The sequence below is a fragment of the Pan troglodytes genome, chromosome 6, assembly GCF_028858775.2.
Source record: "Pan troglodytes isolate AG18354 chromosome 6, NHGRI_mPanTro3-v2.0_pri, whole genome shotgun sequence".
NCBI lineage: Eukaryota > Metazoa > Chordata > Mammalia > Primates > Hominidae > Pan > Pan troglodytes.
In genome coordinates this window covers 85109299-85676546 of record NC_072404.2, presented here as the reverse complement: position 1 = coordinate 85676546, position 567248 = coordinate 85109299, and the positions used below count along the sequence as shown (strand labels likewise).

Genomic DNA, 567248 nt, shown 5'->3' with positions numbered 1-567248 from the left:
GATATTGTCTTGTGCCCCTGAATAGTGCCTTGTTATATATTTGGTGCTCAGTAGATATTGAATCTAAATCCTTCTCCTGGTGGCTCACGCCTGTAATCCCAGCACTTTGGAAGGCTGAGATGGGCAGATCACTTCAGGTCAGAAGTTCGAGACCAGCCTGGTCAACATGGTGAAACCCTGTCTCTCCTAAAAATACAAAAATTAGCCGGGCATGGTGGTGCGTACCTGTAATCCCAGCTACTCGGGAGGCTGAGGCATGAGAATTGCTTGAACCTGGGAGGCGGAAGTTGCAGTGAGCCAAGATCGTACCACTGCACTCCAGCTTGGGTGATAGAGACTCCGTCTCAGGAAAGAAAAAAAAAAATCCTCCTCCTGGCTGGGTGTGGTGGTTCATGGCCGTAATCCTAGCACCACTTTGGGAGGCTGAGATGGGAGGATCACTTGAGCCCAGGAGGTTGAGGCTGCAATGCAATGAGCTATGATCATGCCACTGCACTCCAGCTTGGGTGACAGAGCAAGGCCCTATCTCCTAAAAAGAAAAATGAAATTAAAAAAATAAATATATCCTCCTCCTAGTTTTATGGGCAAGGAAGTTGAGGACCAGAGAGGGGAGGTGACTTCTCCAGGGATGCACAGAGCTGGGGCTGGCTGACCTTGCTTCTCAGGGACCCTGGAGTTGCACCTGCCCCCGCCCCTCTCCTGCCACGTGCCCATGAAGGATACCTACATCACTCCTGCCTTGAGGCACGTGCTCCTGCTGGACAGCTGGTAGCTGACCACTCGGTTCTCAGGAATTCTCTTGGAAACAAAGAACATGCAGCAGGGAGAGGGGATGACCACAGAGCCTAGAAGAGGAGAGAGAGAAGAGCCACGTCTTTTCCCAGCCTCCCCTTGGCTCTGGGCCTCAGAGCTGGAGCTTGAACCCTGCACCAAACACCGCCAGTCCATTCACTGGGCTGCCCTTTCCCCAGCGCTTCCCTCCAGCCCCAGGCTGGTCAGTCCTGCACCCCCCACTGTGCCATCCCAGCCATGCCCTTGGAACTGCATCCTGTCGGAGGTCTTACCCGTAGGGATGACGTGGTGGGCACAGACACCAAGGAACAGAAGGCTGGTTACGATGGTCATCAGGCCTGCCATGTCTCAGAGAGCAGAAGCACCAGCTCGGGGCTCAAAGCCGACGTGCAGGAGGAAAGGACCTAGGGATAAAGAGCTCGGGTCCTTGCAGAGTACCCCAAACTCCCTCCCTCTGCCCTTTATGGGGCAACTAGAAGGAAACACGCCCCCGAGCCCCCTCCACGCTTCCTTGAAAATCCTGAGGCCTGTGGTCTGGAAAGAGGAAGTTGTTGTCCCGTAGTTGCCCAGCTGAGTCAAGGGTTATTTTGGGCTCCGAACAAAAGAACTGGGGGAGGGGACATCACCCCACCTAGGCCAAGTTCAAAGGTGTTGGATGCATTGTCAGAAGGCCCATGGGATCCTGGCTGTGTTGGCCACTCCCTGTGGGATCCTGGATAAGTCACTCACCTCCCTGAGCCTCAGTTACTTCAGCTGAAAATGGGCAGAGTCATCCCTATCTTCTCCCTTCCATTCATTCATTCATTCATTCACCCAATTATTTATTAGGCATGTGGTCTGTGCCAGGCACTGGGAGGACTCTAATGGGGAGACAGATTTGTGATCAAGTGTGTGTAACAGACAATAAGAGGTCAGCTGGGCACGGTGGCTCATGCTTGTAATCCCTGTGCTTTGGAAGGTTCAAGTGGGAGGATCATTTGAGGCCAGGACTTTGAGACCAGCCTAGGCAACAAAGCAAGACCCTATCTCTATAAAAAATAAAAAAATTAGCCAGGCGTGGTGGTGCAGGCTTGTAGTCTCAGCCCTTGGGGAGGCTGAGGTGGAAGGATGACTTGAACCCAGGAGTTCAAGGCTGCAGTGAGCTGTGATCACACCACTGCCTCTCCAGGCTGGGCAACAGAGCAACACCCTGTCTTAAAATCAATCAATCAACCAATCAATCAATCAGTCCATGACAAGTCTTGACAGAGCAAAGCAGATGCTGTCAGGACCACTTTCCATCAGCTCTCGGTGGCCTTGAAGTCCCAACAGCCATCGCCTGTACCCTCAAGTTGCCGGAGCCACTTAGTCACCAAGGTTCTAGGGAAGTGGGAAATGCCTGGAAATTCACATCCTCTGAGGTGGCCAATGTCTGCCAGAGGGATGCCGACTCCAGGTCCAGCATGACCTACCCTGTTTCCTGAGTTTCCAACTCGGTCAAATCTGTGACTCTCTGTGCAGCCGGACTTCGCTTGGCCCCTTCCCCCGCCGACCAGATTCCCAGTCCCCCGATGGTCTCTCGTGGAAGCATCTCTTAATAAACCACAAGCCCATGAATCCCTGCCTCAGGGTCTGCTTTGGGGACCCTGACCCAGGACAAGGTATGGGGGTGGTGGGTGGGAGGAAGGGAAACATAGGAGAAACCAGGGGCCGGGAGCGGTGGCTCATGCCTGTAATCCCAACGCTTTAGGAGGCTGAGGTGGGAGGATTGATTGAGGCCAGGAGTTTGAGACCAGCAGGGGCAACATAGCAAGACCCTGTCTCCAAAAGAAATAGAAAAATTAGCCAGGCACGGTGGTATGCGCCTGTAGTCCTAGCTACTCGGGAGGCTGAGGCGGCAGGATCACTTGAGCCTAGGAGTTTGAGGCTACAGTGAGCTAGGTGAGCACCACTGAACTCCAGCCTGGGTGACAGAGCATAATCCTGTCTCTTAAAAAAAAAAAAAAAAGAAAGGCTGGGTGAGGTGGCTCATGCCTGTCATCCCAGCACTTTGGGAGGCTAAGGTGGGAGGATTATTTGAGCCCAGGAGTTCAAGACCAGCCTGCTCAACATAGCAAAACCCTGTCTTTAAAAAGAAAAAGAAAAAGAAAACAAAAAAAACCACGGGAAAACTGGCCAATTGTGCCAGGAGGAAAGTTCAGGAGGGACTCATAGCTGACAGCTGCACTGAGGTTGGAGGACGGAAGGCACTGGCAACTACGCGGAAGCCTGTAAGTCATAACGTCCAGTTCAGTTGTAAGGGACTGAGGCAACTTTATGAGGCAGAGTGGGACATGGCTCCCACCTCACTCCACCCCCGATTCCAGGATCCCAGGTCAGGACCTCATGATCAGAGACTCCCTTCACCCGCCACTCCCATGTGGCTGACTGCCACGGAGGCTCTACAGCCCTTTGTAATTATTGGGTAACAAGAACAAGGAGGAGGGGGTAACAATTGGTCAGCTGCTTAATTGATCACAGGTTCATATTGTTACTGACAGGCTTCAATTATGCCTAACCATAAGAAAGATTTGTGCGGTCTCCAACACTCCCATACCCAACCCCTCCCTACGGTTCTCTCCATTTGCCTTCTCCAACCTCCCTGCATTGGGATTCCAGGGCACACACCGATGTAGGACCCACACAGTGGCATAGTGGGAGCACAGTGGTACTCGTCACTTGGTGGCCAGCTGGGTGTCTGCGTCTCAGTCTCATGCTTGACCTGAACGCCTTGAGATAAATTTATATACCCGCCAAGTGCCGAGCAAATCACCTGTGCCATGGCCAGCGTTTGCAGAATGAATAGATGACAGATCAACTCTGAAACAACTTCCTCTGGACCAGGGACTCCTGTGTGGGTTTTGCCCACAGAGCACAACTGGAGCCAGCGTGTACACAAGGTAAGTCAGCAAGGCGGGTCCCCTGATGGAGGCAAGACTGAAGTCGGGGAGGCTGGTAGCACCTGATCTCGCTGCCTATGCTTACAGAGTGAAAAATGCTGAGAGCCCAACTCAGGGCTTCATTAGCCTGGCACCTGCCCCTGTCTGCCTTCACCTCCCCATCAGCCAACAATAATTATCCTCTGCTGGCAGAGCAATTAGGGAGGATTAAGTGAGAAAAGTCATGGGAAGGCCCTTTATACATGCAGAGGTTTTTTTCTTTAAAATTTTATTTATTTATTTATTTATTTATTTATTTTTGATACGGAGTCTCTCTCTGTCGCCCAGGCTGGAGTGCAGTGGCGTGATCTTGGCTCACTGCAACCTCCACCTCCGAGGTTCAAGCGATTCTCCCGCCTCAGCCTCCCCAGTAGCTGAGATTACAGGCACCCACCATCGTGTCTTGCTAATTGTTGTATTTTTAGTAGAGACGGGATTTCACTAGGTTGGTCAGGCTGGTCTTGAACTCCTGACCTCAGGTAATCCACCCACCTCGGCCCCCCAAAGTGCTGGGATTACAGGTGTGAGCCACTGCACCTGGCCAAAAAAAAAAAAAAAAAAAATTTGAGACAAGGTCTCACTCTGTTGCCCAGGCTGGAGTGCAGTGGTGTGATCATAGCTCATTGTAGCTTCCAACTCCTGGACTCAGGTGATCCTCCTGCCTCAGCCTCCTGAGTAGCTGGGACTACAGGTGCACGCCACCATGCCCAGCTAATTTTTTAAATTTTTAGTAGAGACGGGGTACCCCTATGTTGCCCAGGCTAGTTTCCAACTCCTGGCTTCAAGCAATCCTCCCACCTCGACCTCCCAAAGCGCTGGGATTACAGGCATGAGCCACTGTGCCCAGCTCATCATGATGTCTTATGACAGCTCTTCTAATTTTTGCTCCCCAGTGATTCAGAGGGGATGCCGGTTGACTGCCTGCATTTTCTCACTCAGTGGGTGCCGGGAGTGTGGTGTGTGGGGAGGAGGAAGTTGGGGGTAGAAAGGATGGTCAGACAGAGGCAGCACTCAGGAGAAGAGTGAGGCTGGGGTAAATAGGGCGGGGATGCCTGCCATCCCCATGTTGCAACAGGAGTGAGCGAGCAGAAGGTCATTGGGTGGGAGTGTGTGGGGTGGGGTGCTTCACCCCAGATTAGTAATACCCATTAAGGGCTTTTCCAAGGCCTTAAAAAACACAAAATATCCAATCTTTTTTTTTTTTTTTTTTGAGAAGAGTTTCACTTTGTCACCCAGGCTGCAGTGGAATGGCCTGATCTCAGCTCACTGCAGCCTCAACCTCCCAGGTTCAAGCAATTCTCATGCCTCAGCCTCCTGAGTAGCTGGGATTATAGGCACCCATCACCACACCCAGCTAGTTTTTGTATTTTTAGTAAAGATGGGATTTCACCATGTCAGCCAGGCTGGTCACCAACTCCTGACCCCAAGTGTTTTACCCACCTCGGCCTCCCAAAGTGCTGGGATTACAGGCATGAGCCACCGCACTGGGCCAAAACACCCAATGTTTTGTTGTTGTTGTTGTTGTTGTTTGTTTTGTTTTCAGACACAGTCTCTCTTTGTCACCCAGGCTGGAGTGCAGTGGCATGATCTTGGCTCACTACAACCTCCGTCCCCCAGGTTCAAGCAATTCTCCTGCCTCAGCCTCCCGAGTAGCTGGGATTACAGATGCACACCACCATGCCTGGCTAATTTTTATGTTTTTAGTGGAGGCGGGGTTTCACCATGTTGGCTGGGCTAGTCTCAAACTCCTAATCTCAAGTGATTCACCCACCTCGGCCTCCCAAAGTGCTGGGATGACCAGCATGAGCCACCTCACCCAACCAAAACACCTAATCTTTATGCTCTATACAGGGAAATTGTTAAGGCAGGGATTACCAACCCTGTTTTATGAGGGAAGAGCTGATGCCTCGCAAGGATAAGTGAGCAGACACCATCACAGGGCCACTTAGCTCCCGAAATGGGAGCCCATCTCTACTACAAATACAAAAATTAGCTGGGCGTGGTGGCACGCGCCTGTAGTCCCAGCTACTCGGGAGGCTAAAGCAGGAGAATCGCTTGAACCTGGGAGGCAGAGGTTGCAGTGAGCCGAGATCGCGCCACTGCACTCCAGCCTGGGTGACAGAGTGAGACTCCGTCTCAAAAAAAAAAAAAAAAAAGAAAGGGAGTGGTTAGGTAAAAAGAGAAAGAGCCAGGTGCAATGGCTCACACATGTAATCCCAGCACTTTGGGAGGCCGAGGTGGGAGGATTGCTTGAGCCCGGGAGTTCAAGTCCAGCCTGGGCAACATGGCAAGACCCGGACTCTTTAAAAAAAAAAAAAATTAGAAAGAGGAAGAGGGAAGCAGTAGAAGTGGGAACCTGGCAGGGGCAGAAACAGCATGTGTGGAGGAGGGTGGAGGGTGGGTGGGAGGTGACCCACAGCAGTGTGAGGCTCTTAGAACCCCTGATGGCTCCAGCACAGACCCTGTCCCTCTCTTGGCCTCGGTTTCTCCATCTGAGAAGTAGCGTGTTGGCCAGAGCGGCCTCTCCCCAAGTGTAGGACCACCAGCCGTGATACAAGAAGGAACATTTCTCATTTTATTTAAATGTTTTGTTATGGTCACCCTCTTTAATAAGGGACTGTAAGGAACTTTATATATATATATATATATATTATAGTAATACAAGATTTCCCTAAGGTAAGAAATATGAGGGCCAGGGCTCACGCTTGTAATCCCAGCACTTTGGGAGGCCAAGGTGGGCAGATCACCTGAGGTCGGGAGTTTGGGACCAGCCTGACCAACATAGAGAAACCCCATCTCTACTAAAAATACAAAACCAGCTGGGCATGGTGGCACATGCCTGTAATCCCAGCTGCTCGGGAGGCTGAGGCACAAGAATCTCTTGAACCTGGGAGGCAGAGGTTGTGGTAAGTGGAGATCACACCATTGCACGCCAGACTGGGCAACAAGAGTGAAACTCCGTCTCAAAAAAAAAAAAAAAAATATATATATATATATATATATATATATATATATATATATATATATATATTCGTAGGCTGGGCGATGTGGCTCACATCTGTAATCCCAGTACTTTGGGAGGCTGAGGCAGGAGGATTGCTTGAGCTCAGGTGTTCTAGACCAGCCTAGGCAACATAGTGAAACCTCAACTCTACAAAATATAAACGAAAAATTAGCCAGACACTGGGGTGCATGCCTGTAGTCCCAGCTATTTGGGAGACTGAAGCAGGAGGATCGCTTGAACCCAGGAGTTCAAGACTAGCCTGGGTAACATAACATATCCCCATTTCTCAATAAATAAATAAAAGAAGGGGGCTGTCATCTCTGAAGATAAATGACTTTAAATACCTGAGGAAGGGTCCCAGAAAGGGGGCACTGGATCTGATGGCCCTAATTAGGGTAAAAGTAGACCACACACACACACACACACACACACAAAGAAAGAAAGAAAAAAAATCCTGTGTCTTCTTACTAAGGTCTGAACTGAATTTTAGGTCAAACCATAGGCCCATAGATGGGCAGCTATGGTGTAGTGACATATTTTAGTCCCTGACCTGCTAAAAACTGGCTGTATGAGCCTGGGCAACTTGCTCACTCCTCCCAAGCTTTGATTTCCTCATCTATGAAATGGTGGGGGCGGGGAGGATGAGGCCACTTTTTACCCATGATCTCATGTGATTCTAGAATCCTAGAAAGTTATGGATGTAAGGGCTTTTAGTAAACTTCTTCTTCTTCTTCTTCTTCTTCTTCTTCTTCTTCTTCTTCTTCTTCTTCTTCTTCTCCTTCTCCTTCTCCTTCTCCTTCTCCTTCTCTTTTTTTGAGATGGAATCTTGCTTTGTCGTCCAGGCAACAGCACAATCTCGGCTCACTGCAACCTCCAACTCCCTGGTTCAGGCAATTCTCCTGCCTCTGCCTCCTGAGTAGCTGGGATTGCAGGCGCACGCCACCACACCCAGCTAATTTTTTTGTACTTTTAGTGGAGGCGGGGTTCCACCATGTTGGCCAGATTGGTCTCGAACTCCTGGCCTCAGGTGATCTGCCAGCCTTGGCCTCCCAAAGTGCTGGGATTACAGGCATGAGCCACCTCGCCTGGCAGTGCACATGCAAGTCTTTACCATCTAGCAGGAACCAGACCCTTAAGCTAGAGGAACTCAGCCCCAAGGGAGGTGTTTCAGGTATCCATCCATCCACCTACCCATTAATTCATCTACTCACTCATCCATCCATCCATCCATCCACCCACCCACCCATCTACCCACTCATCCACCCATCTATCCATCATCCATCCATCCATCCACTTATTCATCCATCCACCCTTCATCCATCTACCCATCCACCCATCCACCTACCCACCCATGCATCCACCCCTCCACCCATCCATCCATTCACCCACCCATCTACTCATCTATCCATCCATCCATTCACTAATCCATCCATCCATCCATCCATCCCTCCACCCATCTATCCATCCACCCATCCATCCACTCATCTATCCATCCATCCATTCATTAATCCATCCATCCATCCATCAATTCATCCATCCATCCATCCATCCATCCCTCATCGAACCCTGCTATATACCAGGTGCCCCATCCCAGGCATACCAAGAAAAACTATATACAGGTGTTGCCTTGGGGAACTCTCACATTAGCCTTGAGAGACAGAGGCAATTATGACACAGGTGATAAGTGTCCAGATGGAGGAGGTCTACCGAGGCCACAGTGGAGAGCAGAAGTCATAGAAAACTTCCTGAAGGAGGTGCCCCTTGTGCTGAGTTAGGCTGACCAAGGGGAGTGGGGCTTGACAGGGAGGAAACTGGGCAGAGAAGGGTATTTCAAGCCCTGGAAGCCACAGAGATGAAGTCAAGGCAGAGGGGTGACTTGGCCAGGTTGGAGCCTTAAAGAAATCACTCTGGCTGCAGTAAGTCATGTGGCAGAACTGTTGGGAAGCCTGTGGTAGGGAATCTAGGATGGAGAGGTGGAGGAAGTTAGGATGGAAAAAAGGGGATGGATTTGAGGATTACTCAGGATTCCATTTGCTGAGCTCTGATGCCATACGGTTGAGGAAAAGGAAGGATTGTCTAGGATAACACTTGGGTTTCAAACTTGAGTGCATGTGTTGGGGGGACCATTCATGGATAAAAACAGTCTGCAGGGGCTGTGGGGCTTCCAGGGGTTCTGGTAGATGCCCGAGGCAGGCAGGGCAGGTAGGGAGAGGTCTGGATGTCCAATAAATTATCAGAACAAGGGAGGGGCTCAAGGCTGTAATCCCAACACTTTGGGAGGCCAAGGCAGGTGGATCACCTGAGGTCAGGAGTTTGAGACCAGCCTGATCAACATGGAGAAACCCTGTCTCTACTAAAAATACAAAATTAGCCAGGTGTGGTGGCACAAGCCTGTAATCCCAGCTACTCCGGAGGCTGAGGCAGGAGAATCGCTTAAACCCGGGAGGCAGAGGTTGCGGTGAGCCAAGATCGCACCATTGCACTCTAGCCTGGGTGACAGAGCCAGACTCCATCTCAAAAAAAAAAGAAAAAAAAATCAGAACAAGAAGAACCTTTGGAGTCTCACCTGTCCCGACACTTTGTGGCTGGGAACTGGAAGCCCAGGGAGATTAGACAGCCTCAACTGCCCCACCCAGCTCAAGACCCAGTCTAGTACCATGGGGAGGGCATGGCCCTAGAGGTAGACACTCCTGGGTTTGAGCCTCGTCCCAACCATATGCTCACTTGGTGGCCCAGGCAAGGTGTTTAGTCTCTATGAAGCTTAATTCATTTACTAAAAGATGGGTGTGTGACTGTGCACCTCCCAGGATGGTGGAGGGAGTAGGCCTCAAGCTTCAGTGAGGGACTCCATGAAACGCCAACAGACCAGCATCCCTTCAGCTGTTCCCCTAAAGCCCTACATGGCTCCTCTGAACTCATCTTATCCTCTTATTGTCCCCATGTCACCAGTAAGGAAACTGAGGTTCAGGCTGGGCATGGTGACTCGCGCCTGCGATCCCAGCACTTTGGGTGGCCTAGGCGGTGGATCACCAGGGGTCAGGAGTTCGAGACCAGCCTGGCCAACATGGTGAAACCCATCTCTACTAAAAATACAAAATTTAGCCAGGCGTGGTGGCAGGTGCCTGTAATCCCAGCTACTCAGGAGGTTGAGGCATGAGAATTGCTTGAATCCAGGAGGCGGAGGTTGCAGTGAGCCGAGATTGTGCCACTGCACTTCAGCCTGGGTGATAGAGCAAGACTCAATCTCCAAAAAGAAAAAAAAGAAAAGAAAACTGAGGTTTAGAGAGTTAAATGACTTGCTCAAGACTCCTAAGCCACGATGGGGCAGAACTCGTCCTACATCTTCCTGGGAAGGAACCTATGCCCTTGTCATGGTGCCAGGCAGCATGCTCCGCTGAGTGGCACCAATGCCACCACACTGAGTTCACTTTCCGAGCTGCTCTCCGATCCACCCCTTACTTTAGACTCTCACGGCCACCAGCTTTGCACAGCCTCCATCAATTCTTTCTTGCATTCTTGTCCCAGCCTCCTAAAGGAAGCGGGTAGACATCTGGGGTGTGATGCAGGGGGGAGAGGGCAGTGGGGTGCCAGGATGAATGGGCACTGTGGTGGGGAGTGCAAGGAGCTAGACTCAGGCGTGCAGACTGGGGGTGTCACTGCTTCCTGGGATATCCTGCTTCCTCACTACCAAACACACACACACAAAGTCCCAGAATACTGGGCACAGGGGAGCCACTTACCCGGAGGTAACAGGGTGACAGCCTTGGTGCCAAGTGCAGAGCAGAAATGATTTCCTCTGACTCACCAGATCTGGGATGGCAGGAAGAATGGGACGAGAGGAGGGGCACCTGGGGAGGGAGGGGCGCCTCCCCTGCATCTGGCCTGGCTTGGCTGGGAAATTCAGGAGTCCAAGGTTTACAAGGACTTCTGAGAGGTTGGCTTTGTGGCAACAGGCAGGCCCTGATGGGGGCCCATGTGCAGGGTGGGTGGTGGTCCCTGTCAGAAGAGCACAGTGAGCCCACTGTCAGACAGACTTCTGTCCACACGGACAGACTTCTGCCCTGGAAAGGGTGTGGTCCCAGACGGGGCTGGGGAGGAAAACAGGTGGCAGCTATGGAGTGCCTTATCCTTTCATCTCCAGATGGGAGGGCTTTCAACAGCTCAACAGGGACGGGAACAGGAGGCACATATAGCAGCTGAAGCCCAGGGCACTGCCAACCAGCCAGCCTAGCATGGATGGTAAACGGGGATGCTGCAGATCAAAGAGGCCAAGAGGATCTTTTTTTTTCTTTTTTTCTGGTGGGGGGTGGGTGCGGAGGGAAGGGAGACAGAGTCTTGCTCTGTTGCCCAGGCTGGAGTGCAGTGGTGCAATCTCGGCTCACTGCAACCTCTGCCTCCCGGGTTCAAGCGATTCTCCTGCCTCAGCCTCCTGAGTAACTGGGATTACAGGCACCCACCATCATGCCCAGCTAATTTTTTGCATATTTACTAGAGATGGGGTTTCACCATGTTGGCCAGGGTGATCTCAAAACTCCCGACCTCAGGTGATCCACCTGCCTTGGCCTCCCAAAGTGCTGGGATTACACGTGTGAGCCACCATGCCCAGCTGAGAGGATCTTTTTGTACATCTCAGTGTCACAGCTGCCTCTTAGATGTTAAAGGCCTAAGGAGAAGGAAGCAGGTAAAGCTGTCCAGAGAAAGATCTGATCACCTTGGATGACAGTGAGAGCCCCACCAAGGGAGGTAAGCAAGCACCCTGTGGCAGATCTCCAGGTAGGAAATTGAAGTCTCAGATGAGGGAGCTCCATTCGGCCAAGGCATTCTGGGATCCAGTGAAGGACGTGTTTCAGACTTCATGTTATAAGATCTCAGAGTCCACTGGAAAAACCAACACAGAAATAATTAGAGCCCAAGTATAGTGGTTCATGCCTGTAATCTCAGAACTTTGGGAGGGTCACTTGAGCCCAGAAGTTCAAGGCCAGCCTGAGCAACATGGTAAGACCACGTCTCTACAAAAAATGTTTAAAATTAGCCAGGTGCACTCCTGACCCCAAGCGATCCGCCCGCCTTGGCCTCCCAAAGTGCTGAGATTACAAGTGTGAACCGGAGTATGAGACCAGCCTGGCCAACACGGTGAAACCCCATCTCTAATGAAAATACAAAAATTAGCCGGGTGTGGTGGTGGGCACCTGTAATCTCAGCTACTCAGGAGGCTGAGGCAGGATAATTGCTTGAACGCGGGAGGCAGAGGTTGCAGTGAGCTGGGATCGCACCACTGCACTCCAACCTGGGTGACAGAAAGAGACTCCATCTAAAAAATAAAAATAAAAAAATAAAAAATAACCAGGTGCAGTCACACGTGTCTGTAGTCCCAGCTACTCAGGAGGCTGAGGTGGGAGGATCACTCAAGCCCAGGAGGTTGAGGCTGCAGTGAGCTATGATCACGCCACTGTACTCCAGCCTGGGAGACAGAGTGAGACTCTGTCTCAAAGGAATAACAATAATAATTACAATACAGCATAAGATTTAGGAATCAGACTCGTTGAGGACATACGCTTTGGAGACGATTAGTCCTGGATTCCGATCCTGGCTCTACCTCAGCCTTGGCTTTGTCACTGGGAAATTGAGACAAGTCCTTGTCCCTCCTCTGGGTATCACAAACAGTGACTGAATGACTGTCCCTCATGGTGCAGGCACAGCTCCCAGCCTACAGTAAATATGGATAAGGACCAGTTAGTAAGGGGTAATCATTGCTATTGCCAGGTAACTACCAGGTTGAAAGGGCTCTGCGTGGGGGATCTGAGAAGCTTCAGAACAGGACAGGTAGGAGTTCCCAGGTGGAAAAGGAAGCAGGGGGTTCCAGGCCAAGGGAAGACCAGGGGCAGGAGAGCCAGGTGAACAGTGGGATGTGGCTGAGTTTCTGGAAGGCAAAAGGAAGAGGTGGGCCGGGCATGGTGACTGGGATTTCAGGCGTGAGCCACCATGCCCGGCCTTAACTTCTTCCTTTCTGATTTGGATGCCTTTTATTTCTTTGTCCTGCCTAATTGCTCTGACAAGAGGAAGGGAAGGCGGCCAATAAGAGTCCATGACCAGGCCAGACATGATGGCTCACACCTGTAATCCCAGCACTTTGGGAGGCCGAAGTGGGCAGATCACCTGAGGTCAGGAGTTCAAGACCAGCCTGGCCAACATGGTGAAACCCCGTCTCTACTAAAAATAAAAAAATTAGCCAGGTGTGGTGGTGTGCACCTGTAATCCCAGCTACTGGGGAGGCTGAGGCAGGAGAATCACTTGAACCCAGGAGCTGGAGGTTGCAGTGAGCCAAGATAGTGCCACTGCACTCCAGCCTGGGTGACAAAGCAAGACTCTGTCTCAAAAAATGAAAATAAAAAATAAAAAAAGGAAGAGGTAAGGTTGGGAGACTGGGGACAGGAGGCAGGAATATCTATCATGTGGTATCTCACATTCCTGCTCCAAATGCAACTAGTTGTATCATTCCTTAAAAACCTTCCAGGGAAGGTACCATCGCTTCCCTCCCAACTCCCTGCCATCCCCACCCCCAACACACACACACACACACACACACACACACACACACACACCCCTAATCAGGCCTCTCATTTTGTTGATTTTACCTATTTAACACCTGTTCCTTTTTGGCCCGTTCCACTGCCTCCCCACTCACCTTTCTCCAATCTGTTCTGTGCACAGCTGCAAAACAAACGCCCCTCCTAAAATGCACACCAGCCTGGTCACCCCCTGCCTAAAACTTTTCACCAGTGCTCCATCGCCAACACCCAAACTTCATCCACTCGCTCATAACCTTCATATATACGTATATATATATATGGATATATAATACTATGGAAAGTATTTAAAAATAAAAAATATATATATATATTTTTTTTACAATTTCTTCCCACCACCCAATTTATTGTACACTTAACGGTTTTGTCAAAATGGACTTCATCCAAAAATAGCCACAAAATCACAGATTTAGGGCCAGGCACGGTGGTTCACACCTGTAATCCCAGCACTTGGGGAGGCCAAGATGGGTGGATCACCTGAGGTGAGAAGTTCGAGATCAGCCTGGCCAACATGGTGAAACCCTCCTCTCTACTAAAAATACAAAAATTAGCTGGGCATGGTGGCAGGCGCATGTAGTCCCAGCTACTTGGGGGCCGAGGCAGGGGAATCGCTTGAAACAAGGAGGCAGAAGTTGCAGTGAGCCGAGACTGTGCTATGCACTCCAGCCTGGGTGACAGAGGGAGATGTCATCTCAAAAAAATAAATAAATAAAAAATCACAGATTTAGTGCACTAGCTGTGTTTTCCCCCATAACCATTAAAATAAACCCACAAGTATTAAAGGAAACCAGGCCAGGTCTGGTGGCTCACAGCTATAATCCCAGCACTTTGGGAGGCTGAGGTGGGAGAATCGCTTGAGCCCAGGAGTTTGAGATCAGCTTGGGCAACATAGTGAGATCCTATCTCTACCAAAAATTAAAAATTTGGTTGGGGCCAGGCACGGTGGCTCACGCCTGTAATCCCAGCACTTTGGGAGGCCAAGGCGGGCGGATCACCTGAGTTCAGGAGTTCAAGACCAGCCTGGCCAACATGGTGAAACCCCGTCTCTACTAAAAATGTGAAAAAAATTAGCCGGGCATGGTGGCACATGCCTGTAATCCCAGCTTCTTGGGATACTGAGGCAGGGGAATCGCTTGAACCTGGGAGGCAGAGATTGCAGTGAGTTGAGATTGCACCATTGCACTCCAGCCTGGGCAACAGAGCGAGACTTCATCTCAAAGAAAAAACAAATTGGCTGGGCATGGTGGCACATGCCTGTGGTCCCAGCTACTTGGGAGGCTGAGGCGGGAGGATTGTTTGAACCCAGGATGTTGAGGCTGCAGTGAGCCATGTTTGCACCACTGTGCTCCAGCCTGGGCAATAGAGCAAGATCTTGTCTCAATTTTTTAAAACTAATTAAAACATAAAGTAAACCAGGTGTGTGTGTGTGTGCACGCACATGTGATGTCTGTCACAGAAGCTATCCATGCTCCATGCAAATCCTCTTGTCCTTCCCAATTCAGGGATGCTGGTCTGACCTCAATTGCCACCTTCTGGCTGGCTCAGTCCCCCAGAGCCAGGGTGACCTGCTGGGGAGGTGGACACGGGAATGCCACATGGGAGAGACTGATACCAACACAAAGGATTATTAGCCAACACCTGGGCAGGTCTGATTGACCAAGGTAAGGTGAAGCCAGGGTTATGTTGGCAAATATTTAACAAACTGGCTCTGTGGGGACAAGTGTGATTGGCAGCATTTGTCAATTGCCATGGTGTAAATCCTCCCACCACGGCTGAATTCAAGCTACCAACCAGATGTCCCTGAAAGTGGAGTTGGGAAGAGATGCTGACAGTCAGCTCTCCCAGGTCGGTGTGGGCTGGCTATGATGTACCACTGGTGGGGCCCAGGACATCGTCTTAGGGAGCTCCTGCTCTGTAAGTCCTGAAAGACATGTGGAGAGAAGAGAATGACATTGAGGCCAGGCGCAGTGGCTCATGCCTGTAATCCCAGCACTTTGGGAGGCCAAGGCGGGTGGCTCACCTGAGGTCAGGAGTTTGAAACCAGCCTGGCAAACATGGTGAAACCCAGTCTCTACTAAAAATACAAAAATTACCTGGGCAGGCTGGCAGGTGCCTGTAATCCCAGCTACTCGGGGGCTGAGGCAGGAGAATCGCTGGAACCCAGGAGGCGGAGGTTGCGGTAAGCCGAGATCACACCACTGCACTACAGCCTGGGCAACAGAGCGAGACTCCCTCTCAAAAAAAAAAAAAAAAGAATGGCGTTGAGAAGGAGGTTGGAAGATACTGACTAACCAGAGGCTCACTGAAAACAGTTGTGTGCAGGAGAAAGGAAGAGCTACAAGCCTATGCACAAGATTCTTTCTGAGGGTCCACAGCTGGGGAGGCCCAGAAGGCAGGGAATTCCAGGACAGAAGGGGGCCGGAAGCCCTAACCGCCCAGTTTTCCTGTCACTCCCTGAGACTAGGTGTCATGCTTCTGCTTGTAGGTAGAAATAGCTCCTGATTGGAGGCCAAGAAAGGACCAGATTCTGCTAATCCACAAAATTTGGTGGTCAAGAACTTCACTAAAAGAAGAAGTGAAAGGATTTCCTTCCTGAAGGACCTGCACAGCTGGATTGCTTCCCTAAGACCAAAAAACCCTGGAGCCCTGCTTGCAGAGACCCAGCCCCCTCACTGCACTGCCACAGGACACTGATGGCCTGAGGCTGGAGATGGACACACTCTGCCCACTTATTTGACCCCAACACTCACGGGGTCGGTTGGAATAGCCAGGAAACGTGTACATTCGGGGTCCCAAGAGACAGCGTGTGGGCTGGGCATGGTGGCTCTCGCCTGTAATCCCAGCACTTTAGGAGGCTGAGGTGGGTGGATCACTTGAGGTCAGGAGTTCAAGACCAGCCTGGCCAACATGATGAAACCCTATCTCTGCTAAAAATACAAAAATTAGTCGGGCGTGGTGGGGCACCTGTAGTCCTGCTACTCAGGAGGCTGAGGCAGGAGAATCACTTGAACCTGGGAGGTGAAGGTTTCAGTGAGCCAAGATCGTGGCACTGCACTCTAGCCTGGGCAACAGAGTGAGACTCTGTCTCAAAAAAAAAAAAAAAAAAAAAAGAAATAGCATGTGGCAGGAAAGCCCTATGTGGTGGAGAGCTGCCGGCCACTGGAGCCAGGAACCTGACTCTACCCTTTAGGAGGATATGAATTTGGACAGCACTTTCTTCCTCCATGCACTGGCACTAATGGTGCTTGCTTGCAACACCTTATTTTACTGTTGGGAGGCTCGAATGAGACAGAGTCACAGGAGCACTTTGTTTTTTGAGACAGGATTTCACTCTGTCGTGTAATAACAGCTCACTGGCAGCCTCAATCTCTCCGGGCTCAATTGATCCTTCCACCTCAACCTCCTGAGTAGCTGGGACTATAGGTACATGCCACCACGCCCAGCTCATTTTTGCTTTTTTTTTTTTTTTTTTGTAGAGATGAGGTTTTACCATGTTGCCCAGGTGGATCTTGAATCCCTGGGCTCAAGCCATCTGCCTGCCTTGGCCTCCCAAGATGCTGGGATTATAGGCGTGAACCACCACACCCGGCCAACACAGGAGCACTTTGCAAACCACAAAGCATTGCAGAACAATGAACAGTGAAATGACGGCGATGCCCCAGCCACCCAACCCCTCTGGGAATCAGCTTCTGTTCATCAGCTCAGGCCACAAAGGAAGTCTTTGGACAAGCTGGATAGTTAGTCACCCAGGGAGTCTGGAATCTTAGGGAAGGTAGAATCCCCAGGGAGCCCCAGGGGGAGGCAGGACACACCAAGGCAAACAAAGGCACTGAGAGGGGAGATAGGAAGATTCTCAACACCAACCCTGCCGCTGCATCCGGGAAGCATCTCTGCCCCCACAAGGCTTTTAACCTCGCCAGGAAGGCAAGGGGCACAGGACAGCCCACTTTGCTCATCCTCTCCTCCAGAATGTCTGAGAAATGCTTAGTGATTCCTGCCTCCCCTGCCCTCATCTCTCTCCCTGCCTTCTGCCACTATGGACCACAGCCCTAAAGAATGACTCCTCTCAAGGAATGGTCTCCTTAGGAACACAGTCCCCCGGAATATGCCAACTCCAATCGGAGGACATCCATGCGACATGAGAAGTTCTGACTATTTTGCAATTCTTTCTTTTCTTTTCTTTCTTTTTTTTTTTTGGAGACAGGGTCTTGCTGTGTCGCCCAGGCTGGAGTGCAATGGCATGATCTCGGCTCACTGTAACCTCCCCATCCCAGCCTCCCAGGTCCAAACGATTCTCATGCCTCAGCCTCCCGAGTAGCTGGGACTACAGGCACACACCACCATACCTGGCTAATTTTTGTATTTTTAGTAGAGATGGGGTTTCGCCTTGTTGGCCAGTCTGGTCTCGAACTCCTGACCTCAAGTGATCCACTCGCCTCAGCCTCCCAAAGTGCTGGGATTACAGGCGTGAGCCACTGCACACAGCCATATTTTGTAGTTCTTGAGATACATGGGGAGATGCTGGACTGAGAGTTGATAGATGTAGATTCCTAGATTCTTTTTTCTTTCTTTCTTTTTTTTTTTTTTTTTTTGATACAAGGTCTTCCTCCATCGCCCAGGCTCGAGTGTAGTGGTGCTGTCTTGGCTCACTGCAGCCTCAATCTCCTGGGCTCAAGCTATCCTCCCACCTCAACCTCCTGAGTACATGGGAATACAGACACACACCACCATACCTGGCTAATTATTTGTATTTTTAGTAGATATCAGGTTTCACCATGTTGCCTAGGTTTGTCTTGAACTCCTGAGCTCAAGCAAACTGCCCACCTCGGCCTCACAAAGTGCTGCGATTACGGGATGGAGCCACCGCACCCAGCTGATAGACCTAGATTTTGATTCCAGTTCTGCTGCTTACTAGCTGAGAGGGGAAGTGGCTAATTCTCTCTAGGCCTTGGTTTGTCCATCTGTAAGATGGGCATAGTGATCCCCACCCTGTGTTCTGGCTGGACAGCATTGTCATGTCAAGAACTTCGCTGAGGACTGGGCGTGGTGGCTCATGCCTATAATCCCAACACTTTGGGAGGCTGAGGAAGGAGGATCACTTGAGCCTAGAAGTTTGAAGCCAGTCTGGGCAACATAGTCAGACTCCATCTCTACAAAAAATTTAAAAAATTAGCTGGGTGTGGTGGTGTGTGCCTGTAATCCCAGCTACTTGGGAGGCTGAGGTGGGAGGATGGCTTGAGCTGCGGAGGTCAAGGCTGCAGTAAGCTATGATTGTGTCACCCTACTCCAGCCTGGGTGACAGAGTGAGACCCTGTCTCAAAAAAAAGAAGACCCAGATCTTCAGGAAAGAAGAAAGGACATGATAAACAATAAATGTGAGTAAATATGAAAGACAATCTTTTTGCGCTTAATTTGTTTAAAATATATATGACAATTTAAGTCAAAAGTAAAAACGTTTGCCAGGTGCGGTGGCTCACGCCTGTAATCCCAGCACTGTGGGAGGCTGAGGCGAGGAGATCACGTGAGGTCAGGAGTTTGAGACCAACTTGGACCACATGGTGAAACCCCATCTCTACTAAAAATACAAAAATTAGTCGAGCGTGGTGGTGCATGCCTATAATCCCAGCCTGTGTGATCCTTTATGGGAGAGAGAGAGCATAAGGAAGTCTGCACTTGGATTCCTCCAGATTCCTATGACTATTTTTTTTTTCTTGAGACATAGTTTTGTTCTTGTCGCCCAGGCTGGTGTGCAATGGCATGATCTTGGCTCACTGCAACCTCTGCCTGGCAGGTTCAACTGATTCTCCTGTTTCAGCCTCCCGAGTAGCTGGGATTACAGGCACGTACCACCATGCCTGGCTAATTTTTGTATTTTTAGTAAAGATGGGATTTCACCACGTTGTCCAAGGTGGTCTCAAACTCCTGACATCAGGCGATCTGCCCCCCTCGGCCTCCCACAGTGCTGGGATTACAGGTGTGAGCCACCGTGCCCAGCCACTATGACTTTTTCCTTTATGATCCAGCTGAGGTAGGATGTGGGACTCAACTCCAGAGGCAGGGAATCAAACTCTGGACCAGATTGAGGACTAGCTAAAACAGAAAAGAGGCAAAAGCACCTCTGCATGAGGCAGAGGTAAAGAGAACTTCTTGAGCTCAGGAGTTTGAGACCAGCCTAGGCAACATGGTGAAACCCTGTCTCTACCAAAAATGCAAAAATTAGCCAGGCATGGTGGAGTACCCCTGTGGTCCCAGAAAAAGAAAAAGAAAAAAGAATTAACCACCAATTCTTCACCAACTCTTCCAAAACGTAGAAGAGGAGAGAATATTTTCCAACTCATTCTATGAGGTCAGTATTACTCTGATACCAAAAACAAAGACATCACAAGAAAAGAAAAATACATAGCAATATCTCTTATAAAATAACTAGGAATAAATTTAACCAAGGAGGTGAAAGAACTATATACTGAAAACTGGCCAGGTGCCGTGGCTCACGCCTGTAATCCCAGCACTTTGGGAGGCCAAGACGGGCGGATCACGAGGTCAGGAGATCGAGACCATCCTGGATAACACGGTGAAACCCCGTCTCTACTAAAATACAAAAAAATTAGTCAGGTGTGGTGGCAGGCACCTGTAGTCCCAGCTACTCAGGAGGCTGAGGCAGGAGAACAGCGTGAACCCGGGAGGCGGAGCTTGCAATGAGCTGAGATCGCGCCACTGCACTCCAGCCTGGACGACAGAGCAAGACTCCGTCTCAAAAAAACAAACAAACACAACAACAACAAAAAAACTACAAAATGTTGTTGAAAGAAGTTAAGGAAGACCTAAATAAAGTTTTTAAAATCTCACATTCAGATGTTTCAGCTGTGGACCTCTCAAGAACTGCAAAATATGGCTGTGTGCAGTGGCTCACGCCTGTAATCCCAGCACTTTGGGAGGCCAAGGTGAGCAGATCACTTGAGGTCAGGAGTTCGAGACCAGACTGGCCAACATGGCAAAAAAACGTCTCTACTAAAAATACAAAAATTAGTCGGGTGTGGTGGTGTGTCCCTGTAGTCCCAGCTACTCGGGAGGCTGAGGCATGAGAATCGCTTGGACCTAGGAGGCTGGGAGGGGGAGGTTGCAGTGAGCTGAGATCATGCCACTGCACTCCAGCCTGGGCAACGGAGCAAGACCCTGTCTCCAACAACAACAACAAAACGAATTGCAAAATAGTCAGAACTTCTCATGTTGCATAGATGTCCTCCGATTGGAGTTGGCATATTCCGGGGGACTGTGTTCCTAAGGAGATGATGAGAGGAGTTATTCTTTCGGGCTGTGGTCCACAGTGGCAGAAAGCAGGGAGAGAGATGAGGGCAGGGGAGGCAGGAATCACTAGGCATTTCTCAGACATTCTGGAGAAGAGGATGAGCAAAGTGGGCTGTCCTGTGCACCTTGCCTTCCTGGTGAGGTTAAAAGCCTTGTGAGGGCAGAGATGCTTCCTGGATGCAGCGGCAGGGTTGGTGTTGAGAATCTTCCTATTTCCCCTCTCAGTGCCTTTGTCTGCCTTGGTGTGTCCTGCCTCCCCCTGGGGCTCCCTGGGGATTCTACCTTCCCTAAGATTCCAGACTCCCTGGGTGACTAACTATCCAGCTTGTCCAAAGACTTCCTTTGTGGCCTGAGCTGATGAACAGAAGCTGATTCTCAGGGGGGTTGGGTGGCTGGGGCATCGCCGTCATTTCACTGTTCATTGTTCTGCAGTGCTTTGAGGTTTGCAAAGTGCTCCTGTGTCGGCCGGGTGTGGTGGTTCACGCCTATAATCCCAGCATCTTGGGAGGCCAAGGCAGGCAGATGGCTTGAGCCCAGGGGTTCAAGATCCACCTGGGCAACATGGTAAAACCTCATCTCTACAAAAAAAAAAAAAGCAAAAATGAGCTGGGCGTGGTGGCATGTGCCTATAGTCCCAGCTACTCAGGAGGTTGAGGTGGAAGGATCAATTGAGCCCGGAGAGATTGAGGCTGCCAGTGAGCTGTTATTACACAACAGAGTGAAATCCTGTCTCAAAAAACAAAGTGCTCCTGTGACTCTGTCTCATTCGAGCCTCCCAACAGTAAAATAAGGTGTTGCAAGCAAGCACCATTAGTGCCAGTGCATGGAGGAAGAAAGTGCTGTCCAAATTCATATCCTCCTAAAGGGTAGAGTCAGGGCCCTGGCTCCAGCGGTCGGCAGCTCTCTACCACACAGGGCTTTCCTGCCACGCACTCTCGCTGTCTCTCTCTCTTTTTTTTTTTTTTTTTTTTTTGAGACAAAGTCTCACTCTGTTGCCCAGGCTAGAGTGCAGTGGCACGATCTCAGCTCACTGAAACCTCCACCTCCTCGGTTCAAGTGATTCTCCTGCCTCAGCCTCCTGAGTAGCGGGACTACAGGTGCGCCACCATGCCTGGCTAATTTTTGTATTTTTAGTAGAGATGGGGTTTCATCATGATGGCCAGGCTGGTCTTGAACTCCCAACCTCAAGTGATCCACCCACCTCGGCCTCCCAAAGTGCTGGGATTACAGGCGAGAGCCACCGTGCCCAGCCCACACGCTGTCTCTTGGGACCCCGAATGTACACGTTTCCTGGCTATTCCAACCGACCCTGTGAGTGTTGGGGTCAAATAAGTGGGCAGAGTGTGTCCATCTCCAGCCTCAGGCCGTCAGTGTCCTGTGGCAGTGCAGTGAGGGGGCTGGGTCTCTGCAAGCAGGGCTCCAGGGTTTTTTGGTCTTAGGGAAGCAATCCAGCTGTGCAGGTCCTTCAGGAAGGAAATCCTTTCACTTCTTCTTTTAGTGAAGTTCTTGACCACCAGATTTTGTGGATTAGCAGAATCTGGTCCTTTCTTGGCCGCCAATCAGGGGTTATTTTTTTTTGTTTTTTGTTTTTTGCTTTTTTTTTTCAGACAGAGTTTTGCTCTTTGTTGCCCAGGCTGGAGCACAATGGCACGGTCTCGGCTCACCACAACCTCTGCCTTGGGTTCAAGCAATTCTCCTGCCTCCACCTCCCATGTAGCTGGGATTACAGGCACCTGCCACCACGCCCCGTTAATTTTTGTATTTTTAGTAGAGACAGGGTTTCCCCATGTTGGCCAGGCTGTTCTCGAACTCCTGACCTCAGGCGATCCACCCGCCTCGGCCTCTCAAAGTGCTGGGATTACAGGCCTGAGCCACCATGCCCGGCTAATTTTGTATTTTTAGTAGAGACGGGGTTTCCCCATGTTGGTCAGGCTGGTCTCAAACTCTCGACCTCAGGTGATCTGCCTGCCTCGGCCTCCTAAAGTGCTGGGATTACAGGCCTGACCCACCGCGCCCTGCTCAGGAGTTATTTCTACAAGCAGAAGGATGACACCTAGTCTCAGGGCATGACAGGAAAAGCGGGTGGTTAGGGCTTCCTGCCCCCTTCTGTCCTGGAACTCCCTGTCTTCTGGGCCTCCCCAGCTGTGGACCAGCAGTGGTGCCGGCGTGGAGACGGGTGGGAAACTGCTGGTGTCCAATCAAGGTTTTGAAGTGTCAGACACCGATATTTGGGAACTCTGCAGAATTTGGAACGCTGAAGAAGGCGGCTGTGCACTACGATGGCTCTGGCCGCAGCTTAGGATCAGCAGACATGCGCTTTGAGCGGAAGGCACACGCCCTGAAGGCCATGAAGCAGTACTACGGCACCCCTCTGGCTGGCCGCCCTGTGAACATTCAGCTTGTCACATCACAGATTGATACATAACAGACACCTGCACAGAGCGTAAACAGAGGTGGCATGACTAGAAACCGTGGCCCTGGAGGTTTTGGTGGTAACGGAGGCACCCGGGGAGGCACCCGTGGAGGCGACCGGGGAAGAGGCAGAGGCGCCGGCAGGAATTCAAAGCAGCAGCTTTTCGGCAGAGGAGATGGACGCCTATAATGCCAGAATGGACACCAGTTAAGCAGACCAGCAAATCCGCGTGCGCAACAGGACCCAGGCGGCTCCTCTCGCTCCATGGTGGGGAGGCCGTGGCTGGGGCTGTGCGGCCAATGATGGATTTGTTTCTTTTGTGTTTTAAAGTAGGATTTAAAAACTCGTGTAAAGATGTTTTTTCTTTCTTTCTTTGTTTTTAAATTCTGAAACAGCAAAAAAAAAAAAAATCCCACGCTCACGTGTTGAAAGTTTGAAATACCGGCCGGGCGCAGTGGCTCACGCCTGTAATCCCAGCACTTTGGGAGGCCGAGGCGGGCGGATCACAAGGTCAGGAGATCGAGATCATCCTGGCTAACACTGTGAAACCCCGTCTCTACTAAAAGTACAAAAAATTAGCCGGGCACGGTGGCGTGCACCTGTAGTCCCAGCTACTCTCGGGAGGCTGGGGCAGGACAATGGCGTGAACCCGGGAGGCAGATCTTGCAGTGAGCCAAGATCGCGCCACTGCACTCCAGCCTGGGCGACAGAGCGAGACTCCATCCCAAAAAAAAAGACTGAAATACTGTTAAGATGACAATAGTCCCCAGATGACCTACAGATTTAACACAACCCCTAGCAAAATTTCATGTGGTTTCTTTGCAGAAACCAGTTCTTTGACAAGCTGACTCTAAAATTCATATGGAAATTCAAAGGACCCAGATTTCAAAACTTAATACAAAACTACAATAATCAAGACGGCTTGATCCTGGCATACGGATGGACATATAGATCAATGGAATAGAATTGACAGTCTAGAAATAAACCCTCACATTTACAGTCAATTGATTTTTGACAAGAGTGCCAAGGCCATTCAATGGAGAAAGAAGTATATTCAACAGATGGTGCTAGAACAATTGAATATCCACCCGCAAAAGAAAGAAGTGCAACTGCTACCACATACCATATACAAAAATTAACTTGGCTGGGCGCGCTGGCTCATGTCTGTAATCCTAGCACTTTGGAAGGCCGAGGTGGGAGGATTGCTTGAGGCTAAGAGTTCAAGACCAACCTGGCAAACATGGCGAGACTTCATCTATTTAAAAAAAAAAATTAACTCAGCCGGGCGCGGTGGCTCACGCCTGTAATCCCAGCACTTTGGGAGGCCGAGGCGGACAGATCACGAGGTCAGGAGATCGAGACCATCCTGGCTCACACGGTGAAACCCTGTCTCTACTAAAAATACAAAAAATTAGCCAGGCGTGGTGGCGGGTGCCTGTAGTCCCAGCTACTGGGGAGGCTGAGGCAGGCGAATGATGTGAACCCAGGAGGCGGAGCTTGCAGCGAGCCGAGATTACGCCACTGCAGTCCAGCCAGGGCAACAGAGCAAGACTCCATCTCAAAAAAAAAAAAACTCAGCATGGATCAAATACCTAAATGTAAGAGCCAAAACTATAAAATATAGGGAAGAAATATAGGGGTAAATTTGTTTCTCTGTTACCCAGGCTGGAGTGCCATGGCGTGACTGTAGTTCACTACAGCCCCCAACACCTGGGCTCAAGTGATCCTTCCACCTCAACCTCAGAAGTAGCTGAGACTACAGGTGTGCACCACCATGCCTGGCTAATTTTGTTTATTTTTTTATAGGAATGAGGTCTCACTATGTTGCCCAGACTTGTCTCAAACTCCTGGCCTCAAGTGATCCTTCTGCCTTGTGACACTTGAAATTTATTTCAAAATAATAAGGAGGCAATATGAAACATTAAAAAAAAAAATTGGGGCCAGGCAGGGTGGCTGCATGTGTAGTCTCAGCTACTGGGGAGGCTGAGATGGGAGAATCACTTGAGCCCAAGAGGTCGAGGCTGCAGTGACCCATGATCTCGCCACTTCACTCTAGCCTGGGCAACAGAGCAAGACCCTGTCTCAAAAAAAAAAAAAAGGAATCATAAGACTTTTGCTTAAGAATTGCTGGGCAGGCACAGTGGCTCACGCCTGTAATCCCAGCACTTTGGGAGGCCGAGGTGGGCAGATCACCTGAGGTCAGGAGTTCGAGGCTAGCCTGGCCAACATGGTGAAACCCCGTCTCTACTAAAAAAAAAACAAAAATTTGCTGGGCATGGTGGCATGTGCCTGTAATCCCAGCTACTGGGGAGGCTGAGGCATGAGAATCGCTTGAACTGGGGAGGCGGAGGTTGCAGTGAGTTGAGATCGTGCCATTGCACTCCAGCCTGGGCAACAAGAGCGAAACTCAGTCTCAAAAAAAAAACAAAGAATTGCTTAAGATATTTTTCAGATCCTGAATTCCAGCAAAACAGCTGATGCCAACCAGTTTGAAGACCCCCTCAGGGGAAGAGAATGAGCATGAGAACCCAGCTTCTTCATCTCCCTGTCCCGTGACTTCACCCTGCACACTTCCGCCCATCAACCACCTCCATGCTTCAGCCCACTCCAAAACTCTGAAAAACCCTAACTCCAAATTCCTGGGGGAGATGAATTTGAGGTTTCCTCCATCTCCTCGTTTGGTGGCCTTATGAAGAAACCTCCTTCTCTACTGCAACCTGGTGTATCTGTGTATTGACTTGCCGTGAATATCAGACAAAGGACCTATCTGCAGGTACTCTACATTGTTGGTGGCGATGTAAAATGGTCCAGTACCGTGGAAAAGCAGTTCCTCCAAACGTAAACATAGAATCACTAGGCTGGGCACGGTGGCTCATGCCTGTAATCCTAGCACTTTGAGAGGCTGAGGTGGGTGGATCACTTGAGGTCAGGCGTTCAAGACCAGCCTGGCCAATATGGTGAAACCCCGTGTCTACCAAAAATACAAAAAAAAAAAAAAAAAAGTAGCTGAGCATGGTGGTGCATGCCTGTAATCCCAGTTACTGGGGAGGTTGAGGCAGGAGAACCGCTTGAACCTGGGAGGCAGAGGTTGCAGTGAGCTGAAATCGTGCCACTGCACTCCAGCCTGGGTGACAGAGCGAGAGTCTGTCTCAAAAAACAAACAAACCCAGAATCACTAGATGACCCAGTATATTAAGCATGTATCTTTATTTTCTGTATTTTGATTCTTTTTTGTTTTGTTTTGTTTTCGAGACAGAGTCTTGCTGTGTTGCCCAGGCTGGAGTGCAGTGGTGCGATCTTGGCTCCCTGCAACCTCTGCCTCCTGGGTTCAGGCTATCCTCATGCCTCAGCCTCTCTTGTAGCTGGGACTACAGGCACGCAACATCATGCTCAGCTAATTTTTGTATTTTTAGTAGAGATGGGGTTTCACCATGTTGGCCAGGTTCCTTGACCTCCTTGAACTTGAACTCCTGACCTCAGGTGATCTGCCTGCCTCAGCCTCCCAAAGTGCTGGGATTATAGGCATGAGCCACCATGCCTGGCTCATGGAAGGCCTGTATTTTGATTCTATTTTTTGACATGTGGGGCCTTGCTGGTGCTAGAGGAGGAAACTGACCCTCCCAGGGTTAGCTAATACCGAGAGATACCAAACAACTCATAGTTAGGAGTTTTTTAGGGTTTTGGAGTAGGCTGAAGTGTGGAGGTGGTTGATGGCTGGGGGTATACCTTTTTGTTTTGTTCTGATTTTTTATATTTTAGACACAGAGTAGCCAGGCTCAGTGGCTCACGCCTGTAATCCCAGCACTTTGGGAGGCTGAGGTGGGTGGATCACGAGGTCAGGAGATCGAGACCATCCTGGCTAACATGGTGAAACCCCGTCTCTACTAAAAATACAAAAAAATTAGCAGGGCGTGGTGGCGGGTGCCTGTAGTCCCAGCTACTGAGGAGGCTGAGGCAGGAGAATGGCATGAACCCGGGAAGTGGAGCTTGCAGTGAGCCGAGATCGGGCCACTGCACTCCAGCCTGGGCAACAGAACAAGACTCCATCTCAAAAAAAAAAAAAATAGACAGAGTCTCACTCTGTTGTCCAGGCTGCAGTGTGATGGTGCGATCAGAGCTCACTACAGCTTTGAACTCCCAGGCTCAAGTGATCCTTCTGCTTCAGTCTCCCAAGTAGCTGGGACTACAGGCCTGTAACACCATACCTGGCTATTTCAAACAGTTTTTATAGAGGCAGGGTCTTGCTATGTTGCCCAGGCTGGTCTCAAACTCCTGGCCTCAAGAGATCTTCCTGCCTCAGCTTCCTGAATACCTGGGACTACAGGTGCATGCACCACCTCACTCACCTGTGATTGATTTTTAATAGAGATGGGGTCTTGCTATGTTGCCCAGACTGGTTTGAAACTCCTGAGCTCAAGCAATCCTCCCGCCTTGGCCTCCCAGAGTGTTGGGATTAAAGGTGTGAGCCACTGCCTCTGGCTTGTCTATTTGTTTTTAACAATCCTTTAAAAATACAAAAACAATCTTAACACTGTGGGCTGTACACTGTAGCCTACGAGTGGATTTGGTCTACAGGCTAGAGTTTTCCAATCCCTTATCCAGATGCTTCCAGCTGAGTCTTGGAAGGGGCTGCAGTCAGAGGCCATAGGCACCAACCTGCCCACAGGATCTCTTCCAATATGATTCCTCCCCAACTCCCAGCCTCAGTCATTGCAATAGGAGTCAATTTCTAGTGAAACTGTATTAGTCAAGGCTCTCAAACAGAGTGAATAGGATATACATACAGAGAGAGAAAAATAATCCTTTCATTATTTTAAAGGACTGGCTTAGGCTGGGCGCGGTGGCTCATGCTTGTAATCCCAGCACTTTGGGAGCCGAGGCAGGCAGATCACCTGAGGTCAGGAGTTCAAGACCAGCCTGGTCAACATGGAGAAACCCCGTCTCTACTAAAAATACAAAAAATTAGCTGGGTATAGTGGTGCATGCCTGTAATCCCAGCTACTCGGGAGGCTGAGGCAGGAGAATCACTTGAACCCGGGAGGTGGAGGTTGCAGTGAGCCGAGATCATGCCATTGCACTCCAGCCTGGGCAACAAGAGCGAAATTCCGTCTCAAAAAATAAATAAATAAGAATTGGTTTAGGCCAGGCGTGGTGGCTCATGCCAGCACTTTGGGAGGCCAAGGCAGGCGGATCGCCTGAGGTCAGGAGTTCAAGACCAGGCTGCCCAACATGGTGAAACCCCATCTCTACTAAAAATACAAAAATTAGCCAGGCATGGTGGTGGGCGCCTGTAATCCCAGCTACTCGGGAGACTGAGGCAGGAGAATCACTTGAATCTGAGAGGCGGAGGTTTCAGTGAGCTGAGATCATGCCATTGCACTCCAGCCTGGGCGACAAAAGTGAGATTCTGTCTCAAGAGAAAAAGAAAAAGAACTGGCTTCTGTAATTGCAGAGGCTGGCAAGTTCAAAATGTGTAGGGCAGGCTGGCAGGCTGGAGATCCAGCGAAGAGGTGGTGTTGCAGCCTCGTGTCTAAATTCTTCAGGCAGGCCAAGCAGGCTGGAAACCCAGCCAGGGTTTCTATGTTGCAGTGGAATCGAGGCCCAATTCCTTCTTCTTCAGGAAACCTCACTCTTTGACCTTAAAGCCTTCAAGTGATTGGATGAGACCTACCTGCTTTGTGGAGGGTCATCGTCTTTATTCAAAGTCTGCTGATTTAAATGTTCATCACAGCCAGGCACGGTGGCTCACGTTTGTAATCCCAGCACTTTGGGAGGCTGAGGCAGGAGGATCGCTTTGAGTTCAGGAGTTTGAGACCAGCCTGGGCAATATAGCGAGACCCTGTCTCTACAAAAAAAAATAAAATAAAGCCAGGCATGGTGGTGTGAGCCTGTAGTCCCAGCTACTTGGGAGGCTTAAGTGGGAGGATCACTTGAGTCTGGAAGGTTGAGGCTGCAGTGAGCTATGATCGCACCACTGCACTCCAGCCTGGGCGACAGAGCAAGACTCTGTCTCTAAAATAAAAATTAAAAAAGTTAATCATGTCTGAAAATTACCTTCATAGTAGCACCTAGACTGGTGTTAGCATCTAAACTGATGTCTAGACAGGCACCTTAGCATAGCCAAATTGTCAGAAAATTAGCTACAACATAGATCTTTTGTCTGTGCCTCAAAATCCAGGTTTAGCAGCCCTGGGGAGAGAAAAAGCTTTTGTTTTGTCTTTGAGACCCACCTCCCCGAGCTTCTTTTTTTTTTTTTTTTTTTGAGACTGAGTCTCAGTCTGTCGTCTGTCGCCTAGGCTGGAGTGCTATAGTACGATCTTGGCTCACTGCAACCTCTGCCTCCCGGGTTCAAGTGATTCTCGTGCCTCAGCCTCCCAAGTAGCTGGGACCACAGGTGTATGCCACCACACCCGGCTAATTTTTTTTGTAATTTTAGTAGAGAAAGGGTTTTGCCATGTTGGCCAGGCTGGCCTTGGACTCCTGACCTCAAGTGATCAGCAGACCTTGGTGTCCCAAAGTTCTGGGATTATAGGTATTAGCCACCGCGCCCAGCCTTTTCATTTTTTTTTTTTTTTCTGTCTCCGAAGACTGGCCTCTTTCCAGGATGACTTTCAGTGAAATTTCCACTCCTTTCAGGGGAAACACAACTCCCACCCACACTGATAGCAGACATTTCCTTCTTGCTGCATCAGGATGATGAGAATTGAAGTCTGGTTTAACCCGTCCTTAACCTTCCCTGAGGCCCTGGATGGGTAGTTCTGTAGCTCCCGGCCTCTTGCTGACCACTGGACCAAAATACACAGAAGAATCCTATACAAGGTAAGCATTTGACGGATACCTCTTAGGTGGCCTCAGCTTTAGGAAGCTTTATTGGATCCAAAAATAGCTTTATTTCCCCAGGCCAGCCCTCCCCACATACCTTGCCTCCAGCTTAGTGTCACAGTGCCTGTATCTCTGTGCAAAGAGTGATATTGGGGTGTTTGCAGGCTGGACTCAGAGCTGAAAGTCTCCCTGCCAAGTAGTGAGCATTTCACTATTCACGGAGGTGCCCCAGGGGCCAGCAGAGAGATTTCCAGAACAGGAAACACCCCCTCAGAAGTGGAGATCAACAGTAACAACAATGTATATTTCTAAACAGAACAGTGACTCATATTAAACATCTGTTTCACAATAGGGCCTTATATGCAAAACAACCCTAAGTATAGAAGGAGCCAAGAAACCAAAGAATGAGGCAGACAAATCCAGTTTGTCATCACGGGGTGTTTCACTGGGGGAGCTATGGACAGAAGCATCGTCTTGGATGGCCACAAGGCAGGTAGATCTCCATGCTGTTACATCCCAGACTCAGGAACTATATACCATAAGGAAAGAATGCACATGCTCCAGAAGGAATGTGTAGGAATTTAAGGGCAGGATTTACAGTAAGTAGGAGTTCATCAAGGTTGATTTGATCCAAGTGTTACCAGAAAGGGGTCCCGATCCAGACCCCAACAGAGGGTTCTTGGATCTTGCGCCAGAAAGAATTCAGGGCAAGTTCATAAAGTAAAAGCAAGTTTATTAGGAAAGTAACGTGGTGAAGGACACAGCTACTCCACAGACAGGTTAGGAAGAGGAGGAATGTGTCCACCCTGGAGACAATACTTGTTTATATATAGCATAAGAAAAGATTATGGGGAGATGTGTTCTGCTACAAGGGTTTGTGATAAAGGATTAATTTTCTTACTTACTGTATTTCGCAAGAATCGAAATTATCATAGGAACGCTTCTGTTGTCCAGATATCGGGATATCAGGACACTCCTAAGTCTGGGTCTGTTTAGTAAACATTGTCAATCTGTTCCCTTAACTGTAAACATCTGGAGGCTAGGAATACCTCACTTTCTGGGAATGCGGCCCAGCAAGCCCCAGCCTCATTTTTCTTAGCCCTCACTCAAGATGGAGTCACTCTGGTTCTAACGCCTCTGGCATAAGGGCAGGATTAATGGTAAGTATGCGCTTTTATATAAGGAATGATAGATAAACTGGAAATCTTAGAGGCATTCTTGGAACCAGGGTTAATCAGAAGCCTAGCTTCCAAGATGGAGTTATTTCAGCCTCCACAACATCTCTCCAGATAGACGGGACTTCACAGATTTCCCCAAGAATCACGGATAGAATTGGTTTGACAAGTGTGTGATTACATAGACCACTTTATGGCTCCCATAGAGGCTGGCATGGTGGTTTACGCCTACAATCCCAGCACTTTGGGAGGCTGAGGCAGGAGGATTGCTTGAACCCAGGAGTTCGAGACCAGCCTGGACAACATAGGAGACCCTGTCTTTATTTTGTTTGTTTGTTTGTTTTGTGTTTTTTGAGACAATCTCACTCTCACTGCCAGACTGGAGTGCAGTGGCACAATCAGCTCATTGCAGCCTCGACCTCCTGGTCTCAAGCAATCGTCCTACCTCAGCCTCCTGAGTGGTGGGGACTACAGGTGCTTATCACCACACATGGCTAATTTAAAAAAAGAAAATTTGGAGCTGGGTTTGGTGGCTCACGCCCGTAATCCCAATACTTTGGGAGGCAGGCTAAGGCAGGTGGATCACCTGAGGTCGGAAGTTCAAGACCAGCCTGGCCAACATAGTGAAACCCCATCTCTACTGAAAATACAAAAATTAGCTGGGCATGGCACTGTGCACCTGTAATCCCAGCTTCTCAGAAAGCTGAGGCGGGAGAATCACTTGAACCCGGAAGGTGGAGGTTGCAGTGAGCCGAGATCATGCCATTGCACTCCAGCCTCAGTGACAGAGTGAGACTCTGTATCAAAAAAAAAAAAAAAAACTGTAGACAGGGTTTTATTATGTTGCCCAAGCTGCTCTCAAAGTCTTGAGCTCAAGCAATCCACCCATCTCAGCTTCCCAAAGTGCTGGGATTACAAGTATGTGCCACTGTGCCTGACCTAAACAAAAGTTTATGTATATGTATATATACACACACACATATATATGTGTGTGTGTATATATATGTATGTGTGTGTCTATATATATATATATGTATGTATCTCAAAGAAATATATTTGTGGGTAAAATACTTTGATTTCTTTCAGGGCCTGCTATCTGTCATGCTGGTATCTCATTGCTAAAGAGTCTGTTTTGTCCGTCTTAAGGTTTCTCTTTTCATGTTCATGCTTGTTGGCTATACCTGAATTTCAAAGGGAGGTGGGTATAATGAGGCATGTCCAAACACCCCTTCCCATGATGGCCTGTACTAGTGTTTCAGGTTAACTTTGGAATGCCCTTGGCTGAAAGAGGAGTCCATTCTGTTGATGGGGGTGCTTAGAATTTTATTTTTGGTTTGCACAGCAACTATTCACACTTGACAACTCTTCAGATATTTTCAAACATGTTAGTCCCTGACTTTGGTTTTTTTTGTTCGTTTGGATTTTTTGTTTGTTTTTTTGAGACAGAGTTTTGCTCTTGTTGCCCAGGCTAGAGTGTAGTGGCGTGATCTTGGCTCACTACAACCTCCGCCTCCCAGGCTCAAGCGATTCTACTGCCTCAGCCTCCTGAGTAGCTGGAACTACAGGCACCCACCACCACGCCAGGCTAATTTTGTTTGTATTTTTAGTAGAGATGGGGTTGGCCAGGCTGGTCTTGAACTCCTGATCTCAGGTGATCCACCCACCTCGGCCTCCCAAAGTGCTGGGATTAGAGGCATGAGCCACCATGCCCAGCCAGTCCCTGACTTTTATATTCTGCAGGCGTCCAGCCATTCCTCATGTCACCTCTTTTCAAGTCCCCATCTCACCCATCTTAGCTCCTCCATGAACTTGATCTACCTATTCGGTGGTTTTCAACCCCGGTAGCACAATGGAATCACTCAGGGAGCTTTGACAAATGTAGATGCCTGAGAAAGCTTTAGGAGACTTCATGATTTTATTAAATACAAAGTGAAAAATGGTAATATAACAGTGGAAAATCTCAGAAGACACCACTTGAACCAAATGGTCAAGGTGAACATCTCCAGCAATGAGATATAATGCCATCATGAACCCTCTAATGTGATACACTAAAAAGGACACAGCTTGGAGGCTGAATACAGTAGCTCACACCTGTAATCCCAGCACTTTAGGAGGCTGAGGCAGGAGGATCACTTGAGCTCAGGAGTTTGAGATCAGCCTGGGCAACATAATGAGACCCTGTGTTTACAAAAATATAAAAATTAGCTGGGCACGGTGATGCATGCCTGTAATTCCAGCTACTCGGGAGGCTGAGGTGGGAAGATCACTTAAGCCCAGGAGGTCGAGGTTGCAGTGAGCTATGATTGCACCACTGTACTCCAGGCTGGGTGACAGAGTGAGACCCTGTCTCAAAAAATAAATAAAAAAGACACAACTGTACTATTACAGTCTCGTTGAGAAAAATGCACAGCCTCAATCTAACCACAAGAGAATATCAGACAAACCCAAATTGATGGGCATTCTACAAACTAACTGTCCAGTAGTCTTCAAAAGTGTCAAGACTGTGAAAGGGCAGGAATGTCTCAGTGCAGGCAGGAATGCCTCGGTGCCTCCAGCTGAGTAACGCTGACAGATGGCTGTAGACCTGGACAACATCTTGGCTACAACCTTAAGAGAAACCTTAAATCCAAACCATGTACCTAAGTGTACCTAAGTCATTTCTGAATCCCTGACCAAAAAAAGTATGTAAAATAATCAATGTTTATTATTGGTGTTTTTTTTTTCCTTTTAGAAACAGGGTCTCACTCTGTCACCCAGACTGGAGTGCAGTGGTGCAATCTTGGCTCACAGCAGCCTCAACATCCCAGGCTCAAGTGATCCTCCTACCTCAGCCTCCCTAGTAGCTGGGACTACAGGTATGCACCACCACACTTGGCTAATTTTAAAAAATTTTTTGTAGAAATGGATCTCACTATGTTGCCGAGGCTGGTTTGGTTTTTTTTTTTCCACTCTGTCATCCAGGCTGGAATGCAGTGGGCCAATCTCAGCTCATTGCAACCTCCAGCCTCCCAGGCTCAAGCGATTCTCCTGCCTCAGCCTCCTGAGTAGCTGGGATTACAGGCACCCACCACCGCACCCGGCTAATTTTTGTATTTTTAGTAGAGAGGGGGTTTCACCATGTTGGCCAGGCTGGTCTTGGATTCCTGACCTCAGTTGATCCGCCCACTTCTGCCTCCCGAAGTGCTGGGATTACAGGCGTGAGCCACCGCACCCAGTTCACAGCTTCTTTTCTAAACCCCCCGAGTCTTTTCCTGCAGTGCCTTGCCTCTCCTTTCTGGGATTTGGTCATGGCTTTGTGACCAGAGGCTTAGCTATTTCATCTCCTAAGAGTTGGACCTTTTCTCTAGCCTGTTAGGATCCTGAATGTCTCCTCTCCCACCCCCAGATTTGGGCACACATTCTTGAAAATCAGGCCTTTTTTTTAGAGACAGGGTCTTGCTCCATCACCCAGGCTGGAGTGCAGTGGTGCGATCATGGCTCACTGCAGCCTCAACCTCCTGGGCTCCAGTGATCCTCCTGCCTCAGCCTCCTGAGTAGCTGGGACCACAGGCACACACCACCACCCCCAGCTATTTTTCATGTGTGGTAGAGACAGGGCCTTGCTAAGTTTCCCAGGCTGGTCTCCAATTCCCAGCCTCAAGCAATTCTCCTGCCGCAGTCTCCCAAAGCTCTGGGATGACAGGAGTGAGCCACAGTGTCTGGTGAAAATGAGAGCTTCTCCATCTTCATTTGAGATCCCAGTGGCAGCATTGAACGGGAGGATGGAGCCCTGCTGTCCATCCTTAGGTATCCCGGTTTGCATCTGTCTGGTTGTTTCTGTTAGAGGGCTGGGCTTGTGGTCCCAAGGAGCCACACTGGCGGGCAGGGAGGTTACTCGAATTGTCTCAGACTAGAGAGAGCCAGAGGGGAAGTAGAAGTGACAGCCTTAGAGAGCACCACAGGTCAAACTGGTGAGCTGCATGTTGTCACCAAGAGCTGGCAATGGAAAAAGGACACGAATCCAGAAGGCAGCAGAGGCTGAAATAAAGAGAAGAGCCTGAGCCATGGTGGGAATGGAGGGAGGGCTAAACTGGCTGCTTTTACTTCCCCAAAGGGGCCGCCTCCAAGCCTGTGTTGTGCCATTCTCTCTGCTTAGATTGTCGTTTCTCCTTAAGATGCAGCTTTGAGGCCGGGCGCGGTGGCTCACACCTGTAATCCCAGCACTTTGGGAGGCTGAGGCAGGAGGATCCCTTGAGCCCACGACTTTGAAACCAGCCTGGGAAACATAGAGAGACCCTATCTCTATTTAAAAAAAAAAAAAGAAATCTTTGAGTACTAAGCTTTCTTTTTTTTTGAGAGAGAGAGAGAGATCTTGCTCTATGATCCAGGCTGAAGAGGGCAGTGGCACATTCTCTTCTTTTCTTTCTTTCTTTCTTTATATTTTTTTGAGACAGAGTCTCGCTCTGTCACCCAGACTGGAGTGCAGTGGCATGATCTTGGCTCATTGCAATCTCTGCCTCCTGGGTTCAAGTGATTCTTGCGCCTCAGCCTCCCAAGTAACTGGGACTACAGGCACGTGCCACTGTGACTGGCTGATTTTTTGTATTTTTAGTAGAGATGGGGTTTCACCATGTTGTCCGGGCTGGTCTCGAACTCCTGACCTCAGGTGATCCACCTGCCTCGGCCTCCCAAAGTACTGGGATTACAGGTGTGAGCCACCACACCCGGCCTTCTTTTATTTTTTTATTTTATTTTATTTTGAGACAGGTTCTCACTCTGTCACCCAGTCTGGGGTGCAGTGGTGCAATCATATAGCTCACTGCATCCTCCAACTCCTAGCCTCAAGAGATCCTCCCACCTCTGCCTCCTGAGTAGCTAGGACTACAGGTGTGCACCATCATGCCCAGCTAAGTTTTTACAATTTTTTGTAGAGACAGGATATCATGATGTTGCCCAGGCTGGTCACAAACTACTGGGCTCAAGTGATCCTCCCGTCTCAGCCTCCCAAAGTGTCAGGATTACAGGCATGAGCATCTGGCCTGGATGGACTTTTGAATGATCCACTGGCCAGCCTCAAAATAAGCCCACTCTGCCAGGTGAGTAGTTTTGTAGGACAGTGGGATCCAAATGGATCTTGGCAGTGAAAACAGTGGTGTGAAACTGTTAAGATGAATTTTAACAGAGGCCAGGCACAGTGGCTCACGCCTGTAATCCCAGCACTTTGGGAGGCCGAGGCGGGTGAATCACCTGAGGTCAGGAGTTTGAGACCAGCCTGGCCAACATGGCAAAATCCCGTCTCAACCAAAAATATAAAAATTGGCCGGGCGTAGTGGTGCACTCCTATAATCCCAGCCACTCAGGAGGCTGAGGCAGAAGAATCACTTGAACCCAGGAGGGAGAGTTTGCAGTGAGCCGAGATCGCACCACTGCACTCCAGCCTGGTTGACAGAGTGAGACCCTGTCTCAAAAAAGAGAAAAAAAAGAATTTTAACAGGGAGGTTTGTAAACACCTAAACCTAAGCCCATAAGCCCAGTAGACTACTTGGTAATTATAGCTTAACTGTAACCCACATAAGACAATTCAGGACTTTGGTTGATTATAAAAGGGACTTCTAAATTCTCGGTGCTTTAGGAGGCTGAGGCAGGAAGATTGTTTGAGCCCAGGAGTTTGAGACCAGACTGGGCAACATAGCAAGACCCCATCTCTAAAAGAAAAACACTGTGTATAACTGGCCCATATAGTTCAAACTTGTGTTGTTTAAAGACCAATTGTAATTTCATACAGTTTCAAAGAAAAGACTCCACCCACTGTTGGCTAAGTGTGTTGGGTTGGGATATTTTCTTCCAGCAACTCCTTGTAGTAGGCAAGCTTTGCACACCTTGTATTTCCACTTGTGACTCAGACTCTGCGTCCCAGACTCTGGGACTCTCTGTGAAAAGGTATTTGCCAGTATTTAACAAGGAAGAGATAAATTGAGGCCAGGTGGAATGGCTTACACCTGTAATCCCAGCACTTTGGGAGGCTGAGGCAGGAGGATCACTTAAAGCCAGGAGTTGGAGACCAGCCTGGGCAATGTAGCAAGACCCCATCTCTAAAAAAAAAAAAAATTTTTTTTTTTTAAAGACAGAGATAAATCAAAAGTTGGGTTGTCAGTAGACTTGTGATTTACCAGAGAGCTGATCTTGGGACTATCTAGCAAGAAAGGAACATTTTGTACAAAAATTAGCCAGGCTTGGAGGCATGTGCCTGTAATCCCAGCCACTTAGGAGGCTGAGACAGGAGAGTCGCTTGAACCTGGGAGGTTGCAGTGAGCCGAGATCGTGCCACTGCACTCTAGCCTGGGCGACAGAGTAAGACTCCATCTCGAAAAGAAAAGAAAAGAAAAGAAAAGAAAAGAAAAGAAAAGAAAAGAAAAGAAAAGAAAAGAAAAGAAAACATTTTGGTCTGGGGAGTTTTCAAGGGATTGAGGTAGGAGTGTGTGTGCATGTATATGTGTGTGTGTTTAGCAATTCAGCTGCAGCTGGAAAGAGGCAGAGGAAGTTATGTCAAAATGTATAGAAGAAGTTGTGGTTGCAGGACTATGGCTGAGGGTCTGTTTCTCTGGAAGGCATGGGGTACATTGACCTTGGTTGGCAGCAATATCTCAGAGTGGAACTCTCCTAAGTCAGCGTGTGCTCACTGTGATTGAAGGCTTGCAATCGCTGAGAAATAGCCATGTCTTGTCAGCACCAGGCCATGGGAATGGAAGAATATTTGCCCTAAAGTTGCTAATGTTCACCCAATGAAGATGATTTTTAATTTAGTTATCATTTATTGTATTTATTTTGAAATTTTAAAAAATAAGTTAAATGACTTTTTTCTTTTTTTTGTCTGAGACAGAGTCTCATTCTGTCACCCAGGCTTTAGCATAGTGGCGCGATCTCAGCTCACTGCAACCTCCGCCTCCCGGGTTCAAACGATTCTCCTGCCTCAGCCCCCCAAGTAGCTGGGATTACAGATGCATACCACCACACCCAGCTAGTTTTTGTATTTTTAGTAGAGACAGTGTTTCTCCATGTTGGCCAGGCTGGTCTCAAACTCCTGACCTCAGGCGATCCACCTGCCTCAGCGTCCTAAAGTGCTGGGATGACAGGCGTGAGCCACCATACCTGGCCTTAAGTTACTTTTTTTTTGTTAATTTAACTTAAATTTTTTTCATTATTTTACTTTAAGTTCTAGGGTACATGTGCACAACGTGCAGGTTTGTTACATATGTATACATGTGCCATGTTGGTGTGCTGCACCCGTTAACTCATCAGTTACATTAGGTATATCTCCTAATGCTGTCCCTACCCCCTCCCCCCACCCCCCCTTAAATTACTTTTTATTTCAACTTTCATTTTAGATTCAGAGGTGCATGGGCAGGTTTGTTACATGGGTATACTTCCGGATGCTAAGGTTTGGGTTATGAATGATCCCATCACCCAGGTAGTGAACGACCAATAGGTGGTTCTTCAGTCCTTGCCTCCCTCCCTCCCCACTCCAGTAGTCCCCAATGTCTATCGCTCCCATCTTTTTTTTTTTTTTTTTTGAGACAGAGTCTTTCTTTGTTGCTCAGGCTGGAGTGCAGCATCGTGATCTTGGTTCACTGACGGCTCTGCCTTCTGGGCTCAAGCAATTTATCCTGCCTCAGCCTCTGGAGTAGCTGGGATTACAGGTGCCCACCACTACGTCTGGCTAATTATTGTATTTTTAGTAGAGATGGGGTTTCACCATGTTGGCCAGGCTGGTTTTGAACTCCTGACCTCAAGTGATCCACTCACTTCGACCTCCCAAAGTGCTGGGATTACAGGCGTGAGTCACTGTGCCCGGCCTATCGTTCCCATCTTTGTGTCCATGTATACCCAGTGCTTAGCTCCCTTTTCTAAGAAAGAACATGCGGTATTTAATTTTTTGTTTCTGCATCAGTTTGCTTAGGCTAATGGCCTCCAGATGCATCCTTATGACTGCAAATGACATTGTTTCATTCTTTTTTATGGCTGCATAGTATTCCATGGTATATATGGACCACATTTTCTTTTTTTTGTTGTTTTATTTATTTATTCGTTGAGACGGAGTTTTACTCTTGTTGCCCAGGTGGAGTGCAATGCCACGATCTGGCTCACCGCCACCTCCACCTCCTGGATTGAAGTGATTCTCCTGCCTCAGCCTCTGAGTAGCTGGGATTACAGGCGCACACCACCATGCCCAGCTAATTTTGTATTTTTAGTAGACACAGGGTTTCTCCATGTTGGTCAGGCTGGTCTCGAACTCCCAACCCCAGGTGATCCCCCCGCCTCGGCCTCCCAAAGTGCTGGGATTACAGGCGTGAGCCACCACGCCTGGCTGGACCACATTTTCTTTGTCCAGTCCACCGTTGATGGGCACCTAGGTTGATTCTGATTATCATTTATTTTAATAACTACTGTGCATAGATAATGTCCCAGGCTCTCTGGGAAGTACAAAGATGATTCAGATTTAGGATCTACCCCAATAACCTTGACATCTGTTCATATTTTTGGGGGTGATAGGGGAGGTTTGAGATAGGATCTCCCTCGGTCACCAAGGCTGGAATGCAGTGGTGCAATCACAGCTCACTGAAGCCTTGAGCTTCTGGGCTCAAGCAGTCCTCCCGCCTCAGCCTCCTGAGTAGCTGGGACTACAGGCGTGCAACCACCATACCGGGCTAATATTTTTTTTTTTTTTTTTTTTTTTTTTTTTATAGGGACAGGGTTTCAGCATGTTGCCCAGGCTGGTCTTGAACTCCTAGGCTCAAGCAATTCTCCCGTCTCGGCCTCTCAAAGTGCTGGGATTACAGGCGTGAGCCACCATGCCAGGCAGATAATTCTTCATGTGATTCTCCCACATAAAGGGTTACCATAGTAGTATACCAAGGGGCAGGGCTGATGCTCCTTTTATAGGGAAGAGCAGCAAATATTTGGAATGATGAGGCAACAGACCACAGTCCACCCTTTTGGTGAGTGCTTTGCTTCCCGCCCTACACGTGAAAATACAGTCATTCCCCTCTTCAGGGAAAATACCCCAAATCCTACCCAGTCATAGCATGAGGCTCAAAGTCTAGGATCTCATGATAGTCTCCATTTCAGATCAGTTTTGGCTATCCTTGATCCATGGAGCAGTGAACTAAACAGGCAAGTTATCTGATCTCCTCTCCAGTATTTACCAACATACAATAGTGAAGCAGAAAGGGTTAGCCCTGCTGGTCACTCCCACTTGTATACAGGAAGGGTGGAATGCAGGAGCCAACTGGCCCATAGCAGTTCTAAAAGGCATATGCTGGCCCGGCACAGTGGCTCATGCCTGCAATCCCAGCACTTTGGGAAGCCAAGGTAGGAGGATCACTTGAGCCCAGGAGTTTGAGACCAGCCTGGGCAACATAGCAAGATCCCATCTCTTAAAAAAAAAAAAAGGGCATATGCCCTGGGCATCCCTTGCCAAAGCTCCCTACCTGGGAATGGGGAAAATTTATTGACTAGGTCTTGATCTGTCCCTGGAAGTGGCTCCCTGATCCCTTGTTCTTTCTTTTTTTCTTTTTTTTTTTCTGAGATGGAGTCTCGCTCTGTCACCCAGGCTGGAGTGCAGTAGGACGATCTCGGCTCACTGAAACTTCCGCCTCCCGGGTTCAAGCGATTCTCCTGCCTCAGCCTCCCGAGTAGCTGGGACTACAGGTGCCTGCCACCACGCCCAGCTAGTTTTTGTATTTTTAGTAGAGATGGGGTTTCGCCATGTTGGTCAGGCTGGTCTCGAACTCCTGGGTTCAAGTGATCCTCCTACCTTGGCTTGACCTGAAGCGATCTGCCCACCCTCAGCCTCCCAAAGTGCTGGGATTACAGGCATGAGCCACCGTGCCCGGCCAGGTCCCTTGTTCTTGATGGCTCTCTCCAGTCCACCCACTGGGAGGCTCATTAAACTCAATGGCCGTATCTGAGGTCACCATTGCCTGTATGTTCTCCAGGGAGCTGAGTGGCTTTCTCACCTTGCTTCCTGCTGTGGAATGTTGGCAAGTCAAAGAGTCATTTTAAGTATTGAAATGGTCACTGTTTCTTGGAGTTCAGATGAATGTTTCTTTGGGTGATACACATTTCCCAAAAATTTAGATGGCTTTGGGATAGGTATGGTGGTTCACATCTGTAATTCCAACACGTTGGGAGGCCAAGGAGGGAGGATGACTTGAGCCCAGGAGGGCAAGACCAGCTTGGGCAAGATAGCAAGACCCCATATCTCTAAAAGAAAAAGAAAGTTTTTTTAAATTAGCTGGGCGTGGTGATGCATACCTATAGTCCCAGCTACTTGGGAGGCTGAGGTGGGAGTATCACTTGAGCCTGGGAGGCTCATGCTGCAGTGAGCCATGATTGCGCCACTGTACTCTAGCCTGGGCAACAGAACAAGAAGACCGTGTCTCAAAAAAAATTTTTGTTGGTTTCACAAATATGTGGTTCTGGCCAGCTCTAAGTTGTAGTAACGCTTTCTGAGACATGCCTCTCTAGACTTCATTGCAGATCCTTGAACTTCCAGTCTTCCTGGGAGGGCCATTCTCTGTCTCTCTCTGTTTTGTTTCGTTTTGTTTTGTTTTGTTTTGAGATGGAGTCTCACTCTGTCGCCCAGGCTGGAGTGCAGTGGCACCATCTGGGCTCACTGCAAACTCTACCTCCCGGGTTCAAGCGATTCTCCCGCCTCAGCCTCCTGAGTAGCTAGGATTACAGGCGCACGCCACCATGTCCAGCTGATTTTTTGTATTTTTAGTAGAGATGGGGTTTTGCCATGTTGGCCAGCATGGTCTTGATCTCCTGACCTCGTGATCCACCCACCTCAGTCTCCCAAAGTGCTGGGATTACAGGCGTGAGTCACCACACCCGGCCTGTTTTTTTTTTTTTTTTTTTTTTTTTTTTTGAGACAGGGTCTCACACTGCCACCCAGGCTACAGGGCAGTGGTGCAATCATGGCTCACTACGGCCTCGACCTCCTGAGCTCAAGTGATCCTCCCACCTCAGCCTCCTGGGTGGCTGGGACTACAAGCATGGGCCACCATGCTCAGCTAATTTTTTGTACTTTGTAGAAAGACAGTTTTGCCATGTTGTCCAGGCTGTTCTCAAACTCCTGGGCTCAAGTGACTCACCCACCTTGGCCTTCCAAAGTGCTGAGATTGCAGATGTGAGTCACAGTGTCTGGGTGTGCTCTTGGCCTCATAATCCTTGGCCATGTTGTCCAGTTGAAAGTATTTATGGCTGGGCACTGTGGCTCACACCTGTAATCCCGGCACTTTGGGAGACTGAGGCGGGTGGATCATGAGGTCAGGAGTTCAAGACCAGCCTGGCCAAGATGGTGAAACCCTGTCTATACTAAAAATAAAAAATTAGCCGGGTGCGGTGGCAGACACCTGTAATCCCAGCTACTCGGGAGGCTGAGGCAGGAGAATCACTTGAACCCGGGAGGCGGAGGTTGCAGTGAACCGAGATCACGCCACTGCACTCCAGCCTAGGCGATAGAGTGAGACTCCGTCACACACACACAAAAAAAGTATTTACTTGGTACCCTATTAATGGATTCAGAAGTTTTAACAGAGTTCAACCTGTTTATCCTTGATTTGGTCATAACCACAAGGCCGAGTATTATAAATAAGGCTTTCTCTCACAAAGACTTCTCAGTTTTATCATTCACCTTTTGGGAATTAGAATCATCTTTCAACTTTATAAGCCCTGGAATTTCTGGACTTTCTATATTGCCTTTAAATTCCGCTTACAGCCAGGTGCGGTGGCTCACCCCTGTAATCCCAGCACTTTGGGAGGCCAAGGTGGGCAGATCATTTAAGGTCAGGAGTTCAAGACCAGCCTGGCCAACATGGTGAAACCCCGTCTCTACTAAAAATACAAAAATTAGCTGGGTGTGGTAGCGGGCACCTGTAATCCCAGCTACGTGGGAGGCTGAGACATGAGAATCGCTTGAACCCAGGAGGCGGAGGTTGCAGTGAGCTGAGATCGCACCATTGCACGCCAGCCTGGGCAACAAGAGCAAAACTCCATCTCAAAAAAAAAAAAAAAAAAAAAAAAAACCTGCTTGCAAACTGGCCCATTCTTTCTTATTGCAGTTTGTCAAATGTAACCAGTAGAAACCAACTCATGTTACCAAAATTCCTTTTCCCATTTCTTTACCCAAAGCCAAAACATTCATTTGCTAAGTTATCTTCTTTCCGTATTATTTCAAGTGAGGATTTTGACAAAGGTTGTACCACCACATGACGTGGGCTGCCATTTTTCCAACCTCCAATGACAGTCACCACCTGGCCCCAAAGCTAATGCTGCCTCTAGATTTTTGTACTCAGGTATCAATTTTTGTATAGATCAGTGTTCACTATTATGCTACAATAACAACTTCAAACCTCAGCAAGCTTATAACAGCAAAGGTTTGCCAGGCGTGGTGGCTTACGCCTGTAATCCTAGCACTTTGGGAGGCTGAGGAGAGAGGATCACTTGAGTCCAGGAGTTCATTCAAGACTAGCCTGGGCAACATGGCGAAACCTCATCTCTATAAAAAATTAGCTGGGCATGGTGGTGTGAGCCTGTAGTCCCAGCTACTCAGGAGACTGAGGTGGGAGGATCGCTTGAGCCCAGGAGGCGGAGGTTGAAGTGAGCCAAAATTGCACCACTACACTTCTGGGCAACAGAGCAAGACTCCACCTCAAGAAAAAGAAGAAGAAGAAAGAAGAAGAAGAAGTTGTGGGTAGAGGAAAGACTGTCTAGTCCGATTGAGGTTTCTCTCAAAAGCGTAGGATACACTGACCTACGTCAGCCACTGGCAACATTTCAGAAAATGATTCGATAAGTTATTATGTTCTATTGTCATTAAACGGTTGTCAAAATTGCTAAGAAATAGGAACCTCTTCCTAGCCCCATGGGCTCTGGGAATGAAAAAAGTAATTGCCCTAAAGCTGCTAATGCTTACCCATAGAAAATAATGTCCATTTAATTATCATTTACTTTAATAAGAAACTACTAAACATCAGGCAGTGTACTAGGTTCCCTGAGAGGAATGAAATTGATCCAGGTTTAGGGTCTACTCTCAAGAAACTGGAAATATCTTCATATTTAAATTTTACTTGAATATCCACATACAGGGAAATTTATTCCTTTTGGTGTACAATTCTATCTGAGTTTTCGTTTTCTTCTTCTTTTTTTTTTTAATGAGATAGGATCTGGCTGTGTTGTCCAGGCTGATCTTGAACTCCTGGGGTCAAGCGATCCTTTTACCTCAGCCTCCCAAAATGCTGGGATTATAACAGATGTAAGACAGACTGCCCAGCACTTTGACCAATTTTTAATTGAGTTGTCTTGTTATTGTTGAGTTGTAGGCATCATTCTTTATATTGTGGATACTAAGCCTTTATCAGATAGGTGATTTACACACACTTCTCCCATTTGGTGAGTTGTCTTTTAATTTTCTTGATAGGGTTCTTTTTTTTTTTGAAACAGAGTCTTGCTCTGTTGTCTAGGCTAGAGTGTGGTGGTATAATCTCGGCTCGCTGCAACCTCCGCCTCCCAAGTTCAAGCGATTCTCGTGCCTCAGCCTCCTGAGTACCTGGGATTACAGGTGCACGCCAACACTTCTGGGTAATTTTTGTACTTTTAGTAGAGATGGGTTTTTGCCACGTTGGCCAGTCTGGTCTTGAACTCCTGAACTCAAGTGATCCACCCGCCTCGGCCTCCCCAAGTGCTGGGATTACAGGCATGAGCCACTGCGCCCAGCCTCGATAGTGTCCTTTGACACACAAAAATTCTTAATTTTCATGAAGTCCAACTTATCAATATTTTCTTTAGTTGCTTGTGCTTTGGGGGTCAAAAGAAAGAAACCACTGCCTGATCAAAGGGCACAGAGAATTTTCTTCTAAGAGTTTATAGTTTTAGGCCAGGCGTGGTGGCTTACGCCTGTTATCCCAGCACTTTGGGAGGCCAAAGTGGGAAGATCACTTGAGGTCAGGAGTTCAAGACCAGCCTGGCCAACATGGTGAAACTAAAAATACAAAAATTAGCTGAGCGTGGTGGTGCATGCCCTGTAATCCCAGCTACTCAGGAGACTGAGGCGGGAGAATTGCTTGAACCTGGGAGGCGGAGATTGCAGTGAGCCAAGATCGTGCCACTGCACTCCAGCCTGGGCAACAGAGCGAGACTCCATCTCAAAAAAAAAAAGAGTTTATAGTTTTAGCACTTATATCTAGCTCTTCCTTCTATTTTGAATGGATTTTGCACATGAGATGAGTTCAACTTTATTATTTTGCATGTAGATATCCAGTTGTCCCAACACCATCTGTTGAAAAGACTCTTTCCCCTAGAATGGTCTTAGCACTGTTGTCAAAATCAGTTCACCAATAAAACCATCTGGTCCTGGACCTTTATTTGTTGGAGGTTTTTTGATAACTCTGCTGGTTATGTGTCTGTTCTATTTCTTCTTGAGTTAGTTTTGGTAGTTCCTTTCTTTCTTTCATTTTTCTTTCTTTTTTCTTTCTTTCTTTCTCTTTCTTTCACTTTTCTTTCTCTTTCTTTTTCTCTTTTTTCTCTTTCCTTTTCTCTTTCTTTTTCTTTCATTTTTCTTTCTCTTTCTTTTTCTTTTTCTTTCTTTCTCTTTTTCTTTTTCTCTTTTTCTTTCTCTTTCTTTTTCTCTTTCTTTCTTTCTCTTCTTCTTTTTCTCTTTTTCTTTCTCTTTTTCTCTTTCTTTCTCTCTTTCTCTTTCTTTCTTTTCTTTTCCAGGATCTTACTCTGTTGCCCAGGCTGGGGTGCAGTGGCATGATCACAGCTCACTGCAGGCTCAACCTCCCAGGCCCAAGCAATCCTTCCATCTCAGCCTCCCAAGCAGCTGGGACCACAGGTGTGCACCACCATGCCTGGCTAATTTTTTTATTTTTGTAGAGGCAGGGCCTCCCTATGTTGCCCAGGCTGGTCTTGAACTTCTGGCCTGAAGTGATCCTCCCACCTCAGCCTCCCAAAGTGCTGGGATTACAGGCATGAGCTACTGTGCCTGACCCCCTTCCAATACTTTTTATTTCTGTAAGGTACGTAGTAATATCTCCTCTTTCATTCCTGATTTTCTTATTTGAATCCTCTCTCTCTCTCTCTTCGGTCTGGCTAAAGGTTTGTCAATTATGTTTATCTTTTCAGAGAATCAATGTTATGGGTTAAATTGTGTCCTCCAAAAAGATGTGTTTGAATTCTAGCCCCCAGAATATGCAAATGTGATCTTATTTGGAAGTAGGGTCTTTGTAGATACAACCAAGTGAAGATGAGGTCATAGTGGAGTGGAGTGGGCCTTAATCCAGTGACTGATGTCCTTATAAGAAGAAAGAGGCCGTGCACAGTGGCTCACACCTGTAATCCCAGCACTTTGGGAGGCCAAGGTGGGCGGATCACAACGTTAGGAGATCAAGACCATCCTGGCTAACATGGTGAAACCCCATCTCTACTAAAAATACAAAAAATTAGCTGGGCACGGTGGCGGGCGCCTGTAGTCCCAGCTACTCGGGAGTCTCAGGCAGGAGAATGGCGTGAACCCGGGAGGTAGAGCTTGCAGTGAGCCGAGATCCCGCCACTGTACTCCAGCCTGGGTGACAGAGCAAGACTCCATCTCAACAACAACAAAAAAAGAAATGTGGACACAGACACACAGTGGAGAATGCTGTGTGAAGATGGAAACAGAGAACGGAGTGATGCGTCTACAAGCCGTGGAATGCCAAGAATTGTTAGCAAACGCCAAATCTAGGAGAGGGGCATGGAACAATTTCTCCCTCTGAACCTCTCCAAGGAACCAACCTAGCTGACACCTAGATTACAGATATCTATATAACTGTGAGAAACCTAAATTTCTGTTGTTTTAAGCCGCCTGGTTGGTAGTAAATTTTTTTTTTACAGCAGCGCCCTAGAAAACTAATATGCCAATATTGGTTTCATTCATCTTGTGTCTTGATTTCCTATTCTCTACTTCATTTATTTCCACTCTAATCTTTTTTTTTTTTTTTTCAGATGGAGTCTCACTCTGTGGCCCAGGCTGGAGTGCAGCAGCGTGAACTCAGCTCACTGCAACCTCTACCTCCCAGGTTCAAGCGATTCTCGTGCCTCAGCCTCCTGAGTAGCTGGGATTATAGGGGCATGCCAGAACCCCCAGCTAATTTTTGTATTTTTAGTAGAGATGGAGTTTCACCATGTTGTCCAGTCTGGTCTTGAACTCCTGACCTCGAGTGATCCACCCACCTCAGCCTCCCAAAGTGCTGGGATTACAGGCATGAGCCACTGCACCCAGCCTCTGAGCACTGTTTTTAATACATTTTACAAATTTTAGTATATTTTTATTTTTAAGCATCTGGAAGTATTTTATAATTGCTTTTTTTATGTGTGTGTGGAGACAATGTCTCACTATGTTGCCCAGGCTGGTCTCAAACTCCTGGGCTCAAACAATCCTCCCACCTTGGCCTCCGAAAGTGCTGGTAAAAGGTGTGAGCCACCGCGCCCAGCTCTATTTTCTAATTGCCTTGGTGATTTCTCCCTGGATCCATTGGATATTGAGAAGTGTGTTGTTTAATTTCCACATTTTTTTTCTGTTATTGAATTCTAATTTCATTTCACTGTAATAGGGAGAACATACTTGGCATGATTTTCTTTCTCTCTTTTTTTTTTTTTGAGATGGAGTCTCGCTCTGTCACCCAGGCTGGAGTGCAGTGGCGCCATCTCGGCTCACTGCAACCTCTGCCTCCCGGGTTCATGCCATTCTCCTGCCCCAGCCTCCCAAGTAGCTGGGACTACAGGTGCCCGCCACCAAGCCCGGCTAATTTTTTGTATTTTTAGTAGAGACAGGGTTTCACCATGTTAGCCAGGATGGTCTTGATCTCCTGATCTTGTGATCCACCCGCCTCAGCCTCCCAAAGTGCTGGGATTACAGGGATGAACCTCCGCACCCGGCCAATTTTCTTTTTCTTTTTGAGGCAAGGTCTCACTTTGTCGTCCAGGCTGGAGTGCAGTGGTGGGGATCTCGGCTCACTGCAACCTCTGCCTCCCAGGCTCAAGAGATTCTCCCACCTCAGCCTCCCTAGTAGCTGGGACTACAGCCATGTGCCACCACAGCTGGCTAACTGTTTGCTTTTTTTTTTCTTTTTTTTTTGAGACGCAGTCTCGCTCTGTTGCCCAGGCTGGAGTGCAGTGGTGTGATCTCGGCTCACTGCAACCTCCGCCTCCCTGGTTCAATCAATTCTTCTGCCTCAGCCTGCCGAGTAGCTGGGACTACAGGCACGTACCACCACACCCGGCTAATTTTTGTGTTTTTAGTAGAGACGGGGTTTCACTATGTTGGCCAGGCTGGTCTCCAACTCCTGACCTCATGATCCGCCTGCCTCGGGCTTCCAAAGTGCTGGGATTATAGGAATGAGCCACCGCGTCCGGCCAACTGTTTGTATTTTTAGCAGAGACAGGGTTTTGCCATGTTGCCCAGGCTGCTCTCAAACTCCTGGGCCCAAGCAATCTTCCCATCTTGGCCTCCCAAAGTGCTGGGATTATAGGCACGAGCCACATCATTTCAATCCTCTTACATTTATTGAGATTCACTTTATGGCCTAATGTGTGTTCTGTTTATCCTGGAGAATGTTCCACGTATACTGGAGAAGACTATATAGTCTGCTGTTGTTGAATGTTCTATCTGTGCCTGTCAGGTTTAGTTGGTTGATAGCATTGTTCCAGTCTTCCATAACCATGCTGATTTTCTGTCTAGCTGTCCTATCCATTATTGCAAGTGGAAGTACACACACTAGTGGAATTACCCACAGTAGTGGAATTACTAGGTCATATGGTAATTCTATGTCTTAGCTTTTTGAGGAACTGCCAAACTGTCTTCTGTAGCAGCTGCATCATTTTACGTTTCCATCAGCAGTGCAAAAGGATTCCAGTCTTGCCACATCCTTGCCAGCGCTTGTTATTTTCTGTTTTTTTAAAAATATGTCATAGCTATCCTAATAAGGTGTGAAGTGGTATCTCATTGTCTTTTCAGTTTGAATCTCCTTAATGATTAGTGATGTTGAGCATCTTTTTATGTGCTTATTGGCACTTGTCTATTTTCTTTGGAGAAATATCTATTCAAGTTCTTTGCCCAATTTTCTTTATTTCTTTCTTTCTTTTTTTTGAGACGGAGTTTCGCTCCTGTTGCCCAGGCTGGAGTGCAGTGGCATGATCTCAGCTCACTGCAACCTCTGCCTCTAGGGTTCAAGTGATTCTCCTATCTTAGCTTCCCAAGTAGCTGGGATTACAGGCTTGTGCCACCACGCCCGGCTATTTTTGTATTTTTAGTAGAGACGGGGTCGGCTATTTTTGTATTTTAGTAGAGACAGGGTTTCACCACGTTGGCCAGGCTGGTCTCAAACTCGTGACCTCAAGCGATCCATCCGCCTTGGCCTCCCTAAGTGCTGGGATTACAGGCGTGAGCCACCGTACCCAGCACCAGTTTTCAGTTGGTTTGTTTGTGGTTGAGTTGTAGGAATTCTTTATATATTTTGGATTTGATTTGTAAATATTCCCTCCCTTTCTGTGGGTTGTCTTTTTACTCTCTTGATAGTTTCTTTTGATGCACAAAGGTTGAAAATTTGGTGGTCGGGCACAGTGTCTTACACCTGTAATCCCAGCACTTTGGGAGGCCAAGGCAGGAGGACCGCTTGAGCCCAGGAGTTTGAGACCAGCCTGGGCAAAATAGTGAGACCTTGTCTCTATTTTAAAAAAAAAAATTTTTTTTAAGTTTTAAATTTTGATGAAGTTCAACTTATCTATTTTTTCTTTTATTGCCTTTTTATGGCTTTTGGTGACACATCCAAGAAATCATTGCCAAAGCCAATGTGTTTTCTTCTAAGAGTCTTATAAGTTTTACCTCTTATATTTAGGTCTTTGACTCATTTGGAGTTAATTTCTGTATATGGTGTGAGGGAAGGGTCAAATGGCATTTTTTTTTTTTTTTTTTTTTTTTTTTGCATATGGATATCCCACTTTTCTCAGCACCGTTTGTTGAAAATGTTGCCTTTTCCCCATTGAATGGTCTTGGTCCTCATGTCAAAAAGCAATTGACTGTAAATATGAGGGTTTATTTCTGTGTTCTTTCTTCTATTCCATTGGTCCACATTTCTGTCCTTGCACCAGTTCTGCACCATTTTGTCACCTTGAATCACTTTGAATAGACTCATTGCTCTTTTTTTTTTTTTTTTTTTAGACAGAGTCTCGCCCTGTCACCCAGGCTGGAGTGCATTGGCACTATCTCAGCTCACTGTAACCTCTGACTCCCAGGTTCAAGCTATTCTGCTGCCTCAGCCTCCCAAGTAGCTGGGATCCAGGTGCATACCACCTCACCCAGCTAATTTTTGTATTTTTAATGGTAACGGGGTTTCACCATGTTGGCCAGGCTGGTCTCGAACTCCTGGCCTCTGGTGATCTGCCTGCCTCGGCCTCCCAAAGTGCTGGGATTACAGGTGTGAGCCGCCACACTTGGCCTAAATAGATTAATTCTCAATTATCCTGCTTCTCTGCCCCCATGCCTTCCCTGCCCTCCCAGCTTCCCTCAATCTGTCCTCTCCAAAATGCAATGGTACCTTTCCTACCCCTACCCCAATGCCAATCTTCTTCTCCCTCTAGCTTCCCCCAAACTCAAGGGCACGACTATTCATGTAGGAGTGCTCCTTGATTTCTTTCTTTCTTTTTTTTTTTTTGAGACAGTGTCTTACTCTGTCACCCAGGCTGGAGTGCAGTGGCACAATCAGGGCTCACTGCAGCCTCGACCTCCCGAGCTCAAGCAATCCTCCCACCTCACTCTCCCAAGTAGCTGGGACTACAGGTTCATGCCACAATGCCCTGCTAATTTTTGTACTTTTTGTAGAGATGAGGTCTTCTATGTTTCCCAGGCTGGTCTCAAACTCCTGAGCTCAAGTGATCCACCCACTTCGGCCTTCCAAAGTGCTGGGATTACAGGCATGAGCCATCGCGCTCGGCCTGATTTCTCTCTTTCTCTTACCCCCATACCCATTCCATCAGCCACCTCATAGGCTCCACTTCCAGATATATTTGAAATCCACCTGCTTCTCCCCTCCTCAGCTGCTACTCCCCTCATTCAACCATGGTCATCTCTTTCCAGGATTCCTGCACCACCTACAGAAAATGGTGAGATGAGCCAGAGAGGTAGCTCATGCCTGTAATCCCAGCACTTTAGGAGGCTGAGGTGGGTGGATCACTGGAGGTCAGGAGTTCGAGACCAGCCTGGCCAACATGGTGAAACCCCGTCTCTATTAAAAATACAAAAAACTCGCCGGGCATGCTGGTGGGCACCTGTAGTCCCAGCTACTGGGAGGCTGAGGCAGGAGAATTGTTTGAACCTGGGAGGCAGAGGATGCAGTGAGCCAAGATCACACGACTGCACTCCAGCCAGGGTGACAGAGCAAGACTCTAGTTTCAAAAAAAAAAAAAAGAGAAGAAAAAAAATGGTGAAATGAACCATTTTCACTCTTGCCTCCTTCCACACAACAGCCAGAGTAATCTTTTTTGTTTCTTTTTAAATTAATTAATTTTTTTTTTTGAGTCAAGGTCCTACTGTGTCTCACTCAGGCTAGAGGGCAGTGGCATGATCATAGCTCACTGTAGCCTTGACCTCCTTGGCTCAAGCGATCCTCCTGCCTCAGCCCCCTAAGTAGTTGGGACTACAGGCACACATCACCATGCATGGCTAACATAAAAAATATTTTTGTAAAGACAGTATCTCACTATGTTGCCAAGGCTGGTCTTGTACTCCTGGACTCAAGAGATCCTCCTGCATCAGCCTCCCAAAGCAATGTGATTACAGGCATGAACCACTGTGCCTGGCCTGTTTCAAAATATATATATATTTGAGACAGGGTCTCTCTCTGTCACCCAGGCTGGAGTGTAGTGTTGCGAACATAGCTCACTGTAGCCTCAAACTCCCAGGCTCAAGTGATCCTCCCACCTCAGCCTCCCAAAGTGCTGGGATTACAGACATGAGCCACTGTGCCTAGCCTCTCCTATACCTTTTAAAGCCTTTTGTTATTTGTGTAACATACTATAATCACTGTTAGGAATCTTGCCTCTCCTATACCTTTTAAAGCCTTTTGTTATTTGTGTAACATACTATAATCACTGTTAGGAACCTTGCCTCTCTCAATAAAATATTTTAGGTAGCATTCTGTATGGATACTAGCTTCCTTAGTTTGGGTTTTTTTTTTTTTTTTGGTTTTATGACTGCAGAGGATTACTTCAAAAGGACACACCATAATTTATTGGCCAGGCATGGTGGCTCATGCCTGTAATCCCAGCACTTTGGGAGGCTGAGGTGGGTGGATTACCTGAGGTCAGGAGTTTGAGACCAGCCTGGCCAACGTGGTGAAACCCCGTCTCTACTAAATACAAAAAATTAGCAGGTCATGGTGGCACACACCTGTAATCCCAGCTATTTGGGAGGCTGAGGCAGGAGAATCGCTTGAATCTGGGAGGTGAAGGTTGCAGTGAGCTGAGATCCCACCACAGCAATATGTCTCAAAAAAAAAAAAAAAAAGGACGCGCCATAATTTATTAATCATTCCCACATTGATCAACATCTGGGTCATCTCTAATCATTTATTCTTGCAGTCAATGCTGCAATGAATAACTTCTTAAACCACTTTACACTTAAGCAAGGATATCTACAAGTTAGAATCCTAGAAGTGAAACTGATCAAATATATGTACATTTGTCATTTTGATAGATATTGTCAGATTCCCTTCTATAGAAATTGCACCCAGCCGGGTGCGGTGGCTTATGACTGTAATCCCAGCCTTTTGGGAGGCCAAGGCAGGTGGATCACCTGAGGTCAGGAGTTCGAGACTAACCTGACCAATATGGTAAAAGCTCGTCTCCACTAAAAATACAAATATTACCCAGGTGTGGTTGTGGGTGCCTGTGGTCCCAGCTACTTGGGCGGCTGAGACAGGAGAATTGCTTGAACCCAGGAGGCAGAGGTTGCAGTGAGCCGAGATCGCGCCACTGCACTCCAGCCTGGGTGACAGAGGGAGACTCCATCTCAAAAAACAAACAAACAAAAATTAGCCAGCCGTGCTGGCGTGCACCTGTAATCCTAGCTACTCAGGAGGCTGAGGCAGGAGAATCACTTGAACCTGGGAGATGGAAGCTGCAGTGAGCCGAGATTGCACCACTGCACTCCAGCCTGGGTGACAGAGCGAGAGTCGGTCTCAAAAAAAAAAAAAATTGCACCCATTTTCGATCTCATCAGCAATGTTTTTGAGTGCTTGTTTCCCATTCCTTCGAAAACATGAATGGGTCATTAGTCATTACCCTCTCAGCTTAACCTCTCTAAGCAACTTCCCACTATCCTTGGAAACAGCATCTAATTTCCTCGCCACGGCCTCCAAGGGCTTGCCTACACTATTTGACTCCCGCCTGTCTCGCTTCCCGTGCCCTGCTGAAGGCAAGTGTTAGAGACATCTAAGGGATGCCAGCCAGCAGGGTTGGGAGGGAGCTGGCATTTCTTCCCAAGGGGATGTGTGCTTGGGCAGTGGACCTGCAGACTGTGCCCATCCTATGAATGTGGGGAAAGAGAGCATGGCACATGAATGCTAGGGAAGGCAGGCTGCAGTTTCATAACTTTGGGGGATTGCCCGAAGGTACGATGGACCTGGGGAAATTGGGGCATTGGGGTGCCTGTTTAAAGCCATCGTCTGTAAGTGAGCCATGTCACAGGCCAGCCAGCAGAGGACAGTATTCTGCTTTGGGATAAGGCCATTTCTCCATCAGACCAGAGGAAGCCAAACCCAGCTGTCCATCTACCACAGGGCAGTGAGGACCCGGCGTGGGGGCTGCAGAGCAGTTAAATGAGCCGGAGTCCGCAGCTGGCAACCAACCCCTGCGTTCTACCGATGACAGCCTCCTGTTGAACAAGGAGCCGCACTGCTCCCTGGGGCACGGGCCTGAGAAGCTGGGACCACCTGGGGTGGGGGGCTGGAGGGACCTGATGTCCTGCTCCCCTGGGATGCCCAGGTGGTGGATGAGGTCCAGGTCCCACCCAACCCTCAACCATTCCATCCCTGCAGTCATTCCGTGCCTTCCCAAGGTGTCTGCAGATGTGCAGTGGAGGTTGGGGGTCAATCCAGGAACCACCCGAGAACTGGCTAAGTGGGGTGCCTGGCATTGGTCCCGAGCTGTCTCAGCTGTGCAAAGTGAGATATCACCTTCTAAACCCTACGATGCACCTGTAAAGGGAAAATGTGAAATCTCAAGACCCCCGAAACTTATGCCAAAGGGAAAGCTAAGCTTAAAGGCTGAGTCACGCAACACACTGTCTCTCTGTGTCTGTCTGTCTGTCTGTCTGTCTGTCTGTCTGTCTCTCTCTCTCTGTGTGTGTGTATGTTAGACAGGGTCTTGCTCTGTCACCCAGGCTGGAGTGCAGTGACGCGATCATGGCTCACTGTTGCAGCCTGGACCTCCTGGGCTCAAACAATCCTCCCTCCTCAACCTCCCAAAGTGCTGGGATTACAGGCATGAGCCACTGCACCCAGCCGGGAAGAAGTATTGATACAAGCAACAACATGATGAATGTCAGATCATCTGGCTGAGTGAACGAAACTAGGCCAAAACCACAAGTGCATATTATACGATTCCATTCATATAACATTTTAGAAAATCTAAACGAATCTACAGTGACACAAAGCAGCCATTGGTTGCCTGGGGATAAAGAAGGCAGGGATTATAGAGTAGAAGGGATTATAGAGGGGTGAGATATAATTTTTGGGGGTGGTGGGTATGTCATTATCTAAATTGTGATAGTTTCATGGGTGTGTGTATATATATGTATATGTATATATATGTGTATATATGTATGTATATGTATATATGTGTGTATATATGTGTGTGTATATATATATATGTCAAAATGTATCAAAATCTATACTGTAATTATATGTAGTTTATTGTAAGTAAATCAAACCTTTTTCGTTTTTTCGAGACGGAGTTTCATTCTGTTGCCCAGGCCGGAGTGCAGTGGCACAATCTTGGCTCACTGCAACCTCCACCTTCTGGGTTCAAGTGATTCTCTTGCCTCAGCTTCCCGAGTAGCTGGGACCACAGGTGCCTGCCACCACGCCTGGCTAATTTTTGTATTTTTAGTAGAGACAAGGTTTTGGCATGTTGACCAGGCTGGTCTTGAATTCCTGACCTCAAGCAATCCTCCTGCCTTGGCCTCCCAAAGTGCTGGGATTACAGGAGTGAGCCACCACACCCGGCCTCAGTAAATAAAATTTTAATAAAACTTTTTTTTTTAATGCCAATATAGTCATGTCTGTAATCCCAGTGCTTTGGAAGGCCAAGGCAGGAGGATTGCTTGAGGCCAGGAGTTCGAGACCAGCCTGGGCAATATAGCTAGAACTTCTGTTTACCAAAAAAATGCTGATGTGTCAAAAATAAATATTTTTCATCACTGGCTCAAATTTTAATATCTTCCTTTGCCATGTATACTGCATGAGGTGGGGAATGGGAGAATGGAATAATTAGGGAAAGTAAAGATGATCAAGGCTCAGTGTCAATTCTACAATATATTGCTTTCATTGCCTTAACCATGCATGCTTATTACAGCAATGTCAGAACAAGGTTGAGACGGGGTCTCGCCGTGTCGCCCAGGCTGGAGTGCAATGCCGTGATCTCGGCTCACTGCAACCTCTGCCTCCCAGGTTCAAGCAATTCTCCTACCTCAGCCTCCTGAGTAGCTGGGATTACAGGCGCGTGCCACCACGTCCGCCTAACTTTTTGTATCTTTAGTAGAGACGGGGTTTCACCATATTGGCCAGGCTGGTCTCGAAGTCCTGACCTCGTGATCCACCTGCCTCGGCCTCCCAAAATGCTGGGATGACAGGCGTGAGCCACAATGCCCAGCCTATAACATTTTTATAAATGTTTTTGAGTGAATGGAGAAATTAATTACTCTGTTCTGTGATGCTTGGTGTTTGTCAGCTTTAAATCCCCCGTAGCACTCAGATCTTAGAGACAGAACTTTGGTCTTTATGGGTGAATTACAACCAATTCCATTTACATTACTTTCATTTCTCTATACGCTAAAGTTACCTTTTTTTTTTTTTTCTTCAGTCTATTGCCCAAGCTGGAGTGAGGTGGTGCGATATCAGCCCATTGCAGCCTCCAACTTTTGGGCTCAAGCAATCCTCCCACCAGCCTCCCGAGTAGCCAGGACTACAGGCATGCGCTATCATGCCAGGCTTATTTTTAAAATTTTTTGTAGAGATGGAGTCTCACTATGTTGCCCAGATTGGTCTCAAACGCTTGGCCTCAAGCGATCCTGCCTCAGCCTCCTAAAGCACTGGGATTACAGACGTGAGCTACTTATTAATAAATTTCTGGATTATAGAGGGTCATATAGGTTTAAATTGATAAATTGAAACCAGCAGATTTCTGGCATTTAGAATGCTTCCTCAACACCTTTCCAAGAAGGCTGGCTGTGGCCAGGCATGGTGACTCACACCTATAATCCCAACACTTTGGGAGGCCAAGGCAGGTGGATCACCTGAGGTCAGGAGTTTGAGATCAGCCCGACCAACATGGTGAAACCCTGTCTCCAGCCTGGGCGACAGAGTGAGACTCTGTCTCAAAAAAATAAAAAGAAATAGAACAACTTTAGAGATCTAATGACCCAAGTTCAAATCCTAGCTCTTCCACTAACTCACAGTGTGACCTCCTCACATCCTATTCGTCCCTCGGTCAATCTTATCTGTTTTCTTCATCAAAACCCTGCAAGATAAGACTTAGTTCCCATCTTATAGATGAGGAAACTGAGGCTCCCTTACCCAAGATCACTCAGGCAGCGAGTGAAAGAGCCAGGGTGAGGTCCTGCTTCCTCCTGACTTCCAGCCTGAGCTCCACCAGCTCCACACTGGCTGCTTCTCAAATGCTAATGTAGGAGCCATTAATGTCTCCTTTAAGGGAACATTAAAGGAAATGGCCAGTATAACATGGTATTTATCTCCTGGTTTTTGGCTTGGCTCATGCCTGGAATCCCAACACTTTGGGAGGCCCAGGCACGAGGATCACTTGAGCCCAAGAGTTTGAGACCAGCCTGGGCAACATAGTGAGACCTCTGTCTGTACAAACAACAACAACAAAAAGGCCCAGTGGGCTGGGCGTGGTGGCTCAAGCCTGTAATCCCAGCATTTTGGGAGGCTGAGGTGGGCGGATCACCTGAGATCGGGAGTTCGAGACCAGCCTGACCAACATGGTGAAACCCCGTTTCTACTAAAAATGCAAAATTAACCGGGCATGCTAGCGCATGCCTGTAATCCTAGCTACTCGGGACGCTGAGTCAGGAGAATCGCTTGAACCGGGGAGGCGGAGGTTGCGGTGAGCCAAGATCACACCATTGCACTCCAACCTGGGGAACAAAAGCGAAACTCCGTCTCAAAAAAAAAAAAAGTGCAGTGTCTCACACCTGCAATCCTAGGTTTCCCTTAAGGGAAACGTGAATATCTCCTGCACCTGCCCTCTCCGAGCCTAAACCCTCTGCACAGCAAATGCAGGAAACTCTTTCTACAGAGAGCTAGGTGGGCTGACTGGCCATGCCATCCTAGACTGGTGTACCTCAGGTCTCCTCTTCAAAAAATATCTTGAAATTCTTGCCAGAAATTCAGTGTGAAATGCATTCGGGATGGTGGCTGTTGTTATAACAGTCCCCAGGGGTCTCAATTACGTGAGAACCCTCGGCTTCTGGACAAGAGACAAGGAAGGGAAGTAGGTCACATCCCAAAGGCATCAGGGCTAATAACTTTGCATTGAACATTTTCTGTGGCCCCACTGTGTGCTAGGTGCCAGGGCTGTGGATACAGACACAGGTATAAATCAGACATGGCTTCTGCCCTTGGTAAGCTCACAATTACGGGCACAAATATGCAATGATAGTATAATATGGGAAGTGCTACCACAGCTACAATGTCACAGAACACATGATGGAAACTCAGGGAAGATCGGGAGTGGGAAGAAGTCTGAAAAGATTCCTGCAAGAGCCCGGGCATGGTGGCTCACGCCTGTAATCTCAGCACTTTGGGAGGCCAAGGCAGGTGGATCATGAGGTCAGGAGTTCAAGACCAGCCTGGCCAAGATGGTGAAACACGGTCTCTACAAAAATACAAAAATCAGCTGGGCGTGGTGGCACGCTTGTAATCCCAGCTACTCGGGAGGCTGAGGCAGCGAACTGCTTGAACCAGGGAGGAGGAGGTTACAGTGAACAGACATTACACCACTGCACTCCAGCCTGGGTGACAGAGCAAGACTTCATCTCAAACAACAACAAAAAAAACTCCTGGAAGACTTGTTGCCTAATTTTAAGTTACTTAACTTCTCTGTATCTCCATTGCTTCATCTGTAAAACGGGCATAATTACAGAACCAGCCTCACAAGGGTTGTGAAAATGTAATGAGTAACTACATAAAAAGCACACAACAGGCTAGGCATGGTGGCTCACACCTGTCATCCCAGCACTTTGGGAGGCCAAGGCGGGACGATTGCCCAAGCCCAGGAGTTCAAGACCAGCCTGGGCAACAGAGCAAGATCCCATCTCTACAAAAAAGAAGCAACTAGCTAGGTGCGGTAGCACGCACCTGTGGTTCCAGCTACTTGGGAGGCTGAGGCAGGAGGATACCATGAGCCCGGGAGGTCAAGGCTGCAGTGAGCTATGATTGTGCTACTGAAGCAGGACACACAAGCCCCAAAATTTAGCCTCCTTCCTTCAGAGCCAGCAGGAGCTTCTAAGCTATGGGGGGCAGCAGTTACAGCTGAGTCAAACCAAAGCCTGCAGCCAAGGGCAAGGAGCTGATAACACTAGGGTGGGTGTGTGGGGAAGGAGCCAAATACTTCTACCATGTGAGGGGAGGGAGTACTGGGCAGGGTCACTGGAGAAAGCGAAAAAGGTAGTACCCTTGAAGGTACTGCTGGGCACAGTGGCTCATGTCTGTAATTCCAGCACTTTGAGAGGTCAAGGCAGTCTTATCACCTGAGGTCAGGAGTTCGAGACCAGCCTGGCCAACGTGGTGAAATCCCATATCTACTAAAAATGCAAAAATTAGCTGGGCGTGGTGATGCACACCTGTAGTCCCAGCTACTCGGGACTCGGGAGGCTGAGGCACAAGAATCACTTGAATCTGGGTGGCAGAGGTGGCAGTGAGCAGAGATCACGCCACTGCACTCCAGCCTGGGTGACAGAGTGAGACTCTTGTCAAAAAAAAAGGAAGGTCTACCTTAAACTGCTGTTCTCCAGCAAAAGCACTTTTCAAAATGTAAAGTGCTGAAATAGATCTCGGTTATGAGTGTTCTATTACATCCCTAACTTTTGAGTCCCTTCCATTGAATCCCTCTCCCGTTTCCTGTCCCTTTTCCTTTTTTTTTTTTTTTCCGAGATACAGTCTTGCTCTGTCACCCAGGCTGGAGCGCAGTGGTGCGATCTCGGCTTGCTGCAACCTCCGCCTCCTGGGTTCAAGCGATTCTCCTGCCTCAGCTTCCGGAGTAGCTGGGATTACAGGCACGCGCCACCATGCCGGGCTAATTTTTGTAGTTTTATTAGAGACGGGGTTTCACTATGTTGGCCAGGCTGGTCTCTAATTCTTGACCGCGTGATCCGCCCGCCTCGGCCTCCCAAAGTGCTGGGATTGCAGGCGTGAGCCACCGTGCCCAGCCTCCTGCCCCTTTTCTTCAATCTGAAGATAAAGCTGCCCCTGGCTGTACTGGAGGCCAATTCCGGGCCATAGCAGGAGGAACTGAGTTCTAATTCTGTCTTTGCCATGTAACTGAATTACCCAGGGCCCTCCCTAGTCCTGTTTCCTCTTTGGTGTAATAGGGATGAATACAGATGGGAAAATCGTGATATGAAAGAGTTCTGTGAGCTGTAAGGCATAATAATCATGAGGTATTATTACAGGACCAACAGGTGCCTAGGCCTGCTGTGCAATAACAGACCAGTTACACTGAGGAAGCAGGGTTATCAGCAGAAAAAGGATTTAACGATGGCAGGGTGCCTAGGAGGAGACGCGGGGAGACCATCAAATCCATCTTCCCCAAGGAGTTCCGGGCTGGGATTTTAAAGGGCATTGTGAAGGGTGAGAGGCTGGAAAATTGGGGTCATCGACTGGTCAGGGTAAGGGGGTTGAAATCCTCAGGATATGGAAACTGCAGTCCCCATTGAGTCTTGCTTCTGTGGGCTCCTTCAGAACAACTGGTGTCAGTAATTATGCTGGTATGTGGGACCTGAAAGAATATCTCCAAGGGAAAACGTTTCATAATGTTCAAGTTGTTACCTATGGAGTTAAGGGGAATTGTAATCTTGTGACAGGGTCTACGTGATTCTAGGACAGACGATGGGCACCTATCATAGCTGATACACAGAGCTATGAGCAAGCAGGTCGGAGAGCAAGGTGACCTAGTGATGAACGCAGAGTGTGCTGCAAGCTTCGTTTATTTTCGTTTTTCCCCCTCCTTTCTTCCCTGATTAATTTCCTAAAGTTTATAGGAGCAGTTTCAGTACCAGCCCGAGTAGGATGGAATCAAACACGGTGCTGGAACATTCCTACCCGGAAGTGGCCCCGACCCCCCGCCCCCTCGTCCCGGCCTCCCACGCACGGGGGCGGGCTGATCGGCGCGACCGGATTGGGCAACTTTGCATGGGGCGGGGCCTCTGGGAGGCGTGGCCTCCGGCCGGCTCCTCTGCTGTTGCCAAGGGAAACTGCCGCGAGGAGGCGGAAGGAGCAGAGGACCGGCAGCCGGCGTCGAGGCGGAGCGCGGGAACGACGGCGGCCATGGCGGCCTCGGGGCCCGGGTGTCGCAGCTGGTGCTTGTGTCCCGAGGTGCCATCCGCCACCTTCTTCACTGCGCTGCTCTCGCTGCTGGTTTCCGGGCCTCGCCTGTTCCTGCTGCAGCAGCCGCTGGCGCCCTCGGGCCTCACGCTGAAGTCCGAGGCCCTTCGCAACTGGCAAGGTGAGCAGGGGCGGGCCGGGATCGCGGGGCGAGTCCTTGTCCTCCGACTTTGCCGGTTCCTGGGCTCTAGCCTCCGGGACTCGCCCCTTCAGGCCTCACCGCCAGTCTCCCCCTGTCTCGGTCCTCATCACCATGCCCGCCCCCCGGAGGACCGACCTCCAGCACCGTCTCTTGCTCTCCATGTTCCACACCTTTGTCTGCAGACCCCATCTTCGTCATCACTGTAATCCCTTCCCTACCCGAATTTGTTCCCTTCCCTGTCGCCACCAGACTGGTCAAGGCCCCAAATCCATTCGCTAGCAAATCCATGCTCGCTCTCCAAGGGTAAAGATTTTTCGTCTCCCCCTCCCATTTCACATACACACCTACGTCTGCTTTAGGCCTAAGCCCCACTGAAAAACGTTTTTCTCTCACCTACATCACGACAATTGGACTTTATCCACAAACCCCTATAAGCTCTATAAACGTCCTGCCCTCTTGAGATTTGGAATTTCTTCTGCTTTTTCATCTGTATCTTAATCTTGACTGCCATTCCCAGCTCATGGGGGTACCAGGGTGTCTTCTGCCTTTGGAGAGAAGTGTTTGTTTTTCTCTAGGGGAGAGAAATTTTGCAGACCAATTAAGTATAAACATCCATTCCTAAAAGACATTCCTAGTCTCCGTGTCTTCCTCATTTTCTCGAGAGGAACACAGGAAATTTGCATATCTCCTGCTGTTTTGCAAAGCACACACACTGATATGTATTAATTTCGTTTAACCCTCACAAGGATCCCATAATGTAGGACCTGTTAATGGCCCGTTATCTAGATAAGATTGAGGTTTCATGCAGAGAATCGCAGAGCTGTTGCGTCATGCAATTGAGATAGGAATCTAGATTTTTTTTTTATTCTGTGATGTTTTGGAACTAGAGCCTTCGGGTAGATAATCTCCAAATCATGTAGAGTTGCTTCTAGAATCTTTTCATGTTTATACTTGGAATTTCAGTTTTGGAAATACTCAACAAATAATGAAGTACTCTTCAGATAATGAAGCCTCTGGTGATGGCCAGACTGAGGTATATGGTTCCATAGCCTGTTTCCCCACTCCAATCTAAAACTGTTCCCCCCACCCTAGGTATACATAGCACCACCTCACAGACAGAAGCAAAATGCCAACCTAACCTTAACCTCCCACTTTCTGGGGTTCACTGCTTCCCTGGGTGTGGGTTTCGTGGATATGTGAGCGTTAGAGACGTAAGGGACCTTTGAAGTCCTCAATCTAACTCTTGTTACTTTACAGTGAGGAAACTGACGCCTAGAGGACCTGTGACATGATTAAACTCAGCCAGCCTGGATGTAATAGAGCCGAGATTCCACTCCAAGTCTTTAGACTCCCAAGTCCAATATTACCATCAGTTCTTTGGTCTCTCTCCTTGAGTTTAGTCGTGTTTGGGCCTTCAGGGACATAAAAATACTTAAGAGATAACCACTTCTAAAATTTTTTTAGAGATAGGGTCTTCGTCTTACCCAGGCTGGAGTGCAGAGATGCAATCATAGCTCACTGCAGCGTTCAACTCCTGGACTCAAGCGAGCCTCCTGCCTCAGCCTCCCAAGTAGCTGGGACTACAAGTACACATCATCACACCTGACTAATTTTTAATTTTTTTTTAAAGACGGGGGTCTCACTATGTTACCTAGGCTGGTCTTGAACTCCTGGGCTCAAGTGATCCTTCCACCTAAGCCTCCCAAAATGCTGGGATTACAGGTGTGAGCCACCATGCCTGGCGATAACTGCTTTTAGAAAAATAAAAGGCCAGGAATGATGGTTCATATGTGTAGTTTCAGCACTTTGGGAATTCAAGGCAGGAGGATCACTGGAGGCCAGGAGTTCAAGGCTAGCCTGGGCAACATAGCAAGACTTCATCTCTACAAATAAAAATTTAAAAAAAGGAAAAGGAGGATTCTTTGATGTCTTATTACATATAAAGCATCAGTCTACCTGTAAGATCGGATAAGCACTTTCTGAGGAGACTTATAATTTCTATAATCTTTATTGTTAATGATAGTGTTATAATTCTTACAGCTGCAAAATAATTCATGGTCCCTTTTTTCTTCCTCTGAACAGCCACTATGGAAGGAGGGGTCAGGATTACAGCAGAGGAGACTGGCACACAGAGTGTTAAGTGACACCCACTCAATCCACCCCGAAGCTGTTACACTTAATTAACCCTCAAACTGCCCAGTGAGGTAGGTCAGTATGAAAACCTGAAAAAGGATTATAAAGCACTTTACAAATTCAGAGACTGCCCTCTACCGAAAAGTATTATTTTTTTCCCTCTGGAAGTCAGTTACCGCTAAGAGTTGCACCAGGCCTGGGGAAGTGTAGGTATTAGATATTCATGCCTCTCCTTTGAGGCTCTGGGTCCTTCATTGTTGAACGCACTGCTTGTATTGCCTCCTCCTGCGACTCGCTGGCTCTCACTTCTCTGTCACGGAGGGGGGCTCTCTGCCTTTCCTAGGCGGCTTATAACCTGGCTTCCCTCCTGGGAGCAACCCGCCGCCAGGCCTCTAACCCGGCTCCCTCTGCAGTTTACAGGCTGGTAACCTACATCTTTGTCTACGAGAATCCCATCTCCCTGCTCTGCGGCGCTATCATCATCTGGCGCTTTGCTGGCAATTTCGAGAGAACCGTGGGCACCGTCCGCCACTGCTTCTTCACCGTGATCTTCGCCATCTTCTCCGCTATCATCTTCCTGTCATTCGAGGCTGTGTCATCACTGTCAAAGCTGGGGGAAGTGGAGGATGCCAGAGGTTTCACCCCAGTGGCCTTTGCCATGCTGGGAGTCACCACCGTCCGTTCTCGGATGAGGCGGGCCCTGGTGTTTGGCATGGTTGTGCCCTCAGTCCTGGTTCCGTGGCTCCTGCTGGGTGCCTCGTGGCTCATTCCCCAGACCTCTTTCCTCAGTAATGTCTGCGGGCTGTCCATCGGGCTGGCCTGTATCCTTCCTAGCAGAGAGCTATAGAACAACGCATGTCAAAGGGTGAACCAGGCTGGAGGGTCTGGGGTGTCAAGTAGATAAAATCGGGCTTATTTTGTATTTTTTCGAAACAGAGTCTCTGTCACCCAGGCTGGAGTGCAGTGGCATGATCTCAACTCACTGCAACCTCTGCCTCCTGGGCTCAAGCAATCCTGCCTCAACCCCCTGAGTAGCTGGGACTACGGGTGTGCACCACTACACCCGGCTAATTTTTATATTTTCTTTTTAGTAGAGACAGGGTTTCACCATGTTGCCCAGGCTGGTCTTGAACTCCTGGTCTCAGGTGATCTACCCACCTTGGCCTCCCAAAGTGCTGGGATTACAGGTGTGAGCCACCGTGGCCGAGTCATATCTGATCATAATTTTTTTTTACTTTTTTTTCATATCTGGTAATTTTTTATTTTATGCTAGACACTGAATGCTGTATTAGGGGCTCTAGATTTTGTTGTTTTCCTTTAAAAAATGTTGACTTTTGTTCTGATAGGCGGTTAACTTACTTGAAGATTGGCTTGAAACTTGAGGTTTGTTTCTAAGCTCTTTTCGGGAGAGTCTAGCATAGCCTTTATTCAAAGGCTGAATCTTTGTGGCTGCCTCATCAGTGGTGGGTGACTTAGGTCAGACGACCAGGATACCACCAAGTTGCTGGGGATGGTGACAGGGTATGGAGGAAGCACAGCCAGAGAGGCCCACATGAAGCTCACATGGTCGCACTGAAGCAGGTGCCCTCTATTTGGGATAAAAGGACAAGAGGTGTTAGTCCCTCGGGATGATACTGGTACAGCTTCCTGCCTCATCCTGCTACACCAGCAGAGGCATGTCCTGGCTTCTGACTGACTGCAGTGGCTAGAAGGGTGCAAGTGATGACACACATGGGTGTAGGAGAAGGGACAGCATTAATACCCCCTGCTGCTGGGCGCATTCATTCCCGGTGAGGCACAGTGAGTAGAAACCTTTGGCTCTGGGGTCAGGCGCAGTGGCTCATGCCTGTAATGCTAGCACTTTGGGAGGCCGAGGCAGGCAGATCACGAGGTCAGGAGTTTGAGACCAGCCTAGCCAATATGGTGAAATACCGTCTCTACTGAAAATACAAAAATTAGCTGGGTGTGGTGATGGGCACCTGTAGTCCCAGCTACTCTGGAGGCTGAGGCAGGAGAATGGTGTGATCTGGGAGGCAGAGCTTGCAGTGAGCCAAGATCACACCACTGCACTCCAGCCTGGGCTACTAGAGTGAGACTCCATCTCAAAAAAAAAAAAAAACCTTTGGCTCTGGGTTTCCCCTGAGCTGCAAACTCCAGCCAGAGTGTGCAGTGTGCTAAGCATGAAGGCTTCTGTAGAGTGAGTGGGAACCTGTGTTTTCCCCGGGGAGTGTTCGGCCCTCCTCCCTTTGCTGCCTCCAGTTTCACTTAACACGCCAACCTCAGATGGCCTCACCTACTGCTATTCCATCGACCTCTCAGAGCGAGTGGCGCTGAAGCTCGATCAGACCTTCCCCTTCAGCCTGATGAGGAGGATATCCGTGTTCAAGTACGTCTCAGGGTCTTCAGCCGAGAGGAGGGCAGCCCAGAGCCGGAAGTAAGTGACAGAACTCTTAAGTGCTGTTAAATCTTTTTTTAAAAAAAATTATTATTTTTTTTTTTGAGACGGAGTCTCACTTTGTCACCCAGGCTGTAGTGCAGTGGCGCAATCTCGGCTTACTGCAACCTCTGCTTCAGGTTCAAGTGATTCTTCTGCCTCAGTCTCCTCAGTGTCTGGGATTACAGGTGCCCACCACTACATCCAGCTAATTTTTTTGTATTTTTAGTAGAGATGGGGTTTCACCATGTTGGCCAGGCTGGTCTCGAACTCCTGACCTTGTGATTGACCTGCCTCGGCCTCCCAAAGTGCTGGGATTACAGGCGTGAGCCACTGCCCCCGGCCAAATGCTGTCAAATCTTATTCTGTTTTTTTATTCTTTTTTTTATTTGAGGACAGGGTCTTGCCCTGTTGCCCAGGCTGGATTGCAGTGGTATGATCATAGCCCGCTACAGCCTCACACTCGTGGACTCAAGTGATCCTCCCACCTCAGCCTCCCAAGTAACTGAGACTACAGGCACATACCATCATACCTAGCTAACTTAAATTTTTTGTAGGGACAGGGTCTCACTGTGTTACCAAGGCTGGTCTCAAACTCCTGGTCTCAATCAATCCTTCCTTGATTTCTCAAAGTACTGGGATTACAGGTGTGAGCCACTGAGCCTGGCCTAACCTTATTATTAAAGCAACTCCAGGGCATGTAGAGGGTGTGGCTGGTTTATTGCCATAAGTGATAAAGAAATGAGGTGCGGCAGATTGGAAAATCGTGCACAGATGTCTTCTGAGCATTCTGGATTCTGCACAACTGCTTCTGAAGTAGCAACAGCAGGAAAGGGAAGGCATTTGAGGACACTTAACATGTGATCCTGAGTGACTTGTAGATAGGCTGGGCAGGAAGGCCCCCATCTAATTGACATTAGACACATACCCGCTGCAGGTCAGCCTGGGCTGTGACACACAGTAGCCTTGATAAGTGCAGATGGGGCTGGGTGCGATGGCTCACGCCTGTAATCCCAACACTTTGGGAGGCCAAGGTGGGCAGATCATATGAGGTCAGGAATTTGAGACGAGCCTGGCCAACGTGATGAAACCCCATCTCTGCTAAAAATACAAAAATTATCCAAGCGTGGTGGTGGTTGCCTGTAATCCCAGCTACTCAGGAGGCTGAGGCAGGAGAAGCACTCGAACCTGGGAGGTGGAGGTTGCAGTGCACCGAGATCACACCACAGCACTCCAGCCTGGTCGACAGAGCGAGACACTGTCTCCCAAGAAAAAAAAAAAAAAAAAAAAAAAAAAGGTGCAGACAGTCCACACAGCCAACTAGGCTGCTTAGGAGGTGGCCCAGCCCAGGTTTTCTGGTGAGGTTTACTGTTTTCCAGTTGGCTGATTAACTCACAGATGGAAAGTGCTGGTAAGCCGCCAGAGCTTGTGTGGCCTGGCTGCTTCATTTTATAAAGGAGGCCCAAAGAAGACAAGGGTCTTTCTCACCCACTCTGTTTCCAGGTAACAGAGTCAGGAGAGGGGCCATCTGGAAGCACGTCCCCTGCTTAGGAGGCCACCTCCCTCCCTCTCCCCTGTTCCCAGTGCCTCCTGCCTCTGAGTTCTCCGCTGGTTTCTGTCCATGCTGAGACCTCACAGTGTAGGATTTTTTCTTTCCTTCAGTGGTCCTCCCCCAAAAAAAGGAGCTCGCTGGGAAAGGCGTGTTCATCCATTTTGTATTGCTATAAAGAAATACCTGAGCCTGGGTCATTTATAAGAAAAGAGGTTTATTTGGCTCATGGCTTCGTAGGCTACACTAGAATCATGGCACCGGCCTCAGGCAGCTTCCAATCATAGGGCAAGGGGAGGCGGCACCACACATTGAGAGAGGGAGGGAGGTGCTGGGCTCTTAAACACCCAGCTCTTACCTAAACTCAGAGGGAGAACTCATTACTATGGGGAAGAAGCCAAACCACTCACGCAAGGTCTGCCCCCGTGACCCAGACGCCTCCCACTGAGCTCCACCTCTAGTGCTGGAACACTGGGAATCACGTTTCTTTTTTTTTGAAACGGAGTCTCACTCTGTGGCCCAGGCTGGAGTGCAGTGGCGTGATCTCAGCTCACTGCAACCTCCACCTCCTGGGTTCAAGCGATTCTCCTGTCTCAGCCTCCCAAGTACTTGGAATTATAGGCGCGTGCCACTACACCCGGCTAAAGATCCATTTCAGCACATGATTTGGAGCAGAGGAAACGTCCACAGTGTATCGGAAGGCAAGGTGCTTGGTCCTTGGCCCTTTTTGGCCCGCCACCAGCTGTGGAGTAAATTTTCCCCTGCACGCTGGCCTGGATGTGGGGTTTTTGTTGAATAGGAAGCTGCCCCTTAGAGCTTCTTCCAAGAGGTGCTCCCAGCTGTCAACAGCTCAGAGCCCTTGGACTATTTTTCTAAAAGGCCAGGAGGGCTGCTGGGAAAACAGAAATGCGGACTCACCGCATTATTGCTTCAGGCAAGTAATTCCTGGGGTCTCAATGTGGGGGAGACTGTACATTTAGGACTAGGTGTTTTGTGGGTTTTAGTTGGTCTCATTGAATCTGGAGAACTGTCTGTCACCAAGGAATCCCCTCTGTAATAGCTGATGGTGGTCTCCAGCTGTATCTCACATACCAGAGCTCACTCTCCAAGACTGGCCCTGATGAGAAAGTTCTTCCATGCTGAAGGGCCGGGCGCGGTGGCTCACACCTGTAATCCCAGCACTTTGGGAGGCTGAGGCGGGTGGATCACGAGATCAGGAGATCGAGACCATCCTGGCTAACACGGTGAAACCCCATCTCTACTAAAAATACAAAAAATTGGCCATGTGCGGTGGTGGGCACCTGTAGTCCCAGCTACTCGGGAGGCTGAGCCAGGAGAATGGTGTGAACCTGGGAGGCGGAGCTTGCAGTGAGCCGAGATCACGCCACTGCACTCCAGCCTGGGCAAAAGAGCGAGACTCCCGTCTCCAAAAAAAAAAAAAAAAAGTTCTTCCATGCTGAATTGCAATCAGCCTCACAGACACTGCCACACCCAGTGCCAGGTCTGATCCTGCCTCACTGTGACAGGCAGATCTTAGGGTTTAAGAGGAAGATGGTGTTCCTTCTGTGTTCCCCACGTGACATGGAGTCCAGTCCCTCAGGTCTGGTGCCTGCTGCAGACACTCAGAATATTGTGTTTCAGGCAGCCTGACAGTGGTTCCAGGGCCATGTCACGACACGCATGTTTATTTTGTCAGCAAGATGGCCGTTTGGACAGCTTGTCTCCTCAGAGGCTCTTCTTGATAGATAAATTTTTTGTTTTTTTTTTTTACACAGGGTCTTGCTCTGTTGCCTAGGCTGGAGTGCAGTGGCACAGTCATAACTCACTGCAGCCTCAAACTTCTGGGCTTAAGCAGTCCTCCTACCTCAGCCTCTTAAGTACCTGGGACTAGAAGCATATGCCACCAGACCTGGCTAATTAAAAAAAAAAAAAACAATTTTTTTTTTTTGAGACGGAGTCTTGCTCTGTCACCCAGGCTGGAGTGCAGTGGCACAATCTTGGCTCACTGCAACCTCTGCCTCCCAGGTTCAAGCGATTCTCCTGCCTCAGCCTTCTGAGTAGCTGGGACTACAGGCGCCTGCCACCACACCTGGCTAATTTTTTTTTTTTAATTTTTAGTAGAGACCGGGTTTCATCATGTTGGCCAGGCTAGTCTCGAACTCCTGACCTCAGATGATCCACCCGCCTTGGCCTCCCAAAGTGCTGGGATTGCAGGTGTGAGCCACCATGCCCAGCCTGAATCCGTTCTCTTTGGGCAGAATTGTCGAGCCAGCCACACAGGCACTGGCAGCTGTGACCTGGTCCCGACGCTCCATCTGGTTTAGAAGCTGCTGTGAGCAGGTCACCCCTCCGGTGGTCTCAGTGGCAGGTCCAGTGTCCTTTCATACAACTCCCTTGCTGCAGGACTGCAACTGGCCCCACCCACCCTGGGCATCTGTGGTCTGATTGGTTGAGGTTAACCTTTCTCCCACTTGGTACTTAGAGCAAGTCACAGAAAACATCCAAGGCATGTTGTACTAGAAAGCGGGGGCAACCTCAAGCACAACAAGATGCCATGACCTTGCCAAGACTCGTTGAAGGACCATTTTCTCTCTTGTTCCATTCCAGACTGAACCCGGTGCCTGGCTCCTACCCCACACAGAGCTGCCACCCTCACCTGTCCCCAAGCCACCCTGTGTCCCAGACACAGCATGCCAGTGGTCAGAAGCTGGCCTCCTGGCCCTCCTGCACCCCCGGGCACATGCCCACCTTGCCTCCGTACCAGCCTGCCTCCGGCCTGTGCTATGTGCAGAACCACTTTGGTCCAAACCCCACCTCCTCCAGTGTCTACCCAGCTTCTGCGGGCACCTCCCTGGGCATCCAGCCCCCCACGCCTGTGAACAGCCCTGGCACGGTGTATTCTGGGGCCTTGGGCACACCAGGGGCTGCAGGCTCCAAGGAGTCCTCCAGGGTCCCCATGCCCTGAGAGAATTTCTAGGGAAGTCATCTCACTTGGCCTTCTGAAGGTCCTCCCTAAGATTGTCCTGACAAAAGTTACTTATTGAACACCTCTATGTGCCAGGCTCTGTGTTGGGTACTTTGATCAATGTCCCTGTTTCAGTCTCATCTGTACTCACGGCAGCCCTGTGGAGTACGGTGTACTGGCCCAGCTTACAGATGCAGAAAGCGAGACATTCTGCCATCAGATAAAGTCACGTGGCTCTTTAGTAACACAGACAAGGCTCCTCGCCAAGGAACTCGTGGCAGAAGAGGGCAGCAGTTGGCAGTAGCTGCCGATGTCTGTCCCCAGCTCCACCATTCCTCCCTGTGGCTGTGCCGTGCTCGTGGTTACAGTGTCCGTGTGTCCATGCGTCTGCCCTTCAGGAGCTCGCAGCTGGTGTGCTTGGCGGTCCTAGGCCTGTGTGGTGTCTCTCCCCTGCTGCAGGCGCCCCCACCCTGATTCCTTTCCCCAGAAGCGGTGGGATGGGCCCCCATGAACTGCAGCAGCATGCTGAGGTGTCCATGTTGTCTGCCTTTGTATAAAGAAACAGCCTCTGACCTGCCATGCTGGCGTGTGCTTCCTTTGTGGTCTGGCTGGGGAAGAGGGAGTGCGCTGAGATCTGGGCAGTGGCAATGTGTGGTGTGGCGGCAGAGAGGAGAGATGCACCAGGGCCAGGTCGGGCAGGTGACCAGGGCCCAGTGGGTCAGGAATGGGGGTCTCGTGGGGAGCAGGCAACTGAGATGGGTACCAGCAGGAGCCACTGCTGCCCTGAGAGAGAGGGGTGTTGCCAGAGCCCAGAAGCTGGGACTACAGTTAGGAGGGCTGCTGGCAGGGCTGTGCCAAGAAGGACATGGGCACTGCTGGCGATGTCCCTGAAGCAAGACGGGAGAAGACGCTGGCTTTACCACCAGTGTCTCCTGTTGGCCATGTTGACCAGGAACCAGGAGTGAGGGGCGGGGGGCCTCTATGAGACAGTGCAGGGCACTGATGAGTGTGGCTGAGCTGTCACTCACCTGGCCAGCCCTTGAGGACAGCTGGGGCTCCTCACAGCAGGCTGTGTTGAGAAGGCATGCCAGCTGCCTGGTGTTTGTGGACCTAGTAACACATGGCCTTCATTTATCCCAGGAGCTGGATGGCCCATTCTAGACTGGCTTTCTGATAGGTTTTAGGTCTTTGGACATGTATAAGACAGAACCCCAAGCCCATCCAGCCTGGTGAGGGTGGGGCCGTGACGGGCCCACGCCTGGGGGGCCTCAGACATGAGCAAGAAGGGGCCTGCGCTGGGGTGAGAGGGTGTGCCACTGTGTGTGGCCCTGGTTTTTAAATCTCTTTGTTCCTTGGGACTTTTCCTTAGTCTGGCCACAAGGCACAACACAGCCTGGAGTCAGCTCACAGTGGGACCCTTTCTCACCCTCACGTGCATTTTGGAAGCTCTGGAGGCCATCCCAACCCCTTCTCCCATTTGCCTGTCAAATCATCCACTAATATGCCCATGTCCGGAAACCATTCACTGATTCTGTGCCAAGCCGGAGGCTCGATGATGATGAGCCCCATGTGCGCAGGAGCCCCTAGCATGGGGCCTGGCACTCAATAAATATGAGTGGAATGAACAGATGAATAGGTGATGCCCGCCCTTGGGGAGCTCATTGGAGCAGAAGAAATGGAAAATAAATAATTATCATTCAGGCCGGGCTCAGTGACTCAGCCTGTCATCCCAGCACTTTGGGAGGTCCGGGTGGGCGGATCTCTTGAGGTCAGGAGTTCAAGACCAGCCTGGCCAACATGGTGAAATCCCATCTCTACCAAAAATGCAAAAATTGGCCGGGCGCAGTGGCTCACATCTGTAATCCTAGCACTTTGGGAGGCCAAGGCTGGTGGATTACGAGGTCAGGAATTCAAGACCAGCCTGGCTAAGATGGTGAAACCCTGTCTCTATTTACAAAAATTAGCCGGGCATGGTGGTGGGCGCCTGTAATCACAGCTACCCGGGAGGCTGAGGCAGGGAGGCGGAGGTTGCAGTGAGCCGAGATCACGCCACTGCACTCCAGCCTGAGTGACAGAGTGAGACTCCATCTCAAAAAAAAAAAAAATTAGCTGAGCATGGTGGCACACGCCTGTAGTCCCAGCTACTCGGGAGGCCAAGGCAAGAGAATTGCTTGAACCCAGGAGGCAGAGGTTGCAGCAAACTGAGGTCACACCACTGCACTCCAGCCTGGGTGACAGAGCAAGACTCCCTCTCAAAAAAAAAACATTTGTCATTCAGTGCCCTGCAAAGCTGTGATGGGGCGAAGCAGCACTTCAGGGGCGCAGAGGAGGCCCCCAGCCCAGCATGGCCTGACAAGCTGGGGATCAGCAGGATCCTGAGGACCGACCCTTCCATGGAAAGAGAGGGGGGCTGTGGAGGGAGGGTGGGAGGGTACTAACCATGTCCTCTGGCTGTTAGGAGGATGGAGAGCACAGCTCATTAAGCATAAGTGAAAGCATTACCCCCAACATGCTGGAAACCCCTCCCCTCCCATCCCCAGACAGGGCAGGACCCACAGCGGCCAGAGAAGCTTCCAGACATTATCAGTTTCCCTGCTCGGTTGGCGGAGGGCAGCAGAGAAGCAGATTCATGCCCTGCTCGCTCTGCAAACCTCAGGTAGGCTCTGCTCCTCAGCGCGGACATCAGAAGAAAGGCTTGCCCTTATACTCTAAGGCAGTGGTCCCCAACTTTTTTGGCACCAGGGACCGGTTTCATGGAAGATAATTTTTCCACAGACAGGGATGGGGATGGTTTCAGGATGATTCAAGTGCATTCCATTTATTGTGCACTTTATTATTACATTGTTAATATACAATGAAATAATTATACAACTCACCATAATGCAGAATCAGTGGGAGCCCTGAGCTTGTTTTCCTGCAACTAGAGGGTCCCATCTGGGGGTGATGGGAGACAGTGAGAGATGGGTAGACTGGTGCCAGTTGGTGGTCCCTGAGGTTGCGAACCCCTGCTCTAAGGAACTGAGTACCGTGTAGGAAGTCGATTTGCAGGTAATTACAAGGCAAGATAAGGCTGTGGGAGCCGTGGGTTGAGCTATGTCATTCCTTCACATGCCCATCTGTTTACTGAATCATTCTTTCATTTAAAGAACATGCCGGGCACAGTGGCTCACGCCTGTAATCCCACACTTTGGGAGGCTGAGGCGGGCAGATCACTTGAGGTCAGGAGTTCAAGACCAGTCTGGTCAACATGGTGAAAAACCATCTCTACTAAAAAAAAAAAAAAATTAGCCGGGCGTGGTGGCGGGCGCCTCTAGTCCCAGCTACCTGCGAGGCTGAGGTGGGAGAATCACTCGAATCCAGGAGGTGGAGGTTGCAGTGAGCTGAGATCGCACCACTGCACTCCAGCCTGGGCAACAGAGTGAGACTCCGTCACAAAAAAAAAAAGAGCAGCAACTGTAAATCCAGTGGTCAAGGATGGCCTCCCTGGGAAGGTGACATTTCTGCTGAGACCTGAAGGAATCCAAGAAGAAAAGCAGGTGAAGAGCTTCCAGGTGGACAGGGAGAACAGAGAGCCAGGAGGGAATGGGCCAAGCACGCCCACCCAACATGACAAAGTGGCTGCAGGAGCATGGCACGGGTGATGCAAACAGCAGGTGCTCAATAAATGCTTGTTGCCCTGGACATCTGCACAAGGACAGCGTGGGCTTGGGAGGCCCCACCCATGCTTATTGCTTGGTGCTCTGCGTCCTGATGACCTGTCTGCCTGGCCTAATGGGGAACTCAACGGCCAAAGGCCACAGATCCCAGGAGCCTGAGTCCTGGTCACCCCCTCCCTCACCCTTTCACGCATTCATTCATTCGCTCACTCATTCATTCTCTCATCAAATAATTACTGAGCATGTACTACATTCTGGCCTTATCCCAGGGGCTGGGGACACAGAGGTGACTAAGACCTGGTCCCAGCACAGTCTCTAAGGGAGACAGAAACCCATGGTAATGCCAGGAGGCACCAGTTCTGGGAGAAGTAGCCAGTCCTGTAGGACCCAGGCAAGGTCTCTGCTGGCCTCAAGGGCTGGCCAGACCTATGGAACGTAGAAAAAGATGTTCCAGGCTGGGCGTGGTGGCTCACGACTGTAACCCCAGCACTTTGGGAGGCCGGGGCTGCTGGATCACGAGTTCAGGCGTTCGAGACCAGCCTGGCCAACATGGCGAAACCCCATCTCTGCTCAAAATACAAAAATTAGCTGGGTGTGCTGGTGCACACCTGTAATCCCAGCTACTCAGGAGGCTGAGGCAGGATAATTGCTTGAACACGAGAGGTTACAGTGAGCCGAGATTGTGCAACTGCAGTCCAGCCTGGGTGACAAATACTGTCTCAGAAAAAAAAGAAAGAAAAAGAAAAGAAAAAGACGTTCCAGGGGAAGAGGGCGGTGTGCACCAAAAACAGCTGTGTCCCGCCTGTTAGGACAAGAAAGTGGAGTGTGGGAGATTACACAGGGCTGGCTCAGAGGACGTGGAGAGGCCACCCAGGCCGGGGTGGGAAGGGCTTGGAAGGCCAGCCTGAGGGTTTCAACTTGACGCTGTGGGTGGTAGTGACCACGATAAGGTTTCTCTGATCATTTTACTGTGCACAGAACTGGGGCCAGGGAGTCTGAGCCCAGTGCCTGAGCCCCAGGCCTCACCCCGGGGGACTGGCTCTTTCACATGGCTGGCATCTCGGCAGAAAGGTGAGCTGCGCTTTCTCAGTGCCATGTGACAGGCCCACTCCTCCTCTCTACGCCTGGCCAGGGCGCATTCCTGCGGTTGGCAGGAAAGGCAATTTAAAACCCTTGAGGCTCCTGTGAGTCCTTTGTTGCTCCCAGGTGTGGTCCATATTTTGTTCACTCACAGGGCTCCAGGTGCACAGAAAGTTTACCTACCGGTAGAGGTGGGGGAGGACAGAGCCAGACTCCCCACTGAAAGGAGGGAGCCCAGATGTCCCACGACCTGAGTGCCCCACACTCTTCCCCTCTCTGCCCTCCCGAGGAAGCCAGCAAAGAGAAGGAGGTTTGCTTTCTCACTGCAACCTCCGCCTCCCAGGTTCAAGCAATCCTCGTGCCTCAGCCACCCGAGTAGCTGGGATTACAGTCATGCGCCACCATGCCTGGCTAATTTAGGCCAGGTGTGGTGGCTCACGCCTGTTATCCCAGCACTTTGGGAGGCCCAGTTCGGTGGGTCACTTGAGATCAGGAGTTGGAGACCTGCACCTGGCCAAGATAGCGAAACCCCATCTTTGCCAAACAATACAAAAGAAATTAGCCAGGTGTAGTGGCAGGCGCCTACAGTCCCAGCTACTCGGGAGGCTGAGGTGGGAGAATCACTTGAACCTGGGAAGCAGAGGTTGCAGTGAGCCAAGATCGTGACACTGTACTCCAGCCTGGGTGACAGAGCGAGACTCTCTCAAACACAAAAGGTAGGGGAGAAGGTCCTGGGGAAAGGCCCAGAGGTCCAGGACAGGACAGGGAGAGCTGGAAAGATGAGCTAGGAAGATGGGTGGGTGAAGCTCCCTCTGCAGACAAACCTTGACATGGGAAGTGTATGTGAGTGTGTGTACGTGTGTGCATACGCATGCATGCCTTTGCACACTACGGTCTTTGGGCCTGAGCAAAGGGGCCCCTGCCTGGTTCCTGTGCTTCTCAGGGCCATGCTAGCCTGAAACCCATGCTCCTGGCTTCTGGAGCACGCCCTGGGATCCTGGAATTCTCTGCTCTTAGGGCCCCCTGCCTGGCTCTAGGGGTGTTGTGGACCTCAACCCGAGTCCATCCTCCTGAGGACAAATCCCCCAGCAGTGTGCCCATCCCAGGCCCAGGGGCCGCTGTTGGCAGAGGGTGTGTCCCAAGTGTGAGTGTGTGGGCCGGGACATCTAAGGGGGGAGGGTGCAGGAGGCCCCAAATGGTGCAGACTGAGCAGCGGTGGGAAGAGAAAGGCAGCCAGTGGCCCATGGGGCCGGGGAGTGGGGACAAGTGACACCACATCCCCAAGCGTGGAACTCTGAGGACTAGGAATGTGAAGTCAGCCTTATGGTTTCTCATGAAATTATTATTATTATTATTATTATTATTATTTCGAGACAGAGTCTCGCTCTGTTGCCCAGCTAGAGTGCAGTGGTACGATCTTGGCTCACTGCAACCTCCACCTCCTGGGTTCAAGCGACTCTCCTGCCTTAGCATCCTGAGCAGCTGGGACTACAGGCACCTGCCACCATGGCCGGCTAAATTTTGGTTTTTTGTTGTTTGTTTGTTTTTGTTTTTTGTTTTTTTGTGACGGAGGCTCGCTCTGTCGCCCAGGCTGGAGTGCAGTGGCATGATCTCGGCTCACTGCAACCTCTGCCTCCTGAGTTCAAGCCTCCAAAGTAGCAGGGATTACAGGTGTGCGCCACCACGCCCGGCTAATTTTTGTATTTTTAGTAGAGGCAGAGTTTCACCATATTGACCAGGCTGGTCTTGAACTCCTGATCTCGTGATCTGCCCGCCTCAGCTTCCCAAAGTGCTGGGATTACAAGCGTGAGCCACTGCGCCTGGCCTAATTTTTGTATTTTTAATATAGATGGGGTTTCACCATGTTGGCCAGGTTGGTCTTGAACTCCTGACCTCAAGCAATCTGCCCACCTCAGCCTCCCAAAGTGCTGGGATTACAGAAGTGAGCCACCATGCCCCGCCTTGTCATGAAATTATAGTTGTCTGTTTAACAATTTGTTACAGGCTGGGCACGGTGGCCGATGCCTGTAATCCCAGCAGTTTGTGAGGTGGAGTTGGGAAAATCTCTTGAGACCAGGAGTTTGAGAACAGCCTGCACGACATTGTGAGACCCCCAACTCTACAAAAAAAAAAAAAAAATTATGTGAGATGGAGGTCTCCCTTTGTCACCCAGGCTGGAGTGACAGTGGCACAAACATGGCTCCCCACAGCCCAGAATTCCCAGGCTCAAGCAATCCTCTCACCTCACCTGAGCCCCCCAAGTTGCTGAAACTTCAGGTGCACACCACCACACCTGGCTAATTTTTGTAGAGGTTGGATCTTTCTATATGACCCAGGCTGGTCTTGAACTCCTGGGCTCAAGCAATCCTCCCGCCTAGGCCTCCCAAAGTGTTGGCGTTACAGGCATGAGCCACCACGCCCAGCCAAAAAAAAAAATTTTTTTTTTTTTTTTGAGTAGTCTTGCTCTGTTGCCCAGGCTGGAGTGCAGTGACATGATATCAACTTACTCAACCTCCACCTCTGGGTTCAAGTGATTCTCCTGCCTCAGCCTCCTAACTAGCTGGAATTACAGGTGCACACCACCGCGCCCGGCTAATTTTTTTTTTTTTTTTTTGCGTTTTTAGTAGAGATGGGGTTTCACAATGTTTGCCATGCTGATCTCAAACTCCTGACCTCAGGTGATCCACCCACCTTGGCCTCCCAAAGTTCTGGGATTACAGGTGTGAGCCACTGTGCCTGGCCAAAATTTTTTTTTATTTTTTTATTATTATTTTTTTGAGACAGAGTCTTACTCTGTCACCCAGGCTGGGGTGCAGTGGCGCAATCTCAGTTCACTACAACCTCCGCCTCCCAGGTTCAAGCGATTCTCCTGCCTCAGCCTCCTGAGTAGCTGGGAGTACAGGCGTGCGCCACCACACTCAGGTACTTTTTTTGTTTTTTTAGTAGAGACGGGGTTTCACCATGTTGGCCAGGCTGGTCTTGAACTCCTGACCTCGTGATCCCACTCATCTCGGCCTTCCAAAGTGCTGAGATTACAAGCGTAAGCCACTTCACCCAGCCCCCAAAATTTTTTAATTAGCCAGGTGTGGCGGCATACCTGTAGTTCCAGCTACTAGGGAGGCTGAGGCAGGAGGATCACTTGAGCCCAGGAGGTTGAGGCTGCAGTGAGCTATGATCGCACCACTGTGCTCCAGCCTGGGCAAGAAGATGAGACTCTGGCTCATTAAAAAAAGTCAAGATGGAGGTGCTATTCCCAGGGCCAATGCTTGGGATGACTTGGGGGGCCTTGCAGGTTTTCTGGCTGCAGAATGAGAAAGAGTGAGATTGGTGAGAAGCCGCGCTGTGCACTGGGAACGGAAGCCAGTGCCAGGAGGACCGTCGGGATGTACGGAGGCTTTGAGGACAGTAGATCAGACGTTGCACAGGGCAGTGCTAAGACCAGGCCCTTTATGTCCCATGGCAGGGACAAGCATGGAGACCTCCCCCAACCAGCTGTGGCATGGATGAAATGACAGGTTAGTGTCTGCTCCACTCTGTCCCCGCTAACCCAGGGCATCTCCAATACCCCACAGAGCACCTGTCCTGCTCAGTAAGCTGGCGGGTATCTGTGTGCCTTCCTTGCTGTCCTCCAAGTTCTTTGGGGCTCTTTCTTTGCAGCCCGCAGCCCCGTGCTCTGTGAATGAACATGAGTTTGAAGCCAGGAAGCAGGGAATGGTCAATTTCCTCCAGCACCAGCTAAGGAGGCTGCCTGCATGGCTCCCTCCCCTCACCCCTGCATTTCATACATTTTCAAAGGATGGGACCAGGCCCTGGATTTCTGCCCTCAAGGACTCCTAGGCCTTGACATGAGTCCCAGGGAAGGAGAGAAAGCTGAGTCCTGTGTTTTTGTTCACTAAATCTAGAATGTAGGACACGCGGGTGCTATCTGACCCAGGCTGGTCAAAATCACTGCAAATGCCAGGGCCACCTTTCATCCTGAACCTGCCTGGCAGTGAAGGTCATCCTCAGAAGGTCACAGCCTACAGCTGCCTCCCCTCCACCCCCCCAGGAGAGGTCCACATAGGGGCTTCCGCTGGCAGCTGTCTTGGAGGCCAGAGCGGCTCCGTCAGCAGGGCCTCTGTCAGCAGTTCCAACCTTTGCTCCCCAGACATCCAGTTGTGTTGAAGGCCCACTGTGTGGGGTCCACCCACAGCCTGGTTGCAATGTTGTGATTCAGGCCCCATCAGGGACAAAATGCATAGTCTTAAGCAAGTCACTCTGCCTCTCTGAGCCTCAGTTTCCCCATCTGTAGTTGGTTGTAACAGTGAAAAGCTTGCTTATGTGAAAATGCCCAATTAGTGTGCCTGTGGTCCCAGCTACTCAGGGGGGTGAGATGGGAGGATTGCCTGAGCCCAGGAGGTAGAGACTGAAGTGAACCCAGATTGTGCCCCTGCACTCCAGCCTGGGCGACAGAGCAAGACCCTGTCTCAAAAAAAATAATAGGCCAGGAGCAGTGGCTCATGCCTGTAATCCCAGCACTTTGGGAGGCCGAGGGGAGTGGATCACTTGAGGTCAGGAGTTCGAGACCAGCCTGGCCAACATGGCAAAACCTCATCTCTACTAAAAATAGAAACATTAGCCAGGCATCGTGGTGCATGCCTGTAATCCCAGCTACTTGGGAGGCTGAGCCACAAGAGTGGCTTGAACGTGGGAGGCAGAGGTTGCAGTGAGCCAAGATTGTGCTCCTGAACTCCAGCCTGGGTGACAGAGTGAGACTCTGCTAAAAAATAATAATAATAATAATAATAAATAACAAAAATAGTAGGCCAGGCATGGTGGCTCATGCCTATAATCCCAGCAGTTTGGGAGGCCGAGGCCTGAGGTCAGGATTTCAAGACCAGCCTGACCAATATGGTGAAACCTTGTCTCTACTAAAAATACAAAAATTAGCCGGGTGTGGTGGTGTGTGCCTATAGTCCCAGCTGCTGGGGAGGCTGAGACAGGAGAATTGCTTGAACCTGGGAGGCAGGGGTTGCAGTGAGCCAAGATCTTGCCACTGTACTCCAGCCTGGGTGACAGAGTGAGACTCTGTCTCAAAAATGAATGGATAAATAAATAAATATAAAATAAAATGGCCTGCAAGCGGTAAAGAGTGGTGGGCTGAATGGCTGGTGAGCTTACTCCCAGTGCTGCTATAAATAAACCTCCCTTATCCTAGAAAGGACAGTGAGGAGAATAAGATCTTGATGGTTCAAGTAACTGTATTACTTATCTATTGCTGCATAATAAATTATTCCTAGACCCAGCAGTTAAAATGACTATGTATATATATAATGTAGTTATAAATTTATAGTTATATATAATTATATATAGTGATAGCTAGCTAGCTAGATAGATAGATAGATGGATAGATAGATTCTTTTTTGAGACAGGGTCTCACTCTGTAGCCCAGGCCAAAGTGCAGAGGTGTCGTCATAGCTCACTGTAGCCTCTGACTCCCATGCTCAAGCAATCCTCCCACCTCTATCTCCCAAGTAGCTGGGATCACAGGTGTGCACCACCATGCCCAGCTAATTTTTTATTTTTTGAAGAGATAGGGCCTCACTATGTTGCCCAGGCCGGTCTCGAACTCCTGGGCTCAAGCGATCTTCCCGCCTCGACCTCCCAAAGTGCCGGGGTTACAGGTCTGAGCCACCACACCAGGCCTATTCTTATTATTTGTATTTTAGGGATGAAAAAACCGAGGCTCCAAGGAGCCCCACTTGTTTGAGGCTTCAGGGTAAGTGGCAATTGTCAGGTCTGGCTGGCTGCAGAGGTCCCTGTTCCTCATGTAGGGGCCCAAGTCTTACAGAGAGGACTAAAGGGAGCTGGAGAGGCCATTGGTACCTAATGAGCCTCACTCCTGGGGCCCTGCCCAGCCCCATGGCTTCTCTTTGTTTTCGTGAGGAGGGAAGGGCCTTGGACAGGGCAGAGGCTGTTCCGGAGCCAGACGTGGCCTCAGCTGCTGCTTTCCGTGCCTAGCAGGGGCACTGAGGGTGGAGCATTTCTCAGGTGCAGATATCATGACCTACACCCCTAATCCCTCACACCACGCCTCTCTTGCTCATAAAGAGGCTCAAGCCCGGGGAAGCCAAGACCGCCCTCAGCACAGGACCTGCCCTGGCTGGTCAGCCCTGCCTGGGGCACCCACAGCCCCAGCTGTCCAGGTGGGTGCCTCCTTAGCATGGGGACAGAGCAGGATGGGGGTATGGGGGCCAAAGTGGAGCCCTAGGAAGTGGCGGTCCTGCTGCCCCACCCTCCTTGTCCCTCCAAATGGCTCCAGGGAAGGAGGGCAGAGAGCAGCCTGGCTGTATACCTACAGGTCAGCTGGAGCCCAGCCCTGAGGTGCAGCTGGGGGAAGATGGCACCAGCTCCGAGCCTTGGTGATAGGGCCCGGCATGGACCAGGCATGGCCATGCCCTCCTTCCTGTCCCAGCCTGGAAGTGGGGAAGGGGCTGGAGCTGGTGCAGGTCCTGCCTCCACAGCTGTGCTGAGGCCTGGATGGTGTCACAGGGACAGGCCCTGAATAGGGATCTGAACCAAGGGCCCCAGTCCCAGCATTGCTGTTGTTTTCCTGTTGACTTTGAGCAAGTGCTTCAACCTCTCTGGACTGAGTGTTCACATCTGTAAAATGAGGATGCTGGTGTGATGATCTGGAAGGTTCCTCCATGCTGACCACCTCTGCTTTAAGTCTGTGGGGGAATGGACATTGGCGCCCCTTTCTCATCCACCTTGCATCCTACCTGCTCCCACCCTCATCCCACCCTGCAGCCATTTCTGATTTCTAGCCCTGAGCCCCTGGGCCAAGGGCTGGTGACTTTGGGGATTTTCCAGGGCCTTGTGGAGCACAGAGAGGCAGCCAGGTGGCTATTATCAGCTGAAGGAAGTGCAATGGAGGGGACAAGGCCACAGAGCTGGAGGAGCACACAGCTGGCCCATTGAGGCCTGTCCTTCCTACATGATTCCAGTGAGGGGTCTCGGAATATTCACCTAGCTGCAGGGACTGGCACTGAGTCCCTGGGGAACCACCTGTAATTATTTCTCCAGTTCCATGCTTCCAGGACGGCCTGCAGGGTGGAAATGCTTGTAAAAAATTTTGGGTGGCTCACACCTGTAATCCCAGCACTTTGGGAGGCTGAGGCAGGAGGATCGCTTGAGCCCAGGAGGTTGAGGCTGCAGTGAGCTATCTATGATCGCGCCACTGCACTCCAGCCTGGATGATGGAGACCCTGTCTCTAAAAAAATTAAAAATAGGCTGGGCGCGGTGGCTCACACCTGTAATCCTAACACTTTGGGAGGCTGAGGTGAGAGGATCACCTGAGGTCAGGAGTTCGAGACCAGCCTGGCCGACATGGTGAAACGCTGTCTCTACTAAAAATACAAAACTTAGCCGGGCATGGTGGCACGCGGCCTGTAACCCCAGGTACTACAGAGGCTGAGGCAGGAGAATGGCTTGAATCCAGGAGGCGGAGGTTGCAGTGAGCTGAGACTGCACCACTGCACTCCGGCCTGGGTGACAGAGCGAGACTCTGTCCCAAATAAAATAAAACAGAAAATATAAATAAAAATAAAAACAAAAAATTTAAATAAAAAGGGAGAAGGGAGAAGACAATCACCAAAAAATGGAGACATCCTCTTCAAACCGAGGGTTCGGACAGCCACATGCCCTCTGGAAGCCCAAGGCAAAGATGGGTAGTTTCTGGGGCTCCTTCCTTCTCATGCAAAACACTAATCCCTCTGAAAAAACATGTTCTGGGGAATGAGGCCAGGATGGTTGTTTTTTTCTTTTCTGAGCTACGGCATCATCTTTTTCTCTTGCCACACTTGACAGAACCAACATTGCCAAAACAATTAAAATAATCCTGTCATTGTCCCCAAGGATCTACATAAGGGCCCTGATCAGATCAGGTTTCTTTTGTGGGACACTAGCTACACACCCCCAACAGCAGAAGCAAAGTGATTCTCTTAGGCCCCAAGAGCTTGAGAGCTGCCTCTGGGATAAAAAGTCTCTTCTGGCTGGGTGCCATCTCGGGATGACATCTCGGGAGGCTGAGGCAGGTGGATCACCTGAGGTCAGGAGTTCAAGGCCAGCCTGGCAAACATGGTGAAACCCTGTCTCTACTGAAAAAAAAAAAGAAAAGAAAAGAAAAAAAACCCAAAAAATTAGCCAGGCGTGGTGGTGGGCACCTGTAATCCCAGCTACTTGGGAGGCTGAGGCAGGAGAAACGCTTGAACTGTGGGGGCAGAGGTTGCAGTGAGCTGAGATCCTGCCACTGCACTTCAGCCTGGGTGAAAGAGCAAGACTCTATTTCAGAAAAAAAAAAACAAATAGTCTCTCTGAATCCATATTATGTTGTGCTGAACCTATATTAGCTCCAGTGGGGATGGCACCAGGTTCAAGAGGCTGAAGAACAGCCCCAGAGCCAGCAGATGAGACATGGGGTTTTACTGGGGGCTTCCATGTGGCAACAGAGTCCAATGGCAGTGGGCTGGACAGGGGACTGCAACCCTGCAACTGCTTGCAAAAAGCATGCACTGTAGATAGCATTTTTAAATTAATTATTAATTTTTTATTTTTTGAGACAGAGTCTTGCTCTGTCGCCCAGGCTGGAGTGCAGTGGTGCGATCTTGGCTCATTATAACCTCCGCCTCATGGTTCAAGCGATTCTCCTGCCTCAGCCTCCTTAGTAGTTGGGATTACAGGCACCCACCACCACGCCCGGCTAATCTTTTGTATTTTTGGTAGAGACGAGGTTTCACCATATTGGCCAGGCTGGTCTCGAACTCCTGACCTCAGGTCATCTGCCCACCTTGGCCTCCCAAAGTTCTGGGATTACAGGCGTGAACCACCACATCTAGCTCACTGCATTATCTTTTGATAGAGAGCACATCCTCTGGCCAGCTGGGCTCACTGATTCTCCCAGCAGGCTTTTTTGGAGATCGTCCACATGCAGTGTTAAGCTGGAATGCCCATCTCTCTCCCCTTGTCTTAGTTACTGTCCATCAACCTACCCTTTCCTCCTATACCCAGACTCCAAAAATTCATCTTTTTTATTTTTTTAAGAAATAGGGCCTTGCTCTGTCACCCAGGCTGGAGTGCAGTGGTGTTATCATAGCCCACTGAAGCTTCAACCTCCTGGTCTCAAGCAATCCTCCCACCTCAGCCTCCTGAATAGCTGGGACTACAGGCATGTGCCACCAAGCCCAGCTAATTAAAAAAAAAAAAAAGTTTTGTACACACGGGGTCTCGCTATGTTGCCCAGGCTGGTCTTGAACTCCTGACCTCAAGTGATCCTCCCACCTCTGCCTCCCAAAGTGTTGGGATTGCAGGCACGAGCCACTGTGCCTGGCCTTTAAATTTTTTTTTTTTTAATTATCTGTAGAGATGGGAATCTGCCTTGTTGCCCAAGCTGGTCTCGAACTGCTGGCCTCAAGCGATCCTCCCTCGTCATCCTCCCAAAGTGCTAGGATTACAGGCACAGCCATTGCACCTGGCCTACCTGCTTTGTCTACCTGCAGAGGAGAGGTGGTAGATTCAGGGGAAATGAATAGCATAGATATTCCTCCTTCCTCTCATACTTTAAAAATCCATAGATATCCCTCCTTTCTCTCTTACTTTAAAAATCCTGTGGCCAGGCGCTGTGGCTCACTCCTGTAATCCCAGCACTTTGGGAGGCCAAGGTGGGCAGATCACCTGAGGTCAGGAGTTCGAGACCGGTTTGGCCAACATGCAGAAACCCCATCTCTCCTAAAAATATAAAAATTAGCCAGCTATGATGGCACACGCCTGTAACGTAGCTACTCAGGAGGCTGAGGCAGGAGAATCGCTTGAACCTGGGAGGCAGAGGTTGCAGCAAGCTGAGATCTCGCCACTACACTCTAGCCTGGGCAACAGAGTGAGACTCCATCTCAAAAATAAATAAAATAATCCTGTAATCTCTGTTACAGGGGATTAGACACGTGTTATAAAATGTGGATTTACCTGAGGATATATTTCAGCTCACTCAAAGGGAAACCTAAACCAGTTGGAGATTTCATAAGCTGATGCGCTGCCTGAATAGGTCCGCAGCTCCTAGTCACGGGGCGTGTGCAAAAACAGTCTGGAAGTTATTAGTTGCTGAAGAGGAGATTCCAAACTGTGGAAAGGGGCTGGGCACGGTGGCTCACACCTGTAATCCCAGCACTTTGGGAAGCTGAGGTGGGCGGATCACCTGAGGTCAGGATTTCAAGACCAACCTGGCTAACATGGCAAAACTCCGTCTCTACTAAAAATATAAAAATTAGCCAGGCACAGTGGCATGCGCCTATAATCCCAGCTACTCAGAAGACTGAGGCAGGAGAATTACTTGATCCTGGGAGGCAGAGGTTGCCGTGATCTGAGATTGCGCCACTGCACTCCAGCCTGGGCAACAGAGCAAAACTCTGTCTCAAAAAAAAAAAAAAATTGTGGGAAGGAGTGGGGAGTTCAGGCATATGTTGTATGAGATGGGACCCTGAGGGCCGGGTGCGGTGGCTCAAGCCTGTAATCCCAGCACTTTGGGAGGCCGAGGCAGGTGGATCACGAGGTCAGGAGATAGAGACCATCCTGGCCAACACGGTGAAACCCCGTCCCTACTAAAAAATACAAAAAATTAGCCAGGCGTGGTGGCGGGCGCCTGTAGTCCCAGCAACTCGGGAGGCTGAGGCAGGAGAATGGCGTGAACCCAGGAGGTGGAGCTTGCAGTGAGCCGAGACAGCGCCACTGCACTCCAGCCTGGGCAACAGAGCAAGACTCCTCAAAAAAAAAAAAAAGAGAGATGGGACCCTGAGAGTCTGTGGGGGAGGAAGTATGGAAAGAGATTAACCTGGCGTGTCAGTGAGATCTCAAGACTAGGATTTAGGCCAGGCATGGTGGCTTATGCCTGTAATCACAGCACTTTGGGAGGACGAGACAGGAGGATCACTTAAGCCCCGGACTTCGGACTTCGATACCAGCCTCAGCAACAGAGCAAGACCTAGTCTCTACAGAAAATAAAAAACTTAGCCAGGTGTGGTAGTGTGCACCTGTAGTCCCAGCCACTCATAAGGCTGAGGCAGGAGGATCACTTGAGCCCAGGAGTTCAAGATCAGCCTGGGCAACATAGTGAGATGCTGTTTTTACAAAAAAATTAGCTGACCAAGGTGATGTGAGCCTGTAGTCCCAGCTACTCAGGAGGCTGAAGTGGGAGGATTTGCTTAAGCCCAGGAGATCGAGGCTGCAGTGAGCTATGATTGCACCACTGCACTTCAGCCTGGGTGACAGTGCAAGAGCCTGTCTTGAGGAGGGAAAAAAAAGAAGGAAAAGAGGCTGGGTGCGGTGGCTTGCGCCTGTAATCCCAGCACTTTGGGAAGCCAAGGCGGGAGGATCACGAAGTCAGGAGATCGGGCCCATCCTGGCTAACACGGTGAAACCCCGTCTCTACTAAAAATAAATTAGCTGAGCGTGGTGGCAGGCGCCTGTAGTCCCAGCTACTCAGGAGGCTGAGGCAGGAGAATGGCATGAACCCAGGAGGCAGAGCTTGCAGTGAGCGGAGATCACGCCACTGCACTGCAGCCTGGGCGACAGAGCGAGACTCCGTCTCAAAAAAAAAAAAAAAGAAGGAAAAGAAAAGAACAGATTTGTGGTTCTCAATCTTCAGCCTGTATCAGCATCACCTGGAGGGCTTGTTCAGCCACAGATGGCAGGGCCCCACCCCCAGAGTTTCTGATTCAATCAATTTGGGAAGTGGCCTGAAATTTGGCATTCCTTTTTCTCTCTCCTTCCCGCCCTCTCTCCTTTCCTTTTTTTTTTTTCTTTCTCTGTCGCCCAGGCTGAAGTACAGTGGCGTGATCTCCGCTCGCTACAACCTCCGCTTCCCAGGTTCAAGCGATTCTCCTGCCTCTGCCTCCCAAGTAGCTGGGATTACAGGTGCCTGCCACCACGCCCAATTAATTCTTTTGTATTTTTAGTAGAGATGAGGTTTCACCGTGTTAGCCAGGATGGTCTCAATCTACTGACCTCGTGATCCACCCGCCTTGGCCTCCTAAAGTGCTGGGACTATAGGCATGAGCCACAACCCCTGTTTTTGTTTATTTCTTTCTTTTTTTGAGACAGGGTCTTGCTCTGTCACCCAGGCTGGAGTACAGTGACACAGTCATAGTTCACTGCAGCTTCAACCTTCCAGGCTCAAGCAATCCTTTCATCTCAAGCTCCTGAGTAGCTGGGACCACAGGCGCGTGCCATCTTGCCTGGCCAATTTTTTATAGAGATGGGGTCTCGCTGTGTTCTCCAGGCTGGTCTCAAACTCCTGCCTCACAAAGTGCTGGGATTACAGGCTTGAGCCACTGCACCAGGCCTTAATTTGACATTTCTTTTCTTTTTCTTTTTTTTTTGAGACAGAGTCTCGCTCTGTTGCCCAGGCTGGAGTGCAGTGGCATGATCTCAGCTCACTGCAACCTCTGCCTCCTGGGTTCAAGCGATTCTCCTGCCTGAGCCTCCCGAGTTAACTGGGACTACAGGCATGCTCCACGATGCCAGACAATTTTTGTATTTTTAGTAGAGATGTGGGGGGGGGGGGTTTCACCATATTGGCCAGGCTGGTCTCGAACTCCTGACCTCAAGTGATCCACCTGCCTCGGCTTCCCAAAGTGCTGGGATTACCGGCTTGAGCCACCATGCCTGGCCTAATTTGACATTTCTAACTAGTTCCCAGGTGAGGCTGCTGCTCCTGGTTTGAGAATCACTGAACTAGACCAGTACCGGCTGGGATGTGAGTCAGCCTGGAGACTCCCAGCCCCTGGAGGCCAGGGATCAGCTCTCATCAACTTCCATTTCTGCTAAGTGACTGCTCAGAGGCACAGGCAGGTGTCCTCCACAGCACTGTTTGAACAGTTCGTGGAAGCCAGGCAGGCTTGTCTTCATCGGCCCTTGCACAATGGTGCTGGTTGCTTTGGCAACAGCCAGCAGCAGCCAAGCAATTTTGAGCACAGAATCCTGGGGCTTGTGTCATACTGGGGAGACAGGGCAAAGGTTCTGGCCCATTGGCATGTGAACGCGAATGGGGAGGAAGAGGGGGAGAAAGGGCGTGGCTTCCGAGGCCCCCTCTCACCCGAACACCCTCTCATTTCCCCAGAAGCTTGCTCTGGCTCCCGCATGCAAACCCAGAAGAGCTGAAACTTTGATTGCGTAACAGAGGGGAACAAAGGATGGAGTGAAACTGGGGGGGGGTATGCGGGAAGTAGGAAGGAGAAAGAAGCTATCCTGGGCTCTGAGAACCGCTGCGTGCACCAGGCCACGTCACACACACAGCAACTCACTTAATCCTCACGCAACTGCCTGGGTCCGTGTGCCCAGGACCCATCCATGGCCACACAGCTAGCCGGAAACCTGATCTGCTGTAGCTAAAGGCCATGTTTGCTTTCTGAGTTCAGGGCCGCCTCTTTGAAATGCCTCTTTGGCCGTGTTAGGAAGACCCAGGGGTGTGGGGCAGCAAGGAGGCAGGAAGAAGGTCTGGGGGAGTTATTTGGACAATGAAGAGAGCCAGGCGGGTCAACCATCCTCTTGGCTTTGCACTTTACAGCAACCGCCTCCCTCCTGTTTCTCATTTTCTTTTATTATTAAATGCTCTAATTTTCTTTTATTATTATTGTTTTTTAAACATAGAGATGGGGTTGGCCGAGCACAGTGGCTCACGCCTGTAATCCTAACACTTTGGGAGGCCGAGGTGGGTGGATCACCTGAGGTCAGGAGTTCGAGACCAGCCTGGTCAACATGGCGAAACACTAGCTCTACTCAAAATTCAAAAATTAGCCAGGTGGAGTGGCGTGCACCTGTAATCCCAGCTACTTGGGAAGATGAGACAGGAGAATCAATTGAACCCAGGAGATGGAGGTTGCAGTGAGCCGAGATCACACCACTAAAAAATAAATAAATAAAAAGGAGAGAGAGAGATGCGGTCTCACTAAAAAAAAAAAAAAAAAAAAAAAGAGAGAGAGAGATGGGGGGGTTCTCACTGTGTTCTCCAGGCTGGTCTTGAACTCTCAGGCTCAAGTGATCCTCCTGCCTCGGCTTCCCCGATGCTGGGATTACAGGCATGAGCCACCATGCCTGGCTACCACTGACTTCTTATCCAGGAAAAATAATAAAGATACTTGGCTGGGCTGGGCATGGTGGCTCACGCCTGTAATCTCAGCACTTTGGGAGGCCGAGGTGGGTGGATCACAAGGTCAGGAGTTCAAGACCAGCCTGGCCAACATGGTGAAACCCCGTCTCTACTAAAAATACAAAAAAATTAGCCGGGCATGGTGGCACGCACCTGTAATCCTAGCTACTTTGGAGGCTGAGGCAGGCAGGAGAATCGCTTGAACCCAGGAGGCAGAGGTTGCAGTGAGCCAAGGTCGCACCACTGTACTCCAGCCTGGGCAACAGAGCAAGACTCGGTCTCAAAGAAAAAAAAAAAAGATACTTGGCCAAGGCCATGCACTTGGTTCCGTCTAATTGGAATTTGTCCCCTGTTCTCCAGAGAGAGATTCTGCGCTTCTACACTTTGGTGATGTTCTCATCCCTGACCCTGTAGGGTTATCTCAACCCAGGAAATCTGCAAACTCACTTGCCTTGCACCCTCATGGACGCCTCTCAAGGGGAATAAACCGTCCTGTCCAAAGGTCATGGTGTGATACTGGAGACACATGAGACACGGTGTCAGAGGCCGCTGTGACATTTGGAGTTCTGGGGAAGTGGGAGCACCTCCTCTAAGGATCAACCACACCCCTCTAGCATCTATGGGGGAAGCCAATCCAGCTTCTCTCAGTGCCAAGCTAATCTGGGATCCACTTTTTCTTTTTTTCTTTTCTTTTTTTTTTTTTTTTTTTCAGAGACAGAGTTTGGCTCTGTTGTGTAACACGGTTAAACTTTGGCCATGTTAGGAGGACCTAGGGGTGTGGGGCAGCAAGGAGACCGGAAGAAGGTCTGGGGAAGTTATTTGGACAATGAAGAGAGCCAGGTGGGTCAACAATTCTCTGTGCTTTGCACTTGACAGCAACCGCCACCCCCCCTCCTGTTTCTCTGCTCTCATTTTATCTTTTATTTTTATTTTTTTAAAACATAAAGATGGGGTTGGCCAAGAGCTCTGTTGCCCAGGCTGGAGTGCAGTGGCACAATCACAGTTCACTGTAGCCTCAGCCTCCAGGCTCAAGCGATCCTCCCACCTCAGCCTCCTGAGTAGCTGGGACTACAGGCACGCGCCACCACACCTGGCTAATTTTTTATTTTTTGTAGAGGCGGGGCCTTGCTATGATGCCCAGTTTGGTTTCAATATTCTGGCTTCAAACAATCCCCGCCTCAGTCTCCCAAAGTGCTAGGATTACACATGTGAGCCACCATGCCCGGCTCCACTGCTTTTATTTTATTTTATTTATTTTATGTTTGAGATGGAGTCTCACTCTGTAGCCCAGGCTGGAGTGCAGTGGCAATCTTGGCTCACTGCAAGCTCTGCCTCCTGGGTTCATGCCATTCTCTTGCCTCAGCCTCCCGAGTAGCTGGGACTACAAGTGCCTGACACCAAGCCCGGCTAATTTTTTTGTATTTTTAGTAGAGACAGGGTTTCACTGTGTTAGCCAGGATGGTCTCAATCTCCTGACCTCAAGTGATCCTCCCGCCTCGGCCTCCCAAAGTGCTGGGATTACAGGCATGAACCACCGTGCCTGGCCCAGCCTGGCTAATTTTTAAAAAATTTTTTTGTAGAGATAGGGTCTTGCTGTGTTGCCCAGACTGGTCTTGAACTCCTGGCCTCAAGCCATCCTCCCACCTCGGTCTCCCAAAGTGTTGGGAGCCACCTTACCTGGCCAGAAAACATATTTAGAATATAGATGTTATCAAGCTCAATAATGAAAATGTAGAGGTTCAGACGGCTAAAGTTTTAGAGGGACAGAGCAAAGGGAAAGGGAAGCTTCATCGTACAATATTAAGAGATACTGTTCATGGATCAAAAAACAAAGGCCCCAGGCTACTACTTAAATTATAAAAGTGATTAACAGAGGAATTAAATTAGGTATATAAATAATATTGGAAGGGTGTGGGCAGCAGAGGTGAGCTGTGGTTTAAATGGCCTAACTCACATCAGTGGGACTCCAGAGGTAACATCTAAAATATCAGGTAGAGGGCTGGACATGGTGGCTCATGCCTGTAATCCCAGTGCTATGGGAGGCTGAGGCAGGAGGACTGCTTGAGCCCAGGAGTTTGAGACCAGCCTGGGCATCATAGTGAGAACCTGTCTCTTTATTTATTTATTTGAGATGGATTCTCTATATATATCCCAGGCTGGAGTGCAGTGGCGTGATCTCGGCTCACTGCAACCTCCGCCTCCTGGGTTCAAGGGATTCTCCTGCCTCAGCCTCCCAAGTAGCTGGGATTACAGGCACCCACCACCACACCCAGCTAATTTTTATATTTTTAGTAGAGACCGAGTTTCACCATGTTGGCCAGGCTGGTCTTGAACTGCTGACCTCAAGTGATCCGCCCGCCTTGGCCTCCCAAAGTGTTGGGATTACAGGCGTCAGCCACCGCACCTGGCCTGTCTCTATATTTAAAAAAGAAAAGGAAAGAAGAACAAGGAGGAGGAGGAGAAAGAAGAAAGAGAAGAAGAGGAAGAGGAAGGAAGAAGAGGAGGAGGAAGAGGAAGAAGAGGAAGAGGGAGAGGAGGGAGAGGTGGGAGAGGAAAGAGAGGAAGGAGAGGAAGGAAAAGAGGAAGGAGAGGAGAAGAGGAAGGAGGAGAAGAAGGAGAAAAGAAAAGAAGAAGAAAAGAAGAAGGAAGAGGAGGAAGAGGAAGAGAAGAAGAAGGAGGAGGAAGAAGAAGAAGAGAGAAGAAGAAAGAAGAAGAAGAAAAGAAAGTCACAGGTCAAAATCAGCCAGAAAAACATGTATGTACCAGCATGGCTGTAATGACCAGAAGAAAATGCTAAAAAAGAGAAGAATTTATCCTTTCAGCCGGATGCATTGGCTCACGCCTATAATCCCAGCGCTTTGGGAGGTCGAGGCAGGTGGATCACTTGAGGTCAGGAGTTCGAGACCAGCCTGGCCAAAGTGGTGAAACCCCATCTCTACTAAAAATATAAAAAATTAGCTGGGCGTGGTGGAGCACACCTGCAGTCCCAGCTACTCTGGAGGCTGAGGCAGGAGAATCGCTTGAACCCAGAAGGAGGAGGTTGCAGCGAGTCAAGATCACACCACTGCACTCAAGCCTAGGCGACAGAACAATACTCCACCTTAAAAAAAAAGAAAATCAAGTCTATAGTCGCTATTCTTTAGATTTGGGGAGCAAGTAAAAGTTTGTTCGTTGGCCAGCAGCAAGATTATCTGGGTATTTAAAAAGTATTTATGAGCTGGGTGTAGAGGCTGACACCTGGAATCCCAGCGCTTTGAGAGGCCAAGGTGGGAGGATCACTTGAGCCCAGGAGTTCAAGACCAGCCACATAGCGAGACCCTCTCTCAACAACAAATAAAAAATAAAAAATAAATTAGCCAGGTGTGGTGGTGCTCACCTGTAGTTCCAGCTACTCGGAGGCTGAGGTGGGAGGATTGCCTGAGCCCAGGAGGCAGAGGTTGTAGTGAGCCATGATCATGCCACTGTACTCCATCCTGGGCGACAGAGCAAAACCCAGTCTCTAATTTAAAACAAAAAAAAGTATTTATGTATTTGACTTAGAATAAGTAATACATTCATAAGGTACAAAATTTGAATGATACAGAGTAGTATATAGTGAAATATATTCCTTTGCCCCTGGACTCCCTTCTCCCAGTTCTCCAGAGACAACCAACCTTACCCCCCTCCCTTTTTGTTTTTGTTTTTGTTTTTGTTTCAGGAGGTATTTCATGCACATACAGGCAAATATGTATACCTAGTATCTATGTTCTTCCCTCATTTCCCACCACAATTGTTTGAGAACATACAAACGGTAACATTCTATACCTACTGTTCTGTACCTTACATATTTATCAATTTGTCTCAGAGATTTTTCTGTTTAAGCAATGAGCTTCCTTCCTTGTTTGTTTGTTTGTTTGAGACAAGAGTCTCACTCTGTCACCCAGGCTGGAGTGCAGTGGTGCACCCTTGGCTCACTGCAAACTCCGCCTCCCAGGTTCAAGCGATTCTCCTGCCTCAGCCTCCCGACTAGCTGGGATTACAGGCACCCACCACGCCCAGCTAACGTTTTGTATTTTTAAGAGACGAGGTTTCACCATGTTGGCCAGGCTGGTCTCAAACTCCTGACCTCAAGTAATCTGCCTGCCTCAGCCTCCCAAAGTGTTGGGATTACAGGTGTGAGCCACCGTGCCCTGCCGGCCCCTTGTTTGTTTGTTTTTGTTTTTTTGAGACAGAGTCTCAGTCTGTTACCCAGGCTGGAGTGCAGTGGCGCAATCTCAGCTCACTGCAACCTCTGCCTCCTGGGTTCAAGCCATTCTCCTGTCTCAGCCACCCCTGGGACTACAGGCATGTGCCACCATGCTCAGCTAATTTTTGTATTTTTAGTAGAGACGGGGTTTCGTCATGTTGGCCAGGCTGGTCTCGAACTCCTGGGCTCTAGCGATCCTCCCACCTCAGCCTCCCAAAGTGCTGGGATGACAGGCGTGAGCCACTGTACCCAGCCCAGATTATTTCTCAATGTTTTCATTTATGGCTTCTGGAGTTTATGTCATAATTTCATAATTTAGAAATGCCTCTTGGGGATTATTAACACCAATTCTCCCATGGACTTTTGGGGGCTTTTTTTTTCCTTCTCCCTTAAAAAATCATTTAAATATTTTATCTATCTGGAATTTATATTAGTGTAATATGTGAGATGTGGATGCAACCTACTTTTTTCCCCCCAGCTGGCCAGCGAGAGTGTTTTTTTGGGGTGGGGGTGGGGAGGGAAGGAGAGGAAGGTAGGACAATGAGGAGGACAGTAACTGAAGAAGAGAAGCTTTCAGCTCGGTGTGGTGGCTCACGCCTGTAATCCCAGCACTTTGGGAGTCTGAGGCGGACGAATCACCTGAGGTCAGGAGTTTGAGATCAGCTTGGCCAACATGGCAAAACCCCGTCTCTACTAAAAATACAAAAATTAGCCAAATGTGGTGGTCCATGCCTGTAATCCCAGCTACTCAGGAGGCTGAGGCAGGAGAATCACTTGAACCCAGGAGGTGGAGGTTGCAGTGAGCCTAGATCTCACCACTACACTTCAGCCTGGGTGACAGAGTGAGACCCTGTCTCAAAAAAAAAAAAAAAAGAGGCTTCCTTGCCAGTGGGTGTAGCAGAAACCAGAAGTGACATAAACAGTCAGGAAGCTGGCTAGGTGCGGTGGCTCACACCTGTAATCCCAGCACTTTGGGAGGCCAAGGCAGATGGATCACCTGAAGTCAGGAGTTCGAGAGCAGCCTGGCCAATATGGTGAAACCCCATCTCTACTAGAAATACAAAAATTAGCCGGGTGTGGTGGCACAAGTCTGTAATCCCAGCTACTCAGGCAGCTGAGGCAGGAGAATCGCTTGAACTCAGGAGGCAGAGGTTGCAGTGAGCTGAGATGGTGCCCCTGCACTGCAGCCTGGGTGACACAGTGAGACTCCATCCCCCCCCCCAAAAAGTCAGGAAGCTGCTGAGATCATCCAGGTGAACGGTGAACCCACGTGGCCCCAACTGGAACAGGGACACCAGAAAAGATGACAAGAGGAGGTTCTGGAGATAGAATCCATAGGACCCAGTTATTGGTTCAATGGGAAAAGGCCAAAGAGGTAAAATGCCTGTTTCCTGATGTTTCCTTAGTGATGCTATATTATTAGCAGACAGAGAAGACTCAGTGTTTTAGGAGTTCTGGTTTCAAAAAAAGCAGGGGGCATGGAGTCAAAGTCCAAATTTGAAGCCTCACTGGGACATCCTGGGGAGATGTCCAACAGGGTGTTGAAAAGATGGCACAGAGTATCAGATATCTGGTTGAATTTCTCCACAGCTCTCTCTCCGGGTGAGTGTGGAGTTCAGTCCCTTCATTGGACAGGGATTATGCCCCACCCTGAGGGCTACTGCATTCATCCAACTTGTTGGAGGGACTGGTTCCTGGACATAGGAAACCTGGCACCTGTGCCATGGTAATAATCTCTTTATATAGGATTTTGCTATTTTCACAATATTTTAAAGATGAAGAGTGGATGGGAATGGTGGCTCACATCTGTAATTCCTGCACTTTGGGAGGCCGAGGCAAGGGATCCCTTGAGGCCAGGAGTTCAAGACCAGCTTGGGCAACATAGCGAGACTCTGTCTCTACAAAAAATTTAAAAATTAGGCTAGGTGCAGTGCTCACACCTGTAATCTCAGCACTTTGGGAGGCCAAGGTGGGAGGACTGCTTGAGGTCTGGAGTTTGAGACCAGCCTGGGAAACATGGCAAAACACCATCTCTACAAAAAAATTTCAATCAACTTTCTTTAAAATGAAAAATAAAAATACAAAAATTAGCCAGTTGTGGTGGCGCATGCCTGTAATTCCAGCTACTAGGGAGGCTGAGGCAGGAGGATCACCTGAGCCCAGGAGGTCGAGGCTGCATCCCAGCCTCAGCAACAAAGGGAGACCCTGTTTCAAAAACTAAGTAACATATATGTTATTATATAATATATATTATTTATATAATATATAAATATAACAAATACAACATTTATATAATATATAAATGTTATATTTATGTATTATTTTATAAATTAACTTTTTTGTGTGTGAGACGGAGTGTCACTCTGTTGGCCACACTGGAGTGCAGTGGTGTGAACTGGGCTCACTGCAACCTCTGCCTCCCGGGTTCAAGTGGGTCTCCTGCCTCAGTCTCCCCAGTAGCTGGGATTACAGGCACCCGCCACCATGCCCAGCTAATTTTTGTATTTTTAGTAGAGACGGGGTTTTGCCATGTTGGTCAGGCTGGTCTCGAACTCCTGACCTCAGGTGATCCGCCCACCTCAGCCTACCAAAGTGCTGGGATTACAGGCGTGAGCCACCGTGCCTGGGCTATTTTTAAAAGATGGAGAAGGGGCTCTGAGAGAAGTGAGTTGCACAGTGTTGCAAAAGGAATTCACAGCACAGCTAGTAATAATAGTAGTAGTAGTAATAATAACAATGGCGATGAGAACACTTAGTAATGCCGTGCTCTAAATCCTTTAGGAACAAAGGTTATACCACTTAATCTTCATGACCCTGTAAAGTAGAAACCATAGCAGGAGGCAGAGGTGGGCTTCACACCCCGACCGAGGTTGCCAGACTTTTCAAACCCCAGAAGCTCTCTGTATCCCCCCACTCCTCTTCCGGATATCCAGGGCTTGCCTCCTGCTTGGTCACTTCCCACCCCCAACAGGCCGGCCTTCAAAAGCGAGCTTTAGGCAGCGTGGGGGGCCTCACGCCTGTAATCGCAGCGCTTTGAGAGGCCGAGGAGGGAGGATCACTTGAGACCAGTTCGAGACCAACCTGGGCATCATAGCGAGACCGCATCTCTGCAAATAAAATAAAATAAAATTAGCTAGGTGTGGTGGCGCGCCTGTAGTCCCAGCTACTGGGAGGCTGAAGTGGGAGAATCGCCTGAGCACAGGAGTTGAAGGCTGCAGTGAGCTGTGACTGCACCACTGCAATCCAGCCTGGGCGACAGAACGAGACCCTGTCTCTAAAAACAAACGCGCGCCCTCCGCCGTCAGGCTGGATGGAGGGAACCCAGGGAGACGACCTGGGCCTGAAGCCTCGCCAATTTCAGGTGAGGAAACAGGGCCGTGGAGGAGACAATGTGGCGATCACAAGCAAGCGGCGGCCCGAAGGAGGAGGCTAGACCGGCGGGCGCACGGCCACAGTTCTGCAGTGATCCCCGGGAAGGTGGGCAGCCGGCCCGGTGAACTGCAGGGTCCAAGCTGTAGAAGCCGCAGCCGCCGTCGCCAGGCGACTCCGCCACCCCCGGAACCACGCACTTTCATTTCTCCGCGGGGCGACCCAGCCGAGCCGCGAGGGGGCGTGGCCGGGCCGGGCCGTACCAAGAGCGCAAATTTGCAGGGGGAAGCGCGGGGCTCCGGGAATGCACGCGCGGCTCGAGTGGGCGGGGCGGCGGCCCAATGGCCACGCCCCCACCCCCGCGGCCGGCGAAGGCGGTGGTAGCGCCTCAGTGGTGCGGGCCTGCGCCCTGCCCAGGTGCCCGCAGAGAGTAGCCGGGCTGCCAGCGGTGAGTGCTAGCTTTCGCGGCGACGGCGGGGTGGGTGAGGTCGGGCCCCGGGACTCGGGGTTTGCCGGGCGCCTCAGTTCACCGCGGCCGCCTGGCTCTCTGCGTCGGGGTGGGCCCTCGGGCCGGAGCACTGCGCGTCTGGCCCGACGCTTGGGCGGAAGGCATGGCTCCCACCCCGGCCCTCCTCCGCGTCGCCCTTCCCCTAGAGCTCACCTCCCGCGGCGGCCTGAGGGTCGACTTTTCCACAGCTTGGGCCGAGAGAGCCCGGCAGGCCCTCGGCTGAGGATTAGGGCTCGGTATCTCAGGGCTCGGGGTCCAGTCCCCGCGCCGCCGCCCCCCACGGGCTAAGCCACTTTAACTCTCCGAGCCTCAGTTTCCCCATCTGTACGATGAATGGGCCTCGGGAGGCAGCGAATTCTGGGGGTACTTAACGTGAGAGGCGCTCGATGCATGCTCATGGGACTCGAATCTAACCCTGCAGCATCAGGTGGGCTGAGTCGATGGATCACGGGAGCCCCCCAGCCCGGCCTGCATCCCTGAGGGCAGTGCCCCTCGCAGTCAGGTGTCTCGGCGGCCCCCACAACACAGGTACCCGGATCTCCTGGGGGAGCCGGGACACCCTTAGATCGGGGGAGAAATTGGGTAAGAGTTCAAGGTCTCTTGGGCGCCAGGGGGAGGAGAGTGGAGGTTTCAGTGAGCTTGACTTCGACTTTCTGCGTATTGTTTTTCAAAGCGAGTTACCCTTGTGTAAACTGGTGACCACTAATAAGGAGTTTGGGGCTGTTTCAATGAAAGTGGCTGTCTCCTCTCTTAAACCCTTAAAGCTGCAGCCTTGCCTTGCCTTGCCTCTGAGCTTGGCCAAGCTGGATAATGATGCCAGCACAAAAGGAGACAGGACTGGACTGGGTGGCCCTGGTTTGATTCTTGGCACAATAGCAAGATACCTCCTGGAGCCTCCGTTTTCTGATCAGTGGGTCTGGTAGTAAGACAGCCACCCTGCTCTCCCCACAGGGTTGAGATTCTGAGGATCAAGACAGGGTCCCAGAGAGTGGCATCGAGAACTTTAATCCTCCTTGTAAGCAGAACGTTTATGGAACCCTCTGGGATCCAGTATCCCCACCGTTGTTCACTGCTGTAATTCTTCGGGCCTTGCTTTATGGAGAAGGCATTGATTCATTAACCATTTGCAAGTTACGGAAATCCCTTTTGAGTGGTTATGGGGTTGGCTTGGTCAGGAGAACAGCTCCAAAGGCCCAGCTAGTAAACCAGGGAACCCAGAAAGGTCCACTTCCTTTTTTTTGGGAGGAGGGCTGTTTTAGGAGTTCTTATTTTCCTTTTAAGAGAGTGGTTTTTGAGCTACTTATGACCTTCATGCCATCTAATGTTGGAAACTTTCGCTGAGCAGATAGCTTATTATAAAAAGTATTTGTACAACATCCGCATTTCAGAGAATGGGATGCTAGCTGCCAGTTGCGTGGTGGTGTGGAAACTTAGGAGTGATCTTAATTTTCCAAAATTCTTCAGGTCTAGCACTTGAAGAAATAATAGGTAGATTTGAAATGAAACAACCCAGGGATATTCCAGAAAACAGCAGCATTGACCGCAGCCAATGTAAATCAGGTGCGGATCGTCCTGGGTAGTAGGAGTTTATAAATGCCACAGAGGATGTTTGCTGCCAGACATACCTGAATTTTAGGACCTGCTGTTGGTTGACTCTGGGTTGATCCACCCTTAACCCCTTGAAAATCAGGATCTGTGTTAGGTAAGTCTGTGTATAATTAGGAGACAGGCCAATTGAAATCAAAACTGCTTGGCAAATCCAGAACATTTACTCGTGAAGTCCATGGAACATTTCAAGTTAAAAATAATTTAGCTCTTAAGTAACTTTTTTTTTTTTTGTGAGACAGGTCTCTGTCGTGCAGGCTGGAGTGCAGTGGCGCAATCATAGCTCACTGCAGCCTCAACCTCAGGATTCAAGCAATCCTCCCTCCTCAGCCTCCCAAGTAGTTGGGAGTACAGGCACGCACCACCACACCCAGCTAATTTTTTAAATGTTTTTTTAGAGATTTGGTTTGCCATGTTGCCCAGGCTGGTCTCGAATTCTGGGGTTCAAGTGGTCCTCCTGCTTTGACCTCCTAAAGTGCTGAGATTACAGGTGTGAGCCACCGTTCCTGGCTTTCTTATTTCTTCTTTCTTTCTTTTTTTTTTTCTGATGGAAGTTCTTGAAGTTATAGGACCTTTCATGGTTCCAGAGAGGCTGGCCGCCCCTACAAGAGCTTCGATGTCCTTGTGCTTCAGGGAGGAGCCAGAGAAACAGAGGTCAAGCTCTGGCACTAGCACCGTGTGTGGCCTCAATTGAGCATGTAGGGATTTAACTTTCTATTATATGTCAGACTCACTTAAAAATTAAAGTTAGAAAAAGGTGAAATGGATAAATGACAATTTTCTTTTCTTTTCTTTTTTTGAGATGGAGTCTCACTCTGTCGCCCAGGCTGGAGCGCAGTGGGCTCAGTGCAGCCTCCACCTCCCCCAGGTTCAAGCAATTTTCCTTGCTTGAATTCTGCCTCAGCCTCCTGAGTAGCTGGAATTTCGAGTACCCACCACCTGGCCAAAGATTCTGTGCTCATTAGCACACAGCCTCCCAGGTGGCTACAGCCTTAAAAGACTTTCAAATGCCAATTCTAGGCTGGGAACAGTGGCTCACGCCTGTAATTCTGGCACTTTGGGAGACCAAGGTGGGTGAATTGCTTGAGTCCAGGAGTTTGAGACCAGCCTGGGCAACACGGCAAATCTCTGTCTCTATAAAAAAATACAAATACAAAAATTGACTGGGCATGGTGGCTCACGCCTGTAATCCCAGCACTTTGGGAGGCCGAGGCAGGCAGATCACTTGAGGTCAGAAGTTCGAGACCAGCCTGGCCTACGTGGTGAAACCCCGTCTCTACTAAAAATACAAAAATTAGCCGGTGTGGTGGTGTGCACCTGTAATCCCAACTACTCAGGAGCCTGAGGTAGAAGAATCACTTGAACCTGGGAAGCGGAGGTTGCAGTGAGCCGAGATCGTGCCGCTGCACTCCAGGCTGGGTGACAGAGTGAGACTCTGTCTCAGAAAAAAAAAAAACCCAAAAAACAACAACTTGTTTTGCTGTGCAGTTTTGTCATCTGGCATTGGGCAGAAATTTGGACCTGCCGGGCAGGTGGGAGAAGCATCTGAGTCAGAGGGCACTTACCTGCTTGCATAGGCCGCTGACCTATACCAAGCCTTAGTTTCTTCATCACTAAAGTCAGAGAAAGAACCCACTCCACCTGCCTCTGGGACAGGTCAGAATGTGTTACCCTTTCAACAGTGGGTCCTTCTTCATCTTCTTGGCGCTGTTTGGATCCCTGTAGCGTGACACATAAAAAAGCACACATCCGGCCTTAGGATATGTGTAGGCTCTGGTTCGGGCACTTGAGAACTCTCACAGGGAGGGAAGCAAGCATACAATTCAACAAGAATGGCACGGTGTGTTGCATTCATTCTCAAGATGATGGGGTGAGGCTTTTATTAGTGCTGAGCCTGCTGTTTGTTTTCACAGCAGGGCTCCAGGGGAGAGGTGATGTTTGAGTTGGGTCTCGGAGGATTGCTAGGAGTTCTCTGAGCCCACCCAGGCACACCAGCTCTGGGGGCATGTAGGGTGTAGATTGCATGGGGCTGAGGTCGCGTGGTGGCACTTGTCTGAAATGGTCCTAGGAACCATGGGAAGAGATGGGGAGGTGTTTTAAAAGGTCAGGGCTATGTGACTAGCTCAGATCAGTGTTGTGTTTTTTTTTTTTTTTTTTTTAGACAGAGTCTCACTCTGTCACCCAGGCTGGAGTGCAGTGGTGCGATCTTGGCTCACTGCAACCTCTGTCTCCTGGGTTCAAGCAATTCTTGTGCCTCGGCCTCCCGAGTAGCTGGGATTACAGGCACCCGCCACCATGTCCGGCTCAGGACAGTGTTTTCTTGTACTGAATATTCTCTTACTGCCTAATATCCTCTCTGGGTGAATGAACAACCATTTGGGAAATTTTTACTGTGTCTAAATTTGTAATCATACTGTTTTAGAGCTCTACATCTTAAAAGTTTTTCCTCCCCAAGCGAGATGTTTACGTCAGTTGTGTTCTTGTTGGGATTAGTGTGCACACGCCTGTCTGCGTCTGTGCGTGCGTGTGCGTGTGTGTGTGTGTGTGTGTGTGTATACATATAAGAGGGAGAGAAGATGGAGGAATTCCATGGGGGCAGACCATGGTTCTTTGCAGATTGGTGGCTCCAGTTGGTTGGGTTCACTGGAGCCACGTTCATCAGTTTGTTTCTTTCTTTCCTTTTCTCTCTCTCTCTCTCTCTCTCTATATATATATATTTATTTATTTATTTATTATTTGTAGAAGTGTGGTCTGGCTATGTTGCCCAGGCTAGTTTCAAACTCCTGGCCTCAAGTGAGCCTCCTATCTCAGCCTCCCAAAACGCTGGGATTACAGGCATGAGCCACTGCGCCCAGCCCAGTAACTGTTACTCCTGACGCTGGTCGGTGTGGCAACTCAGTTGATGCTTGGACGTGTTGTGAACAAAGCCCCGGGGAACCTGATCCTTCTGGTGGCTTGTGCAGCAAACTATTGATGTGGGAAGCTTATTTATTTCACTTGTTAAAGAGGTGACTTGGATAGGGGGATATCTAAGAATTGTCCTTTAATTGGAGTGCTGGAGGGTTTGGCATTCGGATCTCCTTTGTGCAGCATCTGTACATAGCTGAGAGAATTGTACACATAATTTCCCGAAATGCGTCAGTTTCAAGGCTAACTTAGAATATGTTGGTGGCCAGACTGTGGTGCTGTCAGCTGTGGACTGTTCTCCAAGAGTTGAATTTCTTTTTTTTTTTTTTTTTTTTTTGACACAGAGTCTGACTCTCTCGCCTAGGCTGGAGTGCAGTGGTGTGATCTTGGCTCACTGCAACCTCTGCCTTCCAGGTTCAAGCAATTCTCCTGCCTCAGCCTCCCAAGTAGCTGGGATTACAGGCGCCTGCCATCACGCCCGGCTAATTTTTTTTTGTATTTTTAGTAGAGATGAGGTTTCACTGTGTTGGCCAGGCTGGTTTCAAACTCCTGACCTCAAGTGATCCACCCGCCTCAGCCTCCCAAAGTGCTAGGATTACCAGGCGTGAGCCACCATGTCCAGCTTATAAGAATTGAATTCTTTAGGAGACATTTGGTAGGAGAATAGAAGGGGAAAAGTTGCCTTTTGTCTACTTGGATGTAGTAATGAGGAGGAAGATGGGGCATTGTGGGGCGTGTCCTCTAACTTGGAACAGATGTAATTTATTTCTAGGTGAAAGTTAAGAACAGTGCTTACTCATTCTATTTATCTACCCTCCTTTTATCTTCGGCACTTTTTCCTACAGCCCTGTTTCTGAGCTCAGCGTCACATCACCTCTGCGGTGGTGATGCCGGTGTTCTTAGAGCACTGTGTCCTAGTGATACTTTGATCTTCGTGGGCATGCATCATCAGTGCATTGGGTAGGCTGGGCCTGTACAAAGGTTTGCAGGTTTGGTTAGGAACACGTGAACTACGGTCACCTTTCTGAACTTTCTGAACTCATGTGTAGTGACCATAGGTCACCTGGGTTGAGTTTTCAACACTGCAAACAGGGATGGCAGTTCTTGAATACACAGGAGAGTGCATTAGCCAGTGGTGCCCGGCATCATTCAGAGTGCAGTTTGGCATCAGAAATGTTCCGTCAGGTATTTGTGGTCTTGTGGAGAAAAGCCACTGTTGGTTTTGGTGAAGGGCTTCAGACCCTTTGACTGCTCATGAAACCACACAGTCTTAACATGGACACGTTGGACGCGTTCCTTACGTAACGTGATTTGCAAACTCAGGAGTCATTCAGCGTCACAGCAGTGATAAAAAGCTCCCAGCCCATCTACCCGAAACCTCCACAACAAGAGCTCTGTCAGTGGCCTCACCGACTTCCTGGGCCCTGAAGCTCCAAGGACAAAAGACTCCTGTCCCTTTTCCCATCCTCTCCATTCTGGGTCTCCCACCACCACCAAGTCCTGTAAGTTTTTAGTCTTTTTTTTTTTTTTTTTTTTGAGACAGATTCTCGCTCTGTTGTTCAGAGTGCAGTGACACAATCTCAGCTCACTGCAACCTCTGCCTCCCAGGTTCAAGTGATTCTCCTGCCTCAGCTTCCCGAGTAGCTGGGATTATAGGTGCGCGGCACCGCGCCCAGCTAATTTTTGTATTTTTAGTAGAGACAGGGTTTCACTGTGTTGGCCAGGCTGGTCTCGAACTCCTGACCTCAGGCGATCTGCCTGCCTCGGCCTCCCAAAGTGCTGGGATTACAGCAGGCGTGAGCCACCACGCCCGGCCCTTTAAATCTCTTTCCACTGCTGTGGTCTTACTGTAGCCCCTCGTCACTTCCTGCTGCGCTGACCCGTAATTGACCCATAATTCTCCCTCTCTTCCCCTCCCCACCACGTTCCAAGATCTGTCCATGGTACCATTGCTGGTTGATCTTGGAACCCTGCTTCAGTCACCCCTCCTTTCTCTTCGCCCAGACTGGAGTGCAGTGGCAAGATTTGGCTCACTGCAACCTCCACCTGTCAGGTTCAAGTGATTCTCCTGCCTCAGCCTCCCGAGTAGCTGGCACTACAGGCACGTGCCTCCACACCTAGCTAATTTTTGTATTTCTAGTAGAGACAGGGTTTCACCATGTTGGCCAGGCCAGTCTCGAACTCCTGGCCTTAAGTGGTCCACCCAGCTCAGCCTCCCAAAGTGCTGGGATAATAGGCAGGAGCCACTGTGCCCGGTCACTGTCACTGTCTTATTGCATGTTTTCTTCTTCATCTGCTTTCATAAAGGATAAATAGTGACTTAATAAAAGGTGTCTAATTCTCCCCTCCCTAGTGGCAATACGGTTGGACTAGAAGGTGAATTCAGTTGAGAACAGGGAACCTATCATTTCTGCGAGTGTAAGCTGGGGCATAGAACAATGCCAGGCATAAGGTAGGCACTTGGATGAATGGATGAATGAATAAATATGGCTTCTGTCCCCCAAGTTTACTGCTGAGCTTTCTCCTGCATATTGACTGAGCTCAGATGTCAAAATTGGGTCTGATCTGTAGTGTTTTTTTTTTTTTTTTTTTTTTTTTTTTTTGAGACAGAGCCTGTCACTCTGTCGCCCAGGCTGGAGTGCAGTGGCGCAATCTTGGCTCACTGCAACCTCTGCCTCCTGGGTTCAAGCAATTCTCGTGCCTCAACCTCCTGAGTAGCTGGAATTATAGGTGTGTGCCATCACGCCTGGCTAATTTTTTGTAATTTTAGTACAGATGGGGTTTCACCATGTTGCCCAGCTGGTCTCGAATGCCTGACCTGAAGCAGTCTGCCCGCCTCGGCCTTCCGAAGTGCTGGGATTACAGGCGTGAGCCACTGCGCCTGGCCTGGTCTGTACTTCTGAAGATTATTCCAAAGTACAGTAGGAACTTTTGTTAGGACTTTAGTTTTCCATCCAGGTATAAAATTTTGTGTCAGTGGTGGGGTTGTGCATGTTCAGTAGCTGCAACACTAGAAAGATGGCAAAGCAGGAGCAAAGAAAAATCCCTTTGGCTCCAGAAAATCTGAAAGCAGAAGGCTTACCAAGGCCTCAAAGCCACCCAGTCAAAGTAGGCACTTTTGGCAAAGGAGGAGCAGAGGGAAGGAAAAGAGCTCAGGTTTAAACGACTGGAATCATTCCTACATGATTCCTGGTGGCAGAAACATGACAAGGTGTGTCTCAGACGACTAGAAGTAAAACCTCACACCTTGGAATCGCCAGATAAACATTCCTTGGCCTTTGCTGTATGCGTCGAAAGGATTGATGGTGTGAGTTTACTGGTGCGGAGAGCCATTGCAAGACTTCGCCTAAAGAAAATTTTTAGTGGTGTCTTTGTAAAAGTCACCCCCCAGAACCTAAAAATGCAGCGTATAGTATGTAACCTTATGTGACCTGGGGATTTCCAAATCTGAAGTCTGTCCAGGAACTCATTTTGAAACGTAGACAAGCCAAGGTCAAGAATAAGACCATCCCTCTGACAACACAGTGATTGAGGAGCACCTGGGAAAGCTTGGTGTCATTTGCTTGGAAGACCTCATTCATGAAATTGCCTTCCCAAGGAAGCATTTCCAGGAGATCTCATGGTTCTTGTCCCCTTTCCACCTCTCAGTGGACTGTCATGCTACCAAAAATAGTGGACTTTCTGAAGGAGATTGGCACACCTCCATCTTCTTGGGGGTGTGTGCATCAATCAGCTCATCTGCCAGCTGCACTAGAGCCAGGTGCCAAACTACAGTAAATTTTTATCAATGAACTGGAAGCTTGTGTTATTTTTGGGGGCGGGGTGGAATTTTTATCAAGTATCTTCAGAGAAGATTATTTCCTGCTTTATCTTCAAAAACTGGAAAGGAAGGGTCAAAGGAAAGACAGTGGCTGGCCGGGCCCGGTGGCTCACGCCTATAATCCTAGCACTTTGGGAGGCTGAGGCGGGCAGATCACCTGAGGTCGGGAGTTCGAAACCAGCCTGACCAACATGGAGAAACCCCGTCTCTACTAAAAATACAAAAATTAGCTGAGCGTGGTGGCACACGCCTGTAATCTCAGCTACTGGGGAGGCTGAGGCAGGAGAATCGCTTGAACCCGGGAGGCGGAGGTTGTGGTGAGCCAAGATCGGACCTTTGTCCTCCAGCCTGGGCAACAAGAGCGAAACTCCATCTCAAAAAAAAAAAAAGAAAAGAAAAGACAGTAGCTTACGTTCATGGCGGCACCTCTCATCACAGTCCAGTTCCAAGGAAAAATTCCAGCGTTTTCTACATTGGCTGCTGCCTCGTCTGAAATCACATTTTGTGGAGAAAGGAGTCTTGCTTTGTTGCATCTTCTATCCTAGGGTTTAATGTTGGTGAATGAGTAACTCTAGCATTTGTACAAGGCTCCCTAAGAGTCCTGCAGCAGTCGACCAAGCCCGGGGACATAATTGAATCCGGAGATTCCTGGGGCCTTGAAAAAGGCTTGAAATATACATAGGAAGAAAGGCACAAAAATAAATGCTCACTTGTCTCTACAAAAAAAAAGAAAAGAAAAATTGTGTCTCAAGTTCCTTCTGTAGTTGATAATTTATTCAGTAATCATTTTATAATTGAAGAAGAATATTCTGACTCTTTCTAAATCTTTCTAGATCAGTTACCTGGATGCTGAAGACATGAATAAATTTGTTTATTTTAAAAATCCTAGGGCCTGGCACAGTGGCTCATGCTTATAATCTTAGCACTGTGGGAGGCCGAGGTGGACGGATCACTAGAGCCCAGGAATTCAAGACCATCCTGGGCCACATGGCAAAACACCATCTCTATTTAAAAATTAGTGTTTTTAAACATCAGTGTTTAAAAATTAGCTGGGTGTGGTGGTGTGTACCTGTCATCCCAGCTACTTGGGAGGCTGAGGTGGGAGGATCACCTGGGCCCAGGGAGGTTGAGGCTGCAGTGAGCCATGATCAGACCACTGCACACCAACCTGGGTGATAGAGTGAGACCCCCATCTCAAAATATACAGTAATAAATGAAAAATAGAAAATTCCCCAAATAAATAAATAATAGAAAATTCTAATGAAAATAAAAGGAGTTGAGTGTAACCGTTGAGTGTCTGCGCTGGGTGTTTATGTCTCATGTAACCAATGTAGCACTGTGAGCATGGTCATCCCAGAGACGGACTGTGATAAATCGTGTGCCCAGGATCCCAGAGTGCGTAGGTGGCATATCTAGGTTTTGAACCAAGGTCTGTTGGCCTTTTATAGCTCAACTGGGTTGTGAGTTTGTTGAATTTCACTTTCCATGCTTTCCCCAACCTAACCAAAAACCAGAGGGGGAACTGAAAGCTGAGAGCCTAGTAATTGAGAAAAGGACTCTGGGAGGTGATGGTGTCAAAAAGCAGTCCAAGGAAGCTCTTGTGGTTGAGCACACAGCTCTGCCCAGAGCTTCCTAGATGCCAAGGCAAAGAAGGATGGGGTTACATAGCAAGCGTTATTGGAAAAAGGAAGCCGACCAGTTTCTCATTAGTATTTTTCAGCTGGGCGCGATGGCTCATATCTGTAGTCCCAGCACTCTGGGAGGCTGAGGCAGGAGGATCACTTGTGGCCAGGAGTTTGAGACCAGCCTGGGCAAGAGAGAGAGAGAGACCCTGTCCCTTCAACAAGAAAATACACATTTAAAATATTAGCCAGGCATGGTGGTGTGCACCTGTAGTCCCAGCTACTCAAGAGGCTGAAGCAGGACGATCGCTTGAGCCTGAGAGTTCAAGGCTGTAGTAAGCTATGATTGCACCACGACACTGCAGCCTGGGTGATGGAGCAAGACCCCATCTCTTAAATTTTTTTTAAAAAGTGCTTTTCCCTGGGCCTTTACACGAGGATCATTGAATAAAGCAGTGGTCAGCAGCCCATGTACTCAGCAAGTATTTGTAGAGCACCACGTACGTGCCAAGCTCTCTTCGAGGTGCTGGGACTACTTTTGTGTGTGGAAAAGACCAACAAGATGAAAGATGATGTTGGCCTAGGCCAGGGTGGAGGCACTGTTTTCAAGAACAGGAGTGTTCCCACAGGTGACCCTTTCTGGGTCCCATCTAGGTAAGAGGCTGAGAGGTTCAGGCTCGGTTGTAAATTCTGTAAGGGCAGTTCTTTGGGAGGTGTGAGCAAGAGAATGGAATCAGAGCGATTATTTTAGCAGGCAGGAGTGAAGCTTGAGAATCTGGCAGAGTGAGGAGCGATCTTGTGCCAGAGTGAGAGGCAGCCAGTCCAAAGTGAAGGTTCTGAAGCTCTTAGTACCTCCCACGTACAGTGCCCTGCTTTTTTTTTCTTTCTCTTTTCTCTCTTTTTTTTTTTTTTTTTTTTTTTAAGGCAGGACACTTGCTCTGTCACCCAGGATCATTGCTCACTGCAGTCTCAAACTCCTTAAGCCCTTCCAAGTAGCTGGGACTACAGGCACACACCACCATGCTTGGCTAGTTTTTCTTTCTTTTTGCAGAGATGGGGTCTTGCTATGTTGCCCAGGCCGATCTCAAACTCCTGGGCTCAAACGATCCTCCTGTTGACCTCCCAAAGTGCTGGAATTACAGGCATGAGCCACTGTACCTGGACCCCTGCTATTTTTCCTGTGATATTTGAAAAGCTTGGCTTGGTTTCTTGCCCTTTAGTAGGTGATTTCAGGCAGAGCCACGAGGTCTTAGAAAGCAGCACGGCTCTGTTCCGATGCTCCTGGCTGAAGGGCCAGTGTGCTGTGCCATTGAGGGAGAAGCATTGACTCTGGTCTGGGAGATTCTGTTCATTTAGTCATTCAGCAAACAAATATTGAGTGCTGGCCAGGCGTGGTGGCTCACACCTGTAATCCCAGCACTTTGGGAGGCCGAGGCGGGCAGATCACCTGAGGTCGCGAGTTCAAGACCGGCCTGACCAACATGGAGAAACCTGTCTCTACTAAAAATACAAAATTAGCCAGGCATGGTGGTGCATGCCTGTAATCCCAGCTACTTGGGAGGCTGAGGCAGGAGAATCGCTTGAACCCGGGGGGCAGAGGTTGCAGTGAGCTGAGGTTGCGCCATTGCATTCCATCCAGCCTGGGCAACAAGAGCGAAACTCCGTCTCAAAAAAACAAAAACCAAAAACAAATATTGAGCACTCATGTTATGCAAAGTCTGATGAGCACCAGGGTTACAGAGGTGCAGGATAGCTCCACCCAGACACGAGACCAATCCTGTGTCCTTCTGCAGGGATTATTTCATCTTGGGCAATGCTGTCATCTGATGATGTGGCCAGGATGTCAGCTGCAAAATGAACCGCAGGTCATTCAGTGAGGCTGCGTCTACCTGTAACTTTGCCGTATCCTAAAAAGGTCTTGAAGGGCAGACAGATGGTTGATAGAATAGCTCTGGAGACAGTTGGTCTGGGTTTGAATCCTGGTTCCACCATTTATCGATTCCCTGATGTTGGACAAGGTCCTTTAACCTTTGTGATAATTACAGCTCCTGTATGTCAGAGCAGTGTTAAAACACTGTTCATTAGTTAAAAACAAATCAGGGCCGGGCTTGGTGGCTCACACCTGTAATCCCAGCACTTTGGGAGATTGAGGTGGGCTAATGGCTTGAGCCCAGGAGTTCGAGACCAACCTGGGCAACATGGCGAAACCCCGTATCTTAACAAAAAATTAATGGGGCTTGGTGGTGGGCGCCTGTAGTCCCAGCAACGCAGGAGGCTGGGTTGTCATCACGCCACTGTACAGCAGCCTGGCTGACAGAGTGAGACCCTGTCTCAAAAAAAAAAAAAAAAAAAAAAAACCCAAAAAACAAAAACCAGGTCAGGAGTGGGGAGTGACTGCTGATGAGTGTGGGATTTCCTTTTGAGGGTATGAAGATGCTCTGGAATCTGGTAGTGGTGATGCTTGCACAATGGGTGAATATAGTGAAAACCACTGAATTTTATACTTTAAAATGATGAATTTTATGGTGTGTGAATTCTGTCTCAGTTTTTTTTTTTTTTTTTTTTTTTGAGACTGACTCTCGCTCTGTGGTCCAGGCTGGAGTGCAGTGGCCCAATCTCAGCCCACTGCAACCTCTGCCTCCCGGGTTCCAGTGATTCTCTTGCCTCAGCCTCCTGAGTAGCTGGGATTACAGGTGCCCACCACCACGCCCAGCTAATTTTTGTATTTTTAGTAGAGACGGGGTTTCACCATGTTGGCCAGACTGGTCTCGAACTCCTGACCTCAAGTGATCTTGCCCTCCTCGGCCTGAGGCATGAGCCACTGCTCCCAGTCTCTCAGGTTTCTTTTTTTTTTTTTGAGACAGAGTCTTGCTCTGTTGCCCAGGCTGGAGTACAGTGGAACAATCTCCACTTACCACAACCTCCACCTCCTAGGTTCAAGTGATTCTCCTGCCTCAGCCTCCCAAGTAGCTGGGATTACAGGCACACACTGCCATACCCAGCTAATTTTTGTATTTTTAGTAGAGATGGGGTTTCACTATGTTGGCCAGGCTGGTCTCGAACTCCTGACCTTGTGATCCACCCACCTCGGCCTCTCAAAGTACTGGGATTACAGGTGTGAGCCACCGCACCCGGCTTCTATCTCAGTTTTTAAAAATCAGGTTTATAGGTCATGAGTTCTTGAGCAACTAGACTCCCACCAGTTGTGCCTCCAGTTCCCTGTCACCTTGAGCTAGTCGTGGACACCTGCAGCAGACGTATGTTCACTGCGTGTTTCTGGGCTCCCACACATTTCTAAGCCCTCTTGAAGTTAACTTCGGGTAATGGCCTGTGAGAGGAAGTCACGTATGTCACTTCTGGATGGAAGCATTTAAGAGCCAGGGCCGGGCCCTCCAACAATCTTCTTCCCATCGGGACGGCCCCGGAAGTTGAACATTGAGATGGTGGAATGACAAGAGAAAAAGCTGCTTGAACCACTGAGTCACCTTATGGAGGCCAAGGGCCTAGCGGAGTCACCCTGCCCACACTAGACGTTGCTTAGAGTTCAGCTTGAAGCCATGTGATGTGGGTCACTGCCCAGGAGGACTTTTTTCTAGTGCTGTGGCCTGGAGGACTTTCCCTCTAGCCTCTCATGCAGGTGTACTGTGTGATGTCGTGGGTCTCTTTTCTAACAGGAAGCCCCAGTGGGTGCAGCAGAGCCGTGGCTCTCCCAACTCAAGCACATCTCCACAGCTAGCTGCCGGCAAGTACGCAGCTCTCTTGGTGGTGTCTGAGAAATGGAGCATTAAGCCCTCAGTCTAAAGGAGCATCTTGGGTAACCTAGTGTACCTGTCTCGAGCAGCAGGCATAGTACAATGTCAGGCCAGCACCAAAGGATTTTGTCTTCCTTGTAAGACAACATGGGGCAATAGAAAGCTCTGTATGGGCAATCTTGTAAATGGTATAATAATTATGATGCTTTTATAGACACCGCATGACCGTCCTTAGTCACCATAGCGATGGGATCTAATTATTACTGACTTGTTCATGTTGTGGGTTTTTAGTAACCCTACTGCCCACATTCTAGAATTTAAACACATGCTGTGAATATCCAAGCACAGGTCACAGAGATGACCTAGAGTTGGTGCTCAGTACACTTTTTTTGTTTTTTTGAGACCGAGTCTGGCTCTATCGCCCAGGCTGGAGTGCAGTGGTGCGATTTCAGCTCAGCGCAACCTCCGCCTCCCGGGTTCAAGTGATTTTCCTGCCTCAGCCTCCTGAGTAGCTGGGATTACAGAGCATGCACCACCATGCCCAGCTACTTTTTGTATTTTTAGTTTCACCATGTTGGCCAGGCTGGTCTTGAACTCCTGACCTCAGGTGATCTTCCCACTTTGGCCTCCCAAAGTGCTGGGATAACAGGTGTGAGCCACCGCGCCCGGCCTCAATACACATGTGATTGACACCAGCCTTGAATGCATAGCAATGACCGAACGTCAAGGTGAAACGCAAGCAACGCTGGGGAAGGAATGACCAATACGGTGCCCTCTGAGGCCTCAGCCCAGGGGCCATCTGGCTTGTCTGTCTCATTAGTACCATTGTTCCCTGTCAGCTTGTGGAAGAGCTGATTTGAAACCACTTGTTGGACTGAAGGAAGCCACCCACTGACCAATACCTGTTCTGTGGGTGAAGCTGTCGCCCAGAGCACCCCCTGTGACTCCGTGGTCCTCTATGCACTAGTAGAAACTCTGTTTTTGCTGAATGGCACAGCCCACTACTAGCTGAATGTGGGGTGACAGTAGCCAGCATGAGAACCATCAAGACCATTGTGGGCCAGGAGTTGGGTCACCCCTTCCTTGTCTAGGGTTGCAACAAGAAGTGACAGAGAGGGTCCCACAAGGTCTTTAAATCTCCCTCTGTAAGTTGTGGGAATTTCAGTAACTTGCTTGGTCCTTAGGGCTTTGAATCTGAGTCTATAAAATGGGTGAAATAATATTTCTCTAAACAGGTTTATCATATGCATCAAAAGAAATTGTAGAAGGTGCCTAGCCAGGGTGCTTGGCACATAGTAGGTGTTGAGTGAATGTTGGTTGCATTGCTTGGCTCCTCCTTAGTGAGCCTGTAGTAAACACAGTGCTGTGTAGACTAGGCAGGCCTTTCTCTCTTCTGCAATTCTGAGTGCTTTTTCTTAAGAACCAAGGGGTACTAACCCTTGTTTTAGAGACATTCAGAAACTAGCCAGGCGTAGTGGTGTGCACCTGTAGTCCCAGCTCCTCGGGAGGCTGAGGTGGGAGGATCACTTGATCCTGGGAGGTAGAGGTTGTGGTGACCTATGATTGCACCACTGCACTCCAGCCTGGACAACAGAGCAAGACCCTGTCTAAAAATAAATAAAATAAAATAAATAAATAAATGTAAACAAGGAAATAGAAAACGTTTATACTGACGGAGTCTCGCTGTGTCGCCCAGGCTGGAGTGCAGTGGCACGATCTTGGCTCACTGCAGCCTCCACCTCCCGGGTTCAAGTGATTCTCCTGCCTCAGCCTCCCAAGTAGCTGGAATTACAGGCATGTGCCACCACGCCCGTCTAATTTTGTATTTTTAGTAAAGACAGGGTTTCTCCATGTTGGTCAGGCTGGTCTCCAACTCCCGACCTCAGGTGATCCGCCCACCTCGACCTCCCAGAGTGCTGGGATTACAGGCATGAGCCACCTTGCCCGGCCCTTATGTATTTATTTTTTAAAGACAGGGTCTTGCTCTGTCACCCAGGCTGGAGTGCAGTGTTGGGATCATATCTCACTGTAACCCCCAATTCCTGGGCTCAAGTGATCCTCTAACCTCAGCCTCCTGAGTAGCGGGGACTACAGGTGTGCACCACCACACCTCACTAATTTTTTAATTTTCTGTAGAGATGGGGTTTCACTATGTTACCCAGGCTGGTCTCAAACTCCTGGCCTCAATCCATCCTCCTGCCTCAGCCTCTCAATGTGCTGGGATTACAGGCATGAGCCACTGTGCCTGTCCAGCAACAATATTTATAACAGCCCCCAAAAGGAAACAATCCAAGTATCCATCACCCATTGAATGGATAAACAAAATGTGGTATATCCATACGATGAAATGTTACTCAGGCATGAAGAGGAATGAAGGGCTTTTATGCATGCCACAACGTGGATGGACCTTGAAGACATTATTCTAAGTGAAAGAAGCCAGTTACAAAGGGCCACTTATTGTGTGATTTTATTTATTTATTTATCTATTTATTTATTTATTTATTTGAGACACAGTCTCCCTCTCTCACCCAGGCTATAATGCAGTGGTGCAGTCTTGGCTCACTGCAACCTCCACCTCCCAGGTTCAAGCGATTCTCCTGCCGTAGCCTCCCGAGTAGCTGGGATTACAGGCGCCTGTCATCACACCCAACTAATTTTTTTGTATTTTTAGTAGAGACGGGGTTTCACCACGTTGGACAGGTTGGTCTCGAACTCCTGTCCTCAAGTGATCCTCCCGCCTTGGTCTCCCAAAGTGCTGGGATTACAGGTGTGAGCCTCCGCACCTGGCCTGTTTTTCCTTTTAAAGCCGTGACTCTATTTTCCCTTCTGGCCTTGGTGTGTGCTCTTCCCCACTCTGTCTCCTTCCCTTTTGAGTCCTTTCCATCAGGAAGCCCTCCTTAACCACTACCAGACTCACCCACACATGAACCGGCTCCCATCTGTTCTGTTTATTTTGGCAAGGAAATAAAGATGTGTCTTCCACCAGAAAAGCTGAGGCCACTACTCAATTCAGTTTGCCCTCCCTGCTGGGGCACAGGTGCCATGGCCTCCCTTAAGTGCTTATTAATTCCTGTGTTTCAGCTTTCATCCTTCCACCTGCTGCTAGGCCTCTGTGCACACAGTGCTTTGTGGAATTGCTCCTGTCTCTTCAGCTTAGCAGCGTGCCTTGAAGAGGAAGAGCTGCAGAGAAATTTTGAAAATAAATTGCTTTTTGAAAAATAATTTGACAGTAAGTCAGGGACCTTAAAAATATTTGTTCCCTTTGATTCAGAAATATTTCTAAGACAAATTCAGAAATTCTTTTTTTTTTTTTTTTGAGACAAATTCTGTCTCTGTCTGCCCAGGCTGGAGTGCAGTGGTGCAGTCTTGGCTCACTGCAACCTCCGCCTCCCAGGTTCAAGTGATTCTCATGCCTCAGCCCCCCGAGTAGCTGGAACTGCAGGTGTGCACCAACACGCCCAGCTAATTGTTGTATTGTTTTATAGAAACAGGGATGTGTTGTGTTGCCCAGGCTAGTCTTGAACTCCTGAGCTTAAGCAATCTGCCTGCCTCGGCCTCCCAAAGTGCTGGGACTACAGGCATGTACCACTGCGCCTGGCCAGAATTTCTATTTTAAGGAACTTATCAGTGGCTTACAAAGACTTATGTTGAAAATATATCAATCCTGTTTTTCATGACTTTTTTAAAAACAGTTTTTTTTTCTGTACTAGAAAATGCACTGTAACTTGACATTGTAATAGTGAAAATATAATGACATTTGAGAATTTATAACGAGAAAATGTTCACAATTTAATATATGAAAAGAAGTAGAACAAAATTATATGTAGTATAAAACCGATCATGTTAAAAACATGGGCGGGCACGGTGGCTCACACCTGTAATCCCAGCACTTTGGGAGGCCGAGGTGGGTGGATCACGAGGTCAGGAGTTTGAGACCAGCCTGGCCAACATAGTGAAACCCCATCTCTACTACAAATACAAAGATTAGCCGAGCATGGTGGCAGGCACCTGTAATCCCAGCTACTCCAGAGGCTGAGGCAGGAGAATCCCTTGAACTCGGGAGGCGGAGGTTGCAGTGAGCTGAGCGAGGTGGCACCACTGCATTCCAGCCTGGGCAACAACAGAGCGAGACTCCATCTGAAAAAAAAAAAAAAAAGGAAAAGTATGTCCTGTAATATGCATGTAAAAAACTGGTAGAATGAAACCAAATAAGAGTTTGGATTATGTTTTCCTTAATTTTATGTTTTAAAATATAGCACATTTTCTTCACTAAACATGCTTTTAAATTTTTTAATTGACAAAGTTGTATATATTTATAGTGTATGGCATATTGTTTTGAAGTCTGGTAGAATGGCTAAATTGAGTTAATTAACATATGCATTACCTCACACCTTTTTTTGTGGTGAGAACACTTAAAATCTACTCTTAGCAGTCTTCAAGAGTACAACACATTGCTACTAACTGTAGTCACCATGTTATACAATAGGTCTCTCTTTGTTTTTTTTGTTTGTTTGTTTGTTTTTGAGCGGAGTTTCGCTCTTGTTGCCCAGGCTGGAGTGCGATGGCGCGATCTCGGCTCACTGCAACCTCTGCCTCCCAGGTTCAAGCAATTCTCCTGCTTCAGCCTCTGGAGCAGCCAGGATTACAGGCACCTGCCACCACGCCTGGCTAATTTTTTGTATTTTTAGTAGAGATGGGGGTTTCACCATGTTGCCCAGGCTGGTCTCTAACTCCTGACCTCAGGTGATCCACCTGCCTGGGCCTCCCAAAGTGCTGGGATTACAGGCGTGAGCCACCGCACCCAGCCTCAGTAGGTCTCTTGAACTGTATTTAATTTTAACTTTTTGTTTTGAAATAGTTTCAGATTTGCAAAAAAGTTGCAACAGCAGTGCTAACAATTCTTGAGTGCCCTTTACCCAGATTTCCCCATTGTTAATATTTTACCATATTTGCTTTATCAATGTGTGTGTGTGTGTAGATATATTTTTTCTTGAACTATTTGAGAATGAGTTGCAGATATAACCAAGGTACTTGGTTACCCCTAAGTACTTCAGTGTGTATTTTCTTCAAGGCAAGGACAGTTTTTTTTTTTTTTTGGTAAGCAAAATACAGTGATCAATAGCAGGAAATTAACATTGATATCCTGTGTTGTCTAATCATAGAGTTTCTTTACATTTTGCCGTTAATATCTTTTACATCAGAAAAAATATGTTTTTTTCCTGGTCCAAGACCTCAGAGAGAGAGAGAGAGAGTGTGTGTGTGTGTGTGTGTGTGTGTGTCTTAGATCACTCAGTCTTTATCTTTCATGGCCTTAACATTTTTGAAAAAGTGAGGCCGTGTCTTTGTCAACGTCTCACAGTTTGGTTCGGGTTTGTATAATGTTCCCTTATAACAAGATCCAGCTTCCACCCGAGGCAACAGAGTGAACAACAACAACAAAAAAAGAGGTGACCTGGGTGCTTTTACTACCCTACATTCAGATGTGGGAGCAAAGAAATGACTTAAAGTTGGAGTTTATATTTAAAAGGGAAGCAGAGTGTAAGTTTGGAAAATTTGCAGGCTGGCCATGTGACAGAAAGAAAAAACTTTTTCAAGAGAACTCAAGCAGGCTGTGGAGCAACCGCTTGCTAGAGCGATTTGCAGATTTAAAAAGGAGCCAAGTGCTGATAGCCAAGACTGTGGGAAAAAAAGGCCTTGAAGGCATTTCAGAGACCTTCCCGGCAGCCCCTCCCATTACAGTTGTGGAGGCCTCGGAGGGAAGAATGCTTTGTGGTTCAGGCCCAGTGCCAGGGACAGCCTCAGGACACTGCTCCTCACATCCCTGGCCATTCAGCTTCCAGCCTTGGCTCAAAGGGGCCCAGATACAGCTCAGGCTGCCGCACTAGAGGGTGAAAGCCATGAGCCTTGGCCGCTTCAATGTGGTGGTGAGCCTGTGGGTGGACAGAATGCAAGAGTGAGGGAGGCTTGGCAGCCTCCACCTAGATTTCAGAGAATGTATGGGAAAGCCTGGGAAAGGGGCAGACCCCTTACCGAGAACCTCTGGTAGGAGAGGAATGTGGGACTGGAGGCCCCATACAGAGTTCTCACTGGGGCACTGCCTAGTGGAGCTGTGGGAAGGGGGCCACTGTCCTCCAGACCCCGGAATGGTAGATCCACCAGCATCTTACAACCTGTCCCTGGAAAAGCCACAGGCTGTGAGAGCAGCCTCGGATTGAACCCTGCAAAGCCAGCAGGACAGAGCTGCCCAGGACCTTGGGAGCCCACCCTTCGCACCAGCACGCCCTGGATGTGAGACATGGAGTCAAAGGAGATTATTTGGGAGCTTTAAGATTTAATGACTGTCTGCCAGGTGCGGTGGCTCACACCTGTAATCCCAGCACTATGGGAGGCCGAGGTGGGAGTGCATTGGTGCTATCTCAGTTCACTGCAACCTCCACTTCCTGGGTTCAAGCGATTCTCCTGCCTTAGCCTCCCAAGTAACTGGGACTACAGGCACCCACCACCATGCCCAGGTAATTTTTGTATTTTTAGTAGGGACAGGGTTTCATCATGTTGGCCAGGTTGGTCTCGAACTCCTGACCTCAGGTGATCTGCCCCCCTCGGCCTCCCAAAGTGCTGGGATTATAGGCTTGAGCCACTGCGCCTGGCTGGAGGGACCGGTTTTTTAATTGAGAGGGTTGGTACTTCTCCCTTCCTGCCTTTTTCCAAGGGCTGCTCGGGGCTTGTGTGTGTGTGTGTTTCAAAGACAGAGATCTGTATTTATTAACTCAGGTCAGACACTTGGGATTTTTCACCAGGCATCGTCACCAATCAGCCAGCTCAGATTAATTAATATTAATTTGGTTGGTCTGTTCCCAGGCCCTTGGGGTGCAGGCACTTTCTGTCATTAAGTCCTTGTGACCCAGCCTCGTGTGACACATCTCCCATGATGGGGAGCCACTCCCCCAATAGCGCATTCTATGTTCAGACTCCTTTATTAGAACGTTTTTGCTTGGAGGGGTTGTAAACCTCTCTCCTCTATGACCACTCCTATTTCTGAATGCCAGGCCTCTCCCTTTGGCAGTTTTCTGATCACCTAAAGAAGGGATCAAGTACCTCTGAATCTTCTTTTCTTAGGATTAACTTTTCCAGTGTCTTTACTGTTTCTTTCTTTTTTTTTTTTTTTTTTTGAGAGATGGTCTCGCTCTGTCACCCAGGCTAGAGTGCAATGACACAATCATCATGGCTCACTGCAGCCTCTGCAACCTCTAACTCCCAGGCTTAAGTAATCCTTCTGCCTCAGCCTCCTGAGTAGTTGGGACTACAGGTGCACGCTACGACACCTGGATAATTTTTTTTTTTTTTTGAGATGGAGCGGGTGGTCTCACTTTGTTGCCCAGGCTGGTCTCGAACCTCTGGCCTCAGCACTTCTCCAGCCTCGGCCTCCCAAAGTGCTGAGATTATAGGCGTGAGCCACTATGCCTGTTTCTCTTGTGACAGGTGTTGGGGACTACTGTGCCCTAGAGCCACTTTCTGAGTGTTGCAGTTTGTCTTTGATGTTCAATGTGGAGCTCATTTGGAATTCTATTAAAAGAATCCTTAGTGTGCCTTCCCTTTTGGGGAAGCCATGTTGACTTCAGCCCATCCCATTCTCATTTCGGTAAAGGAGGAGGGAGTAGCACTGCCCATGCTGTGGGCTTGCTGCCGTGGACTTGCTGTAGGAATTGTAACACATGCGTGTGTGGGCAGGGGCTTGGGGGGCAGGTGGCATTCTGATTGCCTCCAGGTGATCTCTCCAGACTGTTGCCCCTGCGCTGGAGGCAGAAGCCGACTTCAGAACTGATCTGCCCAGATTTGAGAAAAGTAAAGCAAGACCCCTGGCTCTCTCTATTTCTCTTATTATTATTATTATTAATTTTTTTTTTTTTTTTTTGAGACCGAGTCCTGCTCTGTCGCCCAGGCTGGAGTGCAGTGGCGCGATCTTGGCTCACTGCAAGCTCCACCTCCCGGGTTCATGCCATTCTCCTGCCTCAGCCTCCCAAGTAGCTGGGACTACAGGCGCCTGCCACCACACCCGGCTAATTTTTTTGTATTTTTAGTAGAGACGGGGTTTCACTGTGTTAGCCAGGATGGTCTCGATATCCTGACTCGTGATCCGCCTGCCTCGGACTCCCAAAGTGCTGGGATTACAGGCGTGAGCCACCGCATCCGGCCTCTGTTTCTCTTTTCTATATTTTTATTCAAAATTAATTGAGGCAATCAGCTAGGCTTGGTGGCTCATGCCTGCAATCCCAGCACTTGGGAGGCCAAGGCAGGTGGATCAGTTGAGATTGGGAGTTTGACATCAGCCTGGACAACATGGTGAAACCCCATCTCTACAAAAAAAAAAAACAAAAACAAAAACAAAAATTAGCCAGGCATGTTGGCGGGTGCCTGTAATTCCAGCTACCTGGGAGGCTGAGGCAGGAGAATTGCTTGAACCCGGGAGGTGGAGGTTGCAGTGAGCCTAGATTGTGCCACTGTACTCCAGCCTGGGGACAAGAGCCAGACCCTGTCTCAAAAAAAAAAAAAAAAAAAAAAGAAGGCCGTGTTTGGTGGCTCACGTCTGTAATCCCAGCACTTTGGAAGGCTGAGAGGGTGGATCACCTGAGGTCAGGAGTTTGAGACCAGCCTGGCCAGCATGGCGAAACCCCATCTCTACTAAAAATACAAAAATTAGCCAGTCGTGGTGGCAGGCACCTGTAATCCCAGCTACTCGGGAGGCTGAGGCAGGAGAATCGCTTGAACCTGGGAGGCAGAGGTTGCAGTGAGCCGAGATCGTGCTATTGCACTCCAGCCTGGGCGACAAGAGCAAAACTCCATCTAAAAAAAAAAAAACAATTGAGGCAAAAGTGGGGATGGTCAGGAGGATGAACCAGCATGAACTCCTATGGAGAGTTTTGTGCCTGTAAATCACCTTGTGCCACCTTTTAATGTTGACGCTGGATTATATCCATGCAATGCCCTGGAGCTTAGGGGAGCTGTGGTCTCGTCCCCTTGGCATTCAAGCCAAGGAGCCGAGGCCGCAGAGATATTGCTAGAAGCAGGCACGGGGAGCTGCAGCTGCAGCATCAGCCCCTGTGGGCCTGGTCAGTTCGATTTGTGCTGAGTCATGCCCACTGTTCGCCTGCTGTCCCTCCCGCACCCCAGTCACGCTTGCACAGATCTGACTCAGCAGCTGCCTTCCTCTTTCACGTCATTGCATCGGGCACATGCTGGTCATGTGTTTCTAAATTAAGTCCTGTTGTGTGGGGAAAAGGCCATCAGCTGGCAGCGTTTGGCCATGGCCATCTTCAGTGGAGAATGTTCTCCAGGATACCTTGGTGAAGGCCCCGTGACTGCATTGATATTAGGGGTGCAGGCATCGTTGTACAGTAGTACCTTCCTGTAGCAGCATTCTGATCACACCACCCCCTTGCCCTGTCCTCACCAGCTTCCCCAGGGCCAAACACCTTAGACTGGCGTACAGGCCCCTAGGCCCTTACGCACTCATCTGGGTGTCTCTTTTAAAAGTTTATCTTGGCCGAGTGTGGTGGCTCTTACCTGTTATCCCAGCACTTTGGGAGGGCAAGGTGGGAGGATTGCTTGAGCCTAGGAGTTTGAGACCAGCCTGGGCAACTTAGTGAGACCCCATCTCTACAAAAAAATTTAAAAAATCAGCTGGTATGGTGGTGCATGCCTATGGTCTCAGCTACGCAGGAGGCTGAGGGAGGAGGATTGCTTGAGCCCAGGAGTTAGAGGCTGCAGTGAGCTATGATCACACCACTGCACTGCAGCCTTGGTGACTCCAGCCTGTTCAGTGAATGAATGAATGCTTATCTCTTATGTGCCATCTATGCATCCCCACATATAAACACATCCCATTGCACCACACTTGAGTTACCCCAGACCCCGAGTTTCTCCTGTTCTAGGCTCTGGTACACGCTTCCTCTATCGGTAGCTTCACTCATCCCCCTAATCTGACTGGTGGACCCTGATCATTCTTCACAATCCAGCCCAGATGTTGGCCTCTGGGAGCCCCTTCCTTGACTGTTTCAGACTGTCATGCCTGCTTTTTCCTTCCAGCTCTATTTCCCCTGCGCCTGGCCTCCCCATGCAGCCGTGACTGTTGGGATAGGTCTGCCCTTTCTCATAGCAGGAGGACACCTTAGGGCAAGGTTGGCATGTCTGCTCCTGCCTGAACCCACACAGTTCCTGGAGTGCAGCAGGTGCTCCTCAGCTGTTTGCTGCACGCGTGGACGTAAGAGTGACAGAAGCATGTCCTTCAACATGACGTTTTTGTACCTGAACATTGTCTAGAGGCTTTCCAGACTGTAAGCTCTGTGGGATTAGGAGCCTGCCTGCCTCGCACTCCCTGGCATCCTTAGTGCTTTGGGCCTCACAGGCCAGCGGAGCCCTCGTGCAGGTTCCAGGCCTGCTTTGGTGGGAGTGCTCAGTGCTTTTAGCCACACAGAGCTGTGGCCTGCAAGGCTTTCGGAGTACATCTCCAGCACATCTGAGAATCCGGAAGCAACTCAGAGTTTCTGGAATGGATTTCACAAAGTCTGTGAATAAGAGGGCCCCACAGGCCCTACTCAACAGCCTTTTTTTTTTTTTTTTTTTTTTTAAATACAGAAGATGCTAGTTTTTAAATACAGAAGATGCTAGTCTTCAAAGAACCTCTTTACTCTTTTACTCTTTTTCTTTTTTTTTCGAGACAGAGTCTCATTCTGTCGCCCAGGCTGGAGTGCAGTGGCATGATTTTGGCTCACTGCAACCTTCACCTCCTAGGTGCAAGTGATTCTCCTGCCTCAGCAGCCTCCAGAGTAGCTGGAATTACAGGGGTGCGCCACCATACTTGGCTAATTTTTGTATTTTTACTAGAGACTGGGTTTCCCAATGTTGGCCAGGCTGGTCTCGAGCTCCTGACCTCAAGTGATCCACCCGCCTCAGCCTCCCAAAGTGTTGGGATTACAGGCGTGAGCCACTGCACCTGGCCCTCTTTACTCTTATTATATAGTGATGGGGTCTTGCTTTGTTGCCCAGGCTGGAGTGCAGTGATACTCACTGCAGCCTCAACCTGCAGGGCTCAAGTGATCTCCTGCCTTACCTCCCAAATAGCTGGGACTACAGACCTGAGCCAACGCTCCCCACCTCTTTACTCTTATTTTATTTTATATTTATTTATTTATTGAGACGGAGTCTCACTGTGTTGCCCAGGCTGGAGTGCAATGGTGTCATCTTGGCTCACTGCAGCCTCCGCCTCCTGAGTTCAAGTGATTCTCCTGCCTCAGCCTCCCAAGTACCTGGGATTACAGGCACGCACCACCACGCCTGGCTAGTTATTTTTGTATTTTTAGTAGAGACGGGGTTTCGCCATGTTGGCCAGGCTGGTCTCAAACTCCTGACCTCAGGTGATCCACCTGCCTCAGCCTCCCAAAGTGCTGGGATTCCAGGCGTGAGCCGCTGTGCCTGGCTTACTCTTATCTTAGATATCACGCTAACAAGCAGCTGATTTCCCAATTTACGCAGATTCAAAGCAGCCAATTAGAAATGGGTGAGAGACTTTTGAAAAAAAACGTAGGCACTCTCATGGCTGGGTGCAGTGGCTCACACCTGTAATCCCAGCACTTTGGGAGGCTGAGGCAGGTGGATCACGAAGTCAGGAGATCGAGACCATCCTGGCTAATATGGTGAAACCCCATCTCTACTAAAAACACAAAAAATTAGCCGGGTGTGGTGGCAGGCGCCTGTAGTCCCAGCTACTCAGGAGGCTGAGGAAGGAGAATGGCGTGAACCCAGGAGGCGGAGCTTGCTGTCAGCTGAGATTGCGCCACTGTACTCCAGCCTGGACGACAGAGCAAGACTCCATCTCAAAAAAGAAAAAAGCAAAAACGTAGGCACTCTCATAATGGTGAGGGTCATCCTGCCTCAAGAAAAGACAAACACTATCAACAACAAAGATGCAGGGGCCGGGTGTGCTGGCTCACACCTGGAATCCCAGGACTTTGGGAGACCAAGGTGCGAGGATTGCTTGAGCCCAGGAGTTTGAGACCAGCCTGGGCAACCAAGCGAGACCCCATCTCTACAGAAATAAAAGTTTTTTAAAAATTAGCTCTGTGAGGTGGTGCATACCTATAGTCTCAGAGAGGCTAAGGTGGGAGGATGGCTTGAGGCCAGGAGTATGAGGGTGCAGTGAACTATGCTACTGCTTTCCACCCTGGGTAACAGAGTGAGACTGTGTCTCTCAAAACAAGCAAACAGACCAAAAAGATGCAGGAACCTGAGATCCCACAGCCTGGGTTCCCTCTGTGTGCAAGCAACCTCTCCTGCCTCTTTAGGCCCTAAGTATGTTGTACAATGACACGATGGCCGAGTAGTCTACAAAAGGAACCGTGCATGGACTCGAGACAGCATGGACATGGTTCACGTATTCTGGAAGTATTTCTCTAGCTGTGTAGAATTTTAGAGCTGAGGATGATCCTTGGTGACCAGCTCCATATTGCTTTATGGAGAAGAAACCTGAGTCCTGGGAGGTCAAGTAACCCGTTCAGACTCCCACAACCAGAGCCTGTGGCATCTGTACTGCCCAGTCAGTACAGAGCTCCAGTAACTAGGTGCACTTCAGTTATCTAGAGTAGGCGCTAATAACTTATTTCTTGGCAGAGGCCAGGTAATAAATATTTTTTAGGCTTTGCATGCCAAGAAGTAAAATCTAGGATGTTATATATAATGAGAGGCAACAAGTTTCCATGTTTTTTGTTGATGAAATTCAAATAAGGCTGGTTGCGGTGGTTCACACCTGTAATCCCAGCACTTTGGGAGGCCAAGGCGGGAGAATTGCTTGAGCCCAGGTGTTTGAGACCAGCCTGGGCAACTTAGCCAGACCCTGTCTCTATATTTTGAAATATATATTTTTAAAATAAATTCGAGTAATAACTAATAACAGTTGAGTGCAAATTTTTAATACAGGTTTGTTAATAAGAAGAATGGAATGATTTTTGTAGGGATAACAATTTTGGGCCAGGTGCCATGACTCACGCCTCTAATCCCAGCACTCTTGGAGGCTGAGGTGGGAGGATTGCTTGAGTCCAGGAGTTTGAGACCAGCCTGGGCAACATGGCTAACCCCTATCTCTACAAAAAAATATTTAAAAAGTTAGCTGGGCATGGTGGGTAGTATACACCTGTAGTCCCAACTACTGTGGAGACTGAGGTGGGAGGATCACTTGAGCCCAGAAGGTTGAGGCTGGAGTGAGCTGCGATTGTGCCACTGCACTGCAGTCTGGGTGACAAAGCAAGACCCAGTCTCAAAAAAACAAAAAACAGAAAACAATTTTGTTTCATTGGGGTTCTGAATTAGTGTTCCCAAACATCAAAATCTGTTGCAAATATCCCCGTGTCAGTGCTCATCTGTAATGAGATTGTATAGGTGACATCTTTGAAAATATCTTTTCACACAAATAGGTACTGCCAAGTTATATTGGTCAGGGAGCATAAATTTTGATGGAGCATTTTAATCATTGGAAGACAGCATTTATAGATTTTTTTTTTTAGATTCCCCTCTTGATATTTGCCTTTTTGCATTATTGCATTGCAGATCAGCCACTTCCAGTTGAAGGTTAGATGAGAGCTGCTCAATTGTACAGTTAAATGGATTTTAAAATATGGGAATTTCCTTCATACTTAGATCAAGATCTGAAAAACGCTGCTGGGGCTAGAACTAGCAGCTCAAAGTTTTTGTTTTTTTTGAGCTCAAGGTTTGAGCTCAAAAAAATGTGCAAAGGTTTCTCACTTGTTCTAACCTTGACAGTCTAGGAATTGTATGACGCAGGTTGACATTACTTGTGATTCATACAATGTTAATTTCATTGCAATGACTTTACCGCAATATAAGTTTTGCATATAACTGCTGTTTTGCCTTATAATTTTAGATTGGCCTCATTAAGAAACATCAAGTCTGCAGCAAAAGCTAATTTCCAAAGCAATTTAGTATTAGGTAATAGTGGTTGAGGGCAGTTCTTTCTTTTTTCTTTTTCTTTTTTTTTTTTTATTGAGATGTAGTCTTGCTCTGTCACCCAGGCTGGAGTGCAGTGGCATGATCTCGGCTCATCACAACCTCCACCTCCCAGGTTCAAGCGATTCTTCTGCCTCAGCCTCCTGAGTAGCTGGGACTACAGGCACGTGGCACCACACCCAGCTAATTTTTTGTATTTTTAGTAGAGATGGGGTTTCACCGTGTTAGCCAGGATGGTCTCGATCTCCTCACCTTGTGATCCGCCTGGCTTGGCTTCCCAAAATGCTGGGTTTACAGGCATGAGCCACCGTGCCCGGCCCTCTCTTTTTTTATTTTTTATTTTTATTTTTAGACTAAGAGGGCAGTACTTTTCAGTTATTCTTGTTCAGAAAAGATTTAATATTCACTCTGAGCTCAAAATAGTCACACCAGACTTTACCACTGCTAAGCTGCTGAACTGCTGTATGGTAGGCCAGTTAGGATATTCAGCTTCTATTTTTGACAAAAATCCTTAAGACCAACTTAGGTTAAGTCCATGAGAGCAGATACTGTTGACATTCCCTTGTTCGATCACATATAATAGATTCAAATTTTTTGCATAATATCTGCTGGTGAATAATATAGTGAACAACCATAGGCTCCAACTAAGCCTTTTTCTGCCCCCCACATTCATTATAACACATCTTAGTGGATTCCACTTCAGATTGTACTAAACTTTTCTCAACTTCTTTGAAAATGCTCTTATTTGTAGTTGTTTCATGCTAATTCTTCAAACTTGGTATTGACTCCCCAAGTAAACAACAACTGAAAAGTATTGGTAACGTCTTTAGATTCATCAAGAGCCAAGGAATTGCATTCTTAAACCCTCTTGGTGGCTTCCCTGTAAATGCTTCCAAGATATGAGCGAATGCTATAGAAATTGCAGGAAAGTCCAAAGGGCTGCGTGTGTCCTGTGGCTCAGTCTTATTTCATACCTGCAACATCTTTTAAGGGAAATTTGCAAAAGGGAGAATTATCAACTTTAAAAAAAAAATAGCCAAGGAAACCTCGACTCTTCAAGGAAGCAAGGAAACGTGCTCTCCTTGGGAGTGACATCAGAGGAGGCCCAGTGTGAGTCAGGACTTCACCACCACCTGGCGGAACCAGGGAGCCCCACCCCATGTGTCAGTGGAGATCATGTGCGGTCTTCCCTCTCCAAGCTAGGGTTTGTCAGCAGAGGCCCAGGAGGGAGACTGAATCTCGCCTGACAGCAATGAACTGATACCTTCCTTCCCTATAAGCAGGTGACAGACAATATTTAATAAAATCAAAAGAGGCTGGGTGCAATGGCTTACACCTGTAATCCCAACACTTTGGGAGGCCAAGGTGGGTGGATCACTTGAGGCCAGGAGTTTGAGACCAGCCCCAGCAACATGGTGAGACCCTGTCTTTACTAAAAATACAAAAAAATAAATTAGCCAGGTGTGGTGGCACACGCCTGTAATCACAGCTACTGTGGTGGCTGAGGCATGAGAATCAGTTGAACCTGGGAGGCAGAGGTTGCAGTGCACTGAGATCACACAATTGCACTCCAGCCTGGGCAATAGAGACAGACTCTGTCTCAAAAATAAAATAGGCTTAAATAAGATTCAGGATCTTAAAGTACCCAGAATGCCCAGAATACAATAAAAATCAATCACTATACCAAGAACCACAAAACTCTCAACTTGAATGAGAAAAGAGAGTCAACAGACACCAGCATCAGGATGACACAGATGTTGGAATTAAGATATAAAGAAGAATGAAACAGATGTCTTAGAACTGAAATATACAATAGTCAAAATAGGAAACTGAATGGATGACTCCACAGCAAAATGGAGGAGACAGAAGAGAGAATCCATGAACTTGAAGTTAGAGCAGTAGAAATCACCTAACCTAAACAACAGAAAATAGACTGAAAACCAAAACAAAACAAATGAACAGAGCCTCAGGATTTTGTGGGACTAATAACAAAAGATCTGACTTTCATGTCACCCAAGTCCCAGGAGAAGAAGAGAAAGAGAATGAGGCTGAAAAGTTATTTAAAAAATAATGGCGGCCGGGCACGGTGGCTCACTCCTATAATCCCACCACTTTGGGAGACAGAGGTGGGCAGAATCTCAGGAGTTCGTTACCAGACTGGGCAATGTGGCAAAACCCTGTCTCTACTAAAAATACAAAAATTAGCCAGGTGTGGTGAGGCACACCTGTAGTCCCACCTACTCAGGAGGCTGAGGCAGGAGGATCCCTTGAGCCCGGAGGATCCCTCGAGCCCAGAAAGTTGAGGCTGCAGTGAACAGTGATTGCACCACTACGCCTCCAGCCTGGGTGATAGAGCAAGACCTTGTCTCCTAAAACAAAAAAGAAAAGAAAAGAAAAGTTGCTATATTTTGCAAAAGACATAAATCTACAGATTCAAGAAACTGAGTGAACCCCACAGAAGGTAAACACAAAGAAATCTGCACCAACATCTCAGTACGGATAATAAACTTCCTGGGCACTCTGGCTATTGTGGCTGTGGAGCGATCTGTCTGAGTCACTCTTGGACACTGCTTTTTAACAGTTCACCTTGGAGAGTGTAGTGTTCCCCGAGTACCTCTCAGTCCCTGGGGGTTGCGCTATCAGGCAACAGTAGGGTGTGGTTCCATGAGGGTTTTCCCTCATCTTGAAGCCACTAAACCTTGGCAGAGGGGCTTGTGAACCTGAATGACCCCGCTCCCCCTGCAGCCAGAAGGTGCAGCCCCTGGTGCCAGAGCCTTGTCTAGGTGGCCCTGACGTGACAGTGACAGCTAAAGGGTTGACTAAATTACATGTTTTATTCTTTCCTTTCTTGTTACTGCTTTGATTGGGGTGTCTGACTCACCCCAATATCAGTGCTGAGTTGGTTGCTCAATCTTTTTTACTGACCAGAAGTTGCAAACAGTAAATGCAAAACTGCAAATACTTCCTGGAAGATAACCTGTTCCAGTGTTGCAAATGGTTGGCCTCAGAGAGCCCTTGTGTTCTTGCGTCATTCTTCCTTTCAGAAGCTGGTGAGGCTCCTGCCAGTGCCCCCCCAGCCTGTGTGCTCCCTGATTTATTTGTCCGTCTTGCTCAGTGGTGTGCGGGAGGGACTGGAGCTGTTGCCCTTGATTGCTACCTTGGTGGGAACCAGCCAGCTACCGAAATTGACAGGGAATCGTGGTCAAGCTATACATGCATAGTTTTTACCCTTCTCTGTCTGTATGTTGTATTTTATAATAATGAAAACATGTAGAGACCTAATTTATAATAAAAGTCAGGTCTGCTCTATTTAGAGTTGGGGAGATCTATTTGGCTGGTATTCTGACATGTGCCTTTTTCTGTGCCTAATTTTTTCTTGAGACAGGATCTCACTCTGTTGCCTAGACTACAGTGTAGTGGTGTGATTATGGCTCACTGCAACCTCAACCTCCTGGGCTCAGGTGATCCTCCTACCTCAGCCTGCCACATAGCTGGGACTACAGGTGCGCACCGTCACACCTGGCTAACTTTTGTATTTTGTGGTAGAAGTGGGGTTTTGCCATGTTACCCAGGTTGGTCTCAAACTCCTGAGCTCAAGTAATCTGCCCGCCTTGGCCTCCCAAAGTGCTGAGATTAAAGGCATGAGCCACTGCACCCAGCTCTGTACCTAATTTTGCAGATGAGAACATGAAAGCCTTCTGTTGGTAAGGGGTGTGTCTGGCCACAGCTGGTGTGGCGGGGCTGTGGCAAGAGCCTGGTCTAGTTCTTGTTTGCTGTTTGGATTGATACTGTGTTTGGCCCCATGAGCTCTGCCTTGTCTCTTGTTCCTTTTGCTGAAGGTATAAAGAAGAAACTCAGAGATTAAAGACTCTTTCAGGGCAGAAGGCTCACACAGGCTTCCAGAACCTCCTCGGAGCGACTGTAGGGACTACCTGACCCGGAAGAGAGTTGTCAGTCAAGACAGCCAGAGTTTTCCCATCAGAGTATTTGGCATAGCAGAGGTGACTCCCAAACTGTGCCAGGGCACTGCAGCAAACTCACAAGTGATCATTCTCAATGCGGCGGACGCTCAAGTCTGTTGAACTCCATGCGAAGTGCTAGCTTGGGACAGTTCGCGGTTCCAACGTGAGATCCTTGCTGCATTCCTTCTTAGGATTTTACATCTTTGCGAAGCTGGGTTTGCAGTGGTTGTTCAGACCTAACTATACGTGGAACTGTTAGGCATTTTTTTTTGGCCTATGGATACCATTAAAAATTTGCTGAGATACCAGGGGCTCCAAAAATGAAGGACATTTGGGATCTGTCCAGACAGGTACACTGGAAGCCCAATGTGTGTTTTATTTGTTGATTGATTGATTGATTGAGACAGTCTTGCTCTGTTGCCCAGGCTGGAGTGCAAGTGGCACGATCTTGGCTCACTGCAACCTCCGCCTCCCGGGTTCAAGCGATTCTCCTGCCTCAGCCTCCCAAATAGCTGGGATTACAGGTGTCTGCCACCATGACCTGCACGCAGCACCACGCCCAGCTAATTTTTGTATTTTTAGTAGAGACGGGGTTTCACCATGTTGGCCAGGCTGGCCTCAAAACTCCTGACCTCAAGTGATATGCCGCCTCAGCCTCCCAAAGTGCTGTGATTACAGGCGTTAGCCACCACGGCCGGCCCCAACGTGTGTTTTAAATCTTTGCACTTAAATGTTTTTGATTTCTGCACATTTTATGTTGCACGTGTCATAATACATTCACCGATTCCCTTCATTCCCTTGAGTAGTTATTGCGCCCTGGATTCTGCGCCAAGGAAGTGTGTGCTGGGGAGGGGATGGTGGAGCTGAGGTCTGAAGAATGAGTACGAAGCTTCGAGAGGAGGAGCATCTCAGACACCTGTCAGGCTCTGGGGCAGGACCGCAGAGGTGCAAGCTGGAGAGTGGCTCAGGGTGGGGCTGGAGAGATGGGTGTGTGTCTGTGTGCGCGTCAAGGGGAAAATGGTTAAGTTTCTTAACACAGAGGCTCATTTGTGGCCTCAGCCCCCAGGCGCACTGCTTGGATCCTGGGATTCCTCCAAGCTTAACCTTCTTGAGAGGCCTTCCTTTCACACCGCATGCCAGACACAGAGGTACCTGAGATGCTGTTCTTCCCTCAAGGAGCTCACACCGAGTGAGAGAGAGACCCATGTCCTAAGTAGAGGGCGGTGAGCACAGCCCGGTGGGAAGCTGGGCCTGTTTCTCGTTTTGCCCGAGTGAGGTGCTTACCCTGTGTGGCCTCATCTGTAGCTCAGGGCCTTGGATAAAGTGATGGCTGGGTCCTTCCCACCGCACCTGTCTTCTCTCAGAGGTAGTTTGATATTTCAGAGTCAAAGCTGCTGGGAACATTCTCGTTCTGTGGAGCCTCCAGGCTGAGCGCTGGGAGTGCCCCGTGTGCTGGTCGGGGCTGGGGGGCACTCAGGGCCAAGCCCCACCCCTGTTGGCTGCAGGGAGTCAGTCACAGCCTCAAGGAGCAGCTCCTGTTCCTTTCCTTCGTGTTGCGTGTTAGTTTCCTTACAGGCGTGAGACTGTGTGGTCCTGACTCTGAACTCCGGGAAGAGGCTGAAAGAAGCTGTGAGTGCAGGTGTTAGAGACAGGCAGCATGAAGAGGAGGGAATAGAGTCAGCCTCACAGACTGTCCTGATGGAGTTGCAGTGTGGTTTTCAGATTATAAAGGCATTCCATAGTCTGTATGCCAGGCACTGCCAATCCAGGTACCCGAAAATCGGAAGGTTCTTGCCTTCTATTCACATGTTTATTTATTCAACAAATCGACATAAATGCTCATTATATGCCAGTCTGTGAACTAAGCCAAGTCCCTGCCCTTGTGGGGCTGACCCTCTAGTCAGGGAGAGAGCCAGTGGTGGGGTAATGTATAATATAATGTGAGGTGGGGATAAGCTCAGTTGTGAGGGGTCAGAGGGTGGGGATTGTGGCCAGGGGGCCGTTGTAGATTCTGTTCTCAGGCAAAGTTTCTCTGAGATGGTGACATCTGAGCAGAAACTTAAATGAGGGAGTGAATTTTGCAAATAATGAGATGGCCATGTGCAAAGGCCCTGAAACAGAAGGAGGCCAGCGTGACCTGCAAGGTGTGAGGAAGGGGAGCGTAGTAAGAAATGTGGGTGGTGGGAGTGGATTCTGAGGGCTGGATCGTAATGGGCCTTATGAGCTGTGTAAGGACTTCAGGGCTTTGTTGTTGTTGTTGTTGTTTTTGAGACGGAGTCTCACTCTGTCACCCATGCTGGAGTGCAGTGGCGTGATCTCAGCTCACTACAACCTCTGCCTCCCAGGTTCAAGCGATTCTCCTGCCTCAGCCTCCCCAAGTAGCTGGGACTACAGGCACGCGTCACCATGCCTGGCTAATTTCTGTATTTTTAGTAGAGATGGAGTTTCGCTGTGTTGGCCAGGCTGGTCTTGAACTCCTGACCTCGTGATCCGCCCGCCTCGGCCTCCCAAAGTGCTGGGATTACAGGCGTGAGCCACTGTGCCTGGCCACTTTAGGTTTTTGTACGAAGTATGATGTGAAGACATCTCAGGGTTTTTTGTTGTTGTTGTTGTTGTTTGAGATGGAGTCTCACTCTGTTCCCCAGGCTGGAGTCTGGAGTGCAGTGGTGTGATCTCAGCTCACTGCAACCTCCGCTTCCTGGGTTCAAATGATTCTCCAGCCTCAGCCTCCTGAGTAGCTGGGATTACAGGCATGCGCCACTGCATCCGGCTGATTTTTGTATTTTTAGTAGAGACAGGGTTTCACCATGTTGGCCAGGCTGGTCTCAAACTCCTGACCTCAGGTGATCCACCTGCCTCGGCCTCCCAAAGTACTGGGATTACAGGTGTGAGCCACCGTGCCCAGCCCATCTCAGGGTTTTGATCAGGGAGGGGACATAACCTGACTTACTTTTTTTTTTTTTTTTGAGATGGAATCTCGCTCTGTCGCCCAGGCTGGAGTGCAGTGGCACAGTGTCGGCTCACTGCAAGCTCCGCCTTCCGGGTTCACACCATTCTCCCACCTCACCTCCCTCCTCCTGTAGCTGGGACTACAGGTGCCTGCCACCACGCCTGGCTAATTCCTTGTATTTTTTTTTTTTTTAAGTAGAGACGGGGTTTCACTGTGTTAGCCAGGATGGTCTCGATCTCCTGACCTCGTGATCCACCCGCCTTGGCCTCCCAAAGTGCTGGGATTACAGGCATGGGCCACCGTGCCCGGACGACCTGACTTACTTTTTAAAGCACCCCTGTCTGCTGTGTGGGGAATGGCCCGTCCATCAGGATTCTCTTGCGGTGATTACGTAGGTGCAGATGTACCGCTAACCTCACTCCCAGCATCGTCGATTTATTAATAGAAACTGCCATGAGTTATGCAATCAGCTTGAGTCTGCATTGAGAAGGACTTCACATCATGGGCATTAGATCTCTTCTGGAAAATGAGGGGACCGGTCACTTGGGGAGTTAGAAGGGAGGAGGGTGAGGGACAGGGAGCGCGAGTTTCTTGGCTGCTGCCTTGTGATGGATAACAGCTAGACAGCTAGGGGAGCTCCTGTGTCACCATGGCACTCCTGACTGGTTCCAGTGGGGCCCTGAGTGTCTGCTGCCTCATGACTCTGTGGGACAAGTCCTTCCAGAATCTGTCAGAGCAGATCCTAAATGCCTCTCTGGTTCTATGAAAATGTGACAGGTGGCTCATAAGCTTGATAGAGATCCTGATATGACTAGCATTAAGTAAATATTAAACGTGTTTATAAGATTAAATATAAATAGTTTTCTCTGGGGACAACAGAATTCACTTTGTCCTTTAATGTCATATCAAAAAAGCTGGCCAGGTGCAGTGGCTCACGCCTGTCATCCCAGCACTTTGGGAGGCCGAGGCAGGATCACAAGGTCAGGAGTTTGAGACCAGCCTGACCAACATGGTGAAACTCCATCTCTACTAAAAATACAAAAAATTAGCCGGGTGTGGTGGCGCATGCCTGTAATCCCAGCTGCTCAGGAGGCTGAGGCAGGAGAATTGCTTGAACCCGGGAGGCAGAGGTTGCAGTGAGCCGAGATCGCACCACTGCACTCCAGCCTGGGTGACAGAGCGAGGCTCTGTCCCCCGCGCCCCCCCCCCCCAAAAAAAAGTCATATCAAAAAAGCCAAGTTGAGGCCAGGCACAGTGGCTCACGCCTGTAATCCCAGCACTTTGGGAGGCCGAAGCAGGCAGATCACCTGAGGTCAGGAGTTCGAGACCAGCCTGGCTGACATGGTGAAACCCCGTCTCTACTAAAAATACAAAATTAGCCAGGTGTGGTGGCGGGCACCCATAGTCCCAGGTACCCTGGAGGCTGAGGCAAGAGAATCGCTTGAACCCAGGAGGCGGAGGTTGCAGTGAGTCGAGATGGTGCCATTGCACTCTAGCCAGGGTGACAGAGAGAGACTCTATCTCAAAAAAATAAAATAAAAAAGAAAGAAAAAAGCTAAATTGAGATGAACTCAAGCCATTGGAAAAGCATCTCAGATTAATGAGAAAGCAAAGACCCAAGCTTGCGGGCCTGTTCTGAATGGCCTGTTCCCAGCAGGTTGTGTAGCAGTAGACCGTTGCCCACAACCCTCGGATGCCCTGGCTTCCCAGACCAGCCCCATGGTTTCCTGGTGACAGTGACAGCCATCGGCAGTCAGCTAGAACATAGTCTCTCATTGCCTAATTGCTGACACATGACTAAGGCTTTCCTGATTGAGTCTGGGTGCTCTGGTTGTGGTGAAAAACCCAGTCGGTCATATCCATGATTGCAAAATGGAATAGTGTGAATTTCAGGGCTGAGCCCAGCCTCCTTGGTAAGCAGCAGAAGCTGCTGTTTCAGGGACTCTCACTTGGACCTTTGTTGACTCATGTCACGTCTGCCTACCAGGTGTCGTTGGTGGAAGGACCAGTTGAGCATCTTATGAGGGAAGTAGGCTGGTGACATGGGGGTTCCCCAAGACCGCCTCTGATTCAGTGATTCACCAGGACTCACAGAACTCAGAAAAGCTTTTTGCTTACAGTGACAGTTTATTACAGCAAAATTGTGGAAATTAATACCAGCAAAGGTCAAAGACACATAGGGAGGAGTCCAGGAGAGGCCAGACATGAGTGTCCAGGTGGTCACACACGAGTTTCCATCATTGCTGGTCACACTTAATTCTCCCAGCCATGATGTGTGAGAGCACATATGAAGAACTGACATCCAGGGAAGGTCACCTAAGCCAAGGTGTCAGGGTGTTTATGGGTGGGTCAGTTGTGTAGGCGTGGAGCGTCTGGGTCTCAAGGCTTACCTACTCCATCTCTAGTACCCACAGACGTCAGACTGATAGAGCGTGATTCAAAACCCCAGACACATGGGCTCACGCCTGTAATCCCAGTGCTTTGGGAGGCTAAGCCAGGAGAACCACTTGAGCCCAGGAGTTTGAGACCAGCCTGGGCAATATAGTGAGGCCCTGTCAGTAGAAAAAAAATTTAAAAATTAGTGCAGTGGTGCACCCCAGTAATCATAGAAGTTCTACTTGGAAGGCTGAGAGGATCACTTGAGCCCAGGAGTTTGAGGCTACAGTGAGCTGTGGTCGCACCACGGCACTCCAGCCTGGGTGACAGAGCCAGACTTTGTCTCTTAAAAAAAAAAAAAAAAAAAAAGACGCCCAGGCATAGGAAAGCAGGCATTCACCATAAATCTCATTGTTAACAGGAACTACCTTCATAGCCCAAGGTCTTAGGAATACATAGACACTCTTGCCAGTCAGGATAGTCCAAGGCTCGTGAATATCAGGAGCCACTCAAGGGCCAGGCCTGGAGACTTTTGGAACATGCAGGGTTTAGGGCAACCCCTGCCAGCCACACAGCTGGGGAAAGGGTTTGCTGCAAAATGGTCCACTCTTGCGTGGACTTCCTCCCGCCCGCCCCCCGTGCAGTGTCCTTCTGGGATTAGAGGATGTTCCAGCGCACTGAGAGTCAGTGGCTGTCATTTTCTCTGTCTTCCAGGGACCCAGTCCCAGCTGCTGCCTTAGCTTGCACCCCAGGACCACCCTGGGCTGGTGCTGACACCACTGGGGGCTGTCTGTTATGTCAGCCCCAGTCCAAGACTGTGGCTGTCTTGGCAGGAACCTGGCTGAGTGAGCCCCTTCTCCTACCCAGTGCAGTGACCATTTCCTGCAGCCCCAGGGGCATGAGGCCCAGCATTTAGGTGGGCACCCCAGCCAGCCTCAGGGGCACCCTGCTACCCTCTGCTGACGTCTGCTGTTTCTGTCTCCTAACAGTTTCATGATCAACATGGGGGACTCCCACGTGGACACCAGCTCCACTGTGTCCGAGGCGGTGGCCGAAGAAGTATCTCTTTTCAGCATGACGGACATGATTCTGTTTTCGCTCATCGTGGGTCTCCTAACCTACTGGTTCCTCTTCAGAAAGAAAAAAGAAGAAGTCCCCGAGTTCACCAAAATTCAGACATTGTAAGTGCCGCCTCTCAGCCTCCTCTTCTGTCACCACTCCAAGCAGTGTCCTGCATGCGGGCCTCAGGCTGAAAGAAGCAAGGCTCCTTGTAGCATTTTGGGGCGACTCTTGGGTTTTGCCTTCTTGCTAGATTGTGCTTGAGCTCTCCCTTAATCATCTCTTATGTGGGGTTTATAAGGCCCTTTCCTATCTGCTGTTTATATGACCTTCACAGGAAGCACTGCGAAAATGACACCAGTTTACAGATTAAGAACCGGGGGCTCAAGAATGTTAACGGGTCTGCCAGGGTCATTAGCCAGCAATAGCCGCGCTAGAGCTGGAACCCTTTTTTCCATTTATTTATTTATTTATTTATTTGGAGACATGGTCTCACTGTATTGCCCAGGCTGGAGTGCAATGGCGGTGGCACGATCAAGGTTCACTGCAATCTCCACCTCCCAGGCTCAGGCAATCTTCCCACCTCAGCCTCCCGAGTAGCTGGGAGTAAAGGTGTGCACCACTATGCCCAGCTAATTTTTTTTTTTTTTTTTTTTTTTGAAGCAGAATCTTGTTCTTTCATCCAGTCTGGAGTACAGTGGTGCGATTTCGGCTCACTGCAACCTCTGCCTCCCAGGCTCAAGCAATTCTTCTGCCTCAGCCTCCTGAGTAGCTTGGATTACAGGTGCCCGCCACCACGCCCGGCTATTTTTTGTATTTTTAGTAGAGACGGGGTCTCACCACGTTGGCCAGGCTGGTCTCAAACTCCTGACCTCAAGTGATCCGCCCACCTCGGCCTCCCAAAGTGCTGGGATTACAGGTGTGAGCCGTTGCGCCCAGTCAATTTTTGTATTTTTTTATAGAGACAGGGATTTGCCATGTCCCGGGCTGGTCTCGAACTCCTGGACTCAAGCAATCCACACACCTTGGTCTCCCAAAGTGTCAGGATTACAGGCGTGAGCCACTGTACCCAGCCTAGAAATGGCATTTTAAAGTCTTTTTAAGGCTGTAACCACCTGGAAGGCTGTGTGCTAATGAGCACAAAATCTTTGGACAGGCCTTATTTTGTTGCTCTTTTAAACTTTTCATGAAGCTTCCTTTTAAGAATAAGTGAAAAAGATGGATTAGTTAAAAGAAAAATGTTAAGGAAATAATAGTACAGATGGTATGTAGACAGAAAAAAATGATACCGAAGGTCTGCCTAAGTGACTGCATCCCTGTCTCTCCAAGATTGATTTCCATAAGCCACACGGAAAAGTCATTCTCCAGATTTTAGGGTCCTGCGGCCAGAATTACTTCCTGCGGTTACGCTTGGCTGTGTTTAACACCAGTCTCAGACTCCAGGGGCCCGCAGCCAGGTTTGAGTGGGGACCTGCCAGGTCAGGTCTGGGCCGAGGGAACTCCAGGGGCACAGGCCTGCTGCCTTCAGGGACTCCCTGGATTTGGCAAGGGGCAGTTCTCAGGGGCAGGATTGGGAGCCATTCTCAGACCAGAACCCCTTTCATTCTGTCTGTCTTCAGGGGACCCAGTCCCAGCTGCAGCCTTAGTTTGCATCCCAGGGCCACCCTGGGCTGCTGCTGACACCAGTGGGGGCCATCTGTCATGTCAGTTCCAGTCCAAGGCTGTGGCTGTCTTGGCAGGAACAAGCCACACAGAAAAGTCATTCTCCAAGGCTGGGCATGGTGAAGCATGCAGCTCACATCAAATCCCGATTCCCTATTCCAATCTGGGTATCAGCCTTCCCCGCCAGAACACTTACAGCCTTCACACCGTAAAGCAGATATTCACACAACACAGTTCTTATACCATGGACAGGGAATTAGTTTTACATTTTTAAAAACTGAGTTCAGGGCCAGGCACAGCGGCTCACGTCTGTAATTCCACCACTTTGGGAGGCCGAGGCGGGAGAAATCACTTGAGGTCAGGAGTTCGAGACCAGCCTGGCCAACATGGCGAAACCCTGTCTCTACCGAAAATACAAAAACTAGCTGGGCGTGGTGGTGCATGCCTGTAATTTCAGCTACTAGGGAAGCTGAGGCAGAAGAATCGCTTGAACCCAGGAGGCAGAGGTTGCAGTGAGCCAAGAATGTGCCACTGCATTCCAGCCTGGGAGACAGAGTCCGTCTCAAAAACAAAACAAAACAAAACAAAACTGGGTTCAATCTTATCTCCATCATTGACTCACTGAGCAAACATTTCCTGAGGCCCTACCTACAGTGTCCCAGACACTATGCTAAGGTGTGTGGCTGCACCCGTGAAGAAAATAGATGAATGCTGTCTTCATCAAGCTTACGCTGTAGTGGTGAGTGAACCCTGGGCGAGACCTTAACCTCATTCTGCCTCAGTTTCCTCACCTGCTAAATGGAGGCAGTATTCCCAATCTTGTGGGGCTTTTGTCTTAAATGAGGAAGAGTCTATAAACTCACCTAGCACTGCCCCTGAGGGATAGGAGCTGTGTAGTGTTTGCGTTGATCGTATTTCGTGCCAGGCACTATGACGGGCACGATCAGGACCACAGAGCCAGCATTTATGTTAAGCTGGAAAATGACGGTGTTGCAACATAGTTTTTTTTTTTTTTTTGAGACAGACTTTTGCTCTTGTCACTCAGGCTGGAGTGCAGTGGTGCAATCTTGGCTCACTGCAACCTCCGCCTCCCGGGTTCAGGCGATTCTCGTGCCTCAGTCTCCCGAGTGCCTGGGACTACAGGCACATGCCACCACGCCTGGCTAATTTTTGTATTTTTAGTAGAGACGGGGTTTCACCATGTTGGCCAGGCTGGTCTCAAACTCCCGACCTCAGGTGAGCTGCCTGCCTCTGCCTCCCAAAGTGCTGGGATTATAGGCGTGAGCCACCGCACCCGGCCACATTGTACTTTTTAGAAATGCTTTGTGAACTGCTTTAACCTACATTGTCTAATCAGGGCCTCCTTGCAACAGCGCCGTGCGTTAGGCAGCGTGGGTTGCCTCATTTCTGCTCTCAGAGAGGTTATGGGATGTGCCCAGGGCACAGGCTGGAGAGACAGGCTCCGCCAGCTCTAAGAGAGAAGGAATTGGTGCGGGGATCAGACCAAGTCCTGCAGGAGGGGTGTTGGGCAGGTTCTTAAAGGTAGAGCCACACCCTGAAGCTGAAAGGACTTTAGAGCAGAGGGCCCGATATAGGAAGGGCAGATCAGCTGGAATCCAGCCCATCCTGTCCAGGGCTGGTACACGGGGCATTCCTGGTGTGGAATAGTACTTTTGATAAAAAAGCGTAGTAGTACTCAAGATAAAGAGACCAGGGTCCAGGACCCAGCTCCTGAACTGGCCCTCGTTCCCTCATCTGTAAAATGGAAGTTCCGCCCCCCGCCCTGAGTGAGGACGTGGGTTGGCCCTGGGAGCCTGCGCAGCTGCCACCAAGGGAGGCAGCATTCCTCACATAGCTCATCTGTTCTCGCTGTCACCTCCCTGGCCTTACAAGAGGAAGTTGACATAAAACCTGTAGACTGTGGGAGCTGTGGGGTCCCAAAGCACTTGTATTTTTTTGTTGATTCTCACTGTTCCTCTTTGCCAGGATGCTGAAACTCTGTTCCCTCCACCTAATCATGATCTTCTAACCTTATGTGTGTGGAGATATGCAGTTTCCAGAGTCTTGTCTCTTCCCTCATTAAATCACGCTGGATGCCTGCTGCAGCCAGGGCTTTTACCTGTACGCTGTACAAGACAAATATTTCTAGTACCATGGCTACATTCTGGACCCTGAAGTTGGGTGCGCAAGGTTGAGTACTGACCCTCCCACATTAGCCATCTGACATCAGCCAGGTGACTTGATCTTTCCAAGTCTGTGAACCCAACTGTAAGCCGGAGGTAGTAGTAGTACTTACCTCATAAGGCTGTGAAAACTGAGTTAATCCATCATAGAGCTCTTTGCTCAGTTCCTGGTGCATAGTAGGCTCTCAGGTGTTATGGATTGTTACTGTTTATTTATTTATTTTGAGGCAGGGTCTCACTCTGTCGTTCAGGCTGGAATACGCTGGCACGATCTCGGCTCACTGCAACCTCCGCCTCCCAGGCTCAAGAGATCCTCCCACTTTGGCCTCCCAAGTAGCTGGGACTACAGGCGTGCACCACCACCCTTGGCTAATTTTTATATTTTTTGTACAAATGGACATCTAACAATGTTGCCCAGGCTGGTCTGAAACTCCTGGGCTCAAGCAGTCTGCCTGCCTCGGCCTCCCAAAGTGCTGGGATTACAGGCGTGAGCCACCATGCCTGGAGTGTGTTATTATTTTTATCCTTTTTATTAATACCGTCTCCAGTCTTACAAGAGCCCTTCCACGAAGACATGAGCAGCCCATTTTGCGGATGAAGAAACCGAGGTGCCAGGGATTGCAGAGTTTGCCCAAGGCCACCTAACTTCTAAATAGCAGCAGAGTTGGCTTTTGAATGAAGTCTGCAAGCTCCACAAGCCATGTTTTCTCTACTTTGCCATGCTGCTCCTAATTTAGTGTTAATAGGCCTCCTACGATAGTGTTAGTCTCCTAAAATAGTGTTAATAGGCCTGGCATGGTGGTTCACGCCTGTAATCCCAGTGCTTAGGGAGGCTGAGGCACAAAGATTGCTTGAGCCAGGAGTTCAAGACCAGCCTGAGCAACATAGGGAGACCCCCCCCCCCCCCATCTCTACAATAAACAAAAAAGGGTGGTGTTAATTTGTTAATTTACCTACAAGGAGAGTATTCCTTATCTGAAGTGCTTGGGGCCAGAAGTGTTTCAGATCTTGGACTTTGGAATGTTTGCATTATACTCACCAGATGAGCATTTCTTATCTGAAAATCTGAAATGCTCCAATGATTCTTCCCTTTGAGGATCATGTTGACGCTCAAAAAGTTTCAGATTTCAGATTTTAGATTAGGGACATTGAGCCTGTAGATGTTATTTTACAAAGCAGGAAGTTGGGTGTAGTGGTTCACACTTGTGATCCCAGCTCTTTGGGAGGCCAAGGCAGGAGGATTGCTTAAGCCCAGGAGTTGGAGACCAGCCTGGGCAACGTAGCAAGACCCTGTCTCTATAAAAAATAGGAGAAAACTGAGGCTCAGAAAGGTCACCTAGCTGATACAACCAGGCCTCAAGCCTAGATCTCCTATTCTAAATCCCACATCAGTGTCCCTGGCTACTGGTATTTCAGTGAGCACAGGTGATTTCTGTTATAGCCACAGAGCAGTAGGGAGTAATAGGGCTTAGTGTGGGGAAGGTATGTGGCCCAGAGCTATATCAGGAATTCTCACCATGATTTCTGGTGGCTTCTAGAATTGGCATTTATTTATTTTGTTTTAGAGACAGGGTCTCGCCCTGTCACCCAGGCTGGAGTGCTATGGCGCGATATCAGTTCACTGCAACCTCTGCCTCTGGGGCTCAAGCGATTCTCTTGCTTCAGCCTCCCAAGTTGCCGGGATTACAGGCACCCACCATGATGCCCGGCTAATTTTTGTATTTTTAGTAGAGATGGAGTTTCACCACGTTGGCCAGGCTAGTCTTAAACTCCTGACCCCAAGTGATCCATCCGCCTGGGCGTCCCAAAATACTGGGATTACAGATGTGAGCCACTGTACCGGGCCAAACACATTTTTAAAACAAAAAACCCAGTGGGATTTTTGTTGGAATTGGATTGAATCTGTATATTAATATGGGAAGAGTTGACATCCTACAATATTGAGCTTTCTATTCCATGAACATTGTTTTATCCCTCCCGGGGAGGTCTTTTGGACTGTTTGTAATAGCAATTAATGACTTGTTAGAGAGGAGTGGTAATGAGCAACAAGTTCTTTTTCATAATAATAGTAGCAGTAATGATAATAAATGGCTCTTCCTGCCAGGTGTGGTGGGTCACGCCTGGAATCCCACACTTCAGGAGGCCGAGGCAGGTGGATTGCTTTGAGTCCAGGAGTTCAAGATCAGCCTGGCAACATGACGAAACCCTGTCTCTACGGAAAAAATACAAAAATTAGCCAGGCACGGTAGCATACGCTTGTAGTCCCAGCTACTCAGGAGGCTGAGGTGAGAGGATCACCTGAGCCTGGGATGCCAAGGCTGCCGAGCGCCGAGCTTACACCGCTGCACTCCAGCCTGGGCGACAGAGCAAGACCCCGTCTCAAAATAATAATAATAATATATAATAATGACTCTTTCACGTCCACTCCCACTCACTCAGGTTGCACCTCTGAACAGAGCATTTCGCACTGGGGCAGCTCGTGCCCTAAGGGAGCCCCAGGGAATGCTCAGCCTCTTGAGTAGCTGGGGTGACGGGCACATGCCACCATGCCTGGCTTATTTTTTTTTTTTAAAGACATGGTCTCGCTCTGTTGCCCAGGCTGGGTCTTAACCTCCTGGCCTCAAGCAGTCTCCCTGCCTCAGCCTTGCAAAGTTCTGAGATCACTCACTGTGTAGGATCCAAAGTCCCACAGGATCCAGGGCTCCTGTGGGCTCTCTCTCCTGTGGGCCCGGCAGCTTTGCTCACCCTTATGGAACAACACCGCATGGCGTGCCCTCTTGGTGATGGAATTTGTATTTTTGCCTCCCATGGTGCAGAGAGCGTCCCATTTCCATCTGGGTCCCTACCTTAGTGCGGGGCCGCCTGTCGGAGGGAAGCTTCTCAGAGAATGGCCGTTGAATTAACCAAGGCTAAATCTGTATGTGTGGCTGCCTCTAGGGAAACACGTGGCCTCCAGGCTGGGTTTGGCTTACACGTATTTTTTAAAAAAATATTTTAATTAGAACATTAAAAAGTGTGGCAGTATCAGGCCCAGCGTGGTGGCTGACACCTGTAATCCCAGCACTCTGGGAGGCCAAGGCAGGTGGATCACATGAGGCCAGGAGTTGGAAACCAGCCTGGCCAACATGGCAAAACCCTGTCTCTACAAAAAGTACAAAAAATAGCTGGGCATGGTGGTGCGTGCCTGTAATCCCAGCTACTCGGGAGGCTGAGGCAGGAGAATCGCTTGAATCCAGGAGGTGGAAGTTGCAGTGAGCTGAGATCACGCTACTGCATTCCAGCCTGGGCGACGGAGTGAGACCAAAAAAAAAAAAAGGCAGTATCAAATAAAAACTTAGACTTATAGCTTCTTTAAAAAAAAAAAAAATAGAGGATCTGGTCATACTGGACCCGCAGTGATGCCCACCAGCTGTGGGGCAGCTGAGCAGCAGCCCCATTCTGCACGAGGCCTGTGTGCTGCATTCACTCTGACCCTCCAGCCAGCTCAGGCTGCTGTGCTCATGTTGCCTCTACTGGCCCTGAGAAGCTCTGCAGAGCCCCCTGCACCTGTGCTTTGCTCCTGGAACGCTAGAGTGCTTTAAAGAAAAATAAAGCTTCTTATGGAACATTTCAAACACCAGAGTGTAGGGCACAGGAGAGTGGACCCCATACGCCTCCAGCCCCCAGTTTTCATAACTACTCACTCCTCGCCGGTCTTATTTCTTTCCGCTGCCCCCCACCACCGCACCAGTCCTGGATTATTTTAATGCAATCCCCAGATGTCATATTTCATCAGGAAATGTTTCAGTCCTCTAAAATTCAAGGACTCGCCAGGCATGGCGGCTCATGCCTCTAATCCCAGCACTTCGGGAGGCTGAGGCAGGAGAATCACTTGAAGCCAAGTGTTCGAGATCAGCCTGGGTAGCATAGCAAGACCCCGTCTCTACAAAAAACACAAACATTAGCCAAGTGTGGTGGCACATGCCTGTGGTCCCAGTTACTCAGAAGGCTGAGGTGGGAGGATCACTTGAGCCCAGGAGGTTGAGGCTGCAGTGAGCCATGGTTGTGCCACTGCACTCCAACCTGGGTGACAGAACGAGACCCTGTCTCAAAAAAAAAAAAAAAAAGTAAACTTCAAGTATTCTCCTTTCTGAACATAACACAACGCCATCTTCACACCTTGAAAGTCAACAGTAATTCTTCAGCATCGTTAGATACCCAGACAACATTTATTCATAGTTCCCTGATTGACTGATGTTTGATTTTGTTTAACAGTTTTTGTTTGTTTAATTCAGGATCTAAACAAGACCCATACACTGCAGTTGATTAATAAATCTTTCGTTTGGGAGAGGTCAGGTATATTAAGGTATAATTTGCATACAGTAAAATGCCCCCCTCCTCCCTTTTTTTTGAGACAGGGTCTTGCTCTGTCACCCACGCTGGAGTGCAGGGGTGTGATCAGGGCTCTCACTACAGCCTCTACCTCCCAGGCTTAAGGGGATCGTCCCATCTCAGCCCCCTGAGTAGCTGGGGCTACGGGCATGTGCCACCATACTCGGCTAATTTTTATTTTTAATTTTAGTAGAGACAAAGTCTCACTATGTTGCCCAGGCTGGTCTTGTTCGAACGTCTGAGTTCAAGTGATCCTCTTGCCTCAGCCTCCCAAAGTGCTAGGATTAGGATTACAGGCATGAGCCACTGCGCTGGGCCAACATTTTCCTCTTTAAGTGCACCAGTTCATGAGTCTTGACAGATGTATGTGATTCTGTAATCAGTATCATAATCAAAATCTAGAACATTTCATCACTCCGAAACAGTCCTGTCCTACCTCTTTGCAATCATCCTCCTCCATCGGGTAATCAGCCTCTGGCAACTGCCAATCTTATTTCTGTCCCAGTAGTTTAACATTTTCCAAAGCGTCACATAAATGGAATGATAGCACCATGGGCTGCTGTGCCAGCGGTTTTTCCTTAGCGACACGTCAGCTCCCTTTCCATTCCTAAGCTTCCCTTCCATCCCGTTTCTTCCTTGAAACATCATTTGTATCACAGTTTCCCACAGTCTGGATTTTCCTGATTACGTCCCCCTGGAGATTGCTTTTGAAAAGCCACAAAAGATCTCATTTTCCTGAGTGACCTTCCTTTTGGGGCCTGTTCTTGACAGAAAGCCCGGGAGGCCAGGGGTCAGGGCTGCCAGCATCATGTGTCTGTTTTTTATCTCCTGAGTGCCAACAGATGGGAAGTGGATCTGGGGGTCTTGCCACATCCAGTTCAGGGTCACTTTCTCTGTAGTGAGGTCCTTGGCTCCATCGAGCATGAAAAGAGAAATACAAATGAGACTGACAAAGAGGAAAGCATTAGGGGAAGCCTGTGGCCACGAGAGTAGACGGTGCAGGGGGCCCACTGCCTCCCGCTGCTGTGGGAACGGCGAGGACATGGGCCAGGGTGTTTCTGCCACTTCTGCAAGCACAGCTTTGGGTTTTTTGCTGCCATCTGACCTCCAAAGGGACCTCGCCTCCTCTCCTTCCTTTCCTGGTCCCTGATGAGATGGGGGAGGTTTCTGTCACTCTGACAAGTGCTTGAAACTCCAGACATGGGCTGTCGGGAACTGTCGGGTACTGCCGTGCAGAGCGCATGTTGTCTGACCTCCTGACTTCACTGGGCCCTGTCGGGTGCAGGAGAGGGACCTGTGGATGGCACAGTGGGACACGTGCTCTACCGGCCTGGGGGTGGTGGGAATGCAGAGGAGGGGTATCCCCTATTGGGGGTGTGTCAGGGATGAGATGCCCCCACAGGAGCCTAGGAGGCCAAGTGTGGAGGCTGGGAGGTGAGGACACGCGGGGCTGTTCCAAGGGAGCCACATGCTGGTAGAGCCCAGGCACAGGTCACCAAGGGAGTCAGGGGTCGTGGGGGGTCAGAGGTCATAAAAGGAGTTGGGATCACCAAGGAAGTCAGGTCATGGAGGGAGCTGACACAGGAGAGCATCTTAGAGGGCCTTGGGACCTTCCAAGGGGTATGGATTTTTTTCCCCAGATTTATTGAGGTATAAATGACAAAAATTATATATATTTATCAGAGCATCTAAGTTTTTTTCTTTTTCTTTCTTTCTTTTTTTTTTTGAGATGGAGTCTTACTCTGTGGCCCAGGCTGGAGTTCAGTGGCACAATCTTGGCTCACTGCAACCTCTGCCTCCTGGGTCCAAGTGATTCTCCTGCCTCAGCTTCCTGAGTAGCTGGGACTACAGGTGCCTGCCACCACGCCCAGCTAATTTTTGTATTTTGAGTAGAGATGAGGTTTCACCATGTTGACCAGGCTGGTCTTGAACTCCTGATCTCAAGTGATCCACCCACCTCAGCCTCCGAAAGTGTTGGGATTACAGGCGTGAGCCACCATGCCCAGCCTAAGCATTTTTCTTTTTTTCTTTTTGAGACTAAGTCTCGCTCTTGTCCCCCAGGCTGAAGTGCAATGGTGCAATCTCGGCTCACTGCCACCTCCGCCTCCTGGCTTCAGGCGATTCTCCTGCCTCAGCCTCCCGAGTAGCTGGGATTACAGGCGCCTGCCACCACACCCAGCTAATTTTTGTATTTTTAGTAGAGACGGGGTTTCACCATATTGGCCAGGCTGATCTCGAACTCCTGACCTCAGGTGATCCGCCTGCCTCACCTCCCAAAGTGTTGGGATTACAGGTGTGAGCCACCGCACCAGGCCAGCATTTTTCTTTCTTTGTAAATTTTATTTTTCCCAGCTTTAAAATGACATAATTGACAAATAAAAATTTTATACATATATTTAAAATTATGTAAGTTCAAAGTATACAGTGTGATGTTCTGATATACGTATCATAGCTGAGCATGGTGGCTTACACCTGTAATACCAGCTACTTGGGAGGCTGAGGTGAGAGGATCACTTGAAGCCAGGAGGTCAAGGCCAGCTTGGGCAACATAGCAAGACCTCGACTCTACAAAAACTTAAAAATAAATTTAAAAATTAGCTGGGCATGGTGGTGTGGACCTGTCATCGCAGCACTTTGGGAGGCTGAGGCAGGAGGACTGCCTGAGCCCAGGAGTTGGAGGCTGCAGTGAGCTATGGTCACGCCACTGCACTCCAGCCTGGGCAACGGAGCGAACCCCGTCTCTAGAAAAACTAAAAAATCAATTTAAAAAAATGACATGTGTGGATGACGCTAACAGGGAGCTGGGGAAGCCTGTGTAGGAGGGCGGTGTCTGGAGAGTGGTGGCCCCATGAAGCGCCATTTGGAGCTGGAGTGGAGGGAGCTGACTTGGAAGCAGGAAGATGGGCCAGGAGGCTGCTGGCCTCAGCCTAGCAGAAATTGACCAGGGCCGCTCGGCACAGATGGAGAGCCGAGTGCAAATGCAGGTGTCAGTGGATCAGAGAAAGGGCTCCAAGCCAGGGCTTTTGAAAACATAATTCTGGGACCCTCATCACCCACCAGAGGTGATGTTCTTATCCCCATTTTACAAATGGCAGTGCTGATCCCAGGAGAGGGTGAGTGACCTGGTCAAGGCTGACGTTAGCACATGAGAGCTGGAATTCCAGCCTGGGGCTTCCTGCACCACGCTTTTGCTCCCTCGGACCCCTGGCTCTTGTCGTGGCCACCCCAGCCCACCCCTCCTTTCCATCCCCTTTGATTGCACACAATAGCAGAGCCACTTTGTGCCAGATCAGATGATCTTACTGTCTGAGGGTATGGCCTTTTCTTTCTGTCACCGATGGGCTGAATAACCCTGAGTTTCTCTTCTCTGTCTCCGGAAAATTAGCCCTAGTCCTGGCCACCCCCTGGCTCAGGGTCACTGCTGAGGTCGTCAGAAGAGCATCAAGGCTTTTGCGTGTGTGGAACAGCACAGCAGGCTTTCTGAGCTTCACAGACTTGCTCACGGAGTCCTGATGTGAACACGTGCTGGAGGACATGGTCGGGGGGAATGAGGGAGCGGCAGCCCACCAGAGCCTTAGAGCGTCCTGAGGACACGGCCCCAGGATCCTTGGGAAGGGCTGTGAGATGTGCTGTCTGAACGTGCCCGGGGCGCACTGCAGACAGGGTAAAGCCGGGGGAGGTGCACCTTGCTTGGGGAGCAGACAGGAACCCCGGGTGCTGGGCCGCTGGGCCCTGGAGCTTTCACAGGCCTGGAGTTGAATTACCGCTTCACCCACCCCCAGCCTCACTGCCTTGTCAAGGTGGATAGAAACCCTTGCGCAGTGCACAGGGTGGTGAGGATTAAACAAAATAAAATAGAAAGCTTCTTGAATGCTAGCCAGCATGCAGTAGGCACTCAGTAAGAAGTCATTCCCTTCGCCTGTTTTGTCTCTGACCTGTGGCCACTCACACCTGCTTTCACCTCCCCCTGCCTGTAGCCAGCTGTCTCCAGCAGCTGCCCTCCCCACGTGTTCATCAGAGTCCCTGTCCGCAGAGACAGCTGCTGGCTTCTATCTAAGCCCCAGCAAACCACTTTCTGTTTTCACCAAAGGCTGGCGTTTCCAACCATTAGCCCCATGCCACAAGGCTCTGAAGGTCAAGAAATCTGGGTCCGCCTAGCAGAGCCCACTCTCCGTCCTGCCAGAGCAGGCTGCCCCCAGCTCTGCTGCCATCGTGCCTCTGTGCCTCAGCCGCCTCCCCTTCTCTCGCCGTGGGCACCCATGACCCTGGAGCCTGGAGAACTTGGCAGTAGACGCTAGGTTCTGAAAGGGAGCTGGTCCAAAGCAGCTTCCCCATGTGTCGCTAAGGGCAGGGGACAGTCTCAGGAGAAATCGAGTCCACTGCAGAAAATCCAACCGGATTTGCAGTTTCCAGAAATGTTCCTCAGCGTCGCCTGAGACGGGAACAAAATGAACCACACATCTCGGTTCATCTCGGTCCAAGTGACTCAGTGCTTTTCCCACCCTCCCTCATCTTCCCCACGCGGTGGACTACAGCTGACTTCTGATCCTGAACCCAGAAAGACTCCTGCTCCCAATTTAGGCGTGGAGAGCCTTAATTGGAACCTTTCATGCTCCGTTCTGGAGCCACGTGGTCTGTGTGCTCCAGGCCTGGGACAGCTGCCACCTCTGTACGGCTGGAGCCTTGGGCTTTCTGGTTTTGTTTGTTTTTTCTTGAGACAGGGTCTGACTCTGTCAACCAGGTTGGAGTGCAGTGGCACAATCTTGGCTCACTGCAACCTTCACCTCAGCCTTCAGGCTCAAGTGATCCTCCTACCTCAGCCTCCCAAGTAGCTGGGACCACAGACGCACACCTCTACACCCGGCTAATTTTTGTATTTTTGGTAGAGACAGGCCGTTTCGCCATGTTGCCCAGGCTGGCCTCAAACTCCTGAGCTATGGCGTCCACCCGCCTCGGCCTCCCAAAGTGCTGTACTGGTGTGAGCCACCACACTCCGCCGAGCCTTGGGCTTTCGGATGGGCTGTTTGCACTCGGGAACCTCAGAAGGGTGCTCCCCAAGACAGAACATCACCGCTGCAAACGGAGCCCACCTTGCCAGGCATTTCCCCAGCTGCCCTGATGGGAGGGGAAGGTGTGTCTTTCATGGCACACAGGATGCTCCCCGCTGACATGGACCCAGTGTCTTAGGCTCTGTTTGCCCGCAGTTCTTTTGTGTGGGGGAAGACAGGGACCAGACTTAATTTAATGTGATTGTGTGGCGCCCTGGCAGCGGGATCAGTGTGGCTTCCTTTATGGAGTGCAGCCCTGCCATAGCAACCTGCAGGCTGTCTTCTAGAGCCTAGAAGAGCTTTGTTCTGCAGACATGACTTCCTTTTTTTTTTTAATGGGAAACGGGGAGGGCGTGGGGAGAAGGGCTCTGATATAAACAGTTACCAAGGAGACCCGAGTCGGGGTTGGAAAGGTTTTCTCCTTCCCTCGGTCCATACAGAGGGAGGAGGGGTGTGTGCCCGGTGCAGGGACTCATGGGAGGCTTCACTCTGGAATCCTGAGTCCTGCCTGCTGGGGCTCCAGATGTTGCAGAGTTCTTGGGCTCGTGGGGGCAGACACAGGCAGGAGCTCAGGGAGATTCCGAGAGGACTTTGGGGTGTCCAGGAGCACTTTGAGGCCACGGGCCCAGGCAACTTCCCCACCAGTACGGAACAGGGGATGCACAGGGCCGAACTTTCCATCTGCTGGCCCCTGCTGGTGTCCAGGAGAGAGCTGTGACCCTCTTTTTTCCTTAAGTCCTGGAGCTGAGAGTGAGAAGCCATGGGGTGCACGTACTCGTCTCCACCCGAGGAGCCCGCTCTGAGAAGGTCAGTTCCTGACACTGTCCCTGGCGGCAGACTGCCCTCATGCCCCTTGGCCAGGGGACGCCCGCACCCTCACTCGAGTGTGGGAGACTTCCTCCTGGTGGGGACCTGCTGGAGGCCTGAAGATGTGGCTGCCTGGAGTTAACAGCAAGGTCAGCCATTCCCAGGGTTGCTGCCCCTGTCTCTGGTGAGGGACTCAGCCAGGCCTAGGCACTGGTGGCCCCTGTGGTCCAGGACTTGCATGCTGCATTTCCCTGCTTCCAAAGGAAGGAATTTGGACTGGAGACCAGGAAGGCCTCATGCACCCTCTTCTCTGCCTATAAATAATCAGGTCCCCCATGCAAATCCAGGTCTAAGGTCCTCCGATGGAATGGAGCCCATTCAGAGCAGTCCAGCGTGGGCCCTCTCGGGCTAAGCCCGTGAACTTTGCTTCTTGGAGCCCCCAGCAGGGCCTTGGGTTGGGAAGGGAGTTTCCTGGCACCCTCCCCGGCAGGATGGGTTTAACCAGCAGGAACTTGAAGGAATTGTTCTGTGTTGCGCCAGTGACCTAGAGTCACAGGTCCGCCTCCAGCTCCTTGGGTTCCCTTTTCCCCCCTGGACCACTCACACTTCCTGGGTGAACCCTAGCCTTGGGGCAGAGTAGGCTGGCACACCTTGTCCACTCTGACGTTCCAGCCCAGAGGCTCCCCTGTCCACTCCCAAGGCCAGCCAGCCTGGCATTCTGCTTTGTCCAACTGCGTCAGGAGGTCACATGGAAACCCTCCTCCCCACCCACTCGCTGGGCTTCCGGGACGGGAGCCGAGCTTGGAAGTTGCCATCCCTTGGCAGCCCGCTTCCCGTGGGGCTGTCTCTCCAGGGGGCCGTTTTCTATTCCTGAGAAGACAGCCCAGCTCGTCCAAGAGGCCTTTCCCAGTTTCTTCAGCCATAAGCATCTGCTCCCTTTGAAGCCCTGTGGCGTGAACCTGTCCTGTCCCATCCGTCCCTGTGGCGTGAACTGTGCCATCCATCTATGTGGTCTTAGCACATGCCAGCTTGTGCCATGGATGTCTTTGAAATCACAGGCTGACCGCCTTCCAGGGAATGCCCTTTTTTCTACTGGGTGTTAACCAAGTTCCCCAGTCAGGCACCGGGGAGGCTGCAATAACCAGATGCAGCGCTTTAATAATAGTGTGGGCATGAGAGGGGCGGGGCCTGTGCAGTCCCGTGCCTGTCTAGTGTCAGAGCCAGGATTTAAAGCCAGGTCCGCCCTGCCATGTGGCTCTTCCCATCTTGCTGGGATCCTCCTCGGAGGCTGTCTTCCCCTGGCTGGAGGATTGGGCCTGTGAAGTCACAGGTTGTCTCGTTCTAGTCTCATGCCCTCGGTGCCTGGCGCAGTGCCTCCCGTGCCCCCACCCGGCTGGCCTGTGTTACCCGCCAGGCACTCACGGGGCACTGGAGTTTGCTCTTGTCCTTTTCTTCAGCAAATCTTCAGATCCACTTTGTTGGAGATAGAACTTCCCTGGAAGCATCTGTCCTTTGAGTAGAGATAGGGGTTGGCTTTTCAGCTGATGCCAGATCAGACCTCAGAGGTGGCTAGGGAGTGAGAAGTGCCTTCAACAGCCTCTTAGTCCGCCCCTGCCAGCCTCGTGCTGGACAGAGAACTCAGGGCTGGCCACCCTAGGAGGAGACACGGCGTCCTGTGCCGTGTGCTAGGCGTCGCGCTCATGGCAGGGATACATAGACAGCCCCCAAGGTTATTCAACCCAGGCTTCCAGTTAAGCCATGGGAATGTGCAGAGTAAAGTGCCTTGGCCGACCAGTGTGTGTGCCACAGCGAAGATGGCGACAGTAGCGTTGCTGCGTGAGGGGCAGGGACGGCCTCTGGGAGAGGAAAGTTAAGTTCTGTGGTAAAGGATGAGTAGAAGGTGGGAAGGGGTCACAGGAAGGGCCTTGTAGGCCCAGGGAGCCGTGTGGAAATGTGAGTAGCTTAGCGTAGCCCAGAGAGGTGGGAAATGGGGCCGGGCCACTGTGGGAGGGGTGTTCAGAATCGGCCACTTTTCTCTTGTTTAAAATATCTGCTCTTCTGGGGTCCCCTTACTCAGGGTGTAGCTATTCTAATTATCCTTATTGTTGGAGGCTTCAAAATCAATCAGTCGGGCCCCACATGTACCACTTCTGTTTATTTATATCGGTTGGTTGTTTGATTTACAGGGTCTCCCTCTGTCTCCCGGGCTGGAACCCGGGTGTTTGAAGCTGCAGTGAGCTATGATCGCACCGCACGGTCATGTGATCGCACGGTGGTGAGATCATCGCCCACTGCAGCTTCAAACACCCAGGTTCAAGGGATCCTCCCACCTCAGCCTCCTGAGTAGCTGGGACCACAGGCACAGACCACCACACCGGGCTAATTTAAAAAAATTTTTTTTTTATTTTTTAGAGGTAGAGTATTGCTGTTTTACCCAGTCTGGTCTCAAACTGGCCTCAAGTGATCCTCCCACCTTGGTTTCCCAAAGTGCTGGCATTACAAGTGTTGGCCACTGAGCTAGGTTCTTGGATACTCTCTTTAAGAAAATGCCTCTTCTTAGAAGTTGCAGTGAGCCAAGATCATGCCACTGCACTCCAGCCTGGGCGACAAAGCGAGACTCCATCTCAAAAAAAAAAAAAGAAAAAGAAAATGCCTCTTCAAGTCTTTTGATAGTTTTTCTGATGGAGGATTTGTCTTTTTCCTGTTGATTTGTAGGGCTTTCTTACATTCTCGATCAAAGTCTTTTGCCCACATATAAGTACATTACAAATATCCTCTCCCACACTGCAGCTTGCCTTTCCTTCCTTTAATGGCGTTATTTTATTTTTTTATTTTATTTTATTTTATTTATTTTATTTTATTTTAAATTTTATTTTATTTTATTTTATTTTATTTTTTGAGACAGATTCTCACTCTGTTGCCCAGGCTGGAGCACAGTGGCGTGATCTCGGCTCACTGCAACCTCCGCCTCCCTAGTTCAAGTGATTCTCCTGCCTCAGCCTCCCGAGTAGGTGAGATTACAGGTGCGCGTCACCAGGCCCGGCTAATTTTTGTATTTTTAGTAGAGACGGGGTTTTGCCATGTTGGTCAGGCTGGGCTCAAACTCCTGACTCAAGTGATCCTCCCGCCTCAACCTCCCAAAGTGCTGGAATTACGTGCATGAGCCACTATGCCCGACCAAAAATGTCATTTTAAATACAAAAATGTATTTTCATCTTCAGGTTTGTCACTTGATTCAGAATGGCCATATTTCAAATCTCCACCACCCAGAGGAAGGTGTTTCCCACCTTGCTGTATTCAGCCAGCGTTTTTCACCTCCTTCAGCTTGAAAGTCCTGGGCAAGGGGCACTGGGCTTGTTCCTCTGGCCCTGCAGGCTTGGGGCAAGGGTCAGAAGGAAACAGAAGAACGGAAAATGGGGCGGGGTGAGGGGTGGTGCGGGGGTGGAAGGCCAGAAGTCGACAGTGGACAGAAGATTGTGTCACCCCAGCCTGATCCTGAGGCTGGCGGGCACCAGGCTGCCCTCTGGAGGGGATGGACCCAGGTGAGGGCTGTAGTCCCAGGAACGCAGAGAAGGGAAAAATGAAATGTGGCCCAGTGCAGGGGAAGCGAAGGGGGTCTTTGAATCCCAGGGGAGCTGACCCTTGCGCAGGACCTTGAGGGCAGAGCGGGGGTCAGCCAGGTGAGGGGAGTGTGGCAGGAAGGCTCTGGGTGGAAGCGATGGCGTACACAGGATTCTGAGGCCACCATGCAGGGAGGGGGTGTGAATTAGGCATCAAGCTTGGTTTGTGGAGGGGAGTGGCAGGTGACGCTGGAGACAGACTCTGAGGGGACTCGTGTGCCCGGATCCCATGGGTCGTGGGAGCTGTTGAAGAGCGGAGCAGGGAAGTGGCAGATGTGAGAGGCAGGGGCTGGAGAAGGAAGAGGTGAAGAGGTGGAAGGTCAGGCTGAGGTCAGGCCGTGGGGACCTGGGCTGTGGGTGGGGAGGAAGAGGGAAGTGGAAACCTTGGCTCTTCCTTGAGGGAAACAAGCCCATATCTATCTGGGTGCAGGAGAGGTCTTGGCTTTGCAAAGCACTGGTGTCGCAAGAGGCTTTACTGTAGGGGAAATGGGAAGGGTGAGCTGGTGCGGGAGGCCTGGGAGCCCTGGTGTTGGATTAGAGGCCAGCTACTGGCTTAGCCCCTGGGGAGTGGCACGGGACAAAGCTGGAATGTCCCCTCCCTGTGTTGCCACAGCATCCCATGAAACCTGCATCTAAGGACACCCACGTCCCGTGACACCTGTGTCCCATGACACCTGCCTCCCACGCTCATTGCACACTTTTGTCTTGCAGGACCTCCTCTGTCAGAGAGAGCAGCTTTGTGGAAAAGATGAAGAAAACGGTGAGTTTCCTGCATGTCTTTACTCTTCTCAGGAAGCCTCGGCCCCGATGGGCATGTAATCAAGTCTAGCAGACGGCTGGCGTCACTGCATAGAGGATGTCCTGGTGGCCAGGAGAGGGAACGCATCCCGGCTCGCTTGGGAGTCATTCTTGCCTAACCAAAGCCCTGAAGCAGCTCTGCTGTTGCTGGGACAGTTTGTTTCCTTGAATCTTTACTTTTTGAACAAACCAAAGTCTAAGAACAGACCCTCCCTCTAACTCACGAAGCTTCTCCCGTCTGGCCCTGGCCTGTCCAGGAGCAGAGGTAAATCTCACAGAGCTGCGGTCGTGGCACCACTGCCATTTTCTCTCTGCTTTGTTTTTGTTACTTTTTTTTTTTTTTGAGATGGAATCTCGCTCTGTCACCCAGGCTGGAGTGCAGTGGCGCAATCTCGGTTCACTGCAAGCTCCACCTCCCGGGTTCAAGCCATTCTCGTGCCTCAGCCTCCCGAGTAGCTGGGATTACAGGTGCGTGCCACCACGCCCAGCTAATTTTTGTATTTTTAATAGAGATGGGATTTTACCATGTTGGCCAGACTGGTCTTGAACTCCTGACCTCAGGTGATCCGCCCGCCTGAGCGTCCCAAAGTGCTGGGATTACAGGCATGAGCCACCGCACCCAGCCAATTTAACTATTTAATTGTAGGCATCAGTACTACATTTACATAGTTAAAATAAAAACATCCACTATTCAGTGGAAAGCTCCCCTCTGCCACCCACTCATCCCCACTGTTCTTATTATTTATGGATCCTTCTAGAGTTCCTGTATGAACATACAAGTAAAACAAACAGAGACTCTTATTTTTAATTTAAAAAAACCTTTATTTTGTTTTAGAGACAGGGTCTCACTGTGTTGCCCAGGCTGGAGTGCAGCGGCGCCATCATAGCTCACTGCAGCCTCAAACTCCTAGACTCAAGCCATCCTCCTACCACAGCCTCCCAAGTAACTGGGACTACAGGTGCACACCACCATGCCTGGCTAATTTTTTAATTTATTCTTCATAGGAACAGGTTCTCGCTATGTTGCCCAGGCTGCTCTTGAACTCCTGGCCTCAAGCAATCCTTCTGCCTCCGCCTCCCAAAGTGCTGGGACTGTAGGTGCGAGCCATTGCATCCAGCCTACACTTTTCTTAAAACACAAAACGTGGCATACTACGTGCACTGTTCCAGACCTTGCCTTTTTTTTTTTTTTTTTTTTTGAGACAGAGTCTCGCTCTGTCGCCCAGGCTGGAGTGCAATGGCACGGTCTTGGCTCACTGCAACCTTCACCTCCTCGGTTCAAGTGATTCTCCCGCATCAGCCTCCGGAGTAGTTGGGGTTAGACGCCTGCCACCGTGCCTGGCTAATTTTTGTATTTTTAGTAGAGACGGGGTTTCACCATGTTGACCAGGCTGGTCTCAAACTGCTGACCTCGTGATCCATCTGCCTCGGTCTCCCAAAGTGCTGGGATTACAGGCGTGAGCCACTGCGCCCAGCTGACCTTGCTTTAAAAAAAAAAGAACACAAAACAACTTAATATGTCTCAAAGATCCTTCCATATCAATACAAAGATACTGCCATCATCTTAGCTGTACCATGATTCCATTATATGGCCATCTGGATTCACTGTAACGCACTTAACCCTGTCCTGTTAAAGATGGGCACTGGGGCTGTTTCTACTCTTTGGCTCTTACCAACAATGTCACTGTGAATATGTAGCTCGGTTTGCACATTTCAAATACAAAGCAGTCCCAGAAGTGGAATTGCTGGATTGGAAGGTAGATGTGTTTGCAATCATGATAGAAGCTACAAATCGTCCCCGTAGGAGTCACACCATGGCACGCACTCAAGAATAGCGACGTGTGAGAAAACTGTTCCCCACAGCCTTGCCAACAGTTCGTTATTAAAGTTTAGATTTTTGTCAGTTTTCTAGGCTTAAAAAAAAAAACTCAGTATAGTTGTAATTTACATTTTTATGAATGAGATTCAGTAGATTTTCACCCACCTAGGTCTAGATGGCTTCGTTTCTTTTTCTTTTTTCTTTTCTTTTTTTTTTTTTTTTTTTTTTTTGAGACAGGGTCTCGCTTTGTTGCCCAGGCTGGAGTGCAGTGGTGTGATCTCGGCTCACTGCAATCTCCACCTCCCGGGTTCAAGCAATTCTCATGCCTCATTCTCCTGAGTAGCTGGGATTACAGGTGCGTGCTACCATGCCTGGCTAACTTTTGTATTTTCAGTAGAGACAGGGTTTTGCCATGTTGGCCAGGCTGGTCTCGAACTCCTGACCTCAGGTCATCCACCCAACTTGGCCTCCCAAAGTGCTGGAATTACAGGCCTGAACCACCGCACCCAGCCTCTTTTTTCTTTTTTTAATAGATTCTCTCTTCACATCTTTTGCCTGCTTTTCTGTTGGGATTGATCTTTCTCCTTGAAATTATTAGGGAGATGAATCTCTTGTCTGTGATATAAGTTGAAAATATCTTGCCCGTTAAAGAGTTTGTCTTTTAGTGAGATTCCATCTCTTAAAAAAAAGTTTGTCTTTCAACCTAGCTGATCCCATTTTTATTTGTTTTGCTGTGTAAAAGTTACAGAGTCACCTATATGATTCTTTCTTTTCGTGACTTCTGGTCTTAGAGTCATAATTTGAAGGTCTTCCCCATGCTAAAGAGATAAAGATATTCCTGTATTTTTTTTTTCTAGTACTTTTAGGGTTTTGTTTTTCATATTCAAAATTTAAAATCTGATCTATTGGGAATTTATCCTGATGTAAGATGTGAGGTATGAATCCAACTCTACATTTTACATAGCTGTCTAAACACCATGTATTAGAGTCCATCTTTCCCCCACTGGTTTGAAATGCCACCTTTATCATATACTTAATTCCTAGGCTGGGCGCAGTGGCTCATGCCTGTAATCCCAACACTTTGGGAGGCCGAGATGGGCAGGTCGCTTGAGCCCACGAGTTTGAGACCAGCCTGGGCAACATGGCGAAACCCCATCTCCACAAAAAATAGAAAAATTAGCGAGACACAGTGGTGCGCGCCTATAGTCCCCGCTACCTGAGAGGCTGAAGTGGGAGGATAGCTTGAGCTTGGGAGGCACAGATTGCAGTGACCACTGGACTCAAACCTGGGCAACAGCTACACCCTGTGTCAAATAATAATAATAATAGCTGGGTCTCTGGGTTCTTTTCACTGGGCACAGCGTGTTCAAGGTTCACCCACGCTGTAGCATATGTTAGTACTTCCTTTTTATTGCCAAATAGTGTTTTAATATATGGATTCTTACTTATTTTTCCATGACTTTTAGGATCAATTTGTTGAGGAAAAAAGAGCTGTTCAGATTTTTTTTTTTTTTTTTTTTTTTTTGGTAGAGACTGGGTCTCACTCTGTTGCCCAGGCTGTTCTCAAACTCCTGGGCTTAAGCAGTCCTCCTGGTGTGGCCTCCCAGGGTACTGGGATTACAGATGTGAGCCACTGCACCCAGCTGGTTCAGATTTCTATTACATCATGCCACATTTCTCTAGTGACATAAATAGAGCTGCCATTTTTGTGGGTCGAGACTCCCTGTCCATAATCGGGGTGCTTTTCCATTGGCGTGAGTCCTTTGTGTGTAGTTCAGTAGCTTCTGACACATCTCTTACAAAGTTTATTTCTAGGTATTTTATATATTTTGATGCTCCTGTAAATATTTAGCTGCTATCTTAGGTCATCTTTTGTTCTCTTAACCTGATAATCATGAGCACTTTCTCTTCTATTAAGTATTTTTACAGTGATTATTTTAAAATATCCTTTTGGGCGAAAACCCTGTCTCTACTAAAAATACAAAAATTAGCCAGGCGTGGTGGCATGCACCTGTAGTCCCAGGTACTCGGGAGGCTGATGCAGGAGAATCACTTGAACCCGGGAGGCGGAGGTTGCATTGAGCCAAGATCGCACCACTGCACTCCAGCCTGGCCAACAGAGCAAGATTCCATCTAAAAAAAAAAAAAATCCTTTTGGCCGGATGCAGTGGCTCATGTCTGTAACCCTAGCACTTTGGGAGGCTGAGACGGGCGGATCACCTGAGGTCAGGAGCTTTGAGACCAGCTGGGCCAACATGGTGAAACCCTGTCTCTACTAAAAACACAAAAAATTAGCCAGGCATGGTGACGGACACCTGTAATCCCAGCTATTCAGGAGGCTGAGGCAGGAAAATCGCTTGAACCCAGGACGCAGAGGTTTCAGTGAGCCGAGATCGCACCACTGCACTCCAACCTAGGCGACAAGAGCAAAACTCTGTCTCAAGAAAAAAAAAAAAACAATTTTTAATGATTTAACAATGATTTGTAGAAAATTCAGGAACTTTAAAAAGTATAAGAACATTTATTGTAATCCCTAAGTTTTTTTTGGTGGTGGTTTTATTTTGAGACTCAGTCTCACTCCTGTCACCCAGGCTGGAGTGCAGTGGCTCAATCACAGCTCACTTCAGCCTCAACCTCCCAGGCTCAAGTGATCCTCCCACCTCAGCCTCCCAAGTAGCTAGAACCATAGGCATGCGCCACCACACCCAGATAAATTTTTTGTATTTTTAGTAGAGACAGGGTTTTGCCATGTTGCCCAGGCTGGTCTCAAACTCCTGGGCTCAAGTCATCCTCTTACCTCGGCCTCCCAAAGTACTAGGATTACAGAAGTGAGCCACTGCACCCGGCCGCCTAAGTTTTATTTTGTATGAGGTGGGATTCAGTGTGAAAACTAGAGACTACTTTAGGCATTTTAATCTGGAAGGGATTTCACACAGGGAAGGGGGCGCTTCCAGGTTACTGGAGGGGCTGAAGGAGCAGGTTGGTCTCTAAGATATCACAGAAGCAACCTGCAAGGTAGCTGCTCTGTTCGAATCCAGCCTGAAACTGTTGAGTTCAGGACACACCACGTGTAGCTGCGATCCAGGATAAGAAGCTACTTCTACAGCTGCCTCTGAACATCACATAAGCCGGTAGCCAGGGCTAGGAACTTGCAGTCTGGCTACCAAAACTATTAGAAATACCTCAGGTGGCTGGGCGCGGTGGCTTACGCCCGTAATCCCAGCACTTTGGGAGGCCAAGGTGGGCAGATCACCTGAGGTCAGGAGTTCGAGACCAGCCTGGCCAACGTGTTGAAACCCAGTCTCTACTAAAAATTCAAAAAAATTAGCCTAGCATAGTGGTGGGTGCCTGTAATCCCAGCTACTCAGGAGGCTGAGGCACGAGAATTGCTTGAACCCAGGAGGCAGAGGTTGCAGTGAGCTGAGATCGTGCCATTACACTCCAATCTGGGCGTCAGAGCAAGACTCCGTCTCACACACAAAAATAAAAAAAGAAAAGAAAAAAAGAAAAATGCGTCAGGCACTGAAGACCAGGCACTGCAGAGAACCTCACATGTGCATGAGGGGCCAGAAAGCCTTTGCCTCCCTTCCACCCTTCAGATCTTGCAAAGCACGTTCAGTTGGCTGAACCGAATTGGCTGCAACTCCAGCCCCAACGGGCTCTGGGGAATAGGATTTCAGGCTTTTCAACAGCTGCTGGAGGAGGAGGGTAGACTGACGAGTATGTGAGCCAGCCCCTAGGACCTTTCCCTGTTGTAAAATTTTATAATGAATATGTATTTAACCAGTAAAACACATCCAGAATGCCCCATTTAGGGACTCTCGGTATATTTCTTGCCAGTCTGTTTTCTTTGTGCCTGTGGGTATAGAAAGAAAATACATATGTATGTTTTGATATACATATCTATTATTTATATAACACAATTGGATTGTATAGCCAGCCCTGCATATCCGTGAGTTCGGAGTTCATGAATTCAACTGCAGATTGAAAATATTTGGAGAAAAAATGGATTGTTGTGTCTGTCCTGAACACATACTGTCATCTTACTATTCCCTAAACAATACAGCATAGCAACTATTTACAGAGAATTTACATTACATTAAGTATTATATTGATAAGTAATCTAGAGATGATTTAAAGTATGTTGGAGGATGTGTGTAGGCTACACACAAATACCACATCATTTTATAGCGGGGACTTGAGCATCCTTGGATTTTTGTTTTTTGTTTTTTTTTTGTGATGGAGTTTTGCTCTTGTAGCCCAGTCTGGAGTGCAATGGCGCGATCTCGGCTCACCACAACCTCTGCCTCCCAGGTCCAAGCGATTCTCCTGTCTCAGCCTCCCAAGTAGCTGGGATTACAGGCATGTGCCACCATGCCCGGCTAATTTTGTATTTTTAGTAGAGACAGGGTTTTCTCCATATTGGTCAGGCTGGTCTTGAACTCTCGACCTCAAGTCATCCACCCGCCTTGGCCTCCCAAAGTGCTGGGATTATAGGCGTGAGCTACTGGAGGTGGAGTCTTGCTCTGTCACCCAGGCTGGAGTGCAGTGGCGTGATCTCAGTTCACTGCAACCTCCACCTCCTGGGTTCAAGCTGTTTTCCTGCCTCAGCCTCCCTAGTAACTGGGATTACAGGTGCACGCCACCATTCCCGGCTAATTTTTGTATTTTTAGTAGAGATGGAGTTTCACCATGTTGGTCAGGCTGGTCTTGAACTCCTGACCTCAGGTAATCTGCCAGCCTCGGCCTCCCAAAGTGCTGGGATCACAGGTGTGAGCCACCACGCCCGGCTGCATCCTTGGATGTAAGTATCTGTGGGAGGTCCTGGAACCATTCCCCCACGGATAGGGGCTATACATTGGTTACTTTTTTTAACTTTGTTTTTTCCCCGTGTCATGAAAATGTCAGAAGTGTGATCTTGAGCAGCCGCGTGTGTGAGATTGCCTTGGTGACCTTTGCCCTCCTTTGCCACAGTGGCTGTGACAGTGAGAAGCGAGTCCCAGAGGAACTTAGAAGGGACTCAAAGCCAGGAAGGAAAGGGGGCAGCCTGGAGGGCCCCCGCCTGCCGGGCCTGCCCAGTGGGTGTTCACCGGAGCCGTGGCTGAGGTCTGTGGCCCTCACCAACCCTGTGTCTGCCTTCCTTAGGGGAGGAACATCATCGTGTTCTACGGCTCCCAGACGGGGACTGCAGAGGAGTTTGCCAACCGCCTGTCCAAGGACGCCCACCGCTACGGGATGCGAGGCATGTCAGCGGACCCTGAGGAGTATGACCTGGTAAGCTGCCACCGCGCGCTGGCCCCAGATGGAGGCAGTGGGTAGGACAGGGAGCAGGTCTGTAGGGCGCCCCTCAGCAGGGGGAGGCCGGCAGGGAGTGGGGTCCTGGGAAGACGTCCTCGGAAGTTGCCTTCCCGTGAGGGTCATTGCCATCCCTGCCCGGGCTGACTGATGGAAGGGCCATTCCTGCAGTTGCAGCCATGTGCCAGGCGTCCTTTCCCCAGGACTGGCCCTCCTCTGAGTGCCGGCTGCCCTCCTGGCGGCCGCCACATCTCCCAAACCAAACCCACCCTCCCCAGCTGCTCCACTCCCCTCTCCTCCGAGGTCTTGGTGACGGGCACCACCCCACAGCCATCTCCAGGCTGCATTTGCAGTTGATGAACAGTTTAGTTAGATATCAGTGTGCACCGGGGCTGTGCGGTGCCTGGGAGCTCTGGAATGATGAGGTTCCCAGGGTGGCCCCAGACCTGCATCAGCTCAGGAGGCTGCATTCTGATGGCTCTTTTGTGCCAAGCTTCACTTTCCTCTAGAAACACATCCTCTCCGCTCCAGCCTAACACGGGTGACCTTGTCCTGCCCACCTGGCACAAATGCCCATGCCCCAGCCCCTCCGTGTTGTTCCTTCTCTCTGATCCCACGACACTCAGACATCCCTGGCCTGGTGCCACCCTGGGCAGGACCTGGCCTTCCCCATCTGGTGCGGGTTGAACCTTGAACAGGCTCAGTCATGGCCGGGGCGCGGTCCTGTCCCTGTTTCTGCAGGCCGACCTGAGCAGCCTGCCAGAGATCGACAACGCCCTGGTGGTTTTCTGCATGGCCACCTACGGTGAGGGAGACCCCACCGACAATGCCCAGGACTTCTACGACTGGCTGCAGGAGACAGACGTGGATCTCTCTGGGGTCAAGTTCGCGGTGAGTCACCCAGAGACTGCTATGGGCTCCCGGTGGCCTGCAGTGCCTCCCTGGGGACTCCAGATCCATGTGTCTGAAAGGCAGCCCTCCAGACCCCCACCCTGTCCTCAGCAGCCAGGGCAGGCCGCTTGTGAGACCCTGTCCTCTGCCCCGGACCCCAGCACTACGAGAATGTCCCCTCCCTGTCCCCAGCCCCAGTCGGCTCCAGGGGGCATTGGGTGCTGGAGACTAAAGGCAAGAAGGGTCTGGCCGGACGACTGAGACCTGCCTGGCCTAGGAGAGCTGGAGCCCCAGCCCGTTGGGGAGGGTGGGCTGCCCCCACTTCCCTGTGAGTTGAGGCTGGCAGTGGACGGGGCAGGCTGTGGGCTGCAGGTCACCCAGATGAAGCCTCTTCAGTGGCCCAGTGTTCCTTGCAGTGCAAGGCGCCTGGTGGGACGGAGGCCTGCAGGTGTTGCCAGCAGCTCAGCCAGTGCTGTGGGGCCTCCCGTCCCGCCCCCATGGCCCCTCCCACTGGTCAGGTCGAGGGCCAGGCCTCAGAGCGGCCCCTGTGTCCACGCAGGTGTTTGGTCTTGGGAACAAGACCTACGAGCACTTCAATGCCATGGGCAAGTACGTGGACAAGCGGCTGGAGCAGCTCGGCGCCCAGCGCATCTTTGAGCTGGGGTTGGGCGACGACGATGGGAAGTGAGTGCCCACCCTGCCACCATGATCAGCGCGGCGGGCTTAGGCAGGGGCCGTGGAACGTGAGGGGCGCGCACACCATTGTGTCAGCTGAGACTTAGCGACACGCACCTCCAACACAGAGGGAAGGGGCTCTCCTGCCTCTGCCCTGCCCCTGCCAGTTTTGCTTTTCAGCTTGCCCAACTCCCTGGAGCCTTCCTGATGCTCTGGGTTTATGTCGCTGGGTGCCCCAGGGTGCACAGTCCTGAGCTTTGGGGATGGGGTGGGGTCGGGGCGTGCCTGGCACCAGGTACTGTTGCCACATGGGCCTCCCCTGAGCCGCTCCCCCTCTCCTCGGCCCAGCTTGGAGGAGGACTTCATCACCTGGCGAGAGCAGTTCTGGCCGGCCGTGTGTGAACACTTTGGGGTGGAAGCCACTGGCGAGGAGTCCAGGTGAGCAAGTGCCCGCAGGTGCGGTGGGTGGCCTGGGCGGGTCCCGTGCCGAGGGCAGCCACCCTGGAACGAGGGCTGGCAGTGGGTCGCAGCAAGGTTAGAAGACACTCCGTCATAGAGTTGAGGAGGGACCTTGGTCCCAGCCAAGGACTCACTCCCACGTTGCTCTGCACTGCCCTGGGGCAGCGGGGTGCATCCCACCTCTCGACAAGGACACAGCGCGTCGGGCTCTGTGGCTAGGTTCAACTTTGGCAAAAGGGCTCATTTCCTTCAAATCTGCCTCCACAGACTTGGCCAAAAATATAATGTTCCTCTCTGTGCCCTTGATGGCCCCTGGGTGCTGCCCGGGCTTCCTTACCTTCTCCCAGATGGAAGCCTGCCCAGCCCTGCCCTGGCTTCTGGGCGTCTGGCCCCCGGCAGCTCCACGCCGCCTCCCTCCTTGCTCCCTCGCCTGCCCTCCTTGTGCATCTGCAGCAGGGGCTCCCCTGCTTCTTGTCGTATGTACCTGGGACCTTGCCCCAAAGGCCATGCACGGTCTCCCCTGTAGTCCAACCCCTCCCTCTTGGGACTGACCCCTGCCGCTTCCCGGCCTCACCCTTGGTCTCCCCTTTCCAGCATTCGCCAGTACGAGCTTGTGGTCCACACCGACATAGACGCGGCCAAGGTGTACATGGGGGAGATGGGCCGGCTGAAGAGCTACGAGAACCAGAAGCCGTGAGTGGAGGGAGCGTGGCTTGGGGCAGACGGCTCTATGGCCACTGGTGCACCCCAGGCTCAGTCTGCCGTGTATCCCCATATCCCCACAGGGCCCTTCTCACCAGACCCCGTGCCCCGAGTGGGTGTGAGTGTCCACAGCCTGTCCACGGCCCGGCCCCAGGAGACTGGCACTCGCCCAGTTTGTACTGAGCTCACTTAGCCACCTTACTCTGCACTGCCCGGGGCAGCAGGACACATCCCACTTCTTGACAAGGACAGTGCATTGGCCTCTGTGGCTAGGATCCTCTTTGGCAGAAGGGCTCATTTTCTTAGAATCTATCTCCATAGATAGACTTGGGGGAGAAACCTGGCGTTCCTCTCTGTGCCCTTGATGGCCCCTGGTTGCTGCCCAGATTCCTGCCCGAGCCACCCAGGGAAGTCCTCGTGCCACTGCATCCAAGACCAGCTGCCCTGCTTTCTGTAGGCCTGCCCCAGCCTGGCTGGAGCGAGAAGCCCTGCATGTCCGTGGCTTTCCGGAGTGCAAGTTTCTCTCTTGTCCACGGTGTAGTCCAGGACGTGTGGGGGTGGGGGAGCTGTGCTCCTCATTTGGGGACCAGCTACCTTCCAGCCTGTGGCGCCGTCAGCTTGGGCCTCACAGTTCTTTTAGGGGCCAGCCTCAGTTTCCACATCTGTAAACAGACACTGATGACCCAGCTCTGCCCACGTGGTGGGACTATAGAGAGAACTGCATTAGGGCTGGGCGAGGTGGCTCACAGCTCTAATCCCAGCACTTTGGGAGGCCGAGGTGGGTGAATCACCTAAGGTCAGGAGTTCAAGACCAGCCTGGCCAACATGGTGAAACCCCGTCTCTAGTAAAAATATAAAAGTTAACCAGGCATGGTGGCGAATGCCTGTAATTCCAGCTGCTCAGGAGGCTGAGGCAGGAGAATTGCTTGAACCTGGGAGGCGGAGGTTGCAGTGAGCCGAGATCGCGCCGCTGCACTCCAGCCTGGGTGGCAGGGTCCTTGGAGTCGGAGACTCAGATCAAAGCCCCGGCCGCTCACTGTGCTTCTCTCCTCCCCACCTAGCCCCTTTGATGCCAAGAATCCGTTCCTGGCTGCAGTCACCACCAACCGGAAGCTGAACCAGGGAACCGAGCGCCACCTCATGCACCTGGAATTGGACATCTCAGACTCCAAAATCAGGTACCAGCTGCCACTGTCACCCCCTGAACCCTCACTCTGGGCCTCCTGACCTGGGGCAGGGCCAGCCTTCCGCCCCTCCCGAGCCTCACATCTCCCTCCAGGTATGAATCTGGGGACCACGTGGCTGTGTACCCAGCCAACGACTCTGCTCTCGTCAACCAGCTGGGCAAAATCCTGGGTGCCGACCTGGACATTGTCATGTCCCTGAACAACCTGGATGGTGAGTGCCACAGTCAGGGCGCCCTGCCGGGCTCAAGCAGCCGCGGGATTGGGCCTGTAGGAAGGCCCTGGGTTGAGCTTCTGCTTAGGCCTGAAGCCCCGGTGCCTGGGAGGCCCTTGCACCGAGACTTCACGGTTACAGGATCCCAAGCAAACGGGAGGCAGGGTGGCCCTAGGGGTCTAGCCCTCTCTGTCGGGGTTCCCCCTACCCCGACACTGTCATAGTCCTTTAAGGGAGTGAGGTGCTGAGGCCTGGTGGCAGAGGCAGCCCTGGCTCCCCCACGGCCACTGTGTCCTGCTGGGAAGGAGGGCCTGGCTCCACAACCCACCTCTGCCGGCCTGGGGCTGCCCCCACCTCCTCACTGAAGTCAGAAGTCAGCAGCCCTCCCAGGCCCCCAAGGGTGCTCAGTGGTGCCGAGTGGCAGTAGCCATTGCGTGGGGCTGCCTAGCCTGAGCCTCCCGCTGTGAAGCCCTCGGACCCCACTGGTCACCAACCTGGGCCGAGCCCACCTCGCCCCACCCCTGCTTGCCGGTCCTCAGCTGCCATGCCAGGGCTGCCCTTACTATCGGCTTCCGCAGCCCGCCTGTAGGGAAGCCTGGGCGGGGCTGTGTCAGACCGTGTAGTGTGCGGTGAAAGCACAGCGGGTGCGTTAGTGTGCAGGGGCTCCCCCGCACCTCCCCTAGCAGGGTCCTGCCTCTGATGAGGACTTCCTGTCTGGTTGGAGGCCCCAGACTTGGCCCCAGGGCCAGGGAGGCATCAGAGAGCATAGGCCTTGTTTCCAGCACCAGCTGGGGCACCTGTTGCCGCAGAGCCGGCCCAAGGTGTCACCCCCTCCCGCCGCAGCCACCCATCCCCAGGAGGCGGCCGCCTACCCCAAGTCCTGCCTGTCTCTTCCCCGCAGAGGAGTCCAACAAGAAGCACCCATTCCCGTGCCCTACGTCCTACCGCACGGCCCTCACCTACTACCTGGACATCACCAACCCGCCGCGCACCAACGTGCTGTACGAGCTGGCGCAGTACGCCTCGGAGCCCTCGGAGCAGGAGCTGCTGCGCAAGATGGCCTCCTCCTCCGGCGAGGGCAAGGTGCGCCCCCTCAGCCCCGCAACCTCCGCCCCATCACCCCGCCCTTTTCCGAGCTCCGTGGGCCCCAATCAGCCCCATCTCACCCCCGTGTCTCTTAGGAGCTGTACCTGAGCTGGGTGGTGGAGGCCCGGAGGCACATCCTGGCCATCCTGCAGGACTGCCCGTCCCTGCGGCCCCCCATCGACCACCTGTGTGAGCTGCTGCCGCGCCTGCAGGCCCGCTACTACTCTATCGCCTCATCCTCCAAGGTGAGGGCCGGCACTGCCCTGCCAGCCACACGCTGGAGGCCCAGCCCTGCTCACAGCAGGCAGAGTGCAAGGCGGCACAGGAGCTCCGAGATCCGAGCCCTGAGCTCCAGTTCCAGCCCCAGCGCAGCTCCAAATGCCTCCCCAGGCTGTGGACTCAAGTCGGGCTGGCTTGTGAGATTCTCAGCATCTGTGCAGCCCCGGTCCCCAGCACCAGTCCGGGAAGCCGCTGGGGAGGGGGCCTCTGAGGTTTGGGTGCCAGGTGGGCTGGAAGAGGCCCTGGGTGAGTGGGGCTGGCCTGCAGAACGGGACTTGGGGCCGGGGCTGGGCAGGGCCTCGGCTTGGCGGCGGAGCTCACACGGCCCTCCCCACAGGTCCACCCCAACTCTGTGCACATCTGTGCGGTGGTTGTGGAGTACGAGACCAAGGCCGGCCGCATCAACAAGGGCGTGGCCACCAACTGGCTGCGGGCCAAGGAGCCTGCCGGGGAGAACGGCGGCCGTGCACTGGTGCCCATGTTCGTGCGCAAGTCCCAGTTCCGCCTGCCCTTCAAGGCCACCACGCCTGTCATCATGGTGGGCCCCGGCACTGGGGTGGCACCCTTCATAGGCTTCATCCAGGAGCGGGCCTGGCTGCGACAGCAGGGTGAGTGGGGTCCCGTGGGGGAGAGGGGGTGATGACTGGGAGCCCCGCGCTCACCCCGGCCCCTGCCACGCAGGCAAGGAGGTGGGGGAGACGCTGTTGTACTACGGCTGCCGCCGCTCGGATGAGGACTACCTGTACCGGGAGGAGCTGGCGCAGTTCCACAGGGACGGTGCGCTCACCCAGCTCAACGTGGCCTTCTCCCGGGAGCAGTCCCACAAGGTGAGACGGGCGGGCACCCACGAAGGTGGGCATGAGGCTGGCAGGGCCACAGCGGCCCCCCCCCTCACAGTACCACCCTGGGCCCCAGGTCTACGTCCAGCACCTGCTAAAGCGAGACCGAGAGCACCTGTGGAAGTTGATCGAAGGCGGTGCCCACATCTACGTCTGTGGGTGAGTGAGTGGGGTCACTGGAGTAGGGGGCGGGGAGGACAAGGCCCTGCCTGCCACAGTTGGCCCAGCCCCCAGCACCCCCTCTTCCTGCCCAGGGATGCACGGAACATGGCCAGGGATGTGCAGAACACCTTCTACGACATCGTGGCTGAGCTCGGGGCCATGGAGCACGCACAGGCGGTGGACTACATCAAGAAACTGATGACCAAGGGCCGCTACTCCCTGGACGTGTGGAGCTAGGGGCCTGCCTGCCTGCCCCACCCACCCCACAGACTCCGGCCTGTAATCAGCTCTCCTGGCTCCCTCCCGTAGTCTCCTGGGTGTGTTTGGCTTGGCCTTGGCATGGGCGCAGGCCCAGTGACAAAGACTCCTCCGGGCCTGGGGTGCATCCTCCTCAGCCCCCAGGCCAGGTGAGGTCCACTGGCCCCTGGCAGCACAGCCCAGGGCCTGCACGGGGGCACCGGGCTCCATGCCTCTGGAGGCCTCTGGCCCTCGGTGGCTGCACAGAAGGGCTCTTTCTCTCTGCTGAGCTGGGCCCAGCCCCTCCACGTGATTTCCAGTGAGTGTAAATAATTTTAAATAACCTCTGGCCCTTGGAATAAAGTTCTGTTTTCTGTATTTGCCTGGTATTGTGTGAGTAGATCTGGGGCCTCCACCTGGATCAACTTAACTCAGACCCCAGGAACCCATGTGGTGGGGCCACCCAGCCCTCCCCTCCCCCAGGAGAACACACACGCTCAGGCCACCTCTGGGCCTCTCTTTATTGAGGGCACTGGGCCCAGGTCTTCCTTCAGGGCCCACAGAGCCCATAAAACCCAAGGGAGAACAGAAGAGACCCCCTGATACACGCACACTCGAGGGGCGCCTCCCATCCCCTCCCACAACACACAGGACAGAAGCCCCTCTGGGCCGGCAGGGGAAGGCCCAGCCTCAATCCTTCTTGCTCCCGTGCCGCTGACTGTGAAACTTCTGGTGCACAACCCTCAGGGTGGTGAAGAAATTGCCGAGGAAAAGGAGGAGGAAGGGAAAGCCGCACATAAGCACCTGCCGGAGGAATAGGGTGAGGGCTGGACATGGGCCTGGCCCCCCCATCCATCCTGTCCAGGGACCCCCGGCTCACCTGCCACTCCTTGCACTGAGGGTCCCGGGCCAGGTTGAACAACGTCAGCGCGTTAAAAAGCTGCCAGAACTGAGCAGGGAGGAGGCATTTTACTCAGAAGACCCAGTCCCTGCTGCAGCCCGAAACCGGCGCAGAGGACGGACAGACAGGCAGGGACACAAAGGCACGACTTACGTGTCCAAAGAAAAGAAAAGGCAGCAGGAAGGTGAGGCCCCGCCACATCCAGGACTGGAAGCCCTCTGCGGGGAGGAAGGTCAGGGCACAGGACGGCCAGGGACAGAGGGGACGCCACCACTCAGACCCGGGATGGGAGGAAAGGAGAATGTCCAGATGCCAGGGCCACTCTCGACTCACCCACAGTGAGGTCCATGGTGTGCCGCTCGCCCAGCGCCCGCAGGCGGTAGAGGCAGCCGCTCTGGTAGTAGTACTGGAGAAACTGCACGAAGCCTGGGCCGGGCGGAGGACAGAGGAGCAGGGCTGAGCCCCGGGAGGGGTTCCCTGCCCCTGCCCCCCACCACGGGTGCCTCCAGGGCTCAGCACAGACATCTGGGACACTCACTCTGGTACATGGAAAAGGAGAGGAATTGGTTCCGGAATTTCTGGTACATGAGACCATCGGGCCTAAGATAAAAAGTGGAGGGCAGTGTGGGGACCCTTGGGGACGCCGTGTATCCCCTCCTTGTCCCAGCTCCTGCCCCTGCCGGGGCCCAGCCACTCACCACGTCAGCATGACTCCCGACAGGAAGGTGGACACGTAGTGATGGAACACCCACCAACCTTTGATCCTGGAGCAGAGAGCCACCATCACCCCCAGGGCCTGTTCCTGCTTCCCGGAGGGTCCTGGCACCCCATTCCATGCTCCCCTCCCTCAGGGCCCACCCTGCCCACCGGGAGCCGTTGTTGATGAGGATGCTCTCCCGGATGGTCAGGGTGCAGTAGTACCAGACCAGCAGGAAGTTGAAGGCAGCATCTGTCACCCTGCGGAGGGAGGGGACCGAGGGTTGGTACTGCAGCGACTGGGGATGGGGTGGGTCCTCGGCCGGGGTGGGACGCCCACCTGGAGTTGAGCAGGAAGCGGCAAGTGAAGGAGATGAGGATGAGGATGATGGTGAGGTAGAGCTTGAACTTCTCATACTCGTCCTTGTAGGCAAACCTGGGGGGCGCAGGCCGGTGAGACGGGTGGGGTGCTGGTGGGGCCCATGTGTGCCCCCACTCCGGGAGGGCAGCTGAGCCAAGGGAAGTCGGATGGAGGAGAAGGCCGGGTTGGGGGGTGGAGGGGAAGGCCAGGTGGGGTGGGGGCTGGAGGGGAAAGCCGGGTGGAGGGGAAGGCCGGGTGGAGGGGTGGAGGGGAAGGCCGGGTGGAGGGGAAGGCCGGGTGGAGGGGTGGAGGGGTGGAGGGGAAGGCCGGGTGGGGGGCTGGAGGGGAAGGCCGGGTAGGGGGTGGAGGGGAAGGCCGGGTGGGGGGGGTGGAGGGGAAGGCCGGGTGGGGGGGGTGGAGGGGAAGGCCGGGTGGGGGGGGTGGAGGGGAAGGCCGGGTGGGGGGGTGGAGGGGAAGGCCGGGTGGGGGGGTGGAGGGGAAGGCGGGGGGGGTTGTGGACGGGAAGGCCGGGTAGGGGGGTGGAGGGGAAGGCCAGGTAGGGGGGTGGAGGGGAAGGCCGGGTGGGGGGCTGGAGGGGAAGGCCGGGTGGGGGGCTGGAGGGGAAGGCCGGGTGGGGTGGGGGGTGGAGGGGAAGGCCGGGTGGGGTGGGGGGTGGAGGGGAAGGCCGGGTGGGGTGGGGGGTGGAGGGGAAGGCCGGGTGGGGTAGGGGGTGGAGGGGAAGGCCGGGTGGGGTGGGGGGTGGAGGGGAAGGCCGGGTGGGGTAGGGGGTGGAGGGGAAGGCCGGGTGGGGTGGGGGGTGGAGGGGAAGGCCGGGTGGGGTGGGGGGTGGAGGGGAAGGCCGGGTGGGGTAGGGGGTGGAGGGGAAGGCCGGGTGGGGTAGGGGGTGGAGGGGAAGGCCGGGTGGGGTGGGGGGTGGAGGGGAAGGCCGGGTGGGGTGGGGGGTGGAGGGGAAGGCCGGGTCGGGTGGGGTGGGGGGTGGAGGGGAAGGCCGGGTGGGGGGTGGAGGGGAAGGCCGGGTGGGGGGTGGAGGGGAAGGCCGGGTGGAGGGGTGGAGGGGAAGGCCGGGTGGAGAGGTGGAGAGGTGGAGGGGTGGAGGAGTGGAGGGGTGGAGGGGTGGAGGGGAAGGCCGGGTGGAGGGGTGGAGGGGAAGGCCGAGTTGGGGGGTGGAGGGGAAGGCCGGGTTGGGGGGTGGAGGGGAAGGCCGGGTTGGGGGGTGGAGGGGAAGGCCGGGTTGGGGGGTGGAGGGGAAGGCCGGGTTGGGGGGTGGAGGGGAAAGTGGGGTGGAGGGGAAGGTGGGGTGGAGGGGAAGGCCGGGTGGGGGGGTGGAGGGGAAGGCCGGGTGGGGGGGTGGAGGGGAAGGCCGGGTGGGGGGGTGGAGGGGAAGGCCGGGTGGGGGGGTGGGGGGGAAGGCCGGGTGGGGGGGTGGGGGGGTGGGGGGGAAGGCCGGGTGGGGGGGTGGGGGGGTGGAGGGGAAGGCCGGGTCGGGGGGAAGGCTGGGTGGAGGGGTGGAGGTTGGGGGGTGGAGGCCCAGCCTGATTACTTAGCCTGCTTGCTCAGGAGCGTGACGTTGACGTTCCCCAGAACCAGGCTCAGGTACAATCTAGGGAAGGGGGTGGCGGGGTGAGGAGAAGCCCGAGTGACAGACAAGCCACCGGTACTCAGCCAAGCCTGCCAGGCCAGAGCCTGGGCCACCACCCGACCCCCTCACCCACTGCTTTCCGCAGGGCCTCGGCATCGGGTTCTGACCTTGGGGGCTGCAGACCCACTCCCTGCCATGCCCAGCCTTCCTCGCCGCCTGCTCCGGAATCCTGACCCCCGGAGGAAACAGTGTTCCCCCCCATCTCCAGAGTCTTGCCAGAAACTCCCCCACCTCAGGGCACCAAGAGAACCCGGCTCTCCCTCCCTGCTGAGGGCCGTCCCCCTGTCCCCGATTGCTCCCCTGTGCGATGGCCACCACCTCCCCCCCAGCTCCCTGCCACCTCCCCCCCAGAACCTGCAGTACTGGGTTCCACTTCAGAGACCCACACACCTGGCCACATCTAGGACGACCTCCCAAACCAGAACAGAAACTCAGAGCTCTGACTGTGGGCTGACCCCAAGTGCTCAGCCTCCCGGGGCGTTTCTTCCCACCATGACCCCCCTTGTCCCTCACCGAGGCCCCCACGCTCTCCAGTCCCAGATCTCATCGGAGCTGGCTGAGTCCCCAGGCCACCCGCCAATTACACCACTTTTTTGCCAATCCCCTTCATGTCCAGCCTCCACACCCACCAACTGAGATCATCTTGCCCTTCTCTGCCAGAGATACTCCAAGAGGTGACAGCAAAGTCACGGTCACTTTCTCAGCACCTGCCCCAGACACATGGGCTCTTGTTCACACTCAAGCCAAACAGACAGAGGCTCAGCATGGTTAGGCAATTTGCCCCAAGGCCACAAAGAACTTCTGGGACAGCCATGCTTCTCCCTCTACAGAATGCTCCCGGCACAGTGCTCCCCAAGCAGGCCAGCTCCAGCCTCCACTGCCAACCCACCAGGCTGCGGATGTGTCCCCACTCAGCTCGCCATCTGGTTCCCAGCACTGGCCTCTCCACATCCTCTCCCGGAAACCCTCTACCCTGTCTCCTCCCACCTCGGGCCCCACCTGCAACACTGCAGAGAAGACAGCCTGACTCCTGCTCTATGGGGAGCACTGTGCCGGGAGCACTATGCCGGGAGCACTCCTCACTCTCCTCTGCACCCTCCATCCCCCACTAGCCCTTCTCGCTCTCCCCGGGCTTCCCTCCATCACCTCCTGCCCTTCTCCTGGGTCTTTCCCCTCTCGGCCCCTCTTCTCAGCAGGTGGATGTGCTCGAGTCTTCCCAGAGGCAAAGTAACCCCACAAACAGGCAGTAGCTGCCCCTCAACCCAGTGCTAATTTCCAGTTCCTAGTTGCTAATTCTCTCCCTCCACTCACAGCCAAGCTCTAAAAAGTCTGCCAGAGGGCTGGGTGCGGTGGCTCACACCTGTAATCCCAGCACTTTGGGAGGCCGAGGCGGGTGGATCATGAGGTCAGAAGATCGAGACCAGCCTGACCAACATGGTGAAACCCCATCTCTACTAAAAATACAAAATACAAAAATACAAAAATTAGCCGGGTGTGGTGGCGGGCACCTGTAATCCCAGCTACTCCAGAGGCTGAGGCAGGAGAATCGCTTGAACCACGGAGACAGAGGTTGCAGTGAGCCGAGATCAAGCGACTGCACTCCAGCCTGGCGACAGAGTGAGACTCTGTCTCAAAAAAAAAAAAAAAAAAAAAAAAAAAAAAAAAAAGTCTCCTAGACTTGGCTGTCTCCCTTCCTTGGCTCTTCTGTCATTCCCAAGATCAACATCCATCCCGTTCCACCAAATGGTTCTGCCAAGATGACCCGACTTCCAGGAAGCGCATCCCCTTCCTTATCACAGGACTGACCCCAGGCTACTGACACTCCTTTCTTCTCCCTGCCTTCTGGGCCACGCCCTCTCCCAGCTATCTCCCTGCCTGCAGCCTCTGCTGGGATTTTTTGCTCAGCAGGGGGTTTTGCACTGCCCCGTCCGTCCTCCTGGGTGACAGCTGCTGGCCTTTCCAGGTGCACATTCCACCGCCCCTGCCCGCCTACTGGGCTCAAGGCAAGAGCTGCAGCCCAGCAAAGCCTCTGATCTCTTGGCTGCCTCTCACCTCCCGCCCCGAGCTCTGGCCACTACAAGTTCTGCTCATGGCCCGTCCACCTGCTGCTACCTCTCGCCCTCAGCCCATGTGTCTGCCTCATTTTTTTTATTTATTTACTTATTTATTTTTTAAGACAGAGTCTCACTCTGTTGCCCAGGCTACAGTCCGGTGGTGCGATCTCGGCTCACTGCAGGCTCCGCCTCCCGGGTTCAAGTGATTCTCCTGTCTCAGCCTCCCAAGTAGCTGGGATTACAGGTGCATGCCACAATGCCCGGCTAATTTTTGTATTTTTAGTAGAGATGGGTTTTACCATGTTGCCCAGGCGGGTCTTGAACTCCCGACCTCAAGCAATCTGCCTTGGCTTCCCAAAAAAGTGCTGGGATTACAGGCATGAGCCACCGCGCCCAGCCTATTTGTTCTTTTTAAATAAATAGAGACATAGGGTCTCAGTATGTCACCCAGGCTGATCTTGAACTCCTGAGTTCAAGTGATCCTCCCACCTCCATCTCCCAGAGTGCTGAGATTACAGGTGAGAGCCACCGTGCCCGGCCCACTCTCTTTATTCTGTAAGACTCAGCCCACCCATCCCCTAATCCAGGAAGCCTTCTGCAACCTCCTGGACTGGGTCAGGTGTCCCTCACTGTGCCACCTCATTCCCCATGCTACGAAGCACCTATCACAGTGAAATGTCACTCTCAGCCAGGTGTCTCCCCTGAAGTCAGCACTGGGCCTCATTGCTCAGCCTGTACTGGGCCCAGGGAACATTTGCGACTATAATGACCAAGAGGAGGCAGCACCCAGCTTCAGGAGTGGCTGTGAACTGAGCTGGGGGTGGCAGTGGGGGCCCTCACCCATTCTTCTTAGGCAAATAGGCCTCCATGTCAAAGAAGAGGCCTTGGCGCTCTTTCATCTGGTTCTCCAGCTCCTGTGCGGCCCCCTCGGCCTCTGCTGGGAGGGAGGGTTTGCATCTGCAGGTAAGGCCAGAAACAGTCAGGGCAAGAGGACTCCCAAGTGTCCTCCCTGACTCCCACAGGGGCAGAAGGGCAAACACGGCCCAGAGAGGGGAGGGGCGGTGCCCAGGGTCTCACAGCGCCAGCCTTCCCACCCCACACTCAGCCCATGGCGGGTGGGGTAGGGGATCCTAACTTCTTCAGGGCGAGGGCCAGCTCCTGGAGCCGCTTCTTCTGCCTCGTGATGGAGCTGGTGCAATTGTTCTGAAGTTTGGTCAGCTCCTCCAGCTTCAGGCGGTAGAGCCGATGGGTCTCCTGGGGTCCGGAGGGGAGAGGCTCAGGCCAGTTGGGGAGCCACTGAGCCAGAGCCTGCAGGCAGGACGTGGAGCTTGGGCTCCCCCAGGGCTGCTGGGAGGGTCTCGCTCAACGGGAAAGGAGGCAGAACTGTGCCTGCCCAGGGATGAGGTGGCTGTCTCCCCAAGGCAGGCAAGGACCTGGGTGTCCTCCTGTGAGCCCAGAGACCCCGACAGCACCCCTCCTCCAGAAACAGACTGTTTTTTGTTTTTGTTTTTGTTTTGAGACAGTCTTGTTCTGTTGCCCAGGCTGAAGTGCAACGGCACGATCTCAGCTCACTCCAACCTCCGCCTCCCGGGTTCAAACCATTCTTCTGCCTCAGCCTCCCAAGTAGCTAGGATTACAGGCACCCGCCATCATGCCTGGCTAATTTTTGTATTTTTGTAGAGACAGGGTTTCACCATGTTGGCCAGGCTGGTCTTGAACTCCTGACCTCAGGTCATCCGCCTGCCTCGGCCTCCCAAAGTGCTGGGATTACAGGCATAAGCCACCGCGCCCAGCCAAGGTTTTCTTAGTCTCAGCCCATCTGCTAGTTGTCCCCACCCTACAAGGACTGACTCTTTCTCCTACCTTGAGTCTGGAGCTTAGGCCCCCAGGGCCACCTCCTGGACCAAGCAGGCAGCCCAGAGCCACCCTTCTATCCTCTCAGCTCCTCCTGCCTATCTAGCCTTCCAGTACAGGAGGAGCTCAGGTTCTCAGGAATCCCTGACATCTTCTTCCCAGGTTAAAGGTCATCAGGTTTCAACCCTAGACCCTCCTGCTCTAAGGCCAGCCCCACTCCCTTCCCCCAGCACCTTTGGCCCAAGGCTTCCCCGAGCACTTTGCCCTGGTAGGTGAGTCTCAAGAAGGCGCAGCCTAGAGATGGGGCAAGGGGCAGTGTGAGGAGAGCCAAGCAGGGGCTGTGGCCAGGACAGCGGCGGCCAGGCGGGGAGACTGGGTCTGCTCAGTCTCTGGGGAGAAGCACCAATGGCAGGGGCCTTGGCAGGGCCAGGGGCAGCTGGGTTTCAATGCCCACAGGAAGCAGTTGGAACCAGTCCAGGAGAGGCCAAGGGCTAACCAAGCCATCAGCTGGCCAGGGCTCTACTCTGAATCTTGTTTCTCATGCCCAGGAGGGGTCACCACGCCCCCTCGGACCCCAGCACGTGCCACTTCTGCCCACCCACAGCCACCGCCCTCTTCCCTGCCTGGATGAAGCCAACAGCCTCCTCCTCCCTGGCCTCTGGACAGAACAGCCACGGTGGCCCTGGGGAGCTCAGTCCAGACAATTCCTCCCGTAGCTTTCCACTGGCCTCGGAGGGACTCTGATCTCTGCCAGGCCAGGGCGTCCCTGCAGGGCCTAGCCCCGCCCACCCCTCCCCTGGTTCTCCTTGATGCAGCCACATGGGCCTGTCAAGTCCCCTCTTTCCTTCTAAAGGCCTCGGCGGCGCGCGGTATCCCTCTGCCTGGGGCACCCCCCATCCAGGCCGAGGACACCCCCCTAAACGCTGCTCCCCCGACCTGGGCTGCCTCTCGGGCGCTGCCCGCTGCGCGTTTGCTGAGTGGCTGACCCAAGGCTGGGCTCGCCTGTGTGTGACTCAGGCGGCCGCTCTCTTCTGGGAAGGCACGGGGTCGGGGTCTGGGCCCCTTTCCAAGGCCCTCATTGGAAGCCGAGGTCGCCCAGCGCGATGGGGTCCCGCCGGGGTTCCCGGACACTGGAGGTGGTGGCAGTGGACACCAGGACCAGGGGCCTCGCCCCCCTTGGCAGTGACGCCAGGGCCCCGACCCCTGACCCTTAGCTCCCCACTGCCTGACCCAGGGCTGCCCGACCCTTGACCCTGAGCCAGCGAGACGCGGCTCAGGGGCGACCGGGCGTCCGCAGCGGCGCTAACCTGGATGTTCTGGAAGTCCTGCTGTAGATCCTCCCAGTCCCGCAGGCAGTCGCCCAGCGGGCCCGGGGGCGGGGGCTGCATGGCTGCAGCGCCAGGAGCCAGTAGTGGAGGACGGCGCAGCAACCCCGGCCCACCCGAGGCTCCTCCGCCACCGCCCCCGTCCGCTTCCGGGCTCGCGCCGCCACGGGCACCAATGGGAAAAGGCCACGCCCCCCACCCCAGCCAATCCGGGACAGGGGCGGGGTAGGGGCGGGGCCGTATGCAAGGGCGGTTGCTAGCCCCGGGACTCGCGGCCTGGACCGGGACTGGGACGGCTGCAGCCCCCGGGCCTGGACTGCACTGACTGTGCCAGCCGCGTGGTGCAGCCAGCAGGGCTCTGGCCCGTCATGCTGAGAGCAAACCAAGGTCCAGGGAGGTGACACCTGCTTGCAACATTTTCGTCCTTGGGAAGCTGAGCCTCTTTGGGGAAGGGAGTTAGAGCTGCTTCTCTCGCTTGGATTTTTACAGCGGCCTCCTTTCTCCCTGCCTCACCTCCACTGTCCCTTCTCGCGGCCACCGGACTGCCCTTCCCAAAACACAAGGCTGATTCCCCATCATGTTCATGCTTAAAACTTTCCAGCGGCTGTGTCCTGCCTACCAGGAGGTCCCTAATCGGAGCTCTGCAGCCATTCCGGGCTCTGTCCCAACTCACACCCTGAGGAAAGCCAGGGCTGCGTGTAAAGCCGTTCCCCCTCTGGCAAAACCCCACTCCTCCTTGAAGGCCTGCCCTTCTGTTGAGGGGAATCCCCATCCCCTCCCACCCCCTCCCACCCCCATCCCTCCACAGAGCGCGCTAAATGGTGGGACGGCATTCATCTCTGTTCCCGGCCCCACCCACGCAGTGGCAGGGAATGGTTGCCGAATGGACTTGGGGAAGGTCCTGCATGGATGGACATCCTAATCCCCTACCAGTCCCCTAGTCTGTGCCGTCTCCTGATGCCCAGTTTGTTCTGTGGGTGCTGCCAGCTTTGGAGAAGTGCATTCGGAAAACAACTTCCAACTGGGTGCTGTGGCCCACACCTGTAATCCCAGCATTTTGGGGAGGCCGAGGCTGGAGGATCACTTGAGCCCAGAAGTTCGAGACCAGCCTAGGCAACAGAGCAAGACCCTGTTTCTACAAAAATAAAAATAAATTAGCCAGGTGTGATGGTGCATGCCTGCATTCCCAGCTACTCACTCAGGAGGTTGAGGTGGGAGGATCGCTTGAGCCCAGGGAAGTTGAGGCTGCAGTGAGCCATGATTGCGCCACTGCACTCCAGCCTGAGAGACACAGCAAGACCGTGCCTCCAAAAAAAAAGAAAGGGGGTTAAAAAAAAAAGGAAAACTTTTAAGACCTTAGGAATTTCTAGAAACGTGGATAGGGAGATGGGGGAGGGGGTGAGAATCTCTCCTTGGTGAACACAGCCAGGCAGAAATGAGTGGGGAGCAGGGAAAGAAAATCTGTTTCAAGGGGTGGATGGCAGGAAGCACTGGGGATGAGGCAAGGGTGTGATCCCATTCTAGGAGCCTGGGGGCTAGAAAAGGCTGGGCTTGGTATCTCTGGGACTAGGGGACTGCCTATTGGTGGCTATTGTGACATCCTCTGTGAACCAACACAGGCAACCTCTGGGTACCCCCAGGCAGCCTCCAAAGGGTCTAAGTCACCAGGGGGATGCAGGGCAGCTGCTCTAGCAGCCAGATGCTCTTCCAGAGGCAGCCTCAGGGGTGCAGTTGGGATGGCCCGCGACACCTCAGGGATGTGGGTTCTTGGTGAGCCTGAGCAGGGCGCATCAGCTAGGTGATGTGAACAGGCACTTGGGAAGAATCAGTACAGGAGGCTAACATGAGACTTTCAGGCAGCAAAGGCCTTCTCCTTCCAGACAAGCCTGGGTATACACACTCTGGCCCTCCACCCACAAAATGCCCCCAGTCGAGGCTCTTCAGTACCCTTCGGTGGGCCGCGGAGAAGATCAGTAGAGCGGATCCATGATGTTTGTGATGGAATCTCCAAGGATAGTCTTCTCCCATTCCAGCAGCTGACTCACCAATCCCCGATTTGGACACATGTTGTTTTTGCACTTCTTGACATAGGCCCAGGACCTCTATGAATACAAAGAGAGAAAGTGAACTTCATGATTGGTCCTGGGCCCTTTCCACTTGGATCAGAGGCAGCTTTCAGAGACAGGAGGCACTTGCACAGTGCCAGCAACACGGCTTAAGGGCTGGATGCAGAAACAGGGCAGCCTGGCATGAATGCATCAGTGCTGGGAGTCATGGGAGCTGACTCTGCCTTGGGCAAGCCCCTCTGCTTCTAAATCTGGACAGAAATAATTCCTATTTCAAACATCTTCTGGGAAGATTAAGACAATATACATGAAACCACCTGTGGATGGCAAACACTATGCCAAGCCTAGTGCAGTCTCAACAAAGGTTTGCATTGTGACTGGACAAATTAATGGAAAGAGGAAGAGAACTGTGGGCAAATTCTCTGAAGAAGGAAAATTCAAGCTGCCCTCCTTCAGGCATCCACCTTAAAGTACAGGAAGGGTTGCTGCATGAAGGAGGGTGAGCACCTGGTCTCCATCTGGATTGAGGACAAAGGAAAAAGGGAAAGGCAAGAGTGGTGCCTGAAACTAGGAACAGAAGGAAATGGCCAGGCACAGTGGCTCATGCCTGTAATCCTGGCACTTTGGGGGGCCGAGACAGGTGGATCACCTGAGGTCAGGAGTTCGAGACTAGCCTGGCCAATGTGGCGAAACCCTGTCTCTACTAAAAAAATACAAAAATTAGCCAAGTATGGTGGCACATGCCTGTAATCCCAGCTACTTGGGTGGCTGAGGCAGGAAAATTGCTTGAACCTGGGAGGCGGAGGTTGCAGTGAGCCGAGATTGCACCACTGCACTCCAGCCTGGGTGACAGAGCAAGACTCTGTCTCAAAAACAAAAAAGGAAGGAAGTGATGTCAACCTGATAAAGGCCATATATGAGAAGCCCACAGCTAACATCACACTCAATGGCGAAAGATAAAGTTTTTCCTCTAAGATCGGGAACAAGGCAAGGGTGCTTGCTTTCATCACTTCTGTTCAACATAGTCCTAGAAGTCCTAGCCAGAACAATGAGGCAAGAAAAAGAAATAAAAGGCATCTACATTGGATAGGAAGAAGTAACCTTACCTCTGGTTTGAAGATGACATGATTTCATATGTAGAAAACCCTAAAGATTACACACACACACAACACACACACACAGCTAATAAATTCAGCAAGGATGCAGGATACAAAACCAACATGCAAAAATTAGTTGCATGTCTATATACTAACAATAAACAATTCAAAAAGGAAATTAAGAAAACAATTCCATTTACAGTAGCATCAAAAAGAATAAAATATTTAACCAAGGAGGCAAAAGACTTGTACACTGAAAACTCCAAAACAGTGCTGAAAGAAATTAAAGGTACAAACAAATGAAAAGACATCCTGTGTTCATGGGTTGGAAAGCTTAATATTATTAAGATGCCAATACAACTCAAAGCAATCCACAGGTTTAAGGCAATCCCTATCAAAATCCCAACAACATTTTTTGTAGAAATAGAAAAATCCATCCTAAAATTCATATGGAATCTCAAAGGACCCCATAAAAAATATTTAAAAAGAACAAAGTTGTAGGTCTCACACTTCCTGATTTCAAACCTTAGTCTAACAAAGCTACAGTAATCAAAACAGTATGGTACGGACATGAAGACAAAGAGACTAGTGGAATAGAATAGCCAGCCTAGCCTAGAAATAAACCCTTACATATATGGTCAAGCAATTTTTTTTTTTTTTTTTGAGACTGAGTCTCACTCTGTTGCCCAGTCTGGAGTGCAATCGTGCAATCTCAGCTTACTGCAACCTCCACCTCCTGGGTTCAAGTGATCCTTGTGCCTCAGCCTCCCAAGTAGCTGGGATTACAGGCATGTGCCACCACGCCTGGCTCATTTTTGTATTTTTAGTAGAGACGAGGTTTTGCCATGTCAGCCAGGCTGGTCTCAAACTCCTGACCTCAGGTGATCTGCCCACCTCTGCCTCCCAACCTGCTGGGATTACAGGTGTGAGCCACTGCACCGGGCCTGTCAAGGAATTTTTGATAGTATGCCAAGACCATTCGATGGGGGAAAAGGACAGTCATTTCAACAAATGGTGCTAGGAAAACTAGATACACCATGCAAAAGAATGAAATTGAAAACAGGAAATCAATAGAGAAAATCAAAAAAACCAAAAGCCAGTTCTTTGAAGAGATCAATAAAATCGATACACCTCTAGCCAGGCTAACTTAAAGAGAAGACACAAATTACTAATACCAGAAGTGAAAGAGAAGACATTGCTACAGATCCCACAGACATTAAAAGGATAATAAAAGAATATTCATATCCACAAATGTGATTGATCGATTCCTTGAAAGACACAGTCTGCCAAAACTCACACAAGAAGAAACAGACAATGTGAATAGGCCTACATATATTAAAGAAATTGAGTGGTGGCAGATGCCTGTAGTCCCAGTTACTCGGGAGGCTGAGGCAGGAGAATGGCATGAGCCCGGGAGGCAGAGCTTGCAGTGAGTCGAGATTGTGCCACTGTACTCCAGCCTGGGTGACAGAGCAAGACTCCGTCTCAAAAATAAATAAATAAATAAAATAATCATAATAAATTGAATCAATAATTAGTAACCTTCCAAAACAGAAAGCACCCAGCCTAGATGGGTTTATTGGTGAATTCCACACATATAATGGAATATTATTCAGCCTTAAAAGGAAGGAACTTATATAAGGTACCTAGAGTAGTAAAATTCACAGAGACAAAAAGTAGAATGGTGGTTCCCAAGGGGCGATGAAGAGGGGAAAGTAAAGAGTTGCTGTTTCAGGTTTGCAAGATGGAAAAGTTTGGGAGATTAGTTGTACAATAATGTGAATGTACTTAATGCTCCTAAGCTATACATTTTAAAATAGTTAAGATGGTAATTTTTTTGTTGTGTATGTGTGTGTGTGTGTGTGTATATATATTTTTTTTTGAGACAGAGTTTCGCTCTTTTCACCCAGGCTGGAGTACAATGGTGCAATCTCAGCTCACTGCTGCCTCTGCCTCCCAGCTTCTAGCGATTCTCCTGCCTCAGCCTCCAGAGTAGCTGGGATTACAGGCACGCACCACCACGCCCAGCTAATTTTTGTATTTTTAGTAGAGGGGGTTTCACTATGTTGGCCAGGCTGGTCTTGAACTCCTGACCTCAGGTGATCTGCCCGCCTCGGCCTCCCACAATGCTGGGATTACAGGCGTGAGCCACCGCGCCCGGCCTGTTATGTATATTTTAACCACAATTTTTTTTAAAGTGGTGTGAGGGGCAGAGCTGTGCAGTCAAAAGGCTTACTATGTCCTCGCTGGGTCAGAACAGGCCCTGGAGGAAGAATCATAAACCACCCATCCCCCACCGCCACCCCACACATCCCCTGGCCAAGATGGTGAAACCCTGTCTCTACTAAAAATACAAAAATTAGCCGGGCATGGTGACACGGACCTGTAATCCCAGCTACGTGGGAAGCAGAGACAGGAGAATCGCTTGAACCCAGGAGGCAGAGGTTGCAGTGGAGGTTCAAGAATCGCTTGAACCCAGGAGGTGGAGATTGCACCACTGCGCTCCAGCCTGGGCAACAGAACAAGACTCCATCTCAAAAAAAAAAAAAAAAAAAAAAAAGGACTTTCTAGCCTACGACTTCACCCCCAAAGTGCACATGGGGGCAACAACCGAAGCCACTGGCCAATGAGTTTTATTCTTTGTCCCTCTCCTTCCCCCAAAAACATCCCTGGGCAAATTTTGGGGCTTTGTAGGTCCTATCAAGCCCTCTGGGGATCACGAACAGGCTGTGACAGGCAGGGCAGGCCCTCGAGAAAGGTGCTGTGAGTTAGGAGCCCCGAGTTCCGCCTGGGTTTGCTGCGATGGGTCCCTGCTTCCCTCTCTTCTCTGGACCCTGCGCCCAAGGTACAGGGAGATAGACGGGAGTGGGTGGGCGCCTGTGCTGCAGCTCTGGGACTCCATGCAGTTCTCCCTTGGGCAACACCAAACAAACACAGGTGGACGGCCTGACAGCAGTGGGGGCTGCAGGACAGCCTGACCTGGCCTGAGTCCCTGGGCCAGCCCTGCATATCTAGCCTCAGGCCTCAAGCCTGCAACACTGGGGCCTTGCCCTTGGGTGACACGGACTGGGGAGCACCCTAGACTTGGAGTTATCTGGGATTCTTCCTCCCAAAGCAGTGCTGGGGCCCCACTCCTCCCAGGTTGCGCTCTGACCCCACCTCCCAGGGGGTGGCCGTGGTGCGAGCCTAGCCCGGGGAACGCGTACCTGCAAGGTCTGCTCATTACTATGCATGAGGTAGGCTATGATGGCGGCACAACTGCGGCTGATACCTTGGGTGGAAAAGATCAGAATGACAGAGCCAAGGTGAAGGTGAATTTCTGCAAAAAGAAGTGGGGGGTTGGGTCATGCCTGGCCCTCCTCCCTGTGGGCCTGGGTTGCTGTCAGACACTGGCCTCCATGGGCCCGTGGTCCAAGCATGAGTTCAAGACCAGCCCACGTGACCTCGGCAAGTCCCATGATTTCTCTGGGAGCCCATTTCATTGTCTAGCAAGTGGGCATCCCTCAGACCTGGCTGGAAGTTCCAGAGAATCATGCCTGGGCAACCAGCATCACCAGGCAAAGACCTTCTCCTGAACTCCAGGCTTCTAGCCCAGGAAGCTCTGCTACCAACTGGCCTCCCAGTATGGGGCGGACAGGACCATCGTCATCCCAAAAACAGTCAGGAGCTGACAGAGCCAGTGTAGCCTGAGTGCCAATCCTGACTGCCACTCACTGGCCGTGGGGCTTGGGCAAGTTACTTCCTTTCCTTTCCTTCCCCTGTCTCCTCTCTTCTTTCCCCTTTCTTCTCTTCTCTACTCCTCTCTCTCCTTTCCTTCTTTCTTTGTTGAGACAGAGTTTCACTCTTGTTGCCCAGGCTGGAGTGCAGTGGCACAATCTCAGTTCACTGCAACCTCTGCCTCCTGGGTTCAAGTGATTCTCCTGGCTTAGCCTCCCGAGTACCTGGGATTACAAGCACCTGCCACCATGCCCAGCTAATTTTTTGTATTTTTAATAGAGATGGGGTTTCACCATGTTGGCCAGGCTGGTCTCCAACTCCAGACCTCAGGTGATCTGCCTGCCTTGGCCTCCCAAAGTGCTGGGATTATAGGCATGAGCCACTGCGCCTGATTTTTTTTTTTTTTTTTTCAATATAGACATGCAGTCTCACTATGTTGTTCAGGCTGGTCTTGAACTCCTGACCTCGGGTGATCTGCCCACCTTGGCTTCTCAAAGTACTGGAATTACAGATAAGAACCACTGTGCCCAGCCTATTTTTATTTATTTTATTTCAGAGACTGGGTCTTGCTCTGTTGCCCAGGCTGGAACGCAGTGGTGTAATCACAGCTCACTGCAACCTTGAACTCCTGGGCTCAAGTAACCCTCCGCCTTAGCCTTCTGAGTAGCTGGGACCACAGGCATGTGCCACCATATCCAGCTAACTTTTTTGTACAGATGGGGTCTCACAATGTTGCCCGGGCTGGAGGGTAAGTTACTTGAGGCCACGGTGTCCTCATCTGGAAAACGGGATCACAGTATACTACCTACTCCATACAGTTTGGTTTTGTTCTGTGCTGAGCCCAGTGCCTGGCACAGAAATATCAGCTCTAATCACAGCACCCCTGAAGCTGTGAGTCCTGCCCAGGGAGAGGAAATCTAAGCTGGCACCCAAGGCTGGTCTGCCAACCCTCAGGAACTGAAGATAAGCATACCAAGTGCAAAATCACAGACTGCCAGGGCTGAAGGACGCAGAGATGACGATGGCCACCTTCCTCACCATCTGAATAAAGGAACTGAGCATGCAGTTTAATTTATTGACTGGCTCAGTGCTACCCAGGGAGGCAGGCTGGATGGGGGCCCTCCTTGGGCCACAAGGCTCTGCCATCTCGAGGTGGGACACATGGGAAGTCTCAGCCTCAGGCCCTGGTTGAGCAACATTTGACATCTGCTGGGCAAATAAAGGATGGTTGGGGCTGGGTGCGGTGGCTCACGCCTGTAATCCCAGTACTTTGGGAGGCTGAGGTGGGTGGATTGCTTGAGCTCAGGAGTTCAAGACCAGTTTGGGCAACATGGCAAAACCCCTTCTCTACTAAAAATGCAAAAATTAGTTGGGCGTGGTGGTGCATGCCTGTAGTCCCAGCTACTTGGGAGGCTGAGGTAGGAGGATTGCTTGAGCCCAGGAAGTAGAGATTGCAGTGAGCCAAGATTGTGCCACTACACTCCAGCCTGGGTGAACAAGCCAGACCCCGTCTCGAAAAATAAAATTTAAAATAAGGGATGGTTGGGCCAAAATGCCACGCTCCAGCCCCTGGTACAGTGGCTCAGGCCAGGAGCTGTTGGTGCCAGACAGGCAGGCATGGGGTGGGGACTCTGACCTGACTCAGCCCTGCTCTCTCTACAGATCTTACTCTCCTCTGGCAATCTGGAGCCCCAGGAATGAGTAAAAAATCCACTCTTGATGAGTTAAGTAACTGGTGGGCATCACTTGGGTGTGGTGGCTCATGCCTATAATCCCAGCACCTTGAGAGGCTGAGGTAGGAAGATCGCTTGAGGCCAGGAGTTCAAGACCTGCCTAGGCAACATAGCAAGACCCCAACTCCACCAACCAACCAACAAACAAAAACAAAGAAAATCTTGGAAGTCAGAACTGAAAGAGCTTTGTAGTCTTCCTTCCATTCCACCGACATCCCACAGACCAAGGATGAAGGCGGGGATGGAGAGAGAGAGATTTACTACTGGTCCCCAGAGCTCAGCCCAGAGCCTCCATGAGCATGTGCACTTGTGGGTAGCCATCGCCCTCATTTTACAACAAGCCCAGAAGGGCACAGCCATCTAGCCAGGGCCAGAGCCTTGGGCCCCACTGCCCCCGAGGTAAACACCACGGTTGCTCGTTTCACTGAGGGCTCCCCAGAAGTTGGACGTGTCCTGGAGCTTGTCCCACCCAGATGGGGCATATGCTGAGCTGGGCCCTTTCTCCCTAGAGCATGGGGAATCACGGTCCAGAATAAGCCTGTGAAGGAGGCTCCACTGCCCCTCTGCTTCCCAGACACAGGCCAGTTGCTACCCAGCCAAGGAACGCTCCTTACCAATGAAGTGACACATGTGGCGTAAGAAGGGAAGAATCTGGGCTTCCGGGGAATCTTTTATCCGGATGTGCAGAAGCTTGTCAGCATCGCCTGCAAAACTACACGGAAGGACCACACAGGTCATCAGGTGGAACGCAGAATGCAGGCAGCCCCATTGTGGGGTTTTCATCACAGCAGAAGGGCCACAGGGAGGACGCTGAGCTTGTGTAAAGGGGAATGTGCACAGGTAACCCAACCTCTCCTGGAAAAAAACATCCAGGCTGGGTGTGGTGGCTCATGAATAAGCCCAGTAATTTGGGAAATAGAGATGGGAGGATCACATAGCGAGACCCTTGTCTTTTTTTTTGTTTGTTTGAGACAGATTCTCGCTCTGTTGCCCAGGCTGGAGTGCAGTGGCACGATCTCGGCTCACTGCAACCTCTATCTCCCAGGTTCAAGTGATTCTCCTGCCTCAGCCTCCCAAGTAGCTGGGATTACAGGCATGTGCCACCACAACCGGCTAATGTTTATATTTTTAGTAGAGATGGGGTTTCACCATTTTGGCCAGGCTGGTCATCAAACTCCCAACCTCAGCTTATGTACCCGCCTTGGCCTCCCAAAGTGCTGGGATTACAGGTGTGAGCCACCACACCCAGCCAAAAAAAATTTTTTAAGTACCTATCTTGGCCAAGCATGGTGGCTCACACCTGTAAACCCAGCACTTTGGGAGGCCAAGGCAGGCAGATCACTTGAGGTCAGGAGTTCAAGACCAGCCCAGGCAACATTTTGAAACCCTGTCTCTACTAAAAACTACAAAAATTAGCCGGGTATGATGGCACACACCTTTAGTCCCAGCTACTGGGGAGGCTGAGGCAGGAGAATCACTTGAACCCTGGAGGCGGAGGTTGCAGTGAGCCAAGATTGTGCCACTGCACTCCAGCCTGGGTGACAGAGCAAGACCCCATCTCAAAAAATAATAAAATAGGCCAGGCGCAGTGGCTCATGCCTGTAATCCCAGCACTTTGGGAGGCCAAGGCAGGAGGATCACAAGGTCAGGTGATCGAGACCATCCTGGCTAACACGGTGAAACCCCATCTCTACTAAAAATACAAAAAACTAGCCGGGCGTGGTGGCGGGCGCCTGTAGTCCCAGCTACTGGGGAGGCTGAGGCAGGAGAATGGCGTGAACCCAGGAGGCGGAGCTTGCAGTGAGCCGAGATTGTGCCACTGCACTCCAGTCTGGGTGACAGAGTGAGACTCCATCTCAAAAAATAATAATAATAAAATAAAAACTAAAGGGGAGGGATAGCATTAGGAGATATACCTAATGCTAAATGACGAGTTAATGGGTGCAGCACACCAACATGGCACATGTATACATATGTAACAAACCTGCCCATTGTGCACATGTACCCTAAAATGTAAAGTGTAATAATAATAAAATTAAAAAAAATAAAATAAATTTAAATATTATATAAAAAATAAAATGAAATATAAATCAGTAGTTTCTCTTTACTTACAAGGGCCCTGTATCCATGGAGACATTGACATGGGCTTTGATTTTCAAGTCCTTCTGAATCTTGGGGTCACAGGCTTGACTGAAATTGCCGATGAAGACCTTCCCTGGCACAATTTCAATGGGGTATGGCTGAAATGCATCCAGTTCCTGAAGTGTGGAGGGAGAAAGGCAGCTATGAGCATATTCCTCAGGGAAGAGGGATGTCTATCTCTTGAAACACAGCTCAGCAAACGAGCGTAAAAGGGCAGTTCCAGGACAGTGAATGTGACGGAGATCCAGACTTTGAAAGAGATTGGCGCACGGTAACTTGCATGGGGTGGCACAGGGCGAGTCATGACGAAAGGACTGAGCTTCATCGTGCAGAGCGCTGGGTCTCAGCACTGGTGTCCATTCCCTCCGTGGCAACTGTTTACACTTGGCCAGGTGCACAAAGGTTGCAGTGAGGATGCTGTGGCCCAGAACTGTAACAACCCAGCATGTACTGGGGGCTCAGGAGGATGGAGAGGGACAGCTCTCTTAAGACCATCAGAATTTAAGCATCGAGAGAGAGAGAGAAGGAGGAGGAGGAGGGAGAGAGAGGAGGAGAGAGGAGGAGGAGGAGGAGGAGGAGGAGGAGGAGGAGGAGGAGGAGGAGGAGGAGGAGGAGAGAGGAGGAGGAGAGAGGAGGAGGAGAGAGGAGGAGGAGAGAGGAGGAGGAGAGAGGAGGAGGAGAGAGGAGGAGGAGGAGGAGGAGGGAGGAGGTGGAGGAGGAGAGAGGAGGTTTCATCATGTTGGCCAGGCTGGTCTTGAACTCCTGACCTCAAGTAATCCACCTGCCTCGGCTGCCCAAAGTGCTAGGATTACAGGCATGAGCCACTGTGCTCAACCCATCTTTTTCTTTTCTTTTCTTTTTTTAAAGATACAGGGTCTCTCACTCTGTCACCCAGGCTGGAGTGCAAGTGGCTCAATCATAGCTCACTGCAGTCTTATCTTCCTGGGCTCAAATGCTTCTCCTACCTCAGCCTCCCAGGTAGCTGGGACTACAGGTGCGCACGACCATACTCAGCTAATTTTGATACTTTTATCTTTTGTAGAGATGGGGTCTCGCTATGTTGCCCAAGCTGTCCTCGAACTCCTGGCCTGTAGTGATCCTCCTGCCTCAGCCTCCCAAAGTGTTGGGATACACATGTGAGCCACCCTGCATGCCCAGAAATGAAGCCAGTGTATATGCAGAGGGGTAGAGAGAACAAGACACCTACTTAAATGGGAGCTTCCTGAGTTCCAGGTCCAAAGTTATCATTAAAACTTTCGTTTGCCGGGCGCAGTGGCTCAAGCCTGTAATCCCAGCACTTTGGGAGGCTGAGGCGGGCGGATCACGAGGTCAGGAGATCGAGACCATCCTGGCTAACACGGTGAAACCTCGTCTCTACTAAAAAATACAAAAAATTAGCCGGGCATGGTGGTGGGCACCTGTAATCCCAGCTACTTGGGAGGCTGAGGCAGGAGAATGGCATGAACCTGGGAGGCGGAGCTTGCAGTGAGCCGAGATTGTGCCACTGCACTCCAGCCTGGGTGACAGAATGAGACTCCGTCTCAAAAAAAAAAACAAAAACAAAAACAACAACAACAACAACAACAAACTTTTGTTTATTTGAAACACAGACAAGGATTATCTCTACATTTCCCAAAGTGTGTTCTAAGAAACACTAGTCCCCCATAAGGCACTATGAGAAAAGGGTTCAGGGGTTCAGATAACCAAATGCAATCTGCCCCCATATCTGTGTGTTCCACATCCATATATTCAAGCAACCTTGGATGAAAAATATCCAGAAAAATAATTCATGGTTACATCTGTACAGAACATGTACAGACTTTTTTCTTGTCATTATTCCCTAAACGATACAGTATAACAATTATTTACATAGCATGTACATTGTATTAGGTATTATAAATAATCTAGAGATGATTTAAAGTATACACAAGAGGGGCCAGGTGAGGTGGCTCACATCTGTAACCCCATCACTTTGGGAGGCCGAGGCAGGCTCATCACCTGAGGTGAGGAGCTTGAGACCAACCTGGCCAACGAGTGAAACCCCATCTCCACTAAAAACACAAAAATTAGCCAGGCATGATGGTGCATGCCTGTAGTCCCAGCTACTCGGGAGGCTGAGGCAGGAGAATCACTTGATCCTGGGACGTGGAGGTTGCAGTGAGCCGAGATCATGCCACTGCACCCCAGCCTGGCAACAGAGTGAGAGAGTGAGACTCTGTCTCAAATAAATAAAGTATACGAGACGATACGCTTAGGTTAGACGCAAATACTACACCATCTTGTATCAGGGAGTTGAAGATCCAAGGATTTGGTATCTACTGGGGGCCCTGGAACCAATCTCCATGGATACTGGACAACTGTACAAACGGACAGCTGTATCTATGATTCCTCTCTCGGAAACAACACGTACATTAGCAATCAAAGGTTCAAAGAAGTTGGGCACAGTGGCTGCTCATGCCTGTGATATCAGCACTTAGGGAGGCCAAGGTGGGAGGATCGCTTGAACCCAGGAGTTCAAGACCAGCCTGGGTAACACAGCAAGACCCTTGTCTCTACAAAAAATAAAAAATTCGCCAGGCATGGTGGCACATGGCTGTACTCCCGGCTACTCAGGAGGCTGAAGTGGGAGGATCCCACAGGAGTTTGAGGTTACAGTGAGTTATGACAGCATCACTGCACTCCAGCCTGTCTCTCAAAAAAAAAAAAAAAAAAAAATAGCCGGGCACGGTGCCTCATGCTTATAATCCCAGCACTTTGGGAGGCCGAGGTGGGTGGATCACTTGAGGTCAGGAGTTTGAGACCAGCCTGACCAACATGGTGAAACCCTGTCTCTACTAAAAATACAAAAATTAGCCAGGTGTGGCAGTGCACGCCTGTAATCCCAGCTACTCGGGAGGCTGGGGCAGGAGAATCACTTGAACCCAGGAGGCGGAGGCTGCAGTGAGCCAAGATCGTGCCATTGCACTCCAGCCCGGGCAACAAGAGCAAAACTCCATCTCAAAAAAAAAAAAAAAAAAAAAAAAAAAAATTCTCAAAGAACCTCTGCAGTAGAGAAATCCACTCCAACTGGATAACTTGATGTTTCCATGAGGCTCTGATTAGAGACCACTTTCTCCATTATTACACCATAGAAAATGCTGACCTTTGCCAAAGATCAAAATCAGTTCCAAAAGTCCCCTGGCTCTAAGTCTGACTCAGAAATAACATTTTAAGGACCTCAGGCGTGTGGGTCCTTCAGAGCCACCTGAACTCAGCACATCTCACTCCCTTCCCCATGGCAGTGAACGCTCTGCAAGCCCACATCCTTCCCAAGCTACCAGCTTCGAAAGCCATTAGTAAAGAACAGACACCAAGCTGAGCCAGTTCTCCAGCCTGTGACACGGAGATGCATGACACCCCACTGCCTGCGGGCAGGCCCAATTTACTCCAGCATGTGGGCTGCCCCTAACCCGGATGGACGCTCAGCTTGCTGGTGCCAAATGAAATTCCCCTTTCAATTTCCACTTAAAAATCTCGCTAAAAGGCCAGGCATGGTGGCTGATGCTTGTAATCCCAGCACTTTGGGAAGCTGAGGCAGGTGGATCACCTGAGGTCAGGAGTTCAAGACCAGCCTGGCCAACATAGTGAAACCCCATCTCTACTAAAAATATAAAAATTAGGCGTGGTGGCAACACGCCTGTAATCCCAGCTACTCTGGAGGCTGAGGCAGGAGAATCACTTGAACCCAGGAGGCGGGGGTTGCAGTAAGCCCAGATTGTACCACTGCACTCCAGCCTGGGCAACAGAGATGCTATCTCAAAAAAAAACCAAAACAAAACAAACAAACAAAAAAACCTCACAAAAATCCCATAGCAAATCTATCAACCCCTCTTCCTGCTGTTTTTAAACCAGCTTCCTTTTCTGTGGTTGTGTGGGTTTGGCTGGGAAGAGGGTGTGACGTGGATAAAAACACACTGTACTGTAAAATGTGTGTAAATGCTCAGTGACACAATGCAAACAAAACCAGTATCTCAAATGAATACGCCCAAACTGGGCACACTGCCTTCCCCCAAAACCACCTCCTTCTTCCCCCACCCCGCCCCCTCCCGAGTGTTCCCCAGAATGAACCACATCACAGCCCCCGTCACCCACGCCTAAAACCAGGGCATCATCCCAGCCCCCTCTCTCTCCTATGCCCTCATGTCTGATCAGTGCTACCTCCTAAATCTTTCTTTCTTCTTTTTTCTTTTTTGAGATGGAGTCTCACTCTGTCGCCCAGGCTGGAGTACAGTGGTGTGACTCAGCTCACTGCAACCTCCGCCTCCTGGGTTCAATTGATTTTCCTGCCTCAGCCTCCTGAGTAACTGGGATTACAGGCATGTGCCACCACACCCAGCTAATTTTTGTATTTTTAGTAGAGATGGGGTTTCACCATGTTGGCCAGAATGGTCTTGATCTCTTGACCTCGTGATCCGCCCGCCTTGGCCTCCCAAAATGCTGGGATTACAGGCGTGAGCCTCCAAGCCCAGCCTTTTAAAAAAATTTTTGTGTAAACAAGGTCTTACTATGTTGCCCAGGCTACTCTCAAACTCCTGGACTCAAGTGATCCTTCCACCTCCTCTTTGACCTCCCAAAGTGCTAGGATTCCAAGCTTAAGCCACCATAGCTGGCCAGTCACCTACATTCTAAAGACAGCTGCAAACAAGTAACCCAATCCAACCCTCACAGCTACCCTAGCCACAACCCTGCGCCTTCTTCCCAATGTGACTAGACTAGGAGCAAAGGCAAGTTTCAGGAATATGCATCTGTCAAAACGGACCATACTGGGCCTTTTAAATATGTGCAGTTCATCATGTCAATTACACCTTACTAAAGCTTCAGAAATGAGGGGGTGGCGGTGATGAGTTATCAGCAGAGTAGGGTTTGCAGAGAAGAAATTAATCTCTCTGCACCCTGCAAAGCCAAGAGGGGGTCCTCCAAGAGCAAGGCGGAGTTCCAATCAAGATAAGACTTGATTCAGATTTCAGGCTGGAACATTAAACTGCCCTGGCTTATACTAGACTGATTGTCTTTACTTCCTTTATTTAACTGACTGTACACCTGTTGAGCTGAAATTCACAGTGCTGTTATCTCAGTGGAAGAAAGGGATGTCTTTGGGAGCCAGGCATGCATACCCTGGATCTGGGAACATGTCTGACCTCAGGCATGAGTCCCTGCCTTCTACGATTCCGGTGAAGGAATGTGGGCATGCGGGGCAGGGGACGGGTCATGGGCTTCCAAGTTAAGGGGAGGAAGTTGGAGGAGATGCCTGGCAGGGGTTGAAGGGAGTCACCACTGGCTGCGTTCTCTGGGAGATCCTCAGCCCCAGAAGGAGACAGGGTGAGGCTGAGCTGGGTCCCGAGAAACCCAGCAGCAGAGGCTACCAGCAGCTCACACAGCCAGACGGGGCCAGAGAGCAGGCACTTTCCCACCACTAACACGCAGCCAGGCACACAGATAGGTCCACTCTGGGCCCTACTGCCAAAGGTACTCTGCCCAGAAGAGGGGAAGAGAGCAGCTGTCCTTAAAGCTAACCCCCATCCCTCCCTACTTTGAGTGCCCCCAGCAAACCCTAGGCTGCCCAGCTCTAGGGCATGGGAAGAGATGAGACTTGTTTCAGATTTGAGGTTGGAACATTAAACCGCCCTAGCTTCTACTAGACTGTCTTTTTACTTCCTTTAACATTATTTCAAAACTATACACTAGTTGGCCAGGTGTGGTGGTTCATGCCTATAATTCCAGTACTTTGAGAGGCCAAGGCAGGAGGATTGCTTAAGGTCAGGAGTTTTGGACCAGCCTGGGGAACATAGCAAGACCCTGTATCCGCAAAAAATTTTAAAACTTAGCTGACTGTGGTGGCATGCATCTGTAGTCCCACCTACTCAAGAGGCTGAGGCTGGAGGATACCAAGCCCAGGAGGTGGAGGCTGCAGTGAGCTATGATTGCACCACTGCACTCCAGCCTGGGCAACAGAGTGAGACCCTGTCTCTAAAATGTATATATCGCCCAACTTGAAACATTAACAACTCATTGGCCAATTTTGTTTCCTCTATACCCTCACTGCCTTCTCACCTCACCCCAGATTATTTGAAAGGAAATTCCAGACATCACATCATTTCACCCGTAAATATTTTGTTCTGTATTTCTAAAAGATAAGGACTTGTACTTTATAATAACCATAACAATGTCACTACAACCTTCGAAAAGCAACAATTCCTAAACACAGTCAAACATCCTGTGAATAGTCACATTTGCCCAATCATTCTATACTATGATTTCTATTGAAGTTTTTTGTAACCAAAAGTGGCCAGAAAGTATGGAATCTGCTCACGATGTTGCTAAGGGCAGGAAGGGGAACACAGCTGAAGGCAACTGTTAGAAAAAGTTAAAACCACTTTCTGTTTACATTCCATTGTGTTCAGACGTTTAAATAAGCCAGACATCTGTACACGGCACTCTCCAGGGACCAGGCCCTGCCTGCAAATCTCTGCATAGTCTGGTGCTAGCCTTAGACAACTCCACCCAGTTCTCTTCCTCGAAATCTCCTCCTCCGTCAGATTTGGCTCTGGGAAGCTCAAGTGCCCCTTCTCTGGGCTCCAGATACCCGGGGCGTCCCTTGACACAGTCCAGCTTCCAGCCACTGCCTCCCATACAGACAGGACCAGTCATCAGCAGAAACTGGAATCTCAAAATTGTTTTGTTTTGACAAAACTGACCATGAGTTGACAATGTTTGGAGCTAGGTGATGGACAAAGGGGTTTAATATCTGATTCTCTTTTTGTATTCAAAAAAATTGTAATAGGCTGAGTGCAGTGGCTCACGCCTCTAATCCCAGCACTTTGGGAGGCTGAGGCAGGTGGATCACTTGAGGTGAGGAGCTGGAGACCAGCCTGACCAACATGGTGAAACCCTGTCTCTACTAAAAAAGAATTATAATAGAGATGGGGGGTCTCACTATACTGCCCAGGCTGGTCTTGAACTCCTGAGATCAAGCAATCCTCCTGCCTTGGCCTCCCAGAGTGCTAAAACTACAGGTGTGAGTCGCCACACCTAGCTGATTTTCTTTTTGTTTTTTTTGGAGACAGGGTCTTGCTTCGTCAACCAGGCTGGAGTGCAGTGGCATGGCAACGGCTCACTGCAGCCTCGACCTCCTGGGCTCAAGCAATCCACCCATCTCTTTTTAAAATTATTTTTTTGAGCCAGGGTCTCACTCTGTCACACAGGCTGGAGTGCAGTGGTGTGATCTCGGCTCCCTGCAACCTCCTCCTCCTGGGTTCAAGTAATTCTCCTGCCTCACCCTCCTGAGTAACTGGGACTACAGGACAGGTGGGCCACTATGCCCGGTGAATTTCTGTATTTTTGGTAGTCAGGGTTTTGCCATGTTGCTTAGGCTGGGCTCAAACTCCTGAGCTCAAGTGATCCATCCAGCTTGGCCTCCAAAAGTGCTGGGATTATAGGCGTGAGCCACCACAGCCAGCTCCATTTATTGATTTTTTTGTAGAGACAAGGTCTCACTATATTGCTCAGGCCGGTCTCAAAGTACTGAGCTAAAGCAATCCTCCTGCCTTGGCCTCCCCAAGTGCTAGGCTTATAGGCGTGAGCCACCGTGCCTGACCAATCCTTCCCACTTTTGTGTATTTCTGTATCCTCTGGATCCAGCTAGGATTTGTGGAATCAGACAGCCAAGAAAAAAGAGGTGGTCTCGAGCCGCCATGCCCCTGCCTTTCTGACCTTGGTATCGGTCCACCATCCAGCCTGCCCTCTGAATGGGTCCACCTTTGCTCACTGTTTCAACCCGACAGCCATCAGTTCCTTATAAAGAACTGTGGCCGGGCAGGATGGCTCACGCCTGTGATCCCAGCACTTTGGAAAGCCGAGGCAGGTGGATCACTTGAGGTCAGGAGATCGAGACCATCCTGGCTAACAGGGTGAAACCCTGTCTCTACTAAAAATACAAAAAATTAGCCAGGCGTGCTGGTGGGCGCCTGTAGTCCCAGCTACTTGGGAGGCTGAGGCAGGAGAATGGCGTGAACCTGGGAGGCAGAGCTTGCGGTGAGCCGAGATGGCACCACTGCACTCCAGCCTGGGCGACAGAGCGAGACTCCGTCTCAAAAAAAAAAAAAAAAGAGAAAGTGGAGGAGATGGGGGAGACTGGGCTGCAGACATGAACTTAGGGCTGCCAGGAGTCCAGTGTTTTTTTTGTTTTGTTTTTTGTTTTTTTTGAGACAGTCTTACTCTGTCATCCAGGCTGGAGTACAGTGGCATGATCTTGGCTCACTGCAACCTCTGCCTCCTGGGTTCAAGCAATTCTTCTGCCTCAACTTCCCTAGTAGCTAGGACTATGGGCATGCACCACCATGCCCAGCTAATTTTTGTGTTTTTAGTATAGACAGAATCTCCTCCACTTTCTCTATATCCTCTGTCCCATCCTCCTGTTTCTCCCACTCAGTCACCCACAAGTCAGTTTCTAGGCCCATCCTTCCCGTCTGGGCCTGCCTGTGCTCAGCATTTGGCTCTACCTGAGGCATCCAGATGATCTTCTGGGTCCGGAGAAAGTGGTACGTGCCTGAGAAGCGCTCATAGCCCCCTTTCAGGATGTAGACGGGGTGGTGGGTGCGGCGGGTCAGGATCCTGCCATACTCAATGGCTGCTTGAGGCACAAGATCTGAGAGTGGAGACCAAAGACATGAATGTCTCCTGTGTATCTGCCATTGGTCTAGAGCTGGGATAGATGACCACTTTCTTCTGAAATGCAATTATTTTATTTATTTTTTGAGACGGAGTCTCACTCTGTCGCCCAGGCTGGAGTGCAGTGGTGCAATCTCGGCTCACTGCAACCTCTGCCTCCTGGGTTCAAGCGATTCTCCTGCCTCAGCCTCCCAAGTAGCTGGGACGACAGGCGCCCACCATGCCTGGCTAATTTTTTATTTTTAGTATAGACAGGGTTTCACCATGTTTGCCAGCCTGGTTTTGAACTCCTGAGCTCAGGTGATCCTTCAGCCTCGGCCTCCCAAAGTGCTGAGATTACAGGCGTGAGCCACCATGCCCGGCCTGAAATGCAATTATTTAGGAAGCTGAAGCAAGTATAGAGATGCATTATATTAAAATTTTAAAAGTAGCTTACCACCGGGTTTTTTTTGTTTTTGTTTTTGAGACTGGGCTTCACTCCATCTGGCTGGAGTGCAGTGGTACAATCTCGGCTCACTGCAACCTCCACCTCCTGGGCTCACACCATCCTCCCACCTCAGCCTCCCGAGTAGCTGGGACTATAGGTGCGCACCACCACATCTGGCTAAATTTTGTATTGTTTTGTAGAGACAGGGTCTCACTTTTTTGCCCAGGCTGGTCTTGAACTCCTGAGCTCAAGCAATCTACCTGCCTCAGCCTCCCAGAGTGCTGAGATTACAGGTGTGCTCAGCCTAAGTTAATCTTCTTTTCTGCAAACTCTGATATATGTATTGTATGACATCATACGATACATATATCTCAGAGTTTACAGAAACTGCCAGCTCGTTAACCACTTATATGTATACATATGGTTTACATGTTATATACATGTATATATTATATTTATACCACATATATGTCAACTGTATGTTGTGTATCATACAATTCACCCATTTAAAGTGTGCAATTCAAAACATATAGACCAATGGAACAAAATAGATAACCCAGAAATAAAGCCACACACCTATAACCATCTGATCTTCAACAAAGTTGACAAAAATAAGCAATGGAGGCTGGGGATGGTGGCTTACATCTATAATCCCAGAACTTTGGGAGGCAGAGGCAGGAGAATTGCCTGAGCCCAGGAGTTTGAGACCAACCTAGGCAACATGGCAAGACCCCGCCTCCACAAATAAAATTCAAAAAATTAGTTGAGTGTGGTGGCGGGCACCTGCAGTTCCAGCTACTAGAGAGGCTGAGGCAGGAGGATCACCTGAGCCAGGGAGGTTGAGGCTGTAGTGAGCAATGGTCGTGCCACTGCACTACAGCCTTGGAGACAGAGCAAGACCTTGTCTCAAAGAACAGGAAAGGGGAAAGGACTCCCATTTATTGGTCAATAAATGGTACTAAGATAACTGGCTATCCATATGCAGAAGAATGAAACTGGACCCCTATCACCATATACAAAAATCAACTCAAGATAGATTAAAGACTTAAATGTAACACCTGAAAACTATAGAAATCCTAGAAGAAAATCTAGGGAATACCCTTCTTGACATTGGCCTTGGCAAATAATTTTTGGCTAAGTCCTCCAAAGCAATTGCAACAAAACAAAAATTGACAAGTGGGACCTAAGGACACGAAAGTGCTTCTGCACAGCAAGAAAAACTACCAGAGTAAACAAACAGCCTGCAGAATAGGAGAAAGTATCCACAAGCTATGCATCCAACAAAGATCCAATATCCAAAATCTATAAGGAACTGAAATCAAGAAGCAAAAAACAAACAACCTCTGATGGTTAATACTGAGAGTCAACTTGATTGGGTTGAAGGATGCAAAGTACTGATCCTGGGCGTGTCTGTGAGGGTGTTGCCAAAGGAGATTAACATTTGAGTCAGTGGACTGGGAGAGGCAGACCCACCCTCAATCTGAGTGGGCACCATCTAATCAGCTGCCAGTATAGCTACAACATAAAGCAAGCAGAAATACATGAAAACACTAGACTGGCCCAGCCTCCCAGCCTACATCTTTCTCCTTTGCTGGATGCTTCCTGTCCTCAAACATTGGACTCCAAGTTCTTCAGCTTTGGGACTCACACTGGCTTCCTTGCTCCTCAGCTTGCAGACAGCCTATTGTGGGACCTTGTGATCACATGAGTTAATACTCCTTAACAAACTCCCATATAGATAGATACACATGTATCTACATATACACGCATATATATATACACACACATATATCTATACATACGTACATGTATAGATATACGTATATACATATGTACATTTATAGATATATGTATATCTATACATATGTACATGTATAGGGATACATATATATACTTATGTGTGTATAGATATACGTATATCTATATGTATGTGTGTGTATATACGTATATCTATACATACGTGTATATACGTATATCTATACATACGTGTGTACGTATATCTATACATACGTGTGTACTTATATCTATACATACGTGTGTATATATACACGTATATCTATACATACGTGTGTATATATACACGTATATCTATACATACGTGTGTATATATACACGTATATCTATACATACGTGTGTATATATACACGTATATCTATACATACGTGTGTATATATACACGTATATCTATACATACGTGTGTATATATACACGTATATCTATACATACGTGTGTATATATACACGTATATCTATACATACGTGTGTATATACACGTATATCTATACATACGTGTGTATATACACGTATATCTATACACATGTGTGTATATATACACGTATATCTATACGTATGTGCGCACATATATACACGTATTACGTATGTGTGTATATATACGTATATCTATATGTATATATACACATACATATATACGCATATATATACACGTATATCTATAAAAACACACACACATATATATATCTCCTATTAGTTCTGTCCCTCTAGAGAACTGTAATACACAACTCTATTAAAAAGTGGGCAAAGGACATAAACAGACACTTTTCAAAAGACATACAAGCAGCCAACGAACGTGAAAAAATGCTTGACATCACTAATCATCAGAGAAACACAAATCAAAACCACAATGAGATAACCTTCTCACATCAGTCAGAATGGCTTTTATTAGAAAGCCAAAAAATAATAGATGTTGACAGGGTTATGGAGAAAAGGAACACTTACATACTGTTGGTGGGAACGTAAAGTAGTTCAGCCCCTGTGGAAAGGAGTTTGAGATTTGTCAAAGAACCAAAAATAGAACTACCATTCAACCCAGCAATCCCATTACTATGTACACATCCAAAAGAAAATATATTGTTACACCAAAAGGATACCTGCACCCATATGTTCACTGCAGCACTATTCACAACAGCAAAGACATAGAATCAACTCAAGGGCCCATCAACAATGGATTGTATTTATTTATTTATTTATTTAATTTTTTTTTAGATGGAGTCTCGCTCTTGTCGCCCAGGCTGGAGTGCAATGGCACGATCTCGGCACACTGCAACCTCCACCTCCCTGGGTTCAATCAATTCTCCTGCCTCAGCCTCTCGAGTAGCTAGGATTACAGGCATGCACCACCATGCCCGGCTAATTTTTGTATTTTTAGTAGAGACGGGGTTTCACTATGTTAGCCAGGCTGGTCTCAAACTGCTGACCTCAAGTGATCCACCCACCTTGGCCTCCCAAAGTGCTAGGATTACAGGCATCAGCCACCGTGCCCGGCCCCAGATTGGATTTTTTAAATGTGGTTAACATATACCACAGCATACTACACAGCTATAAAAAAAGAACAAAATCACGTCCTCTGCAGCACCATGGATGGAGCTGGAGGCCATTATCCTAAACGAACTAACACAGATATAGAAAACCAGATACCACATGTTCTCATTTATAAGTGCAAGCTAAACATCAGATGCATATAGAAATAAAGATGCGGAACAACAGACCCTGAAGAATACGAGGAGGAGGACAGAGAGAGAGGGACAGGGGTTGAAAAACTACCTACTGGGGCCAGGCGCGATGGCTCACACCTGTAATCCCAATACTTTGGGAGGCCAAGGCGGGCGCATCATCTGAGGCCAGGAGTTTGAGACCAGCCTGGCCAAGATGGCGAAACCCTGTCTGTACTGAAAATACAAAAAAATAGCCGGGTGGGGTGGTGCGCACCTGTATTCCCAGCTACTTGGGAAGCTGAGGGGAAGCAGAGACTGCAGTGAGCCAAGATCACACCACTGCACTCCAACCTGGGCAACAAGAGCAAAACTCCATCTCAAAAAAAAAAAAAAAAAAAGGCAAGACAGAAGAAAAAAGAAAAACTACCTATTGGGTTCTATGCTCTCTACCTGGGTGATGGGTTCAATATACAATTCAGTGACTTTTAGTATATTCAGAGTTATGCAACCATCCCCCACAATCAATTTTAGAATGTTTTCTTCTATTTTTAGTATTTATTTGAGACAGAGTCTCACTATGTTGCCCAGACTGGTCTCGACTCCTGGGCTCAAGCAATCCTCCCACCTCAGCCCCTCAAAGTGCTGGGACTACAGGTGTGAGCGACAGTGCCCGGCCTAATTTTAGAACATTTTCATCACCCCTACAAGGGACCCTGTACCACTAATCAGCCACACCCGTTTTTCCCCAAACTCCCAGCTCCACTTAACCACTCATTTCTATGGATTTGCCTATTCTGGACTTTTCATATAAATGGAATAATATGTGATGTTTTGCATCTGACTTCTATCACTTACCATGATCTCTTTAGTGTTCATCTACATTATAGCACATGTCAGTACTTTTATTTATTTATTTTTTTGAGACCGAGTTTCACTCTGTTGTCCAGGCTAGAGTACAATAGCACAAACTTGGCTCACTGCAACCTCTGCCTCCCAGGTTCAAGTGATTCTCCTACCTCAGCCTCCCTAGTAGCTGGGATTACAGGCGTATGCCACCACGCCCAGCTAATTTTTGTATTTTTAATAGAGATGGGGTTTCACCACATTGGCCAGGCTGGTCTTGAACTCCTGACCTCAGGTGATCCTCCCGCCTTGGCCTTCCAAAGTGCTGGGATTACAGGCATTATTAGCCACAGCACCCAGCCCCATTCCTTTTTATGGCTGAGTAATATTCCATTGTGTGGACAGACCACATTCTGTTCTACCTGTTTAGCTGCTGATAGACACTTAGGTTGTTCGTGCTTTTTGGCTATTATGAATAACACTGCTATGAACATTCATGTAAAAGCTTTGGTGTGGATGTGTTTTCATTACTTTGGGGTCTATATCTTAACCTTCTAAAGAAACACCACACTGTTTTCCAGTGACTGCACCATTTTACTTTCTGGTTCGCAGTGTATGAGGCTTCCAATTTCTCCATGTTCTCACCAACACTTATTATCATCTGTCTCTTTGATTATTACCATCCCAGTGGGTGTGAATAATATCTCATTGTGGTTTTGACATCAATTTAATCTTAAACACCTTCATTGATCTGCAGAATCACAATCAGACTGTATGTAAATTAGATATATGTGACAGGAAGTTTGCATAATTAAGGCTAAGCCAAGACATCCTTAAACCAAGATATCCTGAGGCCAGGTTCTGGCCCAGAAAGAGAAATAGTGTGTGGCAGACTTCAGAGAGCCAGATAAAAGGAGAAAGAAAACAGCATGAACTCTAACTTTTTTTTTTCTTTTTTTTTTTTTTTAAAAAGAAGTTTTTTTTAGAGACAGGGTCTTACGCTGTCAGCCAGGCTGGAATACAGTGGTACAGTCATAGCTCACTGCAGCCTTGACCATCTGGGCTCAAGTGATCCTCCTGCCTCAGCCTCCTGAGTAGCTGGTGCTACAGGCATGCACCACCATGCCTGGCTAAATTTTTTTTTTTTTTTTGTATTTTTGGTAGAGACGGGGCCTTGCTATGTTGCCCAGGGTGGTCTCAAACTCCTGGCTTCAAGCAACCCTCCTGCCTCAGCCTCACAAAGTGCTGGGATTACGAGTGTGAGGCACCGTGCCTGGCTAACTCTGCTTCCCTATTGAATTTTTGTTCAGGGAGACAAAGACACTTCCAGAAGGGGCTGTGGAGGATATAAGTGGCTGGGACCTATCTGAGAGATGGCATTGACAGGAAGAATCTGGAATCTGCAGCCAGGCTGAGAGAGAATCTGCAGCTCTCAAGACAGGAGCCAAAGCTCACCCCACAGGGCCTGGCTCAGAAGTCAGAGTTCAGGCCAGGCATGGTGGCTCATGCCTGTAATCCATGCACTTTGAGAGGCCAATGCAAGAGAATTGCTTGAAGCCAAGAGTTCGAGACCAGCCTGGGCAACAAAGCGAGACCCTGACTCAAAAAAAAAAAAAAAAAGAAGGGGGTGTTGAGAGAAGCCTTGAGATGGTCTTGTACCCCCAAAGACTTTTCATTGACCTGAAAGATGCCATTTGAAACAAGAAAAGTTGCCTTGAATGCACAAGTTGTGTGGTTGTGGTTTCCTGTGAATGGGGGCCCCATAGCAAAGTAAGGTCAGTTATAGAATGTAAAGGGGATTATCCGTGTTGAGTACCATCTCCTAGGGTTTCAAGGCCTAGCCTACAGTCCTAGGATTGCAGACCAGAGCCCAACAGGATGAGCTTAGGGAAGAAGGGACAATTTCCTGGCCAAGGACCTCCTGGGACGAAAAGTCCAGACATCTGGTTTTATGAAAGGTGGGAGCATAGCGCCACCCCGTGGCAGTTGGTGTGAGTGCCCCCAGCTTCTGGAACGGCACCCACAGGTGCAGTTCTGATTCCTAGAAGCAGAGCTCCCAGTGCCAATGGCAAAGGGTGGTCAGCCCAAAACCAGGGGCTCATGAAGAACACAGCAGAGCCTCAGAGGTTCGATGGAGCACATTGGAACTGACCACGCTTTAATGTCCTGACTTGGGGCTGCATGCTCTCGTGCCACTACCCAATCCCTGGGGGACAGGACAGAGCCAAAAAGGCCTGGGTTTGAATCCTGGCCCCACCACTTATAGGTGTGGTGGTTTAAAAATATGTCCACAACACTTTTAAAAGCTTAAGTCTCAGGCAACACAGCAAGACCCAGTCTTTACAAAAAGTAAATAAATGAGCTGGGTACCTTATCTTGCCATATCACCCAGGCTGGTCTTGAACTCCTGGGCTCAAGTGATCCTCCTGCCTCAACCTCCCCAAGTGCTGGGACTACAGGTATGAGTCACTGGGCCTGGCTTCCTCACAGCTCTTGATGTTAGTTAGCGTCCTTGTAAGCTGTTCTGCAGATCCAAGTAAAGCCCTTGGTTCCTGGTGCATGGCACACATGGAACTGTCCCCATAAACTTTGTGAAATCAGCAAAGAAGGGAGGGGAACAAATGAAAATAAAGCAAGCTTGCAGCACATTCAGCATTCATCACCAAGTCACCTTGCTTGCTCTCCAACCTGCTTGCTCACAGCTGTTTGATGTGTATTGTCCTAGAATCACATAAGACCCTGTTACAAGATTTTTTTTTTTTTTTGAGAAGGAGTCTCGCTCTGTCGCCCAGGCTGGAGTGCAGTGGCGTGATCTCCACTCACTGCAAACTCTGCCTCCTGGGTTCACGCCATTCTCCTGCCTCAGCCTCCCAAGTAGCAGGGACTACAGGCGCCTGCCACCATGCCCGGCTAATTTTTTGTATTTTTAGTAGAGACGGGGTTTCACCGTGTTAGCCAGGATGGTCTCAATCTCCTGACCTTGTGATCTGCCCGCCTCAGCCTCCCAAAGTGCTGGGATTACAGGCATGAGCCACCGCGCCCGGCCAAGAATATAGTTCCCCTTAACTGCTCTGTAGGTGACAACTTGAACATCATGGAACACTGTTTTCCCTTTGAGATATTCTTTCAGGTCCCGCGTACTGATGAAGCCACTGACATCAGCTGGTCTGAAGGGCCCCACAGGAGCTGACTCACCAAAGAACGCAGTTTCCACGTCCTGATTATTTCATCCCCCTTTCCTCAACCAATCAATGACCCCAACTTTCCAGTCCCTCACCCTCCCCAATCCCCTTAAAAACCCCATTCCAAACTCCTTGGGGAGATGTATTTGAGGGCCTCCTCCCATCTCCTTGCTCGGTATCCAGTGATCATGAAGCTCTTTCTCTGACGCAAACCCTGCTGTCTCAGTGTCATTGGCCTGTTCCCGTGCCATGGGCATACGAACCTGTTGGTCCTATAACAAATTTGTTCAACAGCCGTTAACTATTATTCTTCCTGCTGTTGCATAAAACCCACCTTTGCCATCACCATCAGAGTCTGAATCATCATCATCATCTTTTAAGAGTATCTCCAGGGTGCTGCTGTTGTTATCATACACCACGCAGTACTTCACACACTCCAGGTCCACAGACTCCGGGAGAAGATACTCATTATTTTTCTTAAAAAAAAAAACACACACACACACAAGAGAGGCCTGTTGGTGGGCAGGTTCGGTTGAGCAGAGACTCCCCGCATAGCAGCACTGGGAGGAGCTAAGACCACACTCTCTCCCCTGACTATACACACAGGCCCAGAAGCACTGAGACAGTGGATGGAGAGTCTGTTACATCCCAAGGATCCTCCACAACTGTGTTCCCTTCTGAGAAAAGCTGACCACAGCTGACTGGACCAGAGAGAAGTGCCTGACCAAAGAACAGCTGGTCTGCTGACTGATCCACAGCCTATTAGGTACCCTGGTGTCAGAGAAACCATGGTCAATTGAATTAGTGATATCCTTTCTCATGGGGAGAGTGTTTGGCAGTGGAGATTGAATCCAGAAATACCAGACTGGATGCAGTGGTTTGCACCTGTAATCCCAGCACTTCAGGAGGCCAAGGCAGGAGGATTGCTTGAGGCCAGGAGTTCCAGACCAGCCTGGACAACAGCAAGATCCCCGTCTCTATGAAAAAAAAAAAAAAATACAAAAATGCCAGGCATAGTGGCATGCGCCTGTAGTCCCAACTACTCAGGAGGCTGAAGTGGAAGGATCACTTGAGCCCAGGAGGCGGAGGCTGCAGTGAGCTGCGATTGTGTCACTGCACTCCAGTCTGGGTGACAGAGCAAGACCCTGTCCCAAAACAACAACAACAAGACAAAAAACACCCCAAAAAAGGACAGTAAGTAGACAGTGTGTAGAAGCAGAAGTCATAAGTGAGCAGAAGGAATGAGATAGACTAGAAGATCAAATGTGGCTGGCCATGGTGGCTCATGCCTATAATCCCAGCTACCTGGGAGGCTGAGGTGGGAGGATCGCTTGAGCCCTGGAGTTCAAAGCTGCAGTGAGCTATGATTGCACCACTGCACTCCAGCCTGGGTAACAGAGTGAGACTATGTCCCAAAAAAAACAAAAATAAAACAAAAACAAAACAAAACAAACAAACAAAAAACCTCATGGATCATAAGATGTACTAACAATTTAACCAGGAGTGTGCACAAAAGAGGGACTTATTGGCAGGTAACACTCCAGGGTAAGGCAAAGATGCAGCCGGTTTCCAAACCTAAAGCAGCTGGCTTTAGGACCCAGAGACCCTAAAGCTCAGACTTCCTTCGGGCTCTCTTCCTCTCTGCTTCCCACTCCACCCCTCCACACTGACTTCCCCTTCTCAGACAGCTTCCTCCAGAGGCTTAAGCCACGAACCCCAGCAATGCTCAGACTTCCATCTTCCCAATTCCACCACCAGGCTGGACAGAGACACCTTTCTTCTAATTCCAATTCTGATTGGCTCAGCTTTCATCCCAGACCCATGACCAATCACTGTGGCCAGCGTTCTGGATATTATTTTATTTTAGAGACAGGGTCTCACTCTGTTGCCCAGGCTGGACTGCAGTGGTGCAGTCACAGCTCACTGCAGCCTTGAATTCCTGGGCTCAAATGATCTTCGCACTTCAGCCTCCTGAGTAGCTGGGACCACGGGCATGCACCACCATACTTGGCTAATTTATATATTTATATCTATATATATAGATATATTTGTAGAGACAAAAAAAGCCGGGTGTGGGGGGGTGCACATGTAGTCCCAGCTACTCGGGAGTCTGAGGTGAGAGGATCACTTGAGTCTGGGAGGTGGAGGCTGCAGTGAGCTATGATTGCATCACTGCACTCCAGCCTGGGTGACAGAGCAAGACTTGTCTCAAAACAACAAGGCCGGGCGCGGAGGCTCATGTCTGTAATCCCAGCACTTTGGGAGGCCAAGGTGGGCGGATCACCTGAGGTCAGTTCGAGATCAGCCTGGCCAACATGGTGAAACCCCATCTCTACTAAAAATACAAAAATTAGCCAGGTGTGGTGGCACACGCCTATAGTACCAGCTACCAAAGAGGCTGAGGCAGGAGAATGGCTTGAACCCGGGAGGCAGAGGTTGCAGTGAGCCGAGATCGCGTCACTGCACTGAAGCCTGGGCAACAGAGTGAAACTGTCTCAAAACAACAAGAACACCACCACCACTCAAAAAGAAGGCAGTAAACAGATGCCTTCTCAGGTCCCACTGTGTTGTCCAGGCTCGTCTCAAACTCTTGGGCTCAAGCAAACTCCCCACCTCGGCCTCCCAAAGTGTTGGGATTACAGACTTAAGCCACCGTGGCTGGCCAGAATATTACTTTAGAGAGCACCACTAGAAACCCATGGTTTGAGCAGAGAGAGGAGACGTTCCCCTCAAAAAGGGGGAGGGGTTGGGCAGAAAAACAACCGATATTCACCACACCCACTTTTAGGGAAAAAGACACTACCATATTAAAAGTACAAATCAGGCCAGGCCTGGTGGCTCATGCCTGTCATCCCAGCACTATGGGAGGCTGAGGAGGGAGGACTGCTTGAGCCCAGGCGTTCAAGACCAGCCTGGGTAACATAGCGAGACCCCATCTCTACAAAAAATACAAGTTAGCTGGGTGTGGTGGTGCACACCTATGGTCCCAGCTACTGGGAAGGGTAAGGTGGGAGGACTGCTTGATCCTGGGAGTTTAAGGCTGCAGTGAGCTGTGATGGTGCCATTGCACTCCAGCCTGAGCGATAGAGTGAGACCCTGTCTCAAAACAAAACAAAAAAAAGCCATACAAATTGGCCAGGTGCGGTGGCTCACACTTGTAATCCCAGCACTTTGGGAGGCCAAGGCAGGCGGATCACGAGGTCAGGAGTTTGAGACCAGCCTGACCAATATGGTGAAACTCCATCTCTACTAAAAATGCAAAAATTAGCCAGGTATGGTGGTACGCGCCTGTAGTCCCAGCTACTTGGGAGACCGAGGCAGAAGAATTGCCTGAACCTGGGAAGCGGAGGTTGCAGTGAGCCAAGATCGTACCACTGCACTCCAGCCTGGGCGACAGAGTGAGACTCTGTCTCAAAAAAAAAAAAAATTTCAACAGTACGACATATTCTGTTTTCAAAAAAAAGTTACAGTATGGGATACATGTGCATCATAGAAGGAAACATGGCAGCACAGTGCTGCTAAGGTGTCAGGTGAGAGTGGAAGTGTACTGGGAATGAGGCTGGAGACAGAGGTGGTCAGATCTAAGAAGGCTGAGAACACGGGAGGGAGGGGGGTGGGGCTGGGAGCCTTTCTGTCCTGCTAGGGCTGGGAATGCCCTGAAGGCCTCAATCTGCTAACTGGGAAGCTAGAGAGGGAAGGCAAGAGCCAAGAGTGCGCCACTGCACTCCAGCCTGGGCGACAAGAGCAAGACTTTGTCTCAAAAAAAATAAAAATAAAAATAAAAAAAAAAAAGCTATCAGTCTGAATTGGAGACGCTGAGGGGCAGAGGCCCAGAGCAGGAGGTGCTGCCAGAATCAAAGAAATGCACAGACTTGAGAGCTGAGTGGGAACAGAGGCCCATACATCATGAGGGGCTCTGAATCGGTTGCAGCAAAAGGCCTGCAATGGGGATTAAGAGTAAGATTATGGGCCTGGTGTGGTGGCTCATGCCTGTAATCCCAGCACTTTGGAAGGTCAAGGTGGGTGGATCACCTGAGGTCAGGAGTTCAAGACCAGCCTGGCCAACATGGCGAAACTCCATCTCTACTAAAAATACAAAAATTAGCCAGGTGTGGTGGCGGGTGCCTGTAACCCCAGCTACGAGGGAGGCCGAGGCAGAAGAATCCCTTGAACTTGGGAGATGGAGGTTGCAGTGAGCTGAGATTCCACCACTGCACCGGGCAGACAGACAGAGCGAGATTCTGTCTCAAAAACACAAAAAAACAAAAAGACAATAATGATGGATTTGTACGGGGAAATATCCTGGAAAAATACAGCCTGCCCATGCTCCCTGCTGAGTTATTGAGTTATGTGCAGAAAAAGAAGCACAGAGGCCGGGCGCGGTGGCTCACGTCTGTAATTCCAGCACTTTGGGAGGCTGAGGTGGGCGGATCATGAGATCAGAAGATCGAGAGCATCCTGGCTAACACGGTGAAACCCCGTCTCTACTACGAATACAAAAAATTAGCCAGGCATGGTGGCGGGCGCCTATAGTCCCAGCTACTCGGGAGGCTGAGGCAGGATAATGGCGTTAACCCGGGAGGTGGAGCGTGCAGTGAGCCGAGATTGTGCCACTGCACTCCAGCCTGGAGGACAGAGCAAGACTCTATCTCAAAAAAAAAAAAAAAAAAAAAAGCAGCAGAGACGGGGTGTGGAAAAGTACAGCAGGAATGGGGAGGAAAGGGGAATTTTAGAAGACAAAGTTTTATTTTATTACTTTTGAGACAGGGTCTTGCTCTGTCGCCCAGGCTGGAGTGCAGTGGTGCAATCGGCCTCCTGGACTCAAGTGATCCTCCCACCTCGGCCTCCCAAGTAGCTGGTACTACAGAGGTGCCCCACCACACTGAGTTAATTTTTCAATTTTTTTGTAGAGACAGGGGTCTTGCTATGTTGCCCAGGCTGGTCTTGAACTCCTGGACTCAAGCAATCCTCCTGCTTCGGCCACCCAAAGTGCTAGGATTACAGGAGTAAGCCGCCATGCCCCGCCCAAAATTTTAGATGTAAACTTGCCAGGAATGCTAATTGCATGTGGATATGTCATTGCAGCTGTAAGCTCCAGTGAAATCTCTGGCAAGAAAGTACCCTGACAGATGTGGAGATCAAGGACAGACCAGCAGTTACATTCAGGCAGCAGAAGGAGAAAATGAAGGTGAACCAAAGAGATAGAAAATAAACCAGGAGGCCAGGCTCACGCCTGCAATCCCAGCACTTTGGGTGGCTAAGACAGGCAGATAACGAGGTCAGGAGTTCCAGACCAGCCTGGCCAACATGGTGAAACCCTGTCTCTACTAAAGATACAAAAAAAGAAAAGAAAAAATTAGCCAGGTGTGGTGGCGCACGCCTGTAATCCCAGCTACAGGCTGGAGGCTGAGGCAGGAGAATCATTTGAACCTGGGAGGCAGAGGTTGCAGTGAGCCGAAATTGTGCCACTGCACTCCAGCCTGGGTGACAGGGAGAGATTCTGTCTCAAAAGAAAAAAAAAAAGAAGAAAGAAAAGAAACCAGGAAAGTCAAAGAGAACCTCCAAGTTCAGGGCAGAGAATTTGATCAGGACTGTAGAGGGGAGAGACGGGTCCTGGGCAAAGGCTGCCAGGCTTCACAATCATGAGGGAGAAGACACCCTGGAGGCGTGGGGAAAAGGTTTCGCTGCAGTAGGGGACATGGTGACTGTGTGCAGGGCTCTGTCCACTCCTCAGGGTGGGGAAGGGAAGAGGGGACAGGAGGGGAATGGAAGAGGGGAGGGGATGGGAAGGAAAAAAGGGAGATGCTTCCATCTTTGGATTATAGCCAATTATCTCTAGGGTTTATTGTCTGTTTGCTAAATAGAAGAGAAGGTCCATGACAGCCTGGGCAACATAATAAGATCCTGTCTTAAAAAAAAAAAAAAAATTAGCATGTTGGCACAAGTCTGCAGTCCCAGCTACTCAGGAGGCTGAGATAGGAGGGTTGATTGAACCCAGGAGTTCAAGCCATGATTGTGCCACTGCACCCCTGCCTGGGTGACAGAGCAAGACCCCGTCCCTAAAACTTTACAACATAAAGCTCCAAAAATAAAGATAAAAATGAAAAAAATATATAAAAACAACACATAAAAACAGAAAAAATAATTAAAAACAACAAAAAAAGAAAGCTCCACAACGGCAGGGACAATGAACTCAGGCTGTTGTATTCTGTTGTATCCCCAGGGTCTGGAACAATACCTGGCATATCAAAGAATTAAATCAATATTTGGCCAGGCTTAGGCGGCTCACATGTGTAATCTCAGCGCTTTGGGAGGCTAAGGCAGGAAGATGGCTTGAGTCCAGGAGTTCAAGAGCAGCCTGGGCAACACAGTGCAACCCCATTTCTATAAAAAATACAAAAATTAGCCAGGCCTGGTGGCATTCCCCATTGTAGTCTCAGCTACTCTGGAGGCTGAGCGGGGTAGGATTGCTCGAGCCCAGGAGATATATATATATTTTTTAGACCAACTCTCACTCTGTTGCCCAGGCTAGAGTACAGTGGCATGATCTCAGCTCACTGCAAACTCCGCCCCCCAGGTCCAAGCGATTCTCATGTCTCAGCCTCCCAAGTAGCTGGGACTCAGGCGTGAGCCACCACAGCTGGCTAATTTTTGTATTTTTAATAGAGATGGGGTTTCACCATGTTGGCCAGTCTGGTCTCGAACTCCTGACCTCAGGTGATCTGCCCATCTCAGCCTCACAAAGTGCTGGGACTGCAGGCATGAACCACCATGCCCAGCCAAGCCCAGGAGTTTAAGGCCGCAGTGAGCTATGATTGTGCCACTGCACTCCAGCCTGGATGACAGAGCGAGACCCGGTCTCAAAAAATAAATCAATATTTGTCTAATGGAGTTGTTGACCATTCTTGGGGGATGGGAGGACACCTGAGAAAATGTGTGAGGGTGAGAGGTGTGGAAGACCACCACGGTGGGCACATAGAAAACAGTCCTGCTTCTGCTGCCCCCTGGATTGAGGGTGAAACCTCCCACTCTTCCCCACCCCACTGCAAGGTAGCCAGCCTGCCCCAGATCCCGACGCTGCCCATGTACCTTCTTCACTCCAAGGGCAGTGATCACATGGCTTTCATCATACTCCCATTTGGAACGGACATCTGGAAAGGAAAAGTATTTAAGAAACGAATTTGCAAAGGAACATATGACCAGACTACTCAGAGGACCTACGTCGTCATCAACATCTATTTGTTTGGCAGTTAAGGGATAGTCATTGTCAGTTTAAAACTTGAGATGTGGGGCTGGGCGCGGTGGCATGCACCTGTAACCCCAGCACTTTGGAAGGCCGAGGCAGGTGGATCACTTGAGCCGGGAGTTCAAGACCAGCCTGGCCAACACGGCGAAATCCCATCTCTACTAAAAATACAAAAATTAGCCGGGCGTGGTGGCAGCGCCTGTAGTCCCAGCTACTCACAAGGCTGAAGGAGAATCACTTAAATCTGGAGGCGGAGGTTGCAGCAAGCCAAGATCACACCACTGCACTCCAGCCTGGGCAACAGAACAAGATTCTGTCTCATAAATAAATAAAAATGGGAAGGGGAAGGAAGAAATCAAATTTGAAGTGAGCTCACACTAAATCCCCATCCAGGTTGGAGTGCAGTGGCATGATCTCAGCTCACTGCAATCTCCGTCTCCTGGGTTCAAGCGATTTTCCTGCCTCAGCCTCCCTAGTAGCTGGGACCACAGGCACATGCCACCACACCCGGCTAATTTTTGTATTTTTAGTAGAGACGGGGTTTCACCATGTTGGCCAGGCTGGTCTCAAACTCCTGACCTCAGTTGATCCGCCCACCTCGGCCACCCAAAACACTGGGATTACAGGCACAAGCCACCACAACTGGCCTCTTAACAGCTTTCTAAAGCAGCGATCCCCAATCTTTTTGGCACCAGGGACTGGTTTCATGGAAGACAATTTTTCCACGGAACAGGGCAGTGGGCTGCAGGGCGGGGATGGTTTGGGGATGACCCAAGCGCATTACATTTTTTGTGCATTTCTATTATTATTACATTGTAATATATAATGAAATAATTCTACCATCATGTAGAATCAGTGGGAACCCTGAACTTGTTTTCCTGTGACTAGACGGTCCCTTCTGGGGGTGACGGGAGATAGTGACAGATCATCAGGCATTAGATTCTCATAAGGAGAGTGCAACTTAGATCCCTTGAATGCACAGTTCACAGTAGGGTTTGCGCTCCTGTGAGAATCTAATGCTGCTGCTGATCTGACAGCAGGTGGAGCTCAGGCGGTAATGCAAGCGATGGGGAGTGGCTGTAAATACAGATGAAGCTTCGTTCACTTGCCTGCTGCTCACCTCCTGCTGTGCCGCCTGGTTCCTAACAGACCGCAGACTGGTACTGGGGGTTGGGGGTTGCAGACTTCTTTTTTTTTTTTTTTTTTTTTCTTTTTTGAGACAGGGTCTCACTCTGTCACCCAGGCTGGAATGCAGTGGACCAAATCTCGGCTCACTCCAACCTCCACCTTCCAGGTTCAAGCAATTCTCAGCCTCCTGAGTAGCTGGGATTACAGGCATGCACCACTGCAGCTAATTTTTTTGTATTTTTAGTAGAGATGGGGTTTTGCCCTGTTGGCCTGGCTGGTCTTGAACTCCTGGCTTCAAGTGATTCGCCCACCTTGGCCTTCCCAAGTGCTGGGATTACAGGCATGTGCCACCACACCCGGCCCAGGGACCCCTGTTCTAAAGTCATTCATCCCCCCCACCCCGCCAAAAGTTTGTTAACTCATCAAAAATAATGTTTGAAGGACACTGTGTTTGACCTCCTCCGCTTTTTTCCAAGTACTTACCCAATAAACAGAGATAGTTGGGGTCTGTTAATCTGGAGAGTTTTGTGGCCTGATTCAGGATGTTGTAAAGCTCTGTCGGTTCACATAAAAGCAAACCAGGCATCCTGCTGGGAAGAATCAATAACACACAAGGGTAACATAACTCTATTTTAGATGAATGACCACAAAGTAATATAATGAATTAAACTCTTTTTTAACATACCTTCAAGCAAAGATGACAGTAATCATGTAAATGATCAGGAATGCTTCAAAACTGTATAGTGAAATATAGTGCGCAGAGGAGAATAAAATCTTAAATACAACATATCTAGCCAGGCGTGGTGGCTCATGCCTGTAATCCCAGGACTTTGGGAGGCCGAGGCGGGTGGATCACTTGAGGCCAGGAGTTCAAGACTAGCCTGGCCAACAATGGCAAGACCCCATCTCTACTAAAAAAAAAAAAAAAAAAAAAAAAAAAATTGGCCAGGAGCGGTGGCTCACACCTGTAATCCCAGCACTTTAGGAGGCTGAGGCAGGTGGATCACCTAAGGTCAGGAGTTCAAGAGAAGCCTGGCCAACATGGTGAAACCCTGTCTCTGCTAAAAATACAAAAATTAGTCAGGCATGGTGGTGCACATCTATAGTCCCAGCTACTCAGGGGGCTGAGGTAGGAGAGTCGCTTGAACCCAGGAGGCGGAGGCTGCAGTGAGCTGAAATCATGCCATTGCACTCCAGCCTGGGTGACAGAGCGAGACTCCGTCTAAAAAAATAATAATAATAATAATAATTAGCCAGGCATGGTGGTGCACACCTGTAATCCCAGCTACTCGGGAGACTGAGGCAAAAGAATCACTTGAACCTGGGAGGCAGAGGTTGCAGTAGCCGGGATCATGCCACTGCACTCCAGCCTAGGGGACAGAGTGAGACTCTGTCTCCCAAAAAAAAAAAAAAAAAGTAATATATTGAACTTCAAACAAAGATGAGAGTAACCAAGGAAGTGATCAGGAGGGCTTCAAAAATGTGTAGTTGGCTGGGCGCAGTAGCTCACGCCTGTAATCCCAACACTTTGGGAGGCCGAGGTAGGTGGATCACCTGAGGTCAGGAGTTTGAGACCAGCCTGGCCAACATGGTGAAACCCTATCTCTACTAAAAATACAAAAATTACCTGGGAATGGTGGCAGGCACCTGTAATCCCAGCTACTTGGGAGGCTGAGGCAGGAGAATCACTTGAACCCGGGAGGCGGAGGTTGAAGTGAGCCAAGATTGCACCACTGCACTCCAGCCTGGGCTACAGAATAAGACTCCATCTCAAAAAAAAAAAAAAAAATGTGTAGTGAAATGTGGGCAGAGAGTAAAATCTTGAATACAACGTTATCTGAGCCATATACATACCACATGGGCTGTAAAACAGCTGCCAGTTCATTTGCTTATTTAGCAAATAATTACTGAGCACCTACTATGTCCCAGGCACTGGAAATAACTGTGGTAAACAAAACCTGCCTTCATGAAGGTTATAGTCTAGCATGGAATGCAGACACTTGCAGAAAGAATTGCAAGATGCAAGAGCACTATAAAAGATCTCAGGGCCATGCATAGTGACTCACGCCTGCAATCTCAGCACTTGGGGAGGCCTAGGCAGGAGGATCACTTGATCCCAGGAATTCAAGACCAGCCTGGACCTCATAGCAAGACCCTGTAATACAAATTAGCTGGGCATGGTGGTATACACCTATAGTCCCAGCTATTCAGGAGGCCAAGGCAGGGGGGATTGCTTGAGGCTGGGGGTTCAAGACCAGCCTGGACAACATAGTGAGAACCCATCTCTAAAAAAAAAAAAAAAAATTCTTAAACTAGCCAGGTGTGGTGGCACATGCCTGTGGTCCCAGCAACTCAGGAGGCTGAGGTGGGAGAATCACTTGAGGCTGGGAGGTGGGGCTGCAGTAAGCCGTGATCACACCACCACAATCCCGCCTGGGCAACAGAGTGAGACCCTGTCTTGAAAAAAAAAAAGAAGGAGGATCAGCTGGGCGTGGTGGCTCACATCTGTAATCCCAGCACTTTTCGAGGCTGAGGCAGGCAGATCACCTTTGGTCAGGAGTTCAAGACCAACATGGCAAAACTCCGTCTCTACTAAAAATACAAAAATTAGCTGGGTGTGGTGGTGCATGCCTGTAGTCCCAGCTACTCAGGAGGCTGAGGCAGGAGAATTTCTTGAACCCGGGAGGCAGAGGTTGCAGTGAGCTGAGACTGCACTACTGCACTCCAGCCTGGGTGACAGAGTAACTTTGTCTCAAAAAAACAAACAAACAAACAAAAACAAGTAGGATCCATTGTGACAGGAGTACCTAACAGGAGGTTCTCACCTAGTTGCGGGAATGGGAAAAGGGTTGTCGGAGGATGTGACTGCTAAACTGAGACAGGAGGTTGGGCAAGAGGAAGAGGGAGGGGGAGAGAGGACGAAACAAAGGATAAGAACATTCTGCTTGGAGCAGGGGCAAGTGCAGTACCTGAGAGTTCAAAGGAGCCTGGTGTGGCTCCACTGAAAGCTTGATAAGACACTGCAGAGGCCAACACAGATGGCCTCTATGTTAAGGATCCCGACAGTCATTGTTGGGTGGAGAATCACTGATGTGTCCAGAGCTAGGCTCGGGCTCCAGTTGGCAGAGCTGCTCTTGGGACACTGGCTCCTGGGCCCAATTGTTTCTGGAAGGGTCAGGCCTGTGCAGCAGCTTCCTGCAGGAAGGCTTTTATTTTATTTATTTTTGAGACAGGGTCTTTTTCTGTCATCCAGGCTTGAGTACGGTGGTGTGATCATGGCTGACTGCGGCCACAAACTCCCAGGCTCAAGCAATCCTCTGGCCTCAGCCTCCTGAGTAGCTGGTACTACAAGCGTATGCCATCATGCCCGGCTAAGTTTTGAATTTTGTGGAGATGGGGGTCTCACACTATGTTGCCCAGTCTGGTCTCAAACTCCTGTCCACAAGTGATCCTCCCACCTCGGCCTCCCAAAGTGCTGGCATGACAGGTGTGAGCCACTGCACCTGGCCAGCTATCTTTTAGCAAGAGGGCTAGAAGGAGAGCAGAGTGGAGCCTCTGGAGGCCGGTGGGGGATGGCGAAGGGGAGAAGTTGAATCCAGGGGTAATCTTGCTCTAAACGGTTAGGCTCCACTTCAGAGTTACCAGACGATGCTCCTGGGAAATGCCAGCACCTCAACTTAAACCTCAGATCCTTCTCACCTCCTCAAAGACTTCAGTTCTCAGCACCCCCTCCACAGCATCATCAGTTTCAGCCTCCACATGGGTCCTTCCTGTTGACATGCAAACATCCTCTTGTACCTATCTGTTCTTCTTTCCAGCAGAAGCGTGGAAAGAGAAACACCATCTCTCAAAAGCGTGGTGTTTCATTTACCGCCTCCACTTCTTCACCTCCAATTATGCTGTCCCTGGAGTCAAACTCTTTTAGGTCTGAATCCTGGCTCTGCGATTTACTATCAGCTGCCTGGCCCTAAGGAGTGGTTAGCTTCTCTGTGCCTCAGTCCCCACCTCTGTAAAATGGGGGTGAGAATAATACTGCCACTTCTATATAATGAGGGTGACAGTACCTGCCTGGTGTATGTGGATTCATGAAGTCACATTTGTCAGGCATTCTAAGCAGGGAGGAAATACTCAGTGAGTACTGGCCATGGGCATAACCTACTCCTTGGAGCTGCTGCCTTTTTTTGAGACAAGGTCTTGCTCTGTTGCCCATGTTGGAGTGCAGTGGCACTATCATAGCTTGCTGCAGCCTCAACCTCCTGGGCTCAAGCGATCCTCCTACCTCAGACTCCTACGTAATTGGAACTACAGGCACATGCCACCATGGCCGGCTAATTTTTTTTAAGAGATGGGGTCTCACTATGTTGCCCAGGCTGGTTCCCCTGGAGCTTCCAACCCTACCAAACCACAAAGACTGCTCTGTATCAAAGTCATCAACAATGTCCATCTTGCCTAAGCCATTGGTCACTTCCCTCTGTGCTCAAACGCCTCAGCCTCTTAGGAGCATGTAACATGGCTGAGCATTGTTTCTTCCCCAGACACTCTCCCCTCCCAAGAAACCGCACTCTCCAAGCTTCCCTTCTTCCTCGCAGACTGTTCCTCTCCAGCTCTGCATGGAAGAATGCCCCCGGGCTTACTTTCCTTTTTTTCTGCTTTATCTACACTCACTCTAGGGTAGGGGGTTTCTCAACCTTGACACCACTGACGTCCGGGGCCAGGTAACTCTATGTGTGGGGAGCTGGCCTGTGCACTGCTATGTTGAGTGGCATCCCTGGCCTCTGCCTAGTGGATGCTGGAAGCAAACTGTACCTCTTCCCATCACCAGTAACAGAAAGTATCTCCAGACATCACTAAGGGTCCCCTGGAAGAAGGGGGCAAGATCACCCGTAGCTGAGGACCAACACTCTAAGACCTAGAGTCACAGTGATTCATCCAGTTCCCTGAATACCACACACATACCAATGATTCCCAAATTTTATCCCACCTTGACCTGTCTACTGAGCTGCAGACTCTAGAAGGGTGCCTGGTAGACATCGTAAATACAGCATGGCCGAAATACTTCAATGCTCTCGTGCCCACACCTCCAGTACCTGCTCCTCATTTAGCCTTCTCAGTCTCAATCAACAGCACCATGATCCACCCAGTTGCTTGGGCCCAATGACCTCATTCCCCTTTCCCTCACATCCAGTCTCTGAGCTCTGCCTCCTTCATGTATTCCAAGTCCATCCACTTCTCTCCATCTCCAGGGGTACCATCTTGGTCCAGGACACTACAATCTCTCTCCTGATGAGGCAGTAGTGCCCAACTGGATTTCTTGCTTCCTCCTTCCTCCCTCCAGTTTCATCTTCACATAGTAGTCCGGGAAATCTTTAAAATCTGAGTAGGGCCTTGTCTTCACCTCACTATCACCTGAAGTTATTGTGCTTATTTGCTTGTTTATTGTCTCCTGGTTTCTCAGGAAAGGTCTTGCCTGTCTTGTCCACTGCTAGGTCCTCACCCAATACCCCAGATTTACATGCTGCAAAGTAATAGTCAATGAACACATGTGGAATGAATACATTATTGTCAGCTACCATTATGGCCTTTCCCAACACCGCCATCTGGACCTGCTGTCATACTTTTTCCACGTGTGGATTCCTCTTAAGGATCTCCTCACTCCCACCCCCCAAGTCAGGTTCCACATCCTCTGCCTCTGAAAGCCAGGCCACTTTGGCAGTGGTAAGTTTAGAGGAGAGAGGTGGGCTTTGTGTCTAGTCCTACAACCTCATTAAGCAAAACTAAAAGCTGGCTCCTAACCCATCTGGTCTATGGCTCATAGCCCATCCTCAGCTACTACCTACTTTCCCCCATTGCTAACTCTATCTCCTTACTCACTAGCCAAAGAATCATCTCTGGTCCTATAGATAAAAACCCAGCCCCAAGGATCTCCTTCTGCAGATCCTTCTCCTTCTCAAAGGACTCTACCTGGTCAAGCAGGAACTGCCCCTCATCCACTGGTAAAGTGCTGGAAGGATGAGATCGGTCCCTGAACCTAACAGCATGATTCCAAGAGAAGATGCATCCCTGTGAACTGAAATTAGGGCACCTCTAGCCTTGGGTAAGTTGAGGACTGAGCACAAGTAACCATCCCATTTGGTGCTATTCTGAACCCTGAAGAGTTTATTTATTTACTTATTTTCTTGAGACAGAGTCTTGCTCTGTCCCCCAGGCTGGAGTGCAGTGGGATGATCTCGGCTCACTGTAACCTCCACCTCCCGGGTTCAAGTGATTCTCTCACCTCAGCTTCCTCAGTAGCTAGGATTACAGGTGCCCACCACCACGTCCAGTTAATTTTTGTATTTTTAGTAGTGACGGGGTTTCACCATGTTGGCCAGGCTGGCCTCGAACTCCTGACCTCAGGTGATCTGCCTGCCTTGGCCTCCCAAAGTGCTGGGATTACAGGCGTGAGCCACCACGCCTGGTCCCTGGAGAGTTTAGCTGTCCTTAGCTCCACCATTTGAGCCCTCAAGGATATTCTGATGTATCGTGCATTTACATAAAAATATTAAAGTAATATAGATGAGTTTTTGCCAAAAGTATTTTCCTTTGTGAATCCATTAAGCCACTTTAATTCCTTGATTTTCTGTATGTCACAATTAGCCAGTTTCAATTTTTTTCACTTTCAATTTTGATTAAATTTATTTATCCCAAGATCAAGTCTTTTCCATGTGAATTTTTTTTTTTTTGAGCCACCTCGCCAGGCTACCAAGTCTCATTTTCCTGGTGACCTGTTCAAAACAGAGTCAAAATGGCAAATTTAAGACATCCTCCTTTATACAGGACTCTTTCAACACAGTATAGCTCTTTTTTTTTTTTTTTTTTGAGACGGAGTCCCACTCTGTTGCCCAGGCTGAAGTGCAGTGGCGCGATCTCTGCTCAGTGCAACCTCCGCCTCCCGGGTTCATGCCATTCTCCTGCCTCAGCCTCCTGAGTAGCTGGGACTACAGGCGCCCGCCACCACACCCAGCTAATTTTTTGTATTTTTAGTAGAGATGGGTTTTCACCGTGTTAGCCAGGATGGTCTCGATCTCCTGACCTCGTGATCTGCCCGCCTCGGCCTCCCAAAGTGCTAGGATTACAGGCGTGAGCCACCGCACCCGGCCAGCTCTTCTTAAGAGACCCTTGGTGGGGTGTGGTAGCTCACACCTGTAATCTCTACATTTTAGGTGTCCAAGGCAGAAGGAACTCCCGACCTCAGGTGATCTGTCCGCCTCGGCCTCCCAAAGTGCTGGGATTACAGGCATAAGCCACCATGCCCAGCCCAAAGACACTTACTGTCAAGACAGCAGGGTGCTAGCACAGGCTTTGTCCCTGCACACAGTACACCCACCAGGGGGAAGGTCTGTCACCTTCCATATGACCACCTAGTCTGGCCTTCAAACCAGGGGTTTGTGGGTGGCTCTCTCCCCAAGTCAGCCCAGCGTGGTCCAGAAGCAGTTGGGCTGGGAAGCTCCCCTCTAGTGACAGCACATGTCTATATTTGGGGAAAACAGCCAACTGGGAAGGGATGTTTCATTAGAGGTTGCCAGAGCCTGTGACTAAGCAGGGAGCCAGCCAGATCCAGCTCATCTCCCTGCCTCCCTGTGTCTGCCCAACACCCAGGGGACTTCCATCCTGACTGACGGTGGAGGTGTCAGAGGCTGGGCCTGACCACAGGCTTCTTGTAGGAGTTCGAGGATACCGCAGGCTTGACCCAGCACTCAACTGCCAAGCCACCCTAACCCCCCAGACAGTCCAGGTGGACACAATTGATGGGCATTTGCTTCTGGTGAAGAGACAACACTTGATGATCCTGGAGAAGCCAGACCATGAGCTTCACTTTGGGACTCTGGCTCAGGCTGACCAGCCCAGGTAAGGGTCAGGGTCCACAGCCAATCCCCACCGCTGTTCTGGTTCGCGGTGGGAAGCTCAGGCTGTGCCAGCATGACCAAGGCTTAAACATAGTGACAGGCATCAATGCCCTCACCTGTAAGCTAAGATAATACACACTGGCAAAGCTATAGGATCATTCAAGAGCTAAATGATATAAATTGCCTAGCAGTGGGCCTGACACGTGGCAGTAGCTTAGGAAATTCCTTTACTCCTACCCTCTCAGTTTCTTTTCCTGAAACAGGGGCTCACTCTGTTGCCCAGGCTGGCGTGCAGTGGCACAATCATGGCTCACTGCAGCCTCAAGCTCCTGGGCTCGAGCGATCCTCCCACCTCAGCCTGCTGAGTAGCTGAGGCTACAGGTGCATGCCACCACACCTAGCTAAGTTTTTATTTTTGTAGAGACAGGGTCTCGCTTCCGGAAGAGAACAATGGGGAAGAACAGAGAGGTCTGAAGGAATGTGGGGGTGTTTGGTTCTGTGGGATGACATGAGCCTCTCCTCTGTCGTCCCAGAAAAACCTCCCTACTCGTTATGTGACTTCGAGGCTGTCAGGACCCGCTTTATGTTTGGGAATTGAATGACATTCTTTTTTTTTTTTTTTTTTTTTCCTGAGACGGAGTCTTGCTCTGTCACCCCAGGCTGGAGTGCAGTGGCACGATCTCCGCTCACTGTGAGCTCTGCCTCCTGGGTTCCCGCCATTCTCCTGCCTCAGCCTCCTGAGTAGCTGGGACTACAGGCGTCTGCCACCACGCCTGGCTTTTTTGTATTTTTTTTTAGTAGAGACGGGGTTTCACCATGTTAGCCAGGATGGTCTCGATCTCCTGACCTCATGATCCACCTGCCTCGGCCTCCCAAAGTGCTGGGATTACAGGCGTGAGCCACTGTTGAATGACATGCTTGAGAATGGCCTCAAGGCGAGCTAACTAACTCTTGTCATATTTGGGTTACATTTTGTTTTGCTGTTTTCTCTTACACACAGCGTCTCACTCTGTTGCCCAGGCTGGAGTGCAGTGGCGCGATCGTCACTCACTGCAGCCTCAAACTCCTGGGCTCAAGTGAGCCTCCCACCTCAGCCTTCCGAGTAGCTGGGACTACAAGTGTGCACCATCATGCCTAATTTTTTTTTTTTTTTTTTTTTTGAGACGGAATCTTGCCCTGTTGCCTAGGCTGTAGTGCAGTGGTGCGATCTCGGCTCACCACAACCTCCGCCTCCCAGGTTCAAGCGATTCTCCTACCAAGTAGCTGGGACTACAGGCATGTGCCACCATTCCCAGCTAACTTTTGTATTTTTAGTAGAAACGGGGTTTCACCATGTTGGCCAGGCTGGTCTCGAACTCCTGACCTCGTGATCCACCCGCCTTGGCATCCCGAAGTGCTGGGATTACAGGCGTGAGTCACCGCACCCGGCCAAGTAATTTTTTTTAGTTTCTGTAGAGTCAGGGTTCCACTATGTTTTCCAGGCTGGTTTCGAACTCCTGGGCTCAAGTGATCTTCCCGCCTCAGCCTCCCAAAGTGGTGGGATTACAGGCGTGAGCCACTGCGCCCAGCCAAGGGTCAGGATCTTAAGGGATTTGGTACAGTCTTTCCTCAATCCCAGCTTGACACATTCTCTGTGGCCTGAACCTTGACAAAGCTGGGTAATACAGTCCCAGGTCACAACACCCCTAGAGCTGTGGAGGCTGCAGAAGTGGGCCTGAAATCTGTCTCTTAACTCAGAGGGACACCAGGTCCCACTGGCACAGAAGAAAGAAAGAGGGAAGAGGAGGAGGAGACCAGGGCCATCATAACCTCCTAACTTTGCCTTGATCATCACTAGTATCTACTATCACCTTTTTTTCTTTTTGTGACAGTGTCTCTGTTGCTGAGGCTGGGGTGCAGTGGCGTGATCTCACCTCACTGCAACCTTCGCCTCCCAAGTTCAAGCAATTCTCCTGCCCCAGCCTCCCCAGTAGCAGGGACTACAGGCATGCACCACCATGACAGGCTAATTTTTGTATTTTTATAGAGACGGGGTTTCACCACGTTGGCCAGCTTGGTCTCAAACTCCCGACCTCAGGTGATCCACCTGCCTCAGCTTCCCAAAGTGCTGGGATAACAGGCATTAGCCATGGCACCTGGCCTCCATCGCTAGTACCTCTATATTTTAGGGAGAGCAGGTATGGATCAGAGGCCTAGATCCAGCCATCCACATCCCTGCTCCTTGCCTTAGATCTTGCTATCAATTCCATGTCCCCAAACCTAAGCCTGCTAGACCCCTGAGAGGTGCCCTAGTGGTCCTGTAAGGGTAACAGGTCTGCTCATACGGCAACTAGGCTGTCGGGAGGCGGTGGTGGGGTCTGGAAACTACAGCACAGTCTCCAAAGACGGTGACCACCACCTCTGGCTCACTTCCTCCGACTCTGTCTCCGGGGCCTGCTTTTCCTCTGCTCCCTGATTGGGCTCAGGCCCCACCTTCCACTTCTCTGACATGAGTTAATGGCCCTGACCAGGCTGTGACCTGGCTTTGCTCTCCCTTCTCAGGCCTCAGGCTGGTCTGCCTGACAGAAGGCTTCACTGCAGACTCAGATCTGCCACAATCAGCGACTCTCAGCTCTTGGAAGCCCCTTGGTGGCTGCGCTGTGGCCAGTCCAACACCTCCCGGTTGTTCTGCTGGGATCTATCCTGGAAAGCCAACTCCTTTGACTTCCAGCAGGTAGGAGGCCCAAATAAAAGTTAAAGCTATTTATCTAAGGCTGGGCACGGTGGCTCACGCCTGCAATCCCAGCGCTTTGGGAGACCGAGGCAGGAGGTTTGTGAAGTCAGGAGTTCAAGACCAGCCTGACCAACATGGTAAAACCTGGTCTTTACTAAAAATACAAAATTAGCCAGGCGTGGTGGCTCACACTTGTAATCCCAGCACTTTGGGAGGCTGAGCTGGGAGAATCACTTGAGGCCAGGAATTCTAGACCAGCCTGAGCAATATAGTGAGAACCGCCCCATCTCCAAAAAAAAAAAAAAAAAAAATTAAATTAAAATAGTAAAATACTTCACTTGATCTATGACTTTAGAGTTGAAGAGAAGGTAAGTTAGTATATAATGTGTGCACCTAATACCAAAATCTGATAGCACATGATTGTGATATAAGCCCACTGTAAGGTACAAAATGATCAGTACATGTGGGTGTGTAGGGGTGGGGTGAGGAGGGTGTGTTATGGTTTGAATATGGTTTGTCCCCACCAAAACTCATGCTGAGGCTTGGTCCCCAATGTGGTAGTATTGGGAGGTGGTACCTTTAAGAGGTGATTTGGCTATTAAGATGGATGAATGTCTTCTCCAGGGAATGGACTAGTTCTTGAGAACAGGTTGTTATAAAGCAAGGTTTCCTCTTGCATTTTCCCTTTTCCACGCCTAATTCCCTGTCTCCACCACTATGTTATGATGCAGATGCAGCCCTCACCAGAAGCTGACCAGATGCAGCTACCCAATCTGGAACTTCCTAGCCTCCAGAACAGTAAGCTAAATAAACTTCTTTGCTATATAAATTACCCAGTCTCAAGCATTCTGTGACAGCAACAGAAAAGAGACTAAGACAGGCTGTCAATGTATTTGTATATTTTCCTATCCGATGACAAATAGGCAAAGCAACTTTACGATCATAGAAATCAGGAAATAGCTGTCTTGGCAGATGAATGGAAAGGAGCATGAGAGAACTTTCTGGAATAATGGCAATGTTTTATAGTTTGTTTTGGGTGGTTGTTACAAGGGTGGAATTTGTCAAAACCAAACTGAACACTTGAGACCTATATACTTCACTGTATGAAAACCATAGATCAATAAATAATAATAATTCCCTTGTCGAGATTGATGTGTTTAAGTGTTCCAGGATGTGAATCTGCAGGTGCATGTGTGTGCATGTACGCATGTGTGTGAGTCTGTGTATGTCTGTGACCTTGGTATGGGGTCTGGGCTGTAGAAAACTATGTGGACTTGGGCACACAGCAAGTACACATTACAGAACTTCAGCTTGGCCTTCATAGCCACTAGCTAATCCTACTCTTGTTTTTCCACATTTGACCAGCATTTTCGCAGTGATCACAACTGTTATCCAAACCAAATCCTCTTTGGGAGCAACTTCTCTAATTTTCTATTCTTGCCTGGGAAAGTTAAGGCCACTGGCTGTGAGTCGCCCTCCTCCACCAACTGCTCCCTGGGTGCCCTTATGTGCTTTTTTTTTTTTTTTTTCCTTCAAGACGGAGTCTCATTCTGTCACCCAGGCTGGAGTACAGCGGCGCAATCTCAGCTCACTGCAACCCTGCCTCCAGGGTTCAAGCGATTTTCCTGCCTCAGCCTTCCAAGTAGCTAGGACTACAGGCACGCGCTGCCACCTCTCCCGGCTAATTTTTTGTATTTTTAGTGGAGACAGGGTTTCACCATGTGGTGAGGCTGGTCTCAAACTCCTGACCTCAGGTGATCCATCTGCCTCGGCCTCCCAAAGTGCTGGGGTTACAGTCATGAGCCACCGCACCCGGCCCTTATGTGCTTTTCTCCACAGTCCAAGGGATAAGCACCCTCTGATCTCATACAATTTCACCTAATCTCTCTTGTTCTCCTTTCAGAATCTCAAAGCTCTCCCTATTAGCATCTTTCTGATTCCAAACATTCACAAGTCTCTGCTTTCTTGGAACAATGAATGAAACCAGAAGCCAGCCCCTAGGGTAGCTTGGCCTGTGCCCTCTGAAGCTTGTGCAGGCACAGAGGCTGGTAATAGGCCTTGGGCTGGAAATCTGAGGCTGGCGTGAGGCTGGCGAGCTGTTGGCAAAGCAAGAAGAGGTAGCTGCATTTGAAATGGCCTGCACCCCCAGAATTTGTTGGGGCAAAGGATACCTAAGTGTTTCCCGTTGATCAGATACGGACCAGGCAGGGGAGAAGGCCAACTAGTAGCTATTTTACTCATTTATTTTTATTTTATTAGTATTGCTTTTCTGAGATGGAGTCACGCTCCGTTGCCCAGGCTGGAGTGCAGTGGCATGATCTCGGCTCACTGCAACCTCTGCCTCCCGGGTTCAGGCAATTCTCCTGTCTCAGCCTCTCCAGTAGCTGGGATTACAGGCGCCCGTCACCGTGCCCAACTAATTTTTTGTATTTGTAGAGACGGGGTTTCACCATGTTGGGCAGGCTGGTCTCAAACTCCTGACCTCAGGTGATCCACCCACCTCGGCCTCCCGAAGTGCTGGGATTACAGGCGTGAGTCACCGCACCCAGCCGAGAAGCCATTTTAAAGGAACTTTGCCCAAGAGGGCCACCAAGAGGGAAAATGGACCAATGGCATGTGGTGGAGGATTCCAGAAGCCAGGGGCTGAGGGAGGAATTGAAGCAGCAAGACTGAGATGGCCACCTGATCATGGGAACTGGAGGTAAGAAAGACCCCCAGAAGCACTGGATGGGAGAGTCAGTTACAAATTCCCATGAAGCTGAGACAGTAACAAGGCCAGATGTCGAAGGGGCTTTTCTTGCCCCATCTCTACTCTCTTATAACCCCTTCCACCAACACAGGATGCCTCAGAAGCCATAGTTGGCCTGGGCTGGGGTGGGATGGAAGAGGAAACAAAATAAATAGAAGTCAACTACTGTCCTCCTCAAATGTGGGAGCCCAAAGAAAGCTTGAGAGGGGAAGAGAAGCAGCTTTACCTTTGAATTAAATTCCTAGTTTTGATTATTAACGTGAACTGGACAGTAAGTCTGTCCTAGTAACCAGACGCAATCCAAGGGCAAGCAAAGATTTAGAGACAGAAAGCTGTTGCATGATTGGATTCTACTTCTTGACTGTGGAAACCCTGCTTGTTTAATATAAGTTTCACTTGCAAAACACCAAGTAAAATCAATGCCTACCACACAGTGCTTGATACAGCAGCCAATAAGACTGTCGTTAATTACCTTGGTATTTCCTTAGAGAGAGGCAGACAGGAGCTGAGTGTGAGGCTTTTTATGTTTTTTTCCTTTGAGATAGGGTCTCATTCTGTCACCCAGACTGGGGTGCAGTGGTGCAAACACAGCTCACTGCAGCCTCAAACTCCCAGGCTCAATTCTCCTGCCTCAGCTTCCTGAGTAACTGGGACCACCGGCACATACCACCATGCTTGGCTAATTTTTACTATTTGTAGACAGGGTCTCCTGTGTTGCCCAGGCTGGTCTTGAACTCCTGGGCTCAAGCGATCCTCCCACCTTGGCCTTCCAGAGGGGTGGAATTACAGGCATGAGCCACTGCACTGGGCCAAATGTGAGGCTTTTCTAGCAGTCAAGTTGTTTGGGATGGCCCAAGTAGAAGGCTTGGGAGGTAGCAAGTTCCTCTTCTGTGGAGATGAGGACTTGGGAGGGATGTGGAGGAAACTGAATTCCAGATGTGGGAGGGAGCCTGACAATCTGTGATTCCAGTTTATTGCTCATGGTCTCAACTCTCCCCCTCTACAGAGGTGACTTCCGCCCTGGCCTGAGTTTCAATCCCACAGTTCCTTTTTTCCCCCCTTAAATGAGACATATCTTGCTCTGTCACCCATGTCAGAATGCAGTGGCACAATCATGGCTCACTACAGCCTTGACGTCCCCCGATCGCCTGAGCTCAAGCGATCGTTTCATGTCAGCCTCTTGGGTAGCTGGGACTACAAGCACACACCATCATGCCCAGAGAATTTTCGTACTTTTTGTAGAGATGGGGTTTTGCCATGTTACCCAGGCTGGTCCTGAATTTCTGAGCTCAAGTGATCGTCCGCCTTGGCTGCTCAAAGTGCTGGGATTACAGGCATGAACACGGCCCATACCACTGAAAGGTCTATATGGACAACTCAGCATAACTCCCAATTAAGCCCATCTAAAACGGAACTCTTTATTTTTTCTCCTCTCCTTTGATATAACCTCCTTTATTTTTCTCCTCTCCTTTGTATAACCCGACTTCCCTCTTTATGTATTTTCCACACCTCTTTCTTTCACTCCTCAAACCCAGATGAGCACAGACTGTTACCCATTCTTCCCATGAGACTTCTCCCACACTGGCCCTACCCACTCCATTTCTATGGCCACCACCGTAATTCAGACCTTTGTCATCCATAAAATAGATTCCTAAACAATCTCCCTGAATAGATTCCTAAACAATCTCCATTTTTTTTCCTGGGAATTCTTAGCATACAAGGTCAGTCTAATCTTCCTCAAACACAGTTCTGGCAGTGTCACAAAAGCCTGATTGGCCGGGTGCAGTGGCTCACACCTATAATCCCAGCACTTTGAGAGGCTGACTCGGGCAGATCACTTGAGGTTAGGAGTTCTAGACCAGCCTGGCCAACATGACAAATCCCTGTCTCTGCTAAAAATACAAAAATTAGCCAGGTGTGGTGGTGCACACCTGTAATCCCAGCTACTTGGGAGGCTGAGGCAGGAGAACTGCGTGAACCCGGAGGTGGAGGTTGCAGTGAGCCAAGATCGCACCACTGCACTGCAGCCTGGGCAACAGAGTGAGGCTCCATCTCAAATAAATAAACAACCTTTGATAAACACTTGCTTCCCAAGAAATGAAATACAAACTTCTCAACTAACATTCATGGGACCGGCACAATCTAGTTTTTCCCAACCTGCTGTTTCCAGCTGTACCTAAAACCACTCAACTCTCCACAAATTCACTGAGGCCCTTTCAGCCCAGTCGCATGTTGGACAAAAAAAACAGAAGAAAGACTTAGTACCTGGCAAGACTTAATACCTGGCTCTGAGGTGCTCTCAGTTCTAATGACAAGACAGAGGAGTAAATAATTACCAGAAGATGCAGTCGGTGATAAGATAAACAAAGGACACTGCTTGCCCTAATGTCCCCACTCCAAAATAAATGATCTATTCACTGTCCCCTGAATACTGGCCTATGCTTATTTTTTCCCGCTAGGATTTTATTTGGCCTTTTTTCTCCTCCTTTCCTATCTAAACATTTCCCACTGTTAAATGCTCAGGCCCTAGTGCCCCTCCTTTGAGAATTCTGATTCCAAGGCAAGGGATCTTTCCCTCCTCTGGAGTTGAATGTTCCATTGAGAAACACCTACTCTTCCAGCATGTCTCAGCTTATCTGCTTTGTGTGTGTCTGTGTGTGTGTGTGTGTGTGTGTGTGTGTGCGCGCGCGCGCACTTTTGAGACGGAGTTTAGCTCTTATCACCCAGGATGGAGTACAATGGCACAATCTTGGCTCAGAGCAACCTCCACCTCCTGGGTTCAAGGGATTCTCCTGCCTCAGCCTCCTGAGTAGCTGGGACTACAGGCACATGCCACCATGCCCAGCTAATTTTTGTATATTTAGTAGAGATGGGGTTTCGCCACATTAGCCAGTCTGGTCTCAAACTCCTGACCTCAGGTGATCTGCCCGCCTTGACCTCCCAAAGTGCTGGGATTACAGGCATAAGCCACCACACCCGGCTTTTTTTTTGTTGTTGTTGTTGAGACAGAGTCTTTCTCCGTCGCCCAAGCTGGAGTACAGTGGGGTTATCTCGGCTCACTGCAACCTCCCTCCACCTCCCGGGTTCAAGCGATTCTCCTGCCTCAGCCTCCGGAGTAGTTGGGGCTACAGGTGTACACCACCACGCTAGGCTAATTTTTGTATTTTTAGTAGAGATGGGGTTTCACCATGTTAGCCAGGCTGGTCATGAACTCCTGGCCTCAAGTGATCGGCCCGCCTCAGCCTCCCAGAGTGCTGGGATTACAGGCATGAGCCACCTTGCCTGGGGGTGTTGTTTAATTTTAAAAATATATATCAGGCTGGGCGCGGTGGCTCACGCCTGTAATCTCAGCACTTTGGGAGGCCGAGGCGGGTGGATCACGAGGTCAGGAGTTCGAGACCAGCCTGACCAACGTGGTGAAACCCCGTCTCTACTAAAAAATACAAAAAATTAGCCAGGTGGGGTGGTGCGCTAATCCCAGCTACTCAGGAGAATGAGGCAGGAAAACCACTTGAACCTGACAAGCAGAGGTTGCAGTGAGCCAAGATCGCGCCACTGCACTCCAGCCTGGGCTACAGAGAGAGACTCCGTCTCAAAAAAATAAATAAATTCATACATTTAAGTAATAAACTCATTGTGAGCAAGGAATTCTACTCGACTTTCTGTCTGCGTAAACTCTACAAATCCACTTGGCCTCAGCCACAGTGTCTTTATTCGTAAAGCAGAAACAGTGGGACCGTCAGAGCACTGCCGGGCAGGCGAGAGAAGATAGGAACTGTATGACCACGGAAGTTGTTGTCCCTACAACCTATTTGCTCATCTGGAACACAGAATAGTGGTCCTCTAAAGCTTGCAGGGCTGGAGGTCGCCATTATCAGCAGTGGTGTCACTAAACCTGAACCCAAGGGTCTCTGCAACTTGGGAAACGACGGCCCGGATCTGAGGAGATGGCCCCTTCCTCCCACCCCGCCTAAGGACTCTCAGCCTCCCTGACCCTGCTTTTCCGGAGCTCAGAGTCCCCTCTGGCCTCCAAGGGCAGAAGGAATGGGTTTGGCTGAGGTCGGGGGCTCGGGTCTGGGACGCGCTCCACCTCCCCGGCTGCGCGACTATGGCCAGGCTCCCTGTCGGAGCCTCTGCCTGGGGCCCCACCTGGAAAAATGGCTCCTCTAAGGCGCTTCCAGCCTAAAGCCCGTCCTCTTCCACCTCTTGGGTGCAGACTGGCCCTCCCACTCCGACCGCAGGTCCCCCACCGGCCACACAGACGGCCACGCTAGAACCCAGCCAAACACCCGGGTTGCCAGGGTGAACCCGGAGCCTTCCTTTCCGACTCCCGGAAGTGGCCGTGATCTCACGAGATCCCGGAGGCGAGCGCCACCGGAAGTCCGGTCACTCTCGCGAGGCCCCAGGGAGCAGGCGCTGCGCAGTGTGGAGGTCGTTGGAGTCACTTCCCCGTCACCAGCTCCTGTGCCTGCCAGTCGGTGCCCCTCCCGCTCCAGCCATGCTCTCCGCCCTCGCCCGGCCTGCCAGCGCTGCTCTCCGCCGCAGCTTCAGCACCTCGGCCCAGGTAGGCCAGACGAGGGGCGGCCTGCAGGCGGAGGCCCCCCGGCCCGGGCCACGTGCGTCCCCGGTTCGCGGGCAGCTCTGACCCTTTCCAGGCCAGCCTGGACCGCAGGGCTGCCCGGCACTGGCTGGAGACTGTGGCGCCCAGGGCAGGCCCTGACACTGGCCTGGAGGTGCGGGGGAGAAAGCCGGGGAGAAGGGGGCGAGGTAGTCCCGCTCCAGGGCCGGTCCATTTGTCAGGGTTCCCCCAGGTCTCCCAGAGTCCCCAGAGGACCTGCTCTTGGCTTGCACGCCTTCAAGGTTGGGAAACCAGGGCTCTGCATCTGAAAGTAAACTTACGTTTTTTTCTGCAGCTTTCCATTGCTTTGACGTAGCTAATCTCCTTGCAGCATCCGTGTGAGTTGTGCGTGAATAAAAGAAATCGTATACTTCCTAATTCCATAGTATGGACAAACCGAGGCTAGAGAACTGGGCCAGGCAGGGTTACAGTCATTTGGCCAGAGGATTAGAATTCAGCGCTTCTTAACCTTTTTGGAGGATCTCTCCTGCTGTGGGCGGACTGAGCCTGCCGCCAGGTGTCTTAACAGTGCCTGACTTGGCCCGCGACCACTTAAGCCTAGGCTATTTTTAGCCATCTTCTAGAATGGTGGTTCTTAAACTCTGCTCTGTGTCAGAATCACCAGAAAGCTAATAAAAAACAGACGTCTGGGTTCATTGAAGAAGCTTAAGACTGGGGGGGGGGGGGTGTCCGCATTTTTACCAAGTGAATCTAATTAAACCTAATTTTGAGAACCCAGGAGGTGCTCGCATTGCCTTTTAATTACGACGCCCAAGAGGGAGGTAATTTTAAAGGGGAATCCAAATTTATCATCGAAGTTCTCGAGTTTCCTGTACATCCAGTTCATTTGAAAAATAAATACAAATGCTCCTGGATTGATGGCTACTTCCCATACCCATCGCAAGTTGGTAATATCCTAAGTCAAAAGGCGAGTTTAACTTTGTGTATTTTCAACTTGCAATGGGTTCCCACAGGCAACCCCATTGTAAGTTGAATGTACCAAATGCTTTTGCGCTACGGTGAAGTGGGGGCCCAGCTGTATACAGATAAGTACATTAAGTACCTGTGCTTGCCAACAACTATGCTGGGTGCTGCAGGGGATACCAAGATAAGTGAGAAGTGACACTTGATATGGGACAGAAATGAGTAAACTTAGGATAGGTGGAAGCGATGAAGGTCTTAGGGAATGAGTAAACTTAGGACAGGTGGAGGCGATGAAGGTCTTAGGAAATGAGTAAACTTAGGACAGGTGGAGGCGATGAAGGTCTTAGGGAATGAGTAAACTTAGGACAGGTGGAGGCGATGAAGGTCTTAGGGAATGAGTAAACTTAGGACAGGTGGAGGCGATGAAGGTCTTAGGGAGTGAGTAAACTTAGGACAGGTGGAGGCGATGAAGGTCTTAGGGAATGAGTAAACTTAGGACAGGTGGAGGCGATGAAGGTCTTAGGGAATGAGTAAACTTAGGACAGGTGGAGGCGATGAAGGTCTTAGGGAATGAGTAAACAGGATAGGAGGGATGAGGTGTGGGGGAGGGGCAGCCAACCAAAGACAGGACAGGGGTGTCCAGGGAGAGGTTGAGTTTTGGTAGGACCTTCAGATATCCGACATATTTATTGAGCTAGGTACCGGAAATACAGTGGTGAACAAAACACAGAAGTCCCTGCTCTCACGGAAATTACTAGATATTTTACTTATTGCCCCACTCATTATAAAGTATCTTAAAATAGTGATGAACATGCAAGAAAAATGGGGATTGTAGGGTGCTTGTGTTAGGGAAGAGGGTACCAATTTTATTTACTTTTTTTGACGCAGTGCCTCGCCCTGTCGCCAGGCTGGAGTGCAGTGGCATGATCTCGGCTCACTGCAGCCTCCACCTCCCAGGTTGGAGCGATTCTCCTGCCTCAGCCTCCGGAGTAGCTGGGACTACAGACACGCACCACCGTGCCCAGCTAATTTTTGTGTTTTTAGTAGAGATGGGGTTTCACCATGTTGGCCAGGATGGACCCGACAGAGTCCCACTCTGTTGCCCAGGCTGGAGTGCAGTGGCGCCATCTTGGCTCACTGCAACCAACTCCTGGGCTCAAGCTATCCTCCTGCCTCATCCTTCCAAGTAGGTGGGAATCACAGGCAAGGGTTACGACAGCTGGGTAATTTTTGTAGTTTTAGTAGAGATGGGGTTTCACCATGTTGGCCAGGCTGGTCTCAAACTCCTGGCCTTAAGTGATCCACCCTCCTTGGCCTCCCAAAGCGCTGGGATTACAGGCGTGAGCCACCACTCCCAGCCGAGGGTAGCAGTTTTACATCAGCTAGGGTAGGCCTCACGCAGAGTGAGATGTTTGAGTAAAGTCTGAAGGAAGCAGAGATCACATCATATGGAAAGAGTATTGCAGGTAAGGGATATGTCTCAGGATGTAGCTGAGAGCCCTTGGAGAAGCATGGGGCATGCCTTGAAGGTTTGAGAAAATGAGGCTAGGGTAGTTCCAGAGAAGGCAGTGGAGGTAACAGAACAGGCCTTGTAAAACTTTGGTATTTTCTCAGAAATGGGGCGGCCAGTTGAGGGTTTTCAGCTGCGTAATGACTTGCTCTTCCTTCCATTTTAACAAGATGGTCTTAGGAGTGAGAGAAAGGTGGGTTAGGAGTTCATTGTGGTTATCTAGGTGCAGGTGGTAAGAAATGATTGAATTCTGGGTATTCGTTGATGGTACCAGAAGGATTTGCTGATGTGTGATTAGATAAGGGGTCAGGGATGACACCAAGGTTTTGGGCCTTGGAGTTGGGCTGAAATAGGCAAGACTTATAGAAGAGAGTGGGTTTAGGCAGGGAGAAGATATCAGGAGTTCAGTTTTTATTTATTTATTGAGACAGAGTCTCGCTCTGTCGCCCAGGCTGGAGTACAGTGGCGTGATCTCGGCTCACTGCAGCCTCCGCCTCCTGGGTTCAAGTGATTCTCTCACCTCAGCCTCCTGAGTAGCTGGGATTACAGGTGCTGCCACCACGCCCAACTAATTTTTTTTTGTATTTTCAGTAGATATGGGGTTTCGCCATGTTGGCCAGGCTGGTCTCAAACTCCTGACCTCAGGTGATCCACCTGTCTTGGCCTCCCAAGGTACTGGGATTATAGACGTGAGCCACCACACCCGGCCAGGATCTCAGTTTTTGATATGTTCAATTTAAAATGCCTGTTGGGCATACAAGCGACATTGTTGAGAAGGCAGCTGATGAAAGCAAAAAGAAAGATGGGCTTGAGCCCATGGTGCAGTGGTCTCCAGACTTTGGATTTTTTTTTTTTTTTTGAGACGGAGTTCCGCTCTTGTTGCCCAGGCTGGAGTGCAATGGTGCGATCTCAGCTCACCGCAACCTCCGCCTCCCAGGTTCAAGCCATTCTCCTGCCTCAGCCTTCCGAGTAGCTGGGATTACAGGCATGCGTCTCCATGCCTGGCTAATTTTGTATTTTTAGTAGAGACAGGGTTTCTCCATGTTGGTCAGGCTGGTCTCAAACTCCCGACCTCAGGTGATGCGCCCGTCTCAGCCTCCCAAAGTGCTGGGATTACAGGCGTGAGCCACCACGCCTAGCTGGATCCTGTATCTTTAACAGTGAAAGCGTAGGAAGCACATAGCCCCAATGTATTTACTTATAGGTATATGTACTAATATATACATTACAATATAAACTCAAGTAGAAATTTTAAACCATAACACGTTATAAAGTGTTAAAACTTACAAATGAAGGCAGTGTTAACGTATGTCGGTTTTCAACACAGTTGCCAAGCAGTGTGCTGTTGATAGCCACTTTGCCACCCAGCAAAGGTCAGCGGGTCTGGAAGACAGCTCTTTGACAAGGAGATCATGATCTAACCTCCGGGCCACCAAAGATTTTCATCTCATTGCAAAGCATGTAAAGATTATACTACTTAAGGATTGTGGTTTTGTAAAAATTAAGTTGATGACATCCTGTAATATACAAACAGTGACATCACCTTGACAAAGTGAAAGCAAAGAAACCAGTGAGGCAGTCTTCTTCCCCTCCCTCCCCCATGTTGTGTTCACCTTATGTACACATGGGACCCATCCATTTAAGCACCCTAGTGAGGGCACAGGTCGGTCCATTTCTTGGTAGAGGTTAATTCTTTGTTAGATAAAGATAGAGACAGTCTGGGCATGGTAGCTTACACCTATAATCCCAGCACTTTGGGAGGCTGTGGTGGGAGAATCACTTGAGCTCAGAAGTTTGAGACCAGCCTGGGCAGTGTGGCAAAACCTCATTTCTACAGAATGAGTGGTGTGTACCTGTAGTCCCAGCTACAGCTAAGGTGGGGAGGATGGCTTGAACCGAAAATGCAGAGGTTGCAGTGAGCCAAGATCGCACCACTGCACTCCAGCCTGAGTGAGAGAGGGAGACCCTATCTCAAAAAAAAAAAAAAAAAGATACACTCATTGCAGCAGTTTCATCCTCCACCCTGGTGGGATTGTCTTGGCCACTCCCCGGTGGAACCACTGCCCTGGCTGAGTGATGGAGGCATGAAAGCTTTGGAAGATTTTTTTTTTTTTTTTGAGATAGACTGTTGGTCTTCACCCAGGCTGGAGTGCAGTGGTGTGATCTCCTCCTGGGTTCAAGCGATTCTCCTGTCTCAGCCTTCTGAGTAGCTAGGATTACCGGTGCGCACCACCATGTCTGGCTAATTTTTTTATTATTAGTAGAGATGGGGTTTTGCCATTTTGGCCAAGCTGGTCTCAAACTCCTGACTTAAGGTGATCCACCTCTGCCTCTCAGAGTGCTGGGATTACAGGTGTGAGCCACCATGCCCAGCCCAGAAGATATTTTTTTTAAAGATATGGAATCTTGCTCTGTTTCCCAGGCTGGAGTGCAATGGTGCCATCATGGCTCACGGCAGCCTCAACTCCTGGGCTCAAGTGATCCTCCCACCTCAGCCTTCTGAGTAGCTGGGACTACAGGTGCATACCACCATGCCAGCCTGAGCATGAGAGTGAAATGATTAAGACTTTGATTTTGGGAAAGCATGCTTTGGAGGTGTTGCTGAGTACCTAAGTTAGATAACGGAATAGAATGAAGAGGAGGAGCGGGTTGGGAGGGTGGTTGAGCTGCCAAGTTCTTCATGTCCTGACTTGATGTCTCTGATAAGAAGGAGGTGGCAGAAGATGGTTCTAGAAGTTTACATTTAGTGAACACAAGTGCCATTTGGGACCAGGGATGGAGGGAGGGGGGCAGGATAAATGGACAGTTGAGTTTGTGGAACCCATGGAACGCCTAACAGAACTGGGAATGCAGAGCTGGGATTTGGGAGTCCCTGAGACTCACACAAGATGTGGGAGTGAGAGTTGAAGATCCAGAAGTGGGTGAGGCTGAGCCTGCCCGACCTCAGGTTCTGAGCGGGTCTGACAGGTTCAAGTTTCCAGGCAGCCAGGGGTTCACCTTTAAAGCACCAACTTGAAACTCAAAAACCTGTTTGAATTCAAATGTTGGTTGTGTATGCTTCCACAGTTTAATTTCCTGAGCAGAAACCCACTGGGTAAGCGTCTTGATTCGGATTTTGGTTTGTTTGGTTTTGGTTTCTGATAACCAAAGCCTGTTATTAGCTGGCCTCAGCTACTGTAGAAGACTGTGCAGTGATGCTGTCAGGCCCCAGATGACCACACACGGTGCCGAGAGTTCCTGTGTCTGCCACTTTGTTTGCCTCTTCCCTCACTGGTAGCTGCCTGCCTGCCTGCCTGCCAGGGATCGGCTGTGCTTCTCATTTGTGAGTTTAGATCAGAAACAAGCTCCCTGGGTATGGCTGTAATTTTGGTCAGACCTTGAGTGAGACCTAGAGGGGAAGAGTGCCTTCGAATAACGGGAGTGATTGCTGGATGCGGGGCTGGGTCACTTTCACCCCATCACTTTCCTAACTATTCCAAGCTGAAATGCCCAGGGCCAGCTGCTACTTTGCTGCCTGTTCTTCTGATTAGCCTGGTATGAAACAGTGATTCTCAAACTGTTTGGTATCAAAATCATCTGGGGAAAATGGCAAAAATGCCAAGGCCTAAGCCCCATCCCGCTTCCAGGAGCCTAGTCCTGAGTGGGCTTCATTAGCTCAGCAGGTGGCTCTGATACACACCTAGGCTGGAGAACCAGTGTGAGATACTGGAGCCCGAGATGACAGATCTGACTCACCAGGAGGGTTGGAGTCTTTCGCAATGTACGTAACCCCTTCCATCTCTTGTTAGGCAGCTCCTCGTCCTGCCTGAGGCTCCAGCCACAAGTTTGCTGCCTGGATGAATCTTCTCTGATTCCCCACCCCTGCAGGGAGTTGATTGCCGCAACCCCATCTGCCCTCTTGCACAAGGGGCTTCTGTGACAGTGTTCTCTCTGCTCCTAATGCATCTCATTACCTGTCTCCTACAGAGCCAGCAGGGATCTTCCTGCAACCTCAGTTACCGGGAAGGCCTGTTGCTAGGCACTCAGTGTGTGTTTATATTTATAAAGCTGCAGGTTGAAGGGAGGGCTGCTGTTACCAGTCCAGCTGCCTGATGGAGTCCAGCTTGTTCTTCATCTTTCAGGAGGGTTTTGAAGTACCCTGAGTATCACAGCCTCTACAGACATAAATTCTCCCCATTTGAAAGTGGACCTTTGGAATGAAGGTCCTGAATTCTTCCAGAATGAGACTGTTACAAATACAATGATTGTATCTTGCTTTGGCAACTGCAGTAAAAAGAGGCCCAGTGCAACATTTTTTATAGGATACCATGTGAATCCTTTTCATGCTCATTTCGTCCTAAGAGTCCTTTCTCTGTGCCTCTTTTTAGAACAATGCTAAAGTAGCTGTGCTAGGGGCCTCTGGAGGCATCGGGCAGCCACTTTCACTTCTCCTGAAGAACAGCCCCTTGGTGAGCCGCCTGACCCTCTATGATATCGCGCACACACCCGGAGTGGCCGCAGATCTGAGCCACATCGAGACCAAAGCCGCTGTGAAAGGTACTGGGTGCGCTGACCCTGGAGACTTGCTTCCTGTCCCCAGTAGGCCAGGATCCGAGTTTTGAGTAAGATTCTTAGATGAAACTAAATGTTTAGAGACGGGGGTTTCTCTGTTTTAAATTTAAATTTTACAAGTGATTACACCCTTTTAGACTTGGCGTCTATAAAAATTGAAACAGCGGTGTCTTTTAGAAATGTGAGGTAGCCTAATCATCCCATTTTCTACTTTTTCTAATTTGAAAAGTAGTATGAGGATGGGGAAGAGGGAAGTGTCAGCAACCTCTGGTGAGGATTTGGGGACAGTAAGGTGATGGTCTCAGCTGCGGGCCACCTTCCCTCCACCCCAGGGTTATCTTGCCAGCTTCTCAAAAAGCACGGCCTCTTTGGGAAACCTCCCTGTCTGTGGAAGGCAGTGTCGGATATTCAGTAAATGTTGTCTGGGAAATGATTCACTGGACTTAGTGCAGTGGCTTATACCTGTAATCCCAGCACTTTGGGAGGCCAAGTCAGGAGGATTGCTTGAGTCCAGGAGTTCAAGACCAGCCCAGGCAACATGGCGAGACCCCTATCTCAACAAAAAGTCCAAAAATTAGCTGGGCATGATAGTGCACACCTGTGGTCCCAGCTACTTGGGAGGCTGAGGTGGGAGGATTACTTGAGCTCAGGAGGTTGAGGCTACAGTGAGCCCTGATTACACCACTGCACTTCAGCCTAGGTGAGACAGTGAGACCCTGTTTCCAAAAAAAAAAAAAAAAATTTCATAAATATGCATATTTATATATGCTGCTTATTTAACCTTCACAATGTATCAACATTTTTGCATGTCACCAAATTTTTTTTTTTTTTTTTTTTTTTTGAGACCATGTCTTCCTCTGTGTCCCAGATGGAATACAGTGGCACAATCTTGGCTTACTGCAACCTCCCCATCTTGGGTTCAAGTGATTCTCCTGCCTCAACCTCCTGAGTAGCTGGGACCACAGGCGTGCAACACCATGCCCAGCTAATTTTTGTGATTTTAGTAGAGATGGGGTTTCACCATGTTGGCCAGGCTGGTCTAGAACTCCTGACCTCAAATGATCCACCTACCTCGGCCTCCCAAAGTGCTGGGATTACAGGCATGAGTGACTGCGCCCAGCCCGAATTCTTGATAAAATTATTTTTAAAGCTGTAATTTATCGTTTGTGATAGCTCTGTTGTTGACCATTGGCTGTTTCCTGTTTGCTTCTGTAAATATAAATATATTAATATAAGTTGCAGTACATATCTTTATCTTTACATCTTGTTTAAGTCTTAGAGTTCTAAACACAGAATTAGTAGGTATGAATATTTCAAAGCTTTTACTATAAAGTTCCAAATTGCTGTCCAGAAAGATTCTACTGATTTCTTTCCCCTCTGACAGCGTATGCGATACCGTGTCTGATGGTGTTTACATGAGTCTTAAGTTGGTGTGAACAGCTGGGGAGGCTGCCTGGCAAATTTTATGTTCGTGCACCTTCCAGAGTTCTCTGAATGGGTTGCCCATTTTCTTTTGGGCTGTATATTCGGGTTAAGAAGTCTCCTGCATTAAGGAAAAAGTCAAGATCGAAGCAGATTTTGGATATTGTAGCAAATTTCCCTGAAATCTTTGAAAACATACTTTTTCCTTCAGATGATAGGAGTAAACGAAATAGTAATATTTAGAGTCTTTCAGCACAGAACGTTTTCTTTCCTGGCCTTCAGTGCCTTCTGATCAAGGAGTTTGGGCTGGCACAGTGGGTCACTCCTGTAATCCCAGTACTTTGGGAGGCCAAGGTGGGTGGATCACTTGAGTTCAAGAGTTCAAAACCAGCCTTGCCAACCTGGTGAAACCCCTTCTCTACTAAAAATACAAAAATTAGCCAAATGTGGTCGTCCATGCCTGTAATCCCAGCTACTCAGGAGGCTGAAACAGGAGAATTACATGAAGCCGGGAGGTGGAGGTTGCAGTGAGCCAAGATCGCACCACTGCACTCCAGCCTGGGTGACAGAGCAAGACTCCCTCTCAAAAAAAAAAAGGAGTTTTCATCAGGATTGTGGTGATGGGGAATGAGCAGCTCCTCTCATTCTAACTGGAGGCCAAGTGTGACTTACAATGCTCACGAGTAGGATGAAGACAAGCAGTGGCTCAGTTTGCTTTTGTGGAAACCTGGAGGGCTGACCCATTCTAGCTGGGGCCTGGGCAAGGAGAGGCTGGGGAAAGCAGGGTAGAAGGGGAGGGTTCCTGCCACGGGAATTGTCAGCTCGCAGGGCAGTAGTCGTCAACAGAAGGAAGTCACGTTACCGGCAGGGCTTCTAGCCTTTCTCGAGGCCATTAGTTGGCCTTAAGGCCAGGGCTGAACTTTCCAGGCCTCTCTGAATCAGAAACGGTGACATTTCTCTTTTGGGGTGTTTGTTCTAGGCTACCTCGGACCTGAACAGCTGCCTGACTGCCTGAAAGGTTGTGATGTGGTAGTTATTCCGGCCGGAGTCCCCAGAAAGCCAGGTTTGTGTTTGAAAGCCTTGTCTGGTACCTCCCCACGTGAAGATGTGGGGATTAAACCCATTTCCTATTAAAAATGGATTTAATCTGGTTGCTTTGTTGTAGGAAAAATGTCACCAGCTCCCCTTGCCTGTGGGGTAAAGGTCACATCTCTTTGTTGGCCTGGGGTCAAAGTCGTCTTGCCATTCCCCTGTGCCTCTGTGCACGGACGCCCTTCCCTCTTCTCAGTCCCACTCTACCTTGGGGGTTCTTACTAAACCTCGACGGTCCTTCTGAGATGTTGTCCTCCCCTGCTCCACCCATGCAGACCTCGCTTCTGGCACTCATCATGCTGGATCATTTACCCTGCAAGAGAGACTGACTTGAAACGGGGACCTTGAGTGGCTCAATTTCCTGTAACAGCTGGCGCTCAGCACATGCTGCCTGTCTGGAAATTTGTGGTGTTCTCTGTTAACATTTCATATTGGATCATTTCCAGGCATGACCCGGGACGACCTGTTCAACACCAATGCCACGATTGTGGCCACCCTGACCGCTGCCTGTGCCCAGCACTGCCCGGAAGCCATGATCTGCATCATTGCCAATCCGGTGAGTGTGGCAGCACCTGGCTCTTGCAGCTATGGCAGGTGTTTAGGTGCTGACAGTGCGTGAAAAGCTCACGGTTTGCAGCAAAGGCTGCTGATGTGCTGGGGGGATGGGGGAGTACACAGATGAAGGGGCTGAAATGGAGAGGTCGGGTGCACTAAGCAGAGGCCCGTCCGTGCATTTCCTAAGGACTCCTTCCAGCATGAACTGAACGAGCGTTGTCACAGCCAGCCTTGTGCTGTGGGCAGACCACGTCTCTCTCTGCTTTAGTTTCCCCACCTGAAGAGAAGTCCATTCTCAAGGCTCTTTTCAGCCGTGATTGTGGTGGTCTCTTGATTCCCTTTTTGACACAGTAGCTCCTACTTAGCCGGGAAAGTATGTTCCAAGAGCCCAGTAGGTGCCTGAACCCTGAACCCTGTATATACCATGTGTATACTGAACCCTGTATATACCATGTGTGTTCCTAGGCATGCACACCTGTGATAAGTTAATGCATAAACTAGGCACAGTAAGAGATTAACAACAACAACTCATAGTAAAACAATCACAAGATACTATAATAAAAGTTATTTCTTTCCCTTTAGTCAGGAACTTCCACCTTCTCGCTTAAGGAAGTACTTAATGGCTTCTCTGGTTTCTGTTTCTCCAAATTGCCAGCATCACTACTCTTGCGCTTTGGGGCCATTGTAAAGTAAAATAAGGCGACTGGAACACAAGCATCATGATCCCTCAACAGCTGATCTGATAACCAAAATGGCTCCTAAGTGACTCAGGCAGGTGGTGTAGACGCATGGGTATGCTGAGCAAAGGGTTGACCCCTATCCTGGGCGGGATGGAGCCAGAGTTCATCCTGCTACTCAGGATGGCATGCAGTTTTTTTGTTTGTTTGTTTTTGGCTCTGTCACCCAGGCCAGTGTGCAGTGGTGCGACCTTGGCTCACTGCAACCTCTGCCTCCCAGGTTCAAGCGATTCTTCTGCCTCAGCCTCCTGAGTAGCTGGGATTACAGGTGCACGCCACTATGCCCAGCTAATTTTTGTATTTTTAGTAGAGACAGGATTTCGCCATGTTGGTGAGGCTGGTCTCAAACAACCAACCTCAGGTGATCCTCCCGCCTCACTCTCCCAGAGTGCTGGGATTACAGGCATGAGCCACTGCGCCCAGCCAGTTTAAAACCCATGAATTCTTTATTTCTGAAATTTTCCGTGTAATAATTTCAGACCTCAATTGACTGCTGGTAATTAACACAGCAGAAAGTGAAACCATGGATAAGGTGGGACTATCTGCATTCTACTCAGGATTTCCATTCCTGGTCCCCTGTTGTCCCCATTTCCTCATTCACACACAGTCGCGGACACACACAGCCACCCCAGGCCCCACTCACTGGTTTTTGCAGGTAGCTGCTTACTCTCAGAAACGTTGAGTGCTGCGTCCTCACTGAGAGGACGGCCGTGGTTCCCCAGCTTGACCTGCAGGGCCTTGTGCTCATTTAACAGCAGCCACCTCACTGCTCCTTCCTGGCGGAGCCTGGGTCCTGGTGTCTGAGGATGAGGATCGATTGGGGTGAAGGGGCAGGGACCATGATGTCACTGAGAGGCATGGATGCCAGCAGGCATGCAGAGCTCGTGCTCCTGGCCTCTGAGGGTCCTGCGTTCCCCAGAAGCTCCTCAGGGTGGTGGGTCACAAATAGAGAGCTGCTCTTCCCTTTGTTGGGGAGCTAACCAGTGCCTAATAGAAACCTGGCCATTCTGTCATCTTCTGGCGTCCCGGGTGACGTGTTCAGCAGTCGCCGTGTGTGAAGTCATTTAGTATTTATGACTTGATGAGGTTGTCGTTTCCCCCACTTACAGAAGAAAAAACGGGTCCCAGGGAGTTAGGGTGACCTGCCCAGGGTCATAGCACAGAGGGACTGAGCTGCCAGTGGACCTGCTTCCTTGGAGCACACAGCCGCTGTGCACTGCTGTCCCATCAGGAGTGGCCCTGCAGCTGTGAGTCCCGGCCGAGCAGAAGGTGATCCATGGAGGCATCATCACACATTTCAGTTGATAGCTGAAGGGCCACCAAGGGAAGAAGCATCCTCTACAGCAAAGGGTTTCTTTGTTCACATGGTGCGGCCTGTCCTTTCTGGCGGGTGGCTTGCCAGTACAGAGTTATCAGACAGGGCAGTTCAATGTGGCATCTTTGGACTAGTTAGACCTTTGGGAAGGTCTGACAAAAAGCCCTTTTCCTTCTGTGGCTTGGCCCTGCTCTCGGAACCCAGGGCAAGCCATGCCTGTCTGTTGGATGTCCTAGGTTAATTCCACCATCCCCATCACAGCAGAAGTTTTCAAGAAGCATGGAGTGTACAACCCCAACAAAATCTTCGGCGTGACGACCCTGGACATCGTCAGAGCCAACACCTTTGTTGCAGAGCTGAAGGTAAGGGTGGCGTGGGTGTTGCTCAGGTGACCTTTCTGAACTTCTCCCGCCACCCGTGCTCATTTACGGGAGTGGAAGACACGAGGGCATGCCCAGGTCACGTGTCACTTGGGGGTTTTAAATGTTTTTAGAGCTCGCCCTCTTGATGGAAGCAGCCCCTGTGTTTCCTGTGGGTTCCAGGCACTCGGCCCAACAGGCATCTACTCTGGCCAGTGTCTGTCTCCCGGCTCTCGCTGTCTTCCTTCTCGCCAAGAGCACTGTGGGTTCACACCTTCTTTGGGCTTCTCAGTGGCTGGACTTGGATGGGGCTCCCCCAGTCCTCCCCTTTCTCCTTGCCCCTGAAAACTGGTCCTGGGAGGATTTACCTGCTGGCCACTAGATAAAGGGTGGGAAAATTAGCAAACATGAAGAACTGAGGAAAGTGCCAGAAGTCCTGAGGTATCAGAATTGTTGGCCCTGGTCCCTGGCACTGACTTTTTTGGGTTGCCCGTGGTAGCTCACCCTGGAGAGTCCAGGCCTGGCCAGGTGCCTGACCCTAGGGCTGCTGGACGGAGACTGAGTTGCTGGGTGTGGCTTGAGCTCGGCTTGGTTTGGTGCCAGTGCTGGGCCTGGAGTCCTTAGTGCTTTGCACAGCCTGCTTTCGACTTGCTTCCGTTGTGGAGCCAGCAGAACCACTTCCTTTGGCCCCCAAAAGTATTTCTCTTGAGCTTCAGGCCTTTTTGTTCTGATGGCAGATTAGAGGTTATACGTGCGGTGTGGTAGGAAGTGCACCCGCAGCACCCTTGGCCTCCGTTTTACTCCTGAGTGACAGGCACATCTGTTTCTGAGGAGTTAGAGGTGCCCCACTGTAACAGACATGGCAGCACGTACCCGAGGGCCTGGTAGTGGGACTCTGTTACAGGTGTGGGGGTCACAGAGCTTCAAAAGGCATGGCCCCAGGCCTTAGAGTTCCATGGAATGGGAGAGACACTTGAATCGAAGAAGACAGTTTAAGCCTGGCACAGTGGCTCACGGCTGTCATCCCAGCACTTTGGGAGGCTGAGGTGGGATGGTTGCTTGAACCCAGGAGTTCAAGACTGCAATGAGCTGTGATTGCGCCACTGCGCTCCAGCCTGGGTGACAGAGCAAGACCCTGTCTCTTTAAAAAAAAAAAACAAAAAACAGTTTGAGTGAGCAGGTAAGCGCAGGTATGTCCAGAGGCCCCCGGGATTGCCGCAGTACGGAAGTGGACACACCAGGCAGGATCCCACCTCCCACCTCCAGAGGCGCAGCCCCTGGCGTCCTGGAGGCAACAGAGTTCATTCTCGTGGGCTCTCGGGGCTGGGCACACCCCAGGCCCTAGTCTTGCCCTGCACCATAGCTGCCACTAGCTACATTTGGCTATTTATGGTTAAATAACATTAAAACTATATCCCTCTGCCACACAAACCACATTTAAGATGCTCCATGGCCACATATGGCTCCTCTGTCCTCACAGAAAGTCCTGTTAGGCAGTCCTATCTCAGCCTTGAAGCTTCACTGTTAGAGTTGGGGACAGGGTACCTTGGCCCTTGGGAGATCCCGTCCCCCACCTCCAACAGTGAAGTGGACTGTCATTACCCCTGGCTGCCTGACATTCTGGAAATTTCCTGGATCATATCAAGAATGCATATCAATCCTTAAACTTCCGATGGCTGGTTCCTCCCTCATCCTCTCACCCACCATATTCCCTTTCAACGTGGCTCCAGGACCTCCCAGGCCAATGCCTTGTTCCCGTTTGCTGCAAAGTCACCTTGTCCCCCGTCTTAGCATGCACCATTGGAACATACGTTTCTAGGAGTCTTGTATTTGAGGGCAAGCCTCTGGAAAGCAGGGCTGTGTCCCTTCAGCCCCACATCCCTGGTGACCGTGCAGTGCCCGCACGTGTGTGCTTATACACCACCAAGCTAAGCCTCTCGGATCTTTGGCTCCTGGCTCCATGAAGCTGATCCTACTTTTCCCGTGCGTGAGGCTGATCCTCCCTCTCCCAGACCAGGCTCATTTTCCAACCTAGGACTGGGCTCTTCAGTGGCCACGGCCATCAGGGCAGGTGGCTGTTCCCTCGCTACCATTACTCCCACCAGGTTATTGTCCGTTTTAAGAAATACTTGGTTCAGCCGGGCGCAGTGGTGCATGCCTGGAATCCCAGCACTTTGGGAAGCCAACGCAGGAGGATGGCTTGAGCCCGGGAGTTCAGGACCAGCCTGGGCAACATGGCAACACCCCATCTGTACAAAACATTTAAAAAACATAGGTTGGGTGTGGAGGTGTTTGGTACTTGGGAGGCTGAGGTGGGAGGATCATTGAGTCCAGGAGGCAGAGGTTGCAGCCAGCCAAGATTGTGCCACTACACTCCAGCCTGGGGGGACAGAGACCCTGTCTCAAAAAATAAAACAAAAACCTGGTTCACAGATTCTTGGGGGTGTGGTACCTCCAGTTTAAGAAATGAGGCGGCCTTGAACTGTGCTGTTTGGAGCCATAGGAGTCAGTTTGTTCTTTCTGTCCCAATCACTGTTTGAGGTGCCAGACTTCTAACTCATGGGTATCCTGGAATGGATTTGAATTTTGTTCTGTGGGGCCTGAAGAAAAGGGAACTTGGATTGTTCTGTGTAGGGAGGAGTCTGGGCTTGTGCATGGGGAGTGGAGCCGGCTCTGGGAAAGAGGATGCCAGGCGCGGGGGGGGGGGCCTCCACAGGAGGCAGCATCCTCCCGTGCCCATCCACAGTGGGCACAAATGCTCACTGTGAAGGAAGGACTTGCGGTGGCCTCGCCAGACGGCGGCGAGCCCTCACGGCACCTGCTGGCGCTCATGCTCAGCCTTTTGGGGCACCGTGGCAGGAGATCCAAGCGCAGCAGGGGCTGGACAGGGCCTCCTCCTAGCTGGCTCTGTTCCACCCTGAGTTCTGGGGGCTTTTCCAGTGTTGGGGCTGGGGGCAGCTGTGACATGTTTTACAGTGAAAGAGCTTGTTAACTCATCCAGCTTCATACTTTGGTCACCAGGGTTTGGATCCAGCTCGAGTCAACGTCCCTGTCATTGGTGGCCATGCTGGGAAGACCATCATCCCCCTGATCTCTCAGGTACACGCATATGACCTTGTGAGGGGCTTCGAGGTCAGGATTCCCTTTACCAGGCCCTGCTTTGAGGTGATCCCGGTAGACTGGAGAAGGCCTGGCCATGTGCCAGGTTTTGGAAGGGCTCCTGTTATAGGCAGCCCCGCCCCTCTGCTGCAGGGCGGTGTCAGTCCTGGAGCGAATGTGGGTGGAAGCTGCTCAGGGCCCAGCTCCAGCACGCAAGGAGAACCACTGTTGGGAACCTCACCGGGTTACTGGTTAGGCCGGAGCGGGCGAGGTGCTTTTTTCAAAAATGAGTCCAGGGCTGGACACAGTGGCTCATACCTATAATCCCAGCATTTGGGAGGCCGAAGCGGGAGGATTGCTTGAGCCTGGGAGGTTGAGGCTGCAGCGAGCTATGATGCACCACTGAAGCCTGGGCGACAGAGCCAGACCCTGGCCTCAAAAAACAAATGAGTAGGGGACTCACCACACTTCCCAACAGAGTTGATTTCACTTCGTCTTTTTTTTTTTTAATCTTTTTATTATTATTTTTTTGCTGCTCCTTGTGGAGCAGGGCTACCCCATAGGCAGTGTGCCCAGAGTAGCATGTCATTTTTCTATAAAGGTTTTCTTTTTCTTCTTTATAGATAACCTTTCCCATGCCCTGGTGATGGGAGGGAGAGGAGAGGTCGGGAGTAGTGGGGGTGGGAGGCAGTGGGTCTGGGGTCATGGGCCGGAAGCCACTCACTGATCCCATGGCTTGGCTTGCAGTGCACCCCCAAGGTGGACTTCCCCCAGGACCAGCTGACAGCACTCACTGGGCGGATCCAGGAGGCCGGCACGGAGGTGGTCAAGGCTAAAGCCGGAGCAGGTAGAGTCTCAGGCAGCCCCGGGGCTGGGTGCCAGTGAGGCCCTGCGAGAGCTCAGGGTTGGGGAGAAATGCTGCTTGTCCCTGGGTATGGACGATCCTTTTCAGTGTTGATTTGCAGTTGCCTGGTGGAAAATCCCTGTGTGAGAGGGCAGCTCGGCCTGCTTTGTGGGGTTGAGAGTCATTTTTGAGGGTGGCAGAGTCAATTCCACACCATTCATGTATAAGTAACAAGAAATCAGGGGTGCTGACTGAAATTCTCGACTGTCAGGCTGGAAGGTGTGCAGGTGTCTTGGCTGGCGGGGCCGGCTCACCTGGGCGTCACGGTTGTGGCACCAGCCAGGCTGACCTGTGCCCCCCTAGGCTCTGCCACCCTCTCCATGGCGTATGCCGGCGCCCGCTTCGTCTTCTCCCTTGTGGATGCAATGAATGGAAAGGAAGGTGTTGTGGAATGTTCCTTCGTTAAGTCACAGGAAACGGAATGTACCTACTTCTCCACACCGCTGCTGCTTGGGGTATGTATCCAGGCGTGGGTCCTTCTGACTGTGGAATAAGGGGGCGTTCCCTTTGCTTAAACCTCAGGAGCTCTCCCCGGCCCTTTATGCAGTAAGCTCATGGGCCTGCCTGGCGAGTGCTGTTGTTTTCAAGGGTGGACGCACACCCGAGAAAAAAGAGCTGGGAGGATCACAGACTGTGAAGGGTGAACCTCCCAGCAAGTGGGTCTCCTTCCCTGCAGTTTGACAGCAGGTGCCCAGCAGCTGCAGGAGTATTGACTGATAAGACACTCCATCTCCAGGCAGCCCAGGGAGGCCTCCCTACCCTGCCTGAACACCTCCCTGTCACTCCTTGTTCATCTTGTTATGACTGCGGGGGGCGGCCAGGCCCAATTCCTCTTCCAGAGTGTGCCCCATCCAGACAGCCTGAGTCTTCAGCAAACAGAAACCCTTAGGTCTTACTCATACCCCCTCAAGCCAAGTTTCCATTTCTCACCTGTGGGCAGAAATGAGGCAGATGTGTGGTTGCCTTCATCACGTGGCCAGAAAGTAATATGGCTCACTGGGCCACCCCAGGACCTTTCTCAGAGATGCTCCAATACAGAAAGATCCTTCAGCTATGGCCCCAGGCCTTGGTGAGAGACAGGCACTTGACGGTGTAGTTCTGTCCCCATGTCGGTGCAGGTGTATGGAATGGCAGGGCCTGCAGGTGAGACGCACCCGGTTCTCATAGGCCCTTGAGCCAGGGGAAGCAGTAGGAGGGAATTGAGTTGAGGTGAGGACTGAGGCTGTTGCCACACAAACTGTGCTCAGTTTCTGCAGGTGAGACGGTGGCAGAGACGCCTGTTTTTGCCAATGTCAGACATTTACCTACTTAGTGACACCTGATTCAGGTGACTGTGACAATGTTTTCAGTCCTTTACCAACTTGCGGGGAGAGACAAGAACCCAGAAACAGGCTTTGTTGGGGAGAATACGGTGAAGTGTTCCTGATGATTGAGTGCCTGGCGTCCAGGTGCTTGTCGCATTGTCCTCGTGTTCACGAAGGTGGATGGTGCTTGTTTTATAGCTAAGGAAACACATTTGGAAGGTCAGTCATTGTCCAGGGTACCTGCCTAGACAATCACAGTGCTGGGACCCCTGCCTGGCACCCTCTGGCTCTGAGCCTCGCACTCCTGACCGCAGCTCAGTCCCACCCACCTGGTCAGCAAGGCGTCCCCAGCAAGGCACCCAGAACCCGCATGTATAGACAGACTCCTTGGCGGGGCTGATGGAGCGACAGGTCGGGGTTTCTCTAACAAGCACTTTCCTGGAAACTTCATTTTAACATGTTCCCATCTCCCTCAGAAAAAGGGCATCGAGAAGAACCTGGGCATCGGCAAAGTCTCCTCTTTTGAGGAGAAGATGATCTCGGATGCCATCCCCGAGCTGAAGGCCTCCATCAAGAAGGGGGAAGATTTCGTGAAGACCCTGAAGTGAGCCGCTGTGACGGGTGGCCAGTTTCCTTAATTTACGAAGGCATCATGTCACTGCAAAGCCGTTGCAGATAAACTTTGTATTTTAATTTCCTTTGGTGATGATTATTGTATTGACATCATCATGCCTTCCAAATTGTGGGTGGCTCTGTGGGCGCATCAATAAAAGCCGTCCTTGATTTTATTTTTCAAGGTCCCTTCTGTAAATGCTGTGCTTTCTTCCCTGTGAGAGCCAACTTTAGAGTGTCTGCTACCTCTTCATTACCAATCAGAATTAGATGATGTTTAACTGTTAGACTGAAGCGTGACGCTTTCATCAGTAGCTTCAAGAAAGTCTAAATTGTTAATTTATGGAATTAGACACAGTATTCAGTTTACCCGTACATGCTCCTCCCGCCCCTCCTGTTGGCACCCTTGCATCGCCCAGGCCTGATTCCTCCTGGGGGTAGTTCACCCCCACGGGGTCATAGTTCAGCGGTGAATGCCAGGCAGCCGTTTTCTGGCTGAGCAAACAGCACCTTTCTCATTGAGCTTCCTCTACTGACCTCTGTCCCCCTTGGGATTTCATCTTCTGACCGAACCCTGATGTTCAGTGGCAGAGACAGCCCATAGCCAGAACTGTGGGTAGACCAGGGTTGGGGTGTGCGGTTTGGGACAGCCCAAACCCCAGCCGCTGTGTCAAGGCCTAGGACGCCATGCTGCCATCAAAAGGGGGTTCCAGGTTTCCATCAGTGGCCTAAAGAAGGGACTTCTTGTTGTATTGAGGAGTGGGGAATTAAAGAGATTTGACTCCCTTTAGTATTGGGGGCAGTCCGTTCCCCAGACACTGTGGCCTCTGAAGTGGAAACTGAAAGCTGCATACCTGGGAAAGAACTTTCTAGCAACAGGCAACGGCCTTCAGTGGAAGAGGGAGGGCTGGAGGTGTGCCCAGTACTTGGATGTTCATCTGTCCACAATAGCTTTTTGTTTTTTTAAAAAAGCTAAAATGGAAATGGATTTTATCATAAAGGATGACATCGTTTTCTTCTACAATTAATACATGTTCATTGTATAAAACCCAAAAAGCAGCTAAAAAATAAAGTGGGAAAGGAACTACTGGTAATACTTGTCCTCTCTTGCATATTTCATAGGTTGAGAGAATGAAGCCTGCTCTGCAGGTTATCTGCTACTGTAACAATCCCAGCCCTCTCCACTCTGGTGGCTTTTAGGCTATTTCTGTTCCTGTCTCCCGACGCTGGGGGTTGACAGGACTCAGCTGGGTGGTTACATGCCCACAGCTCCCACTGCAGTCACTGGAGGCTTGGCTGGACTGGAGCACGCGAGGCTGGTGTTTGGGAGATGTCCGGACAGCTGGCCTTTTCCCCGAGGTCTTGGGCCTCTCATTCTTCGCAACGCGTCTACAGCAAGGTCCATATGTTTGTTGAATGACTCAGTTCCCACAAGCAAAAGCAGAAGTTGCCAGGCTCTAAGGCTTGGGCTGAGAACTGGCCCAGCTTCGCTTGCGCTGCATTCTCTAGAGTAAGTTACAAGGCCCCCAATGACATGGGCAGGAACCACACAAGGGTGTGGCTGCGGGAGACCTGACTCTGGTGGCCATTTATGGAGATGAGCTGCCCCCCACTTCTTTCACTGTGTGTATTTGCCCTTGTCACTTTTCTAAATTTTTCTTTAGAGACAAGGTCTCTGTCGCACAGGCTGGAGTGCAGTGGTGTGATCATGGCTCACTGCAGCCTCCAACCCCTGGGCTCAAGCGATCCTCCCACCTCAGCCTCCCCAGTAGCTGGGACTATGGGTGCCTGCCACCATGCCCGGCTAATTTTATAATTTTTTGTAGAGACCAGGGTGGGGGTGGCCAGGCGCGGTGGCTCACGCCTGTAATCCCAGCACTTTGGGAGGCCGAGGCAGGCAGATCACGAGGTCAGGAGATCGAGACCATCCTGGCTAACACGGTGAAACCCCTTCTCTACTAAAAATACAAAAAATTAGCCGGGCGTGGTGGCGGGTGCCTATAGTCCCACCTCCTCGGGAGGCTGAGGCAGGAGAATGGCATGAACCTGGGAGGCGAAGCTTGCAGTGAGCCGAGATTGTACCACTGCACTCCAGCCTGGGCGACAGAGCCAGACTCTGTCTCAAAAAAAAAAAAAGAGATCAGGGTGGGAGGACTTGCTCTGTTGCCCAGGCTGGTCCTCCTGGCCTCAATCAATCCTCCCACCTCAGCCTCCCAAAGTGTTGGGATTACAGGCATGAGCCACTGTGCCCTGCCATTCTTTTCACAGCTGGATAACCTTGAGGGTGGATAACTCGGTGTTTTCGTTTTTCACTGCTGTAGAGAGCAGAACTCTGAGCGTGGTACTTTAGCATTGTTTCCTCCTGGTGGTTCTATATGCAGAGCACTATGCTGGCTGTATTTGGGGTGCATTTGCCATTTTATGGGATCCTTGCAACAACCCTGACAGGACCTGGGACTCAAGCTAAGTCAGGCTGTGTCTTGGTTGAGGGTGGTCACTACCTCTCTCCATAAACCAGGGGCTACCCCTTAAGAACCTCCCAGAGAGTTCACTCAGGATACTCCCACTAAGGTGGGAGGACTGCTTGAGCCCAGGAGCTTGAGGTTGCTGTGAGCTGTGACTGTGCCACTACACTCCAGCCTGGGAGACAGAGAGAGACCTGTCCCAAAAAAAAAAAAAAAAAAAGAAGCCCATTTCTGGTTCCATCTCAGAAATTCAGCTCTAGCATCCTAAAGGGAGGACCTGGAATGTAGAATATCCTAGATTCTTTCAGATGATGATGAAGGGGCCTGGAGATACTGGCTGTCCCTGGGCTATTCACCCTCTAGCTCCTGCCTTCCAGGGCTAAAGACGAGTCAGGTACTGAGAATCCACAAGACAAACGCAGAGGAAGTACCGTGGGACTCCAGAGGAGGGCAAGGTTACTTCATGTCTTGGCAGAGCATCAAGGAGGACTTCCCCTATCAAGATCTCTAGGAGGAGGGAAAAGGAGGGGGAGGAGATGGCATACGCTCTGGCTCTGCAGGCTGGGCAGGATTTCAACCAGCAGGGAGGGTGGGATGGGCGTCATAGGCAGCTGCCGGAGCAGACAGGCTGAAGAGCTTGTGGATGGCAGGAACAGGGCGTCCCAGGAGCTGAGCAGGATGGTGACATGGTGGCCAAGGCTGCTCACACTCCACCAAGGGCGGGTTGGCGGGGGGGGTCCCTGGAGCCTGCTGCTGGGCCCAGATTCTGATTTTTTTAATTAAAATTTTTATTTTATTTTGAGACGGAGTCTTGCTCTGTCGCCCAAGCTGGAGTGCAGTGGTGTGATCTCGGCTCACTGCAACCTCTCTGGCCCAGGTTCAAGCAATTCTGCCTCAGCCTCCCGAGTAGATGGGACTACATGCACGCCACTACCACAGCCAGATAATTTTTGTATTTTTAGTAGATGGGGTTTCTCCATGTTGGTCAAGCTGGTCTCAAACTCCTAACCTCAAGTAATCTGCCCGCCTTGCCCTCCCAATGTGCTGGGATTACAGGCGTGAGCCACCGTACCCGGCCCAGATTCTGCATTTTCTAGTCAGCTTCCCAGCAATGCCTGAGCTGCAGGTGCACACGAACTAGGAGTGACGTGAAGGCAGGGACCACTCGGATGCTAAAGACCAGAGATGGGATGGCGGTGAGTAGGAGCGGGGATGATAGGGACATGGAGGAGAAACAGCATCTCCCAGCCCCACTTCTGCCACCCAGAACTCCATCAGGAAGTTGTCAGTGTGGATGAAACTCACCACACCTCTACTTCCAAGCTCCAATTATCCGTCCTCCCATCCTTCTGGCCACCTCCTCACACAGAACTTCTGTCCTCCTCTGTGAGGAAAAAAAGACCAGTGGCTGCATGTATGGTGTTAAGGACCAAAATGATGTGGCCAAGGCCTTTGCCACGAGAAGCCAAGAACCAGTCTTTGTTTTTTGTTTTGTTGAGACGGAGTCTCGCTTTGTCGCCCAGGCTGGAGCGCAGTGGCAAGCTCTCGGCTCACTGCAACCTCTGTGTTATGAGTAAAATGTTTATTCAGAAACAAAATGCTTCTTCCCCAGTACTGCAAGGAAAAATCAGCATTTAGACAAAGAAGTTTTCTCAGTAAGGTAATTTTACTTTCTGGAGAAAAGAGGGAAGCAATTTTTATCCTTTATGCAGCTTGTCCTTGCTGCTGTGTGTTGTCTCCATTGACTGGAGCTAGAAATTACAATTTAAACTGAACCTGATTGGCTAACAACTTAAAACACTGCTAAATAGGTAAAACTAATGGAGAATAAAGAAAAAGAGGAAGTTGTTTATGAAAAGACATAGACAAGTTATAACATTTCCTGCCGGACGCGGTGGCTCACACCTGTAATCCCAGCAGTTTGGGAGGCTGAGGTGGGTGGATCACGAGGTCAGGAGATCAAGACCATCCTGGCTAACATAGTGAAACCGCGTCTCTACTAAAAAAATACAAAAAATTAGCTGGGCATGGTGGCACACGCCTGTAGTCCCAGCTACTTGGGAGGCTGAGGCAGGTGAATCGCTTGAACCTGGGAGGCAGAGGTTGCAGGGAGCTGAGACTGTGCCACTGCACCCCAGCTTGGGCAACAGAGTGAGAGACTGTCAAAAAAAAAAAAAAAAAAAAAAAGGACATTCCAAAATAAGGAACGCAGCAAGCTAAGACATCCCTGTGAGCACAGCCAGCAAACATACCTTGGTTTAAGTACAAGAACATAGACTGTACTATGTGCCTGTAAGCATGTGTAGCACAAATATATTGTTTAAAGTACAAGGACATAGACTGTACTTACTCTTTTCTATCTAACAGCTACACAGTATAGGGCTTAACAGTTATTAGCGCAAAGCAAGGAGGTCTCAAGGAAGCTAGTTTTTAAAAGAAATTATTTCTAAAACTTATGATTTATTCTTTATGAAGAAGGGAAACTTTGAAAAGGAAACTTTTAACATTGTACACTCCTCCTCACGGGATCAAGAAATTCTCCTGCCTTAGCCTCCCGAGCAGCTGGGATTACTGGCACCCACGGAGAGACCGCTGTCAGGCAGCGGCTGGGACTCTTCAGGCCGCCGGGGAGCCGAAGGCAGGGCCTGGGAGGCCTCACTTCGAGGAGCCTGGGGCCTACAAAGGCTGCCAGGAGCTGGGCAGGAGCTGGGCCAAACGTGGCTGTTGCGAGGCAGGAGCTGGGCCGGCAGGCGCAGCCGGCAAGGAGAGCTGGGCCTGGAGGGGCTGGCTGGAAACAGTTCTGGGCCTGGAGAGGCTGGCCAGAGGCGAGAGCCGGGCCCGTGGAGCCTGCCCACAGGCAGAACATGAGCCTGGCCTGAGGTGGCCATGCTGAGGCAAGAGCTGGGCCTGGCGGGGGTCCACTATGAGGAGGCAGAAGCTGTGCCTCTAGTCCACGGGCCTGCGACAGGCAGGAGCTGGGCCTGGCGAGGCTGACTTCAGGACACTTTGGGCCCGCACAGGCCATCGGCAGGGGGACAGGAGCTGGGCCCTGGAGGGGCCCACTTGAGAGCCTTGGACGGGAGACGCCGTCGGGGCGGGCGGGAGCGGGGCCTGGAGAGGCCACCGTGAGGCTTGAGCTGGGCCTCCAGAGCCCAGTGTGGGGCAGGCGCTGGGCTTGTGAAGGCCACCGGGAGGCCGGCAGGAACATGGCCGGGGAAGGCCTCCGTGAGACAAGAGCTGGGCCTGGGGAGGCTGCTGTGAGGCCACAGGTGGGCCTGGAGAGCTGGGCTGGAGGAGGTTTCGGTCGTACGAATGCTGCCGGGAGCTGGGCCTGAGCCGTGTCAGAAGCGGCTGTCTGCAGGCGGGGGCTGGGCATGGAGGCGCAGCCGCGAGAGAGCGCCGGGCCTGGAGAGGAGGCCGGGAGGCAGCCGTCGGGCCGTGGGGGTGGCTTGCCGACTTGGACCTGCAGAGGCCGCCACGAGGGAGAAGCCGGGCCTCTGAAAGAGACCGTTGCGAGGGACGAGCTGGGCCTAAAGAGGCCATCGGGACGCAGGAGCCGGGCCCGCGGAGGCCGCCGAAAGGCAGGAGCCTGGCCTGGGGGAGGTCACAGTGAGGCACGAGATGAGCCCAAAGAGGCCGTCGGGAGGCAGGAGCCGGGCCTGCCGGGGCTGCCGCGAGGCAGGCGGCAACGTGGCCCAAGGAGGCGGACGTGAGGCAAGAGCCGGGCCCGGAGAGGCCACTGTCAGGCAAAAGCTGGGCCTCTCCAGGCTGCCGGGGAGCCGAAGGCGGGGCCTGGGAGGCCTCACTTCGAGGAGCCTGGGGCCTACAAAGGCTGCCAGGAGCTGGATAGGAGCTGGGCCGAACGTGGCTGTTGCGAGGCAGGAGCTGGGCCAGCAGGCGCAGCCGGCAAGGAGAGCTGGGCCTGGAGAGGCTGGCTGGAAACAGTTCTGGGCCTGGAGAGGCTGGCTGGAAACAGTTCTGGGCCTGGAGAGGATGGCCAGAGGCGAGAGCCAGGCCCGTGGAGGCTGCCCACAGGCAGAACATGAGCCTGGCCTGAGGCGGCCACGCTGAGGCAAGAGCTGGGCCTGGCGGGGGTCCACTGTGAGGAGGCAGAGGCCGTGCCTCAAGTCCAGGGGCCTACGACAGGCAGGAGCTGGGCCTGGCGAGGCCAACTTCAAGACGCTTTGGGTTCGCACAGGCCATCGGCCGGGGGGCAGCAGCTGGGCCCTGGAGGGGCCCACTTGAGAAACCCTTGGCCGGGAGACGCCATCGGGGCAGGCGGGAGCGGGGCCTGGAGAGGACACCGTGAGGCGTGAGCTGGGCCTCAAGAGCCCAGTGAGAGGCATGCGATGGGCTTGTCGAGGCCGCCGGGAGGCTGGCAGGAACACGGCCGGGGAAGGCTGCCGTGAGGCAAGATCTGGCTCTGGGGAGGCCGCTGCGAGGCCACAGGTGGGCCTGGAGAGCTGGGCTGGAAGAGGTTTCGGTCGTACGAATGCTGCCGGGAGCTGGGCACGAGCCGAGTCAGAAGCAGCTGTCTGCAGGCTGGGGCTAGGCATGGAGGCGCAGCCGCGAGAGAGTGCTGGGCCTGGAGAGTAGGCCGGGAGGCAGCCACCAGGCCGTGGTGGTAGCTTGCCAACTTGGGCCTGCAGAGGCTGCCACGAGGGAAAAGCTGGGCCTCTGAAAGAGGCCGTTCAGAGGGACGAGCCGGGCCTAAAGAGGTCATAGGGATGCAGGAGCCGGGCCCGCGGAGGCCGCCGAAAAGCAGGAGCCTGGCCTGGGGGAGGTCGCAGTGAGGCACGAGATGAGCCCAAAGAGGCCGTCGGGAGGCAGGAGCCAGGTCTGTCGGGGCTGCCGCGAGGCAGGTGGCAACGTGGCCTGGGGAGACTGACGTGAGGCACGAGCCGGGCCCGGAGAGGCCGCTGTCACGAGGAGCTGCGCCTCTCCAGGCTGCCGGGGAGCCGAAGGCAGGGCCTGAGAGACCTCACTTCGAGGAGCCTGGGGCCTACAAAGGCTGCCAGGAGCTGGGCAGGAGCTGAGCCAAACGTGGCTGTTGCGAGGCAGGAGCTGGGCCGGCAGGCGCAGCCGGCAAGGAGAGCTGGGTCTGGAGAGGCTGGCTGGAAACAGTTCTGGGCCTGGAGAGGCTGGCTGGAAACAGTTCTGGGCCTGGAGAGGATGGCCAGAGGCGAGAGCTGGGCCCATGGAGGCTGCCCACAGGCAGAACACGAGCCTGGCCTGAGGCGGCCACGCTGAGGCAAGAGCTGGGCCTGGCGGGGGTCCACTGTGAGGAGGCAGAGGCCGTGCCTCAAGTCCAGGGGCCTACGACAGGCAGGAGCTGGGCCTGGCGAGGCCAACTTCAAGACGCTTTGGGTTCGCACAGGCCATCGGCCGGGGGGCAGCAGCTGGGCCCTGGAGGGGCCCACTTGAAATAGCCTTGGGCTGGGAGATGCTGTTGGGGCGGGCGGGAGCTGGGCCTGGAGAGGCCACCGTGAGGCATCAGCTGGGCCTCAAGAGCCCAGTGTGAGGCAGGCACTGGGCTTGTCGAGGCCGCCGGGAGGCCGGCAGGAACACGGACGGGGAAGGCCGCCGTGAGGCAAGAGCTGGGCCCGGGGAGGCTGCTGCGAGGCCACTGGTGGGCCTGGAGAGCTGGGCTGGAGGAGGTTTCGGGCCTACGAAGGCCGCCGGGATCTGGGCACAAACCGAGTCAGAAGCGGCTGTCTGCAGGCGGGGGTTGGGCCTGGAGGTGCAGCCGCAAGAGAGCACTGGGCCTGGAGAGGAGGCCAAGAGGTAGCCACCGGGCTGTCGCGGTGGTTTGCCCACTTGGGCCTGTAGAGGCCGCCACGAGGGAAAAGCCAGGCCTCTGAAAGAGGCCGTTCAGAGGGACGAGCCGGGCCTAAGGAGGCCATCGGGATGCAGGAGCCGGGCCTGCGGAGGCCACCGAAAGGCAGGAGCCTGGCCTAGGGGAGGCCACGGTGAGGCACGAGATGAGCCCAAAAAGGCCATTGGGAGGCAGGAGCCGGGCCTGTCTGGGCTGCCGCGAGGCAGGCGGCAACGTGGCCCGGGGAGGCCAACACGAGGCAAGAGCGGGCCCGGAGAGGCCGCTGTCAGGCAGGAGCTGGGCTTCTCCAGGCCACCGGGGAGCCGAAGGCGGGGCCTGGGAGGCCTCACTTCAAGGAGCCTGGGGCCTACAAAGGCTACCAGGAGCTGGGCAGGAGCTGGGCCAAACGTGGTTGTCGTGAGGCAGGGGTTGGACCGCTGGACGCAGCCCGGATGGAGAGCCAGGCCTGGAGAGGGCCACTGGAAACAGTTCTGGGCCTGGAAAGGATGCCAGCGGTCAAGAGCCAGGCATGGATAGACCACCAAAAGGCAGGAGCTTGGCCTGATGCGGCTAGGATGAGGCAAGAGCTGGTTCCGGGGGCGCTGGTGTGGGGCAGAGGCCGTGCCCCTAGGGGCCTACAACAGGCAGCAGCTAGGCCTGGTGAAGCCAACTTCGGGATGCTTTGGGTGGGCCCGCAGAGGCCATCAGCAGCAGGCAGGAGCTGGGTCTAGAGGGGTCATCGTTCAGTAAGGGAGCTTTGGGCTGGGAGACACGTCGGGGTGGGCGGGAGCTGGGTCTGGAGAGGCCACCGCGAGGCACAAGCTGGGCCTACAGGGACCAGCGTGAGGCAGGAGCTGGGCTTGTGGAGGCTGCCCAGAGGCCGGCACGAGCGGGGTCGTGGAAGGCCGCCGCAAGGCGAGAGCTGGGCCTGGAAAGGCCGCTGCGAGGCAAGAGGCGGGCCTGGAGAGCTGGACTGGAGCAGGCTTTGGGCCGAGGTAGGTTGCTGGGAGCTGGGCAGGAGCCGAGTCAAAGGAGGCTGTTCGGAGGCAGGAGCTGGGCCTGTGGGCGTAGCCATGAGCAAATAGCTGGGCCCGGAGAGGACGCCGGCAGGCAGCAACTGGGCCGGGGGAGGCCGATTTCAGGAAGTTCTGGGCCTGGAGATGTTGCCAGAAGGGAAAAGCTGCGCCTCAAGAGGCCGCGGTGAGGCAAAGCCAGGCCCAAAAAGGCCATCGGGACGCAGGAGCTGGGCCTGCAGAGGCTGCCGAAAGGTGGGAGCATGGCCTGGGGAGGCCACGGCGAGGCACGAGATGAGCCTCTTTAAGAGGCCCTCAGCAGGCAGGAGCTGGGCTTGCCAAGGCTGCCGCGAGGCAAGCGGAAACGTGGCCTGGGGAGGCCAACGTGAGGCCACAGCTGGGCCAGGAGAGGCCTTCATCATGGCTCCGGCGTTGGGGACCCTGCTCAAGTACATCCAAAAGGACCCTTCCCACACCAGTCTTTATAGTGGTCAAGTGCAGCAGCCACTTAGCACCCAAGGCATGTGCCACAGCTGGCATTTCATCACAATCAACAATAAGTGGTAGCTTGAGTCATTGTGAGGTCACTTCCTGGAAATCAACAGCATCCCATGTCCCATTGGCAAGGAGCTCAGCACGGCCCCTTGGATAACCAAACCTATGCCCAAATCCCATCTATGTGGGTCGGTCTCCTGGGACCCTTCCTGCATCAACTCTGTATTAGTCAGGGTCCAATCAGGAGACATAAACCACTCAAAAGTCCAAAGTTCTAAAATTTAATACAGACAATTATTCATTAAAACAGGGGAACAGCATAATGAGAGACTGGCTAGCACAAAGTAAAGAGAATTCTAGAGAATATAGGACTAGCCAAACTCAGGCATGGTGGCTCATGCCAGCATTTTAAGAAGCCAACGCAGGAGGATTACTTGAGGCCAGGAGCTAGAGACCGGCCTGGGCAACACAGTGAGACCCTGTCTCTATCCAAAAAAGAAAAAAATTAGCTGGGTGTGGTGGTGCATACTCATAATCCCAGCTACCTGGGAAGCTGAAGTGGGAGGGTAGTTTGAGCCTGTGAGGTCAAGGCTGCAGTGAGTCATGATTATGGCACTATAGTCAAGCCTGGGTGACAGAGCACGACCCTGTCTCAAAGAACAAAACAACAACAACAACAATTTACAGACAGAAAAAAAATAGGGTTAATAAGGTATAAGGAAAGATGTTGAAATGTGACAAAGTAATATGACGGCTTTCATCCATTTAAAATCATCAAACAAAAAATAACTTATTAAATTATAATACCCTGTGCTGGCAAAGATGCAGTGAAATGGGCACTTTCTTATACAATAAGGGGTGTTTAAACTGTATATAAGCCTTTCAGGGTAAAGCTTCCAATTTTTTATTTATTTATTTATTTTTTGAGATGGAGTTTCATTCTCATTGCCCAGGCTGGAGTGCAATGGTGTGATCTCGGCTCACTGCAACCTCCACCTCCCGGGTTCAAGCGATTCTCCTGCCTCAGCCTCTGAGTAGCTGGGATCACATGTGTGTGCCACCACACCCAGCTGATTTTGTATTTTTAGTAGAGACGGGGTTTCTCCATGTTGGTCAGACTGGTATTGCACTCCAGAACTCAGGTGATCCACCCACCTCAGCCTCCCAAAGTGTTGGGATTACAGGCGTGAGCCACCACATCTGACCAGCATTTTTTTTTAATAATAGAGACACTGTCTCACCATACTGTCTCCTCCAAGTCCTGGGGTCTAGCAATCCTCCTGCCTTGGCCTCCCAAAGTGCTGGGATTACACCTGGGAGGCACCCAAAACCTTGTCAATTTACATCAAGGACAATGAGAATGTCCATTCACCATGACTCACAGTAATCTTTCTTCTGGAAATACCTTCGAAGACAACTGAACCTAAACAAAAAGTCATCTGCACAAACACAGTGAAAATCTGGGAGTAACTGAAGACAGAGTGGTTAAGCGAAATAAGAAACAGTTATAAGAAATTAAACTATCTATGGTATTTATAGGCACCTGGTAGAAGGTCAGTTAATGTTAGCTACTACTTTTTGTTGTTTTGAGACAGGGTCACTCTGTCACTCAGGCTGGAGTGCAGAGTCCTGATCATGACTCACTGCAGTCTAAGCCTCCCTGGGCTCAAGTGATCCTCCCACCTCAGCCTCCCAAGTAGCTGGGACTACAGGAACATGCCATCACACTAGGCTAATTCATGTATATTTCTGTAGGGATGGTGACTCCCTTGATTTCTGAGGCCTGTCTCAAACTCTTGGCCTCGAGCCATCCTCCTACTTCAGCCTCCCAAAGTGTTGTGATTACCGGTGTGAGCCACCACACCTGATCAGCTGCTACTTTTATATTATACCACTAAATTCAAAATTATTTGTCATTAAAAATTATCATTTTCAAGGCTATGGAACAATATGTGTCCTACAGTGTAACTGTAAAAACATATACGGTCATCCCTCGGCATACAGAGAGGATTCGTTCCAGCCCCCCATCTCTGCATATACCAAAATCCATGCATACTCACATTTCGCAGTCAGCCCTTTGGAACCCATGTATAGGAAAAGTCCAAATATTAGTTGGGCATTGTGGCAAAGCACATACAGTCTCAGCCACCTGGGAGGCTGAGGTGGGAGGACTGCTTGAGCCTGAGAGGTCGAGGATGCAGTCAGCTGTGATAGCACTACCACATTCCAGCCTGGACAATAGAGCAAGACCCTGTCTCAGGAAAAAAAAAAGAAAAAAGAAAAAAGGTTAGAAATTGTAATGACGTCTGTTGGGCAAAATTCCATATAAGCAAAGTATAAATTAATGAAGCAATTGGTGATAAATCACTACGATTGACTTTCTGGAGTTTCTGACAATAAAGGTAAGAAAAATGCAAAACAAAGAGATAGAGGGTAAAAAAACAAATTAGGGAAGGATTCTACGTGTTAAATAGGATGACACTGGCCATGTTCATGCAGCAGAGGTATGTCATATTATGACATAACTTCTTGGAAAGAAGTTAGCAGATAAGGAAGTTGACAAAAATGATGAGAGATGCTAAATACTGATAGCGATAGTCAAGTAAACCATGAAGAATTTCCATAACTGACATCAGCAAAGTGGGAATATTGTACAGTGTGTGTTGAAGTTCCTGTACAACATTATTTGCCTTCTGTTTGTTTGTAAGGAATGTATTTACTAAAAGTTCTTCTTGCTGTCAAAAAAATATGTGTAAGTCATTAGAACTTATTCTTCTGTTTTTCTACTTTTATCTTCTGGCCATCATCCCCCAGCCTTAATTCGGAAATTTGTTTATTTTTAGAAAATCGAACAAGTGTTTGCTGTGGTGGCTAATACCTCTAGGATGGGAGGCAGGGGTGGAAGGGTCACTTGAGGCCAGGAGTTTGACACCAGCCTGGCCAACAAAGTGAGACCCCATGTCTACAAAACAATTTAAAGAATAGCCAGGTGTCATCATGTATAACTACAGTCCCAGCTACTAAGGAGGCTGAGGCAGGAGGAGGCTTAGCCTAGGAGTTCTAAGCTACGGTGAGCTGTGATTGCACCACTGTACTCCAGCCTGGGTTGCAAAGGAGACCCCATCTCCCAAAACAAAACGAAAGAAAAGAAGAAAGAGAAAGAAAGAAAGAAAGAAAGAAAGAAAGAAAGAAAGAAAGAAAGAAAGAGAGAGAAAGAAAGAGAGAAAGAAAGAAAATAGGTAAAGTAGCAAGTTGTATGTGGCTTACTCTGAATATGTCTAAACTACATGTTCTCAATCTTTTTGAGTCTTTCATCCCTTTACATTTTTTAACTCTATTGAAGATCTCTTAAGACTTTTTCTTTATATAAATAATTATATTAAAATTAGAAAATAACACAAAAATTTTAAAATATTCATTACATATTAATAATAAAACCATTTCATGTTGATATACTACAGGACAAATTTTTAAAATATATATTCATTACACATGAATAATAAAACCATTACAAGTTGACATAGGTAATACATTTTTTTTTTTTTTTTTGGGAAACAGTCTGACTCTTTCACCCACGCTGAAGTGAAGTGGCATGATCTTGACACACTGCAACCTCCGCCACCTGGGTTCAAGCAATTCTCCTGGCTCAGCTTCCCAAGTAGCTGGGATTACAGGCGCCCAACACCATGCCTGGCTAATTTTTGTGTTTTTTTTAGTAGAGATGTGGTTTCGCCCTGTTGGCCAGGCTGGTCTCAAAATCCTGACCTCAGGTGATCACCTTGGTCTCCCAAAGTCCTGGGATTACAGGCATGAGCCATTGCGCCCATGCTAATATATATATTAATATATATGTATGTGTGTATATATATATTAATATATATATGTGTGTGTGTATATATATTAATATATATGTGTGTGTACATATATATTTATATAAATATGTAGTGATATATTTATATAACTATATATTTTATATAACTATTATATGACTATATAAATATAAATTTATATAAATTTATATAAATATAAAAATTTATAAATTTATATAAATATTTATATAAATATATAGTTATATATATTTTTTTGAGACACAGTCTCGCTCTGTCCCCCAGGCTGGAGTACAGTGGCACAATCTTGGCTCACTGCAAGCTCCATCTCCCTCCCAGGTTCATGCCATTCTCCTGCCTCAGCCTCCCCAGCAGCTGGGACTACAGGTGCCCACTGCCACGCCTGGCTAATTTTTTTGTATTTTTAGTAGAGATAGGGTTTCACCGTGTTAGCCAGGATGGTCTAGATCTCCTGACCTCGTGATCCGCCCGCCTCGGCCTCCCAACAGATTCATATATTTTTTAAAACACTGTTTAGTCAGGAACAATACTGGGGAGGAGTCTCCTCATTCCCAGTGATGCAAACCCCACTGCACGGCTCCAGGGTTGCAAGGGCTACAGAGCCAAAAGGCTCTAACTTATGATTTCATTACTTTATTTGTATTGTGAGACAGGGTCCTGCTCTGTCGCCCAGGCTGGAGAGCAGTTGTGCACTTATAGCTCACTGAAGCCTCGACCTTCTGAATTTAAGCCATCTTCCTGCCTCAGCTCCCCACTGGCTGGTACCACAGTTGAGTGCCACCATACCTGGCTATTTTTAAATTTTTGTAGAGTGAGGGGTCTTGCTATGTTGCCCAAGCTGGCCTCAAACACCTGACCTCAAGAGATCTGCCCACCTCAGCCTCCTGAGTAGCTGGGACTACAAGTCCACATCACCATGCCTAGCTACATTTCATTTTATTAAATTTTGAAAAATATTTTTATTGAGAGTAGGTCTTGCTATATTGCCCAGGCTGGTCTCGAACTACTGCCCTTAAAAGATACTCCCATCTCTGCCTCCCAAACAGGTGGAACTACAGGCATGAGCCACTGCACTGAGCATGAAGAGATTTCTTTAATCTACTATCCTATACTTAATAGGACTGGGAAAGGCAGTAGTGTTTTTTAAAATTACTTAATAATTCAGTAAGAATCTAACACGACCTTGACCCCTGCCTTCTCTCACCCCCCACATCCAGTCTGTCAGGAAATCCTGTTGACTGTCTTCAACATGTACTGAAGATCCCCACCCAGCAACTCCCTGGCCTCCTCCCCAACTTCTCTCCTCTGACTATCTCTCACCACCACCACGACCCTGGTCAAGACCACTATCATCTCCCACCTCGATGTTGCCACAACTTGGCCCCCATGCTTCTATCCAAATCTTCCCACAGTCTTTCTCAACTCAGCAGCCAGAGAATGCTTTTAAATCGGCAGACAGATCATGTCGCCTCTCTGCTCAGAACCCTCCTGAATTTCCCATCTAGCCCAGCAATAACCTCCCAGGGCTTACACAGTCTGTACCGATCCCTGCCCAGCAAATCTCTGGCCCACTGCCCTAATTTTCTCCCTCTCTCCTTCTGCTCCACTAGCCTCCTTCCAGAGCCTCAGACACACCTCAGACACCTTATTCTGTTGTTTCTGCCTACAATGCTCTTCCCACAGCACCTTGGCCAACTCCTTCCCCTCCTTCAAGTCTTTGCTTAATTTTTACTTAGGAGGCCACCCCTGACTATTCTATTGCCATCTGTCCCCTTGCCCACCATGCTCATTTATTCTTTTTTTTTTTTTTTTTGTGAAGACAAGATCTCACTCTGCCACCAAGGCTGGAGCGCAGTGGTGCAATCACAGCTCACTGCAACCTCTAATTCCCAGGCTCAAGCAATCCTCCCACCTCAGCCTCCCTAGTAGCTGGGACTACAGGTGCATGTCATCATGCCTGGCTGATTTCTTTTATTATTTTATTTTATTTTATCTTATTTTAAGATGGAGTTTCACTCTTGTCGCCCAGGCTGGAGTGCAATGGTGCGATCCTGACTCACTACAACCTCCACCTCCCAGTTTCAAGGGTGTCTCCTGCCTCAGCCTTCCCAGTAACTGGGATTACAGGCGCATGCCACCATACCCGGCTAACTTTTGTATTTTCAGTAGATATGGGGTTTTGCCATGTTGGCCAGGCTGTTCTTGAACTCCTGACCTCAGGTGATCTGCCTGCCTCAGCCTCCCAAAGTGCTGAAATTACAGGCGCAAGCCACCGTGCCCAGCCATTTTTTAAATTTTTTGTAGAGACAGGGTCTCCACTATGTTGTCCAGGCTAGTCTTGAACTCCTGGCCTCAAGTGATCCTCCTGCCTGGATTCCTAAAGTGCTGGGATTACCAGCATGAGCCACCATGCCTGGCTTTATGTTCATTTCTTCTTGTGGCTGCAACAAACTTTCCTACATTTGTGGCTAAAAACACCACAAATAAACCATCTTACAATTCTTGGGGCCTTGAAGCCCCAACTAGGTCTATTAAAGCTAAAGTCAAGGTGTCAGCAGGCCTGCATTCCTTTTGAAGGCTCTAATGTGTTCTCTTGGCTTTTCCAGCTTCTAGAAGCCACCCCCATTCCTTGGATCATGGCCCCTTACTCCATCTTCAAAGCCAGAAGTGAAGCATCTTCAAATCTCCCTCTCTGACCTCGGCTTCCATCACCACATCTCCTGCTCCAGTTCTGACTCTCCTACCCTATTTCTTTTATAAAGATCCTTGTGATTCACCTGAGGTCAAGAGTTCGAGACCAGCCTGAACAACAGGGAGAAACCCCGTCTCTACTAAAAATACAAAAATTAGCCGGGCATAGTGGCGCATGCCTGTATTCCCAGCTACTCTGGAGGCTGAGGCAGGAGAACTGCTTGAACCCAGGAGGCAGAGGTTGCGCTATTTGCACTCCAGCCTGGGCAACAAGAGCGAAACTCCGTCTCAAAAAAAAAAAAAAAAAAACAACCAAAAAAAAAAAAAAATCCTTGTAATTGCTGAACATGGTGGCTGCCACCCATAATCCCAACACTTTGGGAGGTCAAAGCAGGAGGAACACTTGAGGCCCAAAGTTTGAAACTAGCTGGGACAACATAGTGAGACCCCACCTCTACAAAAAAATAAAAATGAATATTAGCCAGACATGGTGGTGTGTGCCTGTACTCCCAGCTACTTGAGAGGCTGAGGTGAGATGATCGCTTTAACCCAGGAGTTTGAGATCAGTCTGGGCAACATAACTAAATTTCATCTCTACAAAAATGAGCTGGGCATGGGTGACATGCATGTGTAGTCCCAGCTACTTGAGAGGCTGCTGTGGGAGGATCACTTGAGCTCAGGAGGTCAAAGCTATAGTGAGCTATGATCACATCACTGCACTCCAGCCTGGATGACACGGGGAGATTTTGTCTCAAAAAAAGAAAAGAAAAATATATTTGGTCTCTGTCCCTGGTTCCTGGCACAGAGCTTCTAAAGCTTTTATAAAGACCTCAGTGTTAGAGGTGATAGGAGCATCTTTTGTTTTAATATTTGGTCTTTGTCCCAGATTTCTAACACAAGAGCCTTTAAGAACTTTGGGATCTCCAGCATGATAAGAATGCATTTGGGGGTATTGTTGAGATGATGAGTGGCTGCAAGCTCCTAGATTTCTTTAGGAGGAGGGCTGATTGCCAGAAAAAGCAACCACATGATTACAGGCTTGGAACTTCCAGTCTCACCCACTTAACTCCAGGAGGCAAGACTGGCTGGAGATTGACTTAATCACCAGTGGCCAAGGATTTTATCAATCGTGCTTGCATAATAAAGCCTCCATAAACACCCTGAACAACAGGGATTGCAGAGCTTCTGGGTTGCTGAACATAGGAGATGCTGGGAGGGTAGCATGTTCAACAAAGTGCATGGGAGCTCTGTGCCCCTCCCCACTTACCCTGCCCCGGGCATTTTTTTTTTTTTTTTTGAGAAAGTGTCTGGCTCTTTTATCCAGGCTAGAGTGCAATGGCACAATCTTACCTCACTGCAACCTAAGCCTCCCCAGATCAAAACATCCTCCCACCTCAGCTTCCCTAGTAACTGGAACCACAGGTGCACGCCACTGCGCTCACTTATTTATTTATTTATTTATTTATTTATTGAGACGGAGTCTAGTTCTGTAGTAACTGGAACTACAGGTGCACATCACCCCACTCAGTTAATTAATTTATTTATTGAGACAGAGTCTAGTTCTGTCGCCCAGGCTAAAGTGCAGTGGTGTGATCTCAGCTCACTGCAACCTCCAACTTCCCGGTTCAAGCGATTCTCCTGCCTCAGACTCCTGAGAAGCTAGGATTATAGGAGCACGCCACCATGCCTGGCTAATTTTTGCATTTTTAGTAGAGATGGGGTTTCACCATGTTGGTCAGACCGGTCTCGAACTCCTGACCTCGTGATTCGCCCACCTTGGCCTCCCAAAGTGCTGGGATTACAGGCTTGAGCCACCGTGCCCAGCTTTTTAAAAATTTTTTAGAGACAGGGTTTCACCATGTTGCCCAGGCTGGTCTCAAACTCCTGAGTTTAAGCAATCCTCCCACCTCGGCCTCCCAAAGTGCTGGGATTACAGTGTGAGCCACTGCATCTGGCATGTACATCTCTTTCATCAGCTGGTTGAGTGTGGTGGCTTACGCCTGTAATCTCAACACTTTGGGAGGCTGAGAGGGGTGGATTACTCGAGCCCAGCTGTTTGAGATCAGCCTGGGCAACACATTAAGACCCTGTCTCTATGCAAAAAAACAGAGTGAATTTATGAAAGGCAATTTTTTCCAGACTGGGGGTGGAGGGAATGACTTCAGGATGATTCAAGTGCATTACATATATTGTGCACTTTATTTCTATTATTATTGCATTGTAATATACAACGAAATAATTCTACAACTCATGATAATGTACAATCAGTGGGATCTCTGAACTTATTTTCCTGCAACTAGACTGTCCATCTGGGGTGATGGGAGAAACAGGCATTAGATTCTCATAAGGAGCGCACAACCTAGATCCCTTACCTGCACACTTCACAACAGGGTTCATGGTCCTATGAGAATCTAATGCTGCCGCTGATCTGACAAGACATGGCGCTCAGGTGGTCATGTGAGCAATGGGGAGGGGCTATAAATACAGATGAAGTTTCCCCTCACTCGCCTGCTGCTCACCTCTGGCTCTGTGTCCCTGTGGATGGAGACTCCTGCTCGAGTGCATTCGAAAGTATCCATCCCATACCATTCTTCAGACTCATCTATACTGCCGCAGTGGTCAAGTGTAGCACCCCTTAGCTTGAATGGCATATGCCTCGGCTGGCATTTCATCACAATCAACATTAAGTGGTAGCTTGAGTCATTGTGAGGTCACTTCCTAGAAATCATCAGCATCCCATGTCCCATTGGCAAATAGCTCAGCTCTGCTCCTTGGATAACCAAACCTATGCCTAAATCCCATCTGTGTGGGTCCATCTCCTGGTACCCTTCCTAGCATCAATTCTGTATTTCTAGGAGTCCAATCAGGAGATATAAACCACTCAGAAGTTTAAACTAAAATGGGCATAGTGGCTCACACCTGTAATCCCAGCACTTTGGGAGGCCAAGGCGGGTGATCGCTTTGAGCTCAGGAGTTTGAGACCAGCCTGGGAAACGTGGCGAAACACCGTCTCTACAAAAAACACAAAAATTAGCCAGGCGTGGTGGCACATATCTGTAATCCCAGCTACTCAGGAGGCTGAGGAAGGAGAATTGCTTGAGCCTGGGAAGTGGAGGTAGCCATGAGTAGAGATCGTGCCACTGCGCTTTAGCCTAGGTGATCGAGTGAGACCCAGTACCAATAAAAAACAAAAAAAAGTAAAAATATATATATATGTAAATTTAATATAAAAAGTATTAATTATAACAGAGGATTGGCATAATGAGTGACACACTAGCACAAATGAAAGACAACTCTAGAGAATACAGAACTAGCAGAGGCCAGGCATGGTGGCTCATGCCTGTAATCCCAGCAATTTGGGAAGCCTAGGCAGGAGGATCGCTTGAGGACAGGAGTTGGAGACCAGTCTGGGCAACATAGTGAGACCCTGTGTCTACCAAAAAAAGAAAAAAAATTAGCCAGGTGTGGTGGTGGTGCACACCTATAGTTCCAGCTACTTTGGAGTCTGGGGTGGGAAGATCCCTTGCGCCTGAAAAGTCTAGGCTGCAGTGAGTATGGGTGGATTTTGGTGTACACAGAAATGGGGGAGCTGGAACTAATCCCCCCAATATACCAAGAGACAAATTGTATCTGTTTTTACAATTATACTGTAGGATACATTATGTTCCATGACAATGGTAATTTTTAATGACAGTTTTTAATTGAGTGGAATTACCATAAAAATAATAAAAGTAGCAGCTAATATTTACTGAGCTGTTACTAGGTGCCTATAAATACCATAAATTTTTAAATTCCCCATAACTCTTCCTTATTCCACTTAACCACTTTATCTTAAATTACTCATGCTTGCTTCAGTAGCACATATACTACAGTTGGAACAATAGGGAGATTGGCATGGCCTCTGTGCAAGAACGACATGCAAGTTTCTGAATCATTCCATATTTTTTTTAAAAAGAGAAAAAAATTACATCCGGATTTTCACTGTGTGCATATGACCTTTTGTTTAGGTTGAATTATATCCAAAGATGGTATTTCCAGAAGTGAGATTACTGTGAGTCACAGGGCGTGAGCATTCTTATTACACTTGATGTAAATTGTCGAGCTTTCAGGCATGGTGGCTGTCTGCTTATAATTCCAGCACTTTGGGAGGCTGAGGTGGGAGGATTGCTTGAGCCCAGGAAGTTGTGGCTGCAGTGAGCCATAATTGCACCATTGCACTCCAGTCTGGGCAACAGAGTGAGACAGAAGGTTGACTGTTTAATAGAATTTTTCTGTTGACTTGAAGATATGGCCACGACTGTGCCATATGAAAATTCTTCATAAAATAATTATCTCATCCAATTAAATGTTGGAATTGGGAACAGAAAATGTTTTGGTGACTATTTATTCCTTCACTTGCTGTTACAGAAACTACTGCCAGTGGGCACTTAACAACCAAAAGTGTCATCTCTGAGCTACTCACAATGAAAGGTGATGTCTGGGGCCCAGGTGTGTTGAGGTCCCCATGTCTGGGCTATGGGTGCTGAGTGGGACTTACTTGTCCATCCATTTTCTATATTCCAGCACTGGGAAACTTGGGTTTATCCATCTTGATAAGAGGTCATTTAAATTCCACCTGGCAAAAACCACAAATGGAAAAAAGGCCATGAAACTACAGGCTAGCCCTTGTTCTCAAAAGAATATTTAGCTTAGGTGGTTCTGTAAAAGAGGAATCACATTGTTGAAAACTCATCACAGGTCAGGTGAGGTGGCTCACACCTATAATCCCAGCCCATTGGGAGACTAAGGCAGGAGGATATCCCGTGAGGCCCAAAGTTCAAGACCAGCCTGGGTAACACAGTGAAACCTCATCTCTACAAAAAATTAGAAAATGAGCTGGGTGCGGGGGCACATTCCTATAGTCCCAGCTACTTTGGAGGCTGAAGTGGGACGATCAAAGTGGAAGCTGCAGAAGTAGAAGCTGCAGTGAGCTCTGATCCCACTGCACTCCAGCCTGGGTGACAGAGTAAGAAAACACACACACACACACACCCCTCATCTCAGTCTGCCCAGCCTTCACACACACACACACACACCCCTCATCTCAGTCTGCCCAGCCTTCACACACACACACACACACACACACCCCTCATCTCAGTCTGCCCAGCCTTGACTAGTGAAAAGGGTCTTCTGGTTACAGAAGACGTATGCTCTTTTTTAGGACAGGGATGGACCAGCAAGCTTGTTCACAGCCTTTCCCTCATCCTCTGCTTAGTTTTCCAAGAAACTTCAGGTGGAAAGGGAGTCCCTGGGGAAAAGACCTAACTCATCAGGTTACCAAAGGAGAAATATGCATCCTTTGTCAATTAATAAATGGAACACCTGCCTTAAAAACCAGGGAGTTCTGCTAGGGTGAATCACTCCCTACAACCCTGACCTATGCAGGGAAAGTAAAAACCTGGAGTTTGGGGACCTACAATATTGAAGGCCACATTGCAGATGTGGAGACCTTACCAAAGTACAGCCTTTCCACAAAGCACTACCGAACACCAGCTGGCTGTCTCCATGGGACACCGCTGTATCTCTGGCTCTCGTTTCCCCCAGAGATGCTCTATTCCAGCCTTCTCTTACATTTTGTATCCTGCACAGTTCCTGGCATAAGGACTTACAACATATCAGGCTGCTATGTTAATGGTGATCTACTGCAGATCCAACTTGAGATTCTGGCAGGGCGCTTTGTGTTTGAGAAATTAAAGGGGAGTGAATGGACCCAGCCTGCTGGAATATAAAAAATTTAAAGAAGAAAAAAATATTAAAATAAAAATTTCTCCTAAAGAGCACTCAAAAGCACACTCCCACCAATGCTAGATCTATTTACTTCTCTCTTGCTTTTTTTTTTCTGAGATAGGGTCTCACTCTGTCACTCAGACTGGAGTGCAGTCAGTGGCAAGATCACTGCTTACTGCAGCTTTCAACTCCTGGGGTCAAGCTATCCTCCCACTTCAGCCTCCTGAGTAGCTGGGATTACAGGTGCATGCCACCGTGCCTGGCTAATTTTTTAATTTTTTGTAGAGACAGGGTCTCACTATGTGGCCCAGACTGGTCTTGAACTCCTGGGTCAAACTAATCCTCCCGCCTTCGCCTCCCAAAGTGCTAGGATTATAGGCTTTAGCCACTGTGCCCAGTCTATTTATCTTTCTATAACTCATATATTAAATCTTCCTCCTTAAATCACCTCCTACCCACCCATCTGCAGGGATAGCAAACACAGGTCTCAGCAGGTCAGGCAACCTACAGGAGGGAATGAGGCCAGAGTAATGTGGGAGACCAGGGGGAACTGTAGCAAACTGCAAGGTATTCACTTCAACAGTTCTTCAACACTGTGATGGTCAAACCAAACACAGAAACAGGAAGCCCAGTTCAGTCGCCAGCAGCCAATGTGGGATATTTGATCTACATGCTACAGGGCAAACTGCTTACGATAAATGACCTGGTCTCCACCAACCTGCTCTTCAAGTCCAGCCGCTCCTGCCCAACTCCCTACACTCTACTGACACGACCCACATTCACAGTACTCTCCTGAAACTTTGCTTGTTCACTCTTTTTTTATTTTCCCAATGAATATTTCTTTTTCTTTTTTTTTACTTTTTTTGAGACAGAGTCCCCTTCTGTCACACAGGCTGAAGTACAGGCGGATGATTATGGCTCACTGCAGCTTCGTTATGGCTCACTGCAGCTTCTGTCACCTGGGCTCAAGTGAGCCTCCCACCGTAGCCTCCCAAATAGCTGGGATTACAGTCATGTAACACCACACCCAGCTAAATTTATTATTTTTTCTTGTCTTTTTTTTTTTCAGACGGAGTCTCGCTCTGTTGCCCAGACTGGAGTGCAGTGGCATGATCTCAGCTCACTGCAACCTCTGCCTCCTGGGTTCAAGCAATTCTCTTTCCTCAGCCTCTCGAGTAGCTGGGATTACAGGTGCGTGCCACCATGCCTGACTAATTTTTATATTTTTAGTAGAGAAGGGGTTTTACCATGTTCACTAGGCTGGTCTTGAACTCCTGACCTCAGATGATCTGCCCACGTCGGCCTCCCAAAGTGCTGGGATTACAAGTGTGAGCCACTGTGCCTGGCCAGTTTATTATTTTTTCTAGAGACAGGGTCTCACTACGTTGCCCAGGCTGGCCTTGAACTCCTGGGCACAAGCAATCCTCTGGCCCCCACCTTCCAAAAAGCTGGGATTACAGGCTTGCGCCAACACATCAGGCCCTAACAAACACTTCTTGAGCTCCTACTATATACCAGGCACTATAATAGGTGCCCAGGAAACAGCGGTGAACAAGGTATAACAGTTTCTGCCCTTGGCCGGGCGTGGTGGCTCATGCCTGTAATCCCAGCACTTTGGGAAGCCGAGGCCGGTGAATCACCTGAAGTCAGGAGTTCAAGACCAGCCTGACGAACATGGTGAAACCCTGTCTCTATTAAAAGTACAAAAATTATCAGGGCATGGTTGTGCATGTCTGTAATCCCAGCTACAGCTACTCAGGAGGCTGAGGCAGGAGAATCGCTTGAACCCAGGAGGCGGAGGTTGTAATGAGCTGAGGTTGCGGCACTGCACTCCAGCCTGGGCAATGAGAGCGAAACTCCGTATCAAAAAAAAAAAAAAAGTTTCTGCCCTCGCAGAGCTTACAGGGTAGCAGGAAATTGATACAGTTTGAACGTTTGTCTCCTCCAAATCACATATTGAAATTAAATCCCTAATGTTGGAGGTGGTGCCTGGTGGGAGGTGTGTGAGTCGTGGGGGCAGATCCCTCATGAATGGCTTGGTGCCCTCCCCAAGGTAATGAGTGAGTTCTCTCTCTACTAGTTCATGTGAGAGCTGATTGTTTAAAGAGAGTGGCATCTCCTCCCCTCTCCCTTGCTCCCTCTTCTCAACAAGTGACATGCCGGCTCCTCCTTCACCTTCCGCCATGAGAGGAAGCCTCCTGAGGTCTTCACCAGCAGATGCTGGTACTACGTTTTTTTTTTTTCTGAAACAGGGTCTCACTCTGACACTCAGGCTAGAGAGCAGTGGTGTAATTATGGCTCACTGCAACCCTGACATCCTGGGCTAAACAGGTCTTTTTACCTTAGCCTTTCAAGTAGCTGAAACCACAGGAATGCATCAGTGCACCACCATACCTGGCTATTTTTTTTTTTATTTTTAGCAGAGACAAGATCTTACCATGTTTCCCAGGCTGGTTTCAAACTTCTGGGCTCAAGCAATCCTCCTGCTTCAGCGTCCCAAAGTGCCGGGATTACAGGTGTGGGCCACTGCTCCCAGCCTGGCACCATGCTACTTGTATAGTCTGCAGAACTGTGAGCCAAATAAACTGTTTTTCTTTATAAACTACCCAGCCTGAGGTGTTTCCTTATAGCAATGCAAAATGGACTAATCTAGGAATCACAGGCCAACACTTACCAGACTGTGATGAGCACATGACAGAAGTACAAAATGGGACTGAAACGTTCTCCAGGGGCTTCTTGTTGCATCAGAGAGAGTGGGGTGAGACATCTTGGCTGAGGCTAAAAATGAGCAAAGATGAGAGTGAAAGAGTGATGATGGAGGTAGGGAGAGGGTTTCCTGAAGGACCAGTAAAGTCCCCCAAGGAAACTAACATTCCTTGTGGCTGGAGGGTAGGGATTTGGGGAGGGTGGTGCAGGATAAAACTGGGAAGGTGAGCGGAGACCAGCTCTTACCCGGCCCTGTGGCCAAATTAGTTTGGACTTCGTCTTAAAGGCAATGGGCAGTCACCAGCAGGTTTTAATCAAGAACTATTTTGACCCAAATTTGCCTTTTAGGAGAATTCCTCTGGCTTCAGTGAACAGGCCGAAGTGAGCAAGCCTAATAGTCAGAAAGACAATTGGAGGCCCTCACAATAAACCAGTGTAAAAGAGAAAAGGGCCGGGCATGGTGGCTCCTGCCTGTAATCTCAAAACTTTAGAAGTCCAAGGTGGGTGGATGGCTTGAGCCCAGGAGTTTGAGACCAGCCAGAGCAATGTGATGAAACCACATCTCTACAAAACACAAAAATTAGCTGGGCATGGTGGCTCGTACCTGTGGTCCCAGCTACCCCAGAGGCTGAGGCGGAAGGATAGCTTGAGCCTGAGAGGTTGAGACTGCAGTGAGCCAAGATCAAACCACTGTGCTCCAGCCTGGGCAACACAGGGAGACTGCCTCAAAAAAAAAAAAAAAAAAAGAAAGAAAAAAACAAAAAGAAAAAGATCCCATTCTTCACTTATTAGTGCCCTAACATTCTCATGAGAACCTTGGTGACAGTGAATTCAACTGTCATTGTAATTCAGCAACCAACACATTTAAGTTTGTGTTTGATTTCCAATAATATCAGCCCTGTGGATACAAGAAATAAGGAATTGTGTTTGGGCTATCATGGAAGCTCTCTGGATCTTAGATCATGACTTACGCTGAGAGGTAAAGACTTGAGCTTTTTGTTTTTCTCTCTGTGTTGAGTGCAGCGGTCCCCAATTTTTGGGGGAGCAGCGACCAGTTTTGTGGAAGACAGTTTTTCCATAGACTGGGGGCAGCAAAGGTCAGTTTTGGGATATATCAAGCACATTACGCTTATTATGCACTTTATTTCTATTATTATTACATTGTAGCATATAACGAAATACTTATATAACTCACCATAATGTAGAATGACTGGGAGTCTTGACCTTCTTTTCCTGCAACTAGATGGTCCCATCTGGGGGTGATGGGAGATAGTGACAGATCATCAGGCATTAGATTCTCCTAAGGACAGAGCAAGATAGATCCCTTGCATGCACAGTTCACAATAGGGTTCGTGCTCACATGAGAATCTAATGCTGCCGCTGATCTGACAGGAGGCAGAGATCAGGTGGTAACGTGGGGAGCAGCTGTAAATACAGATGAAGCTTCGCTCGCCCACCCTCTACTCACCTCCTGCCATGTAGCCCATTATAGGCCTGTGACCCAGGGATTAGGGGCCCCTGCAAGTGCATCCAAAAGGATTCTTCCCACACCAGTCTTCATAGTGGTCAAGTGCAGCAGCCACTTAGCTCCCAAGGCATGTGCCTCAGCTGGCGTTTCATCACAATCAACAGAAAGTGGTAGCGTGAGTCACTGTGAGGTCCTGGAAATCAACAGCATCCCATGTCCCATTGGCAAGGAGCTCAGCACTGCCCCTTGGATAACCAAACCTATGCCCAAATCCCAGTTGTCTGGGTCTATCTCCCGGGACCCTTCCTAGCATCAATTCTGTATTTGTCAGAGTCCAAACAGGAGACATAAACCACTCAAAAGTTTAAAGTGTTAAATTTAAAATAAAAAATTATTAATTATAACAGGGCAACAGCATTAAGGAGAGATGGCTACCAAAAAGTAAAGAGAACGCTAGAGAATATAGGACTAGCAGAGGCCAGGCACGGTGGCACATGTTTATAATTTCAGCAATTTGGGAAGCCAAGACAGGAAGATTCCTTGAGGCCAGGAGTTTGAGACCAGCCTGGGAAACACAGTGAGACCCCGTCTCTACCCAAACAAACAAACTAACAACAACAAAAAAAACCTGGGTGTGGTGGCACACACCTATAGTCCTAGGTACTTAGGAGACTGAGGTGGGAGGATTGCTCGAGCCTGGGCGGTCAAGGCTGCAGTGAACCATGATTTCGCCACTGCACTTTAGCTTGGGCAACAGAGGGAGACCCTGTCTCCAAAAAAAAAAGAGTATAGGACCAGCTGATATAACAAGCAGTAACTGTCCCTACTGTTCCAACACTGAGATACCATGATCAAGGAAAAGACTCCCCACTAGGGCTGAGATCCAGCCCCCACTTGGAGAGGGCACAGTCACGGGTAATTCAATAGCAGAATTGCTGCATTACCACATGGTTGAACATGCTAGCAATCTGCCCTCTGGAATTTGCTGAAAATTCACCCTCTGGGGTGCTAGATTAAGCTATTAATGAACAGTTGTCTCACTACAAATCCACCCAGGCAGGTGCAGAGAAACTGCTGGTCACTGGATGCTGCTGAGCACTGTGCAGGGCAGCATCCCGGTGCTGGAGAAGCTCAGTGCCTGTGGAGATTCGCACACAACAACCAGAAAGAAAAGCCTCTTACAAGATCCCTCTAGTACTATGTACTGACAACATTTAATCATGTACCAGCTGACAGAGGAAGCATTTAAGGAACCCACCTCTATGTTTGCAGATCAGGCAGTGAAGGGTGAATTTGGAACTGATGGGCACTCATTGGATGGATAGCTGGTACATGACATATTTCCCTCCACCAAGAAAGAAAGGGAAGAGAGAAAAGAGAGAGAGGACCAGGCATGGTGGTTCCCACCTATAATCCCAGCAGTGTGGGAGGCCAAGGCAGGTGGATCACTTGGGTCCAGGAGTTAGAAACCGGCCTGGGCGACATAGTGAAACCCTGTCTCTACTAAAAATAAATTAGCTGAGTGTGGTGGAGTTTGACTGTAGTCCCAACTTCTCAAGAGGCTGAAATAAAAGGATCACAAGTGTCTGGGGGTTCGAGGCTGCAGTGAGCCATGTTCACACCACTGCACTCCTGCCTAAGTGATACAGAGAGATCATGTCTCAAAAAAAGAAATGTTGGTGAAAATGTGGAGAAATTGGAACCCACATACATTACTGGTGGGAACACAAAATGGTTTAACTACTTTGGGTGTTTCTTTTCTCGTCATTTTATTTATTTATTTATATTTTTACTTTTTTTGTGTGACAGAGTCTCACTCTTTTGCCCTGGCTGGAATGCAGTGGTGTGATCCTGACTCACTGCAACCTCCACCTCCTGGGTTCAAAAAATTCTCCTTGCCTCAACCTCCCGAGTAGCTGGGATTACAGGCATCTGCCACCATGGCCAGCCAGGCTGGTTTTGAACTCCTGACCTCAAGTTATCCACCTGCCTCGGCCTTTCGAAGTGCTGGGATTACAGACGTGAGCCACCGCACCTGTCTTCTTGTCATTTTAATTTGATTTTTCAAAAACCGAAACAGGGTCTTGCTATCTTGCCCAAGCTGGTCTCTCTTTACTCGTAGGCTCAAGTGATCCTCCCACCTCAGCCTCTCATGTAGCTGGGATTACAGGGGTAAGTCACTGCACCTGACTGGTGTAACCACTTTGGAAAACAGTTTCTCAAAAGGCTAAATGTACAGTATCATAGAATGCAACAATTTCTCTCCTAGGTATATATGCCAGAGAAATAAAAATATATGTCCACACAAAAACTTGTACATGAATCTTCATAGCAGCATTATTCATAATAGCCAATACATGGAAACAACCCAAATGTTCATCAACTGAAGAATAAACAAAATGTGGTGTGTCTCTACCGTGGAATATTACTAAGCCATAGAAGGAACGAAATACTGACACATGCTATGACAGGAAGGAACTCTGAAAACACTGTGCTAAGAGGGGAAAAAAAAGCCAGCCACAAACAATCACATATTGCACAATCCTATTTATATAGAAGGTCCAGATTAGGCACATCTATAGTGACAGAAAATAGATCAGTGGTTGCCTATTGGAAACACAGAAGCATGGCGGGGAGTAACCTAGTGGCTTACTCCCCGCCATTGTTCTTAGCTAGTGGCTAAGAACAGTGGATTTCTCTATAGGGTAATGAAAGCTTCTAAAATGGATTGTGGTGATAGATCACAGTTCCATGAATATTCTAAAAACCACTGAATTGCATACTTTGATAAATAAATTGCATGGTATGTGAACTACATTTCAATAAAGTTGTTATTTAAAAAAAGAAAATAGCGGGCTGGACACAGGTGGCCCATGGCTGCCTATAATTCCAGCACTTTGGGAGGCTGAGACAGGAGGATCACTTGAGGACAGGAGTTTGAGATCATCCTGGGCAGCATAGCACAATCCCATCTCTACAACAAAAAAATAAAAAATTTAGCTTTGCATGGTGGTGTATGTCTGTAGTCCAAGCTACTTGGGAGGCTGAGGCGGGAGTATTGCTTGAGCCCAGGAGTTTGAAGCCACAGCGAGCCATGATCACACCACTGCATTGCAGCCTGAGTGACAGAGTAAGATCCTATCTCTAAAAAGGAAAGAAAAGAAATGCAAGTTTTTATCACTTTGTGAGAGTAACCAAGTTTGTAGAGAAACAGATAAGAAGAAGAGCAATGAATGGTGAGAGTGAGAGGCTGGTTAGGCTCATTGCTAGCTAAGGGACTTCTGAAAAATTCATTAGTAAAATCACAGCTCTGGGGGTCAGTCAGGCAGTCAAACGATGAATGTTAAATCCATTACAAATGCCCATCGTCTTTCTTTACATCCCTTCTAATGAAAAATTCCTAAGTGCCTAAATAGCAAGTGTTCTCAAATGATAGCAGCTGTTTATTAAAGAAATAACATCTCAAATTTTAAAAACCATGAGTCAAATATTATTTTCTTCCTCCCATTTTACAGGTGTGCAACCTAAACAACAGAGAATTTAATTTTTCTAAGTGGCAGAGCACTGATTTAAATCCTATCACTTTGGCCTCAGAGTTTGTGCTTTATTTTACTTTATTATTTTAAAAGTCATCGTTTTTAAAACCAAGAGACTTATGCAAAATTCTGCGAGGATTCAAAACAAGCCTCTTGCTTTTCCTGACTGTGGGTGCAGGCAGGGCTCATGCTGCATTTTCTTTACTTATAATTGGATGGAGACATGATGGATGGAGACACGATGACAGGAGTTCTCTTGGTCATTGTGCACCAGAAAGGAGAGTGAAGAGAGGCACAGGGAAGCCAGTCTTACCATGTTTGAGCAACTGAACCAATGTCAGCCTTAGCCTACCTGCACAATTACATTTTTGTGAGAAAAACAGGCATCTCCCTATTTTGATAATCACAGCTAGCTACAGTAACAAACAATCCTAAAGTTATTCTTGGTAACATTATTCCTACAGCCTCAATCCTTTTAACTCATTATATTAGCTGTTCATTTCTCCGTTTTTCCTGACATCTAATTGATAACCAAAAGCTTATGTTATTAAATAAGCTTTGGGTTAACAGGATCAATGAATGAAGAGTTTAAAGATACCCAAAAAAAGTTCACAGAAGTACCTGCCAAATGTGCCAACTGACTACTATGAACTAATTTACTTTTGAGAAACATGCTATTTCTTATATGCTACTGACAGTGCCTGTAAAAATGGTGCACATTAACTGGCTGTTTTATTTTCTCCCCAATCTTAATATCTAATATCCACAGACTGAGATTAGGGCACCAACGTATACAATGTAACTTCATACTAGAGTTAGAAGGTGACACGAAGTGTAGAAATCATAATCTTATCCATAAAGTTCCTGTCACCTTGGAATTAACCTCCCCTTTACATAGTCTCATTGTTCACCTTGTTCAGATCTTTATAGGTTCAGGCTCAGGTCTCTGCGGTCGCGCAGTGTGTCTTTTTACCAAAAGGAACACCTCATGCACTTTACAAGGAGCTCCTTCAGGAAAGGATGGCACCTCGTGTTGAGGAGAGATCTCTGATCCTCTGATCTTTTCCAAAAGGAGAAAAGTAAAGGTTTGAATGGATTTTTAGTTCTCAGCATTTTTGAACAGAAATAATCAGGTATTAAGTTGCTCAAAGATGCCCACAAGCTTTCATAGAAGAAACATCTAATTCATTACCAAGAGTTTATGTTATTAAGTAAGCTTTCCTTTAACAGGATGAATGAATGAAGAGTTTAAATACTCACTCTAATCCCCATTTAGTCATCTGGTATACTCTCTGTGAGGTATACTCTCAGTCATCTGGTATACTCTGTCATCTGGTATACTCTCTGTGAGGTATACTCTTAGTCATCTGGTATCCTCTCTTTGAGTATGCCAGATAATTAAATGGAAATTACTGCACCACTAAACACCAGTACTGCAAACCCTTATTTAAAAAATCGACACCTAGGACATAAAAAAAAATGATCCTAGGCTGGGCGTGGCGGCTCACGCCTGTAATCCTAGCACTTTGGGAGGCCAAGGTAGGCAGACTGCCTAAGCTCAGGAGTTTGAGACCAGCTTGGGCAACATGGTGAAACCCCATCTCTACTAAAATATAAAAAATTAGCCAGAAGTGGTGGTGTGCACCTGTAGTCCCAGCTACTCGGAAGGCTGAGGCAGGAGAACTGCTTGAACCTGGGATGCTGAGGCTGCAGTGAGCAGAGATCATGCCACTGCACTCCAGCCTGGGTGACAGAGCGAGACTTTCCTCTCCAAATAAAAAAGAATGATCCTAATGCGGTTATTTCCTTTTGCATTTATGAGGAGATGGAAGAAATACCCATATTTGATGGTTGTTTGGGAACTGTCTTTGGTATTGTAGGAAGTATTTTAATACTGTGAACATGAAAAGATGAGAACCCTGCAGACCCCGTGGGCATGGAGAGAAGGAAGTACATTAGAGGATGTTGTAGGAAATACTTTCATTCCAGGCGCTGCTTTTTAAACCACCCCTCAACTTTCTTTCCTTAAAAGAACAGAAAAAACAAGACAAAAGATGAAACATTCCGTGTGACCCTCTGCACCCTTATTTGTTGTAATAAAGGAAAGGCATTTTAGGGATTTTCTTGAGTGCAGTTTATGATGTGATCCATGTTATTTATTTCCTGTTAATAATTTTCAAAATTTCAATTAAAGACATTCAGAAATTTAGCTTTATCACAGGCAGCTGTTCACAGGTAAAACTAGTTTGGTTACCTTCATCTGTATAAACATGTAGCTAGTGAATTGACATAACTATTAAACTGGAGAATCAACAGAAACATGCCAAGGACTGGCCCTTACCTTCCACAGTGACCTCAATTTCAGGAACCTTTTCATTACTCTCAGGGCTTCATGGTCTTTTTAGAAACTGCGAAGCTGTAAAATAAAGCACAGAATTACTTTAGTATATTGTAGAAAAAAATACAGAAGGAAATGCTTTATAAGAGCGGAGTATTAAAATTCATTCAGTTTGGCTCTTTTCAAAGAAACCTGCAGAATTAAACTTGTAGTGTAATCCTCCACAGGGGACTCAACAAAGCCATGGAAACATGAATGAAGTGGGATTGCAAATGTGACACTTCCAACAAAATTTTTTTTAAAGAAAAAGAGGTCCATTAAATAAAATACCTTAAAAAGCCAAGAAATTAACTGCAAGTCCCACAAAGAGAATGGCCAATGATTCTGTGTGATTTAAGGAATGCTGATAAAGAATGTCTTAATGCAGTGAAATATAATACAAAACACAGGTAATCTCTTACCTTTAGTGTTTATTTTATTAGCAACTCCAGGAGGCAAGTAGGAAATAACCAGTTCAGGTCTAGAAAGAAAACCAAGAAATGTTACAGTAGCCAGTACAATGGTGGCCTCACAGCTAGTAAAACGGTTGTGATATGACCAGAGTTTTTTCCTAAAGGTGTTCACAGAGTCATCCTGTAATGTCACAATAATTCCTATCATTGTGGATGAAAACCCTGACTTTTCCTTCCCATGACTGGCAAGTAATTGTATGAAGAGTAAATTACTTCTTTCATGAAAAAGAAAATTAACACTAGTGTACTTTCTTCAGCCACCAAAATTCTGCAGAAACGCAGATATAATTTTAAAAAAACCTCAATCATCAGGCTGGGCACGGTGGCTCATACCTGCAGTCCCCATACTTTGGGAAGCTGAGGTGGGTGGGCCACCTGAGGTCAGGAGTTTGAGACCAGCCTGACCAACTTGGTGAAACACCGTCTCTACGAAAAATACAAAAATTAGCCGAGCATGGTGGTACATGCCTGTAATCCCAGCTACTTGGGAGGCTGAGGCAGGAGAATCACTTGAACCTGGGAGGTGGAGGTTGCAGTGAGTCGAGATCGCGCCATTGCACTGCAGCCTGGGTAACAAGAGTGAAACTCTGTCTCAGAAAAAGGAAAAGAAACTCAATCATCAATATTTACTTGCTAATAAGATTGACCCAGGAATAACAGAGCAGATAAAACCCAGCAGATTAAACTTCATTCAAGTACTTAGGCATAGTGCAAGCCACCACAGTGTGTCTGAACATCAGGGAGGCAGTGGTCACTATTCTTGCACTGATGAAGATGACTGAGTATGGGATGGGGAATGGCAGGGGCAATGGAGAGTGCCAGGACTGCAGCTCAGAGCCAGGCTTTTCCATCAAGGACTTACAGACACACCTGTCACTTCTAGCTAGAAAAACATTTTATTGTTTTAATTCCAGAAATGACTACAGTGGCAAATATAACTTTTTTGTTGTTGTTGTTGTTGTTGTTGTTGTTGTTGAGGCAGAGTCTCACTCTGTCACCCAGGCTGGAGTGCAGTGTTGTGATCTCGGCTCACTGCAGCCTCTGCCTCCCAGGTTCAAGTGATTCTCCTGCTTCAGCCTCCCAAGTAGCTGGGATCACAGGTGCCCGCCACCATGCCCGGCTAATTCTTTGTATTTTTAGTGGATACGGGGTTTTGCCATGTTTGCCAGGCTGGTCTCGAACGCCGGACCTCAGGTGATCTGCCCACCTCAGCCTCACAAAGTGCTGAGATTACAGACGTGAGCCACTACGCCTGGCCTAAAACTTACTTTTTACCAACAAATTTGATTTTATTACTCCCATGGACGATCCTTTCAAGTCATGGAATTCCAAACCAGGAGGGCTTCGAAAGGGAATCCTGTCTGGCAAACCTTCTACATACAGGAACTTGGGATTTGATTCAAACACAGGATATGGTTCTTTTACTGCCTCAGTGAGTCCAAGAACTTAAGCTAAAAGTGCAAGAGAACATAATTTGTGGAAAATAAAATCTGACACGGACATTCTTTTATTTGTATCTGCATTCTCAAGTACATTATGGACAAGTTCCCTATAATCAAGCAATATTCACTTCATATTGAAGGCATTTTGCTTAGGATATTGGCCAAATCTGAAGAACAAGCTTAAAAAATAAGTACTTTTGAGAGGAACACTTTAACCCTTTCACTCAAAAGGAGAGTTATGTTATTAGCCAAAATGACCTCCAGAGTAGCTGGGACTACAGGCACCCGCCACCACGCCCGGCTAATTTTTTGTATTTTTAGTATACTAGAGACGGGGCTTCACCGTGTTAGCCAGGATGGTCTCCACCTCCTGACCTCGTGATCCGCCCGCCTCGGCCTTCCAAAGTGCTGGGATTACAAGAATGAGCCACCACGCCCCGCCCACATTTTAGAAAATGAATTCTAAGACACAGAGAGTTCAACTACCTTTCCAAAGATGACACAGCTAATTACACAGCAGACCAGGTGGCCTGACCCCAGGACTTTTGCCCTTGATCTCTACACTACCATGTTGAGCACAGCAGTAAATATTTCATACAGTTTTATCCAGATTTTTCCTGTTGGTTGTGGTAAACCACGTTTTGTTGTTTGGAGACAAGGTGTTGCTCTGTTGCCCAGGTTGCTGGTGTGCAGCGACACAAACATGGCTCACTGCAGCCTCAACCTCCTGGGTTCAGGCAATCCATTTCAGCTTCCCAAAGTGCTGGGATTACAGGAATGAGCCATCATGCCTGGCCTCACACTATATTTTAATGCTTTTTTTGAAAATGGAAACTTTTACCAATGACTCACTTCATTCAAACTAATGATAAGGAAATGATGCTATTCTCTTTTGTTTTGTTTTTGCATTTTTTTTTTTTTCTTTTTTATTGATCATTCTAGGGTGTTTCTCGCAGAGGGGGATTTGGCAGGGTCACAGGACAATAGTGGAGGGAAGGTCAGCAGATAAACAAGTGAACAAAGTTCTCTGGTTTTCCTAGGCAGAGGACCCTGCGGCCTTCCGCAGTGTTTGTGTCCCTGGGTACTTGAGATTAGGGAGTGGTGATGACTCTTAACGAACATGCTGCCTTCAAGCATCTGTTTAACAAAGCACTTCTTGCACCGCCCTTAATCCATTCAACCCTGAGTGGATACAGCACATGTTTCAGAGAGCACAGGGTTGGGGGTAAGGTCACAGATCAACAGGATCCCAAGGCAGAAGAATTTTTCTTAGTACAGAGCAAAATGAAAAGTCTCCCATGTCTACCTCTTTCTACACAGACACGGCAACCATCCGATTTCTCAATCTTTTCCCCACCTTTCCCCCCTTTCTATTCCACAAAACCGCCATTGTCTTCATGGCCCGTTCTCAATGAGCTGTTGAGTACACCTCCCAGATGGGGTGGTGGCCGGGCAGAGGAGCTCCTCACTTCCCAGTAGGGGTGGCCGGGCAGAAGCGCCCCTCACCTCCCGGATGGGGCGGCTAGCCGGGCGGGGGGCTGACCCCCCCCCACCTCCCTCCCGGACGGGGCGGCTGGCCGGGTGGGGGGCTGACCCCCCACCTCCCTCCCGGACAGGGCGGCTGGCCAGGCAGAGGGGCTCCTCACTTCCCAGTAGGGGCGGCCGGGCAGAGGCGCCCCTCACTTCCCGGACGGGGCGGCTGGCCAGGCGGGGGGCTAACCCCCCCACCTCCCTCCCGGACGGGGCGGCTGGCCGGGCAGAGGGACTCCTCACTTCCCGGTAGGGGCGGCCGGGCAGAGGCACCCCTCACCTCCCGGACAGGGCGGCTGGCCGGGCGGGGGGCTGATCCCCCCACCTCCCTCCCGGACGGGGCGGCTGGCCAGGCGGGGGGCTGACCCCCCCCACCTCCCTCCCGGACGGGGCGGCTGGCCGGGCGGGGGGCTGACCCCCCCACCTCCCTCCCGGACAGGGCGGCTGGCCGGGCGGGGGGCTGACCCCCCCACCTCCCTCCCGGATGGGGCGGCTGGCCGGGCGGGGGGCTGACCCCCCCACCTCCCTCCCGGATGGGGCGGCTGGCCGGGCGGGGGGCTGACCCCCCCACCTCCCTCCCGGACAGAGCGGCTGGCCGGGCAGAGGGGCTCCTCACTTCCCAGAAGGGGCGGCTGGGCAGAGGCGCCCCTCACCTCCCGGACGGGGCGGCTGGCCAGGTGGGGGGCTAACCCCCCCACCTCCCTCCCGGACGGGGCGGCTGGCCGGGCGGGGGGCTGACCCCCCCACCTCCCTCCCAGACAGAGCGGCTGGCCGGGCAGAGGGGCTCCTCACTTCCCAGTAGGGGAGGCCGGGCAGAGGCGCCCCCCCACCTCCTGGACAGGGCGGCTGGCCGGGTGGGGGGCTGATCCCCCCACCTCCCTCCCTGAGGGGGCGGCTGGCCAGGCGGGGGGCTGATCCCCCCACCTCCCTCCCGGACAGGGCGGCTGGCCGGGCGGGGGGCTGACCCCCCCACCTCCCTCCCGGATGGGGCGGCTGGCCGGGCAGGGGGCTGACCCCCCCACCTCCCTCCCGGACGGGGCGGCTGGCCGGGCAGAGGGGCTCCTCACTTCCCAGTAGGGGTGGCCGGGCAGAGGCGCCCCTCGCCTCCCGGACGGGGCGGCTGGCCAGGCGGGGGGCTGACCCCCCCACCTCCCTCCCGGACGAGGCGGCTGGCCGGGCAGAGGGGCTCCTCACTTCCCGGACGGGGCGGCTGGCCGGGCGGGGGGCTGACCCCCCCCACCTCCCTCCTGGACGAGGAGGGAGGATGCTCCTCACTTCTCCGACGGGGTGGCTGCCGGGCGGAGGGGCTCCTCACTTCTCAGACGGGGCGGTTGCCAGGCAGAGGGTCTCCTCACTTCTCAGACAGGGCGGCCGGGCAGAGACACTCCTCACATCCCGGACGGGGCGGCAGGGCAGAGGTGCTCCCCACATCTCAGACGATGGGCGGCCGGGCAGAGACGCTCCTCACTTCCCAGATGTGATGGCGGCCGGGAAGAGGCACTCCTCACTTCCTAGATGGGATGGCGGCCGGGCAGAGACGCTCCTCACTTTCCAGACTGGGCAGCCAGGCAGAGGGGCTCCTCACATCCCAGACGATGGGCGGTCAGGCGGAGACGCTCCTCACTTCCCAGACGGGGTGGCTGCCAGGCAGAGGCTGCAATCTCGGCACTTAGGGAGGCCAAGGCAGGCGGCTGGGAGGTGGTTGTAGCGAGCCGAGATCACGCCACTGCACTCCAGCCTGGGCGCCATTGAGCACTAAGTTAACGAGACTCCGTCTGCAACCCCGGCACCTCGGGAGGCCGAGGCTGGCGGTTCACTCGCGGTTAGGAGCTGTAGACCAGCCCAGCCGACACATCGAAACCCCGTCTCCACCAAAAAAATATGAAAACCAGTCAGGCGTGGCGGCGCGCGCCTGCAATCGCAGGCACTCGGCAGGCTGAGGCAGGAGAATCGGGCAGGGAGGTTGCAGTGAGCTGAGATGGCAGCAGTACCGTCCAGCTTCGGCTCGGCATCAGAGGGAGACCGTGGAAAGAGGGGAGAGGGGAGAGGGGGGAGGGGAGAGGGGAGAGGGGAGAGGGGGGAGGGGAGAGGGGAGAGGGGAGAGGGGGGAGGGGAGAGGGGAGAGGGGAGAGGGAGCTCTATCTACCACCAAGATTCTTAGAAGAAAATCCAGAAAACTTTTTTTCAAGTGCACAAGGGACTTTATCAAGATAGGCTCTGTTTTTGCATTTTTTTTTCTTTTTTGAGACAGGGTCTTGCTCTGTTGCCCAGGCTGGAGTAGGTAGTGCAATCATGGCAGCCTCAACCTCCCAGACTCAAGCAATCCTGCCCCCAGGATTCCCAAGTAGCTGAGACTACACGTGCATGCTACCACGTTTGGCCAATTTTTGTTTTAGAGACAGAGTTTCACCATGTTGCCGAGGCTGGTCTCAAACTCCTGGGCTCAGCTATCCTCTCCCTGCAGCCTCCCAAAGTGTTGGGATTACAGGCATGAGCCACTGTACCTGGTTGATGCTGTTCTTTTTAAATGCATTTTTCCTTTTTTTTTTTTTTTTTTTTTGAGACGGAGTCTTACTCTTTCTCCCAGGCTGGAGAGCACTGGTGCAATCTCGGCTCACTGCAGCCTGGTCTTGAACTCCTGACCTCAGATGATCCACCCGCCTCGGCTGCACACAGTGATTTTGCTCATTTTAGATACTACAACTTTTTAATTTAAAAAATTTTTTTTTCTTTTTTTTGAGCTGCAGTGCAGTGGCATTATCTCGGCTCACTGCAACCTCTGCCTCCCGGGTTCAAGCGATTCTCCTGCCTCAGCCTCTTGAGTAGCTGGGACTACAGGCGCATGCCACCATGCCCAGCTAATTTTTGTTATTTTTAGTAGAGACAGAGTTTCACCATGTTGGCCAGGATGGTCTCAATCTCTTGACCTCATGATCCACCTGCCTCAGCCTCCCAAAGTGCTAGATTACAAGCATGAGCCACTGCGCCTAGCCAAAAAAAAAAAATTTTTTTGAGACAAAGTCTAACTCTGTCATGCAGGCTGGAGTACAGTGGTAGAGTCACAGCTCACCGCAGCCTCGACTTCCTGGACTCAGGTGATTCTCCCACCAGTCTCCCAAGTATCTGGGACTATACAGGTGCACGCCACCACACCTGGCTAATTTTTTTGTATTTTGTAGAGAAGGAGTTTTGCCACATTGCCCAGGCTGGTCTTGAACTCCTGGGCTCAAGCGATCTTTCAGCCTCACCCTTCCCAAAGTGCTGGAATTGCAGGCATGAGCCACTGCTCCCGACCTTTTTAATTCAATTTAAATTATAAATGTGATCACCATAGAAAATATGTGTATTATTTATCTGCTGCTATATAACAAATTACTCGAAACCCAGTGGCTTAAAATAAATTCTTAGGGCCAGGGACAGTGGCTCATGCCTGCAGTCCCACCACTTTGGGAGGCCGAGGTGGGAGATCGCTTGAGTCCAGCAGTTTAAGACCAGCCTGGGCAGCACAGTGAGACTCCATCTCTACAGAAAATGCAAACATTAGCCAGGCATGATGGTGCAAACCTGTGGTCCCAGCTACTCAGGAGGCTGATGCAGGAGAATCGCTTGAGCCCAGGAGGGAGAGGTTGCAGTGAGCCAAGATCACCCACTGCACTCCAGCCTGGGTGACAGAGTGAGACTCTGTCTCAAAAATAAATAAATAAATAAATAAATAAATAAAATACTTAGGATCTCCATTTCTGTGGGTCAGGAATTCAGGAGTGGCATAGCTGGGTCATTTGGGCTCAGGGTGTCTCATGACATTGCACTCAAGCTGTCCACTGAGACTGCAGTCACCTAAAGCCTGTTTCCAAGATGGCTCCCTCATGTGACTGCTGACAGGAGGCCTCAGTTCCTGTTACATGAGCCTCTCTACAGGCTGCTTAGGTGTCATAGTGTGACAGCTGGCTTTCCCAAGTGAGTAATCAAAGAGTGAGCAAGGAGGAAGCCACAGTACCTTTTATGATGTAGTTTGCAAAGTTGCAAGCCATCACTTTTGCTTTTTCCTATCTGTCAGAAGGGAATCACGTAACCCAGCCCTCACTCAAGGGGATAGGGACTGGGCTCCACCTTTGACGAGAGTATCAGAGATGTATTTTAAATGACCAACTATGTTTAATTATTGCAAGTACGGTCACTGCAGAAAAATTGGAAAATAGGGACAAGCAAAAAAAAAAAAAAAAGTCACTTGTAATTCCATGACTCAATGGATAACATTAGTAGTTGGGTATATATAATTCCAATATTCAAAATATATATTTACTTTCTTAAAATATAAACACACTATATGTACTGTGGTGTAATCTGCTCTTTCACTTAATGTATTGTAAAAATACCTTTCATGTCAAATATTCTTAATTTTTTTTTTTTAATTGAGACAGAGTTTTGTTTTTGTCACCCAGGCTGGAGTGCAATGGTGCAATCTCCACGCACTGCAACCTCTGCTTCGTGGGTTCATGCGATTCTCCTGCCTCAGCCTCCGAAGTAGCTGGGATTACAAGCATGAGCCACCACGTCAAGCTAATTTTTTGTATTTTTAGTAGACACAGGGTTTCACCATGTTGGCTAGGCTAGTCTAAAACTCCTGACCTCAAGTGATTACCCGCCTCGGCCTCCCAAAGTGCTGGGATTACAGGCATAAGCCACTGCGCCAGATTTTTTAATGGCTGCATACATTTCATCATATGTATGTATCATAACATTTAATGAATTCTATTATGGGATACTTAGGCTGTTACAAGATTTCCCTGTTTTATACATTTTGTTAAATGAACATCCCTACAGCACATTTATTTGTACAATCATGACTGTTTCTTAAATCCCTAGAAGTGAAATTTCTGGAACACAGTTTGCATAACTTTAAAACTTCAAATGCCTGTTACCTAATTTGAGCAGAATTTTTACTGCAATAATCAAGAGTCCATTTGGCCAAATGTCTTATCTATGACAACACCTGCAAAAGTTCAAATATTGATAACTATAAGTGAATTTGTTGAGTGACTGAAATCACTACAGAATGCAAAGTTGCTGTGAAAACTTTACTAAAGAGTGAACTGGCCGGGCACGGTAGCTAATGCCTGTAATCCAAGCACTTTGGGACGCTGAGGTGAGCGGATTGCCTGAGCTCAGGAGTTTGAGACTGGCGTGGACAACACGGTGAAATCCCATCTGTACTAAAAATACAAAATTATCTGGGCATGGTTGTGGGCCCATCACCATGACACCCGGCTAACTTTTTTGTATTTTTAGTAGAGACAGGGTTTCACCATGTTACCTAGGCTGGTCTGGAACTCCTGACCTCAAGTGATCCGCCCGCCTTGGCCTCCTAAAGTGCTGGGACTACAGCCGTGAACCACCGGCCTGGCCTGGTTTTTGTCTTTTTTAATATATATATTTATATATACAGGGTCTTACTCTCTCACCCAGGCTGAAGTACAGTGGTACAATCATAGCTCACTGCAGCCTCGAACTCCTGGGCTCAAGTGATCCTCCTGCCTTACCCTCCTAAGTAGCTCCTGGGACTACAGGCATGCAACCTCATCTCTACTAACAATAAAAATTAGCCAGGCGTGGTGATGCACGGGAGTCACCCCTGCTCGGGAGGCTAAGGCAAGAGGATCGCTTAGGCCTAGGAGTTAGAGGCTGCAGTAAGCTATTATCACGCCACTGCACTCCAGCCTAGGTGACAAGAGTGAGACCCTGTCTCAAAATAAAAAATTAAAAAAGAAGTTTGAATATAATTATATTTTTTTTAAAAAGACAATGGATTCTGTTACTATTTCATTATTGTCAGTACAGAGAAAATGCTCATCTTTAAAAACCTAGAGGAGGGGTAGACCAGTAAACATCATTTGTACACACAGGACCTGCCAACCCACCAGGCAAAAAAGAGGCCTCCACTGAGCAAGTCTAACTGCTAGATGCTATGTCATATTTAAACTTCATGAGATCTGGCCAGGCATAGTAACTGATGCCTGAAAATCCCTGTAGGCCAAGGCGAAAGGGTTGCTTGAGGCCAGGAGTTTGAGACCAGCCTGGGAAACAGCAAGACTCAGTTTCTACAAAAACTTTTTTAAAAATTAGCTGGGTGTGGTGGTGTGTGCCTGTGGTCCCAGCTGCTTGGGAGGCTGAGGCAGGAGGATCGCTTGAGCCCAGGAGTTCAAGGCTGCAGTGAGTCATGATGGTGCCACTGCATGCAGGCCTGGGCGGCAGAGTGAGACTCTGTCTCCACAATAAATAAGTAAACATCGTATGATCCGTACCAGGGTACAGGCAGGTGTTATCCCCACTTTTCATCCTCAACTCTGAGTTGAGTCATACATCAACTCTGATGACTTTTGTTTGCACTCCCCTTAAGTCATCCACAGGAACAGCTACTTTACATAGAAAAGTCAATCTCAGAGGGTTGACTAACTTGCCCAATTACTGAAAAAGGTAGAGCTTCAATTAGCACCCAGGCCTATCTGATGCTAGTATTCCCTCTCCACCCCTCCATGTGGCTTCTCTTTATTTATTTTAATTTTCTTTGAGACAGAGTTTCACTCGTTGCCCAGGCTGGAGTGCAATGGCGCTATCTTGGCTCACTGCAACCTCTACCTCCTGGGTTCAAGCGATTCTCCTGCCTCAGGCTCCCAAGTAGCTGGGATTACAGGTGCCTGCCACAATACCCATTTAATTTTTTGTATTTTTAGTAGATAGGGGGTTTCACCATATTGACCAGGCTGGTCTTGAACTCCTGACCTCAAGTGATCCACCCGCCTAATCCTCCCAAAGTGCTGGGATTACAGGCATGAGCAACCGTGCCTGGCCTTGGCTTCCCTTTAATAAATCACCACTCAATTTGATGTGGAGGCTCTGTTAGTTCGCAAAATATAATGAGTGGATTATTTCCAAATCCACTTCCTCTGTTTTATCTATCAGTGTAATCAAGGGTCAGGGTCTTCCCTTGTTCTTGCCTCAAGGTGAAACAGAAGTGGCTTCCCTGTGCTCCGCAGCAGGTTAGACCTAGGCTTAAATCCTGAAGAGTGCTGAGACTCCACTGCACACTGCCATGCCGAGGCCCCTGTGATGTGTCTCGACAGGGGTCCTCTCCCTCCAAGCTCCATGAACCCCAGTGCTGGGACCCTGGTCACCAGCCTAAACTTAGTCTCAGAGTTCAGTAACCTTTAGGAACCCTGAAGCCCGTGACTTCTCACACCCCTGCCATCCTACTCTTAGTTCTCTGTCTGTATTAACTCAATTAATCGTGACAACTTTTGATGCAGAAACTATTGTTTTTTATGTTTTGCAGGTGAAGAAACTGAGGCTTGGAGACGCAATGCAGCCTGCCCAAAATCACATGGTTAATAAGTTGCAGAACTAGAATTCAAACTCCAAGTCTACCTCCTGGACCCAAGCTCTTAACCCCTGTGCTATGAGCTAATAACATATGGAGAATTTTGATTATTTTCCTTAGCATTTACCACCATATAACATAATATGCATTATACTTATTTATCTTGTTTATGCCTGTCTCTCCCACTAGACTATAAGCCCCATGAGGGCAAAGATCTTTATTAACTGTATCAGCATCCAGAATAGGCCCCAACCATAGAGTAGGCACCCAGTACATATATATATATATGTATACACACACACACACACACGTATATACACACACATATACACACACATAGATATATAATTTTTTATTTATATTTTTGAGACAGAGTCTCTGTCGCCAGGCTGGAGTGCAGTGGCGCAATCTTGGCTCACTGCAACCTCCGCCTCCTGGATTCAAGCCATTCTCGTGCCTTAGCCTCCCAAACAGCTGGGATCACAGGCGTGCGCCACCATGCCTGGCTAATTTTTGTATTTTTAGTAGAGACGGGGTTTTACCATGTTGTCCAGGCTACTCTTGAACTCCCAGCCTCAAGTGATCCACCCACCTCAGCCTCCCAAAGTGCTGGGATTACAGGTGTGAGCCACCAGGCCCAGCCGACATCCCCTGCCTTGATACAGATATTCACAGCTTCCTGCTTGAGGAAATGTTAATGGACCAAGAACACAGTCCCCCTATTCCTTGGAGATTTCAGAGATTGAAAACAATCTCAAACACCAAACACAACTTACCAAAAGCTGCCTTGAGGGAGATGGATAGGTGAGGTCACCACATTCCTCGTCTTTCTGACACCACAGAGAAGCTTCCACTCTAAGGAAGCAGAAACATGAGCTGTTGCTTTCTCTTAAGGTTTGAAACTCAGGTGCCTTATTTCCCCCAATGTATTCTTCCATTAGTAGGTAGTAAGTATAAAGCAAAACAAAATAAGCAACTACCTGATCCTCTTTTGAATGGCAAGATCTTTCTTCTCATCATCAGTGAGCCGAGATCATGCCACCACACTCCAGCCAGGGCAACAGAGCAAGACTCCTTCTCAAAAAAATAACGAGTCAGTGGATGTCATCTTTCCTCATTCCTCCCAGGGGTGCGCATTTTTCAGCATTCCCCAGTCACATCTTTCACTAGCATTGGATTGATGACATTTCCCATAGCACCCAGTCTTCCAGGCTCACTGGGGTTCTGGACAGAACACATATTTACAGAGATGAGTCATGATGTACTTTTCAATCTGATCCATTATCTTCTCAACCCTTTCTGGAGGCACTGAAATAGCCAAACAGACAGAAAAGCTCAAAAGAGTATATATACTCCTTGTACTGGTAGTAAGTAAGCCACTCCTTGTACTGGCAGTAAGCCTAAAAGTACTCACAGATTATATTAATCCTTCAGGAGAGTAAAACCTATCCATTAATATTATTTCCAATATCCACTGTTGCAGGATTTTTCCTTAGTTCAGCTAAAGACGGGGTCCTTGTCCGTCTCAAGGCCACAAAAATTTAGGCTCGCAGACGGTTTGAATAGTGAGTAAGACAGGGTTTTATTGGGACTCTCACAAGGCCAGAGTCCCTGCTAGAGTGCTTTCCGCCAGCAGCTAGAATACTGGGTTTTACACAGTAAGAAGACGTGCCAGGCTCCTCCCCACTATCAACAGTGCAAACATCCTGAAGTTCCACCCCAGTGCACAGGCCGGTTGGAGTTTTTCCGGGGAGCTCCACCCCACTGCACAGGCCGGTTGGAGTTTTTCCGGGGACCCCTTCCTACCTAGCAGTCTCACCATGACCATCTCATTCTTTTTGCTATATCTACATATTATTAAATAGATTTAATGCATGTTTTGATAATTTACGTATTTTATGGACACTTCTATTTATCTAACCCACTGAACATTTTTGGTGGCTTTATAACATTCCATTATATTAACTGACTTATTCGACTCTCCTCTACCACTGTGCATTTGGGTTGATTCCCCTCTTTCACTGTTGTGCATCATAGCTATAAATAATTTTGTAAGGACTATCTTCTTTTGGGTTACTTCTCTGTGATACATCTCCAAAAGTGGCATTAACCACTTAATAAGAATAAACAACGTTATAGTGCTAAGTATCTATTGCTAGCCACACTCCTCAGAAACTCAGTGCACACTGTCATTAACCACGTGTATGCGCTTATTTCCCTATGGCCCTTACAACATTGGGCTTGATAATTTGTATTTGATTTTACTGATTTTATACGTAGAACATACGTATGTATTCCTCACTTTCTGCCAAAGAATATTTAAAGTCTATTTAAAAGATAAATGCAGTTCAGCACAACAGACTAGAAAATAAAAAGAATAACAAATAACTGTAATCCCAGTGCTCTGGAAGGCTGCAGCTAGAGGACTGATTGAGCCTAGGAGTTCAAGACCAGCCTGGGCAACATAGTGAGACCCCACCTCCAGTAAAGATAGATAGATAGAGAGAGAGAGAGAGATACATAGACAGACAGACAGATTATGATAGATATTTTTAAAATTCTTTAAAAATTTTAGGCTGGGTGTGGTGGCTCACGCCTGTAATCCCAACACTTTGGGAGGCCAAGGCGGGCAGATCACAAGGTCAGGAGATTGAGACCATCCTGGCTAACATGGTGAAACTCCGTCTATACTAAAAATACAAAAACAAAATTATCTGGGCGTGGTGGCGGGCGCCTGTAGTCCCAGCTACTCAGGAGGCTGAGGCAGGAGAATGGTGTGAACCTGGGAGGCGGAGCTTGCAGTGAGCCGAGACTGCACCACTGCACTCCAGCCTGGGCAACAGAGTGAGACTCCATATCAAAAACAAACAAAAAAAAAATCACACATGGAGAGAGACCTGAAGCAAAGCCACAGATGACAAGACAGAAATGTTCTCCTGGAATATGTCTAAATTAGTCAAGAGTGAGCCCATACATCTGTCTCTAACTAAACTTTTTAGCAACCATCACTAAGATGAAAACAGTCACATAATTCAGGGTTCAAAACATGAAAGCAAACTAATTCTTCAGGTGAAATTCTGACACCAAAATCAGAAATTTCTCCCAAGGGTTCTCACAAGGATGTCACAGTAGAAGAGTATGAATAAGGCCGAGAACAAACCCCCAGAACTGGCTGTCTCAGACCTCATCTACACAGGCCACTGACATCACACGCCAAGTGCCAATACATCCTGTGGAAGCCCACAGCAGTCTGACCGTCTGGCTTAACTCTAAAAGGATGGCAGGACACTTGGGGTCAGAGGCAGTCACCTCATTCCCTCAGTGAAAATGGCCAAGCACTCATGGCACTTTGTGATCACCTTGACTGCAGCCCTAATCACTGTCAACTAGTTACTCATATACATGCCATTTGGCTGAATTAAAATTGATCCCTCATCTATAAAAGCCTAGGTACTACGTTTAGTAAAGTTTAGATATTTCACTGTATTAAGCTCTTATTTATATTCATGACTTCCCATGTTTTTTATTGCACAGATTTTTAAAAAGTTAATACTATTAAGCCTTTTATCTGGTCATTAAAAACAATTCTTTTGGCCAGGCGCAGTGCCTCACACCTGTAATCCCAGCACTTTGGGAGGCCGAGGCGGGCAGATCACCTTAGGTCAGGAGTTCAAGACCAGCCTGGCCAACATGGCAAAACCCCGTCTCTACTAAAAACACAAAAATTAGCTGGGCAGGCTACTGCACACCTGAAATCCAGCTACTCGGGAGGCTGAGGCAGGACAATCGCTTGAACCCGGGAGGTGGAGGTTGCAGTCAGCCAAGATTGCGCCGTTGCACTCCAGCATGGGCGGCAGAGCGACACTCTGTCTCAAAAACAAACAAACCAAACAAACAAACAAACACATTTTTTGTAAGTTTTTAATTTCTCTTTTTATTTTATTTGTTTTTTAATATATAGAAACAAGGCCTCACTATGTTGCCCAGTCTTGTCTCAAACTCCTGGGCTTAACTGATCCTCCTGCCTTGACCTCTAAAAGTGCTGGGATTACAGGTGTGAGCCACCATGCCCAGGTAAAACAATTTTTTGATAGTTCAATTTTTGCTCCTCTCTACAGCTGAAATACGTATCCTAAGGTACTGTTCATATATATATATATATTTTTTTCTTTTCTTTTTTTTTTCCCCCAAGACGGAGTCTCGCTCTCTCACACAGGCTGCAGTGGTGTGATCTCATTGTAACCTCTGCCTCCCTGGTTCAAGCGATTCTCCTGCCTTGGCCTCCCAAGTAGCTGGAATTACAGGCATGAACCACCACGCCCAAGCTAATTTTTTTTTTTTTTTTTTTTTTTTGAGACAGTCTCACTCTGTCCCTCAGGCTGGAGTACAATGGTGTGATCTTGGCTCAGTGCAACCTCCACCTCCCGGTTCAAGTGATCCTCCTGCCTCAGCCTCCTGAGTAGCTAGGATTACAGGCACCTACTACAACACTCAGATAATTTTTATATTTTTAGTAGTGATGGAGTTTCCCCATGTTGACCAGGCTGGTCTCGAACTCCTAGCCTCAACTCATCTGGCTGCCTCGGCCTCCCAAAGTGATGGGATTATAGGCATGAGCCACCATAACCAGCTCATATCCTAATCTACTTTCTTCTTAATTTTTTCATGTCAAGCTCTTTAATTTGGCTGGAATGTAAGGTGCATGGTATGAAACACAGAACTAAAACTCTATACAAGTGTATCTGTCATCACCATCAGCAGTTAGTAAAGCACAACCTTGTTCCCCCTCGTCCTCACAGGTGTCATGTAACTTGCTCCTGAGAAATTAAATCTATTTCTGAAATCTCTGGCTGATATCACTGTTCTGTATTTTCATTTTTTACCCAAATCTCATCTAGGTGTGATGACTTTCATTTTAGAATGTATTAAAAACTCTGCTGGATTTAGAAACATCTCCGCTTCACAAATTCTTGCTTTTTACCCCCTCACAAAAATATCATATGGTATATTTGTTTCCTTGTTTTTCTATAATAAATAATGTAACACTGTAATTCAAATGATATTTTAAGTGTTTATACTGACCTGCAAAGTATTTTTTTTTTTGGAGACGGAGTCTCACTCTGTTGCCCAGGCTGGAGTGCAGCGGTGCAAACTTGGCTCACTGAAACCTCCACCTCCCAGGTTAAAGCAATTCCCCTGCCTCAGTCTCCTGAGTAGCTGGGACTACAGGCGTACGCCACCACGCCTGGCTAATTTTTGTATTTTTAGTAGACACAGAGTTTCGCCATGAGGGCCAGGTTGGTCTGTAACTCTTGACCTCAAGTGATCTGCCTGCCTCAGCCTCCCAAAGCACTGGGAGTGTGATGACTAGGTTTTCACGTGTGAGATATGCCTCACTCAAACCTCGTTACAACACTGGCACATTGCCTGTCGGATGTGAACAAAGACAAAAAAAGACCCTCACGCTCATAAGGGTGGAACTTGCTGTGACAGAGTTCATCTTGGCAGTGCTTGCTGAACACTTCCTGAATCTGGACTTCACTCACTGTGAGTCTCACAGAGAGAGGTTCTTCAGGTGAGGGTTATTGTCTTTAATTTCTTCTTCTGGAACACACTGTGTTGCCTTCTCCAAAACATCTGCAACCTCTAACGAGTCCTTGCAGAAGCCCTGAATGCTATACATATTTCCCTCCTCCACCAATTTTTGGCTGCTCTGCTGCGAGCCCTCAGTATCTGCCAGTGCTTGCTTATCTTCTTCCACAGCCTCCTTCAGCTGCTCTTCTAACTTGACTTCTTCCATGAGTATCTTGTCCATAGAGGGAGTATCTGTCCTCCATTTGGTTTGGATCCACATCCTCTTCCAAGTGCTGGCAACTGTTCTTTTGTTTTGTAGCTGTGTGCAGAACTGAGGAGAAGGCCTGGAGACAATGCCAACACCGGGAGACCGCATGGCACCAGCCTCACACATGGAGCCGCCGTGGCTGCCCCGGGATGATGATTTAAGTTTCCCCTCGTCTATCACTATATGCTTCTATGAAATGTTTTAAATTATTTTTATTCCTTCAGCATAATTATCAAATACATCTTTTATCTACTTTTTTTCCTTATGACTTACAGATTCTGAGAGCTCAGAGCTATTTCCACTGCCTCACTTCTCATCTTCACTGCTTCTAGTTTTAAAATTAGGTCCTGGGTTGCTACCCCTGCTGAAGTTCTCACAATAAAGCCTATTTGCTGGTTAAGGTTGCTTTGTTTTGGATACATACTTCTGTTCTTACAGTAATTACACAGCAGGGCAAATTACTCCTTGCATAAATATACACTTTAGAACAATGGAATCATTTTAAAATATAGAAGGACACTTATCTTTCTACTTATTGTGGGAAAGATCATGGAAATGAAGATATAGTCATGTCTTAAACTGTATATTTTTTGTCCTCATGCAGGTACAAGGCTTTAAGTACATAATATATAATCAGTATCACTTTTTTTTTTTTCTTTGAGACAGTTTTTATTTGCTCCTGTTGCCAAGGCTGGAGGTGCAATGGCGCGATCTCGGCTACCTGCAACCTTCGCCTCCCAGGTTCAAGTGATTCTCCTGCCTCAGCCTCCCTAGTAGCTGGGATGACAGGCGCCCACCACCACGCCCAGCTCATTTTTTGTATTTTTAGTAGAGACAGGGTTTCACAATGCTGGCAAGGCTGGTCTCGAACTCCTGACCTCAGGCGATCCACCCACCTTGGCCTCCCAAAGTGCTGGGATTACAGGCATGAGCCACAGTGCCCAGCTCAGTATCAGATTTTTACAGAAGGACTGGCTAGAAAAAGAACAATGAAACAAGCAAAAGGTGTTACGTTGTGCTTAACTGCTTCCTGAGAAAAAAGAGCTTATCAGAATGACTACTAAGAAGTCTTGTTGTAGAAACTGAATTGATTGCCCTGAAGGGAGTATTAAGGGATTAATAAAAATTAAAAAAATAAAAATAACTGAATTGAGAAACCCAAAAAATGGGCACTCCAGCCCATTTTAATAATAATAATTATTATTATTATTCAAGTTATGTTGTACATATTCGGTTTTAAAATTTAAAAATTTAAAAATTAAGCTTTATTAATTTGGCTCATCAATTTAAATTCTTGCTATGATTTGTAAGAACAGAAAAGTAGCTGGTGACAATCGTATGTTCAACATAAAAGGATTCTGTGTTAATGACATAGCTGCCTGTCTCATTTGCAATGGAAATATCTTGTTTAAAGGACCTATACAGGTACTATAAGAGTATACATGTTTTAACACTAAATAGCTACTAAGAATAGCAAGAAAGAAAACAGAGCAAAATAAACAAGCTTCAGAAAAGTATTAGCAAACAACAATATTTGCTGAATAGCACTGGGTGCAGTGGCTCACACCTGTAATCTCAGCTCTTTGGGAGGCCAAGTTGGGAGGATCACTTGTAATTCAGGAGTTCAAGACTAGCCTGGGCAACACAGGGAGATCCCATCTCTACAAAAACTAAAAAACTCAGCCAGACATGGTGGTGTGTGCCTATAGTCCCAGCTACTCAGGAGACTAAGGCAGGAGGATCACTTGAGTCTGGGAGGTCAAGCTTGTGGTGAGCTGTGACTGTGCCACTGGGCTCCAGTCTAGGACACAGAGTAACACCCTGCTTCAAAAAAAGAAAGGAAGGAAGGAAAGGAAAGAAAGAAAGAGAGATGTGTTGCACAGTACAGCATTACACGGAAATACTGCAGTGGGTATGAAAATTATTAGGTGCTGAAATTTAAATTCTAAAAACAAAAAACATCTAAGTGTAGATAAAGTGTTTCTCGATAAAGATAAAATGGCTTAAAAATTTTAAGGCAGGCCGGGCGCGGTGGCTCACGCCTGTAATCGCAGCACTTTGGGTGGCCGAGGCAGGCGGATCATGAAGTCAGGAGATCGAGACCATCCTGGCTAACATGGTGAAACCCCGTCTCTACTAAAAATACAAAAAAATTAGCCGGGCATGGTAGCGGGTGCCTGTAGTCCCAGCTACTCAGGAGGCTGAGGCAGGACAATGGCGTGAACCTGGGAGGCGGAGCTTGCAGCGAGCCGAGATCACGCCACTGCACTCCAGCCTGGGCAACAGAGCGAGACTCCGTCTCAAAAAAAAAAAAAAAAAAAACAATTTAATGCAGTTCGGAAAAGATTTTTCTGGAGTTGACCCATATGCTGAAAAGGCTGCTCACCGCTGGCATGTACAGGGATTGGAGAAAACAGAAATGATGTGGGAAAAGATGTGGGAAAAGATATGGGCAAGAGCGGATCACTCTTCTGGATCTCAGAAATTTTAGAAAGCAAATACTGTGGGATGCAGTAGGAACAATTATCCGTTTATGGCAAGGCTGCCTGGGCAGTTTTTAAACAGGTAAGAATGAATTCTCATATTGCATAGGCCCTTAGGATACCATCTACAAAGTTTAGTTGGTGGGAATAACATGAATTTAAAGTTTTTAAGCAGTTTTGATAAATTGAGTACAAAGGCTATTTTATACTACCACATTCTTCACAACGTCAGAGGAACTGCCCCAAGAAATTTATATGATTACTGATCTGAAGTTAGTTAGGTTAGTTCAGGTGTAAAGAGTGTTTATTTACTTATTTGAAAGGACATTAACTTGCAGCCAAAGGCCAAAAGGGCTTCTCTAGGGACATTCAGTTTAAAAAACATCTCTTTCATATACAGTATGTGCAGACTTCATGTTGGACACTAAAGATACCGGAGATACATGCACAGGACTTGGCCACCTAACTATGAAACACATAGTGTAGAAATGGAAAATAGGTGGCTTAGTGGCTCTTCAAACAGGAGAAATCTGAGGCCATATCCAGGTGTCTGATATAAACTAGTGATGCCTTACAAATAGGCATGGTGATATTTGTACTAGTTAATTACCTCTTTACTTTAGTACACTAATTTAGAAGTCTACTAAATTATTACAGAACAAGAACACATCACACTTCTGAGCAAAAGAAAAACATCAAATCCAAGTTGAGCAATTTTCTAAAACATATTATTATACAGCATATATGCTTAAGTACTACAATATACATATTCTAAGTTAGTATAGCTATCCCATCAACATTTCATGTGGGCTCAAGAATAAGTACAAAACCTCAGTTTTTAGTTCTGATAAAAATGAAAGACGTATGTCACATAAACTCTGAATTTTTCCATATTAAAGATATCTATCATGGTTCCTAACTTAAAAAGAAATCAATAACAGCTCACTTGTTTTAACTCCAAATGTTTTACTCTAGAGAGAAAAAATACCTAGAGAAAGACAGCTACTTACTTACACAGTCTAATTACATTTCTGAAGGGCAAGAAAGCAAGCTTTTCTCCTTTACAAACTGAATTCAGTATCTAAAAATTATTTCAACACAAGTCCACTGCTTATTAGCCTAGTGATTGCTGACCCCAGCTAGAATACAGCTAAACAGTTAAACACCCCTGCTGCTTTTCTAATTTCCTTTTTCTTTCTAAGACTTCCTTACTGCATAGAAGGAACTTTTGGAGCTAATTCTGAGTTTAATGGTTATAGAATGTTACAACAGAATTAATCCCTATTTACAAAATGAATTCCTTTACAGGCAGTCTTATGAATTATTGCCACTGAAATTATGGGTCAGAAATTATGGATAAAAGAAACAGGTGTGGAAGTCACAACTACTTGACATTGGCAAAATCTAGCTGTGTAACCTTGGACAAGTCACTTATCCTCTTTGGCTCTCAACTTCCTCATCTATAAAATAAAGGGACTGAAACTCCATAGTTGCTGAAGTCCCTTTCATTGTCTAAATTCTGTCCTTTCTCTAACTGAATGAAAAAATTCAAAATCAAAATACAAAGAACAAAACAGAATTCAACAACAACAACCCTTAAAATTACTGCCACTGGCCTAACAATGGTTGCACAGAGTTAAAGGTCTACTATGGCAGTTTATACTATTTACAAGGTCACAAGTCAAAAAGGCCTGTTACTAAAAGCACATAATTCAAGTGGCTTCAAGGTCAGAATTTCCACACAAAGATGATCCAAACACCACTGAGTTGCAGTGGAAAAGTACTAGCCTCAGAGTTGGGTTTTAGCTTGATTCAGAGGCTTTTCTTATGTAAGTAATTTAACATCTCTTGGTCTTGATTTTCTCCGGTATAAAATGACAAGGTTGCACTATACTATCCCTAAGACCTTTTCTCAAACCAAAGCTTTTTGTTTCTATGTGGTTATTCTCAACCTACCCTTTTGTAATGCATCCCCTCCAAAAACAGCTTGGTCTGTTTATAGATTTCTTGGCCTGTCTTGTGGAAGGTCTTGAGAAATTCTATGAACTCCTTAGACACTCTATCCGTTTCAATGCTGGTTCGCCGGTTTATGGAAGGACTGGCTTTTGCTTCCTGAATTTCTGCTGGGAAAATTAAACATAGAAAGTTTCATGACATAAAAGATCCATGCGTGGAATTACTTTAAGTATCTTACCTAAGGTTATTTAAATTATGTTTCATCAAGGTTAAACTTGAATTTAAATCATTTTATGTTTGAATGATTGGACAACTTTCCTTAAAGTAAACTAAATCTGTTTTACAAGTAGGAAGTATGAGTAGACGAAACTACATTATCTAAAAGATATTCCTACTGAAATAAAAGTTGTTCTATTAATATTTTCTTTGCCAAAATCTACCATGCTTTGATCTATATCTTCAATCATGAACACTGAAATGGCACCACTAGGCTTCTCAAAGACTGCTGGAGTGTATAAAACCAGTCAACAAATAGAATAACAATCAATAGAAGCACTGAAATGTTAGATGACTTATAAATGTTAGACAACCTTTCCAAATCCCATTTTACTTGACAAAAAGGCAAAGGTTAATGTGTTTATGTGGAGACTCACAATTATTTACCCACCATTTCGTTGGTGAGTCATACTGATCAAAGTGAAAGAATGAATCCAAAGTATTAATAGCATGATGAACACGACAAAGCATACAATGAAGAGACAAGGGAAACATGCACTACACTATCCCACCGGCTGGGCAGACAATTCTTTCCCCTCTTCAGATAAACACACTGAAAGGAAAATGGGACATTTACACAAGAGAGGTAAGGATGTTGTAATAGGCAGTAAGTGCTTTCAGAAAGTATGAACTACCACTTGGTCTTTGACCACATTCTAAGCCTCCTGATTTTGAACTATGCTCTCTAATGTTTATAAGGAATTTAAGTTCCCCATATCCCAATGATTTCCTAAAAATAATTTTTTAAAAAGGTATGTTTTATTTGATTTTTTTTTTTTTTTTTTGAGACAGAGTACTGCTCTGTTGCCCAGGCCGGAGTGCAGTGGCAAGACCTCAGCTCACTGCAACCTCTGCCTCCTAGGTTCAAGCGATTCTCCTGGCTCAGTCTCCAACTAGTTGCAATTACATGTGAGTGCCACCACACCCAGCTAATTTTTGTATTTTTTTTTTTCTTTTTTTGAGATGCAGTCTCACTCTGTCGCCAGGCTAGAGTGCAGTGGTGTGATGTCGGGTCACTGCAACCTCCACCTCTTGGGTTCAAGCGATTCTCCTGCCTCAGCCTCCCAAGTAGCTGGGACTACAGATGTGTGCCATCATGCTCAGCTATTTTTTGTATTTTTAGTAGAGACGGGGTTTCGCCATGTTGGTCAGGCTGGTCTCGAATGCCTGACCTCAGGTGATCCGCCACCTCGGCCTCCCAAAATGCTGGAATTACAGGTACGAAACACCGCGTCTGGCTCTCAGAGTAACTCCTTATAATCTTTTATCTTCAGGACTTTTTTTTTTTTGAGACGGAGTTTCACTCTTGTTGCCTATGCTGGAGTGCAATGGCGCGATCTCGGTTAACAACCTCCACCTCCTGGGATCAAGCAATTCTCCTGCCTCAGCCTACCAAGTAGCTGGGACTACAGGCATGTGCCACCACGCCTGGCTAACTGTGTATATTTAATAGAGAAGGGGTTTCTCCATGTTGGTCAGGCTGGTCTTGAACTCCTGACCTCAGGTGATCCGCTTGCCTCAGCCTCCTAAAGTGCTGGGATTACAGGTGTGAGTTACTGCGCCTGGCCTAACATTTCTATTTCTCCAAAATTTTCTACTAATAAAATTTTACATGTACCAAATGAAATATGTACATTTTAGCATTACTTGTAATAGCAAAAGACTGGAAATAACTGGCCATCACTGATGGACTAAATAAATTATCCTTTAATCCATAAAATAAAATGCCATAGGGTTTTAAAATTAAAAAGTATGCTTCTTGTGTACTGATATGTATGGAAAGAGCTCATAAATGTATTGGAAGCAAAAACATAAATTAGCAACATAGTGAGATGCTCTCTCTACAAAAAGTAAAAATATTAGCCAGGCATGGTAGTGCATACCTATAGTGCCAGCTATTTGGAGGGGCTGAGGCAGAAGGATCACTTGAGCCCAGGAGTCTGACTGCACTCCAGCCTGGGTGACAGAGTGAGACCTGGTCTCAAAAAAAAAAAAAAAAAAAAAAAAAAAGTAAGAGATGTACACTGTGCTGTGTTTTATATAAAACAGGGGGTAGCGGGGTAAGAATATATGTGTTTATAAATTAGAATAAAAGCACAGAAGGATACATAAGAAACTAATAACAAAAGTTCTGTGAAAGTAGGGGAGCAATAGGCCGGGCGCGGTGGCTCACGCCTGTAATCGCAGCACACTGGGAGGCCGAGGCGGGCGGATCACGAGGTCAGGAGATCAAGACCATCCAGGCTAACACGGTGAAACCCCGTCTGTATTAAACATACAAAAAATTAGCTGGGTGTCGTGACAGGCACCTGTGGTCCCAGCTACTCGGGAGGCTGAGGCAGGAGCCACTGCGTGAACCCAGGAGGCAGAGCTTGCAGTGAGCCGAGATCGTGCCACTGCACTCCAGCCTGGGCGACAGAGTGAGACTCTGTCTCAAAAAAAAAAAAAAAAGTAGGGGAACAATAGCAATGGTACTTAGGAACTAGATGGGCGAGAGACAAAGTAGAAAGGAAACTTCTAACCATACCTGTTACGTTTGAGTCATTTGGATATACTACCTATTTTTTTAAGCACATAAATAAATCAGGTACAATCTAATTCAAAACAAAAAGGGCAACATCTTTTCTAAAATTTTTTTATGTAAATAAAAAACCAAAGATTGTGCTGACATCTGTATGATTAGGAAAAAATTCTCTATCAAAAATCCTTCTCTGTCTGATAATTCCGCTTCTAGTCATGATGGAATACTCTGATGGCATCAGGTTTACCCTACTATCTTAACAACTGAAAGGTCAGACAAATATATGAACAAAAGGTTTTCAGACATTGGATGACAAGCAAACAGCAGATTAACTCCTGAAAGAAGGGAAACAAATACAGTCTGTCCTAGAGTGTCCCAGCTCACTGCTGGGAGAGTTTTAAAGTCATGGCACAGGGAGAGGCCACTCAAACAGAGCCTAGCTGACTTGCTGAATTGAGGAGACAGCATTTGGAGTTCAGGGAGGCCGATGTGACCAGAATTTGCATGGCAAAATATCATGCAAACACTACGGAGGGGAGAAGGCTACACAGAAAAAGCTCCAGGTATCTGCAGAGGGTTCCCTTGATTGTGGCTGAGTACTGCACATGCATATGAGGAAACTACCCAAGATGAGAGAAAGAACCACCAAGTAACATGTAGAACCACAGCACAAAGGACAGGAGGAAGAAATATAAGAATCTTGTTTAAGAATCTTGTTTAAGATTCTTATATGTAAAGTCGTATAATACTATTATTTAAAAAATTTTTTTCTGTAAAGTGGTATAAATATTATTTGAAGGTAAGTTAAAGATGTGTTCTGTAAACCCCAGAACAACCAGTAACAAAAACCAAACAAAACCAAACAGAACAAAGAGGTGTAGCTAACAAGCTGATAGTGGAGATAAAGGTGTGGTCATAAAGAAGGCAAGAAAAGAGGAGAAATGGAACTAAAACAAGATGAGATAAACACAAAAAGCAAGATGACAGGGGTAAAACTTCCCTTATCAAAAATCACATTAAATATAAGTGCTATAAACAGTCTGATTAAATGTCAGAGATTATCAGATTAGATTAAAAAACAAGACCTCACTTCATGTTGTCTGTAAGAAATTTACTTTAAATATAAAGATACAAATATGTTAAAAACTAATGAAAGGAAGAGGATACTCTGAAACAATGAAATAGAGCTTAAGTGGTTATACCAATGTTAGACAAAGTAAACTTAAGAACATGGACCATATTATCAAGAACACAGAGAGGTATCTCATCATAAAAAAGGGGTTAATTCTTCAAGAAAACCCAGCAATCCTAAATTTGTATATACTAATAACACTGCTTCAAAACACATAAAACAAAATTTGATAGAACTGAAAGGAGAAACAAATTCACAATGATATTTGGAGATTTCAATACTCCTCGCTTAGTAATTGACAGGTGATTTTTAAAAAGTCAGTAAAGACAGAAAACTTGAATGATGTCATCAACCAACTTGACCTACCTGACATTGATAGAACACTCGACCCAATAAAAACATAATACATATTCCATCTGACAAAATAATAATGGTAGTATAAACTTACATATAGGTAATGCCTATTATGCACTAGGTACTTTTACAATGCTATTTTGTATAATCCTCACAAGTCTATCAGGTAGTACACTTATGATATTTACAAATGAGGAAGCTGGGGCTTGAATATGTTAAGTAACTTGAATAATGTGGCAGTCACTTATAAAGACTGGAATTTGAACCCAGGTCTGTGCACTTAAATCCAAAGCCTGAGCTGTTGACTATGCTACAACTACCTCAGTAAGCCAAAGAGAGGACTGAAGACTCTTAGAATAACACCAATCCCTCTGACTTTAGAGGTCTGTACACCAGTCAAAGACAGGAAAACCCTACTCATTTCCTTTATTGCTTTGCTTATAACATGCTTCCCTCCCACACATACTTTTCCAAAGAGACACTTTTGCTTAAAAAAGAAAAAAAACTCCTTTTAAAATGTAAATGAAGATTAATTCTATTAGCTACTTACGATCATACAAGTTACTAAAATCAACACTTTGTTGTTTTTCTCTAAGCTTGCTAAAAATCAACCCCTACTAAGAGGCCAGAAGTTTGGATTAGAGAGGGGAAAGTGAGAGACAGTTCAGGTGTTTGGTACACAGGGAGGAGGTGAGTTATGTTTGAACAGCCAATAGGGATTCAGTGTGTAAGGTGAAAGAAGTGAAGAAGAAGGAAATAGGGAAAAGAACAACCTCACCCACATTACAGTTTATAGTTTTGCCTAGGGCTCAAATGGCAAGTGCTTGCTCTTCAACTTAAAGTCACCTTGCGTTTTTTTTTTTGTTTTTGTTTTTGTTTTAATCAGGGTCTCGCTCTGTCACCCAGGCTGGAGTACAGTGGCATGATCGCAGCTCACTGCAGCCTCAACCTCCCAGGCTCAAATGATCCTCCGACCTCAGCCTCCAGAATAGATGGGGCTACAGGCACTAGCCGGGCTAATTACTATTATTATTTTTAAGAGATGGGATCTCACTGTTACCCAGGCTGGTCTTGAACTCTTGGGATCAAGCAATCCTCCTGCCTCAGTCTCCAAAATGCTGGGATTACAAGCATGAGCCACTGGACCGGGCTGCACTTTATGTTTTTTTTTAATACAGAAACAAAGCTTGTATTTCAGGAATAGCAAGTAGACCATGATTATCAAGCCTTCCATTGCCCAATCTTTCTCTCTCTCTCTCTCTTTTTTTTTTTTTTTTTTTTTTTTTTTGGAGAAGGAGTCTCACACTCTGCAGCCCAGGCGGGAGTACACCGGCGCAATCTCGGCTCACTGCAACCAGGTTCAAGTGATACTCCTGCCTCAGCCTCCCAAGTAGCTGGGATTACAGGCATGGGCCACTATGCCTGGCCAATTTTTGTATTTTCAACAGAGACAAGGTTTTGCCATGTTGGCCAGGCTGGTCTCCAACTCCTGGCCTCAAGTTATCTGCCCGTCTTGGCCTCCCAAACTGTTGGGATTAGGGGCATGAGCCTCTGCACCTGGCCGTCTCCATGCTTCTTCCACAGCCTGCAGAACCATGAGCCAAATGAACCTCTTTCCTTTGTAAGTGACCCAGCCTCAGGTATTCTTCTGTAGCAATGCAAAGGGATTAAGCCATTGTTTTATGTACCTTACAGGATAGTTACCAAATTCAGGAAAATTTACATTGATAGAATACTTTTACTCAATTGAAAATCCATATTCCAATTTTCTCAATTGTTCACAACGAGCAGTTCACAATTTTCCCAGCCTTTGTTTCTCTCGGCATGACATTTCTGAAGAACACAGGCCAGGTATCTTGTTGAATGTCATTTAGATTGGGTGTCCTCATGACTGGATTCAGGTTGTTAAAAATTTTCGGCTTAGATATTTCATAAATGATGTTGTGTTCTCAAAGTGTCATGTCTGGAAGCACATAACATCTATCCTTGCCTCATACATCCCCATTTTATAGTTACCATTTCTCCGTTTATAATTAATGAATAATCTGGCTGGGCATGGTGGCTCACGCCTGTAATCCCAGCACTTTGAGGCTGCAGTGGTGGGATCACTTGAGGCCAGGAGTTCAAGACCAGCCTGGGCAACATAGCAAGACCCACCTCCCGTCTCCACAAAAAAAGGAAAAAAAATAAATAAATAAATACATAAATAATTCATAGGCAGTGAATTTGAGATCATGTTCATAACTTGTTTCCTAGGAAACTCGCTCCCCTCATCCCAGATTTAGCACCCAGATAAACTTTACCTGAATCAATTTTTACTACTAACATGACTATAACCTCTCTATTTTATTATTATTTTTTTTTTTTATTTTTGAGACGGAGTCTTGCTCGTTGCCCCAGCTGGAGTGCAATGGCATGATCTCGGCTCACCCCAACCTCTGCATCCCGGGTTCAAGCGAGTCTCCTGCCTCAGACTCCCAGTAGCTGGGATTGCAGGCATGTGCCACCACGCCCAGCTAATTTTGTATTTTTTTAGTAGAGACGGGTTTCTCCATGTTGGTCAGGCTGGTCTCGAACTCCCAACCTAAGGTGATACGCCTGCCTCGGCCTCCCAAAGTGCTAGGATTACAGGCATGAGCCCCTGTGCCGGCCGTATTTCTCTATTTTACTAGTTAAATTAACACATGGATTATGATTTTGTTCAATCAGTTATACTTCATTTATTGTCCTTATTTATTGATTTCTTCACTTTATTTTTTTTAAGACGGAGTCTCACTTTGTTGCCCAGGCTGGAGTGCAGTGGCACAATCTCAGCTCACTGCAACCTCCACCTCCCGGGTTCAAGCGATTCTCCTGACTCTGCCTCCCAAGTAGCTGGGATTACAGGCACGTACCTCCACACCTGACTAATTTGGTATTTTTAGTAGGGACGGGGTTGCGCCATGTTGGCCAGGCTGGCCTCGAACTCCCGACCTTAGGTGATCTGCCCACCTCGGCCTCCCAAAGTGCTGGGATGACAGTTGTGAGCCACTGTGCCCGGCCTTATTGTCCTTATTTATTTTGACACTCAAATTATCCCAGACTTGGCCAGTGGAAACCCCTCCAAGCTGGCTTCTAGATCTTCTGAAATGTCCCCGAAATATTGAAGGGGCCTTTTTTTCCCTGCCCCAGCCCCAGAATCAGTCATTTCTCTAAGAAGCCCTGGTTCACTTTAATGAATAAAGTGTTTAGAGTCTAAGGTCTGGGTGGTATTGGTATTTTAACTCTAAAAAAGAAAAGATATGCTTTGTAGGATTACTGTCTTCAGATCCATTTGTGAAAGAGGTACACAAGATTCTACTTGTGATGACAAGATTACAGGAGTTCTGAAAGAAAAGGGCACTTTGGAATGTATAAGCATGTATCTCAGCTTGGCCAACCACTATGACTTCCTCACTCACCCAGACTGTGGAGACTAAAACACTTTAACTGAGTCTTTACAGTCAAGATTTACTTTCTCTGAAGGCGTATCCAACTCTAAAAGAATGTGAAAATAGTCTTCAAATTCCATAGAAGTTTATTTGTATTTTGTCTGCTTCCAAGCTGCTATGTATGGCGTAAAAGCTTTCCTTTATGCTACTAATAGAAACAAGTAAAATACCAAGAGCAAGGGCATCATGGACTAAAGAAGATAAAGAATACAGAATCCAAAAAGTCTGTTTCTAGTCTAGATCCAATATATTAAAACTGCACTTAGGCTAACCTTATCCAAACACAATGGCCAAACAAGTAATCAGTGTGAAATGCAAAACTTACCTGGCTAAGTTATATTAAGTGATCTGTGAAACAAAGACATAATGGAATCTTCTTTTCTAACATAAATTTTTAAATACTTTAAGGTCTTTATCCCCAAAAAGCTTTCTACTGACAAAAAGCAACTAAAGAACAAAAAATAGAAAGTACAAATCTACCATTCGAAAAGATGGGGGGCGGGGGGAAACAAGAACAAAGGTAAAAACCGTTCTGCATACATATTTTTTAAATAAAAGTCACTTGGATTGTTTCTTTTTTTAATTAATTAATTTTTTTAGAGATGGTGTCTCACTCTGCTGCCCAGGCTGGAATACAATGGCACAATCACAGCTCACTGGAGCCACTAACTCCTAGGCTCATGTAACCCTTCTACCTTAGTCTTCCAAGTAGCTGGGATTACAGGTAGGTAGAAGCCACTGCACCCAGCTCCAGAATTGTTTCTTTTTAAAGTACAGACTCTGCACTAAATTGTAAATCTTCTTTCCATAGTATCATGCACACTGTACAGAGGCTTTTGGGACATAGGTTTTTAAAATCACCAAGGGGAGTCAGTGAATATAAATGACAATTACGTACTTAAGTAACAGAAACTTAATTATATATATATATTTATTTACTATTTATTATACACATTAAATAACCTGGGTTTCTGAAGTATACACATTGAATAAAGGAATATAATGGAAAAATATTGACCCAAGAGTTAGGAGACCTGAGTTCTCATACACAAACTCATTGTGCAACCTTGGGTAAATCAGTTAACATTTATGGACTGGCATATTGTCATCTGCAAAATGAGGCTATTAGAGCTGATAATTTTATAATTTTTTTACTATTTCATCTGTTATAAATACTTACCATTTCACTACGTATCATCAAGAAACAGACTTTAAGCTAAATAGAAATGAAGGATCTTAATAATAAATGGCCTTGAGCTCCCTGCAAGATTATTCTATCAGAAGAATAACTTGCATTTTAAAAAAGCTAACACTTACTGGAGATCTAACATGTGTGTCGGGCACTATGCTAAGCTCTTTACATATGTCAACTCATTGAATCCTCATCACATATCTCTGATAGGTATTACTGTCCCTCAGTGTGGACAAGACTTGGAGTTGTTAGTCCGCCCAGGGTCACAAAGGTGGTAAATGACAAAGCTAGGACTCAAACCAGGAGTGACTCCAAAGTCACCTTACTAACCACTTGGAAATTTCACCTCCTAATAAATAAATCATGAGCCGAATACATACTTATTTAATCTCTGGCAGGTGCTAATTTTTTTCCCCTTTTTAGTAGAGACAAAATAGCTACAACTGGCAGCCAACCAAGAAACAACCAAATTAATCATGTAATCATGCAGGTGTGCCCGGATAATTTTTGTATTTTTTGTAGACATGGGGTTTCACCATGTTGCCCAGGCTGGTCTCAAACTCCCAAGCTCAGGTGATCCATTCATCGTGGCCTCCCAAAGTGCTGAGATTATAGGCATGAGCCACCGCATCTGCTATCCATGTCTTAGGGAGAAGTGTGTTTTTGGTAAGCAATATTTCCTTTTATTTCCTTATAATAAAACAAAAGGAAACAGCAAAAGTCACAAAACCTAGAAGATTGGCAAGGGTCTTAAGGGGTAACACTGTCTTATTATTCATTCCCCTGCCTCCAGGGGAGAACTCATTACAATTACCCCAGGTTAGGAACTGGGGAGCAAGAGAGGGGGCTCCCAGAAAACAGGTCTTCTGACAGCATCAGTGTCGGTTCCCAGTCTCCCTCATTATTTCACATTGACTGCATAACTCTGAGTACCAACATAAATTTTCAGAGACCAAGGCCTAACGACAAAGATTCTTTCTTGCTTCATGTTGGGCCATTTCAACTGGCTTGTCTGCTCAATTGTAGAACACCTGTGACTTACGTGACAATCTTCTTGCTGGTTATATGGCACTTTAAGAAGCCGGGTGAATATGATCACCTACATACAAATCCATGCACTGGAAAATAGCTACTATGGCTCACTTTCATTCCCCCAAGAGCCCAACGTGGGCTTTTTCCTATATGCTCTCAATATACTTCCCCAAGACACAAGCTGTCTCTCAAATAAGCTCTCGGGCAAAAAATCTCTCTCTCAGATGACTTTCAAGCCTAGAAATCACCATTTCTGACAAGCTATGAACAGTGAGGGTATTATGCCACAGAACAAACCAAGATCCACAAATAAAGGCACAAAAAACAAAACATCCAAAGAGACAGTCACTTGGATAGGCATGAATTTCATAAACAAAACTACCTATTTCAATTCTCTTGACTCCTCCTACAGAGTAAACAAATTTCTCTAAAACACAATGTCTTTTGACCAAAGAGAGTATGGGTTTCATATATTGTCTGACCCTCAAACCCAATTTCAGTCTCAAATCTGAGCTGATGTTCTCAAAAAGTTGACAGAAATTACAAAGCTGAGCCTATAAGCATTTTGGATCTACTCTGTGTCTCACTCAGGCAGAGAAGAAAAAAAAGAGTATCAGAACATTACCCTTCTTTGATCCGACCCTGGAAGACACACTGAAGATTTCTTCACTGTAGTAACCTTGTGGGTCTTCTCGTTGGTTTTCTTTTCTTCAAACTTGGAGAATGTGAGGGATTGGGCCCCTTGGCTGCTCTGACTGCTGGCAAAGGCCTCTTCCTCCCGCTGGAGTCTGCAATTCAAGAGAGGATTAGAATGATCTAGATATTCTCCAAGATTTCTCTGTATCTGAAGGTTATTACTCCATTTATTCAGGAGGATCTAAAGATTTTAGAACTAGAGACTGAATATGCAAAATCAGTCTGAGGTCTCACATAGCTACAGGATGGACTGCTCTTCATGCACTACAGATTTCAAATGGGATCTTCTCATGCTCATTCAGCAACTGCTCTAGGATTACATGAAAGAAACCAAGTCTAGTCCTTTTCCCCAACAAGCTCAGTGAAATAAAGAAAGTCTAGTCCTTTTCCCTAACAAGCTCAAGGTTGGAACAAACAAAAAGGTAAGTAAACAACTGCTATATAATGGGACAGCTGCTACATCAGAGAGTAAAAATTGAGTGCTGTGAGAACACAGAAAAGAACAACGCAATCTGCTGGAGGAGTCTGATGAGGCTTTACAACGGTGCTGTTTGGGGTGAGTCTTAAAGGACAAACAGGATCCTTTTTTTGTTTCTGTTTTTTTTTTTTTTTGAGACAGTGTGTCACTCCATCACCCAGCCTGGAGTGTAATGGCACGATCTCAGCTCACTACAACCTCTGCCTCCCAAGTTCAAGCAATTCTCATCCCTCAGCCTCCCAAGTTATTGGGACTACAGGCACACACCACCATGCCTGACTGATAAGGATGATTAGGATTCTAAGTGAAAGGACATTCCAGGAAGAAGGAACTACGAATGTGCAAGCCTGTGGTTTGCTTCACAACAAGCTGAATGTAGCCAGAGCACTGGCGTGTGATGAACTGTGATGCTGGCTACACAGGAAGGCACCAGAGGGTAGGGAATCTTGATTGCTAAGCCCATTGCTAAGCCTATTCTGGATTTCATCATGCGGTGGGGAAGCAAGAAAGACTGTAAATCCAAGAAGTTATTGTTGTCAGATCTGTGCTTTAGAAAGATCATGCAGGTAGCTGTAAGAACAACTTGAAGGATAGAGAAACCAGAGACATGGACAGGAATTAAGAGTATATTATAAAGGTTTAAGTAAAAGAAAATAAATACCTGGAAAAGAGGAGTAGAAAAGGTAAAATTCAAAAGACTTTTCTAAGTTGGAACAAACAGAACTTGGTCAAATTGTAGGTGCCAAGGGAGGTTAAAGAGAAATCAAGAGTGAAACCAAGGTTTTTTAGCTAACTTGGTAAAGAATGATGCCATTAACTGACTCACGAGAAGGGTTAGGAGGAAAATGTTCAGAATGGGGAGAATAATAAATAAAAGCAATAAATTTGGCTTCGGATTAGCTGCATGTGAACCATCTGTAATAAATAACAAACACAGGCCGGGTGCGGGGGCTCACGCCCGTAATCCCAGCACGCTGGGAGGCCAAGGCGGCCGAATCACTTGAGCTCAGGAGTTTGAGACCAGCCTAGGCAACATGGTGAAACCCTGTCTCTACATAAAATACAAAAATTAGCTGGGCATGATGGCATGCTCCTGTAGTCCTAGCTACTTGGGAGGCTGAAGCAAGAGGATCACTTGAGCCAAGGAAGCAGAGGATGCAGTGAGTTGAGACTGCACCACTATACTCCAGCTGGGGTGACAGAGCAAGACCCTGTCTCAAAACAAAACAAAACAAAAAACTCAAGCACTATCTATAAGACAGTGGTTCTCCAAGTGTGATTCCCCAGACAGCAGCAGCAGCATCACCAGGCAACTTGTTAGAAATGCAGATTCTCTAGTCTTACTCCCAAATTACTAAAATCAGAGACTCTAAGAGTAAGGTCCAGCAATCACTGCTTTTACAAGCTTTCCAAGAGATTTAGCAGGGTCACAATTAAAAGCAGTAAGAAATAGAAACAAAAATCACAGGTGGAGGTGCTAAGTCTGAGGATGGAATCAGGACACCTCTTTCTCTGGGACAGACAAGAAGTTAATATAAAGGTATTAGTACATTTTTATGTGGCAAGGGGAGGAAGCTGAGGCAGTTGGTGCCTAGTGCCCTCTACTCTGTTTTTGAAACAGGATCTGCTACTGACAGCATCAGGCATGCAGTGGAAACCCTGAGGAGATCATTCATGTTCTGGGCTAAAATTTTCTCTTTGATTGACCACAGTCACTGAAAGCAGTGTGTAATTTCTAATTCTCTGAGTTCACCACAGATGCCAGCAAAATAGTCACTCAACAAATATTGGCTGACTGGATGAAAAAAACAAAAAAACTAGCAAGAAGAGTTGGCAGAATTCCATTTGACTTTCTTCTGTTGAAGCAGTTTTAGAATTTCCAAAATGCTCTGGCAAAGAATTAACATTATTCATGGCATTTTATTAGTTCCTATGCTCACTAGCCATCCCATCATTTAATTTTTTTTTTTTTTTTGAGACAGAGTCTCACCCTGTCACCCAGGCTGGAGTGCAGTGGCACGATCTCGGCTCACTGCAACCTCCGACACCTGGGTTCAAGCAATTCTCCTGCCTCAGTCTCCTGAGTAGCTGAGATAACAAGTGCGCACCACCACGCCTGGCTAACTTTTTAAATATTTTTAGTAGAGATGGGGTTTCACCATGTTGGTCAGGCTGGTCTCAAACTCCTGACTTCAGGTGATCCTCCCAAAGTGCTAGGATTACAGGCATGAGCCACTGCGCCTGGCTCATTATTTAATTTTTAACATCACTGTATTTCCAGATAATATAAACTGCCTTTGACTAACCTAATTTTTAAGGAAAAGTTAAATTTCTATAATGCAAGGACTATGTATACAAGTCAACAGATTTCTACTACTGTGTTTTATCACTGAGCTACATGCCACGCTGAATATATTAAAAGAACAAGGGAAATAATGCTTGATGAGTGCCATTTGCAAGCCCTGCACTGGGTACATCATATTTATTAGCTCATTTAATCTTCACCGGGAAATATGCCTATCTCCACTCTTCCATTCCAAGGAGCTTATTGTCTAAATTTGAGAACTAACACAACCCAAAGAATATAATCAGAAGTTAAGATATACACAAAATGAAGAAACTATTGAAAGCTGTTCATTAAAGGTTGACTGAGAAGAAGAGGAGAAAACATCCTTTTCCTTAATTTTAAACTGACTTGCTGATAGGTCAAAGCAGAAATTTAAAAAAATGTATCTGGACGGTGACAGAAGTATGTATCCAGTCACATCACTGTTCAACTACCCCTAGTTAAGTCCTTTTACCGCTCCGCCAGCTCCCAGTCCTCCTGAATCTCCTTCTGCCTGGCTTTGTGGTACTCTTCCCTCCAGCACTTGGAGCAGAAACCCTGCCAGGCAGGGTTGCCGTAGTAACCACATCCTTTCTTGCACAGGAGGTCTGACTGATGCACATGAATTCCTCAGTGTTCAGACTTAAGGCTCATCTTCTTCCTGCTAACCAATGAACAAACAAGAAAGTGCTGTTGAAAAGGAATTATCATTCTACTAACTAAAATCTTACCAATTATGAACAAAAAGTGAGTGATTCCATTATCTTCAAGCTGTAAGAGAGGGAAGAAGGGAATGAAGGAGGGAGGGAATGACGGAGGGAAAGAGAGGAGGAAGGAAGAAGGAAAAAGGAAAAGTTAACTATGGTAAATTCCTGAAACAGTCATATTAAAGACTTATTCCCTGCCGAAAATACACAGAACCCATTAAGAAAGGGCTAACATTGGATTAAATACCTAAATGTAAAGGCTGGAAACTAGAAAACTTAGGGGAAAAGCTTCCCGACACTGGATTTTGCAATGACTTCTAGGACATGACACCAAAAGCACAGGCAACAAAAGCGAAATCAGACAAATACATTAATTACATCAAGATTTAAAACGTCTGCACAACACAGGAACCAACTGACAGAGTAAAAAGGAACAACACACAGAATGAGAGAACATATCTGCAAACCACATATCTAATAAAGGGTTAATATCCAGAATATAAAGGAACTCCTACAAGTCAATAACAAAAAAATAATAATAATAATCCGGTTAACAAATGGGAAAGGACTTCAATAGACAATTCTCCAAAGATATACCAACAGCCAACAAACATGTGAAAAAATGCTCAACATCACTAATCATCACAGAAATGCAAATCAAAACCACAATGAGATATCACTTCATACCCATTAGGATGGCTACTGTAAATAAAAACAAACAAACCCAGTATGGGCACAGTGGCTCGTGCCACTTTGGGAGGCCAAGGTGGGAGGATCACTTGAGGTTAGGAGTTCAGGACCAGCCTGGGAAACACAGCAAGACCCCATCTCTACAAAAAAATACAAAAACTAGCAAGGTGTGATGGTGTATGCCTGTAGTCCCAGCTACTCGGGAGGCTAAGACAGGAGGATCGCCTCTCTAGGAGGTGCAGGCTGCAGTGAGCTATGATCACACCACTGCACTCCAGCCTGGGTGACAGAGCAAGGCCTTGTCCAGAAAGAAGAGAAGAGAAAAAAATTGAAATAATACCATAATTTCCAAAGTCAATTTTCTTTTCTACTGTATAATATTTAAACTCATTTGTTCATAGTCTCACAGCTGCATGGTAAATCGCTACGCAACAATTTCCTTTCAAACTGAAACCACATGGTCCTCATTCTTCTCCACAATAACAAACTGCCAAACAAGCACAGTAAAAAAGCAGCACTCTACAGCATTCATTCAAGAGACTCACATGTGCAGATAAAATTAGGCCCTATATCTTGGAGATCTCATTAATTTAACTCAAACATTTACTAAGTGCCAACTGTGTGCAGAGAACTGAGCTAGATGGCACTGGTGATGCAACTGATAGAACACGTCCTTGCCCTCATGAAGCTCATAACCAAAAGTACACGCAGACTGAAAAACACGGAAAAAGAGAAAGTGTTAGAAAACTGTTGGGGAGTAACGCACATACAAATTCTGACCTAGGGAGTACAGAGGGACCACTTGGGGATGCTGGTGATAGACCTTAAAGAGCCTTGTGTTGAAAGTGTCTTGGAAAGATGACAGAAAGAGGAAGGATATTCTGGACAGGAAGAATGCCTTTCACAAAAAGCTCAGAAGCAGGAAGGCAAATGTAAAATATGAATGATGTAGTATAGACAGAAGGTAAACTAAAGAAGTTAGGTGGGAAGTCAAATCATGATGGATTTTTAAAACTCGAAGCTACCGAGTCCAGATGGAAAGTCACCAGCTATCAAACCTGACAGTACGCAATGTGCACTACTTTTGAGGATTCTGAAAAGCAAAATGGAGTAGTGGGGAAGACCAGAATTGAAAGTATCACCCAGCCATCTAACAGATTACCACTTTCTCCCATTCAATACCACCAGCCAACCTGGAAATGGGCCCCACAGCACAGAGAAAGCTCCTCTAGTTCGGGCTCCAGGCATGTGAAAAGAAACTCTTAACAGCCAGAGAGAATATGGGGATCCCCCACTTACCATCTCCCCCTTCTCTTGAGCCACAGTGCCCAGCAATCGTGTGCTTTGTCTGCAGCTATGGCTGAAATGAGAGTGCAGGAGCCAAACTCTGAGTCAGAAGAACTATGGATTTTTCCCAATCTCTAAAATGTGCAGGCAGTGGTGGAAGGACATGGCAGAGTGGAGTAACTAAATCCACAGTTTTCTGGACAAAAGAAAGAAAATATGAGCCCTTTGGGAACAAAAAGTGTGGGAAAAATTGCTGAGGAGAACTCAAGAAAGCAATTTCTAGGCTTACCCCTAGGCTGCATATGCATGGATCTGATGCTATTCAGTACCAAAGGTTTCCAAATTGGAACTAACGGAGAGACCACTATGCAGGTCTCATCAGATCAGCACATACACAAAACAGATGGAAACAGCACTACAAAACTCTCAACAATGGACTCACATTAAAGCCACAGCCCACAGAACCTGTATACCAAACTTGGCAACACAACAAAACACTTTTGCTCTGGGAATAACTGTTTAGAAAATGAAAAGACGGCCGGGCGCGGTGGCTCACGCCTGTAATCCCAGCACTTTGGGAGGCTGAGGCGGGTGGATCAAGAGGTCAGGAGATCAAGACCATCCTGGCTAACACGGTGAAACCCCGTCTCTACTAAAAATACAAAAAATTAGCCGGGCATTGTGGTGGGCGCCTGTAGTCCCAGCTACTCGAGAGGCTGAGGCAGGAGAATGGCATAAACCCAGGAGGCAGAGCTTGCAGTGAGCCGAGATAAGTTGCACTCCAGCCTGGATGACAGAGCGAGACTCTGCCTCAAAAAAAAAAAAAAAAAAAAAGAAAAGACAAGCTACAGAATGAGAGAAAATAATGGCAAATCACCTATTTGGCAAAGAACTTACATACCCAGAATGTATAAAGAACTCTCAAAACTCAGCTGTCAGAAAACAAACAACCCAATTTAAAAATGAGCAAAAAATCTCAACAGACACTTTACCAAAGAAGTTATACACACCGGTGTCCCACATTTCCATGAGAGTCCTTTGCTACATACTGTCCAGTCAAAGATGTTTGTATATTGAACATCCTTACAAGAGAAAGATGATAGCTCCTTCCACAGCAGAAGACAATTTGTTAACTGTCCAGTACAGTAAATATAACGTCTCCCTTCATATCAAAGGTTTGAAACATTTGTTTGCCACCCCTTATGAGAGCTGAGTTCCCTGAGCTTGGATTTCCTACTTGTGTCATTGCCCACAGGGAACTTACAGGGCAAAGGTAGTCCACGTGGACATGAGGCTGGTTCTGCTGATGTCCTGTGACCTGTGTCCTCCCCTTTTGCCTCCAACCCAGGAGTTTCATGTCTTGGGCCAATATCCATGAAACCATGGAGACTAACTTGCTATGTTTAAGTAGGGAGAACTCAAAATTCAGGTCCCTTGCAGTTACTTACATGGTGGCAAATAAGCATATGAATAGTTGTTCAACATTGTTCAATCATTAAAGAAATGCAAATTAAAACCACCATGAAATATCACTCAAATCTATTAGACTGGCTAAAATAGAAAATACTGACACAGACTGGGAAACATGGCAAAACCCTGTTTCTACCAAAAAAAATACAAAAAAAATTAGGGAGGGATGGTGGTGCATGGTTGTGGTCCCAGCTACTCAGTAGGCTGACGTGGGAGCATCACTTGAGCCTGGGAGGTGGAAGCTGCAGCAAGCCAAGATCATACCACTGCCCTCCAGTATGGGTGACAGAGTGAGACCCCACCTCAGAAAAAAAATAAATACTGACAATACTAAGTGGTAGCAGGGATGCAGAGCAACTAAAACCCTCATACCTTCCTAGTGGAATGCAAAATAGTACAGATACTAGAGAAAACAGGTTTCATAAAAATGTATACATACGATGACCATCCAACCATGCAATCCCTCTCCTGGGTATTTCCTCTAGAGAAATAAAAACTGCTATTTACTCAAAATTCTGTACATAAATAGTTATAGTAGCAATATTTGTGATGACAAAAAAATGACAACTAAAATATCCTTCAATGGGTGAATGAATAAACAAACTATGGTGCATCCATACAACAGAATGCTACTCAGGAAAACAAGAACAACAGGTATCAGTACACCCAACAACTTCGATGAATCTCACAGGCTTTATGCTGATAGATGCCAGCATCTTAGTTCCTTCTGGCTGCAGTAACAAAATACCATAAACTGGGTAGGTGATAAAAAACAGAAATTTATTTCTCACAGTTCAGGAAGCTGGCAAGTTCAAGATCAAGAAGTCAACAGATGTTGGTGTCTGGTGGTTCATTGAAAGTACCTTCTCCATGTCCTCACATGGCTAGGCTCTCTGCGGTCTCTTATAAGTGCACTAATCCCAATCATGAGGGCTCCACTTTTATGAACTAATCACCTCCCATAGGCTCCACCTCCTAGTAGCATCAACTTGTGGATTAGAATTTCAACATATGAATTTGGAGGACACACAAAGATTCAGACCATAGCAGCCAATCTTAAAAGTTTACATACTGTACGATTCCATTTAGGAACTAGGGGTAGGAAAGGATGTGACTATAAAGGATTAGCACAAGAAAGTTTTTTGGGGTGATGAAACTGTTCTGTATTCTGATTCTGGAAGTGTTTACATAAATCTAATAAAATTTAAAAATTCGCAGAACATTATGCTCCTCCCAAATCAATTTTACTCTATGATTAAAAAAAAAAAAAAAAACCACAGCTGGCACGGTGGCTCACACCTATAATCCCAGCACTTTGGGAGGCCGAGGCAGGTGGATCACCTGAGGGCAGGAGTTTGAGACCAGCCTGGCCAACATGGCAAAACCCCATCTCTACTAAACATACAAAAATTAGCTGGGCATGGTGGCAGACGTCTGTAATCCCAGCTACTCGGGAGGCTGAGATACGAGAATCGCATGAACCTGGGAGATGGAGGTTGCAGTGAGCCAAGATCACGCCACTGCACTCCAGCCTGGGCAACAGAGGGAGACGCAGTCTCAAAAAAAACAAAAACAAACAAACAAACAAAAAACTTGAGAGGCAATTTCTAGGTTGGATTAGGGAGAAGTACAGAACAGGAGACAACGGATACTGACCAAGAGACAACTACAATTAGAGGACTTGAGGTAACACACGGGTAGCCAGGTGTGGTGGCACTTGCCTGTAATCCCAGGTACTCAGGAGGCTGAGGCACGAGAATCGCTTGGACCTGGGAGGCAGAGGCAGAGGCAGAGGCTGCAGTAAGCCGAGATAGCACCACTGCACTCCAGCCTGGGCAACAAAGTGAAACCCTGTCTCAAAAATAAATAAATAAGTAAGAGGTAACACACTGGGAAGGGAAAGACGACGGGTGGTGGTAATCTACCTTAGAGGACAGATCTGTAAGAGTTATTTAATGAGACTTGGCAGGGAGAGGGAAATCTAATTAGAAAGAACTCTCAAGTTTACTGTTTACTTCCTCTACAAGGTTAAAGCTTCCCAAGGTCAGGATTTAGATCTAAGACACCAGCCATTTATAAATAGTAGATGAGGCTTAGGTAGAAAGAAAGAAAATAAGAAATAGAAAAAAAAAAAAAGAAAGAAAAATAGTCCTAAAATGTTAAGCTGCAGAAACTGTAAAGACCATCTACTACGTCCTATTGTAAGAGATGAAGATACTAATATTAAGAAATCATAACTTATTCCATCAAAAAGATATTAAGTGGCAGAGACATCACTAAGCTTCTTTTTTTTTTTGGAACACAGGGTGTGTCATTCAAGCTGGAGTGCAGTGGCGTGATCACAGCTCACTGCAGCCTTCACTTCCTGAGCTCAAGCAATACTCCCACCACTCAGCCACCACGCCTGGCTAATTGTTGTATTTTTTTGTAGAGGCGGTGTTTTGCCATGTTATCCAGGCTGGTCTTGAACTCCTAGGCTCAAGTAAGCCTACACTTAGTATACCAAGTCCTGGGTTTCAAATTATTTTGAAAGTCTGAGCTAATCTTCTCGCCATTATCATCCTGATGACCCTTTTCTTCCCTTCCAAGAGAAATGGGCAAAAGGAAATACCTATTTTTTCCACAGATCAATTAAGTTTTTTAAAATTTTGTACTGTAAGTATGACAGTACTAGTTGATGTTACTAAAATGAACATAGTTTGGGGAGTCTGCCTAGCACATGTGCAAATACGTCCTGTGTATCAGGAAACCGTCCTCTGAATCCACAAAGATAAGCTAGCAGAAGCTATGTTTGTATAAGGTGAATGGTCCCCCAATTCAGGGTCACAGCTGATTGCCCCAAACTGTGTTAGAGTCTTTTGCTTGAGTTTTGGAAATGGGACTAAGTCGGGGCTGTTCTCTTAAATGATGGAGCTGTGTGACATGACCATCTTCCATCAATTGGTCCAAGTATCAGGACAGTCTACAGAGTGAAATAGACATACGCCAAGAAGCAGAGAAAAGTAGAAGGTCCTGTACGTCCCAAGTGATTTCAATCTCCCAGTTCCAATCGCTGGCTAAGGTTTAGCTGCACGCCCACCCTCAGATTCTGAGTCATACCCCCTGGTCCCCTAACTGCTTTTTTCTTTTTTTATCAAGCTAGTTCCAGTACAGCCTATTATCTATGCCAAAAGACTTGTACAGATGCTCTTTAAGAGCTAGAAAAAAAATAAAGGAGTACTCTGTGGATTACTTGGCACACATTAAAAGCTCAGTATGTATTAGACAGAAACAACAGCAATAGCTCTGAGTCTAAGAAGACTGATTTGGTGTAGACCATGAAATCACAGAGATCAGTCAAATCTGCACTCAAACCCCAGCTCTGCCACATACTAGAAATGTGACTTTAGGCAACTATGTAATATTTCTGAAACTCCCTTTCCTATCTCCCTCTCCAGCCTCTCTGCTCCTATCATTCTCTATCTTTTCACCAAACTAAGCCTCATAGGACCTGTGCACCCATGACCTTCACTCTCTGGTGCTACAACTGAGATTATGTCACCTTACACTGCAAAAAAGACTTGGCAGATATAATTAAGTTGACTAATAATGGAAATAAGGATTATTTAGGATAATTAATTTAGGATAATCTATTATCCTAGATTATCTAGATGGGCCCAAGAAAAGCACATGAACCCTAAAATGCAGAAGAGAACAAGGACCCAAAATGGCCAAAACAGTCTTCAAAAGAATGTAAGAAAACTTACATTTCCTGATTTCAAGTTACTACAAGGCCATAGCAATTACTACAGTGTGGTACTGGCACAAGGACAGTCATAGAAATCAACAGAATAGAACTGAGTTCCAGAAATAAACCCACACATCTTCGGTCAACTGATTTTCCACAAAAGTACCAAGACCATTCAATGGAGAAAAAAGAGTCTTTTCAACAAATAGTGCTGGGAAAATTGGATAGCCACGTGCAAAAGAATAATGTTAGATTTTAGATGCTTACTTCATACCACGTATAAAAATTAACTCAGAATCAACCAAAGACCTAAATGTAAAAGCTAAAACTAAAGCTCCCAGAAAAAAATATAGAGGTAAAATTTTCATACTGAATTTGACAAAGGGTTTTGTTGACTGGAGTTGACAAAGCAGGAGCAACAAAAGACAGATAAATTGTACTCTCACAAAATTTTAATCTTTGTGCTTCAGAGGACCTTATCAAGTGAAAATAGAACCTACAGAATGAAAGAAAATATTTGCAAGTCATTTATGTAATAAGGAACTCGTAACCAGAATATATAAAAAATTCTTATAACTCAATAATAAAAAGTAAGTAACAATTGTTTCAGCAGGTAAAAGATCTGAATGGACATTTCTCCAGAAAGATAGGAAAACAGTCATGAGTATGTGAAAAGATGTTCCACATCATCAGTCATCAAGGAAATGCAAAATGAAACTACAATGAGATGCCACTTCACATCCAGTAGGATGACTAGAACCAAAAAGTCAGAAATAACAAGTGTTGGCAAGGATGTGGGGAAACTGGAACCCTCATACATTGCTTGTAGAAATGTAAAATGGTACAGCCATTGTGGAGAAGTCTGGCAGTTTCTCAAATGATTAAACAATATTACCATAGAAACCAGCAATTTCACTCCCAGACTAAGAGAAATAAAAACCTGTCCACAGAGAAACATGTACATGAATGTTTATATCAGCATTATCCGTAATAGTCCAAGAGCAGAAACAACCCAAATGTACATCAGATGATGAATTAATATACAAAATGTCATATATCCATAAAATGGAATATTACTTGGTCATAAAAAGGAATGAAGTACTGATATATGCTACAACATGGCGAACCCTGAAAACATGCTAAGTGAGAGATGCCAGTTATAAAAGACCACACATTATATGATTCTATTCATCTGAACATCCATACCAGGGAAATCTAGAGACAGAAAATAGAGTGGTGGTCACTGAGCACTAAGAGGGGAGAGGATGGGAATAAAGGGGATAGAGAAAGGGCATGGGTTTCTTTTTGAGATAATGAAAATGTTCTAAAGTTGACTGCGGTAATGGTTGTCACTTAATTGTGCACTTTAAACAGAGAATTGTATGGTATGTGAATTATACCTCAATAAAGCTCTCTTTTTAAAAAATAGAAGAGACAGAATGTGAAGTTAGAGAGAGTCAAAGCACTACTGATGGTTTTGAAACTGGAGACTAAAAGCCAAGAAATTTGAGTGGCTTCTAGAAGCTGAGAATGACTTCTGGCTGACAGCCAGCAAAGAAATGAGGACCTCAGACCTTCACTACATGAAAATGAATTCTGCCGACATGAGTGTGTGTGGAAGGAGACTCTCCCTATCACCTCCAAATAAAAACTCAGGCTGGCCAGTGCTTAATTCTGACCTCCTGAGGTCCTCAGCAGAATACCCAGCGGAGCCTGCTTGGACCTCAAATCTACAGAACTTTGAGATAATAAACGAGTGCTATGGACTAGGGGCAATGGCTCACGCCTGTATTCCCAGTACTTAGGAAGGCTGAAGTAGGACGACTGATTGAGGCTAGGAATTTGAGGTTGCAGCGAGCTATGACTGCACCACTGAACTCCAGCATGGGCAACAGAGACCTTGTCTTTTAAAAAAATAAAAAATAAATGAACGTTGTTTTAAACTGCTATCCTTTCCACTTCCCCCTTTGTTGGGAGAGCCTTTGCACATGCTGTTCCAATGTGAGGAATGCCATGCTCCTTGCTGTCCAGGTGGTGGTTTCTTTCTCATTGTTTAGATCTAAGCTTTCACGGCAGACTGTGAGAGGCCTTCCCTAGCCTATGTGAAATATTACCTACCCCAACCTACCCAACCTTCTCCTGTCCTGGGCCAAATGCCGCTTCTCCATGTCCTATTTCTTATTATTCTTTGGGAGGGGCAGAGGCAGGGTCTCACAAGGTAGCCCAGGCTGGTCTTTAACTTCTTTAACTTCTCACAGATGTGAGCCACCATGCCTGGCCTTCGTGTGCTATTTCTTTCTCTTTTCCTTTTTTTTTTTTTTTGAAACAGGGTCTCACTCTGTCACCTAGGCTGGAGTGCAGTGGTGCAATCATGGGCTCACTGCACGCGACCTACCCAGGCTCAAGCGATCCTCTAGCCTCAGCCTCTTGAATAGCTGGGACTACCGGCATGTGGCACCACACCTGGCTAAGTTTTGAATTTTTTGTAGAGACAGGGTTTCGCCATATTGACCAGGCTGATCTCAAATTCCTGGCCTCAAGTGATCCACCCACCTTGGCCTCCCAAAGTGCTGGGATTACAGACATGTGCCACTACACCCAGCCTCCATGTCTTATTTCTAATAAATATTTTTTATTTACTTATTTACCTGTTGGTCTGTCTCCCTCACTGCCAGAATGCAATTTGCTGAGGACAGAGACCTTATTTTCCTTCTCCACTGTTACATTTCTAGTGACTCAAATAGTATCAATGTGGTGTTATAATATATATTGATTTTTGCCCATGGTTCCTGGCTGGTAACTACCATAGTACTCATACCAGGTTTTTTTTTTTTTTTTTTTTTTTTTTTTGAGACAGGGTCTCACTCTGTTGCCCAAGCTGGAGTGCAATGGTAAGATCTCGGCTCACTGCAACCTCTGCCTCCCAGGTTCAAGAGATTCTCCTGCCTCAGCCTCCTGAGTAACTGGTACTACAGGTACCTACCACCATGCCCAGCTATTTTTGTATTTTTAGTAGAGACGGGGTTTCACCATGTTGGCCAGGCTGGTCTCGAACTCCTGACCTCAAGTGATCCACCCACCTCTGCCTCCCAAAGTGCTGGGATTACAGGTGTGAGCCACCAGTCCCAGCCCCAGGCTTTTGTTACAAGGTTGGGTGTGTTAGGCCTCATGGGCAGCTTCTCTGATTTTCTTCTGCCCTCCTTTCACCTGCCCCAAGGCAGGACTCTACTCCCTGTGCCTTTCTGATGATTGGTCTTAAACCCTCCTCAGGGAGGGTCCCGCTCTATACTCTGAGGGACGAATGCTGATGTCAGGAAGCCTCCGTAAAAACCCAAGAGAACTGAGCCCAGGAAGCTTTCAGATAGCTGAACACAGTGGAGGTCCCTGGACTGTGTGCACCCAGGGAGGGCATGGAAGCTCGCACCTTCCCCCATTCCTCGCCCCCAGCATCTCCCTCCTCTAGATCCTTTGCAATATCTGTTGTAATAAACCGGTAAACAGAAGCATCTCCCTGAGTTCTGTAAACCACCTCAGCAAATTAATCGAACCTAAAAAGGGAGCCACGGGAACCCCAACTTGAAGCTGTTGTCGGTCAGAAGTCCTGGAGGCCCAGAGTTGCAACTGATGGGGGTTGGGAGGGGCAGTCATGGAGACTGAATCGTCACCCTGTGCAATCTGACACTATCTCCTGGTAGATAGTGCAGGAAGTGAACCAGAAGACACCCAGTACAGGAAGTGAACTAGAAGACACCCAGCTGGTGTGGTGTGTAGGGGAAGAATCCCCACACATATGGTCATGGAAGTCTTCTGTGTTGATGATTGCCGTGGCGTGAACAGAGGAAAAACACAGTTTGAGAATTTTTTTTCTCTACATAGCCGAGCATATCACAGGTTCTCAAATCTTTGTTGAAAGAATAACTGAATGAGTAAGGTTATTGTAGAGACTATAGAATAACATGGCTATAGAGCAATGATACACACTAAATGCATAACAAATACAAAAATCCCTTCCCCCAGGGCCAGGTGCAATGGTTCACGCCTATAATCCCAGCACTTTGGGAGGCGAAGGTGGGAGGATGGCTTGGAGCCAAGCGTTCAAGACCAGCCTGGGCAACATAGCAAGACCCTGTCTCTATTATTTAAAAATGTTTAAAAATCTCTTCCCCTCGTGAGTGATTAGCAATTACGTTAAAATTATACATGCTGGCCAGCCATGGTGGTTCACACCTGTGATCCCAGCACTTTGGGAGGCCGAGGCGGGCAGATCATAAGGGCAGGAGTTTGATACCAGCCTGGCCAACATAGTGAAACCCCGTCTCTACTAAAAATGCAAAAATTAGCTGGGCATGGTGGCACGTGCCTGTAGTCCCAGTTAGGAGGCTGAGGCAGGAGAATCGCTTGAACCTGGGAAGTAGAGGTTGTGGTGAGTCAAGGTCACGCCACTGCACTCCAGCCTGGGTGACACAGCGAGACTCCACCTCAAAAAAAAAAAAAAAAAATTATACATGCTAATCAACTTTACAAGGGAAAATAAACACCTGTGGGATGGTTAAACAAACTGGGGCATGACCACACAAGAGAATATCTAACAATAAAAAGAACAAACTATTAACACACGCAAAAACCTGGATGTTCAAGAGCAAGATGCTGAGTTTTTTTAAAAGTCCATTTTAAAAGGTCACATACTCTAGGATTTATACTACCTTTCCAAATGACAAAACTACAGATATGGAGGACAAATTAGTGCTTTTTCCAGGTTAAGAGTGGTGAAGGCAAGGGAGAGGAGGGGAAGGAAAATGGTACAAGCAGTTAACTCAGCAAGCCTGAGTTGCTCAAATGATGCACATTCTCAGACGAGCCGGCTTCTGAGACTGGCCCTTGGTCAGCGCCTAGAAACTGAGGTCTTGTACTAGCCCTATGCCCTAAATGATAAGGGTGTTTTGTATGGTTACGGTACTGAACCACACTGTACCAGCTTGTCTAGATATTTTGTGCAAACTGTATGATTTATGGTAAACACCTGCTTTCCTTCTGGAGTTGCTGTAATAGTGGTCAGTTGCAAAGGGACTATATGCCTACGTGATATGGTCTGAATCTGTGTACCCACCCAAATGTCATGTTGAATTGTAATCCCCAATGTTGGAAGTGGGGCCTGTGAAAGGTGAACTGATGATTGGGCAGTTACTCATGAATGGTTTCACACCATCCCCTGTGGTTCTGTGCTTGTGAGATCTGGTTGTTTAAAAGTGTGTAGTACCTTCTCTCTTGCTCCTGCTCCCACCAGGGGAGACACTTTGCTCCCCCTTTGCTTTCCACTATGATTGGAAGCTTCTTGAGGCCTCCTGAGAAGCAGAAACTGCGATGCTTCCTGTACAACCTGTAGAACTGTAAGCCAGTTAAACCTCCTTTCTTTATAAATTACTCAGTCTCAGGTATTTCTTTATAGCTATGTGAGAATGAACAAACTAATATACTATGTGACCAGCCTCCAATAAAAACCCTGGATTCTGAGGCTCATATGAGCTTTCACAATAGAAAACACTTCACATGTGTTGCAAGAGTTTACGGCTGGGGAAGTAAGCACATCTTGGGCAACTCCACTGACAGAAGACTCCAAATCTTCACAATGCTGGTGTCCAGTAGAATCTGCTCAATGCACAACTACCCTTTATTAATTCTGCTTTGTATCCCCTCACTGTAACAAACCATAGCAAGGAATGTCCTGTGAGAGCCTTGAGCGAATTACAAAACCTGGGGGCAGCCCTGGGGACTGCTGACACAGGAAGTGACTAAAAGGGCATAAGGGAAGTCTTTGGGGTAATGGAATAGTTCTGTATCTTGACTATGGTGGTGGCTACAGGAATCTATGTATGAGATAAAATGTGCATGACACTATACACATACATTGCACAAATATCAAATTCCTAGTTTCGACATTATATTACAGTTATGTAAGATGTAACCATTAAGCAAACTAGAAGAGTACACAGCACCTGTCTGTATTATCCTTACGGCTTCCTATGGATTTGAAGTTATTAGTTATTCCAAATTTTAAAGTTTTGTTAAAAATCACACATGAATGTTTTTTAATAAAAATAAACACCTACCATGGGACCAATGTGTATCAGTTAAACACACCACTCAGATCATTCTGCTGCTTCTAAGTATAAAAAGATAGCAAGGGTACCACCAAAAGGGAGTGCCATCATTTGAAAGGCTATGTGGTGGTGCTGACAGCTGTAATGGTAGAAGGTAGGAGAGTCGGCACACCCAGACTGGTCATCAGAGCTACAGACAGCATATCCTGTAAACACAGGAAGAAACATGGGGGATCGACTGCACAAGACTCAACTCTCTCTCCCGGGCAGACAGACCTGTCCCTAGACAGGTAACCACCACCAGCACTGCTTCCAGGAGGGAGCTCCCAGGGGCCACACGCCGCTCCTGTTGGAGCACTGCACTCCAATAAACAGGAGCTTGATTGAGCAACCTGGACATAAAGAATGCACAATTCAATTGGTCCCACTTATGTCAGGGAAGACAGAGTAAAAATGATCTCTGCTGCTGGGACAGTTAGGATTCTATAAATTGTGCCCCAGGGCTAGGATTTATTGTAGGTCCAGGTACCTACAAAGGCCAGAGAGGTACAAAGCTTGCTTACAAAGCTCACAGAACTATTAGTGTTCTTTCTTAAGGCTCTGGATGCAAACCACTTTCATCTCAGAAAAGCAAAACCAAAACACTTTGCAGATGTGAGTAGTTTCCCTCTATCCTTCTTGAGCGGGCCCTGCTTCATATTCCTGGGTTCAATGTCATGCCCTCAGAGGTCACTCCTATCTCCAGGCAACTCATCTGGGACTTACACCAAATATCCAATCAATTCTAGCAAAATGATAAGCTATCCATTGACCGCAGTTAATAAAACAGGTGATTTTTTTCCCTTAAATTTGTTTTCTTTTTCTAGTTAAAGAAGTAAAGAATACTCATTATTTTACAAAACCAGATATATACAGACAAGTAAAAAAAATGTTTTAGTCATAGAGTCACTGTATATGGTACATATTCTTATAGTGTTCCCTTGCACTCATTCAACAAATATTTATATACTGTTTGATTACTGAATGACAGGCACTTAGGATACAAATATAAGTAAAAATAAATCATTTCAGTCCTTGTGGAGCTTACCGTGTAATATGAGAAATATGACTATATATCTGGAAGGCCTAAAGAAAATAAAACCCTGTTACTGCTGAGAAATTAACTTTAAAATGGCTTTCATAGAAGAATTCATATTTATGTGAAGTAAGCTAAACAGGTACATGAAATCTGTGGAACTCTTGTAACAGACAAACAATAACAAGTTAGAAAGTATAAAAAGAGGTATCAGTCAAAATAGCATGAATATGTAAAGACATGGAAAATATTTTAATGAGAAAATTATAATCCACATAAAAATACTGAGATATACTTAATGCAATGAGCGAAAATAAAATGTTATAACCATGTCAAACATTCCAAAAGGTGTAAGTTTACTACGAATGGCAATAAAAATCCCACAAGACTTTTTGGAATTCAACAACATGATTCTGTCAGCAAAAATAAACACTCAATTATTTTTTGATTTTCTAAATTAACTTTCTGAATTTTTATTTGCAAACTAGTTAGAAGACTGTAAACTCAAGAACAGACCTGTCAAACAAACCACTACAGGACAGACTGACCCAAAAATGAATCTAATATAATATATAAGGTAATTTAATGTTAGAAGAAGGAGGGGAAGGGGAAATTTTCAATAAATAGTGTTGCAATAACTGGTCAGCAATCTGATACCCCCTACATTAATTACAGGTATCTTTAAAAAGTTAAAGTTTTTAGAGACAAACAGAAAATAGAAAGAACTAAAATGAAGTATTCATGAAAGTTCTAAAGAGGTGAGGGTTATCTAAGGTTACAAACTGCAGGGAAGTCAAAAAGGAAACAAAACTTAAAATACATAAACTGAAACATCTAGCTAGTTCTTAATAGGCTATCTGTAGCCAAAACATAAAAGCAAATAAGGGGCTAGAAAAAAATCTGAAGTAAACAGGACAATGAGGTATTTTATTAAATTCAGAAATAGTACTAACAAAATTTATAAACCTTTGATAGCCAAGCAGGACAAGGTTATGAGCAGGCCATGACCTTGAGCAGACCGCAAAATGTGAGCAGTTGGCTACAAACAGAAACGGAATGCCAAAGGGTATGTGCATTTAAAATTCTGACATATACCAAACTGGTCTGACAAAAAGGCTATACTCTTTACATTCCCACCTACAGTGTATGAGAGAATCTGGTCTCCCATAACCTCATAAGCATAGCATTGTCGAACTTTAATTTTTGTCAATCTGACAGGCAAACAAAAAAAAATCATTTAACGTGCTTTTCCCTAAGGTTAGCCACCTTTACAGATATTTATTGGCACTAGTATAATTTCTTTGAATAAATTAACTGTCTTTGCTCAGTTTTCTATGTCATTACTATTTTCTTTCGATTTATAGGTACTCTTCTTATATATTTTTCAGTCCTCAACTTGATAGTATGAAGACACCATAATTCTAACAAAGGACTTATTAGCATTTGCAATCTGTAATCCAAGTTTCACCAACTTTCATATGATTAAATATAATGCTTCCAAAATGAATGTGAATGTCACACAGAATCAATGTCAGAGTTTTAATGTTAAATATAACAAAACAAGTATCTAACCATTAGCCTAGACAAATAATTCCAAATGATAATCAACTCCCTGGAATATAATGTGGAGTTCACTGCTGCCGGAATGAGCAGAGCGAGCAGGGGAGCATTCTTAAGGAATGAGTTCTAGACAACAGTCTTCTATTGTAATAGATCACGCCCTCCTTGATTAAGCAAAATTATAACTCTAAACTGAGCATGCCATTCTCCACACTAATAGCTCAAAATTACATACAGGATTATCTGGCTACCGTAGCCTACTTTGTACCATTCTCTATGCCCTCACCCAGGGAAGCAGCGCAAATGGTCAATTTATTCAATAAGTCACTGACCAAAAATTATTTCTCTTAACTCCACTAAAGTAACAGCAACCTGCAATACCTGAGGTGGTCTCTGTTAAAGGCATTTCTTTACTTTTTTTTTTCCTTTTTTTTTTTTTTTTTTTTTTGACATAGGGTCTTGCTCTATAATCCAGGCTAGAATGCAGTGGCATGATCACAGCTCACTGTAGCCATGACCACCCAGGCTCAAGTGATCCTCCCCACTTCAGCTTCCCAAGTAGCTGGGACTACAGGTGTGCACCAGCATCCCTGGCTAAATTTTTTTGTTGTTCTTTTTTGTAGAGACAGGATCTCGCTATATTGCCCAGGCTGATCTTGAACTCCTGGCCTTAAGCAATCCTCCCACCTTGGCCACCCAAAGTGCTGGGATTACAGGCATGAGCCAATGCACTCAGCTCGGTTTTTTTTTTTTTGGGGGGGGGGCATTCAGTGGTATATTTTATTTCTTTAGAACATCAGATGCAGAGCTGTTTAGATCTTTCAAAAACATCAACTCTTCTTTTTGACGACAAAATGGTGAATAAATTAAATTCAGAACTACAGTTTGTGAAGACACATGACATTTATGATTCATGAAATAGAAGTCATGTACTGCTAAAATAAAGTTTCAACTGAGAAATACAGATTTAATTAAAACTGTGCCCTATTCAGTGTTTGAATCCCTACTACGAAAATCAACTGTACAGTGATTACTGAGTAATCATCTCAAATATAACTTCAGGTGCTGTTTAATGTCACCTTACAGCAGAGTTCTTAGACTCAGGTGTGCATGGGTACAATATTGGAAATTTGTCCAAAATGTAGAAACCCTGAGGCCTGGTGTGAGAAACACAGCCTTAGAGTTCTGGAAGGTCACTGAGAAACCATCACTTCTCCTCATGCCAAGGAATGAAGGACTAATGCATAGAACATAAAGGTACATAAAAACATACATGTCTTTGTTGTGTTACCAACACAATTATTGCATTTGAACTCTTATGCATTCAAACCTTAGACTAAATTACAAAGTGACTCTAAGCATTTCGTAATTTTCTACAAATGTTGATAGTGCAGGCCTGTCTACTATTTTTAACTCAGAAGGGAGTTCCATGGAGTTTAGCCCAGTATTTTGGAGCTAGAAGAGAGGATCGGTCATTGAGTCCAATACTCTACAGGTCAGAAAATGAAGGAGAGAGGGGTCACCCGTGCTCCTTTGGTCAAAGACTTCAGTTGAAGGGTCAAAGAGAATCCAGGCCATCTCCTGACTCGGGATTCTTTCAAGTTAGCAAATACGTGATGTTTTCATTACTCAGGAAAAGTGTATAGAACTACTTTCAAAAATATTTTAGGGACAATACACTAGAAGTGTTATCAAGAGATAAATTGCTTTGTAGTTAAAAAGTGAAAACTACAGCCTAAATGAAAGGAAGGGAGAATAAAAGGCAAATTGTATTTTTTTCAGCTGTCATTATAAAAGCGATGTTGCCCCCATTTACCAATGAAAAGACACTGAGGGCCACAGTGTCCCTCTGAGACCCTCTTTCCAGGGTCACATAGCTGAAATATGTGGCCAAAACAGTATCTTTCCCAAGGCTTATAACTGTAGGCCCTTGTACTACACTGTGCTATACCTGGTAGGAAAGAATATAGATACGCAAACTAAAAAACATCACTTATTTTAAAACTCTTGTTATTTCATGAAATGGCAGACCATAATGATTTGGTGTGGACATTAAACAAAAAGAGTTTATACGCCTCATTAAGATAATTTTCTGGAGCTTTGAATCCATGGTTTATACATAATGTGTTCAGTATATTTTGTTTAGCCACAAAATCACAATTGTTAAATCTTTAATTACTGAAATATGAAGTTATGCAATTTATTTTTGAAATCTGTGTATGCTACTCACCAGATTTTTGTTCTTCAAAAAATATTTTGTTTTGCAATTTTCCAAATACAGTAGACCCACAGTGCATATAGCAATCATAAGACTTTATCAACCTCTGGTTTCTGAACTCACATCCAACATTCATTACTTTCCTCTATTGAAATTATTCCCCACTAGTGGAGTTTTTTTTTTTTCTTTCTAGTGCAATGACATGCTACAGCATACCATCTTATTGTTTGTGAAATCAATTATTTAAATTGATTCAGGAAAAGTGCATGGAACTACTTTCAAACATCTTTTAGGGACAATTCACTAGAATGGCCCCTAAAACCAGTTATAAGATAAAACCAGGAATTGGATAACAATGATGGACAATATTGTCATTGTCATCCAAATCTTGGTTTTATCTTATAACTTAATTCAGAATGTTATTTGATGCCTACTTAATGGCTAGGGTTGCTATGTTTCTTAAATACTCATATTGTTTTTCTAATGGTAATACCATAAATCTAAGCCTGGATCTTTCTTTTTACAACTGATATAAAGTGCATTATGATATTTTAACTGCTATTTACCTTCCTCAGAGAACTGCTGACTTTTCTATGCTGCATAAATATTTCTTATTTTAAGGTAATTTGTAATCTAATATTTTGAAGATTCCAAATACATATTTGAAAATAATATTTTCCTGGATTCTAAGTTGCAATAGGTTGAATTAACTCAAAGAAAACAACTTTCCATATGCAATAAGCTATTTGATTATCTGATTATCAACACCTATACAAGGGAAAAATAGCGTTAACTGAAAAAATTATTTTTACTAATGGTTTTTTTTTTGAGATGGAGTCTCACTCTGTCGCCCAGGTTGGAGTGCAGTGGCGTGGTTTCAGCTCACTACAACCTCCGCTTCCCGGGTTCACGCCATTCTCCTGACTCAGCCTTCCGAGTAGCTGGGACTATAGGCACCCGCCACCATGCCCGGCTAATTTTTTGTATTTTTAGTAGAGACGGGGTTTCACCATGTTAGCCAGGATGGTCTCGATCTCCTGACCTCGTGATCCGCCCGCCTCGGCCTCCCAAAGTGCTGGGATTACAGGCGTGAGCCATCTCGCCCGGCCACTAACGGCTGTTTTTTAAATGCTTTTTTGTATGTTGACTTCAATATGGGTTTGTTTGAAATTGTGCAGTTTCACATGTCAGATACAATAAAGCAGCTTCAGCAAAAAGATTCAACCGAAGAGAAGCTACAAGTCCCTCAACTTGCCCACATTCGCATTCCCACATTTCCAATTTGTTCCTCCTGCTTCGGTCAGTACCTATCCTTGGCACGGCTGCTTCTTCTTCTCTTTTTTTTTTTTTTGAGACGAAGTCTCACTCTGTCACCCGGGCTGGAGTCCAGTGACGTGATCTCGGTTCACTGCAACCTCCGCCTCCCCGGGTTCAAGCAATTCTCCTGCCTCAGCCTCCCGAGCAGCTGGGAATACAGGCGCCCGCCATTACGCCTGGCTAATTTTTTGTATTTTTAGTAGAGACGGGGTTTCACTATGTTGGCCAGGCTGGTCTCGAAGTCCTGACCTCGTGATTTGCCCGCTTCGGCCTCCTAAAGTGCTGAGACTACAGGCATGAGCCACCGTGCCGGGCCCTCTCTCTTTTATTTAAAAGGATAGGCACAGCCTTTGGAACTGAATGTCTTTCTCCAGGCCTCACAATAGAAAATGAGGAAAGTCCATTCTGACAACTGGCTGCCTTAAGAAACAGAATTTGGGATTCTTTCCCTTCCAGCTCCTGTTGAGTCAAAGGCAAAGGCAACAACCCAATAAATGTGGTGAGACAGTAAATGGAAACCGACATAAACATAGCAATAAAAGCCTACTTCCTTCTTGACAATCTACATATAATGGAATGGGTATGATTTTACACCATAAAAGATCAGAGAATAACAGAATTTGGGCTGAAGAAAGCTTAGAAAGAAGCCACAACATTTTCTATACCTTTTGATTTTCAAAACGATTTTTAAGATTTGTCGAGAGTATTTGTTTTCAATTGTTTCAGTGAGGCTCAGTTTGACCACATGTAACCAAAATAGAGAATTTCATGGAGGATGGTCATAGGATTGGCTTAGAAATGTAATCCTGTGAGCTGTCCCATTTTATAAAGGATAAGGTTCCAATGGCTGCACCGAATGTTCCTCCTTTCAAAGAGGCTGGGCCGAGATGAGCTCCCAGCAGCTAGGGCATTTTTAGTCCATCTTGGTCTCTCACCTCTACCTCCTGCTCAGCTGTCCGAATGCCAGGCGGCTGTGCAGCCCAAAGCAGCCCACTCCGTTTTAAACTTGCTCAGTTTGCAATCAGGTAACCCGCAATCAGGTAACCCGCTACTGACAACAGAACCCTCAAGGCCTGTTTATATGCGGTTCTCAGGTTTAGGTCTAGGGAAGTATCCAGGAAGCTTAGTGTTCAGGGAGGAATTCATTTTGCTTTTGCTAATCAAAGAGACACAAAAGCACAGCTGAGTCCCGAAGCTGGCACATGGGAAATCGAGGTAACACTGTCCCCTCACCAGAGCACGCAACAATCACTTGGGGAGCGGGGAAAAGGTCCCCACCTTCCCCAAGCCTGGGGCACCCTTCCTCCCACGGCCCCAGCTGCTGGTGGTCTCAACACCACGCTCAGTGCAGGGTCACACGCCAGAGCTGGAAAGGGGAGGTCCAGCCCCAAGTAAAGCGACAGAGTAAGGGCACAGTGGTGGCCAAGGGCTGTCCCCTAACCCCAGTTCCGAAAGACAGTGTGGAAAGTCCGTCAGCGCGGCAGCCCTTGAAGCACTCTGCTGGTCCGGCCGCGGACCCTCCCCTGCGTGCCCCCACCTGTTGTGAAGCTCCCCAACCTCCTTCTTGCCCAAATGCTTTGGAAACTGCCAAAGGACACTCAGAGGCCAGGGAGTGTGACAGGCAAGCACAAATATGCAAAAGAGATGGCATCAACATAGCAGGCACGCAGGGCCGGCGCTCGCAGGGGTCGGGGATCTGGAGCCAGGCCCCCGCCGCCGTGGCTGCGCCAGTGGTGCCAAGACCCAGCAGGCGGCACCGGCGCATGCCAGGCACCGAGTCTGCAAAAGGGGCCCTGAGCCGGCGGCCAGACACCTCGCAGACTGCGGGAAGCAATCGTGGCGGCCGCCTCCCCGGGGCTCCACGGCGGACCCGCCGCCTACCGCGGCCATCCCCGGCCCGCTCCTGCCAGGCCCCCGACCAGAGCCCCAGAGGCACCTGCTCTGCGCAGCCGCGCAGCCCGGCTGCATGGAGCCCGGCTGCATGGAGCCCGGCTGCATGGAGCCCGGCTGCATGGAGCCCGGCTGCATGGAGCCCGGCTGCATGGAGCCCGGCTGCATGGAGCCCGGCTGCATGGAGCCCGGCGCGGTGCCCCAGCCTGCCAAGCCAGCCACGGCGTGGGAAACCGCCGCCCACCAAGGCAAGGGCAGGAAGAAGATAGCGGCGGCCTCAGCTCAATATTTTTTTCTCAAAGGCATATCATAGTTTTAGCTTTGCTGCAGCCATTTCATCCATAATCACTTGCTGTGGCTAGGTAAAGTGATACACACGTACACACACATGCGCACGCTGGTTTAGAGAAATAGAAAACGCAATGCCTAGACATGAAATGTATTTATTTAGATTTGTTAGATGGTGCAATCAAATAAATATTTGTGTTATGCTCTAAGCTTTTAAGAAGTCTCTTGTATCTAAAATATAAGACACATATGTAAATGACATCCAACTGACCTGGATCAGGCCAATGTACTGAAAAAGGGCTACCACATGTTGCTACAGGGCCTCACTCTGTTGGTCAGTCTGGTCTCCAACTCCTGGGTTCATGTGATCCACCCACCACAGCCTTCCAAACTGCTGGGATTACAGGTGTAAGCCACCACGCCCAGTCTAAATTCTCAACATAAATAATAAAAGCCAGAAGATAACTTGACAGTGCTGAAAGATTCTAAAGTATGATGGCTTTAAAAAAAAAAAAAAAAAAAAGCTGAAAGAAAAAACCTGCTCACCTAGCATCCAGTGCTAAGTAGCTGTTTCCTTTAAAAACTGATGGCAAAGGTCTGGCACAGTGGCTCCCGCCTGTAATTCCATCACTTTGGGAGCCCCAGGTGAACAGATCACGAGGTCAGGAGATTGAGACCATCCCTGGCTAACATGGTGAAACCCTGTCTCTACTAAAAATACAAAAAATTAGCCGGGCATGGTGGCGTGCGCATGTAATCCCAGCTACATGGGAGGCTGAGGCAGGAGAATCACTTGAACCCAGGAGGCGGAGGTTGCAGTGAGCTGAGATCATGGCACTGCACTCCAGCCTGGGAGACAGAGTGAGACTCCATCTCAAAAACAAACAAACAAAAAAAAACATAGCCAGCGCAGTGGCTCACGCCTGCAATCCCAGCACTTTGGGAGGCAGAAGCGAGTGGAAATGAGGTCAGGAGTTCAAGACCAACCTGGACAACAAAGTGAAACCCCAACACTACTAAAAAGACAAAAGTTAGATGGGCGTGGTGGCACGCACCTGTAGTCCCAGCTACTCGGGAGGCTAAGGCAGGAGAATCGCTTGAACCCAGGAGGTGGAGGTTGCAGCAAGCCGAGATTGCACCACTGCGTACCAGCCCAGGCAACCGTGGGAGACTCTATCTCAAAAAAAAAAAAAAAAAAAAAAGATGGCAAAATAGACATTTTCAGATGAGAAAAAAACATTGTTATGGGAAGACATCCATGGGAAGAAATACCAGGGGGAGCTCTTCAAACTGAACAGAAAATTACCCTACCCCAACTGAAACACAGAGATGCAGAGGGAGCCTGGCCCAAAATACAACTTTTATATCCACTGGGTAACACAAAAATGTGTGTGACTCACTTTACTGCAGTAGTGTGGAACCAAACCTGTAATATCTTCAAAGCATGCCTGTAATATTTTACAGCAGCCCTGGGGAAAAAAATATGCCATCTAATAAGAATTGTTGAAAACTCTACAAATAATTAGAAGAAATGAGTTTTCCACAAATTTACATTGAACTATGGCTTCACAGCATCACTCGTTCTTTACAAATAGGGCAATCATACACCCCAGTTAGCAAGCAACAGTCCTGGCCTAAAAGCACCCACTTTGATTCTCAAAAGTGACCTCCTTTGGATAATAAATTGCATGGTCATCCTATGTATGAACCCACTTAGAATACCCTTCTGTCTGTTCACCTTCGAATCCTACCCTGTTCAAGGATCAAGTGACATCTGACTCCATCTTCCCCACTGACAGGATAATTTTCTCTCCAGTTCCTGTAGCTTTTTATAAAAAAATATATATACACATATATATGTATATATATACATATACATATATATACACATATACATATATATATATAAAATACCTGTAGCCATTATAATACTCATGTCCTATTACAATTACCTGCTTACATGTCCACCCCATGCTCTTAGCCACTTAGCACAGTGCCAGGAACTGAGAAGGTGCTCAACAGATGTTTTCTAGGTTTCTCAAATGATTCAACAGAAGACTGACAAAGTACCTGCAGAGAAAGTGTTCTCTCACTTTTGTCCCTTACACACTCTCCAGGGTCCAGTGAAGGTGGGAGTAAAAAATTAGCAAACAACTAACTTGACAAGCAGTAGTTCTCAGACTTGAATGCACATCAATATCACTTGGAAGACTAGTTAAAACACAGAGTACTGGGTCCCACCCCAGAGTTTCTGATTCAGTTGGCCTGGGATAGGGCCTGAGAATTTGAATATAACAAGTTTCCAGGTGATACTGCGAGGAACTACCTTTGAGAACCACTGCTATAAAGAAAACACCACAATTATGAAAATGCCCATTTATTCTCATGACTTTACTCCTAATGGGAGACTCCCTTTTCTGAATATGAGGGAATATCATTCCATGACAGAAGATCATCCCATGGCAGAAGGCAGAAGGACAAGAGAGTGCGAGAAAGCAAGAGGGCAACAGGGGCTGAACTCTCTTTTACAATAAGCCCACTCTTGTGATTACTAATCTATTACCAAAATAACATTAATTCATTCATGAGGGCTCTCTTATTAGGCCCCACATCCCAACTGTTGAAGATTGAGTTTCCAGCACATAAACTTTGGAGGACACATTTAAACTACAGCAGAGCTTTTATGTAAATTCAACCAACAGGAGATGGGAAAATCAAAGGCATGAGAAAGACAGCAAGGACAGGCAGAGAAGTATGTGCAGGTTAAGGGAAAAAGTCACAATGAATCCTGTAGTGCAGACTACTTTATCAAAAGCACCTAAAAAAGATCTCAGTAACTCATCCAACTCATCTCCACCCACATCTAAAGAGCCACACACAGCACCACCAAAGGCAGCACAATGAGAACAGCATTCTCCTCAACAGATAAGCTGTGAGTATCCAGACAGACACCCGACCTTAACAGCTCCAGAACAGCCCCAAGACAGCTCCTCCCTAACCACCACTCAAATAACCAGCTGGGAAAGTATTCAGAAAACCCACATCCTGACACGCCACTACCAAACAACTTAAACAGCAAAGAACAACCCATTTAAACAGCAATGCCAGCTGCCAGGAAAAGTAGGGACAATAAGTAGAGGAAAAGCAGACTCCTTGGGGTCCGCCAAGACCCAGTCTCTCAGCATCAGCACTTTCAAATGTAGAATCCACACACCCCTGGGGCCTGCAGAGCTCCACAAGGCATGTCCTCGAAGATAAATGAGCAGGCAAACTGGACAGAAAACCACTCGGGGTATTACTCTTTAAAATATCTTTACAGGGTCAAAGACGAATGGGTCTACAGGCTATGTATATTCCCAACAGATTCTGAGAATGATGTCACTATCCCTTTCAAGATGTGTTTAACACTTTGCAGACACTTGTATTCCTGCCACTGAGCGCCACTGCTTTGCTAATTTGAACTGATTCCAGCTCACGCTGATCCCAGCTCCCTAGATCTGGTTACCATTAGCCAAGATTGTCATCCATATTGTAACCTTTCAAAGAGTCCTAAAAGAAGTTCTTCTCCTACTCTTCCGAGACAAGTAAAAATATCTGCCAAAGAAATGAAGAAAAAAGATTCAGAGAGAGAATAGAATTAACATACTACCAAGAGAGCAAAAAGTGAAGGAAGAGGAAAAACTAGGAAAATCATATGTGGGCTCACACCTATTTCCAAAGCTGAGCTAATATCCTTTTGCTTGTGTCTAAATGAGGCACCAATTTTAAACTGCTACTGAAAAAAAAAAAAAAAGGAGAGAGAGAGAAAGAAAGAAGCAGGCCCAGGCCCAGTGGCTCACACCTGTAATCCCAGCACTTTGGGAGACCAAGGCAGGTGGCTCACCCAAGGTCAGGAGTTAAAGACCAGCTTGTCCAACATAGTGAAACCCCATCTCTACTAAAAATTTTAAAAAATTAGCCAGATGTGGTGGTGCATGCCTATAATCTCAGCTATTTGGGAAGCTGAATCAGGAGAATCATTTGAACCCGGTAGGCGGAGGTTGCAGTGAGCCAAGACAGTGCCACTGCACTCCAGCCTGGGCAACAAGAGTGAAACTCCATTTCAAAAAAAAAAAAAAAAAAAGAAGCAGGCCCAAATCGTAAAGTAAAACTTTTAGCATAGAAAATAAGAATTGGTGAGAATTCCATTCCCTGGTTACTTACCCCATAGGCTGAAGAGCTGCCTCTGCCTCTAAGGCTCAGGGCATTCTGTGTTCGATGGCAGAACCTAAGTCAGAATGCAGCACAATCCCTGAAAAGTGAGAACATCAGGGTGAGTTATCTTGACCTTGAGATTGCTTCTCTAGCTCTTTCATTTAAAAAAAATATATAAGAACCAAGAAGGAGATCCCCTCTTGCCACCTCAGTTATTTGAACTCAGCTACTCAATGTCCATTTTGTCGAGATCAAGGGCTCTCGTGAGTGACTGTGAGGCAGATCTGATCACTCAGAGGGTTAAAGGTAACCTTATGAAACCTGAAGATGTGAAAGGAGAATGTAGCTGCTGCTCAAAAACTCCACTAGCCCATCTTGAAAAGAAATCATCTACAAACAGAGTAATTCCCAGTTTCCAATTCTAGTTTTATTGGGTGTCCCTAAACTTTTCTGCCTTTTTTTTTTTTTTGGAGACACAGTCTTGCTCTATCCCCCAGGCTAGAGTGTAGTGGTGCAATCTCGGCTCACTGCAACCTCCGCCTCCTGGGTTCAAGCAATTCTCATGCCTCAGCCTCCCAAGTAGTTGGGATTACAGGTACACACCATCACACCCGGCTGATTTTTGTATTTTTAGTAGAGATGGGGTTTCACCGTATTGGCCAGGCTGGTCTCAAACTCCTGACCTCAGGTGATCTGCCTGCCTTAGCCACCCAAAGTGCTGGGATTACAGGCGTGAGCCTCCGTGCCCAGCCTTCTGCTCTTTCTTATTTTGCTGACCGAATGTAAGAAAACTAAGCTAAAATACATTTTGTAACTAAACCAAAAGGAAGCTCTCTAGGATGTATGGCTACTATACTCAGGAGACTTGAACTTTCCTTGACCCAAAAATGGCTATCTGGAAGTCAGCATCCTCAGAGTACATTAATGCCGGGTGTGGTGACTCACACCTGTAATCCAACACTTTGGGAGGCTCGGGCAGAAGGATCACCTGAGCGAAGGAGTTTGAGACCAGCCTGGCCAAAATGGTGAAACCTTGTCTCTACACAAAATACAAAATTTGGCCAGGCATGGTGGCGCACGCCTGTAATCCCAGCTACTCAGAAAGCTGAGGCCGAGGCAGGAGAATTGCTTAAGGCTGGTGGCAGTTAACCAAGATTGCACCACTGCACTCTAGCCTGGATGACAGAGTGAGACTCTGTATCAAAAAGAGAAAGAAAGAAAAAAAAAAAAGCTTGAGTGATCCCTACACTGCATATGTTCATATCGATAAATCAAGGATTGCCTGTATTGAGCTTCAGCAAAACATTTTTCGGGGAGGTGAAGGAAGGAGCAGTTCCATCAAATTAAAAGATTAATTTTTAAAAGCTTAAAGATTAATCTGTGCTTTTAAAAAGGATTTCACAACTATGTTACCTGTTGTATTTGTTCTAGGCTGAGTAACATCAGTTGTATTGTAAGAAGTTCTGATCTGTAAAAACATAGTTGATATTAGTATTATAATAAAGCATTTAGAAGAAATTTATAGGCCTTTCTCACACAGCTGTGCACTAATTATTATTATTATTATTGAGGCGGAGTCTCATTCTGTCACCCAGGCTGGAGTGCAATGGCATGATCTCAACTCCCTGCAACCTCTGTCTCCCAGGTTCAAGCAATTCTCCTGCCTCAGCCTCCCGAGTAGCTGGGACCACAAGTGTGCCCCACCACACCCAGCTAACTTTTGTATTTTTAGTTGACACAGGGTTTTGCCATGTTGGCCAGGCTGGTCTCGAACTCCTGACCTCAGGTGATCTACCTGCCTCAGCCTCCCAAAGTGCTGGGATTACAAGCATGAGTCACTATGCCCAGCCAAATTTTTAAATGGTCCACTCTGCCTTCATTTTATAGTGAAAAAACTCATTCTGGTGACTTGAATTTTGAAAATAGCAATTTTCAGACATTCAGGTGAGACCACCTGGATATCTCCAAAGTCATCTTTTTTATAAGATAAATATGCAAAAGTCACTTTTCCCCCAAACCAGCTCAATTCTGTTTCTGAATCTTGGCTGAACTGTCCCACAGCACAGCCAGAAGCAGCTTGCATCATCTTAAACCTTTCTTCTCCCTTATAACTGAGCCCCAACAAATATACACAGATACACAACCCCAATCAGTAAACAAGACTCTGCCCACTTCAACATTCCTTCCATGAGTAGAGAAAGGCCTTCTGTTCCTACCCCCTACACTCAAACTACCCACTGTGTTATTCTTCAAAATCAACCCAGAATAATCTTTCTAAAGGACAGATCCACATTATTTTAAGAGAGAAGTGCTATGAGACCATTTAATGACTGCCACTGCTTTTGTAGGATCTAAGGCCTTCCTCCACTTGGCCACCCAAGTCTATCTATGCAATCCTGTAATGCCCACATGGCACTCCTCACTCCACACAGAATAGGTGAGGTATGTGAACATGTGAGCATACTTGACACCTCCCTGCCTTTACTCATATTTGAAACACGTTCCCTCCCTTCTGGATGCACAAGTGACTTATTGGGGTGTGCCACCTACCTCCTGAAGCTGGTTTATCAAGTTGTAAATCTTCATGTGTTGAATTCATAAGATTATGTCTGAAAGGTGAAAATAAATAATATTCATAGGCAATATTCAGCAAAGTAATATCCACTAGTACACATTTAACATTTAATTACCAAGGGTGGTTTTGAAAAGAAAAGACATGCTGGGCACAGTGGCTCACACCTGTAATCCCAGCACTTTGGAAGGCAGAGGCTGGCAGATCACAAGGTCAGGAGTTCGAGACCAGCCTGGCCAACATGGTGAAACTCCATCTCTACTAAAAATACAAAACTTAGCCGGCCATGGTGGCAGGTGCCTGTAATCCAAACTACCTGGGAGGCTCAGGCAGGAGAATTGCCTGAACCCAGGAGACAGAGGTTGCAGTGCGTCAAGACCATGCCACTGCACTTGCATCCTCGGTGACAGAGCAAGACTCCATCTTGGGAAAAGAAAAAAAATTAAGAAAAGACAATCTGGATGCTTGAGCACAACTAAATCTTCATTTGAGGTTTCTATAGAGTAACAAAAACAAAATAATAATTGAAAATTGTCTCATAACATGCTTCACGGAGCATGTGTTCTCACAAGTAAAGTGGTAACTTTGCAGCCCACAGGTCTTTGAAGCATATTACAAAAATCTTAAATGGGATCCTTTAATCTCACATTGCATTCAAGACTATCTTCCTCTACACATCTAGAGAAACAATCATATATTCCCACATATGCTATAAAAATCTCAGGCCTAAAAGCAAGACATGGAAATTATTATTTTTAGCAAAAGTAGCAGAAAATTGTGAAAGAAAATATCAGTTACATGCCAGTCAGGTGCGGGCAGTGTTCATGTTTCAAAAGGTAACACTGGCATGACTGACTCAATGTTGGACCCAGATAAATTAAAAAGTGATACATAAAAATACATATAATAGGCCAGATGCAGTGGCTCAAGTCTGTAATACCAGCACTTTGGGAGTCCGAGGCGGGCGGATCACAAGCTCAGGAGTTCAAGACCAGCCTGGCCAATAATGGTAAAGCCCCGTCTCTACTAAAAATGCAAAAATCAACGGGGCATGTTGGTGGGTGCCCGTATTCCCAGCTACTCGGGAGGTTTAAAGAATTGCTTAAAGCCGGGAGGTGGAGATTGCAGTGAGCTGAGATCACGCCACTGCCCTCCAGCCTGGGCGACAGAGCAAGACTCCTTCTCAAAACAACAACAACAACAACAACAAAAAAAAACATAAAATAACTCAAACTTAATTAAATATAACCCTAATGGTGAATGAATATTTGTCAACAATAACAAAGATATATTACTCAGAACAGAGATAAGAGTCCAACAAGAATCCAAGAGTCTTACTTTTTAATCACAAAATGAATCCTTTCCTTTGCAAGTAATATCCTCTCAAGGCCAGGAACTCCGTAAGTAGATAGCCTTCTTAAAAAACATTCCTGGCGGGGCGAGGTGGTTCATGCCTGTAATCCCAGCACTTTGGGAGGCTGAAGCGGGAGGATCACCTGAGGTCAGGAGTTCGAGACCCGCCTGGCCAACATGGTGAAACCCCAACTCCACTAAAAATACAAAAGTTAGGCAGGCGTGGTGGTGTGTGCCTGTAATCCCAGCTACTCAGGAGGCTGAGCTAGGAGAATTGCTTGAACCTGGTAGGCACATGTTCATTGAGCCGAGATCACACCACTGCACTCCACCATGGGCAACAAGAGCGAAACTCTAGCTCAAAAAAAAAAAAAAAAGAGAAATATCCCATTGCTTTAAGGCAATGTAGACACAGCCAGACTTTCTACAAAAATCTGAACCACATTATAAAGCCAAAAAAAATCACCGCCTAATTTTATTTAATACATTTAGTACTACACAGAAGAGGCAATATTTTCAAAACATAAACATTAGTGTAACCTAATTGGACTTTTACAAATAATTTTTTAAATAACAGAAGAAGATTCTCGTGAACTGCAACATTTCAGCGAGCATTTATTTACTCAAGATTAAAATAATACAACAGCTATAAAGAGTCAAGAGCTGACCAGGTGTGGTGGCTCACGCCTGTAACCCCAGCACTTTGAGAGGCCGAGGCAGGTTGATCACCTGAGGTCAGGAGTTCGAGAGCAGCCTGGCCAACATGGTGAAACCCCGTATCTAACTAAAAATACAAAAATCAGCCGGGCGAGGTGGCACTCGCCTGTAGTTCCAGCTACTAGGGAGGCTGAGTCGAGAGGATCGCTTGAACCTGAGAGGTGGAGGCTGCAGTGAGCTAAGACGGTGCCACTGCACTCCAGCCTGGGTGACAGAGCAAGACTCTCTCTCAAAGAAAAAAAAAAAGTCAAGAGCATGGGAAGTATTAAAATCAAACATAATCAACGGTCTCCCATCAGAACAGCTCCATTTTTTTGCTATCATTATGTGTTAATGTCTATTTGCTAAACATTGATATCTGTACTAAAGTTTCAAGTGTACCATATAACACATTAGTGCTGACTTAGGTTTAATATCCTTTGCTGTACATTAAACTTCAGTATCATACCTATATATCACAACAAAACTATCTTTCTCTAAGGTAATTACCATTAATATTGCTTTAAAATTATGAAATGTGAAGATTGTTTTTGTAATTTCACAACAGCTGAACGTTGTCTTTAAACAAAATAATCTAATAAATCACCATCATAACAAAAGCCCCACAACATTAATGTTTCACCTTATAAAAAGCATTGACATTTATAAAATTGTCAATTTATAAAACTGTAATAGCAAATTATTTTTACTCAGAATAGTACTAAATTAACAATATAATAAAAACATAGTACCCTAAAACTTAAATAATTTTAAAAAAATCATTACCATTATTCATGAAATTAAAAAATCTTCCAAAAAATAAAAAAAAAAACATGGGCCAGGTGTGGTGGCTCATGCTTGTAATCCCACTTTGGGAGGCAGGTGGATCACCTGAGGTCAGGAGTTCAAGGCCAACCTGGCCTACATGGCAAAACTCTGTCTCTACCAAAAATACAAAAATTAGCTGGTATTAGCTGGGCGTGGTGATGCACACCTGTAATCCCAGCTACTTGGGAGGCTGAGGCAGCAGAATTTCTTGAACCAGGGAGGCAGAGGTTGTAGTGAGCCGAGATAGTGCCACTGCACTCCAGCCTGGGTGACAGAGTGAGATTCTGTCTCAATCAATCAATCAACCAACCAATAAATCGTAAGAAGGAAGCATTTACCATGTATTTATATGCCCGGTATTATGTGAAACACTTTACTATCTTATCACATCTTCGGGATAGATATTCAGTTCTCATGAACACAAAAGAGGATACTAAGGCTCAGAAAGGAGAAGAGACGTGGCCAGGCTGTGTCCCCAGAGCCTATGATCTCACCACTAGGTTACAGTGCTTCCAAATCGCACGTTATGAGGTTTTTGCTTTAAAATGAACCAATAAAAAAGGCAAAAAAAGGCATAAGCTATTAAAAAGTAGGAGAAACACTGAAAGAACCTTAAGCACATAACTAAAAATATTATGGAAAAGTTATTAATTCATTAGCAAATTTACTCTAATTCTAGACTTTCATTGAGGGGTATGTTATATTACTCATGATGAAGAAAAAATGTTCGCTTCGAGTATATTAACATAAACACCAGCCGGACGTGGTGGTTCACGCCTGTAATCCCAGCACTTTGGGAGGCTGAGGCGGACGGATCACGAAGTCAGGAGATCGAGACCATTCTGGCTAACATGGTGAAACCCCGTCTCTACTAAAAATACAAAAACATTAGCCGGGTGTGGTGGCACATGCTTGTAATTCCAGCTACTCGGGAGGCTGAGGCAGGAGAATCGCTTGAACCTGGGAGGCGGAGGTTGCGGTGAGCCAAGATCGTGCCGTTGCACTCCAGCCTGGGCAACAAGAGTGAAACTCCATTTCAAAAAAAAAAAAAAAAAAAAAAAAAAAAGCATAAACACCATTAATACGGTTTATCATGTTTAAATGTTCACTTAAAGCACTTCAGTTAAAATTCTGCATATCACACAATTCTATAGCTTGCTAGTAGATTGCAAAGTAAACAGTCATTCAAATAAAAATGGCAAAACACATGATGTTTTTTGCCAGTTGTTGCTATTTTTAGGTGAGCATTTGCTATATACCATCAAAGAGATGACAACAACAAATTGCTAATTTCTTTCATCATTATATAAAGGTGGCTTTAGGATAGAATAGTATAAGGGCAAGGAAGAATTTGAAATCTAACGTCAACTAGGTAGGTAATGCGTCAAGATAAAAGTAGAGACAATAGGGGCATCTTGATGAATATCGAATTTTTTTTTTTTAGACAGAATTTTGCTCTTTTTGCCCAGACTAGAGTGCAATGGTGTGATCTTGGCTCACCACAACCGCCACCTCCCAGGTTCAAGCAATTCTCCTCCCTTGGCCTCCTGAGTAGCTGGGACTACAGGCATACGCCACCACGCCCAGATAATTTTGTGTTTTTAGTAGAGAAAGGGTTTCTCCATGTTGGTCAGGCTGGTCTCGAACTCCCATCTCAGGTGATCCACGTGCCTCAGCCTCCCACAGTGCTGGGATTACAGGCGTGAGCCACTGTGCCTGGCCAAATTAACAAATTTAACAAAGCAGATTGAGAGAAACAATTAGTTTAAAAAAATAAAAAATGGCCTGGCGAGTTGGCTCATGCCTATAATCCCAGCACTTTGGGAGGCCGAGGTGGGTGGATCACAAGGTACAGAGTTCAAGACCAGCCTGGCCAAGATCGTGAAACCTTGTCTCATCTAAAAATACAAAATTAGTGGGTCGTGGTGGTGGGCACCTGTAATCCCACCTGCTTGGTAGGCTGAGGCAGAGAATTGCTTGAACCTGGCAGACGGAGGTTGCAGTGAGCTGAGATCGCACCACTGCACTCCAGCCTCGGTGACAGAGTGAGACTCCATCTCAAAAAACAATATATATATATACGTATATATGATATACGTATATATATAATGTGTGTATATATACGTATATATACGTATATACACGTGTATATATGTATATATGTGTGTGTATATATACATATGTGTGTATATATGTATGTGTGTGTATATATACGTATATATGTGTGTATATATATACGTATATATGTGTGTGTATATATATACGTATATATATGTGTGTATATATATATGTATATATTCAATTAAATCCCTAAGATCCAGGGATTTGCAATAAATATGTAAATAAATCCCAAATATCTATGCTGAACGTTTAAAAGAAATGCTAATTGATAATTAGAGAAATACAACTTTTCCTTAGCTTTCTAGCAATCTAGAAACAAAGAATGTTTCTAATATTTAGACAGACACTACAAAGTACCTTACAAGGAGAGACATGTAAGGATGGCATGACTCACCAGCAGCCCTGGGCTTGTCCACAGTACCCCCATGATGAACAGTAACTCCATTGTGTAAATGCTCATGAACAAACTATCACAGGACTTTTCCAGTTTAGACACACCATATTTTCTTTCAGACAATTCTTCAACTTGTTTACGTAGATCAGCAATACAATTATTCCATTTCTCTGAAAATTGACCAAAAGTTGATTCTCAATACATCCCTATGTCAGAGCAGCAATAACATATAATGACTTATTTTCTATATTTTACATCCTAACAAACCATATCATTTTACTGCTTTCGAAAAAAATTTTCCCCTTTTTGGTGGTTCTTAGAATTACTTTAAAGGGAGACTATAACAGAAGTTTTAAAGTTTAGTACCTCTTTTTAGCCTTTTAATTCTGAAAAGCAGGAGGGCAGAGAAGATCAACCAAATTAAACACAACAGCAGGGAGGCCACAATGAGGAGGTCTCCAGGGGTCTTTTAGCATACTTCCTAAAACATGTCTCAGCTGTGTGGAAATAAGATTTTACAGTGGTGGTGGTGCGGGCCTGTAATCCTAGCATTTCAGGAGCAGAGGCAGGGCAGATCGCTTTGAGCTAAGGGCAACACGGTAGAAACCCCCCTCCCCTCCCCCACCCCCCAGTCCCACCCCCATCTCTACCAAAAATACAAAACTTAGCCAGGCGTGGTGGCAGGCGCCCGTAGTCCCAGCTACTTGGGAAGCTGAGGCAGGAGAATTGCTTGAACCCAGGAGGCGGATGTTACAGTGGGCCGAGACCACGCCACTGCCAGCCTGGATGACAGAGCAATACTCCGTCTCAAAAAACAAAAACACAAGGTTAAGAGGGACCCCAGACCTTACATATACAAGTTTAACAGGGACCCCAAAGCAAAAAATCCCAACCCTTTTTCTCCCAATCATTGAAACACCAGGAGGGTGTAACAGTTTTGTAGCCTAGCTGTAGTAGGCTGATGCCCCCAAGATGCCCATATCCTAATCCCGGGAACCAGTGAACATGACCTTATATGGCAAAAGGGGCTTTGCAAGTATAATGAAGTTAAGGGTCTTTGGCCAGCTTGTCCCGGCAGGGTTTATGTACTCACCTGGATCCTTGTAAGAGCACAGCAGGTGATGGAGAGCGGTGGGAGGTGTAGTGATGAAAGCAGGAAACTCGAGTCATTCCAGAAGGGCAGCACAAGCTAAGGAGTACAGGCCGCCTCCAGGGCGAGGAAACAGATTCTCCCGCAGAGCCTGGGAAGGCACTGACCCTGCTCCCACCTTGACTCAGTGGGACTGATTTTAGAATTCTGGCCTTCAGAAATGTAAGGGAATACCTCTGTGCTGTTTTAAGCCACTAAGTGTGTGGTAATTTATTGCAGCAGCAACGTGAAGCCTCAAAACCCACCTGAAGGGGCCAGGCGCAGTGGCTCACACCTGCAATCCCAGCACTTTGGGAAGCCGAGGTGGGCAGATCACTTCAGGTCAGGAGTTCCAGACCAGCCTGGCCAACATGGTGAAACCCCGTCTCCACAAAAAATACAAAAATTAGCCAGGTGTGGTGGCACATGCCTGTAATCTCAGCTACTCAGGAGGCTGACACATGGGAATCACTTGAACCCGGAGGGGGCCGCGGGGGGAGGGGGGAGGGGTGATGGAGGTTGCAGTGAGCTGAGATTGCGCCACTGCCCTCCAGCCTGGGTGACAGAGTGAGATTCCGTCTCAAAAAAAAAAAAAAAAACCCCACCTGAAGAAGGTTTCCAGTTCTGCCAGCAGTCCCCCACCCAACCCCCAGAAGCAGACATTCCTTTGCTGTGGGCCATGAACAGGCAGAAGGAAGCGCCTCCTCATGGCAGAGGCCTACCCAGAAGAAACCCAAGGGAAGGCACTGCCGGGCCAGCCCCTCTGCCAAAGCCATTTTCTTTTTTCTTTTCTTTCTTTTTTTTTTTTTTTGAGACACAGTTTCACTCTGTCTCCCAGACTGGAGTGCAGTGGCACAATCTCGGCTCACTTCAACCTCTGCCTCCCCAGTTCAAACGATTATCCTGCCTCAACCTCCTGAGTAGTTGGGATTACATGAGCGTAGCACACCTAGCTAATTTTTGTATTTTTAGCAGAGACAGGGTTTTGCCATGTTGCCCAGGCTAGACTCGAACTCTTGGCCTCAAGTGATCCAGCTGTCTCAGCCTCCCAAAGTGCTGGGATTACAGGAGTGAGCCACCGCACCCAGCACTCGTCAAGGTCTTTGATGGCAGGTTTTTCCAGGTGATCAGTTCTTGTCTGGTCTGGCTCTGTCCCACTCTCCCTCTCACCAAGTTGGAACCCCTAGCTAGTTTTCAGAGGGGAAGAATGTGTACCCCAATCCCAACTTGGTATGGTTCAGATCTCCATTTAACTCATGAAGCCTGGCTGCTCCCCAGGTCCTGGAGAAAAAAAAGGGTCTCGCTGCAGGTATGATACAGGACGGGCCTATCCCCAGGACCCGCCTGTCCCCAGGACCCTGTAAGAGGGAAGCCCAAATTCCCACCAGGTTGGGAGGGCTGGGGAAGGGAAAGTGTTATGGTAGCCCCAAGACTAAAAAGAGGCAGCAGAGGGAGCAGGACAGTGCTCCCAGGTAACTCATGCCGCTGCCTGAGTGAGGTGAGGGAAGAGTGCACCCACTGACGTCAGCGGGCAGAGAGGCGCGCTTCCAGGGCGGCTTTTCCCCTCGCTTCTTGCCATTTTACTCTGATCCCCTCCAGGTGAGCCTGCCCACTTTGGGCCCAGGGTTGCCGCTGGGGCCTGTACCCAAAAGCAGCCCCCCATGGCCATGGCCCCAGGAGTGGGGCAGAGCAGGGAGGAGTCCTGGACAGAGGAGACGCAGGGGCAGGAAGGAATGGGCCTCAAACTCCAGGAGGGGGCCCTTCTCATGGGTCCTGCTTTCTGGCCTCTCCTCTCTTACCCCTGGGCTGATCACCCTGGGAAGAACTAAGCCAAGGTTTCTCACCCTCAGGTCCGAAGGGTTCAATTACCAGGCCCTTAGGGAGGTGCGAGCCTCCTGGAACGATGCAAGGTGCCTGGCCTAATTTTTATATTTTTAGTAGAGATGGGGTTTCACCATATTGGCCAGGCTGGTCTCGAGTTCCTGACTTCAAGTGATCGGAATGCCTCGGGCACACAAAATGTTGGAATTACAGGCGTGAGCCAACGCGCCCGGCCAGCCCTATTTATTTAAGCCTATACATTTTGCACTTGTTAAAAGTATTTGAACATACAATTACCATGTTTTCTTTAAGCGGTCCCTCCCTGTTGCACACTTGGATAGTTTATTTTTTTAGACAAGGTTTACCTCAGTCTCGCAGGATGGAGTGCTGTGATGGGATCATAGCTCACTGCAGCCTTGAACCTTGGGGTTCAAGTATCTGGGAAGCTGAGGAGGGACTACAGAGATGGGGTCGCGCCATGTTGCCCAGGCCGCTCTTTAACTCCTGGCCTGAAGGGATCCTTCTGCCTCGGCGGAGCCCGGACATAGTTTTCTAGTTTTGACCTACAGAAACACTGTGCTGGGTCGGAGTTTGTCAACTACCCTTCTCCAGCCAGCAACACACAGAATATGGCGGGGAAGTCACGGTCACCAGGCTCCAAACCGAGAAGAAAACAGCCCAGCTCCAGGCACTGTAGCGTCACTGTGACGTCGCCGAAGGCCGGCGCTATTACGTCTCCGAAGGCCCGCGCCTGTGACGTCAGCGGAGGCGCGCCCCTGTGACGTCGAAGAGGCCCGCCCCTTCTGTAGAACCAATCGGAACTCGAGGCGCGGCGGCTGGGTATTCCAGGAGAGCGCATGCGCAGACGCGTGGCCACAGACTGCCGGTCAGTGTCAGCAGGCGGCGGGTTAGTGTCCGCAGGCTCCGACCCGGCCGCCGACACCAATAAGCTACAAGGACGAGCTAAATTACCACTGCCTGTACTACTGCTACCTGCGCGACTTCCCAGCCTGCGGCGTAGGGCGCAGCAAGGGCCTGACGCTGAGCGAGTAGGCGCTGCGCACCAAGCGGCTGTGGCCTGGAGGGCACGGTCGGGCAGAAGCTCCTCAGTGGCCACCACAAGCCCGCTAGCTCCGGCTACAGCCCTTGCCGCACACTCGCGTCACCTGAGCCTGTGTAGGTGCGCCCCCCCAACTCCTCCCCCAGCCAGGTCCCGGGGACACCGGCAGCGTCCCCCACCGCCCGGCGCCGCTCATTCTGGGCAGGATCGGCCCCGTCTGAGGCTACACCGTATTAGGGAGCTGCACCCCTCGGCTTGACCTCTCATGGCCTTTGCAACAACATCAAAGCCTTTGGAACTTTGTAGGGGGTACGAGGGGCTAGGAAACCAAGAAAACATCTCTTTAAAAATATAAGCGATCGGGCCGGGCACGGTGGCTCACGCCTTTAATCCCAGCACTTTGGGAGGCCGAGACAGGTGGATCACGAGGTCGGAAATTCAAGACCATCCTGGCCAGCATGGTGAATGCCGTCTATACTAAAAATTAAAAAATTAGCCGGGCGTGGTGGCGGGCACATGTAATACCAGCTATTCGGGAGGCTGAGGCAGAGGCAGAGAATTGCTTGAACCCGGGAGGCGGCGGCTGCAGTGAGCCGAGATCGCGCCACTGCACTCCAGGCTGGGCGACAGACCGAGACTCCATCTAAAAATATATATATATATATATACATATATATATATATATGTATATATATGTATATTTGGAGCCCGGGAGGTTGAGGTTACCGTGAGCTGAGATTACGCCACTGCACTTCAGCCTGGGTGACAGAGGGAGACCATGTCTCTAAAAAAAATTACATGCGAGTGAGAGCTTTTCTTCCAGTGCTCATGCTCAGACTGAAGAAAGTAATTGGGCCGGCCTGGTAACTCACGCCCTTAATCCCAGCACTTTGGGAGGCCGAGGTGGGCAGATCCCTTGAGCTCAGGCGTTCCAGACTAGCTTGAGCAACATGGTGAAATTCGGTCTCTACAAAAATACAAAAAATTAGCTGGGCGTCGTGGTGGGCGCCTGTAGTCCCAGCTACTCAGGAGGCTGAGGCAGGAGAATGGTGTGAACCCGGGAGGCAGAGCTTGCAGTGAGCCGAGATCGCGCCATTGCACTCCAGCCTGGGCGACAGAGTGAGACTCCATCTCAAAAAAAAGAAAATGGAAACTTTTGCCAGTGATTCCCTTCCTTCAAACTAATGATAAGGAAATGACGCTGTTCTGTTTTGTTTTCTTTCTGCATGTTTTTTTTTCTTTTTTGAGAGAGGGTCTTGCTCTGTTGCCCAGGCTGGAGTGAGGTGGCGCAATCATGGCTCACTGCAGCCTCGACCTCCCAGACTCAAGCAATCCTTTCCCCAGCCTCCCAAGTAGCTGAGACTACAGGTGTTTACTACCACAGTTGGCTACTTTTTGTATTTTTTGTAGAGACAGAGTTTCACCATGTTGCCCAGGGTGGTCTCAAACTCCTGGGCTCAGCTATCCTCTACCCTCGGCCTCCCAAAGTGCTGGGATTACAGGCGTGAGCCACTGTACCTGGCTGATGCTGTTCTTTTCAAATGCATATTTACTTTTTTTTTTTTGAGATGGAGTCTCACTCTGTCTCCCCAGCTGGAGTGCAGTGGTGCAATCTTGGCTCACTGCAGCCTGGTCTTGAACTCCTGACCTCAGATGATCCACATGCCTTGGCATCCCAAAGTGCTGGGATTACAGGTGTGATCCACCACACGTGACGATTTTGCTCATTTTAGATACTAGAACTTGTTAATTAAAAAAAATATATATTTTTTGAGCTGGAGTGCAGTGGCATGATCTCGGCTCACTGCCACCTCCGCCTCCTGGGTTCAAGTGATTCTCCTGCCTCAGCCTCTCGAGTAGCTGGGACTACAGGCGCATGCCACCATGCCCAGCTAATTTTTGTATTTTTAGTAGAGACAGGGTTTCGCCATGTTGGCCAGGATGGTCTTGATCTGTTGACCTCATGATCCACCTGCCTCAGCCTCCCAAAATGCATGAGCCACTGCGCCCAGCCAAAAAAAAATTTTTTTTGAGGCAAAATCTCACTCTGTCATGCAGGCTGGAGTACAGTGGCACAGTCACAGCTCACTGCAGCCTTGACTTCCTTGACTCAGGTGATTCTCCCACCATAGTCTCCAAGTATCTGGGACTACAGGTACACGCCACCACACCTGGCTAATTTTTGTTTGTTTGTTTGTTTTTTGAGATAGAGTCTCACTCTGTTGCCCAGGCTGGAGTGCAGTGGCGTGATCTCGGCTCACTGCAAGCTCTGCCTCCTGGGTTCATGCCATTCTCCTGCCTCCACCTCCTGAGTAGCTGGGACTACAGGTGCCTGTCACCACGTCTGGCTAAATTTTTTGTATTTTTAATAGAGACGGGGTTTCACCGTATTAGCCAGGATGTTCTTGATCTCCTGACCTCGTGATCTGCCCGCCTCAGCCTCCCAAAGTCCCGGGATTACAGGCATGAGCCACCGCGTCCAGCCCACACCCAGCTAATTTTTTTTTTTTTGTATTTTGTAGAGAAGGTGTTTTGCCATATTGCCCAGGCTGGTCTCAAACTCCTGGGCTTCAAGCGATCTTCCAGCCTCAGCCTCCTGAAGTGCTAGGATTACAGGCATGAGTCACTGCTCCCAGCCTTTTTAATTCAATTTGAATTATAAATGTGATCGCTATAGAAAATATGTGTATTATTTATCTGCTGCTATGTAACAAATTACTTCAGACCTAGTGGCTTAAAATAAATACTTAGGGCCAGGCACAGTGGCTCATGCCTGTAATCCCAATACTTTGGGAGGCCAAGGTGGGCAGATGGCTTGAGTCCAGCAGTTTAAGATCAGCCTGGGCAACATAGTGAGACTCCATCCCTACAGAAAATGCAAACATTAGCCAGGCGTGGTGGTGCACACCTGTGGTCCCAGCTACTCAGGAGGCTGATGGGGGAGAATCACTTGAGCCTGGGAGGAAGAGGTTACAGTGAGCCAAGATCACACCACCGCACTCCAGCCTGGGTGACAGAGTGAGACTCTGTCTCAAAAATAAATAAATAAATAAATAAATATATAAAATACTTACTTAGGATCTCCATTTCTGTGGGTCAGGAATTCAGGAGTGGCATAGCTGGGTCATTTGGGCTCAGGGTGTCTCATGACATTGCACTCAAGCTGTCCACTGAGACTGCAGTCACCTAAAGCCTGTTTCCAAGATGGCTCCCTCATGTGACTGCTGACAGGAGGCCTCAGTTCCTGTTACATGAGCCTCTCTACAGGCTGCTTAGGTGTCATGGTGTGACAGCTGGCTTTCCCAAGTGAGTAATCAAAGAGTGAGCAAGGAGGAAGCCACAGTACCTTTTATGATGTAGTTTGCAAAGTTGCAAGCCATCACTTTTGCTTTTTCCTATCTGTCAAAAGGGAATCACGTAACCCAGCTCACATTCAAGGGGATAGAGACTGGGCTCTGCCTTTGAAGAGGGTATCAGAGAATTTGGGCACATATTTTAAATGACCATACTATGTTTAATTATTGCAAGTACGGTCACTGTAGAAAAATTGGAAAATAGGGACAAGCAAAAAAAAAAAGTCACTTGTAATTCCATGAATCAATGGATAACATTACTAGTTGGGTGTATATAATTCCAATATTCAAAATATATATTTTCTCAAAATATAAACACACTATATGTACTGTGGTGTAATCTGCTCTTTCACTTAATGTATTGACTATATTATAAAAAATACCTTTCATTTTCATGTCAAATATTCTTTCCTTTTTTTTTTTTTTTGAGACGGAGCTTCGTTCTTGTCACCCAGGCTAGAGTGCAATGGTGCGATCTCTGCTCACTGCAACCTCTGCCTCACGGGTTGAAGCGATTCTGCTGCCTCAGCCTCCCTAGTAGCTGGGATTACAAGCATGAGCCACCACGTCGAGCTAATTTTTTTTTTTTTTTGAGACGGAGTCACTCTGTCACCCAGGCTGGAGTGCAGTGGTGCAATCTCGGCTCACTGCAAGCTCTGCCTCCTGGGTTCATGCCATTCTCCTGCCTCAGCCTCCCGAGTAACTGGGACTACAGGTGCCCGCCACTACACCTGGCTAATTTTTTGTATTTTTTAGTAGAGACAGGGTTTCACCGTGTTAGCCACGATGGTCTTGATCTCCTGACCTCATGATCCACCTGCCTCGGCCTCCCAAAGTGCTGGGATTACAGGTGTGAGCCACCAAGCCCGGCCGAGCTAATTTTTTTTGTATTTTTAGTAGAGACAGGGTTTCACCATGTTACTAGGCTAGTCTCAGACTCTTGACCTCAAGTGATCACCCACCTTGGCCTCCCGAAGTGCTGGGATTACAGGCGTGAGCCAACGCTCCCGGCCTAAATGTTTTTTCTTTATTTATTTGAAGAAGTTCTTTATATGTGAAGCTCATTAACCTTTTACCTGCCACGTGGAGTGTGTCATTTGTCTTCTTGTTTTTGATTTTAAAAAACTATTCATTCCTAGATGGGCATTACCCTTATTAAACAACGAATAGAATATGTGATATCCAATGATACATTTAAAACAAGACAACCAATATCTTGATGTACATAAAGACAAACTTCAGAAGACAAATATTAAATGTTTTAACATACATTTGAATAAACTTTACTTACAAATTATTTAACTGGAAAAGGAATTTGTGTTCAAAAAATGTTTTCACTGATGGAAAAATAAATCTAACAAAACCAATATGTGAAAACATTGATTTACAAAGCCAAAATATATTATATCTTAGTTTCATTTCCTATATACCCTCAATGAGGTCCCCTCTTTTTTTTTTTTTTAACGGAGACGGAGGTCTCACTATGTTGTCCAGGATGGTCTTGAACTCCTGGCCTCAAGTGATCCTCCTGCCTCGGCCTCCCAAAGGACTGGGATAACAGGGCTGAGCCACTGTTCCTGGCTGAGGTTCTCATTAAAAGAAAATAGGCTAGGCGCGGTGGCTCACACCTGTAATCCCAGCACTTTGGGAGGCCGAGGCGGGCGGATCACGAGGTCAAGAGATCGAGACCGTCTTGGCCAACGTGGTGAAACCCCGTCTCTACTAAAAATACAAAAAGTAGCTGGGCGTGGTGGCAGGCATCTGTAGTTCCAGCTACTCGGGAGGCTGAGGCAGGAGAATGGCGTGAACCCGGGAGGCAGAGCTTGCAGTGAGCCGAGATCGTGCCACCGCACTCCAGCCTGGATGACAGAATGAGACTTCGTCTCAAAAATAAAAAAAAAGAAAATAAAGGCCAGGAGCGGTGGCTTATACCTGTAATCCCAGCTCTTTGGGAGTCTGAGGCGGGTGGATCACCTGAGTTCAGGAGTTTGAGACCAGCCTGACCAACATGGTGAAACCCCATCTCTACTAAAAATACAAGAAATTAGCTGGGCCTGGTGGCAGGCACCTGTAATCCCAGCTACTCAGGAGGCTGAGGCAGGAGAATCGCTTGAACCTGAAAGGCAGAGGTTGCAGTGAGCTGAGATTGTGCCACTGCACTCCAGCCTGGGTGACAGAGCAAGACTCTGTCTCAAAATAAATACACGCCCATGCCAGGCCGGGCTTGGTGGCTTACTCCTGTAATCCCAGCACTTTGGGAGGCCAAGGTGGGTGGACCTCTTGACCCCTGGAGTTTGACACCAGCCTGAGCAACATAGTGAGACCCTTGTCTCTACAAAAAATAAAAAGTTAGCTGGGCGTGGTGGCTGGTACCTGTGGTCCCAGCTACTTGGGAGGCTGAGGTGGGAGGATTGCTTGAGCCTGGGAGGTCAAGGCTGCAGTGAGCTGTGATTGCACCACTGCACTCCAGCCTGGACAACAGAGTAACACCTTATCTCAAAAATACAAACATGAGGCCAGGCACGATGGCTAATGCCTGTAATCCCAGGACTTTGGGAGGCTGAGGCAGGCAGATCACCTGAGGTCAGGAGTTTGAAACCAACCTGGCCAACATTGTAAACCCCGTCTCTACTAAAAATACTAAAAATAATTAGCCAGGTGTGGTGGCACATGCCTATAGTTCCAGCCACTCAGGAGGTTGAGGCAGGAGAATCACTTGAACCCCGGAAGTGGAGGTTGCAGTGAGCCAATATTTGTGCCATTGCATTCCAGCCTGGGCAACAGAGCAAGATTCTGTCTCAAAAAAAATACATGGATGCATATATACATATACATACATACTACATGCGTACATACATACCAACACCAGGTTCAATGCCTGTCCTGAGTGCCCACCAGACCCTGCCCCCAGCAATCAGCTTGGCTACCATCCACCAACACCCCCCAAGCATGTTCTGACCTCTTAGGAGCAGGGGTGGGCCGTTTCTCCCAGAATCCCCAAATCATATCAGGCCTCTCCCCGCAGTTCTCTTGGAGGGAGGGAATTAACCAAATCATCCGTCCCAGGGTTCCTGCCACCTTCATTCCCCAGCCCCCTCCCCAGATTCTGAAGCCTTTCCAGGCCCTGCAGGTCTCAGTCTCCCACAAGCAGTGATCAAAACCCCACTGTGTCAAGCTCAGGAGCCCTAGAGCTCCCAGATGGTTAAGAAGGGGGATCCCCAGATGGTTCACCCCAGGACAGTGAGCACGTACCTGGCTCGGCCAACCCTGGAAATTGTGGTCCCTGGAGACAGCGCATGGGGAATCTGTCTTCCTGGTGGAGATGGGGAGCACCATCCTGGGGGCCAGGGGCCAATGGGGACAGGGATGCCTTCTGCAGTGGCGCCCGCGGTGGGCCCCGACCGCCTGGAGGGGCAAGGCTGGGGCAGGGTGGCCCTGGACTTGGCTGACAGGTGTCATTTCCTGCTTCCCTTCACAGGTCAGACAAGGGCAGCATGTCTGAAGACTGCGGGCCAGGTGAGAAGGAATAGGGCCCACTGTGTGTGTCATGGTCCGGGAGGGCAACCACCAGCCCTACCCGGCAGCCTTGGCGGGGAGCTCAACTCAGCCCATGAGCCTGGAGTGCTAACGAGCCTCCTCTGCCCACCTGCATCTCCCAGGCCTCACAGCGCTGAGGTGCAAGGCATGCTGGGAGCTTACTGGGGTCGGGGACATGGAGAGCTGGGTGCTGGCCATCACCACTGCCTCCTGTTGATGCCTAGACCCAGGCCCCAGGATCTTGGACCAGCAGCCTCCCCTCTAGGGGGTCTTAGTCACTGGGTCTGTAAATTGGAGCCTCTAAGCCTGGCCTGAGGGCCCCCCTGACCTCCAGTTCTGGTCTGGGCAGGAGCCAGGGGACTGACATGACTTGTCCTAGGTAGGGCCTCAATAACAAGTTACAGACACCAGAATGTTCTGGAAAGACTCACTCTGCCCAGTCAGGCTTGTGCCAGACTTGACCAGATCCTTCCTTTCCTCCTTGCAGGAACCTCTGGGGAGCTGGGTGGGCTGAGGCCGATCAAAATTGAACCAGAAGTTCTGGACATCATTCAGGTCACTGTCCCAGGTAAGGGACGGGCGTCTGACCACCCCCTGCAGAAATCAGGGCCGTATCGTTAGCCTCCCGAGGGTCTGCCCTGGTGAAGAAGAGGCCTCCAGGCCACTGTTTCTCTCCGTGGATTCTGAGAAACATCAGGGTATTATGAATGCTTTTTCTGGCCACATCTGTCCCCTGCGTTGAGAATCAGTGTTCTCAGCTCTGACCTTCCAGAAGGTCCTCTCAAACTTCACCTCCCTGGCTTGGCTTCCCTGGGATTTGTGAGGCTGGTGAAAAGAAAAAGGCATGAGCGTGAGAGGCTCTGAGTTGGACCCTACCCCCTGCCAAGCCTCATTTTCCACATCTTCAGAGGAGAGGGTAGATTTGGGCACTGGATCCTCAGTATGGGGTGACTGTCAGAAGCCAAGAGGGTGCCGGGCACAGTGGCTCATGCTTGTAATCCTGGCATTTTGGGTGGCTGACATGAGAGGATTGCTTGAGGCTAGGAGTTCAAGACCAGCCTGGGCAACATAACAAGACCCCCATCTCTACTAAAAATACAAAAAGTTAACCAGATGTGGTGGTGTGTGCCTGTCAGTGTAGCTTCTCAGGAGGCTGAGGCAGGAGGATCACTTGAGACCAAGAGTTGGAGGCTGCAGTGAGCTGTGATCATACCACTGCACTCCAGCCTGGGCAACAGAGTGAGACCCTATCTCAAAAAAAAAAAAAATGACTGGGTGCAGTGGCTCACGTCTGTAATCCCAGCACTTTGGGAGGCCGAGGCGGGCAGATCACCAGAGGTCAGGAGTTTGAGACCAGCCTGGCCAACATGGTGAAACCCCATCTCCACTAAAAACACAAAAATTAGCCAGGCATGGTGGCTCACGCCTGTAGTCCCAGCTACTCGGGAGGCTGAGGAAGGAGAATCGCTTGAACCCAGGAGGCAGAGGTTACAGTGAGCCGACATGGCGCCGCTGCACTCCAGCCTGGACGACAGTGTGAGACTCCATCTCGAACCAAAAAAAAAAGAGAGAAAGAAAAAGACCCTTGCCTGTGGGGAGACTGGGCTGGGTGGTCCCTGAAGGACTGTGACAGGAGTATGACAGGCAGAAGACACCCGTGTCATTTGGAGTTTTGTCTTCAGACGCCTTGCCAACCTCTGAGGAAATGACAGACTCAATGACTGGGCACCTGCCATCGGAGGATTCTGGTTATGGGATGGAGACGCTGACAGGTAAGAAATGGACCTGGGCTGGTGGTGCTTGGGACTCATCTCCCCAGGGAGCAAACGGAAAGGGGTGGGCCAGGCAGGCCCCAGACTTTTCTTGATTTTGACCGCCTCTAGTAGAGGAAACCCAATATATGCCTGACCCCAATCCAAGGCTGGGTTCCTTTTGGAAACCTCAAGTAGGCTCTATTTATTTATTTAGAGACTTTGGAGCAATCTCAGCTCATTGCAACCTCCGCCTCCCGAGTTCAAGCGATTTTCCTGCCTCAGCCTCCTGAGTACCTGGGATTACAGGCACATGCCACCATGCCTGGCTAATTTTGTATTTTTAGTAGAGACAGGCTTTCGCCATGTTGGTCAGGCTGGTCTCGAACTCCTGACCTCAGGTGATCCACCCTCATCAGCCTCCCAAAGTGCTGGGATTGCAGGCGTGAGCCACCACACCTGACCATAGGCCCCATTTCTAACAAGGCCCAGCATGCTTCCCAGGAGCCACCTGTTGGGATTAATTTGTCCGTTTATCCAACAGCTATTTATTGAGCATCTATTGTGTACCAGGTCCTGTGTAAGGGGCTGGAGACAAAGCAGTGAACCAAGCAGAAGTCCCCACCTCCTGGGGTGCACATCCGCCTGTGAAGAGATAGATGGATAGTAAGCAAATAAGTAAAATAGGCAGGCTAAGGTGGCTCATGCCTGTAATCCCAACACTTTGGGAAGCCAAAGCGAGGGGATTACTTGAGGCTGGGAGTTCAAGATCAGCCTGGGCAACATAGAGAGACCCATCTCTTAAATGTTTTGAGATGGAGCCTTACTCTGTTTCCCAGGCTGGAGTGCAGTGGCGCGATCTCAGCTCACTGCAACCTCCGCCTCCTGGGTTCAAGCACTTCTCCTGCCTCAACCTCCTGAGTAGCTGGGATTACAGGTGCCCGCCACCATGCCTGGCTAACTGTTTTGCATTTTTAGTAGAGGCGGGGTTTCACCATGATGGCCAGGCAGGTCTCGAACTCCTGACCTCAAATGATCCTCCTGCCTCGGCCTCCCAAAGAGCTGGGATTACAGGCGTGAGCCAACGCACCCTGACTCAACAAATATTTATTGAGCACCTACTGTGTACTAGGTCCTGTGCAAGGGGCTGGGGAAAAAGCAGTGGACCAAACAGATGTCCCCACCTCCTAGGGTACACATCCTCATGTGGAGAGATAAACAGTAAGCAAATAAGTAATATAAGTAGGGCAAGGTGGCTCACGCCTGGCTCACCTCCCAGGAAGGCCCTCAAAAGGGCTCTGGCAGCTTTGCCCCCTACACAGGCATGAGACACAGGGGTTGAGATTCCTGGCCCTGTGGCACCGGGTGGCCTTACAGAAGCCATGTCTCTGCAGCCAAGGCCATTGGCATCTCGGAGCCCATCAAGGTGCCGTACTCCAAGTTTCTGATGCACCCGGAGGAGCTGTTTGTGGTGGGGCTGCCTGAAGGCATCTCTCTCCACAGGCCCAGCTGCTTCGGGATCGCCAAGCTCTGGAAGATTCTGGAGGCCAGCAACAGCATCCAGTTTGTCATCAAGAGGTAAGGCCTGACCAGGTCCACGGGAGACAGCACCGGGCCTGCTCAGCACCCAGGGGCAGGAGCAGCACCAAATTGCCATCAAGCGATTTTTGTGCCTCAGCCACCCGAATAGCTGGGACCACAGGTGTGTGCCACCATGCCCAGCTAATTTTTTGATTGATTGATTGATTGGTTGATTGGTTGGTTGATTGATTTTATTTTTTTAGAGATAGGGTCTGGCCATATCACCCAGACTGTTCTCAAACTCCTGGACTCAAGCCATCTCCTGCCTGGGCCTCCCAAAGTGATTACAGGCGTGAGCCACTGTGCCTGGCCACTATTTCTTTCTTTTTTTTTTCTTTAGACAGAGTCTCACTCTGTCTCCCAGGCTGGAGTGCAGTGGTGCAGTCTTGGCTCACTGCAACCACAGCCTCCTGGGTTCAAGCGATTCTCCTGACTCAGCCTCTTGAGTAGCTGAGACTACAGGTGCCTGCCACCATGCCCGGTTAATTTTTGTATTTTTAGCAGAGACGGGGTTTCACCATGTTGGCCAGGCTGGTCTTGAACTCCTGACCTCAGGTGATCCGGCCACCTCAGCGTCCCAAAGTACTGGGATTACAGGCATGAGCCACAGCGCCCGGCCTTTGTTTCGTTTTTGAGATCAGGTCTCCCTCTGTTTCCCAGGCTGGAGTGCAGTGGTACAATCATAGCTCACTGCAGCCTCCACCTTCCAGGCCCAAGTGATCCTCCTGCCTCAGCCTCCTGAGTAGCCGGGACTACAGGCATATGCCACCACACCTAATTTTTTTTTTTTGTAGAGTCGGGGTCGCTCTATGTTGCTCAGGCTGGTCTCCAACTCCTGGATTCCTCCCACCTCAGTCTCCCAAAGTGCTGGGATTACAGGCATAAGCCACCCACCAGGTGGAGAACCAGTCTTTAAATAACAGAGTGTGGGAGTAGGGGGCGCCCAGGGCGAAGGTAATTAGACAGCAGAAGAGTCCATCCGGCAAAGAAGCTGCTGTTAAGTCCTGGGGCCACCCAGCTACGCTGGGTAATTATAAGGAAAGCAAGTCTCGAGTCTCGTCTGGACGGGATGAACAGCCTAACCTAGAACAACCCTGACCTCCACGAGGAGGACCTGGTCTCCCGCAGGCCACAACTCCCCTGCAGTTCCCGCCTGCTGCCTGCAGAGGGAGCCAGAGGCTGAGGCTGCACCAGCCCTGCTCCGGCCCCGGGAGGTCACGGTCGGCAGAGTGCGCATTAGCATTCCAGAGCCAAATCCAGCTTCCGGCTCTGTCTCGTCTCTGCTCATCTAGGCAGGAGGGACAGCCGCCTTCAGACGGCGAGAAGGGAGGCGGGAGTGGATCCAGGAGGGCGGTGGAAACCGGAGACACAGTATCGGTACAGGAAGTGCAGAAGCTGTCAACCTTGCCCAAGAGAAGCAAGGCAGAGACCAAGCACGGTGGCTCACGCCTGTAATCCCAGCGCTTTGGGAGGCCCAGGTGGGAAGATCCCTTTAGCCCAGTTCAAGACAAGCCTGGGCAACATAGTGAGACTGCCCCCCACCTCCCATGTCTCTACAAAAAATTTAAAAATTAGCCGGGGATGGTGGTGCATATCACCCATATACCCAGCTACTGGGGAGGCTGAGGCAGGAGGATTGCCTGAGCCCAGAAGATGGAGGCTGCAATGAGTTATGATCATGCCACTGCACTCCAGCCTGGCCAAAAAGCCAGATCCTGTCTTAAATTTTAAAAACAGAGAGAGGAGCAAGGTGGTGCCCCACAAGATGAATTGTCAGGGAAACTTCCATTAACCAGGTAACCTTGACTCCCTCCTGGCTCCACTGCCCTGTGGGGACAGCAGGGACAGGACATTCCTGCCTGACATGCCCAGGGGATAGGGATCAATTACTCCAAACTCAGGGTGGGAGGAAGCTGCTGGGGACAAGGAGGGAGAGCTGGAGCCTGCCCTGCAGCCACTATGGATGTCTGCAGTAATCTCCATCCAGAGGCCGGGCATGGTGGCCTACGCCTGTAATCCCAGCACTTGGGGAGGCTGAGGTGGGCGGATCACGAGGTCAAGAGACTGAGACCATCCTGGCCAACAGTGTGAAACCCCATCTCTACTAAAAGTACAAAAAATTAGCCAGGCATGGTGGCGTGTGTCTGTAGTCCCAGCTACTCGGGAGACTGAGGCAGGAGAATTGCTTGAACCTGGGAGGTGGAGGTTGCAGTAAGCCAAGCTCGTGACACTGCAGGGGGCCTGGAGACAGAGCAAGACTCTGTTTCAAAAACAAAAATAGGCCAGGCGCAGTGGCTTACGCCTGTAATCCCAGCACTTTGGGAGGCGGAGGTGGGAAGATCACAAGGTCAGGAGATCGAGACCATCCTGGCTAACACGATGAAACCCCGTCTCTACTAAAAATACAAAAAAATTAGCGGGGCGTGGTGGCGGGCGCCTGTAGTCCCAGCTACTAGGGAGGCTGAGGCAGGAGAATGGCATGAACCCAGGAGGCGGAGCTTGCAGTGAGCTGAGATCGCGCCACTGCACTCCAGCCTGGGTGACAGAGCGAGACTCCATCTCAAAAATAAATAAATAAATAAATAAATAAATAAATAAATAAATAATAAATAAAAAAATTAAAATCCCCATCCAGGCGCTGGCAGGCTCTAGCCTACAGGGGGCTGGGCCCGGGTCTCCTGGTGCTTGCCTCTGTGGGTCCCAGTTCCTAATCTCGTAGGGCTTGAGATGGAATTCCTCAGTTTCCCCACTCACAGAGGCTGCCCACATCCCGCCCCTGCCTGCGCCCTGGCCCCCACGGACTCATAACTTGGGGCGAACTTCCTGCATCAGCCAGAGCTGGCCAGCCAGAAATGAGTTCTTTTCCTCCTCTTAATTTTCTTCTAGTTGCTTAAGTTTCCTCGCAAAGTCTAATGGGGTCACCCTGGGTCAGGCAGAACAAGATGCTGAGAGATAGGACCAGGTGGGCTGATCTGGGGCTGGTTTGTACCAGCACAGCAGATATGATTGTGAGATGGGGAAATGTCTGAACTGACTCATCAACAGTGGTGGCCCCAGTCTGCAGATCCTCCCCTGCGACCCCCCTGGGAGCCCCCCAACCCCACCCCACCCATGGAAAACAGTAATCTTAACAAATGACATTTGCAAAGGCCTTGTTTCCAAATAAGGCCATATTCTGAGAAACTGGGACTTAGGACTTCAATACATGAATTTTTAGGAATAAAATTCAACCCATCCCACTAAATATATGGAGTAAAAAGTTGAGAGCACCCTACACACAATACACATTCCAAAGGCAATTTCCATCTTCATTCTAGAAGTTTGTCCTTCGAGACCTTTTTCTATTCATTGATTTGTTTATTTATTTGAGACAGGATCTTGCTCTGTCGCCCAGGCTGGAGTGCAATGGCGCGATCTCGGCTCACTGCAACCTCTGCCTCCCAGGTTCAAGTGATTCTCCTGCCTCGGCCTCCGGAGTGGCTGGGATTACAGGGATGCGCCACCATACCACGCTATTTTTTGAATTTTTAGTAGAGATGGGGTTTCACATTGTTGGCCAGGCTGGCCTCGAACTCCTGACCTCAGGTGATCCACCCATCTCAGCCTACCAAAGTGCTGGGATTACAGACATGAGCCACCTCACATGGCCTAGTGAGTAATTATTTTAATAGCGCAGTAGGCCAGGCGCCATGGCTCACACCTGTAATCCCAGCACTTTGGAAGGCCGAGGTGGGCGGATCTCGAGGTCAGGAGATCGAGACCATCCTGGCTAACACGGTGAAACCCTGTCTTTACTAAAAATACAAAAAAAAAATTAGCCGGGCGTGGTGGCGTGCACCTGTAGTCCCAGCTACTCAGGAGGTTGAGGCAGGAGAATTGCTTGAACCCGGGAGATGCAGGTTGCAGTGAACCAAGATTGCACCATTGCACTCTAGCCTGGGCGACAGAGCGAGACTCCGTCTCAAAAACAAAAACAAACAAACAAAAAAACCAGCGTCCTCCCTGCAGATGAGCAGGAGATCGAAGGGCCCGAGAATAAGGTGCTGACCCCCAGCACACACCCACAGAGCTGCCCCCTCCCCAACCAAGCTTTGGCCCAAGGGGAGGGTCCCAATGCCGGGCTTTGGAGTGGTTTTCCAGTGGGTTCACTATTCCCTATTCTCTCCCCAAGGCCAAAGCTAATAAATGAAGTGCTGATCTGCCTCCAAAGCCTCTCCCCAGCCTATTAGATGACAACAGATGTGTATTGTAGGATTCCATATATGGGGGTAAAATGTATTTGCAGTTGAATATAAAAGCATAGAGGCTGGGCACGGTGGCTCGTGCCTGTAATCCCAGTACTTTGGGAGGCCAAGGCAGGAAGATTGCTTGAGCCCAGGAGTTCGAAACCAGCCTGGTCAACATAGTGAGACCTCGTCTCTATCAAAACTAAAAAAATTTTGCCAGGTGTGGTGGTGTGTGCCTGTAGTCCCAGCTACTTAGGAGGCTAAGATGGGAGGATCACTTGAGCTGAGGAGCTGGGGTTGCGGGGAGCTATGATCGAGCCACTGCACTCCAGCCTGGGCAACAGAGCAAGATCCTGTCTCAAATAAATAAATGAATCAACAAATAGAAAAAGGTCTTGAAGGACAAACTTCTAGAGTGGAGATGGAAATTGCCTTTGGAATGTGTATTGTGTACTGTCAACTTTTTACTCCATATATTTAGTGGGATGGGTTGAATTTTGTCCCTAAAAAGTCATACATTGAAGTCCTAACCCCCAATTCCTTAGAATATGGCCTTATTTGGAAACAGGGTCTTTGCAGATGTCATTTGTTAAGATGAGGTCGTGCTGGCATGGCGTGGGCCCCTAATCCAATGTGACTGGTGTCCTTATAAGAAGAGAAGAGGGGCCAGGCACGGTGGCTCACACCTGTAATCCCCGCACTTTGGGAGGCCAAGGAGGGTGAATCACTTGAGGTCAGCCTGGCCAACATAGCAAAACCCCATCTCTACTAAAAATACAAAAATTAGTGGGGCATGGTGGTGCATGCCTGTAATCCCAGCCACTTGGAAGGCTGAGGCAGGAGAATTGCTTGAACCCAGGAGGTGGAGGTTGCAGTAAGCCAAGATCGTGCCAATGCACTCCAGCCTGGGTGACAGTGACAGAGCAAGACTCTGTCTCAAAATTTAAAAAAAAGGAAACAGAGGGCTGGCATGGTGTGGTGTGGTGTGGTGGCTCACACCTGTAATTCCAGCACTTTGGGAGGCTGAGGTGGGAGGATCACTTGAGGCCAGGAGTTTGAGGCCAGCCTGGGCAACATAGCAAGACCCCATCTCTAAAAAATAGCCAAGTGCAGTGATGCACACCTGTAGTCCCAGCTATTCACGAGGCTGACGTGGGAGGATTGCTTGAGCCCAGGAGGTCAAGGCTGCAGTGAGCTATGATTGTATCACTGCACTCTAGCCTGGGCAACAGAGTACGATGCTTTGAAAAAAATAAAAATAAAAATAAAAAAGAGAGAGAGAGAGAAGAGACAGAGACAGCGACAGTGACACAACACCCAGGGAGAAGATGGCCATGTGATAATACAGGCAGAGATGCAGTGATGCTTTTGCAAGCCAAGCCACAGCAAAGACTGCCAGCAAACACCAGAAGCTCTGGGAAAGGCCTGGAAAAGATCCTCCCTCACAGCCCTCAATAGGAAGCAACCCTGCTGGCACCTGGATTTCAGACTTCCAGGCTCTGGAGCTGTGCGACAGTAAATTTCTGTTGTTTAAGCTGCTCCGTTCATGGTACATTGTTCTGCCAGCCCCAGCACACGAATACACTTTGTACAGTGAAATATTGCACAGTGAGAAGTCCCTCCTAATAAGGATCAGAATACACAAGAAGTATTCCTTGTGAAATTAGAATTCAAATATGCGGCTAGGCGCATTGGCTCACGCCTGTAATCCCAACACTTTGGGAGGCCAAGGCGGGCGGATCACCTGAGATCAGGATATCGAGACCAGCCCGGCCAACATGGCGAAACCCCGGCTCTACTAAAAATACAAAAATTAGCCAGGTGTGGTGGTGGGCACCTGTAGTCCCAGCTACTCGGGAGGCTGAGACACGAGAATTACTTGAACCCGGTAGGCGGAGGTTGCAGTGAGCCAAGATCGTGCCGCTGCTCTCCAGCCTGAGTGACAGAGCAAGACTCCATCTCAAAAAAAAAAAAGCCGGGCATGGTGGCACACGCCTGTAATCCCAGCTATTTGGGTGGCTGAGACAGGGGAATTGCTTAAACCCAGGAAGTGGAGGTTGCAGTGAGCCAAGATCATGACACTGCACTCCAGCCTGGGCGACAGAGCAAGACTCTGTCTCAAATAATAATAACAATAAATAAATAAATATTTTTTAAAAATTTAAAAATAAAAAGCATGTCATCAAGTCAACCCCTCACTCTAACACGGCTCCCGGACTTGTGTGTGGGTCTCGGCATTTAATGCAGCAACCCCTTATGATTACCCTGGTTTTTGTTTGTCTGTTTGTTTGTTTTCTAGAGACAGGGTCTCAATCTGTTGACCAGGCTGGAGTGCAGTGGTACAATCATAGCTCACTGCAGCCTCGAACTCTTGGCCTCAAGTGGTCCTCTCACCTCAGCCTCCCAAGTAGCTGGGACTACAGCCACACACCACCACACCTGGCTAATTTTTAAAAAAATGTCTTGTAGAGACAGGGTCTCACTATGTTACTCAGGCTGGTCTTGAACTCCTAGGCTCAAGCGATCCTCCTGCTTCGGCATCCCAAAGTGCTGGGATCACAGGCATGAGCCACCATGCGTGGCCATTTAAGGATTTTGAGATGGGAAGGTTCTCCTACAAATCCCAGTGGGCCCAATGTAATCATAAAGGTTCTCCTAAAAGTGGGCAGGAGGGTCAGAATCAGAGAAGGAGATGTGACCCCGGATGCAGGCCAGAGAGAGAGAGAGAGAGACAGAGAGAGAGAGATTTGAGGATGCTGCAGTGCTAGCTCTGAAGATGGAGGAGGGAACCATGAGCTGAGGGATGCAGCCAGCCTCTAGGAGCTGGAAAAGGGAAGGAAAAGAGCTCTCTGCGACAGCCTCCAGAAGGAACACAGCCCACGGACACCTTGGTATTTATTTTATTTTATTTTTTATTTATTTTGAGACAGACTCTCACTCTGTCACCCAGGCTGGAGTGCAGTCGTGCGATCTCAACTTACTGCAACCTCCGCCTCCCGGGTTCAAGCAATTCTTCTGCCTCAGCCTCCTGAGTAGCTGGGATTACAGGCGTGCGCCACCACGCCCAGCTAATTTTTTATTTTTAGTAGAGACAGGGTTTCACCATGTTGGTCAGGCTGGTTTCGAACCCCTGACCTCGTGATCCGCCCACCTTGGCCTCCCAAAGTGCTGGGATTACAGGCATGAGCCACTGTGCCTGGGCTGCCCACTATTTTTATTTTATTTATTTTTATTTTTTATTTCTTTTTTTTGAGACGGAGTCTCACTCTGTCGCCCAGGCTGGAGTGCAGTGGTGTGATCTCGGCTCACTGCAACCTCCACCTCCCGGGTTCACGCCATTCTTCTGCCTCAGCCTCCCGAGTAACTGGGACTACAGGCGCCCGCCACCATGCCCAGCTAATTTTTTTGTATTTTTAGTAGAGACGGGGTTTCATCGTGTTAGCCAGGATGGTCTCGATCTCCTGACCTCATGATCGGCCCATCTTGGCCTCCCAAAGTGCTGGGATTACAGGCGTAAGCCACTGCGCCCAGCCCTGCCCACTATTTTTATATTTTATTTTATTTTATTTTTGAAATAAGGTCTTGCTCTGCCTCCCAGGCTAGAGTGCAGGGGTGCAATCATAGCTCACTGCAGCCTGGACCTCCTAGGCTCAAGCAATCCTCCCACCTCAGCCTCCCAAGCAGCTGGGATTGCAGGCATGTGCCACCATACCCAGCTAAACATTTTATTTTTTTGTCAAGATACGGCTTTGCTATGTTCCCCAGGCTGGTTTTAAACTCCTAGGCTCAAGCAGTCCTCCTGCCTTGGCCTCCCAAAGTGTTGGGATTTCAAGTGTGAGCCACGATGCCCAACCTTCTGCCCACTTTAGAGCCATTTCACTCCCCCTAGCTGGCCTCTTTGTCCCAAAAACCCCTGCGTGTGCTTTGTGTCTCTCCCAGGCCCAGCAGGGACAGCTCTGGCAGGAAGCCATGGTAATCCCCTTTCCGATTCTCGGACCCCTCCCCACCTTCCTGGAAGCCCCAGGCCGGCCTGGTACCTCTAAGGAGAAGCCACACGCATGCCACCCTGTCCCTCTGACTGGAGCCTGCCATTACTGTTTGGAGCCCCCTCCTCCCTAAGCCACCAGATCCACCTCAAGCCCCACCTTGCTGCCTAAAAATAACACCTCCGCGTCCTGCTGGCTCCCCAATCCCTCCCCGCCCCGGGCTCCTTCTGGTTTGTATTCTCCCAGCCGGCTGTGAGCTGTGAGCCGGCGCCAGTGTGCCAGGCCGACCGCAGGCCCGGAATTAGGTTAACTCCGCTGCAGCCCTGGAGGGAGGTCGCCTGTTTGGGGCCGTGGTTGCGGGTACTGAAAATGCTCCCACCACGGGCTGGGGCCTGATTCTGTGTTGGGGGAAGGCAGTGACATGTGCATGGGTGTGTATGTGTCGGGGGCTGGGTACGGTAAGCTTTGACAGTGGTGACTGATGGCAGATATACCCCAGGCTGGGCTGAGCTCGGCTAAAATGTCTGGCTCAGGAAAGAGGGGCGCAGTGGGACCCTCCCAGCTCCTGCTGCAAACCCTAGAGCAAACCCTGGAAATGTCTGCACGCAGAGCATCTTGTCGCCTGGAATCTTCCATCTGCCATCTCACAGAGTCCCAGGAGGCCTCTGAGGGAGGCTGTTCACCCCACATTACACATGGAGAGGCAGAGAGGCGCTGCCCTGAAACCGCCTTTGCAAAAATTACCACAGTGAGAAAATTATGACAGTAAAGGAGATCTGATCTAACCAACCCCCATCTTGCCTTTTTTATTTTTATTTTTTTTTTAAGACAGGGTCTCATTCTGTTGCCTGGGCTGCAGTGCAGTGGCACAATTATGGCTCACTGCAGCCTTGACCTCCTGGGCTCAAGTGATCCTCCCACCTCAGCCTCCCGAGTAGCTGGGAACACAGGTATGTGCCACCATGCCCAGCTGAGTTTTGTAGAGGTGGGGTCTCGCTATGTTGCCCAGGCTGGTCAAAAACTCCTGGGCTCAAGCAATTCGCCCGCCTCAGCCTCCCAAACTACTGGAATTACAGGCATAAGCCACTGCGCCTGGCCAGGTTTTTGCATTTCTGACGACTGATTGCTTCATCCAGACCCACCAACTGGCCATGTGTCCCCACCCAGATGTGCACTTCCTGGCCCCCCAAACTATCCTCAAAAAACCCTGGCCTCCAAATTTTGGGGGAGATTGATTTGAGTAGTAATTCCATCTCCTACGTGGGGTGGCCAGCCTCATGTCAATTACACTCTTTCTTTTTTTTTTAAGATGGAGTTTCACTGTTGTTGCCTGGGCTGGAATACAATGGCACGATTTTGGCTCACTGCAACCTCCACCTCCCGGGTTCAAGCCATTCTTCTGCCTCAGCCTCCTGAGTAGCTGGAATTACAGGCACCCACCACCATGCCTGGCTAATTTTTGTTTTGTTTTGTTTTAGTAGAAATGGGGTTTCGCCATGTTGGCCAGGCTGGTCTTGAACTCCTGACCTCAGGCGATCCGCCCGCCTAGGCCTCCCGAAGTGCTGGGATTACAGCTGTGGGCCACCGCGTCTGGCCTACGCTCTTTCTTTATTGTAATGCTGTGGTCCCAGGGAATTGGTTTTGTCTGTGGAGTGGGCAGGAAGAACGCATTGGGCGACTACAGCCCCCAGCCAGGCATGGTCCCGGAGTGAGCCCAAGACAGCTATTGCTGTCTTTATGGGATGGGCACCCTGTGCCCTGCTGGGCATAGATGTGGGGTGGGGGAAATTAGCAAGCTCAGACTCAGAGTAGAAGACCTAGCCTGCAGTCACACAGCACGTTGACGGGTGGGTGGCACCTGAATCCTCTGAGCCCCAGCAGACCCTACCCCAAAGTGCTTCTCCTGGGTAAGGGAGTGGGGTCATTGACCTGGCTGTGGTCATCAGCCTGGCTGTGGGAGGGAGTGAGACTGTCTCAGGAGCTCTGGGCAGGGCCTGGTGCTGGGAGCCAAGCCAGGCATCTCCAAGGGGTGCCAATATGACTTAGACACGTTCATTTTGTGGATAATGAATAATTCACATATGCGAATATGGGTATCAGAAGTGCTAGAAACCAGTGCATTGAGCCTACCACATCCTGGGCGGCACTGCCTAGAACACAGCTTAGTACAAATATGAGTAGACTTAAAGAAAAGGATAAAGGAAATAGCCCTGCAGGAGGAGTGGAGCGAGAATGTGGACATAAAATATGAATTACAGGCCAGGCACGGTGGCTCACGCCTGTCATCCCAGCACTTTGAGGCAGAGGTGGGTGGATCATTTGAGGTCAGGAGTTTGAGACCAGACTGGCCAACGTGGTAAAACCCCGTCTCTACTAAAAATACAAAAATTGGCCAGGCGTGGTGATGGGCACCTGCAATTCCAGCTACTCGGGAGGCTAAGGCAGGAGGATCACTTGAACCCGGGAGGCAGAGGTTACAGTGAGCTGAGATCGCACCACTGCACTCCAGCCTGGGTGACAGAGGAAGACTCTGTCTCAAAACAAAAAACAAAAACAAAAAAAAAACAAAACATGAATTACAGCCAGGTGAGGTGCCTCACGCCTGTCATCCCAGCACTCTGGGAGGCCGAGGCAGAAGGATTGCTTGAGCTCAGGAGTCCAAGACCAGCCTGGGCAACATAGTGAGACCCCCGTCTCTACTAAAAAATAAAATAAAACAAAATAAAATAAAATAAAAATTAGCACACTTGTGGTCCCAGCTACCAGGGAGGCTGATGCAGGAGGATCGCTTGAGCCTAGGAGGTTGAGGCTGCAGTGAGCTATGATCGCACCACTGCACTCCAGCCTAAGCGACAGAGCGAGACCCTGTCTCTAAAAAAAAAAAAAAGTAAAAAAAGACTTCTGCTGCCTGGGCTTCTCTGGAGTCTGGGGCCCCTTGGACAACCAGGAAAGGCCTTGTGGAAGAGATGGGACCTCGGGCTAGGACCTCATGAAGGAAACTTCAGTCCATCTCCTCCTGTCTCTGGGTAGCTGGGGCTCCAAGTCAGTGTGGGTGTGCTTTTCCTTCGGACAGCCACCTCTGCAGGCTACATTTTCTACTCTCAGCCTCAGCTTGCTAACTTCCCCCACCCCACATCCAGGCCCAGGAGGCGCCTGGCACAGGATGGCCATCCCATAAAGACAATAGCTGCCCTGGGCTCACTCTAGGACTGTGCCTGGCTGGGGGTTGTAGCTGCCCGATGGGTTCTTCCTGCCCACTGCACAGATAAAACCAATTCCCTGAGACCACGGCATTGTAATAAAGAAAGAGTGAAATTGACATGAGGCTAGCCATGCCACGTGGGAGACGGAATTATTACTCAAATCAATCTCCCCGAAAATTCGGAGGCCAGGGTGTTTTTTGAGGATAGTTTGGCGGGCCAGGGTCCAATGCATTGGCAGGTATATTAGGCATGGGTGCACAGGCATGGGTGCCCATGTGTTTTTGTTTTCGTTTTTGTTTTGAGACAGGGTCTCGCTCCGTCTCCCAGGCTGGAGTGTGGTGGTACAATCTCGGCTTACTGCAACCTCTGCCTCCTGGGTTGAAGCGATTCTCCTGCCTCAGCCTCCCGAGTAGCTGGGATTACAGGCATGTGCCACCACGCCCGGCTAATTTTTGTATTTTTAGTAGAGACGGGGTTTGCCCATGTTGGCCAGTCTAATTATAAGGGAGTGTGTGTGTTGTGCATGTTGGGAGCTGCGTGGGTGTGGGATGTGCCTGAAGTTTGATTCTCACGGGGTGAAAGAGGTGTGTAGATACAGCCAGTGCATGGAGCATATCATGGGGTGTGAGGGGGGCGTGTAGAAAAGCGTGGGGGATGCATGGCTGTGTGTGTGTGGCATGTATATATGATATACAATACATGGTAGATGTGTGTGAGTCTGGCATGTGGGTGTGGATGTGTGCAATACATTCAGGTGACTGAATCTGTTCTCCTGGCAGACAGATGCAGATGAAACTGGGTCACATTGTCCAAGGTAGCCTCAGCTGCTGTCTCTGCTGGCATCTTGCCCCCAGTCAGAACACGGGGACCCAGGTTCAGTGCTCCCAGCCTCCAAGGAGAGACAGCCCACTGCACAATCCTTGGGGGTGAGGGTCCCTGGGCCGGGCACCTGCCCAGTGGACCTGGACACAGGTCCCCAGTATGGGATGAAGGGACTATGATGAGTAGGTGATGGCCAAGGAAAGAGGCGGGGGGCCTGGCACAGTGGCTCACGCCTGTAATCTTAGCACTTTGGGAGGCCGAGGCAGGTGGATCACATAAGGTCAGGAGTTCGAGACCAGCCTGGCCAATATGGTGAAACCCTGTCTCCACTAAAAATACAAAAATTAGCCAGGCATGGTGGCAGGCACCTGTAATCCCAGCTACTCAGGAGGCTGAGGCAGGATAATCACTTGAACCCGGGAGGCGGAGGGAGGTTGCAGTGAGCTGAGATCGTACCATTGCACTCCAGCCTGGGCAACAGAGTGAGACTCCGTCTCTCAAAAAAAAAAGAAAAAAAGAAAAAAGAAAGAAAAGAAAAAAAAAGAGAGAGAGGAGCTGCACCTCAGGCCACCATTGTCCTCTGCCCTCTACCACTGCCCACATCATCACCCCATTCTCTCCTCATCCTAACCTTCCCTCTATTGGGCTGGGCAATTTTTTTTGTTGTTGTTGAGACAGAGTTTCACTCTGTCATCCAGGCTAGAGTGCACTGGCGCGATCTCGGCTCACTGCAGCCTCTGCCTCCTGGGTTCTAGTGATTCTCCTACCTCAGCCTCCTGGGTAGCTGGGACTACAGGCATGCGCCACCACACCTGGCTAATTTTTTGTATTTTTAATAGAGATGGGGTTTCACCATGTTGGCCAGGCTAGTCTCAAACTCTTGACCTCAGGTGATCCACCCGCCTCGGCCTCCCAAAGTGCTAGGATTACGGGCGTGAGACACCACACCCAGCTACTGGACATTTTAAAAAACTTTTATTGCAGAAAGTATAGAAATCTGGCTGGGCATGGTGGCCCATGTCTGTAATACCAGCAATTTGGGAGGCTGAAGCAGGAGGATCATTTGAGGTCAGGAGTTCAAGATCGGCCTGGGCAACATGGCAGGACCTCATTTCTACAAAAACAAAACAAAACAAAACAAAAAAACTTAAAAAATGAACCGGGCATGGTGGTGTGCACCTGTAGTCCCAGCTACCCAGGAGGCTGAGGCAGGAGGATCACTTGAGCCCAGGAGTTTGATGCTGCAGTGAACTATTATGGTGCCACTGCACTCCAGCCTGGGCGACAGAGCAAGACTTTGTCTCTAAAAGAAAAGAAAGTATAGAAATTGTACACACAGAGCCCAGTGCATTTTCACAAATTGAACATATCCATGCATCCAGCACCCAGCTCAAGAAACAGAACATTCTCAACCTTCCTTGTGCCCCCTCTGGTCAGCATCTCCTGCAAATAACTACTCTCTTGACTTTAGACACCACAGAGGAGTTTTGTCAGCCATCATGTTTAACTGCAACACCTGAATCCCTCCCCTAAGTCAACAGAGACATTAGCTCCTTTCTGCATCATGAGAGGTGAAGAGAAAGCTGGGAGGGGATGCTGTCTGTCCTTACCGCTGACAGGAAAAGGATGAAGGTCCTGCCTGGTCCCGGTCACAGATGCCTGTCATGGATCTCCAAGTCCCTGCCTGGGAGATTATTATTATTATTATTATTATTTATTTGAGATGAAGTCTGGCTCTGTTGCCAGGCTAGAGTGCAATGGCGTGATCTCGGCTCACTGCAACCTCCGCCTCCTGGGTTCAAGTGATTCTCTTGCCTCAGCCTCCTGAGTAGCTGGGATTACAGGTGCCTACCACCATGCCTGGCTAATTTTTGTATTTTTAGTGGAGACAGGGTTTCACCACGTTGGCCAGGCTGGTCTCGAACTCCTGACCTTAATGTGATCCACCTGCCTCGGCCTCCCAAAGTGCTAAGATTACAGGCATGAGCCACTGTGCCCAGCCAGATTTCTGGGCTAAGTTCCTTGGCTCAAGCCTACAGGGGACCTCTGCCTAAACATAGCTTGATGACAAATAATTTGCTTGTGCTAGTGTGTTCAGGCAATGCTGCTGTAACAGTTAAACTCCAGCATTTCAGGAGCTTCTCACTACTTACTATTTCTCATTCTCTGGTAGTCCTAAGGTTTTGTTTTTGTTTTTTGTTTTAATTTTTTACTTAATTTTAGAGAAATAGAGGCAGAGTCTTACTATGTTGCCGAGGCTGGTCTCGAACTCCTGGCCTCAAGCAAGCCTCCTGCCTCAGCCTCCCAAAGTGACAATCCTAAGTTGATGTTTGTGGTCAGCAGGCAGCTCTCCTCCATGTGGTGATTCAGGGACCCAGGCTCCTTCTATCTTGTGGCTCCCCACCCAACCCAGGGCCTTGGAATCCTGGGCATTCTGCCAGCAGCCAATGCAATGGGGAAGGAGAGAGCAGAGAGGGCACATCTACTTTCTAGGGACTATTCCAGGAAGTGGTCACATCTGCTTGCATTCCATGGGTGAGAATTAGTCACATGGTCCATCTCCATACCAACAAGGAATGCTGGGAGATGTAGTCCCCAGATTGGCATTCTTGTCTCGCTGACAACTCTCCTTTCCGGAAGGGAAGCATGAACACTTGGTGGTCACAGTGGGGGTCGTGGGGAGAGAGAACACAGTGAGCATGAAGTCTCTGTCCCTGCCTCAGCCTTGCCTGGAAAGCAGAGTTCACTGACTCAATACCTCATTCACTTATTCATTGGAATGCATCCTCATTCATTCATTCATTTGCAAAATCATTCATGAATTTATTCATTCATTCGTTTTTTTCCCCCAGGTCTCATGCACACACTCATCTGTGCACATGCATTCATACACACAGCTGCACCTCCTGTAAGACCTATTCAAGGCCTAGGGGCCTGGGCAGGGTAGCTGGGCCAGCCAGGGTCACACACCCACCATGTGGACAGTTCAGGGGGTTTCAGACTCTAGAGTCCCAAGAGGTCCAAGGGAAGAGGGGAACATGCTGAGGAGTCGGGAAATTGACAACCTGGTTCTGAGAGGGCTGTCCCTCCAGCACGGCCTGCCGTCAAGGGCCTGGGTAGGTTCCGGGATCAGGAAGGGGGAAGAGCTGTGTGCCCTGCTCAGGGCAGGGGCCTGGGCCGCAGACCCAAGGAAGAGAGATGAGATGGGGCACAACCCCAAGGCCACTGGCCCAGGGGCAGGCCTGGCTTTGGGTCAGACAAATCCTGGCTCAAATCATTGCCCAGGATGCTTATGGACTGAATGGCGGTGGCCAAGCTCTGAACCGCCCTGATCCTCAGTGTTCTCATCTGTAAGATGGGACGCTGGTCCTTTGCTCACGGTCTCATTGTGGGATTAGAGGTAATCAGCAGGAAGTACAATCACTGGAATACAGCAGTTTCCATTTTTAAATTTTATTTTTATTATTTATTTATTTATTTTTGAGACAGGGTCTCATTTTTAGCCCAGGCTGGAGTGCAGTGGCCTGATTCAGCTCACTGCAAACTCCGCCTCCCAGGTTCAAGTGATTCTCTTGCCTCAGCCTCCTGAGTAGCTGGGATTACAGGCACCACCACGCCCAGCTAATTTTTGTAATTTCGGTAGAGACGGGGTTTCGCCATGTTGGCCAGGCTGGTCTCCAACTCCTGGCCTCAAATGATCGGCCCGCCTCGACCTCCCAAAGTGCTGGGATTACAGGCATAAGCCACCGCACCCAGTCTTATTTATTTATTTTTAGAGACAGGGTCTTACTCTGTCACCCTGGCTGGAGTGCAGTTATGCAATCATAGCTCACAGCAACCTCGAACTGCTGGCCTCAAGGGATCCTCCTGCCCCAGCCTTCCAAGTAGCTTGAAGGTGTGTGCACTGCACTCAGCTAATTTTTATTTTTTTTAGTAGAGACAGGGTCTCACTATGTCGCCTAGGCTGGTCTTGAACTCCTTGGCTCAAGTGATCCTCCCACCTTAGCCTCCCAAAGTGCTGGAATTACATGTGTGAGCCACCGTGCTCAGCCAGATTACTGCAGTTTTCAAAGATGTGCGTCACTGTCACTCCTGGGCTCAGGCTGAGAGCAGACCTGGATCTGCAGGAGACTTGATTTGAAGCTCCTCCAAGTGGGTGAGGCATAGGCTACTGCTGAGAGCCATCCCTTCCCAGACTAGGATGACCTCAGGCTGGGATGGGGGCTGGACCATTAGGACTGTGTAACACCTTGGTGGTGAGAGGGGGTCCTAGGACCGGGGGGCACATGTGAAGCTCTAGGCAGAAGCAGCAGAGGCCACAGCCTCAAAGTGTAGCCCCCTCCCCTTCTACATCACATCCCCAGATCTCAACAAAAGCTTTCTTCCTTCACATCCCCACGTCCCAAGAATGCGCAGCTTTTAAAAGACCCTAATGAGGGCAATGCTTACCCCAGAGCAATGGCCCCTGATGGTGGATTTACGAGCAACGGCGAGGAGAGTAGAAGGCTGGGAGGGAGGAGGGGCGAGCAGGGGAGGCTGCTGCCTCTGCTCATTTTTTATTAAAGATCTGCTTCAAGGTCAGCCCTGCCACAAGGGACTCCTCAATTTCCCAGGCTCTGCAGACAGAGAGGGAGATGTGCTGGGGGAGGGGAGGGAGATGGAGAGAAAGAGATCTGGATGGGCTAGGCAGAGGGGCACAAAGAGAAGAGAAGGAGGCTGCATGGTCCACAGGGGTCCCCCAGTATGATCCAGCAAAGTGCTGGACATGGGGGAGTGCATCAGGGAGGTGCCGGAGGGAGTGAGGAGAGAAAAAGGAGGCCGATAGCATGGGAATGTTGATGGATTGGGCCAGCAGAAAAGAGTGGGTATTTAAGGTATTGGGACAGCAGAGCGACCAGGTTTTGTTTTTTGTTTTGTTTTGTTTGAGACGGGGCCTCACTCTGTTGCCCAGGCTGGAGTGCAGTGATGTGATCTCAGCTCACTACAGCCTCAACCTCCTGGGCTCAAGTGATCCTCCCAGCTCAGCCTCCCAAGTAGCTGGGACCACAGGTGCCTGCCATCATGCTTGGCTAACTTTTTTTTTTCTTTTCTTTTCTTTTTTTTTTGAGACAGTCTTGCTCTGTCACCCAGGCTGGAGTGCAGTGGCGCTATCTAGGCTCACTGCAACCTCCGCCTCCTGGGTTCAAGCGATTCTCCTGCCTCAGCCTCCTGAATAGTTGGGATTACAGGTGCCTGCCACCGGCTAATTTTTGTATTTTTAGTAGAGATGGGGTTTCACCATGTTGGTCAGGCTGGTCTCGAACTCCTGACCTTGTGATCCACCCGCCTTGGCCTCCCAAAGTGCTGGGATTACAGGTGTGAGCCACCGTGCCCGGCCTTAATTTTTGTATTTTTTGTAGAGATGGGGTTTTGCCATGTTTCCCAGGCTGGTCTTGAACTCCTGGTTTCAAGCATTCCTCCTGCCTTGGCCTCCCAAAGTGCTGGGATTATAGGCGTGAGACCCCATATCCAGCCAAGGTTTTGTCATTCTCCAGATAAAAGGCACCACATGCATCATCAAATCCCTCTAGGCTATAACCATGAAATTTCTTTCTTTCTTTTTTTTTTTTTTTTTTGAGATCAAGTCCCCCTCTGTCTCCTAGGCTGGAGTGCAGTGGCGCGATCTCAGCTCACTGCAACCTCCGCCTCCCAGATTCAAGTGATTCTCCTACCTCAGCCTCCCAAGTAGCTGGGATTACAGGCACATGCCACCAGACCCAGCTACATTTTGTATTTTTAGTAGAGACAGGGTTTCATCATGTTGGCCAGGCTGGTCTCGAACTCTTGACCTCAGGTGATCCACCAGCCACAGCCTCCCAAAGTGCTGTGAGCACAGGCGTGAGCCACCATGCCCAACCGAGAAGATTTCTAACAATAGAACTCATAGCAACCCTCAGAGACAAGTGTTATTAGCCCCATTTTACAGATGAAGAAACTGAGGCTCCAGGAGACTTTCCCAAGTCCACATGGCTACAAAGCAGCAAATCTGGCTCAGGTCCTGGGTCTGATTCCAGATCCCACTCATCCCATGGAGTCAGCCACATCCTCCCCACCTTTTGTGCCTGGCTTGAGACTCTCCCTCCAGTAATACCTCCCAGCTAAACGGGGTTTCACCATGTTGGCCAGGCTACCACAATTTTAAATAAAGAAAGAGGGGAAACTAGTGCTGGACAGGGAGACACTGTTTTATTTATTTTATTTTTTATTTTCAGAGACAAAGTTTCAGTTTGTCGCCCAGGCTGGAGTGCAGTGGCATGATCACAGCTCACTGCAGCCTCAACCTCCTGGATCAAGCGATCCTCCTGCCTCTGCCTCTGAGTAGCTTGGACTACAGCTGTACACCACCAAGCCCAGCTCATTTTTATTTTTATTTTTTTAAAGAAACGGATACTCACTATGTTGTCCAGGCTGGTGAGACACTGTTTTATATGCAGATGTCTTTAAAAGGTTCATTGACCAAGTGCCATCTGAGCAGAGATTGCCTGTTCAGAGGGAGAGTGACTGGGGAGGGGGAGGACACAGGGCAGGGGTCTGGTATCAAGGCCTGGCCCAGGCAGACATTCTGAGGCTGCAGAAATGGGGACAGGGCTGGGCGCGGTGGCTCACGCCTGTAATCCCAGCACTTTGGGAGGCCGAGGCGGGCAGATCACCTGAGGTCAGGAGTTCGAGATCAGCCTGGCCAACATAGTGAAACCCCATCTCTACTAAAAATGCAAAAATTAAAAAATTAAAAAATTAAAAATTAGCTGGGCGTGGTGGTGGGTACCTGTAGTCCCAGCTACTCAGGAGGCTGAGGCAGGAGAATCGCTTGAACACGGGAAGAAGAGGATGCAGTGAGCTAAAATCATGCCACAGCACTCCAGTCTAGGAGAAAGAGTGAAACTCCATCTCAAAAAAAAAAAAAAAAAAAAAAAAGAAGTGGGGACAGTCCCAGGAGATGGAAGGTCTAAAGGGCGAAGGGAGGAACTGGAGAATCCCACAGACTCACAGGTCTCTGACTTAGAGACCGGACTTGGGGCAGGGAAGTTTCTTGGGTCAGGGATCTAGAATGAAACAGACATCCCTGTACAAAGGTCCCATTGACGAGAGCTTGATGAAGGGACCCTGCACACAGGTGCAGATGAGGATATGAGAATGAACCAACAAGACATAGAGAAGCGGCCGAGGACTTAAATTACTGGGAAGCCGTTACCACTCCTAGGCTGTAGGGAGGAGGCTGAAAGCCAGAACTTGGCCAGAAGAACAGGAGGTGGAGAAGAGGGGCAGGAGAGGAACTCAGTAGGGGAATAAATCCCTAACTTATCTCTCCTCCCCTTCTCCTGGATCTGGCTTCTCCTGGTGATGCCTCCCCTTAGATGAACCCAACTGGACGCCAAGAGCGAGGGAGCCTGGGTAATCGGCCCACAGAGGCCAGCCTCCCTCCAAGGCCTAGAGCAGGGCAGAGCCGGAGCCAGAGGATCACACGGAGAAAAGCCAGCACAGATGGCGGTGCCATTTTTTGAAACAAGTCGCACAAGGGGAGGAGCGCGTTTTGGGGAAATTAGCAGGCTGGGTGGGGAAACCAAGGCAGAGTCTATCCCTATGAGCCAGGAGAAGGGAGCGCGAAGGGAGAGGGGGGAATATTGGGATGGAGAGGTGGCCTGGGATTCCGAGACTGGTAGAATGCAGAGTTCCAGGCAGCTGGAGAAGTTTGCTTGCAGCCAGCATTTTTTTTTTTTTTTCTGAGATAGAGTTTCACGCCGTCAACCAGGCTGAAGTGCAGTGGCGCGATGTCAGCTCACTGCAACCTCCGCCTCCCTGGTTCAAGCAATCCTCCCACCTCAGCCTCCCAAGTAGCTGGGACTACAGGAGCCCGCCACCACATCCAGCTAATTTTTGTATGTTTAGTAGAGACAGGGTTTCACCATGTTGGCCAGGCTGGTCTCAAACTTCTGGCCTCAAGTAATCTGCCTGCTTCGACCTCCCAAAGTGCTGGGATTACAGGTGTGAGCCACTGCCTCTGGTTGCAGTCAGCTTTTATAGGCCCAAATCCCCTTCTCCCCTGAAGCTGCTCCCATCGCGAAACCAGGGAGGCAGGTACTGCAGAGACAGACCAGGGGAGGGCAAGAGAAGGTGTGCCCAGCTGGGGCAGTGTTCCCAGGTGCTAATTCCGGAGTTGAGGCCAGGGTCGGTCAGGAACCAAAGCAATGTGGTGAAGTTTCATAAAGCCAACTTTGGCTGGGCACGGTGGCTCACGCCTGTAACCCCAGCACTTTGGGAGGCCACGGTGGGCGGATCACCTGAGGCCAGGAGTTTGAGACCAGCCCGGCCAACATGGTAAAACCCCATCTCTACTAAAAATACAAAAATTAGCTGGGCGTGGTGACATGCGCCTGTAGTCCCAGCTACTCGGGAGGCTAAGTTAGGAGAATTGCTTGAACCCGGGAGGTAGAGGTTGCAGTGAGCTGAGATCGTGCCACTGTATTCCAGCCTGGGCAACAGAGCGATGCTCCATCTCAAAAAAAAAAAAAAAAAAAAAAAAAAAGGCCAGGTTCATTTAAGGCATGCATTTCACTCTGAGATGATGCCGCGTCTCCACACCTCCTGTAAGTTTCCTCCACTCCTCTCCACACACCCAGCCATGGTTCTTCAGTCAAGGAAAGGCCTGCAGCCGCCAGCCCCAACCCCCCACTCCCAGGGCCTTCTCCCAGACCTTGATCTGCCTGGGAAGTCCCAGCCAGGCACAGAGTGGGCAGCTCCTCTCAGGAAGAAGGAGCAACCAAGCTGACTGGTGCTAGGCCAGCCCAAAGTCTCAGCAAATGAAATATTCATGCAGCCAGAAGGCAGGAGATCAGCAGAGGACTTGCCCCCTGGGGCTGTGGAGCTGCAGTACTGGTGGCAGCAGCTGTAGCCCACCCCTCTCCCTCACCGTCGATCTTTGTTCTGCAAATAGTGCAAGGGCCTGCAGTTCAAGGATCTTAAACACACACACACACTCCAAAGATTCTGGTAGGTAAGGAAACCTGGGCAAAGGAAGAGGGGAGGGGAAGAGTGAAACCGCCTTTGCAAAAATTATAAGAGAGGGCCGGGCGTGGTGGCTCATGCCTGTAATCCCAAGACTTTGGGAGGCAGAGGCAGGTGGATCACCTGAGGTCAGGAGTTCGAAACCAGCCTGGCCAACATGGTGAAACTCCTGTCTCTACTAAAGAAAAAAAAAAAAAAAAAAAAAGAATGAGGGCCGTAGAGACAGGGTTTTGCCATGTTGGCCAGGCTGGTCTCGAACTTCTGAACTCAGGTGATCTGTCCACCTCAGCCTCCCAAAGTGCTGGGATTACAGGCGTGAGCTACCGCACCTGACCAGGCTTTTGCATTCCTGTCAGATTATTCCACTCAGACCAGCGACTCCTCTGTGGCCCTATCCAGAAGTGGACTCAATGCAAGAGGACCATTTTCCACATCCACAGGAATGCATCCCCAACCAAAGTTTGAGACCAGCCTGACCAACATGGAGAAACCCCGTCCCTACTAAGAATGCAAAATTAGCCGGGTGTGGTGGCACATGCTTGTAATCCCAGTTATCGGGAGGCTGAGGCAGGAGAATCGCTTGAACCTGGGAGGTGGAGGTTGCAGTGAGCTGAGATCGCACCATTGTACTCCAGCCTGCGCAAGAATGAAACTCCATCTCAAAAAAAAAAAGGAATGCATCCCCAACCAATCAGCAGCTCCCATTCCCTAGTCACGTCCCCCATCGACCCACCAAACTATCCTTGAAAAACTTTAGCCTCTGAATTTTTGGAGAGGCTGATTTGAGTAATAATAAAACTCTGGTCTCCCGTTTAATCGGCTCTACGTGCATTAAACTCCTTGCATATTGCAATTCCCCTGTCTTGATAAATTGGCTCTATCTGGGCAGCAGGCAAGGAGAATCCATGGGACAGTTACAGGAGGGCACACACAGACACAGACCCCAGAAAGACATGAATCCAAAAACAGATGCACAGGCCAGGTGCAGTGGCTCACACCTGTAATCACAGCACTTTGAGAGGCTGAGGCGGGTGGATCACCTGAGGTCAGGAGTTCAAAACCAGCCTGGCCAACACGGTGAAACACCCGTCTCTACTTAAAAAAAAAAAAATACAAAAATTAGCCAGGAGTGGTGGCGGGCACTTGTAATCTCAGCTACCCTGGAGGTTGAGGCAGGAGAAATGCTTGAACCCAGAAAGCGGAGGTTGCAGTGAGCCGAGATCGCACCATTGCATTCCAGCCTGGGTGACAAGAGTGAAACTCCATCTCAAAAAAATAAAAACAGATGCACAGACACAGACCCACGGGGGCACATACACACATAAACCCACACAAAGACTCACAACAAACATACACTCAGACCAGGGGATGCCTCTTGGTGTCATGCAAATGCTTCCTAAAATCTACACCCCAGGCACCTGATGTGCCTCACCACTGTTCCCTCAAGTCAGGGCTGCTGTGGCACTTCCAGTCCTGCCTCCTGACACAGCCATGGAGACACCAATGGTGAGCTTGAAACAGGGGACTCCATGTTCCTGGTTTCTAATGTCTCTATTTAGGGAAGGTCTCTGGTCTCCCAATGTCTCCAACTCTGAATTTCCTTCACTTAGCCTGCTCACTGAAAGGTGGCCAGGAGCTGTGGGAGGAACAGATCAAGGTCACACAGAGAGTAACCCAATGGTGACTTGAACTGTGGAACCCAGACTCCCAACCCAGCAACATCAAAGGCTCAGCATTTCCATTCTCAAAATCCTCTCCACCTGGCCAGGCACAGTGGTTCATGCTTGTAATCTCAGCCCTCTGAGAAGCTGAGGAAGGGAAGGAGGATGGCTTCAGCCCAGGAGTTTGAGGTTGCAGTAAGATATGATCACACCACTGCAGTCCAGCCTGGGCAACAGAGCGAGACCCTGTCTCAAAAAAAAAAAAAAAAAAAAGGTCTGGTGTAGCAGCTCATGCCTGTAATCCCAATACTTTGGGAGGCCAAGGCAGGAGGATTGCTTGAGTCCAGGAGTTCAAGGACAGCCTGGGCAACATAATCAAACCCTATCTCTATCAAAAATTTAAAGTTTTTTTGTTGTTGTTTTTGTTTTTTTGTTTTGTTTTGTTTTGTTTTTTTGAGACAAAATGAGGCTCTGTCACCTAGGATGGAGTGCAATGGAGCAATCTTGGTTCACTGCAACCTTCGCTTCTCAGGCTCAAGCCTTCCTCCCACTTCAGCCTCCCAAGTAGCTGGGACCACAGGTGCATCCATGCCACCACATCTGGCAAATTTTTGTATTTTTCATAGAGACAGGGTTTCCTCATGTTGGCCTGGCTGGTCTCAAACTCCTGAGCTCAGTGATTTCCCACCTCAGCCTCCTAAAGTGTTAGGATTACAAATGTGAGCCACTGCATCCAGCCAAAATTTTAAAATTTTAAAAAATAATTTAAAATCTCCTGTCTCCATTAGGATGTCTCTCACACTACACCCTCCTTTTTTTTTTTTTTTTTTTTTAATTTTTGAGATGGTGTCAGAAAATGACAGCCTCTGTCATTAAGGCTGGAGTGCAGTGGCGCGGCCATAGGTCACTGCAGCCTCAAATTCCTGGGCTCCAGCGATCCTCCCACCTCACCTCCCTGGTGCCTTTTATTTTATTTTATTTTATTTTTGACCCTAAGTTTTGCTCTTGTCGCCCAGTCTGGAGTGCAATGGTGCGATCTCGGCTCACTGCAACTCCGCCTCCCAGGTTCAAGCGATTCTCCTGCCTCAGCCTCCCAAGTAGCTGAGTAGTTGGGATTACAGGTGCCTGCGACCACGCCTGGCTAATTTTTGTATTTTTAGTAGAGACTGGGTTTCACCATGTTGGCCAGGCTGGTCTCGAATTCCTGGCCTCAAGTGATCCTCCCGCCTCAGTCTCCCAAAGTGCTGGGATTATAGGCGTGAGCCACCGCGCCCAGCCCCTGGTGCCTTCTTTAACACTGGGTGGGAAGAGAGTGTCCTGGCGAGGCCTCTGCACACCAACTGCATTTCCCAGATCCAAACTAATAACCTCCCTTGCCCCAGGCGCCTTCCAGGGCTGACATGCCTCCTCTCGCTAGTAGGGGAAACAGATGTCCCCGGGGGCTGGGGATAGGGGCGGGGGTGTGGGGAGGTGAGGGGCGAGGGGAAGCGGGGGAGGGGGGCGAAGGGGGCGGGGAGGAGGGGGAGCCGGCCGGAAGACGGCCCGGCCCAGCCGCCCGGGCTGTTGCCTCCGCTGCGGGCGTTCCTCCAGGCCTGCGGAGGGCGCTGCGGGCGCGGGGCTGGGCCTCTCTGGCTGGTGGGCGAGCAGAGAGGCGCCTCGGTGGCGGTGCGCTGTCCAGCATTTCAGCAAGCGGCGGCAGCACCCGCGGGGAGGCGGAGGGTGCGGGGCCGTGGGGGCCGCGGAGCTGCCCTGCCCAACTCAGCCCAGACTAGGCGGCAGCCCGGACCGGCGGGACCCGAGGGCCTGGCCCCAGCGCCCGGTAGATCGCGGCGGTCAGCGGTGAGGTGAGAGCGCCTGTGGGGCGGGGGCATCTCCCCGAGGGGCTGGGGCTGGGTGGAAGCTCGGGCCTCCCCAGCACCCCCGTGGTCTGCAGGCTCCCCCGAGCAGAGGGGCAGTGTGGGGGGTCGGCGAGGGCGTCTGTCCGGGGGTGCCAGGCGCCCGGGGGGCAGAGATGAGGAACATTCATTTCACTGAGAGGGATGGAGACAGTGGAGACCCTTTGGGGTCATGGGCAGGACTCCCCTGGGCATAAATGACCATGGCCTGGTCCATGAGGGTGCCAGGGAGGCCCCCCAGCCGCAGTCCCACTGAGGAGAAGGACCTGCTCCCCAGGGAAGGGAGGACCGATGCAGTAACCCTGTGGAGATGCTGGTCACTGGCCCTGGTGAAGGGAGCAGGCCCCCACCTGGATGCTGGGCCTCTGTCCAGCAGGAGATGCCGGCCCAGGGGACAGCCTGGCCCCTTTCCCGGCTGCCCAAATGCCCCTAGGGAGGCAGGAGCTGGCAAGGAGAACTGGGTCTCACAGGATGGCATTTACTCTTGCACTGGGAAGAGGATGGAGGACACAGAAGAGAAAATAGCTACTAGGAATTTGGGAGGGGGTTCTCTGTGCACACCCCCCACCCCAACCACGGACGCCCAGAGAGAGTTTCTAGCCCAGAGTTAGCCCTGCGCCAGAGTGAATTCCTGGTAAAGAAGAGAGCTGAGAAAAGACGCAGCCTCTGCCTTGCCTCCGCCTCCCCCTCCCTCCCAGGGCTCCTGCCTGGACAGTGTTGAAGCCTCCTGCAGTTCCTACTCCTGACAGCAGATCCATTGTGGGGAGAGATTTAGGGGGAGGAAGGGAAGGTTGTACCAAGGTCTGACGTGGTACTTCAATGCCTGTGCCCTATCCCAGCCATAACTTCTCGCTGTCCTAAGACCTCACTCACCCTAGCATCGGGGGCTTGGGCTGGTCTTTTGTCCCATGGCAAGAGAAACGGCAGGTGCTGGGCTTTGATGGAGAGACGTGCACAAGTTCCTCTGTCCAGGGGGCATCTTAAGGTCATGGCCCCAGTTTGTGCCAGCTTCTTCCTCAGCCAAAAATAGGACCCAGCTGGCTAGGAAATTGTTCCCACACAGCACTAGCTTTCTGGTTCCTTAACTTTATGCCCCATCCCACTCTCCTGTGGGGTGGAGGAGGTATTCTTGAAGACTGACTAAAGAGTCAACTGGGTTTTAAGAGGTAGGGGTATGTGGGTTGGGAGTCATGGACTCTGATGTCAGAAAGACATGGGATCAAATCTAGGTTATGTGACCTCAGGTAAGCCATTGACCTTTCTGAGTCTGTTTTCAATCTGTAAAACAGGTGTAGTGTTAGCAATGTCTACTTTGCTGTTGAAAGAAATAATCTGGATAAGGAGATGGGAGACTACTTTTACGGTATAAAATGCTGGGTGAGTGTTAGTAAATAGGAGACAAGTAAGAATTTCTTAAAGAAGAGCTGGATAAATGTGGAATAGTGTTCAGTGATATTTGAAGCACATTTTTCTGTTCCTAGAGGAGATGAACAGTGGTTGAGAGCCTCATGCCCAGCTCCATGCTGGGCACAATGCAATGGTTGACTCAGCTAATCCTCCCGGAAGCTTCATGAGGAAGGCATCATTGTCCCTATTTCATAGCTGAGAAATGAAGCTTGAGTGACTTTCCCAAGGTCATGAAGCCACTCGCGCTGTCCTCCTGGAGGCAGGAGAGTTACTGATGACCTGTCCCATCCTCTGATTATCAAGGCCCAGTTCAATGCCAGTGTCTTGATTTATGATGCCAGCTTTACAGGTGGGGAGCCTGAGGCAGGTGGGCGAGGGCATACAGTGCAGTAAGGAGGTGACTCCCACAAGGTCACTGGGATACTTAGAGGTAGAATGTGCCTTGAACCGGCCAGCGGGGTGCCTCTACACCGTCACACCTGCCAAAGGGGGGGTCTGGGTCTGACAGTCCCATCTGCTCACTGCTGCACCCATTCTGCACCTCCTCTGCCTCCCAACCTCTTGCTGACCTCTGCCAGCCAGTGACTGCTCCTTCCTTTCTTAGTGGTTCACCCTCACCTCCTGAGATGGTCCATGGCCAGGAGCAGCTACTAGCGCTGCTGGGGTCAGCCTCCCTTCCTGACTTTTCTCCCTCCTCTGCCCATATTTTATTGTCCCCCAGGGACAAAATCATAGCTCTTCCTGTCTCAGAAGCCTGCCAGGGGCACCGATGGGGAGGTTAGAGAAGCCCAGCCCCTCTTTCTTCACTCCTACACATACACTGATCCTCTGCCCATGGTCCTGTAACTTCGTATACATGATCTCATCTCATCCTCACATAACCTGGACCCAAAGGTGCTGCTGTCTCCCTTTCACATAGGAGAAAAACAAGGCCTGAAGGTGTGATGGGACTTTCCCAAAGTCACAGAGCAAGGTCTTGGTGCAACCCAACCCCACTGCCTCAGGACCCCAGGGTGACTTCCACAACACCACTCTGCCCCCGATTCTCCAGGCTCCCCAGGGCGAGAATCAACCCAGGCACTGTAGGCCAGTGAGTGTTGGAGAGGTGGGTGGCATGTGGTGAAGGCAACTGAAGGACTCTTGAACATGAGTCCAAGGACCTTCTTTCTGGCCCTATCTCTGATCCTGGCTCCCTGTATGACCTTGAATGGGTCCCTTCCCACCTCTTGGCCTCAGTGTCCCCAACCCTAAAATGATGGGGTTTAATGCCAGGTGCAGTGGCTCACACCTGTAATCCTAACACTTTGGGAGGCCAAGGCAGGAGGCTCCCTTGAGGCCAGGAGTTCAAGACCAGCCTGGGCAACATAGTGAGACCCCATCTCTACAAAAAATTATAAAAAGAAAGCTATTCTCCTCTGAACACCGCTTCTCCCAGCTCCTTTCTCCTCACTCAGCCTCCTGCCCCTCAGTGAGTTCCCCCTCCTGATCCCCTCTCTCCTCATTGAACCCTCCCCCATCTCTGATCCGCTCCCTCCCGCAACTCCTTCACTGAGCCAAGGTGTTGGAACTGAGAAGGAAATTCACCTCCATTTCTTGCAGTCCCTCCCATTCAGCCTAGACTCATTTCCACACCGACCCAGTGCCTCTGCAAGGCTTGCCTCCTCTCTCTCTCTCTCTCTCTCTTTTTTGTTTTGTTTTCTTTTGAGACAGAGTCTCTCTCTGTCGCCCAGGCTGGAGTGCAGTGGCGCAATCTCAGCTCACTGCAACCTCTGCCTCCTGGGTTCAAATGATTCTCCTGCCTCAGCCTCCCAAGTAGCTGGGACTACAGGCATGTGCCACCACGCCTGGCTAATTTTTATATTTTTAGTAGAGATGGGGTTTTGTGATGTTGGCCAAGCTGCTCTCAAACTCCTGACCTCAGGTGATCCTCCTGCCTCGGCCTCCCCAAGTGTTAGGATTACAGGCATAAGCCACCACGCCCAGCCATGCCTCCTCTCTTTACAACACCAGCTGCAAACTCTCCTATTTTCCCCAAAATTCCATGAATAAGCCTCAATCACCTCACCTCTGTTGCTTCCCTAGTCCCATGCCTGTGGTCCTTGGGGGCCTCCTGGGCTCTGGTGAACAACCCTGAGAGGGTGTGGAAGGCATCTTCAGTGTCCCTGCAGCTCACCTCAAATTCTGGGCCAGAAAGGACTCTAACCTTGGTTCAGCCAAAGAGTCCTGGGATCTGTAGGTGGGCCACTGGGCCTGTCTAAGCCCTATTTTCCCCCTTTAATTAAGACCCAAGTCTGTAAGTAACTTGGGACAGGTGAATTTGAAATCTCAGCTCCAATAAATCAAAGCTTGAAACACTGGAGGTGACTTCAACCTCTAATGATGGAACTGCAGGCTTCCTGACATACAGATTTATAGGACAGAGAGATGTTTAAATCTTGGGACTGACAGGGCCTTCGTGGGTGGGGGGTCATCTGGTCAAAACCCATTTTTTAAATTTTTTTGAGAGAGGGGCTCAATCTGTTGCTCAGGCTGGAGTGCAGTGGCACAATCACAGCTCACTGCAGCCTCGACCTCCTGGACTCTAGTGATCCTCCCGCCTCAGCCTCCCGAATAGCTAGGACTGCAGGCATGTACCACCACACCAAGCGATTATTATTATTTCTTTTAGAGATGGGGTCTCACTATGTTGCTTTAGCTTCCAAAAGTGCTAGAATGTGGCGTGAGCCACCACATCCGTGCAAGAACAGCTTTTGATGAATGGAGAAGAGTCGGATGAGGGGAAGGGAAGGGAAGGTGTTTGGGGGGCAGAGTGAGGGAGAGTGGGTTCAGAGAGGAGAAAGGGATTGGAGAGAGAGAGAGACAGAGCAGGAGGAGTGGGATGCCCAGGAGAACAGAGGGGATTATGACAGGGAAGGGCTTGTTACCAACAATTACAGACCCAGCCTGGCCCAGCCTAGGCCTTCACTGTGGCTTAGCACCTGCTGATACCTCTGGGGTGCTGTCCCTCTGCCCTCTTCTGGGTCATGAGCGCAGGAAGGCGACATCTCCATCCCGGAGGCTCAGCCCTGTTGGCCCCATGTCATCTAGAATAGGGCTCTCAGAGGGCCTGGGTGGGTGAGCCGGGTTCAGGCTGCCTCACTGACTGTTAGCCTAGAAGACAGGCCCCTGGGGCCATGTGTACATTGGCTCCAGAGCAGTCCTCGCCCCCCAAGGACTCCTTCAGAGCCTAAAGCCTCTGGCCTGTCCTTCTGCAGCGCTGCTTCCTCGGCAGCCAGCCTGGCCTCAGCCTCATGCCGCCCCCGCCCTGGCCTCCTGCCCACTGCAGAGGCTGCTGTGCCGGCAGAAGCTGACGGACGGTGCCATGGCTCCCTTAGCATCCTGCCAGGGCCTCTGAGGGCTGTGAGGAGGCCTGACCCAGTTACTCAGACCCCAGGGTCCAGGCGACTTCCTCAGCTGAGCCCCTCCTAGTCCAGCACTCCCTCCCCACCACCATTTCCCAGGACTTCCCAGGACAGAGACAGGTGAAAGCAAGTTGTACTGAATCGTTCTGATTGTAAGAATCTTCAGCCTAGGCAGCATAGCAAGACCTCGGCTCACTAAAAAAAATAAAAATAAAAAATTAGCCATGTGTGGTGGCACGTGCTTGTAGTCCCAGCTACTTGGGAGGCTGAGGTGGGAGGACTGCTTGAGTCTAGGAGTTCAAGGATCTAGTGAACTATAATTGCACAACTACACTCCAGCCTGGGCGACAGAGTGGGACTCCATCTCAAAAGAAGAAAACACAGAGAAAGAGAGAGAGAGAGAGAGAGAATGCAATATCTTCATTGTACAAGTCTTGGGAAATACAGAAACCAAGGAGAAAATAGAAACTATCAGTAGTTCCACCACCCAAAGACAACCACTTTGAACACGGTATGGTATTTCCTTGCAGGCTTTTTTCCATGTGTCCGTAGGTACATAGAGTTAAATAACCAGGAACATGCTGCTGGAGGAGGTCTGTTGCTGTTTTTACTCTATCATGAGCATTCTCTGATGTCTTTAAAGACTCTTTAGGGCCAGGTTTGGTGGCTCACCCTGTAATCCCAGCACTTCGGGAAGCCAAGGCAGGAGGATCGCTTGAGCCCAGCAGTTTGAGACCAGCCTGGGAAACAGTGAAACTCCATCTCTACCAATAAATAAATAAATAAATAAATATTAGCCAGACTTGGTGGTGCACGCATGTAGCCCCAGCTACTCAGGAAGCTGAGGTGGGAGGATCGCTTGAGCTCAGGAGTTCAAGGCTGCAGTGAGCTGAGATCGCACCACTGCACTCCAGCCTGAGCAACAGAGCGGGGGACTCTGTCTCAATAAATAAATAAATAAATATTCTTCCAAAAGCATATTTTTAATGGCCTTATAAAGGCTGGGCATGGGTGGAGCTGAGAGCAGCAGAGAGAGTCTCTCCCCTGCCCCTGCCCTGCCCCTCTTGGGTGGCACAGCTTTGGGGTCTGCATGTGTGGATTTCCCTTGGTGAAAATAACTTTATGGCCTGGGATAGGTCAGACAGAAAGTAAGGCCAGCCCCTCTGCCAGGGATTGAGGTAAGGATTTGCCAGAACTGCTAGGGAAGGAGGACATGAGAGCATCACATATCCCTGGCGGGGTGGGCTTAGGGGGCTGTGAGGGCTTGGATCCAACAAGACCCCAGAAGAAAGCACCCAGAACTGGAATCAGGTGGTTCCCAATCTCTTGAGCCCTGATTTCAGCTGGCCTCCAACCTCCAACCCTTTTTCTCTTCTGTAAAATGGATATAATGATACTTGCCTCCAGATGATACTAGAAGTGACTCAGGTCCTGGGTTTGAAAGCACCCCGGAGCCAGGTATGGTGGCTCATGCCCGTAATCCCAGAACTTTGGGAGGCTGAGGTGGGAGGATCACTTGAGCCCAGGAGTTGAAGACCAATCTGGGCAACATAATAAGACCCTATCTCTACAAAAAAAAAGAAGAAGAAGAAGAAGAAAGAAAGAAAAAGAAAAAATTAAGCCAGGCACGGTGGCTCACGCCTGTAATCCCAGCAGTTTGGGAGGCTGAGGTGGGCAGATCACTTGACATCAAGAGTTCGAGACCAGCCTGGCCATCATGGAGAAACCCCATCTCCACTAAAAATAAAAAAATTAGCCAGGCCTGGTGGAGGGTGACTGTAATCCCAGCTACTCAGGAGGCTGAGGCACAAGAATCACTTGAACCCGGGAGGTGGAAATTGCAGTGAGCTGAGATCGCGCCACTGCACTCCAGCCTGAGTGAGTGTAGAGCAAGAAGACCCTGAAAAAAAAAAAGAAAGAAAAAAGAAAGAAGAAAGGAAGGAATGGAGGAAGGGAGGAAGGGAGGGAGGGAGGGAGAGAGGGAGAAAGGAAGGAAGGAAGAAAGAAAAAGAAAACATTAGCCGAGCATGGTGGTGTGCACCTGTAGACCCAGCTACTCAGGAGGCTGAGGCAAGAGGATCACTTGAGCCCAGAAAGTCAAGGCTGCAACAAGCTATGATTGCACCACTATACTCCAGCCTGGGTGACAGAGCAAGATCCTGTCTCCAAAAAAGCACCCCAGGAAGGGTAAAATCCAGTGCACTTCTGCTAGGTGGAGGTCACCCTTTGAGGGGGTTAGACTATACAATCGACATTTAATGAGGGCCTCCTGTTTTCTGGGCACAGCACGAGGCCCGAGGACACAGAGGTGAATCAGACTCTGCCTCTGACCTTGAGGAGCTTCTGGACCAGTGGAAAGGAAGGCAGTCATGAAAACTGATGATCCACTGAGGTTCTGCTAGAACTAAGTCGTCCAAAGTGATATGGAGCATCAGAGGAGGCTTCTGGGAGAGGTGACATTTCAGTTGGGCCTCAAAGAATGACAGGGGAGGTGCCAGACAGAGAGGGCAGAGGATTGGCACTCCAGAGAGCATCATGGGCAATGGCACAGAGGTATGAAACCTCCTGGCTGGATTCAGGGGATAGTTACCTAATGTGGCCATAGGACAGGACAGAGGGCAGGGCTGATAATAGGCAGCCCAGTGGGAGTGGTTGGCCTTGAAGAGTTGGAATTTTTTTTTCTTTTCTTTTCTTTTTTTTTTTTTTGATACAGGGTCTCACCATCTGCTAGGCTGGAGTGCAATAGTGAGATCATAGCTCACTGCAGCCTCCAACTCCTGGGCTCAATATATTCTCTTGCCTCAGCCTTCCAAGTGGCTGGGACGACAGGCATGTGCCACCACACCCAACTAATTTTTTAATGTTTTTTTAGAGATGGGGTCTTGCTATGTTGCCCAGGCTGGTCTCAAATGCCTGGCCTCAAGCGATCCTCCCATCTCGGGCTCTCAAAGTGCTGAGATTACAGGCATGAGCCGCTGCACCCAGTCAAGAGCTGGAAATTTATTCAGAAAGCAATGACAATCATAAGCTCTGGAGCAATGCCATCAAATGCTCAGGTTTGCACTTCAGGAAGGCCCCTCTGCCTGCAATGGGGTAGGAGGCAGAGAGGGAAAGGAAGAGACCTAGAGCAGAGAGGTCAGGGAGGTGTCTGTCTGCCTATTCATGTGGGCAGGAGGTGATGGTACCACTGAAAGGGGGTACAGGATACCAGAGACGTGCCTCTGGGAGCTGGGCAACCTGCCCCCTACACCAATCTCCAGCTGATGGCACAGCCCTTGGTATCAGACAGAGCGCCCCAGGTTAGAGGAGTGGGCTTCAAGACTGGCAGAACCTCCAAGCCACCCCTTCTCTCATCAGGGCCCCAGAGGGGGCTTCTGGGGAGGCAGGAAAGCTGGAACATTCAGTGGGTCCTTCCTGGGGGAAGGCCTGTCTTCCCTCTCTGTCAGGCCCTATCTGACACATATGTCATTCTCCCCAGAAACCTCTCTCTTCCCTGCCTCTCAAATGCTGTCTTCTTCTCTCTCCTGCTCCTCAGACATCAGAAAGCAGAGATGGTCCTTGATTCACTCATTCATTCATCACACAACAGTAGCTCTTCCCCACTTAAAAGCTGCATGAACACATTGTCATCCCCAAGCCCTGTGCTAGGCATTAGGTAAAGAGAGGAGAAGCAGGAGTTGGGCACGGTGGCACACACCTGTGGTCCTAGCTACTTGGGAGGCTGGGACATGAGGATTGCTTGAGTCCAGGAGTCTTGGGGGGGCGGGTAGTGCACTATGATCACACCTGTAAATAGCCCCTGCACTCCAGCCTGGGCAACATAGTGAGATCCCGTCTCTAAAAAAATGGGAGGAGCAGGACAGTCCTTGAGCCCCAGCAGCCCTGGATAATTTTTTTTTTTTTTTTTGAGATGGAGTCTCACACTGTTGCCCAGGCTGGAGTGCAGTGGGGCAATCTCCGCTCACTGCAACCTCTGCCTCCCAGGTTCAAGCGATTCTCCTGCCTCAGCCTCCCGAGTAGCTGGGACCACAGGCACCTGCCACTACACCTGGCTAATTTATTTTTTTTTGTATTTTTAGTAGAGACGGGGTTTCAACATATTGGGTAGGCTGGTCTCGAACTCCTGACCTTGTAATCTGCCCACCTCAGCCTCCCAAAGTGCTGGGATTACAGGTGTGAGCCACTGCGCCCAGCCAAGAATGTTTTTTAGATGGACTAGGGGTTATGTAGCAGCATTCCAAGGGCTACCGGGACACCGGTGTGGGGAAGGACTCCCTGACCTGGTTGACTTTGGTTAACTTTTGAGCCGGCCTCACAGATGGAGCTCGTAGAATGAATGCAGGTTTGCCAGGCGGAGGCACAAGGAGGCAGGGTGATTTTGGCAGGAGCAAAGAGGAGGAGGTAAGAGCACCAGGCGCTTGGGGAACAGCGTGGCTGGAGTGCCAGAGTCTGGGCGGAGGAGCGAAAGCCCGGGTTGGAGACAGGGGCCTCGCTGTTGGGGGGCGGGGGGGACTTATTGCCAGGCGAGGCAGCCTAGCCTTTTTTCCGTGGACAGCAGAGAACGCCAGGAATGTTCCCAGTAGGTAAGTGCATGGCCAGAGCTGTTCCAGGAAGGTCACCCTGAAGAGCGGTTTTGATTTGGACAGATGGAGACAACAGGGGACCTGCGGTGTGTTTTCAGGACATAGGTCATATGGCCTGGGGCCTTTCCTCTCCTCTCTGCGGCTCAGCCCAATCTGGACACCCAGAACCGCTGCAGCCATGGTCCCTAGGTGCAGAGGTACCTGCCCCAGTATTTCTAGAACAGTCCATGAGAAGCAGATTCCCAGGACCCACCCAAAACGACTGATTCCAAATCTGAGTGTGGGGCCTGAATTTTATTATTATTACTATTACTATTATTATTATTATTATTATTATTAGAGACTAGGTCTCACTCTCTTGTCCAGGCTGGAGTGCAGTGGCGCAATCACGGCTCACTGCAGCTTCCACCTCCTAGGCTCAAGCGATGCTCCTGCCTCGGCCTCCTGAGTAGCTGGCACTACAGGCACATGCCACTGTGCCCAGATAATTTTTTAAAATGTTTTTTGTAGAGACAGAGTCTCTACAAAACTCAGCCTGTTGCCCAGGCTGGTCTTGAACTCCTGGCCTCAAGTGATTCTCCCACCTTGACCTCCCAAAGTGCTGGGATTACAACTGTGAGCCACTGCACCCAGCTGAGGTCTGCTTTTTTTTTTTTTTTTTTTGACAGGGTCTCAAACTGTTACTCGGGTTGGAGTGCAGTGGCACAATCGTGGCTCACTGGAGTCTTGACCTCCCCCAGCTCAGATGATCTTCCCAAGTAGCTGGGACCACAGGTGCACGCCACCATGCCTGGCTAATTTTGCTAATTTTGTATTTTTTTTAAAGACAGGGTTTTGCTATGTTGCCCAGGCTAGTCTTGAACTCCTGGCCTCAACTATCCTCCCACCTCGGCCTCCCAAAGTGCTGGGATTACCGGCATGAGTCACTGCACCCAGCAAGGTCTGCTTTTTTTTTTTTTTTTTTTTTTTTTTTTTTTTAGATGGAGTGTTGCTCTGTTGCCCAGGCTGGAGTGCAGTGGTGCAATCTCTGCTCACTGCAGCCTCCGCCTCCCAGGTTCAAGCGATTCTCCTGCCTCAGCCTCCCAAGTAGCTGGGATTACAGGCACCCGCCACCATGCCCGGCTAATTTTTGTCTTTTTAGTAGAGACAGGGTTTTGCCATGTTGGCCAGGTTGTTCTCAAACTCCTGGCCTCAAGTGATCCTCCCACCTTGGCCTCCCAAAGTGCAGGGATTACAGGCGTGAGCCACTGCGCCTGGCCAAGGTCTGCATTTTTTAAAGTTCCAAGGTGACCGTACACACTAGAGTTGAGAACCGGTGCCTCATCACTTTGCACATGTGGTTCCCTTCGCCTGGAATGCCCTTCCTCCCTCTTCCTCTACCTCCCTGAGCTTCAGGCTCTGCTCAGACATCTTCTGCGTGATGTCCTGTTCCAATCTGGGTGCCCTTGAGGGCCCGGTGCTGCTTCTTCCCCGGCCCACTTTACACCCCATTCCTTTTTTTTTTTTTTTTTGAGACGGAGTCTCACTCTGTCGCCCAGGCTGGAGTGCAATGGCGTGATCTCAGCTCACTACAACCTCCACCTCCCAGGTTCAAGCAATTCTCCTGCCTCAGCCTCCCTAGTAGCTGGGATTACAGGGGACTGCCACCACGCCCAGCTAATTTTTTTAATTTTTAGTAGAAACGGGGTTTCACTATGTTGGCCAGGCTGGTCTCGAACTCCTGACCTCAGGCAATCCACCCGCCTCAGCCTCCCACAGTGCTAGGATTACAGGCGTGAGCCACCGTGCCCGGCTTTACACCCCATTCACACTGGTGGTTTACCTTTCCAACTCATTTGGTATTTTCTGTGTGTCGGCACTGCTGCGTGTATTAACTTATTTAGTCCTCACAACATCCAATGATGTAGGTCGGTCCTAGTTGGGGAAATGGAGGCATGGAGAGGTAAATAACATCGCCCAGCTAAGAAGTGGTTGACCCACAGAGGTTGCACCAAGGTACTGTGAGGCCCCAGGGTGGCTGTTCTTTAAGGGCAGGGACCTCGGGGCATTCATTGTTGCAGGTTGTCAGTGCAAGCATGGGGCCTGGCTTCTAGGAGGTACTCGGTTTCCTCATCTGTAGGATGGGCTGAAGGATGGGAATTCTCTCTCAGGGTTTCTCTGTAGCTTGGGGACTTGAAAGGGGTTATGAGCTCTAAGGTGCTTGGTGTGGATGGGAAGTGGTGGCAGAGGCTCCTCTCTGGGTTTTTGGTTTTTTTGTTTGTTTGTTTGTTTTTTAACAGGGTTTTGCTTTGTCACCCAAGCTGGAATGCAGTGGCACAATCATAGCTCACTGCAGCCTCGAACTCCCAGGCTTAAGCAATCCTCCTGCCTCAGCCTCCCAAGTAGCTGGGACTACAGGTGCATGTCACCATGCCTGGCTAATTTTTTTTTCTTAAATTTAGTAGAGATGGGGGGTCTCACCATGTAGCCCAGGCTGGTCTTGAACTCCTGGACTAAGTGATCCTTCCACCTCAGCCTCCCAAAGTGTTGGGATTACAGGCGTGAACCACTGCGCCCAGCCCTCTCTGGGATTTTAGGGTGGAATAGTTTCCCAGACAGGAGGCCTTTTCCGTCCTCCACCATGCTGTGGTTCACCCTGTCCCACAGAAATCAGCCCCTTTGAGCCTGGCCTGGGGCTGGGTACCCTGATGGAGATTCTCAGATGATGGCAGAGCAGAGTGGAGACTTGGAGAGGCCACTGCTGCACCGGGAGCTCCCACTCCCGATCCGACATTAAGGGGCTCACCTGTTCCCAGGGCAAGGAAGACCTCCCTTCAGCACCCCTGCCATTCCTACCTCCCACCCACCATCCCTCAGGAGCCGTGGGTTGTTGTCAATGATGTTGTAAATTAGCTGCTTAATTAACTATTTAGGCTAATCAGATTAATTGACATTAATTGGTTACCATTTGTCAAGGACCTTGAAAAGCTGTGCTCCTCAGAGTTGAAGTGTGTGACTGGTGCCGGGCAGGGGAGTCGGGGAGGAGCTGTCACCATGCTAACAGCTGGGAGTGTGCAGGTGGCAGGCAGTGGCAGTTCCAAGGCCACCAGGACCGCTGCTCAAGGACTGTGCACCTCCTGGCACCTCTCAGGGAGCCCCAACTTCTGAGTTCTGGCCCCTCACACCTTGGGAAACACATCACCTCTTCCTCTCCCTTAGTTGTTTAAGGAAAGGTTTGGCAGGGACCAGTGGGAAGACTGAGAAACTTTCCTTTTGGTAAAAAGAAAAAAAAAAAGAGATGGGGTCTTGCTATGTTGCCCAGGCTGGTCTAGAACTCTTGATCTTAAGTGATCCTCTTACCTCAGCCTCTCAAAGTTCTGGGATTACAGACATGAGCCACTGTGCCCGGCCGGGAGACTTTCCTTCCTCCATCCCCAAGGGCTGTAAAGACCTCAGAGGGAGAGAGATCTTAAAATTCTAAATAAGTCATGAAATAAGTAGGTCACCACATAACAACTGCTAGGATGACGTGCATATATTCACTCAAAAAAAAAAAAAACAGGAAAGATGAGCAGTATAGGGTAGATAAAATATGCAAAATATTAAACTGTGATAAAATGATCAGATTTGCATTATTTAGTCAATTACAGCCCCCAAAACCCACAGTACATTTTTATGCCTGTTTTAAAGCACAACTAACAGTTTTAAATTATAGCACTTGAAACAACAACAAAAAAAACTACTATGAAATGCATCCTACGTTTTGGGAAGAGAGAAAAAAAAAGCCAACCCACTGAAAAATGGGAGTGTGCATTTGTCTTTAGAGACATTCTCTGAAGATTAAATGGCTCCCATATTTAGTCCAATACTGGGCTGGGAGTTAGGAGCCCGCAGTTTTTTTTTTTTTTTTTTTTTTAGACAGGGTCTGGCTCTGTTGCCCAGAATGGAGTGCAGTAGTGTAATCATAGCTTACTACAGCCTCAACCTTCTAGGCCCAAATGATCCTCCCACCTCAGCCTCCCGAGTAGCTGGGACTACAGGCGTGCACTACTACACTGGCTAATTTTTTTATTATTATTATTTTGTGTAGAGTCAGGGTCTTGCTATGTTGCCCAGTCTGGGTTTTTTTTTTTTTTTTTTTTGAGACAGAGTTTCACTCTTGTCGCCCAGGCTGGAGTGCAATGGCATGATCTCAGCTCACCGCAACCTCTGCCTCCCAGGTTCAAATGTTCTCCTGTCTCAGCCTCCTGAGTGGCTGGAACAACAGGCATGTGCCACCACACCTGGCTAATTTTTTTTTTTTTTTTTTTTTTTGAGACAGAGTCTCACTCTGTCGCCCAGGCTGGAGTGCAGTGGTGCGATCTTGGCTCACTGCAAGCTCCGCCTCCCGGGTTCACGCCAGTCTCCTGCCTCAGCCTCCCCAGTAGCTGGGACTATAGGTGCCCACCACCACGCCCAGCTAATTTTATTTTTTTTCCTGTATTTTTAGTAGAGACGGGGTTTCACCGTGTTAGTCAGGATGGTCTCCATCTCCTGACCTCGTGATCTGCCCACCTTGGCCTCCCAAAGTGCTGGGATTACAGGCATGAGCCACCGTGCCCGGCCCACACCTGGCTAATTTTTTGTCTTTTTAGTAGAGATGGGGATTCACCATGTTGGCCAGGCTGGTCGTGAACTTCTGACCTCAGGTGATCCCCCAGCCTCGACCTCCCAAAGTGTTGGGATTATGGGCATGAGCCACCATGCCTGCCCCCAGGCTGGTCTTGAACTCCTGGGTTCAAGCAGTCTTCCCACCTTGGCCTCCCAAAGTGCTGGGATTACAGGCGTGAGCCACCGTGCCTGCCCCCAGGCTGGTCTTGAACTGGGTTCAAGCAGTCTTCCCACCTTGGCTTCACAAAGTGCTGGGATTACATGCATGAGCCACTGAGCCTGGACAGGGAGCCTGTAGTCTTATCTTGACTTTTCCACTGAGTCCTTGAGGGTCCCTTCCCTTCTCTGAGCCTTGATTTCTTCAATGGCGAGTCCCTGGCCTGTCTTCCTGAGAGAATGCTTACATGGAGCAGAGGAGGAATGGATTTCCAGTACACTGGAGGTGCATACAAATGTGAGGAGAGAGAAGAGTTTCATTTTGGTGGGTGGGTCAGGCTCTCAACATGGACAGGGGAATTGCTTTCTGGGGAGGAGAGGTTCCCAGGTTGGTGACAGAGGTTTCTAGCTTGGGAGGGGATGACATGGAGAGTGAATGTGGGGTCTCTCCCTCTCTCCCCTTTTACTGTCCAATTCTGCAGCCCCTCGGGGGAGGAAAGACCGGGAGAGACTGGAGGCTGTTGCCTAGCAACGAGAGGCGCATCTGGATCGATGGGAAAGTCAGTGATGCTCCAGCCCCCAGCCCGACTCTCTCTTTGATCTCAGCCGGCCCAGCAGAAACCTGAGGGGATGCCCCCCAGGCAGCCGGCTTGATTGGAGCTGAGTCAATAGAGGGAATGTTCCATAATGAGATTGTATGGGCAGTGGAGGCAGCTGCCTGTGGCTTCTCCTGTCACCCTCCTCAGCGGGTGGAAGGGGCCGGACTGTCTGTCCAGCACACACCCTTCCTGCTGATAGCTCTGGCCTGGGTAGGGGTAGGGCAGGGGTGCACATCACCATCCAATTTTGATTCTTGTCAGTCTCGCACTGCCAGGGACTCAGAGCCCAGCTCCCCCTGTTAGGTTTTGAAGGGAAGGCGAGGATTATAGAAAGACACACACACAGAAAGAGCGCGGCTCAAAAGCAAATGCAGCTTTTGTTTTGTTTTGTTTTTTGAGATGAAGTTTTGCTCTTGTCCCCCAGGCTGGAGTGCAATGGTGCAATCTCTGCCCACTGCAACCTCCTTCCCCCAAGTTCAAGCGATTCTCCTGCCTCAACTACCTGAGTAGCTGGGATTACAGGCGTCCGCCACCACGCCCGGCTAAGTTTTGTATTTTTAGTAGAGACTGGGTTTCCCCATATTGGCCAGGCTGTTCTTAAATTGCTGACCTCAGGTGATCCACCCACCTCGGCCTCCCAATCACGCTGGGATTACAGGCGTGAGCCACCACACCTGGGCGCAAATGCAGGTTTTACGTCCAGCATAAAACCTTCAGAAGTGGGGGACCAACCTAATGTCAGAGCCCACCACTGCTTACAGGCTGGCACAATTTATAGGTATGGGCAGGAGGGGTCTGGGCAGTATGGCTTGCCCAGCAGGATATTGATAAGATGTCCCAATAATGAGGCAGCTCTGGCCCTTGTTCCAGCAGAATGTGGTACTCCTTGCATTTTCTCCCAGCAGAATATCGTAAGAGGAAGGCTGTTTCTTCAGTCGGGCCTTTGTCCACCTTGTGGTCAGGTGGTTAGGTAGGATGTTTCTCACGACCCGAACCACCGTGAAGTGTTTCACTTTGACTAAGGTCTGCAAAATAGCAGGGAGCTTACAAAATGGTGCAGTTTAGACTAACACTACCCAAGCCCTGCCAGTATCCAGGCCCCTGACACTTGGTCCAGATAAGAGAAACTGAGGCTCAGAAAGGAAAAGGGATCTGGTTATACAACTTCTAGCCCATCGTGCCTTCCTCTGCCTAGCTCCCAGGTGTGAGCCTGGAGCAGGGGTTGGGATCTGATCCTGGGGGAAGGAGAAGGAGGTGATGAAAACTGGGTAAAGCACACAGGCTTCTCCGATTTCACTGCAGGGTCAGTCCTCAAGGCCAGCTTGGGAGGGTCCTCAGAGAGCATGGGCTTCTGACACACAGGTGGCTCTCCCTCCATATCTCCACCAAGGCCATCTGATTTGCACCCTCCCGGGACACAGAGACCGCCACCTGCCATCGGTGACAGCTCAGTCATAAGACTGTTCTTTCTTGGGCTAAGCTGAAGCTGTTTCTGTAGAACATTCTCCCCACCCTCCACCCCACCCCCATCTCCATTCTTGCTCAGCAGCCCCAGGGAAGCTGTCTGCTCTTGGTGGCAAGGCTTCAGCCTCCCACAAGGCCACTGAGGGCCCTGACAGAGAGCAGGAAGACTGAGTAAGGCAGGGATTCTTTTGTTCCTCTAGAATGCAGGGGAGAAGAGACCAAACCACTACTTGCTTATTTCATATCAGTTCTGGCCTCTACACATCTGTCTACTAGGTTGAACTCGTCTGTGTTGCTTTCTTTTCTTTTTTTTTTTTTTTTTTTTTGGCAAGGTCTCACTCTGTTGCCCAGGCTGGATTGCAGTGGTGAAATCTCGGCTCACTAAAACCTCTGCTTCCCGGGTTCAAGAGATTCTCCTGCCTCAGCTTCCCAAGTAGCTGGGACTATAGGCATGCACCATCACACCTGGCCTTTTTGTTTGTTTGTTTTTTGTTTTTTTCAGACAGAGTGTCGCTCTTGTTGCCCAGGCTGGGGTGCAGCGGCGTGATCTTGGCTCATTGCCACTTCTGCCTCCCAGGTTCAAGCGATTCTCCTGCCTCAGCCTCCCAAGTAGCTGGGATTACAGGCACCAGCCACCATGCCTGGCTAATTTTTGTATTTTTAGTAGAGATGGCCATGTTGGCTAGGCTGGTCTTGAACTCCTGGCCTCAAGTGATCCACCTGCCTCAGCCTCCCAAAGTGTTGGGATTACAGGCGTGAGCCACCATACCCGGCCTGTATTGCTTTCAGTAGCCAGTGTTGCTTGTTCTGATACCTTCCAGCTGTCTGTCATGCTGGTGTGCAGTGTCCCCACTGTCCTCTGTTGATCAGTCGGTCTGAGCTCCTGGCTTGGCTGGGTCTGTCCCATTTACAAGGCTCTGTATGACCTGTCCTGGGCTACATCAATCTGCACTGATCTCACCTGAGCATTGTTACCTGTTCTCACCTGGGCTGCATTACCTGTACTGTGGACTCCTCTGGAGGCAGCAGACAGTGGAGGCCTCCTTGTCCCTCCTTGTCCCTTGTCAGTGATGCTCCAGCCCCCAGCCGGCTTTCTCTTTGATCTCAGCCAGCCCAGCAGAATCCTGAGGGGATGCCCTGGGCAGCCTGCTTGGTTGCCACCCAAATCTTTGCTCCAGGAACCCAAATCAGAGCCAACAAAGACAGGAGCCTTGACCAGAGAAGTCCTTCCTATCTATTTAAAGACAGGGCTGGGGCCGGGTGCGGTGGCTCACACCTGTCATCTCAGCACTCTGGGAAGCCAAGGTGGGTGGATCACTTGAGGTCAGGAGTTTGAGACCAGCCTGGCCAACATAGTGAAACCCCGTCTCTACTAAAAATACAAAAAATTAGCCAGGCATGGTGGCACACGCCTGTAATCCCAGCTACTTGGGTGGCTAAGGCACGAGAATGGCTGGAACCCAGGAGGTGGAGGTTGCAGTGAGCCGAGATCGCACCACTGCACTCCAGCCTGGACAACACAGCGAGATACTGTCTCAAAAACAAACAAACAAACAAACAAAGACAAGGCTGGACTCGAGGGCTTACAAAGTAGATGACCATGAGGCCCATGCAAATGTCAGCATGCACATAGTCTAGGCATAGTGAGAGCAGTGACCAAGGACCTCTCCCTCTGTAGTTCCCAGAGATGATGGTGGTAAAACAATAAGTAGTGAGCTCCCATTGGTGCAAACACAGGCGGGGTCTCAGCAAACAGTCCCAGGTGGCTGCTCTGTGCCAAGCCCTGTGCTGAGCACTAGGGATACAGATGTGGATTGGCCCAGTCTCTGCCCTTGGACAGCCCTCAGTCAGCCAGGGAGCAACAGTCATGCTAGATTGCAAGTAGTAGCCACAGGGTGACAGCAGAGGCACATCCCCCAGGGAGTCCTTCCAGGCAGTTAGGGAAGGCTTCACGGAGGAGGTGATGCTTGAGCAGTCTTGCAGGATGGGTAGATGAGGAAGAACCTTCCAGGCATGAGGAACAGCATGGGTCAGTGCATTCTTGGGTGGAGTGGAATGTGGTGTGGAGCTGGACAGGGATAGCGTAGGACTGGGCACATTGCCAGCTAAGCCACCAGGGCTTTCTCCTGTGGTCTGCAGGCTCGCCCTCTCTGCCTCACCGGCCCCCGGACACCCCATCTTGGCCCTGGAAACTTTGCCAGCCCAGCCACCTCCATTGCCCAGCACAGACTGAGACGGCAGGGAAAGGGTCAGCCCGAGTCCTGCCCAGGCATGGCTGGACCCAGCCCTAGACTGAAAAGGGGAGGGCAGAAGAGGGACCACAAGGGCTATGGTCAAAACACAGAGCTGCAGTGCCCGCACCCTTGCAAGCCAGGCTGCCTGCCCCTCCAGGAACCAGCCCTCCCACCCCCAGCCAGCCCCAGCCTGGGGGCTCTGGCCAAGATTTTCCTCCAGCTCCAGCAGGGGCAGCAGGAAGCTCCAGCTGCTGAATTATTGAAAGCAAGGCTTTCAGCAGTTCCCCTCCCCCCACCGCATCTTCTGGAGGGTTGGGTAACAAACAGCCGTGCCAGCACCAGCGCCTCTCCAGAGAGACTCCAAGGAGTCATGGAGGAAGCTCACTGGGCTCTGCCCGCTCCCTGAGCCACCTCCTCCCAGGCCTCTCCCTGCAGTGTCTTCTTACCCGTCTTTTTTTTTTTTTTTTTTTCCAGACAAGGTCTCACTTTGTTGCCCAGGCTGGAGTGCAGTGGCACAATCTCAGTTCACCGCAACCTCCGCCTCCTGGGTACAAGCGATTCTCCTGCCTCAGCCTCCCAAGTAGCTGGGTTCACAGGTGCCCGCCACCACACCCAGTTAATTTTTGTATTTTTAGTAAAAGAGTTTTGCCATGTTGGCCAGGCTGGTCTCGAACTCCTGACTTCAGGTGATTCACCTGCCTCAGCCTCCCAAATTGCTGGGATTACAGGTTTGAGCCACTGGGCCTGCCCTCTTCTTTTTTTTTTTTTTTTTGAGATGGAGTCTCGCTCTGTCGTCCAGGCTGGAGTGCAGTGGCATGATCTCAGCTCACTGCAAGCTCTGCCTCCCAGGTTCACACCATTCTCCTGCCTCAGCCTCCCTACTAGCTGGGACTACAGGCGCCCACCACCACGCCCAGCTAATTTTTCATATTTTTAGTAGAGAAGGGGTTTCACCGTATTAGCCAGAATGGTCTCGATTTCCTGACCTCATGATCCACCCGCCTCGGCCTCCCAAAGTGCTGGGATTACAGGCGTGAGCCACCGCGCCCCGCACCTGCCCTCTTCTTACCCATCTCTACTGGTCTCTACTGGTCTATGTGGGTTTGTATCTGTGAAAAGTACCATGATTGGGCTATGAGTGTTTGTAATGATTTAAAATGGTAATTATTGACCTGATCTGTTCTGATTTATATGGATCTATATTTCCTCCTGGTCTAACTCATGCCTGTAATGGTTTAGACTGATTGGCATAGTTCATGGCTGATAACAGCTAACACTTAATGCATAGAGCTTATTGCCTACCCAGGCACTGTACACACGTTATTCCTTTACTCCTTACCCTGAGGTGGGGGTACTTATATTAACCCCATTTTACAGATAAGGAAGAGGTTAAGTCACTACGCACACATAGTAAGTGATTTGAACCCATCTGCTACTGGCTGATCGGCACGGGTCTGTCTCGGTTCATGTGGACTGGGTTATCAGTTATCCTTTAATGGCCTGAGGGCATCAGGTTGCAAGAGAGAGTTGAGCACAGTGGCTCACACCTGCAATCCCAGAGCTTTGGGAGGCCAAGGCCGGAGGGTTGCTTGAGTCCAGGAGTTAGAGACAAACTAGTGAGACCCTGTCTCTACAAAACTTTTAAAAACTAGCTGGACATGGTTGTATGCACCTGTGTGTAGTAGTGGCCAGCTACTTGGGAGGCTGAGGTGGGAGGATCACTTGAGCCCAAGAGGTAGAGGCTGCAGTGAGCCATAATTGTACCACTACACTCCAGCCTGGGTGATAGGAGACCCCGTCTCAAAAAAAAAAAAAAAAAAAAAAAAAAAAAAAAAAAGTTGCAAGAGAGATCTTTCCAAAATGCAAATCTGACCTCCCCAGCTCAATACCCTTCACTGGCTCCCTATTGCCTGCAGGGTGTGGTCCTAGGTCCTCAGCCTGAGTCTGAAGGCCCTGGGGACCTGGCCCTCCCTCCCCTCCTGGCTTAGTGGGCTCAGCAAGACAAGCCCATGTTTTGTTTTGTTTTTTAATTTTTTAAATTTTTTGAGATGGAGTCTCCCTCTGTCTCTCAGGCTGGAGTGCAGTGGCGTGATCTTGACTCACTGAAACCTCTGCCTCCTGGGTTCAAGCAATCCTCCTGCCTCAGCCTCCCAAGTAGCTGGGATTACAGGCACCCGCCACCATGCCTGGCTCATTTTTGTATTTTTAGTGGAGACAGGCCAGGCTGGCCAGGCTGGTCTCGAACTCCTGACCTCCAATGATCCTCCTGGCTCAGCCTCCCAAAGTGGTGGAATTACAGGATTGAGCCACCACGCCCAGCTTCAAGTCCATGCTTTTCCCTCTTTCCTCTCCATGCCTTCTTCCTGCTCACCCCCACACCCTGACCAGGACATCCTTCTCCTCCTCCTTTGTCCCGCCAACTCCTACTTATGCTTCAAGATCTCTCCTCCAGGGAGACCTCCTAGCTATGCTCCTCTCCTGACACACCCCAGCTGTTAGATGTCTCTGCCATGCATCCATCATCCCCAGCATGATAAGCACCAGTGCTTCTCCTTCTGCATTTCTCTCTTGTCCTCTGGTGAACCCCAGAGTAGCCACTCACAAATAGCTGTGACCTGAATGAATGACCCAACCCTGAAGTTGATGGGGTGTCTCTTGGTCCTCTGGTCCTTACTCCCCCAGCCCCACGCTCTTGGGCAGTAAGCACAGGGGAAGCTTTCAATATAAAGTGTTCAAGGCTGGAGGTCTGCAGAAGGGTCCTTACACAGGGAAGGGAAGGGTCAGCAGGAGAGTGCTCCAGGGAATATGTCCCTGTCATGGCTGCACCTGGCTTCAATGCCAGGATTTGGAGTGGGGACACACCTAGATTCCTTGGACACGATGCAGATGGCTTCTCTTTTCCAGCTTGATAAAGTATCTTGACAAACGATTGTTGCACACACTTATTTTTAACAAGACCCAGAATGAGTTTCACAACTTAAGGACCTGGTTTCATCGGTATTTATCAGTTCTGTCTCGTTTCTGACACTTGGAAAGAATCTTTTTCCTCAGGAGGCACATCCTTGCCCACCTGCTGTCCCCACACTGGGCTTTTTCTCTGGAAGGTCTCATCCTGCGTTTGCAGCCACCACCTTCACAGGAATGCAGTTTCCTGGATCATAAATTCCATTCCACTGTAGCCCTCTTAGTCAAGGGTCCCTGGATCTTAACATGCCCTTGGCTTTTGCCTTCCCTTCCCTTCCCTCCCCTTCCCTTCCCTCCCCCAACTTGCCCCCCTCCCCCTCTCCCTTCTCTTCCCTTCCCTTCCCTCTTTTTTTTTTTTGACAGAGCATCCCCTCCCCTCCCCCAAATTCCCCCTCCCCTGCCCCCACTTCCCCTCTCCCCCTCTGCCTTCTCTTCCCTTCCCTCTTTTTTTTTTTTTTTTTTTTTTGAGACAGAGTCTTGCTCTGTCCCCCAGGCTGGAGTGCAGTGACACGATCACAGCTCACTGCAAGCTCCGCCTCCCGGGTTCAAACGATTCCCCTGCCACAGCCTCCTGAGTAGCTGGGAGTACAGGCGCACACTGCCAGTCCTGGCTAATTTTTTGTATTTTAGTAGAGACCGGGTTTCACCATGTTGCCCAGGCTGGTCTCAAACTCCTGAGCTCAGGCAATCTGCCCACTTTGGCCTCCCAAAATGCTAGGATTACAGGCAGGAGCCACCACGCCCGGCCAAAGACACATCTTTCAAAGGCACATTTCTAACATCATTCTCTTCATGAAACCTTCCCTGACCATCCTAGGCAAAGGTAGAGCCTCCCTAGTCTCTTTTTTGCTCCTGCAGGACTGGGTGGGTGGGTGGGAGAATGGCATCAGGATCTGTCTTCATAACAAGCCTGTTACCGCAAGAAAGAATGAATGAATGATCCCACTAAGCTACAAGCTACAAGACTAGGGAATATTGTCTCCGTCGAGGTATTGCTCCTCACAAGAGGGTATTAGCTACGAGGGTCTGCCCACAGACCCTGACCCAAATGATGAATAAAACGTACACTGATACACAGAGATTCTGTTTTGCCAGTCCTGCTGAGTGACCGCCTACACACCAAGAGAGGTTTGTCACTGTGGCCGCCCCGATCAGCTAGGGAGACTCACATTTATTCATTAAGATTAGTTAACAAAAGCTTGAGTCAGCGCCATTAGAGGTAATTGACATTGAGGACTTCCCGAGTAAAAAGCACACATCAAAGGCTCGTCTTGAGACCACATGAGTAAACAAGTTAACTAGATAACTTCCCCACATCCTGTTATTTACTACTCGAATCTATTTAACTGAAGGTAATGGGACCAGCCCACCTTCGCCCTGGTCTATTACCGAAGTCATGTGAAAACCCTCAGGCCTTCCGAAAGGGTTTTGTGGCTATCATAACTAATATTTTTTCCACCAGCCTGACCGAATCCCAACACTCCATTTTACAGATGAGGAAACTGAGGCTCGGAGAAGTTTAATGACTTTTCCTGATCACCCAGGCAGAAGTAGTGGAGCCAGAATTTAAGCTAAAGTCTTCTGATTCCAAGTCCTTGTCCTGGTCTAACACTCTTTTTCCTGGCCCTAGTAGAAGACAGCAGAAAGATCTTAGAAGTAAGAAGGTGGTTAAATTGTGTGACCACAGACGAACTGCTCAAGTGCTCACTTGAAGCTGTGGGAATCTGTACCTTTGAGCGTGTGGAGGCTCTGAGTCCTGACATTACCTCTGGGGAGGCATGCCTCTGGCTGGCAAGGCCAGGAAAAAAAAGCCCCTAGAGGAATGGTGCTGCCCCCCTCCCCGCCCCCCCGCCCCTTTCCCCGGCAAAAGAGGCTTCTCAGCCCCGGCAGCAAATGGGGCCCCCTGAATTGGTGATGGGGGTGCTGTCCGTGGTGCTGGAGGACTGCGACGCTGCCAGAGACAAGGGGAGCAGGCAGGAGTTTGCTCACTCCTGTAATCCCAGTGCTTTGGGAAGCCAAGGCGGGGGGATCACTTGAGGCCAAGAGTTTGAGACCAGCCTGGGCAACATCGTGAGACCCTGTCTGTACAATAATAATAATAATAATTAATCTCCAGTGCCTTTTACGAGACATTCATTGCACACTAGGTACTGTGAGGGCATTTCCCATGCATTAGTCCTTTACAGCAAACCTATGAGGAAGATGCTATTATTAAATAGTTTCATTTTACAGGCAAGGAAACTGAGACCCAGAGAATTGAAGTCACGTGCCCTAGGTCTCTCAGCTTATGAATTCCCAAAGATCACTCTCCTGTCTCCCTCTCAAATCAGGGGTCCCCAGGGCAGGGCTGGGCCTCTTCCCAGACTCATCTGTGGTCCACTTCTCACTACAGCCCGTTCCCTCTCCCCCAGACCTGACCAGGTCACTACGATCTGAGCATCTTCTCCCTCTGAGCCCCAGGGTGAGTGCTGACCTCATTAGCTAAGAGGCCTCTGTGCCTGTCAGCAGCTGACTTTCCAGAACAGGCTGGACCCTGCAGTACAGATGAGCTGTTTCACCTTCAATTAATCACTTGCAGGTAGCAGCGTCCAGTTTGTGGCCCACTGTGTCCACACCTAGGCTTGCTCAGGAAACCCAGGCTTGGGCTTGTAGGAGGGAGGCAAGTCCAGGGACCCAGCCAGGAGGCTGGGAAATCAGGCCTCTAGGCTTTTAACCACTTCCTGGCTTGTAGAAGAGGGAGTGTGCCCCTTTGGCAAGCATTAAACTAGGGCTTCATGACTTAATCTACACATGGGTTTGGCTGGCTCCAGCATCTGGGCTTGCCCTTGGGAGCTGACCCAGTGCTGGGGACAGCCTCAGTTGAACTCTAAGGGTGGCCAGTGGGGCCTCGGCTCCTGGCTGTATCAGCAGAAAGGAAGTGGGCTGAAGGTCTGGTGTTATTTATTTATTTATTTTATTTTTTGAGATGGAGTTTTGCTCTTGTTCCTCAGGCTGGAGTACAACGGTGTGATCTCAGCTCACTGCAACCTCCGCCTCCTGAGTTCAAGCAATTCTTCTGCCTCAGCGTCCCAAGTAGCTGGGATTACAGGCATGCGCCACCACACCCAGCTCATTTTTGTATTTTTAGTAGAGACAGGATTTCACCATGTTGGTCAGGCTGGTCTCGAACTCCTGGCCTCAGGTGATCCACCTGCTTCGGCCTCCCAAAGTGCTGAGATTACAGGCATAAGCCACCACACCCAGCCTGGTGCCACACATTTAGAGTTAATATTACCCAGACTTCCAGAGTAGGAAAGGACCCTTGGGGTCTTTGAGTCATTGTTCAGTGGGAGAAACAAGGGTGCAGAGAGGGGAAGGGACTTGTTCATGGTCTCACAGCCAATCAGTGGTAGGGTAAAGACTTCCCATGTGCTGCTCTCAGCCAATCAGTGGTAGGGTAAAGACTTCCCATGTGCTGCTCTCAGCCAATCAGTGGTAGGGTAAAGACTTCCCATGTGCTGCTCTCAGCCAATCAGTGGTAGGGTAAAGACTTCCCATGTGCTGCTCTGCCTCCAAAGAAGGACAGTGTCAATGCCCCCAAAGACCAGAACAAGTTAGAGTTAGGGTTCAGATTATAGCTCTAGACTCCATATCTGCCTGCTTGCCCCTGCAAACCCCTCACCCTCAAGCACCTCCAATTTGTTCTCCATGTTCCCCATCACAATAAATGGCTGCACCATCCACCTGGTCACCCAGGCCAGAGACCCGGTGTCATCTAAGCTGCCTCCCCCATCCCACATCCAGTCAATTACCCTGCCAGATTGGCCCATTTATTTCTTGAATCCTGGTTGTCCTCACTGGCTCTGGCAGCCCTGCCTCCTGCTCCCTCCCAGCCTTGCTGGGAAGCCTGCCTTGACGAACCAAGCAGGGCTACAGACACTTCTCCAGTTCTCTTTTATCACACTATGCTGCTGTTTACCTGTCAGTCTCCTGAACCAGCCTGTGAGCTTCTACAGGGCCATGATGGGGTCATGTTCATCTCTATACCCACAGCCTTTAATAACGTGAGGCCAAGAGTAGATGCTGGGTGAGTGTTTGTTGAGTGAATGCTTGAATATCGTTTCTATCTCATGTTTGAACAATTCCTGTAATAGGGACCTCATTCATCCTACGACAAACTGCTTAGTTTTGTTTTTTGTTTTTCTGTTTGTTTTTTGAGACGAAATCTCACTCTGTCACCCAGGCTGAAGTGCAGTGGCGCAAACTCAGGTCACTGCAACCTCCGCCTCCTGGGTTCAAGCTATTCTCATGCCTCATCTTCCCAAGTAGCTGGGATTATAGGCACGCACCACCACATTCAGCTAATTTTTGTATTTTTAGTAGAGACAGTGTCTCACTATATTGGCTAGGCTGGTCTCGAATTCCTGACCTCAAGTGATCCACCCGCCTCTGCCTCCCAAAGTGCTGGGATTACAGGTGCAAGCCACCACACCTGGGCAGAACTGCTTCGTTTTTAAAGAGTTTTGATTATTATAAAATAAAAACAAAACAAGACAAGACTCTTTTTTGAACTGAGCTGAAATCAACACTAGATGACTTGCCTGTGAGAATCTTGGGGCTCTGTTTTGCAGATTGGCTAGGGCCTTGCTCCTCTTAGGGAATTCTAAGGACTAGTAGTATTGGTGTTACTTGTTAGAAATGCAAATTCTCAAGCCCCACTCCAGATCTATCAAATCAGAAACTCTGGGGGCGAAGTCAACAATCTGTGTCTTGCTGGGCGCGGTGGCTCAAGCCTGTAATTCCAGCACTTTGGGAGGCCTAGGCGGGCGGATCATGAGGTCAGAAGTTCAAGACCAGTCTGGCCAACATAGTGAAACCCTGTCTCTACTAAAAATACAAAAAGTTAGCCGGGTGTAGTGGTGTGCACCTGTAATCCCAGCTACTCGGGAGGCTAAGAAAGGAGAATCATGTGAACCTGAGAGGCGGAGGTTGCAGTGAGCTGAGATCACACCATTGCACTCCAGCCCAGGCAACAGTGCGAGATGCCATCTCAAACAAAACAAAACAAAACAAATCTGTGTCTTAACAAGTCTTCCTGGTGATTCTGATGCCCAATAAAATTTGAAAATGGCTATTTCTAGACCACTGCCCACCTCCCCCTAATTTGTGGTCCATACTTGGGCTATATCAGGAGAACCTGGGGGACATGAGCAATTTCATCCCCAGAGACTTTTTTTTTTTTTTGAGACAGAGTCTCACTCTGTTACCCAGGCTGGAGTGCAGTGGCATGATCTCTGCTCACTGCAAGCTCTGCCCCCTGGGTTCACGCCATTCTCCTGCCTCAGCCTCCAGAGTAGCTGGGACTACAGGCACCTGCCACTACACCCGGCTAATTTTTTGTATATTTAGTAGAGACAGGGTTTCACCATGTTAGCCAGGATGGTCTCGATCTCCTGACCTCGTGATCCACCTGCCTCGTCCTCCCAAAATGCTGAGATTACAGGCATGAGCCACCGCGCCCAGCCGAGATTTTGATTCAGTAGATCTGGGTTGGATTCCAGGTAGAACTGACATATGAAATATAGGACACTCAGTTAAATCTGAATTTCAGATAAACAACGGATAATTTCTTAGTAGAATTATGTTCCAAATATAAAATTCAAATTTAATTTAACTGGGTATCCTGTGTCCCTATTTGGCAAATCTGGCAATGCTAGCTAAACATCACTACTTCTAACAAGCCTCTCAGTCGATTCAGCCAGGTTTGACCTAAATCCTCTACAATCCTTCATATATTTGAAGCTAGGCATTCTGACCACCTGTATATTCTTATAATCTTCCCCATCCTTGGCATCCTATTTTTGTTGATATATCCTAAGATAACATGCATTTTTGGCATCCACATTGTGATATTGACTCAAATTGAGTCTGTGATCATTGAAAATCCCTATAATCCTTCCCAAATATTCTGCTTCTGAACTATGTCTACCCCATTCCAATTTTAGTTTGGGACCCAGCTTCAGAATGTGGCACTTTTCACTATCCTGTTTCACTTTCTTCTTCTTCTTCTTCTTCTTTTTTTTGAGACGGAGTCTCACTCAATTGCCCAGGCTGGAGTGCAGTGGTGCGATCTCGGCTCACTGCAATCTCTGCCTCCCAGGTTCAAATGATTCTTCTGCCTCAGCCTCCCGAATAGCTTAGATTGCAGGCATGCACCACCATGACTGGCTAATTTTTGTACTTTTAGTAGAGACGGGGTTTCACCATGTTGGCCAGGCTGGTCTCAAACTCCTGACCTCGTGATCTGCCCGCCTCAGCCTCCCAAAGTGCTGGGATTACAGATGTGAGCCACTGCACCTGGCCCTGTTTCACCTTCTTAGATTCTTCCAATGTCTCCGGCTACTGAGTCCTTTTAGATTCTGACTGTATATCCATGAGCCCTCTCAGGCTGTGTCCTCAGTGAATTTGATTGTCAGACTACCAATGTTCTATCCAGTCAATAGTGAACATATTGGATCAGATGTGGTGAGAATAGAGCCCTGTGATTCTCCACTAAATACCTACATCTAACATGACATTGATCCATTAACCAGCTCCTTTTGAGTATAGGTCAATCAATCAACCAATTACAACAAAATGGGATATTAGCACCCACCAGGACAGTGTCACCTTATGAAATTTCACAGTGAGGCCAGGCAGTGACTCATGCCCGTAATCCCAACACTTTGGGAGGCTGAAGCAGGAAGATCACTTGAGCCCAGGAGCTTGAGAGCAGCCTGGGCAACATAGCAAGATCCCATCTCTACAAAAAAAAATTTTAAATCGTCTGGGCATGGTGGTGCACCTGTAGTTTCATCTACTTGGAGGCTGAATCAGGAAGATCACTAAAGCCCAGGAGGTCAAGGCTGCAGTGAGCTATAGTCACGCCACTGCCCTCCAGCCTGGGCAACAGATTGAGAGTCAGGAAGGGAAGGGAAGGGAAGGGAATGGAAGGGAAGGGAGAAAGGTAAGGTAAGGAAGGGAAGGAAGGAAGGAAGAATAAATCTCACAATAATTTCTTTTACTTACTTTTTTTTTTTTCAAGACAGAGTCTCACTCCGTCGCCCAGGCTGAAATACAATGGCGCAATCTCGGCTCACTGCAACCTCTGCCTCCCAGGTTCAAGCGATTCTCGTGCCTCAGCCTGCTGAGTAGCTGGGATTACAGGCGCCCACCATCATGCCTGGCTAATTTTTGTATTTTTAGTAGAGACGGGGTTTCACCACGTTGCCCAGGCTGGTCTTGAACTCCTGACCTCAGGTGATCCACTCACCTCAGCTTCCCAAACCGCTGGGATTACAGGTGTGAGCCACTGCGCCCAGCCTCACAATGATTTCATAAAATATAATGTCACATGGCTCACAGAGGGACCCTGTGCCTGCAGTCCTGCAGTCACCCCCTGGTCTGCTGGCCCAGCAAACCTGACTTGGAAGGAAATGGGCTTAGTGTGCAATGATTTGGGTCATTCTATTAATGACCTGCTGCAGATTCCCACCTGGTGCCTCTCCAACTCACCAGGTGAAATTGGTCAAATTCACCATCTGTTCTAGTGAAAATCCAGACTGCATCTGCCATGCCCCTCTTCACATAGCTCTCCTTTCCTCCTCAATCATTTCTGCAACGATTACCCTGGGCAACCTAGCATTGCTACCCAGGCGTTCTCCTAGCACTGGGGCTAGATTTTCTCAGGGTTTGGAGATCTGAGTGCATTCAGAACGACTCTCACCAGCTTTCCTCCTCTGCCCTCCAGGAGCTCAGGCCAAGTTCTAGGCTGGGGAGCCTTGCCCAGGTCAGAGGGAAGATGTGCGGAACAGCATGGCTCCCAGGGCTCTCACCGGCGCCTTCACGCTCTCTCTCCACACACCTTCAGCGCGCCTCTTGCATTGCCTGGTGCTGGGGTAGGCTCTAACGAGCCAGAATGAAAGGATGGTCCCCTCCCCTAAAAGGGCTCACAGTTTAGAATAGGAGTTACAAGCAAACAGCCAACTGAATCTCGGTATCTAAATATCGCATTTAAAAAGTGTGGACAAAAGATGCAGAAGCACAAAGAAGGAATGACTCATCCTTCCTGGAAGAGCGGAAGATTCCCAGAGGAGGTGATTTTTGGGCTGGGCCCTGAGGGATGAGTTGAAGTTCCCTAGGCGAAGAAAAGGGGAAACAGGACTCCAGCGGAAGGGAAACACATAGGCAAAGGCACAAAGGAGGAAGTAAGGGCATGCATTTGGGGGATGAGGACCAAGGCTAAGAGGCTGGGTGTTGGTTGCAGGATGGGGTGCAGCATGGGATGAAGTTGCAAGATAGCATTCGACAGAATGCAAAGGGGTCTTGCAGGCCGTATCAAGGACCATGCCATGTATTCCTCTCTCTTGCCTCCTGTTGTCACGTCTTTGTTCAGCCCCGGGTGCATTGAGCTTCACATGCACTAGGCGCTTAGCTGGAGCTCGGAGTTGAAAGCTAAGCTGCCCTCAGCCCAGGGGGAACCAGACCTTTGAACCCACAGCAACAACAGCGAGAACTCTGGGAGGTAAGGCCAGGAGTGGTGGCTCATGCCTGTAATCCCAGCACTTTGGGAGGGCAGATCGCCTGAAGTCAGGAGTTCAAGACCAGCCTGGGCAACATGGTGAAACCCCATTTCTACTAAAAATACAAAAATTAGCCGGGCAAGGTGGCAGGCGCCTGTAATCCCAGCTACTCAGGAGGCTGAGGCGGGAGAATCACTTGAACCCAGGAGGTGGAGGTTGCAGTGAGTCAAGATTGCACCACTGCACTCCAGCCTGGGTGACAGAGTGAGACTCCTTCTCCAAAAAAAAAAAAAGAGCTCTGGGAGGGTGACACCAGCCAGAGGGGAAAGGAAGGCTTCCGGAAGGTGATAATGCCTATGAGCGGTGACTTTGAGGACAACTAGGAATGAGGAGTATCCCAGGAAAGGGCCTGGAGCCAAGAGAGGTGGAGGATGTGTGTGGTGCGGAGTGGTGGAGACGGGGCTGGACCAGGAGGCAGGGCCATGTTATGGCTTTAAGCCAAGGTAACAAGAGTCACGGGAGGCTGCTAACCAGGGCATGACATGGTCTAATTTGCTCCTGGACCCATCTGCCAAGTTGCCAATGGAGGATGAAGGTCTGGGAGCAGGGAGGCCAGGCAACCACAGAGCGGCAGTGGACCTGCGTGGAGGGAGGAGCTTGGGTCCACGTGGTAACAGGGGAGGAGAGGAAGTGGATAAATGTGAGCGATGTTGAGAAGAAGGGATGGGGCTGGGCGCGGTGGCTCACGCCTGTAATCTCAGTACTTTGGGAGGCCAAAGTGGAAGGATTGTTTGAAGCCAGGAATTCAAGACCACCCTGGGCAAAATAACAAGAACGTGACTCTACAAAAAAAAATTCTTTGTTTTAATTAGCTGGGTATGGTGGCACATGCCTTAGTTCCAGCTACTGGGGAGACTGAGGTGGGAGGATATCGCTTGAGCTCAGGAGTTCAAGGCTGCAGTGAGCTATGACTGTGCCACTGCACTCCAGCCTGGGTGATAGAGTGAGACCCTGTCTCAAAAAACGAACATAGAAGAAGGGATGAGGGACCCAACTTGATGACAGGTGAACTGTTGTGGGTCAGGTCAATAGGGGTCTCCAAGCTCCACACATGTCCCTAGCTCAGATGACCAACAGATAGAGGGGTCACCCATGAGCCAAGCACTGCAGCCGAGGTGGGTGGGGAGCAGGGCACCCGGAGCTCTGTTTGGGGCATGGTGGGTGATGCTTGTGGAGTGTCCTGGGAAAACCCCTGGTGGAACTGGGGTATAGGGCTGGTCTGGGGACAGAGGTGGGAAGCCAGCAGGTGTGGGAGTGGAAAAGAGGGGTTAGAAGAACAGCTTTGGTCTCTGAGTCCCCAGGCACTCCCCTCTCCAGAAGACTCTGGCAGACGCTCCCAGGAACAGGTGGAAATCAGAGGCTCAGAGAGGGGTAGTGACATCTTCAGGGTCACACAGCAAGGAGTGGAGAAGCGCAGCCTAGAACCCATGCACTTGGGACTCAGGGGGAAGGACATATGAGAAGAGCTTATGTTTTCATCACCACTGTTGCCTCCTGTCACTCTGTCCCCTTCAGAGCCTCCTGTAGCTGTCACAGTCCCTCTCTCTTCTCTGCCTTCCAGTTTCTGTGGCTCTGAACACTCCCACCCCCATCCCATCACTCTGAGGCCAGAGAGGGGAGGGTGTGTTGGGGGAGAAGTGTCACAGGGAAGGCCCGATCCAAGATGTCCAGGCATGCCCAATCCCTTCTTTTCCTCCCTCCCTCCTTCCTTTCCCTCCCTCCCACCCCACTCCCTGGGAATGAGGCCTCCCTGTTGCTTAGCAACTAGCAGATCCTTGGAGAAAGGAAATGGAAATAGCTCAGGAGGTGCCTCCCCTCTGTTAAGATAGAAGTCCTTGGAGTGTGTGTGTGTGTGTGTGTGTGTGTGTGTGTGTGTGTGTGTGTCTGCTCTACTTTGGAGGGCCTAGCATGGAGTCAGGGATTCTTAGCTCCAAGCCAAGTTGACTCCCACCCCACCCCAAGCCTACAGGAGGACGTGGCTGCCTGGAAAGCTAATGTCAGTGTCAGCTTTGGTCACATCATCAGAAGCAGCGTTTCCAGAACAAAGAAGGGGATAGTCTTGTGGGCCCAATCTGGGTGAGCCCCGCTTATCTGGAATGTTGGCTTTGGAGAAGTTGGCCAGATCAAACAGAGAGCTAAAATCTGCCTCTGGGGTGGGAATAGAGTAGGCTTCCATCTTCCCCTCTCTGTAGGGCTGCCCTGGGAGCAGACTGGGAGGTAGGAACACATGTAATCTGTGTCCCACTGGACAGAGCCAGGATAGTGGGCCTGGTGTGTGCGTAAACAGTTTCAACTGAGCCTAAAGGAGAAATATGACTGGGGAGTTAATGATGTGTGCAAGTGGGCGCTGGGATGTCTGGCCCAAGCATTCGTGCAAGCCAGAGAGGATGGTCCTCGGTAGTTCCTGGAGGTGACACGATTCCCAGCCAATGGCTCTTAGAGGCCATCCAGTCTGGCCTGCATCCACCCACCTTACAGATGGAAAAAGCCCAGTGTCCAACCCACTCGTGCCCTGAGGTGTGACCCAAAGGTGCAAACCAGCCGTCCGCCTCCCTCTGCACCAGGAAAGGAAGCGGATTAGAGCCATGAGTGGGCCCTTAAATCTCCAGGATTAACTCCAGCAGAGAGGAGCTTAACAGGTGGCGAAGAAGTGACCATTCCGCCTCGTGTCTGTGTCTGTCCCTCAGGGCCAGCGGCCCAGGCCAGCGGCTCCAGGGCCAGCCACGATGTCCTCCACCGTGAACAACGGGGCGGCCAGCATGCCGTCCACACCCGACGCCGCGAACGGCTTCCCGCAGCCCAGCGCCTCCTCGGGGACCTGGCCGCGGGCGGAAGAGGAGCTGCGCGCCGCGGAGCCGGGCCTGGTGAAGCGCGCGCACCGCGAGATCCTGGACCACGAGCGCAAGCGGCGGGTGGAGCTCAAGTGCATGGAGCTACAGGAGATGATGGAGGAGCAGGGGTGAGCAGGCCGCAGGGCGGGACTGGGGTGGGGAGATAGGCGGGGCGAGGGTGGGAGAAGCGAGTGATGCTGCTCGTGGGCGTGGCGAACGTCGTGGGCGGGGAGAAGGGCGGGGCTAGGGGCTATTAGGGCGGAGTCGGGCGACTGTGGGAACCCAAGAGCCTTGTCCAGACAAGAGGCCAGAGTTCAGACCAGCTGGGGTGAAGCCATGGCAAGTCCAGCTCATCTTTCATTTATGTATTAGGTTGTTGCAAAAGTAATCACGGTTTTTGCCATTACCTTTAATGGCAAAGTGATGGCTCACACCTGTGATTCCAGCACTTTGAAAGGCCGAGGCGAGCCGATTATTTGAGGTCAGGAATTCGAGATCAGCCTGCCTAACATGGTGAAACCCCGTCTCTATGAAAAATACAAAAAAAAATTTAGCTGGGCGCGGTGTCTCACACCTGTAATCCCAGAACTCTGGGGGACCTAGGCAGGTGGATCACCTGAGGTCAGGAGTTTGAGATCAGCCTGGCCAACATGGTGAAAATCCGTCTCTACTAAAAATACAAAAATTAGCCAGGCGTGGTGACGCGTGCCTGTAATCCCAGCTACTCGGGAAGCTGAGGCAGGAGAATCGCTTGAACCCAGGAGGCGGAGGTTGCAGTGAGCCGAGATCGGGCCACTGCACTCCAGCCTGGGCAACAGATCGAGACTCTGTCTCAAAAAAAAAAAAAAAAAAGGCGGGGCGCGGTGGCTCACGCCTGTAATGTCAGCACTTTGGGAGGCCGAGGCGGGTGGATCACCCGAGGTTGGGAATTCAAGACCAGCCTGACCAACATGGAGAAACCCCGTCTCTACTGAAAATACAAAATTAGCCTGGTGTAGTGGCACATGCCTGTAATCCCAGCTACTTGGGAGACTGAAGCAGGAGAATCGCTTGAACCGGGAGGCGGAGGTTGCAGTGAGCTGAGATCGAGACATTGCACTCCAGCCTGGGCAACAAGAGCAAAACTCCGTCTCAAAAAAAAAAAAAGAAAAGAAAAGAAAGAAAGAAACTAGTGGGCTGGCTGCTGAAGGGGTCAAAGTCAGGAGCAGGGACTGCCCATCAGACTTGCACTGTCAGTGAGCTGAGAAATCAGAAATTCACTACACGGGGTGGGTGGGGCGGGGAGCTGGAGCCTGGAGCCACATGGGGCCGGACACAGCCTGTGTCCTGCAGTCCTTCCAAGCCGCACCTTTGTCCACCCCAGGCCTCCTGGGCTCCCTTAGACAGGGGCCACCATCTCTGAGGAGCTTAGGAAGACCCCCAGGCTTAGGCAGAGACAGCGAGTTGCTGAAGGACATCCAGAAGGCGGGGGCCAAGGTGGAGCCAGGATCAAGAGCCCTGCTGGCTGCCAGGCAAGGCTGCTTGTAGGGAGAAGAAGGGGTAATGGGGACCTGGTGCTCACCTCACCCAGAGGACCAGGTAGCGGGGAGGAGGCCCCTTGCAGAGAGGGATAGATGGATGGATGGCAGGATGCTGAGGACACTCACAAAGGAGGTTCCAGCTGGCAAGGGAACATGTTGATGAGCTGTGGGTACCGGAAGAGGGAATGAGACCTCAAGGGGCAGGGGCAAGGAGGGGCGAGGTGGGGAGCATCTCCTACAGTGAGAACCTCAGGTCGTGAATTAAACCGGCAAATCCAGCCAGATGCGGTGGCTCATGGCTGTACCAGCTCACGTGGCTCCCGGCACTTTGGGAGGCCGAGGTGGGCAGATCGCTTGAGGTCAGGAGATCGAGACCAGCCTTGCCAACATGGTGAAACCCCATCTCTACTAGTAATACAAAAAAATTAAAAAGGCCAGGTGCGGTGGCTCACGCCTGCAATGACAGCACTATGGGAGGACAAGGCGGGCAGATCGTGAGGTCAGGAGATCGAGATCATCCTGGCAAACACGGTGAAACCCCATCGCTACTAAAAATACAAAAAATTAGCCGGGCATGGTGGCATGCACCTCTAGTCCCAGCTACTCAGGAGGCTGAGGCAGGAGAATCGCTTGAACCCGGAGGCGGAGGTTGCAGTGAGCCGAGATTGTGCCACTGCACTCCAGCCTGGGTGACAGAGCAAGACTCCGTCTCAAAATAAAAATAAAAATAAATTAGCCAGGCAGGGTGACGAGCGCCTGTAGTCCCAGCTACTCGGCAGGCTGAAGCAGGAGAATCGCTTAAACCCTCGAAGCAGAGGTTGCAGTGAGCCAAGATTGCGCCACTGCACTTCAGCCTGGGCAACGGAGGGAGACTCCATCTCAAAACAAAACAAAAACAAACACACAAACAAAACCTGCAAATTCTGCCAAATTCTGTCTGGAGAGTCAAGGAGGGAGGGGAGTGTGGGCAGAGGACAAGAGGGTTGACAGGGACAGACAAGGTGTTCCCTGCACTTTCCTGCTCCTCCTCCTCCCAGAACTCCACCTCCTTGATGAACCCATCCCCATCCTCAGCCCCTCTCCCTTCACTAAGTCCCCTCCTCTTCTCTGTACTTTCCCATCCTGAAAGCCCTCCCCCTCAAAGACCTTCACCCTTTCAAGGAACCTTCCCTCACTGAGCCCCTCCCCAAGCAAAAGGTGAGGGCATTTGGCCACGTCCTGGGTGTAAGACCCCCAGCATCAAGGATCCTTGCTTCCCTGGGAAGCACCCACTATGTCCCCACTTGCTCACTCAGGGTCCCTTCCCCCACCCAAGCTCTCACTTGAGGTGGTCCTTATCCTGGAGCCACCTCCGAAAAACCAGCTCTTGAGTGGCCCTCCCCCTGCCCTCCCCATCCTCAGCAGGGCATTTGATCATGGCAGGGACAGACATTCTGAGACTCCCAAATCCAGGCTTCCGGCCCTATCTTGACCTTGAACAAGCCACGGTTTACTCACCTGGAAAATAGGGGCACCTGTGTTCTGGAGCTGTTCTGAGAGTCCTCCATTGAAGACACACATGGGACTGCCCAGCCCCCAGCCAGTCCTCACAAAGTGCCAACAAACACCAGGCACCCCTGCTCTTTTATCAAATCGAGTCATTAATATCCATTTCTAGAAACACTGGTTCAGTCCCATTTATTTACCGGGTTCTCGGGCATTTGACAAATATTCACATCAGTCACAGGAACACACACTCTTTGGCCTCATTAAAAAGCAATCCTTTTCCTTAATATTGATGGCTGGCTGGCTAATCCACTGGTGATTGATGGCGTACTTGGAGTCACCTTCCCAGACAGCCTTGATTTGCAGTCTGCAATCACCGCGGGGCGGGACGGAGCCTCCAGCCTTTCTGATGAGATGCTCCCACCCCAGCCCCCAGCATCCTCCCTGCCACCCTGTTTATCTTCTTGCCATGCCTCTTTTTTAGTTGGTTTGTTTTGTTTGAGATGGATTCTCGCTGTGTCACCCAGGCTGGAATGCAGTGGCATGTTCTCTGCTCACTGCAACCTCCACCTCCTGGGTTCAAGTGATTCTCCTGCCTCAGCCTCCTGAGTAGATGCGATTACAGGCACATGCCACCACACCTGGCTAATTTTTGTATTTTTTAGTAGAGACGGGGTTTCACCATGTTGGCCAGGCTGGTCTTGAACTCCTGACCTCAAGTAAGCCACCTGCCTTAGCCTCCCAAAGTGCTGGGATTACAGGCATGAGCCACCATGCCCAGACGCCATGCCTCTTCTTGTAAGGACTTGGGTGAGGTGACAGAGCACAGCTCCATCCCTAGCTAGTCTTGGAGCTTTTTTTTTTTTTTCCCTTAGGCGGAGTTTCGCTCTTGTTGCCCAGGCTGGAGTGAAATGGCACAATCTCGGCTTACTGCAACCTCCACCTCCCAGGTTCAAGCCATTCTCCTGCCTCAGCCTTCCGAGTAGCTGGGACTATAGGAGCACGCCACCACACCCAGCTAATTCTTTGTATTTTTAGTAGAAATGGGGTTTCACTATGTTGGCCAGGCTGGTCTCGAACTCCTGACCTCAGATGATCCACCCACCTCGGCCTCCCAAAGTGCTGGGATTACAGGTGTGAACCACCGCACCCAGCCTAGGCTTGGAGTTTTGAGCCCTCCCTCACCTCTCCCTGTTCTGTTTGCTCATCTATAAAATGGGAATCAAAAGGCTACCATTCCAGTCACTGCGGCTCATGCCTATAATCCCAGCACTCTGGGAGGCTGAGGAGGGAGCACTTGAGCCCAGGAGTTTGAGACCAGCATGGCAACATAGTGAGCCCCCCGCCAATCCACCTACAAAAAAAATTTTTTTTAACTAGCCAGGTGTGGTGGCACATGCCTGTGGTCCCAGCTACTCAGAAGGCTGAGGTGAGAGGATTACTTAAGCCTGAGAAGTCGAGGCTGCAGCGAGCTATGATTGCACCACTGCACTCCAGACTGGGTGGCAGAGCAAGACCCCATCTAAAAACAAAAAACAAAAACAAAAACAAAACAAAACAAAAGGTCACTGTCTGGCCTAATGTAGGAATTCATGCCTGTAATCCCAGTACTTTGGCAGGCCAAGGCAGGAGGTTTTCTTAAGGCCAGGAGGCCTGGGCAACATAGGGAGACCCTGTCTGTACCAAAAGATAAAAAATTGCTGGGTGTGGTGGCTCATGCCTGTAATCCCAGCACTTTGGGAGGCCAAGGTAGGTGGATCACCTGAGGTCAGGAGTTCGAGACCAGCCTGGCCAACATGATGAAACCCCGTCTCTACTAAAAATACAAAACAATTAGCCAGGTGTGGTGGTGGACGCCTGTAATTCCAGCTACTCAGGAGGCTGAGGCAGGAGAATCGCTTGAACCCAGGAGGTGGAGATTGTAGTGAGCTGAGATCACGCCATTGCAATCCAGCCTGGGCAACAAGAGCGAAACTCCGTCTCAAATAATAATAACAATAATAATAATAATTAGCTGGGCATAGTGGCACACTCCTGTAATCCCAGCACTTTGGGAGGCTGATGTGAGAGAATTGCTTGAGGCCAAGAGTTTGAGACCAGCCTGTGTAACATAGCAAGACTCCATTTCTACTTTTAAAAATTAAAAATAGGCCGGGTGCATTGGCTCACGCCTGTAATCCCAGCACTTTGGGAGGCCGAGGCGGGCAGATCACGAGGTCAGGAGATCGAGGCCATCCTGGCTAACACGGTGAAACCCCTTCTCTACTAATAATACAAAAAATTAGCCGGGTGTGGTGGCAGGTGCCTGTAGTCCCAGGTACTCAGGAGGCTGAGGCAGCAGAATGGCGTGAACCAGGGAGGCGGAGCTTGCAGTGAGCCGAGATTGTGCCACTGCACTCCAGCCTGGGCAACAGAGTGAGACTCTGTCTCAAAAAATATATATATATTTTTCACTCTGAGGAACTCTTAAAATTCAGTGTCCCCTCACCCTACTCCTGTCCCAGAGAGCGACCCAGGAAATCCCCAAAGCCACAATGCATTTGGCATGCCTTCCCTTATGGCCCATAGAGTGGCATGAGGACTAAGGGAGCCAGACTGGCTGGGGGAACACGTGGGCCAAGATGCTGGGGACCCTGGGACAGACATCACTGCCCCCATTCCCCCTTCCCCACCCACACACAAGCCCTTGACGTTGTTTTTTTGGTTTTTTGTTTTTTTCGAGACAGAGTCTCCCTCTGTCACCCACGCTGGAGTGCAATGGCGCCATCTTGGCTCACTGCAACCTCCGCCTCCCAGGTTCAAGCGATTCGTCCTGCCTCAGCCTGCCAAGTAGCTGGGATTACAGGTGTATGCCACCATGCCCAGCTAATTTTGTATTTTTAGTAGAGATGGGGTTTCACCATGTTGGCCAGTCTGGTCTCAAACTCCTGACCTCAAGTGATCTGCCCGCCTCGGCCTCCCAAAGTACTGAGATTGCAGGCATGAGCCACTGTGCCCGGCCTAGAAACCCTTGACTTTGAGTTTGAAGCTTTGGCCATGCTAGCCAGCCTTCCTGCATGGCCCTAGGCTGGCCGGCTCTGCCACCTCCACAGGGAGCAAGTGGTTTGGGTAGCAGCCTCCCCCTTTATCCCAGCCTTTGCCTCCTGGCAGAACAGACAGAGAAGAGGCCCAGGCAATTCTCGGAGCTGGTGCCATGCCAACCTGGCAGGGGTCTCAGATGAAAAAGGGCAGGGAGCCTGGGATGACTGTACACTCTGTCCCCACTGCTCTGGAACAGATAAGCTTCAGTTGCTACTATTTATTTATTTATTTATTTATTCATTTATTTTTGAGACAGAGTCTCACTCCATTGCCCAGGCTGGAGTGCAATGGCGCGATCTCAGCTCACTGCAACCTCTGCCTCCTGGGTTCAAGTGATTCTCCTGCCTTGGCTTCCCGAGTAGCTGGGACTACAGGCACGCACCACCACGCCCAGCTGATTTCTGTATTTTTAGCAGACACAAGGTTTCATCATGTTTGCCAGGCTGGGGTCAAACTCCTGACTTCAAGTGATCCACCCACCTTGGCCTCCCAAAGTGCTGGGATTACAGGCATGAGCCACTGTGTCTGGCCAGTTGCTACCATTCATTGAGCACCTACTATATGCCAGGCACTGTGCAAAGTGATGTAAATACATCACGTCTGTGTTAGCCCACTTTGCATTGCTCTAAAGGAAAACTTGAGGCTAGGTAACTTATAAAGAAAATAAGTTTACTTGGCTCACGGTTCTAGAGGCTTGTACAGAAGCATGGCGCTGGCATCCAATTGGCTTCTGGTGAGGCCTCAGGAAGCTTTTAGTCATGATGGAAAAGAAGGGGAGCCAGCATGTCTCACATGGCACCAGAGGGAGAAAGAGGGAGAGGAGAGACACCCCAGACTCCTTAAAACAATCAGCTCTTTCCTAAACTAATAGAGCAGCAGTCTCCAACCTTTTCGGCACCAGATACCAGTTTTGTGGAAGAAAATTTTTCTGGCTGGGCGAGGTGGCTCACGCCTGTAATCCCAGCACTTTGGGAGGCCGAGGTGGGTGGATCACCTGAGGTCGGGAGTTCGAGACCAGCCTGACCAACATGGAGAAACTCCATTTCTAGTAAAAATACAAAAATTAGCCGGGCGTGGGGGTGCATGCCTGTAGTCCCAGCTGCTTGGGAGGCTGAGGCAGGAGAATCGCTTGAACCGGGGAGATGGAGGTTGTGGTGAGCCGAGATTGCACCTTTGCACTCCAGCCAGGGCAACAGGAATGAAACTCTTGTTTCCCAAAAAAAAAAGAAAATTTTTCCATGGACTAGGCGGGGGGTTGGGGGGATGGTTTCAGGATGATTCGAGCACATTGCATTTATTGTGCACTTTTATTTCTATTATTATTAGACTGTACTATGTAATGAAATAATTCTACAACTCACCATCATGTAGAGTCCGTGGGAGCCCTGAGCTTGTTTTCCTGCAGCTAGACAGTCCCATCTGGGGTGATGGGAGACAGTGACAGATCATCAGGCATTAGATTCTCACAAGGAGCGTGCAACCTACATCCCTCGCATGCGCAGTTCACAACAGGGTTCCCACTCCTATGAGAATCTAATGCCACCACTGATCTGATAGGAGGTGGAGCTCAGGTGGTAATGGGAGTGATAGGGAGCAGCTATAAATACAGGTGAAGCTTTGCCCCCTTGCCTGCTCCTCACCTCCTGCTGTGCAGCCTGGTTCCTAATAGGCCACAGAGTGGTACCCCAACCTGGGGTATCAGCAACCTCTGTAATAGAGTGAGAACTCACTCATGACCATGGGGAGGGCACCAAGCCATTCTTGAGGGATCCACCCCCATGACCCAAACACCTCCCACCAGACCCCACCTCCAACACTGAGGATCACATTTCAACATGAGCTTGGGAGGGGACTAATATCCGGATGACAACCTTGAAAGGTGGGTCGTGTTCCCATTTCACAGATTAGAAGCTAAGGCTGGGAGAAGCACATGGACTTGCCCAAGGCCACAGAACTGGGAAGTGGGAGGTGCCAGGATTCAAAAGCAGGACTGTTGGGCTCCTCTGTCTCTCCCCATCATCACTGTCCCAAGTGGCTCAGCTGAGAAGATTGATTCCAAGAGATAAGAGGGGAAAGGACATTCAGAGGTGGTGGTCACATGAGACCAATCACCAGGTGTCATCCTTGTGTCCCCAGCTTCTCCCAACAAGATGCCCTGGGGCACAGAGGGACCCTCCCCAAGCCTCTGAGTTGGTTCAATCCAGCAGCCCATCCTCAACAGACAGGTGCTGGAGTTCATCAACTTGCCTCCAACCCACTGACTCCAGGATGACCCCCAGCCCTGCATGTGTGCTGCTGCAGGTCTCCATGAAACCCATTTGTGCCCGTTTCCCAGCCTTCCATGTGCCAAAGACCCCCAGGAAAGGGGGCTTGGATCCTGGCCTGAAACCCCCTGCCAGCCCCCCACAAGCAGCTGGGGAATGGCCCACCCTCGCCCTTAGGCCATCTCTTCCCACCCACCTGGCCCAGGGTCCCATGCCAGTCTCTGTCTCCCTCCCTGGGGCCTATAAATTAGGGGCTAAGCAGTGTTGGAGGGCCTGTGCTGTGTTTGTCTCTGTGCTGGTGACAGTGACAAGCTAGTCTCTGCAAGAGAAGGTGATGTGGGAGCAATTGCTCTCTGCCTCTGCTGGGGGGGTGGGGCACCACCCTTTCTTCCTGGGTGCCAGGCTCTGCACTGCCCAACTCACATGCCCAGACAAGGGACCTCCAGGTGAATGCCCGAGTCTGAGGGCCACACAGGGACTGAGGTGGACACTGAGGAGCCAGGGCCCTGAACTTGGTGGAGCTAGGTTGGTGGCAGCAGTGCAGGGTGGCCTGAGCCACGAGGGGATGGGGGGTTAGAAGAAAAGCCCCCCACCCCTAACCAGGCCAGGACCCAGCCCTCCCCACGGTGAGCGACACAGCAGGCTGAACCCACACAGACTCCGCCCCTAGCTGGGGGTCAGGGGACACCTGCTTAAGAAGTAGGTGGTGACCAGGCACAGTGGAACATGCCTGTAATCCCAGCACTTTGGGAGGCCGAGGTGGGTGGATCATCTGAGGTCAGGAGTTTGAGACCATCCTGGCCAATGTGGTGAAACCCCATCTCTACTAAAAATACAAAAATTAGCTGGGCATGGTGGCAGATGCCTGTAGTCCCAGCTACCCGGGAAGCTAAGGAGGAGAATTGCTTGAACCTGGGAGGCAGAGGTTGCAGTGAGCCGAGATTGTGCCACCGCACTCTAGCCTGGGCGACAGAGCAAGACTCCATCTCAAAAAAAAAAAAAAAAAGGTGAAGAAGAAGAAGAGGTAGGTGATGCTTCTTACCCAACCAGACCCCCTGACTCATTCAATTGGTCCCCAAGTCCCATCCCTCTGACTCAACCGATTGGTCCCCAAGCCATCTCCCTCCTAGAGGGCTTTTTGTCCATTTCTCGCCCTTCATCCTCAAGACCTCTCTCCCTGCTCTGGAGTCACTGTCTCCTCCTGAACCCCTATGGTAGCGCAACACCAGCTTTCTGCCTCCAGTTCGCTCTTCTCCAGCCATGAATTCACCAGAGCCATTTTTTCAAAAGGAAAATCCAGTCTTCAAACTCTCCATGCCTCTCTATCACCAGTCACTCATTTAGCACACATTTTTGGATGCCACAATGTGGCAGGCATGGGGCCAGGTGCTGGGACTGCCTCTGGGAACCAGACAAAGCCCCTGCCCTCAGGGAACTCCAGGCCAGCATTGGATACAGACCAGCCAACAGATAATTACTGGAGCCTGAACCACCTGCCAGGAGTTGGGATGTATGGGTTGCTATGGACATGCAAACGCTAGCATTGAACCTGCGATGGGGGGAGGCATCCTTCTTACTGTAAACATCCAAGAAGTCAAATCTTTGCCATGATTATTTCCACAGGGTAAACCTGGAAGTTAATGTATGAGTCAAAGCATGTGTTCATTTTTTTTAAAGGCTTTTGAAGATAATTGTCAAATTGCTGTCCTGCAAATATTTGTTGAAGGAGCAGAGGGAAGCAGGGAGTAGAGAGATGAGATCTCTGAAAGGAAAAAACAAAACATACCATTTTCGTGGATGGCTGAGTGGGGAGGGCTGGACCCATGCTGCCACCATGTCTTCTTTTTTAATTTTTTTAAATTATTTTTTTAAAACTTTGCTGGGTCCAAAAATTTTTTTAAATAATTTTTTAAAAATTTAATATACATAGTAGTTATACATATTTATAGGGTACATGAGATGCTTTGATACAGGCATGCAATGTGAAATAAGCACATCATGGAGAATATAGTATCCATCCCCTCAAGCATTTATCCTTTGAGTTACAAATAATCCAATTACATTAAGTTATTCAAAAATATACAATTATTCACTGTAGTCACCCTGTTGGGCTATCAAACAGTAGGTTTTCTTGTTGGTTTTTTGTTTGTTTGTTTGTTTGTTTTGTTTTGTTGTTTTTTGAGACGGAGTCTCGCTCTGTCACCCAGGCTGGAATGCAGGGGGGCAATCTCAGCTCACCACAATCTCCACCTCCCGGGTTCAAGCGATTCTCCTGCCTCGGCCTCGTGGGTAGCTGGGATTACAGGTGTGCACCACCACACTCAGCTAATTTTTTTATATTTTTGGTACAGACAGGGTTTCACCATGTTGGCCAGGCTGGTCTCGAACTCCTGACCTCAGGCGATCTGCCCACTTCGGCCTCCCAAAGTGCTGGGATTATAGACGTGAGCCACTGCACCTGGCCAGTAGGTCTTATTCATTCTATTTTTTTGTATCCATTAATCATCCCTACCTCCCCCTCACCATGTTCTCTGTCCTAGACAACGACCTGCAGCCCAGGGAGAGCAGAGAGAAAGGTTTGGGACAAATAAGCCTTAGTCGTTACCATTTATTGGGCACCTACTCTAAGCCAGGCACTGTGCAAAGTGCTATAATGACATCACCTCCATGAATCCTCTGACAATCTTGAAAGGCAGGTTGTGTTCCCATTTCACAGATGTAGAAGCTAAGGCTAGAAAAGTTGTATAGTGGCCGGGTGCGTTGTCTCACGCCTGTAATCCCAGCACTTTGGGAGGCTGAGCTGGGCGGATCATCTGAGGTCAGGAGTTCATGACCAGCCTGGCCAACATGGTGAAACCCCATCTCTACTAAAAATACAAAAATTAGCCAGGCATGGTGGCAGGCTCCTGTAATCCCAGCTATTTGGGTGGCTGAGGCAGAAGAATCACTTGAACCCGGGAGGTGGAGGTTGCAGTGAGCTGAGATCGCACCACTGCACTCCAGCCCAGGCGACAGAGCGAAACTCCGTCTCAAAAAATAAAAATTAAAAAAAAAAGAGAAAAGAAAAGTTGTATAGGTGTACACAAGCGTATAGAAATGTTGAGTTGAACCAACTCGGAGGCCTAGGGAGTGTCCCTCCATGCCCAGGGCATCTTGCTGGGAGAAGCTGGGGACCCCGGGATGACATCTGGCTACTGGACAAAGAGGCCTCAAGTGTGACCACCACCTCTGAGCATCCCCTGCTCTCATATTTTTCTAGGTCAACCCTCTTAGCTGAGCCATGGGGGCCAGTGCTGAAAAGGAGAGCCCCAAGAGTGCAGCAGTCCTGTTTTGAATCCTGGCACCTCCCATTTCCCAGCTCTATGAGGTTGGGCAAGTCAATTCACTTTGCCTTAGCTTCTACATCTGTGAAATGGGAATGTGACCTGCCTTTCAAGGTTGCCAGAGGATCCCTTCAGTAACAGCTGCTGGACACCTGCTGTATGCCAGGCACGGGGCCAGGGCTGCATGATCAAAGACCTCCAGGGGCAGTGTGGACACAGGCTGGAGGGAGAGACTCCAGAGGAACTGGGAGGCCAGGTAGTGGCTGTCACGGAGGAGCAGTGAGAGAGAATGACCACTGACCCCAGGAGTGGGAGCAGGGATAAGGAGTAGATAACCGGACTTTGGTCCCGAAACTGAGACTGGGCTTAGGGTGGGAGAGGGAGGGGAGTAGAGACGTCAGGGGCTTCCATTTGAGGCCCAGATATCAGCCACCCCCTACCCCAAGCTAGCAGCAGAAAGAAGCAATGAAACTACCCCTTGACCCCCGATAACCCCCCCACAAGCCACTTGGCAGCCTTACCCTTGCAGAAATGGGGGTGCTTTGACGACCTCCCATGGCTATATGAGGATGGGATGTCACAGAGGCCAGGAAGGCAGAAAAGGCTGTGTATGTCTCAAAGCCAGAATTCTCACTCTTCCCCTAAAATTCTCGAAAGAGCAACTGCAGTCTGGATGTGGGAGGGAGGCCTGCCCTGGTGGGTGGAGGAGGGTACGGAGGAGGGGCTCAGCCTCACCTGAGTGGCGAGGGGGTTGTCTCTCCCCACCTCTGGGAACAAGTTTTTCTTTTGTCTGCTTGTTTGTTACTTGGTTGGTTGATTGGGCTGGTGTACAATGTTTTGTTGCTGTTGTTTGTTTTTTGAGATGGAGTCTCTGGGTCACCTAGGCTGGTGTACAGTGGCGTGATCTTGACCTACTGCAACCTCTGCCTCCCAGGTTCAGGTGATTCTCCTACCTCAGCCTCCTGAGTAGTGGGGATTGTAGGCGCCCACCACCACACCCGGCTAATTTTTGTATTTTTAGTAGAGACAGGGTTTCGCCATGTTGGCCAGGCTGGTTTCGCACTCCTGAGCTCAGGTGATCTGCCTGCCTCGGACACCCAAAGTGCGAGATTACAGGCGAGAGCCACTGCGCCTGGCCAGGCTTGTGTACAGTGAACTTGAGCTTCCTCAGTGCTGAAGGCCTGGCTTGATCTGTGACCTTGGACAGGTTATTGCAAGCCGGAGTGTGCACTTGTGACCCAGGGGTTGGGGGGGCTGGGCTGAGTGCGGGGCAGGAAAGAGGGAACCAAATCTGGGAGACCAGCCCCTTCGCCCTCTCTGTGCCCCTGCAGGTATTCGGAGGAGGAGATTCGGCAGAAAGTGGGGACATTCCGGCAGATGCTGATGGAGAAGGAGGGAGTGCTCACCAGGGAGGACCGGCCTGGGGGCCACATGTGAGTGCTTACCTGTGTGGGGATGGGGGAGAGGGGGTGCAGGCTCAGGCAGCAGCTGGGTACTAAAGGGGCCTGTCCAGGTGCTCCCTCAGGTGGCTTGGTCTGGTTGGGGCTCAGGTGAGGGGGTGGAGAGGAAGAAGAGAAGGAGAAGGAGAGGAGAGCATGGTCTCTGCCCACTGGAAATGCTGGCCTGGCCCACGGACATCTGGACATCACCGAGGGCCTCCTCCTACCCACCCTGGGTCCTACCTATGGCTCAGCAGTGGGAGGCATGGGGAAGGCAGCCCAGATCTCAGCTCAGGGGATTCTGAGCTGCAAATCGGAAGACCTCAGATATGCCCTGAACCCAACATTGTCTCTGGCCGACAAAGTGACCCCAGGCAAGCCCTGATGATTCCCTCCTATAGAAATGAAATTTGGGCAGGGTACAGTGGCTCAAGCCTGTAATCCCAGCACTTTGGGAGGCCAAGTCAGGCAGATCGCTTGAGGTCAGGAGTTCGAGACCAGCCTTGGCCAACACGTCGAAACCCTGTCTCTACTAAAAATAGAAAAATTATCCGGGCATGGTGGCGCATGCCTGTAATCCCAGCTACTTGGGAGGCTGAGGCAGGAGAATCGCTTGAACCCGGAAGGCAGAGGTTGCAGTGAGCCGAGATCCTGCCACTGTACTCCAGCCTGGTCAACAGAACGAGATTCCATCTCAAAAAATAAAATAGAATAAAATAAAATAAAATTCAGAGTAAGCACACACTCTGGGATGTAAGAGCCCACACACCAAATCCCACTGCTACCATGACCAATGGCTTGGTGGCTAAAGAGGGTGTAAGACTGGGCATGGTGGCTCACACCTGTAATCCTAGTACTTTGGGAGGCCAAGGTGGGAGGATTGCTTGAGCTCAGGAGTTCGAGACCACCCTGAGCAACATGGTGAAACTCAATCTCTACAAAATACACAAAAATTAGCCAGGCATGGTGGCCTGGGCCTGTAATCCCAGCTACTCAGGGAGCTGAGACACGAGAATCACTTGAACCTGGGAGGCGGAGGTTGCAGTGAGCCGCGCCACTGCACTCCAGCCTGGGTGACAGAGCGAGACTCTGTCTCAAAAAAAAAAAAAAGGGGTGTATGGCTTTGCTGAGGTCACGCCTCTGCCTCCTGTCACAGGATAGGAGGCACACCGGTTTGCCGTGGGCCTCTGGGTGGGCCTTGGATCAAATGGGCAAGTTATAGCAAGGCAAATATTGTCTCAGATCAGAGGCGAACTGTGAACCACTCAAAACCATACAAACACTGGAGGAGGCTGCATTATGAGGGTGGGAACAGCCTGTGCCTGGGATTGTCCAGCCATTGCTGGCCGAGCTCCATGCCTGGCAGGCACCGTGTGCTCAGGGAGCGTTGCTGAATCCACTCAGATGGGCCTTCCCCTTGTTCACCCTCAGTTTCCCCGCCCAGCACCAACATCTCATGCTTCTCTGGCTAGAAGTAAAATTAGCTGGGCTATGTGGTACATGCCTGTAATCTCAGCTACTTGGGAAGCTGAGGCGGGAGGATCACTTGAACCCAGGAGGCAGAGGTTTCAGTGAGCCGAGATCGCACCACTGCACTCCAGCCTGGGCGACAGAGTGAGATTCTGTTTCAAAAAATAATAATAAAATAATAATAATAATAAATCTTAGCCTACATGCAGGAATGGGTAAAGGTCTCTTAAACAAAAATGGAGTTAATTATATTCATTCATTTGCTGTTCCGCTATCCCAGCAGCACCTTCTGAGTGATTCTCCTGTTGCAGTCATCTTTATTTATTTATTTTTATTTATTTATTTTTTGACACAGGGTTTTGCTCTGTTGCCCAGGCTGGAGTGCAGTGGCGTGCTCTCGGGTCACTGCAACCTCCGCCTCCCAGGTTCAAGCTATTCTCCTGCCTCAGCCTCCTGAGTAGCTGGGACTACAGGTGAATGCCACCATGGCCCAGCTAATTTTTGTTTTTTTGTTTTGTTTTGTTTTGTTTTGTTTGAGACAGAGTTTCGCTCTTATCACTCAGGCTGGAGTGCAGTAGTGTGATCTCAGCTCACTGCAACCTCTGCCCCCCGGGTTCAAGCAGTTCTCCTGCCTCAGCCTCCTGAGTAGCTGGGATTGCAGGCGCCCACCACGACGCCCCGCTAATTTTTTTGTATTTTTAGTAGAGATGGGGTTTCGCCACATTGGCCAGGCTGGTCTCGAACTCGTGACCTCAGGTGATCCACCTGCCTCGGCCTCCCAAAGTGCTGGGATTACAGGCAGGAGCCACCACACCCAGTCTTAGTCATCGTAAAGGCTGGCAGCACTGTAGGAACAGACAGACCTCAATAGGAAACGGGGAAACCCTTCTTGCAGACTTTCTGTATTGCTGGGTAGTGAGGGGTAAAGTATTTCCCACCTTACCCCACTTAATCCTCATCTCTCTGGCCAGAGTAGGAGCAAAACAGGAACAGAGACAGGCTCCAGCCTGGGTGACGAAGGAAGACTCCATCAAATAAATAAATAAATAAGACTAATACATGTAAAGTGCTCATCGTACCTGGCACCTGGGTCAGTAATTATCATAATATGCACCGTGTCATATTGTTGCCCCACAGTCTGAGAAGTGAAGGAAAAAGCTCGAGACTGGATTCATCTCTGTTTCTATTATCACTACCCCCACCCAGGGCCCCTGGCAGGCCTGGCAGCCTGGCTGAGTGATGAGCAGAGAGGGTGGACCCTTTGCCTGGACTCCCCGCCCTCCTCCCACATCTGGGCCCTTTCATCTGTCAGTGGGCCATTGTGTTCCTGGCTAATGGGAAACAGGACCAGTTAATTGGCGAAAGTGCTGGCATGAGGAAGAGCGTGCCGCCGGCAGTCTCTACCCGAGGCAGAGCCCTGCCCATGGCGGTCAGCCCGACGCCCGTCCTCTGTGGGGCTGTGTTCCACTTCCACATGCTCTTTGTCCTTTTGTAGCAGACTCTGTCTGGGTCCACTTTGATCAGCTCTGTGGGGCTCAGTTTGTTTTCACAAGGGGGTAAAACTTCCCCTGCCTACTCCACAGACATGATCAGGAGTAAACTAGTTAGCAAACATGAATTTAAGGCTGGGTACGGTGGATCACGCCTGTAATCCCAGCAGCACTTTTTTTTTTTTTTTTTTTTTGAGACTGAGTCTCGCTCTGTCACCCAGGCTGGAGTGCAGTGGCGCAATCTCGGCTCACTGCAAGCTCCGCCTCCCGGGTTCACACCATTCTCCTGCCTCAGCCTCCCCAACAGCTGGGACTACAGGCGCACGCTGCCACGCCCGGCTAATTTTTTGCATTTTCAGTAGAGACGGGGTTTCACGGTGTTAGCCAGGATGGTCCCGATCTCCTGACCTTGTGATCCGCCTGCCTTGGCCTCCCAAAGTGCTGGGATTACAGGCGTGAGCCACCGTGCCCGGCCCCCAGCAGCACTTTGGAAGGCTGAGGTGGGAGGATCACTTGAGCCCAGGAGTTCCAGACCAGCCTGGGCAACAGAGCAAGACCCCCATCTCTATTTAAAAAAAAAAAAAATGCTGGGAGCTGTGGTTCATACCTGTAATCCCAGCATTTTGGGAGGCTGAGGCGGTTGGATCACTTGAGGTCAGGAGTTCAAGACCAGCCTGGCCAACACGGTGAGACCCCCCCATCTCTACTAGAAATACAAAAAATTAGCTGAGCATGGTGGCACACGCCTGTAATCCCAGCTACTCTGGAGCTGGGAGCTGAGGTGGGAAAATTTCTTGAACCCAGGAGGTGGAGTTTGCACTGAGCCAAGATCACGCAACCACACTACAGCCTCAGCAACAGAATAAGGCTCTGTCTCAAAAAATAAATAAAAACAAAAATAAATTGAAAAAGAAAACATGAAAATTTAAGAGCATAAAACATTAAACAAATCTAGGACTCAGAGAGCACACACCCACAACAGTATCTATCGAGTCGGAAGGGGATGAGTGAGCTGGAAGACCTCATGCTGGCTTACATCTCCAGCAGGGAAGGTCAGCCAGCGCATTCAAGGGCTGTGTCATTTGCACATAAATTCTCAAAGCCAGTTGCTAGATGAACTTATATAGGTGTTTGCTTGTTTGTTTTTGAGACAGAGTCTCACTCTGTCATCCAGGCTGGAGTGCAGCTGTATGATCTCTGCTCACTGTAACCTACACTTCCCGGGTTCAAGTGATTCTCCTGCGTCAGCCTCCCAAGTAGCTGGGATTATAGGCATGTGCCACCATGCCCAGCGAATTTTTGTATTTTTAGTAGAGATGGGGTTTTGCCATGTTGGCCAGGCTGCTCTCGAACTCCTGACCTCAAGTGATCTGCCCACCTTGGCCCAAAGTGCTGAGATTACAGGCTGAGCCACCGGGCCTGGCCTCATGTAATTTGATTTGTAGAAATGGGATCTTACTATGTTGCCCAGGCTGCTCTCAAACTCCCAGCCTCAAGTGATCCTCTCACTTTAGCCTCAACGTATATGCTTTACTAAAAGGTCTTGACATCATAGGGAATGTTCCTTTTCTTCTCTGCACCTCAGTTTTCTCATCTGCAAAATGGAAAGGGGTGCAATTTCTGTAAATCATTAAGGGGCTATGAATGGGATTGTGAACTATGAAGCACTCTTTAAATATTAAAGAACAGGCCAGGCGCGGTGGCTCTGTAATCCCAGCACTTTGGGAGGCCAATGTGAGCGGATCACTTGAGGTCAGGAGTTCAAGACCAGCCTGGCCAACATGGTGAAACCCCGACTCTACTAAAAATACAATAGTTAGCCGGGCATGGTGGGGGGCACCTGTAATCCCAGCTACTCAGGAGGCTGAGGCACAAGAATGGCTTGAACCCAGGAGGTGGAAGTTGTTGCAGTGAGCCAAGATCATGCCACTGCATTCTAGCCTGGGTGACAGAGCAAGACTCCATCTCAAATAAATACATAAATAACATTAAAGAACACTGTTCTTGGCCGGGCACAGTGGCTCACGCCCGTAATCCCAGCAGTTTGGGAGGCCGAGGTGGGTGGATCACCTGAGTTTGGGAGTTTGAGACCAGCCTGACCAACATGGAGAAACCTCATTTCTACTAAAAATACAAAATTAGGCTGGGCACGGTGGCTCAAGCCTGTAATCCTAGCACTTTGGGAGGCCGAGGCAGGTGGATCATGAGGTCAGGAGTTCGAGACCATCCTGGCTAACACGGTGAAACCCCGTCTCTACTAAAAATACAAAAAATTAGCCGGGCGTGGTGGCGGGCACCTGTAGTCTCAGCTACTCGGGAAGCTGAGGCAGGAGAATGGCGTGAACCCGGGAGGTGGAGCTTGCAGTGAACCGAGATCGCGCCACTGCACTCCAGCTTGGGTGACAGAGCGAGACTCCGTCTCAAAAAAATTAAAAAAATAAAATAAAAATAAAAATAAAAATACAAAATTAACTGGGCGTGGTGGCACAGGCCTGTCATCCCAGCTTCTCGGGAGGCTGAGGCAGGAGACGGAGGTTGCAGTGAGCCGAGATCCCGCCAGCCTGGGCAACAAGAGCGAAACTCTGTTTCAAAAAAAAAAAGGACATTGTTCTTAGTGATAGTGTCATCTAGGAGAAGCAGGATAGGAGAGTCTAGGATTCTAACCCCGGGAGTTCCCACACAGCACAAAGCCAGTAAAGGAAGCCTCAGCCCAGGTCCATGCTTATCTCTGGGACTCTCAGGACACGTTGTATCAGGAGGTTCCAAGACCTTGTGTCTGCTCCTCTACCCTGTGCTCATCTTTATTTATTTATTTATTTATTTTTGAGATGGAGTCTCACTGTTACCCAGGCTGGAGTGCAGTGACACAATCACAGCTCATTGCTGCCTTGAACTCCTGGGCTCAAGTAGTCATCCCACCAGGACTACAGGCATGCACCACCACATCCAGCTAATCTACATGTTTTTTGTTTTTTGGGTTTTTTTTTTTTTTGTACAGACGGGGGTCTTGCTTTCTTGCCCAGGCTGGTTTTAAACTCCTGATCTCAAGTGATACTCCCACTTAAGCCTCCCAGGTTGCTGGGATGATAGGCATGGGCCACTGTGCCTGGCTAAACTGGGCTGTTTTGAGATGGAGTTTCGCTCTTATTGCCCAGGCTGGAGTGCAATGGCACGATCTTGGCTCACTGCAACCTCCGCCTCCCAGGATCAAGTGATTCTCCTGCCTCAGCCTCCCGAGTAGCTGGGATTACAAGCATGTCCTACCATGCCTGGCTAATTTTGTATTTTTAGTAGAGATGGGGTTTCACCATGTTGGTAAGGCTTGTCTCGAACTCCTCACTTCAAATGATCCAGTTGCTTCAGCCTCCCAAAGTGCTGGGATTACAGGCACGAGCCACCGCACCCAGCCTGGGCTATTTTATTTTGTAAATAACCTTCATCATTTTTGTGTCAGTATCAACTGAAGCTCCCTGCTCCTACCGGCTCACCCACACAATACTCAATGTGAGCTTAAGTTTTGCTAAAGACTATGTTTTATGTGTCAGGCAGGCACTTTTGCGGCTGAGGACCTGTGTAGGGGTAATGGGCCCTGGAAGGATGGGGCTTGATGAGCTGAGGGTGCTGGGAATTTTAGGGACAAGGACAGGAGGCAGGACGCCACTGGCCTCAGGAAGAGGAGCATGGAAAAGAAAAGAGAAGTTTAAACAAAGGAATGTGGGGGTGTTTGGCTCTGCACAAGCTGGGGGATGACATGAGCCTCTCCTCTGTCACCCCAGAAAAACCTCGCTACATGCTGTGTGACATCAAGGCATCACACAGCTTGGGAATCGGGACTTGTTCGGGAATTGAATGAAGTTCTTGAGAATGGCCTCAAGGCTAGCTACCCCTGTCATATTTGGGTAACATTATTTTTTCTTTTCTTTCTTTCTTTCTTTTTTTTTTTTTTTTGAGATGGAATCTAGCTCTTTCACCCAGGCTGGAGTGCAGTGGTGCGATCTTGGCTCACTGCAACCTCCACCTCCTGGGTTCAAGCGATTCTCCTGCCTCAGCCCCTCAAGAAGCTGGGATTACAGGCATGTGCCACCACACCCAGCTAATTTTGTATTTTTAGTAGAGACGGGGTTTCTCCATGCTGGTCAGGCTGGTCTCGAACTCCCGACCTCAGGTGATCCGCCCGCCTTCGCCTCCCAAAGTGCTGGGATTATAGGCATGAGCCACCACGCCCAGCTATTTTTTCTTAAAGATGGGGTCTCGTTGTGTCACTCAAGCTGGAGTGCAGTGGCATCATCATAGCTCACTGCAGCCTCAAACTCCTGGGCTCAAGCCATCCTCTGGCCCCAGCCTCCCAGGTAGCTGGGACTCCACAGGTGCATGCCACTGTGCCCTGCTTTTTATTTTTATTTTTGTAAAGACAGGAGTCTCACTATGTTGAGACCTATGCTGGTCTCAAATTCCTGGCCTCAAGGGATCCTCCCACCTTGGCCTCCCGATGTGTTGGGATTACAGGCATGAGCCACCACACCCGGCCTGGTTACATTTTTTAAAATACAAAATCAGGCTTCAAAGAGTCAATTAGTGGGTTCCCTAAAAATCTGTCTTTTACCCTGTAGCTGTGGCCTGCCTCCCTTCCCTCTGTTTCATTTTCTGTGTTGCAGCGTCTTTTCTCCCCGGAAGAGATGTTGGTGTGTAAGTAGCAGCAACGGCCCCTCTGTTTAACGGTGGCTACCCCTCCCCGGATGACAGTCACAGGCCAGGCCTCATAGACAGCATTTTACTTAATCCTTTCCTCAAAGGTGGTCTGTTCTTTCCCTCGATGTATAGATATGACCGAGAACTTAGTCATGCCTGGATTCAAACCTGTCTCTGTGAATCTGTTACAGGAAAGGGATTTGATCTAAACCCCAAGAGAGGGTTCTTGAATCTCACTCAAGAAAGACTTCAGAGGGAGTCCACAGTGCAAAGCAAAAGCAAGTTTATTAAGAGAGTAAAGGAACAAAAGAATGGCCACTCAGGCAGGGCATGGTGGCTCATGTCTGTAATCCCAGCACTTTGGGAGGCCGAGGCAGGTAGATCACCTGAGGTCAGGAGTTTGAGACCAGCCTGGCCAACATGGTGAAACCCCGTCTCTACTAAAAATACAAAAAATTGGCCGGGCGTGGTGGCAGGTGCCTATAATCCCAGCTACTTGGGAGAATGAGGCAGGAGAATCGCTTGAACCCTGGAGGCGGAGGTTGCAGTGAGCCGAGATCACGCCACTGCACTCCAGCCTGGGCGACAAGAGCAAGACTCTGTTTCAAAAAGAAAAAGAATGGCTACTTCATAGACAGAGCAGCCCCGAGGGCTGCTGGTTGCCCATTTATATGGTTATTTCTTGATGATATGCTAAACAAGGGGTGGATTATTCGTGCCTTCCCTTTCTAGACTACAAAGGGTAACTTCCTGACATTGCCATGTCACTCTCATCACCATCTTGGTTTTGGTGGGTTTTGGCCGGCTTCTTTTTCTTTTTTTTTTTTCTTTTGGAGTTTCATCCTTTTTGCCAAGGCTGGAGTGCAATGGCATGATCTCGGCTCACTGCAACCTCCGCCTCCTGGATTCAAGCAATTCTCCTGCCTCAGCCTCCCGAGTAGCTGAGATTACAGGTGTGTGCCACCACGCCTGGCTAATTTTGTGTTTTTAGTAGAGACAGGGTTTCTCCATGTTGGTCAGGCTGGTCTCGAACTCCCGACCTCTGGTGATCCGCCCGCCTCAGCCTCCCAAAGTGCTGGGATTACAGGCGTGAGCCACCCGCCAGGCCCTTGGCTGGCTTCTTTACTGCAACCTGTTTTATCAGCGAGGTCTTTATGACCTGTATTTTGTGCTGACCTCCTATCTCATCCTGCGACTCAGAATGCCTAACCTCCTGGGAATGCAGACCAGTAGGTCTCAGCCTCATTTTATACAGCTCCTATTCAAGATGGAGTTGCTCTGGTTCACATGCCTCTAACAAATCCAAAACTCATGTTCTTAATGCTCTGCCGATCCAAGCCCTTTTCCCTATTGCTGTAGGAGGGGAAGGGGTGAGCCAGGTGGACATCACCCAAGAGTAAGGGGAGCTCTGCTGAAACCAGGGCTAAGCCTCCATCTTGGTGGGGGAGGGCACTGTCTGAGCCAGCTTGGATAAAAAATGGAAGGTCGGGGCCACCCCCCTAGAGACAGGCCTCTGGAGGGTCACTTCCAGGCTTGTTCAATTAAAAAAAAAAAAAAAAAAAAGAAGGCCAGGCACGGTGGCTCACACCTGTAATCCTAGTACTTTGGGAGGCCAAGGCAAGATAATTTCTTGAGCAATCCTCCTGGGTTGAGGCCAGGAGGTCAAGACCAGCCTGGGCAACATAGTGAGACCCCATCTCTACAAAAAAAAGTTTTTTTTAATTAGTTGGGAGTGGTGGTGTGCTTCTGTAGTCCCAGCTACTCTGGAGGCTGGAGTGGGAGGATCGCTTGAGGCCAGGAGTTCAAGGCTGCAGTGAGCTGTGATGGCACAAATGCACTCCAGCCTTGCGACAGGGTGAGACTCTGTCTCAAAAAATAAAATAAAAAATAAACTGCACAGCACCTATGACCTCAGCAAATTCTCCCAACAGCCCTGGAATGGAGTTATCACTCTCACCTTCGAGAAGAGGCTCACAGAGGGACACGGCAGGCTCCAGGTCACAAGGCGGCTCAGGACAGTGCAGGATGAGCCCTTGTCTGGAGCTTCAAATCTCATGCTCTTGCCTCCAGCCCAGCTACCTCTAGAAAAAAAGAAGCGCTCTGAGAAGAGCCTGTAGGGAGCCAACATCTGTGGCAGAGGCTGGCTGGGGCTCCGGGAGCAGGGACAGGAGGCGTCTGGTCCCTGCTGAGCGAAAAGGAGAGTTCTGTAAGATGGATAGGGAGTATCGGAGGCCCCCACCCTCTGCCACCAGGCTTGATTGATGAGCACAGTCCTGCTGCCGGAGATGAGCAGGGGGGCCCCCTGGAGGCTGCAGAGGGGAGGGCGAGGAGAGGCTATGAATATTTCAGCGACAGAGGCCGGGCTGGAGGAAAGGAGGGGAAGGGGGGCAGGGAGGCACTCAGCCAGCGGGAGGGGGCTCAGGGACTAGGACACCCAGGTGAGGAAAGACCCACATCATTGAGCCAGGGCTCGGGGAGGGCGGAGATAGGCCAGGAGGAAGGGGCTCTTTAAGAAATTAGAGTTCGCCGGGCGCGGTGGCTCACGCCTGTAATCCCAGCACGTTGGGAGGCCAAGGTGGGTGGATCACGAGGTCAGGAGTTCAAGACCAGCCTGGCCAGCATGGTGAAACCCCGTCTCTACTAAAAATACAAAAAATTAGCTGGGCGTGGTGGTGCATGCTTGTAGTCCCAGCTACTCGGGAGGCTGAGGCAGGAGAATTGCTTGAACCCAGCAGGCGGAGGATGCAGTGAGCTGAGATCATGCCACTGCACTCCAGCCTAGTCGACAAAGTGAGACTCCATCTCAAAAAAAAAAAAAGAAAAAGAAAAAGAAATTAGAGTTCGCCGTGCGCGGTGGCTCACGCCTGTAATCCCTGCATTTTGGGAGGCCAAGGCTGGCAGATCATCTGAGATCGGGAGTTCCATACCAGCCTGACTAACATGGAGAAACCCCGTCTCTACTAAAAATACAAAAATTAGCGGGCACCTGTAATTCCAGCTACTCGGGAGGCTGAGGCAGGAGAATCACTTGAACCCAGGAAGCGGAGGTTGCAGTGAGGTGAGATTGCAGGAGATTGCAGCAGGCAGAGGTTGCAGTGAGGCGAGATCGGGCCCCTGCACTCCAGCCAGGACAACAGAGTGAGACTGAAAAAAAAAAAAAAGAAAGAAAAGAGAAATTAGGGTTCAGTGAGAGAAAGGAGGGGTGGGGATGGGGTTCCCAGAATAGGACAGTAGGGTTAGGGGCACAGGGATCAAATGGGGGGTTCACTGAGGGGGAGGGCTTCAATGAATGGGGCTAGGATATGGAGGGGATTCAGTGAGGAAGAGGAGCCTCATCTAAGGAGTAGCCACACACACACCCCACCCACGACTGCAGGGTGGCTCATGCCTAGAATTCCAGCAATTTGAGAGATCAAACGGGAGGATCGCTTGAGGCCAGGAGTTCGAAACCAGCCTGAGCAACATAGTGAGACCCCGTCTCTGCAAAATTTTTCAAATTAGCCAGGGTGGGGGTCCACGCCTGTAGTCCCAGCTACTCAAGAGGCTGAGGAGGAAGGATCGCTTGGGCCCAGAAGTTCAAGGCTGCAGTGAGCTATGATCCCACCGCTGCAACCCAGCCTGAGCAACAGAGCAAGACCCTATCTCCAAAATTAAAAAAAAAAAAGAGGAGGGGGCTTACTGAGATGGTGAGAACTCAGAAGGGGTGCGGGCTAAATAAGGGGCTCGGTTATCTTCTTTCTTTTTTGCAAAAGATTGTACCGTGAGGTCGGGGACCTGTAGGGGATGTGCCCCGTTGGGTTCCCCAAATCTCTGCCTAGCCCTGTAAGGCCAGGGGCCGCAGGTAACCCTCGCCCCTCCCCCAGCCGGGTAGCAGCCCGCAGACTTGCGGGGCTAGGTCAGGCCCCCTGCGCCGAGAAACGGGGTGGAGAAAAGCCGTCCCGAGACTGGTGGTGAGCGTCCCTGTCGCCGGCAGTGTGGCGGAGACCCCGCGGCTGACCGAGGGCGCTGAGCCTGGCCTGGAGTACGCGCCCTTTGACGATGACGACGGCCCAGTGGACTGTGACTGCCCGGCCGCCTGCTACCGCGGCCACCGCGGGTACAGGTCAGCGGCCGCCGCGGCAGGGGTGGGGGGCGCGCGGGGCTGCCCCCCCTCACCGCCCCCACCCCCGCCTCTTCTCCCCCAGGACCAAGCATTGGTCTAGCAGCTCGGCATCGCCCCCTCCCAAGAAAAAGAAGAAAAAGAAAGGCGGCCACCGGAGAAGCCGGTGAGAACCGCGCCTGACCGGAGCGGGAAGGGAGGAGGAGGTGGGGTCTCTCCCCGGATGCCCGTCCCTGGCTCACAACCATGCAGCATTTGTGAGCCCCGCCCCTCTCTGAGCCCCTCCCTCGGCCTCCCCGTGCCGTCCCCCGACTAGGTGCCCTCCGGATAACTGAACCCACCCCAGGCCTCAAGCTCCTCCCCTCGCTAGGGCCCGCCCCTCGACAAGCCCCTCCCCTTCGCTAGGTTCCGCCCCCAAGGAGCCCCTCCCCTTCTCTGGGGCCCGCCCCTCACCGAGCCCCTCCCCTTCTCTAGGACCCGCCCCTCATCGAGGTCCTCTCCCCACTAGGCCCCACCCCTCATGGAGCCCCTCCCCTTATCTGGGATCCGCCCCTCACTGAGCCCTTCTCTAGCACCTGCCTCTCACTGAATCCCCCAGAGCCAGACTCACTGACCGGGCCCGTGTGTTACCAGCACCTGCTCCCAGTCCCCCTCTGCCCTCCCAGGGGTCCCGTGCCCACCAACACTAGTGCGAGTGGCCCTGGGGAGGAGGGGCCTCATCTGCCATCCCCGAATCTCTCTGTCCACCCTCCCCTGTCCTGCGTGAGACCCTGGCAAGTGTCTGGGGCCCCAACTAACCCCATCCATCCGTCTGTCCTTTCTTCCTGGCATCTGCCCTCAGCAAAAAGAGGAGACTGGAGTCCGAATGCAGGTCAGTGGGGACAGAGCTGGCTGGGGCCAGGGCGGGGGATGTCTGTGGGTGGGAGAGGTTCCAAGGCCATCCCCCAGAGGCCGGAGGCCTGGACCCTCAGGGCCTGCACCTGGACACTGCCAAGGTGCAAGTTTTGCCCCTACAGAGGCCATGAATCCCACCGTTGGAGCCTCTGACGTCTGGGTTTGAAACTATCGTTGCCCACAATGCCAGGGGGCTGGAAGGGTGACTTGGGGACAACATAGGCAGCGCCATCAACTACCCTGAGGGACCTTGGCGACCCTTGGGGCCTCGGGTCACTCTGTACAAGGGACCTTGGGCTTCCTGGCCTGGAATTCCCTTTCCAGCTTCAATGTCCCAAGCACCCAGGTCTCTCCAGCCATTTCCAGCCCCCCACCCCCCACCCCAGCTCACTAGAGCCCACCTCCCTGTGTCCACAGCTGTGGGAGCTCCTCACCCCTCCGCAAGAAGAAGAAGAGTGTGAAGAAGCATCGCCGAGACAGGTACCCTTGCTGCCCCCACCCTGGGGCCTCCTCTTCCTCCCGTGGGGCCCAGGGCCAGGGCTGTGGCCCTCCATAGGTCTCCCCTGGGCCACCCCAGGCAGGCTCAAGAGAACTCCTTTATCGCCCTACAGGTCTGATTCTGGGTCCCGGAGGAAGAGACGGCACAGGTGAGCGGCGCTTTGCAGAGGATATGGTCAGTGGTCCCTTAAGGAACCAAAGCCCAAAGGACGCAATGATGGGATGGGGTTTTGAGGGTCCCACAGGGCTCCATCCTTCAGCTCCAGGGTTCCTTCCCAGAGCCAGGCTGCGGGGACAGAGCAGTGGAGAAGGAGCATGAAAACCAACTGTTTGCAACCCTTGCCTGCCCCATGCATCAGCCGTGACATGGTGACCCCAAGAATTTCTAGACAACATGGCAGGTCCAGTGCCCAAGGGGTGTGTCTGTCTGTGGAGTTGCCGGTTAGACAAGCAGAAACACCGAGACCCTGAATTTGCAGGGAAATAGCTCACGAGGCAGGAGGACCTCTGTGAGCTGGGAGGGCTCCATGGATAGGAGGCAGGGTCGGGGAGCTGTGGCTAGAGGTAGTTTCTCAGGGACAGGTGCTAGCCTCCCAACAGGTTTGACTGCCAAGTTATGGAGCCATCCTCCACCCAGGAGGCCTGGGGGTTAGTGTGGGGGAGCTCTGAGCAGGGCAGTGGCTTGTTCAGGGTGGACTGGGGGAGGGGAGAGGAAGTGAAAGGCAGGAGTCCAGGTGGAGGCAGAGTGGTGCAGGAGAAGAGGGTTGCTGAGAAAGCAGAAAACAGCCTGAGCCAGGCACGGTGGCTCAACCTATAATCCTAGCACTGTGGGAGGCTGAGGCAGGTGGATCGCTTGAGGCCAGGAGTTTGAGACCAGCCTGGTCAACATGGTGAAATCCTGTCTCTACTAAAAATACGAAAATTAGCTGGGTGTGGTGGCAAGCGCCTGTAATCCCAGCTACTCGGGAGGCTGAGGCAGGAGAATCACTTGAACCCGGGTGGTGGAGGTTGCAGTGAGCCAAGAGATTGCAGTGGAGTGCACAGCACTCCAGCCTGGGTGACACAGCGAGATTCTGTCTCAGAAAAAAAAAAAAAAAAAAGTCTGGGTGTGGTGGCTCATGCCTGTAATCCCAGCACTTTGGGAGGCCGAGGTGGCTGGATCATTTGAAGTCAGGACTTTGAGACCAGCTTGGCCAACATAGTCAGTCTCTACTGAAAATACAAAAATTATCTGGGCATGGTGGCGGGTGCCTGTAATCCCAGCTACTTGGGAGGCTGAGGTAGGAGAATCGCTTGATACTGGGAGGAGGAAATTACAGGGAGCTGAGATCGCACCACTGCACTCCAGTCTGGGCGACAGAGCAAGACTCCGTCTCAAAAAAAATAAAGAAAGAAAGAAAGAAAAGAAGGGAAAAGGGAAAGGAGAGGAGAGGAGAGCTCGGAAGGAAGTTGTGGGGCAGTCACATTCCAGAGGTGGCATCAGAGCCAGACCCCCTTCCAGCAGCCCAGAGGAAGGGCAGAGTCTGGAGTTCCTTCTTTGTAGTGGGAATTTGCCAAGTAGGGGAGGAGCCTACATAAACACCTAATCCTGCCCCTCCAATGTCCCCAATTTTTCATCTTCCCCTGGCCTCCCAGTGTCTATGGATCAGTGTGGGTCCCTACTGCCCCCAAGTGGCCACCATTAGCTTACACACACCCTCTGGCCAGCTCCCATCCTTCCTGGACAGGTCCTAAAAGTGAACTAGGAATAGACCAGCTTCCAATGGGGAGACTGAAGCCCAAAGCAGGCTCCAGCACCCAAACCCATAGCCTCCGGGCCTTCCCCGCAGTCACTCTGCTCCTGTGGGAGCACATTTCTGTGTTCCTTAGTATGGCTTTGTTTTGGGGTCAGAAGGACTGAAGGGATCTGGTGGCACCAGGGAGGATGGGGCTGAGGATTGGGGTTGGGTGAGACCTTTGAGGGCTAACCAGAAGCTTCTCAGGCCTTTCATCAAAGGTAGAGGGTGCTGGGTTGGGGGGCTTGCCCCAGAGGGCTGGATGGGATGTGACAGGAAGCTGTGGGAGTTGGGAGGGGGCAGCCCTGGAGATGGATCCAGAGATGTCATTCAAAAGCAGGGAGATTGGCCAGGCACGGTGGCTCACATCTGTAATCCCAGCACTTTGGAGGGCTGAGGTGGGCAGATCACTTGAGGCCAGGAGTTCGAGACCAGCCTGGCCAACATGGTGAAATCCTGTTTCTACTAAAACAAATAAACAAACAAACAAACAAAAAAATAGCCAGACGTGGTGGCAGGCAACTGTAATCCCAGCTACTTGGGAGGCTGAGGCATGAGAATTGCTTGAACCTGCAAGGTGGAGGTTGCAGTGAGCTGAGATTGTGCCACTGCACACCAGCCTGGGCAACAGAGCGGGACTCCGTCTCAAGACAAAAAAAAAAAAAAAAAAAAAAAAAAAAGCAGGGACATCATGCCCTTGGGAAAGCATTTCTTTCCTAAACCCCTGGTGAGCTGGCCTAGGGCTGGGCCAGTCTGGGAACACACAGAGGAAGGGGGCACAGGAGGTGTGATTATCAGGCCATACCCCAATACTCAAGGGAATGAGTATTGGGCATGTCCCAAGTCCAGTACCAAAAGACAAGAGCAAATCACCATTTCTATCTGGCCCAGACCTAAGGCTTGAGGCTGCCACACCTGCAAACAGCAACCCCTGCCTTTTTTTTTTTTTTTTTTTTTTTTTCCTGAGACGGAGTTTCACTCTTATTGCCCAGGCTGGAGTGCAAAGGCGCGATCTCAGCTCACGCAACCTCCGCCTCCCAGGTTCAAGCGATTCTCTTGCCTCAGCCTCCCTAGTAGCTGGGATTACAGGCACACACCACCACGCCTGGCTAATTTTGTATTTTTAGTAGAGACTGGGTTTCTCCATGTTGGTCAGGCTGGTCTCAAACTCCTGACTTCAAGTGATCCACTGGCCTCAGCCTCCCAAAGTGCTGAGATTAAAGGTGTGAGCCACCGCGCCCGGCTATAGCACCCCACTTTATCTGGGGCCAGCCACACTTCTGTGGCCCTCCCAGACTGGGCAGCATTTGCGACCCAGGGAGGTGTTCACGGGCCAGGACTTCCAGGAGGAGGAAGGCCGGAGCTTTGGCTGAGTGAAAGGGACAAAGGGGTGGAGTAGGATGGAAAAGTCCCCACCAGCCATGGGGCTTAGGCCCTAGAGTGGAACAAATCTCAGATCCACACCTGAGTATACCCAGGCTCCAGGGCACGAAGGCCACACCCTCCCCGGGCCACACCATCACTGTGGTCTCTGCTCTCTGCAGATCTCGAAGCTCCAAGTGCAAAAGAAAAGAGAAGAACAAAGAGAAGAAGAGGTAAGCGCCCTCCCTACTCTCCAGCCCCCCATTCGTTCTCCTTCCCGCCCCAGCAAACTAGGCCTTTTAGAATCACAGAATCAGGCCATTAAAGGTAGCTCATTTTGCCCAGATGGAAAAATTAAGATCTAGAAAGAAAGCCAAGGGCTCTTGCTGAGTCAGAGCTTGAATCGAAACCCAGGCCTCTTGCCTTCCAATCCAGGGTCCTTCCAAGCCCAGTCCTCGTGACTCCTCCACCCTCCTTCCTCCCACCCCACAAGTCCCAGGATCACCTGGTGAGGGCTGAGGGGGGTCTTGGGAGGCTGGGGTTGTCTAGAGAAAAGGGAGCCTTTTCCTAATTCTCACAGATGACCCATATGGACCAGATAGGCTCTGCAGCCAGCACCAACACTGCTGATGTACCTTTTATAGGAGACTTTAGGGGACTGATGAACACTGGCTTTCAGTAGGGTTCCACTGGGATCCTGGTGGGAGGCTGGGCAACTTGGGGGCTGGGGGGATCACAGGGGGCAGAATTGAGGTACAGGCTGATTTCCCTCATCCACGCCAGGCCTCACACAGAGTCCCCAGGCCGGAGGTCTCATCGCCATAGCAGTGGCAACTCCCACAGCCCCTCCCTCTCCTCCCACTACAGTGATTCCAGATCTCCCAGCAGGTAGGCCTGGGCCTCTGGGAGGCTTTCTCCTGGTGGGGGATGAGGGTTGCAGATTAAACACCCCCAAGGGCTGGGGAGCAGGGCTGGTAGACAGAATGTCAATTCATCGGTGGGTAGAAGTTTATCAGGGGTGGTCAGGTGTGGTGGCTCACTGCTGTAATCTCAGCACTTTGGGAGGCCAAGGCAGAAGGATCGCTTGAGGCCAGGAGCTCGAGACCAGCCTGGGCAACATAGACTTCCTTCTTTAATTAAAAGTAATAATAATAATTATTACTTTTATCATATATAATTATATATATTTAATATTTATATATTTATATATTTAATATTTATATATTTAATATTTATATATTTATATATATTTAATATATTTATATTTAATTATTTTATATATTTATATATAAATATTAATATATATTAATATATATTTAATATATATTAATATATTTTATATTTTTATATTTTAATTTATATATATTTATATATCTATATAAATATATAAATATAGGTATATAAATATATCTATAAATATATAAATATAGATATATAAATATAAATATATATTTAAATATAGATATCTATAAATATAAATATATATATAGATATATAAATATAAATATATATATAGATATATAAATATATCTATAAATATAAATATAGATATATATTTTAATATTTATATAATATATATTTATATAGCGATATATATAGATATATAGATATATCTATAAATATAAATATAGATATGTATTTTAATATTTATATAATATATATTTAATATATTTCTATATTTATATATAAATATAAATATTTCTATATTTATATATAAATATAAATATTTCTATATTTATATATAAATATAAATATTTCTATATTTATATATAAATATAAATATTTCTATATTTATATATAAATATAAATATTTCTATATTTATATATAAATATAAATATTTCTATATTTATATATAAATATAAATATTTCTATATTTATATATAAATATAAATATTTCTATATTTATATATAAATATAAATATTTCTATATTTATATATAAATATAAATATTTCTATATATATAAATATAAATATTTCTATATTTAATATATTTATGTATTTATATATTGTATATTTAATATTTATATATTATATATTTAATATATAAATATTTATATATTTTATATATTTATATTTAATTATGTTATATATTTATATATTTAATATATTTATATATAATAATATATATTTTGAGACGAGTATTGCTGTGTTGCCCAGGCTGGAGAGCAGTGGTGCAATCTTGGCTCACTACAACCTCCGCCTCCGGGATTCAAGCAATTCTCCAGCCTCAGCCACCCGAGTAGCTGAGATTACAGGCGTGCACCACCATGCCCGACTAATTTTTGTATTTTTAGTGGAGATAGGATTTCGCCATTTCGACCAGCCTGGTCTCGAATTCCTGACCTCAAGCGATCCGCCTGTCTCGGCCTCCCAAAGTGCTGGGATTACAGGCGTGAGCCACCAAGCCCAGCCTAATAATAATTTTTAAAAAGAGAAATTTACCGGGGGAGTGATAACTTGAGGAAGAGCTGCCCTAAGGCCCCTAAGCCTCCGCCGGAATTGGAAATCGAGGCACAGCCTCGCTGGCTCACCCTGGTCAAGCCCTCTCTAAGTGGAAAGGTTCCCAGCATGGTGAAAAGGCAGGTGGGGGGCTGCTCTCCTTCCCCGTGCTGGGGAAGGGGGAAAGAGGAGGCGCAACTGCTTGCAAAGAGGCTGTCCCACGCCGACTCCCCCATTCTTCCTGGCGCCTAACCCCAGGCTGAGCCCCAAGCACCGAGACGAAGGGCGAAAGACGGGCAGCCAGCGGTCCAGCGGAAGCCGGTCGCCTTCCCCGTCGGGCGGCAGCGGATGGGGGTCGCCCCAGCGGAACGGCGGCAGCGGGCAGCGGAGCGGAGCGCACGGGGGCCGCCCCGGCTCGGCGCACAGCCCGCCCGATGTACGTACGCTTCGCTTTGCGGAGGGTTCCCGCGCCGCGGGCTGCGCCGTGCGTGGTCGGGCGGGTCGCCAGCGGGGCAGGGGGCGATAAGTGTGGCATGGGGGCGGGGGCGGCCGCTTCCTCCCTCCTCGGCTCCCCGCTGGGGGCGTCCTGGCTCGGGAGCCGCCGGGAGTGCTAGGCCGTTGCGCCCACCTGGCCCTGGTGTCAGGGTGAGGGGCGCCTGCGGTCTTGGGCCACCCTTGCGCTTGGCAAACTGAAGGCCAGAGGGGGGTTGACCGCGGGGCACTGAGTTGGGTACAGGGCTGGGGAGGAATCAGGGTCTCGTGCCCTCCCCAGGCATATTAGGGTGGGAGGGGCATGGACATTGATAGGAGTCCCAGGCAGGAGCAGGATTCGAGAGACAGGACCCCCCACTGGGCACCACCTGGGCCCTGAGTCTCCCTCTTCCCACCAAGCCCTGGCCCCACCTCTGAGCACCCCCCTCCCCCTCCCTCAATCTTCTCCCCAGCCCCTCCCTCCCTCAGCCCCCTCCCCCATCTCAGTCCCTCTGCCCTCTAAAGTCCCTGCTCTGAGGAGACTCTGCCCTTTTCCAGGCACCGCCCACACTTGGACAGGTGTCTCAAACCTGCCGGCTCCTCTTCCCACGGCCACCCTCCTGAGGCACCTGCCAGGGTGCCTCAGAGACCCCACACCAACACCCCCAAAACTGTCCCCACCCTCCAAGAGGGGCACAGATGCCCGAAGACCTACAGGCAGGTGCAATGGGGGAGCTGGCAGAGGAGAGAGACGTCTTAGCCTGTCCCCAGATGGATGGGCTGGGCCTGGGTTGGGGCTTCTCCCAGACCCCAGGGAAGGTCCACATCCCCTTCTGGTCTGTTGATTATAGAGTACACAGTTGAGACCCCTCAGAGAGAGGGGGCTGCAGTGCTGGCAGGGGCACTGGGGTGGGTGGGGGGGTGGCTTGGGGTGGGGAGGCCTGCAGTTCCTTCCCAGACCCGCAGACTGCCCCCCACCCAACCCCAAAGCCTCAGCTGGGAGTGGGAGAGCTGCCCCTCCCCAGACCTCAGGTCTCAGCAGCAAACATGTACGTGTTGGTCAGTTTCATTTTGATTTTTGGCTGTTTCCTTTCACTCCCTTTCTTTTCTCAAACACCCTTTACTCCCACGGCCTCAGAGAGGAAAGTCAAGGGCAGCTGACTGAAGGCTCTTGGTCTCAAGGTTAAGTTTTATTGAAGGACATTTACCTGTCTCTAGACTGTCCCACCTGGACCAGGCACCAGGCTCCTGGGCTCTGGGGGTTTTGGTTGGGCCGCGCAGGGAGGATGACACTGATGTCCCCGGATCTGTCTTGGGAGGGGGTTGAGGGCAGGCAGAGGTAGCTGAGGGTAGCATGGCAGAGGCTGGAGAGGATTAACAACCCACAAGAGGGGCACCCACCATCCCCCACCCCTGTGGGCATGGAGTCCCAAGAGCACAGGACCCGAAACACCTTCTTGCCAGCTTCTCATCCACCCTTCTGGGGCCTCCCAAGAGACACAGAGATGCAGGTTCTCTGAAGTCAGGGCTGGAAGTGGGTCCCTTTGTACCTCTGGTCCTCTCTCCAGCCCTGGAGTCCTGAGCAATGATCCCACCTCCACCCCCTCCCCAATGCAGACAAAATGGCCACAGCATCTAGGCATCCCCAGGATAGGGCAGTCGGGGAAGGGGACCCAGCCACCAGCCTTGGGGCGGGAGCTTCTGAAGCACCCACATCTTGTCTCCCTCCCAGCATGGGACTCTAGTTTGGCACAGCCTTGGGAGTTTTCTTGGAGACGGCATTTTGTGACTCCTTTCACCAAGCATGGTCCCCAAATCCTATCCCTCACCCTTGGGGCCCTGGGAGATCTGGGACTTCAGAGCATCCCGGGTCTCAAACCTGCATTCAGATCCCTGCCTCTCTGCCTTAAAAAGACCCCTGAGGAGTCAAAAGAGGCTAGTTCTTGCTCATATGCAGAAAAGTGAGATGGGGGATGGGAGAGGGGTCCCAGACTTTACCATGAACGAAACCATCTTCGGGAAAAAATACTGGGGGTGGTATTCTTGGACGATACCTTTAAAAAAAAAAAAGAAAAGAAAAAAAAGAGAGAGAGAAACAAACGGAAAAAAAGGAAAGCTCAACATTTTTTAACCCCGTCTATGTTTTTGTTTGTTTTTTAGCCTCCCATTTGAAACGTGGTAATACTGTGATTCCATTTCTTGTTTAGCTGGTGAGGGAAGAGGGTGGGCAAGTTTATGTAACTTTTTCTGTTGTTTTGTTTTTATTTCCTTTTCCTTTTTTTTTCCCCCCCTATTTTAATGTACAGAAATGCAAACTCTCTCTCTGGGTTTTTTTTTTCTATCTTCTATGTTCTAGAATTTTCTTTTTGTGTGTGTTACTGTGGGAACCTTTCCTCTTAATGCAGAGATGGCTTTTGAATTTTAAGTGAACATTAATCATATACACATCTCTATATACTTTTTTTTCCTTTGTAATCTGAATTTAAAAGGGAAGATAACTCTAAAAAAAAAATCACTCCCACACCAACAGCTCCTGCCAAGTCAGCAGCGGCAGCAAATCCTCCTTTCAACTCCAGGCACAGGCTGGAGCTGCCGCAGATTTTAAATTAACTACAGTGGTGCAGCCTGTGCTGCTACGTTCCCCAGGAAGCTGGAGAGAAGCGGGAGACCCAGGGAGGGGAAGAGACTTGTCCTGGGTTGCCCAGGGAGCTTCTTGGAGCTTGCTGCTACTCCTTGGTTCAGTTTAGTATAATGGGCTGGACACAGGGGACAGGGAGCAGGACAGGCTGTTCAGGACCATCAGTGTCAGACCTCAGACTAAGATCCTTAGGAAAATGTGGAGGAATGAGAGGTCTGAAGGCACCTGGCAGAGTTTAGCTGAGACACTTCAGGCAAGCAAAAAATTCCATCTTGGGCTGGGCACAGTGGCTCACACCTGTAATCCTAGCACTTTGGGAGGCTGAGGGGGACGGATCACCTGAGGTCAGGAGCTCAAGACCAGCCTGACCAACATGGTGAAACCCCAGCTCTACTAAAAATACAAAAATTCGGCTGGCCATGGTGGCTCACAACTGTAATCCCAGCACTTCGGGAGGCTGAGGCGGGCAGATCACCTGAGGTCAGGAGTTCGAGACCAGCCTGGCTAACATGGCAAACCCCCGTCTCTACTAAAAATACAAAAAAATTAGCCAGGCATGGTGGTGCATGCCTGTAATCTCAGCTACTCAGGAAGCTGAGGCAGGAAAATCACTTGAACCTGGGAGGCAGAGGTTGCAGTGAGCGGAGATCATACCACTGCACTCCAGCCTAGGTGACAGAGTGAGACTCCGTCTCGGAAAAAAAAAAAAAAAATAGCCAGGCATGGTGGGCACCTGTAATCCCAGCTACTTGGGAGGCTGAGGCAGGAGGATCGCTTGAACCCAGGAGGCAGAGGTTGCAGTGAGCTGAGATTGTGCCATTGCACTCCAGCCTGGATGACAAGAGCGAGACTCTGTCTCAAAAAAAAAAAAAAATCCATCTTGATCTCGAGACTGAGGCCAGTGATGTGGTTACTCCCAATAAACCCCTTTGTTGGCCCATCCCAGGTGATGGTTGAACCCCACAGGACTTTCTGGGTTCTGATGCTTACAGGAGAAACTGCAGCTCTGAGAGGTCAAGTGACTGGCTCAAGGTCACACAGCTATTTAGAGGTAGATCCAAAAGTAGACCCCAGGCAGGGCGCAGTGGCTCACACCTGTAATCCCAGCACTTTGGGAGGCTGAGGCAGGAGGATCACTTGAGGCCTGCAGTTCCAGACTGACTGGTCAACAGAACAAGACTGTATCTCTACAAAAAATATATATATTTTTTTAATCAGCCAGGCATGGTGGCATGTGCCTATAGTCTCGTCTACTGAGGGAGATGAGGGAGGAGAATCACTTGAGCTCAGGAGTCCAAGGCTGCAGTAAGCCATGATTGCACCACTGTACTCCAGCCTGGGCAACACTGCAAGACCCTGTCACTACAAAAATTTAAAAGAAAAAGCTGGGCATGGTGGAATACACCTGTAATCCCAGCTACTCAGGAGACTGAGACAGGAGGATTGCTTGAACCCAGAAGTTTGAGGCTGCAGTGAGCCATGATTGCGCCATTGCACTCCAGCTTGGGCAACAGAGCAAGACCCTGTCTCAAAACAAACAACAACAACAAAAAATAGACTCCAGCCCTCTGACTCTGACCTCTAGACTCCAGCTAAGCTGTGGAGAGGGTGGAAAATGGGAAGCACAGTCCAGGAGCCCTGAGCAGAAGGAGGATTTGGGAGGTGGTTGCTGGTTGTCTCAGCTCCTGCTTTCCCCCATTAGACCCATCCAGAAATCAGCTTCCTGCTCTCTCATGTCCCTAGACCAAGGTCTGCCTACACTGAGAGACCCGGGTGCAGGTGGCCCCCACATTACAGAAACTCATATGATTGTTGCTTCTGTGACTCAGGGAACCCTAAACCCTCACAGTTCATACATGTGGGGAAATAAATATCGAGGCACAGAGAGGGAAGAGAGTCACTCAAGGTCACACAATGTAGGATGAAAGAGGAAGATACTGATCAGGAGACCTCCTGGGAGAAGCCCTCCTGTCCAGTCTTACCTGGTGCCTTCACTGGCCTCCCTCCAGCCCCCACCAGCAGAACCTGGTGCTAGGCTCACCCTCCCAAGGCCCAGAAAGAGTATACAGAGTTTGCCGTCTTTTCTATTTTATTATTGCATTCCTGTCCCAGGGGCCACCTGCTCACCTTCGAAGTCTCTAGCGTTAGAAGTTTCAGGGGATGGGGCAGTCACAGTGACTTATGCCGGTAATGCCAGTACTTTGGAAGGGCGAGGCAGGAAGATCACTTGAGACCAGGAGTTTGAAATCAGCCTGGGCAACATAGCAAGACCCCTATCTCTACAAAAAAAAAATTTTTTTTAATTAGCCAGATGTGATGGTGCATGCCTACAATCCCAGCTACTTGGAAGGCCGAGGTGGGAGGATCACTTGAGCCCAGGAGTTGGAGGCTACAGTGAGCTATCATCCTGTCTGTAGTCCCAGCTACTCGGGAGGCTGAGTCAGGAGAATCACTTGAACCCAGGAGGCAGAGGTTGCAGTAAGTTGAGATCGCACCATTGCACTCCAGCCTGGGTGACAGAGCGAGACTCCATCTCAAAAAAAAAACCCCAAAAAACAAAAAACCCTACAGTGTCCGGGGCTGCCTGGAAGGTGACACCCTTAGGTGAGGGTGGCAGAGAAGGCTCAGGATCATGGCCTTGGGGCTGTCTCTGGCTTCTCCCTGTGGTCCAAATTTTATCATGTAATGGGCAGCCTCAGGTGACCCCCAAGAAGAGGTGCCAAGGCACCCCCTGACCTGCCTTATACAGGAACAGAAAAAGCAAAAGGGATGAATTTTGCTAAAAGGATGCCAAAGCCAGAGGGAAAGGAGTGGGACTGACCTGAGGCAGGGTCACTCCTCCAGATCGGCTCTGTGGTTGCCTTCCCTTTTAAATGCGCGTTTTCCCTTCACCCATCTGTCCACTCCGATTGGCCTTGTTTAAACAGTGCTTGTCTCCTCTTTCTGTCTGGGGGCACCTTTCTCTCTTCCTGCCTCTCTGTTTCTGTTTGCTTCTGTCATTGTTTCTGTCTTTCTGTTTCTCTTTCTCCTTCTCTTCCCATTTCTATCTCTGCCTGACTTTGTCTGTTCGTCTGTCTCTCTGTCTGTCTGCCTCCTGTCTCTCTCTCTTCCTTTCCATCCCTCTCCCCCGGCATGGGCCTCTCTCCCATGCTGCCAGCCCCTCTGTAGCCCACCCTGTGGTTCTCTTCCATCAGCTGCTTCCTGCATGCTCTATGGAGGTTTTCTGTTGTTCGAACAATAAAGAAAGCTTGGCTAGTGGAACCCATTGTTTAAAAAGGAGGAAAAAAAAAGAGCAAACAGAAATGGCCGTGCAAGAGCCCCCTCCCATCCCTGGGATGAGACAAAAGCCACATTGGCCACCCATCTACTGGCTCAGAGGGGGAGCACAGTTTAGGGTCACTGTCTTTCCCCCATTCTGCATTCCCAATGCGGAGACCTTCTTTTCTTTTTTATTATTGCATTCCTGTCCCTGAGCACTGAGAAGGTAGGTATCCCAGCTCCGCTGTGCGCTCTCGCTCCCATCTCCAGATAAGCCCTGCCACTTTGCTTGGTTTGAATGTGGTTTTCTTTCTCTCTCTTTCTCTCGATCTTGCCCTGGTTGGTTTCATATTCCTCCCTTTTCTTTCTTTATTTTAGTGACTACTCATTTGTAACTTGCACTTTCTTCAAATGAGCTACAAAGCTATGTTTCCTGGTTTGTCATTTGGTTTTCTTGACTTTCCCCGACCAACTTTTCTAGCCCATCTCCCCTCCTTCTCCACCTTCCTTGTTCCCTCCTTCTTCCTCTCCATCCCTGACTTCCACCCCTAAATCCTCCTTCACGCCTTCTTTCTCATTCTGTTGTCCGAATGCATTTCTGTGTGGTTTAGCATTCCAAGTTTGTGTTTCTTTCCTGAACTGTATGCTGCAGTGAAGCCAATTTGATTTCTGTTGTCTGGAGTAGCTGCGAAGCCCCTCCTCACCCTTCATCCCTGCCAGCCCCTGGGACTTCGGTCACCCCGCTGGCCTTCAGGGCCCTTTCGGGCAAAAGGCAGTGACAGAGGAGCCAGTGCGGGGCCTCCCGGCCTTCAGATCCTGGAGGAAGTTCTGGCCAAGGTCAGGCACAAGGGAAAAGCCCCATCCCATCCTCGGGGGCCTACTGGGCCAAACGGAACTCTGGGCTTCCTCAAGTCCTTCCCTGGCTGCAGGATGGAGCTTTGGGGTGGGAGCTGCAGGGCTCTGGAGGAGCAACGGGCACCAGGACTGAGCTTCCAGCTTCCATCTATTGGGTGCAATAGTAGATTCATTTGGGGTGGCAGTGGGCAGGGCAGTGAGCTGGCCAGGAGCAGGTTTGAGACCTAGAAGGCCTACTTAGCAAAGTCTCTGTGAGGTAATTTACAGGTAATTTACCTGCCCGCTGCCTGGTCCATGATCCAACCCAGACAGGGGCTCCTTCTACCCTCAGCATCCTTCCATCTTCTGAATTTGAGCAGCTTAATGTGAACCCTCAGAGCAGAACGATTCCAAAAGAACAGCCAGCAGGGACTAGGGGCCCACAGGGTGCAGCGGCAGAACCAGGACTAGGTCCTGGGACTTGTGACTCCCAGCCCAGGGCTCATCCAGCCACACTGAGGGTACTAGAGTCAGAGGTGGACCCTAGGGGACCCCACCTCCGCACCCCTGCCCTTTAAACTGTTTCCTTTCCTACCTGGGAGCAGCTACAGAAATTTGGCATTCTGGCCAGGTGCGGTGGCTCACGCCTGTAATCCCAGCACTCTGGGAGGCCGAGGTGGGCGGATCACTTGAGGTCTGGAGTTTGAGACCAGCCTGGCCAACATGGCAAAACCCCATCTCTACTAAAAATACAAAAATTAGCCGGGCATGGTGTTACATGCCTGTAATCCCAGCTACTTGGGAGGCTGAGGCAGGAGGATCGCTTGAACCCGGGAGGCAGAGGCTGCAGTGAGCCTAGATCGTGCCACTGCACTCCAGCATGGGTGACAGAACAAGACTCAGTCTCAAAAAAAAAAGAAAAAGAAAAAGAAAAAGACATTCAGCATTCCAACCATTATGAGGCCTCCACGGGCTTCCATCTTCAGCTTTGAAAAGAGAAGGCCCAGCCACTCATCCCTACCCCACCCCATGTTTATCCCGGAGGCAGGTGTCAGGGAGCTCACCCACTCAGAGCATCCTCCTCAACACTGGGTGGTGCCAGGAGGGCAGACAGCAAGTGGCTCTTGGAAAGGAAGAAAGGGCAAGCTAGGCGAGGTGGTACCACCTGTAGTCCCAGCTACTCAGGAGGCTAAGGCAGGGGTATCGCTTGAGCCCAGGAATTTGAGGCTACAGTGAACCATGATTGCACCACTGCACTCCAGCCTGGGCAACAGAGCGAGACTCAGTCCCTGCTCCCTCAAAAAAAAAAAAAAAAAAGAAAAAGAAAAGAAAAGAAGGAAAGTGCTGGTGATCTGACAGGAGAAACTGTGTTGAAGCCCCATGAGGAAGAGGAGGGTCCGTCCTTGAGGAGTTTCTGATATGACCAGGGACCCACGAGTTGGGTGGTCGTCTAAGTCCTCAAAGGAAGCAAGAGTAAAACATCTCAGGTGTTTACCTGTTCTTGTCCTTCAGAGTACCAGGACCAGGTGAACACACTGCCCCTTGCTACTCCCTTCCACCGTCTTTTCCACTTGAGCCTCAGAAATTTCTTACCCAAAGGTTGGGCCCAGTGGCTCATGCCTGTAATCCCAATGCTTTAGGAGGCCGAGGCAGGAGGATCACTTGAGGCCAGGAGTTTGAGACCAGCCTGAGCAACACAGCAAGACCCCATCTCTACTAAAAATAAAATAAAATAAATAGCCAGACATGGCGGTGTGTACCTGTAGACCCAGCTACTGAGGAGGCTGAGGTGGGGGGATCACTTGAGCTCAGGAGTTGGAGGCTGCAGTGAGCTATGATTGCACCATTGTACTCCAGTCTGGGCAGCAGAGCCAGACCCCCATCTCAAAAAATATATATATATATATTACACAAGCAAAAGAAAACATGTCAGGTAGCAAGTCGTAAAAAGGAGAGGAGGGGCTCCTGGGAACAGGGCTCAGAGGCAGGCGAGGTCCCTGATTCACTCACTCACTCACTCATTCATTCGTTCCCACACACACTAAGCAGACATGTGCCCAGCACCTCCTTTGTGCCAGGCCCCATCTGGATGTCCATGCCAGGAGAGAGGCAGGCAGACCTGGGCCTCCCAGGATGGAGGACAGACGAAGACCACTGAGCATGATGAGAGGGGAAAAGCTGAAATGTGAGTGGGAAGCTCCTGCTCACCACGGCAGCCCCCTGGCTAGCACGGCCTGGCAGAGTCCATACGGAAGGAAGGAACCAGGTTCTATGGGATCATAGAGGAGCGGACGTGATGCAGCCTGGAAAAGGCGCCCTGGAGCTGAGGGTAGGGATGCCAATAGGCATTAGCCAGGCTGTGGGTGGGAGGTGGGGAGAGGGGATCCCTGCAAGAGGCACCAAGACACAAAAAGCAGCTTCCTGGAGGGGAGGTTCGGAGGTCTCTGAGCATCCTATGAAATCCCATAGTGCTTGGCCTTGGATCTTCCCAGGAAGCATGAGACCCAGCCAAGCTGAGGACGAGGCTGAGACTCTGGCAGGCGCATGGTGACCCCTTCCTGAGGACTTCCAGAGGGATGGGTGGAGAAGGACATGAGAGGTACCTTCCTCCCATCCTCTGCCATCTTGGTACTTGGTGGACACCCCATAGGGTCCCCCAGTCCTTCCTGCACTGCTCTGACCCTGTGAAAGGACCATGAGTTGGTTGTACTCTGAAAAGTCTCCCAACCCCAATATAGGCTGACCCAGCAAAGACTCCGCTTATCCCCATTTTACCAATGGGGAAACTGAGGCTCCCCACCGTCAGGTGACTGCCTTAAGGTCTCACAACAAACTCACACCAGGGCCGATTCCAGGGTGTTCCACTTTTCCAGTGACTATCATCTTGGGCCATGGCAGGCCCGTGACTTGGAGGAGATGAGAAGGAAGTGGGGAAGAGCTTGGTCTTCAAAAATAGCAGGCAGGAAGGATCTGGATCAGCACAGGGGATTGGACTTGGCGGCTTGGACCTTGATGGTAGGGGACAGGACCATGATGGGGGTGAACAGCCATCCAACCTAGACCCTTTTTGCTCCTAACACTCCCATCCCACTCTCAGCATAATGTAGTGGGAAGTCAGGAGGGTTCTGCAGTATCTGTGGGAAGGACCCATCACGGCCTGTGGTCTTCCTCGCCTACTGTTGGCTCCTTTCTTTGAGTCAGAAGCAGCTGGCTCAGGCCAGGCGGGGTGGCTCATGCCTGTAATTCCAGCACTTTAGGAGGCCAAGGCAGGTGGATCGCTTGAGGCCAGGAATTCGAGACCAGCCTGGCCAACATGGTGAAACCCCATCTCTACTAAAAATACAAAAAAAATTAGCTTGACATGGTGGCTCACGCCTGTAATCCCTTAGCTACTCAGGAGGCTGAGGCAGGAGAATCACTTGAACCTGGGAGGTGGAGGTTACAGTGAGCCAAGATCGTGCCATTGCACTCCAGCCTGGACAATAGAGTGAGACTCTGTCTCAAAACAAATAAACAACAACAACAACAACAAAAAAAAAAAAAAAAAAGAAAGAAAAAATAAAAAAAGAAAGAAAAGAAAAAGAAGAAGTAGCTGGCTCAGGTTCAAACTCCAGAGTTGGAGCCAGGGTTCACAGCCAGGCTGATTCCTAAGTTCCGTACTCTGCCCTGCTGCGCTGCCTCCCCTAACCAAAGTAGCAAGCAAAGATTTCTTAAAGAAGGAGACCAGCGTCAGCTTGAGTTATGCACTACTGTGAATTGGCTCCCAAGCTTCCCCCACCTCATATGTGTTCACTTTGCACTCTTTGACGACCCAGGGTATAGGACAGAAACTGCAAATATAAAAATCCCAGAGAAGTTCTCATTTGCCTCCTGTTGAGGGAAAAGAATGGTGGGCTGGGGGCGCTTGAAAGTGTTGGGGCACTGGCTGCCTGGCTGCCTCCTGAAGTGGGGGGAGTATGTGTTAGGGGAGCTGATGGTCTCCTGTTGAGAACACAACTGCCATCTCAGAGGGGCCAACCCAAGGCCGGGCACGATGGCTCACACCTGTAATCCCAGCACTTTGGGAGGCCGAGGCAGGTGGATCACCTGAGGTCAGGGGCTCAAGACCAGCCTGGCCAACTTGGTGAAACCCTGTCTCTACTAAAAATATAAAAATTAGCCAGGCGTGGTGGCGGGCACCTATAATCCCAGCTACTTGGGAGGCTGAAGCAGGAGAATCGCTTGAACCCGGGAAGCAGAGGTTGCAGTGAGCTGAGGTCGTGCCACTGCACTCCAGCCTGGGCAGCAGAGCGAGACTCTGTCTCAAAAATAATAATAAAAAAAAAAAATGAAAGAGGGGCCAATCCAGCCTCCAACTCTCCTAGCCTAGGGTGAGGGGTGAGCTTGTGATCAGGAGAGTCAGGGGTGCTCAGAGGGGCACCCCAAAACCAGGAAATATCCATTGTGCCCACTTATGCCTGTCTCTGCCCCAAATGGAGACATTAAGCTCTCCCCGGAGAGGTCTTCATGGCCTGATTGGCTTTGGGCAGCTATGGCTAGTGTTCACTGGCTGGTTCAGGCACCAATCAGGAGCCATCTGTGCCTTTCCACCAATGAGGTTGACCTCCTGGGTCTACCTCCATGTTCAGCTCAGCTCCAGCCCTGCAGGGAAAGGCTTGGACAGCACCTTGCCCTCTGCAGGAAACACCCAGGGCCATGCCAAGGAAACTGTGCTCCTTCCAGTCCCTAGCGGCAAGGTGCCCTGAGAGGTGGCAGCATCTTTTGTCTTCTCATCCAAACAGACTGCCAGTGGCCGGGCTTGGTGGCTCACGCCTGTAATCCCAACACTTTGGGAGGCTGAGGACAGAGGATCACTTGAGGTCAGGAGTTCGAGACCAGCACCAGCCTGGCCAACACGGTGAAACCCCGTCTCTCCTAAAAATACAAAAATTAGCCAGATGTGGTGACAGACGCCTGTAGTTCCAGCTATTTGGGAGGCTGAGGAAGGAGAATTGCTTGAACTCGGGAGGCAGAGGTTGCAGTGAGCCCAGATCACGCCAGTGCACTCCAGCCTGAGAGACAGAGTGAGACGCCTTCTCAAAAAGAAAGAAAAAAGAAACAGCCTGCCAAAAGAGCTTGGTCCAGGCACCACCTGGCTTCTAGGACTCTCTTCCTTCCTTAGCAAACAGAATCAAAGTTTTACTAGGCGCCAAGTTCGGTGATAAAAAGTGATGTTACAGAGGTGAATCAGATACCACATCTGCCCTGGAGGTGCTAAAAGTCAAGTTGGTAGTGGTGATCGGAGGATTTTCGGGGAGGAACAGACCTACAAACAGACAAGGACAGTCAACTGCTACTAGATGGAGGGCCAAGGACAGGAGGAGGGATCAGCTCTGTGTAGGGAGGGAGACAGGGAGGGCGGGCAGGGGGCATGCAGAGAATCCTGGAATCTTTGCCCTGGAAGGGACATCAGGAAGCAAAAGCCAACCCTCTCATTTTGTGGATGGGGAAACTGAGGCCCAGACTGGGGAAGTGACGTGGCCAGGGTCGCTCGGTGAGATAGAGGCAGGCTCTCAGACTCCTGAATCCCAACCAGGGCCCTTTTGATGGTGCCAGATGCCCTTCCTGGTTTTCTGTGTCCCAATCCTTGTGTCCTAACTCCACTTTTGGAAAAACATTTGCCATCTCTATCCAGCGGTCACCTAAGAGTTGCCCACTCAGGAGCCGGGCGCTGCCAGCCCTTCCTCCAGAGGCGGCGTGGCCTCTTCTCAGGCCTAGAATGGGGTGGTTGCGTTTCTCTCTCTCTCTCTATCTCTCTCTTGCATTTTTGTGAATCTAATGATGAACTTATACTACCACACTTTTCCCTTCTCTTACACACCTTACCTACTAAAGGAGGAAGTGCCACTTTATTGGTAAGTGGACGTAAACCAAGAGGGACTTAAAAATCAGAACTTAAAAAAAAAAAGAAAAAGAAAAAGAAAAGAGAGAAACAGAAAGACAGTCGGGTGCTACTGACAGCTCCAAAGCTCTCTGCAGGGCCGGAAAACAAAGAAAAATATTAACAGAAAAATGTCAGGTTCCCCAGGATCAGATATTGTTTTTGATTTTTGGTATCTAATGACATTTGTGGATTTTGTTTTTTTATTTCTGTTTTTCCTCCCTTCGGTTCAGTTTTGAGTTCAGTTGTCCCCCTCGCCCCCTCCCCCATCTGTGTGCCGTGTGACGCCCCCACCCCCTCCATCCCCTCGCCCACCCCCAAGCGCTGGGGGTCCGGCCTGGTGGGCTGGCCCTGGCCCCGCTCCCGGTGCCGCTCTCTCTTCTCTCTGCCGGGAATCGTCCGTCCCATCGGGGGGCAATGCCAGCCCCGATGCCTGTCCTGGAGCCCCTCCCCCTTTGGCCCCCGCCCCCCACCCCTCCGTCCCTCTTGTGTTTTGCATGCCAAGAACCCTGCATGAGCTGCACTGTTGAGGCCAGAAGGTGGACACCCAGGAGAGGCAGAGGCAGGGCAGGCGCGGGGAACCGTGTGTGCGATGCTCCGGGACTGGCAGCCCCCGGCTCGGGCCCGGTGAAAGCCCTCTCTCCTTCTCTCCCCCCACCCCACCCGCCCGCTCTCTCACCCCAACTTCTCGCTCCTCTTGCTCTGTCCTCTCTCTGCCCCCACTCTTGTCCCCTACCTGTCTGGATTTTTTCTGTTTCTCGAACTTCTCCCTGGCTTCCATCCTTCTCTCTCTTCGCTCTTTCTCTCTTCCTCTCTCTCTCTTCTCTTCCCCCACCCCCGTCTCTCCTCTGTCTCTTCTTCTCACTGTCTCTGTCCCCTTCTCTCTTCCCCCCTTTTTTCCTTCTCCTCCCTCTCTCCTCCCTTGCTCTCTCCTCTCTCACCCTCGCTCTTTCGCCCTCTCTCTTTCTCATCTCTCTCCCTCTCACTCTGTCTCTCTCCTGCTCTTTTTCTCTCTTCCTCTTCTCTGCCTCCTCCCTCTCTCCCTCTTTCTTTCTTCTCTGTCTCTCTTCTCTTCCTCTCTCCTGTCTCTCTTCATTCTCTCTCTCCGTCTCTTTTTCTCTGTCTCTCGCTCTCTTTCTGTCTCTCTGTCTCTCTCTCTCTCCTCTCTTTCTGTCTCTGTCTCTCCCTCTTTCCTCTTTCTCTCTGTCTCTGTCTCTTTCTCTCTCTCTCTCCCGTCTGTCTCCTCTCTTCTCTCTCTCCTCTCTTTCTGTCTCTGTCTCTCCCTCTTTCTCTCTCTCTCTCCCGTCTGTCTCCTCTCTTCTCTGTCTCTGTCTCTCTCGTCTCCCTCTCCCCCCTCCGTGCCCTGTCTGCCTCTCTCCCCGTCAGAAGCCCAGCTCGCCCTCGCCCAGGGTCCGTGATAAGGCGGCGGCCGCCGCACCCACGCCGCCCGCGCGGGGGAAGGAGAGCCCGAGCCCGCGCTCGGCGCCGTCGTCCCAAGGTCGCGGAGGCCGCGCGGCGGGCGGGGCGGGCAGGCGGCGGCGGCGGCGGCGTAGGCGGCGGCGCTCGCGGTCCTCGGCGTCCGCGCCCCGCCGCAGGGGTCGCCGGCGCCCCCGGCCCGCGCCCCCCCGGGGCTCGTCGCGCTCGCTCAGCAGGGCCCGCTCCAGCAGCGACTCCGGCAGCGGCGGCGGCGCCCCCGGCCCCGGGCCCGAGCCCGGCTCTGAGCGAGGCCACGGCGGACACGGGAAACGGTGAGCGTGCTGGACCCGGAGCTGGACTCCCGCCCCCACCCCGCACAGGGCTCCCCTCCACTAGCGGATCCCTGCCCACGGGATCCCTCCCCGCGCTGAGCTACCCCCCAGGGATCCCAACCCCCTCCCACCGAGCTACCTCCACGGATTCCACCCCCCCATGAGCTACCCCCCACGGATCCCACCCTCCCCACTGATGTATGCCCCACGGATCCCAACCCCTCCTCACTGAACTACCCCCCACGGATCTCAACCCCCCACGGAGCTCTCCTCCCTCTCCACGGACCCCAAACCCCTATGGACCCCATGGATCCTCCCATGGATTTCCTCCGCACACTGATCTCAACTCCCCTCTCACAGGGCTCCCTCCCTCGACGACCCTAACTCTCTCTAGGGAGTTACCCTCCCTCCACTGACCTCCAAACTCCAGGGAGTTTCCCTCCCCACACTGATCCCAGCCCCCCGACGGAGTTCTCCCTCCACTGATGCCAACCCCCCAGGGAGCTCCCTCCCCACCCTGAGCTACCCCCGGTTATCCTGACCCCTCCCCACAACTGATCCGTCTCCCCTTACTGATCACTGCCCCCAGGGAACCCCCTCTCCTCCCATGAGGCTCCCCGCTTACTGATCACTCTCCCCCCATCCCGCAGAACAATCTCCTCCACTGATCTCCCCCAACACGCCCCCTCACGGGGCTCCCCCTGAACTGACCCCTGCCCCTCACTAGGCTCCGCGTTCACTGCGCACTCCGCGCGAACTGACCACAAACTACAAGGACCCCGCCCCTCCGCCCTAAGCCCCGCCCCAGGGAACCCTCCCCGCCCCCAGCCCCCTTTCCGGGTCGCTGAGCCCTATCCCGCGCCGTCTCCCTCCTCCAGGGCCAAGGAGCGGCCCCCGCGCGCGCGGCCCGCCAGCACCTCTCCGTCCCCGGGCGCGCACGGCCGGCGCGGCGGCCCAGAAGGGAAGAGCTCGTCGCGCAGTCCCGGCCCGCACCCCCGCTCCTGGAGCTCCAGCCGCTCGCCCTCCAAATCTCGCTCGCGCTCCGCGGAGAAGCGGCCCCGCAGCCCCAGCCGCTCGCCGTCGCCCAAGAAGCCCCTCAGCCGGTGAGTGCCTGCCCGGACCGGGCCGACGGGGCGGGCGGCGGGGTGGAGCGGCCGGGCCGCGTCGCTCACTTACCTCGCGCCGGCCCCGCAGGGACAAGGACGGCGAGGGCCGCGCAAGGCACTCTGAGGCCGAGGCCGCCCGCGCCCGGCGCCGCTCCCGCAGCTACTCGCCCATCCGCAAGCGGCGCCGGGACTCGCCAAGCTTCATGGAGCCGCGGCGCATCACCAGGTATGGAGGGTCTTGGGGGGGCCGGTGGCGCAGGGCTGGGGCCGCTGACCCGGATCAGGGACAGAGACCTCGGCCCGGGGACCTTCTCTGAGGATCCACTGAACCTGGCACGGGGATGGGGGGGGGCTAAGGGACAATGAGTGGGTTCTGCCAGGGTAGGGGGCCAGGGGAGGAGGGGGCTAGAACTGGAGGTGCTGGGGTCTTTCAGAGAGACAGGTGCAGGAGGCCACGCAGAAGGAAGGGCCACGGTGGGGGCCTGAGGGCCCATGAAGGGGAGGGGGCTCTGTACTTGGGTCTGGGTGGGCCGCAGCCGGCATGGAATTCAGCTCTGCAAGAGTCCCGCTATCCCTCCGGAGCCCCTCCCGCCCTCCCTGCATCCGTCTCCGGACAATGATGTCTCCTTTTCTCCTTCATCTCAAGGTCCAGCCTGCTGAGTGGCCTGTGGTCAGCCTGGGGGCCAGGCGGACCCCTCTGCACAGGCTGCCTGGGAGATGCCCAAGTGAGCTGGTCTGGCCCTGGTCAGCTGTCCGTCTGTCTGCCTCTCTCTTTCTCACTAACCTGGGGGATTTGGAGGAGGGGGCACAGCAGTCTGGTCTCTGGGGCAGCTGTCAGAGGAGCCAGCCACACCCCCTTGCCCTACACAGCTGTGGGGCTGTGCCCAGGGCGTGGCTGGTGAAGCCATGATCAGTTTCTCTGCTAGGACTGGAAGTGTCTGGGCCTGGGTCTCCGGGTGACATTATGGTCTGCCTTTGTGGAAATCACCCTGAAGCCCTAGATTACCCTGGCAGGGGGTTGGGGGGAACACAGGCAAAAAGTTCTGAGCCCAACTCTACCACTGCCTTGCTGGGCAGCCTTGGGAGATCGGTGTGCCTCTCTGGGCCTCGGTTGCCACATCTGTACAATAACCAGGTTTTCGTGAGCATCTTTTCAGTTCTAACAGGGTATGATTATCAAACTAGTCCCTCCTAGTCCTTGGTGATCCAGGTAACCAAGCAGCACGGGGTGGACATTACCCCAGAGCTCAAAGCCAGACCGCCTTGAAGGAGAAGCCAGATTGTGCTACTGCTTCTTTTTTTTTTTTTTTTTTTTTTAAGACTGAGCTTTGCTCTTGTCACCCAGGCTAGAGTGCAATGGTGCAATCTCGGCTCACTGCAACCTCCACCTCCCAGGTTTAAGTGATTCTCCTGCCTCAGCCTCCCAAGTAGCTGGCATTACAGGCACCTGCCACCACGCCCAGCTGATTTTTTTTGTATTTTTAGTAGAGACGGGGTTTCACCATGTTAGTCAGGCTGGTCTCAAACTCCTGACCTCAGGTGATCCACCTGCCTTGGCCTCCCAAAGTGGTGGGATTATAGGCGTGAGCCCCCGCGCCCGACCAAATTGTCCTACTTCTAACGGATGTCCTCTCCCACCTCCTGTCCAGCCACCGTGCCCAAGGAACAAAGAGCCATTTTGAACCCAGGGATCTTCCTGCGTCCCCCCTTCCTTCTGATGCCAACTCACCAGGCTGGGGACGCCCCCAGACAGGTCACACACCCTGCCCGTAGGCCAGGCCCTCACACCTTCCACCTGGCACCCACTCAGCCCCTCTCCCAGGCTGCCTCCTCCTCCACTAACATACACCTGTTTTCTTCCTCAGAATTAACCCTGCGACGGGGCAGTGTTGCCCCTTAACCTCTCTTTTCTCTTCTCTGGGTCATAGCCTCCTGGCTTCCAACTAACTCTGGGCCAGCGGGAGGTAGCTGAGTGAGGAGTGGGGCCGGCGGGACTGGACCGGACCGTGGGCATGGGGAGCAGCGGCCAGGACTCCCCTCCTTGTTCCTTTCGAGTGACCTGAAAGCAACAAATTCCTTGATTGCAGAGGGGACAGGGGAACAGAGAGGCAGGGCTGGGACGTAGTCACAGACACTTACATGCCAGCTTGGGTGATGGGAGCTGTCCACATTTGCAAGTTTCATTCATTCAACAAGTTTTTTTTTTGAGACGGAGTCTCACTCTGTCACCCAGGCTGGAGTGCAGTGGCGCAATCTCCACTCACTGCAGCCTCCGCCTCTGGGGTTCAAGCGATCCTCCCACCTCAGCCTCCCAAGTAGCTGGGATTACAGGTGCACACCACCATGCCCGGCAAATGTTTCTATTTTTAATAGAGACAGGGTTTCATTATGTTGGCCAGACTGGTCTCAAACTTCTGACCTCAAGTGATCCGCCTGCCTCAGCCTCCCAAAGTGCTGGGATTACAGGCGTGAGCCACCGCGCCCAGCCTCAACAAGTATTTATTAGCAGGTGTTCGGATCGGGTAGAGACATGGTCTCCTTTCCCTGCAGATAGGTGAAGAAAAGCAAAATGATCAACATGGAATTTGCAAGTAACCAATGACCGTCAGATTCCATTTGGAGAAGGCAGGTGTCTCTAAGGCCAGGGCTCAGGGGAAACAGGCAGGAAGCCCTGGCCGCTGCTGGGATGGGGCTCGGGGCCTGGGATGGCCTGTAATCAGCTTTTTCTTCCCGGCAGCGCCCGCAAGCGTCCTATTCCATACTACCGGCCCAGCCCCTCTTCCTCCTCCAGCTGCTTGAGCAGCGACTACTCGACCCGGAGCCACAGCCGCAGCCCCAGCCCCGGCCACAGCCACGGGAGCTACAGCAGTCGCAGCCATGGGACCCGCAGCCGGACACGCAGCCCCTCGAGGACCCCCAGTCCCAGCTACCACAGCCGGAGCAGCTCTGAGAGCGGGGGCTTCTGAGCCCAGACAGACTCAGCTTGGTGCCCCCCTGGCACTGGGAGAGGCGAGGGGCGGGCCCCAGGACCCCAGTGGGGAGGGGGCTATATCTCCTTGCCCCCAAGGCTACAAAGAGGTCTCAGGGCCAGTGCACGGGCAGATGGGACCGGGGAAGACTTTGAGGGTGGGCATCCAGTGGACAAGGAGAAGCCAGATGTGCTGCTTCTACGGGTGTCCTCTCCCACCTCCTGTCCACCCACTGTGCCCGGGGAACAAAGAGCTGTTACGAACACAGGGATCTCCCCATCCCCCTTCCTGCTGATGCCAACTCACCAGGCTTGGGACTGCTGCCGGTGGATGGTACCAGAGTCCATGATCTGCTCTGTCACTTCACCTTAGCTCAGTGCAGCCAGGGACACCTTGCAAGGTGCCAGCCCTGGGAGCCCCTCTTCCACACTACACAGCTCCCTCCACTCCTCTCTTATCACTGGGCAGACGAGGAGGTGGTACAGCACGTGGGATTGGAGCTAGACAGAAGGAAGAACAGCCTAACCCTTGGTGCACCCCCATCCAAGCTGGGGAGCTGCATCCTTTTGAGCTGGCTGCAGGAGGACCCTGGCTGAGGGCTGGTGGCTGGCCCCACAGCCTCCCCCAAGCTCCTCCACTGACCCAGGAGTGCCCAGACGGGTGGCCCCCAAAATCCCAGCCTGGGGAGCTAGGCACCTCACTCTTGGTCTGACCTCTCCAGGCCAGGCTCTCCTCACCCCATGCCCTGGGCCAAGGTCCTACCAGCCATGACTTCTGCATGACAAGAGGTGGGGGGTACAGACCTCAGGTACATTTGACCCTGAGGTTAAAAGGGGTTCAGGTCAAGAGGTGGGAGACGAAAGGGGTAGATGGGAGGTGGAATCCGTAGGAAAGAGAAAAAGCAAAGTCGTTCACTGACTGAGCAGCCCCCAGGGAGTGGAGACGGGTCCCTGGGGAGGGAGCAGCTGACAGGTCAGCAGTGCCCCCAGCCCCACCCAAGAGGAGGGCAGCGTGTGCCTGTGGTCTGGGACGTGGGCTGGATGGCAGCCCAGGGTCACAGGCATAGGATAACATGTGCTTTGGACCTGCCAAGGGAGTACCTTGGGGGTCTGATGGGGTCATGGCCAGCCGAGCCTCTGTAGAGATGGAGGCTATAGCCCTCAGAAGGGAGGGGAGGAAAGAGACTGAGGGCCCTGGCCTGGGGCGTCGATGGGGAAGCGGTGGCCCCCAGTCCTCTTCTGCTGCTCCCAGCCCCCTCCTCCTGGGGCCCTCAGGGATCTCATGAAGTCTTCCTTGGCCCAACCAGGCAGATGCCCCGGGCTCCAGTGGGGGGAGGGGTCTGGGGTCTGGTCCGGGTTCCCCGCTTTCTCTATGTCCCCCCTCCCTCTTTCTCCGCAGTGCGGATAAAAATTGGACTCGAATAAAACCCTTGGTGCCCGGATGGTAGGTGGTGAGACCAGGCCTCTGTGCATGTTGGCACCCCGGGAGATTCAGGAGGGCAGCGGGGCTGGGGTCTTCCTCCGAGGGAGGCGAAAGGCTCAGACTGCTCCTTGGGACCCCAGAGAGAAGAGCTGGCATCCAGGAGCCAGTGTGTCTATCCCCCTGCCTCTGAGCTTGAGGCTAAAACAGGGACCCAAAGAGACCTTCCTCCCAGCCTGGAGGCCCGGTGGACTTTGAACATCCCACGGGGTGGGCTGCCTGAGCCTACATACCCAGGCTACCTTCAGCAGTGGGTGGGGATGGGGTAGAGGGAGGAGACACAGGGTGGACATAGGCACAGGGGACCCTCACAACATGGTGGGGTGTCGCAGAGTGGTTGGGACACAGCCTGAGGCAGCATGCAGGCATGCATCCTGGCTCCTGTGCCTCCCAGCCATGTGACACACAGCTGAGATGAGGTGGGCATGAAATATTCTGACAGTCCTCAGCTCAGTGACTGTGACTGCCATAGAGTGAGCATTTAAAAGGTGGCCACAGCCGGGCGCAGTGGCTCGCGCCTGTAATCCCAGCACTTTGGGAGGCTGAGGCGGACGGATCACCTGAGGTCAGGAGTTCGAGACCAGCCTGACCAACATGGTGAAACCCCGTCTCTACTGAAAATACAAAAATTAGCTGGGTGTGGTGGTGGGCACCTATAATCCCAGGTACTCAGGAGGCTGAGGCAGGAGAATCGCTTGAACCCGGGAGGCAAAGGTTGCAGTGAGCCGAGATCGAGCCACTGTACTCCTGCCTGGGCGACAGAGTGAGACTCTGTCTCAAAAAAGAAAGAAAAGAAAAGAAAGAAAGAAGAGGAAGGAAAGAAAAAGGAAAGGAAGGAAAGAAAAGAAAAGAGGCCGGGCGCGGTGGCTCACGCCTGTAATCCCAGCACTTTGGGAGGCCGAGGCAGGCGGATCACGAGGTCAGGAGATCAAGACCGTCCTGGCTAACACGGTGAAAACCCATCTCTACTAAAAATACAAAAAATTAGCCGGGCGTAATGGCAGGCACCTGTACCTGTAGTACCAGCTACTAGGGAGGCTGAGGCAGGAGAACAGCGTGAACCCGGGAGGCGGAGCTTGCAGTGAGCTGAGATTGCACCACTGCACTCCAGCCTGGGTGACAGAGCAAGACTCCATCTCAAAAACAAAAACAAAAACAAAAAAACAAAGGAAAGAAAGAAAAAAAAAAAAGAAAAGAAAGAGAAAAGAAAGGAAAGAAATGGTGGCCACTTAGGGAAAACCCCATGCCTGCCTCTGGCTAGGGACTAGCAGGGGGCCTGGAAAGAGTGGTTTAGAGGAGTTAATTTCCTTTTTATTTATTTATTTATTAAAAATGTGAGGGCCAGGCTCAGTGGCTCCTGGCCTGTAATCACAGCACTTTGGGAGGCCAAGGCGGGCAGATCATGAGGTCAGAAGTTCAAGACCAGCCTGACCAACGAGGTGAAACCCCATCTCTACTAAAAATACAAAAATTAGCTGGGCGTGGTGGTGCATGCCTGTAATCCCAGCTACTTGGGAGGCTGAGGCAGGAGAATCGCTAGAACCCAGGAGATGGAGATTGCAGTGAGCTAAGATCACACCACTGCACTCCAGCCTAGGTGTCAGAGCGAGACTCTGTCTCAAAAAAAAAACAAACTTGGAGACCAGGTCTCACTCAGTTGCCCAGGCTGGAGTGCAGTGACACGATCTCCATTCACTGTAGCCTTGACCTCCTGGGCTCAAGCAATCCTCCTACCTCAGCCTCCCTAATAGTTGGGACTACAGGTATGCACCACCATACCCAGCTAATTTTTGTATTTTTTTTTTGGTAGAGACAGGGTTTCACCATGTTGCCCAGGCTGGTCTCGAACTTCTGAGCTCAAGCAATCCTCCCAAAGTGCTGAGATTACAAGCATGAGCCACCGCTCCTGGCCTGTATTTCTTTCTTTTATTAGATCTAAAGAAATACACAATTCCTCCTCCTCCCCCTCTTTCTTGCCTCTAGCCTCTCTCTCCTCCTTCCCCTTCTTCTCCGTCATTTCTCTCTCTTAGAGTGGTGGGTTTTAAGCTTGTTTTGAATCAGGTCTTCTTTGAGAATCTGATGAAGGCTGAGAACCCTCCCAGAAGAATGTGTGCATGCCTGCAGTGTGGCTTGTAACACTGGATCTATCACACACATACTCACTCTGAAGGCTTTTAGCGTCCCACCGGTTAAGAACCCTGGTCCACCTCCAATGAGGGTGCGGCTGAGGTGGCCCCTGCTCCCACTTCTGTGTGGGCCATGACATAGGTGTCCTTGGCCCAGTCCCCAGAGCTGGGGCTGTGTCATGACATGACCCCATTCCAGCTTCTTTTCCCCAAAACTAGAAGGGGCACCTGACCAGTGGCTCTGTTTCCGATCCACGGAAGCTGTTCACAGAAGCCCTGGTGATTGGCCAGGTGCGGTGGCTCACGCCTGTAATCCCAGGCCTTTGGGGGGTCGAGGCAAGTGGGTCACTTGAGACCAGAATGGCCAACATGGTGAAACCCCGTCTCTACTAAAAATACAAAAAATTAGCCAGGCGTGGTGGTGGGCGCCTGTAATCCCAGCCACTCTGGAGGCTGAGGCAGGAGAATCGCCTGAACCTGGAAGGCAGAGGTTGCAGTGAGCCGAGATCCTGCCATTGCATTCCAGCCTGGGCAATAAGAGTGAAACTCCGTCTCTCTCTCTCTCTCTCTCACACACACACACACACACACACACAAAGAAAGAAAGAAAGAAAGAAAAAAAGATAACAAAAAGAAGCCCTCGTGATCTCTGTAACCCTTTCTAACAAGTTCAACAAAACGCGTCAAGGCAAGGGGATGGGCTACGGGGAAGCAGACTTGGCCCTGTGCTAGAGATGCGTGAAACACATCTGCACATCTGAGTGGCAGCACAGTTGAGGTTGGCCTGCAACTCAGCCTGTCTCACACTGAGCATGGCACTGGGCCTAGGGACTCTGCTGTCTGGCTGCTCCGTCCCCCAACCTCCCATCCCATTCCGTCACTGCCCAGCCTGACTGCCTTCTGCACACCACAGCCAGGCTGCTCCCAGCCATTGCAATTGCTTCCTTCCCATCCCACCTCAGCACCTGGCCCTACCGGCCTCCTCACTGGCCAGCCTGCCTCATTGCCTTCTCCAATCCCTCCTGCTTTTTTCTTTTCCTTTTTTTTTTTTTTTTTTTTGCGACAGGGTCTCACTCTGTCGCTCAGGCTAGAGTGCAGTGGCACCATTATGGCTCACTGCAGCCTTGATCTCCTGGTCTCAAGAGATCTTCCTGCCTCAGCCTCCTGAGTAGCTGGGACTACGAGTGCACTCCACTACGCCGTTAATTTTTGCTTTTACTTTTTGTTTTCTTGTTTTTGTTTTGAGACAGAGTCTCGCTCTGTCACCCAGGCTGGAGTGCAGTGGCGCAATCTCGGCTCACTGCAACCTTCGCCTCCTGGGTTCAAGCAATTCTGCTTCAGCCTCCTGAGTAGCTGGGATTATAGGCATGCACCACCACACCCAGCTAGTTTTTTGTATTTTTAGTAGAGATGAGGTTTCACCATGTTGGCCAGGCTGGTCTCAAACTCCTGACTTCAATTGATCCATCCACCTCGACCTCCCAAAGTGCTGGGATTACAGGCATGAGCCACTGCACCTGGCCATTATTTTTTGTACAGATGGGATCTCGCTATGTTGCCCAGGCTGGTCTCACACTCCTGGCCTAGAGCGATCCTCCTGCCTCAGTCTCCCAAAGCACTGAGATTCCAGGCATGAACCACCATGCCTGACCACTCCCGTTATTTCTAACATGCAGATCTGAACACCCATTCACTCATTCCACAAATACTTATTGAACAATTCCTATGTCCCCTGCAGAGTGGCTGGCTCTGAGGACACAGTACTGAATAAATGAGACAGAACTCCTTGCCATGCAGAACCTGCCTCCTGAGGCCACATCCACCAGCTCACAGGCCTTGGAAGGCCTTCTGAGTGACTCCACCTGGCACGTGCCATCCTTGGCTCCTCCCGGGGCGCCCTCCCACCTTATCTCCCATCACTGCCCTTGATTCCAATACCCCGAGCCCAGCTGGTGCCCCTCATGCCCTCTCTGCCTCCACGGGTTCAGGTGAGCTCACAGGCCAAGGCCCAGCTCAGCCACCTCCTCCTCCATGCAGCCTTCCTGATGTGCAGCTGCCGTGACTACTCCTGTCTCTGGGGTCCTCTGGGAGCCTGTGTTTAGGGCCCAGTCTCTTCTTCCAGTGATTTATTTGCTAGCATGTTTATCTCTCCCCAAAGCTCTGAGCTTCTGGAGGCCAGGACATGTCTTCCTTGTCTCTGCATCGCCCAAGTAGGCCACTTTGAAATGTTTGTTGAATGAGTCATCGAGTGAAGGAAGGAACCCGGAGAGGAACGGTTGCAGAAACTTTGGGGGAGGCCTGGGCACCAAAGGCGAGGCGTGGTGGCGGAAAGTCGACACTAGAGGGCGACAGAGAGTAAGGAAAAAAATGCAGCCAGGACCAACAGGCTTGGAGCAGAGAGATGCCTGGGCCAGGGCTCGTCCCAGCCTGGAAGCCCCAAGCCTTCGTCCTCCATGCCTGCCCTGGCTTCGTGGGGAAGGGGTGGGGAGCATACCAGCGCCCCCCCACCCCCCGCCCCACCCCGTCTGAACTCAGTCAGCCGACTGAACTCTGCTCTATACCCTGGGGAAAGGGAAGAATAGGACCAGGACGGCCGGCAGGAAAACAGGAAACTCCAGTCCCAGAGCAGCGGGCAGAAGACCGTCCCCAGGATGTGGGCACTTCTCGCCAGAGGGTCCTGAGCCTGGGGCGCACTCTTCTGGTTTGGGGTAAACTTGGTCCTCTCGTGGTCTCTCTCTCTTCAGATAGGGCCCAGGGGAGCCCCCACTCCATACTACGTTTTTCCTTCCAACACATACAGCAGCCAGGAGGCCGGACAGAGCTTTCCTGTTTCCTGTTTTCGCAACTGTATTTTCCCCTTTCTCCTTAATCAGTTTCCTACAGCCCCAGACAGGGTGACAGGCCACAGGGCACCTGCCCAGCTTGGCTGTCCCAGCCTGTCCCCCATCCCCTCACCACCCCCAACTTTTTTTTTTTTTTTTTTTTTTTTTTGAGACAGAGTCTCGTTGTGTCACCCGGGCTGGAGTGCAGTGAGTGGTGCAATCTCAGCTCATTACAACCCCCACCTCCCAGGTTCAAGCAATTCTCAAGCTTCAGCCTCCTAAGAGCTGGGACCTTGGGTTTGCACCACCATGCCCGGCTAATTTTTGTAGGTTTTCTTTTTTTTCTTTTGAGATGGAGTTTCACTCTTGTCACCAGGCTGGAGTGCAATGGCGCGATCTCGGCTCACTGCAACCTCCACCTCCCGGGTTAAAGTGACTCTCCTGCCTCAGTCTCCTGAGTAGCTGAGATTACAGGTGTGCACCTCCACACCTGGCTAATTTTTGTATTTTTAGTAAAGATGGGATTTCACCATGTTGGCCAGGCTGGTCTCGAACCCCTGACCTCAGGTGATCTGCCCACCTCAGCCTCCCAAAGTGCTGGGATTACAGGCGTGAGCCACTGCGCCTGGCCTAATTTTTGTATTTTTAGTAGGAACGGGGTTTCACCATGTTGGCCAGGCTGGTCTCAAACTCCTGGCCTCAAGCAATCCACCTGCCTCCGCCTCCCAAAGCGCTGGGATTACAGGCGTAAGCCACCTCGAGCAGCCTGCCTGCCTTTTTTTGAGACGTTCTAGAAGACCCCTGGCCTCCTGCCTTCCTCTCTCAGTTGAGGGAATACTCAGCAAACTGGCCCCATCACCAGGCACCTGCTGGCCTCCAGGCCCCCCTCCACTCACCCAAGGAGGCATCTTAGAGACCCGGATGCCTGGGGGTCTCCTACCTCCCCCTCCGCCTACCCACTTTCTAGGGCTCTCTTAAGGGGGAAATCTAAATCTATCTCGGGACAGGAATCCCACTCTCCCGCAGGCTTAGGGAGGACTCCTGCCTCATTCACCCCTTTTCTCCATCTCACTCTGATTTAAAGCAGCGCAGGTCATATCCAGGCTTAGCTGGCCGACAGGGAGGGAACGTTCCCATCTCAGGCCTGGTGAGTGTCTCCTGTCCTCCCCTCACTCCTACCTCCACTCTTTAAAAAATGATTCTATGATACTCGTTAAAGCACGAGCAGGAACATTTTATTCAGGATCATCACAAGAGATATCTAGGCAGGACTGCAATGGGATTGTGCAGTGGAGGAAGAGAGATTGGGCTCAACTCTGAAGAGAGCATGGGCAAGGGAGAATTTATGGCCCAGGGGCAGGGTGGGGTGAGTGGATGGAAAATTACTAAGAGGAAATACTGGGGGGTTCTGGCTCAACTGACCTAGCAGGATTCTAGCTGAAGGCCAGCCAGGGAGATCAGACACCACCTGGGAGATGGTAGAGGATGAGGAACCTGATTGGAGGGTGATCAGACCTCAAGGGTGAGCGGCTCTTGCTAAACAGACTTCACAGGTTTCTTGCAAAAACTGGATTTACGAACAGGGCGCGGTGGCTCACGCCTGTAATCCCAGCACATTGGGAGGCCAAGGTGGGTGGATCACCTGAGGTCAGGAGTTCAAGACCAGCCTGACCAACATGGTGAACCCCCATCTCTACTAAAAATACAAACTTAGCCAGGCATGGTGGCTCATGCCTGTAATCCCAGCTACTCGGGGGGCTGAGTGAGGCAGGAGAATCGCTTGAACCCAGGAGTCAGAGGTTGCAGTGAGCTGAGATTGCACCATTGCACTCCAGCCTGGGCAACAGAGCGAGACTCTGTCGGGGGCGGGGGGTGGGGAAGACTGGATTTATGCAGAGGGGCTTAGGAGGTTCCAGAGTCTGAGTAAAGTTTGGTCAAACAGGGGATCTTTGTCACCCCTTCCCATGTGCACAGCCCTGTCCTGCAGCATTTAGGCTGTGGAGTGGGTAATGCAGGGGACCTGGAGGGGAGGGGAAGAGTGGAGGAGAAACTGTTGATTCACGGCCCTGGAAGGAGACTTAGAACATCCAGTCCAATGGTTTCATTGTACAGATCAAGAAAATGAGTCACGGATGCCGGCCCTTGGCCAAGGCTGCAGTCAAAGACATCCAGGTCCCCAGACTCCAGAGCTAGACAGCCAGAGTGGGAGGGGCGGGAGGACAGATCCCCAGCCCTCCCACCTGGCCCCTCTGTGGCCCCCGCTTCAGTGGTGATAGGGGTGGCATGGCCCCCTCCCAGTCCAGCCAGAAACCAGAGGTCCAGGGAGTGGGGCAGGCTGGAGGTGGGTTTTTAGAAGCGGACTCCCAGAGAGACAGTGTCTAGACGTTTCCAGAAAGACCCAGCGTCCCCTCTACCCCACCCCCGGCGCTCTGATTACTGTCGTCCATATTTTCAATTCCCAGCAGGCCCGGGGGCTGGCGTCATCCATCAGCTGTCAGGCCTCTCCGGTGAGCTCGGGCAGCTGCCTGGAGACTCTGGCACTTTCTCTGAGGCGGGGCCAGCGAAGGTGGGGCTGGTTCAGCCGCAGTTGGCAGAGGCCTGCAGAGGGCGTGGCTAGCGTGGTCAAGGCCTTGGGCGCAGGGAAAGGAAGGGGGTTAGTCTTGGGGCTGCTGCTGAGCACCCCAGATTTGGGGGCTAGAGATGAGGGGAGGGACCGTCCAATGAAGGACTCCCCGGACCTTGCAGTGGGCAATGAAGAAGGGGAAGGGCCATGACCTGCCCTCTCACCCTCCCCAAACCCCACTCCACGGTGGCTTCTGGGAAATCCCTGGGGCTAGAATTTTCCTTTTTTTTTTTTTTTTTGAGACAGTCTTGCTCTGTTGCCCAGGCTGGAGTGCAGTGGCACGATCTTGGCTCACTGCAACCTCCACCTCCTGGGTTCAAGTGATTCTCCTGCCTCAGCCTCCTGAGTAGCTGGGATTACAGGCACATGCCACCACGCCTGGCTAATTTTTGTATTTTTAGTAAAGACGGGGTTTCACCCTGTTGGTCAGGCTGGCCTCGAACTCCTGACCTCATGATCCACCCGTCTCGGCCTCCCAAAGTACTGGGATTACAGGCGTGAGCCACTGCGCCCAGCCTGCATTTTCCTCTCTATCCCAGAAAAACCACCCCTGGCATCTCAGTGCTCTGGATGCTGGAGCCAGCCACAGACTGACAGAGAACAGCTGGGCAGGGGGGCATGTGGGAGCCACCACCCAGCCCTGGCCCCCTTGCCCAGCTCGGTTGCCCAGTGGGGAGGGCAGAGTGCAGCCTCCTAGAAAAAAGGCACTCGGTTAGGCTGGAATACATGCACTCCTGCCCCTGTGCCCTGGAAGCCCACAGCCCTCTCTGAACTGTCTGGGAAGTCTCCCCCTTGCTGGATGGAGAATAGGGAGGTCTGAGACCCTTACCAGCTTTGTGACCCTGGGGCCATTCTGACCCTCAGTTTTCTCATCTCAATAAATGGGACTCCTAGCTGGATGCCTTGGCTCATGCCTGTAAGCCCAGGTAGTCAGGAGACTAAGGAGGATTGCTTGAGGCCAGATGTTCAAGACCAGCCTGAGTAACATAGTGAGACCCCCTCTCTACAAAAAATTGTAAAATTGGCTGGGTGTGGTGGCATGTGCCTGTAGTCCCAGCTACTCAGGAGGCTGAGCAGGGAGGATCACGTGAGCCCGGAACGTTGAGGCTACAGTGGGTTATGATTGCATCACTGCACTCCAGCCTGGGCAACAGAGTGGGGACCCTATCTATTAAAAGAAAAAAAAAAGAAGTTGGGCGCGGTGGCTCACGCCTGTAATCCCAGCACCTTGGGAGGCTCAGGTGGATCATTTGAGGTCAGGAGTTTGAGAACAGCCTGGCCAACATGGTGAAACCCCATCTCTACTAAAAATACAAAAAATAGCCGGGCATGGTGGCGGGAGGCTGAGGCAGGAGAATCGCTTGAACCCAGGAGGTGGAGGTTACAGTGAGCTGAGATGGTGCCACTGCACTCCAGCCTGGCGACAGAGGGAGACTCTGTCTCAAAAAATAAATAAATAAAAAAGGAAAGGAAGAAAAAGTGACTCTGATAGGATACTTTGACGCTCTATAAAGCACATATGTCTGGGCATGGTGGCTCATGTCTGTAATCCCAGCACTTTGGGAGGCCAAGGTGGGTGGATCACGAGGTCAGGAGTTTGAGACCAGCCTGGCCAATATGGTGAAACCCCATCTCTACTAAAAATACAAAAATTAGCTGGGCGTGGTGGCAGGTGCCTGTAATCGCAGCTACTCAGGAGGCTGAGGAAGGAGAATTGCTTGAACCTAGGAGGTGGAGGTTGCAGTGAGCCAAGATCACACCATTGCACTCCAGCCTGGGTGACAGAGCAAGACTCTGACTCAAAAACAAACAAACCAAAACAAACAAACAAACAAAAAAAACACAGAACTGGGTAATTCTGATTATTCTAAGGCTCAGTATCCACAATTAAAGGCCCTCGCAGTCACCGTGAGCGCTTACTGTGCACCGAGCACTTTACACACATTCACGCACTTGAAACTGACCACAATGCTGTCAGACGGGCAGGTGCGTTGCTAGCTCTACTTTGCAAATAGGGACGTGTGGGCTCAGAGTGGTCACCAGGACAGCAGCACCCACATTCAAGCCCAGCCCTATCTGTCCCCAAAACCCAGTTTCTGCCCTACCACCCACCTCACCCCCATGCTGCCAGAAACCACCCATCTCCTCTCCCTTGTGGGTGATCTAAAAGTCGTCCCTCAAGAACTGAGCCCTTAGCCAGGCTGGTCTCGAACTCCTGACCTCAGGCAATCCACCCACCTCGGCCTCCCAACGTGTTGGGATTACAGCTGTGAGCCACCGCGCCCAGCCCGTGGTGGTGCATGCCCATAGTCCCAGCTACTCAGGAGGCTGAGGCAGGAGAATTGCTTGAACCTGGGAAGCAGACGTTGTAGTGAGCTGAGATTGTGCCACTGCACTCCAGCCGGCGCAACAGAGCAAGACTCCATCTCAAACAAAACAAAACTGAGCCCTTGAAGATGAACGTGAATTCCGAGGGAGTGAGCAGAGTGTGTGGGTTTTGTGCCTCGAGTTGCACAATCTCTCAGGCAGCAGGGATAGATCCAGTCCGTCCTGGTTTCAGGCAAGATGAAGGGAGCTTGTGTCTACAAAGGGCTGGCAGCTCCCATCCAGAGCATGGCTGGGCCTGATAGAGCCACACCTGGAAGCGTTTACAACCACACCTGACAGCTCCCTCTGGGGTGGGGCACCCCCAGCTCCCATCTGGGCCAAGGTGAGCAGGCAGAGGCAGATGAGGGCCCTCCCTGGCTCCTGACCTCACCTCGACTTTATACAGCTGGGGATGGGTGGGGCTGGGAGCACTGGGGAGCAAAAACCTGGGGCTTTCTGATGCTAAGTCCCGTGGGGTGTCAACCAGGAGCTCCCAAATGAGACCCACTGGGCTCATGACAATGACCCAGCCAGGGAGGTGAGGTAGAAGGCAGGGGTCCTGTCTGCCTCCCACCATTGGCTCCCGAGAGCCCCAGGAGTTCAGAGGCCTTTCCAGGAGTGATCTCAGATTCATGGTCCAGCCCCAGCTCTTCCCTGATGGGGAGCAGGTGGGTAAGACAGAAAGGCGTCTAGGGCCGGTGGCTCACGCCTGTAATCCCAGCACTTTGGGAGGCCGAGGCGGGTGGATCACAAGGCCAGGAGATCGAGACCATCCTGACTAACACAGTGAAACCCCGTCTCTACTAAAAAAAATATATATATATATACAAAAAATTAGCCAGGCGTGGTGGTGGGTGCCTGTAGTCCCAGCTACTCTGGAGGCTGAGGCAGGAGAATGGCGTGAACCCAGGAGGCGGAGCTTGCAGTGAGCCAAGATCGCACCACTGCACTCCAGCCTGGGTGACAGAGTGAGACTCTGTCTCAAAAAAAAAAAGAAAGAAAGGCATCTAGGTCGGGCGCAGTGGCTCACGCCTGTGATCCCAGTGCTTTGGGAGGCCTAGGCAGAAAGATCTCTTGGGGCCAGGAGTTCAAGACTAGCCTGGGCAACATGGTGTGACACCTGTCTCTACAAAAAATTTAAAAATTAGCCAAGTGTGGTGGCACACACCTGTAGTCCCAGCGACTCAGGAGGCTGAAGCAGAAGAATCACTTGAGCCCAGGAGGTCAAGACTGCAATGAGCTATGATCACTCCACTGCACTCCAGCCTGGGCAACACAGCGAGACTCTGTCTCAACAACAACAACAAAAAAAAAAAAAAAAAAAAGGAGAGAGAGAAAGGCATTTATGAGCTCTCTCTCAAAAAGGAAACTGAGGCTCAGAGAAGGCATGAGGACTTGCTGCTCCCCCAGCTCATCAAGGTGAGTGGCCTGGAGTCTGCCCCAATTCTGGGCCTGGGCAGGGCAAGACTTCAGTGGGCTTGGCTCCCCACAGAAGTAGGAGGAGTGGAGCCTCAGTCCCAGGATAGGGACAGCAAGTACAGTGGGACAGAAGAAGTGGGAGGCCCTGGGTACTAGAGAGGCAGGAGGTTGGCTCTGAGAACACTTTACCGGAGACAGCAGAAAGCCATTTAATCTCTGTGCACAGCAGTTTCCTTGTCTAAAAACCAGGGATAACAGGGCCGGGTGCGGTGGCTCACACCTGTAATCCCAGCACTTTGGGAGGCCGAGACAGGTGGCTGACTTGAGGTCAGGAGTTTGAGACCAACATGGCGAAACCCTGTTTCTACTAAAAATACAAAAATTAGCCGGGTGTGGTGGCTAATGCCTGTAATCCCAGCACTTTGGGAGGCCAAGGCAGGCGGCTCACTTGAGGTCAGGAGTTTGAGACCAACATGGCGAAACCCCGTTTCTACTAAAAATACAGAAATTAGCCGGGTATGGTGGCACATGCCTGTAATCCCAGCCACTTGGGAGTCTGAGGCAGGAGGATCGCTTGAACCCAGGAGGCGGAGGTTGCAGTGAGCTGAGATTGCGCCACTGCACTCCAGCCTGAGTGATAGAGTGAGACTCTGGCTCAAAAAAAAAAAAAAAAAAGACAAAAAAACAAAACAACAACAACAACTAAAACAGGGACCTAAGTCAGGGGAGAAGGAAGGCTGGAATGGCCATGCCTACAAAGACAGGAAAGAGGGAATGTCAGGGTTGTGGCAGGAGCCTAGGGCAGCACCCTCCCTCCAAGCTGGGAGATAGGAGCCAGGATCCCATTGGTGTTCAGATGGATGAGGTAGGGTCAAGGGGCAAGCTCCAGGCTCTAAGCACGTCTGTGCAGACTCTACTACTTGGAGCTCCCCTCTCCCTCTGTGATGCAGGCATCAAAATCTGCAGAAAGGGAAACTGAGGCCTAGAGAAAGGAGGGGATTTGCCCAGAATGACACAGGAAGTCCAGACTAATTCAAGTTTGCGGCATTTGAGGTTCCTGGCCAGTGTTTCTTTTTCTTTTTTGTTTTTTCTTGTTTTGTTTGAGACAGAGTCTCGTTCTGTCACCCAGGCTGGAGTGCAGTGGCGCGATCTCAGCTCCCTGCAACCTCTGCCTCCTGGAATGATCCTCGTGCCTCAGCTTCCCCAGTAGCCGGGATTACAGGCACCCACCATCACGCCTGGCTAATTTTTTGTATTTTTGGTAGACACGGGGTTTCGGCATGTTGGCCAGGCTGGTCTTGAACTCCTGAACCCAGGCATTAAGTCTGCCTCAGACTCTCAAAGTGCTGGGATTACAGGTGGGAGCCACCACGCCCGGCCAACCAGTGCTTCTTAAGGAAAGATACATATAGTAGGAGATGTGACAGTAACCTTCCTCCTGGCTCCTCTCAGCACTGTGCCTTGGAGGTTCTGATCTGGGCCAGCTGCACTGTTAGGGGAAGGGGGAAAATGGCCAAACCCCATCTATTCTCCTTCCTTTTCCCTCTCTTCAATCCCAGGCAGGTAACAATAATTATGATGTACCAGGCTCCGGGCCAAAGTCATCACCTGCATTAGGTCACCAAATCCTCAGGCCAACCCATTACAGTCATGAGTCACTTAATAACAGACACATTCAACAAATTCCTTGTTAGGCAATTTCATCATTGTGGGAACATCTCAGAGTGGACTTACACAAACCTAGATGGTCTAGCCTACTACACACCTAAGCCATATGGTCTAGCCTACTGCTCCTAGGCTACAAACCTCTACAGCATATGACTGCACCAAATATTGAAGGCAGCTGCAACATCAGGGTAAGTATTAGTGTTTCTAAAGATAGAAGATGGCCAGGCGCGGTGGCTCACGCCTGTAATCCTAGCACTTTGGGAGGCCCAGGCGGGTGGATTACTTGAGGTCAGGAGTTCAAGACCAGCCTGGCGAACATGGTGAAACCCCATCTGTACTAAAAATACAAAAATTAGCCAGTGTCGTGGCACTTGCCTGTAGTCCCAGCTATTCAGGAGGCTGAGGCAGAAGAATCACTTGAACCTGGGAGGTAGAGGTTGGAGTGAGCCTAGATCAGGCCACTGCACTCCAGCCTGGGCGACAGAGGGAGACTCCATCTCAAAATAAATAAATAAAATAAACATAGAAGATGTACAGTAAAAACACGGTAATTGTTTTTGTTTTGAGACGGGGTCTTGTTCTGTCATGCGGACTGGAGTGCAGTGGCACCATCAGGCTCACTGCAGCCTCGACCTCCTTGGCTCAAGTGCTCCTCCCACCTCAGCCTCCTGAGTATCTGGGACTACAGGTCCACGCCACCATGCCTGGCTAATTTGTTCTGAATTTTAGTAGAGATGGGGTCTCACTGTGTTGCCCAGGCTTGTCTCAGCCTTCTGGCTTCAAGTAATCCTCCCACATCAGCCTCCCAAAGTGCTAAGATTACAGATGTGAGCCACTGCACCCAGCCAGTAATATAATTTTATGGGACCACCTTCATATTTGCTGTCCCTTGCTGACCTACACATCTTTATTCAATGCATGACCGTTACCATCATTATCATCTCTATTCTCCAGATGGGGAAACTGAGGCACAAAGAATCTAACTTGCACAAGTTCATCTGCTTAGTGACAGAACAAAGACGTGAATTCAGGCAGTCTGGCTTCAAAGTCCACACGCCTAACAACCACACCAGATTACTAGATTGCTTTTTTTTTTTTTTTTTTTTGAGATGGAGTCTCACTCTGTCACCCAGGCTGGAGTACAGTGGTGAGATCTCGGCTCACTGCAACCTCTGCCTTCTGGGTTCAAGCAATTCTCCTGTCTCAGCCTCCCCAGCAGCTGCGATTACAGGCGCCCGCCACCACACCCAGCTAATTTTTGTATTTTTAGTAGAGATGGGGTTTCACCATGTTGGCCAGGCTGGTCTCAAACTCCTGACCTCTGGTGATCCTCCCACCTCGGCCTCCCAAAGTGCTGGGATTACAGGCGTGAGCCACCACGCCCAGCCCAGACTGCTTTATTTTTGTATTTGTATTTATTCATTTACTTATTTTGAGACAGGGTTTTGTTCTGTAGCCCAGGCTGAAGTGCAGTGGTGCAATCCAGCTCACCACAGCCTCTACTCACCGGGGTTCAAAGGATCCTCCTGCTTCAGCCTCTGGAGTAGCTGGGGCCACAGGCATGCACCACCATGCCCAGCTAATTTTTAAATATTTTTTGGTAGAAATAGGGTCTCACTATGTTGCCCAGACTGGTCTCAAACTCCTAGCCTCAAGGGACCCTTCTGCCTTGGCCTCCCAAAGTGCTGAGATTACAGGCATGAGCCACGCACCCAGCCCCTTTTTAAAATTTTTTTGAGACAAGACTTTGATCTGTTGCCTAGGCTGGAGTGCAGTGGTGAGATCATAGCTCACTGCAGCCTCAACTCCTGGGCTCAAGCACCAGATTCCTTTTATCACATTCTATCTCACACGCGAGTGGTTCCAATCCTGCCTCTGCCACTTCTCAGTTGTATGCCCCAACCCAACCTGTCTGGCTCTGTCCTCCTTAACAGAAGGACGGCCCTGGCCACGGGCCACAGCCAGCAACGCTTAAGCACCAGGGCCGGCGAGTGCCCTGCCGTGGCACGGCTCCAGCGTCGCGCTCTCGAATTCATTTGCTTTCCTTAACGAGAGAAGGTTCCAGATGAGGGCTGAACCCTCTTCGCCCCGCCCACGGCCCCTGAACGCTGGGGGAGGAGTGCATGGGGTGGGGCGGCCCTCAAACGGGTCATTGCCATTAATAGAGACCTCAAACACCGCCTGCTAAAAATACCCGACTGGAGGAGCATAAAAGCGCAGCCGAGCCCAGCGCCCCGCACTTTTCTGAGCAGACGTCCAGAGCAGAGTCAGCCAGCATGACCGAGCGCCGCGTCCCCTTCTCGCTCCTGCGGGGCCCCAGCTGGGACCCCTTCCGCGACTGGTACCCGCATAGCCGCCTCTTCGACCAGGCCTTCGGGCTGCCCCGGCTGCCGGAGGAGTGGTCGCAGTGGTTAGGCGGCAGCAGCTGGCCAGGCTACGTGCGCCCCCTGCCCCCCGCCGCCATCGAGAGCCCTGCAGTGGCCGCGCCCGCCTACAGCCGCGCGCTCAGCCGGCAACTCAGCAGCGGGGTCTCGGAGATCCGGCACACTGCGGACCGCTGGCGCGTGTCCCTGGATGTCAACCACTTCGCCCCGGACGAGCTGACGGTCAAGACCAAGGATGGCGTGGTGGAGATCACCGGTGAGCCCCCCTGCTCCTGCAGGGGAGAGGAGGAGGCTAGCAGGGCGGGCAGGGCCGGGGGGTGGGGGGCGGTTGCAACGGGGGTCCCGGGGGCCTGGGGAGTTAAACGTTGGCCCAGCACCGGGAAAAACAGGATTCCTGATTCCCCTGCTCAGGAATTGGGAGTGCGGGTCGCTTCTAAGGGCGCTTTCTGCTCTGTAATCCCAGCGCTTTGGGAGGCCGAGACGGGAGGATTGCTTGAGGCCAGGAGTTCAAGACTAGCCTGGGCAATATAGCGAGACGCGCCCCCCCGCCCCGACCCCACGCCATTACAAAAAAAAAAGCAAAAATTTTTTTAAAGATCATCGATGAAGAGAGAAAATGCGCTTTTCCACAGAGTCCCCTTCCCACCCACAGCCCCATCCCCAGATAAGCGGGGAGTTCCCTGGCGCGGTGCCTGTTTCTAGCCGCGGAGTGGGGGGTGTGCGCGGCTCCAAGTGCGCCTGCGTACTGCTCACTCCCCAGCTCCGCGCCCTGCTCCGTTCCTCCCAAAACTCTGAATCGAAGAACTTTCCGGAAGTTTCTGAGAGCCCAGACCGGCGGGCACGCCCCCATCCCCAACCCCCTCTGTTAATCCCTACCGGCCTGCAGTCCTGGCTGCTTCCAAGCAGGAGGTGGGGCCTCTGGCCTAGCGGGGCCGAAAGGCAGTCCCCTCCCCCGCAGTCTGATTTCCCTCTTCCCCCCAAAGGCAAGCACGAGGAGCGGCAGGACGAGCATGGCTACATCTCCCGGTGCTTCACGCGGAAATACACGTGAGTCCTGGCGCCAGGTCGGGGTGGGTGGGTGGCGTGGGGGTGGGGTCAGAGAAGAGTGCACAGTGACCCACCCGGTGTGTAATGTAATGCTTGCCTTTCCTCTCTGCACGTCCAGGCTGCCCCCCGGTGTGGACCCCACCCAAGTTTCCTCCTCCCTGTCCCCTGAGGGCACACTGACCGTGGAGGCCCCCATGCCCAAGCTAGCCACGCAGTCCAACGAGATCACCATCCCAGTCACCTTCGAGTCGCGGGCCCAGCTTGGGGGCCCAGAAGCTGCAAAATCCGATGAGACTGCCGCCAAGTAAAGCCTTAGCCCGGATGCCCACCCCTGCTGCCGCCACTGGCTGTGCCTCCCCCGCCACCTGTGTGTTCTTTTGATACATTTATCTTCTGTTTTTCTCAAATAAAGTTCGAAGCAACCACCTGTCAACTGGCCCAGGCCCTGGTGTTTGTGGAAGGAAGCCTCAGGCACCTGCCATTTGCTGGCTTTCAGGAGTCATCTTTGCTCAGGCCCGTGCTGGGCCATGTGGGTACACTGGTGTAGGTTGCTGGACACAGGCTGACTCACATCCATAAAGACAGAGGTCTTAGGGCCGGGCGCAGTGGCTCATACCTACAATCCCAGCACTTTGGGGGGTTGAGGCAGGAGGAGTGCTTGAAGCCAAGAGTTCTAGACCAGCCTGGACAACATAGTAAGACTGTCTCTAAAAAACAAAAATTAGGCAGGGTGGTACTGCACGCCTGTAGTCCCAGCTACTCAGGAGGCTGAGGCAGGAGGATCGCTTGAGCCCAGGAGTTGAAGGGTACAGTGAGCTAACATCGTGCCATTGCACTCCAGCCTGGACAACAGAACAAGATCCTGTCTCAAAACAACCAAAAGCCCAGAGAGAAAGAGTGAGACCCCATCTTTAAAAGAAAAAAAAAAAAGGTCATGATTGCAAGGTCACGATTGCAATTAAAACTAAGGTGGGGAAGGAGGAGGAAACAAGAGAAGCACCTGAGGCTTGAGTTCTCAGGAGCACCTAGGTTGGGTCCCAGGTGAAGGGGCACAGAGGTAATTGCACCTCAGAGCTGATGGGAGGATTACTATGTCAAAAGCTTGGCATCGGCTTCAGCACACCCCAAGGACACCACAGTGGACCTGGCAAGCTTTGAGATCTCTGTCACCGCCACACTCCCTGAGGCCAGGGCATCCCTGTTGGCAGTCACAAGGGAACTGGCAAGCCGAATTGGGGTGAGAACGGAGCCTGCAGAGTCTCGGGGTGGGGAGATTGGGGAGAGCCCTGGCCAACCGACGGGCTCAGACCTGTGCTGCTGGCTGGGCCAGCAGCTCTTGTTGCCTGTGTTTATTTCCAGCTGGCCTCCCTCCAGGTGTAGTCAGGATTCCAAGGGCCCAGTTCCACTCTCCCTTGTCTGCCCTTGCCCTAGCTGCCACCCTCTCACCAGGCCCAGGGAAAGTTGTGGAGGTAGAAAGCAGATGGGGGACCTGGCGCGGTGGCTCACACCTATAATCCCAGCACTTTGGGAGGCCGAGGCGGGTGGATTACCTGAGGACAGGAGTTCGAGACAGCCTGGCCAACAGTGAAACTCCGTCTCTACTAAAAGTACAAAAATTAGCCGGGCATGGTGTCGCATGCCTGTAATTCCAGCTACTCAGGAGGCTGAGGCAGGGGAATCGCTTGAACCCAGGAGGCAGAAGTTGCAGTGAGCCAAGATCCGTGCCACTGCCCTCCAGCTTGGGGGACAAGAGCAAAACTCCATCTAAAAAAAAAAACAGATGGGAGCTTTGGAGCTCAGTCCCAAGGTCCTCAAATTTTTGAGGGACCCAGAGTCTGAGGCTGTAGCAAGATACTCCCATGTTCGAGGCGGAGCATGCAGTGAGCCGAGATCGTGCCACTGCACTCCAGCCTGGGCGACAGAGGGAGACTCCGTCTCAGAAAAAAAAAAAAAAAAAAAGATACTCCCATGTTCTTTTATCAGCCCACAGTCTGACTTTCCCAGGTTCCCTAAGAAGGGTGGCACCCTGCAGGCGAGGGCCTGGAGCATGTCCACACCACCCCCAATATCACCCCACACCACCTTGCTGCTTTTTTGAGACGAAGTTTTGCTCTTGTTGCCCAGGCTGGAGTGCAATGGCGCGATCTCGGCTCACTGCAACCTCCGCCTCCCGGGTTCAAGCGATTCTCCTGCCTCAGCCTCCAGAGTAGCTGGGATTATAGGCGTGCGCCACCCTACTCGGCTAATTTTTGTATTTTTAGTAGAGACAGGGTTTTTCTATGTTGGTCAGGTGGGTCTCCAACTCCCAACCTCAAGCGATCTGCCCGCCTCAGCCTCCCAAAGTGCTGGGATTACAGGCGTGAGCCACCACGCCCGGCCCCAGCTTCTTTTTTAGGGACAGTCTCCTACTGTCATACAGGCTGGCGTGCAGTAGTGGGATCTTGGTGCACCATACTAAAGTGTTGCAGCCTGGAACTCCTAGGCTCAAGGCATCTCCAGGAGCGCGCCACAAGCCTGGCTGATTTTTTTTTTTTTTTGGTAGACAGAGTCTCGCTATGTTGCCCAGGCTGGTCTCAAACTCCTGAGCTCAAGCCATCCTCCTGCGTTGACCTCCCAAAGTGCTGGGATTACAGGGGAGAGCCGCTGCGCCCAGCCCAGTCTACTCCCTCGTGAGTTCCCTGTCCAGAGACCCACATCTGGAGCAGGGTGGGGAGTCACAACAGGTCCCAGCCCACACTCTACGGCTCAGCTCAGATGATGTGAGCCTGGGGCAGCACCTCTGGGCATAGTGGGCTCTGGCTGGCAGGACAGGACAGGCTGGCCCAGATCTGGGGGTCTCTGCTGGGTGTTAGATTTGTGGAGTCTTTGTGCTGCTTCTGGAGTGGTGGGGCAATTCCGGGCCTTTCCAGGCCTGTCCTGCTTTTTTTTTTTTTTTTTTTTTTTAGATGGAGTCTCACTCTGTCAGCCAGGCTGGAGTGCAATGGCATGATCTCAGCTCACTGCAAGCTCCGCCTCCCGGGTTCAAGAGATTCTCAGGCCTCAGCCTCCTAAGTGGGATTACAGGCACCTGTCACCACGCCTGGCTAATTTTTGTATTTTTAGTAGAGTCAGGCTTCCTCCATGTTGGCCATGCTGGTCTCAAATTCTGAGAGAGGAGAATTGCCTGAACCTAGGAGGTGGAGGTTGCAGTGAGCTGAGATTGCACCACTGCACTCCAGCCTGGGCAACAAAGTGAGACTCGGTCTCAAACAAAAAGGCAGGACAGGCCTGGAACTGCCCCTCCCCCCCCAGGACGGGTGTTGTCTAGGGCTTGCTGACCTCACAGTCTGTAAGATCAGGCAGCCCCGGGCCTTGGCTGCCCAGGAGTGAATTATTTCCAGGCGCCATCATCACTCCGACTATAGAATCGACAGGATTTGGCAGGTGCAGTTTTCGACTGCTCTATTGAGAGGGTGGAGACAGAAGCAAAAGCTGCCCACAGAAAGGCGACAGGGAACCCCAGAGCTAGGTCCCAAGAGCCTCTTGGTGATGGAGGAGAGCCACCGAGGGACAGGAGGATTGGGGGAACTGGAGCTCCGGCCCAGGGACAGAGCCCCAGACCACCTCCAGCCCAGGCACAGAGCCCCAGACCACCGAAGCCCTATGCCACCCTGGCAGAGCCCAGGGCAGGGGTCAGGCTGGCCCCCCAAAACACCTCCCCACCATTCCCACATGCATACACCAGGACCTGGGGGGTTGCAACAGTGCCAGAGGTCAGGGGTTGGCAGGGGAGGGAGAGGAGGAAGAGAGCAGAGGGATGCGGGTGAGGCTGGGCTTGTCTCAGATAGTCTGGCACTGGCCCTCAAAGCTCAGAATCCCTGATATGGGGGCTAAGCCCCACTGTCATACTGCCCCTCCCAGGGAAATTGCCCCCAGGGAATATGGGGGGAACCTCTGAGTGTAGCTCCCCTGGGGCCTGGAGGGCATATCAAGACATGGGGGATAGTGAACAGCATCATAGCTCTAAGTGTCCCTGATCGGGCTGGGCGTGGTGGCTCACCCCTGTAATCGCAGCACTTTGGGAGGCTAAAGGGGGCAGATTAGCTGAGGTCAGGAGTTCAAGACCAGCCTGGCCAACGTGGCAAAACCCATCTCTACTAAAAATACAAAAATTAGCCGGGTGTGGTGGCACACGCCCGTAATCCCAGCTACTCAAGAGGTTGCAGTGAGCTGAGATCAGGCCACTGCACTCCAGCGTGGGCAACAGAGCAAAACTTTCAGGAAAAAAAAAAAGTGTCCCTCATCTGTAAATGTGTAGTGGAAACTATATAAAGTCACTGCAGGCTGGGCGCAGGGGCTCACACCTGTAATCCCAGCACCTTGGGGGGCCTAAACAGGAGATTTGCTTGACACCAGGAGTTAGAGAGCAGCCCGGGCAACATAGCAAGAACTCATCCCTGCAAAAAAAGAAAAAAAAAAATTAGCCACATGTGCTGGTGCGCACCTGCAGGAGAATCACTTAAGCCGAAAAGCTAGAGGCTGCAGTGAGTTATGATCACACCACTGCACTCCAGCCTGGGTGATAGAGCAAAACCTTGTCTCAAAAATAAATTTTAAAAAGAGCAAAGAAAAGGTGTTTCCAGCTGGGCGCAGTGGCTCACGCCTGTAATCCCAGCACATTGGGAGGCCAAGGCAGGAGGATTACAAGGTCAGGAGTTTGAAACCAGCCTCACCAATATGGCCAGGCGTGGTAGCACGCCTGTAGTCCCGGTGAGTCCAGAATTCGTGGGTTCTTGGTCTCACCGACTCATAGAATGAAGTCGAGGACCTTCACGGTGAGTGTTACAGTTCTTAAAGGTGGCGTGTCGGGAGTTTTTTCCTTCTGATGGGTTCATGCTCTCAGTGGCTCAGAAGCGAAGCTACAGACCTTCACCGTTGAGTGTTACGGCTCTTAAGGTGGCGCATCTGGAATTGTTTGTTCTTCCCGGTGGGTTCGTGGTCTCGCTGGCTGAAGAGTGAAGCTACAAACATTCACGTCAAGCGTTACAGCTCTTAAAAGCGGTGTGGACCCAAAGAAAGAACAAAGCTTCCACACCGATGAAGAGGATCCTAAGTAACTTGCTACTGCTGGTTCGGGTAGCCTGCTTTTATTCTCTTATCTGGCCCCACCCACATCCTGCTGATTGGTCCATTTTACAGAGAGCCGACTGGTCCATTTTACAGAGAGCTGATTGGTCCGTTTTGACAGGGTGCTGATTGGTGTGTTTACAATCCCTGAGCTAGACACAAAAGTTCTCTACATCCCCACTAGATTAGCTAGATAGAGAGTGTGGACACAAAGGTTCTCCAAGTCCCCACCAGAGTAGCTAGATACAGAGTGTCGATTGGTGCATTCAGAAACCCTGAGCTAGACACAGGGTGCTGATTGGTGTGTTTACAAACCTTGAGCTAGATACAGAGTGCCGATTGGTGTATTTACAATCCCTTAGCTTGACATAAAGGCTCTCCACCAGACTCAGGAGCCCAGTTGGCTTCACCCAGTGAATCCCGTATGGGGGCCGCAGGTGGAACTGCTTGCCAGTCCCGTGCTGTGCGCCCGCACTCCTCAGCCCTTGGGTGGTCGATGGGACTGGGCGCCGTGGAGCAGGGGGCGGTGCTCGTCAGGGAGGCTTGGGCCGCGCAGGAGCCCACGGCGGGGTGGGGAGGCTCAGGCATGGCGGGCTGCAGGCCCCGAGCCCTGCTCCGAGCCCTGCTCTGCTGAGAGGCAGCTAAGGCCCAGCGAGAAGTCGAGTACAGCAGCTGCTGGTCCAGGTGCTAAGCCCCTCACTGCCCGGGGCTGGCGGGGCCAGCCGGCTGCTCCGAGTGCGGGGCCCGCCGAGCCCACGCCCACCCGGAACTCGCGCTGGCCCGCAAGTGCCACGCGCAGCCCTGGTTCCCGCCCGCGCCTCTCTACACCTCCCCACAAGCTGAGGGAGCCGTCTCCGGCGTCGCCAGCCCAGGAAGGGGCTCCCACAGTGCAGCGGCGGGCTGAAGGGCTCCTCAAGTGCCGCCAAAGTGGGAGCCTAGGCAGAGGAGGCGCCGAGAGCGAGCGAGGGCTGTGAGGACTGCCAGTACGCTGTCACCTCTCACCAGCTACTCGGGAGGCTGAGGCAGAAGAATCGCTTGAATGCAGGAGGCAGAGGTTGCAGTGAGCCAAGATTATGCCACTGTACTCCAGCCTGGGCAAAAGAGCGAGACTCCGTCTCAAAAAAAAAAAAAAGAAAAGGTGTTCCCCTCCATGCCCCAGTGGACTAATTCGTTTGGGCAGGTACCTTTCCCAGAAACTGGCTGGCCCAACCCTTCAGTTTACAGAGGGGAACTTGAGGCCTGACTGGGACTGCATTTGGCCAGGGTCACCCAGCAGGTCTGGGCAGGGCAGGAGCAGGGTGCGTGCACTCCACCCCAAAGGGTGCACTGTTCTACCCATCAACCGATGCCCTGGGTGCCAGCGCTGAGGAGCCCAGGGATGGAGACCCACGCATGAGCAGAGATCACTCCATTCCTGGCACGCTCCTCCTGGTCAAGACCTCTGGTTCTCTTTCCCTTTCCAACTCGCCAGGTGACTTTGGACCTCGCTGTGCCCATCTAACTGTGCCTCCCAAGGACGAGCCATATTTTCATGGGCTGCTTACAAGAGACAGCCCTGCCAACCGCCAGTTGGTGCTGGGAGAGTTGGCAGTGTGACAAATGCCGGGAATCCCTGGCTTGGCTGAGAAGGGACGGCTCTGGATCAATAACAGACTCGTGGGATGGCCTCGGGCAGGAGCACGAGGGTGGCAGAGCCTCCCTGGCTGGCCTGCAAACAAAAAGCAAGTGTCCAGCCAGGGCTCTCGACTCTCAGCCCAGGGAGAAAAGAGCACAGCTGGGGACCCTGGGAAAAACAGACTCCCTCTGGGCGGGGTTCCTATAGCATAACAGCCCCTCCCACCCTTCTTCTCAGCTGGGTACAGCAGCTGCCCTGCCTAAGATGACAGTGATGGTATCAGCAGCTGACTCTGGTAGAAGGAAGTCTTCCCCCTCCCTGCCCACCGCCCCAGGACTGAACAAGGGGGCAGAGCCTGCCAGGAGGGATTGGGGTTAAAGAATGAATCAAGGCCAGGCGCAGTGGCTCATGCCTGTAATCCCAGCACTTTGGGAGGTTGAATCGGGAAGATCGCTTGAGCCCAGGAGTTCAAGACCAACCTAAGCAACATAGTGAGTCCCCATCTTTACCAAAAACGTTTTTAAAAATTAGCTGGGGCTGGACACAGTGACTCACACCTGTAATCCCAGCACTTTGGGAGGCTGAGGCAGGTGGTTCATCTGAGGTCAGGAGTTCAAGACCAGCCCTAACCAACATGGCGAAACCCTATCTCTACTAAAAATACAATAATTAGCTAGATGTGGTGGTGCTTGCCTGTAATCCCAGCTACTCAGGAGGCTGAGGCAGGAAAATCGCTTGAACCTGGGAAGCAGAGGTTGCAGTGAGCCAAGATTGTGTCATTGCACCCCACCTGGGCAACAAGTGTGAAACTCCATCTCAAAGAAAAAAAAAAATTCTGAGCATGGTGGCATGTTTATAGTCCCAGCTACTCAGGAGGCTGAGGCAGGAGGATGGCTCGAGTCCAGGAGGTTGAGGCTGCAGTGAGCTATGATCATACCACTGCATTCCAGCCTGGGCAACATAGTGAGACCCTGGCTCTACTAAAAATAAGAAATTATCTGGGCATGGTGGTGCCTGCAGTCTGATCTACTTGGGAGGCTAAGGCGGGAGAATCTCTTAAGCCCAGGAGTTCGAGGCTACAGTGAGCTATGGACATGCCACTGCACTCCAGCCTGGGTGACACAGCAAGACCTTGTCTCTAAAAAAAATAAAGAATTGATTGAGGCGGCAGGAGTAGCTCCATGTTTAGGAAAAAGCCAGCCGGGCGAGGTGGCTCACACCTGTAATCCCAGCACTATGGGAGGCCGAGGCAGGCGGATCACCTGAGGTCAGCAGTTCAAGACCAGCCTGGCCAACAGGGTGAAACCCCATCTCTACTTAAAAATACAAAAAATTAGCCAGGCATGGTGGCGGATACCTGTAATCACAGCTACTCTGGAGGCTGAGGCAGGAGAATTGCTTGAACCCAGGAGGCAGAGATTGCCATGAGCTGAGATAGCGCCATTGTACTCCAGCCTGGGCAACAGCACAAGACTCCATCTCAAAAAAAAAAAAAAAAAAAAAAAAAAAAAAAAACAGGGAAAAAGCCCAGGGCTGGGGCCAGACCTTGGTTTGGGCCCGCTGCACCCTGGCGGAGACATGGGCTGGGGTGCAGCCTGGCCCTGGGCTCAGTTTCCATTCGGAGACTTCACTTCTGGGGGACCTCTGATTGTCTGTTGGTGTTGTCAGTCCCATGCAGGGTGAAGATCTAGGGGGAGTCATGAATAGTGGAAGCTACCCAGGAACAATCGTAGGAAGACCAAAGTCCCAGGGGTACTTGAGGATATGCGGATATTTCTGTGCATGACCAACAAGGGCCTGGGTGAGAAAGGCCTTCAGTCTGGCCCCTGGCCCCACTAAGTAACCCCTTTTTTCCCTATGTCGTTCTGCTCTCCATATGATGGGCTCCTCAAAGTCCTCTTAGGAATGGCTGGGAGCGTCTATGTCTTCAGGCTGGTGGGACCACAGGATAAGGAGGTTGAAAACTTAATCAGGTGGATGGATGACAAAGAGGTCACTCCTGCCGGGTGCAGTGGCTCACACCTGTAATCTAGCACTTTGGGGGCCGAGGCGGACGGATCGCTTGAGCTCAGCAGTTCAAGACCGCCCTGGGCAACATGGTGAAACCCCGTCTCTACCAAAATACAAAAAAAATTAGCCAGGCATGGTGGTGGGTGTCAGTAGTCCCAGCTACTCGGGAGGCTGAGGCATGAGAATCACTTGAGCCCGGGAGGTGGAGGTTGCAGTGAGCCAAGATTGAGCCACTGCACTCCAGCCTCGGTGACAAAGCGAGACTCCATCTCAAAAAAAAAAAAAAAAAGGTCAGCCAGCGCAGTGGCTCACGCCTGTAATCCCAGCACTTTGGGAGGCTGAGGCAGGCAGATCACGAGGTCAGGAGTTCAAGACCAGCCATGACCAACATGGAGAAACCCCATCTCTACTAAAAATACAAAATTAGCCAGGTGTGGTGGTAGGCGCCTATAGTCCCAGCTACTCAGGAGGCTGAGGCAGGAGAATGGCGTGAACCCAGGAGGCGGAGGTTGTGGTGAGCTGAGATAGTGCCATTGCACTCCAGCCTGGGCAACAAGAGCAAAACTCCAACTCAAAACAAAAACAAACAAACAAACAAAAAACAAAGAAGAGATCACTCCCTTCTTTGGGTTCACCTACCCTCTCTTGGCCCTCATGCCCTCACTGGACCCCTCGTGAGTTCCCATCTGCCCCACTGATTCTGTCCCTCCCTGACTCAGCTCCACTACCTGACTGTACCCCTCCCAACACCAAGTCCCTCCTCGCACAGGAAATCCGTTCTTTCTTTCTTTTCTTTTCTTTTTTTTTTTTTGAGACAGAGTCTCGCTCTGTTGCCCAGGCCAGAGTGCAGTGGTACCATCTTGGCTCACTGCAGCCTCCTCCCAATGGGTTCAAGTGATACTTGTGCCTCAGCCTCCAGATTAGCTGGGATTACAGGTGTGCACCACCATACCCAGCTAATTTTTGTATTTTTAGTAGAGACGGGGTTTCACCATGTTGGCCAGGCTGGTCTTGAACTCCTGACCTCAGGTGATCCGTCTGTCTTGGCCTCCTGAAGTGCTGAGATTATAGGCATGAGCTACCATGCTTGGCCTCTTCTTTTCTTTTTGTTTTCTTTTTTAGAGACCAGGTCTCACTCTGTCTCCAGGCTGGAGTACACTGGTGAGATCACAGCTCACTGCAACCTCCAACTCCTGGGCTCAAGCAATCCTCCTGTCCAGCCTTCCGAGTAGCTGGGACAACAGGTGTGCGCCACTATACCTGGTAAGTTTCTAATTTTTTGTAGAGATGCGGGTCTCACTATGTTGCCCAGGCAGGTCTCGAACTCCTGGAATCAAGTGATCCTCCTGCCTCCACCTCCCAAAGTGTTGGGATTACAGATGTGAGCCGCCTCACCTGGCCTTTCTTGGAGTTCACCCGTCTTCTCTGAGCTCCCACCCCATGACTGCACTTCCTCTCACTTCCCCAGGCTCCCCTCCCTTGTTTGAGGCCCCTCCCCTCTCTGAATCCCACCCCACCTGTCTCTGAGCCCTGATGCCCAAACTATCCATTTGTAATTCCTCCCGTGGCCCCAAAGACCCCTCTTCTCCAGGTCTGCCCAGCCTGAAAGCCTTGAACCCTGGGAGCAGCCCCACAGACCGATCCCCTCAGCAGGGGGTAGTGGGCTCTGGGTGGGAGAAAGATAAATCAATCCCCACCCCGGCTCAAGTCAAGATCAGGCAGGAAGCCTCAGCCCCTCCCACACGGAGGATGGAGCTGTGCGCAGGCAGGCCCGAGACTGCCCCCTAGAGAACGCCCTGGGGTTTGCGGACCCACATCGCCCCACTCCCAGGCCCAGATAGGACAGTAAGCGACTGCCCCCTGGTGCCCTCCCAGAGAGGATGAATTCCTCAGGCACCGACACTGCCCAGTCCAGAACCTTCAGGAATCTCTGCCCAGGTTCTGAGCCCTGTAGAGCGCAAACAGGGGCAATTGACTTGGTCTTGGCCAGACGCCGTGTCTCACACCTGTAATCCCAGCACTTTGGGAGGCTGAGGCGGGAGGATCGCTTGAGCCTAGGAATGTGAGACCAGCCTGGACAACATAGTGAGATCCCTTCTCTATTAAAAAAAAAAAAAAAAAAGGAAAAAGTAGCCGGACATGGCATGGCAGTAGGTGCACACCTACAGCCCCAGCTGCTCGGGAGGCTGAGGCGGGAGGATTGCTTGAGCCCAGAAGCTTGAGGCTGCAGTGAGATATGATCACAACACTGCACTCCAGCCTGGAAGACAGAGCGAGACTCTGTTTCTTATAAATAACTAACTAACTAACTAACTAAATAAATAAATAAATAAAACAAAGAGACAAGCCGGACATGGTGGTTCATGCCTGTAATCCCAGCACTTTGGGAGGCTGAGGCAGGTGGATAACTTGAGGTCAGAAGTTCAAGACCAGCCTGGCCAACATGGTGAAACCCCGTCTCCACTAAAAATACAAAAATTAGCCAGGTGTGGTGACGGACACTTGTAATCCCAGCTACTCGGGAGGCTGAGGCAGGAGAATTGCTTGAACCCAGGAGGTGGATGTTGCAGCAAGTTAAGATCGTGCCACTGCACTCCAGCCTGGGTGACAAAGCGAGACCCTGTCTCAACAAAAATAAAAAGAGGCCCAGTCTTGAAAAACTCTGACACCTCCCCACTGCCCCTCTCCCCAGCCCCACACCCAGCACGCCTTTAGCCCGGTTCTTCTCTGCCCTGGGCTTCAGTTTCCAAGGGCCTTCAAGCCTCCCTGAATTTCCCTCCTGGAAGACCCAGCCCACTCTCTCTGCCTTGGAAGGGTCTGGCAGCCAAGGCCTGCGCCCGGGCTCCTGCCCCACCCTGTCACACCCTCTGCTGCAGGGGGGTTGACCACTGTTTCCACTCTGATCCTAATCAGAACTGGCACATTTTAGGAGGCACCTGCTAGCTGCCAATCACTTGTTAGCTTATTAAATCCTCATAGCAACCCCACTCCACTGAGCGGCAGCACGGGATCGCAGTTATGGTTGCAGGAACTCATGTCACACTGCCTGGGTTCAATCCCACTTGGCCACTTACTTTTTAGCTGTGGGACCTTGGGCATGTTGCTAAGTCTCAGTTTCCTCATCTGCAAATGATGCAACTATATGAATTAATACCTAAGAAGTATTCTTTTTTTTTTTTAACTGAGTTTCATTCTTGTTGCCCAGGCTGGAGTGCAGTGGCACTATCTCGGCTCACCGCAACCTCTGCCTCCTGGGTTCAAGCGATTCTCCTGCCTCAGCCTCCCGAGTAGCTGGGACTACAGGTACCTGCCACCACACCCGGCTAATGTTGTATTTTTAGTAGAGATGGGGTTTCTTTATGTTGGTCAGGGTGGTCTCTAACTCCCGATCTCAGGTGATCCACCCGTCTCGGCCTCCCAAAGTGCTGGGATTACAGGCATGAGACACCACGCCTGACTTTTTTTTTTTTTTTTTTTTTTGAGACAGGATCTTGCTCAGTTGCCCAGGCTGGAGTGCCATGGCACCATTACAGCTCACTACAGCCTCGAATTCTTGGACTCCAGCTACCCTCCTACCTCAGCCTCCCAAGTAGCCGGGACTACAAGCATTTGTCAATATGCCTGGCTAATTTTGTAATTTTGGTAGAGATAGGATCTCGCTATGTTGCCCAGGCTGGTCTGGAACTCCTGGTCTCCAGCAATCCTCCTGCCTCAGCCTCCCAAAGTGCTGGGATTACAGGCTTGAGCCTCTGCACCCAGCCACTGTGAAGTCTTTAGAAGGCTGCTGAGAGCCGATAGTAAGCACTCAGTCACTGCTAGACATTTTTGAGGTAGGTTGTATTATTCTCATTTTACAGATGTAGAAACTGATCCTCTAAAAGGCTAAATACCTTGAGAGGTTATGTCACCTAATTAGGACATGGTGGGATGAGAATCCAAATCCTGAGCTCTTAAGCTTTTGTCCCCCAACAGCCCTTTATTCAGAAAATGAAACATTGGGTCGGGCACAGTGGTTTTCACCTGTAATCCCAACACTTTGGGAGGCTGAGGCTTGAGGTCAGGTACTCGAGACCAGTCTGGGCACCACAGTGAGACCCTGTTTCTACAAAAAAAATTTAGAAATCAGCTGGGTATGGTGGTGCACACCTATAGTCTCAGCTACTCGGAGCCCAGGATTTGGAGGCTCCAGTGAGCTATGATTGCACCACTGCACTCCAGTACAGCCTGGGCAACAGAGTGACACCTTGTCTCTAAAAAAGAAAGAAAAAGAAAATAGACATTGCTGAGCGACAGAAATCCCACCTTTCTAAACAGTCAGCAACCTCACTGGAGCTGATTTTTAATTCCTAAATCCAGCCTTGATAGTGACTTGGGCAACTCATCTCCCTCTCGGCCTGGGATTATACAACTCTATGTCAGGAGATGGGAAGCGGAGAGACTGGGTGTCTTTATTCCATTTCTGACATCTTTCAGGACTGATGATGGGGGAGGGCCCTGGCCCTGGCTGGCCGCCACTGTTCGATTCAGTTATCATCATCAGGACCGTGGGAGGGAAGGGTATTGGAGCAGAGGACCTTGAAGGGCGCACAGGAGGCTGATGGGGCTGTAACACCTGGGGTATGAGGGCAGCGGAGGTTGGACAGGCAGGTTGGGACCTAGCTGTGGAGGGCCTGGGATACCAAAGAGAGGCAGGACCTGGCCTCAGTGTCGCCAGGACACCAGATCTGCCCCCTCCCTCACTGTTGCACCATGGCTCCCGCGTGTAAAGTGATGGAACCCGTCAGACCCAGGTCGCCACCAGAAACCGCCCAGCTGTTGTGTGCATCGGGGGCCAGGAGTTTCCTCTTCTGCAATCTGGGAACAACGCAGACCTCCCAGGGCTGTTTTCAGAAGCAGAGATGTGTAGGTAAGAAAGGATAGCCAACCAGTACGGGCCGGGACACGAGATCACGTCATTATTCAGATGGAGAAACTGAAGGGCAGGCGTGGGACCAAGGGCCCACCACGAGCCCAAGGCTCCGTCCTCCCAAGCACGTAACAAAGGTGGAGGCGGAAGACGGAGGAGAGAGAAGCGGGTGAAGTTGGGAGATAAAGCTCCCCAGTGGCTGGAGGGCGGGATCTGCAACAAATGAAGCCCTGGGGCCGCTAAGCGGGCCAATTTCGGGGCAGGGACCCAGGCCCTAGCAACAGGCCGACCATTGGCGGAGCGGGGACACGCTGGCCTGTGATTGGCTCTTGCCATGCCCGAGGGGAAGGCGGCCGCCCCCCGGGGCGGGGCTACATACGCAGCCGCAGTCCCGCCCGGCCCACATCCGGGCTTCCGCGTAGTCCAGGCGCCCTGGCCTCTGCACCGTCCCAGAAACCTGTCTTACGTCGAGGAACCCGGGGGACAGAGGCGCGCCAGTGCACGCCGGGGCCAGGGACGAACGGCTCGCCATTGCAAAGGAGGCCCCTCGGGGAGACGGCAGGCAGCAAAAGGCTTCCTTGGCCGGGGGTCTGGGCGTTTAGGGAGTGGAGGTGCTCAGAGATAGGGCCGAGGATGGAGCTCCCAGGTGGGTTGGAGGCGGGGGTGGCTGGGCTCGAGGACGCTGTTGGAGTCCGGGGTCTGGAAGAGGCGATCCCCGGGAAAGCCAGCTTCAGAGCCGGGAGGGGTCGGCAGGGGACCTACTGCAAGAGCCCCCAGGTTGGGGTAGGGAGGGGGCCCAGACCTGGGCCAGGAGGGATGCTGAATCCCCCCATCTAGCTCTGGGGCTTTGCAAACCAGCATCACTGCAGCATTTTGTAGCTCAAGGAATGGGGCAGGGCGGCCAGACCAGCTGTGGCTAGTGCGTGCGTGAGGCCCTGAGGGATGCGGCCAATGCTATTTTGCTGTTTTGTACTTACTCAGTTTCATTTTGGCTCTGTCGCCACTAGGCGAAAGAAATCGAAGTGCTAACATACCACGGGGAGCAATGATTATTACTCAATGTGGCCCCGCCCCAGCAGCGGGAGGTGGCATCTGTTTGACCTTGGAGATTTGGACGGTATTTAGGGAGATTACATGAAAAAAAGACTCACCCCACAATGCTTGCAGTCAGCTACAAGCTGCTTTGTCCTTTATACCTTTTAGCCTTTATTTCCTGAGTCTATCTTGTCTGTTTCTAATGTAGTCTCCTGATTTAGGGCAAGAGAATATTTCTCACTCTTGGTCTGCCCACTACCCACAATCCTTGTCCGAGGATTTACTCGGCAAACTTAGCAGGCAAAACCCCTTGTCAACTTAACACTAAAAAATATCGTCTCTTGGAAGGCAGTCTGCTTTGATAAACCTAATGGAATAAAAAGTGAGTTTGCTATCTGGCTTTAAAGAACATAACCCAGCTGGGCATGGTGGCTCACACCTGTAATCCCAACACTTTGGGAGACCGAGGCAGGAGGATCGCTTAAGCCCAGGCGTTCAAGACCAGCCTGGGCAACATAGTATAGTAAAACCCAGTCTCTACAAAAAGAATTTAAAAATTAGCCAGGCCAGATAGCCCAGCTACTTGGGACGCTGAATCAGGATTGCTTTGAGTCCAGGAGGTGGAGGCTGCAGTGAGCTATGACTGCACCACTGCACTCCAGCCTGGTCAACAGAGCGAGATCCTGTCTCAAAACAAAACAAAAAAACTGACAACCAATGAAACCTCATCTCTAAAATCTGGCTTCAGGTTAAGTGAGTAAAAAGAGGCTTTCTTGTGGCCAGGCACGGTGGCTTATGCCTGGTAATCCCAGCACTTTGGGAGGCCAAGGCGGGCGGATCACGAGGTCAGGAGTTCAAGACCAGCCTGGCCAACATAGTGAAACCCTGTTTCTACTAAAAATACAAAAAAATTAGCCAGGCATGGTGGTGGATGCCTGTAATCCCAGCTACTCAGGAGGCTGAGGCAGGAGAATCAACGTGAACCCGGGAGGCTGAGGCAGGAGAATCAACGTGAACCCGGGAGGCAGAGGTTGCAGTGAGCTGGTATCACGCCATTGCACTCCAACCCCGGGCAATAGTGCGAGACTCCGTCTCAAAAAAAAAAAAAAAAAAAGCTTTCATTTATCTTCTCAGCTCCTACAAGCCAATGAGTGGTAGGGTAATTTGCCGACCACAGTGGGAAGAACTAATTTAACATCAAGATTGTGATTCCCCTAGCGTAGATCCAGTATGAAAGAAGTGTCTCAGGCATGCTTCTGGTTCCTGAGTTAACTCTAGTGAATAAGGTGGGCTGTGCTGTCTCCCCACCTCCCCCAGGCATAGGGGCAGAACAGCTGCAGACCACCAGGACCCAGTGGGCCAAGTGAGGATGTGAGTCACAGCCAGTGCTTATTAAACCACCTAATACTGTACTTTTCCCATCCAGGGGAGGCAGGAGAGGACTGAGGAGGCAAATCCCCGAGCCCAGAAGACTCCAGTCAGAAAACAAGATGGTCCCCATGGGTAGTGGCCAATCCCTCTGGCCTTTCAGAGCAGTGGCTTTGGCCTTGTCCGCTTAGGTAACAGGCTCTGCTGCTGGTAGTTGCTTAAGAGCACAGAGTAGCCGGGCGCAGTGGCTCACGCCTGTAATCCCAGCACTTTGGGAGGCCGAGGTGGGTGGATCACAAGGTCAGGAGATCGAGACCATCCTGGCTAACATGGTGCAATCCCGTCTCTACTAAAAATACAAAAAACTAGCTGAGCGTGGTGGTGGGTGCCTGTAGTCCCAGCTACTCGGGAGGCTGAGGCAGGAGAATGGTGTGAACCCAGGAGGCGGAGCTTGCCGTGAGCCGAGATCGTGCCACTGCACTCCAGCCTGGGCGACACAGCGAGACTCCATCTCAAAAAAAAAACAACAAAAACACAGAGTGAACCAGTGAGAAGGTTAAATGGAGGAGAAAGCAAAGTTCTTAACACAAGACAAAAAAAGTACCCCAACAAGGGCAGGAAACAAGCTAAATGACATAGGCACAAACGACAAACCCAGAACGTGGGGCCTTGAGACTGTCAAGTAGCCTGGTCTCAAGCCATTATCAGGCCCAGGCGTGGTGGCTCATGCCCATTAATTCTAACACTTTGGGAGGCCAAGGTGAGAGGATCACTTGAGGCCAGGAATTCAGGAACAGCCTAGACAACATACCCATCTTTACAAAAAATAAAAATAGATTTATTGGAAGGCCATGTTGAAAAAAAAAAAGAAAAAAATTAGCCGGAAGTGGTAGTGCAGCCCTGTGGTCCCAGCTACTCGGGAGACTGAGTTGGGAGGACTGTTTGAGTCCATGAGTTGGAGGCTGCAGTGAGCTCTGATTGTCCAAAGCACTCCAACCAGGGCAACGGAGACCCTGTCTCTTAAAAAAAAAAAATAGGCAAAGAAATCTAATATTGAAATGCAATTAATGAATTTTAATTGGAGTCTAGGTGGTGCGGGAGGGGGATTGGAAAAAGCTATCAAATGCATTCTGAGGACAATTTGGTGAAATTTGCATATGGGCTGATATTAGGGAATTATTAATTGGGTGATAACAGTATGGCGGTTATATTAGAGAATGTCCTTTTTTTTTTTTTTTTTTTGAGACAGGGTCTCACGGTTGCCCAGGTTGGAGTGCAGTGGCGTGATGTCAGCTCACTGCAACCTCTGCCTCCTGGGTTTAAGCAATTCTTGTGTCTCAGCTTCCCAAGTAGCTGGGACTACAGGCACAAGCCACCACACCCAGTTAATTTTTTTGTATTTTTAGCAGAGACAGGGTTTCGCCATGTTGGCCAGGCTGGTCTCGAACTGCTGACCTCAGGTGATCCGCCCGCCTCGGCCTCCCAAAGTGGTGGGATTACAGGCGTGAGCCACTGCGCCTGGCCGAGAATGTCCTTTTTGTAAGGAGAAATATGAACATTGGGAGTAAAATGCCAACAGTGACTTTCAAGGTTCCACAACCCATAGAGGAATTTATCTGCCATATCAAGGAGTGGGTCTGTAGCCAATCACTGCAACGTTCTTTTCAATTTTTGTGTTTGGGATTCAAGTGCCCCAATACCACCTAACTACCCTTTAAATGGAATTAAATATTCTAATTCAAGATATCTGTTTTGGGACCACCAAATTTCAACTATCCGTATTTAAAATCACAAGGCCAGAGTCACATCAGTGCTCAAAGGCAGCAAAAATCCTATTTCAAGCTCAACCAAATTAGAAGAATGGATGGCAGTAGTTACCTCTAAGAATGGCAATGAATGGGTGATCAGGTAATGGGCATGCTGGGAAGAGTTTCTGATAAACCAGGGGTCTGCAAACTACTGGCCAGAGGGTAAATATGTCAAGCTTTGTGGGCTGTATACGGCCGCCTCACACTTTTGTAACATGTGTGCACTGCCAATTCAAAAAATAAAAACCAGCTGGGCACAGTGGCTCATGTCTGAAATCCCAGCACTTTGGGAGGCTGAGATGGGAGGATTGCTTGAGGCCAGGAGTTCGAGACCAGCCTGGGCAGTATAGCAAGACCTCAATTCTACAAACAATCCAAAAATTAGCCAGGTGTGTGTGGTGGTGGTACGCACCTATGGTCCCGGCGACTCAGAAGGCTGAGATAGGAGGATCATTTGAGCCCAGGAGGTAGAAGCTGCAGTGAGTTGTGATCATGCCACTGCATTCCAGCCTATGCAAGAGTGAGATTCTGTCTTTCCAAAAAAAAAAAAAAAAAAGGCCCCAAGTCATAGTGTTCCTCAAAGTAATTCCTATGCCTTTCCTCTCCAATACTCTGGATAACAGGATAACAGAGTGCCACGTGAGTCCCTTACATAACCTGAGATGTCTTGACTCATTGTCTTGCCAGTGTGATCCAGCTACTCTCACCCTAACTCCTCACTGACCACAGCTCTCTGTGGTTAATGAGAGGTAGAGCTTGTGGCCATTCAGATTCAACCACGTTTATCCACATCAGAGTTGGAAAATTCAAACCAGTGGGCTAATTAGCAAGCTGGTATGCCACATGTTAATGTTCTGATTAGGCTGGTGACCACTTATTGTCAACTCCTAGAACAGGGTTACCCAGCTAGTGCTCAGAAGGTTGTTTCTCTGAGCAGGCTTTGGGAACTGTGCACCCAGGAGGGAGGTGCCATTCTTAGCCACTCAAATCACCCAGTGAATCAACATGCAGTTTCAGCTGACCAGAGCAGAGGCCAACGCATGTGGTCATCACACATAAATAGAGTGGAGGAAAACTGCTTTCATGCTTTGCTGTACTAGAAGGTCCCACTGAATTACATTTATGGCCTCTCCACTCTACCCCTGACCTGAAGTTCTTGGAATGGAGACCTCTGATGTTTCACACTGTTATTTTTAATCACCTTTCAGACAAAGTATCAGTTTTTGTTTGTTTTTGAGATGGAGTCTTGCTCTGTTGCCCAGGCTGGAGTGCAGTGGCAGGATCTCAGTTCACTACAATCTATCTTTCGGTTCAAGCGATTCTCCTGCCTCAGCCTCCCAAGTAGCTGGGATAAAAGGCGCGTGCTATCATGCCCGGCTAATTTTTGCATTTTTAGTAGAGACAGGGTTTCACCATGTTAGCCAGGCTGATCTCGAACTACTGGCCTCAGGTGATCCGCCTGCCTCGGTGTCCCAAAATGCTGGGATTACAAGTATGAACCACCACACCTGGCCTAGTATCAGTTATTTTTAAAATTCTAGAATGCACTAAAAAAGAGGCAAAAAAGACCTTTACCACTGGTGCCTGATCTACAGACTGATTTAATTCATGTAGTATGAGGTCTTTTTTGTTTACTGTATTTGAGACAAGGTCTTGCTCTGTCTCCCAGGCTGGAATTCAGTGGCGTGATCATAGCTCACTACAGCCTCAACCTCTTGGGCTCAAGCAATCCTTCCACCTCAGCCTCCTGAGTAGCTGAAACTACAGGTGCACACCACCATGCCCACTTAATTTTTGTAGAGACAGAGGTCTCACTATGTACTATGTTGCCTAGGCTGGTCTTGAACTCCTGGGCTCAAGCAATCCGCCCAGCTCAGCCTCCCAAAGTTGACAGGCGTGAGCCACCGCACCCACCTAATGAGAACTTTCTTAACCTTATTCTGCTTCTGCCATTCAACTTCAATTCTTTAGGTTCACCCCTTTCCAACTACTTATTTGTGTGATACTGTATTTTTTTCAAATACTTCAAGTGAAACAACATATCACAACAGGCCAGGTGCAGTGGCTCATATCTGTACTCCTAGTGCTCTGGGAGGCTGAGGCAGATCACTTGAGGCCAGGAGTTTGAGATCAGCCTGGACAACATAGTAAGACCCTGTCTCTAAAAAATAAAATGGCCCAGCTGGACGCAGTGGCTCACGCCTGTAATCCCAGCACTTTGGGAGGCTGAGGCAGGTGGATTGCCTGAGTTCAGGAGTTCAAGACCAGCCTGGGCAACACAGAGAAACCCCGTCTCTACTAAAATACAAAAAAATTAGCCAGGCATGGTGGCATGCACCTGTAATCCCAGCTATTCAGGAGGCTGACACAGGAGAATCACTTGCACCTGGGAGGTGGAGGTTGCAGTGAGCCGAGATCAAGCCACTGCACTCCAGCCTGGGCAATAGAGCGAGACTCCATCTCAAAAATAATTAAGTAAAATGGCTCGGTATGGTAGCACTCCCAGCTACTTGGGAGGCTGAGGCGGGAACACGTGAGCCCAGGAGTTTGAGGCTGCAGTGAGCCATGATCGCACTGCTGCACTCTAGCCTGTGAGACAGAGCGAGACCCTGTCTTAAGAAAACACATATCACAACAGACTGGACGCCTAAGCAGAGAGTACGTGTGACTTAGCTCCCAAGAGATCTGCAAAACAGTAAAACAAAGCTACTCTTGCACCTGTAACGGGATATTACGCCAAAGGAACGGGTGAAATAGCGGCAAGTTTCAGGGGATCTACCTTCCTTCTTCAGTGACCCTGTTAGAGCAAGCTTGACTGTTCTGATCTTGTTCATATCTGTGCCAAGTCTTTTTTTTTTTTTTTGCCCTCAGTAACTGCAACACTAAAAGTGCTTGGTCAGCCAAGTGCGGTGGCTTGGCCTGTAATCCCGGCACTTCGGGAGGCCGAGGTGGGCGGATCACCTGAGGTCAGGAGTTCGAGACCAACCTGGCCAACACGGAGAAACCCCGTCTCTACTAAAAATACAAAATTAGCTGGGCGTGATGGCGCGTGCCTGTAATCCCAGCTTCTCGGGTGGCTAAGGCAGGAAATCGCTTGAACCCGGGAGGCGGAGGTTGGGGTGAGCCAAGATGGCGCCACTGCACTCCAGCCTGGGCAACAAGAGCAAAACTCCATCTCAAAATAAATAAAATAAAAGTGCTTGGTCAATGTGTGCTGAAGAGTTGGTTGCTGCCGCTCGGCCTAGTTTCTTATGGTCTCCTAGCAGTGCAAAAGCAGCCTGGTGTGGGCAGACCAAACTCAGGCAGGCAGATGCGGGTTATCAGTGAGTTACAGGACCTTAGGTATAGCAGTCACTCCTAATTCTACAGCCATACACTTGCAGTGGCACCCAGGGTAGTTCTGGGTGACAAATGAGTCAACGTAAGTGAATTCACTGAGTATATGCCAAAAGCCTATTCACAGTGTGTTATCATTCCTGAAATGTGAATTAATGTTTCTCAGAAAATTAAGAAGCTTGGCCGGGCGCGGTGGCTCACACCTGTAATCCCAGCACTTTGGGAGGCCGAGGCAGGCGGATCACTTGAGGTCAGGAGTTTGAGACCAGCCTGGCCAACACGGCGAAACCCGGTCTCTATTAAAAATATAAAAATTAGCTGGGCATGGTGGTGGGATCCTGTAATCCTAGCTACTCAGAAGGCTGAGACATGAGAATAGCTTGGAACCTGGGAGGTGGAGGTTACAGTGAGCTGAGATCGTGCCACTGCACTCCAGCCTGGATGACAGTGAGACTGTCACAAAAAAAATAATTAAAAGCTATGATCCAGTTATCATTTAAACCTACAACCACACCCACACCCACCCAGGCTAAGAAGTTTGAATAATTTGCCCAGGAATCAAAAGGGGCCATAATTCTGGGAGGATCACTTGAGCCCAGGAGTTCGAGCCCAGCCTAGGCAACATGGCCAGACCCCATCTGTTTTTTGTTTTGTTTTGTTGTTTAAAAAACAGGCAAGGTGGGGCGTGCCATCACTCAAACTCAGGTCTGTGTTTCTCTCCAGTGGTACCCCGGAAAGGCCCTCAGAGATCCAGTTGAACAGGCTCGTTTAATATGAGAAAAATGGAGGCCCAAAAGGTGCAATGGTTTGTTTTTTCAACAGAGATAGGGTCTCAATATGTTGCCCAGGCTGGTCTCAAACTCCTGGCCTCAAGTGATCTTCCGGCCTCAGCCTCCCAAAGTGCTGGGATTACAGGTGTGAGCCACTGCGCCCACCCTAAAAGGTGCAATTTTTTTTTTTTTTTGGAGACGGAGTCTTGCTCTGTCGCCCAGGCTGGAAGGCAGTGGTGCAATCTTGGCTCACTGCAACCTCCACCTCTTGGGCTCAAGTGATTCTCCTGCCTCAGCCTCCCAAGTAGCTGGTCCTACAGGCACCCAGCACCATGCCCTGCTAATTTTTGTATTTTTAGTAGAGATGGGGTTTCACCATGTTGGCCAAGCTGGCCTTGAACTCCTGACCTCAGGTAATCCGCCCGCCTCAGCCTCCCAAAGTGCTGAGATTACAGGCATGAACCACTGCGCCTGGCCTGGTGCAATGGTTTTTTTAAGTCCCCAAACCCAAATCTTATTCCTGGTTGGAGGCGCTTTCCAGTATCTACTGTCTTTCCCCTTTTTCCTGCCAATCCAACTTCATTCCTTGGGCTGGGGAGGGAAGAGAACACCAACATCTGATCCAACCTTCAAAAGCAAAGGACAGTCAAACTCACACAATGAAGCTAAGGAGCACTGGCGTCAGATCTGTAAGTTTATTTGCTCAATGTACGACAGCTACATAATGACTCACATTCATGATATTCCATCACTGAGGAAACTGCTAAAGATGGTCCGTGTGTGAAATAATTCCTTAGAGAAACACGGAGCTGGAAAAATAATCACTGATTAGACCTTAAAAATAGTTCACTGCATAACATGACAAAAAGCACAAAGGCTCATTCAGAGAACATATTTGTTGTTCTCCAACACTGTAATAGTTATAATTTCACCATGACAAACACCAGACATTAAGATTAAGCTAACACTGGTGTTTCTTTTGCTCCCCCCCCCTTTTAAAAACAAAATATATAACTGCATGTCACTATAGCAACATCCAAAACAGATCAATTTGTTACAATCACTATTTGGTAGAGCAAACTTTACCCCCAAAAGGAAAAATTAAATTAAAAAAAAAAACAACCTTTAAAAAATTTGAAGACTTAATTTTTTTGTCATAGGAATACATAACACCTACAGTATAAGTTAATCAATTTCAAGCTACTGTATAGAAATACAACACTAGCATGCACAATATTGTATCAATAGAGTAATGGAGGAGTAATCATTTCACTGGAGAGACAGTATCATAGGCAAGTGCATTTCTTTAAAAATAAAGAAAAGAAAAACCATTCAAGCTGCTTAAATATCAAGTCTCCCATTCCCTCTCCGTTTTCAGCCCTCAGGTGTGATTTTTATCTTGCATTATTCTAAAAAGCAGCCAGAGCCAAAGCTGAAATTTAAAGGAAAAATAGGTTTTGTAATTCCAGTAAATCATTTCCAAATGCTACAAGGAAAAACGCAACACTGCTCACTGGACATGAAGATAAATTAGGGAAAGCCCCACCTACCCCACCCCCCCCCTCCCCAAATCGTCTTCCTCCCATGGCAATGACTTTAGGCGCCTGTGTGAGGCACAAAAGCGGCAAAGCTTCTTCTACTAGTTCTTCTGGTAGGCTTCAGTTAACTGGGACTTTTGCTCTAGCGTGAGGAGGGGGCCTCCTAAGGAAAGTCATGCTGGGTAAACTGTGCGATGTTACAGAGCACATTGAGTCTGTGGTCATCGTGGTTCTTCTATCTTCACTGTCACCTGTATCCTGTTACACATACTCAGTTCCTAATTGTAAGCTCAATTTTGGTATTAGCAAAAGCATCTGTCAGTTTTTCCTCAATTACTCACACCTCTTCTTGCCTAAATAAAACAAAGAAACAAAGAAAACAAGTGTGGTGTCATTACACGTCTCGGGAGTTCCTCGTCACTGACTTTATATATATAAAAAAAAGAATGCACATGCGGGCCACGTTCACAGATAGACAGATTCACCCGAAATGAGAATGAGGGCCTTAAGGCTGCCGAAAACAAATGGGTGGAAATAGCAACGTTGTTTCCGTCAATTCCAAATGTGCACTGGCTGCGTGAGACAAGCCAATCTCCAATTTCTATGCTTTTTTCATTAAAAAGAAAAACTATCTCGAGAGGAAAAAGTTCTGGTCAAATAGGAGTTCAGTGTTTGTTATCTGCTAACAGTTTTTTTATCTTCCTACAATTACTTGGGGAAGGAGTGTCTTCGGGGAGGAAAAACTGACACACTGACAAGGCTCCCGAAATTGGACAGAATGGTTAAGGATATAGCTCTTCCTTTTGGGTTTTTCTACCAGTAGGCTTCTAGCACCTGAATTTTCACACACTGCACCACAGACCTTCTCCAAACGCCTCTCCGACCCCACAGCTTCTCCACCCAGCTGCGTCCGCCAGCACGAGGCACAGTAGGAAACGCCCCAGTGCAGAGTGGGTGACGGCAGTGTGATCCCTGAGGAGGGAGCTGCAGCAGCTTCAGAAGCGGGATGTTCTCTGAAAATACCAACACGATCCATGACATACAGACCTGAATTTTCTCTATTTTTGTGGCGTTTCACGTTTCTTTCAAGAGGATTAATAATTTTGGTGGTGGATTTACGTTAAGAGGAAAGAAGGACCAAAAAAAAAAAAAAAATCCCACAGCCACCTGCCGAGCACCTATGAACCAAAAACCTGAAGTCGCTTTCATTCTCATTTAGCCTAGGAGACCGATCAACAGCAAAACCAACCTGGATAAGGCTGAATAAGGATGTTAAAGCCCAAACAACTAGCAAAGGAAAAGTACACAATCGATGGCTTGATGTTACATATGGCTGTAATGTAGAAATACTGTAAACTGCAATTTAGTGTTAATACTGTCAACTAATCAGAGACTTCGGAAAACTGGCAAGGCCTAAACCATAAGGATGAATGAGACCTCAGGTTCTAAGTCTGTCAGTCTGGGATTTACACTGTTCCATGTCTGTAGGCTACACCCTGGAAAACATGCAGAGCCGAGACAGATGAGATAGAAAGTACCCAAAACGAGAGACGAGAGCGTATGTACATAAAAATCCTTACTGGAACCACAGAACTTACTGAATGAGGGCCATTCCTCTTTAAGTTTTCTTTTCATCTGAAAACCCTATTATCTAGCAATAAGTTAAATTAGAGACAGACAGCTCCACTTGCATGAATCTACAGAACAGTCCAGACGCCAGTGTGAGGCTGCTATTCCAATACCAGCACAGCTAGCCTGACTTTCCACTAGTGGTATTTTGGCAAAAATGTCAAAGAGGCGATCAAAGACAGGACAGGTCGTGGGTTTCTCCCTGGGAAGGTCATCCCTCCCTTTCCCTCCCCCACCCGACCCCCAACTCATGGGAAAAAAATAAAGACTGCAGTAGTAGCATCCGCGTGCGCTGCCAGTTCCCCTGGGGCCTTAATTGTTGCCTTCGCCGCCGTCGTCGTCCTGCTGGTCGCTCGTCCAGAGCGTGAGGTTGTCGCGGAGGAGCTGCATGATGAGCGTGGAGTCCTTGTAGGAGTCCTCGTTGAGGGTGTCAAGCTCGGCGATGGCGTCGTCGAACGCGGTCTTGGCCAAGTGGCACGCTTGCTCTGGGGCGTTCTGGATCTCGTAGTAGAAGACGGAGTAGTTAAGAGCCAGGCCTAATCGGATGGGGTGGGTGGGCTGCATGTGCTCTTTGCTGATCTCGTGGGCTTCGCTGTAGGCCTTCTCGGAGGACTCCACCACCGTCGCCCTTTTCTCTCCGGTGGCCACTTCAGCCAGGTAGCGGTAGTAGTCCCCTTTCATCTTCAGGTAGAACACTTTGCTCTCATACTGGGTCTCGCTGCAATTCTTGATCAGGTAGTTATCCAGCAGGCTCAGCACATCCTGGCACACAGCCTCCAACTCCTTCTCTATCTTCTCCCGGTACGCACGGACCATCTCAATCTTCTTCTCATTGCCGTCTGCAGATGTCTTCTGCTCAATGCTACTGATGACCCTCCAGGAAGAGCGGCGTGCCCCCACAACGTTCTTGTAGGCCACAGACAGAAGGTTTCGTTCCTCATTCGACAGTGGCTCATTCAGCTCTGTCACCTGTCAGGAGGAAAGAACAGAGTTGTTATGGTACAGATGGTGTCCACTGGGTTAACTGTATCTTTGAGACACTAGAACAGAGCTCTGTTGAGTAACATGATGAACAGAAGGAAATTACTTTGTGTGGGCTGGGGGAAGGGGGCTGGAGGTGGAGCACACACAAGGGAGGGAAAAGTGCGGCTGGATCAATGGTGTCTGAACCCTGGCTTCCTCCCCAGAAAAGGACACAGGCTTATCACGTGTGTTCCACAAAACACTGTCAAGTCTAGGCCTTAGATGACAGACTATGAGTACAGATGGTCTAACTCAGTGGTTTTTTAGGAAAACAGACTGACAAATTCCTCCTAATCCTGCCCTGTATACTAAACTTCAGTCCCATCTCTTCTGGATAAGAAAATACTGAGTCAACTTCAAGCTGACTTCTGAGAAACATGGAGGCCTTTCTGCTCATATGCCAACACCACGTGAATTCTAAACCTCAGGGAGTCCAAATAAGGGGCATAGGATTGAGTCTGATCACTGTGATACTTTAGTAACCCAGGGAACATGTTATTTGTGGCAGTGGGAGTGTCTGACTGAATACAACTTTACAACCAGCAATACAAAAGAATGAGGCGAGCACAGCGCCTCTAGGTGGGCAACAGGAATCAATGCTTCTCCCAAGATGGCCATTTCTCAAGGCTCCCGCCCTCATCACCCCCAAGACTAATCACTTTCAGAAGACTAAAGTGGCATCTCAAACCAATGTTGTATATTTTTATGACTACAAATAACTGCTTATTAATATCAGCCAATAATACTAAATTTATTTACCTGGTTTCTATAGTATCAGAGTCATATACTATTACATTACTTGACAACCATATGAAATACATTATTATTATATTTGACACAGGGTCTCATTCTATCGCCCAGCCTGGAGTGCAGCAGCAGGATCACAGCTCACTGCAGCCTCAACCTCCCCAGGCTCAGATGATTCTCCCACCTCTGCCTACCGAGGAGCTGGACTACCAGCACACGCCAACTGGCTGGGGATGGGGAGAGGAGAGGAGAGGAGAGAAGAAAAGTGGTTACTCCCTGTCCCTTGAGTCCCCATTGTTCCGTGTTGATCAACTGCAGCATCTGTATAACATTATATTACATACAGAGATGACAGGTAGGGACCTAGAATCCAAAAAGATCTACTAAACCAAGCTTGTCCAACCTGTGGCCCACAGGCTGCATGTAGCCCAGGATGGCTTTGAGTGCAGCCCAACACAAATTCGTAAACTCTATTAAAACATTGAAAATTGTTTTTGCGATTTTTTTTTTTTTTTTTAGCTCATCAACTATTGTTAGTGTTAGTGTATTTTATGTGTGGCCCAAGGGAATGTGGCCCAGGGAAGCCAAAAGACTGGACACCCCTGTACTAAACTCCTGGGGCATGGGGGAACTGAACTACCAGGAGACTTTTTTTTCTATGTTTGAATCATTATGTTCAGTATGTTGGCCCATGCCTGTAATCCCAGTGCTTTGAGACACCAGGTGGGGAGGACTGCTTGAGGCCAGGAGTTCAAGACCAGCCTGGCCAACATAACAAGGCCCCATCTCAAAAAAAAAAAAAATTTTTTTTTTCTTAAATTATAAATGGGTATGCTTGGCAAAAGTGATTACAGTCATTACTTCAAGCAGCATCTACTCAGAGATAATTAAATCAAAACATAAACCAAATCATGCTTATTAGTTTATGGCAGGCAATTCATTTTCTGAATGAACTGATCAGCAAGTGCTACACGCTCAAATATTCTCTAAACTGATTAGTGGTGTTGTTAAAGTTAACATTTTCCTAGACATTACTGATGCTCTGTTTTAATGCTGGACAACGTTACTCCTACCAGCCGTGCCCTCAGTGAAACAGACTCAAAAGAGGGGAAGAATAGGGGGTGGGTACTACTTGAGTTCAGAGCAGAAGGAAACCAGGAAAGAGATGCTTTGCTACACCACCTCCTGTTCCCCGCACTTCTGCAAACACTCCTCCTGCATGAATAAACACAGGCACCTCGTGTCTCATTCTGCACTGACGATCTGTCACCCAGCAGACCGCTGTCACTCATGCTGAATTCTGATGTGTCCACAAATAACGGAAGATTGGGCTTTTCCCAGCTCCATCATTCGCTAAGCAATCTTGGGGACAAGCCGCTTCATTTCTCTGGGCTTTGGTTTTCTTATCTGCAAAATGGGGATTTCTGCTTCTTTCATAAGGTAATATACAGGTATATCAGACAAATAAGAAAGTCTTTTTTTGTTCTTTTTGAGACATGGTCTTACTCTGTTTCCCAAGCTGAAGTGCAGAGGCATGATCACACCTCACTGCAGCCTCAAACTACTGGGCTCAAGCAACCCTCCCACCTCAATCTCCAGAGTAGCTGGGACTACAGGTGTGCACCACCATGCATGGCTGCTTTTTTTTTTTTTTTTTTTGGAGACAGAGTTTCAAAAAGACCTGGTCTCACTCTGTTGCCCAGGCTGGAGTGCAATGGCATGATGTCGGCTCACTGCAACCTCCCCCCAAGTTCAAGTGATTCTCCTGCCTCAGCCTCCCGAGTAGCTGGGATTACAGGCGTGTGCCACCATGCCTGGCTAATTTTTGTATTTTTAGTAGAGACAGGGTTTTGCCATGTTGGCCAGGATGGTCTCAAACTCCTGGCCTCAAGTGATCCACCCACCTCAGTCTATGGCTGATTTATTTATTTCTTTATTTAGAGATGGGGTCTCACTATATCAATCCGCTGGAAGTGCAGTGGCACTATCTTGGCTCACTGCAACTTCAGCCTCCCAGGGCTTCAAGCAATCCTACCTTAGCCTCCTGAGTGGCTGGGACTAAGGCACATGCCACCACACCCAGCTAATTTTTGTATTTTTCTGTAGAGACAAGGTCTTGCCATGTTGCCCAGGCTGGCCTTGAACTCCTGGCCTCAAGTGATCCACCCACCTTAGCCTCCCAAAGTGTTAGGATTACAGGTGTGAGCCACTGCATCCAGCCATTTAAAAATTTTTAGTAGAGACAAGGTCTCACTATGTTGCCCAGGCTGGTCTTGAACCCTTAGTTCAAGTGATCCTCCCACCTTGGCCGCTCAGAGTGCTGGGATTACAGGTGACAGCCATTGTGCCCAGCAAAGTCTTCTTGAAAAAGTAAAATGCTACAGAAACGTGAGGAACTACTTTTAAGAATACCCTGAATAATTTTCCTTCGTTTTAGTTCTCACCACAGGGGATGTCTACATTTCCTAACGATCTCCCAGCTCATCTTCCTGTATCGAGTGTCTCTTCTCCGTTTCATCCTCTTCTCTATATTAAGCGGAAACTGCCTTAGCTGCCTCACATCGCTTCCTTTCCATAAACCCTAGTTCCATACAGCCTGAAAAAAAACTGCCCAGACTTGGCTTTGGAAGGAGCTGAGCCCTCGGGCGCTGCTGCCACCCATCTCTGGCATACTTTCCTGAGTGTGCGAATGCTGAAGACAAACCGCCCCGCGGTGCAGCCCTCATGACTGCCTCCAGTGCAAGGAGAGGCCAGCGTGCTGAAGGCCACAAAGATCAAGTTCTGGCCTTTCCCCTAAATCATGCTGTCCTTATTTCAAGGGCCAGGAGCTATTTAAAGGTCAAATTACCTCACCAGTCCTGGGGGCACTCCTCCTGCCGCAAATGAAGTCTCCCAGCAGTGCCCAGAGAGGCAATCTGTACTTATGTAAAGTCTGCCTAGCTGTCCCCAGACACATTGGAACAAGGAGATTATGAAATGCCAGGATCACCTTTGGATAAAGGAGCTCGACCACATTTGGAACACGCCCAGATGTTCTCTGCCAGTGAAAAACTAAGTTAGAGGGGAAACCCTTCAGCTCTAAAAAGTCTAAAGAAAGGTTGTTCTGAACACCTTAAATCAGAATTTTTAAAAATCCTTTATCCTTTAGATCATAATTACTTGCATAAGAATCTGTTATTTTTAAATTAAAATAAGAGATCCCCACCACATTAGTTTTAAAGGTCAACAGATAACCTCTTAAAAGAACAAGTTATTCTAATAGTGTCTAAAATGATTTAATCAAGACAGAATGACAGAATGACTATTCAATGTGGGAAGATACGGGATCTTGTATCATTTGGGAAGGGAGGTAACATTTTTCAAAACAGTCATTAAATTTGTTGTTGTTGTTTAAACAGAGACAGGGTCTCACTCTGTTGCCCTGGCTGGAGTACAGTGGTGCAATCACAGCTCACTGCAGCCACGCCACAAACTCCTGTGCCTCAGCCTCCAGAGAAGCTGGGACTACAGGCATCTACCACCACGCCCCCTAATTTCTGTATTTTTTGCAGGAACCAGGGTCGCCCTATGTTGTCCAGGCTGGTTTCGAACTCCTGAGCACAAGTGATCCTCCAGCCTTGGCCTCCTAAAGTTCTGGGATTACAAACGTGAGCCATTCTGCCTAACCTTCTTCTTCTTTAAAAAAAAAAAAAAGAAAAAAAGAAAGAAAAGAAAAGAAATGGGGTCTCACTCTGTTGCCCAGGCTGGAGAGAAATGGCGTGATCACAGCTCACTGCAGCCTCAACTTCTCAGGCTCAGGTGATCCTCCCACCTCAGCCTCCCATCACACCCTGGTTAATAAATTGTTTCTACGAATGCAACACTTGTAAACATGGTCCCCAAAATTTACTGTCATGGCTGTTGGAAAATGTAGAAGGTTTCAGTTTTTATTCCCCAGAGTTGTATGTTCTGCTTAAAAACAAAGTTTCTGCTTTCTCTACTACTACAAGCTCAAGTTCAAATTTCTTATTTATTTTTATTTATTTTTTTTTTTTGAGATGGAGTCCCGCTCTGTCACCAGGCTGGAGTGCAGTGGCACAATCCCGGCTCACTGCAACCTCTGCCTCCCGGGTCCAAGCAATTCTCCTGCCTCAGCCTCCCGAGTACCTGCGATTACAGGCGTGCGCCACTACGCCCAGCTAATTTTTGTACTTTTAATAGAGACGGGGTTTCATCATGTTGGCCAGGATGGTCTTGATCTCCTGACCTTGTGATCCGCCCGCCTCGGCCTCCCAAAGTGCTGGGATTACAGGCGTGAGCCACCGCGCTCGGCCTCAAATTTCTTTTGGTGACTTAAAAGATGTTAAAGATAGCTGTAGGTAAAATGGTTAGAAAAATCTATGTTATTCTCACCAACAGTTTAAAAAGTAGAACTCCCCAAATCCCAGCTGCTAAGGAATCAGATGTTAATTAGTGTCAACTATTTTCCCCTAAGAGTTGATGAGGAGAGAAACCTTTTCTACCTAAGATTAGCAACTCTGGAAATTCTTGGAAAGCTACTTAGATGACTTTCTGACCTTAAGCCATGGAGTACCAGGTCATTCACAATTTCCTCATCTACCAAGAACCTTACATTGTAATGGTAGGGACCAGGCACAGCCGCTCACCTCTGTAATCCCAGCACTTTGGGAGGCCAAGGTGGGTGGATCACTTGAGGTCAGTAGTTCGAGACCAGCCTGGCCAACACGGCGAAACCCCGTCTCTACTAAAAATACAAAAATGAGCCGGGTGTGGTGTGCATGCCTGTAATCCCAGCTACTCAGGAGGCTGAGGCAGGGGAATCACCTGAACCTGAGAGGTGGAGGTTACAGTGAGACGAGATGGAGCCACTGCACTCCAGCCTGGGCAACAGAGCGATCTGTCCGCACCCCCACCACACCCCCCCAAAAAAAGTTATGAATGCAACTTTGCATTTTTAATCTTCTTAAATAACTCCTCGGGGCTCAAGCAATCAATCCTCCTGCCTCAACCTGGAACTACAGGCATGCACCACCTCACCCAACACATTGATTTAATAAAACTGAAAATCTCTACAAAGAACTGAAGTTTACATCCAAAAAATAAGCCAGGAGAGATGAACAGGCAGAGCACACAGGACTTTCAGGGCAATGAAACTACACTGTGTGATACTCAGGTGGTGGCTACATGCCTCTATAAACTTGTCCAACTCCACAGAATGTAGATCACCAAGAGTGAGCTCTACTATAAACTGTGGACCTTGGGTGATAATGTTTCATTAATTGCAGTTTAAGTGTACCCCTCTGGTGGGGGCTGCTGAGGGAAGAAGGCTGTGCTTGTGTGGGGCAGGGGGTATATGGGAACTCCATTAAATTTTACTGTGAATCCAAAACTGCTCTAAGAAAGTCTGGCTTTTTTTTTTTTTTTTCTGAGACAGAGTTTCACTCTGTCACCCAGGCTGGAGTGTGATGGCGCGATCTAGGCTCACTGCACCCTCTACTTCCGGGTTCAAGTGATTCTCGTGCCTCAGCCTCCAAAGTAGCTGGGATTACAGGCACCCACCACCACGCCCGGCTAAATTTTTGTATTTTTAGTAGAGACAGGGTTTCACCACGTTGGCCAGGCTGGTCTCGAACTCCTGACCTCAGGTGATTCACCCGCCTCCGCCTCCCAAAGTGCTGGGATTACAGGCGTGAGCCACCGTGCCCGGTCTTTTTTTTTTTTTTCTCAACCTAGCAAGTGCTAGGTATGAGGCTTGGCTCCATCTTACATTTTCTGTCCTCCTAGAATTTGAGAATATTGTCACCTGAAAGGGCCAAGGGCCATGAAAAAGAGAAACGCAGTGAGTGCTAAATAGAAACAGAAAGAATGAGATGACCAAGTGCAGGATGTGCGCTGATGTCCATGTTAAGGATACACCATGCAGACAGTGGATAAACCACTGCAAACGGATGGGACACGGTTCTCCTTCATCACAACTCGTTTGAAAGACAACCTATGTTTACTAAATAATCAACTAAACACTGTGAAAATAACCTTATGTATCTGAAATAACACGCCTCAAACATGAACTCCCTTATGTGCAAAAGAGTTAACATAATAGGCTTGAGTCTGCTGTCTTTCGAAAGGCCTGCTTACAAGGCTGGTCTCTGGCTGGCATCTGAGAACTTGGATTTAGGAAGGGTTCCCACCATTCCCTGATAAAGATGGCTCACTGTTGCCAATCTGTTGGTACAAACGATCTGGTTTATATTAAACCTGTTTTCCTTCCGGGAATCTGGATTTGGACATGTGCTAGGCAGGCAGAGGGTACTTAAGTGACCAGCCCCCAGCTGCTCTCTAACAAGACTCCTGGTAGACAGCATTTCTCACATATTGTCACAGCTTGGAATAATGATGTGTATCCCATGTGATTTCCCTGGGAGAGGACTCTTGAAAGCTTGCGCCTGGCTTCCTCTGATTTTCATCTCCTGCGCCTCTTCCCTTTGCTAATTTTTTTTTTTTTTTTTTTTTTTTTTTGGAGATGTAGTCTCCCTCTGCCACCCAGGCTGGAGTGCAGTGGTGTGATCTCGGCTCACTGTGGCCTCTGCCTCCTAGGTTCAAGTGATTCTCCTGCCTCAGCCTCCCGAGTAGCTGGGTCTACAGGCGCCCACCACCACACCCAGCTAAACTTTCTATTTTTAGTAGAGACAGGGTTTCACCATGTTTGGCCAGGCTGGTCTTGAACTCCTGAGCTCAAGTGATCTGCCCGCCTCAGCTTCCCAAAGTGCTGGGATTACCGGCATGAGCCACTGTGCCCGACCCCATTTGCTGATTGAGCTTTGCACACTTCCCAGTAAAAAACTGCAGCCATGAGTACAAGTATTTGCTGAGTTCCAGTACATCACCAAGCCTGGAGGCAGTCTTGGGGACTCTCAACACACATTCATTCCAGAAAACTTGATACATGTTTTATAAGTCCGGTGACCAGGGAAAAGATGCTTAATGGCCACTACTTATCAAATAATTAATTCATCAAGCATCCATGGACCATCTAGTACATACATCACATTGTATCACAACGTGAAGACACAAAACACTAGTGGGATGTACTCAAGGTACTCAGTCTACACGGAGAAAATACAACTTATTCACATTGGAGTATCAGTCACAGAGGTATTCTTAATGCAGCAAACTGCATGGAATACTTGGAGAAAATTTTCATTAGGAACTAACAACTTTAGTTGGGTTTTTCCAGCAGCAATCACCCTGGCTAAAAATTGTGCAGAGGGAAACATTCATTCGAGGAAGAGGAACAGCCTCAGAGTCGTGAAATTTCTACCCAAGGCCAAGCCAAGGTCTCACAGATGAGAGGAGAGCTGGGTGAGGGCCTGGGTTTGGCTGACAGCGCCAAGTCCCACTCCACAAGGTGGGTATTACACTCGCTTTACAGGTGTGACTCAGAGAAATAACATGACTTTTCCCCAGAGTCACCTCATTAACACTCCACAGAGCAGGAAAAACTCCAGCCCTCAGGCTGCAAATCTTGTGCTCTTTTTCTATGCTAAGAGTCTCTGATGATGTAACTACTGCAACACCACAGAGAACCAGCTAATTTCTCTAATAAATGAAAACCTCCAGAGAATTTCTAAGATCAATCTTAGAAACAGAAAATCTCAGTAACAGAAAAATGGAAAAAAGGAACGGAGAAAAGGAAAACAATAGGAAAAATGCTCAACCTCATTCATTCTGTGAATTGTTCTCCGATCACAATGCGAAGGCTTCATTGTGAAGGTGACAGTGTGGGTAACAGGCACGTATCCACTAGTCATGTGCATATGACAGAATTCTAGATGGCACTAAAAATCACCTGTGCATTCACACGACATTTCTAGAAGGGTCTCAAAACCAGACTGGCTGGGAAGCAGTCAAGGTTGATTAGGTTGAATTTTGTACCGATGACTAGTAGTACTTATTCCAACAAACCCTCTCCACAATTTACCCTGTTATTCATACCTACAATTGAAGCTTAAAGCCAATCTTGAAAGCCAAGTTTTCAGAAAAGCCCAAAGCCAGTAATTTTATATAAACAGTTTATGGATGTATACAACAAACTCAAACCACACTTCTTTGCTTTCTGTGTGTTTTAACTTAGTTGTATAAAAATAATGGTAACAGGCCGGGCGCGGTGGCTCACGCCTGTAATCCCAGCACTTTGGGAGGCCAAGGTGGGCGGATCACCTGAGGTCAGGAGTTCAAGACTAGACTGGCCAATATGGTGAAACCCCATCTCTACTAAAAATACAAAAATTAGCTGGGCATGGTGACGCACACCTGTAATCCCAGCTACTCGGGAGGCTGAGACAGGAGAACTGCTTGAACCCGGGAGGCAGAGGTTGCAGTGAGCCAAGATCGCACCACTGCCCTCTAGCCTGGGCGACAGAGCAAGATTCCATCTCAAAAAATACATATAAAAATAATAATAATGATAATGTATAAAAATGATAAAGATATAATGAAGAACAAAGGATACCTTTATACGGTTAGTAATAACATATAGAATACATTCTATACTGTTGACCCTTGGACAACACAGGTTTGAACTGCACAAATCCACTTAAATGTGAATTTTCCTCCACCTCTGCCACTCCTGAGACAGCAAGCCCAATCCTCTTTATCCTCCTGCTCAGCCTATTCAACACAAAGACCGTAAGGATGAAGACTTTTACAATGACCCACTTCCACTTAATGAAGAGTAAATATAGTTTCTCTTATGCTTTTCTTAATAATATTTTCTGCCAAGTGCGGTGGCTCACACCTGTAATCCCAGCACTTTGGAAGGCCAAGGCGGGTGAATTGCCTGAGCTCAGGAGTTCGAGACCAGGCTGGCCAACACGGTGAAACCCCGTCTCTACTAAAATACAAAAAATTAGCCAGGTGTGGTGGCACACACCTGTAATCCCAGCTACTCGGGAGGCTGAGACAGGAGAATTGCTTGAACCTGGGAGGCGGACGTTGCAGTGAGCCAAGATCATGCCATCGCACTCCTGCCTGGGCGACATAGCGAGACTCCACCTCAGAAAACAAAACAAAACACACACATACACACACAAACAAAAAACAAACAAAAAAGTTACACATGGGATTTGATTGTGCCCCTAACTCACACATTGTGCAAGGGGCAACTGTATGGATCAGCCCTGTTTCACTAACAATCAATTCTAGTATTTTTCCAGTTTATTCTCTACAAACATAACCTATGGTTTCCAAATACCACCTGTCCTTTCCCATAGTTACAATTTCCTATACTTGAATCATATACTACTTGGACAAGGCCAATGCCAATAATGCTTATGAGCATTTTTTTGTTTTGTTTTGAATTCAGTGGAACTATTTCCAGTGGTTTCATTCTTAAATGTCAGCTCTTGGTTTAATTGTATTTTTCTCTATCATGTTAAGAAAGTATCCATTTAGTCCATATTTTTCTAATAAACTTTTGTGATCAGAAATGGATTTTTCAACAAAATTCTAACTCCTCGCCCTCCGGACAATCATTTATGATTAAGTATCATTATTCCTAATTTAAAGAAAATTAAGGCTCAGAGCTGAAGAACAGAACTCAAATACACTGGCTCCAAATCCCACATGCTTTCCACTATACCAGTAGTTCTTAACCAAGGAGGGAGGCTTTTTATAATAATCTCTCCTCAAGCAGCCCTACCCCTTGCCAATTCAGATGGGAACCATGCATATCTATTTCTCTAGGTTAAGAATTGTAGCAGTTTCTCAAAATGTTTTGTTAGCAGCATTATGACTCAGCAATTCCACTCCCAGATATACACAAGAGAAATAAAAACATAAGTCCATACAAAATTCTTTTTTTTTGAGACAGGATCTCACTCTGTCACCCAGGCTGGAGTGCAGTAGTATGATCAGGGCCCACTGCAGCCTCGGGCTCAAGCAATCCTTCTGCCTGAGCCTAGCCTCCCGAGTAGCTGGGACTACAGGCATGTGCCACCAAAGTGATCCTCCTGCCCCTCCCCAGCCCCCTAAAGTGCAGGGGAAGCCACCGCACCTGGCCCATACAGAATCTTGTACAGGGGCTGGGAGCGTTGGCTCATGCCTGTAATCCCAGCACTTTAGGAGGCTGAAGCTGGCAGATCACTTGAGGTCAGGAGTTTGAGACCAGCCTGGGCAACATGGTGAAACCCCATCTCTAACTGAAAATAACTAAAAATACAAAAATGAGCTGGGCATGGTGGCTCGCACCTGTAATCCCAGCTACTCAGGAGGCTGAGACACAAGAATCACTTGAACCCAGGAGGTGGAGGCTGTAGTGAGCTGAGGTGGTGCCACTGCACTCCAGCCTGGGTGACAGAACAAGACTCTTGCCTCAAAAAAAAAAAAAGAAATCTTGTAATGTTCACAGCAACGTTAGTCCTAAGAGCCAAAAGGTGGAAACAATGCAAATGTCCATCAAATGAGGAACGGCTGAACAAAACGTAGTGTGATCTATGTAATGGAATATTATTTAGACAGACAAATGATGCACTGATAACATGCTACACCGATGATCTCGAAAACATTTTGCTAAATGGAAGCAGCCAGTCCAAAAGACCGCATATTGTTTGATTCCAGTTACATAATACGTCCAGAATAGGCAAATCCATAGAAATAGAAAGCAGATTAGTGATTACTTAGGGCTGGGTTGGGAGGGGAGGTGATGGGGAATGACTGCCAATATGGGGTTTCTTTTTGGGTTGATGGCATGTTCTAGAATGTGGTGATGGTTATGCAAGTCTGAACATACTGAAAACCATTAAATTGCACACTTTAAATGGGTGAATCGCATGGTATGTAAACTATATCTCAACAAAGCTACTGAAAAATTGCTGCACTATACGACAGTTTATATAGCACTCTCACACACACCAGCAATCAAACATCATCAGCTCACTTGTTTGAAATATAAAATTCGAAATACTTGATGCTTCTTAATACATGGACTTACACAGAGAAAACTCACTGTAATGGAGCACTGACCTCTGGCTCTTACATTTAATCCTCCTCTTGTGACCTCCTACCAACATCTAGTAATGTAGTGCAGGTTATATTTCTCAATATCCTCTCCAAAAAGGTGAATGAAAGGGCTTGTTTAGATTTATGCACAGCTATCATAAAAGAAAAATGAAAAAGGACAGGAAATGTACATGTCCTGCCATGGGTATCTGTCATTATGAAGCATTCGATCCCACCAATACGGAGGAAAAAGTCAAAGAAGAAACACACTAAGAGAACTCACTCTGAAATGCAGATAACCCACACCTTCCTCCCCAAACCAGCACTCCCTTCCTTCTTACAAACCCTGCTGGGTGAAGGACGGTCTCTGACCCTCTGTTGCACACTCCTGTGAGAACTTGGTTGAATTCCACCTTCAGAGGTTAACAAGTACTTGACTTCTTCATATCAAGGCTGCTTATTTCCCTACAACTGCCATTCGCTGGCCTTAAGATCTTTCTCTCTTGGGGGCCAGAATGCATTTTTGAAACTGGCGAGACTGGTTCTCATATCCTAGAGTCTTCTCTAACCTTACTCACTGTTTCCATCCCTGTCCCAATCTTCCCCTAAATGCGCTCCTGCTTATCAATACCTTTCAGCCTGCTATTTAGTATATCAGGCTTCGAACCTCCGCTGGGCTACTTTCTGAACTCATCAAACAAACTAGTGGCTATTTCTAATTAATTACTAGTTTTATCATAGATCTGACTTGGAAGTGGCGGGGAGAGAGGACTTTCCCACCAAAAAATTAAACTGTTAAAAAAAATTAACCAGCCGGGCGCAGTAGCTCACACCTGTAATCCCACCACTTTGGGAGGCCGGGCAGGAGGATCACCTGAGGTCAGGAATTCGAGACCAGCCTAGCCAACATGATGAAGCCCCGTCTCTACTAAAAATACAAAAATTAGCTGGGTGTGGTGGCAGGCACCTGTAATCCCAGCTACTTGAGAGGGTGAGGTAGGAGAATCGCTTGAAACCAGGAGACAGAGGTTGCAGTGAGCCAAGATTGCACCATTGCACTCCAGCCTGGGTGACAGAGCAAGACTCCATCTCAAGAAAAAAAATTAGGTTGTTATGTGTAAAAGCTGTTGTAAACTATGGTGTACTGCAGCTGTTTTTAAAAATCAGCTTTATTAAGATATCTACTGGTTGGAGGCCAGGGATGCTGCTGAACACCCTACAATGCACAGGACGGCCTCCACATTAGCAAAGGATCATCTGCTCCGAATGCACATACTGTGGAAGCAGAAGAACCCTGCTGTGAGTTCTCGATACCCCGGCCACCAGACTCAGACTCTTCCCATCACACCTCTCTCTACTTCTTCACATTAATATAACGCTCATACTCCACCCCTAGAATCTGGGCTTGGCCATGTGAATCAGCATCACCCATGAATCACGGTGGTACCTTAACTCAACAGTCACTTCTGAAAGTGTGCTGAATGACATCAATCTCCACATGATGTACCCAGCTGAGATTGTTTTCAAAAAGGGTCCTAGTAATTCCTCCTGACTCTGTCATTCCTTCCACCCACCTCCTTTCCAATATGAATCCAGCTACTCTCATCAAGAGATGGGTTATCTCTCTACCTCCATAATCTGAACTTGGTCATGTGACTTGGTTTTGACTAATGGAGCCTAAGCAAGTATGAGATAGACAAGGCTTGAAAAGTGCCTGTGAGCTGGGACTCGCTGCTGGGACCTTCCACCACCACGTGAAGAAGCCTGGGTTAACCTGGAGGTGAGAGACTGTGGGTGAGGCCACTGCAGTTCATCCAGTGTTAAATTGTGAGAATTAACAAATATTTGTTTGGGGTAGTTTGAGACAAGCAAACACTAATACTGTATTTCACAGCTCCAAACTAAACTGACTTATGAAAAGCAAATCATATTCAATTCCTATTGAGATGTCAGTCAAAGCCCGAGATCTAACTTTCTCTGCAAGTGTTACTGTTAAGCAACACCTGCACCAAGTGTAATGGAACAGATGAACCTGGGGATCAGGGTACAGGACTTTAAGCAAACAATTAGGATTTTTTTTTTTTTGAGACAGAGTCTCGCTCTGTTGCCTAGGCTGGAATGCAGTGGTGCGATATCGGCTCACTGCAGCCTCCACCTCCCAGGTCCAAGAGATGCTCCCACCTCAGCCTCCCAAGTATCTGGGACCACAGGTGCATGCCACCACGTCTGGCTAATTTTTGTATTTTTAGTACAGACAGGGTTTCACCATGTTGGCCAGGCTGGTCTTGAACTCCTGAGCTCAGGTGATCAGCCCACCTCAGAATTAGGCTTGTTAAAACATTTTTAACAATTAGGGCACATGACATGCCTCTACAGCTCACCTAACTCCGTATCAGGAAGACACCTCATCAAATGCCTTGAAAAAATCCAGATATACTATGTTCCAGCACTCCCATGGCTGGCAGTCAAAAACCCTATTCCAAAATTAGTTCAATCAAAATTAGTTGAAAAGGTTCTTAAACACACCCATATTGACTCCTACATGATCATCTCTTTCAGATCTGATCTTTGCTTCTACAATTTCTCCTGGAATCAATGTCACTTTAAATGGGGTTATTTATCTGTGTCCAGACCTCTACCACTTCCATTATCCCAAGGCTATTCTCAAAAATGAATTATAAACATTAGTTGAACTCATCAATTGGGACAACTTACCCCAAACCACACTCTTGACCTTATGCAGAATCATTCACTTTTAAAGTCAAACTCTTGTAACCTCCCAGTCCCTACTCATAAAAGACTTACTCTTGAATACTGTCCTTTCTCTCTTAGCACGTTCCCTTCAGGCTTTAGTCCTTCCCTGCAAGGTTCATGGAGACCCAGCAACTCCATTCTTTCTGCAGGCATATCACTGTCTTGTCCTTCTGCTACACCATCCCTAAAATACCCAGATCAATCCAACCCCCTGCCCCTCCTCCCACTCTCACAGCCAAGATTTAGGTGAGGGAGGGGGACACTGAGAGAGAGAACTAGAGGTTGAAGTCACTACAAACCGCCTGGCAATCCTAGGTTATTGCCTGCCACCTCTTCTTCATAGAGGAACGTGACCATTAGTTAAGCCTATCCTAAGGCTTTTTTTTTTTTTGGAGACGGAGTCTCGCTCTGTTACCCAGGCTGGAGTGCAGTGGCACGATCTTGGCTCACTGCAAGCTCTGCCTCCCGGGTTCACACCATTCTCCTGTCTCAGCCCCCCGAGTAGCTGGGACTACAGGCACCCGCCACAATGCCCAGCTAATTTTTTGTATTTTTTAGTAGAGACGGGGTTTCACAATGTTAGCCAGGATAGTCTCAATCTCCTGACCTCGTGATCCACCCGCCTCGGCCTCCCAAAGTGCTGGGATTACAGGCGTGAGCCACCGTACCCGGCCAAGCCTTTCTTCCAAAAGTAGCTGCATCGATCACTGCCTCCTTTGTTGAGTGCCAACAAAAGATGTTTCTTCCCCCTCCATGGATTCCCACTGGTCATTCTATTACATTCTTCTATTCTCCCTCTCCTACTCTTTCCCATTAACATACAGTGAACGTTAAGATTTAAAAAAATGAGGCCTGGCGCAGTGGCTCATGCCTGTAATCCCAGCACTTTGGGAGGCCGAAGTGACCGGATCATGAGGTCTTCAAAACCGGCCTGGCCAACATGGTGAAACCCGTCTCTACTAAAAATACAAAAATTAGCTGGGCATGGTGGCACGAGCCTGTAATCCCAGCTACTAGGTAGGCTGAGGCAGCAGAATTGCTTGAACCGGGACCCGGGAGATGGAGGCTGCAGGGAGCCGAGATTGCACCAGTGCACTCCAGCCTGGGCTACAGAGTGAAACTCCGCCTCAAAAAAAAATTAAAAAATAAGTAAGTAAATAAATAAAATAAAAAATAAATGATGCATTTCAATCCCACCTCTTCCTGGTTCTTTCAAAATCAAGGTTCTGGAATTAAGTCTATAATTGTTACCATTTCTTCAATGTTTCACTCCCTCCTCAACCCCACAGCCCTACACAGTTGTCACTGTCTTCCGACCCCAGGCATCCAGTGCTCTTGGTCTTCATCTTAAGTCTGAACTTACAGAGGCATCTAACCCTGATGACCGCTCTTTCCTGAGGCTCTCCTCCCCTTGTCAGCCTTCTTTCCTGGTCTTTCCTTCCTCGTTCCAGTCACTACTTAAGTGCCAACCACTCCCCAGCGCTTTACACTGTGACACAGATGCTACATTTTTCTCTGGGTGACCTTTGTTCTGCATGGTTCCAACACACATGGATACAAAGTGGCTCCCTCTTGAATGTCAGTTCTACCAGGGAAGAGGATATTATATTCTGCAGCTGTTAGGCCAGCCTGGTTATTAGTGGATCCTAAATGTTTCTTTGCTTACACTGTGCCAGGGCACTGTTACGAATAGCGGTCAAATTGACCTGTAGCCAAGTTAATTTGCCTCCACTTAAGTGTTTCCTCAAATTCAGCAGAACACCAGAATTCATCTTTTCCACCATTTTCTCCTCCTCTTTCTTCTTCTATCTCTGGCCACCCATTTCTGCCTCTCCAACCTGCCCTTGCCATTCTTGTCCAGGTCCCTGAAGACTAGACCTGACAATCTACTCCTCAGCCTCCCCTTGCTCTGCCTCACTGTCGTACTCAGTTTCCACACTGCTGCCTGGGATCTCTCCACACCAAAAATTAGATTATGGTCCTCTTCAGCCTGAAGAGACTCACCATGGCTTAAGAAGAAACAAACCTCAGAAGGCCCTTCGTGAACTGGTTCCTGTTAACCTCTTTCAACTCATTTCCTGCTACTCCCTCAAAAAGCGCACCACCACAGCATTCCCTGAATGCCACCAACAAGGACTAGACAAATCATGCCACCAGTTCTCCTTTTCCATCCTGAAACTAAGCGTCCTATGCCCTCTGCCTGGCTATTCCTTCCTCCAACCTCTCCCCCTCCCTCAAGTTCCCCAAAGACACTGCGCAGGCATCACTTCCTCTAGGAAACCCTCCCTGACGACCAGTGTCAACTAAGCGTCCGTCTCCAGTAGCACAGCACCCTAGGCTTACTTCAATTTCTTTTGTGGAATCAAGATCCCCACAGATGTTCAACAGGACTCCCATCACAACCGTATCTTTCCTAGGATTTTAGATCAGTGCATTTATTTCTTTCACCTGCCTAAAATGTCTACAAAATATTCAAATGCTTACATTCAAATACTCAAATGTCTGCCGGGCACGGTGGCTCATGCCTGTAATCCTAGCACTTTGGGAGGCCAAGGCAGGTGGTTCACCTGAGGTCAGGAGTTCAACACCAGCCTGACCAACATGGTGCAACCCTGTCTCTATTAAAAATACAAAAAAATTAGTTGGGCATGGTGGCATGTGCTACTTGGGAGGCTGCAGCAGGAGAATCGCTTGAACCTGGGAGGTGGAGGTTGCAGTGAGCTGAGATCGTGCCATTGAACTCCAGCCTGGGAAATAAGAGGGAAAATCAGTCTCAGCAAACAAACAAACAAAAAAAAAACACTCGAATGTCTACGAAAATATCTTATATACAATATAAATAACTAGCATCTCTTTTCTTCCTTTGATCTTCACCCAAATCCTCAAAACATGCTCCAAACTCCAGTTTGCAAATTCCACATAAAACTATATTATTCTGGTTTTTATTTGCTATACAAAAGGTTTTCTCTTCCTCCCAGATCTGTTTCTTTTGAGTGAGGTATCTGCTTCCATTCGGTTCTGAGTGGTACCCTCATGCCTCCTGGCAATATCTCTAAGACTCCAAACAGCAAAACTACAGCACTTACCTCATGTTAAAAATCTCAAGCTCTCCTTTGTTAAATGACATTCAAAAAACACACTGCAATTGTGGGATCGAATGTTTTCTAAAAGAAACCGGGTTACACTTGTATTGAGTAATACATCTTTCAACTGTCCTAAAGGAAATGAGTTCTTCTGTATTTAAACCTAGATGACACGCCACCATCTCAAGGTTAACCAATGGAAAAATTATTAAATATGCAGCAGTTTAAAAGGATTTTCCATGCATCTGCAAGCAATGGAACATATGCTAAAATTAATTGAAAGAGATCAATTGAAGCAACAGCTGGTATCCACTTTACCCATGACCCCTTTTCTAGAAAAAACAAAAACTTAAAACAAGAGCCTTAGACTTCGTTTTTTTTTTTTGGAGATAGCGTGTCGCCCAGGCTAGAGTGCAGTGGCACAATCTCAGCTCACTGTAGCCTGTCTCCCTGGTTCTAGTGATTCTCATGCCTCAGCCTCCGAGCAGCTGGGACTATAGGCGCATGCCACCATGCCCGCTAATTTTTTTTTTTTTTTTTTGAGACAGAGTCTCGCTCTGTTGCCCAGGCTGGAGTGCAGTGCAAGCTGCGCCACCCCGGGTTCACGCCATTCTCCTGCCTCAGCCTCCCGAGTAGCTGGGGCTACAGGTGACCGCCACCACGCCCGACTAATTTTCTTGTATTTTTAGTAGAGGCGGGGTTTCACCGTGTTTGCCAGGATGGTCTCGATCTCCTAACCTCGTGATCCACCCACCTCAGCCTCCCAAAGTGCTGGGATTACAGGTGTGAGCCACCGCGCCTGGCCTAATTTTTGTATTTTCTGTAGACACAGGGCTTCACCATGTTGGCCAGGCTGGTCTCAAACTCCTGACCTCAGGTGACCCGCCCGCCTCCACCTCCCAGAGTGCTGGGATTACAGGCGTGAGTCAGCCAGCCTCCCAAAGTGCTGGGATTACAAACCATGAGCCTTAGACTTTGAAAAAAAAATTTTAAGGCAAATTAAACATTTCCACCTTTAAAATCAGAAGATTATCACTTTATAAAACTGTTGTGAAATTAAATGGGAAAAGTACATAAAAATGCTTCCCAAGGTGACAGTAAACATCAAACTATATTACAATATTTCATCTAAGTGTGTAATTTAAAAAATCTCATCTTCCCGGCCGGGTGTGGTGGCTTACGCCTGTAATCCCAGCACGTTGGGAGGCCGAGGTGGGTGGATCACGAGGTCAGAAGATTGAGACCATCCTGGCTAACACGGTGAAACCCCATCTCTACTAAAAATACAAAAAGTTAGCCGGGCGTGGTGGTGGGCGCCTGTAGTCCCAGCTACTCGGGAGGCTGAGGCAGGAGAATGGCGTGAACCTGGGAGGCAGAGCTTGCAGTGAGCTGAGATCGCGCCACTGCACTCCAGCCTGGGCGACAGAGCAAGACTCTGTCTCAAAAAAAAAAAAAACATACCAAAAACTACTGTAAGTTTTCCACTGCGGTCCAGACGCGTTTTGGTCATCATTTATTAATACACACACACACACACACACACACACAGCCAGATGATGAAAAGAGAAAACCAAGATCAAAATGCAACAGGGTACCAAAAAATGAAAGTAAGAGGCAGTTGTAATTCACTCAGCAAGTGTTTTTGAGAATCTACATGCCACAGCTCCAAATAATGTTGGTAGAAATACATTCTATGTAAGTTTTAAAAATTTAATCTGTTAATGATAGCTTTGTTTGAAGTTGTGCCATATTGTTTTCCCTTCCTCAATAAATAGATCAAGTTCCAAAAATCTGAAGTCTTTTTCTACGTGGCCAGCAAACGATGAAAAACAAAAACATGCCTGCAGGTGGATCACTTGAGGTCAGGAGTTTGAGATCAGCCTGGCTAACATGGTGAAACCTGGTCTCTATTAAAAATGCAAAAATTAGCCAGGCGTGGTGGTGGGCACCTGTAATCCCAGCTACTGGGGAGGCTGAGGTAGGAGAATTGCTTGAATCCAGGAGGGGGAGGTTGCAGTGAGTTGAGATTGGACCACTGTACCCCAGCCTGGGCAACAGAGCAAGACTGTCTCCAAAAAGCCATCTTTCAAATTGGTAAATAATCCCCGAGGAGGCCAGAAGAGTAAGAAAATACAGATAAAAGACCGAAGTGCTGAAAAATGGTGAAGCTGGGTGTACGGGGGTTACTGTACTATTTGTCTTTATTTTGTATGTTTGAAAGTTTCCATTAGTCAAAGGGAAAAAAAAGGCAATCACTCCAAAGAAGCATAAGGGAGATGGGCCCTTGCCTCAAATAAGCTGGCATCGAGCCTACCCCTGCTTCAACCTCATTTTCCTTCCTAGAGGACAAAGGGCAATGGGTGCCTTTTGAATTCTGAAACATGTATACATAATACCTATTCAAACACATCTTTCAAAACTTTCAAGCATACCCTCTACTAGTGAGGACCTTAAACATTATTCTTAGCTGGTTTTCCAGCAATTCCCCTCTTGGGTCTGTCTTAACGTACGAATTGTGCCTGAAAGATACCAGATGCTCCTTGACGTACAACTCATTTATGGGGACATGACCCTCCTAAGTGGAGGAGCTTACTGAATGCCTACTGCTTTTGCACCATCGTAAAGTTGAAAAATCGTCAGGTTAAGGTCAGGCGCAGTGGCTCATGCCTGTAACCCCAGCACTTCCGGAGGCCAAGGCGGGCACGTCACCTGAGGCCAGGAGTTGGAGACCAGCCTGGCCAACAAGGGGAAACCCTATTTCTACTGAAAATACAAAAATTAGCCGGGCGTAGTGGTACGTGCCTGTAATCCCAGCTACTTGGGAAGCTGAGGCAGGAGAATCGCTGGAACTCAGGAGGCAGAGGTGGTAGTAAGCTGAGATCGCGCCACTGCACTCCACCCTGAGCAATAGAGCAAGGCTGTCTCAAAAAAAAGAAAAAAGAAAAATCGTTAAGTTAAACCATCTGAAATCAGGGACCATCTATACCCACACATCAATATTATTTACAATGTAAATTTGGAAACAGCCTAAATACTAAGCAAAAAAATAATTAAATTATGATATATCCACAGAATTATTCAGCTACTGAAAATAATGACAGAATATCATTGAAATGATGTCAAGTGAAAAAAGCAAGGTGCAAAAGAATATAAACTGTAGAAAAAGACACGATGGAAATATCCCTGCATGTGAATCATTATGGTGATTCTTCTTGTCATTTTCCCCCGAAATTTCTAGCATCCTGAAAGGCCACCAACATTTTTGTCTTCAGTAGTCAATCCCATTGTTCACAGCCTTCCAAAGACTACAGACTCCCTTAAATAGGCATGGCATTCCAAAATCCAAGATATTCTAGAATATTCCTTCCCTACTCCCTTGTCCCCACTAGCTTTCCTCGCCTTGGAATGCCCTTTTCTGTTGTTCGTATTCTCCTCTCCTGTTCATTCTTCTCGCCTTTCTGAGTAGGGTCATTTTTTTCAACCTAGTAGGAAAAATAACTTCCAGTCTTAACCTCTATTACACAGATACAAGACCTAATGTGAAGGTTTGAAAATAATAACATCTATTCTCTATAGTAGGGGTGCCCAACGGGTCCATGGCCTGTCACGAACCTGGCTGCAGAGCAAGAAGTCTGTCGCTCCCCACTGCTCGAATTACCACCTGAGCTCCGCCTCCTGTCAGATCAGCGGTGGCATTAGATTCTCAAAGGAGTGCCAACTATACTGTGAACTGCACACAAAAGGGATGTAGGCTGCATGGTCCTTATGAGAATCTAATGCCTGATGATCTGTCACTGTCTCCCATCACCCCCAGACGGGACCATCTAATTGTAGAACAAGCTCAGGGCTCCCACTGATCCTACATTACGGTGAGTTGTATAATTATTACATTACATACTACAATGTAGCAATAATAAAGTGCACAATAAATGCAATGTGCTTGATTCATCCCCAAACCATCCCCTTACCCCTCACCCCACCCAGTCCATGGAAAAACTGTCTTCCATGAAACGGGTCCCTGGTGCCAAAAAGGTTGGGGACCACTGCTCTTTAGCCTACCCAGGCCAGGCGGGCCCTCACATCATAACATACTGCCAATGAGTATGGGGTTATCCGCATGGCTACTCACTATGCTGCACCTCCACTGCAAAGACATGCTCACTGCTTCATGTTAGATTGCTACAAAAGCAGTCTGTATAGAAAGTCAAAAATTCAAGCTGATTTCTACATTCTTAAACAACTAGCACCATAGGCATTTTGTTTCCCAGATCTGGGTTTTTTAAATATGGTAGCTTAAGAGTCATATGAGTAATTCCTTTCAGACAGCTCAAGAAATGTAAATCATCTCTACGGCTTCAAAAGAAACCTGGCTTTTTAAAGCCTTCCCCTCGCTCCCTTAGCCATTCCTCACTTCCCTGCCCACGGCAGCTGCTCTTCATACTCAGCTTGCGGCAGGTTGGGGGTGGATCAGTGACTCCTCTTCAGCTACTGTCATTACATGTTCAGCTGGCCACTGCTGTCACTGTCATACTCCCAATTCGGACACCCCTGCTCAGAGGAAAGCTGGGTACCTGGGTCCCACTCACCAAAATGGGCTTTCTCTCTCCAAAGACAGGTACCCTTCCAAAGGTTAAGAAGCCCAAGAGTTTATTTGGAATAATTTTATTGTTTTAATGTTATGTTAAAAATCTATATTATGTAAGAACACTCTCTTTCCTATTCACAACCAAAACTTCTTTTTTTTTTTTTAGAGACAGAGTCTCGCACTGTCACCCAGGCTGGAGTGCAGTGGTATGACCTCGGCTCACTGCAACCTCTGCCTCTTGGGTTCAAGTGATTCTCCTACCTCAGCCTCTCTAGTAGCTGGGATTACAGGCATGCGCCACCATGCCCAGCTAATTTTTGTTATTTTTAGTACAGATGGGATTTCACCATGTTGAGCAGGCTGGTCTTGAACTCCTGACCTCAATTGATCAACCCACCTCGACCTCCCAAAGTGCTGGGATTACAGGCGTGAGCCACTACACCCGGCCCATAACCAAAACTTAATGCCATGCAGCACATATTAGCAGTATTCAACTCAGGTAAAGAAAAGTCTATTTCTGTAGGACACACACTTAAGAAGTGAAATGCTGGGAGCAATTTAACTAAGACTTCACCAGTTCTTTAAACAGAAAGAAAAGACTCATGCACATGGTCTTTTAAGATTTACAATTTTTATTTTTTCTACAAAATCATGGTAGCAAACCAATTATTTATAACTATTTACCTTAAAATTAAAGCTTTCTTTTGGGAATTTTTTTTTCTTTTTTTCAAGATGGAGTCTTGCTCTGTCACTCAGGCTGGAGTGCAGTGGTGCAATCTCAACTCCCTGCAACCTCTGCCTCCCAGGTTCAAGTAATTCTCCGGCCTCAGCCTCCCAAGTGGCTAGAATTACAGGTGCATGCCACCAAGCCCAGCTAATTTTTTGTATTTTTAGTAGAGACAAGTTTCACCATGTTGGTCAGGCTGGTCTCCAACTCCTGACCTCATGGTCCACCTGCCTCAGCCTCCCAAAGTGCTGGGATTACAGGCGTGAGCCACCGTGCCTGACCCAGGGAATTTTTTAAATCAGTTTTCGTGTAACTAATTTTCTACCACTCAAATTCATAAATTCATTTAGCAAAATATCAAAATTTTCAAGATTTCTACAAATGACAATTTTAAGTAAAATAATATGTTTTGGTAGTTAATCAAAATGATAGCTGACACCTAAAATGGAATTTGGGGAAGACACAGAAAAATAATTCTGAGAGGAGAGGCCATAAGGCAGCTGGTATTGGTAGCCTTTGTAGAAAGGCAACATTTAGCTGCATTATAATTATAGACTGGGCTGGGTGTGGTGGCTCACACCTGTAATCCCAGTACTTTGGGAGGCCAAGATGGGCAGATTGCTTGAGTCCAGGAGCTCAAGACCAGCCTGGACAACATGGCAACACCCCGTTCCTACAAAAAACAATACAAAAAAATAGCCAGGTGTGGTGGCATGCTCCTGTAGTCCCAACTACTTGGGTGGCTGGGGCTGGAGGATCGCTTTAGCCTGTGAGGTGGAGGCTGCAGTGAGCCATGCTCCAGCCTGGGTGACAGAGTGAGACCTTGCCTCAAAAAAAAAAAAAAAACAAAAACCAAGCAATCAAATGCACACATAATTATAGACTGGAATATCTGGTAAAACACTAAGTAACTTTCAAAAGAAGGCAAAGAGAAGATAACGTTTTATATCATTTAAAAGTGGTATTTCCCTTTGACTACCGAGCACAGAAAGTGGTCCTTGAGGCTGGGCACGGTGGCTCACGCCTGTAATCCCAGCACTTCGGGAGGCTGAGGTGGGCAGATCACCTGAAGTCAGGAGTTCGAGCTCAGCCTGGCCAACATGGTGAAACCCTGTCTCTATCAAAACTACAAAAATTCACTGGGCTTGGTGGTGGGTGCCTGTAATCCCAGCTACTTGGGAGGCTGAGGCAGGAGAATCACTTGAACCTGGGAGGCAGAGGTTGCGGTGAGCCGAGATATCACACCACTGCCGACTGCACTCCAGCCTGGGTGACAGAGCAAGACTCCGTCTCAAAAAAATTAAAATAAAATACAATAAAATAAAATAAGGTTAGGACTGCTGATATTGGGAATGGGTAAAGAAGGGAAAAGTAACTACTTTTCCCATCCAGCTCCTGACAGCCACAAGGTACTGAATGTCTTGTGCTGGCGTCCCATCAGTTGAGAGCCTCATGCTGCAGGAGCTCCCCAGTCTCAACCCTGCATCCTACTCATTAGGAAACCACCACCACACAGGCGGCAAATCACTGATAATAAAGCCAGCCTTAGGGCTGAAAACGAGTCACTAGAACACCAGCAAAATTTCCATAATCCCCAAAGAATTAACGATTTGCTCAGATTTCAAGTAAATTGTTCTTATTTATTTGGGTGAACATTATACACTGTTCAAGTTCCATAACTTTTTAAGTGGAAATACAGTACAAACGTAGCTAAAGCTAATTCCCTTTTTTCAGTTCAGACGCTTGGAAACGAAGACAAAGGGATAGACAATTATCGCTGGCTGTGAGCTGTTGTGGGCACTCCATTATCGACACATTCCTGAATAGGTAATGGCGTGCTGAATTCCAGCCAGCTGTAGTCCAGACTGGCATCACTTTTTAAAAATAACCACTTTCTCTCTTCTTCAACATAGGTGACGGCTGCACAACACTGAATGTACCCAATGCCACTCAACTGCACTTGAAATCTGATGTGACTATGTGACAGTTATGTTACGCAACTTTTACCTCGATAAAAACACATCGTTTCCTCCACTCTTTTCAATAATTTAAAGATTGGCTTAATAAATAAGGCTTCCTTGAGTACAAGAGATGAAATCCTACTCTTAGGTTTGCAGTTAATCCAGGACTGCAATGAGGATGAACATTTAGCGCCATGTTGAACCTCAGTAGAATTCAAAAGACACATAGATTTCCAAAATAATCAGAAAAAGCACTTAATATCTGCTTCAGTTACTGTGAAGGCTAACACATGAAAGGCAAGCTGTATGATCTGTATTCTTTCCACGCCCAAGAAGAGAACAATTCAAGCCACATGACTTAGAATAATGGTTGGCAGAACTCCACCTCTGAAGAGTCTACAGAGGTACCATTACTCCATTAGTGATAATAGCTATTGATCTCCTCGAAGAGCTGGGGGGGAGGGGGAATGGAATATTTAAGATAGAAAGAATGTGAAAGTCTATTGATCCTACTAGGAAGATTTAGAAAAATTATGATAGCCTTTTGCCTTTGCCCTCCCACCCCTCATTGAGTTAAACTGCTTAACTCAGTAACTTCAACAAAATTAGTAACCCTGAACCTTTTCTCCCCCTGAGGCAAGTACCAGTAGCCTACTTAAAATAATAACTTCTCAAGAGACTAGTAAAAGTCAAAGGACAAGACAGTATTGTCTAATACGTAGGATACATCTAGGTGTTCACTCTCCTTCAATACAAGACTAAACATCTGTCTTAAAAGACCTAACATTCCTCTTTCCTTCTTTTCAAAATACTGCACAATACAGTACTTCTGTCCTGGTTACCCACAAAGAACTATCATTCTGCACAGATCCCAATAGTGTTAGCACTAGGATAATTTCATTAAACTCAAATAAATTTTAATCCCTCTATCAACAGGATGATTTCGGCCTTAAAAGAGAGCTCACTTGAGTGGTAAGATTGGTTTCTTTCTCTGCAGTTTCCAAATTCTCCACGATGACTTTTATAAACAGGAAGAAAATTTATTAGGTAGTTGCCATTTTGGAACACCTACTACATTTCTTATTGAATCCGCACAACTTTTTCAAGTATTGTCCCATTTTACAGATGAGGAAAATGAGGGACAGAGCCTATTTCCTTAAAGTCACAGGAAACAGATTTGAAAAAAGGTTTTTATTTTACAAACTGTTCTTTCCTCTATACTGTGAAGGAGCAGAAGCACAAATCTAGTAAAAAACAAACTTCCCAAATCTCAACTTAAAAGGCTTTGGAACGGGTTTTCATTCCCTACTAGTAACTGAAAATGACTCAGTAGGAAGTCATCATTTTTTTAAGGTTTTTATTAAAACCTGCCAAATTAATTATCTGCAATAAACACAAGTATACATCCCATCTGTGCACTAGTGTCATAAACTATATTCTTGTTTAAAATTTCTACTTTTATTCCATAAATTATCGTTTAAAATTTCTACTTTTATTCCATCATTGCCCAGTATTTTAAATAAATGAGATGAATGTTTAAAAATATAAAAAAGCATCTTATAAACTTTTGTGAGAAAGCTAGCAATAGGGTGAACAAGGCCTAGCTAGAGGTCACAGATTTGCATGTCTAAGGGTAAATGATATCCTTATTTTTTGGACTAATTCTCATCTGGTGGAATATGAAGTGCTCGATTCCACCTGGCTTATCGGCTAATTTCTGCATTACCTTGGATAAATGCCATTTGCACACTCCCTACCAGCCCTTAGGTGCATTGCAGCCTCTGTGTCATTGTGTGTGACATCACTTGGTTGCTATGGATATAGGTGCGAGGTCACTCGCTTTCCTGTGGAACTAGAAATATGGAAAAATTAGAAGAGTCTAAATAACACGAACTGAAGATATTTCCAATACTGATACCTATTAGAAGTGCAACTTACATCATTTAAGCATTAAAACCTTGTAAGACAGCGACTGTGGCCACAGCAGTATTCCGAATTTCAGAATCAGTTCTCTTCAATAAGACAAAAACCTTTCTTTGTTAACATAGCTGCTTTAAATATAAAGGTATCAGCATTGTCCTCTTTTGAGAACCAGTAAATTTATTCAAGAATTGATCTGTAATATCAATAATGCTTCATTTAAAAGATGTAACACGCAAGGTACACTCCAGCATCCACTTCACAATGGAGATGAATTTGAAAATCTTTGTTACATAAGGCAGGAAATTAAATATTAAGATAGTGGGGGCCCGAAATCATTAGATTAATTTTCTACCTTTCATTTCATAATGCTCAATACTTCCCCCTCCTCTAATATCAAACTGGTTGACAGCCCATTAGATAAATGTGGTGTTACTGACAAAATGGTGCAATACAGGGATGAACCTGCAACCCAGACAAAATGCGACAACTGGAGATCGGTATTCTCTTTTCATCAGCATGAAGATGTACTCGCTTAAACAAAAAAAAGCCTCAGATGCATCTAACAACCAAAAATTTTTAAAAAGACTTTTTCCCCTTTAAAATAACTCCTCCCAGCCTCCACCCAGTCTAGGCTCTCTGCAATATGACAAATGCAGAATCTTCTGGAATGACTTGATACTGCCTCTCACCACGGCTTTGTTTGCACTATCAGATCAGACAGAATATTTTTTCCCCCAACTTATAGGAATTTCAACAGACGCGTGCCTGTATTCAAAAAAGAAATGGCATATGTCACACGAATCGAACCAGTCAGCTACATTCACCACCTTTTAATTTTACAGGCAATACCTACCCTTTTTAATACAAAAACATTAGGGAATAAAATGGAGATGACATGTTGAGAATGATCAATGAAAACGCTAGCGAGACAAACGCTCTCCCTTCCTAAAAGCCGGAGGACTTGCTTTGGGCGAATGGAGAAAGAAGAGCCTTTTGTTAAGAAAAACGTGAGCAAGGTGGTTTCGATTTTGCACCACGGAGCTCAGGTTTTCAAGAGACCCTATACAATGTTTCTGGGAAGATTCTCAGGGATGTGTCGGGACAGACAGTGGGGAAGATTTTGGGGGGGGCTGGGGAGGTGGAAAACCGGGAGACCTGCTGAGTGAATGGGAAAGGCGCCGCCCAGACACCAGGGAGAGAAAGAGGAACCGCATCCATGCGGTCCCCCGCCCCCACGCCCAGGCTAGGAGGAGGGGGGAAGTGGGGCACAAAGGATGCGCACGCCTCCCCGCTCGGGTCCCCTGCACCCCTAGAGCCGCGGGGGCCGGAGACCCCGCTCCCAAGTCCAGCCCCGCGGGACCCCGCCCCGGCCCGCGCCCGCGCCGGGCCGAAATGGCAGCGCCGCGGGGCCACGGGGACTCCGAAAAGAGGCCGCGTCACAGCCCGGGTTCCCGTCGCCTCTCGGGACCCTCCCCAGCCCCCCTCAGTGAGCGAGACGGGGCGGTCAACCCGCCATCGCGACAGGGCGACGAAGCCCCGGGCCTTCCACGCCAAGGACCGCGTCTTCGGAGGGGCAGGGAGCGGCGGGGGAGGGGAGGAGACACTCACGTTCTTCATGGCCGCGGCCATGTCGTCGTAGCGCTCCGCCTGCTCGGCCAGCCGGGCTTTCTGCACCAGTTGCTCGCGGTCCACCATCTTCGCGGGGCTGGGTCTGGCCGGAGAAGGAGGAGGACACTGGGGCGGCCTGAAGGGCTTGGAGGGCGCGACTGGAGCCCAAGTGCCGGAGAGGACCGACCCACGGAGCGAGCAGCTGAGGCGGCGGCTGCGCGGAGGAGGCGGCTGGAGCTGCGACCGCGGGACCGGGCGCGAGGCGGCTGCGGCTGCTGTGCGTGCCACTGACGGACAACCCCCTGCGGCCCCGCCCACGCCGCATGACGAAGGCAGGCCCCGCCCGCCCGTCCGCAAGCCCCGCCCATGCCCCGCCCGAGCCCGGCCGCGGCTAGAACTCCCCGCTCCCCAGCTGGGCTCCCTGCGCGTCTTCCGGGCACCCCGTCCTTTCCCACTGCGCCCCCACTCTCCCCTTTTTTCACTTCACTCCCCAGTTCCCTCACCCCAGCTTCTCCAGTCGCCCCCTTACGCCTCCCCCTTGAGCCTCCCGCCCCGCCAGGCCTCGGACGCATGGGCCCCTGGGAGTTGTAGTGTAACCTGCAGTGGACTGAGGCGCTGAGGAGACCAAGGACAAAGGGGCGGTCAAGACTACAATTCCCAGCGGACATAGCGCGCAGGCGCAGGAGGACGGGGGGGTGCTTCGAATCCCGAGGCCGCTGGGGACTCCTGGCGGGGATCAGGGCTGCATCAGTCCCTGCGAGTGCTGATTCACCGCCCCGCCCCATATTCTCCGGGAAATTACGAGAGGAGGGGGCAGGGGCCTCAGTCCTAGACCCTGTTTCCGAGATCACGTAGCAGGTCGTGGTGGGGGAAGGACAGGAGGCGCGTCCATTGTAGATCCAGACTCTCAGTGTGGTGCCTGCCCGCGGGATGGCCGAATTAAGGGGCCAGACCCTGGGGACTGTCACCTCCACCCCCTACGAGCTTCCATTAAACCCCCCACCCCACCTTGAGGCTCTTGGGCCTGAATAGGTGAAAACATGGACGAACGACAAATACCGGCTGGCCACAGTGGTTGATTTCCAGAAAGGATGCAGCTGTCTGCTGGCTGACCCTGGAGAACCCCTTCTTCCTCTCCAGGGTGGAGTGCTAAAGATTGAGTTCAGCTACCAGGAGCCTACTCCACATCTAACTGGGCTGCGTCTAGGGCTTGGTTGTCCAGCCCTTCTCTCCCCTCCTAAGACATACATACCTACTGAGGTCACGCTGATATATTCTCGTTCATATTATTCCACATAGCTTGCAGATAGCATGGGTTTTTTTGCTTTGATTTGCTTTTTTGTAGAGACGGGGGTCTAGCTTTGTTGCCCATGCTGGTCTCGAACTCCTGGGCTCAAGCGATCCTCACGCCTCGGCCTCCCAAGGTGCTGGGATTACAGATGTGAGCCACCATGCCTGCAGGCCTGATAGTTTTGACTGCACATTTTATTTACTTTATGTATTCAACAATTATCTATGAGAAGCTACTGTGTTCCAAGCCCTATTCTAAGCCACGAGGTACAGTAGTGAACAAAACAGACAAAAATCCCTGCCCAAGAAAATAGGTGAGATATGTACAGTATGCTAGAAGTCAGTAAGGAGTGAGTTTTGAGGTTGCAGTGAGCTGAGATTGCGCCACTGCACTCCAGTCTGGCGACAGAGCAAGACTCCGTTTCAAAAATAAAAAATAAAATAAAAAGTTTTTTAAAGGCTGGGCACGGTGACTCACACCTGTAATCCCAGCACTTTGGGAGACTGAGGCGGGCGGATGACAAGGTCAGGAGATCGAGACCATCCTGGCCAACATGGTGAAACCCTGTCTCTACAAAAAATACAAAAGAACTAGCTGGGCGTGGTGGTGCCCACCTGTTATCCCAGCTACTCCGGAGGCTGAGGCAGGAGAATCACTTGAACCCGGGAGTCGGAGGTTGCAGTGAGCTGAGATCCCTCTACTGCACTCCAGCATGGGTGACAGAGCGAGACTCCGTCTCGAAAAAAAAGAAGTGAGCTTTGGCCTGGCACGGTGACTCACACCTGTAATCCCAACACTTTGGGAGGCCGAAGCTGGTGGATCATCTGAGGTCAGGAGTTCGAGACCAGCCTGGCTAACGTAGCAAAACCCCATCTCTACTAAAAATACAAAAATTAGCTGGGTGTGGTGGTGGGCACCTGTAATCCCAGCTACTTGGGAGGCTGAGGCAGGAGAATTGCTTGAACCTGGGAGGTGGAGGTTGCAGTGAGCCGAGATCGTGTCATTGCACTTCAGCCTGGGCAACAAGAGCGAAACTCCATATCAAAAAAACAAAACAACAAAAAAAGTGAGCTTTGCAGACTCTGCTGCTGCCAGGAGTACTCTACTACTGGCCATGGTCAATCCCACCGTGTTCTTTGACATTACTATTGAGCCCTTGGGCTGCGTCTCCTTCAAGGTTAGGGGCATGGAAACCAAGAAGCCAAGTGACCTCTCCGGAGCTTGCAGTGAGCCGAGATTGCGCCAGTGCACTCCAGCCTGGGTGACAGAAAAAGCCTCCGTCTCAAAAAAAAACAAAAAACAAAAACAGAAGTGACCTCTCATCTAAACTGTAAAGCCATGTTAACATATCGGAGCTGTTAGCAGACAGTGTTGTAAAGACAGCAGAAAACTTTCGTTCTCTGAGCACTGGAGAGAAAGGATTTGGTTATAAGGGTTCCTACTCTCTCTTTTTTTTTCTTTTTTTTTTTGAGACGGAGTCTCGCTCTGTAGCCCAGGCTGGAGTGCAGTGGTGCAGTCTTGGCTCACTGCAACCTCTGCCTCCCGGGTTCAAGCGATTCTCCTGCCTCAGCCTCCTAAGTAGCTGGGATTACAGGCGCGCACCACCACGCCCAGCTAATTTTTGTATTTTTAGTAGAGACGGTGTTTCACCATGTTAGGCTGGTCTCGAACTCCTGACCTCATGATCCATCCGCCTCAGCCTCCCAAAGTGCTGGGATTACAGGTGTGAGCCATTACGCCCGGCAAGGTTTCCTACTTTCACAGAATTACTCCAGGGATTATGTGTCAGGGTGGTAACTTTACACACCATAATGGCACTGGTGACAAGTCCATCTATGGGGAGAAATTCGATGAAGAGAACCTCATCCTGAAGCATACAGATCCTGGCATCTTGCCCATGGCAGATGTTGAACCCAACACAAATGCTTCCCAGTTTTTCATCTGCACTGCCAAGACTAAGTGGTTAGATGGCCAGCATGGTGGTCTTTGGCAGGGTGAAAGCGAGCATGAATATTGTGGAGGCCATGGAGCGCTACGGGTCCAGGAATGGCAAGACCAGCAAGAAGATCACCATTGCTACGGCCGGGCGCGGTGGCTCACGCCTGTAATCTTAGCACTTTAGGAGGCCGAGGTGGGCAGATCACTTGAGGTCAGGAGTTCGAGACCAGCCTGGCCAACATGGTGAAACCCCTGTCTCTACTAAAAATACAAAAATTAGCTGGGCGTGGTGGTAGGTGCCTGTAGTCCCAGCTACTCCAGAGGCTGACGCAGGAGAATCGCTGGAACCTGGGAGGCAGAGGTTGCAGTGAGCTGAGATTGCACCATTGCACTCCAGCTTGGGCAAAAAGAGTGAAACTCCGTCTAAAAAATAAATAAATAAATAAAATAAAATCACCATTGCTGACTGTGGACAACTCTAATAAATTTGACTTGTGTTTTGTCTTAACCACCAGACCATTCCTTCAGTAGCTCAGGAGAGCACCTATCCATCCACCCCATTTGCTCCCAGTATCCTATCATCTTTGTGTTCTTGCTACAGTTCCCTTTGAGTCCCATGATTTTCTTATTCCCTTCCATGTCTGGGTGGATTGCAGAGTTAAGTTTGTGACTATGAAATAAAAACTAAATAACAACAAAAAAATCAATAAGAAGTGAAAAATAAAATAGGAAACATGAAGTGTGGATGAGAATGTGGAATGAAAGAGTTTCCGTGGGGGAATATTGCAGGCTCTATGCCAGATGCTGGAGGACCCCTGTCCTCAAGGAATTCAGAGTGTGTTAAGCACTGTAAATATTTTGTTTAAAAAATAACTTCTTTCAGGCTGCATAGGAAGAGATTCTGAAAAGCTTCTCCAGGGAGTTTGGTAACATTTCCAACCCAGCCTTTAAATGATTGTAGGATTTGAGAGCAGGCAAAGGCACAGGTAGCAAGACTCAAAGGCAAGTTCCTCCCTGATTTATTTATTTATGTACTTATTTTTTAGAGGTGGGGGTCTCACTTTGTTGCCCAGGCTGGGGTACAGTGGCATGATCATAGCTCACTGCAGCCTCCAATTCCTGGGCTCAAGTGATCCTCCCACCTCAGCCTCCTGAGTAGCGGGGACTACAGGCATGCACCACCACACCCAGCTCCCCTGAAATATTTATTGATAGGCAAAGAATCTGATGTATCTGGTGTCTGGGTGATGGGTAAGGGGCTGGGGATAGAGTCAGGGGCCAGAACATGAGGGGCACTGAATGGCAGCCCCAGGAGTTAAATTTCTATTCTGAAATTAATCGGAAGCCTGTGAAGAGATTTTAACAATGGCAGAAAATGATCAGATTTGGGTTTTGTCTTTTTCATCCTCACCTTGGCTTCTCAGTGCTCAGCAGAGTACCTGGCACATGATAAGTACATAGAGAGAGAATAGGAAATAAATAAATGAATATGGCCAGGTGCACTGGCTTACGCCGGTAATACCAGCAGTTTGGGAGGCCGAGGTGGGCTCATCACCTGAGGTCAGGAGTTTGAGACCAGCCTGGCCAACATGGTGAAATGCTGTCTCTACTAAAAATACAAAAATTAGCCAAGCGTGGTGGCGTGTGCCTGTAGTTTCAGCTACTCGGGAGGCTGAGGCAGGAGAATCGCTCGAACCCAGGAGGTGGAGGTTGCAGTGAGCCAAGATTGTGCCATTGCACTCCAGCCTGGGCGACAGAGTGAGACTGTGTCTCAAAAAAGAAAAAAAGAAGAAAGAAAAACAAGAAATGAATGTGGCTGTAGTCCTAGCTACTCAGGAGGCCAAGGCAGGAGGATTACTTGAGGCCAAGAGTTCGAGACTAGCCTGGGCAACATAGCAAGACCTCATTTCTACAAAAAAAAAAAAAAATTTAAAAATTAGCTGGGCATGGTCATCACAGCTATTTGGGGGCTGAGGCAGGAAGATTGCTTGAGCCCAGGAGTTGGAGGCTGCAGTGAGCAGTGATCACGCCACTGCACTCCAGCCTGGGTAACAGAGCAAGACCCTGTCTCTAAAAGAAAGAAAGAAAGAAAGAAAAGAAAAGAAAAGAAAAGAAAAGAAAAGAAAAAAGAAAGAAAGAAATGAATGAGGGAAGAAAGTGCGCTTTGGGGAGACTGTACTGGCAGGAGGTGGAGGAGATGGACTGAGTGGGGAGAGAGTCTAGAAATAGTTTTCTCCCCCTCCTCCAACATAAGATCTGGCCCGGACCCTCTTCTCTTACCACACCACCCAGCAAAATGCGATCCTGCTGGTGAATAAACCCTCCCACTTCCTTCTGTCTCTTGCATGAGTGTTCGCCAAGTCATTCCTCTTCCTTTCTCTTCCTCCCTGCAGGGCAGGCCTGAGCTCCTCTGGCCCCTGCATCACTAGTCCGTGGGAATGAGCCCTGACCGCCAACCTGGGTTGCCCACATGTGGCTCAAACAGATCCATGATTCAAGACCAGATGTGAAATCTCAGGAACTTCCTGGCCCATTTCAGGCTACCTCTGACCTCTCCACCTCAGTTCCTTCCCCCAACAGTCTAATGCACAAAGGGAAAAAAAAAAAAACAAAAAACAGCTCAGGCCAAATCTGTTTGGGAAAAAGTAAAATAAAGCAGATGCAAAGAAAAGGATGTTTCACAGCCGAACAGAAATGACATCCGCAGCCTCCACATGGAGCCTCCCCTCCAGTGGTGCAGGGGAGAGTTGGCCCTGCCTTCCTTTCCCTTCTGATTTTGCAGAGCTCTGTGCTTCCAGCTGCAGCTGCCCACAGGTCCTGGCTGTTTAGAGGGCGGCTTAAGAGGCATGACGACATCACAAAGAGCAAATGGCTTCAGATCCTGGCTTCCTCCTCCACTGCCTGGTGGTGCAGAAAGAAACCTGGAGCAAGGACGTTAAGAGCTAGCATTCTGGCTTCTGCCTGGCCCCTAGCTCTGCGGGCAAGACCTGTCCCTTCTCTGGGTCTAATATCCCCACCTTGAAAATGTGAGATTAAACTGAAGGAGCACTAAGTGCCCCACCCAGCTGTGATGAGTCATAGTTCTAGATTCAGCATGTTCTTCTGAAATGGAAGCTACTGGCATTCTTTTTTTTTTTCTTCTTTTCTTTTCTTTTTTTTTTTCTTTTTCTTCTCTTCCTTTTTTTTTTTTTTTTTTTTTTTTTGAGACGGAGTTTCGCTCTTGTTGCCCAGGCTAGAGTGCAACAGCACGATCTCAGCTTACCACAATCTCTGCCTCCCAGGTTCAAGCGATTCTCCTGCCTCAGCCTCCTGAGTAGCTGGGATTACGGGCATGCGCCACCATGCCCGGCTAATTTTTGTATTTTTAGTAGAGACGGGGTTTCTCCATGTTGGTCAGGCTGGTCTCGAACTCCTGATCTCAGGTGATCCGCCTGCCTCGGCCTCCCAAAGAGTTAGAGCTGGGATTACAGGCGTGAGCCACAGTGCACGGCCGGTTTTTTTTGTTTTGTTTTGTTTTGTTTTTTGAGACAGAATCTTGCTCAGTTGCCCAGGCTGGAGTGCAGTGGTGCGATCTCAGCTCACTACAACCTCCGCCTCCCAAGTTCAAGTGATCTCCTGCCTCAGCCTCCTGAGTAGCTGGGATTACAGACATGTGCCACCACACCCGGCTAATTTTTGTATTTTTAGTAGAGACGGGGTTTCACCATGTTGGCCGGGCTGATCTTGAACTCCTGACCTCAGGTGATCCACCTGCCTCGGCCTCCCAAAGTGCTGGGATTACAGGTGTGATCCACCGCGCCCAGCCTCATCGCTGTTTTTTAAGACAAGGAAGCAGAGACACAGAGAGGCTGTGTGATCAGCCAAAAGTCACACAGCCTCTCCGTGTCTCAGCTAACAGAGCCTGAATTCAAACCCGGGCAGACCTCCTAGACTCTTAGCAGCAAAGGCATTGTTTCCTGTCCAGGATCTACCCTCCTTGGCATCTGCTCAGGAAAGGAGTGACCAACCTGACTGAAGGGCACCCTCCAGCCCCTTCTCCAGCACTGGAGGACATGACCTTTTAAATGCATACTGTCCGGCTGGGTTGGCAGACATGCAGGACAGCCAGGGACATGATTGTCCTGCTGTTTCTGTGCAGTCATAAATCACCGCAGCCCCATCCCCTGGCTTCTGGCTTCCTCCTGTGGCTGGAAAGCTCCCTGATTAGTGCAGAGGCAGCAGCAGCAGCATCTTCTGAAGCCAAGCAGCAATGCTCCCTGCCCTGTCCTCTGGGAACACTTCCCTGTCACTGCCTTAGCAGGCTGTCCTGCAGCAGAGGCAAAGAATGACAGGAAATCTCTGCAGCCTGCCTCTCCTTCTGAGGATCTCGGGCCAGTGGAGGAGGCATGAGCCCAGGAGGCAGGACCCACAGGTTGAAGCACTGGCTTTGCCATTAATCTTCCTGAGTGACCTTGGGCAAATCACTTTGCCTCTCTGGTTCTCAGATTGTGCATCTATAAAATAGAGGAACCAGGTGGATGCGTCTTAAGATCCTCCAGTTTATAGCAACAGCTTTTCAGCTAATGGCCCTGTCTCAGTGTCTTTCCATTCTCCCCAGTGAAAAATCCAAAATATCTTTTTTTTTTCTTCTGAGACAGGGTCATGCTCTATCGCCCAGGCTGGACTAGCAGCCTCGACCTCCTAGGTTCAGATGATCCTCCCGCCTTAGCCTTCAGAGCAGCTGGGAATACAGGCTCACACCACCACGCCCAGTAGAAAAAAATTTTCTTTTTTTTTTTTTTTTTTTTTGTGGAGATAGGGTCTATGTTTAGTTGTCCAAGCTGGTCCCAAATTCCTGGGCTCAAGCAATCCTCCTGCCTCTACCTCTCAAAGTGCTGGGATTATACATATGAGTCACCACACCTGGGCAGTCTGGGCTTTTTCTTTTCTTTTTTTTTTTTCTTTTCTTTCTTTTTTTTTGAGACAGAGTTTTGCTCTTGTTGCCCAGGCTGGAGTGCAATGGCACAATCTCAGCTCACCGTAACCTCCACCTCCCAGGTTTAAGCGATTCTCTTGCCTCAGTCTCCTGAGTAGAAGAGATTGCAGGCATGTGCCACCACGCCCAGGTAATTTTGTATTTTTATTAGAGATGGGGTTTCTCCATGTTGGTCAGGCTGGTCTCGAACTCCCGACCTCAGGTGATCTGCCCGCCTCGGCCTCCTAAAGTTCTGGGATTACAGGTGTGAACCACTGCGCCTAATCCAGTCTGGGCTTTTTCAAAAGCTGTTCCTTGTGCTGAAAGCTCCTTCTATGCCCACCCCCATTAGACCCAGACCTCCTCATCCTTCAGACTCAGACACTGAGTTGAACTAACCACTCTCTCCTCAGTCCCCATGGGCTCTCCTGCCATGTTCTCTAGAGAAGAGCCCAGACCACCATATAGCACTCAGATGTATATGAGTCTGTCTTCCCTGGGGTCATATTCCTTAAAGACATAGACTCAGTCTGAGCCATCTCTGATCTCCAAGCCTAGCATGGAGCAGGTGCTCAGCGAAGTTGTGTTCAATGAAGGAGACTCTCTGCTTTAAGAAGGGAATCAGGGCAGGCACTGTGACTCACACCTGCAACCCCATAACCCCAGCACTTTGGGAGGCTGAGGTGGGAGGATCACATGACCCCAGGATTTGGAGGCTGCAGTGAGCTATGATGGCGCCACTGCACTCCAGCCTGGGCAACACAGTGAGACGCTATCTCAAAAAATTTTTAAAAAACAAAACAAAACAAAACAAAAACAATTTTTTAAAAGGAGGCCAGGTGCAGTGCCTCATGCCTATAATCCCAGCACTTTGGGAGGCCAAGGCGGGTGGATCACTTGAAGTCAGGCATTCAAGACCATCATGATGAAACCCTGTCTCTACTAAAAATACAAAAATTAGCCAGGCGTGGTGGTACACGTCTGTAATCCCAGCTACTTGGGGAGGCTGAGGTTGGAGAATTGCTGGAACCTGGGAGGCAAAGGTTGCAGTGAGCTGAAATCACGCCACTGTACTCCAGCCTGGGTGACAGAGCAAGACTCCTTTAAACAATAAAATAAAATTATCCCACCAAGGGAATGTGTGTCACCATGAAAAAAATGGGCCACTGTCTCAAAGAGACAAGTATTCTCAAGAGGGAGAAGAGCCTGGGCTGCAGTCTTCTCCCGAAACCCAGCTGTGTGAACTTAGGCCAAGTACTTTACCAATCTAGAGCTTGGGTTCCCCAACTGAATCTTAAAGAGAAATCTGTACCATGCCCTTTGAATCGAACTGTGAAATGAACAGCAGTATTCTTCGACTTCATAGAAGAATCTGGAGTGTTTTGGTACTTGGAATACCAACAGAGGACAAATGACTTGTGGGGGACCCACAGTGGTGGGGATGATGGCAGCCTGTGGTTTTTCTTGTGTGTATGTGGGTGTGTGTGTGTGTGTGCGTGTGCACGCATGTGTATGTGTGTGTGCATATGTGTGTGTATTACAACAGGGTCTCCCTTTGTCACTCAGGCTGGAGTGCAATGGTGTGATCATGGCTCACTGCAGCCCTCAACCTCCCAAGCTCAAGCGATCCTCCCACCTCAGCCTCCCAAGTAGCTGGGACTACAGGTGCGCGCCACCACGCCCAACTAATATTTTGATTTTTTTTTTCAGAGACAATGTCTCGCTGTGTTGCCTAGGCTGGTCTCAAACTCCTGGCCTCAAGCAATCCTCACACCTCGGCCTCCCAAAGTACTACGATTACAGGTGTGAGCCACCACTGATGGCTGCTTTTGTTTTTAGAGGACTCCAAGCGGCAGAGAGCCCATCAATTTCAGCTCAGTTCAAGGAAGCGATTTCTCCATAAGCTGGAGCTGTCCAGCAATGGCAGGGGAGTCAGGGGACAGAGACCACTGCTCATGGGTAATGCTGAGCAGTGGTCCTCAGCCTAGCTGTGCATCACAGTCCCCCAACACTTTGAGGAAGCTGATCTAGAATACGGCCCCAGACCCCACCTAGACATAGTGGGTCAGAGTCTCCAGTGCTGAGAGGTCTGAGGATCTGTATGTTTTCAAATCTCTCTGGAGGGTTTGTGCACCACCAGTGGTCTGAAGGAGGCCAGCCTGGGTTGCCTGAAAAGGAAGGAAAACAGCCAGGAGGGGTCCCAGGAGCCGGCTGGAAGGGGTGCAGGAGCTGGCATTTTCTGATGTTGGCCATTCTGCCGAGTCAGCCCAGCACTAATGCTTCCAGAGTGCAAATCCCACTTGGTCATGTAATAGGAACGCCAGTGCTGACGCAGCAGGCAGACAGGAGCCCAGGCTGCACCGGGGTAGGAGGTAGGCGCAGACATTCAGCCCCAACTCCTTGCTCTGAGCCTGGGGACAGGCAGGGGCAAAAGGTACCATCTCCACCTCCAGCTTCCAGCACAGTCAAGATGACTCAGAGGCGTGGACCCTGCAGTGCCTTCTAGGTTTCAGAGCCAGCCAGGTGCCCTTCCTGTCTTCCTGGAGTTTGGGATTGCTAAGTTGGAAAGGACTGTAGAGGGACTCAAGTTTGTCCAGGATGGAAATCCCTTATACAGCTCTCCATCTCCTTGTTCTCAGCCCGTCCTAGCACACCTCCAGCCACAGGCAATTTACCATTCCCCAAGGTCACCTCTCCACTGTGGGACAGCTCTCACATTCCCAGAACCTTCTGCCCGTGCTTTCTTATTCTACCCTCTGGGGTTAAAAGACAAAAAATATGGGCCAGGCGCGGTGGCTCACGCCTGTAATCCCAGCACTTTGGGAGGCCAAGGCGGGAGGATTGCTTGAGCTCAGGAGTTCAAGACCAGCCTGGGAAACATGGTGAAACCCCATCTCTACCAAAAATACAAAAAGTTAGCTGGGTGTGATGGTGCACGACTGTGGTCTCAGCTACTCGGGAGGCTGGGGTAGGAAGATGGCTTGAGCCTGGGAGGCAGAGGTTGCAGTGAGCTGAGATCATGCCACTCCACTCCAGCCTGGGTGACAGAGTGAGACTCCATCTAAAAAAAAAAAAAGAAAAGAAAAAGGATAACTTTCCTTCTCCCTAACAACTTTTTAAATTAAAAAAAATTTTTTTTAACTTGTAGTAGAGGCGAGATCTGACTATGTTGCCCAGGCTTAAGTGCAGTGGTGGGATCATAGCTCACTGCAGCCTCCAACTCCTGGGCTCAAGTGATCCTCCCACCTCAGCCTCCTGAGTAGCTGGGACTACAGGCACCACCATGACCAGCTAACTTGTTTTGTGTAGGGATGAGGATCTTGCTATGTTGCCCAGACTGGTCTCAAACTCCTGGCCTCCAGTGATCCTCCCCATCTTCGCCTCCCAAAGTGCTGGGATTAAAGGTGTGAGCCTCCACTCCCAGCTTCCAGCAGCTTTCTTTTCTTTCTTTTTTTTTTTGAGACAGAGTTTCGCTCTGTTGCCAGGCTGGAGTGCAGTGGTGCAATCTCAGGTCACTGCAACCTCTGCCTCTCAGATTCAAGCAATTCTCCTGCCTCAGCCTCCCGAGTAGGTTGAGGCAGGAGAATCTCTTGAACCAGGGAGGCACTCCAGCCTGGGTGCCAGATCGAGACTCCACATCAATCAATCAATCAATAATGACACCAGAATGTGTGAAGCCCTTTTGTCCCCACATTGGACACTCTCCAGGAGTGGAGAGTAGGTTTTCACCACGTGCTTCTCTCCATCCATAATGCCTGCTGTGCGATGGAAATGGAAAGATGACCAACGACATCAGTGGCCACGACATGGGGTGCTAAGCTCTCGACACCACCCCCTTTGAGAAATATGAGCCCAGAGCATTACATAAGGCCAAAGAGCACCTTAGGACAAGTGAAGGTTTGGCCTCCAGCCCCAGGGTAGCACGATCTCGGCTCGCTGCAACCTCCGCCTCCTGGGTTCAAGCAATTCTCCTGCCTCAGCCTCCTGAGTAGCTGGGATTACAGGTGCCCACCACCATGCCTGGCTAATTTTGTATCTTTAGTAGAGATGGCGTTTCACCATGTTGGTCAGGCTGGTCTTGAACTCTTGACCTCAGGTCATTGCCCGCCCTGGCCTCCCAAAGTGCTGGGATTACAGGTGTGAGCCACCGTGCTTGGCCAACTGGATTTATGTCTAACCCCGTCTATCAGAGGATGCAGAGGAAGGTAGGTAGGTGAGGGAGGGCACAGAGGGAAGAAGCGAATGACCTGCCCCCTCATAGGAATGAGAAGGAGTGTGGTCTCTGCAAGAGACAGGGTGGGTCAAAGTCAAGGCCCCACTGGAGAAGTTGGAGGGAGCGCAGTTGCCAGGTGGACTGCCCAAGACTGCGGCCATCCATGCTGGATTCAGGAGCCAGGACAGCAAATAGAACCCTAGAGGCCTGGTTCCAACAATGACTTGCTAAATAACCTTAAAGCAATCACTTCTCTTCTGTGGATCTCTGTCTCTCCTTTGCTAAATGAGGAACCAATGATCCATCAGCTCAAAACAAGACACTTGGGTTAATATGAAAACCTTTACATTTTCTTGCCTTTGCCAAAGTTATCTGAACTCCAGCTATCCTGTGCAGATCAGAAGTGCTCAATGACGGTGGCTCACGCCTGTAATCCCAGCACTTTGGGAGGCCGAGTCAGATGGATCACTTGAGGTCAGGAATTCGAGACCAGCCTGGCCAACACGGTGAAACCTCGTCTCTACTAAAAAAAAAAAAAAAAAAAAAAAAAGGGCCAGTCACTGTGGCTCACACCTGTAATCCCAGCACTTTGAGAGGCCAAGGTGGGTGGATGACCTGAGGTCGGGAGTTTGAGACCAGCCTGACTGACATGGAGAAACTCCATCTCTACCAAAAACACAAAATTAGCCAGGTGTGGTAACACATGCCTATAATTCCAGCTACTCAGGAGGCTCAGGCAGGAGAATCACTTGAACCTGGGAGGCAGAGGTTGCGGTGAGCAGAGATGGTGCCATTGCATTCCAGCCTGGCTAACAAGAGTGAAACTCTGTCTCAGAAAAACAAACAAACAAACAAAAATTAGCCGGGCATGCATCTGTAATCCCAGCTACTCGGGAAGCTGAGGCAGGAGAATGGCTTGAACCCGGGAGGCAGAGGTTGCAGTGAGCCAAGATTGTGCCACTACACTCCAGCATGGGTGACAGAGCCAGACTCCATCTCAAAAAAAAAAAAGTTAAGAAGTGCTCAATGAGCCATGCACGGTGGCATGTGCCTGTAGTCCCAGGTATCTGGGAAGCCGAGGTGGGAAGATCGCTTGAGGTTGGGAGTTCAAGACCAGCCTGGGCAACATGCTAAGACCCCATTTCATAGAAAGAGAAAATGCATACATACATAAAGAGGGCACGATGGCATCATGAGGATTTCCTAGGTTCTGGGGCTGTGGGAGGGCAAGATAAACAAAAGGTCCTGAGAAGCAAAACCTGAAGATGGACTAGCTGTTGACCTTCATTTCTTTTCTTTTCTTTTTCTTTTTTTTTTTTGAGACAGAATCTTGCTCTGTCGCGCAGGCTGGAGTGCAGTGGTGTGATCTGGGCTCGCTGCAACCTCTGCCTCCGTCTCAAAAAAAAAAAAAAAAAAAGATTTGGAGCCCCAGCTGGGCACAGTGGCTCACACCTATAACCCCAACACTACAGGAGGCCAAGATGGGAAGATCTCTTGAGTCCAGGAGTTGGAGACTAGCCTGGGCAACAGAGTGAGACCCCGTGTGTATAAAATAAAAAATTCAAAAAATTAGCCGAGTGTGGTGAGCCACACTTGTAATCCCAGCTGCTCAGGAGGCTAAGGCAGGGGGATTGCTTGAGCCTGGGAATTGGAGGCTGCAGTGAGCTATGATTGCACCACTGCACTCCGGCCTGGGTGACAGAGCAAGACCCAATCTCTTAAGGAAAAAAGATTTCGAAACAACTGTTTTGAACAGTAAATTAATGGTCAGATGAAGGAGGGAGGAGCTGATACTGGTGGTGGCTGCGGGCAATAGGAAGGCTTCATTAGGCTGGGAGATGCCTGGGAAGGTTTAATTGCAGGAGCCTAGAAGAGAGTGAGGCTGGAGGGTTAGGGGGTGGAGGTCGGAGGGACAGGTGGATAACTGGAAACGGGGAGATCTGGAGCACTCAGGGAGGTTCCACTGAAGTGGGAGGCGAGTGAATGGACTTCTGAGCAGAGAGCAGACAGGTCCCTGGGAACCTGTTTCTCTGAGAAGTGTTTCTCTGAAGTCATCTGCTGAGTCATGGAGGAGGATGGGAGGAGGCTGGAGAACAGGCTGAAGGTTTCCAGGAGCCTCTGGAGAGGGTGGGAGAGGACGCTGGGGAAGGACTGGCCGTTGGAGTACCAGCTGGGCCTGGAGACCAGACCCTGAGGGCCCCCCATCTGTGGTTTTCTCCAGGGCCCTCAGCAGCCTGGGCCAGGAGCTGAGAAAGCCAAGGTCAGACCACCCACAGCAAGCAGTGGCCCACTGTGGCCATGAGACTGGGGGATAAGGAGTTCAATATACCGAAGAAGTGAGTGCTCAGATTGGCCAAGGTGGAGAAAGGAAAGAAGGAGGCAGTCAGGGGCTGGAGGCCTGGGGGACCCTGAAGAATAGGTAGAGGGGGACAATGGAGTAGAGGTGCCAGAGCATCAAGAGAGTGGAGTGGCTGGGCACGGTGGTTCACGCCTGTAATTCCAGCACTTTGGGAGGCCAAGGCGGGCAGATCACGAGGTCAAGAGATTGAGACCATCCTGGCCAACATGGTGAAACCTGGTCTATACTAAAAATACAAAAATTAGCTGGGCATGGTGGCACACACCTGTAGTCCCAGCTACTAGGGAGGCTGAGGCTGGGGAGTTGCTTGAACCCAGGAGGCAGAGGTTGCATTGAGCCGAGATCGTACCACTGCACTCCAGCCTGGCAACAGAGTGAGACTCCGTCTCCAAAAAAAAAAAAGGAGAGTGGAGAGTGGAGTATCCTGGTTCTGGGAGGTCCCCCAAGATCCACAGAAACCCCTGGGTCATGGGGGGCTGATATGGATGTGGGCTGAAGCCCAGGTTTGAGAAGGTTCACCCTGACATGCTCTGATGGAAGATGCCATGTGCTGTCAATGTGGGAATTCCCCAGGATGAGGCAGGGGCTGGAGAAGGAGGAAAACTACAATCAGAGACCAAAGGTTTCAGGAATCCCACCTAGGACCAGGTGGTTTGGGCAAAGGGACAGCTCACAGAGCCGCAGAACCTGAGCTTTGAGGAAAGGGGTTTGCCCAAGGTGTCTGGAAGGGGCAGCGTGATAGGTGGGGCAGCCAGGTCCTTGGGCTTCCACACCTTTCCATTCTGCCTGGGACAGAGGCCCTGACATGCTCTAATTTCACTCGGTAAGCCTGATCTCTGGGCAACACATCCACCTCTGTAAGATGGGGATAGTGTGGGATTCTTGGGCTTCATAATGAGGGAAGAGGAAGCCAAAGGCTTGAACAGATTGGAGCATGACAATGGGATCCCCCTCCTTTGTAATTTTTTTTTTTTTTTTTGAGACAGTCTCACTCTGTCCTCCAGCCTGGAGTGCAGCGGTACGATTTCGGCTCACTGCAACCTCCACCTCCCGGGTTCAAGCGATTCTCCTGCCTCAGCCTCCCGAGTAGCTGGGACTACAGGTGCCCGCCACCACGCCTGGCTAATTTTGGTATTTTTAGTAGAGATGGGGTTTTGCTATGTTGGCCAGGCTGGTCTCAAACTCCTGGCCTCAAGTGATCCACCCTCCTCGACCTCCCAAAGTGCTGGGATTAAAGGTGTGATCCGCCCTCCTTGACCTCCCAAAGTGCTGGGATTAAAGGTGTGAGCCCCAGCGGCTGGCCTGTAATTTTTTTTTATCCACTGGCACATGTAGGCAGAAGAGGAGAGGGACCAGGAAGAGCAGGGGCCGCTGTGATTCCTATGGGGCTGGAAGTCCTGAGGCCATTCCTGGGATAGGAGAAACATCAGGGAGGAAACCTTGAGGCAGACAAAACAAATAACAATAGAGATGAGAAAAGGGTAATGAAAAGAAACAGACACACCATGGTGGAAACAGCCCCAGAGAGAGATGAGGATCTGACAGACGGACAGACAGGAAGATAGATTGCCAGAGATGGAGACAGGCAAAGAAGGCGCTGAGCGCCTGGCCAGGTGCCCCAGACTCATCCCAGAAGCTGCTGGGATGGACCCAACCTGCGCAAGAAAGACGGCTGCTCAGGGAAGGTGGAGGCCACCAGGCCAGGTAGCTGGGGCGTCTCTTCCATCTGCACAAACTGCTGTAGAAAGCCCAGCGGGGTGACCCTGTTTCCCGACACGCAGACCGAGGCAGGCCCCTGAAGGGCTTCCTTCAGGGGAGGATGAGGTCGTAAGATGGGGCTGCGTTGGAAGCATGGACTCTAGTTCTAGCTGTGATGTTTGGCAGCCACTGAGCTCCTTGCAGTCTTTTTTGGTTTTGTTTTTTTGGAGACAGAGTCTTGCTCTGTTGCTTAGGCTGGAGGGCATCATAGTTCACTGCAGCCTAGCTCACTGCAGCCTCGACCTCCTGGGCTCAAGGGATCCTCCTGCCCCAGCCTCCCTAGTAGCTAGGCCCAGTTATTTTATTTATTTGTTTGTTTATTTATTTATTTTTACTTTCTGGGACAGGAGATGGATGAGGAGCAGGGGTCTCCCTGTGTTGCCCAGGCTGGTCTCAAACTCCTGGGCTTAAGAAATCCTCCAACCTTGGCCTCCCAAAGTGCTGCAATTACAGGCATGAGCCATCGTGCCCGGCCCACATCTTGCAGTCTTTATTCTCATCTGTAAAATAGGGACAACCGGCCGGGTGCAGTGGCTCACGCCTGTAATCCCAGCACTCTGGGAGGCTGAGGTGGGTGGATCATGAGGTCAAGAGATTGAGACCATCCTGGCCAATATGGTGAAACCCCATCTCCACTAAAAATACAAAAATTAGCTAGGCATGGTGGCACGCACCTGTAGTCCCAGCTAGTCAGGAGGCTGAGGGAGGAGTCTCACTTAAACCCAGGAGGCAGAGGTTGCAGTGAGCTGAGATGGCGCCACTGTACTCCCGCCTGGCGACAGAGCAAGACTCTGTCTCAAAAAAAAAAAAAAAAGAAAAAAAGAACAACCTCCCCAGTTCTCAGTGATTCAGAGTAAGTCTTCACCTGCCCCATAGAGATGGGGACCTGGGTGAGATGGAGGTATAAGGGTATCCTTCAGGTCCAGCAAGAACTTAGAGTTAACACATGCCTCCTGCACCCAGCATCCTTCGGCGATGGTTTCAATAGTTTGAAAATCCAGCCAAGCAGTTTGAACTGAGGGTGATGAGTGGTGAGAATAGGTTGTGATCGCAGCTCCCAGGGCTGCATAATTTTTTTTTTTAGACGGAGTCTCGCTCTGTCACCCAGGCTGGAGTGCAGTGGCGCGATTTAGGCTCACTGCAAGCTCCGCCTCCTGGGTTCCAGGTTCATGCCATTCTCCTGCCTCAGCCTCCTGAATACAGGACTGCATAATTTTAAACGATCCCACCAGTGAAGGGCTCCTGTCCATCACCACCTTGTCCCCACGCCACTGCACTCCAGCCTGGGCAACAGAGCGAGACTCAGTCTCAAAAAAAAAAAAAAAAGTTCAGTGCCTATTAGGTGCATAAAATAATGACACATTGGGCCGGGCGCCGTGGCTCACGCCTGTAATCCCAGCACTTTGGGAGGCCGAGGTGGGCAGATCACTTGAAGCCAGGAGTACAAGACCAGCCTGGCCAAAATGGCAAAACCCTCTCTCTACTAAAAATACAAAAATCAGCTGGGCGCAGTGGTGTGCGCCTGTAGTCCCAGCTACTCAGGAGGCTGAGGCAGGAGAATCGCTTGAACCTGGGAGGCAGAGGTTGCAGTGAGCTGAGATCATGCCACTGCGATAGAGCGAGACTCCATCTCAAAAAAAAAAGAAAAAGAATGAAAGAAAGAAAGACACACCAACGGAAGAAGACTAGGATGCAGGATGCTGGGAGAAGATACGGAGGGAGCCCATCTCCCCTTCCCCAGCTACCCAAATCCAGGTCCTTCAACCCCAGCTAAATGCTTGCTCTTCCAGAAGGCTTCCCAGAACTTCTACTAGGCAGGACCTTTTCTTCTGCCTCTGATGCCCATAACATTTCTCCTGCAAGGTCCCCCACATGGTGTCTTACACAAGGCCTAGGAATGTATGTGCATTATATCCCACTAGGCTGTCTCCTTCTGGGTACAGAGTCCACATCCTGTTCATTTTGGCATCCCACAGCAGCAGGGGATCTGAATTTGGTGGACATGTATTTGTTGTGTGTCTTTGAACCTCAATGTAATTCAATGAATGCATACAGTTTTCAAGCCTCAGTTTCCCCACTTGTAAAATGAGGACAATAATTTTCACTTCCCAGTTGTGGCTGGCCAGGTGGATCAAATGAGATATTGCATGCAAAGTCCCCTGGCTCACTGGAGGCCGTTAAGCACTGCGCAGACGTGGGCTGTTACTAATAATACAGCAATCTCGAGACGGGAACTGGACTCAGAGATGCAGGGAGCAAGCGTCCCTCTGTCTGCAGCTTCCCCTCCTGCCTGAGAGTGATGGAGGGACTCTCTCAGCATGAAACAAACCAACGTGGGCAGCCAGACTGCAGGGGGAAGAGAAGAGGGTGAGAGCCCAGATACTCAGGTTCCAAGGCTGCCTCTAGCTCAGGGTGAGTGACCTTGAACAGATTGGTCCCTTCTCTGAGCATCCAGTTTCTGCATCTGCCAAGAAAAAATAATAATCTCTGGCTGGCTGGCAGCAAGAAGATAAGGCCAGGCCCCCCAAGACAATGTCCAAATATTGTGCAGTTGTGGGGCTGCCGTGAGGTCTGCGGCAATCCCTTTGCAGACATCACCCTTTGCCTTCCAAGCCTTCAATGGATGCAGCAGCAGACCCTCTCCCTGGCAGACCGGACATAATTTCTGACCCAGAGTGGTGCTCAAATATTTGTTGAATGAATGAGAAAATAATTAGCCGGGCATGGTGATGCATGCCCGTAGTCCCAGCTACTCAGGAGGCTGATGCAGGAGGACTGTCTGAGCCCAGGAGTTGGAGGCTGCAGTGAGCTATAACTGCACCACTTCACTCCAGCCTGGATGACAGAACAAGATCCTGACTCTAAAAAGAAAAAAAAAAGAAAAAGAAGAAAAAATGAGAGGATAAATGAACAAATAATGAAATGGGGCCTCAGGGAGGGAGCTGTATTCTAATTCTCCTGGGCATGACAGCCCACTTTGGAGAGGTCAACAATTCATCCTCTTCTCACTGTCTCTACCACTCCCATCAGGGTTCAAACTAGCTTCTCTCCCTGTACTATCATAGCAGTCTCCAAACTGGATTCCCTGCTCCTTACTATCTCTGGATTCCCTGTTTCCCTACTATCTCTTCTCCGTGGGATACCCAGGGTGATCTTTTAAAAATTCAAATCTGGCTGGGTGCAGTGGCTCACACCTGTAATCCCAGCACTTTGGGAGGCTGAGGCGGGCAGATCACGAGGTCAGGAAATTGAGACCATCCTGGCTAACATGGTGAAACCCCGTCTCCACTAAAAATACAAAAAATTAGCCGAGTGTGGTGGCACGTGCCTGTGGTCCCAGCTACTCGGGAGGCTGAGGCAGGAGAATCACTTGAACCCAAGAGGCAGAGGTTGCAGTGAGCCAAGACCGTGCTATTGCACTCCAGCCTGGGAGACAGAGCAAGACTTCGTCTCAAAAAAAACCCAAAAAGAATTCAAATCTGGCCGGGCAGGGTCACTTGAGGCCAGGAGTTCGAGACCAGCCTGGCCAACATGGTGAAACCCCACCTCTACTAGTAATACAAAAAATTAGCTGGGTGTAGTGGTACATGCTTGTAATCCCAGCTACTTGCGAGGCTGAGGCAAGAGAATCACTTGAACCCGGGAGGCAGAGATTGCAGTGAGCCAAGATCGCACCACTACACTCCAGCCTGGGTGACAGAGTGAACTCCATATCAAAAGAAATCGAAAAATCAAAAAGCCCCAGGGCCCACTCTGGAGACCCTGCACTCTCATGCCTTTGCTGGGGTGCCTCTAGGCAGCTGATCCTGTTAAGCCCTCACTCTAGTGCACAAGTCTGCGAGTGTACAGGAGCCCCTCCCTTTCCAATCCTGGTTTTATTAAAAATTGGTTTTATTATTTTTTTTTTTTGAGACAGGGTCTCACTCTGTCACCCAGGCTGAAGTGCAGTATTGTCATCATAACTCACTATAGCCTTGACCTCCAAGGCTTACGTGATCCTCCCACCTCAGCCTCCAGAGTGGCTGGGACTACAGGCACGTGCGACCAACTTGAGTAATTTAAAAAAAATTTTTTGTAGAGATTGGGCGAGGGGTTGGGGTGGGGGGTCTCACTATATTGCCCAGGTTGGTCTCGAACTCCTGGGCTCAAGTGATCCTCCCGCCTCGGTCTCCCAAAGTGCTGGGGTTACAGGCGTGACCCACTGCACCTAGCCGAGGCTTTACAATTTTAACAGGCCTCTCTGGGTTACAAGGGTAAAGACCCCTGAAAACAAGAGTAAATACCCCAGCCTAGCCTTGGTGGGAGGGGGCGGGGTTGGGGGGAGAAAAACGCTCTTTCTAAGTTGCGAGTGGCCGCATAGACTAATAAGGTCGCCTTCACACCAGGCTTGTGGAGGCCCTTCCTGTCCCTTCCTTCCTGTCCCCGCGTAGGCTGCAGGGCTCCGTGCTCAGGGCCCAGTCAGCCCCGCCCATCCAGTGGCTGGGCCCGGGATGTCCCCAGAAGCCCTGAGGGGTGCGGTGCGATGGGCGGGTTCTAGGGGAGGAGGAGGGGGTGTGGCCTACGCCCTCGGCCCCGCCTCACCAGGACTCTGCAACTGGTTGTGACAGGCTGTGCCAGTCGCAGGCTCTCCAATCAGGAGGCTGCCGTGGGGCCAGGGGCGCGGCTCCGGTTCCCACGCAGGGCGAACTCCCTCTCCCGGTAGTCTCCCCAGCCCCGCCCCGCGCGGCTCCCCGCGGAGGCCGTGACTCAGCAGGAAGGCGCGACCAGACTGGGCCGGCCGGCCGGAAAGGCCGAGTCACTCCGCGCCCTTCCCTGTCCCCCGTGTCTATGCCATCGGGGCGGGGAGATCTGTGGGCTGGGGTGGGTGTCCCAAGACCTGGTCCCTGGTCTTTGTATGTGATCCAGAAAAACCTCCGAGGCTTCCCTGGCCTTTAGTTTCTCTTCTGTACAGAGGAGGCAACAATAAACACTTGGAGATTTGGGGATAAGACAGTAAGAGTTACAGGAATAGCATGGAGCTTTGGAATTCCACCCTTCAGGGTGCAGATCTCAGCTGTGTGATCCCGTGCATCCGCTCATTGCAGCCTAGAGCTCCTGGGCTCAAGTGATCCTCCTGTCTCAGCCGCCCCAGTATTTTGGATTATAGGCACGTGCCACCACGTCCTGGCTATTTTTTTTATTTCGTAGTGATGGGGTCTCATTATGTTGCCGAAACTGGTCTCAAACTCCTGGCCTCAAGCCATCCTCCCTCCTCGGCCTCCCAAAGAGTTGGGATTAGTTGGATGACGTAGCTCACGCCTGTAATTCCAGCCCTTTGGGAGGCTGAGGCAGGCAGATCATGTGAGGTCAGGAATTCAAGACCAGCCTTGCCAACATGGAGAAACCCTATCTCTACTAAAATAGCGCATGCCTGTAATTCCAGCTACTTGAGGCTGAGGCAGGAGAATGGCTTGAACCCGGGAGGCGGAGGTTGCAGTGAGCTGAGATCGCTGCCACTGCACTCCAGCATGGGCAATAGAGTGAGACTCTGTCTCCAAAAAAAAAAAAGAGTTGGGATTACAGGTGTGAGCCACTCTGCCAGGCAGGAGAGACCTAGGAAAACAAAAAGGGCAATTTTCAAAGGCTAGGTCTCATAGCCACTAGACCGGGATACCTAGACAGTTCTGCGTTTTTAAAAAATGAGCAAAAGTCTAATGGAAAATGGGCAAAGGACTGAATAGACGCTTTATCCAAAGAAGATAAGTGGTCAATAAGCAGATGAAAAGATTCTCAACATAA

At 49.6% G+C, this 567248-nt stretch overlaps 11 protein-coding genes, 2 non-coding genes and 4 pseudogenes across 54 annotated transcripts in view; 11 read left to right on the top strand and 6 right to left on the bottom strand.

The window, feature by feature from the left end:
- The window catches only part of CCL24 (C-C motif chemokine ligand 24), a 2988-nt gene extending 1750 nt beyond the window's left edge, over positions 1-1238 (bottom strand). The window contains exons 1-2 of the mRNA XM_001155246.4: positions 1065-1238; positions 728-845 (exon numbers count right to left, since the gene is read on the bottom strand). Coding sequence (XP_001155246.1) covers positions 728-845; positions 1065-1137 — 191 coding nt within the window. The 5' untranslated portion in view covers positions 1138-1238. The remainder of the gene's footprint in view (positions 1-727; positions 846-1064) is intronic.
- A 15755-nt stretch (positions 1239-16993) lies between these two features.
- LOC107966527 (THO complex subunit 4-like) lies at positions 16994-23269 on the top strand (annotated as a pseudogene).
- Positions 23270-60078: 36809 nt separating this feature from the next.
- On the top strand, positions 60079-70770 carry RHBDD2 (rhomboid domain containing 2). 2 transcript variants are annotated; one of them, XM_519156.7, is made up of 5 exons: positions 60079-60217; positions 60451-61091; positions 63659-64066; positions 65529-65679; positions 69836-70770. In XM_519156.7, exons 2-5 carry the CDS (start codon positions 60656-60658, stop codon positions 70191-70193), a joined length of 1353 nt encoding a protein of 450 aa, XP_519156.2. In that variant the 5' UTR covers positions 60079-60217; positions 60451-60655; the 3' UTR covers positions 70194-70770. The 2 variants fall into 2 exon arrangements, with proteins under 2 accessions (XP_519156.2, XP_024213959.1); XM_024358191.3 differs by lacking the exons at positions 60079-60217; positions 60451-61091 and adding an exon at positions 63195-63316.
- Positions 70771-97014: 26244 nt separating this feature from the next.
- On the top strand, positions 97015-167983 carry POR (cytochrome p450 oxidoreductase). 4 transcript variants are annotated; one of them, XM_016945830.3, is made up of 16 exons: positions 97015-97148; positions 135205-135396; positions 153677-153725; positions 160728-160856; positions 161619-161768; positions 162328-162452; positions 162792-162881; positions 163497-163595; positions 164666-164782; positions 164884-165002; positions 165904-166085; positions 166184-166333; positions 166705-166975; positions 167049-167194; positions 167283-167365; positions 167461-167983. In XM_016945830.3, the coding sequence occupies exons 2-16, from the start codon at positions 135209-135211 to the stop codon at positions 167603-167605; spliced, it is 2043 nt and encodes a 680-aa protein (XP_016801319.1). In that variant the 5' UTR covers positions 97015-97148; positions 135205-135208; the 3' UTR covers positions 167606-167983. The 4 variants fall into 4 exon arrangements, with proteins under 4 accessions (XP_016801319.1, XP_063670622.1, XP_016801322.1 ...); XM_063814552.1 differs by having other exon boundaries at positions 97105-97635; XM_016945833.4 differs by having other exon boundaries at positions 97142-97736.
- LOC134810457 (ribosomal protein uL30-like) lies at positions 104618-105560 on the top strand (annotated as a pseudogene).
- LOC112209903 (small nucleolar RNA SNORA14) lies at positions 125778-125912 on the top strand. Its single transcript, XR_002944892.2, has one exon. It is a non-coding gene; the product is annotated as a small nucleolar RNA SNORA14 (small nucleolar RNA).
- Positions 167984-168108: 125 nt separating the features above from the next.
- TMEM120A (transmembrane protein 120A) lies at positions 168109-176637 on the bottom strand. Of its 5 annotated transcripts, none has more exons than XM_016945837.3 (12): positions 176439-176637; positions 174413-174531; positions 174118-174234; positions 171125-171184; positions 169543-169638; positions 169374-169463; positions 169205-169270; positions 169045-169106; positions 168840-168932; positions 168660-168724; positions 168486-168554; positions 168109-168409 (listed from the first exon to the last, which is right to left on the bottom strand). In XM_016945837.3, exons 1-12 carry the CDS (start codon positions 176517-176519, stop codon positions 168296-168298), a joined length of 1032 nt encoding a protein of 343 aa, XP_016801326.1. In that variant the 5' UTR covers positions 176520-176637; the 3' UTR covers positions 168109-168295. The 5 variants fall into 5 exon arrangements, 4 of the variants coding, with proteins under 4 accessions (XP_016801326.1, XP_016801328.1, XP_016801325.1 ...); XM_016945839.3 differs by having other exon boundaries at positions 168109-168347; positions 176439-176621; XM_016945836.4 differs by having other exon boundaries at positions 174413-174585; positions 176439-176608.
- Positions 176638-177571: 934 nt separating this feature from the next.
- On the bottom strand, positions 177572-230529 carry STYXL1 (serine/threonine/tyrosine interacting like 1). Of its 20 annotated transcripts, none has more exons than XM_063814553.1 (10): positions 229692-229880; positions 212678-212781; positions 210910-210971; positions 204155-204296; positions 195749-195894; positions 187182-187327; positions 185684-185781; positions 182826-182938; positions 178404-178558; positions 177655-178270 (listed from the first exon to the last, which is right to left on the bottom strand). In XM_063814553.1, the coding sequence occupies exons 2-9, from the start codon at positions 212778-212780 to the stop codon at positions 178427-178429; spliced, it is 942 nt and encodes a 313-aa protein (XP_063670623.1). In that variant the 5' UTR covers position 212781; positions 229692-229880; the 3' UTR covers positions 177655-178270; positions 178404-178426. The 20 variants fall into 20 exon arrangements, with proteins under 20 accessions (XP_054511817.1, XP_063670623.1, XP_063670625.1 ...); XM_063814555.1 differs by having other exon boundaries at positions 177655-177761; positions 182826-182890; positions 229692-229829; XM_054655843.2 differs by having other exon boundaries at positions 177683-177761.
- MDH2 (malate dehydrogenase 2) lies at positions 229892-248720 on the top strand. 2 transcript variants are annotated; one of them, XM_001156205.6, is made up of 9 exons: positions 229892-230106; positions 236962-237130; positions 239547-239630; positions 240106-240215; positions 242503-242628; positions 245647-245724; positions 246472-246571; positions 246932-247083; positions 248409-248720. In XM_001156205.6, exons 1-9 carry the CDS (start codon positions 230041-230043, stop codon positions 248538-248540), a joined length of 1017 nt encoding a protein of 338 aa, XP_001156205.1. In that variant the 5' UTR covers positions 229892-230040; the 3' UTR covers positions 248541-248720. The 2 variants fall into 2 exon arrangements, with proteins under 2 accessions (XP_001156205.1, XP_003318575.1); XM_003318527.5 differs by lacking the exon at positions 236962-237130 and having other exon boundaries at positions 229925-230106.
- On the bottom strand, positions 247080-353489 carry LOC134810458 (uncharacterized). 9 transcript variants are annotated; one of them, XM_063814561.1, is made up of 18 exons: positions 350881-351089; positions 349788-349957; positions 345734-348301; positions 344374-344432; positions 343237-343291; positions 341833-341920; positions 315778-315966; positions 312428-312590; positions 301826-301992; positions 292525-292852; positions 292321-292399; positions 281147-281205; positions 280689-280763; positions 274539-274643; positions 273312-273415; positions 269409-269486; positions 260393-260583; positions 247080-248130 (listed from the first exon to the last, which is right to left on the bottom strand). In XM_063814561.1, the coding sequence occupies exons 13-18, from the start codon at positions 280722-280724 to the stop codon at positions 247982-247984; spliced, it is 663 nt and encodes a 220-aa protein (XP_063670631.1). In that variant the 5' UTR covers positions 280725-280763; positions 281147-281205; positions 292321-292399; positions 292525-292852; positions 301826-301992; positions 312428-312590; positions 315778-315966; positions 341833-341920; positions 343237-343291; positions 344374-344432; positions 345734-348301; positions 349788-349957; positions 350881-351089; the 3' UTR covers positions 247080-247981. The 9 variants fall into 9 exon arrangements, with proteins under 9 accessions (XP_063670631.1, XP_063670632.1, XP_063670633.1 ...); XM_063814568.1 differs by lacking the exons at positions 247080-248130; positions 349788-349957; positions 350881-351089 and adding exons at positions 258356-258606; positions 274812-275004; positions 353103-353476 and having other exon boundaries at positions 274539-274596; positions 292525-292768; positions 301826-301989; positions 345734-345873; XM_063814562.1 differs by lacking the exons at positions 345734-348301; positions 350881-351089 and adding an exon at positions 353103-353452 and having other exon boundaries at positions 292525-292768.
- Positions 268718-268817, top strand: LOC112209872 (U6 spliceosomal RNA; annotated as a pseudogene).
- LOC112209952 (small nucleolar RNA U13) lies at positions 296883-296981 on the top strand. The gene has a single exon (XR_002944930.1). It is a non-coding gene; the product is annotated as a small nucleolar RNA U13 (small nucleolar RNA).
- LOC134810491 (uncharacterized) lies at positions 335725-337419 on the bottom strand (annotated as a pseudogene).
- A 64-nt stretch (positions 353490-353553) lies between the features above and the next one.
- On the top strand, positions 353554-386114 carry LOC107976168 (general transcription factor II-I repeat domain-containing protein 1). Of its 3 annotated transcripts, none has more exons than XM_054655846.2 (6): positions 353554-353917; positions 360629-360666; positions 361175-361255; positions 362370-362459; positions 363833-364016; positions 385655-386114. In XM_054655846.2, exons 1-6 carry the CDS (start codon positions 353595-353597, stop codon positions 385761-385763), a joined length of 825 nt encoding a protein of 274 aa, XP_054511821.2. In that variant the 5' UTR covers positions 353554-353594; the 3' UTR covers positions 385764-386114. The 3 variants fall into 3 exon arrangements, with proteins under 3 accessions (XP_054511821.2, XP_016814335.2, XP_016814334.2); XM_016958845.3 differs by having other exon boundaries at positions 353564-353917; positions 363942-364016; XM_016958846.3 differs by lacking the exon at positions 362370-362459 and having other exon boundaries at positions 353557-353917; positions 363942-364016.
- A 2487-nt stretch (positions 386115-388601) lies between these two features.
- Positions 388602-473936, top strand: SRRM3 (serine/arginine repetitive matrix 3). 4 transcript variants are annotated; one of them, XM_054655837.2, is made up of 16 exons: positions 388602-388803; positions 421579-421850; positions 434727-434828; positions 446457-446585; positions 446668-446748; positions 447424-447453; positions 447894-447956; positions 448088-448123; positions 451294-451344; positions 451895-451999; positions 453810-453987; positions 468059-468420; positions 469299-469523; positions 469615-469752; positions 470173-470270; positions 472264-472436. In XM_054655837.2, the coding sequence occupies exons 2-16, from the start codon at positions 421618-421620 to the stop codon at positions 472323-472325; spliced, it is 1893 nt and encodes a 630-aa protein (XP_054511812.2). In that variant the 5' UTR covers positions 388602-388803; positions 421579-421617; the 3' UTR covers positions 472326-472436. The 4 variants fall into 4 exon arrangements, with proteins under 4 accessions (XP_054511812.2, XP_054511811.2, XP_519161.7 ...); XM_054655836.2 differs by having other exon boundaries at positions 388603-388803; positions 470173-470251; positions 472264-473936; XM_519161.8 differs by lacking the exon at positions 470173-470270 and having other exon boundaries at positions 388606-388803; positions 472264-473936.
- A 15158-nt stretch (positions 473937-489094) lies between these two features.
- Positions 489095-490863, top strand: HSPB1 (heat shock protein family B (small) member 1). The gene is made up of 3 exons (XM_519162.7): positions 489095-489639; positions 490367-490430; positions 490549-490863. The coding sequence occupies exons 1-3, from the start codon at positions 489276-489278 to the stop codon at positions 490736-490738; spliced, it is 618 nt and encodes a 205-aa protein (XP_519162.3). The 5' UTR covers positions 489095-489275; the 3' UTR covers positions 490739-490863.
- Positions 490864-513065: 22202 nt separating this feature from the next.
- On the bottom strand, positions 513066-545314 carry YWHAG (tyrosine 3-monooxygenase/tryptophan 5-monooxygenase activation protein gamma). Its single transcript, XM_519163.7, has 2 exons — positions 544958-545314; positions 513066-516520 (listed from the first exon to the last, which is right to left on the bottom strand). Exons 1-2 carry the CDS (start codon positions 545042-545044, stop codon positions 515864-515866), a joined length of 744 nt encoding a protein of 247 aa, XP_519163.3. The 5' UTR covers positions 545045-545314; the 3' UTR covers positions 513066-515863.
- Between the last annotated feature and the right edge of the window lie 21934 nt (positions 545315-567248).

Coding starts and splice junctions, on each gene's coding strand:
- STYXL1 (XM_009453361.5), bottom strand. CDS start 212,780: ATGCCTGGTTTGCTTTTATGTGAACCGACAGAGCTTTACAACATCCTG. Junction 210,972..212,677: donor CAACTATCTCTGTTTATTGG/GTAAGTACTTGG, acceptor TTTCCTTTCCAG/ATGTCCGTTCCAAATGGGAG. Junction 187,328..195,748: donor AGATCATCTGGATGCCTCAG/GTAGAGCCAAAT, acceptor TCCACACTTCAG/GAACTGGATGCATTTCAGCC.
- POR (XM_016945831.4), top strand. Junction 161,769..162,327: donor TCTCTGGGGTCAAGTTCGCG/GTGAGTCACCCA, acceptor GTGTCCACGCAG/GTGTTTGGTCTTGGGAACAA. Junction 163,596..164,665: donor AGCTACGAGAACCAGAAGCC/GTGAGTGGAGGG, acceptor CTCCCCACCTAG/CCCCTTTGATGCCAAGAATC.
- LOC134810458 (XM_063814563.1), bottom strand. CDS start 280,724: ATGAAAAGGTTCCTGAAATTGAGGTCACTGTGGAAG. Junction 273,416..274,538: donor CCCAGTCATTCTACATTATG/GTGAGTTATATA, acceptor GCTCATTTTTAG/CCTCAGCCAAGATGTCTCAC. Junction 248,131..260,392: donor CAAAGGGCTGACTGCGAAAT/GTGAGTATGCAT, acceptor GTGTTTCCTTAG/CTATAAAACAAGCACCATCC.
- TMEM120A (XM_016945839.3), bottom strand. CDS start 176,519: ATGCAGCCCCCGCCCCCGGGCCCGCTGGGCGACTGCCTGCGGGACTGG. Junction 174,235..174,412: donor CTGGCCCTCGCCCTGAAGAA/GTTAGGATCCCC, acceptor CCTTACCTGCAG/ATGCAAACCCTCCCTCCCAG. Junction 169,271..169,373: donor CTCATCAACAACGGCTCCCG/GTGGGCAGGGTG, acceptor TCTCTGCTCCAG/GATCAAAGGTTGGTGGGTGT.
- LOC107976168 (XM_054655846.2), top strand. CDS start 353,595: ATGCGCAGACGCGTGGCCACAGACTGCCGGTCAGTGTCAGCAGGCGGC. Junction 353,918..360,628: donor CGTCACCTGAGCCTGTGTAG/GTGCGCCCCCCC, acceptor TTCCCTTCACAG/GTCAGACAAGGGCAGCATGT. Junction 361,256..362,369: donor CATTCAGGTCACTGTCCCAG/GTAAGGGACGGG, acceptor TTTTGTCTTCAG/ACGCCTTGCCAACCTCTGAG.
- MDH2 (XM_001156205.6), top strand. CDS start 230,041: ATGCTCTCCGCCCTCGCCCGGCCTGCCAGCGCTGCTCTCCGCCGCAGC. Junction 245,725..246,471: donor TCATCCCCCTGATCTCTCAG/GTACACGCATAT, acceptor CTTGGCTTGCAG/TGCACCCCCAAGGTGGACTT. Junction 247,084..248,408: donor CCACACCGCTGCTGCTTGGG/GTATGTATCCAG, acceptor CATCTCCCTCAG/AAAAAGGGCATCGAGAAGAA.
- HSPB1 (XM_519162.7), top strand. CDS start 489,276: ATGACCGAGCGCCGCGTCCCCTTCTCGCTCCTGCGGGGCCCCAGCTGG. Junction 489,640..490,366: donor TGGCGTGGTGGAGATCACCG/GTGAGCCCCCCT, acceptor TTCCCCCCAAAG/GCAAGCACGAGGAGCGGCAG. Junction 490,431..490,548: donor TGCTTCACGCGGAAATACAC/GTGAGTCCTGGC, acceptor CTGCACGTCCAG/GCTGCCCCCCGGTGTGGACC.
- RHBDD2 (XM_519156.7), top strand. CDS start 60,656: ATGGAATCAAACACGGTGCTGGAACATTCCTACCCGGAAGTGGCCCCG. Junction 61,092..63,658: donor GGCCCTTCGCAACTGGCAAG/GTGAGCAGGGGC, acceptor CTCCCTCTGCAG/TTTACAGGCTGGTAACCTAC. Junction 65,680..69,835: donor AGGGCAGCCCAGAGCCGGAA/GTAAGTGACAGA, acceptor GTTCCATTCCAG/ACTGAACCCGGTGCCTGGCT.
- SRRM3 (XM_054655836.2), top strand. CDS start 421,618: ATGTCCTCCACCGTGAACAACGGGGCGGCCAGCATGCCGTCCACACCC. Junction 421,851..434,726: donor GAGATGATGGAGGAGCAGGG/GTGAGCAGGCCG, acceptor GTGCCCCTGCAG/GTATTCGGAGGAGGAGATTC. Junction 469,753..470,172: donor GAGCCGCGGCGCATCACCAG/GTATGGAGGGTC, acceptor CTTCATCTCAAG/GTCCAGCCTGCTGAGTGGCC.
- YWHAG (XM_519163.7), bottom strand. CDS start 545,044: ATGGTGGACCGCGAGCAACTGGTGCAGAAAGCCCGGCTGGCCGAGCAG. Junction 516,521..544,957: donor TGGCCGCGGCCATGAAGAAC/GTGAGTGTCTCC, acceptor TCCTCCTGACAG/GTGACAGAGCTGAATGAGCC.